The 514,443-nt window shown below is 35.5% G+C and overlaps 1 protein-coding gene and 3 pseudogenes across 2 annotated transcripts; 3 read left to right on the top strand and 1 right to left on the bottom strand.

Moving 5' to 3' along the window:
• Positions 1 to 23,080: 23,080 nt before the first annotated feature.
• Positions 23,081 to 23,530, bottom strand: LOC109452205 (double homeobox protein A; annotated as a pseudogene).
• Positions 23,531 to 92,235: 68,705 nt separating this feature from the next.
• LOC109452216 (polycomb complex protein BMI-1) lies at positions 92,236 to 93,217 on the top strand (annotated as a pseudogene).
• A 25,364-nt stretch (positions 93,218 to 118,581) lies between these two features.
• On the top strand, positions 118,582 to 365,364 carry KCTD8 (potassium channel tetramerization domain containing 8). Of its 2 annotated transcripts, XR_012493737.1 has the most exons (3): positions 118,582 to 119,989; positions 275,569 to 275,638; positions 362,184 to 362,286. XR_012493737.1 is itself a non-coding variant. In XM_019741059.2 (2 exons), exons 1-2 carry the CDS (start codon positions 119,032 to 119,034, stop codon positions 362,642 to 362,644), a joined length of 1,419 nt encoding a protein of 472 aa, XP_019596618.1. In that variant the 5' UTR covers positions 118,582 to 119,031; the 3' UTR covers positions 362,645 to 365,364. The 2 variants fall into 2 exon arrangements, 1 of the variants encoding a protein (XP_019596618.1); XM_019741059.2 differs by lacking the exon at positions 275,569 to 275,638 and having other exon boundaries at positions 362,184 to 365,364.
• LOC141568518 (cilium assembly protein DZIP1 pseudogene) lies at positions 120,279 to 130,869 on the top strand (annotated as a pseudogene).
• Positions 365,365 to 514,443: the final 149,079 nt, after the last annotated feature.

Here is a 514,443-nt window from a genome sequence, read left to right as displayed (position 1 = left end):
TAACTCAATGTTTTATAAAAGTAAAACGTGTTTATAATAGAACTCATGAAAGCAAAGAAAAATAAGAAAGTGTAGGGAGAAAAGTCACCTATCATATCATTACACAGAAAAACTGCTAAGATTTTGGTGCTTTTCTTTTCAAACCCATTTTAATATATATAACAAAAAATGTGCATGTTTTACAAAATGCCCCTTAACATTATAAAATTTACATAGTTCATGTCATAAAATTTATTCCAATGTCCATTTTTAATGACTTCATAATATTCCCCTTTTAGACGTGTGTGGACACCTAAAATGGAATCACTAATGTCAAAGAGCTCTGCCTATCATGGAGTTGGGAGGCCATTGGGGAAGTCAGACTTACTCAAGTCTTTTGACTTTTTTTGTGTTTTTTTTTGTTTTGTTTTTTATGTTCCCTACAAGGTCCCATCCTAAACCTTACTTCCCTGCTTCCACGCCAATGCTTGCCTCAGAGCCTTGCACGTGGACCTCCCCAATCATTTCAAACTAGTGAGAATGCTGTATTAGACAGCCAAAAGGAAAAGCTTCAAAATAACTTGTCTCTTTTGCCTTTATAAGCTCTACCTTTCTTTGTCTTTTCTGCAGCACATTTCACATGCCTCCTGAATCTGTGACTCCCAGATTCGAATCCTAAAGACTCCAAATTAACTTTTGTTTTACTTTGCAGCCTTAGTTCTTTCTTGTGCAACACCTGTGGCAGTTTATTTTTAACTTTGCTTTACTGGTGGATATTTAGGTTATTGACCAGCAACTCAAACTTTTTCCTCTAGACTGAATCCCTAAAAATAGAATGTGGAAACTAAAAAACTTAAAAAATAAAAAAAGTTTTGAGCTTCTTAATGTACTTTGAAAAATCATCTTTGAGAAATTGAGAACAATAGATTCCAATAATTGTGGACAACTGTTTTATCCTGTACTTCACACAAAGCTTATATAAATTAGGATGGATAGCATCTAAAAGTTTTTGTTAACTTAAATGACCAAACTTTTGTGTGTATATTTCATCTCTTTGATTACTAGTAAGATGAACATTTCACTTTATAAATTTCTTGGTATCTATTATTTTATGAATTGATGAGGCAGAAAGGGGTTAATAAAAGTGAACCTGAAGGGGGTCTACCTAGGCCTGCATCCCCTCCCCCAGGAACCACCCAGGCTCATCCCCTAGAAATAAATAAAAATGTCCAGCACTCCTGAAAAGAGGAGGTAAGAGCCAACTGGTATTAACTGGTCTTCACACATGTGCAAACTGTTAAAACCTGTCCATTACTTGAACTCTAGTCTCATTATAAAACAATTAAAATAAAATGAACATTAATGTTTACCCCTCTAGCCCCCGTGGGTTTTTCTGTATGCATTCTGGGTAGGAACATGTGCAGAAAGAAGCTAGTTATATAACCAACATATGTCAATCAAATGACCTGAGTCTATACATCATATCTCCTGCTGTAAGGAAATTTACCTACCCTTTCCTATATAAGAAAAAGCTAACCTAGAGTTAGGTGCAGCTGTCTGCTCCCACAACTTCTACGCCAGAATCTTTCTTCTTAAATAAACTTACTTCCTGGCTCTCCTCATTTCAGGCTGAGTCTGTGAATTTTTTCACCTTTTGCAAATGACCAGGGGTTAATTCCAATGACACAACATGAATTACCTATTCAAAATTTTTAAGTAATCATTTGGATGATTCATGGCCATCACACTCTCCCATTCCTCTTAGTCACTCTTAATGTTCGTTGTTCTCCAGTAATCACCCGTTCCAACTTTACACCCCTCCAATTTTGCTTCCATATTTTAGATTATATTGAATTTATCTGGCAAAAATAGTCCTTCTTCTCCATCCTCATGCTCTGTCTTATGTATTGTGCTGGTTTACTTATTGACAACTCGAATCATTTTTCCTTTTATGTGTCACTTTGTACTGCATGGGTTAAGAAACTTGGGAAATATAGTTGCCAAAATTCCACCAGCAGAATTCCAGAGAAGATTCCAATAAGTCTTTCATGCAAGGGGTAGTAAGGCTGAAAAGGAGCAGAAACCATATTCTTCCTCAGCAGTGGTGGGCAACTATGGACTTTAGAAGAAGGCAAATAAGAGGTTTTCCCATTTTCAGGGTATTCTACCCTTCATTCAATTTGATGCTGGAAGCAGCTGAGATTATCATTGGCATTTTCCCACAATTCTGTATACATTGAATTCTTGAATGCTAGAGGATTCTCTGTTAGGAGTCCAGCTCCAAACCAAAATTCTACCAGATCTTTTAGGCTAGACCACAGACAATTACAGGGCCTTGCCAAGCAGGACTCCTAGGGGAAACTGCCATCCTCACAGCAGACTTGTTGCATTTATGTTCTCTAGAAGAATGACAGTTAAGGAGGCAGGCTCCATTGAGCCAGCCATGCTCATATTCATATCTGAGGCTAACTTATCAGGGGCCTTGTAAGTCTCTGCACTTCCGAGGTACTTTCACCTCTGAGATCTTATTAGGGGCTTTGCCTAAGGTACTTTCTTCACTTTGACTTGGGCTTTCCACTGCTAACTCCACCCCAAGTCCCTCCCACCAGCTCATGGATCCCTAAAAATGTCCTCCTTATAGTGATATAATCCCTGCCATCTGCGTTGCATCCACCAGACCCTTGTCCACTGCCATTCCGAGGAGAAAAGTGTAACACTGGGGAGCCGGTGTCTACCTTTGTCCCTTACTTGCACTGTCACTGTAAGAGAATAAAAGCTTGATTGTTATTCTCAGTTTGTCTTGTTGTCCTAATTGACATTAATGGCTGATTACTAATGTAATGTGGTATTTGTTCCCTTGACCTCTAGGTAATACTTTGTGTTAAATTCCTTCCCACATCAAATACCTAGAGTTGTTTCTTTTGTTCTGACAGAACCCCTCCTGATACACATACCTACTATTTCTTCGTTTCCTTTCACATCCCAGGAAGGAATGTTATACTTCCTGCTCAAGGTTAATTCATTTTCTCAGTCATTTATTCACCCGGCTTTTAAACATATTTATTACACATCTGTTACTAAGACTATAAAACAAAGACTTGGTCTACCCTGAAGGAGTTCACTGTCTTATCTCTGAGACACCAATGGCCAGATGATTACATTTCAGAAGTAATCACAGGGCATAAGAGCAGGGCCCTAATCCCAGAGGACTGGTGTCCTTATAAGAAGAGGAAAAGACACCAAAGTTCTCTCTCTTTCTCTTTCTCTCTCTTTCTCCCCGACCCACAGTGTGTGCACAGGGAAAAGACCTTGTGAAGACACAGCAAGAAATCACTATCTTCAAGCTGAGGAGAGTTTTCTCATTGGAAACCAACGACGCTGATACCTCAGTCATGGACTTCTAGCCTCCAGAACTGTGAGTAAATAAATGTCTGTTGTGTTTTGCTATGGCAGCTTGAGCAAACTAATATAAACCTGAAGGAAGCAAGTTGATGGCTAGGTGCAGAGTAGGAAGATAAGCATTCATTTCCAGGGAGAGGAAACAATAGACACAAAGCCCCAAGGCTAAAAATGAGCCTGTTGTGCTTGGGCAGCTATAGACTTGGGCAGCTGAGTTCCATCTGTGGATTCAATCAATGGCGGATGTAAAAAAATATTTTCACATGCTCCACCGCAGTTTCCCAACTGTGGATTCCCAACGGCGAATTGAAAATGCTGTTTTCGATCTGGGGAGGAGAAATACTGTTTTAGATCAGTGCCCTGTTGACTCCCCAGATGCAAAGGGCCCTCTGTAGTTAAGATTTTGGGGAGTCAAAAGTCATAATGGATTGTGGATTTTCGACTGCCTGGGGGTTGGCACCCTTAATCCCCTTGTTGTTCCAGGGTCACCTGTATAGTACTTCCATGGCAACCACCGGATTCCTGCAAACCTGGGTGAGCCAGTTTCAACACCACTGTATAACAGAAGTAAGTGTGACTCCAAAGTTTGTACATCTGAAAACTGCTATATTTTCTCTCTCTGCTACTGGGCTTTGAAACAGGTACAACACATATAATTTTCCAGTTATACATAAGGGTTGATTTATGATCACTATGCTTTTTTAATGTTCCATCTCTTCAACTTCACAGCAAAAGGTAAGTTTCTTTCTACATGATTGGTAGTCAAAGACTGGATCCATTTGGAAAGACATTGACTTACTCTGTGAATTCCCATGTTTTCAGAGAGTAGATTGGGAAATGGACCGACAAATTCCTATAACCATATTGTTAGAAATACGTGAGGTCTGGAACACTAATTTTCAGAGAGGATGTAGGTAAAACTGATACTTATTCACACAACACTTATTCCAAATATTTTCCCTGCGTACAGAGCCTACATTTTGTTTTGGTTTTATGTCCAACCTTCCCCATGTGCTTTGGTAAATCCTTATGGGCCTAAGCCATTGATCAGGTTCCATAAACTTTGCCAATGCTGGATTTTGGTTTGGGCATGTTATCCAAATATGGCCAGGGAGATCTGAAGCAATGTCTGAAACTTTCAGAGAAATGTTTCTGAGTTCTTAAACACACAGACAAGGAAAAGATAGTCCCTTTTTCCACCTCCCTTTATTGGCGTAAGAACATTCCAGGGGCCATAGCCATGTTACAACAATGAAGTAAGCTGACTAGCTGAATGTGACAGAGTGGGCAGATGGCAAAAACTAGGATTATTGCTGATGGCTTTGAGCTAATAAACTAATAACTCTGAAGTTTCCTTTCCTCAGGGCTTTTTGTTTTGTGAACTAATAAATCCCCTTATTTGTCATCTGAGTGAACTTTCTGTGTCTTGGATCCTCACATCTAGCCCTGGATTATCTTTCCATTATGTTTCCTTCAGTCTTCCTTTCCTCTGGATTTTTGTTGTTGTTGTTAAATAAGCCTATCTTATTTAAATTTTTGTAACAGGGTACCTTGGCTCAAATTTGATCTCAGATTTGGGAAAATTTGAATAATAGCTGGGAAAAAATAAAATTCACAAACATCCTCTGCCTCTCAGGAGCTGGAGGCATCAATATCTTTTGAAACAAATTATCTTTATTAAAAAATGATGAATAATTGGTATGGGTATTTTATTTATGTAAATGTACAGGCAGTACTCACCTATTACTCTTGTGAAAAAGTAGGGAAATAAGTCACTTGTATGCAGCTCTTTTAAACGGAAAATTCTCTTTCTGTAACGGAATGTGTTGTTTTTGGTGAGTCAGTGATCTACCTTGATAGGTGTTTTGTTTTGTTTTGTTTGTGGGGGTGGGGTATGCTTCATGTGGAAATGGGAGAATTTTCTTCCTATTTCCCCTGTGTAGGGGTATCGATTACACTCCACCTATAAATTTTGCACGTTCCTATGGAGATGTTTATCTGTGTGGGTGAGTGATAACCAGGTGCTCAGAGAGATAAGAACTGAGATGCAGAGAAGCACAGGAAGGACATGGGGCCTGAACTTCACCTCAGCCTGGAGGAGAGAGTGTAAAAAATGGGTCTGACAAGACAAGTTGCCATGAGAACAATCATATTCTCTGATTTTTAAAAGGCTATCTTGGTGCTTTCTGAACACCATACTCTGTCAAGGTGTTTCTCTTTCATGCAGCATCTCTACCTATATATCCCTGAGTTTGCAAACTAAATGTTGATGGAAACTCTTGAAGCCTGAATGAGGACTGAAGTGTCTGTATCGATCAGTGGGCCTTTTAGAGAGTGCATTTCCTGTGTCTTGATGACCCTGCTGGCAAGGTAGCTCTGTCTTTGAATTATGAATAGTACTTAAGTGAGAAGCTGCTCCCTTAATTTGTGAGCTGCATTTCAGTGGGGCAATTATAAATGTAGGATTTGGCTTGGTCACTTGTGATGTTCTATTGAGAATGATGCCGAGTGCCGTCTCCCCCAATTTGGAGTTGGTATTAATAATACCCCTCTGCCAAAGGTTTGTCATATCTTTTGCAAACTAATGATACCAGAGAGCGCTGATAAGAATTATATTTTCAATAGTCCACGTATTCATCAAAGTTTTAGTTCTAGATAAAGCAGAGATGGTAGTGAGTCCTAACCTCAGCATATATATTTGGACCTTGTGACTACAAACCTGTTATTTTAAGCACCGATTCTGCTTAAATTCCAGAATGGAGACAATATTCAGTTTAATCTCTTTCTATAATCTACCTTTATTTTAAATGTAATTTCATTCTCTTTGCTAGAAGGTTGTGTTTGTGTGAATTAACAGTGGAACTTGACAAAATAATGTTTATTTTCAGAAAGAGATAATCTGGATCAATCACACCCTATAAACTTCATCAATAGACTTGAATAGCCAGGTGATTTTAATGCAGACAAAACTACACCAAGCATTTAACTTGGAATGCTTGAGGAACATATTTTATACACGTCCTTAAGTGATTCTTAAAAGGAGCATTCATTAGACACTGAAAGGCTGATCTGCTTTTGTGTGGAGAGGATCCCAGATTGTATATGATTAATTTTCAGTTTCTTTGTTTTGTCAGGCGAACACTTCTTCAGATAAACCCTTTCAAGTGTTTTCTGATTTAATTCACAAATATGAACTCAATTATTTAGAATATTAAGTAAACAAAGTATTTGTGTATATGCATCTATAGCTGTCATCTATATATCTATTTATCATCCATCTATCTATCTATCTATCTATCTATCTATCTATCTATCTATTTATCATCTATCTATGTTTCATCCTTTTCCATGGTCACATACTAAAGAATTCACTGAAGTAACTAAATATTATAAAGCATCATAATATGAAAACCACATAATGAAGTACGAATGACCAATAGTAATTTGTACATATAAAATATAAATATATATTTAAATGTATACATTTTAAACTTGTTTAAGAAAATATGTACATGCTGGATCACTTTTGAAATGTTATTTATCAAATGAGTGCTATTCATGTAATACATAGAACCAACTTCCTTTTGATTATGTCAATAAAAAAACATATTTTTAAAATGAGACTATTGATGTGAAATAATGGTACTGTTAATTTAAGAGAAAAGGTAAATATGCAAATCTTATATCCATATTTTAGAATTTGTGTTTCTGACTCCAGCAAAAATAGGACAAAGGAGAATATGGAGAGATCACGATAAATCCAGGTACATACCCTATCAACTCTATAGCATTCTTATTGCGTATGTTAGAGGCTAAAAGAAGAAAGACAGCTCCTCCTCATACAATGCTTACATTCTATGTAATGGATTCTTGCTTATAAGTATAGGATGGAATTATTTAGCTGGTTGTATACACTATAACAGTATATCATGACCTTGCTGCCACTTATTCCTAGGGAAAAATAAAAACACTCTTCTGACTTGCAAGACCAAGTATGTATTAGTTTACTCACCAAGATTGATGTATTAGGTAAGCTTCTGCTGATGTTCTAGTTAGGATCTTTTAGTTGAAGGAAACAGAGATTCACTCACGTTGTCTTAATAATGAGGGATTTATGATAAAGGAAACATTTAGGTCAATTAGAGAGACAGAGATGGAATAGGATTCCAAGAATGGAAACCATGGTACAGCTGGCCATCATACAAATGGAACTTGATCCAACGCAGCATTAACAATTTCAGCAGCAGAAGTTCACGAATTCTCGGGAACTTGACAGCAGTGTTATGTTCTTTATATTGACTTTTGTGTTCTTTCTGCTTCTCTGTCTTCTAACTGTGCTCTCAAAACTTCAGCTTGATATTAACCCTTTATGTCCCTAACTCCAAACACTTCTTTGTTCCATCTGATTCATGGCTTCTCCTTATACTTCTCAACAGCTATAATTCTCATGGTTAATTCCTTATTTTTTCTTGGTATTTAACAGATACAATTCTTGAGATCTAGATTCTTATAGGACTTTTATATTAGGTTGCTTATTTTTCTGTTTTTCATTTTTTAAACATTTTAATGTATCAGAGTTATCCTTGATTTTTGATTTAAAGAGTTTTCCCAATTTGTTATTTGCTTTTTAATTTTGATCCTGACATACTTTAGTTTAAAATTTTTATTTGTCAGATCTGTCTATTTCTTCTTCCTAGATTTTGCTTGTGCTAATAGGCTCAGAAAGGTCTCTTCTTCTCTAGCACTACCAGGTCTGACAATTAAGATCAACGAACTCATCCTAGAAAAAGTGCTGCTTACCTCATTGCTGAATATCACTGGGAAGCTCTGCACCGACACCAGCCCTAGTTCACACGTCAAAGCAACTTTGGAACTCTTTTTCTAGAATGGCCATCAGAGCAGTGATCGTACTACCCTTGATATCCTGAATGTCATCAAAATGTCTTCTTTTCAATATTTCCTTTATCTTCGGGCAAAGAAAGAAGCCATTGGGGGCCAGATCAGGGAAGTAGGGATGGGGTTCCAATACAATTATTTATTTACTGGCTAAAAAACAACCTCACAGACAGTGCCTGGTGAGATGGTGCATTGTCGTGATGCAACAGCCATGAATTGTTGGTGAAAAGTTCAGGTTGTTTCCATCTAACTTTATCACGCAGCCTTTTCAGCACTTCCAAATAGTAAATTTGGTTAAAACTGTTTGTCCAGTTGGTACAAATTCATAATGAATCAATTTTATATCTAAATAGATAAAGACTGTATGATTTATTATGAGTTTTGTACACTATGTAGGTACCAGGCATTGCAATGTGTCTGTGGCTAATGCTAAAATGTACATGGAACAGTAATACATATGAGGCATTTCAATGTTAAAATGCTATGTAACAATGGAATTTTTTTTTTTTAATATTAGGAGAAGAGTTTTATTTAGCTTAGAAGTCATTTTCTAATATTCTAATATTCTCCCAAATACCAAAGGGGTCTTCAGCAATAAGAAGAGAAACTATCTCTGGGAATTCTCAAGCAGAGAAAGGCTCAGGAATATTTGGCAGAGGCTGACTTGGAAAAGCATAGCATATATGGAAATTTTGCCAATTTACATATCTGTGGTAGGATTATAGGAGTGTAATTGAGAAAGTTTCTACATTAAAGTCAGTTTGGATCAACTACAGAAGAAACTGAGGATTCTCGGACACTTGTATAGATGCTCTTATAAAAGGAAGTAATTAGCCTGCCATGAACCAGTTTGGGAACAGAACAAGGTCAGTCGGTGGCTAGAAAAATAAAAATAAAACAGGTAAAAATAGCAGAAACAAATCTGTACCAGACCTGGGAAAGAAACATTCCCATGGGAACTTCTAATGAAGACTCACTATATCTTAGAGTGCAAAGGCTGATCATTCAGACTAAAACCATACACTAGTCTAATCTGCTTTTATATCCTTTGTTATGGTCGTGCTTAAGACTACACAGTTTATTCCATAACATATATTCAATTTTTTTCAACTTTTTTTTACCCACATTAGTAGAGCTTCAGGAATTATTAAGCCAAACAGGAAGAACTTAAATTCCATCCAATTTAGTAGAAACAAATATTTCTTAAGGGCCTAGTAAATGTCAGGCACAATACTCAGTGAGAAAGATGAATAAGAAATCACTTCTCATGTGGAGGCACCCAAACAGCATAATACAATACACTAAGTAGCGTGAAAATGAGATAATGTAAGGTCACTTTATCTAGACCTCAGTGCTGCAGGAGTCAAGGGGTGGGAGACAGGTGAGCCATGCTAAAGATGTGATGCTAGAACTGAACATTGAAGAATAAGAGTGTGTTATGCAAATGGTGAAGGTACACATGGTTGGGACTGGAGAAGGGTGGAGGGTGAAGGAATATTCTAGAATCAGAGAATGAAATTAATAAAAGTATGCCAAGGTCCTGCTGCTGTCAGTAAACAGGCCAGATAAGCAGCATGGCTTCTGTTTTCAAATTTTTAAAGATGAAATATATTTATTCATCTTGATTCAGTCTATTAATTGCTAATATTAGAAGTTGTTTTTTTTTTTTTTTTTTTTTAAAAACGTATTTCTTATCCATTGGAAGCCTGGATTCCATGTAATATTAATGGTTTGCAATGATTTCACTATATAATTGTTTATCTAAAGTTTGAAATTCCTGATTCATAAATTTTTCTTGATTTTCTTCAAGTGTGTTTGTATTTTTTTTAATTTTTAATTTTCAATTACAGTTGGCATTCAATATTATTTTATATTAATTTCAGGTGTACAGCATAGTGGTTAGACATTTGTATAATTTTGAAGTGATCCTCCCAATAAACCCAGTATCTACCTCGCACCATACAGAGTTATTACAATATTATTGACATTTCCTAACTGTACTTTGTATCCTGTGACTATTTTGTAACTACCAATTTGCACTTCTTAATCCTTTCACCTTTTCCACCCAGAGCCCCAACTCCCCTCCCATCTGGCAACCACAGTTTGTTGTCTGTATGAGTCTATTTCTATTTTGTTTGTTCATTTACTTTGTTCTTTAGATTCCACATATAAGTGAAAACATATGGTATTTGTCTTTCCCCGTCAGACTTATTTCACATGGCATAATACCCTCTAGGTCTATCCATATTGTTGTAAATGGTAAGATGACAATCTATTTTCATGGCCGAGTAATATTCCATTGTACGTATGTACCACTTCTTTATACAATTATCCACTGATGGGCACTTAGGTTGCTTCCATATCTTGGCTATTGTAAATAACATTGCAACAAACATAGGGATGCATATATCTTTTTTGAATTAGTATTCTGGATGTCTTCAGATAAATACCCAAAAGTGGAATTGCTGGGTCATAAGGTAGTTCTATTTTTATTTTTTTGAGGAACCTCCATACTGTTTTCCATAGTGGCCTCAGCAATTTGCAATCCCACCCAGAGTGCGTCAGGTTCCCTCTTCTTCACATCCTCACCAGCACTTGTTTTCTGTTGATTTATGGATGATGGCCATTCTGACTAGTGAGATGTAATACCTCCTTGTGGTTTTAAGTTCCATTTCTCTGATGGTTAGTGATGTTAAGCATCTTGTTATATTTCTATTGACCATGAGTATGTCCTCGGAGAAATGTCTATCCAGGTCCTCTGCCCATTTTTTAATTGGAATTTTTGTTATTCTGGTGTTGAGATGTATGAGTTCTTTATAAATTTTGGATATTAACCCCTTATTGGATATATCATTGGCAAATATCTTCTCCTATTCAGTATGTTGTCTTTTCATTTTGTTGGTGGTTTCCTTTGCTGTGCAAATACTTTTTAGTTTGATGGATCCCATTTTTTGTTATTTCTTTTATGTCCTTTGCCTGAGGAGATATATCAGAAAAAACATTACTAAGAGCAGTCTCAGAGAGTTTAATGCTTATGTTTTCTTCTAGGAGTTTTATGGTTTCTGGTCTTACATTTAAGTCTTTAATCCATTTTGAGTTTATTCTTGTATATGGTACAAGAAGGTGGTCCAGTTTCATTTTTTATTTTTATTTTTATGCATCTATCCAGTTTTCTCAACACCATTTAGTGAATAGACTGTCTCCACCCCATTGTATATTCTTGCCTCCTTTGTTAAGGATTAATTGACCATATAGGCGTGGATTTATTTCTGGGATCTCTATTTTGTTCCATTGATCAATGTGCCTGTTTTTATGTATCATCCTGTTTTGATTACTACAGCCTTGTAGTATAGTTTAATATCTGGTAGCATGACACCTCCAACTTTGTTCTTCTTTCTCAAGATTGCTGTAACTATTTGGGGTCATTTGTGATTCCATACAAATTTTGGAATTATTTATTCCAGTTCTGTGAAAAGCATAATTGGTACTTTGATATTGGTATTTTGCATTGAATCTATAGATTGCTTTGGGTATATTGGACATTTTAAGGATGTTTACTCTGCCTATCCATGAGCATGGCATATGCTTCCATTTTTGTATCTTCTTCAATTTGTTTCTTCAATGTCATAATTTTCTGAGTACAGGTCTTTTATCTTCTTGGCTAAATTTATTCCTAGGTTTTTTGTTTGTTTGTTTGTTTTTTGATGCAATTATAAATGGCATTTTTTAAATCTGTCTTTCTGATAGTTGGTTATAGTTGTATAAAAATGCAACCAATTTCTAGATATTAATTTTGTTTCCTGCTATTTTGACAGATTCATCTGTCAGTTGTAGAAGTTTATTTATTTATTTATTTATTTATTTATTTATTTATTTTTTTTTTTTTTTGTGTGTGTGTGTGTGTGTGTGTGTGTGTATATGTGCGGAATCTTTAGGGTTCTCTCTCAATAGTATCATGTCATCATCATGACAGTTTTATTTCTTCCTTTCCAATTTGGATGCTTTTTATTTATTTTTCATGTCTGATTGCTGTGACTAGGACTACCAATACTGTGTTGAATGAAAGAGGTGAAAGTGGACATTCTTTCCTTGTTCCTGATCTTAAGGAAAACACTTTCAGCTTTTCCCTGTTGAGTATGAGGTTAACTGTGAATTTGTCATATATGTCCTTTATTATATTATGGTTAGTGCCCTGTATTCCCTCTTTGCTAAGGGTTTTTATCATAAACGGATGCTGGATTTTGTCAAACCCTTTTTCTACATCTAGAAATTGATATGATCATATGATTTTTATTCTTCATTTTGTTTATGTGGTGTATCACGTTAATTGCTTTGTGGATATTGAACCAACATTGCATCCCAGGAATAAATCCCACTTGATCATGATGTATGATCTTTTTAATGTATTGCTGAATTCGGTTTGCTAATATTTTGTTGAGGATTTTTGCATTTTTGTTCATCAGGTATATTGGGCTATAATTTTATTTTTTTGGTAATGTCCTTCTCTGGTTTTGGAATGAGTGTAATGCTGGCCTCATAAAATGAACTTAGGAGCCTTCCCTCCTCTTGAATTTTTTTGGACTAGTTTGAGAAGGATAGGTGTTAATTCTTCTCTGAATGTTTGGTGTCTATGTATTGTTTTTTTGTAGTTTTATATATTTTTAAAGTCGTGCTTCATATATTTTAGCCCACTTTATTGTAATGTCTAGATATCTTTGTAAATCAAAGTGTGTGTGTTTTAAAATCTTATTGCTTTTTTATTGTTGTTGTTTTTAAAATAATATCAATGGTTAGACTTTTGAAATAGATACATTTGCAAAAGAAAAATATTAGAAGCTTAACAACTATAGGTACCTCACATTTTAAAAAAATTCATGTTATAACAGTTCACTTTTAGACCAAATACCTACGTTAATACCTGTCTTCACTAGCTGAAGGAAGTCCAAGGAGGATTTTTGCTTTCATGAAAAGAAGGAAAAAAGCAATTACACTCAGTATCTCAGCATCAAGCCATCATAGTTTTGAACTGTGTCTGTGAGCATCCGTGCTTTATCTGGATTTATTTTGTGCATCTGTTAGCAAGATGTGTCATAGGGTATCAGAAAAGTCTAAGAGAACTCATAAGGATGTTACATTTATTGTAAAACTGGCATAATTAAGTGTTTTGGTCATGGTGAAAGAAACAAAGACATTCTGCATGCATTGAATTTTAGGTCTGGGAACACTCAAATTTTTTTCCATATAAATTAACAGCAATTGCTTCTTAGCTTTACACTATTTTGGCTTATGAAAGATTTTGGAGGAATACTCTACTCTAGTATAGTGAGGGAAACCTATAAACCAAATGCTCAATAATTATAAATGTTCACTTTTAAAAAATATAATGCTGTGCCTTCAAGAATGTAGACATATACTATTGATACTATATAATGTATTTGCAATAGCAAGTATAATTCTCTCATTAGAATATATATGGTAGAGCGAGACAAAAGAAAGCAAATGAAATCAAATTTTATAACCTGGGTAGTTTTGTAACGCTAGTGAGCCAGAAATGTCCAAATATATTATGTACTTCTAAGTTCGCTCATAGGAAAACAAATCTCTCAATCACAGTTTGTTTTTGCTAGGCTCTGTTTTTTTCCTTCTCTTTGCTCTCTTTTTGTAGCCAGTATATGGGGAATAGAGCCTTAGATGTTTTAGAATTTCACAGGTTTCTGTGGGTCTCTTTACAGATTAAATATTTTTTTCTGAGTAGTGCTGTGACAAAGGGTATTGTATATGGTACTTAGAAATTAGAATCTATCAGAATGTTAGCAACTGGTTTTATTTCCAACCATTTTTCTTAATGCCTCAGGTACTAGTTCCTGAAATATTGTAATTTAATTATTTTGGTATTATAAGGATCTCCTTTGATTGTCATTGGTCTGTGATTCTTGTAATTCTTTGGAAGTACATTGAATTTAATTACAAATACATAAATAAACTTTTTTTGGTAACATATTATAATTGGGATTTTGTCTTCAGCGATGAAGATGTATGCTAAATGATTCCATCTAAAGTGCCTAGATCCATTTATTCTCTTTTTTCTTGTTATCTGCAAATATGCAGATAAAAATTAGTATATTTTTATAGTTTCTAATCTTTAAGGTCAGTTTTGCTCTCTTCCTAAGTCACTTAACATAACTTCATTGCTTCATTTATCTTTGCAGCTATAGCCCAAAGCTCTGAGTGTTTTATTTCCTGGCTTTAAACGGAGTGGGAGGATTTCAGTGACAATAGGTTAGCATTATTGACTGTATTGTCTAAATTATAATAATTCTCCCATTGCCTCTTCTGCGGACTAGCTATGGTTGTGTGGTTGTGTGCAAAAGGAGAATGTAATTGTGTTTACTTCAAAAAGAATAAAACTGGTTTAAATATTTTATTATAGTAGTGTTTCTTCTGAGGTTTATATGATTGATTTACTCTTTTAGAATTATTTGACTTTGTTTTGCTAAGACTCTGGCATATATATATATATTTAACCAAAATATTACAACTAAATTACTTACTTTGTATTACACTATTTCTCCCCCATTCTTTGAGAGAAAATTCAGACCAGAATGGAATGAAAATGAAAAGTTTATGTTGCTAGGGTCTGGAGATTCTCACTTTCTTTTTTTTTTTTTTTCCAATTAGTTTCAGGTGCACAAAACAATGTAATAGTTAGACATTTATCATTTATATCCCTCACACAGTGACAACGCCCCTCCCCCCATCCACTACTCCTCTGACATTGCACACAGCCATTACATTTTCACTATCTCTGATAACAACTTTTAATGGTCTGTATTTTAAAAGAAAGAGAGCTAAATAAAGCTTTAATTTGTAAGAGTTTAAGGACGAAGAGATCAGGGACAAGGAACCAGGGAGGGGGCTAAGGAATGGGGACCATGGAAGAAGGTGCTGCCCTGGGAGATTCAGGTGGTTCTTGAGTCAGAACAAGGAAGATGGTCTTATAGACAAGAATGGTAGCCATAAAAATGCTGGAATCTGTAGTCCCAGAGAAGAACTCATGAGGGGTAATGTTCCCCTATAAGTTGCTCTAGTCAAGTACCCAGAAGTAGTGTTGCACAGAGGGCCAGGTCTAGCACCAAGGATTAGTGCAACCTACCTGAGCAGATTGTTGATCATACTATTGAAATATATTGTCCTGGTTATGCCTTAATAACTCACCTAGCCTTATTCAATCATTTCATGAATGGCACCAGCATCCTACTATTGATATAAGTACTCCAAAAGTAACTTCAGGGATGCCTTATCTATACATCCCAGGCATTTTAATTGTGTATCTTGTTTGTCACTGTATCCCTACTATCAAATTTAGTGCATTGGATAGACTAGGTGTTTAATAAATACTTATTGAATGAATGAATGAATGAATGAATGAATGAGGGACCCTTTGGATACCTTGATTGGTGGGAGAAAGCAGAAGATCTCTTCTTTGTATGTTAGGGCATAATGGAAAACATTAGAAATCTGCAAACTGAGTATAGAGGTAAAGGATCATCCTATTTATAGTTTAATTTGGGTTCTTTCTTTTCCCAATATACACACATCCTTTCACATCTCTCTCTTACAAGTACGTGTTGGCACAGTATCCTTCTGCACCTTCATGCCTCAACCTTTCCAGAATGACCCTCTGGCCTATACCACTCTCTCCTACTACCTCTTTAATTAAAATTTGCAAAATACCATTACTGAAAGTCCTATAAGCTAACTTATATAACCATAAAATAAAATGAGTTTAATATGCTATTTTGTCTACGTATAGGAGGGATTAAATTCAAATAAAAAAGATGAATTTCATCAGACAACTTTGAAATCTCTGAGAAAAATACTTGAGCAAAAAGTATATTTAAGAATCCTTAAAATATAATGGTGTCCTTAAAATGTACAAGAATATGAAGTATCTTATAGGTTTCTACAACTAGGTAAAAATTTGTGCCAAAACATAATAACTTAAAATAAAATGTTGTTTTTATCTCTTAAAGTTCTATGGGATGCCGGGGCCCAACTGAGCAGTTCTCACTTAGTGTCTCTCACATGGTAGGACTGCAGTCATTCAAGCCTTGACTAAGGTAGATATCCAAGATAGCTGTCCTACAAGACTGGTGGGTAATGTTGTCTGTCAATTGTTTGCACAAGACCAGATCTCCTACAAACAGACTTCTCTTCAATAGCTGAGTTCCAAGAGGGAAAGACCCAAGAATGAGCATTTCAAGAGTCTCAGGAAGAAACTTAGCTGCAGCAGTTTCCAAATATAACTGCCGTAGAATTTTATTAGTTGGGCAGTAGAATCTGGCCTGATTTGAGAAGAAGGGAATTGGACTCAATCATTTGACGTAGGCATGACACATGAGTAGGAGGAGGCATGAAATTGATGGTGGCAGTATTTGGAGATAGACTACCACGGGAACATCAGGTATGAGTAAGTAACTTAATTTGCAACCAATTCATCACTTGGAATTGTGATCACTGAAGTTTCGCAGTGGTTAGGATTACACATTTGCTGATGAATAAACTTATTTAAAGAAACAAATGTTGCCATTGATTTATTAATTTACCCTGTTAACAAGTATTCGTGGCAGACATAAAGTGATAGAATGTAGCCTTTTAAATTTATAATATGGGGAGAAAAAAGAATAAATAGCCAAATCCTATCACTCAGAAATATTCACTTTTATCATTTGGTGAAACTAGCTATCTCTCTTTTTTTCTTGTTGTATATGTAAATATGTTCATGTTATTTATCTGTATATTTACATAATTTCACATCAATATGCTTACATAAACTTGCTTCTTTAGACCCTTTTTTTAAGTCAATGATTTATTGACATTAAATCATTTTCATGTCAATAAATTTGTAACAATGTTATACAATGGGAATTTTATGGACCTCCAATGGTTCCATGGACAAGTTAGCATTTTCGGTAGAAAATAAGTTAAATTAATTTATTTTCAAATATATTATAAATTTAAACTCTAAGAGTGATTATGATTTTCATACAAATCTTGTGTTCTTGATAAAAATTAATGTTCTCCAGTTTTATGTATATACTTAAGGACTCTGTCACTTGTCTCAGCTTACATGAAATTGAGTCTAATTTCTGGAGAAATTGTTTCCATAGCATTTGCATATTAACATTTACATTTATTGGTTTGCACTCTTTATTGTTTTCTGTTGTATCACAACAGATCAGTGGGTCAAAGGTGGTTTATTGATGGATAAGAGAAGTGATGAAAATAGGAACAACAAAACTACAATTTAGAATAATATAATAATTTTAAGTCCAGTAACCTAGTGTGTCATGGTTGTTGTTTTTAAACTTGGTCAAGTCTCTTTACAATTGCAGGAAGTGTACTTGAGAAAGAAATTGGGAGGACTCAAAGGAATTGTTCAGAGGGTGCAGTGTAAGAAATTGAGACTTTAGAGGTGGTTCAGTTTCTGGTTATTCAAATGTCTGGTAAAGTAAAGAGAAAGATCATTGGATCTGAGGAGAATGTTGGTATCACTAAGAATGGTGACAGAAATTTGTAGTGAAGAGGAACATTCTGAGGCAAAGGCTAAAACTCAATTGCTTTAAATAGTTTCTCCAGAATAATGTTAAGTATTGAAGCTAAAGAAAATAACTTTTATTCCTAAATTCAGTAGACATGTTCCTAGATATCACCATCAAATATGGTGCTAAGTGTTGGTTTGAAATATTCATTTTATAATCTTTATAAGAAAACATATTACATATATATATTCATTAAATCAGGCTTTTTTGGCATCTAGCTATAATTCACGTGGTTTTTTCTCTTGATCTTTTCACATTCATTAATATTTGAAATGTATTCTCTCAATATCACTTCTTATTCTTTCTATCTTACTTTCACTAGTTGTTTGACTCCAACAATCTTTTGGTCCCCATTAAGACCTATAAACCATGGGTGAAGTCACCATTCCATGCTCCTCATACTTCTTGTGTCATCAGTATCTTCCTTAAATTCCATGGACAATCATTATAATCACATCCTTGCTTACGTGTTCAACTTCCTTGATCTCTTTCCATCTATAACAACAGTCTGGCAAAACACCAACCCAGCTTAAAGCTGATCTCCATATATACAGGCAATAATACTGATATTAGTAAAATAAGGTTGAAGGAAGATGCTAGTCTTGGAAAATTGCAATAAAGTGCCACTTTCGTGAATCTCAAAAACAAGCAATATCAAACAATTACTTAAAAATTTGTGCATTAAAACAACATAAACAAAAAAGTGGATTAAAATCACAAAACTCAGGATTGTGGTTACGTGGTGGGGGGTGAGTAGGTACAAGAATGACTGAGGGGGAGAAAACATTACCGGTTTGTTCTAGTTCTTGATTTGAATAGTGGGTTCATAAGTTTTTATTTATTACTATACCTTATAATTTACATATACCTTACAATCTTTCCATCATGTTAAATATTTCCTGGCAATCCCTCCTGAAACTGAGGGAGAGTTTCTGTTCAGAAATCAGTTGACAGTCTTATGGGAGCTCCCTTGTAGGAAACTAACTGCTTTTCTCTTGCTGCTTTTACCATTCTTTCTTTGTCTTTAACCTTTGCCATTTTAATTATAATATATCTTGGTGGAGGCCTGTTTGGGTTCATCCTGTTTGGGACTTCTGCACTTCCTGGGCTTGTATAGTCATTTCCTTCGCCAGATTTCAGTAATTATTTCTTCAAGTAGGTTCTCAATAACTGATTTCTCTATTCTCCTTCTGGTACACCTATGATGCGAATGTTGGTAAGCTTCACATTGTCTAAAGGTCTCTTAAACTCTCCTCATTTTTTTTTTTTTTTTGATTTTTTTTTTTGCTGTTTCTTTCTTTATTTTATTTTATTTTTATTTTATTGGGGAATATTGGAGGATAGTGTTTCTCCAAGCAGTTGTCCCATAATCTAGTTGTGGAGGGCGCAGCTCAGCTCCAAGTCTGGGGCCTCTTGGGAGGGGCTCCAGTACAGACCCAGGTCAGCCACTGCCTGTGACTGGCTGGGGGCCAACTGGTAGGAGTTACAAAGCAATCTGCAGTTGTCTGCTGCCTGTGCTAAACCTGGAGTTGCATTGGAAAGTCCATGCTGTGAAGTGAGGATGTCTGCCATCAGTATTGGGTCTGGGGTAATTCCACAAAAAGGCAGAACACCCTGAGGCTTGCTGCCACCTGCTGGCTCCCTTAAGGTTCAGCTGCTGATAGAGCTTTGTGTTGTACCTAAGTTGGGTGAGGCAGGGTCTCAGGAAGATTTTAGAGTTGGAAGAGTTGTGGTCACCAGGTTAATGTAGACTCTGGTTTGGTGCCAGAGCCTAGAGTGACTCAGCAAAAGTCTCAGAGCACACTAAGGCCAGTTGCCATCCACTGGGGTCCATGGACTCTGATAGTTTTCCCAGCAAGAGTGAAATGTGAGAGAGCCTGGATGCTCAAGGAGAAAATGCCTTCAGCTGTGCTCGAGTTGGGTGAGGTGGGGTGCCAGCTGAGTCAGCAGGGAGGAGCTTTGGATCTCACCAGGCCAATCAGATTCAGATTTGGCCTGTGGGGCGAGCAGGCAAGATGGCACTTGCCTGCCAGCTATACGGGAGAAGGACCTCTCACCAGGAAAATGCTGACTGTCCTCCAGTCCTCCCCCTGAAGCCACACACTTCAGTCTGCTCTCCTGTATGTCTCTGAGGCCCCCAAGTCATCACCCCTCCGCTGGAACCCAAGGTGAGTGCCTGCAAATGAGTCTGTGTGCCGGCCATTTAAGAGGATGTCTGGGTTTCCGGAGACCTCCATCCCTCCAGAATGGTTGGAATCTCCACTGTTTTTCACAACCAGGTGTTGTGGGGGCTCGTCATCCCAGTGCCAGTACTCTGGGCTGGATTGGCTGGTGAGGGGCTGGGGTTTCTCACTCCTCTCTGAGAATCTCTGCTGTCGAGATATCCTTCCTGATTCTCAACTTCCAAACTGAGGTTTGGGGCCTCTTCCACATCTCTGCCTCTCCTGCTGGTCTTGACATGGTTTCTTCTTTATAGTTTTGTTATACTTTTGTTAGGGCTTCTGTTCAGCTGGACTTCAGTTGGTTCTCCAGGTTGATTGTTCTATAATTTAGTTGTAATTTTAGTGTGTTCACAGAAGGACACAGGCACAGTGTTTACTCCACCATCTTGGGTCTCTCCTAGACTAAATGTTTTAAGAATAGGTGAAAAATGATAATATATGGGCTTTCAATATATAGGATTACTCTGTAGCAGTTTGGAAAATGAATTAGAAAGGGTTAGAGTGGATGCTGAAAGACTAAAGTTTGTTGGGACAGTGCAAGGGAAAACTAGAGGGTGGCATTGAGGATAGCTAGAAGTGGCTATTATGTTTGCACCTATTCAGGTTGGAATCATATTTCTGTTACTAGAATGAAGGAAGTTGTTCGTGGTGTTTCATTCTTTTAATGCCCTGCTGTGATTTTTTTATGAATGTTTATTTAAATAATTTTTCATATTTATTTATAGAATTAGATAGCTTATAGTTAGCTTTGTTTGTATTATCTTTGTGAGATGTTAATATCATTGTTACATTACCTCTGTTGATTTTTTTTAGAGGAAACATATCTATGATCAGGAATGATTTAAATACTAAATAAATATGTTTTTTGAAAGGTTTTAGAAACTTCTTTCAGCACTATTTCTAAAGGTAGCTATTTGCCTACATTCCTAAGTCTTTTATGTGTATTGGGACATTTAATTTTTGTCTTCTTAGGTAGAGTTGCCATATAAAATACAAACTACCCAATTAAATTTGAGTTGAAGATAAACAATGAATAGTGTTTTAGTATGAGCATGTCCCAAATATTGAATGTAAAATATCTTTATGAAAAACTTTTGTTATTGGATTCATATTGAACTCTGCATTTCTATTTGCTAACTCTGCCACCTCTATTCTTAGATCAATTTTGTTATAAATTTAGGCACAATTTTATCCACATTTAGAAATTTATCATTATGTTATTAAAAATAATTCTCATACAAGCAATTTAATTTTCTTTATTTCTGTGGTTATTAGCATCAGCCCTTTCATATTTTACATATTTGATATTCTAGTTAGTATACCCAATATTTTATCTTTATCCCTCTCCCCCAAAACCTATGTATTAATTGTTTTTTGATTTTCAGTTTTCTAATTTATCCATTGACTTTTACCATTTGAATTTGTCCATTATAATTCTTTAGTTTTATTATTTTTTGTTAGAACTAAATAAGTTCCATATTGTATATAGGTTTTTGGCAACATGAGAAGTACTTTTCTCTAAAAATATTGTTGAGTCACACTTTTGCAAAAGGAAAATAATGCTACATGGTAACCATCTTTAAAATTTAAAAAACTTAGTGGTAAATTATTTTGAAATCACAAGTTATCTCTTTATATTGAATGGAGGGAATTCACACACATACATACACACGGAGAGTTTTTGTTTTACTATACAAAGTAAGGATATAGTTAAATATAGTCTTACAGAGATTTATTTGACTAATCATTTATTTTAAGCTTTTTATTCCATTTAAATTTCCTTATTAGCATAAAGGAAGGCCTTTTATACCACCCAAATACTTTTTCTATGTATTCATGGGTCCAGGGTAGGAATCTTTTCCTTAACTGATTCCCAGTAATCAAAGCTGGGTAAACTAATCCACACTTTGTTCTAACCAAAGAGAGAATTATATTTTTGAATTTCAAAATTTTATATTAACTCATAAATCAAATGTTTAACTAATTTAACTTTATTTTCTCTCTTATTTAGTAATGAAAGTTTCTAAGGTTATAAATTTTTCCATAAGTTCAATGTTAGCAACAGGCCATGTGTTTTGATATTTAATAATTTTTATAATTATTTTCTAAATAACTTCAAAATGAGGTTTTACATTCTTTTTGGCCCCAATATTATTTTAAGAAAAGCATTATTTTTCTTACATTTCTAAGTGTTTGTATTTGGTTGTTTATATCTTTTTTGTTTGTAGATTAATTGCATTATAATCAGAGAATATAGTTTGCATTCCACTTTGGGGAATTAATTGACATTTTCTTTGTGGCTTAATACAGTGTCAATGTTTGAAAAATTTTATAAGCGACTTAAAAAACTTTATTCTTTACATGATAGAAACTTATTTTTATAGAATTATTCAAACAACTGTTATTCAGATTTTCATTATTTCTTGGATTATTTTTGCTTACTTGTTTTATCAAAGACTGGAAGACCTGTATTATTACTTTATATATATGTATATATATATATATATATGTATGTATAGATGTATGTATATATATATATATGTATGTATAGATGTATGTATATATATATATATATACACATACATACATATATATAAATATACATATATAAATATATATACATATATATAAATATATAAATATATATATATTTTCTTTTTCCTTGACATCTGCTGAATTGTGAAGCCAGAATCTGTTGGTAGGGCTGTGTGGTGTCTTGTATCTGTCTGACTCCTGAAGCCCTATTTACCATCTCCAAAAGGCTCAGCTTCTGGAGAAGCTGAAAGTATGTTTAGAAGGGTATGCTCTCGGGATGAGAGATTTGGAGCCCAGGCTGATGACACCAAATACACTTAATTTATTTCTTGGTCCATCCTGTTCAGAGAAATAAGACAGTGAGATTGGTGTCATTGTGTATTGTTGAACTCTCTCATCTCAGAGATCTTATTCCTGGTCCTGTTTCTGTTCTAAGAGATCATCAAGTTATCTTTTTCTCTGGACGTGGAATCTAGATCTCTGATTTTGAAACCAAATTTGAACTCTTAACTCTGGAACCCCAGTTTCCCAGGATAAGGGTTGTTCGTAACTGCCATGGTGAGGGTTTGTAATTGGGAGGAACTGTAGCTGGTATGGCACCATGTATCTCCCCTACTATGAATCTTCCTTTTATAGTGATCTTGGACTTGGATTGCTTCTAAGTCCTCCTCAGGTTCTGATCTTTTTTGAACTTAGCTCTTCAATTCTGAAACCAAATCTGGATTCTAGACTTTTCAGTGTTGATTGCTAAAGCAACTTTTTGTTTAGTATCATAACCTGGGTCAGGTTTTTGATTGAATGCTTTGACGAGGATTTGCAACTGATCTGTGAATTTGCTGTGCGGCTTCGTCTAAGAGTCACTGCTGTGGTCTTATTTGGAGAGTTGTCTTGGACCATCCTGGAAGAGAGTCCTGAAGTCCCAGCTGTCAACCAGGAGCTGAAAGAATTGTTTTAAATTATCCAACTAGTAGTATGTTTTTGTGTTTCTTTTTTTATTCAAACAGTTGTTTTATATGTTTCAATTGCAAAGTAATTTTACTGATCTCAATTACTAGATTTTCCTCTCTTTAGCACAACATTAGATATATTTTTAGACATATGTAAGACCATGAACACTTCCAGGAGAGATGCTATGCCTTACTAACCTTTTCATCTTCAGTGCCATCATTCCTTGGACACAATAAAGACAAGAAGTTTAAATCGTTGGTGAACAGCAATATTCTATAGAGTCAAAATTATATAGGATGAAAAACAGAGTTTACACTGAGGACATAAGGCACAATGCGTGTCTGCTGAGTGATTCTCTTCTTACATGTAGTACCAGCTATTAGTGCATAAATATCTTCCATCTAAACCTAGATCTCTCCTTTAAATGATACGAAAAATTGTATTTCATGAAAGTATGTAGATTTATAGTAAACTTTACTTTGAGGAGATTCTTAGTAAACCATTCCGATTTTCAAAGAGCGAGAAACTTGGGCCTCTAAAATAGAAAGATGTGGTACTTAGGGGATTTAACATCACAATTTATAATTTATCCAGTTTATTTTTACCTGTAGCATAAACTGTCTTTTGGAAATTGTTTAAAACAGTTGATATATCGCCATCATTGTAATCATTAGTTAATATTTACTGACCATGCGCCAGGATCTATTGAAAAACTCCATAGCCTAAGCACATTAAACAGAAAAAAAGAGCAGAGCTCTGCCAAATATTAACTGTTATTTCCCTTTCCTTGGGATCATTACTAAGACTTTGAAAAAAGCATAATTTATCATTAGCAATATATCTGTGCTGTTTAATGAAAACCTGCTTGAATTACTTATCTGTGAGGTAGAAACAGTAAGTTAGGTTTACTTCGGTAATTAAAGAGGAACCTTTTAAACTGGATAAATATGCAATAATATGTGGACATGCAAACCATTAAACGATTTCTCACACATCTTTTCCAAGGTAGGGTCCAGAATGACATCAGGAGTGATTTCTGTTCCTTAGGTCAGTAGCCAGTATACAGTGGCTTAACAACAACAACAAAAAATTACTCCTTGCACACGATAAGCAGTCTGGAGGTGGAAAGTATGTATTTGTGAAGTGTCATCATTATGCTGGTAATGTCCTGCATTTATTTTATCTTCCTGGCGTGCCCTCATTAGTGGAAGGATTTTTTTCCTTCTTGACATAGATAGCTCTATGTCAGGGATAGGTCACTGTTTTCTAGCATTAGGTAAATGTTTCACCTATACCCTGAAAGAAACAGACAGGTAAAACTATTGCGATCCCATAGAGTATCTTTGTGAGAATTTGAAAAAGGTGACAACATGCTGACGCAATTCAGCTTTCTGTTGGAGAACATACCTTGGCGAATGGAGCATGACTTAGATTTCAGCCTTTACTTACCTATTTGTCAAGTTCCTCTCTGCAGTGAACAACCTGAACAGCTGTATGTGTCAGTACTAGGAACAGGACAGAAGTAAAGTTGGAGGTGACTAGTGATGGATTTTGCCTTCTTTGACATAGGGCCAGCTGGTTTTAACAGCTCTGCGCTTTTTTCTTTTGGAAGCAAAGGTAACCATACTCAACAATTACTGTGTGTTAGTGGAAACGGTGAAGCAGATGCATGAAATATTTTACATTCTTAATGTAAACTAAGAATGGGAACTTGTAAACTTTTGATAGCTGATGAGAAAAAGGCAGAGAAAATCTATTATACTTCCTACGGATATTTAAACAAAACCTCAAGTCATTATAAAGAGTTGTCAATACCTAGGTGATTAACACATGTGAAGAGTTACAATAATTATGGCGTATATGAAGAAAGTATCTCAAGGAAATGATATTCTCCTGTGCAATAGAAGGATACAGTTAACACTGCTGAAAGCGGGAATATGGAGGCTATGATCATCCATTTCTCACTGTCTTTCTGCTGGATTTAGAATCATTTCCCCCCCTCAGTGTAGAATAACTTAACAATATTCAAAAGAAGTGTACACATGATATCCCTCAGCGATGATTGTATTTATTCCATCTCTCCTGTTTCATCTTGATAAAGACTGCTGCCATCATTCTAAACCTGGTGATGTTTATAGAACATAAGATGTGATCCCTCTTTAAATAGAATGCTTGCCAATCATCCTTAACTGCTTTCTCTTAAGATACTTTGTCTTTTAGGCAGGGTTATCAAGAGTGAGCTCAGCTCCTTCTTTGAAGGTGCCAGGCCATATATCACCTCATTACTCCTCGCTCTGTCCTTAACTCAGCTCTGGATATTTTGCCACACCCCCTACTTTTTTTTTTTTTAAGAAATTTAACTATTAGAATACATTCTGAGTAGGATAATAGCCTTCAACATGCATATATAAGTTAAATAATATCAAAGCATCATAAAAGAGACTTTAACAAGTCACCTGTCCAATGATTATAATCTGATAGCCACTTTTCTTATTGTTTTTACATAATCCAGTCTTTGTTGATATTATTTTGTGTTCATCCTTGTGTACAAAATTTCCCATATGCCCATTCACTCAATCATCCATTATTAATTTCTAGTTTGATTGTATTCAGAAAGTGCTGTTTATAGCAATTCTACTTTATGGAACTTACCAATACTTTCTTTGTGATTTAATATAAGATTGATCTCTGTGGGTGTCTCTTATGCACTTGAGATGAAGGTGTGCTCTTACTACAGAGTGTAAATTTCAGTATGCATTCATGAAATCTACTTTATTGTTTATGTTACTATTATCTATATTTTTCAATATTTGTGGTTCACTTGGTCTGTCTTATTGAATGATCTAAGCCCATTCTTATTTATTGATACAACTGATATATTTGAACTGCACTCTCATATCAATTTTGTATCATTAATTGCTATATATATTATAATGTGTGTGTGTGTGTGTGTGAGTATATTCCTTATGCTATATTCTACATCCCCATGACTACTATGCAACAACCAATTTGTTTCTATGTATTAGGTACATCTCCTTGTCTTAGTAGAATGGCCTTATGTAGTAAGTGTCCTGTGGGACCCAGTGGCACTATTTCCCTGATCATCTGAGTGGGGTCCTCCAGGTGAGTCCCTTGTGTGGGTTGTGTATGCCCTCATGTTGCAGTTGACCTTTGATTGCTGTTGGCACATCAGTTGGAGGGAATGATGCTCAGATTAATTGGCTGTGAGGATCGGCCATGACTGTAGTAAAGGAGTTGACCCTGTGGAGCGCAATTCATTCTAGCAGGGCTCTGGTGCCTACAGAGTCTGCCCTTTGGGTTTGTCCTCTGTGGAGGAGATTGGGTTATGCTCTCATGGATCTGCTAGCCACCATATGTGTTGGTTCTGGGGATTCTTAGGAGGGATTCTTTTGTAGGCCAAGGTCAGCCACTACATGTGCCCTGCCCAGGGCCAAATGGTATGAGCTACAAAGTGATTTGCAGATGGTTGCCACTTTTGCTGGGCTTGGAAGTACCTGGGAGAGGCTGAGCTGTGAACCAAGGCCAGTTACCCCTAGTGCCCGGCTTGGGCTGCTTAGGAAGAGTTACAGGGCATATTGAGGCCAGATGCTGCTTGTTTGGGGTTTGTGAACCTTTGATAGATTTTTAAGGAAGTCAGCAACATGAATTAAGACAGGATACTTGTATGGAAAAGCCACTGGAAGCAGCTTAGGTAGGTCTATAAGTTATGTGGCAAATGGTGTTAGCCAGGTTGATGGACACTCAGATATAGCACCCCTCTGCATCTGCAGGCTGGGAGGAAGGAGGGTTCAACAAAGGAACAATGGCTTCTGCCAGCACTTCTGTCTCGGTAAAAGCTGCCCCTTCAGCCCTCACCCTGAAGCCAGATAAGTCACTTCCTCCCTGTTTGTCCCTGGCGCCTTTTGGGCTGCTTCCCATCACTGGAGCTCAGAGCAAGTGTGTCTATCAGGGAGTATGTCTGTGCTTAGGCCCTTTAAGAGGCACACCTGGGACTTCAGCCACCCTCTGTCTCCCTCAGCTACAATCTCTGCTTGTTTTCACAGCCAGAAGTTGTGGGGATTTCTTTTCCCAGCATGGGAACCTTGGACTGGGGAGCCTGAGGTAGGGCTGAGACCCCTCACTCCTCAGGGAGGATCCCCTCAGCCAAATTATCCCTTTCAATTTTTAACTGCCATGTGCTGGTGTGGGACCAGCCCCTTTTGTGTGTCTGCCCCTCTTACCAGTGTCATTGTGTCTTCTTCTGTAGGTCCTTAGTATAGGACTTCTATTTAGCTAGACTTCAGTCCGTTCTCAATAATGGTTGTTATGTTGTTTAGTTATAATTTTTATCTGGTCATGGAAGGAGGTAAGCACAGTATTTACCTACTCCAGCATCTTGACCATCTTGTTAATGTTCTTTCCTCTGTTTTCTTATTTGATCATTTACCATCCGGGTTGTTGGTGTTTAATGTCATTTTTTACTGACTCCCACCTGTTGCTTATACAACAGTCAATGAATTTATTCAACGTTTCTCTTTCTCTTTCCATCTCTTCCCATTTTTTGAAGTATTTCTTTTTCAGAATCTATAATATTTATAAATTATTCTTTCAATCTTGTCTCTAACCTTTGTTTTTACCTTAGATATGTAATTAAACATATGCTTCCTTCTCCACCAGTCCTTTTGCCAACATCTCTCCAATTATGTCTTGGTTGGATGGAGGTCAGTCTCTACTATTACTCAAGAAGAGTTCATGTGTTCAGAAGTCTCCAAGACATTCAATGTTTAATACTGTTTTTCTGTGATCTTGATACTTAAAGGACAACTTAGCTGGGAATAAAGATCCTTGGTTCCCCTTGGTCCTTGAGTTCTTGAAAACGCTGCTTCATTGTTGCCTTACTTTAAACGATGCTTTGAAAGTCTTAGGCCCTTCTAATTATTTTTTCCTTGTAAATTATTTGATAGTATTGTCCAGGGGCATTGAGGAGTTTTTTCATCTTTAAAGTGTAACCTTTTAATAGTATACATCACTGACCTGATTGCTTTAGGCAAATTTCCCCAGCAACTTGGCAAATCATTTCAATATGCAGACTGAAGAAGTTTCCTTTTGTTTGTGGAACATTTTCTTAAATTATATTTTAAAATATTAATTCTACTCAATTGTTTTGTTCATTCAGTCAGTACATCTGTTGAATTTTCTTTGATGTCTTCCTGCTTTTTTTCTGTTTCTCTGTTTTTTTCTCTCACTTATTTTATAATTTTACTTTCATTCTTTTGATTGTTTTTTTTCATTTTAGTCAATGAATGCTATTACATTTTCTTTGAATTTATTCTTCTTTGGGCATCTTGTAATTTTTTTCATCATTTTTTATATCATTTTGTCTTTCTCTTCCATTTCTTTTCTGAGTTCAATCATTTCACATTTCATCGCTTCATATATATATATATATATATATATATATATATATATATATATATTTTTTTTTTAATTTTTGAATTTTTGATTCAAAGTGTTTAAGTTCCATATCTTTGGTTGGGTTTTTAAGGGTATTTAAGTCAATGTGGAGTATTGTTTTACATTTTTCTTATATATCATTATTTTTGGAGGGAGAGAGTGCTTACTAGCAGAAATGTTTAATCCCCATTTTCTATTTTATTTGTTAGTAGTTTTATGTCACAGAAACTGCTTGCATTTCTATATTTCTTGGATAGGTATGGTGATTTGAGGTTCTCTGTGCAATATAGTTCAAAAACATATTCTGTCAGATTATTTTCTATTCACAGGTAATTTTAAGTTTGCTTTGCTGAAAGAAAGGGAGTTGTATGGTTTGTTTGTTTGTTTTATAGTTTATATGTATAGTTTTGGAGGATTGCTAGACAGATTGGACTTATACAACTGTGCAGCTATCTGGAAGTCCTCTATTGTCTCTGTTTTATAAATGAGAAAGCCAAGACTCAGTGAGATCAGACAATTACCAAAAATCAGTTTACATGTCATATGGCCACTTAACCACTATCCATGCTGCCTCTGAAATTAAAAAATGTAGCTGAAATTTTTAGCACATCCAACCAACATATGCTATTTATAACATTACTCTAGGAAACAAGATTGGCATGGTAGCAGACTATAATATCAAAATGGCCGAGCTGTTTAGGGAACAGCTTTAAAATGATATGGGTCAAGCTATAACAGAGAATAAGTAAGTAAGGTCAGAACAGACAGGCAAATTGTGAACACAGGTAATGTAAAACAGATCAGAGTACACAAAGAGAGAAAGCAATTTTAGCAACAGTAAAAAAGGTGATGGAGTTAGGAGGATGACATTTGTTTCCAAGGAGAGAAATCAACATAAGCATTAGCTTAAGTCCAGGATAGTACAATTACGGAGATAAATTTGCACTTTCCTGAAGGCACAGAAGCCAGAGAAAGTTAATGGGCTATAACCAATCTTTTGGATAATCCTCACCATTATTTTCATTTAAAAAATTAAGATTTGCTATTTGGTTGGTTACACGTGATCTTGTTCTGAAAATGGCAAATGTGTTTTCAAAGAGTAGTCACTTTCAAATATTTGAAGGGGAAAATGATGCTGTATAGAGGACAGACAATTATCACTTAAAGGCTCAGAGAAAGTGGATCTGTGAACATGCAGTAAGATAAGTGCCTTTGAAAGAACTAAATGTTCCCAATGATACATTGCATTTCTATGCCTCAGATTGATTCTGAGAAATGGCAAGTCCTACCTCTGGATTTAGGAGATGATTAATATGAAATAAGCCGGAGTTCAGTATGTTTCTCAAGAAATCTTATTCTTCCAAGATATTAAGAGATTACCAAACCAGTCTAAAACCATATCTGCCTAATGCCAGTCTTGTGTTTCTGGAAAAAAGGCCTAAAGTTTTGATGTTATGGTTATTTATTTATTACTTTAATACGCTTCTCAGGGGGAATGTGGTCTGATGGAGTAGACAGACAGCCAGTAATTCTGTAACCTTTAGCCTGTTTTATATTTTGGTGCTTTAGTTCATATTAGGAAAATGTTTCTTCTATGCCCATTTCTAAAATCAATGAATACCTAACTCATAAAGAACAGAGACGCAATTTCTTAGTGGACAAATCTAGTTCTTGGGAACACCAGCAACATTTAACATTGTGTTCTTGCGCATATAATGGTGTAAGGTTTTACCGGGGAGATATACAGAAAGCGTGCTGAAATTAAGGGACAACATTTTCTTGCCGTTTATAGTGAAATAAATAATTTACATCATATGGTCAGTCATCTACTTCATTTAACATTGTTGATTGCTATCTCCATCTTGATATTCTTGTTTTCACACTCTGATCATTTCTCTCTCTCTCTCTCTCTCTCTCTCTCGCTCTCTCGCTCTCTCTCTCTCTCTCTCTGTCCCTCCCTCCCTCCCTCCCTCCCTCCCTCCCTTTTTTCCTCCTCTGGGAGAAAATGGTATATTTATTTTAATTTTATTTTGTTAAAATACGCAGAGCAATATTTGTCATCTCAACCATTTTTAAGAGTGCAGTTCTGCGGTATTAGTACGTTTATATTGCTGTGCAACCATCACCGCCCTCCATCTCCAGAACTCTTTATCTTGCAAACTGAAAGTATGCCCATCAAGCAATAGCTCCCATTTCCTTTTCCTTCCAGCACTTGTCAACCACCATCTACCCTCTATCTCTATACTTTTGACTACTCTAGGTACCTCATATAAATGGATCATACAACTTGTCTTTTGGTGACTGATTTATTTCACTTGGCATAATGTTCTCAAGATTCAAACATGTTGTACCATATGTCAGAATTTCCTCCCATTTTAAGGCTGAATAATATTCCATTGTGTAAATACACACACACACACACACACACACACAAACACACACACACAATATTCTTATCCATTCATCTGTCAATGGACACTTGGGTTGCTTCCATGTTTTAGCTACTATGAATAATGCTTGCAGAATATGGGTGCACAAAATGTGTTTTTAGGACTCAACTTTCAATTCATTTGGGTATACACACAGAAGTGGAATTGCTGGATCATATGGTAGTTTTATTGTCAATTTTTAAAGGAACTGCAATATTGTTTTTCCGTGCACCTGTACCACTTGACATTCTCATCAACGGTGCACAAGGATTCCGATTTCTCCACATGCTTCCCAACACTTGTTTTCTGTTTTGTTTTGTTTTGTTTTTGATAGTAGGAATCTTAATGGTTGTAAGGTGGTGTCTCATTGTGGATTTTATCTGCATTTCCCTAATGATTAGTGGTGTGTTGAGAATTTTTTGTGCATTTATTATTCATATGTATTCTTTGGAGAAATGTCTATCCATGTCCTCTACACATTTTTAAATGTAATTGTTTGTTTTGTTGAGTTTTAGGATTTCTCTATATAGTCTGTATATTCAATGTTTTCTCTCTTTTGTGAGTATTCTTTCTTCCTGCATCCCTTAAGTGAGTATTTCTCTAAGTATGGTCTGCAAACTGTAATCAGAATTACTTGGGATGTGTGTCTGGAAGGCACAGTCTCTGAATCCGCCCTGTACCTTTTGAATCAGTCAATAGACTAGGGCCCCTGGATGGTGCATTTTAACAAGCTTTTTGAGTGAAATTTCCCAAGTATTAAAATTTGAGAACAATTTCCTTATGCATTGGACTTTCCTAGGGTTTCTTTCCCAGCTCATTGTTCTCAATTTCATGGTTTAAGTACCAGCTACTAGTATGCTGACAACTTTCAAAGGTATTATTTCAGTCCTGACCACTTATTCTCATAGAGCCAGCAGACCCAGAAACCTTAAAGTCAACACTTGCAGAAGTTAACTTATCATTTCCCCCCACAAACCTGCTCTTTCATCTGTAGTCTCCCCTGGTAGCACCATTATCCATCATCCATCTAGTCACTGAAGTTAAAAATTTGAAAGTTAGAAAACTGGAAATAATCCTGATTTCCCCCTCTACTTTACTCCTCTCTCCAAACAATGATTACATTCAGCAGATTTGACCTCCAATTATTTCTCAAACACTTTTTCTGCTTCTCTGACTCAGTTATCATTAATACAGTTTAGTCCTGCACCATGTCTCAGCTGGGCCACCTTCTTTCTCTTCTTTTAAAACCATCTTGTTTTCAGCCTCCAGTTTGGCTTTTCTAAAGGCAAAGGATATCAGCTCAGGTCCCAAAGGAAACAATGGGTATTTTCAAAATGAGATAATTCAAGGAAGCATTTTTCACAAGGAGACAATTGCCACAGGTTTGGGAGTAGAAAAAACAACCACAACAGATGGTATAGTAATTTAGTAAAGTTATTGTCACCTTTAGGCTTCGTGGGATGAGATGAGGGAGTGGTTACTGGAATATGAAAAAATTAAGTGCCTAGAGCTGGCTGATTTGAAAGAAGCAGAGATCTTTGATTAATTAAGGGGCACCCCAGACCAAGATGTGTCCAGACCATACCAGATAAACACTCTGTTCTCACTCCCACTCTCTCTCATCTTCTGACTGGGGGTCCCTGTTGGCCAAAGCCAGCTGCAAATTAGAAGGCATGAGAAGCCCTTGATGTAGTTTGTACCAGTTAGTCTCCAGCGTAGAGCCCAGAATTGAGAAAGGTGGAGAATGGATCTGGAAAGGCAGTGGAACAATCCAGCACACAGATCTTTTTTATATATATATATTTTTTTTTTAATTTATTGGGGTGACAATTGTTAGTAAAATTACATAGATTTCAGGTGTACAATTCTGTATTACATCATCTATAAATCCCATTGTGTGTTCACCACCCAGAGTCAGTTCTCCTTCCAGCACCATATATTTGATCCCCCTTACCCTCATCTCCCACCCCCCACCCCACTTACCCTCTGGTAACCACTAAACTATTGTCTGTGTCAATGAGTTTTTGTTTCTCATTTGTTTGTCTTGTTCTTTTGTTGTTTTTGGTTTATATACCAATATCAGTGAAATCATATGGTTCTTTGCTTTTTCTGTCTGACTTATTTCGCTTAGCATTATACTCTCAAGATCCATCCATGTTGTCCCAAATGTTCCTATATCATCTTTTCTTACCACTGAATAGCACACAGATCTTACTGTGGAGCTCCATTGCTAATAAATATTTGGACTCCCCTATTTCTTTTAGGCAATATTTCTGTTCTTTAAAATGAAACACAAAGTATTCTTTATTACCTCATTGCCTCTCTGTCTGGCAGTCTCTTCCTGGATTAACATGTTACAGAATGCAAATGTTTGTGTTTCCACATTAAGTTCCTAACATTTCTCTCACCTCCATGTTTTGGTTCAGGTCTTTCCTTCTAGAGAACATGCTTTCCTCTTGCCTCCAACTTCTCCCAAGAAGCAGCTCAACATCCCTTAACATCCCTCTCCCTATATTTTACAAAATCCTGAGTTGGCTAGTTACTTGTTCTCAGTATTGTCTGAATCTCTATCATTGATTTTAATCACACATTGTTTCATTATTATCTATTTATATGTTTCTCTCCCTAACTAGATATGAATTCCTTGAATAAATAAATAACATCTTATACATATTTATAGTATCAGGGCTAAGCCCAGTACCTACTGGTTGAAAGAAAAAATGAATTAGTGATTTCTCCCTGTCTCTTATCTCTTGCTAAGCATGTGCTAATAGTCAAAGGAATCACTTTCAGATTTCTAACAAATGGTGTGCATCTAAGTATCTCTCAGCGGGGCTGCAGCCAACATTAATACTGAAGTGGTGAGTAATGGCCAATTTTGTTTCCTCTGTAAGGGAAATTGATGGAAGGAAGGTTCACTAGGGATAATTAGATTGATTTTAGTTTTACCACTTTAATATCCAGACAGTTCTTGAAAGTGATTGTAGTAATTGCAGAAAGACAAGCTGATACAGAAAGCCATTCTTGATTTTACTCTCTCCAATCTAGAATCACTGTGCTAGTAAAATAACTTTCTTAATTCTTCTACTCATTCTGTGCATACCTTCCTCAAAAGAGTTGTATTTTCATCTTTAATTAGCATCTTATCAGTGTAGATTGAAATGTGGAAGATTGAGGCCATAAGAGCACACAAAATCAATCAATGTACAAAGTGATTTTCATTTATCATTTATAGGGTATGTATATATATATATACCTTGACTATAATATTACATAACAAGAAATATAAGGCAAACTTCTAGTCTGAATTCTAGAAACTTACAATAAGTTGCCTCCACAAAAAGGTGGTGGATTTTAGAGGGGAGACACTTTTCACCAGTCCTGCTTTCTGCTAGGAGGGATTTTTTAAGCAGGCTCTCTTTCCTTCTAAGCTCTCTGCCCCTGGTGAGAAGGTGGTACACAGATTGTTTTAATGGGATGGTTAATTTGGAGCAGATAACTGCATATGTCTCAGAAAGGCTTCCGAACATAGCGGGATATTTACCAGCCCGTTGTGATATTTAGAATGTGTAGCGCCTCTCATTCACTATCATGCTTTCAGTCAAATAAAGTGCCAAGGAAATAAATGCTGGCATCAACATCACAATCAATTATTTTTATGATGACAGTGTTCTAGGTGGAATTTAAAATTTTAGTTAGAAACAGAAAACTCTTATTCACCTGTCTTTCTTCCTTGTTATGGTGCAAAGCAATAAAAATACGGTTTATGAAGGAACCCATCTCTCATTTATATTGGGCAACAAAATAAATAGGAGATGGAAAACAGGAAGCTTACTTAGAAAATAATACAATTACTTCTGTGAATAGAAATGAGAAGAAGAAATCACAACATAAGGCATTGTGATATCCTTGAAGATAGAATTTGTATTCTCCATTGTTTCTGACACAATGCTTTGCTTATTGTTAGTGCTTAGTAAATTTTTGTTGAATTGAATTTAATTAATTCAAAGAATATATTTCTGTTGTTCATAATTGTTCATGAAAAAGTTTCAAGAAGGAACATATTGACTTAAGCATCACATTGTACATTGACATATGTGCAGATACACGAGAAGTCGGGCAATTAAGTTCGCGAACTCATCCTAGAAAAAGTGCTACATACCTCATTGCGGAATATCACTATGGTCACCTTCGAAGTACTCCCCTTGGAAAGCTATGCACCGATGCCAGCCCCTAGTCCACCCTTCAGAGCAATTTTAGAACTCTTTTTCTGGAATGGCTATCAGAGCTGTCGTCATATTACCTTTGATGTTCTGAATGTCATAGAAATGTTTTCCTTTCAATATTTCATTTATCTTTGGGCAATGAAAGCAGTCATTGGGGGCCACATCAGGTGAGTAGGGAGGGTGTTCCAATACAGTTATTTGTCTGCTGGCTAAAAACCTTCACAGAAAGTGCCATGTGAGCTGGTGCATTGTCGTGATGCAAGTTCAGATCGTCTTTTTCATGCAGCCTTTCAGCACTTCCAAATAATAAACTTGGTTCACTGTTTGTCCAGTTGGTACAAATTCATAATGAATAATCCCTCTGATATCAAAAAAGCTTAGCAACATCATTGCAACAAGTTCACGAACTTAATTGTCAGTTCTCATACTTCCAAAATCGTATGATGCCTCATTAAAGCTAATTCTGTTTGGGTTTCAGTGAATCAAAAAGAAAACATATGGATCCCATGTTCTCCACAAAAAGACCATACATTTTACTCTGCATCAAAGGGTCTTGTAGTTTGACTGATTTACCAGTGGAATGGATTGGATGCAGAGCAATGCCTCTTTCCTGCTGCCATCCTATAGAAGTTGTTCACATAGGGTTAAAACAAGTAATGTAAAATTTAGAAATAAAATTAGTTTTCAAGGCAGTAAACTGTGATTATCATGAGTATGGATATTGGAGTTAAAAGCAATGCAATTGGATTCCACCCTGATTCTGCTTCTTGCTATTTATGTGATCTGGGGCAAGTTGCTTAGCCTCCTCTGCCTTAATTTTCTCATCTGAATATGGGCATATAAATATCATTCCCATTAGAGCTTTGTAAGGATCAAATGAGATCATATATATAAAGTTCTTTGCATGGTCCCTGATAGACAGTATGTACTCAATAATTATAGTTATTATTAATAAAAGATTGAGAATTACTTTGTAAAAGGGCAATAATATAAATGGATTACTGAAAGCTTTCCTCTAACAAAAAATGAGAATATAACCTAAGGCGAAGTCTGGCTATTTTGACACTTATAAAGAACTTGAAGAGTAAAAGTGAAATTAATATGTCTAAAAAGAGAATGTGTCAACATAGATAAAGGGCGATGGAAAGAGCCACAGGCAGTGCCCATCCAGAAGCAGGTGAGAAAGGACCTGCTATGTACCAGACTCCTCCTCTCTGACTGGTCAACTTGTGCCCAAGCTTCACTTCCTTCAGTAAGGAAGTGATTAGATTTTATACCTCTGTCTCTCTAGATTAGATTTAATACCTCATATATGTGTTGCTTTCCCTGTACCATAACTATTTGGGATTCAAGTTATTCAAATAACTCTTCCCCTCTTGAGTTCTGAATCAAATGAAAATTAGATAAAAGACTATGGAAGACAGAGGCAAAATAACCACCTCCATTACTAATAAAGTTAATATTGGAGAATGCAGCTCATATTTGCTACTAAGTGGACTTTCTAGCCTGGACTTCAGAATTGGGACTCTCTATACAACCACACTGGTAGTGATGGATCCTCGAGCACTGGCCCCTCTCACCATTTGGCCGAAGAAAGCACATGCTCTTTACAGGTAGATGAACAAGTGAGAAAGGTGAAGGGACTGGGGGCCATGCATTCCCAATATTCTTATCCTAAATTCACCTTTTAGAAAATTTACTTCTCCTCCCCAGTAGACAAATGAGTGAGTAGACAAAGAGGATTCAGGACGTTATACTCATAGATTTCCCTCTACATGAAAGGAAATATTGGGAGTAGGAAATAAATTCCTTCCCTCACCCACCCCAACCAATAATAGCAATCACATCTTATTGTAATTATTTGATACATTTCTTATTAGAATGTAAGCTTTGTTAAGGGAAACATCAGTTTGGTTGGTTGACTGTTATATCATTAACACCAAGTACAGTGAATGACTTAGGTGCTCAATAGATATTGAGAAATAGCTAAATGAATAAATAAATTCACTAGCTCCAGTTTTTTGGCTGCTATAAATGTGTTGTGGATTGTATACATCAGGCTGTTATAAATTATACCGTTAAATATTCATATAATATTATTTCATTATTGTGCATCTATTTGTGCAAGAAACTGTTGTGAGCATTTCACCTCTCAAAACAATTCTAGAGGTAGGCATCATTTTCACTATTTTTCAGATATGTGAACTGAGACAAAAACTGTTTATTTTCCAAATTCACATGCTAGTAATTACAGCACTAATTAATCTGATTCAATATTCACCAAAAATGTGATTTCAATTTGGTTCCGATATCGTCCAAAAAAAGAAAGAGGATATCTGGACAGGATATCTGTTCCCTTTTTAAAAAATATAAATTAACACCGTAGATTCACAGTGTAGAGAACTTCCTTCATGGAAATTTGTCCCCAAGACTCAGTGTCTTTTATTATACGTTCTCAAGACCAAATTTCTCAGCCAGATAAATAAGAAAACATTATTGTGTGTTCTTTTTGTATGTTTGGTTTTTTTTTGTTTTTTTTTTTTTACTAAGTTGATGCCGTTGTGTGGAGCCGCTAGAAGTCCAACTGGCTATTTTTTTCTCTAGTAACATAGCTATTTCTTTCGAAGCCCCTACAAAACATCAAATTCACTGAATATTTAACTTATATATCTGTGCAATTCTGTCTCCTCTACTAGACTGCTGTATTTGTTCAAACAGGAATGGGATCACCTCTGTATTATCAGCACCTTTCACTGATCTCAAGACAGAAGTTACTCAATAAGTTTCTGTTTGAGTGAATGAAGAGTCTATATTCTGTAGTCTGAAATGGCTTTTTAGAGTTTGGGAATAGTCTTCACAGGTGGAATAGAATTTAGTTTTGTGCAAAACATATTGGTTTGAGAGGAATACATATGTACCTTTGACTCCTTACTCTAACAAATGGACCAATTACTACAGACAACATATATTGTTATACACTGAATTGTATCCTCTCAAAACTCACACGTTGAAGCCCTAAGCCCCAATGTGACTGTATTAGAGTCAGAGCCTTTAAGGAGGTCGTTGAAGTTAAATAAGATCGTAAAAGTGGAGCACTCATCTGATAGGACTGGTGACTTTATGAGAAGATGAGATCTCTCTCCCTGTCTCTCTCTGCCTGCACACACAAAGGGAAGGCCATGTGGAGACATAGTAAAATGGTGGCTTTCTGAAAGCTAGGAAGAGAGGCCTCACCAGAAATTAACCCTGCTGGTACTTTGATCTTGGACTTTTAGCGTCCAGACAATGAGAACAGAAATTTCTGTTGGTTAAGCCACTCAGTCTCTGGTATTTTTTCTTTTCTTTCTTTCTTTTTTTTTTTTTTTTATAGCAGGTTGAGTAGACTAATATACATATTTAAGCATCTCTCAGTATAATTTTAGTTGATGTATATAATGGATATCAGATTCTCTTTTTGTAATGTCCACTCTAATAGTATATTTTAAAATAAAGCACATTTTTTCTTCACAAAGCCTAAATATCTTCACACTGCTAAAAGTTAAAAATAATTTCTGAGGAAAAGGGTCATAATTTGACATGCCACAATGGCTAATATCTATTATTAATCATTCATAAAATTACTTCATTACAATTGTGAATTCATCTAATAGTCAATTAGATGTCCATTATTATAATTACCATATAGCACAATGTTATGTTGACGTTAAATTTGATCTAGAGCCAGTATGTAACTAAAACATAGTGGATGTCTTCCTAATGGTACATGATTATAATTATAATAATTTCAATTTGACACAACACTGTCTTTTCATGAATTCATTGCAGAGTATTTATATTATCTTCTTTACTGGAATTTAGGTAATAAATCCCAATGCATTACAAGGACCAATTTGCTTTCGAGAGGTTTGTCTGTGTCTTTTTGAAGGTAAATCGACTGGCAACCTTCCCAGTAATGTCCAGGAGACAAATGTCAACCATTCTAAGTTGATTTTCCTCATGTTTCTTCAGTATGTGCTTTGCCTGAATAAGAATAAGAAAAGCACTTAAGTCAGTGACTGGTAGTGGGCTCAAATTTGGGCAATCAAATACTAATTTTCATTTAGCTTTAGAATTATGCCATGAGCATAATCAGATCCCCCAATGAAACCTTGCACACCTTAAATCTTTCCAACTTTTTCCAACCCCAAACCCTCTGAGGTTACCTCATTTTAAGTAGTCTAGGAGCCATAGTTTGGGGAATTCTGGAGTAAGAAATCCACTGACAAACCCAACCAATTCTTCATTCTGTTTCTTTGGATTTCACTTTCAGTGTTGTAGGTGTTTCTGGCTCCTTCATGTGCTTATGTCAAAACACTGAAAGAACACTTAAATTCCCAAATGAAAATTCACATAATTTCAGGTATTTCTAGGGCATAAAATGAAAGCATTATAACACTGCAAAAATTCTGCCCAACTCCTAGAATGTCAATGACTTATGATGTTTATTTGCAGGCAGCTCAATATCATGTCAGGAACTGAAAATGAAGGTGTACCTGGTGTCCTTTGTATAACCCCATGCCGTCTCCGAGGGTTTCTCTAATAGTTCTCTATTCATATTCAGCTTCTGTCCTTATGTTAGGACCTGACAGTTGATTTCCTGGACTATAAAAGACCAGCTAGGTGCATGTATTAAGGAAAAGAGCTATTACGAGGCCATTTTGTAGGAACACTGAATCAGACTGTTTGAAGTTTTGTTTAAACCTATTTCCAGAGAAATAATATGAATAAAATATCATGCATAAATTCAGAATAGCGATAAAAATATTTTTATAAAAAGACAGCCACCATTCTGTAATACATTATCGATTATACACCTGAAATCTGTGTAACTTTACTAACAATTGTCACCCCAATAAACTTTAATTAAAAGAACAAAAACAAAACAAAACAACAACAACAACAAAACAGCCCAGCAACCAGTTCTTAAGCATTAGTCCTTTGGGGCTATTTATAGAGAATTTCAGCTTTGAAACTTTAGGTCCTAAATATAAGGGTGAAAGCTTTGGCCTGACCTCCTCATTCCCTCACACAGCCCAAATTCAACCTGACTTTTTCAGAATCTCCACTTTGGATTGGTACCTTCCAACAGCAAGAGGGTGGACATGGATCTTGCTTACGCAGTTCAACTTCCAGCTTTTTATTAAGCATGGAAGCAATAGGTAATGTGAAGTATAAGATTCTGGCCATCCACTGACTCAAATGAAAACAAGTTAACATGTCAACCCTTTAACCTATTCTTTTCAACCCTCAACAAAAGGAACACTTTTTTATTAGATACTTTATAGTAGAGATCAAAAATCTTTTTTCCATAAGAAACCATATATTCACTATTTTAGGCTTTCTAGGCCATTTGCTCTCTATGACAACTATTGAACTCTGCCATTATGGTGGCAAAGCAGCCATCAATAATATTTTGATGAAAGAGCATGAGTATGTTTCAATAAAACTTTATTTATGGACACTGAAATTTGGATTTTGTATAATTTACACATGCACAGAATATTAATCTTCTTTTGACTGTTTTCAACCATTAAAAATCATTAGCTTGCAGGTTGTACAAAAATAGGTGGCTGATGGGATTTGGCCTGGGCCGTCAGAGTGCGACCCCTGTATATGGGCTCATTCAGTACAGAGATAGATTGGTTTCTAGTCATCCACTCCTATTGGGTATAGAGGTCTGGATAAGCTAATTGAAGCCATGCCTTGCTTTTGTGTGAGCAGCAAAGAAAGTAATAGGGGCCTTAGATGCCAGCATATGGAGGTCTCTGCTCACCAATACCAGCATACAGCTTCTCACCTTCACTACACCATTGTTGAAACTAGAAAAGGCCATCCTCTCTGAGCAGATAGGATAGAAAAAGGCACCATCTCTGGATAAATAAAAGAGGAAAAGGAGTCTCTTCCAGACTAATAAAAATAGGAAAGGACTCTGGGTAGATCCACTGTGTCACGTCTTCCCATGGGTGCCCTTCATGCTTGGATGGCGATGTTTTATAAGCAAGGCAAAGGCAGAATCTAATCTTCTCCTGCCCTTCCAACATACTCAGGAGATCTCCACCAATGCTCATGCAAATTGACTTTGTTCTTTCAAATGAATTTGTTCAATTTCTTTAGAAAAGAACTCAATTTTATTGCCTGGACTGAAAGAACCTTCTTGACATGTTTTTGGGGCTTTGGGACAGGATATGGGGGTGAGGGATGTCTACTGTTGCATGAAAAGACTTTCAAATAAAGCCTGTTTCTAACAAACTACAACTCACTTTAAGCCTCCATTAAAACTGGAGTGTTTGGAGTTCTCCATGGAAGATGGACTACTTTCCCTGCTGGAGGCCCTTCCTTATGTTACTCTGTCAAGCTTTATGAGTATCGGTTAGCAGAAGGCTTCTTCACCTGCTTATCTTTTCCATCAATCTGTTAAGATCGCTCATTGACGGGCAGCTTTCCTCATTTCTATCTTAATTTTTTTATAGGAAGGGAAGCTTCGTTTCCCTCTGTTTTCATTTTGTTAGAGAGAGGAGGAAAGTAGAAGGTAAACCCATGGCTTGAGTTTGTCATTTTAAATAGCAGAATATTTTTTTTCAAAGTTCTCAAAATGATTACAATGGAAGCAGGTTGGACCACTTTGAGAAACATTGCTTAAGTGGATATGGACCTTCTCTGTCTTTCTGAGCCCCTCTCCCACCCACAGCATAGGGTTAGGATTCTATCCAGGAGTTTGGCTGTCAGGCCTACCATTCATTATCTGTGAGAGACTGCACACTGTTCAAAGGAATTTATATGTGTTACCTTATGTAAACTTCACAAGTGAAGTAGATAATGTTGATGGTTTTTCCCATTTATACATGAGGAAATTAAAGTTTGTCAAATTTCATAAATTTAAATAAGATACTCATGGTCATTGAACCATATTATAATCAACAGCCTATCATTACTCTGCATAGTATCGTATTGATTTGCTATGAGTGTCAAATAGAAAATAAAGGCAAAGTGTTGGCTACATGAGACCCTATAAATAAATTTTAGCCCTTTTTTTTTCACTTGTCTTAAGCCTAAAACATATGAAACTGTACACAGCCTTAGCTGTTACCTTCTTTCCACTTACCTTTTCCATATTCTGACTACTTGACTAAACCCTATATCTTCTCCAAGTCCATCCCTCCCATAAAGGCTGTTCTAGTTAGCCTGAGTTTTATATTTCTTAATTTTCACAATAATCATATTTCCTTTAATCATAGACAGTTTGTAGTGTTCATTGTGACTTTTTAAAGATGAATTTAGTTTTATTAACAAATTATTTCAATGTAGAGTCATATATTAAAATTCTGTGTTATTTTAAGAACACACAGAAGAGGACTGGACAGAGATTAAGCATTCAAATATTTATCGATGAAAGATTTGATTCAGTATAACATGTATGAGGTTTCCAAATTTAGTTCTGTAGGTGGTCCAGCAAGCATATGGATGTGTTCATGCAGCATCAGTTTTCCAAGTACACAAATATGAACCTGAAAAACCAGCATCTATATGTATGTATAAGTATATATAAACATATATATATGTACATATGTACATATATATATGTTTTCATATATATATGAAAGTACTGAGAATTGAGCTTTTTCCCATTCTTCACTTTTCTCCTCCATTAATACATTGCAAATCCTTTTCCCTGTAGTATTATGGGAAGAGAAAGAAAGATTATACTTGCTATTTTTCCACCAATTACCCTCTTTATTTATTTTTTTTTTAACCAGGGACAACTTTCACAATTGACTCCATTTTCACGCGCTCACCAAATAAGTAAACTTAACAAAAAAGAAACATTGTGCAGTTTAAATCTTTGTTGAAAGCAGTATGAAAGTAAGTTTAGTAAGGGACAATGGTACTAAACACTCAATAACTAAATATGACAGAGAGAACATTAATGCTGATTAATGGAATTCTCTGAATGCTTATTTTTACAGATCAAAGCCAATTTACCTTATTCAGCAGAACCAGTTTCATCTGAATTCTCACTTTAATTAATGGGGCTTCCTAAAAGAAGCCAGAAAGAATGAATGGTAATTAAATGCTAATTTTGCACAGTTAAAATTACCACAAATCACATGCAAATTGGGTAACATAATCAGTAAAGGATCTTTCTCTGTGCAGTTCCTGGTGCCATTATCTGAATTTATTTTATGTTGTATGCGGGGAGCATAGTCAGGACTCTGGGCAGACAGCAGCTTGTCATTTCAGAGACTCAGAGTTCACTGTTATCAGGGCCGATTGGTTGATAAAAGCTTGAACTAACTAGTAGCTGTGGGAAAAGAGACAGGGAGATAGATATGAGGATGTTTAGAGGTAGAATTAATACTCTTTGCTGATCAAATGAACAAAAACAAACTCTTCTCTAAAAAAGAAGTCATGAAAATGTGGGTTCAGTAAATGGAAATAAGTCACTATAATTTAAAATTTTTAAAAAGCAGTAAATACTGCAAGAGAGAGAATTTATCCCAGTTAAAGTGATGCAAATTTTGTATTTAAATATCTTTATACAAGATCCCTGTAACTTCCATGCTGATGTAGCTGATTTTAGTAATTATGTAGCTTTTCTAGAAAAGTCTTTATTTTACCCAGTACAGGTCTCTCTAGCTACCTGTTTCCTTGGAGATGATGTAGTACTAAGTACTGTCTTCTGAGTAATAATCAGGTGTTGATTATTCTTTGTTTGTCCTTTCAGCACCCAACCCTTCTCACCCTGCCGTGGGTGACAGAATTCTGACTTCTGTGGACTGTATCACATACACTCCTTTGTGCTCTGTTCACCTTATGGAAGCACCTGCAGGAGATTGGTGGGTGGGAGGAGAATGAGGTCAGAGTATATATTTCCCCCACCCACTCACTGGGCTGTGGTTGGCAGTGGCTGTGTTCCTCTACTTAGAGCCACAGCACCTATTGGGGCAGACCCTCTCCCACCATTACAGCTCTTGTTGGCTTCTCGTGACAGCAACATATCTTTGCCCCTCCAGATTAAAGATGGCAACAGCTCTGGCTGTTGCAGCTCCTAATGCTTCTTCTTCTCTAGTTGGTGCCTATAATTCTTCCCATAATTGTGTAAATAGTCCCTTCATTAAATAGTCTCAGTTATCATTTCTATGTGTGTGGCAAGGATCCTGATTAATAAAATGATTCATAGTCTGGAAACATGATTAAATCACCAGTTTTTCTTTGAGGTAAGTATAAATGTAATGGGTTCTGTTTTTTCTTAATTCACTGTTCACTCATTTTTTTGCATTTCCTTTATTTTCTCCTCCTCAAATATTCATCCTCCTCTTCCCTCCTAACCGTCAGGGCTTTGGCACCATGTGTAGTCATGTTTATGCCTCTGCACCCCTTTCTATATACTCTATGTTGGCCTTTAACCCTCCCATTGTAGTTCATCATTTATTTACCTTTCCCTTGTTAAAAGTTCCTCTGCCCTAGTTAGCCTTGTATTCCCAGACTTTGAATGGTGCCTAGGAAAACTGGTACTCAGTACATGCTTAGTGAATGTATTACTATCTGGGGATGAGTTGCCCAAGAAAGGGCATAACTCTGAGGCTCTAGTGGTATTCTAGAAGATAGTTGGATCATCTCCTAATAGTATAACATAGTAGTTATGAACATGATCACCTTGGCCAGACTACCTAGTTTGACCCCAGTCTCTACCATTTGCACTAGTCAATGACCTTGAAGATACTTAACTTCTCAATACCAGTTTCTTTCTGTATAAAATGGTGATAATAACAGTAGTTATTTAAAAAGGTTGTTGTGTGGATTAAATGAGTTAAAATATCCAAAGTGCTTAGGGCCGTGTCTGGCTACATAAATATTAAAACAAGGCTACATAAATATTTTCTGCTATATTTGCTACTTTTATGTATCTTATATAATATATGCCAGTGAAGAGAGAGTTAAAATAGCAAAGAGGATATTCAGAACTACCTGCAAACTAGACATAAATACATCATCAGAATCTTAGTACTTCCATTAAGAGTTTTAAAAATACATAAAATTGATAATGTGGAATTGTTGGTCAAAAACTTAGTCTATTGTTAGGTTCTTAGAACCCAGCAGAAGACCTTACATTTGTTTGAACAATGATCACAAGCCACAAGGCAACAGTCTTTTACAATAACTCTTATGGACATTCAATCTCAGGTAGCATTCTGTTATATTTATTAGTGGAGTTTTTACATAATAGTGCTATTTCTTTTCTCTGAGTACGTGGGAGATATCTCACTTCGGTTTCCTAACTGCAGATGATATTCACTAATTTTCCAGAGACTTTTGAAATATTAAAATAGGAAAATAGACAAGGCTTCTGGATGTTAAGTCCTTCAACTGGATCCTATTATTCTGACAACCCTTTCTATCATAGTGGTTAGTAGCAAAAGTTCTGAAGTCAGATTTTAGGGTTTAAATCTCCATTTAATAGCTATATGACCTTCAGAAAATTACATAAATTCTCTTTGTTTTAGTTCCTTTAATTGTAACATGAGATTAATAATGGTATCTACTTTATAGGATTGCTATGGGATTAAGTGAGGTATCATGGAAAGCTCTTAGAAAGGGGCCTGATAAAAATTAAGTGCTCAGATTGTTAACTATTATTGTTCTTTTGAAAACAACACTCTGAGGTAGTTTCACAGCAATTGTTGATTTGAAAGAGTAGGGACAAAGTAAATTTAGTAAATTTTTTTGGTAGTAGTGTTTATGTATAAGATGTGTTTTAGGCAAGAATAGAGGGCTACTTTATCTTCACTTTCAAGGTGACTGTAAGTGTGATTTAGATCTATGTCATAGATCAAAATTCTCCCTAATATCTGAAGGAATTATTTTAACTCTGGCATTAAGAGTACAAAAGAATTAATGGCAAAGAAATTAGTTCTCTCAAGGAAATGTTCCACAATTAGTTATTTGATGCAATGAAATTTCCACTTTTAGTTTAGTTAATTCAGTGTGTGTGTGTGTGTGTGTGCAGGTGCACACACACATAAAGCCTAAACAGTAGTCCCTCAGGTAATGTTATGAATCTAGTTCCTTCTCTTTCATTGAACTATTTTTACACTGCCCTGTGTTCTATCACATAGACTTTTAGATCATATACTAGTCACAGTTATTTCTTGGTCTCAATGTTATAGCTGATAGACTGTTAGTGTGGAGTTCTCCATCTGAGACTGCTCAAATTTCAGTCTAAACTGTAGAATTTTACCAATTGGATTTTTGATGCTGTTGTAATTCTATTGTTTATAATTGTTATTGTGAAAAGCCCTGCCACTCACGAGCCTGGTGCCCTTACCCAAGTTCCTAAAATGAGGATAATAATGGTACTTAGCTTACAAGGATTTGAAAAAAAATTGTAAAAGCTGTAGAACATAACTTGGCTCATAGTAAGCATTATATTAATATCTGTAAAATAAAATTAAACAAAACAAATAATTAAGACACAGTATAGATACTAAAACATTTGATGGTAGGGAAGTGACATTAAGTCTTCCAATTTGGGGGGTGACTAGTATTTTTGGTTTGTCAGATATCAAACTGAGGGACTACATTGCAGGAAGATCTATATCGGTTGGTTGAAGGTGTTTAAAAGTGATCTTAAACTACATTTATAGAAAAGTGGATTCCGAGCTTCTGGTATAGACCAAGGAAGCATGTAAGAAGTGGTGTAGGAGGTGCCCTGGGGAAAGTGGTCCTATGTGCTTTCGGGGCTAAAAAGTCAGGGATTATAAGAAAGGAATTAGATACAAAACAAAAAAACTCAGGAAATGCAATCGAAAGACTCATGTTGGTCTAGGCTTTAGTGTCATGATCTTGGGCAAATTATTCAACTTCACTGCATTTTAGTTGTTTCATTTGCAAAATGTGTGCTTTTTAGTATATATTTACATTGTAAGATTGTTGTATTACATAATAGTGGGTGTTCAGGTACTTCATTCACTGTAAAATAAACAAACACACTGTTAGTATTCTTATTGTTGATGAAGCACCAATGTTTCCATTTTACAGAACAATAATGGTTCATGTCCTATAATTTTTAGGGTACTTTGATATCCCTAGGGAAAAATTAAACCAAACTAGAGACGATACTGAAGAGCTTACTTCCCTCTACTACTTCCATTTATCAGCCTCTTAAAAAAAGCAAAAGAAAACAAACATTGCTATTTTTATTAGTTTCAGATGTACAGAGAAACATAATAGTTAGACATTTATACCCCTAACACACAATTGAAAATGGAACTACCTTATGACCCAGCAATTCCACTCTTGGGCATCTATCCAAAGAAATCCAAAACACTAATTCAAAAAAAAAAGATGCACCCCTTTGTTTATTGAAGCACTATTCACAATAACCAAGATATGGAAACAGCTGAAATGCCCATCAATAGACGATTGGATAAAGAAACACTGGTATATTTGTACAATGCAGTATTACTTGGCCACAAAGAAGAATGAAATCTTACTATTTGCAATGATATGGATGGACCTAGAGAATATTATGCTAAGTGAAATAAGTCAGACAGAGAAAGACAAATATTAGATTGGTGCAAAAGGAATTGAGGTTTAAAAGGTTAAAAATAATGTGAAAACTGCAATTACTTTTGCACCAACCTAATACCATATGATCTCACTTATATGTGGAATCTAAAGAACAGAATAAATGAACAAACAGAATAAAAATAGACTCAGAGATATTAAAAAATACATTTTTAAATTAAATTTATGGGGTGAAATTGGTAATAAAATTCTATAGGTTTCAAGTGTATACAATTCTATTATACATCATCTATATATTGCATTCTGTGTTCACCACTCAAAGTCAAATCTCCTTTCGAGATCATAGTTTTTATTCTCTTCTACCACCTCCCTCTTCCCCTTCCCCTCTGATAATCACTAACCTGTTGTTTGTGTCTATGAGTTTTTATTTATTTATCTGGTTTGTTTATTGCTTTCAGTTTTATATCCCACATATTATTGAAATCATGTGGTTCTTGTCTTTTTCTGTCTGACTTATTTTGCTTAGCATGATAATCTCAAAATGCATCCATGTTGTCACAAATGGTAGTATTTCATCTTAATATTCCCTTATATATATGTACCACATATTCTTTATCCAATCATCTATTAAAAGACACTTTGGTTGTTTCCATGTCTTGGCCATCATAAAGAATACTGCAGTGAACATAGATGTACATATATCTTTACAGATAATGTTTTCAGATTTTTAGGGTAGATACTCAGAAGAGGAATTGCTGGGTCATATGGTAATTCTGTTCTTAATTTTTTGAGGAATCTCCATACTGTTTTCCATAGTGGCTGTACCAGTTTACATTCTCACCAATAGTGTATGAGGTCTGACAATTAGGTTCGCAAACTCATCCTAGAAAAAGTGCTACATACCTCATTGCTGAACATCACTATGGTCACCTTTGAAGTGCTCCCCTTGGGAAGCTCTGCACTGATACCAGCACCTAGTCCACCCTTGAAAGCAATTTTGGAACTCTTTTTCTGGAATGGCCATCAGAACTGTCATCATATTACTCTTGATGTCCTGAGTGTCATCAAAATGTCTTTCAATATTTCCTTTATCTTTGGGTAAAGAAAGAAGTCATTGGGAGCCAGATCAGGTGAGCAGGGAGGGTGTTCCAATTCAGTTATTTGTTTACTGGCTAAAAACTCCCTCACAGACAGTGCTGTGTGAGCTGGTGCATTGTTGTGATGCAAGACCAATGAATTGCTGGTGAAAAGTTCAGGTCGTCTAACTTTTCACGCAGCCTTTTCAGCACTTCCAAATAGTGAACTTGGTTAACTGTTTGTCCAGTTGGCATAAATTTATAATGAATAATCCCTCTAATATAAAAAAAAGTTTAGCAACATCATTGCAACAAGTTCGTGAACTTAATTGTCAGATCTCATATGAGGGTTCCCTTTTTCCCACAACCTCTCTAACACTTGTTATTGCATGTCTTGTTGATAATAGCCACTCTAACAGGTGTGAGGTACTATCTCATTGTGGTTTTGATATGCATTTCTCTAATAGCTATTAAAATTCAGCATGTTTTCACATATCTGTTAGCCGTTTATATGTCTTCTTGGGAGAAGAGTTTGTTCAGATCCTCTGCCCAGTTTTTAATTGGACCGTTTGTTTTTTGGTTGTTGAGTTGTGTGAGTTCTTTATATATTTTGGATATTAGCCCCTTATTGGTTGTGTTGAAGGGAAGTAAATGCAAAAATAAATGAATGGGACTATATCAAACTAAAAAGAAACCATCAACAAAACAAAGAGGAAACTAAATGAATAGGAAGAAATTTGCAAAGAAAACATTTTGAAATCAAATGTAAATTTAGCTTAAGACTAAGATATAAGCAAATATTTAAAGAGTATCTCTAAACTTTGATCTTACCTATAACTACTGTAATAAGTCATAATAAATTTATTAAAACTTATACAAATCTAAAATTTTGCCTACTCTGTATTACTGCTTAGGTTATTGAAGTCTATAGTTTGCTTAACATGACACAACATGCATCTTTTTTATTTATTCTAAAAGCAATCTTTCAATGTTCTACCAGCCATTTTAAAATTTTTAGATTTGATAAAAATTAAATTGCACATTCTTTAATTTTGTAATATTTTAGCCAATTTTTATTACTAAAGAAGTAAAACAGTTTATTGGATATGATTATGAAAAATATGATTCTTATGCAAAATTTTGGAGAGGAAAAATAAGACATAGTTTGTCAAATAGAAGATGAAAACAATCCCTCATTAGAGAATGGTCCTTGCAAAATAGCCTACCCTTCAGTAAGTTCACATTTACTTAGGATTTACATGGCCACACACTATTCTAACACATTCAAGTTTTAACTCCTTGAATGCTCCTGACAATCGTGTGAGGTAGGTCTATTATTATATCTATTTCACACATGACAAATTCAAACCAGAGAGAGGATGAGTGACTTGCTCAAGATTACACAGCTAGTACATTGTGGAAATGGCAATATATAGAGTACGACAAATTAAAGTGTTATAGAAAGTGAGGTCAGCTTAAGAAGAAAATTCTCTTTAATTATACCACAACCTTAAAAACATATGAAAAACATTTCCATATGTGTATTCTATTAAAAAAAAATCTATGGAGCAAGACACTATGATTTAAATTTAATAGATGAAGAAATTCAACCTCAGCTGAAACTAAATTACCCATGGTTACCAGGTAGAAAGCTTAAACATGATTAATTAGCTGGAACTGTGGAAAACTGTAGTTGGATGCCAAGATACAGGGTGAGCAATTTAAAAAAAAAAAAAAAAAAAAAAAGGAAGAAAGAAACTTGTTTAGCTCTTCCCTCTTCTGGAATAATGTTTCTCCAACTGAGTTTTGTAGATGTCAGCATGTGGTTGGACATATTTCTGGAAGCTCTCAAGTTATCTATCCTAATTTTTAAAATTGTTTGCAGTTTGATGATAATAAAATCTTAGCATAAACTTACTCTAGATCATCTGGATGTACATTATTATAATCAAATAATACTGGTGATTTCAGTGTTTGTGACTGCCATTACTTTTATGATTGTCATGAGTGCCATATACTGCTAATCTAATTGTTGTATACCAACTAGAAAATAACAACTGTGAATTTAATATTTGACTCAATAAAAAATAAAAATGATGTCATTCTGTACTGGATAAACAAAACAGTTCTACAGAAAAAAATATTGACTATTCGAGCTAACACAAGAAATGTGGTAGTGCAGGCTTGCTATACTCAGAAAACAAATACAGTAGTAATCGGGACCTTATTCATTTTAGACATGGTGACCTACTGTCAGCAGATCAACTCAGCCCTTCCCAAGGATCAGTGCATCATACTGGACAAGTTTATAAACTATGGAACCAGACAGCCTGGCATCAAATCTCAGCGATGCTACTTACTGGAAGTGTGACTTTGGGAAAGTTTAGTTAACTTTTCTGTGTCTCAGTGTTACCACCTGGAAAATGGGAATTGTGATTTCCCTACTTCATGGGGTTGTTTTAAGGCTTATATTAATATATTGAGACACATAGAACAATTTCTACAATACAGTAAATCCTAAGTAAGTTTAGAATGCAATTATTATACACAATTATACTAATTTTAAAAACAATTTTATTGAAGTATAGTTGTCATAGAACAAAATACACACTTAAACATGTGTATTCTTGCCTCCTTTGTTGTAGATTAATCGACTGTATATGCATGAGTCTGTGTCATTATATTTAAAGTAAGTTTCTTGTAGGCAAGTTAGTTAGGTCTTGCTTTTTTTAAAAAATCCAATCTGACAATCTCTGTCATTTAATTGGGTTATTAAGAACTTTAACAAGTTGATTCTTGATATGCACAATAGTTATATAAAGTCACCACACTTACTGAACCAGTGAATACCATTATTTCTTGGGAAAATAGTGAGGTTCCTAGAGCTTCTGGCCTTCACTAATTTGTCAGCCCGTCCATCGATAAGCTTGTTTCATGTGTGTTTCTTTTGAAAGACACCTTATGTAACATGTCGTGTTGATTTATGACCGCTGAAACCATGGCCAACTGTAATATAGCTTGCGCTGGAATGAAGCTCAGCGAACACACCCTGTCATCATAAGGCACAGCCTTCCTGTGCTGAGGAACACCACGCAGAGTTGAGCACCATGCTTGGAGACCATTGAAAGAGTGAAATCACCAGCAACAAGCACAAACAATGCAAAAATGTGACCCAAAAAAGACCATGAAAAGGATATTTGTTTACAGCATGAGAGCTGAAACAAGAAGGCAAAGTGTCTGTTGCCTTGTTAAACTTCATCTGAGAACTTGAATGTTCAGTGCTTAAGTTTTTCACTGCTTTGTACAAATCCATGGATGACCTGGAAAGTGCAGCAAATGAGGATTTGAGGTTACAAATAACTGTTAGTGAGTAGACAAATTTGTAAATATAGAATCCAAAAATGATGAGAGTTGACTGTACATTTAATATGATTATTGATATGGTAAGATTTAAATCTACCATTTTTTTTCCATTTGTCCATTGGTTCTTTACTTCCTCTTCTCCTTTTCCTGCCTTATTTTGTATCATTTCACTTTATTTTATTTAATATATCTTCTTGGCTCATTATAAACAACAGCTGTAACTGTTGTTTTATTCTTAAACTCTATTTACTAGTAGCTTTAGAATTTACATTATACACCTGTAGTATATAACAACCAATATTCATGTGATATTATACAATGTCATATATAATAAATATATACTTTCACTTCTCTTTACCTGGCCTTTGTATTATTGTTGTCATGAATTTTACTTCTGTATACCTCATAAGGCCGAAAGTATATTTTTATTTTTTTAATGCTTTAAAGAGATTGAAGTAAAAAAAAATAGTTTCTATTCAATTAACATTTCCTATGCTTTTTATTCCCTTTCATAGACACAGGTTATCTCGTATCATTTACCTTCTCTTTTAACATTTCTTTAGTATAGGCTGTTGATGAATTCTTCCAGATTTGAACATCTGAAAATATTTTCGTTTTATGTTTGTTTTTGAAAGATATTATCTATGGGTAAAGATTTGTTTTTAATTTTTAAAAAAATTTTTGCTCTTTTCATATTGTTTTGGTTTGTTTGTTTAATTAGTTTCAGGTGTACAAAACAATGTAATAGTTAGACATTTACACCCCTCACAAAGTGATAACCTCCCTCCCCCAATCTGCTACCGCGCTGACATCATATATAGCTGTTACAATTCCATTGACTCTATTCCTTATTATAGTTGACATTCAGTATTACTCAGCTTCAGCTTCAGGTCTATAGCGCAGTGGTCAGGCATCTACTCCGTCCATGAAGTGGTCTCCTTAATAAGACAAGTGCCCATCTGACACCCTACAAAATCTTTACAACATTGTTGATTATAATCTCCAAACTGTCTTTCTTTCCCCATGGCAATCTCGCAGTTACCGATTGTATTTTCTAATCCCCTCACCTTCCCCCTCATCCCCACGCCCCTCCCATCTAGCTTCTATCAGTTTTTCCTCTATATCTCTGAGATTGTTTCTGATTAGTTTGCTCATTTATTCTGTTCTTTAGATTCCACATATAAGTGAGATCATATGGTACTGGTCTTTCTCAGCCTGACTTATTTCACTTAGCATAGTGTTCTCTAGGTCTATTCATCTATGGATACCAATTTTGGTTGATGGTTTTTTTTTCTTTCTGTAGTTTAAAGATGCCACCCCATGGCTTTTTAGCTTCATTGTCTCCATCACGAAATCTATTGTCCTTATTATTTTTCTTTTTTTGTGTGTCATTTTTCTCTGGCTGGTTTCCAGAATTTTCCTTTTGATTTTTGGATTTAGGAAATTTTATTAGACTATACTTTGCCATAATTTTATATTTCTCTTGCTTGGGGTTCATTGTGCTTCTTGGATCTGTGGATTTATAATTTTTATCAAATTTGGAAAATGTTTGGTCATGTTTTCTTCAAAAAAATGTTTTCTCCCTCTCTTTTGGCAATTGCATTTATTCATATATCAGGCTGCTTGATGGTATCCCACAGCTAACTGATTTTTATTATTTTTTAGACGTCTTTTATTCTGCTTCATTGTGGATGGCTTCTACTGCTCTCTTCAAATTCACTGATGTTTCTTTTGCAGTTTTTAATTTTCCTTTCATCTCATCAAGTATATTTTTAATTTCAAGTATTGGAGTTTTGATCTCTAGAAGTTCAATTTCAGTCTTTTAAAAATATCTTTGATATCTCTTGTAAATGTGTTCAGTCTTTCTTCTTCCTTCTTAAACATATGCAATACAATTATATATCTGTCTTAATATCTTCAATTACTAATTCTATCATTTGTATAATTTCTGTTTTTTTTTTTTTCAATAATGTTCTTCCTTTATGGTCTTATTTTCCTTCTTCTCTGAATTCCTGATCATTTTTTATTGGATGACAGACACTGCAAATTTTACCTGTTGGATGATGGATATACAGAGGGTGTCAAAAAAAAAAGTATACAAATATTAAGAGATGTTATCTATGCTTAAGCAGTAGTTTGCTGTAATCAGAAATGTCTGGACGCTGATGGTAACCACTTTGATCACCTCTTGTAATTGCAGAAGTCAAATGTGACCTGTATTCATCTTTTGTTATCAGTATATATTGAGTATTACAATTAATACAGTATTTTCCTTTCTTAAAATGTGTATACATTTTTTTGGCACCCTCTATATTTGTATCCCTAGAAATATTTTTGAGTTTGTTCTGAGACATAGTTATGTAGAAACTGTTTGTCTTTTGCACCTTACTTTTAAACAGTTTGTGTTGGACCACAGCAAGTGTACCTATAGACTTCAGCTATCTATCTACTAGAGTATGCTATCTAATACCCTGTGAGTTATGTCATATTCCATTCTGATTGATAGAAACAGGCACTATTCTTGTTTCTATGTTTGTCCAGAGATTGTTTCCTCTAATCCTTTGTGGTTCTTTTCCCCAGCCTTGGATAATTTCTTCTCATGCTAGTGCTGATCAGAATTCCCTGAAAATTTAAAGTAGAGTGTCTCTAGATTTCAAGAGGTCTTTCTCTCCAGCTCTTTGCTGGTATACTTTCCTGTCAACTCCTGCCCATTTTAGTCTACCCAAACTCCCAGCTCTGTCTCCTCAGCTCAGGGAGATGCCAGGCTCTGGCTGGCTTCCCCTCTCTACATTGCAGCCTGGAAACTTTCTCTAGTTGTCAGGCTTGGGCAGTTTCAAAGTTCATTGTATTTGTTTCCCATTGCTCAAATATTGCTCTTCTTCATTGTCTGATATTTGATTACTTGAGACATGTTCCAGACAGGAGGCTAAATGCTCTTCCTGTTACTTTATTTTGACCAGAAGCAAAAGTACTCTGACATTGTTTTAATTTTGTTGGTTTTGTGTCTTTGTTTGTCTTTAGCTTATAATTTTCACTTTCATTTTATAGTTATATGTGATACAGATGTAAACTTTTCTATCTCTGGTATATACTATCTATATCCTAAAATTTTAACTTATACAAGCTAAGCATTAAAAACACATATCAGATTTAACATATTAGGTATTGAAAATTCTGAACCAGAACAACTTAGGTGGATAATAATCTATGAATAGTAGGAAAGCAAGGGAGCCCCAATAAAGACATCACCCTTAATTTTTCCAACCCTTAATTTTCCCCATCTTTGGTAGATTGTCATGGTAATACAAAATGGTAGAAAGGTTGAGAAAATATTTAATCATTCAGACTTATAAAATTTTTGTGGAAGTTGCTTTCATTGATTCTGGCTTAAGATAGAATATCATCTATTTCCATTAGATTGGAATATCCATGGGGGCATCTTGTTTGCCACTGATTCCAACACTTAGAACAGTGTCCAGACAAATGCTCAAGAAAAATATGCAGAATATCTTAGAAATAATAATATCAATGCAATCTTCTGAGATTAAAAACATCAAAGTATCTGTGTCTTCTCTAATTGTTTTTACTTCACTAAGAGGCCAAGACTAAGTTAAGAGGTGGAAGAACAAAGTCTTAGTATCCATAAAGCATAGAAGAGGTAACTGGCAGATGTAGTATGTGGACTCTAGTCCACCATTGCTGCTTCCATTAATTATTGGAAGACCTGGACTGTAACTTCTGTGAGCAAACTAATCATATGCATTTTGTTTCTTCCTATATTCTCAGGGCCTAGAACATGTGATATATACTCAACAGAAATGAAAGAGGGATTATTATTTAAGGTATGAGATGACTATGAACCACTCTGTGATTCTGAAGGGAATCTGAGGGAGTTGTTTTTTATTGCTGGTAGAAGAAGAGAGTAGTGGAATTTAGATACAAAATGGGTAGATCCAAATACAGCTGTGGTATAACAGGAGAAGGGCTATTTACATATACACGAGTATATATTTGTCCTACCCAACCCTTGTTTCTGCTTAATAGCATTCAGTGAGCTCTTCATCATCCTAACAGTTTCTTGAAATATATCAAATCCTGCCCTTTAAGCTACTTGTTATTCTCCATATTGATTGAAAAAAGTGACCTTAAATACACCATTTAAATTTTTGATGCCTAAATTAGCCACTCCTATTTTCCCCAGAAGGATGGCATGAGTATTAATATTTGAAATGCTCTATTTGGTATTTGATGCGGCCGAGAAACCAATATGACTTTGATAGTTGATTAAATTCCAGTGACAGTCACAGTGAACAGAAAAAAAAAAAAAAAAAAAAAAGAATGCAAACACCACAATGGTAGAATTTCAGCAGAGAAAAGGGCATGTCTAAAGCTGTGTTAAATTATAAAGGATGAATTACTTGTGGTGCAAAAAAATGGGGAGAGCACTTCCATTTCTGTCACTGATCCTCTGTTCATTCATTCAACAAATATTTGAATGCCTACTATGTGCCAGATACTTCTACAGGTAATTTTTTACATCACCGAACACATGCTTCCTCCTCTCGTTTTCCCTACTTACATTCTATCAAGAGTGGGGAGAGTAGACATGAAGATAGAAAATGAATAACAGGCTAAACAAATAAATCAATGTTATAGGTTGATACAGGCTTTGAGAAAAAGAAAAATAACAGAGTAGGTAAGGGAGTTTAAGGGATAATAAAGAGTGGCTGCTAATTGCAACTTTAAATAGGTAAGATTTGATCAAAGACTTGGAGATTAAGTAATTAGCCATGCAGATGTCTGTAGAATCGCTTTCTGGGCTGAAACAACAGCTGAAACAAAAGCCCAAGCCTGGAATGCCCCTAGGGTGTCTTGAACAGAGAGGAAAAAGACTTGGAGAGAAAGTCAGAGAGAAAGCAGGGAGTTTGATTATGTTCAGGTTCTTAGGTCATTGTATGGACTCTGGCTTTTATCTTTAGTAAAATGGGAAGCCATTACAGGATTTTAATTAGAAGAATGAGCTGATCTGGTTTTGGCTTTGAAAGTTGACCCACTGCTGTGTTAACAATAAAGCTTTTGGTATGTAGGGCAAATGTAATAGTGGAGATGTCTTTCAGAAAACTTTTGTGATAAAATAAATAAGAGATGATGATTTTGACCAGGATGGCAGCAATGCAGATGGTAAAAAATGGTAAGATTTTAAATATGTTTTAAAGGTAGATAAAGCAGGCTTGCATAGATTGGATGAAGGATATAAAAGGAGTCAAGAGCCAGCCCGGTGGCTCAGGCAGTTAGAACTCCATGCTCTAACTCCGAAGGCTGCCGGTTCGATTCCCACATGGGCCAGTGGGCTCTCAACCACAAGGCTGCCAGTTCAATTCCTCGAGTCCCGCAAGGGATGGTGGACTCTGCCCCCTGCAACTAAGATTGAACACAGAACCTTGAGCTGAACTGCTGCTGAGCTCCCAGATGGCTCAGTTGGTTGGAGCACATCGTCTCAACCACAAGGTTGCCGGTTTGACTCCTGCAAGGGATGGTGGGCTGTGCTCCCAGCAACTAGATAACAGCAACTGGACCTGGAGCTGAGCTGCGCCCTCCACAACTAAGACTGAAAGGACAACAACTTGACTTGTAAAAAAGGCCTGGAAGTACACACTGTTCCCCAATAAAGTCCTGTTCCCTTTCCCCAATAAAATCTTTTTTTAAAAAAAGGAGTCAGGGATGCCTCCAAGGTTTATGGTCTGAACATTTAAAAGGATGGAGCTTCCATTAAGCAAGATAGAACTCTGGAGATACAGAAGGATTGACTCACTATCACTGCCTAAATAATCTGCAAAACTCTATTTTTACCTCCCTTTGAAGGAGAGTGTTTTCATTAATCTTTCTATAATGCAAACATGACCATAACCTTAGTTAATTAGAAGATTACTTCAGATCACATTTAAAGATAAAGTCTAAGCTTCTTAACCTGATTTTATTTAGCTTTTGCATATTTCTTCTCCCTGTATATTTTTCCCCTGTGCTCCACATCTCCATCACCACACAGACTGTTATCATGACGTACTTTCATCTCTAAGACATACAACTTCCATTTCTCACTATCCTGCATGTGTCATCTTAGGTGTTAATTCTTCAGAGAAGCTATTGTTGAAAACTACAGCCCATCCTCCAGATATACCCATGCCTTAAGCTATTGCCATTATTTGAACAATTTCCACATTATATCATAATAGCTTGTGTAATTTTATTTATCATTCACTATAAGCTTCAGAAGGATCTCAGTCTGACTGATTTCTCTCTATTCCAGTAATTTATTGCTGTAACAACCAACCCCAAAACAGAGAGCCTTGCAGAGCAATAATCACTTATTTTGCTCACAATTATATAACATAGGCTGTCTCTGTGGAGAAAGTTTATTTCTATTCAATTTGGTGTCAGCTGGGATGGCCCGACTGGAGTTACACTCAAAGATACACTTTAAGAGGACTCATGATGTGATTGCAAATTGGTGCTGACTATAAATTCCTCGCCATGATGTTATTGACTCTGAGAGCAAGCTTTCTAAGAGATTGAGGCAGAAACTATATCACTTTTCATGACCTAACCCTCTAAGTTATATAGCCTCACTTTCACTATAGTCACAAACTTGCTGAAATTCAAAGGGAGGAAACATAGACACCCAACTCTCTATGGGAAGAATGGCAAAGTCACATTTTAAGAAGAGTCTGTAGAACGAGAGCTATTGTTGCAGCCATTCTGGGAATATACAATCTGCCATCCTCACTGTTGTGTCTTTGTGTTCATCACACAGCAAATAGTCTGGAACATATTAGAGGCTCAAGAATACCTTTAGAATAATTACGATGTCTTTCTTAATAACTTTCTTTTCAATCCATTATAATAAATTTCCCTTCACATCTGAAAAGATACTCAACATCACTAATGATCAGAGCAATGCAAATTAAAATCACAATGAGATATCACATCACACCTGTTAGAATGACAATCATCAAAAAAACAAAAAAACAACAAGTGTTGGTGAGGTGGTGGGAAAAGGGGAACCCTTGTGCACTGTTGGTGGGATAGCAAATTGGTGCACTACGGAAAACAGTCTAGAGGTTCCTCAAAAATTGAAAATAGAACTATCTTATGATCCAGTAATTCTACTTCTGGGTATTTATTTGAAGAAATCAGAAACATTAATTCAAAAAGACATATGTACCCTTATGTTTACTGCAGTGCTATTTACAGTAGCCAAGATATAGAAGCAAGTGCCCATCAATAGACAATTGGGTAAAGAAGATGTGTTACATGTACACAATGGAATATTACTCAGACATAAAAAATGAAATCCTCCCATTTGCAACAACATGGATGGACCTAGAGGGAATTATGCTAAGCTAAATAAGTCAGAGAAAGACAAATACCATACGATCTTACTTAAGTGCAGAATTTAAAGCAAAAATTATATTAAAAAAGAACCCAAACAGAAACAGACTTATAGATACAGAGAACAAACTGATGGTTGCTGGAGGGGAGAGGGATGGGAGGCTGGGTGACAAAGGTGAAGGCATTAAGAAATACAGATTGGTAGTTACAAAATATTCACAGGGATGTAAGGAGCAGCATAGAGAACATAGTCAATAATACTGTAATAACTATGTATAGTGCTAGACTAATGGGGGGATCACTTTATAAATGATATAAATGTCTTACCACTACACTGTACGCCTGTAACTAATACAAAATATTATTGAATGTCAAATATAATTGAAAATAAAAATGATGATTAAATAAATTAATTTTTAAAAAAGAAAGGTCTCTTCATTATGAATAGCTCAGTCTGTTGTCTGTATTTTGGCTTTGTTTTATTTCTAAAAATCATACTATTCATAAGGAGTTTGTTCATGTAACTAATTACCATAACATTTTCATTTAATATAATAAATATTTTCCAAAAAATATCTATTTTCCAAATCAAGCTAAGAGCTAAAACAACAACAAAAAACAAAAAAATAAAAACAAAAAACTAGATCTTTTTCATAGTTCTTTTCATAACACTTAGCATAATGCTAGGCATATACAGTTTCCATACCTCATTTGAAGTAACATACTTCTTACAGTGCAGAATTCATACTTTGATCCTCTATTTATTAGCTCAGATTCCTCTAGAACTAAAATTTGTGCTTGCCCTTCCAGTCTTTTTAAGAGGAGTCCTACCTGCTCTCTCTAGACTTTCTAATTACATTTCTATCCTGTAGGAAGATTTCCCAGTAGGATTTTAGTCTATGATCTTCTCCAACATACTTTCCATCCTTTTCTCAACCATTGCCCCAGCCGTCGGCATCATCTGTACCTTCTCTTACTATCTCACCTTTGGAACTTCCCTGTTGGTTTGTCCACCCTGCAGTCCCACCTGGTTTCTGTGTCCCTGTTGCCTATGGTGAGGATCACTCTGCCCGTCTTTCTTCCACCTGCTTTTTGAAACCCACTAGACCATAATCAGTGTGTGTTTTTTTAGCAGAAAAACAAACAGAAAACAAAAATCTCATGTGACTTTAAATCTTACATTATAGAACAGCGTTTTCACATAGGTGACTGGTAGTGTACTGAATAAATGCTTTTCCAAGTTTAAAAAAGCTTCCATAGCAGTTGTTTTAGAATCTAGAAGGACACCTTTAAAGAGTTGAAAGTCCAAAGTGAAAATAATTTATAGTTAGTTACCCTTCATATTGAAAAAGTACTTACGAGGTGATTACTATTTGCCAGTCTGTCTCTGAGGGAGATGTTGGCACCAACCTTTATTCAGAAAAAGCCACTCATTTTTTATTGCTTCACCCCAGGATCACTGTGGCACTGCTGCACAGACCTATTATCTCCAGAGCAAATATAAACGACCATCTCGGGCAAGACAAAAATATTGCTTGCAAAAGATGCCGACATGCTGAATTAGGTAGTTGTAGCAATGCTAAAATATGTCTTTTAGTTTCTCCGTTGAGCCAAGGGCTCCAAAGCATTTGCAGTTTTCTTAAGACCAATGCCAATTTGATCATTTGAGCCTAAGGATTGTGAGCCAAATGAAACCAGGCCAGTCTCTGCACTGGAGGAGCCTGCTTCAAAGCCTGAATGGGCCCCACAGTGGAGAATCTCCAGGAAGACAAAAGGGGCATGCCAAATGCTGAAGAGAGAAAACAGGCTGCCAGTCAGGAGACAGTCTAGTTATCAACAATTTTACTATGAGAAAATGTCAGACTACTATATTCTAAAGTATCCTCAGAAGGCTCTGCCTTTCATTGTTTATCTGATCTGATCCAAAACTTTAACCTAGCATGAGTTGATCCCTCTGTCTGCCTGACTTCGTTCTCCTTCTCCTTCTGCTCTACCCTCACTGGCCTCCTTCTGGTTCCTTGGACAAGCCAATCAAGTTTCTGCTTCAGGAGCTTTGCACTGGCCCATTTGTTCTTACTTCCTTAAGACTCAGTTCAAATATGACCAGAGAGGTATACTTTTACTCCTGATTGAAATAACCTCGTCTACCACCTCACTCTCATCCTCCTCACCTTGCTTTATTTTTCTTTATTTTTTAAAACACACAGTTGGTATATTGCACATGCATGCATTTCTTTATAATCTATCCCTTCCCACATGGATTTAAGTTCCACAAGAGCAGAGATTTTAATTTTGTTTAATGCTACAGTCTCAGGCCATAGAACAGTGGCTGGCACAGAGTAGGTACCCATTACATATTTGTGGAAAGAATACATTTTAAATGTGCCACCTCACTGTACAATACATTCCATTTTGTTGTTCCAAGCTTCCACTGAAGTCTGCTAATCACACAAAAACAGGTATGCATTTTTTAGAGGACAAATCAAGGAAAATAGGTGATTTCCCCCTTTATTCTGGTACAGAGCAGAGAGAAATGAATGGCTTCAAGAGGATGAGATTTGAATTGATTCATTCAAATTTCCATTAATATTGGAATTTCTAACTAGAGATGATTATAAATATGTAAGCTCCCCACCAAACTCATAGAAGTCTTTGATAGACCAGGATACAGGGAAGGGAACTCAATCTAACTTTATTTAAGCCCTAAAAGATAAGGTGACATCTACATTATAATTAATGATGCTGGCTGCTCCATATTATTTGCTTTGTGTTCTGTGCTTTGGGGCAGGGGCTGGGAGAGGAGGGAATCAACTAGTGAACAGGAAGTCCCAGTATCACCTATTCTGTTTCTTTATTGCTGGGCTTGTACAGTTATTTGTTCTATTGTACCTAAAAACACAAGGAAGCATGCAATATCAAAGGCCACTGCGTGTTAATTACAGTGATGCAGTCCTCTTTCTTAAAAGACGTTTGGTCATTCCTTTGAAACACTGTGCTTATTCTGTCTCTCCAGCTGTGATGTGGCCGCACAGATGCAGAGCTCTGCCCAGGGCTGAGCCCCGCTAGAGGCAAACGGGCACTTCTTCTAGCTTCACTGACACGTGAAATATCTCTGACCCAAGGTATTCAAGGATGAGATCTCACATCAAGTCAATCTCTAACAGAAGTTAAGCTTACCCCACAAAAAGCTTTCTTTTTAAATTTCTGGAGATCATTTGTAAGCACTTACTTAGTCATCTGAGGCATTACAAAATCAAACTGCTTGGGCTTCGCGTGTTTCTTTCAGGAAGGGGGGAATATTTTTAGTTTTTTCTAAGTTAATGTTTTCTAGACTCTTAGATGCTTTACACATGCATGAAAATAAGATCTCAAAATGATGACTAAGATGAGGTATGAAATGTTCCACTTCCCTGTTGATCTCCATCAAGCCTTAAAGCTCTTTAGTCATGATATTCAAAGAACTGTGATAAAAAGTTTTAAATATATAAATTAAGCACCTTTAAAATTCAGGAAGTTATTCTAAGTTGTTGGAACTTCAATAATAAGTGGTAAAAAGTGGGAACTTGCACTATTACAGGAAATAACGTCTATGTAAAAAAGGTAGAGTCCAGGGCTACAAGTCTATTGATGGACTCAAAAGAAGGTTTATTGTAACCTTTACACAATAGTACTTTGAGCACAATCAGAAGACACTAATTCTTTAAGACTTGTGGACCTCAATATGTACCAAAGCAAAAGTGAGTCAAATCTCCAAAATTTGATAATTAAGTCAGCATTAACCTTTTCTAGTTCAAACAATAGATGATCATGGAACACTGTTCTTAGTTTAGAATTTAGAGTTAGCTAAAGTGAATGATTTTTCCTCTTTCCACAGAACTAAATTTTTTTTACAGGGTAAGTTCTTCATGTATCTTTTTAATCTAAAACGATATAGAACTTCCATGTAAGTTTAACGCACAGAAGTGCACTTGGAAATGGAATGCTCTCATTGGCCATTTGCATAACTAAGTTGACTAGTATAATCTTAAAAAAAAAAAAAATCAGAGTCAGCTCATGGAACACTTTTCATATAGAAAACATTATTTCTTGATTTATCCCTCAAGAGGCTAGCAAACATCTTGACAGATTACAGATTCCTGCTTTGTGTTTCTAAGCAAAGATTAGGCTTAGTCACATGTTCATCAGAAACAGCACACCTACATAGATGGAAAAAACTGGCCCTGAGGGATTTTAGATGGTGCATTAGGCAGCAGTGATGGGAGGCCATGGAAACACACCTTTGTTGTGGTATCAGAGTAAGAGAAGAGGTGAGCAGAGATTCAAGAGTCCTATGATGCCACTCTGACCCCAAAGGTAGCAAGACCAGCAAACAATTCCCTCCTCTGTTGCCCACATTTCTTTCTCACCTCCTCTACCTTTCTCTCCATCTCCTCTTCTCCACTGTGGAGTCTTTCAATAATCTTCAGTAAAACCCCCAGTGACAGAACTTTGAGACCCCTAATGGCCTGAATAAATTGAGATGCATCTCCTGTTAAACAAATCATCCACTTGCTCATCACTGGTTCCCGATATTGGTCCTTTTTTAGTCACATAAGTAAAATTGTGGTAAAGGACAAACTATCTCATTTCTGGGTTACTCAGTTTATTACTTTTTTGCGTGCTGCTAGTGGCTTTGTGACAAACTTCCATCCCCACCCACCACTACCCCCATACTCATTGATTCTGGAAAAAGACTGGGCAGAAGAAGAAAAAGGAGATTTAAAAAATTAAATTTATCGAGAGGCTTGGGAAGAAAACCAGAACTAGAAACTACCGCTGAGACTTTAGGTCATTTACATGAAGACTTCTTGAAACTGTCACCTGGGAGACAGATAATTAAGAATCATTACCGATCACATTCAGTTTTCCTTTCATCTTTTTGTGTGTATTCAACTATTATTTAATGAAAGAATCTCAAGACAATCCTTGCATCTCCTTGCCTCATAAAATTATTAATATGTGTCTATTTTGGGGCAAGCTACACTTCACCATGTACGCCCAGGGATTGGTGATCGCTGCTAAATAACTCCACTTTATTTTATGAGTCATTTTAGACAAAGGAAATTGGCAGCGTGGTTTCAGGAAGAGGAAAAATTAAGCACAACACAACAAAACAAAACAGAGGTAAACATTGAAGTCCCTGGAGTATTAATAGTGCAGTTATTTATATCAGAGTAAATTGCTCCCGTAAAGAAAATATGACATCGGAAAGAAACATGGAGCTGTTTGTTGTCCCTTCTGAGGGCTCTCCCCAATCTGCCTATAGCTGCCCTGGGAAGTAAGGCCTGTTTACCAGGAATTGATATCTCTTTAGTTCCAGTTGTTAAGACAGCCTCCAGCTTGGGGACCTGTCTGGGTACTGATTTATCACTTTGATGTTTTCACAAGTTTCTTTTTTATTTTTGTCTCTCAGTCTAGTATGATTTTAGCAGGTAATTCCCAACTCTCTTCTATGGTATGTTTAATAGTAGACTTTTAAGACAGGTCTCTTTTTTATGGCTGGGTGGAATATATTTCCCAACCATGTACTTAATCTCAGAGTTTGTTGAGAACTGTGAGGGTTTAGCTGTCCCACTAAATATAGCCTTACAACACTCAGAAGGGATTAAGAAGTACAGTGAGCCCTATTTCCACCTCCATCCCCCACTTTGGGGAGTAAATTGATTTCCTGCTCATCGGAGGAGAAATAATATTTTTTTTCTCATTATGTCCCTTATTTCATAGTGTTTCTTTTATTCCTAAAGGCAAAAGTTATGAAATTCTAAGGGAGAAAATGATTATTGTATATTTATTCCTAAATTCCTCAAAGATTTTACTATCTTATCAAACAATAAATATTCTCCAAACACCACCATAAAAATGAGAAAACTTGTGAGCACTTTCACTATGTTTTCCAAAAGAGAGATATTATGAGTTTCCTTTCACTGTCTAAATTGCAAGATTACAGAAAGATGAAATAAAAACATCAGTGGGTATTTGATGTTACACACTGTTCAGCATAGATACCTCTGAGAAAAAGAAATGGGCTATGAGAATGTCTAGTTATTTTAGTCTCCTTCTAGTTCAGGCTCCAGAGAGGATATGGGCCAGGATTTTTGCTAACAGTTACTGCACCCTTATAATGTGAGAGAGTTTTGCTAGGTGCTAGAGATCAGTATGTGGGAGAAAGGAGATATGGGGTGCTAGAAAAAAGCATCACAGTGGAAGGAACATTGGTTTTGTTCTCACGCACTCCCACCTTTTGCCAGTGGCCTTGGGCAAGTAACATCTTGGACCACAATTTTCTTATTTATAAAATTGGCACAATAAAATTATAAGAAGTATTGTTCTAAAGGGTACAGATTATTTATGAAAGGTACTGGCATATGATTGGTATTTAGTTAAATGTTATCGGTATCATGATATGGTCCTTGAACTCCAGGAAATTACTGTTCACTTAGGGAACAAGATGATAAATACACTTAAAAAAAATTTTATTTAAGGTATTATATATTAAATTCTTATGAGTGTTAGAAATGCTTCTTCTCAGGCAAGAAGAAGCCACTGGATGTGTTAGTTGGGAAGTCTTCAAAGAAGAGTCAACTATGGTTTGACTTTAGAGCATCACCAAGTGGATAGTGAGACTGGATAAAGCATTATGGGAGGTAAATATTTGAAGATATGAGCAGGAAATTTAGCATAGCAATGGGCTTGGGTGAAAAAAAAGCACGAAAATCAGCAAATGCACTTTTTAGGGTTTTCAGACTCCAATTTGAACCTGAAAAGCATGATCTTATAGGATTACCTATACAGGTATTCATTAAGTCAATGTTTATTAAACCCCTGCTGTATGCTTAGCTTTACTCTAGAGTGATGAACGATGATGATATGGTCCCCGTTTTATAGAGGCTACAGTCTAGTAGGGAAGTCCACAAAAAACAAGAAAAACAGAGAACATAATAAAATAATAAAATGATTTTATTTTTATATCTATCTATCTATCTATCTAACTATCTATCTATTTTGTGATATATTTAGAAAAACAAACAAACATCCACTCAAGATGGGTAGTCTAGTAAGGGCTTTTTTGAGGTCAAATTTTAAGTGCAACATAAAGGAAGGATCTCCCATGCAAAACATAAGGAAGAGGAATTTTTGAGGCTGAGGAAACAGGAAGAAGAAAACCCAAAACACAAAAACAAATCAACCAAAAAACCAAAAGCACACTGTTTGAGAGCACATGCTGCTCCAGGATTGGTCCACAGATGAGCAATATTAAGATTACCTGGGCCTTGACTGGCAAGGAGGAATCTTGGGTACCACGTCAGATCTACCGAATCTGAATCTGCGTTAAAAAAACAAACAAAACAAAACAAAAAAACAGGTGATTCATATACATATTAAATTTGAGAAACAGACTAGAAATTAACTTTGAATTAGGCCAAATGGAGGTTTTTGGCTGGGTTGGGAAGGGCTATTTCAGTTGAGAGGGGTAGGATGCAGATGGAAATGGGCTGAAGAATAGCTGGGAGGCAATGTGTGAACACAACATGTAGACAACTTGTCGGGGAAGTGTGATTTGTGAGGGAATAGGAACAGAGGATAGAGGCAGTAACTGAAAGGCAATACAGGACCGAGAGAGAAGTTGTTTAAGATGAATGATGTGTATTTGTGTGCATAAAGGTTCTATCTGGACGAGAGGGAGAGTTGATGATGAGAATATAAGGAGAATATCTAAGGATCAGTGTCCCTGAGAATGTAGGACAAGTCCAGGAAGCAACATGGCAAACTCAGCCTGTGATGGAAGAAATGACACTGAGCAAAAAGGGAGGGTACATGTGCTCTGTAGATTTATGGATGGGAATATGAGCAGCTCTGGCACAATAATTGTTTTTGTCAACAAAGCATAAAGCATGAACATCAGCTATAACAAGGAGGAAACAAACATGAGAATATGAAAAGGTGGAAGTTAATGAACTCGTCTCTGCAGAGCAAGTTGAAGAGAAAACAAATTGTCGGATTACAAGAGAGGGGTAACGAGATAGTGTTCGGTATCTGTTTAAATTTAGCAATCCAAGTATATAGTGAAATCTGTCCAGTTACATGATTCTGTTTTGTTTTGGTTTGTTTTTCCCTAGCTGTGCTCACTTCATGGGCACAGGTGTAGAGAAAGCAGATGGTTGGGTTCGCATAAGGTTGAGGTTAATAATCAGAAGTTATCATTTAACACTACAACGTGTCTAAGTCAAGTTTTGGCAACTGTTTTTGTCTACAGAAGTTAGAGGTTAGATGCAAGTAGGTAGATCAAATGATAATAATATAGTGCTGATTATTCACTTCTACTATATTCAGGTTTTGAATACATTTCCTGGGCACTTCATAGCAATGCTATGGCTTAGGCAATATCAGCCCCACTTTAACAATGAAAACTGAATTTAAAGAGGGTTCAGTAAACCTTAAGTAAATTATAATGCCAAGAGTCAAATTAAGATCTCCTTAACTCCCACCACCAAAATCATGTCATTATAATAATGAAAAAAATAACTTTTTAAAAAGAAAATAATGACAAGATTGGGATCTCTTAATTTGTGTGGGATTTTTTTTTTCTTTATTTAAAGCAAAAAACCACATTAGTTTCATTACATTTTTTTGCCAGTAGTGTCATAAAATTGAGTGAAAGATGACTTGTGTTCACTCTTTTCAATTGTGTACAATCATCAAATAAACATGCACTGTTGGAGACCTTGCCTCTTACATTTCCTTACCACTGTGTGAGAAGTCTCAGAGGAAGGTTTAAGCTAAGCATTGTGTAGGGATAGCCCTTACAAGTTTTTGAGGTGTCTACAAAGGATCTGTCTTAACTTGGTACTTGTTTCTTTGCAAAATATGGATATGGCATTTATTTTGATTGGTTTAAATTGCAAAAATGTTAGGCAATGAAATTCCAAAATAAGTGTCAGACAAAGAAGTCAAATAACAAACTCAAATGTGTACAAAGGGCTGGAAGGAATAAAGGAGTGAACAAGGTAAGGCAGAAGACAGTGGAGGAAAGCATAGAGCCTATGGTAAACTGGGGAGCCACTCAGTTTAATCCAATTGAGGCCACACAGGAATTCCAGCTCAGTCTTGCTAAATCCTCCTATTATCTAATAGAAGACAGAGTAAATTTTTGTGAAATGTAAATATTATCTTTTTAGATATTTATTGGCTAGCCAAACATATGAGCCATCATGTTGTTAAAAGATAACCTGAAGCATATTAAAATTTTTAGTTTATTTGAACAAAAGTTAATTCAAACAGGGCAGTGCCAAATCAGAAGTGGTTAGAAGTGTTCCTCCAACAGGAGCCAGGGCAAAGAGTTTTATAGAGAAAGTGCAGAAGCAAAGCAAGGAGAAATTGTTTGATTGGCTATAGCTTAAAGCCTAGTTGGCTCTTTGTGACTGGTTATCCTTAGCGTTTTGATTTTGTAACCTTGAGGCATTTACAGGCTTAGATTTTGGTTTACTTCTCTGTAGGCTGCCATGGCATTAAAGCCATCTCAGTCTAATGGCCTTCTTGATTAATTAATCTCACAATGGTTAGGCCCATGTGCCTCATTTTTCCCCTACTGATAGAGCTAGAGATACTTTTAAATTTGTGACAAGGATCACACATTACCAGCTACCAATGTTAACAAGCCAGACATCCTTTAAAAAGGTCTTTTAAATGGCTCATTTGAGAAATATGATCTATCAGGTATAATTAAATTAGACATCTTTTGATTTGTTTTTTAATTTAGAAAAGTTACCTGAGTGAATAAACTACCTTCAAACATGATGTAAAATAATGTGAGAAAAATATGCTTTCTTTGTACAAGTCATCTTTAATGAATGGGTTACCAGTGCATAGGCAAAGAAGCTTCCTTAGGAAAGAAAAGTAGTGTTTATTCAGCAGTGTTTCTCATTTATGCACCAAGGAGTTCCCAAACTTAATCAATTTATCATAATGAACTTCCCAGGGTTAGTCAACAAGAGCATTATAAGCACAGCAGGTAGGTTTTCCAACAATAATGTTATTATACTTCTTTCTGCATAAAGAATAATTTTAGCAACTTTGTGTTTTACATAAGTTGAGCTCATAAATACACAAAAGCCACAGTGACAAAAGTCACAGCCTGTTAGCTACGATTCACACACGATATTGTCTAATTTCATGTCAAGGAGCAGTGAAAAAGTGGATAAGGTTCTAATGTAAGTGAAGTTCTTGCTATTCCCCAAATATGCCTGAAACTGTTGTGACTCCATGTTTGGTGTTAGATTTTTTCCCCCTGAACCGGACCCAGGATACCCGTCAAAATTATTTCTGCCTGCCAAGCCCAGGCTCTCAACAGCTTCCTTCCCACTGGTTCTAGGGAATGAAAGACTCAGCTATATGTACATGTATCCACTGCAAATTCAGGTGTGCTAAAGTAGGTGGTGCATTTAGGAAATATGGATTGCAGACATTCTTTTTGGTAGAATGCAAGGAGCCTTATGAGAGAGAGAAACTAACTAAATACATTGGATTTGATGGCTAATCTACAGAGCTAAGACTTGCAAGAATTTGGAACAATGACAGTCCTTTAATCTCTTATGTCATGTGCCTGACAGTGATAGGACCTCAGAGACTGGCACCCCTGATGAGCAAGGGGGATGGGGCAGAGTCAGTATGGAGGAGTGTGCAACCCTAAGACTAGCAATCTGGGTATTGACAAGGCCCATGTGGAAACGAATGCCAAATTCCTGAGAGGGGAGTGTAATAAACAAAAAGGATGGATTAATTAGAGGAGCTTTTACTGATCTGATATTAGAGCTGTGCCTTAAGAAAGAGTATGCGGTTAAATGAGAGATCTGTTGCCTTAAAACAGAATTATTAATTTCTATGAATATGATCCCTTTCCAAATAATAATAATAATTATAATTTTAATTATAATAATAATTATTATTATTATTTTGTTAAATTTGTAGTTAACTAAGGACTCTGTGGTAGGTTAATCTCCAGAAACTGAATATATACCTACATGCAAAACAGACTTTGCTGTTGTGATTATTTACGGAATAGAACGACTGGCCTCCCTCCTTTCATGCAAGCCCTTTTAGAGTCTGTTCTCCATACAAGAGCTTTAGTATTCTGTTACAACACACATCTGATCTTGGTACTGCCCTCCTCGAACCTGCCCAATGGGATAAATTCTGAAGTGCAGACTTTTGCTTACAAGACCCTGTGTGATGTGGTCCCACAGGTACTTCTCTAGTCTTTCTACTATGCTGATCCGTCTTGTCCTGTGCTCGTCACCTGGGCTTCATTAATGGTCTATGAAGATGCCACACACACGCCTTCTTCAGGACCTTTCCAATTGCTGTTCCATCTGCACGGAACACTTTTCCCTCCAATACACATATGGCTTGCTGAGTTGCTTCCTTCAGGTTTCTTCGTAACCAACAGCACCACCCTACTTAAAATAGCATACTTCCATTTGTTTTATCCTTACCCTACCTCAACTTGACTTTTCTTCATAGCACTTGTTGCTATCAGCCTTCATATTATTAATATATATTAATTTGCTTATTTGATTACTTTCTGTCTTGTCCACTAGGAAAGACAGAACCTTTGCCTGTTTTATTCATTGCTGTGCCTCTTGCACCTCAAACAATGCCTGCCCTCTAACATAAGTAGGCACTCAGTTAATATTCTTAATAAATGAATTGTGAACAGGCTAATCTTTTACAAAGTATTTTTTCTTCCTCTTTAAAGTTTAGATGTTATGAATGTAATATCTACAGGAAAAATTCTAGAGAACAACTTTTGAGTGCTACAAGAAGTTTCTTAAGAGCCGTGGGCTTAAGAACCCCTTAAGCCAATGCCCTGTCTCTTTCACGTGGTAAGGGTCAGCTCACTGCCTCTCCTGAGGTTACTCCAAGTATCTCCACAGCTTGGAGTCCAGGCTGAACTAAACCTTGTTCTCAGCAGAAGAAGAAAACATTTCCTCCCCAAGTCCAAGGCCTATCTCATTCTATGTTTCTGGATTGATCCATTTCAAGATCAACTGACAATGGGAACATCTATTTTCTTCTTGGAAGACCCTTCTCCTGTACACAGGGGGATACTCTGGCCTCTTATCTTAGAAAATACATTCCAACAAAGACATTTCTTAAATCTGGATTATTTGTCTTCCCATCTCAGGTTAAGGTTCATCAAGACCTTTCCTTTTTCACAAGATTTTTTCCAGAATAAGGAGAAGGGGAGATGAGAGCAACATACTCTTCTGGCTATATTTCTTTGTTTCTCTCTATCTCCTCTGAGCAAATGTTTAGTCAGGAAAATTTTATCTTCTGAAATAACTTTCTGGTAGAGGGCAATCTAAATCCACATTTAGAAAAAATATATAGCTGTCTCTAAAGCTCGGATATAGATCTGTAAATATGCCTAACCTAATTCGCCAGATTAAATGAAACATCTAATATCTCAGGCAGAAACTATTTAGGTCTCTTTACAGCACCAAGGGCCTCTCCAAAAACATGTTTGCCTCAGATATGCATAATACATACGTATACATCATCATAAGAAACCACCAGAAAGGTCCTACTCAGACCAAAGGGAAGTTATGCCTCCATTTTAGGACAAAAATTATTTTTAATCTTTAAAATTGAAGTCTTTCTGACTTCACAAGAAACATCTTGAGGAACATTCTCCACTCTACTGATTTTTATTTACTTTCAGTCTCAGGCAAAAATCACCACATTTTTGAACCTTCTGTAATTCATATTCCCATGCCCAGTAGTCCCTTATTTTGTTATTAGAAACTGAAAAACAGCATGCAAGGACATCTTCCTGCCCAGTTTTTACTTATGAATTTGTCCTAAGTCCAGAGAAGGGCTTGTGAGCCCATATCCTTGTGGCTTTCTCAGGGAATGATGTGTAGTATTTGGAAGATCTCTGAATGTCACCTCTCCTCTCTCACTTCTTCAAGGCTTTGTTCAACTCTTATCTCTCAGTGAAGTCTTCTCTGGCCACCCTGTCTAACACTGAACCCAGCTTCCTCCTCCACCCAAACCCCTCGACCTGGCACTCTCAGTCCCCCTGACCCTGATTGGAATGGTTACAGATATGTCCATGTGTTCCTTAATACTCCTTTCCTCAAAAGGGGAAACTTAATTCTTTTTCCTGGAGTGTGGCTGGACTTAGTGAATAGGATGTGGCAGAAGTGATGGGATGTCCCTTCTGAGGTTAGGCTGTCAAAAAACTGTGGCTTCTGTCTTGGGCTCTCTCTCCCATTCTTTCTCCCATATATTCTCTCTCTCTCTCCCATATTCTCTCTCTCTCTCTCTCTCTCTCTCTCTCTCTCTCTCTTTCTCTCAGATCATTCGCTCATGGTGATGTCAGCTGCTGTGTATATGAGCAACCCTATGAACTGACTCAGGTGGTAAGGTAACGAAACCTCCTTTCAACAGCCATGGGAATGAGCCTTAGTTGACTAGAGTCCTGGCTGACTCACTGAGTGCAACCTCAGGAGGGACCCTAAGCCATAACCATCCAGGAAAGCCACTCCAAGATTTCTGACCTTCTGAAACTGTGTAAGATAATATGTTTGTCATTTTAAGCTGCTAATTTTTGAGGTAACTTGTTATATAGCAACAGATAACTGTTATATTGACATAATCTTTCTATTCCATTGATTAACTTTAACATATTAGTTCTGCTCTGTCCAATATGATAGCCATGAGCCACATGTGGCTATAGAGCAATTAAAATATGGCTGGTGTCACTAAGGAACTGACTTTAACTTTTAATTAGTTAAAATTTAAATGTAAACAGCCACATGTGACCAATGGCTACTTTATTACCCAGTGTTTGAGTTGATAGTATACTAACATTTTATGTTATGTATTGTCTCTCTTCCACTGGTACAGGAATATAAGATCTTTGAATGCAGAGATTTTTGTCTGTTTCTTAATTAATGTGTCACAAGTGCCTAGAACAAGGTGTGGTACATAGAGGGCATTCCATAAATATTTCAGTAAATGAAATGGGACCTGTATTTTATTTCTGTCTCATGTATAATTAACTCTGCAACTTCTCCATGCCTTGGTTCTCCTGGATTTAAATTTGATGGGAGGGAATTTCACTTAACTCTCATGAAAATGTTTTCTAAACTTAAAACTATGCAATTCTGTGAAATGACATCTTTAGCAATATTTTATCAGCTGACCATAATGATTTGCTGTCTCTTTCCTTTCACCCTTATCCACCAGCTCTCAATCACCTACATACCTTCAGCTTTGTGGATCTTTATATAAGTATCTTCTTGGCTCATAGTTCTGTATCCTACCATGCAAATGGGCACAGGAATTTTGACAATTATGTTCGTGACCTTGTTGCAATGATGTTGCTAAACTTTTTTGACATCAGAGGGATTATTCATTATGAACTTGTACCAACTGGACAAACAGTTAACCAAGTTTATTACTTGGAAGTGCTGAAAAGGCTGTGTGAAAAAGTTAGACGACCTGAACATTTCGCCAACAATTCATAGCATCACGACAATACACCAGCTCACACGGCACTTTCTGTGAGGGAGTTTTTAGCCAGTGAACAAATAACTGTATTGGAACACCCTCCCTACTCCTCTGACCTGGCCCCCCAATGACTTCTTTCTTTACTGGAAGATAAAGGAAATATTGAAAGGAAGACATTTTGATGACATTCAGGACATCAAGGGTAACATGATGACAACTCTGATAGCCATTCCAGAAAAAGAGTTCCAAAATTGCTTTAAAGGGTGGACTAGACACTGGCGTGGGTACATAGCTTCCTAAGGGGAGTACTTCAAAGGTGACCACAGTGATATTCAGCAATGAGGTATGTAGTACTTTTTCTAGGATGAGTTCATGAACTTAATTGTCGGATCTCCTATCATTCTATTTCTCTGGCAACCTTGTGTTCCACCACTAAGACATGGTGCTTTTTGTGGGACCAGAGTTACTTCTTTTTATTAAAATGCATTACAGATAAAGACATCTGAAGCTCTAGTTTTCCCTCTTTCTGTTCTTTTTTTAAAATTATATTTGGTCATTACCAGTATTTTTTCCCCTTTTTCTATAATCACATCTATTTTTCATTACAGATTTTTTTCCTGCTTATTTAAAAGTTTATTTGGAACTTCTCTTCCCCTCTCTGACTTTGTTTGGAATCCACTAGATCAAATTATGATGCCCTAGGTGAAAATGTTGTATTCAGTCTTCATGAGATCATCATTTACAATCTAATTTTTTTTTACATTAGTCAAAATCAGAAAACCAAATACTGTCTTTGATAAGTTCTTAATTTCCCCTTCATATCTGCTGCCAAATTTACAGTCTCCAATTGAAAAGAAGAGAAAAAAACCTCCAGTCTTAGTCTTTTTCCTACCAAGAGCTTCAGTGTCAGTAGGGACATAGTTCATGTTTATTTTTCCTGAGTTATCTACCCTTCTTGAATTTAAAGAAGCAGAGAATGGTCAGGAGATCTGAGTGTTGGCTGTCTTCCATATGTCTCTGGTCACAATTAGAAGGCAGCATCCCAAATTTTCAACTTTATCTGCCGTCTTGCATCCTTCTTAGCATCCCATGTCTTCGTCTCAGGATTATTGAAAGGATTCATTATAGTTGATTGTGTATATGAATCCTATTTATTGTTATATAAGACGTGGGATCAGGAAGTCTGGATTTACCCTGTTTGGGAAGAGTTTGTAATATCTATTAAATGAAAATGGTCCTGAGTTGTCTTTCTTTTTCTCTTTTTATCACATTGTTGTACTTTTTAAACTCTGGACTCCAGTTTTAATTCTCCTTTACCATCTTTGAATTTCTTAGACTGTCTGGCTTTCTTCCTAGATTTTGTTTCTGTTTAGAATCTTGTCTATTGTTTCTACCCTGTTTCCCCGAAAATACAACCTAGCCAGCTAATCAACTCTAATGTGTCTTTTGGAGCAAAAATTAATATAAGACCTGGTATTTTATATTGTATTGTATTATATTGTATTGTATTGTATTGTATTGTATTGTATTGTATTGTATTGTATTGTATTGTATTGTATTCTGTTCTGTTCTGTTCTGTTCTGTTCTATTCTGTTCTGTTCTATTCTGTTATACCCAGTCTTATAGTAAAATAAGACCAGGTCTTATATTAATTTTTGCTCCAAAAGACGCATTAGAGCTGATTGACTGGCTAGATCTTATTTTCGGGGAAACACGGTAGGAAGGCAGAGCCTCTGCAAGAATTTTTCCAGCCTTTGCAAGAATTTTTCCAGACATCAACTTGCATCAGTAACAAACATAACTAGTGACTTCTTCAAGCAAGAAGGCAAACATATTATTCCCAGAAAGGCTACATATAAGCTTCTAGGGTCTCATTTTGAACTATAGTTTTTCTTAACTTTTCCATAAAATTCCACAGCAAATGCTGCTTCTGTCACTCATTTTGCAGCTGGGATTCTTGGGAACCTGACCTGGAGGTCTTCCTAGTCATTCTCACAATCCCTCCACTACCCACTGTTACTCTATGTTATATCAGAAGTTTTCACACTTGATGGTGCCTCAGAAGCGCCTAACGGGTTCGCTAGGACAGAGTTTTTTAAATCAGTGGATGTGGGATGGGGCTTGAGAATTTGTATTTCTCAAAAGCTCCCAGGGGATATTACGCTACTGGTCAAAGACTGCACTGTGAATCACTGGATTATGGGATCTAAAACTCATTAGTTCACTAGTCAGTGGTAGTGACTGAATTATAGAGACCAGGAAAATTAACAGCACTTAATGACTATTTACTCAGTGGGTATTCTCCTGCCATGGAAGCCTGTTTTCCAGATTTCTTTGAGCATTTGGGGATAGTTCATATAACTACATTCTTAATCTTCCTGTAACCTAACAATTTCAGAAGGCCAACTTAAAATGTTTTTCCTTAGCTTGGATACCACCGTGTTTCCCGAAAAATAAGACCTAGCCAGACAATCAGCTCTAACATATCTCTTGGAGCAAAAATTAATGTAAAACCTGGTATTATATTATATTATATTATATTATATTATATTATATTATATTATATTATATTATATTGAAGACCCAGTCTTATGGTAAAATAAGACCTGGTCTTATATTAACTTTTGCTCCAAAAGACGCATTAAAGCTGATTGTCAGGCTAGGTCTTATTTTCAGGGAAACACAATAATTTTTCAAGGACTATAGAGGTGGTAAGTGTATGTCACTGAGGAGTGTTCTTAGAAACTTTCCAGCTCCTCCGTTTATTTAGAGCCACATCCAATCCTAGGTGACTTTGTTTACCATCAGAAGTCAAGCTTTGCCCTTCCATGAAACAAAATAGCACGCTCACAAACTGACCTCTTACATTCATTTCACTTCAAAATATCTTAGTTTTCCTCTGAAGTCCAGTATTATTGACAGCTTTAGGCATATGTGTTTGTTTGGTGACTTCAGGGATGTATAATACTGGCAAACTCAAGCAGTTTGTATATAATGTGCATTCTAGCGAATTCCATTATGGGCCCAGCTCAATTGCTGCAGCTCCAGGACAGCCAAGCCAAGACTTAGCTAGCAGTCTACCTGAGAGCTCCTTCCAGAAACTAGCAATCAGTGGCTATGGGAATATTTTATTGAGAGATCAGGATGAAGTTTAAAAACTTGAAAAGTAAATTGCAAGCCTTTCAAACAGCCACATCAACTCACATAGTGGAAATAGTAAACCCATATTGTCATAATTCTGTTTATTTATATTTTGAAGAAACCGAAAGCAGTTTTTTTTAAAAAAATAATGAATCAGTCATAATTAATAAAAGGGCTACCATCATCTGTTTTCTCTATTTTTGCTTTTACTGTCCTTTTCCTTTAGAGTAATAATAAAAATTACAAAAAAATCCTTGAACATTTATTAATTAGCAGCCATTTTTGCTAAGCAATTTGTGTATATTATTATACAACCCTTACAAAAACCCTATGAGAAAGGTCCTTTCCATGTTTTGCAGGTGAGAAGTTTGAGACATAGACAAAGTAATTTGCCCAAGGTCACATGCTACTAAACAGCCTCAAAATGGGTGATTTTATTGTTCATCCAGACTCCCAACCCTAACATTTAATCATTTTGCTGTGAGCATCACAGCAGTGTCTCTGGCCAGTCTACCAATTTTCTGGCTCTATTTCTCAGATTCCCTAGGGTTCTTAAAAGGCAAGAGCCAAAACATGTGGAGCAGATTTGGGTCGTCCCTACAGTAGAAGCCATAGTAGGAACCAGGCAATCAATGGCACTGGCTGAATGATGGAGTGCAAGAGAATTGGCAGCAGTTCCAAAGAAGAACATCCTGACTCCCTGGGTATTTTATGGCCACAGGAGCCTATTCTCCCGATTTCTTTGAGCATGTGGAGGTCCTATAGCCCTGTTCTTATTCTTCCCGTAATCTAACTATTTCAGTATGTCAACTAAACATTTTCTTTTTCCCCTGTGAGTCCTCTTCCCCTTTTCCCCTAAAACAAAGAAGAGAATGAATTATAATAGATAAGAATTTAACATATTTTAATCCAAAAATATTTTCCCTGCCTGAATTTTTACTATTAAATGATTTTGCTTTAATGATTTTTCTGTCTGGTTGAAGCCAGAATTATGAGTTTATTTACACCTTTATCTATAAATATTCAGAAGTGTTTCACAAAATCTTCACATAGATCAAGTTTCTAATTTCCAACAATAGGATTCAAAGTAGCAATAGTTCTTCCTCAATTCCAATCAATATAAACGGCTAATAAGAATGCAAAATTGAATATTCAAATCCATGAACAATATTACAATGGCACTTGTTTGTCAAACTGAAAATACCTTAAGACTTGCGATTGAATAAAGGAACTGCAGTACATGTATACAATGGAGTATTGGCCATAAAAAAGAATGAAATCTTGCCATTTGCAATAACATGGATAGACTTAGATAATATTATGTTAAGTGAAAAAAGTCAGACTAAAACAAATACCATATGTTCTCCCTTATATGTGGAATTTAAAGAACAGAATAAATGAGCAAACAAAACAGAAATAGACTCAGAAATATAGAGAAAACAATTTAAAAACTGATGTTTGCTAGATGGGAGGAGGTGGGATGGGGGAGAAGGTGAAGGGATTAGAAAGCACAAATTAGTAGTCACAATATAGTCTCGGGGTGTGAAATATAATATGGGGAATGTAAACAATAATGTTGCAGAGATTATGCAAGGTGCCAGATGGGCAGGGGACTTATCAGGGGGATTACTTCATAGATTGTGTAGATGCCTGACCACTACACATGCACCTGAAGCTGAAGTAGAATAATATTGAATGTCAAATATGTATATATATATATATATATATATATATATATATATATATATATATGGGCTGTGGAGTACAGCAAGGGAAGGTAGTCAGTGATATTGTAACAGCGATATACAATGTCAGAGGGGTAGTAGCTTGGGGGGGTTATCACTTTGTGAGGGGTGTAAATGTCCAGCTATGATGTTGCTTTGTACACCTGAAACTAATGGGAAAAAAAGAAAAGAAAGAAGAAAAAAATACCTTAAGACTTGGAATCATATTCTGTATTTTATTTATAAATATCAAAGGCAGAGAGATCTGTAGTATACTTGACCCATCATTGAGGGTGACACGAATGTTGGTTTATCAATAAACTCTAAGTATGATACCATAATAATGTTGAAAACAACACTAGCAGCCCATTTTACAGAGTGCATTCACATAGATTACCTGATCCGATCCCACTATAAAACTTGAGAATAGAGCTATATACAGATAATCTGATTCTAAGTAGGTTAAATAACATGCTTAATATGATATAACTAGTACTTAAGTACTCTGGTTTTCTTAATTCTTTCTATATATTTTTCTGCCACCTGTTTTATTCTTTCATGAAAGTTCAAGTAAGAAAGAATGATACTAGTTAATATAGCTTTATAAATTAAATATGATATAAAATTTTTAAATAAATAAATTCAATATTATATAAACTTTACAACTCCGAGTGGTCACTTTTTATATGGGTTATAACCCTAATATTATGAGTACACATTTGCTCTCTGTTTAGCTCTAACTTCATGTTCACATTAACAAATATTTTAAATAATGTTGATTTATTTTAGGTGGTGGGCATTTGGTAACTCCTAGTGGGTCACTGTTATAACCCTCACTAAAGCCAGTGGATACGCATTGGGGTGCTATTGAGTTGAATTTCAGATGATAAATTAGTTCTAGAACACTAGATCTTTCCTTTAAAAATAAAAATATAAATTCAGATACCAAAAAATCCACCCCTTTATAATGTACAATTCAGTGTTTTTTTGTTTTTGTTTTTGTTTTAGTATATTCTCAAGTTGTGCGACCAGCACCACTGTGTAATTCCAGAACATTTTCATCACCCCAATAAGAAACCCTGTTGGCCCTCTCATGCTCTGGTAATGATTAATCTGTTTCCATGTTTATGGGTTTGCCTATTCTGGAAATTTCATATAAATAGAATCATCTACTATGCCTGGCTTCTTTCACTAAGTATAAAGTTCTTAAGGTTTATCAATGTCGTCACATGTATCAGTATGTCATTTCTTTCTTTTTTTTTAAGATCTCTTTTTTATTATATTAGTTTCAGGTGTACAAAACAACAAAATGAATATACATTTAAACCCCTCACAAAGTGATAAGCACCTCCAAGTCTACTACCCCTCTGACATCGTTTATAGCTGTTACAATACCATTGATTGTAGTCCCTACTCTGTACTCCACATCCTGTATTTATATGTGTGTGTGTGTGTGTATGTGTGTGTGTGTGTGTGTGTGTGTGTGTGTGTATAATTATAGTTGACATTCAATATTATTCTACTTCAGCTTCAGGTGTACAGCACAGTGGTCAAGCATCTACACAATTTATGAAGTGATCCCCCTGATAAGTCCAGTACCCATCTGGCACCCTACATGATCTTTGCAACATTATTGATTATATTCCCCATATTATATTTCACATCCCTGTGACTGTTTTGTGACTACCAATTTGTACTTTCTAATCCCTCACCTTCTCCCCCATCCCTACCCTCCTCCCTTTTAATAACCATCAGTTTTAAACTTTATTTTTTCTATATCTCTGAGTCTGTTTGTGTTTTGTTTGCTCATTTATTCTGTTCTTTAGATTCCACATTTAAGTGAGGTCATATGGTATTTGTCTTTCTTAGTCTGACTTATTTCACTTAACATAATATTCTCTAGGTCCGTCCATATTGTTGCAAATAGTAAGATTTCATTCTTTTTTTTTTAATAGCAGAGTAATATTCCCTTGTATAAATGTATCACAATTTCTTTATCCAGTTGTCTTTTGATGGGCATTTTGGTTGCTTCCATATCTTGGCTATTGTGGATAGCATTGCAATAAACATAGGGGTGCATATATTATTTTGAATTAGTGTTTTGGATTTCTTTTGATAAATACCGAGGAGTGGAATTGCTGGGTTATAAGGCAGTTCTATTTTTCATTTTTTGAGGAACCTCTATACTGTTTTTCTTAGTGGCTACACCAATTTGTAATCCTACCCACAGGACATGAGGGTTCCCTTATCTCCATATCCTTGCCAACACTTGCTGTTTTTTTATTTATTGATGATAGCCATTCTGATGGGTGTGAGGTGGTATCTCACTGTAGTTTTTATTTGCATGTCTCTATTGATTAGTGACATTAAGCACCTTTCTGTATATCTGTTGGCCATCTGTTTGTCTTCTTTAAAGAAATGTCTCTTGATGTCCTCTACCCATTTTTTAATTGGGTTGTTTGTTTGTTTGTTTTGGTGTTGAGTTGTATGAGTTTTTTTTTTTTTAAGTAAATTTTGGATATGAACCCCTTATCAGATGTATTGTTGGCAAATATTTTTTCCCATTCAGTAGGATGTCTCTTTGTTTTGTTGATGGTTTCCTTTGCTGTGAAAAAACTTTTTAGTTTGATGTAGTACTTCATATCTTTTTATGGTACACTGTGTTTATATATAGTACACTTTGTTCATCTGTACATCAGCTGATAGACATTTAGGTTACTTCCATATTTGGGTTACTATGATTAATGCTGCTATGAAAATGTTTATTGAGAAGAATGTGTGTTCTGAAATTGTTGAGTGGTGCATTCTGTATTTGTCTTTTAGGTCTAGTTTGGTTTATAGTGCTGTTCAAATATTCTATTTCTTTGACAATCTTCTGTCTAGTTGTATCCATTATCGAAAGTGGGATATTGAAGTTTCCAACTGTTATTTTGAATCATCTATTCTTCCTTTCAATTCTGTCAATTTTTGCTTCATGTATATTGGAAATATGTTGTTAGATGCATATGTTTGTAACTGGTATAAATTATTCATAGATTGACCATTTTATCATTATAAATGTCCTCCTTTATCTCTACTAATAAAGTAGAGATCTTTCTCTCATCTTAAAGATATTAGTATAGGCACTCTAGCTCTCTTTTGCATGGGATATATTTTTCCATCATTATATTTTCAATATTTTGTCTTTGAATCTAGTGTTTTTGTTGCATACAGTATGTACTTGAATCATGTTGTATTCTTTTTCCATCCTGCCAATCTCTGCCTTTTTATTGGATAGTTTAATCAATGTACATTTAATGTAATTACTGATTAGGTAAGATTTATGCCTTCTATTTTACTGTTTGTTTTCTGTATGTTCTATTTAGTTTTTGTTTCTAATTCTTCTATTACTGCCTTTTTTTTTTTTTTTTTTTGGTGTTCAATAGATATTTCCACTATTAGTATTTAAATTGCCTTACCACTTCTCTTATTATATTTTTTGAATTATTTTCTTAGTAGTTGTCCTGGGAATTACCATTAACCACTTTATTCATAACAATCTAGTTATAGCAATCTAGTTATAGCAATATGAATAATGTATGAAAACTCTGCTCCTATATAACTTGGTGCTACCTCCTTTATGCTGCTACTTTCACAAATTACATCTTTATATATTATAGAGACATCAATATAATGATTGCATTATGCAATTGTATTTTAAATAATATAGGACAAAAATAAAAAAATACATTAACACTATTTTTTTATATTTACCTATGTAATGCCTATATAGTTACATTTATTGGTACTTTCTATTTCTTCATTTGGATGTGAGTTACTGTTTAATGTCTTTTCATTTTAGTTTGAAGGAATCCTTTTATTATTTCTTGTAAAGCAGATCAAATAAAAATGAATTATCTCATTTTTTAAAATCTGGAAATATCTTAATTTTATTTTTTGAAAGATTACTTTGATTGACATTTATTTTTCTTTCAAGCACTTCAAATAAATCATGCTACTGTTTTCTGGACTCCATGGTTTGTAATTTTTAAGGCTGCTGCAATGCTGGGAGGCAGAGATAGAGAGATGGGACTAGAGTAAGTGAAAATTACACAAATCTCACTGTTATTACTGAGATTTGGTTGTTGTTGTTTTTTTTACTAAATACTCCCTATTCTCTGGACTGTTGCAAGCCTTCGGTTAATTTCTATAGCTCTAAAAAAATGATTCCGATAATTTTTTTCCAGTTATTTTATTTATGTTATGGAGGGGGATATTTTCAGATATCCTCACTTCACCATTTTTGCTTATGTCACCTGTTAAAACATTTGGTTCTTAAACTTCTGGTTGTTGGTGGTTTTGTTGTTCTGGGATCTTTCTGTGGATCTCATAAAAGCTAAGGATATGATTGGCAGAAAAATCCATGTATGCATTCACTCACACTACTTTGGACAACATTCTACTGGATTCATTAATACACTGAGTCCTACCACAGATCCCTCACCAGAAAATTCTAAGGTGAATAACCCCTGTTTTAAAGCCTCTTTTTCCTGAGCTAACATGAAACCCTACTACAACTCCAGCATAAATAATTCCAAAAACAACCTAGTAGCAAATTTAGTAAATACATTCAACTTTAGTTCCAGCCAATTTCCTTTTCTGAAAAATCATACCTCATAATGTTGTGAAGATCACATGAGAAAATGAATATAACATCACTTACAATATTGTCAAACAATAAGCACTTCATAAATTCTAACCATTAACAACATTATTCCCTTCTTCTTTCCATCCTGTTGCTCCTTCATTACTTCCCTGAGGAAGTTCCTTCAAAGAGCACCACGTTTGTATGCATTCTTTTAGAGTCTTTTAGAAATACATAATTTGCTAATGCTAACATTATTTTGTTGGAGGAAGCATTTGAATACTAATCTCCACTTTAGAGCAGGAGGGGTTATGTAAACACAGGATATGGCCTCAATAACAAAGATGCCAACTTTACACATAAACATGGAAAAGTGGAAGAGGGAGGAATTATGGATGACATTGTGAAAAAATGCTGTATAATTGGAGGAAAGGTTGTACAGATTTGATTTCTATGTTTCACTTTGAATTACCTCATTTTCTCAAATAGTTGTTAGATAAAATTCAGACCCAATCTTACTACATTCATTTCCCATTTAAAAAATCTTATGTGACTTTAGTGATAACATAAAATCTTTTTCCATACAAAGAAACAAAGTGTTACATAAGCAGAACAACAGTAATCTGAATTAAAACTTAAAACCTCAAATTCAATTTATACTCTTAGAAACTATGACTTCTCAAGTTCAGTCGTCATAATTGCTGCCAGGGCTTAGTTATGGACTAGATGAGTCTTCATGGATGACCTAGCATGGGATAAATCATAAAATGAAGTGAATCCAAAGTCAAATCCAGGTAGTCTGTGAAACACCTATCTATTTACTGTGATGTACTAATAATACTGAACACAGAGAACAAGATGTGCAATTCTTTTGAATTTTATCATTTCTTAGATAGCAAATAGTGCATAGATGCTTCACATGTTCTTACATTCAGAATTCTTACATTCAGAAAGTTTATAAGACTAATGGAGACAATGAGTAGAAGAGATAAAATACTGTGCAGTTCTTCCTCATTTAGGACCTCTCTGCAGTCTGAGGGGGTCCCAGATTAGTGTAGGTCTCTAACGCACAATGAATAGATACTGGGTAGCTAAGATGTTGGATCAAATAATGTAGAACAAAGGTCACTTTACTTTTCAAGTTCAATTAAAAAAAAAAAAAAGACAACCATGCACAACATACCACAGTGACCATGAAATTTTCTGTCATTACTTGCTAAAATGTTAGGAGACTGCCACAGACACTGTATGTAAATGCATTTATCTCCCTTGACTATTGAGAACCTTTGCTATTATATTTGCATTTCTTGATTTTGTTTTTATACACTGTACTTGCTGATCTCTTTTTGTTTATTCTTTAGTGAAGGACGCTTGTTTGGAAGTACAAAAATGCTATCAATCACATTTCTTTTTGTCTGGATTATCCCAAACTTTAGATTTTAAGCCTGCATATGGAGAAGCCAGGAAACTATGTTAAGAATCAAAGGCAGCTTCAATTAAGACATCTAGATTTTAGGGCATTATAAAATACTCCTGATTACTTCTAGAGTATGTGATTCAGGTAATTTTACCTTATTTCCCTCTTTCTAAGGTAAACCCTCATTGAGGTTGTGCTAGTTCATTTATAGATTTTGAAAGCTTGTCTAGGTGGTGTTATAATTAGACATTCCAGGTAGCAGGAAATTTTGCTTTGTCTTCCCATTTAACAGCTGTGTTCCCAGCTGAGTCTGTTTGTTATAAATAAAAGTGGCTCTTTAAATTTACATTCTCTGCATGACCAAGCTTGGCATCAGATCTAGCTTCTGGATGATGCCAAAGATAAGCACCAAAAGATGTCAGATTGAACCTCTGTACCATGGAGTGTCAGATGGCATTGTCAGCCATTACTGTATACTTCTGCTAAAGGCAAGTGATGTGACCAATGGATCTTTGAAAAGTGAATTTCTTCTAGTCTTTGAATGTTTTTGTAATGTGATTGGCAATGAATCTCCATGATATGTCTATGGAGCATAATGAACTGTGATATATGCAAGAATAGAGGTTGTGAAAAATATAGTACACTTGTTGACCTGAATGATGATATTACTTTGCTCAGGCCATGGGCTTATGGAGGAGTGAATAATCTCTTTAAATAGAACCCATCAAACAGCTCAGAATAGAATTATGTTTTCCCATTTCTTTTAGAGGTATTTTGCCTCAGAGTTCACCCTCTTTGTCTTCCTTATTGAAATCAATAGGACGCAGAGAATTTCCACTGGACGAGTCCCTGCATCATCTATACCAGCTTTATGAAAATTTGCAAGGACTTATCAGTACAAAAAGGCTAAAAATGATAGAAGTTGCTTTATTGTTTCTAAGCAGTATTTTCAGTTAATATCTGTGGAAGAGGGTTGGGGAGGTGAAGTCACCAAAAAGCTACAGAACTGTAAACGTATACTTTGACTTCCTAAAAATTGTTTAAATTACTTTTATTGTTTTCAAAAGCTTCATCTGTGAAACTCAGTTATATATAACTAACAGTAACTTTTTTCCCACATCTTCAGAGAAGATTATTAACTTGGAGTACATCCTTAAACCCACTAACATTGTAAAAAAATGCATATGTTTTAAAAGTGTGTATATGCTAAGACTGAAAGGACAACAACTTGAAACTGAACAGCACCCTCCACAACTAAGATTGAAAGGACAACAACTTGACTTGGAAAAAAGGCCTGGAAGTACACACTGTTCTCCAATAAAAGTCCTGTTCCCCTTCCCCAATAAAATCTTTAAAAAAAAAAAAAAAAAGTGTGTATATGTATCACGAACTTCTCTGGGTGTAAAGTTCCTTAGGTTTTTTTGTTGTCATTGTTGTTATTTTCTTTAGAGTCTCAAAGAAATCCAGAATGGTTTAGAACCATATCTATTTAATATGTATTGCTCTAACTCATTTTAATAACATTTGTAATTGAATGAAATATATTCAACCTGAAATGTTTGTCCTTTTACCTCTACCAGTTTGTAATCACAATGTACCACATGAAAAAAACCTCCAACTCATTTGCTCTCTTTTTTACCTTATCAATTTTCATCATTCATAATTCTGTTTTTCACTATCTGGTGAAATTTTGAGTATTGAATATATCTAATTGAAATAAAGGGAGACAAAATTCAAGCATCCTTTCAACAAATTAAGAAAGCACTGTTTTTGAGCAATAATTCTTGGGTTATTAACTAACAAAATAGTTTTTTGCTTTTTCTCTTTTGTTATCATAGACATTATACAGATGGATGGTAAAGTCTGAAAATACCTTATTCGGATTTCCAGCAAAAGCTAGTCATTTTTTTTGTTTGTTTTTTGTTTTTGTTGTTTTTTAAATAGAAACTATTTAAACCATATCAAAAAAGGTGAATTTTAGGTCATGTGACTGTTTCTGCGCATTTATCTTTCAGCATTGAGATCAGATCCTTAGAGACATGAGCTCATTTTTCCTTGCTTAATCTAGACAAATAAAATTAGTACTTGTAGTTCAACTTTCTATTCCATTTGCATTAATTGAAATTCTAGCACACGACCCCATTTAAAGCTTAGCACCTGCACACTTTAGTTAAGACTCTCAAAATGACATTATTGATTTATAATACTTCAGCCAAATCATTTTTATATTGGAATAAAAACCGCTTTATATCTGTCACTAAAATTGGTTCTGCTCATACACAGAAAATAAGAGGAAAAAGTAAATTATTTAGTCAGATCTTCCTCTCCCCCCAGCATTTTGAGAAATGTTAGTAAGAAAATTTCACATATGTTAAACTTAATTCATGTCACCATATTTAGTCATCTTTGCATTAGTAATTTATATTTTGATCATTTATTACATGCTGGATAAACACTTGACATGCAGTTTCTCATTTAATTCTCATCATATGTATAAGAGGTTGGAGCTATTATAGTTTTTACTTTATAGGTGAGGAAACTGAACTGAGAGAAGACAAATCACTTGCCCCAGACTACACACACAACAGACTACAATCTTTTAACTAAAAGCATATATAGTCTATCTTCAATATTCATGGATTCTAGATTATTAAATTTGCCTAGTGGCTAAATTTATTTCTAACCCCCAGATCAATACTTGCTGCACTTTTGTGGTCATTTGCAGACTGTGCAAAAAATTTGAGTCACCAGATGTGCTCGTTCCAGCTGAGGGCCAACAAGGCAACCCTCTGCCATCTTGTTTGAGCTTTCACATTATAAGGAAATATTCTTCACTGGGTCTATTTAGGACCACATTTTTTGCATATTTATATTTTTTGTTAGCCATTTCTGCGTTTAAAATGGCACCCAAGCAGAAGTACTAAAGTATTGTCTAGTGTCCCAAAGGGCAGGTAGGCTGTGATATGCCTTACAGAGAAAATATGTGTGTTAGATAAGCTTCATTCAGGCATGAGTTATAGAGCAGTTGTTTATGAATAAATCATATATATGACATGAATTGTCTTTAAACAGAACACACATAAAACAAGATTATATATGGATCATTTGAAAAAAATGTGACCAGTAGCTCACAGAAATTTAACCCTCTGTTTCACTTAGGAACCATGTTTCAGTATTTGTTAATTTATTGTTCACAGCAACTGTATAAAATAAAACTATTATGAATAATGACAATCAACCGTACTGGCCTTCGGTAATAATCACTCTTTATTGAAGACTTAGAAGTTTACATCCATTACTTAGTTTTATTTTCTGCCAAGTCAAGTATGTTTATCCTCATTTTACAGATGAGTCTCAAAGCCTCAAAGGTAAGATTGTCACCCAGCTATTATGTGATTATATGATATTTGAATCAGGCTGTCTTCAAAGCTGGCACTCTTTACTATTATGGCACATAGACTGGTCATTAATCCCATTTGTTAAAACTTCCTAATAAAGATACTAATCTTTAAATCAGAAATCATCATTGTTTATAGAAGTTCTGTGTAACCGGCGAGTCTATAAAACAAACAAAACCCACCACTAGAAAACAGTAAGATTGTAAAGTAACAGCCATTCAACAATGCTAGAGGAACCCTGTGCATTTTCAAAATAGGTGACTATTTTTTGGGAAATAATTTCGGAATGACTAAAAGATTCCTTTGCCCCCTGATTGCTTTCATTCCACAATCTTACTTTTTACTTATAAATTCCATAATGTAAACTTCATTTTATGGGATAAAAATCTTCCTGCTTCTTTGCTAATACAAACCACCAGGCTGATAATACATGAAGTGGAATTTAACTGGTAGCCCTCCATCTAACCTGGAGAAATAAGAATTTCAAGTATGCAGGCAGCATAGAGCCCTGCAGGGCCAAGCAGGGTTGGGTGCTGCTACAGAGCAAGAGTGGCTATCTCCTTAATGTCCCCAGGACTGGGATGCAGCAGGGGATGGGCTAGAGGTAGAAGAACTAGTGGGAGGAATACAGGTCCGCTTTATCTAAGACCTGCTTTTACCGTGGGCTGACTCTGGTTCATTGGAGTGCTAACCTTTCTTCAGCCCTGCTCTCACTTGCATTATCAACCAGGTAACTCCTAGAGCTGTGTTTCTCAAGGTATCAGGCTAACCTGCCTACATCTGAAATACCTGAAATATGAAGAATGCCCATTTGTGAGCCCACATCTACTGAATTATCATCTCTGTGAATGGCGCTGCCTTCTCTTAGGCGAGAAGCATGTAGGAGAGTGAGGAACAAAATAGTATAGTTAAAAAAGGTAGTATGGTGGAAACATCAGTCGTGTGAGAAACAGAATGCTTGAATTAAGCCAGCACTTACCACTTACTAGCTGTATAAGCTGGGAAAGTCACGTAATTCCTCACTGAACCTCAGTTGCTCCATCTCTAAAATTGGGATTAACAGCAAAAACACCACCAATGGCTATGCTACACTAAGGCTTAAATAAAATCAGACATTTAAAACTGCTTTGCAAGTGTAAAATTCTTGATTAAAAAAAAATAATGTGACGCTTTTTAAGATGGTAAAGTGATAAATTAAATGAACTAAAGCTTTCATTATAGAAAGACTTTATATTCCGAGTTCGCATCACAGAAGGAAGAAACATGGTACAGCACGGAATATGTTGAAGACTAACTCTCCTCACCCCCCAGTATCTTTCCCTCTCATCTGCTACAGATGCTAAAATTGCATCATTATAGATAATTTTTGGTTTCCTTTAGAATGCAAATGTTATTTGGGAGGTGAAATGCTTTGAATCTAAGTTATTAATAACATTTTATACCTAGAAATGCCAGGGCCAAAAAAGAATACTTAGGGAGTGAAAGGGGCCTTCAAGGTGACACAAAAAGACAAATTTTGCCTACTTGAAACTTGGTCTCTTTGTTAATTCAGTGATCAGAAAACAACCAATCCATCAACACACACACACACACACACACACACACACACACAAAACACACTCACACTCACTCACACTCACCCTGTGGCAGAAAATGGAAGGAGATAATTAGTGAAGCATTAGAGAAAATGGACAAATCAACTTTTTAATTAAGCCAGAGCAGAGGAAAAAAAGGAAGTATTACAGCCCATGACAAGATATGCAAAAATTCTCTGTATGACTCGGGATGTCTTGATATAAGAAACGATGGGGAAAAAAATCAAGGAGAAGCAAAGTTAGGTGGCTCTTATGTACTTCCATTCTTTGTCACCTCATCACTAACCATGACTGCTGTGTCATTTACATTGGTGAGAACCTGGCTTTAAAATATAATACTTGGCATTTGTTTTTGTCTCTTTCTCTCCTGTGGTGGCAATGTTCTTACCTATAGTAACCTCTGATCACCTGTGACCCACCAGTGCCTTCCTTGTCCATTGCTCATTACTATCCTGCTTACCCACCACCTCTCAGAGTGGTTTTTGGCAACTCTATCAGAGAACCAACAGTTCCTCCTATTTATGCTATGAAAAACACTTTATTTATGCTTTTAGAAAAGCACCTATCAAATTGCATTAGGTTCTTTCCTTTTTTTTCTCATACACATCCTTCTCTAACTCTAAGATGTCAGCTCCTATAGGTCTGCAGTGTCATCTCTTCAGTTTTACATTACTAGCACTTAACAGAGAGGACAACACATGGTAGGTTTTGAAAATAGGATTGCTGAGGGAATTAATATTATGATTACTACAATTTTTAGTTTATCAAGGTCATTATAGCTACTAAACTTTTTATATTATCATATCACCAGACTTTCATTTTTCATTCTAGCTTACCAGTGATTTATATTTTTTATCATATTGTTGGATAGTTATTCTGCTTTACATTCTAGGTTATAGGTATGACTGTAGCATACTCTTTTTGATTCATATAAATGACCCTCTAATTCTGGCTAGATTTTTTTTTTTACATCCTCCCATGACTGCGCTTACATTCTTTATTTTAATGTCAATAAATTCCAATTTAATTTGCTTCCTAGGAACTTAGAGATTTCCTTTTAGCCACCCTATTTATCACCTTTTTCTGAATCTTCAATTCTCTAATAAAATTATTTTCTATTATACCAAATAAATCTTCCCTCTGTCAGGAAATTTTAGTTACCTTGGGCAAATAAATACCATTTTGTCCTCAAGAATTATCTGGTTCCTCATGACAATAGTATTCTCATATTCTTCAACAATAACATGGTCGTATAAGACAGAGATCCCTCATGTTTTAAAAATTTAACAAATAAAACTGCATCATAGAAAATTAGTAGCCAATGAGTGCTTCCCAATTCTGAACGAATTTTTTGTAAAGTAATTATCTGCATTACTATTAGCTCTTGAGTCATTCATTGAAAATACACTTATTAGGCACCGAGCATGTATAATACATACATTACACATAGATTTCTTTTTGGTAGAAGAGTTTTAAAAATATCCTGATAAAGGCCGTGCCACCACCTACCGACAGCCTGGCTCTGTGATGCCCCAGCCGCCGCCCGTTCAACCTGGGATGCACAGCGTTTCCCACGTTTTAGTTCCTTTCTCTCCTGAGCGCCCCTTTGCATCCTCCTCAAGCACATGGCCCCCTAGAAGAACCCTTCTATTTGTAGCCTCTGTGGCTCTGGCAGCCAGGATGCCCTTTGTTGAGAGGATCCTTTATCAAGCAGAAATGCATTGAACAACCAGAATCAAGATCACTGAGCTACATCCCCACCTAATGTGTGTGCTCTGTGGAGGGTACTTCATTGAGAACACAATCATAACAGAACATCTGCAGTCCTTCTGTAATACAGTATTGTATGTTACCTGGTGACCAGCAAGTATTGCCCTATCTGTGATGTGCAAGTTCACAAAACTAGCCCACTACTAAATATAAGGTCAGATAACATTCTTCAAGGTACTATATACCAATTTGTTCCAGGCCTTTTCAAAAATGAAATGAAGAGAAGGGATTTTTATACAGCTCATCCTTTAGTTGATGCTGCCAAATGCTCTAAAGAAGATAGAGAAGTTGCCAATGAAGATAAGAGAATTATAACCGATGGTGAAATAATAAGCTTATCCATTGAATTCTTTGACTAGAACAGATTGGATCAGAAGGTAAACAAAGACCAGGAGAACTCTAAAGAGGAGGTGAACGAAAAGGATCCTTACCATGCCCAGCAGCAGTGACCGTGATGCACCTAAGAATGTTTCTCAGAAGTAAAATGGTCATACCTAATACTTTCCAAATTTATGTCATGTATTATATGAAGAGGAACACTTACAGGATTACTGTACACCAATGGATACTGCCTACATTTAACCTGAAGAAGGAATGGTCCGCTTCCTTTGAAATACAGAGATTGACCTACTTGTAAAAGAATGGCGATCAGTCAGCAGAGAGATAGACTGACAAATGCTGGAGAACTGGAAAGTGACTCTGGGAGTGACAAGGCCCAGCAGGAAGTATTCCCTCTACCGCTTCTTGTTGGCCTAGCCCCAGCACTCCAGTTCAGTCTCACCCTCAGTTTCCTCACATTTGCAGTATTTTGAATGGAACCAGCAACAGGCCCCATAATAACCACCAATCTTCTTTTGCCAATAGACCTCGAAAATCGTCAGTTAATGGATCATCAGTAACTTTATCTGGTTGATGCCTGAGAGTGTTGAGGAAAAAAATTTAAAGCCCTGATTTACTCCAATATCTTCATGCCATTCCAGCTTTATAGATGTGAATACATGTGACTATTGTCCAATTTGCTTTCTTTTGTAGTGACATTAAATTTGATGATAAAAGATGGACTAGATGTGATATTCATATGGCCATTAATTGAAAGATTGTTCCTATAAAGAATTGGTTACTGAGCAGAAAGGCAAGAGTTTATTTTTCTGTGTGTTAGGAAGATATGAAATGGTTACTGTAACCATTGTTTGGATTTGAAAATATTCTGCTGTGAATATAAACATTGGGCCATAGTTTGTTAATCTCAACTAATGCCTACGTAACATTCTCCTTGATTGTTCTTCTTATTAAGCTGTTTTGTGAACCTGGAAATTCAACAAATAGAAAGAATAAGCATAGAATAAAGCATTCTATGTAGCCATGTCACTGTGAATAACGAGTTCTTGCATACTTAACCAGTTTAATTCTTATGTGATTTTTACTTCTCCATTGCTAACACAAAGCCTATCAAAGGAAAGTGAACTTCAGTTTTATAATCTGTATGCCTAAAAGCGGGTACTACCGTTTATTTTACTGACTTGTTTAAACGATTCACTTTTGTAAGAATCAGATGGCATTATGCTTGTACAATGCCATGTTGGTATATGACATAACAGGAAATAGTAATGTGTGATATATTTATAAATATTATTAAAAATATTGTGTTTCATGCATTCAGAAGTGGTTGTCAAAATTCTCCCGTCTAATTTGACCTTTACAGCTACCCTACGTTTGAACCTTATCAGCATAAAATATTTTTACTGTGGATATCTAACTCTAAAGTCTGTTCTATTGGAAGAAATTGGCAAATCATAATACTGACTTCTCTAGTGATACATGGTTTACTTTTAAAATATATTGTTGCAGTAAAGGAAAACTTTTAAATTAAAAAAATCCTTATTCAAATGGATCCCTCCTAAAGTATTAGAGATTTAAATGTAACTCTGTTTAGTGGTATCACTGATGTTTATGATATGGTGTCATGTTGTATATTAATTCAGGGAATTTCTCTGAGTAGGGGTATCTAGTTTCATTTTATTCAGCACTTTTGATAAGCTTGTTTTCACATTTTATCTTCATAGAACTTCTTTCATTTACTATACTCCTAGGAGAAGTGACATTTTGCCTCCCTATGTAAAAGCTTTAAATTTATATTTCTCCAGATTCACATCCAAAGATTACTAAACCCTAGTATCCTTCTTTGTTTATTTGTTGCAATGGCACTATCATAGAAGGATGTATTATCCCAATCTTGGCTCAGGAGACATCTCAATTAGATTATCCATGCACATACATATTAGTTTTCTTCTGACCACCACCACTTTTCTTTGTTTGTAGCTTAAGAGTATTCTGTGCTGTTGTGAGGAGAGTATGGAGATGGAGAGCTTCTTCATGCAGGACAGGCTTGGAGCAAAATCCTGGGGCGCAATCTGGCATCATTTCTACCAGTAGCCAATGAACCATACGCTGGTTACTCTTGAATGAAAGTGCTCCCAGTTCACAAACAGGAAGGACAAATAAATACTTCCAACAATCACTTTTTAGGGTTTCAGGTCTGAGTCCTGAGTCAATAGTCTCCCATATGCGAACAAGAAAAAAACTAAAGTAGTTGTTTTACTCAAACCTATCTGTGAAATTGCTCTGTGAAGCCTCAGCCACATTTAGGTAGGGCGTTTTGGCAATGATGGGCACAGACGCCAGTGCTCTCAACTTAGGCATCAATGAACGCAAGCCATTTTCGGAATGAGGTGGATGATAACTGAATACCTACCAATTTGCACTTAATCCCTTCACCTTTTCCACCCAATCCCACACCTCCCTCCCATCGGGCAACCAGCAGTTCTTTGTATCTACGAGTCTGTTTCTGTTTTATATGTTCATTTAGATTCCACATATAAGTGAAATTATATGATATTTGTCTTTCTCAGTCTGACTTATTTCACTTAGCATAATACCTTCTAGGTCCATCCATGCTGTAGCAAATGGTAAGATGTCATTCTTTTTTGTGGCTGAGTAATATTCCATTGTACATATGTACCACATCTTTATCCAAGCATCTATTGATAGTCACGTACGTTGTTTCCATATTTTGGCTATTGTAAATCATGCTGCAATGAACATAGGGGTGCAATAGTCACAGGGATATAAAATACAGAATAGGGAATATAGTCAACAATATTGTAGCAACTATGTATGGTGCCAAGTGGGCACTAGATTTATGGGGGGGGTGTCATTTTATAAATTACATACGTGTCTAACTGCTATGCTATACACCTGACACAAATATAAATTAATATTGAATGTCAACTGTAATTGAAAAATAAAACATAAAATTTTTAAAATTTCAAAGGGGGGTTATATTCATATTATACAGGAAAACATTTTTTTTTCCTATATCTATTGAGGTATACTTGACAGAGGTGCATATATTTAGGGTGTAAAAAATGAATTAGTAAACAACAGCAACAACAAAGTCAGCCAAAAATGGCAGCCTCTGAGCCTCAGCACTGGACATCAGTGACATCAGCGTTTGAGTTAGCACCTTTAGTGCACTTTTGTGGTGAATCTGTTGTTTTTGACATTAGTTACCCTAAGAGACATTATCACAGCTAGTCATAGAAGAAAACAGTAGCATTAAGTAATTGTTAAGGAGCATAAATCCGCAGGATTCACTTAAGAATCTGCTACCCTTCCTCCAATTTTTCACTCCGGGGACTCTCAATAATAATTTGATAAGTATTTTAGAAAAGGGTCAGAAGTTTATAAAGAGTAGGTGGGGTAGAGTCAGATAAATGCATATATTTTTACTTTTATTTACTTAATTTTAATTTTTTGTTGTGATAAAATACCTCTAATGTACAATTTATTATGAGTAACATCTTGTACTTCACAATGTTGTGAAACCATCACCACTATCTAATTCCAAAACATTTTTATCACTTCATACCCTTAAAGGAAACTTCAGAGCCTTAAGTAGTCACTCTCCTTCCACGTCTTCCTCCTAGCTCGTGACATACACTAATCTCTGTCCTCTGTTTATGAATTTGCCAATTCTGGGTATTTTATACAGTGGAAGCATATTGGCCTCTTGTGTCTGGCTTTTTTCACTGAGCATACTGACTTGAAGTTCATCCATGTTGTAGCATGTATCTGTACTTCATTTGTTTTTATGGTGAAAAAGTATTCTATTGTATGGATATACCACATTTGTTTATCCATTCATCAGTTGATAGACATTAGGTTGTTTCCACCTTGTGGCTACTGTGAATAGTGTTGCTATGAATATTCTTGTACAAGTTTTTGCTTGAATACCTGTTTTTGTTTTTTTTGAGTATACACCCTGGAGTGGAATTTCTGGGTTATATGGTAATTGTATGTTTAATTTATTGAGGAATCAAAAACATTGTTTCGACAATGGCAACACTATTTTATATTCCACCAGCAATGTACAAGGATTCCTGTTTAATTTTTAATTAAACAAAGGGGGAAAATAGTTACAAGTGTGAAGTTTTCCAACAGTTATACACGAATATTGTGAACTGCTAAATGCTAGTAACCTGAAATTCTAAAATCGATATTTTGACAATATAATACTCCAAAGTTGACACAGAAAATTTGTACAGATTAGTAACTACGACTAAATCTTTTCTTCTAAAAATATGGTTTCACAGGTGATTTCTACCAAACTTTAAAGGAATACATGTCTATTGTACACAATTTGTTTTCTATAGCAGAAAAGCAAAGAGGATGTACAACTCAGATTTTGATGTGAGTGTAACTTTGATATCTGTATCAGTCAGGCTCTCAGCAGGAAGCGGTTTGCACACTCTCACTGTAGAACTGAGAAGATTTTAATGAAGGGACTCTTTACAATCAAATGGGCTGACTTTAGGAAAACCAATAGAGAATAGTTTTACACTCAGGCTTACAACAATATCACACAATGTAATATTGTTGTCATCACAGCGAATATCACTCTTTGGCCTAAAGGGGCAATTTGCAGGAATACTTTGCAAAATTCAGAGTGGAGCTGGGACCTTTGGTAGAAGGATGCATCAAACTACAATCTAATAGAAAAGAAATTGGGGGAAAAATAAGAAGACTTCACTCATCTCTGGTCCTTGAATCCCCTGCCAGAGGACATAAATGACAACTGTCCCAGAAGCCAGAGAGCAAAGGAACCCATTGATGAAATCCATTCAGTCACATTCCATGATACAGAGAAAAGAAGAGAACAGAATATAGAACAAATCCAGAAAGGCAAATGAAAAAATATCCAGTAGAATATCAAAACTACATGAAGATGCAATAAGAAAATAAATTCACAAGCCAATTCCCTTTGGAGTATAGATGAAAATTTTCTAAATATTAATTAGCCAGCAATATTCAGCAGCATATTTCTAAAACATATACCATAGATCAAAAATGATTTACCTCAGAAATGCAAGGACAGTCAACATCAGAAAATGTAGTAACATGATTTATCACACTAATGGATGCAGAGGAAAAATCATATGATCATCTCAGTATATGCAGAAAAAGCTTTTGATAATGTTCAAAATCCATCTGAAATTTTTTTTAAAGTAGGACTAAAAGGAAACTTCCTTACTGAGATAAAATCTATCTTTACCCATCTCTATTGGTACCCACCTCAATTGCAATATAAAGCAAAACAAGCAAATTAGCAAGCATAAAGTAATACCAAATGTCATAGTATATTAAAAAAATTTCGGGAGCTTTAATACTAGGAATTAGGCAAAACTCTGATATACTACTGTTTAACATAGAACTGGAAGTTCTGTCCAATTAAATACAAAGAAAAAAAAAAGAAATGTATGTGAATTAAAAGAAAGAAATATTCAGTATTTGTAATTAATTGATCCTTTACAAAGAAAACCCCATATAATAAGCAGACAAACTATCAAGGCATTGCAGCAAGATCGATATGCAAAAATCAATAGCACTTCTTGGCAACAGGAATAAACAGTTAGAAATTGAAATAGAAAATGGGATACAATTTACAATCACATTAAAGACAATGAAACATCTAGAAATTAACCACCCAATTCCTGAAATAAGAAAGTTTAGAATGCATTTCCAATGTCTTGTTTTCTTTTGCTCCCACATCTAATTTACTACTGTCTGAAATATTTCCCAAATCTGTGCACTTCTCTTCACCTCCATTATTATCACCTTTGTTGAAGCAACCATCATGTCTATATTGCTGTTCAATAGTCACCACAGTCAAAATTAATAGGCAGTTGACAGACTAAGAGAAAATATTTGCAACATTAAAACATAAACTTTTTTTATTATATACTGTATGGCATGGTTACTATAGTTAATATAGTTTGGTGCCTAAACCCTATCCTAATTGGTTCAGAACCAATACTTTTGTGGTTTATCTGTGCACTGGAACTTTCAACAGCCCCTGTGTTTCCCAGGGAGCCCAGTGTGTTGCCAAGAAAAAAAAAAAAAATCTCTTAATTTTAGAATAGTTTTATATTTACCGAAAATTTGCCGAGGAGTTAACAATGGGGGGATTGGTTGCAGGGTATATATAAACTCTCTGTACTATCTTGGCCATGCATTAAATATGAATTCTGGCACTTAAGGGGTAGGGTTAACTTGGATGGAGGGTAAAGAGGAAAGATGAGTAATTAATGATAAATTATAAGTATGAAGAACATAATCTACTAGTGTTTTGTTGTAAATTAAAAAGTAAGATCAACTCAATTTGTGCGCATCAAAAACAAGCCCTAAGAATACCTCAAACCAAGCATATCGGACAGGAGACTTCCGGTCAAGATGGCAGAGTAGGTAAATGCTGTGCTTGCCTTCTCTCAAGACCACATCAAAATTACCACTAAATTACAGAGCAACCACCCTAGAGAACCACCTGAAGACTAGCTGAATAGAGCACTTATAACTAAGAATATAAAGAAGAAGCCATGTTGAGACTGGTAGGTGGGGCAGAGATATAAAATGAGCTGGTTCTACACCCATGTGTGGCAGTTAAGAATCGAGAAGGATATCTTGGCTGCGGATGTCCCCTTGAGAAGCGAGGTGTCCCAGCCACACACTGGATCCCCAGCTGAGGCCACAGGTGCCGGGAAGAGGAGTCCCCAGAAAATTGGGCTGTGAAAATCAGCAGGGATCCCTTGAGGGTGAGACAGAGGAGTCCCAGCTGTTTCTCTCAAAAGGCCCCCACATGGAATTACTTGCTGATGAAAACACCCATTCTGAACTCCAATGTTAGGGTAACAGCTCAAAAATTGCCAGGGACATACAGGGAGGAATTGAAATGTCTAGGTTTAGGGCAACAGCTGGAGGGGCACCTCTCTCTGCTATTTTGTTCCTTTGTTGATCCCTGCCCCACACAGAGCTGGTAGGTGCCTTTGAGGAGCCCTCCCCTAACCTAGCCTACAGGCTCAGGTGGACACTAAATCTGAGTCTCCATCAAACTCACTCAAATCTGGTGAGTTCCTGAGAAACCATTCCACCCAACACATGCACAGGCAGAGACCTCGTTCAGCAGCTGTTACTCACAAGTGGCTGGCCTTGGTCCATACTGCAGACTTTCCTAAAATCTCTGAAAGGTCCAGAAACCCCAAATGAGAACCACCTGGCTTTTGTGTGCCCTGTACCTATAGCTAATTGACCCCAGCCCAGTGCTAGTATCAGTCAGCCTCAGTTCCCAGCATAACCTCTTCCAATCACAGCTGTGCCTCCAAGCCCAGCACAGGCAGCTACCAACCACAGATCACTTTGTAGCTTCTGCCATGTGGCAAATCTTCAGTCAGTTTTGTCAAGAAATAAAAGAGAGGACCCAAATAAATAAAATCGGAATGAAAGAGGAGAAGTGACAACTGACACCACAGAAATATAAAGGATTATATATAAAAAAAAATACTATGAACAATTTATGCCACAAATTGAACAACCTGGAAGAAAAAAGATGCATTTCTAGAAACATGCAATTATCCAAGACTGACTCAAGAATAAACAGGAAATTTGAAAAGACCAATAGCTACTAATGAAATCAAATCAGTAGTCAAAAAACTCCCAACAAACCAAAGTCCTGGACCATCTCTATTGCAAACTATTTCAAAAATTCAAAAGGAAGGAGTCCTCCCAATCTCATTTATGAGGCTGACAGTACCCTGATTCCAAAACCAGAGAAAGATATTACAAAAAAATAAATATGAAATTATAGGCCAACATTCCTGATGAACATAGATTCAAAAATCTTCAACAAAATATTAGCAAACTGAATTCAACAATACATTAAAAAGATCACACACCATGATCAACTGAGATTTAATCTTCAGATGCAAGGTTGGTTCAATATCCACAAATCAATTAACATGAAACACCAAATAAAATGAAGGATAAAAATTATACGATCATATCAATAAATGAAGAAAGATGTTTGCGAATGATACATCTGATAAGGGGTTAATATCTAAATTTTATAAAGTACTCATATAACTCAACACCAAAAAAATCGAACAATCCAATTAAAAAATGGGCAGAGAAACTCAGTAGATATTTTTCGGAAGTGGACATACATATGGGCAATAAACATATGAGAAGATGCTTAATGTCAGTAATCATCAGAGAAATGCAATTTCAAAATCACGTCACACCTGTCAGAATGGCTGTCATCAATAAATCAATAAACAAGTGCTGGTGAGGATGTGGAGAAAAGGTAACCCTTGTGAATTGGTGGGATTGAAAATTGGTGCAGCCACTATGGAAAATAACATAGAGATTATTCAAAAATAATATAAATAGAACTGTCTTATGACCCAGTAATTTTAATTCTGGGTGCTTATCCAAAGAAATCCAAAACACTACTTTGAAAAGATATATGCACCCCTATGTTCACTGCAGCATTAGTTACAATAGCCAAGGTATGGAAGCAACCTAAGTGATGATCAATAGATAATTGTATAAATAAGTGGTAAATATATACAATGGAATATCACTTGGCCATAAAAAAGTATGTAATTTTACCATTTGTGACAACATGGCTGGACCTAGAGGGTATTATGCTAAGTGAAATAAGTCAGATGGAGAAAGACAAATACCATATGATTTCACTTATATGGGGAGTGTAAAGAGCAACATAAATGAATAGACAAAACAGACTAATTGATACAAAGAACAAACTGATAAGCTTGCCAGATGGGAGTGGGGTTGGGGGAGTGGGTGGTAAAGGTGAAGTGATTACAAAGTAGAAATCAGCGGGGATGCAAAGTACAGCATAGGGAATGTAGTCAATAATATTGTAATAACTATGTATGGTGTCAGTGGGTATAGTAAACTTATCAGGGGGATTACTTCCCAAGTTATATAAATGTCTAACCACTATACTGTACACCTGAAAATAATCTGATATTAATATAAATTATAATTGAAAAATGAAAAAAACATTTTTTTAAAAGCGTACCAACCAATCAACCAATCATAATGACCATCAGCAACGAAATTGTAAGGTATAAATAAAACCATTTTTTAAGTTGTTCAATTGTAAAATAGCAACATTTATGTACATTAATGTTTATCATTAATCATTTAATAATTTTACAAATATTTTTGAACTTTCAAAGTATGATACTGGGCTCAATTGAGGAACATAAAAATGTGCATTTAAATTAAATTTAGGAGTTTTCTAAATATTTTTATCACATCGGTATGTGAATTAGCATGCCATATACAGAATTTCTGAAACTCATAAGCGTATTATTTTTGTGTTATTTTTTTATTGCGGCTTCTTTGTTATTTTAAAATTTATTTCTCATAGACTAAAAACATCAATTTAAGATTTCCAGGGAAAGTCCATTATTATATATGCCATTCAGTTTCTAATACTTGATTATCTTTTAAAACATAATTCGGCATTGTTTGTAGTATCTTTGTGAAGAAAAAGTGAAAATAGTTTTCCTAGATATTGCTAAAATTTGAACTTCTACTCCCCTTTCATTCCTTTTCTCTGTGAAACTTGTCAGATTCAACATTATTCTTAGGTTCAAAGCTATTTTTAATTTAACATTACCATTCAGCTTCTCTTTTATATGCAAAAGCTTACAGTACTAAAGTGTTCTCCCTGAATGTACTGGCTCTACATTCTATAACTACAATAAGATAAAGTGAAAAAAAACACATAAAAACTTCCTTCAACATGGATTTTTATTCTATAACTTGTACAACCTCCTTCTAGTATAACATCTAAATTTTATTTGAACAGAAAATACATTTTTAAGTCTGTTTTATACATACTTTTTTCAGGTAACAATATATCCTAGAGATCTCTCCGTTGTCGTATGTAGCGATATTCTTCATTTCTCTGTATAGCCATCTCATAATTTATTGGATGCACTGTTGTTTATTCAACCAGTACCCAAATAATAAACATTTAGAAGGGCCAAGTGCTTAGGATATCTTTTCTAACTTCCAGGCTTTAGAGCTCCCTCTTGTATTGTCTTTGTGAACTGTTCAAACATAAGGCACAGAGATATTCTATCTTGTGGCCCTTTCTAACTTTCTGGGCCTCCCTTTTCACTTGTATCAATTGTACCTGTTTTGCTATACTTCAATTCTGTTCTACGCAGATTGTCTTTTCATTTTGAAGAGGGTGACACCAGCCGACTATAGCTCCTCCAGACCCTGCTGCAGGTCCAATGCTCTCATCTGCAACGTGGAGAATATGCAAAACCTGCCTAGTTTCAGATGCTCTCCTTAGGTCTGCTGCTCTTTTCTGGAGCATCTGTGAGGATATGGGTTTTTTTTCCTGGCCTAACATCTGTGAGATACCTCATAACTGCCTTCTGTCCCAAATGTTGATACTACACAGCTTGTATAGCGATAGAGTTTGTCACTCTATTTAGCAAATAAAAAAAGATGTGCCATATCTAACCGATAAAAATTCATGATGCTCAGTTAAATTTGAATTTTAATTGAACAATGTATAATTTTACATTGGTTTTATTTATACCTTACAATTTTGTTGCTGAAGGTCATTTTGATGGGTTGGTTGGTTGGTTGGTACACTTAAAAAAATTTTTTTTTTTCATTTTCCAATTACAGTTTATATTCAATATTATATTAGTTTCAGGTGTACTATATAGTGGTTAGACATTTAACTACATCCCATTTAATATTTGGGACATACTTGCATTAAAAATGATTCAAATTGAACTAAATGTCTTACATTTTATCTGGCAAGTTAATTCAATTTCTTTTTTTAATCTTTATGGATAAACTCAGGGAGATTTAAAAGCAATACCACTACAGTGGTCATCAACACAGAATTCCTACTTTTTTGTTTGTTTTTAAATTTTTATTTTGGCTATATCTTATAGTTATTAATGATCCTTTTTATATATTCACTTTTTATTTATTTGAATTACATGATAACAGGTGTGTTTCCAGAAAGATATGGCTTTCTAATTTTACCTTTCTGTAAATGTCCAGGGATATTTGCAACTAGAGAAGTGTTGTGGAATGAATGTTTGTGTCCCCCCAAATTCATATGTTGAGATCCTAAACCCCAGTGTGACAGTATGCGGTGGGTGGATTTGGGAGGCGATTAATTCATGAGAGTGGAGCTCTCTTGAATGGATTAGTGTCCTTCTAAAAGAGGCCCCAGAGAGCTCTCTCTCCTCTTCTGTCACAGAAAAGACAATCTATGAACTAGGAAGCAGGTCTGCACATAGAGAAAAGACCATCTATGAACCAGGAAGCAGGTCTGCACTGAATCTGCCCACACCTTAATCTTGTATTTCTCAGCTTCCAGAACTGTGAGAAATAGATGACTGTTTTTTAAAGCCACCCAGTCCATGGTTTTCTGTTATAGCAGCCTGAACTAAGACAAGATGCATCAGTGTTAAATTCATCTAGCTCTGCTTCAAATATGTGTGTTTAGGGTATTGATTCTGTTGGTGGTAAGGACTTTTGATAGGTCACTAATTTATAGTTAGTGTAGTTCATTTTGAAGTAATATTTTTAATTCAATAAATTATGTAATGCTTCAAGGGAAGAATCGCTATGACTTTGAAAGGAGAGTGAGATCTTAAGGTAACATTTAAAAGAGAAAAAAAAATGACTAGGTGTCTTAGAGGGAAAGAACAAGGGTTCCATCTACATCAATTAGCACTAATTATTCATTAATAAATGTTACAAGGGCAAGGGACCAAAGAGAAGAGGACACAACATTTTCAATTCATAAAAGGAGAAAGGGATTGAATCCTAAATAAAGAGGCAACAGATGTGTCAACACTTAAGAAAATGGGAATGAGTTTTTAAAGGTCACAGTAAATTCTTGGGATACCAGTTCACACACACACAAATGCAAGAGGAAATGTAGCCAACTCCCTTTCCCCGCCCCGCCACCACCAAAAAAAAAAAAAAAAAAAGCATTAATTTTCTAGGCAAAAAGGGCTTATCCAATCTCCCCTACCTCTAAAAATAACAATCACCTTCCATATTTAGGTAGAATATGAAAGAATATTTAAGAATTGAATTTAGAAGAATGCTCTTATTCTAGAATACCTGAATATTCTAAATCGGACCTTACTATTTTATAGAAAGTCAATATGAACAAGAACCGAGATTATAGGCAAAAAGGGCATAAAAGCAACAAACACCAGAAAATGCACAGAAACAATTTCACATAAAATGGTGTCTGTGATGGAAAAGTACCCATTATGGAGGGTAGAAGATAGTATGATTCTAAGATCTTTAAAGGGAAAAAACAAAGGAAATATATGAGACTAATAATATTTTAAAATTTTAATGAAGGAATTAATTTCAAATCATTAAGTCACATTTCAACTGACTGCCAGTCCGCCACCTGCCCTACCACCATAGGAGAGCATAGAACAGATGAAGAAAGAAGGCCAAGAAGGAATGTTAAGGCGCTTGTAGGTGGTGGACTTTGACCTTTACAGCTTGCTCTTTTTAATGTTTCTATACAAGGAAAATAAGGCATACTAAATATCGCATGCTATTTGATAAAGTAATTGTTAAGTTGGTGCAAAAGTAATTGTGCTTTTTGCAATTATTTTTAACCCTTTAAACTGCAACTACTTTTGCACCAACCTAATATTTTTTTTCTGCAGTTCAGACATACATTTTGAAGTGTTGGACTACAGCTGGAATAAAGAATGCTGCAAATATATTTCCTGGTTAGTTTTAGTGATAATTTCGGTAGGCTCTAGATATTTTCAAGGATTTTGCAAACTTCTTGAAATGTTTTTAAACTAAGATAAAAATAAATTATGTCAAACATCCCTCTTAGGAAGGAGAGGGTTAGAACACAAAAAAATAATATTTTGGGTTTTGGAATTCTCCAAAGTCTTTTCCTTACTGCACTGGATTGCTAAAGATGCTATTGAAAGAGAAGGGCCATTAAATGCTATGCAAAAACCAGGTCCACTGAAAATATGAAGTTGAATTATAAGTGACAAGAGGCAGATCATTAACCTTCTACAGTGTCACTTTAAGAACAAGTTAAAATCCAGTCTAAAAGTAATCAAAGTATACCAGAGAAGTGAAGATTACATAGATAAGGAATAGACACTTGGATTTCAAATGGGAAAGTAAGGAGGTTATTTTGTTTTTGAAAAGTATATTTTTAGCATCAGTTTTAAGTGTGGTAGAAGTTCTATAATAATGAGTACGTTTGTAACATAGGTTAAAATATTAGAACACACTGATGGTTATGCCCACAGAAGAAATATATAAAACTTTGTTAGATTCAGCAAGGATGAGGAGAGAGCTGCACTGCCCAGGAGAGTACCCACCAGCCATACGTACCTTTAAAGCACTCAAAATGTGACAATCCGAAGAGATGTACAGTAAATATAAAATACAGGATTTCAAAATCTTAGTATGAAATAAATTGTAAAAATCTCAACAATATATATTGACATGTGTTAACATTATAATGTTTTGTGTATACTGAGGATAAAATATTATTACACTTAATTTCACCTGTGTGTAGTAAAAACTTTAACCTTGCTCAAAGAGAAGCCTGGCCTATGCCTTCAGCCCTTGGGAGGTAATCTCTAAGCCCTTGGAATGTCCCGCTGATAAGGATGTCTGTTTATCTGGAAGTCTTGGGCATCAGCAGACAGTCTAACAATGTGATTTATGAAAGGGGCTTTGAGCCACATGGTATCAGCTCCAACCTGGGAGGGGCTAGAGACTGAAGTCAGCCATGTGGGCAGCCGACCCTGTCTCGGTGATGGAGCGCCAACAGAAACTTTGGACGCCATGTCTTGAGTGAGCTTCCCTGGCTGGCGATACTCTGTGCATATTGCCACACATTGTTTCTGGGAAAGTTACCACTGTCCATGACTCTGCTGGGAGAACACGTATGGAAGCTCCACATGTGGAACTCTCCTTGACTCTGCTCATAACATCTCTTCCCTTGACAGATTTTAACCTGTACCCTTCCACTGTAATAAACCCTAACCAACAGTATAAATGCTTTCAGTGAGTTCTATGAGGCCTTTTTAGCAAACTACCAAAACTGAGAATGGTCTTACTCATATAGACCCTAACTTGCTCCTGGTGCCAGAAGCAAGGGTGGTCTTGAGGACCCTCAAATTTGCAGTTGGTATTAAAAGTGAAGATGGTCTTCCTGATGACTCTGGAATTTTGCCCCTGTTTCTCTTTTCTCTATTTACTGTGACTACTAGAATTTCTGAAAGAATACATACCTCATTTTTGTGGCTTGCATTGTATTTCTTTGGGGCAGCACTAAGGTAGAATCAGTGTCTCGCAGGAGAAGGTGGAATAAGGCAGGATGAGGTACAACAGCTAAACGTAAGAAACAATTATTTAAATGGCAATTTAAGTTCATAAATTTGTCTGGATTCTAATCATCTGTTTGGAACATAGTGTGGTCGATGTCATGAATTTGGTTAACAATAGGAGTGTGTACATTCAGTTTCCTGCCTAGGCTCTGTTTGACACAATGCTTATAGTGCTCTTTGAGAAAGGAGATTAAGGACAGAAATTCTAGATTGGAAAGACTGAATAGAAAATAATTACTTCAGAAAACACATTACTATGAATTTTTTTCATTTTACCCTGGTAAAAGAAACAATTTTCATTTTGTCCTTGGTCATATTTTTTTTTTTTTGTTAAGGTGTTTAAAGCATATTTGATATATTATCTCATAATCCTGGCCAGGCTGTATCAGGCATCAGAACAAATTATTAGGTTGAGATAGGATATAAACTCTAAGTAAGAGATGTGAGACAGGAAACAAGAACCACCTCTTAGATTAAGGGGATCAAGATCTGTACTAAAGATACAAGATTTTAAGTGCCAACATAAAAAAAGTGATAAACCGTCTAAAAAAGAGCTAGAACCATGGAACAGATTCAAAGTTTAAGATGAAGAGAAAAGTCAGGGCAATGCTGCCTAAACCTGAAATTATGCCTCATTTTCAAGGAGATCTGGGTGCTTGTCACATAGAAAGCATTGCATAAATATTTATTGAAATAATTAGAAATAAAATAATAATGGAACGCCAGACAAGGAGGCATTTGCTGTTCTGTTATTAAGACTTTTTATCCAGCTGTCAGATCTTGATATGTGTTATATGAGGATTTAAGGTACAGGAAGGGACAAACTCACATTTATCGATCGCTTAGTGTATGCTAGGCACAGTCCTGGGTATGTTTAATCCTTAATAAAATTCAAGTAGTAAGTATTAAAATTTCATTTTTATATGATGATCCAGAGACTCCAATAGAATAAGTGAGCAGTCCAAAGTGAATAATCCAAAAGTTGGACTGATTCTTCCAAATGTCATGCAAGTCTTAGGTTGATGGCAATTCCGTGGCTAATAAGGAAATCTAGTTATTCTGATCCCCATACATTTCCAGACATGATTAATTTCATATAAGCAGGAAATGCAGTTAATTAAGAAAAAATGGCTGCTTGATATCCTATTAGTACTATGTTCACGAACGCTGGTTCCTTTTAGGAGTCAAAGACAACATAAAACTTTTCACTTGAAGGTGTTTAGTCTAGAAATCCAAAGAAACCCTAAATTATTTTATTCCAAAACTGCTGGAAGGCTACTTGGGCCATTTGTTCACTATTTAGGTGATACTATCCCTTTTATTTACAGTCTGTTTTTAAGGAAGACTCATTCTGCCAAGGCTCTCAGCCAAGACTAAACCCTTCATCAGACCTCTTGGTCCCATCTTTCTTTAGGATTTGTTCTACCAAACAGCCTCTCTATAGCATTCTCATGTTTCCACAGGGTGCTTCCTCTCAGCCTACAGCCATCCTTATTTTTCTTGCCTCCAAGTTCTTTTCTTAGGGATCATTTCAGTCTTGTAATTGATTACCTTTTGTTTCCTCTGGGAAGCTCATATGCACATGAGCCAAATTTGGGTGAATGTTAATAGCCTAAGATATTATAAAATATGTTATTATGTTTAAACTTTCTGATTGGTCTCAATCTTGTATGCTATGGCCAGATTTTTTCTCCAAGCCATCTTTCTGAAATAAGTCAGGTCGATGATTAGCAGGTAAATAATTTAATAGATAGATGAATAGATAGGTAGATCAATGAGATAGTGTTGTTACTAACTAGTCCTGGTCTTGCTTATGCTGTAATTTGGATTTGACATGCTGTTCTCTGTCATCCAAGTCTATGAAAATTATGTCTATCTTTTAGAGCCTATATATTCCATCCAGTACCTACTTCTTTTAGTATGTTCTAATCCTCCAGCCAGAAGTGCTCTCTCTCTTTTTCTGCTGACCCTCATATCACTTTGTGTATTCTTCTATTAAAACATTAACCTTATTCCTCTCTGTAATTCAATCTCTGGTTATTTATAGGCTTTCCTAATTCTCCTTTCCTATGTTGTAAGCTTTTAATGACCATGGTATATGTTCTACTTATTTTTATAACCCACAGTGCACTTAGCAGAAGTGTGTAATTGATATTCAACAAATAGTTGTTGAATTTTATTGAAATGAATTTGGTGTGTACTTAGATTTTAAAGCTACCTCAAAATGTATTCAAACTTTGTGTATATCCCAAACATAAATGCATAAACAGCATTTTTTTTTTGGCTGAAGTAACTAACAGTTTCCTTTTATTTGTTCAATTTCCCCAAGATTAGGCAGAAAAATTCAATATTTTTGGTTACATGGATAGCCTTGTACCAAGCGATATTATACTTACTGTCTTTTCAATATTTGAATAAATAAATAGCATGAATATTATGGAGTAAATGAGACTAATATGGGTAATAATGGAGAAAATAAACATGAGAGCCAGTGCTTTTGTAGGGAAAAGAGTGAACTTCAGAGCATAGAGATTAAAGTTTATATAGTAGAGCTATATTCATGATGTAATGATCAGAGTAGAGAAAATTGTTGAAAAACTGGGTAACAAGTACATTTTTAAGTGTTCACAGATGTATCTGTGTTCACTAGGTCAGCATCTAAAAGATGAAAAGAGATGATTTCCTGAGGGGATATGAAGATTGCTGATGTTGTAATGGATGTTAAAAGAATGAGGCAGAGGGGAGTTCTGGATTAACTAGAGCAGAGGCAAACTGGCTGAAACAATTTATTAGAGCAGAAAAAAAATTATCAAAATGAAAAAAATAGAAATTTTTATTAAAAATGAAGGAAATACCTGGCTGTCTTTTCATGTCACTAAATATTGGCTTAAGGTTTCAGACAACCAACTATTGGGTTACTTGTTTTTACATGTGTGTACACCTCTTTGTATTCAGGTGTCCCCATACATCACAGTTAGGTATGCAAAGCCTATAAACTGTGTGCCACAGCAAAACGCTGTGGCTGACTTTACAGAATTCTCTCTATATAAATATCATAAAAGGTATAATGATATTTGATTCTTACAGTGTTCGTGGCAGATTGTACTTTTCAGAAGCGGCCACAAAATATTTTTAGTCTCACGTGAATATCTGAAGTCATACAAACCTGAACTGAAACCAATAAGAAAGTTAAAACATAATTACATGCCAGAATGTTTCCTTCAAGCAGTAGAGTTTATGTATCCTCTTTTTCAAACTGGGAGGGTCTTTGTGGCATCCTTGCTTAAAAGAATATGATAGAACTGACACTTTGTGACTTCTTAGGTTAGGTTATAAAACATGATACAGCTTCTGCTTGGCTGTCTCTGTGTTGGGCAACTTTGGAGCTCTGAGTCACGATGATGGAAAGACCACATGAACAGACTACATAGAGAGAGAGAGCGAGAGCGAGAGCAAGAGCGAGAGAGAGCGAGAGAGAGAGAGAGAGAGAGAGAGAGAGAGAGAGAGAGAGCAAAAAGCCCCAATTATTCCAGCCCTCAGATGTTTAAGTCTTCCCAGCTCAGGCACCCATTGATTCCAGCCCAGCCACTGTCTGATTGTAACATGTAAGAGACCTGAGCAAGAACCTCCCAGCTGAGCCCAGTACCATGAAGATAATGATAAAGAGATTTTTATTCAAGGCAATAAGTTTTGGGGTGGTTTGTTGAACAGCAATAGACAGAACAGTATTTCCCAAAATGTATGAGGATGTGTCCATTTGCTCAGCTGTGAAAGTGAACGGAAAAGATACTGGCTGTGGGTCACTTAGTAAGTCTGTGTCATTGTTAGGGCTGTGATTACAATTCAGAGTTTCTGTTTCTTGTTCAGACCAGTGGTCCATTCTAGTTATGATGTTGGAAAACACAGCACAGCCTAACATTCATTGGCATGAAAACTTATAACACAATTTACTTTAAAGCTAGATTTTTAAAAAGCTGTTTACTGAACCTGAATAACATAACATATTATAATGGGTATTCATTAGCTGAATTTATGTCTTATACTAGAATGCTCTCCCAGACGCAAGTATCGTGCTTTAATTGTATTTTTAAAGTCTGATTTGACCAATGTACGTTTTAAAGTAGAATAGGGAGATATACAAATATCAATATTTTCCTATTTTAGCAGTACAGAAAAATTAAATAGTGTCACGAATGCCTGTGAGTAGTCTCACTGCTAATTAATTACACTGTAGATAAACAATTTGCCCATCATCATTTTAAGCTTCTTGAGTGCAGAACACTGAATTGGAAATAAAACAACTGAAGAATAGTCCCTGTTTTCAAAGAGTTTGTAATCTCAATAGAGATAGAAAACAGACACATATGAAGGACACTCACAAACCAAATATAAACAGATTGTTCTTTGTACAAACTATGTTTAAATGCTGACTGAATCAAGAGTGAGGTGGTAGACATAACTTTTTATCTGAAAAATTATACCTATTTAGCATACATACACATGTTTAAAACTCAAGGTGTGAATTACACATTTCTAAATATTTAGGCATTTAGTGATGTGGTACTAGATTCATTGTCCTTGTTACTAAAAAACTATTAAGTTGAACTATATGAACCTGCCAATTTTTTAAAGGTTTTACAAAACTGGCTATTTGATATGGTTCAGCCTGACATGTCAGTTTGGTGAAGCTACTGTTGCAGGCTCAGACAATAAAGCTGTACCAAGGACCTCAGTCATTTGACATATGTTTAGTCTTCCTTTTAAAAAGTGCCAATGACAAGAGAAGCAATATTACTTGGAAATACATGTATTTTATTTATCTCAAACCATTAGCATTCTCATTCACAACCGCCATTTATAATTTTTAATAGTAGAGTGCCTGAGGACATTTATTTTAAAATTTTAATTGCTTCCTTTTAGATTCAAGATAGTTATCAAACATTTTACTGACTGCAAACCTTAGATTGAAGAATTAATTTCACAACTCCAACTCACCCTGGGCTCTCACGGGAGACAAAGCAAGCATCAAAGGAGTATGATATTTGCAATAATACTATTTTGATTTCATAGTAACTTCCTTTGTGGAGTGTCAAGTGCTTGGAGTCATTATCTAAATAATCATCTTGACAAACGTGGTAGGACAAAAAGTTTAAAAGTATTTGAAATGGTTGAATTTCTGCTGTGATTAGGGTTTTAAAGATGGAGTCAAACTCATCAATTAATAGGCACTGGTCAAAAATAACAAGTTAAAAGAAAACTTGCTATGTGGGGGCATTTCCAAGGGAAAATCTGGTTGGTGATCAGAAATTAACATTACACTGTCTTATATTTTAGGTGGTTTTTCCAACCCGTGAAACATTTTTTAATTACAGCTCAGAACTGATGATATTTATATTAGTATTATGCATAATATGACCAGTTTTAGGCTCTTGGTTTATGCTATTTGAAGGGACTTAGAATCTATCCTGAATCAGACTATTATGCCCACAGCACAGTCTACAATTTTTGTTCAGATGTTCTAACATTATGGGAAATGATGTTGCGGGAAATTATATTGCCCTTTCTCCAAGCTTTGAGGAGCTAAGCAGTGTTTCAAGGAGCCAACCAGTTGGGCAAGATGAAATATTAGATCTTCTGTTGCGAAACTATCCCCAACACATATATTCCATCCCCACACACAATAAATTAAACAGCTATCTCCAAACACATGATCTTTATATTATATAAGTTAACATGAAAATTGTTTACAAATGATTTTATTCATAAACATTTGTTGATTACTTTTTGTGTGCCAGGCATTACATTAAGTGCTCAGATATATTGAGTCATAATCTATACAAGCTTTCACTAGTTTCTTTGGGTATTTAATTTCATAGAGTTTTACCAAGTGTCACCCTGACCTTTAATAGAGCTTCAGTAATATTTGTGACAGAGAGCAAGAACTCTTACCACATTATATTAAGATATTTAAATTGCTGGAACATGTTATATAACATACACATCAAGCACTGATACTCTGAGATTCCTAAATATCTCATTTGCAAAGGTTCTCATTTCATAACGTCATTGAAATTCTCCAAACTGATATGTGAGATTTTTGAGGTGAAGTAGATTTTATTCTTTGCTTTCCAACTTTCCCCAGATTCTACAGCAGTTGTTGAATTTATAGATAGTCCTTCCCATCTTATATTAGTCTTGTTCCTACCAATGTTGGCCCTTCTCTGGCAGCAATCATTTTACTTCTTATCTTACAAGAAGCTGTAGGCCCTTGGCTTGGCCAGCTTTTCACAGAAATCAAAGCAAAATTCACTCAGATTTCAGATTTCACCATTACGGGGGTGTGATGGGTGTGAAAGGAAAGCCAAACTTCTTTCTCTGGTAAAGTATATATTATTTTTTTTCTTATTTTTAGAGCTTTTCCTTTTTTTTTTTTTTTTGGCTAATGAGATGCTTCACGGTTATAATAAATACAGTGCATGCCATCAAACTTGAATGGTCCTGTTACCCTGGCATCATCACAGTTAGAAGTATGTGGTCTTTATTATTTCCACTGTTCTCATGAGAAAACAAGTTCAGAGGGGCTAAGGAACTTGCTCAAATCACAAAGCTAGTAAGAGACAAAGTTAGATTTTTAACCCAGTTCCACCTGACTAAATCTCATTGTTATCTTTTGTGTTCTTGCTCCCCTAATCAAACATGATGATTTCTGCCTTTAAGTAACTCTCAGCCTGGTGAAGACATATTTAATTTATTTTGAATTACAAATTACTTATTATTATCTGGACTCAATATATCCTTTTTGATTAGTTGGTGGTGATTTTGAGACACAAGCTTTGATTTTTATTTTAAAATGCATTGGGAACATAAAGTGATCTAGTACAGTTTATAGTCAGAGAAGTTTGATGCCTTGTATTTACACAGCAACAAACCTTTTTATTTATTTATTAAGTTTGTTGGGGTGACATTGGTTAGTAAAATTATATAGATTTCAAGTGTAGATTTTTGTAATGCATCATCTATGTATTGCATTGTATGTTCACCATCCAGAATCAGTTCTCCTTCCATCACCATATACTTGGCCCCCTTTTCCCTTTTTTACCACCTCCCATTCCCCCACACTCTCTGGAACCACTAAACTGCTGTCTGTGTCTATGAGTTTTTGTTTCTTTCTTTGTCTGTCTCGTTCCTTTGTTCCTTTCAGTTTTATATCCCAGATATGAGCGAAGTCATATGGTTCTTGACTTTTTCTGCCTGATTTATTTTGCCTAAGATGATAATTTCAAGATCCATCCATGTTGTTGCAGATGGCAGTGTTTCCTCTTTTCTAATGCGGAGTAATATTCCATTGTATACATAATATCACATCATCTTTATTCAGTCATCTATTGAGGGACACTTTGGTTGTTTCCATGTCTTGGCCACCATGAATAATGTTGCAATTAACACAAGGGTGCATATATTCTTTATGGATAAATGTTTTTAAATTTTTTATGTAGATACCCAGAAGAGGGATTGCTGGGTCATATGGTAATTCTATTCTTAATTTTTTGAAGAACCTCCATACTGTTTTCCATAGTGTCTGTACCAATGTACATTCATACCAGCAATATATAAGGGTTTCTTTTCCCCACAATCTCTCCAACACTTGTTATTATTTGTCTTGTAGATGACAGACATTCTAACAGGTGTGAGGTGATAGCTCACTGTGGTTTTGATTTGCATTTCCCTAATAGCTAGTGAAGGTAAGCATTTTTTCAAATATCTGTTGGCCATTGTATGTCTTCTAGGGAGAAGTGTCTATTCAGGTTCTCTGCCCATTTTTAAATTGGATTGCTTATTTTTTTGTTGTTGAGTTGCCTGAGTTCTATATTTTGAATATTAGCCGCTTATCAGAGGCATTTTTTGCAAATATCTTCTCCCATTTGGTTGGTTGCCTCTTTGTTTTGTTGATGGTTTATTTTGCTGTGCAGAAGCTTTTTAGTTTTATATAGTCCCAGTCATTTATTTTTGTTTTTACTTCCCTTGCCTTTGAGGTCAAACTCTTAAAATCCTCTCTGAACCCAAGGTCCATTAGTTTAGTACCTATGCTTGCTTCTATGACATTTATTGTTTCAGGTCTTGTGTTTAGGTCTTTGATCCATTTTGAGTTAATTTTGGTATATTGTGACAGCAATCTAGTTTCTTTCTTTTGCACTTGGCTTTCCAATTTTCCCAGCACCATTTATTGAAGAAGGTTTCTTTTCTCCATAGTATATTTTTGTCTCCTTTGTCAAAAATTATCTGCCCATCTATATGTGGCTTTACTTCTTGGTTTTCAGTTCTATCACATTGGTCCATGTGTCTGTTTTTCAGCCAATACGATGCTGTTTTAATCATTGTCGCTTTATAGTATAACTTGAAGTCAGGGAGTGTGATACTTTCAGCCTTGTTTTTTTCTTAGGATTGCTTTGGCTATTTGGGTCTTTTGTGATTCTATACAAATTTGATGATTTTTTGGTTTTATTTCTTTAAAAAATACCATTGGGATTTTGATGGGAATTGCATTAAATCTGTATAATGATTTGGGTAATGGCCGTTTTAATTATGTTGATTCTTCCAATCTATGAACATGGAATAACTTCCCATTTCTTTGATAGTGTCTTCTTCAATTTCTTTTAATAATGTCTTATAGTTTTCAATGTATAGGTCCTTCACATCCTTTGTTATGTTTATTCTTAGGTATTTTATTCTTTTTGTACACAGCAACAAATCTTAAAGGACCCATATCATGATCATTTAGGTCTAGGAAACATTAATGTTCTCTGTGGCTTAGAGCAAGGTGGTTCTGATTCTAGTTTTTGGTGTTGATTGCTCAGTTTACTCAAAATGATTGCTCTAATAGTATCTTCTCTTTTAGATCTGAGTTTGTTTTAATCAGTCTTTGTTCTCACTTTCCTGATTTTAATTGTGAGGGACTGAGTCTTACTCATCTTTGCAATCTCACTGCTTAGCCAAGTGTCTAGCACACAGTTGATGCTTTGTCATCCATTCATGATAAAAACACATTTCTATGCAGTAAACATTCAATAAATAGAAATTGACTATCTCCTATTGGCTAAACACCATGCTGGGGGATAGAATAGTGCATATGGTTGTATACCATACTTACCATATGATGGGAAACAGTGATACATACTTGTGATAAACTTTGCCCATGTGTAAGCACAGGGTACTGTTGGAACTCCTTAGGATAGAACTTAACCTGGTTTGGTAAAAACTAAAATATTTCCAGAGAACTGATATTTGAGCTGAGATGTAAGGGAAGAGGTAAGGAAGGGGAAAGGATTAGAGAGCTAGCGGAAAAGAAAAGGCATTCCTAGCAGAAAAATGAACAACAGATAAAGACATTCTGGACCTGCAGTTTGTTCAGTTTGGAGTTTGGTTGGAGGGTATCATTGTGGGAAGGGGTGAGAGTAAGAGGAGTATGGGGTGGGAAGGGATTATGAAGAAATATTCAATCAATGTTGAAGGAATTATTTTAAAAAGCAATATATCACACAAGGCAATTCATTGAGAGTTTCTAAGACAAATCATTTAGAGTATAAATTTTAGACCATTTTATTTTATAAGCAAATTTTATGAAATTAAAAAAAATTAAAATGGATTTCACTCATTTTATAACATTGGAGGCTTCATATTCATATATACATATGCATATTTATTATATATCCACTTCATTACAATTCTATAGTCTGTACCATTCTCATCAATAGGCACATTTGCCTTATATAAATAGCCTTCATTGGTAGTGGTTTGAAATATTATTATTTATTCACCTATAAAGATTATAAAGCCTCTATTAATTCATTTTTCCAGAAACTATTATTGCAAATCCCAAATGCTTTCTGATTTTAGCTTTTAAATGAAGAGGTATAAAATCAGTTCTACTTCTTAATTTGATTAAGAAGTTTATGTATTTAGTGGGTGGTAATATGCTTGACTAAGAGGATTGCATGAAGATGCACGTTGCAAACCCAGTTTTAAGTCTTAGTCCTTGGGCAAATATATTGTGTTTTTTCATTGGTCCATTAGGCGCCCTCTGTCTTAGGTAATATAATTTCAAAATTGGTATAATATTTTCTGTGGATGTGGCTTATAAAGATCAACAAATTAAATATAGTTTGTAATCCCTCTCCCTCAAATAATGTTACTGATAAAATTTTTATCTCAAATCCAGTACTTTAAAAAAAAAAATGTTGGTTTCAAAGACAAGGAATCCTAAGCAGCATTTAGAATTAAAAAAAAAAGTGCATTATTTTAACTGTTAATGGGTAAAGTTCATCTATAATATTATCATGATAATGTTTGAAGAAATGACTTTGTGTCACAGTATACTCTTTTCACTTTTGCCCTTTATAAATTAATGATTCTTTATATTTCTCAACACACAAGGATGTCCCAGGTTGGATAGCATGTTAGACTGTGCCACACCACAACAAAGATTCCCATTTGCATTTCTGTTTCTTTGAAAAATCACTTTTTTTCCAGAAATAATGCTGATCTTGCAGACTGTATCTGTACTGTATACAAATGGACAGTATGGCGAGCTTAAATTCATGTAAGCAATTTTCACTTGTGACCTGATCTTTGGGATTAGAAGACTAATATAACATAAGCCATTTCTCTTGCCCTGTGGAGTTGAAAGGGAAATGCAGAGATTAATGAAGGGATGATCAGGACTGGAAACTAGGAACAAAGTTTTCTCTCTGGCCCCGCCCCTTCCTCCATAAACATTTAAGCATCTACTACGAATCAAATACTGAAAAGATGAAAGAAAAAATTAGTCAGGTTACAGACCACCCTTTATTAGTTTTGTGAACTGAAATCAGATTTGGTTCTAAAAATTCTTCAACTATATGTAGCGCACGCAGTTAAATATGTAATCATGACATTTGTAATAGACATTCTGGCATTTTGCCCTTCACTTCAAAAACCATGGTAAGACTATTGGAAGAGACTCACCACCACACCCCCTTCCCCACCCACGTCTTAGTCTTTGCAATCACTCTTCGCATATCAATATAGTAGTTTCAAATTCGGAGATTGGCATTTTTGTTACTCCCCCCGCCCCCCACACACTCCACTTTCCACGTTAATGCAAGAGTTAAAGAAAAACAAAACAGTTTTACTGGGTGAAGCGGGGCAAGGGAGATGGGAAGGAAGGGGGAGAAGAAGGAAAGGAAGGAGGGAGGAAGGAAGGGACGGAAGACGGGAATGAAATGAAGGAGAGATGCTGTCCTTTTTCCAGTTTGTTTTCAGAGGTTTCCTGCCCGCCTCTCCAGGCACACAGCCAAGGTAGCATCTTCCCGCGGCTCGGCCACCGGCCTGGCCCCCTAGCGTCGGAGCCGGGCAGCCTGCCGCTGGTGCTTATCTCTTTAAATGACAGCTGTGGCTCGGGTCCCAATTCTGGTCTTGACGTCAGTGCCGCCTCCCCGGCTGCTAGGAGTAGTTAGCGCCACCGTCCGCGCTCGGGACTCGCTGCGCGCTCGCAAGCTGCTGGGGCGGCGAGTTTTCTGTTCTCCGATCCCTCCTTCTACCCTCCCCACGGGGAGCCGAGCGGCAGCCTAAGAGCCTCTTGCAAGTCTCTCTCTCACACTTCCCCGCTGTCGCCCCAAAGGAGCAGACACTCCTCCTAGCTCCTCCACCGCCGCTGCTCCCGCTGAGCTCATCTCCCGCGCTTCGCTCCCCTGATGGAGCCCGGGTGCCTCCGCAGCTGCCCGGAACCTTGAACCGGGCAGCCCAGGCCGGAGGAACGTGCCGCCCGGCCCGAGGGCACACCAGGCGCACGCCAAGCCCGGGGCGCCAGGGGTGCAGGGCGTAGGCTTCTGGGAGGAGAAAGTGCCACTCTCCCGGTTCAGTTAACCAGCGGCGGGGTGGGACCATGGCTTTGAAGGACACGGGCAGCGTCGGCAGCACCATCCTACCCATTAGCGAGATGGTTTCCTCGTCCAGCTCGCCAGGCGCGTCTGCAGCCGCCGCCCCAGGGCCCTGCGCGCCCTCGCCTTTCCCCGAGGTAGTGGAGCTGAACGTGGGAGGCCAGGTCTATGTGACCAAGCACTCGACGCTGCTCAGCGTCCCGGACAGCACTCTTGCCAGCATGTTCTCTCCATCCAGCCCCCGGGGAGGCGTCCGACGCCGGGGCGAGCTGCCCAGGGACAGCCGGGCGCGCTTCTTCATTGACCGAGACGGCTTCCTCTTCAGGTACGTGCTGGATTTTCTGCGGGACAAGCAGCTCGCGCTCCCGGAGCACTTCCCCGAGAAGGAGCGGCTCCTGCGCGAGGCCGAGTACTTCCAGCTCGCCGACCTGGTCAAGCTGCTGTCGCCCAAGGTCACCAAGCAGAACTCGCTCAACGACGAGGGCTGCCAGAGTGACCTGGAGGACAATGTCTCGCAGGGCAGCAGCGATGCGCTCTTGATACGTGGGGCGGCGGCCGCCGCGCCCTCGGGCCCCGGAGCGCACGGCATCGGTGGCGGCGGCGCGCCTGACAAGCGCTCCGGCTTCCTCACGCTCGGCTACCGCGGCTCCTACACCACCGTGCGCGACAACCAGGCGGACGCCAAGTTCCGGCGAGTGGCACGTATCATGGTGTGCGGACGCATAGCGCTGGCCAAGGAGGTCTTTGGTGACACGCTCAATGAGAGCCGCGACCCTGACCGGCCACCCGAGAAATACACGTCCCGCTTCTACCTCAAGTTCACCTACTTAGAGCAGGCGTTCGATCGCCTGTCCGAGGCCGGCTTTCACATGGTGGCGTGTAACTCCTCCGGCACCGCCGCCTTCGTCAACCAGTACCGCGACGACAAGATCTGGAGCAGCTACACCGAGTATATCTTCTTTCGTAAGTTCGCAGTCTGGGCATTTCTTCGTTCTCCCCGCCTGCTGGCCGACCCTTGTCAGATCGAATCTGTCTGGAACCGGGACAGGCGGGTGTCCTAGCCAGGAGCTGGTTAATAAGCGCGAGGGGCTCTCTCTGCATGCCTCCGTCATGCAGCAGACACGATTTACACTTTCTCCTTTTGCGATCTTTCCTGTTGTCCCTCAGGAGCACGCAGTTCCCATGCCGTTCTCTTAACTTTATTCATCGTGCCCTTTCCCGCCTCACCCCTCCCGCCCTGCACCTGGAGGCTATGGGCTTCCTTCTACTGCAGAGGGCAGGGAGGAAAGGGCGCACTGGCTGGGCGCATAGGTCCTCTTCCTTCTGGGGTCAGCTATGTGGGTCTCAGTGTTGGGCAGCTTGTCATGGAGGCATCACTGCGCACCGCCAGGATTACCTCTTGTTGGTGCTGGTCTGGCGCAGTAGCGTCCAATTACCGGTGGTTTCAGAAGGGGGCAACCAGAGAAGTGCTGACTGTGCCTCCAGAGCCCTTCAGGGTGTCTGGGTGTGAGAGTGGCTGGTGGGAAAGAGGTCTCCATCGACCCTCAGAAACCTCAGATTTTCCCCAGGCCACTTCTCATTTGTAATTGCTTGGCGGTTTGGGCAGCGAAGAGTGGAGGGAACCAAAATTGTTTGGATGTCTTGAGTGTTGTTGTCAGGGTTGGAGATTAGGAAGGGACGTAGGTGTTTGTGTGTGCATGCATCTCTCTCTCTCTCTCTCTCTCTCTCTCTCTCTCTCTCTCTCTCTCTCTCTCTCTCTCTCTCTCCACCCCACACACACACTCTCCTCCCTCCCTCCCTCCCTCCTCTCATTCTCTCTTTCTATGTTTTCTTTTCGGGCACTTCAAGTGTGAAAATGGGGTTGAGTGCACTTTCCCAGGGGGAATAAATGCTGTGATTTTCTGAAATGAGAGAATGGGGAGAGGATTTGGGAAGCATTTGGCATGATGCTTTGTATAGTGTGCTTCCTGAGGGGGCTCTGTGGCTCAAGCTCAAGAACTCCACCAAATATCACTGGGGCTTTGGGGATTCAGAGGGGGTGGGTGCAATTTCCAGTGACGTTTATAAAATGAGGAGGGCCATAACTAGAGAGCTGTTTGGAAAAATTAAAAGCCAGCTGGGATGGCAGCAGGAACATCATTTGGCAAATGGTTTTTCTTTGGCAAGACACAGAAGTTTTGAAATTTGCCTGTGGTGTTAGGGAGAGTAGCATTGACCACCTATGATAGAAACAGACCAGCTTTCATTGTATTAATTTTTTTGTCTTGGTAATTTACTTAGTATCTAGGAACTAGACAATTTTTTGCACTTTATTTTGACTGGAGAAGTAGAAAGGATTTCTCCTTGCACAGGTGCAAGCTTGATTGGAAAGTGCTGTCACTTGTACATTCTAGTAACCTTGGAGGTCTGGTGACAAAACAGCACACTGCGTCTTACAGTGAGATTGTCTTTTTAAATAGTGCTGGATTTCCTGAGAAAGCCATTTCAGCAAAGAGGCAAAGAAAGTGTCCACTGAAGTTGTAGATAAAAATCTAATTGTCTTAATTGTATCCAAGTATTGTTATACCGTAAAAAGATTGATAGAAAAGCCTCCCAACGGAAGGTAATACTTGGTTGTTTATGTAATATTGATAGCTTCAATGTATATTAAGTAAACTATTTTTTAGCATCATTCTTTACATTTTATCTCTTATCAATGGAACCTTTCTTAACGTTTTAGACCTTATAAACATTTACGTCATTTCAACATGGATATAGTTTCAAGCATTTCAGAAGACAAGATGAAATTTCTTATGGCTGGTGATTTTTGAGCTAGAAGATATAAGCCTAAATGTTCTGTAGTTAAGGTTCTTGCATTTTGGAATCTTTTGCATTTTGGTCTTTCTTTTACCCCTAGAAAGTTGTGGACTTAAAAATGTTTATTACTTTGATTATGAAAACATAATACAAGTTGTCTCTAAATTTGAAAACAGTGTCCTTAAAATAGTATATTGAAGTTGGAAACAGCCAATTTAACTAAGATAGTTTAAAAGATATTTGGAATTCAGGATATTTCACTTCTGGAACTAGAAGAAGCATTAAGAAAATAAAACACACATATTATGAAAAATTTGCAGAGTACTCACATAACTAATGTGCTCTGAGGTTCATTCATAAAAGTCTCATAAATCTAAGGAAGCAACCCATAACTTTTTTCATTAATTATCCTGTGGAGGAAAATACAAAATTCCAGATTAAATATTGTTCTTTTGAAGTGGTATTCCAGTCATTGACCAACGAAACATAGTTACCATTTTTTATTTATAATGTAAACTTGATCTTGAATACTATTATACATACATTTATTTTATGTTTTAGATTGTTTGCAGCATACTTCACAAATTATTTTGGATGTGATTGCTTTTAATATCGGCGAGTGACAATACACTGTAAAATATTTATATTTCCACCCGATTCAGTTTAGATAATGACATACGTATACAGAATTTAATTATCTTGTTTAGTAGTGTCTACTTAAAAAGACTATCAGTATTATTCATTACCAATAAAACAATTGAGGAACATGTTTGTCCACTATGTTTTAGATACAGAAGAGGGCCTTCCTTATCTTTTATTTCACCTCACAGTTCTTTCAACAAATATTTATTTAATATGTAACGGGCATCAGTCATTTTTACACGTTTTTTAATTCAGGCTACATGTGAACTCAGTAGTTTGAAGATGCTCTAAAAACTATGGAACTGTAGTTTATACACTTGAAAGTCAATTTCAACTCCTCAGATCCCAACCCTCTCTTTGCCTCTGTGTTTATGTACAGAGGGGAAGAGAGTGGAAGATGATCCAGTAGTCCCAGATATTGCTGCTTGCCAAATGTATAATCTTGGTTAAATTATTTACTTGTTCTGTGTCTCAGTTTTCTCACCTGTATAATGGGGGCTATTATACTACCAATTTTATAGAATTTGAGAATACATGTAAATTACTTACGCCAGTGCTTGACAAATGTTAGCTCTTAAAATTGTAATAGAGTACAGACTTCTTAGTCTTCATAGATTTTAATTTTGTTTTGTTTAACTGTGATGCTAATTGGAAAATTATTTTGCAATTAAATGATTGCAAAATGAACTTTCAGAAGTTTGAAACAACCCATTTAATAGCCGACTTCTTTCCTGATTTTTTAAGGCCAAGTTCAAGTCACCTAAGTTTGCCAGTCATACTCCAGTCAGTTTTTTGGATCAGCTCCACCAGAATCCTTTTCTGATTCAGGGCCAAGAAGTGTTTTAACACTCTGCACTAGGGCTTGAAACTTTGGCAATATTTTCTGACAAACATTGAGCTAGATTCATATCTCCTAAAGTGCTTATATCCAAGTCATTGGGTTCTAATGCTCAAGGTTATGCACAGGCTATTAAACATTTAATACCAGCTTCATTTAGCTAAATGGACACTTTCATCTATTCTCAGTCTTAACTCATTATTTTATCAAGTCTTTTGGACTCAGCAACATATACTAGTATTATTAAACTTCATATTACTTTTCTAATACTTAAGATGGATTGTCCTTTCTTAAAGAAAAACAATGATTTATTGGGTTTTCTGTATTTTTTTTGGAGGGGGAGCTATCTGCTAAGTGTAGTTGTGGCTGTTTTCAGCAAAACATAGGAGACAAAAAAAGACACTTTATGTTGGCATTGTATTACACAGACAATAAACACTTATCTGCTTGAAATATGATACATAGACCACCCATAGCTAAAGCTAACATTACATATATCCTTTATTTCTCATTATCAATGAGTTTACAGAAAAGTAGTACTGATTTATTGCTCTTCTCTTACGTGCTTCAAGTTTTGCGCTCCATGTGCTGGCTAAGTAATACTCATATGCTGTTTGAAAGTACATATTTCTCTATGATACGCTTGATATGCTTTAAGTCTGGTATATCTTTTTTTGTTGTGATGTATGAGAGTATCAGATTTGGAATTAATGCTATTACTGAACTGGGCTGTGAAATCTAATTTCTCTTACTAGATTTTTATATTCACTCTTTCAAATTCATTCTAATATAATTCATCTGGTTGGGTTGAAGAAATCCAGTTCAGTTGAAAACATTAAAACGGCTATTCAAGCCTATGTTATAAGGCCTGTCGCATTAAAACCTTTCTAATAAAGAACTGTAAAAAGTCATTCTATTTAGATGAATACCTTTAAAATTGATTATTATTTTCCAGTCTAAAAATACTCCTACTTTTACCACTAAGCACTGTTTTATGGAACAGTTTGGTTAATCCCTTTTTTTAAGTTCGTTCTTTTCCTCCTGAAAACTTACTAGTTATTTTTATAATTATAATGTGAAAATTTCTTCTGCAACCACATGGCTGAATGACTTTTGAATTAATGGGGAATAAGTAAAAGGAACAGATAACTTTTAAAAACACTAAGATTCTGATTTTATGTAAATAGTTGCAGTAATAAAGCTGACAGAAAATGACAAAAACCTTGAAGGGCAAAAAGTTTGGAGACTGCTATGGCATTGGCTCCGATTCAAGGGCAGTAAACTTTTATATCTGGCATAGTACAGTCTCTAAACTTGACCTTTTTTACAGTGTTAGGCTTTCACTTTCCCTGCCACCCTTTCTACAGCTTCTTGGTTAATCATTATGTAAATAATGAATATAAAAGACTGAGTGGTATTATAAACCATATTTGGCAAAGTTATTTCATAGCTTAGAATGCTAGAACTCACAATTTGTGTTTATGTATGTGAGAGAGTGTGTGAGTATGCTTTAGTTAACAATATTTTTTTTTTTTTTCAGAAAAGAGAAATGATCTGTATGAAAGTGGCATCAGTTATTATATATTCTATTGTCAAAAGTATTAGCAGGCATTAGTTAAAAATGTGAAAATGATCATCCACTTGTTATTCAAAAGTAGCCCTTTTTTAATTATGAAAATAAAACATGCAGTTTTAGGACTTTTATAAAAGGGAAGTAAAATTTAAAAAAATCACCACTAGTAACTGCTAATAAAATCTTCAATCATTTCCATCTATACTATATAGATGATTTGTATGCTGTCTTAGTTTTCTTTTGTTTTATACATTTAATACATTGATACATTTAATGACATTTTTTCCCCATGGCATTAAATTCTTTATTGACATCTTAGATGATAAATTATAATATGGGTCCTTTGCCACAGACAATATTATAAATAAATATTGGCGTTGAATATTTTCCCTGCAGGCTTAGAAAAAATAATTGACTGTTTCCAAAATACAGAATGTGTAATTAAAAAAAAAATGTCTTGTGCACATAAATTTGTGATGTATTTTAGGGACATTACTTCGTTTACTTTTTGTGACATTCCTCAAGCTTGAGATTAGGTCCCTAATCCTTCAGCTAGGAAACTATGATTTGGAGAGATTAAGTAACATCCCTGGGTCATAGAACTGGTATGGGACTGAGCTGGAATTTCAATAGTTCTGTCTTACTACCAAGTCATTCCTTGTAAACATTTAAAAATAATGCCTATTTCATGTAGTCAATTTGACAAATATATTTCAATGTTGACTGAGTACTTTGAATTTAGCTCCACAAGCAAAAACTGGTGGTGTGAATTGTATATAAACGAACCTAATATTTCTTAGTCTAGGTTAAATTTTCCTAAGAATGCTATCAATATATGTCTTATGTCTTTACTTGATGGAAGAGTTAATTTTCAGTGACTAAGGCTGTCATATTAATGAATATTTTAAAATTAAAGAAAATAAACCATTTCATTCAATTTAGCACATTTTTGGGTGAACAAGTCATATGTACTGGTTTGATAAACTGGCTTAAACAGTTAAGGTACTCACATACTCCCATGATACAGAAAACTTATTTTACCTTGTGTAATAAAACACATTTTCTATGTTCCCTTCTCAGAATATGGCAAAAGGAAGACACTATTTCAGTTGAAATGAATATTGTTAATTATATATAATTCATTGGTCCTAAATATTAGTCAATGCCATTAAATTGTATACTTGGTATAATTAGGTTCAAAAAAGTATCAAGTACCAGTTGAGTATTGGGATTGGCTTTTGGTATTTTTGAAGACTTAAAGTATTGTGGAAAAAAACTATATTTATATTTATACCATCATATATATATATATATATATATATATTCATATATATATATAGATATATAGATATATATATATAAACTTGATACTTGGAAAGTAGCATTTTAGATTCCCCTTCAATCTATATTTAATTACACTTATTTTAAAAGCCTTATGTGAATTAATGCCAAGGTATTTGAGTGAACTTTCAGCACTTAGCCGCACAATCTCCTAAGACATGTTGGTGGCATCTCTAATTGAGTTCATTCTTTTAGTAGTGGGAGACTATCCCACCAGAAGTTTTGTGAGGACTTTCCTAAAGATGAGAATAACTTTATTCACAGAATTTCAAAGTTACTTCAGTAGGTAAATTAAGTGCTTTATAAGTTCTAAGGATGAATCCCCAGCTGCTGACTTGGATATGCATGGCCTCTGCTTATCATGTGTACACGTCTCATCATTTCTGCAAGCGAGCATTCCATGAAAGCTAATTATCCTACAAGGTTAGTTGTATTTTGCACTTTCAAAAACAAATACACACACACACACACACACACACACACACACACACACACAAAGTATTTAACCTGAGCTTTCCTAACCCATCGGTTTTAAAGCACTGGTATCAGAGCCATGCAATACTGAGTGACCCCTTGATGTAGAATCCTTTTACATTTGGCCATCTATTTCTTTTCATAGTACACTGGCTATAGGGCCTCATTGCATTTCCTACACTATGAAATTATCTTTTTTTTCTTTCTTGATGTATCTTACTTGTTCCCAGCTTTATTGAAATATAATTAACAAATAACTTTGTACGAGTTTAAGATGTGTACAGCATGATGGTTTGATACACTTATATACTGTGATATGATGACCACTGTACTGTTAGCTAACACCTCCATCATGTCATGTAATTACCATTCTTTTTTTTGTGGTGAGGACATGTAAGACTTACTCTCTTAGTAACTTTCAAATATATAGTACAGTATTATTAACTGTAATTACAATACTGTGCATTAGATCTCCAGAAATTATTCATCTTCCAACTTCAAGTTTATACTCTTTGATGATCATCTCCACATTTCTCCTGCTTCCCATTCCCTGGTAACTATCATTCTTACTCTCTGTTTCTACAAGCTCAGCTTAGATTCCACATATTCATATATGTGATACCATACAGTATTTGTCTTTCTCTGTCCGACTTATTTCACTTAGCATAATGCCTTCCAACTTCATCCATGTTGTCACAAATATCAGGATTTCCTTTTTCTTATGGTTGAATAATATTTCACCGTGTGTGTGTGTGTATGTGTGTATATACACACATACACACACATATGTATAACATGTTCTTTATCCATTCATCATTGATAGAAATTTAGGTTGTTTTCTTATCTTAGCTATTTTGTATAATACTGCAATTAACACGGGAATGCAATATCTTTTTCAGATCCTATTTTCATTTCCTTTGGGTATATATACCCAAGTGGAGGTTGCTGGATAATGTAATTATCTCTTTTCATGTTGATCTTCTTCATCAGCTTACTTTTTCCTTGAGAGTTGTCACCAAGTCTTACTTTTGAGTTTTCAGCCCCCAGTGCAGTGGCTAGTACAATATTAAGAACTCAATAAATATTTGTTTTTTGAATGAAAGTGAAAATTAATGAATGAACCGAAATGTTGGAGGTTCCATTAAGGTAGTTAATGAATTGAGATTAGTTTCACTTCAATTTAAATTGTACTTACTGAACAATTGCCAGGCTACAGCTTGGGGAAAGACATACAAATATAAATGACAGAGACCTTTCATTTCAGATGACCACAGTAAGCTTATGTTACAGTGAATTGTGTCACAGACGGGTTATTTAGGGTATTAGCAAGAGTAGAGTAATGACACAAGAAGTTGTTATACAGGCACCTATAAATAATGGAAATAAATGAAATGTTAACTAAAGTATGGACAGATTAAAATAATGTTACAAATTAAGTTGTTAGAATTATAAACACACATGGATTCATATAGACACATAAACACATTTATTTATAGTTAAATGATTGGTGAGATAGAAGGTATAAGGGATCCAAAATTAGCTGACTTGTTTTTTTAGTGCATGAAAGGTGTTGCACAAATGCTCAGTGCTACAGCCTACCCACAACCATGTTGACTACTTGCTTTTCAAAAAATCTTAGAGTGTGGGGCGGCTGCTTCCTCTAGACATGGTCAGTCAGGCAACTTGTGATATAACATAAGTTCAGGAAGTATCTGACTAACCTGGTGGGTATTTGCAAAGGTGAGGACCCAGTTAACTCTATATTGCTATCTGTACTCTTAGTTTGTAAAAAGTCCCTTAAGATACACCCAGTAGGTATTACTGTTTTATGATGTTACCCTGTTTCCCCGAAAATAAGACCTAGCCGGGCAATCAGGTTTAATGCATCTTTTGGAGCACAAATTAATATAAGACGCACTGTTACATTATATCATATCATATCATATCATCATATCATATTATATCATCAGACCCAGTCTTATATTATAGTAAATTAAGACCAAGTCTTATATTAATTTTTGCTCCAAAAGATGCATTAGAACTGATTGTCTGGCTAGGTCTTATTTTTGGGGAAACACAGTATTGTAATATAAGGTTTACTTACCCATTAACCTTGTGTTAAGGTAGTTAATAAAAATAAATCAACTTTCTGGCAATAACAGCACATAGCTTCATGAAACATAGTAGGGTGTTCATTAGTTCAATGTTTATTAACCAGCTAAACTTAGAATGCTATTTCTATCATATTGTAACCATTTTTCTATTAAAACATACTTACACAGGGAAAAAAGTGTGTTAAAGCCAATAAAATAATGTAATAAAGAAATATATAGTGTTGACTTCAGGTCAGTAGAATAGTAAGTGATTTAACCAATCAATTGTGCTATTTCCATTTCTTTCACCAGTTATAATAACAAAAAAGTTTGAGCAAAATGGAATTCATAATATATTGCTCTTTATCATGATTTTCTATAATTAGACATGTTGTCTGATTCCTGGTACAAGCACACTAGGAAGAGTGTTACTGTGTTTAGAGAGACAATACCAGAATCTCAAGTTTGTCAACTTGCCGTACAAATTTGTAAGGGCCCTGGGCAGTCCTGCTCCGCCACCCCCCACGTTGCAATAGTAACAGCCTAGAAGACCGTAGGTGAGGCAGTGGCCTCTGCTCCCAAGGGTTGGAGCAGCGATTGCCCGGGTAGACGGGACCATCCCCTCCGATTCCAGCAGAGGTGGCCGATTTGCTGCCACATGCCCCTCCAGAAACATGTCCACTACCTGCTTGCCTGTAGCCTCCAGGGTCCTGACACCCCCACAGCCTCCATGGTGGCCGTGGCAGCCATGGCCTGTCCCCCCCTCCCCCGCCAGCGCAGCATTGGGCCTTTTTTCCAGTTATGGCTGTGTCTAGAGAGCATGGACTGGTGGCAGCTGAGAGCCACGGACGCGGACAACTTGGCGGCGGCCGTGGACGGGCTCACGCTGCAGGAGAACAACATGCACATCACCTGCAAGCTGGGGGACCGGAAGTGCTGGCACTGCCAGTCGGGGGTGGACCCGATGGCGCTGAAGCTCCCCCGCCTGGCACAGCTCACTATTGAGCTCTGCGGCGCTCCCAGGGCTTCCTCCCCTCACAGCTGCTCACCTGGAGGAGCAGCTGCACCTGAGCCAGGAGGGCTGCGAGCAGAGCAAGAAGCTCCTCACCAAGCAGCCTGCGGTCAAGTTACTGAAGGAAAAGTGTAAACACTGGAAAAAGATGATGTCCATCCAGCAGATGGTGATCAAAGCCAAAGACAGCTATTTCCAGTGCCTTTGTGACAAGGCCTTTATGAACCAAGCTTTTCTACAGAGTTATATCATCACTACCACCCTGACGATCCTCACCTTAAGTGTAAGAGAAATGCGCAGACTGATCAGCTCCAGAATGAGATGGACGTGTTGCAGAAGGAGCTGCAGCTTAGAAGTGTCAGTTAGAGGCTGCCCCGCTCGCAGACAGATTCTCTAAGGGACATGGAATGCAGAAAAAGAGAGAAGGATTTCTGGAGTTTGTTGATAGATGAAAGGAAGAAAAAAGGGGGAAACTAATTGATAAAATGGAAAGGCAAAACAAAATTAAAAAAACAACAAAAAAACAACAACATGGAAATGTTTAGGAAGGAGTTTCACGAATTATCTTCCAAAAACTCAGCATTAGACTATCAGTTGTCAGAAATCCAGAAGTCCAGTATGCAGGTCAAGTCTAATACAGGCACATTAAAAGATGCACGTGAGTTTAAAGAAGAATGTCCTCAGTATCCCCAGGATTTCCAAAATGTGATGCAACTTCCTGACAGTCAGGAAAGCAGGTGGACAGCTGGAGTTCAAGCTCTTCACCAAGAGCACAAGAAAGAGAAGGGTCAGCTCCTATCTCATAGAGAGAAACTTCGAACCTCAATGATAAACGATCTAAATGCAAATAATGTTATCTACAAGAGGCTAGAAAGGTTAGCCTAGAGACTCCAGGAGCAGAAGGAACTGATTATCACTCAGACATAACAGATTAAAGAGCTGACCAGTGAACTATTAAACAGAGTCATTGTTCCCAAAGGAAATCCTTTATCCTGGCCAACTTTTGAATCTTAGCCAATTGCCGCAGCTGTATCTATGAATGCCCCACTGCCACAGACTTTGGGTGCTAAGTGATGTGAACTTAAAGATCTCAAAATATATAACTAATTCCATTTCTTTATGTTATTAATTCTTGGCACCAGATTTCTTCTCTTTTTATTTTTGAGGTGATTCATAGCAATACCTATTCAAAATTGCTCTGGTAGCTTTATCTGTTTCCATTATCATTTTCATCAGTAAAATTAAAAAAAAAAGGTTATTGACCTCCTTAGTAGAAAGTCAGTTGTAATATATTATTAGAATAAGTTTGTTCTAGTTGGATCTTCATTGCTTAGGATAAAAATGTACTCTTCCAGGTCTAGTGCTGGTCACTGGTTAATTCTGAACAATTAATGAGAATACTGATATTCAGTGGTTATTATCTCAAACTATGGGTTGTATTTAGGTGTGGCGAGCCAGCCGCCACAAGTGATCAGTACCTAAATGGGGGAGTGGGAATGGATAAAAGACACTCATACAAATGCTGATGCAGCCGGTCTTCAGTGATGCTGAAGCCCCGAGTTTATTCTTCTTCACCAATATATGCAGTTTGAGTACGTGCAACTTAACAAAGAAAATATGCATTACCTTAGCAAATGTAAATTTTTAACTTTTACATAGAGGATACAAAATCACTGAAACTCCCCAAAGTGATTATCCTATCAATTACCCTGATAGCCATCAGTCTTCTGTGTCTGGAAACTGGCCGCTCCCACCACATTCCTTAGCAGCTTGTAAGCACCCTGCAGGTGTAGGCAGAGACAATGCCTTAGGGGCAGAAACAGGTTAAGCATAAACCGAGCCATTCTATAAGGCTCAGAGTTACCTGTAACCATGGCTCCCCACATTTAGGCAAAGCACTTCTTAATCATATTCTGCATATTTCTTTTTCTTTTCCTTTTTTTTTTTAAGAGTGAGCATCTCACAGTGGCCCATACGGGGATCAAACCGGCAACCTTGGTGTTATCAGTACCACACTCTAACCAAGTGAGCTAACCAGCCACCCCATATTCTGTATATTTCTGATGAAAGCTTTTAGCTTTGATTTTCAGCAGTTTCATACAAGAGAACAACTTGTCACAAGGCCAGGTGGGCTCAAACATTGCTCATAGGCAATCGGCCAAAAATTTCAGGCTAGATTTTGGATTCAAGTATATTTTTCTACAATTTTGGGAAAACTATGTTAGCTTTCAACTCAATCAGCTCCTATTGAAACTACACTACATATTTTGAATATGTGTTTTCTAATTGCTGAAAATCTATGTATTGGAAGAAAACAGAGAGCTAAGGCAAATGCTAGCAGCCATTCAGAGATAATTCTCTGCTATTTTGACCTTTTCTGGTTTGGTGAAGGATGCATCTAAGATGTCTTTGCAGGTGGAGGGTAAGGATTTTCATGCATATAATTTCAAAATGAGTTATTTAAATAAAATAAGTTTAAGTTGTACAGCATGTTACTTTGATATATTTCTATGTTTTAGTATGATTGCCGATATAGTGATATTTATCACATTAATAATTGTAGTATAATATTGTCTATATTCATTATACTGTGCATTAGATCTCTATGGCTTATTACTACTCATTACAAGCTTATACTCTTAATCACTATCACTCTTATCCCCTCATCCACTGGTAATCACCATTTTACTCTTTGTTTTTTTCGTATACACGTATAAGTGATATCATACAGTAATTGTTTTTTTCTGTCTGACTTATGTCACTTAGCCTAATGTGCTCAAGGTCCATTCATGTCACAAATGGCAGGATATCCTTCTTTGCCATGGCTGAGTAATATTCCATTGCATATATGTACCACTTTTTTTGTATTCATTCCTCTGTTGATGGATATTGGGATTGTTTCCATTATCTTGGCTATTGTGAACAGTACTATGATAAATATGGGGAGAGTTTATATCTATTTGAAATCCTGTTTCCATTTCCTTTGGGTATATACCCAGAAGCAGAATTGCTTGATCATATGGTCAACCTTTTTTTAAAATTTTTTAAGGAACCTCCATATTGTTTTCCATAGTGGTTGGACCAATTTACATTCCCACCAATAATGTATAAGGGTTCCCTTTTCACCACATTCTTGCCAGCACTTGTTGTCTCTTGTCTTCTTGATGATAGCCATTCTAACAGATGTGAGGTGATATCTCACTGAGGTTTTGATTTGCATTTCTCTGATGCTTAGTGATGTTGAGCATCTTTCATGCGCCTGTTGGCCACTTTGATGTCTCTTTAGAAAAATGTCTGTTTTCCTTCTGCCCATTATTGAATTGTATTGCTTATTCTTATTTTGTTACTAAGTTGACTGAGTTCTCTGTATATTTTGGATATTAACCCCTTAACTGATATATAATTAGCAAAAATTTTCTCCCATTTTGTAGATTGTCTTTTCATTTTATTAATTGTTTCTTTTGCTGTGCAGGAGCTTTTGAGTTTGATGTAGTCCTATTTGTTGACTTTTCTTTGTGCTACTGGTCTTATGTCCAAAAAATTATTGCCAAGATTTATATCAATGAGCTTCTTTGCTACATTTTCTTCTAGGTGTTTTATGTATCAGTTCTTAGTTCACACCTTTGATCCATTTTTAGTTAACTTTTGTGAGAGGTGTGACATAGGGGTTCAGTTTCACTGTTTTGCATGTATTTCTCCAGTAGTATTTCAAGTACCATATGTTGAAGAGACTGTCCTTTTCCCAACTGGGTATTCTTGGCTCTCTTGTCAAATAGCTGCATATATATGCATATATATATACACATACATATATATACACATACATATGTATGTGTGTGTGTGTGTGTGTGTGTGTGTATATATATATATATATATATATATATATATATATATATATTTAGTTATTTATTTTTTTTAAATTCTGGGCCCTCTATTCTGTTCCATTGGTCTATTTTGTGCCTGTATTTTACTAATTTTATTATTATGGTTCTGTAGTATAGTTTGATATCCGGAAGCATGATACCTTCAGCTTTGTTCCTTTTTCTCAAAATTGCTTTGGCTATTCATAGTCTTTTTTAGTTCCACAGAAATTTTAGGATTGTTTCTTCTGTTCTCTGAAGAATACCTTTGGTATTTTGATGGGGACTGCATTGACTCTGTAGGTGACTTTGGGCAGTATGGACATTTCAACAATATCATTCCTCTGATCCATAAACATAGGATGTCTTCCCATTTATTTGTGTGTTCCTTGATTTCTTTCAGCAGTGTCTTGTGGTTTTCATTGTGTAGATCTTTCACTTTCTTAGTTAAATTTATTCCTAAGTATTTTATTGTTTTTAATGGTATTGCGAATGAGATAGTTTTCTTTATGTCTTTTTTAGAGGTTTCATTATTAATGTAAAGGAGTGCAACTGATATCTGTGTGTTGATTTTATAATCTGCCACTTCACTGAAATCAGTGACTAATTCCAACAGTTGTTTTGACTGATGCTTTGGGATTTTCTGAAAATGAGATCATGTCATCAGCAAATAGCAACAATTTTAATTCTTCCTTTCTTACATGAATTCCTTTTATTTATTTATTTACTTGTTCTTTGTCTTGCTAATTGCTCCAGCCAGGGCTTTCAGTACTATATTGAACAGGAGTGGTGAGAGTGGGCATCGTTTCCTTGTTCCTGATCTTAGAGGAAACACTGTCAATGTTTCTCCATTGAGTATAATGTTATCTGTGAGTTTGTCATATATAACTTTTATCATGTTGAGGTATCTTTCTTCTGTACCCAATCTGTTAAGGATTTCTATCATGGATATATTAATATGTTTTATTTTTTCAGATGCTTTTTTCTGCATCTCTTGAGATGATCATGTGATGTCTTTAAAGTTGAAATATGTAATCTATTTTTATATTGTTTTTATTTTTTAATTAGTTGACATACAATATTATATAAGTTTCAGGTATACAACATTTATATAACAGAAGGTTGATGACCTGATAAATGTAGTACCCATATGACACCATACATAATTATTATAGTATTATTGGCTATATTTTTCTTATTCTATACTTTACATCCCCATGACTATTTTGTAACTACCAATTTGTATTTTCTAATCCATTCTCTTATTTCACCCATCCCGCAAAACACCTCCTATCTGGAAACTCTCAAAATGTTTCTGTTTTGTTTGTTCTTTATCTTTTTCTTTAAATCTCATATAAATGAGATCATATAGTATTTATCTTTCTCAGTCTGACTTATTTCACTTAACATAATATTCTCTAGGTCCATCCATGTTGTCACAAATGGTATGATTTCAATTTTTATAGCAGAGTAATATTCCACTGTATATATGTACCACATCTTCTTTATCCAATCATCTATGGATGGCCAGTTAGGTTACTTGCATATCTTGGCTATTTGCTAAAGCATTTTAAAGCAAATCCAAAATATTATGTTATTTCATCTCTGCATGCTTTAGTATCTAAAACAAACAAACAAAAAAGATATTTTCCTATATCGACACCATTCCATTATCAACATTAATTAGACAAATAATTTTTGGCAATATCTGATATGTATATAATCAATGATCCTTTTTCCAAGAGTCTCAAAAATATTTTTTTATCATTTTTTTAAAAATGTCAGTACTGTATATTTTATTTTTATGTGCCTTGTCTAGTAATATAGGATCCCCCTGGTTTCTCTTTTTCTCATTTTCTATGTCTATCTCTTTATATGTAACACCAGAAACAGGGTCTATTGACCTGATTAATGCCCTATGTTCTAGATATGACTGCTTTCTTCCTTGTGATATCATTTAAATAGTTCCTTTGTCCCTTTGTTTTCTGTAAGTGGACCTTAACTCAGCCTTATTAGATTCAGCTTATTTTTCTTTTTGAGGGGCAAGACTAATCATAGGTGATTCTGTGTACTCCATTAATATATTAATTTACAGGTGACCATTCTAAATGCCAGGTTTTCCTGTTTGTAATGATAATCAGTAGATGTGAGTGGTGTCAGTCTGATCCTTTCATTTTAAGTTCCCATTAAACTTTTATTGAATACTTTTATCACGATGACCATTGCCTGATACAAATATTACATTAGGGACTACAAAATTGTGATTTTTCTAACTTTATCATTTCTTTCACATTTTTTAGGTGGAATTTTATAATGAAGACCTTTCTCTTAAGAATTAGTTAAAATATGGTCATAGAGGAAAGGCAGGGCAAATGAGCCGTTCTTTCTTATTTCTTGCCCTTTTTCACAGTAAGGAGTTGGTTCCCTAGTCATTTTCAGTGGTATTCAGTGAGTTATTGCTATTGTTTCTGTGCTGTTCTTTCTGCTTCCCTGTTGTGGCAGTTGTCATCTTTATTGTTTTCCTCTTTTGCTGCTGCTTCTTTTCTTTCTTTCTCTCTCTCAAACCACACTGGAAAACTGTCCATCAAAGGGACTGCTGCCTTGCTATAATCAGGGAACTCAGAGTAAAGAATCTGCCAGCACAGCTGCAGGCCAATCCCCCCAACACCACGGTGCCCTGTGCCCAACCTCCCCTGAATACTGAATGAAAGCCTGTGTGAGGACACCTGAGTGGTGGGACCTGGATCACATCCAGAAGCCCATCTCAGTGCAATCAGGAAATTTAGTTGTCAGCTATCTATCCTCTTCACTCTAGTATACAGCAGGCCCACGCACTGTGTCCTGCACATCCTGTGTCTCATTTGAATTTGAGAAGAACATCTGAACGATGATAATTTTTATTACCTGTAAATATATTCATATTCATTCACATCTCATTTCTGCAGACATCATTGCATAATTCCCCTTATGGCCATTCCTTTATATACTAATGTGTATGTAATAGAAATGAGACTAGCAATTTTAATCTCATTATTTCAGTGCAAATTATCAATGAGGAAAAGGTATAGGAAGTAAGATTGCAGCCTGGGTATAAAAAATACTCCAGGAATATATTTATATTGTGGAAGTATGTAGTTTCAAAATATGCATCTTAGAGTCTAGGACAAATGGATGTGTACTAAATTGTTAGACAGCTATAGTTATAGTTATATGGATTCTGGCATAGATTAGAGAAAATCAGAGGATTTTGGCAAACCTTTTGGTTTTGTCACTTTCTAGTTATTGATTCCATGAAAAATACTCAAGTACTTTGAGATTATTTTCCCGTCTCTCATCTGAAGAATTTGGTGAGATGATGCTTGTCCAGTGTTTTTAGTACCTCAGTTGAAATATACGGTGTAAATTGAACCATAGTAACAACACATAAATTGTTTTGAGGTAAAATATGAGGAAAAAGCTGGTTACGGAGCTTCCTCATTTTCCATAATATGTAAGATAGAAGCTGAAGTTCTACCCCAGCTGTTTGCCAGATGAATAACTTTTGCCTGGCATTGGAATGTGAGTTTAAGTTTGTGAAGTGTGAGATGTAGGGCAGATGTAGGAAAATTACAGGAAACAGTAATAATGCCTATACATTGTAATAAATAATCTTATGGAAATTCTTGAATCATAACAATTACTAGGTGACTTTCACTCCCCAGAGCAATTCACTGTTAAACCTGACACAGATGTTTTGGCCAATTAAGTTAAGGGGACATTTTCACAATAGATAGGCTCTCCCTTCCCTGTGAAGTCTTGCACTATGTTTGACACTCAGTTACTACTTCTTGACTGAAGTAGTAATGGGTGGCCTGTACTAGGTAGGTTTTTAAAATGAAATTAAAACTAATGTGTCTTCAGTTAGAGAGGGTGATGTTTTTAAAATTTGATTTACTCTCCCTGCCTTACTCAGTGAAGCCTCACACTGTGTCTGGCACCAAATTGTCACTTAGAAAATGTTCATTGATTTAATTAGGGAAGCTGTGTGATGGGTAAGTAGAGACATATTATGAGTGGGTTAAAGGAGGGGCTGTGGAGTAAACCAGGGCTACATTCATATCTTAACTCTTTTAGTTCCTAATTGTGTGACTTTGGGTAAGTCATTTATTGTCTCCAAATCTTGGTTTCTTCTTTTGTAAATTTATTGGACTGATAATACATATTACAGAAGGAGCTCTGAGGATTAAATGATACAATGCATATAAAACACTTGGCACAGCATCTTAATCAAAATCAATGTTTTCTAAAGTTAACTATTTTTCTTATTATTTATAAAGAACAATGGCAATATGGAGGAGGTGTTTATTGCCTGAACTGAATGAAGGGTTCCGAGAAGGCATTAGAGAAAAGGTGACATTGCAGATTATTGATGGAATGGTGGGCATCCACATGAGAGCTTGGGAGCTTTGCTAGGCATACCTGTTAGAAAATAGTTTGATTTGTCTGGATGTCAGGGAATATGTTGGGGGAAAAACACGGAAATGTAGGCAGAGGAAAGCTGATGAAGTACATTTTACATCAGGCAAAGGATTTTAAACTGGAAATGGACGCAATCAAATACACTTATTCAAGAAGCAACTATAGCAGCAGAGTGACACATGGAATTGGGAAAACTAAAGTTACTTGTTTAATTGGTGGTTATTGGAAAGGTTCAGGCCAGGGATAAGCCAACATGCTCTAGTAGAGGTAGGGAGTAAGAGATCAATTCTAGTGCTATGTAGGTGGTATCATCAATTAAACTTCGGGAGGAAGGAATTAAGCCATCTGCAGCTATGATTCATTTATTCCCTTTACAAAGAGGATGCCTTGGGAGAAAGACAGGAAGGCAAGTGACTTGGTCTAATCTCCTTGTTAATTGGCTGTGTAAGTAAATAGATGAATGTTGTACCTAGAAAGAGGCGACCTCATCCAGTAAAGGCTTTTATCTGATGACCCTGGCTAAAGGATTACTTATAGTAAATAAGTACAGAATCCATGAGTCTTGGCTTCCTGGAGAATACCACACAACCACTAAATTCATTCCTCTGAGTATATGAAATGTAGAAGTTTTATAACTCACATGTTTTTGTCTGAGTGAGGAGCCCCATAACACCTCTCTTGAATTATTGATCAATCATTCTAGGTCAGAAAGTGAGTATCTTATGTGGTAAAGAAGGAACTGGGGAGCCATGTGGGATGTCCCAGACCAATCTTTGTTTCATCCATGCCTCTATTCTTTGAATTATTAGTGAAACTTGATGACCTCATCAAGTTGCATGGGAGTCTACTTTGATGATCTGACTCTGTGTCTTAGCTCAGACTTTGTGACCAACTGTATGTAGTGGAGAGGGAGAAAGAGATATAGAGGATGACTCCTAAGTTGGTGACGGCCTTATCTGAGATAGGGCATAGCGGAGGAATGAGGCCCCGCCCCCATCTATAAGTTTTAAACCTGTTAAATTTGAGGTGTCTGTGTAACTGAGGTGGAGATGTCTCAAATTTAGGTACTGGAGATCAGATGAATAATCAATGAATTTGGAGTGGTAGAAGACTGTATAGAGGTTTTTAAAGGAGTGGATAGATAGAGAGGAGCCTGGGAACAACGTTGAGACAGGCTACTTGGACATTAGAAGTATCAGAATACAGAAGCAGTCATCCAGTCTGTGGGAAAAACAAGTTTTAAGTACAGAGAAGTGAGTTTTAAGCACATCAGTGTAATGTTGCAGAGAGTTGACCATAGATTAAGACTGAAAACATCAATGAGACTAACTAATTAGGAGCTCATTAGTGATTTTAGAGATAATTAAAGAAAATGATAAATTCATAGTGGTAATAAATTGCATGGCTGGGAGATTGTCTCTGGGGTGGATGCAGAAGTAGAGAGGGTAGGTAATGGGATTCATTCAGGCTGTGGCTTCTTAGTGTGGGTGCTATGAAGAGCAGAGCAGAACTAGTTAAGGATGCTGATAAATGAGTAGTTGATGCACCCAGTTGCTTCTTCTAGGATGGGTAAAGAAATCAATAAGGCTTTGATGGTCCAAGGAACTTGTGGTAGTATCACCTGGGATGTTGGTTAGATTCCAATATTTATTCCCTACTGAATTAGAATCTCTGGTGAATGGCACTTGAGAATATTCTTTTCAAAGCAGCTTTCCAGGTTAACACCTAAGAACCTGTTTAATTATAAACAAGTGGGTTCTGATAAAATAAAATTATAGTCTTGCTAAAACATTAAGTGAAAAAAACAGTACAGAGATCTGGATGCATAGAATGCTGTTAATTAAATCAAAAGAGATACAGGTCAATGTTCATGCATTAAAATGGCTAAGAAGGAAAGGCACTTAGTTATTTGTAGATTTTAAATAACTTTAATTTATTTTTTGCAAAATTTTAATTACAGCATATATTTCTTTTATAATTAAAAAAGATATTATAATTATTAAAAAATCAGCAGCTAATAAATTATATATGTCTATATACAGAATTATAGGTACAGACAGAGATAGCATACTGTCTTAAAGAGGATGTTTTAATAAGGATAGAAGAAAGAAGGAAGATAAAATAATTTTATACCTGAATTAGGTATTGAGGGAATGATATCTGAGAAGAACATGAAGTAAAAGCGAACTTTGTGGAAAACAAATTCCATGTAGTTCGTAATTTTGCCTAGGGTGGCCCATCCTCTAATACCCTAGAGACTACAGATGTTCCAAAAAAGTTACAGATCATTTTGTGGTGATGTAATGGGAGCATCAAAAAAGCCTGGAGTCATGAATCCACCTGTGTTAGGACAATTTCAAAGGCACCTTTGAGAAATGGCTGAAATCCACCATAGATTTCTAGTCCTCTAGCAGTATATCTTTCAAAATCTATCCTGATAAAAATTGGATACAGGAGATCAGAATATTCTCTGAAAGACTTAAACTGAAGATTTTTTTTTTTTTTTAACGAACTTTTTGACAAGACTGGTGTCATACACAGAATTGTTAAAGCCAAGTGACTGTCACATTCATAGATGTCTGTTGAGTAATCATTATAGAGTAGACTCTTTAAAGAGGGATATAAAAATGTCAGATGGTTGCGGGACTTATCATGATGATCACTTCTTTAGTCATATAAATGTTGAATAATTATGGTGTACCCCTGAAACAAATATAATACCGTATATTAGCTATATTTTTTTAATAAAAAAATTTTAAAAGGCAGGGAATTAGAAAAAAATGTATGTATCATAAATATCATCCTTAACTTCAGGGAGCTTACAATGTAAATGGGAAGACAAAGTGAGTGAGATCTCTATCCTGAAGATAATGGAAAACATTAAAGATATGGAAGCAAAGGAAGACAAGAAGGGGGTAGATTATAGCAAGAAAGGCCTTTGGGAGGTGATTGCAAGAGTCTAGGCATCAGATGGCCCTAGCTTGAATGGAGCTGATGATAATGTGAATGGAAAGGAGGAGATGGATGTGAAAAACACCGTGAAGATATAACCATTACAGCTGTGGGCTGTTTGAGTACAAGGAAGACAGGGAGGTGGAGTCAAAGATTATGGATGCTTTAGTGCTCAGTTTCTAGAAGAATTCACAGGAATATGGAAGATGACAAGAAGAACTGATTTAGGGGGCAAGTGGAAAGTGATGAGTCTAGTCTGTTGTATCAACTTTGTCATCTCAGTCATAGCCATATGTATGAGAATTTATACTTTTGCTCTTTTCAAAGTATGCCTTCATGGAAAGAGAATTATCAATAAACATTCTAGATAGATAGATCACCAGGGGGAGATATAAAGGTTGGGAATGGGGCAAGTGTTGTCTCCAAATATTTTTCTGGTCACTAACTCAGGACAACAAAGATAGACCATATGCTATATACACATAGTTTCTCCACTTCCAAAACTGTTCATTCAAAATTGCATGGACCATAGTATTCTTTCCTACCAGCTTGTGTGACCACTCTCTAGCATAAACACTTTCTCTCAATTCCTTAGTGTTCTTTTGTTCATTGCCCTCATTATCTAATTTAGGATACAGGTTTATCACTGCAGTGACTCTCCTGGAAATATCCTAAACACTCTTGTTCCTCTGCTTCTATTTTTTTTCTCAATCCTTGTTGTGGCTTTGAGTGGAGACAACTAGCAGCTTTTCCATGCTCTAACCAAGCAGCCTGGAATTGCTGGAGAAAGCCACACAGCACAGCAGATTTTTTCTGCTCAAATCCAGGAATATCAGTAGATGTTCACCGCTGCCTCACAATTCTCCTGTCCTTCTCTGGTAAGTTCTTCTTAATCATCACAATCCATTCTTATTACATTGTTTTAGACCTTCAGTAACCTCACTTATTCCTTAACTCTGTCTCATCAAATGTCTTTGCTTCTTTCTTTACAGAAAAAATGGAAGCCATTGCATTCATTCATCTTCCTGCTGCCAATCCTCCAAATCTATCCACAACTGCATCCATCTTATCTGCCTTCCCTTCTGTTACAATAATTGAGGAAGTGTTTCTTCTGTCCCAGTATGATTCTGTTGCTCCGTGCTCTGGGTCCTATCATTCCCATTTGATTAGGAATATTACATAGTGATTATTACTTTTGTTTTTTGGCATCTGACCTCTCCCTCTCAACTGCATCCTTCCCATTAGCTTTCAAAGTTGCTGGAGTTCTTTCAATTAGAACAACAATGAAATGACTCAAAAGTTATTCCTTTTTTTTTTTAAATCCAGTTACCCCCTAGCGTAACTGAATTTTTTGAAAAGTATTTCTTCTCTTTCTCCAATTACCACTTTACGCAATTGAACTTTTTGAAGAAATGATCTGTATTTTGATGTCAATATTTCCATGTTTTCACTTTACACTTACATCTCCGCACACTCCCATCTGGCTTTTTGTCCTCAGCACATTTTTAAAACAGTCTTTTCAAAGGTCTCCAGTGTGTTCCATCTGTGCCATTAAATCCAGTAGCTATCTTAGCTATCTTTCTTTCCTCACTTATTTCCACCTCTTATCAGTGTTTGCCATCGTTGACTATTCTGTCTTGAAACACACATCCTTTTGGCTTCTGTCTGTATGATTGTTCACCTTGTGCCCAACTAAGGGATAAAATCTAATGTGTGATTCTCTATCCAAGCCTTGTACAAAAACATGGACCAGCATCAGACCAGAAGAAAGAGATTTTTCTATTCATCTATTTGTAACAGATACTTTTAGGGTTCTTAATTTTATGAAACAACAGTATGCTTATCTCTTTGGCTCTTACTTGCGTTTTCTTTGTGGTTTCATCATTTTTTACCTAGCATTTAAATATTAGAGTTACTTGTTTCATTCTATATTCTGTATCACCATTCCCATGTCACTCGGAAATCTCATTACAATGATGCAATTATCACTTATATGCTGATGGCTCTGAAATTTATGCCTATAGCATAGACTTTTTGTTTAATGTCACACCTACTGTTAATCCAGCTCCTATCTGAAATTCTTGTGTGAGCAACATGTCCCATTTATTATTTCCAAGTTAATAACTCGTAATAATTCATAATCTCCATCCTTTCCTACTCCTACCAACACCTATTTCTATTTCAGTGTTGTATCTTTCAGTGAATATCCACCTTATGCATTCTGATACACAATCCAGAAACCTAGTAATCTTCCTTAACACATTCCTCCACTTGTGTTTTTTTGTTTTGTTTTATTTTTTTAGAGTTGGAAGGAATTGTAGGTATTTACTAGTTTAGAAGTACTTAATCTTAAGTACAGGGACCTCTTACAGGTCTGTGAATCCTCTACATTTGATTCACAATTTTCTGACAAGTATCTGCGCTGTTTTAGTAGAGAAGAAGGTCCCTAATATCCAGGAGATGCTCAAAGGGGTCTATAATTAAAAAATATTTGATAACAATAATCAATATTTTAATTAACTTCCTTACTCATAGATTAGGAGACTGAAGCTCAGAGTGGTTATGTGACTTTACCAGGGTCATAATATTGGCTAGACCCATAGTAGGAATTGGAACCCAGGCTCCTGAATTCCAGGCCACTACTCTTTCTTCCCTGAAGGCGTTTAGTGGTCAAAACAATTTTTTTTTCAGTAGAGATTATCACATACTCTTATCACAAATGAAACTTCACTGATAGTAATGTGAGCCTGAAAGTACTTGTTCTTCATTGTGCATAAACAAATTCTCTGTTTATGGTTTTCAAATTCAAGCAGCTTATGATTATATGCAAAATGAAATAAAACATTTGATGCTTTCATCAAATCTTATATCTGTATTTTTAAAAATTACGATACAATGAGCTTTTTAACTTGTTTGTACAAGTGAATTTTCATTATGTTTCATGTGTCCTGATCTGTTTCTGACTTACGATTCCATTATCACCCAGCCCGATTTCCTGGGCCTATTTTACTGTTCAAAGTAAAATAGGTCTCCACTACTATCACAGGATGTCAAAAATGACAAGGGAAACATTGTACAAGATGTTTCTTTTATTAACCTCATTGCTTTACTTTTTGTATTAAAGTCTTTTAACCATCTGGAGTACTCTTTTGTATGTGGTATTTAAAGATAGGAATGCAGTTTTATTTTTTTCTATCTACCGCCCAGAAATTTATCCTTTATTCCTACAAAGAAATATATCCTTTCCACCTTAATTTATGCTACCATGTTACTTATCACCTTGATTTGTGATATGACCTTACTTGTGTATTAAGTTATCTTTTATGCTTCAGAGAGTCTCTGAGTCTCTATTCCTTTGCATTTTTTTAGTTTTGTTCATACCATGGTAGTTTTATTACTGTGGCTTTATATATTCTTCCTTAAGTTGATTCCTACTTTGTAGGTTTCATTTTTCTATTATGAAGGGTATTTTATTTCTTACTATATTCTGTGGCTGATTATTTGGTTATTTCTAGTATAGAGAAATGTTCATGATTTTTATAAATCTATCTTGTATTTGATAAAACTCTTAATAGTTTATCTAGTTCTATCATTTTTTTGTATTGTAGACCATCATATTATCTAAAGGACACTTTTATTCCTTCCCTTCCAATCTTTGTACTTTTATATCTTTGTCTTTTTTCTTTTTTTACTGCACCTGTCACGATTTATAGTACTATCCAAAGCATATATAATCTTGCGGTTTCTTGGACTTCTTGCAATTCTACAAGTCCCCTGAAATTCAACATACAGTTTTGTATGAATGCCTGTCTTAGTTGTAAAAAGAACGTGTCTAAAGTTTTCCCCTTAAATGTAGTGTTTAAGCACAATGTAGGCTTTAGGTATTTGATTCATAAACATCACCAAGTTTAGGCTGTTTCCTTCTATTCTTAGTTTCCTATGGATGGATTTCTATTTTAATCATAAACAGGTTTTAAATTTTATCCAAGTCATCTCTTCTGTCTCTTAAAATAATTATGTGTTTCTCTTTGTTATATATTGATATAGTGAATTAAATTGATTCATTTATTTGTACTAAAGTATTCTCCAAATTCTAGGATAAATCCTACTTGATCATATTGAATTTTACTTTATCTTTTCATTTGGCTAACATTTTACTTTGGAATTTGCAAAGACATTTGTAATTGAATGGGCCTGTAATTTTCTTTTTGTACTGTTTTTATCTAATTTTGGAATGATGACTACATGATCAAATGGGCAGCTTTCTCTTTCTCTGTTTTTCCTTGAAAGGTAAGAATATTCTGTGCCTCAGTAGTTTGGTAGAATGTACCTAAAAATCAGCAAGGCCAGGGAATTCTGTGGAAGAAGAGATTTTGCCTCTTTAATTTCTTTATAACTTATTAATCTATTTAAATTTTCTAATTCCTTTTCCACTAATTTGACATTTTGTGTTTTTCCCGGGTTTTCAAATTTAGTACCATATGGGTGCTCATAATATTTTTAAATTATCATTTTAATATCTTTTTGTGTCGATAGTTATTTCTTTCTCACTTTTGTTTTTTATTTGTATTTTCTCTCCCTTCTTCTTTCTCTTTCCTTTTCTCCTTCCCCCTTTGCCTCTCTTCCTATCTCCTTCTCCCTCCTCTTTCTCCTAAAACTAATTACCAGAGTGTATTTATTTATTAATCTCCTTAAAGCATTTGATTTTTAGTTCTCTGATTTATTTTAGTTCTCTATTGATTTTTGTTAGTGTCTTTATTATTTTCTTCCTCCTTGTTTCTCTGGGTTTGCTCTGTTTTTGTTGTTTTGTTTTCTTCTTTTTAGGTTCAATTGCTTATTTTTGAGTGCTGCTTCTTTCCTGATGAATGTCCTTGAAATAAATTTTCATTGTTCTTTACAAGTGTCCTATACATGTTGATATATTTAAATTATTTCATAATTTTGGTTTTCTTTTTCTGGTATATGTTATTTAGTAGCATTTTACTTGGTTTCTAGACACATTTTTCGATTCTTCTTTTTTATTGCTTGCTGATTTTATTGATATTGGTCTGATATCTTTGATATAAATATGCTGTTACTGCTGATTCCAGTTTGGCAAATGGTGTGGGACAGATAATGATTCTTCCATAACAAAATTTAGGAGAAGCAAGAGCAGGGGCCCTCCCCAAATTATCCTCTGCTACTCTGCCTGACCACGTTCTGCCACATGGTGTTATAATCCCACGTCAGTTTTTTTTCTCACAGTTTTTACATTAGTTCCTCAGATCTGTGGTTCCTTCTATCTTTTGTCCTAAGGGTGAATTTTTGGGGAAGAATCAACAGCCTGTGCTAGTTTGCAACCTTGTTAGGAACCAGTAAAAGCTACTAGTATTTTCTGTTCATTGAGTCTTTCAACATTCAACAACTATTGATTAAGCAGTGATAATGCCCAGAATAGTTCTGGGTGCTAAGGATTAAGTGGTGAAAAAGACACATTAAACCCCTGCCTCTTAGTTCTTACACTTTTACTGATTAAAAAGAAAAAAGAAAATAAAAGTAAGAAAGAAAAAAACATGTTTCCAAGCCAAAATGAAATATCTCCTTATACTTGTAAATGAAAAACTAAGTAATTTGTCAGACTTAATTTGATGTAAATATAGGCATGTGATATTCAGTGTGAAGAGAAGTGGAAGCCAGACTGTAGGATCTACTTCATTGCCTTTTGTTCTTTCAGATGCAGATAGACCAAATGAATACATCACATTTAATTGTGAAAATAATATACGGTAATGGGAATTTTTCTTCCTCTTTAAAGAAAATCCCCAAGTCAGAAGGTTTAGGCTACTTGGGTGTATTAATTTGCTAGGGCTGCCATAACAAAGTACCACAGGCTGGGTGGCTTAAACAACAGAACTTTTTTTTGAAATCTGAGGCTAGATGTCTGAGGTCAAGGTGTTGTGGGGGTTGGTTTCTTCTAAGCCTTCTCTCCTTGGCTTGTAAATGTCTGTCTTCTGGTTTGTTCACATTATCTTCCCCCTAGTTTGTTTGTGTTCTAATCTCTTCCTCGAACAAGGACACCTCTAATAAGCCATATCACATTAGGGCCCACCCTAATGATCTCATTAAACCTTAATCACATCTTTAAAGACTGTCTCTGCAAATGTAGTCACATTCTGAGGTGTTGGGGGTTAAGGCTTCATCATATACATTTGGGGAGGGGGCATATTTCAGTCCTTAACAATGAGAATTGTGTAACAATGAAGTGTTTATTACTATTATAACAAGTTTTACTGGTAGTTTCAGTGATTAAATTAGCATAACTATGTATTGTTTCCATATGTGAACTTTGGAGTTGACTTTTTGGAATATTTTAAATGATGTGATCATTATGTGTTTAGCTTTTTAGGGCTAAAGTCTGAAGCAAATGCTAAACTTAATTTTGGTTGACAAACTTGAAAGAGTGAAAAAACTTCACACAGTTCTATCAAACAGGAGTGTTTTCCATTGACATTTGCAAACAGTATTTAAGAGTCTTTAACATTTGTAAAATGCTATTTTGTTCTGAATTTCCCCTTCTTCTGTACTAATAAGTGTAGAGGTGAAATTGATTCACACAGAAGAGAGAATGGCTGTTTACAATGTGTGTGTATATGTGGAAGTCTATCAAATTATGTAGAAAAGAAAGGTCATTTAGTAGAAAGAGCCCTAAGAATGCTGGGTGGGAATGAGAGCGGTAGGTAAGACTCTAGGAACTGCTATGATGTATAGGGACAAATATAGGTAAATGACCAGACTGGAGGACCAAAGTAAGGGTTGGGGGAGTTGGTGCAAGACCCAGGTAGTCTCCTGAAGGCCATAGATATATCTTTAGAAAATATTGGCCAAATCATATTGGTTACCAGTGTCTCTCTCTGGACCTGAAGAGCAGACAGTGTTCATTGCATAAAATCAAACTAGAACTCATTTGGCTGAGTTAAAGATGGGTAGTGTTAGATAAAACCTGTAGAAACTATCTACTCAGTACTATTTTATTAGGTATAGTTCAATATGAAATTATATTATTTATACAGAGGGTGCCAAAAAATGTATACACATTTTGAAAAAGGAAAAAACTATTAAAATTGTAATACTCAATATATACCAATAACAAAAGATGAATACAAGTCATGTTTGACTTGTGCAATTACAAGAGGTGCTCAAAGTGGTTACCATCAGCGTCCAGACACTTCTGATTATGGCGAATTACTGCTTGAGCAACGTTGACGAAAGTGTCTACTTATATACATTTTTTTGGTACACCTGGTATATTGTTTTTACCATCACTACCTGAAAATATGTAAGCACTCTGTGATTGAGTTTTACTATTAAATCAAGTCATAAGGATTATTCAGAAGTCTTATTAAATACCCATGGAAGAAATTAAACTTCTCTTCAGGATAAGACTTTAGAATGTGTAGAAGGTGTATGGGTTTGCTGATGATAGCACTCTTGTTTTTATGTTTTAAGCAGTTCACCTTCTGTTCATAGATCAGTGGGATTAAAAAGCTTATATTTCTTCCTCATTGTGGATTCAAGTAAGCAATAACTTCATGGTACATTTATTACTTACTTTTCTTCCCTGCTAATTTTCTAGTCTCCATTTGTCTTTAGAATTCCAGGTTTGCTTTAAAAGAGAGATAAAGTTCCCTGTCTCTTGTGGACAGTTCTCCAGAACTTTTCCCAGCTTAAATTACCAGAGGAATTGGATCACGTTTTTATTATGTGGACAGACTTGTAGATATTCTCTGAAACCACAGCTGTGTCAGTTAATGAACTGCAGAGAAGCGCTTATTTCACTGATGTCTTGACAATTCATAAAATAATTAACAGAAGAGCTGTTTTACTAATGGAATATTTTGTATTCAGAGTGTTGTAACTTACTTCAAAAATTGCAAAAGAGTAGGGAAGCGTGTACTCTGTTCTGTGTAATGGGTATTCACTGAAGAAATAATGTGTGTCAAGTTTACTAATTTAGATCAGATTTTCTCAATTTCAGTGCTATTGACACTTGGGGTCCAATAATTCTTTGTTGCGGGGGTTGACGTGTGTAGGATGTTTAGTCCCATTCCTGGTCCCTGCTCAATAGTTATCAGTAGCACACGCACCTTGTCCCCCTTGCCCAGTTGTGACAACTAAAAATGTCCCCAGATATTGCCAAATGCCTGCAGGGCAAAATTGTCCTAGTTGAGAGCCTCTTTCAGGAAAACCCACTTATGCTATCTCAGTTATCTGAATTAAACAAAACAATAAAATGACCAAAAAAAAAAAAAGAAAAGAAAAGAAAACAATTTACGAAACACTTTCACAAAGGGATTCCACAAAGTCCCTTGCCTTTCTGTTGGAAATTCTTTGCCTATCTCCCCACAACCCCCACACCTCCACCCCGTTTTTCCTAAAAAGGAGCTTATGCTTGTCTCTGGATGAAAGTCACCTAAAGACTGATGGCCACTAATTCTACTCTATTTAAAACTATTTAATTGTAGTTCCTTTACAGCCTTAGTTTTCTGACTCTTTAATTAACTTCCTGATAGCCGTATAATCCTTCCCGATATCTTTCTAATGTTATCTCAATGGCTCTGTTAGGGATTATTTTATTTCATGAGACAGATTTTCTTAGGATTTTCCTGATCTTTGCTCTGAATGCCTGGGGTGACTCCTGGAAGAGATTATGAATTCCCCTATGTTTGCAGCTTCCAGGAGCTTTATTTTCTCTGGCTAGAGCACAGTTTCCAGCAACTGACTAAACACTAGGCCTAAGGGTGGCAAACCACGGCCTGCTGTGAATTTTTGGTAAATAAACTTCTACTGGGGCACATCCATGCTCATTCATTTACCTATTAGCTATCTCTATTTTTAGCATAGCTGAGTAGTGACCCAGACTGTATGGCTTCCAACACTAAATATATTTACCATCTGGCCATATGAAGAAAAAAATTTGCTGACGCTTGATCTCTTCTGACCAGTATCTGGATGTATTTTGGCCAGTTAAAATTAAATCACTGCTCACTTCTTGTCTCTTCTTGCTGTCACCTTACTCTCCTTTGATTTGGAGCCAGTTGGTCACCCTGTTACCTTAGCACTCCAGTAAGTTCAAGTTGTCAACTTGCTGTTTGTTCATTGTTAGAGACTGAATGTTTATGTCTCCTCTAAATTCATGTGTTAGAGACTAATACCCAACATCATGGTATTTGGAGGTGAGGCCTTTGGGAGGTAATTAAATCATGAAGGTGGAGCCCTCATGAATGGTGGAGTTCCCTTATAAAAGAGGCCTCAGAGAGGTTCTTTACCCCTTCTGCCATGTGAAGACGAAGTGAAAAGAGGGCTGGCTCTCTATGAACCAGGAAGTGTGCTCTCACCAAACACTAAGTCTTCCAGCACCTTGATCTAGGACTTCCAGTCTCTAGAACTATAAGAAATAAATTTCTGTTGTTTATAAGTCACCCAGTCTGTGGTATTCTCTTGTAGCAGCCTAAATGAAATAAGACACCCATAATTTTTTGTTTAAAATTGGAGAGAAGGTCTTTCAACTCATAAAATAATTGACAATTCATAAAATAATTAACAGAAGAGCTATTTTACTAATGGAATATTTTGTATTCAGAGTGTTGTAACTTCCTACTTCAAAAATTGCAAAAGAGTAGGGAAGCGTGTACTCTGTTCTGTGTACATCCCCAACTGATACCCAAGAATCTCCGTTCCTCCTTTCCTCCACCCCTTACAATTCATCTGTTAAAGAATCTAGTAATTTGGTAGATTTTCCCGTCTGTTTTGTGTAGTATTAAAATAATATGGTGCCTTGCGTTCTGAATGCTTTTCCCTGGCTTGGTTCCCAAACTCTACTTTTTTCTGGGTCTTTTCATTTCTTCCTCCCTTCTTTGTCTCTGTGTTGCTCTATTTTGATTCTACTCCAGCAGTTTTTCTTCCCTCTGACGTCTGGTTTAGGAAGGCAACTTGGAAGGTTCCTTTTTAGAAGTCACATGGAGGTGCACTGTATTTGTTTTTGCAGATGAGACGACCACGGTTTGAGGAAGTTACGTATGATTTGCTCAGGGTAACACACCAGTAATTGAGAAGCTGGAATTCTAACCAAATCATGTCTGCTTCCAAAGACTGTGCCTTGATCATTGTACTATATTTGCAGTTGTTCAGCAAGTCCTGTTTTTATTCTTTCCTCTCTTCTCTATTTCCTCCCCCACTGCTCTAATCCCCTATAAGAACTTCTAAAAATAGCCTTCTCCTCATCCTGTCCCAGCTTCCTCCAGGCCTGCTGACATTAATCCCATCCCTTGCTTCACCAAAATAATACAAAACAAAAAATGTTAAAACCTCTGTGGTAAGTTTTATCTGGTTAGAAAAATATGTGACTAGACCATATTTCAGTTCACATTTTATTGCCACAGAAAAAATTTCAACTATTCCCCCATTGGTTCTTGCTTGTTGTTGCCCTGTTTCCAATGAGTGCCCACTAGAAAGTCTTTGTTGCAGCCACATCAATCTACTCATTTCTGTAGTGCTGCCATTTAGTTTTACCTTTGTTTTTGCTCATGCTGCCATCTCTTCGTATAATGTCTTCTCTTTCCCTTGCCATCCTTTAAAGCCAGATGCTTAGGTGGCCTGCTATGTGAAGCCTTCCCCAGTTTCCTTCAACTCTGAGACTGAATTTCTGGTTTCTTCGTGGTCCTCACACAGTCATTGGAAAAGATCTGTATCATAGCATTCATCAGAGTGTGTTTAGGTGAGTTATTTGTGCACCTGTCTGTTCTGCTAGACTCTGAGTTTACTGAGGAATGGGTCAATACCCTACACAATTTGTAATCCTGAAGCCTCCACAGTGCTTGGAACATAGTACTTACTTAAATTGGTTTTGTAAGATGAACCCAGTTAGTATCAGTGAGATGATGTTGCTGTTATAAGTTTTGCCTTCTTGGCTAGAAAACAAATGCTTAATAATTGCATACTTATTTTGCCTTTCTTTTATTACTTATCTAATGACATATATTCAAAACTCTACCTAAATAAGCATAGTTAAATAGATTTAACCTGTTTAACAGGTCATTTCGTTCACCCATATTTGCCACAAAATTAACCTTTTATCTTGTGTGACTGTTCTCTGAGAATTCTGAATGTGACTAATATTCCTTCATGTAGCTTGTCATGCCCAGCAAAATTAAATATTTTAATTAACATTTGTAATCAGCTTTTCCTATTCTGGAATCTAGTGGTTTATATTCATTTAAACAAATTGAATTTTAGACATAAATTAAACACTGCTATTATAAAGCCAAGCTCTGATTGATTTTCTTTTCTCTGTCCTCACGTATCTCATCAACTTACATTTCCATTATTCATTTACTCATTTAATAAATCACATACGTATTGAAAACTATTAGCTGTCATCTCTAGATAGGCTTAGAATTTGCCCAAGACAGAGGTGATGGACCTCTCTAGAAGAGACTCTGCTTTAATTTTTTAAATCACAATGAAACAGATATTTTAAGACATAAAAGACATAGACTAGGCAACGTGATTTTACTGTTCATTTACCTTCTGATCAAATACAATCTTAAGTAATCATTAGAAGTCAATTGAACTACTTCTGGTTCTCCACCTAAAGGTCAAATTATTCAGTTGTCTCAGTGGGTCTAGGTTCCAAGTTATCATTGCTCTCTTAATGACCAGAATTGATAAGTGAGGATGTCTTAACTTGCAGACAAGTTAAATACTTTATAGGCTAAGGGGCTCCTGTTGCAAAGTGGTGGTCTTTTGGCTCCTTTTCAGGGCAGAAATTATTAGTCTTTGGATGCATTCAAACATAACTTTCTTACCTCATCTGTGACACTTCAGAGAATATGTATCTTTATTTTTAAAGAGAAATATAGGAGCAAACAATTTTTAGGAAGCGAGAGGATATTTGGCATTCTCTTTCCTTATTGCAATATGCAATCTCTGGTTTTGGAAAAAGGCACACAGATCTTAGGGCAACTTCTTTAGGACAGTAGGAACAGTATAGACAGTATGCTAATGGCACCAGCTTCCCACCAGAAAGGAAACTTGTTTCTAGGTGGTGTTGTGGGTGTATTTTTCAGGGTTCATGGAGGAGATTCTTCTTAGGGACCTGCCACAGACAAGGATACAAACCCAAATAATGCATGGCTCTTTCCCCCAGGTAGCTGACAATTAAACCTGTAAAACATTTTGCCAAGCAGTATAAAACAGTATGGCAAGTTCTTCTGAGTCAGTAAGCTACTCAAATAGATAGTATTATTATGTATTTTAAAATGATTTTGAAGGCTAATGTTTTCACAAAACACAATTTGTAAATCAAGAACTCTCCTAGAGAGTAATAACCCATGAGCTATAATTTGGACATTTTTAAACTAGCTTTGTGTTTTAATTTCCATGGGACATGTAAATTAGATTCTGGTAACCAGGATGGAAAATGAATTAAAGACACCATTCAAAAATTTAAAAAATCTAACGTTTTGAAGCTATTTGCTGTGGGAATGAAAAGTCCTAAATACGGAGGCCTCCAAGAAAATCATTGTATTAGGGTGATCATAGTTCAGAGCTTGAGGCTTTGAAGTCAGATACAGAAGGATTCAACTTCTGGCTCCTTATTAATTATATGACCTTGAACACATTACTTACATGTTCTAATTATCATTTTCTCAGCTGTGAGATGCCTCAAAAAACACTTTGAGGATTAAAAAAGATTACAATTGTAAAGATTTATAGTATAATGTCTGCTACATAGCAAGTCCTCAAAATATATTTACTATCTTTATGTTACTACAGTAATGCCCCTGAATTCGTTCACAAATATTTAAAATAATTTAAAGTATATTTAGTCAAGAAAGTGTAAAAATAAAAGAGAGTGAGATAAAGTGTTACAAATGGATCATGGTAAAGCACCCACACTTTAGAAAGAGTTGTCGTCGATCTAACCCTGAGCTGTTAGGGGCCAGACACTCGGTTTTGTCAGGATGCATCTTTTTAAATGGGTTCAGGTGGATCAAGAGATGCTTTCACCTTTTGGCTCATTTTTATACTACAATTCACTATCCAGAGCACTTTCTTATTTTTTATCCTAGAAGCCTATTTGGTCATTAGAAGTTTTCATTATGAGCATAGAAGGTAATCAAAGGGAACTGCATTGTTTCGTGAAAGTTTTACCCAAGCTACCTAAAACCACCATGAGGTCCCCTGACCAAGAAGAGTCAGTAAGTTACTCAAATAGATAGTATTATTATGTATTTTAAAATGATTTTGAAGGCTAATGTTTTCACAAAACACAATTTGTAAATCAAGAACTCTCCTAGAGAGTAATAACCCATGAGCTATAATTTGGACATACCTTTCCAATAACTAGTATACTTCAGGGTCTCTCTTGTTTTCTTTTTTGATCAATGCTGAAAAAAAATAAAAATCTAACCAATCTTTTGCTCTTTTTCAGTGTTCTTTTTCAGTACTCTATGAAGTCTACCATATTAGTTTCCTATAGCTGCTGTAACAAATTACCACAAGCTTAGTGATTTTAAACAATATACATCTTATAGTTCTGGAGGTCACAAGTCTGAAACGGGTCTCTGTGGGCTAAAATCCAGGTGTCAGCAGGGATGTAATTTTTTCTGGAGACTCTAGGTGACAATCTGTCTCTTGCCTTTTCCAGCTTCTAGGGCCTGCCTATCGTCCTTGGTTCCTGGCCCTCTTCCATCTTCAAAGCCAGCAGAATAACATTTCATATCAATCTCTCTGTCTTTCTATCTGATTCTGCTGCCATTCTCTTTTACTTATGACAACCCCTGTGATTTCATTGGGTCCATTTGGAAAATGCTTGATTTTCCTCCCATTTCAAGATCCTTAACTTAATCTCATTTGCAAAAACTCCTTTGCCATGTAAGATAACATATTCACAGGTTCTGGGGATTTGGAGGTGGACATTTGGGGAGGGGGCGCTTTATTGTGCTTATGCCAACCACCTAGGTAGTCTTTCTGTGGATGTGGTAATACTGTTTATTACACAATAACATTTTTCACATTTAATAATGCTACAATGAGATTTTCACACTGCTTTTTAAGTACTGATTTGGAAGAAATCTGATCCTTTAGGCAGGTTTCTATAATAGCTCATCTTATCCCTTACATGTGAAATTTAGTAGTTCAAATCTTAAAGCCTAATATAATATTCAAGTTCAAGTACTGCTTTTACTTACCAACTAGAAATCACAAGGATATAGTAATATATTTTAGAGATTTTCATCAATAAGGGTGAGGATTTCTTTTCCAACATTTATCTTTTAAAGTTGAAAATTTCAGTTACCTGGGAAATTTACTTCCATAGAACTGCTCATTGTCTAAGGATGCTAATTCAGTTAGATATCACTGTAGCTCACATAGGAATTTCATAAATTTTAACAAATATGTTAAAAGTATGTCTCCTCATTTAGATGTACTCATGTTTTACATTGTCAGTTTAAGTAAAGTATACAATGAATTTTTCTTTTGAAGGCCTTCATGTATAGATGCACTATTTTGCATTGACTTGAGATATAATAGGTACTGTTTTTATAAGATTTACCGTATTAAACAGCAAAATATAAAGGCAGTGTAAGCATCTTTTACTTAGGAGTGACTTCCAGGTGGCATACGAGATATATTTTATTGCATTATCAATTCATTTTAGAGGCTCTGGACTAATGAATAAATTGTAATAGCAGGGCCGCATGATTGTGACAAAGTGAAGATAACTAGGGGAAATGGCTCAGAAGAAAGAAAAGAAATGTATTTTTTGTGCTTTAGACCAGCCCTTTGAAAAAATAAAAATTATCTATATGAAATTTCAAGCAAATAGCTTTATATTAAATAATTTAACTAATTGGCAATATGGCTAGAAAAATAATAGCATTAATTTTAAATTGTACTTTGAGTGTCATTGTAGTAAGGGCTTTTCCCCCCCTTCATTACATTATCTACTTGGAAACGGTTCTGTCCAATTAAATATGCTTAAAATTTGTAATCTTAGGCCAAGCTCTGCCTGCCAAGTTTATCAAAGAAAAGTAAATCTTCATAGAAGGCTAATTTTTAAAGATGTATGGTTCCATGTTGTCTCCTTTTAAATGTAATGCATTCAGAAGTTGTACTGACTCTTCTGAGCCATTAAGCTAATGCACAGAATCTGAGGGATACTATGAGAAATTATAACTTGGTAACCTATTATAATATCTATTCTTTCTTCACTAGAATAACACTTTTGCAGTGGCTTTGGAGTTCTCTGCAGTAGCTCAAGGGGTCAACAAAATGTTGGTGGCTGGGGGTGGCTAGAGGGAGAATTTTGGTAGTAAGAAGTAGCTAATGTAGTAATATATCTCAATTGTTTCCTTATATGTTATGTATCCCAGTTAATCATCATAATAATCGTGTAAAGTAGAAGATGGTAGCCCCGCTTTTCAGATGAGAAAATTGAGTTTCACACAGATGTTAAATTAGTATTTAAAACAATTAACATAAACAGATTTCTGGTCAAGATGGCAGTGTAGGTAAATGCTGTGCATGTGTCCTCTGAAGACCATCTCAAAATTTCAACTAAATTACAGAGGAACTGTCATTGAGAATCACCTGAAGTCTAGCTGAACTGAAGTCCTACAACTAATGACATAAAGAAGAAACCATCTCAAGACTAGTAGGAGGAAAGTGAAATGGGCTTGTCCCACATCATATATGATTGTTAAAAATTGGGAGGGATATCTTGGATGCAGAGGTTTCGCCCAGAGGAGTGAGAGGTCCCATCCCCCCACCAGGCTCCCCAACCCTAGGTTACAGTGCGGGGACAAGAAGTCCCCATAAGTTCTGGCTGTGAAAATTGTGGAAATTGTGGCTGAGTGAGACAGAGGGTAGCTAGAGTCCAAGGAGTTCCTCTTAAAGGGCTCTCTCATGGACCTAATTACTGATGGACTTCTTGCTCTGGGCTTCAGTGCTGGGGCAACAGCTCAAAAGGCTCCAGGGACATACGGGGAGGAACTGAGTTTCTTGGCTTCAGTGTGAGGGATGGAGAGGCAGCTTTCTCCCAGACAGGAGTGCTGGCAGAATGCAAATTCTTTGTTGAGCCCTCCCCTGTCCCAGCATGCAGACATAAGCGACAGCCATATCTGAGTTTCCATCAATCTGCGTAACACCATTCATATGCTCCACACTGGTGATTTCCTGAGAACCTGCCCCATCTAACTTGCAGGCCCACCCAAGCTGCTTCCAGGGGTTTTTCCATACAAACAACCTGTCATGGCATGCTGTGGATTTCCTAAAATCTCAAAGGTTCACAAAACCCAAGCAAGCAACATCTGGCTTCAGCATGTCCTGTACCTCTTGTTGAATGGCACCAAGCCTGGTAATAATGGCAACCAACCTCAATTTTGCCTTGGCCTCTTAAAGCACCTCCAAGACCAGCACGAGTGGTAGCCACCTGTGGATGCCAGGTGGCCCTGAACAGGACAAAAGCTGCTGCTGAACTTGGCCTGTGACGGAGCCACTCCCAAAAGGGCAAAGGGCGGTCATGCCTGGTGGCTAGGTTCAGATCAAGCCAGAGCATCACATGGCTGCCTCTAAGAATGACACACCCAAAGGGCAGACTGGGTAGGAACCAGAGTTCTCCTAGGGCAAATCTTGCTCCATAGGGTCAGCCCCTGCACAAGAGCTCCTCCACTGTAGTCAGCACCAGTCCTCATAACCAATCAGCCCAAGGCTCAATCCCATGTACTGACAGGCAAACGTAAACCAAGGCTCAACTACAACATAAGGGCACACACAACTCTATTCAAGGGACACACCTGCAAAACTCAGCTCAGATGACCAGGGAGACTGCACCCCTGGGCCCCACAGGACACTTACTACATAAGACCACTCTACAAAGACTAGGAGACATAGAAGCCCTACCTGATACATAGAAAGAAACACAAGGAGGCAGCCAAAATGGGGAGACCAGATATATGTCCCAAATAAGAGAACAGAACAAAGCTCCAGAAACAGAACTAAACAAAATGGAGACAAGCAATTTACCAGATGTAGAGTACAAAACACTGGTTATAAGTATGCTCAGTGATCTTGGGGAGAACTTCAACAAAGAGAAGGAAACATAAAAATGGAGATAGAAAACATAAAAAAAAGAACTAGTCATAAGTGAAGAATACAATAACTGAAATGTAGAACACAATAGAAGGAACCAAGTGTAGATTAGATGAAGCAGAGGATCAAATCAGTGATTTGGAAGATAAGATACCAATCAGAACAGCAAAAAGAAAAAAAAAAAAAGAATCCAAAAAAATTAGGATAGTTTAAGAGACCTCTGAGACAACAACAAGCATACCAACATTCACATGATAGGTGTTCCAGAAGGAGGAGAGAGAGAACAAGGAATTGAAACCTATTTGAAGAAACAATGATGGAAAACTTCCCTAACCAGGTGAAGGAAATAGACATACAATTCCCAGAAGCACAGAATCCCAAACAAGATGAACCCAAAGAGGCCCACACCAAGACACATCATAATTAAAATGCCAAACGTAAAAACAAAGAGAGAATCTGAAAAGTAGCAAGAGAAAATCAGTTAGTTACCTGCAAGGGAGCTCCCATAGACTGTCAGCTGATTTCTCAACGGAAATTTTGCAATCCCGAAGGTATTGGCATAAAATGTTCAAAGTGATAAAAAGCAAGGACCTACCTACAAAACAACCAAGATTACTCTACCCAGATAAACTGTAATTTAGAATCGAAGGACAGCTAAAGAGCTTCCCAGACAAGAAAAAGCTAAAGGAGTTTAATCACCACCAGACCAGTATTACAAGGACTCTCAGAGGGACTTCTTTAAGATGGAAAAAAAAAAAAAAAAGAAAAAATATATGAATAATAAAATGGCAATAGCTACATACCTATCAACAGTTGCTTTGTAAATGGATTAAATGCTCCAATCAAAAGATAGGGTGGCTGAATGGATTAGAAAACAAGACCCTTACATATACTGCCTACAAGAGATTCATGGTCAGATGGAAAAACACAGACTGAAAGTAAAGAGATGGGAAAATGATATTTCATGAAATGGAAACAAATAAACAAACAAACAAAAATCTAGAGTAGCAATACTTATACCAGACAAAATAGATTTTAAAACAAAGGCTAAAACAAGAGACAAAGAAGGAGCCAGTAACTCCACTTTTGAGTATTTATCTGAAGAAACCAAAAATGCTACTTCAGGGGGACATGTGCATCCATAAGTTCATTGCAGTATTGTTTACAATGGCTAAGATTTGGAGGCAACCTGAGTGTCCATCAATGGATGAATAAAGAGGAGATGGTACATACATACAATGTAATGTTGCTCAGCCATGGAAGGGAATGGGTTCTTGCCATTTGCAGTGGTATGGATGGACCTGGAGGGTATTTTCCTGCATGGAGTAGGTTAGACAGAGAAAGCCAGATGTCATGTGATTTTGTTTATATGTGGAATCTAAAGAACAAAATAAACAAACAAAACAGAAACAAACTCATAGATACAGAGAACATTTTGATGGTTGCCAGGTGGGAGAGGGTTGGATGGTGGGTGAAAAACGGGAAGGGATTAAGAAGTATAAATTGGTTATTGCAAAGTAGTCCTGGGGATTTAGGATCTAGCATATAGAATATAGTCAATAATATTGCAATAGCTATATATGATGAGGAGTGGGTGCTAGACGTCTTGTGGTGATAGATGTAAGAAGGGTTGGAGAGCAGGGTGAAAAAGGTCAAGTATTAAGCAGAAGAAATTGGTAATTAGAAAATAGTCTTGGGAATGTAAAGTAAAGCATAGGGAATATAGTCAATAAGATGATAAAACAATGTATAGTGCCAGGTGGGCACTAGTCAGGGGGATCACTTAAATTATATAAATGTTTAATCACTATGCTGTACACCTGAAATTAACATACAATAACACTAAATGTCAACTGTAATTGAAAAATTAAAAGGAGAGGAAGGTGAAGGGGAATAAGTTCAAATATCTAGGTATAAAACAAATAAGTCATGGGGATGTAATGTACAGTATGGGGAATATAGTCAACAATATTGTGATAGCATGGTGCGGTATCAGATGGTTGCTGGACTTACCAGGGTGATCACTTCTTTAGGTCTATAAATGTTGAATAACTTATGGTGTATACCTGAAATTAATATAATATTGTATGTTAGCTATATTTTAATACAAATCTTTAAAAACAATACAAACAAATAAGTTTCTTCTCAACTGAGCACATGACTATCTGCTCTCAAGTCTCTTTCCAAATGATTAACTTGGTCAGTTGTTACACAGTGCTTTACTTTAAGTAGCCTAGATTTTGTCACAGTTTCAAGGTTTCAGAGTTTTGTCTTGTAACTCAAGCCTATTAGTTTTCTAGGGCTACTGTAACAAAGTACCATAAACTGGATGGCTTAAAGCAACAGAACTGTTGTTTCTCAAACAGTTCTGGAGAAGTCTGAAATCAAGATATGCTCCGTCTGCAGGACCATGCTCCGTCTAGGATACTGAGTAGTATTCTTGCTTCTTTATAGCTTTGGTGGTAGCTGTCATTCCTTAGCATTCCTTGGCTTGCAGCTCCCCCACTCCAATCTCTGCTTGTGTCATCACATGGAATTTTCCCTGTGTTTCTCTGTGTCTTCACATGGCATTCTCCTTCGTTTGTTTCTCCTCTTCTTAAAAGGACACCAGTCATATCAGAATAAGAATAAGGACCTACCCTTCTCCAGTATGACCATATCTTCAGTAATTATATTGGCAACAACCGTATTTCCAAATAAGGTGGTATTCTGAAGGCCTGGGAGTTAGGATTTCAGTGTATCCTCTTTGGGGGACACAATTCAATCCATACGACCATGTGTAGCATATCTGGAAAAATATAGGGTTATTTTTATAAATAGTGTATTTTGGAATTATATTATCAGATTTACATGAAAAGATGGCACAAATAATAATTATTGTGCTTTTTATAAAAAAGTATTTCTACAAGTTTGTTTCAAGGAATACAAATTTTCGAAGATGTTCTATGGAAAATGGAGTATATTATTAAACAATTGTGAGATATGCAGAACAGTATTCTATGTTTTATGTACCCTTCTTGATGACCCTTAGGATATTAAAATCACTGGGAAGTACTGTGGTAAATCTATTGAATCTAACCCAAAGTTCCCCAAACACGTTTGATGTCAAAAACTCTTTATTGTGAAACACTTGTTATTTTGCACAACTGTCTTGGTAAATGACAAATTAGGGGATCACAACATGCATACTACTGTCGTTTTTCACTTAGAACATGGAGAGATTACTATATCTCTGTATGCGTCAGCTTTCTCAACTGTAAAATGAGAATCACAATTGTAGTTACATTATAAAATAATTGAAACTATTAGATGAGATAAAACAGGCAAAGAGCATGATCCAGTTTGGACCACAGAAAGAGCTCAAAACGTTTATTATTGTGATTAATATTATACTTAGTCAGTGTTTGTCACTAGGAATTAATCCAGACGGATGCTGATATCCATCCCAAAAGAGGGCCATACTTATTAGATTGAATACAATTTCTATATTGTTTATAGAATAAAGAGACCATAAATTTTATTCTCAAAGTATTTAAACACTTTTAGCTGTTTTACAGCAATACCTCAGGAAACAAACAAAAACCAGGTTATATTAGAATCGGTGTAATGTGTATGAGTATAATAAGAGAGGGAATTGTGCAGTATATTTTATAAATAGTTTTATGGAGAATGATTAAATTAAGACGGTTCCTCATTAAGAATACTACTCATTTTATTATGCTATTAATGAAATGTTGCCCCTGGAGAAATTGAAACGTGTTAGCTGAGAGAACTTGTAATAAAAGCCCCAGAATCCTTTGCTTTGCATTTTTGTTTGTTTTATCCTATTACCCTTTATGTCAGGTATTCAGTTGACTTTGTTTTTTTTCTGTTTGTTTTGTTTTATTTTATTTTTTTTCTGTTTTTCAGGTGCTTTTTTTCTATCATTTAATCCAACCTCTTTCTCTTTTAAAATATACTATAAAGTGGAAAACTAATAATGAGGATTAATCAGTTGTTTCTAAAATCATAAAGGTTGCTGAAAACTTTCTCTTCCTACAGATTCTTGAGTGTATTTTTCTTTTTTGTTATTAAATTTATTGGGGTGATAACAGTTAATAAAATTATGTAAGTTTCAAGTGTATAATTCTGCAATGCATCATCTGTATATTGCATTGTCTGTTCACCAACAAAAGTAAAATCTCCTTCTGTCACCACATATTTGACCCCCTTTACCTCTTCTACAACCCTTCCCCCCTTACCTTCTGGTAACCAGCAAACTGTGTTGATGAGTTTTTGATTATTTGTCTTAATTATTTGTTGCTTTTAGTTTTATATCCCACATATGAGTGAAATCATATGGCTCTTGACTTTTCCTATCTGACTTATCTCACTTAGCGTGATAGTCTCAAGATCTATCCATGTTGTCACAAATGGCAGTATTTCTTCTTTTCTTATGACTGAATAATATTCCATTGTATATATGTACCACATCTTCTTTATCCAATCATCTATCAGAGGACACTTTGGTCATTTCTGTGTCTTGGCCACTGTGAATAATGCTGCAATGAACATACAGGCCTATATATCTTTACAGATAAATATTTTCAGATTGTTTGGGTGGATAGCCAGCACAGGGATTGCTACGTCATATAGTAATTCTATTCTTAATTTTTGAGGAATCTCCATACTGTTTCCTATAGTGGCTGTACCAATTTACATTCCCACCAGCAGTGTAGGATGGTTCCTTTTAACCCACAACCTCTCCAATACTTGTTATTCCTTGTCTCATTGATACTAGCCAGTCAAACAGGTATGAAGTGGTATCTCATTGTGGTTTGGATTTGCATTTCCCTAAGAGTTAGTGCATTTGAGCATCTTTCTATGTATCTGTTGTCCACTTGTATGTCTTCTAGGGAGAAGTGTCTTTTCAGGTTCTGTGCCCATTTTTAAATTGGATTATTTGTTGTTGCTGAGTTGTATGAGCTCTTTATATATTTTGGATATTAGCCCCCTTTTGGAGGTGGTATTCACAAATATCTTCTCCCATTTAGTTGGTTGCCTCTTTGTTTTGTTGATGGTTTCTTTTGCTGTGCAGAACCTTTTTGTTTTGTATGGTCCCATTCACTTATTTTTGCTTTTACTTTCCTTGCCTTTGAGGACAAACTTATAAAATCCTCTCTAAGACCAAAGTCCATAAGTTTAGCACCTATGATTTCTTCTATGCAGTTTATTGTTTCAGGTCTTATATTTAGGTCTTTGGTCCATTTTGAGTTTGGTCCATTTTAATGTAAGGTGACAGCAGTCTAGTTCCATTCTTTTTCATGTGGCTTTCCAATTTTCCTAGCACTATACATTGAAAAAACTTTCTTTTCTGCATCGTATGTTTTTGGCTCCCTGCTGAAAATTATCCACCTATATATATGTGGGTTTATTTCTGGGTTCTCAATTCTGTTCCATTGATCTGAGTGTCTTATTCTGTTAATGCCATGTTGTTTTGAATGTTGTCGCTTTTTAGTATAATTTTAAGTCAGGGAATATAATACCTCTGGACTCGTTCTTTTTTTCTCAGGATTGCTTTGGCTATTTGGGGGCTTTTGTTATTCCATATAAATATGATTATTTTTTTATATTACTTAAAAAATATGCCATTGGGATTTTGATGGGCGTTGCCTTAAATCTATATATTGTTTTGTGTAATATGGCCATTTTGACTATGTTGATTCTTCCAAACCATGAACACATAATATCTTTCCATTTCTTTGGGTCTTCTTCAACTTTTTAAAATACCATCTTATAGTTTTCAATGTATAGGTCCTTAACATGCTTTGTTAAGGTTATTCCTGAGTATTTTTTTCTTGTTTTTGCAATTGCAAAAGGATTTTTTTTTTCATTTCTTTTCTGAAATTTCATTGTTAGTATATAGGAATGCAGTGGATTTTTGTACACTGATTTTGTATCCTACATTTATACTGCATTTGTTTATTGTTTCTAATAGTTTTTTGGTGGAGTCTTTAGAGTTTTCTATATAAAAAAATCATATCATCTGCAAAAAGTGACATTTTGACTTCTTCATTCCCAAATTGGTTGCCTTTTATTTCTCTCTCTTGCCTGATTGCTCTGGCTTGGTCTTCGAATACTATGTTGAATAAAAGTGGTGAGGGGGGGCATCATTGTCTCATTCCTGATCTTAGAGGAAAATCTTTTAGTTTCTCATGATTAAGTATGCTGTTAGCTGAGGGTTTGTCATATATGGCCTTTATTATGTTGGTACTTTCCTTCTATACCCATTTGATTGTGTTTTTTTTTATCATAAGTGAATCTTGTATCTTGTCAAATGCTTTTTCTGTGTCTGTTGTATGATCATATGATTCTTTTTGTGTCTGTTGTATGATCATATGATTTTTACCCTTTATTTTGTTTCTGTGGTATATCACATCAATTGATTTGCATATGTTAAATCATCCTCTACCCCTGGAATGAACCACACTTGATCGTGATGTACAATGTTTTTAATGTAGTGTTGTATTCGATTTGCTAGTATTTTGTTTAGGATTTTTGCGTCTGTATTTATCAGAGATATTGGTCTGTTGTTTTCTTTTTGGGTGTTTTCCTTACTAAGTTTTATTATCAGGGTAATGTTGGCATCATAACATGGGTTTGGAAATAGTGCCTCTTCTTCTGTTCTTTTTTGAAAAGTATGAAAAGAACAGGTATTAAGTCATCTTTGAATATCTGGTAGAGTTTACTATTGAAGCCATCTGGTCCTGGACTTTTGCTTTTTGGGAGGTTTTTAATGATTCTTTCAATTTCCTTACTGTTGATCAGTCTATTTAGATTTTCCAGTTCTTCGTAATTTAGTCTGGGAAGGTTACATATTTCTAAGAACTAGTTTCTTCTAGATTATTGAATTTGGTGGCATATAGTCTTTCATAGTATTCTTCTATGATCTTTGTATTCTTGTGGTATCCGTTGTAACTTCTCTTCTTTAATTTCTGATTTTGTTTATTTGTGTTTCTCTTTCTTCCTTAGTGAGTCAAGCCTGGGGTTTGTCAATTTTATTAGTTTTTTCAAAGAACCAGCTCTTTGTTGCACTATTTGTTTTCTATTGTCTTTTTGTTCTCTATTTCATTTAATTCTGTTCTAATTTTTATTTTTTCCTTACTTCTGCTGACTTTGGGCTTAATTTTTCTTCTTTTCCAGTTATTTAAGATGTAATTTTAAGTTGTTTGTTTGGTAATTTTCTTGTTTCTTGAAATAGGCCTGTAATGATATAATCTTCCCTCTAATTACCACTTTTGCTATACAAAAAGTTTTGATGTGTTACATTTTCATTCTCTTTTTTTGTATGTATCTTTTGATTTCTCTTTTTATTTCTTCTTTGACCCAGTCATTCTTTAGTAGCATGTTGTTTAATCTCCACATATTTGTTGTTTTTCTCACTTTCTTTTTGCCATTGATTTCCAATTTCAAAGCATTGTGGTCAGAGAATACGCTTGATATAATTTCAGTTCTTAAATTTGTTGAGGCTAGTTTTGTGTCCCAACATATGATCTAACCTTAAGAATGTTTCATGTATACTAGAGAAGAATGTATAATCTGTAGTTCTGAGATGAAAGGCTCTATAAATGTTAACTGTGTCCCTGTGGTCTAATGTTTCATTTAACGCTGATATTTCTTTACTGATTTTCTATTTGGATGACCTATCCGTAGCTGTCAATGGAGTATTTAAATCCTGTACTATAATTGTGTTTTTGTCAGCTTCTTCTTTAGTTCCATTAGCAGCTGCTTTATATATTTTGGTGCTCCCTGATTGGAAACATATATATTGATAAATTTTGTGTCTTCTTGATGTATTATCCCCTTTATCATTATGAAATGTCAATCTTTGTCTCTTGTTACCTTTTTTATCTTGATGTCTATTTTGTCAGATATAAATATGACTATACAACCACGTTTTTCTGGATGCCATTTGCTTGGAGTATTGTTTTCCCATCTTTTCACTTTGAATCTCTATTTGTCCTTATAGCTGAAATGTGTCTCTTGAGGACAGCATATGGTTGGGTTTTGTTTTCTGATCTAATCTGCTACTCTGTGCCTTTTTATTGGTGAGTTCATTCTATTTACATTTATGGTGATTATTAATATATGAGGATTTCCTATAGCCAGTTTCATCTTTTGTTTTCTTGTAGCTTGGTGTCTCCATTGTATCTTTCCCCTTGTGTTTCTTTCTGTTATTTTAGTTTGGTGGTATTCTATGACTTTTTTCCTGTGTTTTCTCTTTTTTATTATTTTTGTTATGTGTATCAGTTGTGGATTTTTGTGTGTGGTTACTATTAAGGTTATGTAAATGAAAGTTTCATGTAATCACTAGGCCTCTTTCTTCTGCATGCATCTTATCTCCATTCTCTTTTGCAAATTCACCACTTGGCTCCCACCTGTTTTATGCTTTTTGTTGTCACAATTTATCCTTATTTATGCTGTGAGTTCATTTCCAAGTTGCAGTAGCTATGTTTTCTTCTCTTTTTTTTTTTCTTCTTTTTTACCTCCTTTAACGTTTATGTTGTATTTAAGTGTATGGTGCCCTATTCTGAATAAAGGTTGCAATTTTCTGCTTATGTCTGTCTGTTAGTCATCTCCCTATAGTTTTTGGTTCTCTTACCTTTTTGTTTCAGGTAGAAAACCACTTCAGTATTTCCTGTAATGCAGGCCTTGTGGTGGAAAATTCTCTAGCTTCTGTATATCTGGGAAGGTTTTTATTACTCCTTCATATCTAAAACATAACTGGTAGATATATTATTCTTGACTGGTAATTTCTCTCATTCAATACTTTGAATATTTGATTCTATTCCCTAGTTTGTAGAGTTTCTGCTGAAAAATCTGATGATAATCTAATGGTTTTTCCTTTATAGGTTACTGTCTTCTTTTCCCTGGCTGCCTAAAGAATTTTTTCCTTGTCATTAATTTTTGGCAGTTTTAATATAATGTGTTTTGGAGAAGGCCTTTTTGGATTGAGATAATTGGATGTTCTGTTTGCTTCTTGGATTTGAGGATCCAGTTCTTTCAATAGGTTTGGAAAGCTCTCATCGGCTATTTGTTTGAATAAGCTCTCTGTGCCGTTCTTTCTCTCTTCTTCTGGTATACCTATTATTCTTACACTGCTCTTTCTGATGGAGTCAGATAGTTATTGTAGCGTTATTTCATTTCTTTTAACTCTCAAGTTTCATTGTTCTATCTGTGTCATTTCCAGATTTCTGCCTTTGATATCATCAATTCTTTCCTCCCTCTGGTCAGCTCTATTTCCTAACCTCGCTATTTTATTCTTCATCTTTTTTATTGAGTTCTTCAGCTGAAGAATTTCTATTTGATTCTTTTTATATTTTCGATCTCTTTGGTAAAGTATTCATTTTGTTCATTGATTTTGATTTTATTTCTACCTTCATTAAGTTGCATATCTGAGTTTTCTTGCATATTGTGTAGCTTTTTTTCAGAATTGCCATCTTAGATTCTCCATCATTTAAGTCACATTTTCTATTTCTTTATTTTATCAGAGATTTATCATTTTCTTCCTGAAGTATCTTGTCACCTGGGTTGTTCATATTATTTGATGGGTTCTTTCTCTGCATAAACTTTTATGGGAGTGAACTCTGCAGCAGGTTGATAAGAAAAGGTTTTTCTTTTGCTTTCCAATGTGTGGCACTGGAGCGTTTTATTCTCTCTTGCAGTGCTGTGGCTTCTAGGATCTCTGCTGGGTGGTGAAAAATACCTTGTTATTTCCTGGGAAGGTGGGTGTCTCTTGACCAGGTCATGGTCTCAGGGCACCACTCCCATGGAAGAATGTGGTGAATGAAGGGGTTCTGAACCCCTGAAACCTTAGCGCTGCCCCTGCAGGTAGATGCAGTGCTGTACTACCGGAGGTGTCCCTGGTACCCCCACCAAGATCAGCCACAAAGGGTGGAGCAGGGTGGGCTAGGAGAGTCCGCTGGTGTGTTTGTGGCTTTGTTCTCCTTTCAGTAATATTGACTGCCAGACCTCAGCTGCCCCACCTCTGTAACTCCACCCTTGTCACTGGGATTAGCCACAGTGTGCCTCTGCCATTCAGGAACTGTCTCTCCAATTCTCAGAGGTGTGGATATTCTGCTTTGTAACCCGACCCTCACTGCTACAGTTTCTTCTGGGGCCTGATACTAGCTCTGGGAGATTGCCGGGAGGTGAGGTCTGGGAGGGTAGGGGGAGGCAGCCAGGCTCTGTGACTTCGTTTTCTGCTTGACAATGGCAGCTGCTAGAACACAGCTGTATCACTTCTGTATTCTGTCTCTGTCCTGAGCCCTCTGTCCAGATGGCTGGGTTCAGCCATATTATATGCTGGTCACTCAGGCAGGAAAGCTTGGGGCCACAGAGAGCGCACCTGCAGCCGGAATCCTCCCGTCTCCCATGACCAGCACTGAGCTCTGGACTGAATCAGCAGCGCCCCTCTCTGCTCTTCTCCCTTCCCTCCTCCCCTGTTTGTCCCTATTCACCCACCTTTGGATGTTTAGGTGAGCGGATCTCTCAGACATGTTTGTGTTTTGCACAGGAAATCCTTTGTTGAATTACAGCTGTTCACCTTGTTGTAACTTCAAGTGGAGAGATCAAGGGAACCCTTCACACTGCCATGCTTCTGACATCACTTCCATATTTTTCTCTGTGATTGAAATTGCTAGCTCAGTGACCTCTGACCAATTGATAACATGTTACTGTATTATATTCTACAGAATAATTATTTTTGTCTAAGCTAAAGATAGCTCTCAAGGTACCACTTCATCATTGTGTCTTAGTCTCTGAAGGCCCCTCTTGCCCTATCAGTTTCTCATAATTTCTCCAAATGGGTGCCAACCTCGCTACAATGCCTCTTACAGCTAGAACACTTGAGTCAGAAGCTTGTCTTTCTGCCTATTAGAGGATGTAAACTGCTCTCCCAGCACAATTTTATATTGTATGACAGTTCTGTGTTGGAAGAGCTGCAGACTATGCTTGGGGTCTTCCTTGGATAATAAAAATGTCACTGTATTCTTTGTCAGTTATTTTATGTAAATTAATCATAATGTGAAAAGGATGGTTAGAATTTTTTCATTCAGTTAGGTCTTCCTGAATTAAAAAAATCTTCACGCTCATTTCTCAACTTTAAAATGCATTACATTCTCTCTGGCTATTTATGGGTATGTCCTTTGAGGGAATGATTATTATTATTATTTTTTGGTTTTGTTAATGAAGAATTCTAGTTAAATACAGCATACTAACCAGGTGTACATTACCAATTTTCAAAGAGCTCATAGAACATAGATTGTATAGACAAGCAATAAAAATATGCCACAGAGATTTCCTTTCTGTTTAATAAATATTTTGGGATCATTTAATGAATCCAGGTCATAATTTTAATGACTACTTTATGATTATATTTAGAAGTATCTATTAGTATTTAATAGACTGCCAAGTAAAATCACTTATCCATGGTAGTACTTTACATGCACTGTTTCATTTCATCTTTTATTGGCCATATGAGTTTGGCTTTATTATCCCCTATATTGCAGATAATGAATCCAAGGCCCAAGGATTTAACTTGTCCTTCACAGTGGATGTATGATGGGGATGAGATTTGATCTCAAAGTTGCCTGAAACCTCAGAGTATACATTTCCTACTCAACTATGCTGCTTCTGGTGATATAAGGGTAAAGAAAAATCAGAAAAGAGGTAAGACCAGATTAACTCTTGAAGTATGAGAATTCAATGGGCAAAGAGAAAATAGAAGAATATTCCCTGTGTAGGGTGTGGGGTGTGGGATAGCAAATGAGCAAACAAGAGATCTAGGGTTGTTTGCAGGACTTGAGGAGATTATTCTGCTCACATTGGAAGGGTTTGATAGGAGATAAATTTAGGTAGTGTTAGCCTCAATAACAGACTGGAAAGGTTAAGATTGTTTCAGTAGGTGATGAAAAATTATTGAAGGACTTGATCTAGGGTGATGGAAAGTTATGATGAAATTGGTGAACAAAAAAAAGGTGTGTGTACTCTCTGGGTAATTGGAAAAAGGTAGACTTTGAAGCATTAAAGTGAATTACTATAGTAATTGAGATGAGAATGATGAAAACATAGACTAGGTTAATAAAATAGGAGATTTTTGAAGGCTGTATCTTTAAAACTTGCTTGGGGATGAAAGATGAATGAGGGAATGTGGATGGTGAATTTTGTGTTTTAAATAATTGCAGCAATTGTGATAATATTGATTGAAGCAAGGACAATGTAAAGGGATACTTTTTAGAGGAAGAAAAGTAATGGATTTAGAGAATTGTAGTATGATAGTTGGACTATGAAATAGATATGTCTAGTAGACTATTAGACAGATGGAACTGAACTTATGCTGGCTGAAGATTGTGAAGAAAAATTAGATAGTCATCTATATGCGTGTAACATCCAAGATTTTTGTTCTCGTGTTTATTTAGCTGTTATTGTTAATTCAAGCATTTAACTACCCAACTTGAGCTCTTAAAATTAACCTGAGAACAGAAACATTTGTAAATACAATATGTAAATTTGAGGATAAAAATAATGTGACAAGAAGCACAGATGGGATCTTCTTTACTGGAATCATGAATATTTTTTTTCAAAACTTTTTTTCTCTGTGTGTGTGTGTGTGTGTGTGTGTGTGTGTGTGTGTGTGTGTGTGTGTGTGTGTGAAGCTATCATTCCCATAGATATTTATGTGCCAAATCCTTTTCTTAGATTTCATATTTTGTTGATTATGTTTGAGTTAAGAGAAGAGCCATATCTTTCAATGCATAAAATTATGCTTTGAAGTTGACTGTCCATGCTATATTTAACTTATAAAGGACATTTGTTATATATCCTTAATTTTGTGCTGTCTACCAAAGACGTGTCCCTTTTCTACCTCAGCCTCAGAACTGATATTTACTGTATATCCTTCTCTTCATCCTTGCATGTTGTCCCAGTGTGGAAAGAGGAACAAGATATGCAGAGCAGTATGAAGAAAGCAGAAATATTTTAACTGAAAGAAGATATGATACATTTTTCTATTGGCTATAACTTTATAAAGAAATGCAAAACATTAATTGTTGATCTCAAAGAAAGCAGCACTGCCAATATAAATAATCTTGTCAGGCTTTTAGCATGGCCACCCACTTTTTTCTACTCTTGTCTACTTCCCTGCAACCAACACTTGTTAGAAGAATGGCTCAGAATATAAAGACAAGCTTGCAGATGAGAAAAATTGTATTAGTGCTTGTTCTTTGGAGGGAACAAGCACTAATACTCATAACTAGAGGGATGACTGATCTAATCCCTTGATCCAAAAATGAATATTGACCACCGTTTGACTTTCTAGTTTTTATCTTGTATTAAGATAAAAATGGATAACATTTATTTTCTTGGTAGTTGGCTAGTTGTGTAGCATTCCAGAGAAGAAAACAGAATAAAATTAGAAGAGTGACACTATGGCCATACCTTGCTCCACTCTTCTGTGATTTTAAGGACCTGGATGAGCAGATCTTTGAATCTTACTAATAGTACATTTTGCAAGTGATTTATTTTTCTTTAACCTAAGACCATGCATGTTTAAAATCCTTTTTCTGTCTTGGTTGGAACAAAAGCTGCTATGTTTGGTCATGAATATTAGATCCTGGAAGGTAAAAATCCAGATCTAATTTAAGAAGCCTTGTGAAATTTAAATTTAGAAAAACAAAATTGCTGTTATCTACTTGGAACCGTAATTTCTTAGGCTTTTTCAAAGCAGCTTTGTCCTAAGAAACCCAAAATATTTTACTTCAAACATTGCCCAGTGAATTTGAACTGTGATTATTATGAAACAAGAGAGACATTAGCACCTGGAAGTCTGACCTAAATTCTTAACATTTGAGGGACTGTTCAAAGTGAGATTGCTTGACAAGCTTCATTACTTTTATGTGACTTCAAACATAAAATTAAATGTAAAATGATAGAATCTTGAGTGAGTGTGAGTTAGGGGATTTCTTGAAATGGAAAACATGAGGATTTGATAAATTAGATGCCCAATCTATTTCATTCATTATTCCCCTGGGTGTCTGTCAAACAGGCCAGCTCTTGAGGTCATTCAGCTTATTTCCTCTTCTTGATTCTATCTCCTAAGTCCTGCGGCAGAACTTGGATCATACTGAAGGGCATGCTGACGTTCCAGGACAATCTCTGTATGTACAAGGTTTCCACAATTAGTATCCTGTTAAAAAATGATGTATGGACTTTACTATAGAAATATAAAACGTCATAGTTATCCTGTTGGCAAGGTCAGGCTCATGTAGATATGGTTGGTATCACTAGGAAAAATTTTCCTAATTGGTAGTTAAAATTTTTTCTATATAACGTGTTTCCCCGAAAATAAGACCTAGCCGGGCAATCAGCTCTAATGTGTCTTTTGGAGCAAAAATTAATGTAAGACTCGGTATTATATTATATTATATTATATTATATTATATTATATTAGACCGGGTCTTATGTTAATTTTTGCTCCAAAAGACGTTTTAGAGCTGATAGTCCTACTAGGTCTTATTTTCGGGGGAACACAGTATGAGCTTTATATAAAGAGACAAGAATGAGATATGAAATATAATAAGAACACAGAAAGGAATTTAATGTCTGGACATTAAGGAGAGTTGAACATTAGGAAAAAAACAACTTTTTTTTTGACCCTTTAGGAAGCAATTTCAATATATGACATTTCAAAGATAACTATTTCTTTTCAAAATACAGATATTCTTATAATATTGAAATGGAAACTACAGGTTTTTCAATGTCAAAATGATTTTGATTTTAGAGATTAATCAATTGAATCCTGGCACTCTATGAAGATATCACATTTATGAGATTGGAGTGGGTCCTGGTTTTGTGGGGATCGAATACAGTGCAATAAGGGGTCAAGTAGCTCTCCTGAAAGAATACAAAACAAATTATGAGTACAGAATGAATACAAAAATGAATATATCTTTCACATGAGGAAATAAATTGCAACAAATTGCACGTTTAAAAACATGACAAGTGTCAGAAACATCTTAAGATGAATATAAACAACGTACTTTAAAAAAATTATTAATTGCCTACAAAGATTACTTTTTTCACTATATTTTATGGTTGCATACTCTTAACGTCCCCTATGGGCTAAGTTGTGTTCCCCTAAATATAATACATATGTTGAGATCTTCACCTTCCACGTCTCAGAATGAAGATAGAGCCTTTAAAGAGGTAATTAAGTTCAAATGAGGCCTTTATGGTGAACCCTAATCCAATCTGACTGGTGTCCTTATAAGAAGAGGAGATTAGGACGTGGGAAGGGACACCAGGGATGTGTACTCACAGCGAGAAGGTTACAATCTGCCAGCCCAGGAGAGGAGCCTGAGGAGAAACCAGCCCTACTAACACCTTGATCTTGGACTTCTAGCCTCCAGAATTGTGAGAAAATAAGTTTCTGTTGTTTAAGCCACCTAATCTGTGGTATTTTGTTATGGCAGCCCTAGCAAAATAATACAGTGCCTCTACCTTCTACCAATTAAAATGATTTTGTAATATTTTCCATAGAAAAAAAAAGAAAGATAATTTATCTTTTTCTCTTATATGATTGATTGAAATATATATTTTATTTTTTGGCTGCATAAACCATGTGACTTTACTCTTTATGATCAAGAGTAATTCTGATAAATTCTATTTTGCTCAGCTCCACCCCCCAAAATATGCATTTATAATTATGTATGCTGCATTGTTGAGTATCTTGACAAGAGATAAATTCAGTTTTAACCATGTGTTGATAAGTTTTCCTTCTTTAATTTTACATTAAAATGTTTGATAAATGAAAAAATTCCCCACAGACTAGCTTCTGGCTTCATTTATTTCTAATCTTGTTTCTCATTCACAGACCACACACTTTTAGTGCTGGATGCCAAAGGACATATTTATATCATATATAATCTTTCGTCTATGCCTTTGTGTTACAAAGCTGAATATGTTATGCCAGTGGATAGTAGAAGTATTTTTGGAGCCATTTATACACTGGCATGGCTGTTATAATGGGAGCTACTTAAAATCATTTCAACATATCCAACTACATGTATTCCTAGTTCAACTTCCCCTTAGCCAAATTCCTGAAGTGCTTACAAACACTCTGGGGCCAGCTGACACTAGAGGAGGTGTGACAGAAATCAACATGTAAGAAGACAACAATTATAATCAATTACAGTTACATATTATTTACAAATTTTATGAAAATCTAAATATGAGGTCTGACAATTAAGTTAGCAAACTCATTCTAGAAAAAGTGCTACATACCTCATTGCTGAATATCACTGTGGTCACCTTTGAAGTACTCCCCTTGGGAAGCTATGCACTGATGCCAGTGCCTAGTCCACACTTCAAAGCAATTCTGGAACTCTTTTTCTGGAATGGCCATCAGAGCTGGCATTGTATTACCTTGGATGTCCTGAATGTCATCAAAATGTCTTCCTTTCAATATTTCCTTTATCTTTGGGTGAAAAAAGAAGTTATTGGGGCCAGATCAGGTGAGTAGGGAGGGTGTTCCAATACAGTTATTTGTTTACTGGCTAAAAACTCCCTCACAGACAGTGCCGTGTGAGCTGGTGCATTGTCGTGATGCAAGAGCCATGAATTGTTGGCGACAAGTTCAGGTCATCTAACTTTTCATGCAGCCTTTTCAGCACATCAAAACAGTAAACTTGGTTAACTGTTTGTCCAGTTGGTACAAATTCATAACGAATAATCCCTCTGATATCAAAAAAGGTTAGCAACATTGTTGCAACCAGTTCGCCAATTTAATTGTCAGACGTGCATGCTAACTCATTTAATCTCTCAAACAATGAAATGACAAGCAGTGTTTCCATCTTCATGAAATGAGGAGACCAAGGTCCAGAGAGGTAAAGTAACTTGTAGAAAGAAAGGTGACTTAAACTTATCTGTTTCTGACTTCAAAACTGATATGCCTAACCCTTGGCCTGTACTGCCCTTTTGTCCTTGACAGTGAGCTAGTGACAGCTGTAAGAAGATGCACAGCAGAGCTACACACTAAAAGTAAGCAAAGATGAAAACTTGTCATTTCAGAGAGTTCTAAAGGACTCATGCTTCTAATACGATGATTTAGAGGAAAAGCACTGAAAGTAGGAATAGTAAAGTCTTGTTTAAAATACTCAGCACCATAAGCCTACAACAGTTACTTATGCCAAATTGTATATGAAGAAATGCATGATCAAAACAAAATCATGAAATTTATCCATTGAACTAAAATAATATAACCACATAATGAATTTCCATGAGATTGGCTGAAGTTGTAGAATTGAAGATGCTAAAAGAACTGTGTTTGATGTCTCATTCCTTCCCCTCCCTGCTTCTCTCAGGTCTGAAAATGTTAACAGCATGCTAGAAGAGATAGAAACTAAAAAATAGGAATATCATGTTCATTGGGAAAGTAGGTGAAATTCTGTGCTTCAAAATATTTTTAAATGTCTTATGTCTGATTCAAACATGCAACAGATGCAATTGGGTAGGCAATATAGCCCATTATTTTAGCATTTGAAGAAACTTTATGAAAACTTATTATCAGAAATTAAATATGACTGAGAAAATTTGAGACTGTTTTCTTCTAGTAATGAAATAACACGGATTTATGTGAACTGAAAAAGGAAACTGAAATGTCAGTGGAACAATTTAAAAATGCACTATGAACAGTAGAGTTACCGTGTTTCCCCAAAAATAAGACCTAGCTGTACCATCAGCTCTAATGCGTCTTTTGTAGCAAAAATTAATACAAGACCCGGTCTTATTTTAATATAATATAAGACTGGGTCTAATATAATACAATATAATATAATATGATATAACATAACATAACATAACATAACATAACATAACATAACATAACATAACATAACATAACATAACATAACACCAGGTATAATATAATATAATTAATATAATATAATATAATATAATATAATATAATATAATATAATACCGGGTCTTATATTAATTTTTGCTCCAAAAGACACATTAGAGATGATGTTCTGGCTAGGTCTTATTTTCGAGGAAACACAGTAATGTTAATAGTAAGTTATTGTAAATTATCTAGTTTCTAACTAATGTAAGGTCTCTTCTTATCATGGAAAAAATTGCTGGATTAAAGAACAATAGAGGGAAATTCAAAGTTGTTTCAGAGACCATCTAAAAATATGATGAGTTGACTTATCTGAAAAGAATATATCTATTTTCATTATCATCTAGAGTAGATGCTCAGTAAAAGATTGATCCCTGTCACAGCTAAAGAGAGAGAGATATCCTCCCATTTAAGTTGGGGTCTTTTTCTTCCATGGTGTGATTATTGTTCTCCAACCTTAGTTAAACCCCTACTATGACTTAATTGCTTTTTCATCTTATAAGGGCCTGTGATATTTCATAGAATATTTTCTGCTTGAGTTCCCAAGCCATACACTTACCATTCCTTTATTAGGTACCCTTTACATTGCTGGAGGACCATCACTTGTGAACTGTACTAGTTTTTGTCTAATACTTTAAAAAATGACCATTGATCTTTTCTTTCCTTGAATCTTTGCCCAGGGCAATTCTTCCACCCATGGTTCAGCTCTCATCCCCTTCTGCCTCCTCTTTGATCTTGCTTACGTCTTCAATCTGTCCTTGTTTCACTAGCTGTTTTGCCTCTATATGCATCCCAACTAAAATTTCCACGTGCCAGCAAAATTTTTTTCCACTATTACTTCCACCTGAGTGGTCTCTCTTCCCTGATGTTTTTTTTAATCACTTTACTTGCAAAATCCAGTTGCCTGAATTCTTTCACTGACCGTCTTTTTATAATTATTTTTTAAAATAATTTTCTGCACAATGTGGCTTCTGCCTTTTCAATATTTTATTGAAACTGTTCTTGTCTAATGGATACATGGAATGACGTCCATGATGTGCCTGTAATGTTTAGCTGTATTGACCAGGTCCCTTGTTCCCACCTATAACTCTCTCCTCCCTCAGCTTCCGTGACATAGTTCTACCTTGGTTATCTTCCTAGTGCCCAAACTGGCTGGTTCCATTACCTTCTCCTCTGTACCAAGTGTATGAAGACGGTCTTGAAGGTTTTGTCATCAAATCTCTTCTCACATTTATTTATTGACTTAAAATTAAATCCAACCTCCTTACTATGGACCCCAGCAGTCTGCATGATCTGGGCCTGGCTTACTTTCTGACCTCAATATTCATATTTCTCTTCGCTGTCATCAGTCACTCCGGCCTTCTCTCAGGTCCAAGAACCACATGTGATCTTTCCTCCTCGTGTGCTTAGTAAGTGTTCTACCTGGCTCTTCACATGGCTGTTTCTTCAGGTATCAGTTTAAATGACTACCTTGGACCAACTAGGTCTGGTCTCTTGCTGCCCAGTGAAACTGGCTGTGAAATGAGCTTGTATTAGATATCCTCTAGAGTTCGTTCTGGACCTTTAATTCTGTGATAGACCTAAATAACCTAAGATGATAGAGTGGAAAGGCCACTATAATGGCCATCAAGCACAACAAGTATCCCCTTCATCCACTCTGTATCCCCAGCAGCTAGAATATAGTTGATGCATGGTAGATGCTAAATGAATAAACCAGTTGTCACTGTGTGACTTAAGATAAGTCACTTCTTTTTGTACTTCATCTTTGATAGTTATGTTTTAGTTTTGCTTCTTTCTTTAATTTACGGGGTGGAGTTATGTAGAGAGTCTACTCTTTTCAGGACTAAAGGTAGGAAGCGTTAAAGAGGACACATTAACTCAGCTAACTGGGCACCATTTTCTTGCATCCCTGATTTAATGGACTGCAGTAGTTCTCTTTTTACACTTACTTTCAAGGAATTACTTTAGGCAATAAGGAAAACAAATGAAAGGCTTTGACTACAAAAAACACAGAACTGTATAAATTCCAGTTATTTACCTGAAATATGTCATTTGAAAGATTTTCTTATGACTCTCGTATAAAATAAAATACATTTCTGAATTTCATTCTCCAAACTGAAGAATAAATATTTGAATTTTCTATCAATGATTTTCCTACAGGAACATGCCTCTAAAATGAGTCCTTTGTATTAAAAAAATACACATAAGCAAAAAGAAATTTCACCTCTCTTTTTAAATGCAGATTTAACTGTAATTTGTTATGCTACAGCTGCTTTGTAACCACAAACAAATTAATTCCATTTGTTAGATACTATAATTGTAATAAATTGTGCTTGAAAGAACAGTTCAAAATTCTTATAATGTTTTCTCATACAGTAAGAACATTTGCCAGTATATTTTAGTTTTAACACATTAGCAACAATAAACCCTAACTTCTTTTTTTCTAAAGAATGATTTAATTCCTTTTTTAAGAAAAAGATCCAAGCTCAACAATAAAATAAAAAGATAAGCAACATAGAAGCATTCAAGAATAATAATTAAAAAGTTATTCAAGTGTAACCATTCAGAAAGTATTATTACCAAAATTATGCAGATAACATTCTAGTCATCTTTTTATATATGACTCCTTAACTTCATTTTAAACCATGAACATAAACTCCTATTTACCAATTGATTCTTGTCTGCTGTCTGTCTGTATGTGTGTGTATATATATATATATATATATATACACATATATATATATATATATATATACACATATATATGTATGTATATATATATATATATACACACACATATATATATTTATGTGTATGTATGAATGGGTGTACTATATATACACACACATAAACTTTCTATCTGTGTTTATATGAATGCATAAATACATGTGCACATATTATTAATGTTTATATATAAATATTAGAGAAATGGGCATAATATTTACTAATTAAAAATCAGTAAAAATATTTTCTCTAACTGGTATGTGATCTATAAAGGGGACTATTGATTCTTAATATTTCTGTGATCCCCTTTATATACACTGATTCATTTAGATTTGGTATGATATCTTTATGTCCAATTAATAATGGTTCATAATGCAGCTAACAGAACCTGAAAAAACTATGGCTTAACCAAATTAAGGTTTTTGTTTTTGTGTTTTTCATGTGAAAGGGTCTACATGGAGACAGCCTAGGAATGTTATTGAGACCCTATTGTGTCCCCAAAAGCCAGACTCCTCGCTTCTCAGCCTCTCAGAGTAAGATACTTCTCATTCCTGTAAATTGGCCTTTAGAGTTCAGCCACCAGGTTTTCATTTCAAGCTGTAAGAGGAAGAAGACAGAGGGCAATGTGGGACATACTGTTGAGTTGGTGCCTTTCTTTTGAGGAGCTTTTTAAAAACTCCTTCCAATAATTTTCATTTCCATGCCATGGGCTTGAAATATGTCATGAGGCCATTCCTAGTTGCTTCTCTTAGTAAAGACGTGAAAAAAGATATTGAGTACGCAAATAGTGGACTCTGCCACAGTATTTGCCTAATAGGTTAAGGCAAACAAAAACTGACTTTTTTCCTTAGATGTTAATCAAATTATTCTTTGTTTCTTTAGAAGTTTCATATTATGAGCAGATCCATGAAAAAGTTGATGAGGATTTTTCAGATTTTTGTGACCTAATTTCTAGGATAAACAAAGTTGCACATATCTGTTTAAACCTGAAGCATTTAAAAACCCTCCCTTGTAGTTATTCAGGCATACACTGTAACTGGATCACACAGTGGCACTTGACCTCTCCCATCTCTCTTTCCTGTCTTTTCTGTAGAGTCTGGAAAGCTGAACACTGCTTTTCCCCACCTTTCTTGCTGATAGGGTTTGAAAGCCCCCACGGTTCTGGCTACTAGACATAGGAGGCAGTCTACTAGGAATGTGCCCAGGAAAGCTTTGCTTTCCCATTAAAAGGGGAAAACCAGGGGTGACCTTACCGCTTTTTCCTTGTTTTTGCCATAAGCACAATTATGATGTCTGAAACCTGAGCAGCCATCTTGAGAACCATGCATGATGGAAAAGCCTAGATAATCACAGACTTAAGCCTTTATAATATTGAGTTACTGGACCAAGGCCTATGTCAGAACCTAAATGCCTTGTTAACGTCAGAAAATGTTTGTCACTGTAAAATTTTCCATTATTTTTAGGCAAACTCCTGCCCAATTGATTAGTATCCATTGCGTCCCTGGATCAAACTGAGACTTTGGCCTGGTTTAGAACTGTAATTAAAAATCCCTAGAATGAATGCTTCATCTGTCTATACCATGCATGCAATTGCAAAAAGGTGTGTGCTCACGCCACCTGATAATGAGCTCAGTGTGGTTTTATACTGTTAGACAGACTTGAACTTGAATCAGAATTTGATCTTAAGGAAATAAATTTAAAATAGGAATAATAATGACTACATTATGGTTTTTTTTGTGACATTAAATATGACAAAATGGCAATGCATATTGTACAAATATTGGCTTTCTCTTGGAGTACTTGCAAAAAGACCAAAGGATTTATTTTTCCTTTTTGAGTTTTTCTTTCTTTTTTTTTGAGACATATTATGATTTTTATGTCGCGATCATGGAATTTGGAAGCTCAAAGAAGACAAGTACTCAAATCCCACTTCGATGATTTGTGAAGTTTGGTTAGTTACTTGATCTTTCTGAACTTCTGTTTCTTTGCCTGCATTGAAGGGCACAGTAGCATGTATTCTCAACTAAATGAAATAAAGCATGTGAAAACTCCTAGTCCTTGCATTGCTATTGGGCAATCAGTAGACATTATTTCTTCTTTTGATTTGAGTTTGCTACGTGATACTTATGTTTTAGAGTGAATGTTCTATATTTTGGAATAAATATTACTTTTGATACTTTCTAATGACATAAGAGAGAGTAAACTAACGACAGTAAACTAAACATACAGAATGGATGCAAAATGTTTTGTTCCTTTGAACTCTATATTCTCATTGACCAAAACAATTCTACATATTATCACATTCAAAGTAATTGGAGAGCAAAAAACAGAATTAATATTGGCATACTAAATATTATTTACTTTTACATTCATAATTCATAATATTCTGACAATTACATCCAGAAACCCCATTGCTCATGAACAGTAGTTTTTAAAAAATGCTCACCTGAACTTTATAAATGGATTTTTAAATAATTGAGTTTAATATTTATGTTAGGTAGATAGGTTTTTTTCATGTATTTCATTCAGAGTAATCTTTAGTAGCTGCTCTGTTTTGAAAATACAGTATAGTTACTAACGTTATTGTTTAATTTTAATTGCCTGTTTTCTTAAATCACCTATTTTTGGCCCTACTGGTGTGTGAATAAATGCTTTAGAAAAATTTTTGACACTAATTTTTCTAAGGATTATGTTATTTGCAAGACCAAGTCTATATTCTTCTTTTATCTTTCTGTATAAGTTTAGGAAATAGCATAACCCTTGTTTTTATCTCTACCATGTCTCCTTTACTAAAAACTGATCCTACATTTGAAGAGCCAGCAAAGCTACAGTTTGCTGTTGTAATGCTCCTAAAAACACCGTACTCATCTAAGGCCACAGAACTGTCCGCACTGCAATCAGTGCTTCTATATGGAGGAACTCTACTGTTGTCACAATGTCGTATCTTTCCCATATTTGGTGGCACAACTGTTTCCAGCAGGAACTGGGATTCAGTGTCAGCACTTTTCCCAACTATGACTTAGCAATGATCAGTATTCTCTCTTTACAGGCTGGGAGGAAAGTGCTTCTTTGTCCTTATCCGTTCTGACAATTTGATATATTTAGGTTTATCTCATGAATATCATTTGGTGATATTTTTGGCATTTAGTAAAAATAGATGTTTTTCAGCTGTACAGAGCTATAGTTTATAATAAACTTTATACTGCAATGTTCAAGGAAGAAATTATGATGAATCGAGACCATTCCCTGTCTATAAGCCAAAGTCTTAGTTTCAGATTTTTTTTTTAATCATCAACATGATAAAAAACAAAAACAAAAAACTATTAAGCATCTTTTTTTGTGGTACTTTATGTAAGTGAATCAGCCTCTAACCTTTAGATGCTCATGAATATTGGCAGGGGAAACCAAGGTGCTTTGGAGCAATTCAGTCTTCTCCAAGTACAACCAAACCATTTAACTAAGGTGTGACTTTGATGTTGTGAGTAATCTGGCTCAATGATAGTTGAACCCACAAGATCAACTTGTGTTCTTGTTTTTCTTTTTCTTTTTTGGGGGGGTATGTGAGGGAGGGTGGATTTAAAAGATACAGTCAACAAATATTTAGTATATATTTAATGCCTTGTTTTTCAGAAGGCCATGTACATCACTACAGGAGGCTGCTGTAATACTTCTGAGACAGGAGAGGGTCGCATGATATACCCACTCAGAGGACCAAATCTCTCCCCTTCCACAAACCTTAATGTCCTTTTTCAGAACCAACTTAAAGTAAGGAAGAGGCTTATTTAAGTTTTAGGGACAGTAAAAACCTATGGGTCCAATTCTATGAGTTAAAGGAATGAGCACTGGTCAAAATAACAATATCTGTGTGGTTTGAGGGAAGGCAAATAGGGCTGCTTGACCAAAAATTTATTCTTAATCCATCTGCTTAAAGTTTCTGAAATTTTCACAGTTGACAGGACTAGAAGAGGCCTCTTTTCAGTTTGTATTGAGGTTTGGCATAGGCCTTGAAATTTAGCCTATACCTACTATTTGGCTGTACCTTCAGGCTCAGGGCTTGGAAGATTGATTTGTTGAATGCCATTTCTGTCTTGTTGGGCAATCTTGAACTTCTGTGGGATTGTTTAGATTACCATCATATGATGGTATATCTAGTCAGTGAACCAGTAATATAGCCAAAGTATAACCTTTGTATTGATTTTGAAAATCTGAATATATTTTTATTTAAAAAAATTAAATTGTAGTAAAATAAACATAAAATAAAATTTATTATCTTAATCATTAAGTGTACAATTCAGTAGTGTGGAGTATACGAGTATACCACATATTCTTTCTCTAATCATCTATTGATGGGCACTTGGGTTGCGTCCATCTCTTCACTATTGTAAATAATGCCACAATGAACATTGGGGTGCATATATATTTTCAAATAAGTGATTTAGATTTCTTCAGATAAATACCCTGAAATGGAATCGGTAGGCCATAAGGAAGCTGTGTTTTTGTATTTTTTGAGGACCCTCCAAACATTTTCCCATAGTGACTGCACCAATTTGCAATCCCATCAACAGTGTACAAGTGTTCCCCTATCTCCGCATTCTCACCAACACTTGTTGTGTTGGTGATTTATTGACAGACATCCTGACATGTGTCAGATGATATCGCATTGTGCATTTTAATTTGCATTTCTTTGATGATGAGTAAGGTTGAATATCTTTTCATGTATTTATTGGCCGTCTGTATGTCCTTTTGGAGAAATGTCTATTCAGGTCCTCTGCCTATTTGTTCATTGAATTGTTTGATTTTTGGTATTGAGTTCTTTCTAAATTTTGGATATTAACCTCTTATAAGATGTGTCATTGGTGAATATCATTTCCCATTCATTAAGCTGTCTTTTTGTTTTGTTGACAATTTCCTTTGCTGTCCAAACACTTTTTAGTTTGATGTAGTCCATTTGTTCATTTTTTTCTTTTGTTTCTCTTGACCAAGGAGAAATATCAGAAAAAATATTACTAGGAGCAATATCAGAGAGTTTACTCCCTGTGTTTTCTTAAAGAAGTTTTATGGTTTCTGGTCTTAATGTCTTAATCCATTTTGAGTTTATTATTGTTTATAGTATAAGAAGGTTGTCCAGTTTCATTTTGTTGCATGTATCTGTACAGTTTTTACAACACCATTTATTGAGTGGACTATCTTTACTCCATTGTATATGATCGCTTCCTTTGTCATAGATTAATTTACCATATAAGTGTCAGTTTATTTCTGGGTTTTCTATTCTGTTCCATTGATCTCTGTGTCTTCTTATGCCAGTACCATGCTGTTTTGATTACTATAGCCTTGTAGTATAGTTTGATTTTGCGTAGCACAATATCTCCAATTTTGTTCTTCTTTATCAAGATTTCTGTGCCTATTTGTGGTCTTTTGTGGTTCTGACAGTTCATTAGTGTTTCTAACAGTTCATTATTGGTTCCATATGAATTTTAAGATTATTTGATTTTGTTCTGTGAAAAATGTCATTAGTATTTTCATAAGAATTGCATTGAATCTATATATTGCTTTGGGTAGTATGACATTTTAATGATGCTAATTTTTCCTATCCATGAGTACAGCATATGCTTTCATTTATTTGTATCTTCTTCTATACATCTTCTTCAGTGATGTATAGTTTTCCAAGTACAGGTGTTTTACCTCCTTGGTTAAATTTATTCCTAGGTAATTTTTTGCATGCAATTTTAAATTGGATTCTTTTATTCATTTCTCTTTCTGACAGTTCATTATTGGTGTATAAAAAACAACCAATTTCTGAATATTAATTTTTGTATCCTGCTACTTTACTAAATTCATTTATCAGTTCTAATAGTTTTTTGGTGGAATCTTTAGGGTTCCCTGTTTATAATATCATGTAATCTGCAAATAATGACAGTTTTACTTCTTTCTTTCCAATTTGGATGCCTTTTATTTATTTATTTTTCTTCTCTGATTGCTGTGGCCAGGACTTCAAATGCTATGTTGAATAAAAGTGGTGAAAGTGGGCATCCTTGTCTTGTTCCTGATTGCTTTTGGCTTTTCCCCATTGAGTATGATGTTATCTGTGGGTTTGTCATATATGGCCTTTATTATGTTGAGGTATGTTCTGTCGATTCCCACTTTGCTAAGAGTTTTTGTAATAAATGGATGCTGGATTTTGTCAAAGACTTTTTCTGCATGTTTTGATATGATCATACGATTTTTATCTTTCATTTTATCTATGTGGTGTATCATGTTAATTGATTTGCAGATATTGAGTCAACCTTGCATTGCAGGAATAATACCACTTGATCATGATGTATGATCTTTTTAATGTATTGACGAATTTGATTTGCTAATATTTTGTTGATGATTTTTGCATCTATGTTATCAGGGATATTGGCATATATATATATGTTTTTTTTTTTGGTAATGTCTGTCGGTTTTGAAATCAGGATAATGATGGCTTCATAAAAGGAGCTTGGGAGCTTTCCCCCTTCTTGGATTTTTTGGAATAGTTTGAGAGGATCAGTGTTAATTCGTCTTTAAATGATTGGTGAAATTCACTTGTGAAGCCATCCAGTCCAGTACATCTGTTAGTTGGGAGTTTTTGATTATAGGTTTGATTTGGTAAGCAGTAATCGGTCAGTTCAGATTTTCTGTTTCTTCTTGACTCAGTCCTGGACGATTCTAAGTTTCTAGGAATCTATGCATTTCTTCTATATTGTCCAATGTGTTGGCATATAATTGTTCATAATAGTTTCTTATAATGCTTTGTATTTTTGTGGAGTCAGTTGTCACTTCTCTTTCTTTTCTGATTTTGTTTATTTGAGTCCTCTCTCTTTTTTCTTTTTTTTTGATGAGTCTGGTTAAAAGTTTATCAATTTTGTTTATCGTTTTAAAGAACCAGCTCTTATTTTCATTGATATTTTCTTTTGTTTTTAGATTCTATTTCATTTATTGCCATTCTAATCTTTATTATTTTCTTCCTTCTATTTGCTTCGGACTTTGTTTGCTGTTTTTTTGTTTGTTTGTTTGTTTGTTTTTTGGTTTTTTATTTTTCCCCTAGTTCCTTCCTGTGTAAGGTTAGATAGTTTATTTGAGATTTGTCTTGTTTCTTGTCATTGGCCTGTATTGCTATGATGAATTTCCCTTTTAGTACTAATTTCACTGTGTCCCATAGATTTTGGATCGTTTGTTTTCATTTGCTTCAAGGTATTTTTTTATTTATTCCTTGATATTGTTGTTGACCTATTCATTATTTAGTAGCATGTTATTTAGCCCCCCTGTGTTTGTGTGTTTTTCAGGTATTTTCTTGTATTTGATTTCTAGTTTCATATCATTTTTGTCAGAGAAGACACAATATGATTTCAATCTTCTTAAATTTATTGCTACTTGTTTTGTGGCCTAACATGTGGTCTATCTTGGAAAATGTTCCATGTGCACTTGGAAGTAATGTATATTCTCCTGTTTTGGGGTGAAACACTCTAAAAATATCATTTGAATCCATCTGGTCTAGTGTGGCATTTAAGGGTACTGTTTCCTTCTTGATTTTCTGTCTGGAAGAGCTGTCCATTGGTGTCAATAGGGTGTTAAAGTTTCCTACTATGATTATATTACTGTTGATCTCTCCATTTCTGTCAGGCAATGTTCACTTTACATATTTCAGTGCTCCTATGTTGGATGCATAAATGTTTACAAGGGTTATATCCTCATGTTGGATTGTTCCCTTTATCATTATGTAATGTCCTTCTTTGTCTCTTATGATAGTCTTTGTTTTAAAGTCTATTTTGTCTGATATGAGTATTGCTACCCCAGATTTTTCTTCATTTCCATTCACATAAAATATCTTTTTCCATTACTTTACTTTCAGCATACGTATGTCTTTCAATTTAAAGTGGTTGTCTAGTATACAGCACATGTACGTGTCTTCTTTAATTATCCATTCGACTTCCTTATGTCTTTTGATTGGAGCATTTAACCTGTTTTCACTTAAAGTGATTATTGATAGATACATAGTTATTGTCATTTAATTATTCATCTTTATGTTCTCCCCCCTCTCTCTCTTCTTCTTTAAGAAGTCCCTTTAACATTTCTATTGATACTGGTTTGGTGTTGATGAACACTTAAGCTTTGTCATGTCTGGGAATCTCTTTATCTCTTCAATTTTAAATGATAGCTTTGCTGGGTGGAGTAGTCTTGGTTATAGGTCTTTGCTTCTCATCACTTTGAATATTTTGTACCAATCTCTTCTTGCCTGCAAAGTTTCTGTTGAGAAATCGGCTGAAAATCATTTTTTTTAATTAAAATTTATTGGGGTGACAATGGTTAGTAAAATTGCATAGGTTTCAAGTGTACAATTCTGTAATACATCATCTATATATCACATTGTGTGTTCACCACCAGAGTCAGTTCTCCTTCCATCACTATATATTTGACACCATTTACCTTTATCTAATATCTCCCTCCCCCCTTACCCTCTGGTTACCACTGAACTATTGTCTATGTCTATGAGTTTTTGTTTCTTTATTTGTTTGTCTTTTTCCTTTGTTGCTTTCAGTTTTATATCCCACATATCAGTGAAATTATGTGGTTCTCGACTTCTGTATGATTTTTTTTCCCCTTAGCATAATAATCTCAGGATACAACCATTTTGTCACAAATGGCACTATTTAATCTTTTCTTATGGCAGAATAGTATTCCATTGTGTATATATATCACATCTTTATCCAATTATCTATCAAAGGACACTTTGGTTTTTTCCACGCTTTGGCCATTGTAAATAAAGCTGCAATGAATAGTGGAGCACATATATGTTTACTGACAAATGTTTTCATCAACAAGACAAATAATAATAAGTATTGGAGAGGCTGTGGAGAAAAAGGAACCCTCATACACTATTGGTGGAAATGCAAATTTGTGTAGCCTCTATGGAAAGCAGTGTGGAGATTCCTCAAAAATTAAGAATAGAATCACCATATTACTCAGCTGAAAATCTTATGGGAGCTTCCTTGTAAGTAAGTAGTTGCCTTTCTCTTGCTGCTTTTAAGACTCTCCCTTTGCCATTTTAATTGTAATGTGTCTTTGTGGGGTCTGTTATCTTGTTTGGGACTCTGTGCACTTCCTGGATTTGTATGTCTATTTCCTTTGCCAGGTTAGGAAATTTTTCAGTCATTATTTCTTCAAATAGTTTTTCAATTCCTTGCTCTTTCTCTTTTCCTTCTGGTACCCCTATGATGCAAATATTGGTACACTTGATGTGGTCCCAGAGGCCCCTTAACCATACTCATTTTTTAAAATTTCTTTTCTTTTTGCTGTTCAGATTGGATGTTTTCTGCAACCTTCTTTTCCAAATCTCTGATTTGATCCTCTGCTTCATCTCTTCTGCTGGGGATTACTTCCAGTGCATTCTTCGTTTCAACTATTGTTTTCTTCATTTCTGACTGGTTCTTTTTTTATGGTTTCTTTGTCCTTTTTTATGGTTACTATCTCTCTGTTGAAGTGCTCACTGAGCTCATCTATTCTTCATGTAAGTTTAGTGAGCATCCTTATAACCATTATTTTGACTCTATCTGGTAGTATGCTTGCCTCCATTTGATTTAGTTCTTTATCTGGAGTTTTCTTCTGTTCTTTAATTTGGGACGTATTTCTTTGTTTCCTCATTTGGCTGTCTCTCTGTTTGTTTCTATATATTAGGTAGGTCTGCTATGCTTCCAAGTCTTGGGTAGGTGTCCTTACATAATAGAGGCCATTTGGGGCCCAGTAGCACAGTCTCCCTGGCCACCTGCATTGGCTGCTCCAGGTGTGTTTCTTGTGTGGGTTGTGTGTGCCCTTCTGTTATAGTTGAGCCTTGATTGCTATTGGCACATCAGTGTGTAGGATTGACCCCGAGGCTAACTATTTGTGGGATTTTGCCATGTTCACAGCTTAGGGGCTGCTGTACAGGGGCTTACTCTGTGGAGAGGGACTCACTCCAGAGGGCTTTAGTGCTTGCTGAGACTGCCCTTTGGGTGTGCCACTTGTTGGGCTAATTGGGTGGTCCTTTGCTGTGGTCTGAAGCCGAACTCCAAGTATATTGGTTTCAAGGTCTCTTGGGAGGTACTCTCTTGCAGGCCCAGGTCAGCCACTAACTGTGACTGAACAGGGATTACCTGGTAGGAGCCACAAAGTGAACTGATTGGTTGCTGCCCATGTTAAACCTGGAGGTGAATGGGAGAGGCTACAGTGCAAACTGAGGACTGCTGCCACCAGTACTGGTACAGAGTTAACTCTGCAAAAAGTCCCAGATACTCTGGGGCCTGTTGCCACCTGATGGCTCCTGTAAGGCTTAGCTCCTGATAGGCCATTTATGCTATGTGAGTTAGGTGAGTCACAATCTTCGAGAACACCGGGGTCGAATGAGTGATGTTCACCACATTAATTTACATTCTGGTTTGGTGCCAGAGCTGAGTCTGGAGCTACTCAGCAAGTCTCAGAGCACACCAGCTGCCACCTGCCTGTTGCCCATGGTCCCCCAAGAGTTGAGGAATAAAGAGTGCAGTGCCAGTACAGCTGGCTGCTGGATGAAAAAGAATCTCCTGCATTGCATGCATTGGATGGGTTTGGGTCCCAGGGAGTCACCAGGGTGGACCTAGCAGAGTTCACCAGGCCACTGAAGATTCAGATTTGGCCATGTATGTAGGGTGGCTCAACACAGGAAAGATGGCTGCCTCCTACCAACTGCATGGGAGGTGGATTCTACACAGAAACAATGGCAACTGTCCCTTCAGTCCTTGCCCTGAGGCCGTACAATTCAGTCTCTCTCAATATGTCTCTGATTCCTCCTGTCTCACTGGACCTCCGCCGGAGCCAAGGGTGAGTGCCTGTGAGCAAGAATCTGTATGCAGGCTCTTTAAGGAGATGTCTGGGTTTCCCAGAGCTTTCTGTCCTACCTGGACAGTCAGAATCCCCAGTGGTTTTCACAGCCAGATGTTGTGGGGACTCCTCTTCCTGGTACCAGTACTCAAGGTTGAGTAGGCCAGTGGAGGACTGGGGTCCCTCGCTTCTCTGGGTGGGTGGGGGACCTCCATGGCTGAGATATCCCTCCTGATTTGCAATTGTCACATGGAGGTTTGGGGCTGGCACATTCAGTGTCTCTGCCCCTCCTACCAATTTTGAGGTGGCTTCTTCTTTATATTCCGAGTTATAGGCCTTCTGTTCAGCTAGACTTATAGATGGTTCTCCAAGTTGATTTTTGTATAATTTAGTTATAATTTTAATATAGTCACGAGAGGAGGCAAGCACTGCATTTATCGATTTCAGCATCTTGGATCTTTCCAGTAATTGTCTTTTTTTTAATGGTTTATTTCACTTAGCATAAAGTCCTCAAAGTTCATCTATGTTGTAGCCTAAGTCAGAATTCCCTTGTTTTTTTAGGTTGAATGTTGCATTGCATGTATAAACAACATTTTGTTCATCTATGGATGGACACTTGGGTTGCTTCCACATTTTAGCTTTTGTGACTAATGCTGCTGTAAATATGGGTATACCAATATATCTTTGAGACACTGTGCTGTCAATTCTTTTGAATGTACACCCAGAATTAGAATTGCTGGATCATATGGTAATTATAATTTTAATTTTTTTGAGGAAATGCCAATTGTTTTCCATAGCCACTGTATCATTTTATATTTTAATTCATCAGTACGTAAGTTTGCATTTCTTCACATCCTTGTCAATACTTGTTATTTTCTGTTTTTTGGCTTTTTTTTATATTAGTCATCATAATGTGTGTGATGTGATATCTTATTGTGGTTTGGATTTGTATTTCCCTAATTATTAGTGATATCGAGCATTTTTTTCTTGTGTTTGCTGACCATTTGTATATCTTCTTTGGAGAAATGTCTATTCAAGTCCTTTGCCCATTTTTAATCAGGTTGTTTTGTTGTTGTTGTTGTTGTTGTTGCTTTTGCATTATAGAAGTTATTTATATATTCTGGATATTAAGCCTTTACCAGGTAGATGCTATGCAAATATCTGTTGTCTTCCCTTCTGTGGGTTGCCCTTTCATTCTGCTGATGTATCCTTTGATTGAGGTACAGAAGTTTTAAATTTTTATGTAGTCCAACTTAGTTTTCTTTTGCTGTCGGTGATTTTGGTGTCATATCAATAAAATCATTGCCAAATCCAAAGTCATGAAGCTTTCCCCCTATGTTTTCTTCTAAGAATTTTATAGTTTAACTCTTACATTTAGGTCTTTGGTTAATTTTTAGTTAATTTTTGTGTATGATGTAAGGTAAGGGTCCAACTTCATTCTTATTTTTTTCATTCTTCATTCATTCTTTTGCATATGGATATTTAGTTTTATTTATTCATTTTTTATTCTTTTGTATATGGATATCCAGCTTTATAAACACTATTTGTTGAAAAGACTATCCTTTCTCCATTGAATAATCTCAGTACATTTGTCCAAAAGAATTTGACCATATGGGTTTATTTCTGGGCTCTCCATTCTAGTCCATTAGTTTATATGTTGGTTTTTATGCCAGTAACACACACTTTGATTACTGTAGTTTTGTAATAAGTCTTGAAATCAGGAAATGTAAGGCCTCCATCTTTCTTCATCTTCAAGTTATTTTGGCTATACAGGGTTTCTTAAGGGTCCATATGAATTTCAAGATGCACTTTTTTTTCCCCTGCAAAAAGTGCCATCAAGATTTTAATAGAGATTGCATTAAATCTGTAGATCACTTTGGGTAGCATTGACATCTTTATATTGTCATCTAATCATTGAGCACATAAAGGTCTTTCCATTTGCTTGCATCTTCTTTAATTACTTTCAACGTTTTATAGTTTTCAGTATATAAGTCTTTTGCCTCTTTGGTTCAATTTATTCCTAAATATTTTATTCTTTTTGGTCTCATTATAAATGGAGTTGTTTTCTTGATTTCCTTTTCAGATTATTCATTGTTGGTGTGTAGAAATACAATTGATTTTTGAGTATTGATTTACATCATGCAATTTTGCTGAATTTATTATCTGCTCTAAGAATTTTTTTGGTGAATGAATGTTCATTTTTAAAACTAGGTAAACATGTTAGAGGTAACTTAAAGTGAAAAAGAATCATGTGATTTATACACTGGCATGTAACTGTATGTTAATGTGAGTGTAAAATGCTACAATGAAGAATGATTGTGAAGCTTTCTAATTTTAGTAACAAAAAAATTTACTAAATAAATTTGCAAGTACCGTACATTGAAATCTAATCAGTCTATTAAGAGTTACTGCATTAACAACATAGCTTATTTGTGTAACTAGAAGTTAAAGAAATGAAAAACTGAGAAGTGTCCCAAGAAAACACAAGTAATTTAAAGAGTTTAGATGTCTGAATTACCCACAACTTATTCTGTATTTGTAGCTTGGCAATTTCTACTTGTTTAAAAGTTCATATGTTAACCATAACAACATTTATTTATTGCTAGGTATTATGTGAGGGACACAGATTTTTTTCACTTATTTATATTTTTGCTAGATCTACAACCATAGTTTTTTTCTTTATATAAAATCAAATAAACAGAATTCTGATATCGAATCATTCTTTATTAATCTTAGTATTAAAGCTGCCATAAAAACATCTAAAATTCTCTTAATTTTCCTTAGAAATCAGGCTCTCTGAGAACCTGTGAATACTGATTGCCTGGGGTCATTTCTGCTTTTACTTAATTACCATATGCTTTTGAATGTTAATTTGTTTCTAACTAGTAAATTATATTTGGGGATATGAGAAGACAATCCTGCCTATTGTGGTTGCTTTATATAAGGAAATCATTAAAAAGCATAATTTTAAAAGGATTTCACAACAGTATAATTACCAATGTTGAACTGGAAACTAAGAACCTGTCAAAGTCTTAAAACCATTTATTCCATGGATACAAAAGTGTTTGAAACTGTATACCTCTCCTTGAGAACTGCCACAAAGGATGATTTGGGGAATAATTAATTCTCATTTATGGCTTAGTCAAAGTTGTTATCATCATCATTATTATTATTATTATCATCATTTAACTAGCATATTGTAGTGGGATAAATATGATCTTTGAAGTGAGATAAACCAGCTTTAAGTCCAAGATCTAAGTAGTCTGTCTTTATAAAATTTATCTGAGACTTTCTCAACAGCCTCTAGGTCTGCTAAAATATAGGTAAAATTCTTCTTGTCAAGTACCAGAACTCCTCTCCATCTTGATTGTCCTTCCTCCTTTTGTATCACCTTTACATACTTTTTTTGCATCAGTCTACACTTTAAGTTTGGGCCCACCCATCAGTGTATAGTAAAAATCTGTGTTATTATCTAGAAAGTTGTAGGTAATCTAGGTTAACAAATATTGACCATTATCTATGAGACTGGTTTTAAGGATTGCACAAATTCTGCTGAGAAGGTTATAATCTTCACTTACCTTGCCTATGTAGCTATCTAAATTATTTTGTTTTTTCTAAAGAATAGTACTTGGGGAGAGAAAAGACTTAGATATCTTTAGCCAAGCCTGACCTTTCAGTGCAACAAATGGGGTATGGGAAATTTCACAATGTGTAATCCAAGGATTTTATAATAACTTGAAGTATTGACTGGATATCTGAAATGTGAGTGAGAGAGGAAGAAAGCATGAGAGAGAAGAAAATAGGGGCTGAGAGGCTGGAAAAGAAGGAAGGAAGAGAGGCAGGAAAAGTGGGAAGAATGAGATGGGAGAAATATCTGTCCGAGATTGTCTTCCATTTATTTCTCCAACCCATATTTATTACCATATTTAGGGCCAGGAATCATGTTAGTCCTGGGCATACACTGGTGATTAAATAATAGTTAAAAAGAAAGCTAAACATATATAGTACTTACTATGGGTCAAGTCCTGGAATAAATGCTTTAAAAATATTAAATCATTTATCTTCATAACAACTCTGTGAAATAGGTTATGGTTGTAATGGCCCTCATTTTACAAATGAGGAAATGGAGGAATAAACAGAGTAGATACATATAGTCATAGAGAAACTGGGTGGCAGAGCTGGGACTTGATCCCAGGAAGCCCTGCTCTGGGGTCCTTGCTCTTAACCACAACATTGTACTGACTCTTCTTGAGGGTCTATAGTCCATGAAAACTATAAGTGTAGTGAAGACAAGGGACAATTGATAGGTATTTGTTAAGATGAAGAGTGTGGGAAGATAAAGGAACAGACAGGAAAGACTCCTCTCCCAGGTTTCCAGAGTTAGGAAGGGATTCCAGAAAAGGTGAGATTTATGACTGCTGATAGTTGAGTGGAGGTCAGTCAAGTGAGAAGAGGACGAAGGAAGCCCAAGGAAAGGTGAACGTCATTAGTGACGGTAAAGATTTTCTGTTTACTTTGTATAAAGAAATACTATTTGTAACAGACGCATCATTCTGTATTATTGAATAGAAAAGTTACTCTCTGTATTTCACACGAGCTGCTAAAGCCTATCATATGGATTTCAAAAGCCGTTGATACAGCTGGGTTTTAATTATAGTTGTGCTGTAATAAAAGATAATGAATTATTTCTCTGTATCAAGCACACAACTTACTCATATAATAGTGTCTCAAGTTTAAAAAAAATAGAAAAGTGTCTCTGAAATGTGATCTGATTTTCAGAAACATAAATTATGACACAAATCTGTCCTTGGAAAGACATCCCATTATTGGCCTTAAGACTTTCCTTTCCAATATAGTGAATTATGTTTATTAATAAGAAACTCACTGGATTTTGATGTGGGGTTATGAGTAAAGTGACTGAAGGAAAAAATACCCCAGATGTCTTTCCATAGAAATGAATAATAAAAAAATGACTAAACAAAATGAATAAACAAAAAATGTTCTCTTTTTATTCTTCTTGGATGCTTTACCTCCCTTTTCTCCCCTTTAAAGTCCACCTGTTTTTGTCATATGAGTCTGCTCTGGTGTAACCTCCTTCATAAAGCTGCCCTGAGCCCTTCTGCTTTAGGCTGATCCTGTCACCTGCTCCCACGCTTGTGACCATAACCTTACTACAGCTTTAGCGTTACCAGTGCATCTGCGTCACGTACCTATAATTCTTAGTATATCTGTTTGTCTTTCTTTTGAACTGTGAGCCCCCGACAGTAGACTGTATTATATTCATGCCAATGGATTGTATGATACATTGTGCTTATTAAAAGACTGAATCACCTAATACCACTAAAGTTTTATCTAGTGGGACATATTGCTATTTAAATTAGAAAAAGCAAATGCATTGCTCTGTTGAAATACAAAGATCATCACCAAATTTCAACAATGTTCTCTTAAAAAAAATCATTTCATGGTTAGGATTGGCCTCAGATCAGCAGAATGTACAATTAAGCTCTGCATAAATTATCTGGGACACACATTGAGCGAATCAGACAGGCTAAATCACAAATAAATTTTTAAAACTGGCCAAAAACTAATCAAAGAATAGGGAAGGGAAGAAAGCAGATTCTTTTGGATAACTGAAAAGTGAGATATACTCATTTCATTTCACTATCATAACAACTTTGGGATGTATATTCTGTTACCCATGTGACAATGTAGATAACTCAGGTAAATCAAGGCTGTAACTCACAGTAATGCTAACTAGACAGAACCACTCTTGACAGTCTGGAATTTGTTTTCAAACATGCTTCTATGGGTAGGTTTCAGGATTGAGATCACAATATATAAGTTGTATTCTGCTTTCTTTACATAGTATTTATTGGGAGCAATCTCCACTGCTCTTAGTAATATCCTTTGAAAATACAAAGGGTGCCAAAAAAATGTATACACATTTTAAGAAAGGAAAAAACTATTAAAATTGTAATAATATATACCGTTAACAAAAGATGACTACAAGTCACGTTTGACTTCTGCAATTACAAGAGGTGCTCAAAGTGGTTACCATCAGCATCCAGACACTTCTGATTACGGCGAACTACTACTTGAGCAATGTTGGCCAAAGTGTCCACTTGTATACATTTTTTTGGCACCCTCGGTATACCTTTAATGTCTGTCTATATTCCATTCACTTATCAGTCCATTCATTCATCAATCACTTATTGAACATTGCTGTGTGCCAAGCAATGTACTGTACTCCAGGTATACAAAAGCCAACAGATAAAGTGCCTGCTCTCATATAATTTATTTCAAAGATATGATTTATGTGGCCAGTCCTGTTGGTTGACTAACTCAGCATTCACTCCCACCTCCTTCTCTCTACTTCTAGGAATTGAAGTTGGAAAACAAATACTTTTTGCACTTCTCTTCCAGCTAGGATTGGCAGTGTAACCCGGTTTGGCCTGTGGAATTTAAGTAGAAGTCCCCTGCTGGATTTCTGGGAAGTTTTTACCCTTTTTGATAAAAAGGATTGATGTATATTGAAATTTTTTACCATTATCTCCTTTTTTCTACCTTGAAAAATGATGTCTGTGCTATGTGTGCTGTAGTTTAATGATGAGAATGTAAGCAACATTTTAAGGATGTCAGAAGAGAAATATAGAAAAATTCTGGGCACCTGGTGGCATTATTGAGCACCTAATGCCATGCCAGCCACTACTTATCATGCCTTATTATGTGAGAACAATGAACTCTTATTTTCTCAATTCTTCATTAGTTATGTTCCCTGTTATTTGCAACTACATGGAGTCCTAATGTTATTTATTATTTAGCCAACCTGATATTTTGGTGTCTTTAGGTAACATTACATTTTTTCCAATTTTAAAATTATGTTAGAATAAATAACTTCATATGCAAAATTTTGAGCACACTCCTACTAATTATTCTGATAAGATAAATGTAAATTTTTAGAGGTATAATTATTAGATATAAGAGTATCACTTTGGATGCATTTTCACCATATTTCTATCTTGAAGATTTGAAATATTTTATAATCTCAGATATGTGAGAGCACCCAATTCAAATGACTGATACTTCTTAACTATGCATTTTCTACTCATATGTCTTTTCAAAGATAGTAAAAGTAGGCTTGAGTTCAGAAAATGACCGTATTAGCTCTCTATGAGAAAGCAGGATTAAGAGAAGTAGTGGAATACTAATGGATGCCCAGGAGCCTTTTGTAAAAAGAGAATTATTTCTTTGGGAAAACCCTGTAGAGAACCCAATCTTGACATCTAAAATGCAGAAACAGAAAGAAATGCAGTGTCAGGAGACACTTATTCTCATCCAACTTGTATTTTCTTCATCATAAAATATCTGGGTAACTTTTAACCCAGAAAATGTGTTGAGAATTCATGTAAATTCCAGGAAAATTCCAGCCAATAAGATGATATGTTAAAAAATAATGGTTATCAACTAAGTTCAGCAAAACTCAAGAGGCTTCACATGTTTAAGTGCTCTAAAATTTTCATCTTCTGCACATAAAGTGTGTAAATCCTGCTAGCAGTTTCCAAAGGTTGTTTCTCTTAAACATACTCTTTTCTGGCTTTGAACTATGGCTCATGAGAGGTCTGACAATTGAGTCCGCAAACAAGTTGCAATGATGTTACTAACCTTTTTTGATATCAGAGGAATTATTCATTATGAATTTGTACCAACTGGATAAACAGTTAACGAAGTTTACTATTTGGAAGTGCTGAAAGGCTGCATGAAAAAGTTAGACGGCCTGAACTTGCATCACAACAATGACCAGCTCACAGGGCACTGTCTGTGAGGGAGTTTTTAGCCAGGAAACAAATAACTGTATTAGAACACCCTCCTTACTCACCTGATCTGGCCCCCAATGAATTGTTTCTTTACCTGAACATGGAAATATTGAAAGGAAGACATTTTGATGACATTCAGGTCATGAAGGGTAATATGATGACAGCTCTGACGACCATTCCAGAAAAAGAGTTCCAAAATTGCTTTGCAGGGTGAACTAGGCACTGGTGTTGGTGCATATCTTCCCAAGGGGCGTACTTCGGAGGTGACCATAGTGATACTCAGCAATGATGTATTTAGCACTTTTCCTACGATGAGTTCACGAACTTAATTGTCAGATTTCGTATATTGAAATCTTTCATCATGCTCAGGTCTGCTAAAAGAAGGCAAAAACTTTGCTTTGGGAATTGTTTTCTAGAATGCTAAAAATGACCTAATTAGAAGTACAGATACCCTTAAAGGAGCTTAAGTAATCTCCAATCAGTTACAGAAGACTATGCTAAGGTGCTAAGGGAATACTTCTGCCTTTTAATACATTCCTTTTCCAGTGCAGAGTCAGTTAGTGCTCTAACTTTCCCCCATAATTATAAAGGAATGTTTTCATTCTATGGCTTCCTTACACTGGTGTATATTCAGCCACTACGGGAGTCGAGTTACAGGTGTAGAAAACCTGGATGACCAGCTTACACGTAACTTTGCAAAAAAAAAAGGACAGAAGGAACTGAACAGTGTCTATATGGATGACTCACTGAAGTCCAGTCAAGTGTAAAATCAAGTTAGAAGCACCCCAGTCTAGATACTGAAATATGCCAGAACTTGAGATTTCTAGAAAGTGTATTTTCTTAACTGTAATCCTTTCTCAAAATATCATCATTACCCTTCATATTTAATTACAACTCTGGGTGATGTTGCTTTCTATGAGGCAAGTGATTTTAAAAATACTGAGGGGTAAAGATGAGTCCAGTGTTTGTTGCCTCTGCACTTACCTCTTTTACCTTAGTTTACATAACAGCTTTTCTCCTCATAAAACCTGTTCCCAGTCTGGATGCCAAAATCCATATTTATCTTTTTGCTACCGACTAATGCCAAAGTCAAGTGACCTAAAACATAGCTTGTTCTATCTGTATTTGTAGGGGTTCTTCATATACTAAATGAGGACCTCTAGCTAATCTCACTGAAAATTAATTTTGTTATTGGGCATTCTGCTGTTAGTTTAGTGTCACTGAGTTTCAGCAGTCATTGGCTAAATTCCAGAATATGGCTCATTCAGAATCTCATTTGCTTTTTTCGAAAGATATAAACCAGACTGATGAAACTGTGTAAGAAGCTGTGTGTGAGGTCTGTGAAATCCTAGTTTTATCTGTAATCTCAATGATTGCGCATGACTACCCATATCAGAGAATTTCAGCTCAATGCCATCTTGATAAAGCCCCCAAAATATTTTCTGAAGAAAAAAATATATATATTTTTTACCTACTCTGTCAGTTCATGGTTTTCTTTTTTCTTTGATTCCTATCATAGTTTAAGGCAGCAACCTACAGTGATAACTTTAAGGATTGTATAAAATCATCAAAATCTTTGGTAGGGGATGGTTTTTATGTTGTCATTTGCTGTATTTTATACATCCAATAGCTTGAAAAATATTTGAAAGATCATCTGCTTAGGTCATCAAAAGAAACATAACCATCATTTTCCCGTAACCATCTCTGAGATTTTCAGTAATGCCAATTTAGTTAATTGAATAGGTGATGGCATTAGTTCTCATTTCAAGTATGCTGAGGTCTCTCCCCTCCAAAAGTTGAGTATTGAGAAAAAAAATACCTATGCTTTTATTTTACTGCTGTTTAAAATTATTTTTATAAGGTTAGTGATAGTCTGTTCATATACAATTCCTTGTTGTAAACTCATCATACAGTGTAAACATTGCAGTCTGATCTACTAAACCAGATCTAATAATGGAGGATGAATCTCTAAGAATTCGGTTAGTTTTAAGATTGACTGATTGATTCATTTATTTATTCATTAAATGAAGGATTTATTGAGTTCCTTTTGGGTATTAGGCTGGCCTTGTAAAAATAAGCAAAATACTGTATTCTTGGAGATGGTTGTGAAGTAGAGGAGACAGGTATTCGTCAAATTTATCATAAATTTAAGCTGTGGTAAGAGCAACAAAAGAAGAGGTACATGCTATGTGATTGTATAAGTGGGGATTTCACCTAGTCAGGGAGGTCGAGGAGGGCTTCTCTGAGGAATTGATGCTTGAACTGATGTGTGGAGTAGAAGCATGAGTTAACTAGGAGAAGAGGAAATGAAGAAGAAACTGCTGTCCAAAAAGTCTGTAGCAGAAGGGAGCCGAGCAAGTTAGAGGGGCTGAAGAAAGACAGAATAGGTGGAGTGTAGAGAAGAATGTGGTCACTGTGAGGCTGGAGGGGGTAGGTAACAGTCACTCAGGTAGAGTCTTAAACTGTTTTATCTTTATCTTAAGAGCAATAGGAATTCATGAAAAGATCTAAACTTGCCAATGAGACATAGCAGCTTTACTTTGATGACTGCATAGTAATCTATTTAAGGAGTGACCAGAATTTATTTAATAATTTCCCCTTTGATGGACATGTGTGTTACTGCCAATTTTCCCTATCATATAAGACTGGAATAAATATCCTTGCACATAAATCTTTTATCTTTAGCTGAATATTTTATTTTGATAAATTTTAGATGAAATTATTGAGTCACTTGGTATACACATTTAAAATTTCAATATATTTATGAATTCTGCCCTCCAAAAAATTCAAAACAATTTAATATTTATTAGTTTTGGAAATAATGCCCATTTTGTTACATCTTTCTGAAGACTGGGTAGATACATTTTATTTAGATTATTATTTTTTGCCTTTTTTGATAGGTTATGGATGATATTTTTTTACTGGTTTCATTTGCTTTTTAAAAAATTGTTGTCATTCTTCTCAACAGCTCTTTTTTGTGTTTTCATTTTTAGGAATTCATTTGAAATCATTAAATATTCTTAAAATATTTCAGTGCTTAATATAATCTCTTTTCTTTGTAGAGTTTGGAGTCATCTTTTGTATTTGCGGACAGTATAAATTTTTTGCTGGAACCATATGCAATTAACATTATAAAAGTTTCCTCAATGCTGTTATGCAAAGCCCTATTTTTCTCAAAACTAAACGGTTCACAGATGTTTCTTTCTAATTGTAAAAAAAATAATAGACTTATTTTTCAGAAAGTTACAGGTTTATAGAACAATTGTACAGAAAATGCAGAGTTCCCATATGCCCACCATCCTCCCTGTGGTTTCACCTATTATTAATAATACCTTGCGTTAGTGGCACATTTCTTACGATTGATGAATTAGTATTGATACATTATTAACTATGCTTCACAGTTTACACTAAGATTCATTCTATGTGGTTTTGGTAAAATGTATAATGTTTATCTACCATAACAATTTCATATGGAATAGTTTTACTGCCCCCAAAAATCCCATGTTCCGCTTGTTCATCTCTCTCCTCCCTTCCCTCTCTCCTTGCCCAAACCTCTGGAAGCCATTAACATTTCTACTGTCTTTATTGTTTGTTCTTTTCCAGAATGTCATATAGCTAGAGCCATATAGCAGACAGCCTTTTCAGATGGGCATCTTCACTTAGCAATATGGATTTAAGGTCCCTCCCTGTTTTTTATGTCTTGATAGCTTGTTTTTTTCTTATTACTGAATAATAATCCAAACCAGAGTTTGTTTATCCAGTCATTCATTAAATGACATCTTGGTTGCTTCCATATTTTTGGAAATTATGAACAAAGTTGCTATAAACATTTGCGTGCAGGTTTTGTGTGGACATAAGTTTTCAACTAATTTGGATAAAGTGCTATTGCTGGATCATATGGTAAGGCTATGTTTAGCTTTGTAAGACGCTGTCAGACTGTCTTCCAAAGTTGCTGTATCATCTTATTTTCCCACAACCAATAAAGGAGAGTTCCTTGCCCGTGTCCTCCACATTCTTGCCAATATTTGGTTTTGTACATGATTTGGATTTTAACCTTTCTAATAGGTGTGTAGTGCTATCATAGAACTGGTATGTTGTTTAAGGCTACACAAAGGACTCTTCAAAAGTTAGTGCAACATCTTCTTTATCCAATCATCTATTGAAGGACACTTAGGTTGTTTCTCTGTCTTGGCTACTGTAAATAATGCTACATTGAACATAGGGGTAAATAAGTATAGCACACCTAAAAGAGTATACAGATGTCATAATTATAAAGTTGTACCCCTGAAATTTATATAGTGCCATTAAGAAATATTACCCCAATAAATTTAATAAGATGCCATCTAACAAATCTTCACATCTGAAAAAATGGAAAAAAATTGGTGCAAAATTATAAGTGTGCCTAGAAGAGAAATTATGTTTCTACATCTCCCTTCTTTGTCCTGGTCCTTCTTGCAGCTTCTCATTTTGCTCAAGTCTGTGATGTTTGCATTTGCTGGCTTGCAGTGAACTCCATTCACTGATGTTGGAAGCAGAGAATTTTCAGTTAGATGCTCTAGCCCCTGATCCATACCCTCGGAGACTAGCAGTAGTCTCAGTATTAAAATGTGCAGAAATACATCAAAGATACTTTTTTTTTAATGTCCTCCTTTAACCTTAGAATAAATAACTTGTAGATATGTCTCTTAGTTCTTAAGCTTTGATATGACTTACAATGGGGATAAAAAGACATAGGAGTTTTATTTTCTTAATGCTTCTCTTCTAACAGTTCTGTGATTTGATACCATGGTGATAGGCGTCAATGAAATACTTAGAATTAATGATGCTTTCAGTTGATTTGAAAAAAAAAAAATTTTTAATTCCTCTAGCTTTTTGGTTAAATTACCATCTTGCTTACCAATTCCTTTCCAGCATAAATGGATTGAACATATCAATTTCAAGAATTATCGAAATGCTTATTTTTGCCTAATTTTGCCAGGTTATTTTAACCCAAATTATAGAAACATAAAAAAGAGTAAAGCAGAAAAATTAAATATTACAAATACACCCTTTAACACTTTTGGTATTTAGAGAATTATGCTTGGAATTGCTGAGCTATTTCTTAGTATTAAATAACTGCTATTTATTTATTTATGTTTATCTATCTATCTATCTATCTATCTATCTATCTATCTATCTATCTATCTAAATAAGGTTAAAGTTTTAAAGAACTTTTTTTTCACCCCAACACAAAAAGAAATAGCCAATTGAAGTTATCCTGGTATTCCCTTTATAATTCAGTAAAAAAGATGTGTAGATTCTTTGCAGTGTTTGAGACATTTATTTCCATTACTTTTCCACTGCAATCATTGCAGATTTCCATTTCATCTCATCTGAACTGTTTTTTTTTTTTTTTTATAACTTCATGATGTCCCTGACTTCCATCTTTTCCTTCACTGTTTTGCCCCACACTCTACACAGTATTTTATCTTCCACAAACACTGTACTGCTCATATTATTGTAGTAACTGTTTTGCATTGTGGTGTAGAAAACAGTATGGGTTTTAGAATAAATACCACTTTCTATCCCTGTAATTTTGAACATACTCTTTAACATCTCTAAGGTTCAGTGTCCTTAGCTATCAAATGCAGTATAATTAGAAAACTCATAAAAGTTGGGATTATGATTAAATGAAAATAATGCTTTTTCTCTTAATACTTCTTATCTGCCTAAAGAATAAAGTCTAAAAATTTTAATTTGGCATGCAAAATCAATCAAAATTGGGGTCAGACAACTCTACACACTTAAATTAACTCATCTACATGTGGCTAGATTTTAGCCAAAGCCCATTCAGAGCTCCTTCATACTGTGAAGTCATATCTTTAGTCTGTAACTTCCTAGACAAAGGTTAATCCCTACCTTAAGTGAGCCTGTCTATTGTCTTTTTGCATCTAGGATAACATGACGTTGGAATGTCAATAATGTCTTTTTCTGGACCAGAACAGGAAACTATAGAACCCCTCATTATTATTTTTGTCCCCTGATTACCATCGCTATATGCTGTAAAATGTGAACTATTAACTATCCTTTACCCACCTATGTAAATGAAGTACCTGTCTCTCCAATTTATTTTTATCCAATCCCAGAGATTTCCCCGCTTTGCTTTCTCCCACCCCCTTAATCTAATACCAATGGATTTCATATAACCCTTCTCCTTTAATTCTACATATAAAATAAGCTGCAAACCACCATTTTGTGGAGCATTTCCTCAATACATTGAAATTTTGCTTCCCAGTAATTGCCTGTTTGGCTCAAATAAACTTTTATAAGATTTCTCTTAGGCTGGATGATTATCATCGACACTACCCAGTCCTTGGCTTCTCCCTTCCTGTACCTCAACCTCTGTTTATATTTCTGCTGCCTAGAATTTCTTCCCTATTATGGTCACCCTTTAGTGAAATGCTACTAATTCATTGAAGCCAACTGATTGACATCTTCAAATTCCCAATCTGTGATATCGCTAAATCTAACCAAATGTAGCCAGCCTAAAGTGACCTTTTTTCTTCCTGATATTTGTAGGGCACTGATTTTTACTTTTCTATGATACTTAACAGTTACTGCTTTTGTCAACAGAGGCTCACGGGGATGTCCAATAGAGGACTTCACCCAAAGAAGCAGTGACCAGGTTCTTGTTTCCGTGCCAAAAAAAATTCACGGGCAAGACAGATGCAGGAAAGTGAAAGTGATTTATTGAAAATGAAAGTACACACTTGTGAGGAAAGCGCATTTTAACTCAGAGAATGAATCGCACTGAGGAAGTCATGATCATGGGTATTTATCCCTCCCAGGCAGGAATTGGTGATGTCCCATTGATGTGGTTCATTCATCTTCTTCCCCTGGGCAAGACCCTCTGTTTCCCGCTTTTTCTTCCTTATTTGGTTCCTCTGGAACTCTCAAGGTGTCAGATGAGTGATGGGAGGCATAGTAACCACAATGCAAATGACATTATAATTAGCTAACGGTCAGGTCCCTGGTCATAGGGATTAGCCTTGCTGGATGAAACTGGTTCTTGTTTTCCTCCAGCTGCAAGTGCCAGACACAGTCACTTTGTTACTTGTGTAACCAGTGAGGCACCTCACATTGTATCCTGGAGGGGGTTGTCAATTTCCTAGGCTACCTATCCTGCCTCACTTTCAATGATAGTTACCTGTGTAAAGGCCTTTTCTAAGAGATCATAAGATACTCAACAATATGGCCATTGTTATGCTCATGCGTGTTTATGGTTCTTAGAACTATATTAGACTCAAAGAAAGTTTTCAATTACCATTTGGTAAATTAAGGTATCATTTACCTTCTTATCATTCATAATTATCATATTATATCAGAGTTATTTCTCATACAGATAATTTTTTCCTCATTAAACCATTAAAATCTGGTAGAATTGTGTTTTTCCTGTATTGGATCAAGAGGACTTATTTGACCATTTTAATAACACAGACTGCATATGATTATTTGTGTTACTATTACTTATAAAATTAGCTGAAATTGACTAACAACAAAAATGTCCCCTAATGTATCAGAGTTTGACAAATCTATTCCTATTAAGGAAAGATTCTGAGGCATTGTTGGTTAATACTTTATATTTTTAAAATATCTAGGTTGTTTCTGACCCCAAACCATCTGAACACATAAAGCTCTTCTGAATTGCTAAATGAGTGTTTCTGTGCAGAAGAATGTGTTAATGCCCCAAATAATGCATAATATCTCATTATACTTCATCTAAGAAAAGCTTCTGTACTTGTCTAGTGCTTTTCAGGCAAGGTTTACCTAAATCATTTCTGACAGGAAGATAACTCTTCTCTTCTGGTTTTAATTACCCCAAGGGAAGTTGATTTCATAGCCTCCCTCATAAAATAAAGATCTTCACACATGAATGTGGTAAATGAACCCTAGAGCTATTGCAGTGACAGATGAAATGTGTCAGTGAAAAACTAGAAATGAGTAAGATCAAGGAAAAAAGAAATCTCACCTTGCTTGAGATTAGGTAAGCATAAAGCATATATGAAGGCTTTTAATGGTGTCGCTCAGGAAAATTCTCTTCGAGATAGAGAATGAAAAGATAATGAACTGTGATGGAAGGGGAGAGGAAAGAGAAAAGATCATTAGAGAAAACTGAAGGAGAAATATTGGGAATTAAATGGAAAAAAGTCATGTGGAAATAAATACTATATCCACAACTTAATAAAATATAAAAGGTGTAGAAGGGCTGCCCCGAAATAGGAGGCTTTTCTGCATTGCATCTTTAAGAGATGTAATGTCTGTCAATCTGAAGTTTAAAAACCTGTGATCTGTGTGCCTTTATATAGTCTTGTTGATCTTAAAATAAATAAATAAATAAATAAAATATTAAACCTTCAAATACTACATTTTTATGCTTGGTTTACTAAAAGGATCCCTCAAGGATTTCTCTGTTTTCACTTTGGTTAATTTAGAACAAATGAATTAAATGTAAAGCCTGCTCTCCATTCAGCTTTCTTGATACTGGTTGTTTGAAAAAGAACACTCCACTCGTTTAATAAGGAAAACACTTGTTCATTGTTCTACCTCTCCACACTCCCAGCAGATGTAAGGATAATTAAAACCATCTAGTAGTATTGTTGTTGTTTTCCTTCTGGCAGCTTCAATTCTATTTTGCTTTGACTGCATCTAAATTTTCTTGAAGAATTTTATGAAATTGTTCATGAAAGACAACTGCGTGATCCTTGATGGCACTGACAGAAAGTGAGCTATATGCAGTGAGTGTGCAAAGAATAATAGGGTGCTGAGCTTTTGACAGTTTATTTTATTGTTCCTTTGAGGCCAGATATATACACAGAAAGTAAATAAAAATTTTGTAGTTTCTTTGAGAATTTGGTTGGTGTGCACAAAATAATCTGGGTAATCTAGTTTTTCATTACTATTGACATTTATAGTATATGTTCTATATATTCCTTTATAGAATAAAGTATTTTATTAAAATATAAAATAAAACATGGAGGGGTTGGATTGCTGTTAACTTCTATCTACTGAAAATATTCACTGAAACATTCCTAGTCCCCTGTGTCATAATGGTAAACAGTTTTAGCTCCTGAGAAGTGTGTATATGTTTCTGCGTGTATACTGTGTTTCCCCGAAAATAAGGCTGGGACTTATATTAAGGTTTGCTCCAAAAGATACTTCAGGGCTTATGTTCAGGTGATGTCATCCTGAAAAATCATGCTAGTGCTTAGTTTCTGATTAGGTCTTATTTTCTGGGAAACACGGTATGTATCCTCAGTGTAATCGTCAACTCTCCTTTTAATCTTGCTGAAATATTGCATTATTCCTTATTTTTTAAAGACTCATTTGTGTGCATCTATTCACTCTGCAACACTTAAAGGTAGAATAAAAATGTCTGATTTTGTTAAGTGGTAATGCCTCAAAAATATTTAGGAGCGAACTACATGCAATTTTTTAATAATAAATGACTTATCTGGTCTCAGTTTTGCCTTATCTGGTCGCAATCTGATCATTGCTGTATTTATTCAGAACAGTCTTTGGTGTGGGAAATACTGTCTAAAGCTAGAGAAAAGATAACTTTTCTACATGCGTTTAAACTTTGAATTAAGTCTCGCAAACAGCATGACCAAAATAACAGAGTTCCATAATTAAAGAAATCAATGGTGTTTGAATAAACTGAGTTAATTTTGTTGAGTGTTTTGAATTTTATGTTACTTCAGTATGACAGAATGTACATATAGGAGCAGTTCCACTAGTGCTTTCTATATATTTTATGTCCTTTTTGGTCCCTCAGGTGTGCTTACTGTACAGTCTACAAACAACTGATGACTTGGATGATGAATACATTTTGTAAATAATGTATTCAAAACTTAATTCATTTTATTCCTATTACAAACTTTATCTTGCCATTAATTTCAATAATATAGCAACAAGGTAAGAAAGTCATATAACTTGATACGTTAGGGAAAGCCAGTTAGTAGGAACATTGTATTAAAATCTTGCTGAATATATGAATTTACTCAGGAATAGCAAAGCAAAACAAAACATTGCAGTCTATTTTATTAAGATAAATGGGGCTTTAGGATTTTTAAAAATTATTATTAGGAGAATAACATTTCTCATTTTATTTAGTTTGTATTTTGACTTTTTGTTGCTATGACATCTATTCAGAAAAGTTTATAAAGCAAAATTGTACACTTTTTAAACTATTGCAAAGTCAATACCTATGCACCTACAAATAAGACAGATATAAATCTTTGACCTCTCTATCACCATCTGTGCTGTAGCCTCCCCAATTAATTTTTATGCTCATTTTGTTACTTATCTAATGTTACCAACTTTCTTGCTTTCCTTTAGAGTTTTAACTCCTAGAAGTGCATCCGCACCCATGTTTAGTTCATCATTTTTAAAGAAATGGAATCATGCAAGACGATCCTTATGTACCTAGCTTCTCTCCCCCCCATATGATGCTGATATATTTTAGCGACATGTATGTGTGTGTGTCTTTTTTTTTTTTTTTTTTTTCTTCATGGTTATATATATATAGCTATTTCATTTTTTTTTCTCCATTCTACTGCCCATGGGCATTTTTTTTGTTTCTCTTTTTTTTCTCTGTCTCTCTCTGGTGTATACTTAGGTGTGTGACTGCTCAGTGTGTGTTTTTTTTTTTTTAGTAGATAATGCTGAACTGTTTCCAAGGGGGGGTCACTGTACACTCCTATCTCTCCCACTTGATATTTTTTTCCCATTACCCCCCCCCCTTAACAATCTTGGTTTTTGTTTTTTCAAAAAATTCTAGCCACTGATTGGTGTGTTTTTTCATATCTTGGTGTTTTTTTTTTTTGCACATCTGAGTGATGGTTGAGAGTTCCATTTAGCCATTTGAAGTATATATTAATATCTCTCTCCATTTTTTTTTCTACTGTTATTTTTTTTTCCTCTCTAGTGATTTTTAATGATTGACACAGACACACACACACACACACACACACACACACAAACACATGCACACACAGTATGAAAATCCTGTGTTGGCTGTTTGTTGTAAATATCTTCTTCTAGTGTGTGACTTACCTTTTTATTCTCTTACCGCTATTTGCTAGGAACATAAATAATGAATTTTTATGTGGTCCAATTTATCAATCTTTTTCTTCACAGTTATTGTTTATTGTGTCCTTTTCAATACATATTTCCCTGCCCTATCATAAAGATACTTTGCAATATTATATTCTAGGAGTTTTATTGCTTTGTCTTTTATATTTGGCTCAACTGTTTACCCAGAATTGATTTTTATGTATTTTGCAAGATAGATATCAATTTTCATTTTATTCCATATGGATATTAAATTGTCCTAGAATCATTTATTAAGAGACTATTTTTACCATCTGTATAAAGTGCTAACTTTGTTAAAAAATGTCCTTATACACATGGATCTGGTAATGAATTCTCCATTGTGTTCCATTTGTTCACCACTCTGTCCTTGTGGCAATACCACGTTGTCTTAATAACTGTATTTTTATAATAACTCCTGCTATTGCACAGAACAAGTCTTTTTATCTTGTTCTTCCTCAGTAGTCTCTCAGCTATTCTTGACTCTTTGCAGTTCCTGAGAATTATCTTTTCACCAATGCTACACATAATGGGAAAGAAAGCAGAATATAATTCCTCAAAAGAAAACTGGGTGCTTTTTAGAAGAGGGTTTGAATGTTGGAGAGCAAAAGCAACAAATAGTCACTCCTCCTCAGAGGAAGATAATACCGCGTTTCCCCGAAAATAAGACCTAACTGGAAAACAAGCCCTAGCATGATTTTTCAGGCTGACATCCGCTGAACATAAGCCCTAATGCGTCTTTTGGAGCAAACCTCTATATAAGACCCGGTCTTATTTTCAGGGAAACACGGTAGATGACAGTTTGGCAACTATCTGTCAGTTCTTTGTAAAGCTCAGTAGTAAATGCTTTGCTCAATATAGATATATACTGTGACAGGATTTTGGATCCACTATATTTCTCTCTCTCTCTCTCTCTCTCTTTCTCTCTCTTTCATATTCATTATTTCCCTTATGGATTTAGTGTATCAATACATAATTTATAACAAAAAGATTTAGTGAAACAGAAGATTAGAGAATTAGGAACTCAAATCTTGATATAACTATTTTTAATTTTCCCCATAGATTAATGTGATTAAGTGAACTAAGAAAAATCTACCCTATCACTTAATTTCTCCAGGAGTTAAAATAAGGTGTATAACTTTTGGGTTTTTTTTTTTTTGACAGAGCAATGAAGTTCAGTTAGGGTTGGTATTTAATCATTTTTCCATTCTCAGGGATGCCTCCAATTTCAACTGTGTTACAAAATGAATAACTTGCTGTGCAGGTGTTTCTAGATGTTTTAGGCTTGTGGAGATGAATTACATTTAGATTAATGTTTGTATATGTGCAGAAATAAAGGTTTGAATGTCATGGTAGTCTATTGTATTTCAAGGAGCCCTCAGAGATCTTTTAGTTCAATCCTTACCTAAAGAAGGAAGTTGGCCTATATATCTCTGGGATCTATTGTATCTATTATAAAGTTCCCTAGGATGAAGAATTATACTCTTTGAGACAACCTTCTCCATTATTAGGCAATAGTAAAGTCACTTTCCTTATCAATTCTCTAAGATTCTACTATTCTACTTACTTTTTATTTATTTAATTTTTTCCTTAAGTGATTATTTTTTAATTCTAAAAAATAATACTTTTTTTTTTTTAATCATACAGGTAGTATTGTGTGAAACATGAAGTGAACGCTTAGAAGTTTCTTATACTGCTAACATCATTCTTCTTCTACGCTAGCTCCACATAGTTGTCTAAGTTCAGCCTTCCGGAGCGAGAGAATGTGTGTCTGTCTTCTTATTCTCCACAGGACAACACAGCAGATGGTTGAACATAGCTGTCATGGCCTCATTAACTGTTTTTTTTTTTTCCTTTTTTATATGCCACGTATTTTCAGTTGTTAAAATAAATGTTTTAAGTATAGACAAGATATCTTAAAGATAAAATGGAATTATTTCATATGCTTTCATAGTAGCATTTGTACAATTTTATTATATTACTAAAATTTAGACAGAACTGAATAGACTGGCTTGACATTCTGAATTATGTTTTAGCTATTACCGAATTTTTACGTGAATCCTCAGTATGAATACCTGTCAGTAGAGTATACATACACACATGCCATTCTTGCTTTAGACACTGATTCAATAGAAAAGAAAATTATTTTGTCATTAAAGATGAGGAAATATTATCTTATGAAAGGTTTCTAAAAATGAAACTGGTCATCATAACCCTCCTTTTGATCAAATAGAAGCCAAAGAAAACATTACTTCAATTTGTAAAATCAATTCACTGAAAGATTTTTTTAAAGGACTTATGTAAGTATGTGCATTACTTTCTTAATGAACTAGAAGTGTCATTTCAAGGTTATATGCATGCAATCTAGTTCTCATGCAAACAGTTAATAACAAATTTTTTCAACTCTTCCATGTAAGAGGGAGGTTTTTATTGAGAAGACTTAACGCAGAAATAGAATGAGGAAAGAAAACCTAAGCCTGTGATTGTGTCACTGAGACACATTAATATTTTCCCTCTAAGTTGTATAATTTATAAGAAAATGATCATAGTATATAACTACTCAGCAATGTGTTTTTTTAAAAAACACTAATGTATGTTTGTATTGGTAGATCTATCATTTAAAAAAAATGACTTCTTATTCCATAGTTTGAGTGTTCTAAAAACTAATTTATCCATTCCCTTTTTAATGAGTATGTAGGTCTTTTGATTATTTATAATAAACAATGCTGCAAAAAAACTTATTTGCAAATGTATGTGATTATTTCTATAATAGATCCCTTGAACTGGAATTCCTGGGTTCAATTTCTGACATATAAAGCCAAATTTTTCTCTGGTGACCCTGTGATTTCCACTCACATCAAGCATGTTGTTTTGGACTCTAGTTTCTTCACATTCTCTTCAACACTGAATAATTGTCATAGTCTTTTATTTGGAGTAAATTGATAGTAAAAAAATGACATCTTGTTTTAATTTCTTTGTTGTTGTTAAGGAGGTTGTAATTTGGAACCATTTGAATATCTTTTTCTGGGAATATCCTTTTCTCAGTTTCAATTGGGTTATTTGTTATTGACTTATTGGAACCCTTTTAAAAGTAGGGATGTTATGCTTTGTCTATTATGCATGATACAAATATCTTATTCCAATGTGGTATTTTTTCTTTAATTCTGTTTATGGAGGTGTCTTCCATAAGATACTTTTTTATTTTCTATTTTTAACCTGTCAATCTTTTATAGTTTATGGTTTTCTGTCATATTTACAGCAGGTTTTTCTACCCCAAGATTATAAACTGTTATTCTCTCTTCTCTTATTGATATTATTTCTGTTTTTAACTGGATAACAAATTAGAAAAAAACAGGATAAAATAATTCGTAATATATATTATGGGATGCTTACTGTGTGGCAGGCAGTTTCCTAAGATCTTTACACACAGTAATCTGTTTAATCTTCAAAACGATCAGGTAAGGTAGGTTATCCCCACTAGGTGGGTAAGGACACTGGAGCACAGACATTAAGAAATTTACCAGAGGTCACTCAGCAGGAAGCTGTTGAGTGAGGATCAACCTTCTGCAGCCTGCCTCTTGCATCTGTTCAGAAAATCATAATTAATTAGTCATTAATACAAATAGGGGTACTTACAAATTACTTTTGTATATCTTTTTGTTTCCAGTACTCTATTGTATTCTGCAGGGAATATAGTAGAAATTTAAGTGCTTCTTTCTTTTACATGAAAGGCAGAACAAAGTAAGTTATGTAGTAACTTGAGAAAGTAAAGCAAAACAAATCAGTAGATGAAGCAATCAGAAAACAAACTGTGTGCTTCAGAAATGAGAAGCTCTTGGTGGTAAAAGTCACAGGTTATATAGCATAAAGGTTTTGGTTTTGCAAGGCCTCCTTACCTCTCTTCAAAACAGCAAAAATATGTTGAGCCAAAGGGAGCTTTGGAGGAGCAGAGGTCACTGTATTTCTGATATTGAAAATAATAATAACCCCTAAATAAGAAAAAAATATAATAATTCAACGTAGTACATCATGGCACCTTAGAGATCATCTCAAATAATCACTTTGACAAAGAAGAAAAAGAGATTCACAGAGAAAAGTGTTGTGCAAATGTCACCTGGTAAAGGTTTTAGGACTACAACTCAGTATATTAGCTCCTATATCAGTATCCATTCTACTACCTCCTGTTTTTCTGCTGCATGTTCTTTATACTGTAATGGTCTTAACTGAAATACTTTGCACTGCTAATTAAGCAGTATGTTTATGCACCTATTAAATTACAAGAAGAGTGTAGCTTCAAGAGAGGAAAAAAAAAGTAAACCCAACCCTGACCTTGTGAAGTCCTTCCTCTATAGATTTGGTGGAAATTTCCATCTCAGTTTCATCTTCTATATTTAGATACTTTAATGGCATTCAAGGTTACCGTAAAAAAAATTTTTTTCTGGCAGTATGTATTTCCCCTCACATGTTTGGGATTTTCTTTTTCTTTTTCTTTTACTATACTGTGAGAAAAAAAAGAAAAAAAGAACAGATGAAATCTAGAACATCTAAGTAAAGAATATTTATGTGTTTAGAGAGAATCTTGATATTCCTTAACTTTCATATTTCTATTTTTGTTGATGATACCAGAGGATTGCATTTATTCAAACAGAAGATTCAATGTACAAAATAAAATACCTACTTCAAAGTATATACAGAAGTTGATCTTTTTTCTCCTTCAATTTTAGGTAAATTACAGAATGGTGACCATTATATACAGTGTTCCCACTCACGTCCTCTGAAGGATATACTCAATTCTGGTGATTATTTTGAGCAGAGTTTCTTATGGACTTTAACTTAATATTATATTTTTGTTCCCTTTTGTTGAAGAATTTTCTTTAGGAGAGGAATCCTCTGCTATTTAACATTGGCAGTCTGAAATATTCTTGTAACATACTTCAGCTATTTGGTCTTTTGCATGGAGAGTTGATGTAGTTATTTTACGGAATTATCTGTGCCTTGGATTAATCTTAATCCAGAGAAGATGGATGCTGCTTTCATTCATTCAAATATTTATTTATCTGTGCTGATAATGATGGAGGAGGGAAGAAAGTAGGAGAAAAGGGTAGATTAATGAAGAAAGGACCAGGGCTGATTCCAATACACAGTCTCTGGAATCAGGCTGTCTCAGTTCCAGCACTAGTTTGTCAAATTATTTAACCTCTTTGTTTCTCAGTTTCTTCATCTTTATAAGGGAGACAAAATGGCATGTTAGAGGGAGAGATATAAATTAATTCATGTAATGTAAATTTTAACTATTTTTATATCTTTGTTTTGAAGATTTTTTTCATTTTAAATGTCTTTTTTGCAATAATTGCCTTTAAATTGAGTGTTGTGAAAATGGCATGACATCTTACAAAGAAAGATTGTCAACACGTTATACATTTTATGCAAATGTATAACATTGTCTACATTTTATATTGTTGAAAGTTTTCAAAATATTGCTCTAAAAATTGAATTATTGAATCTTGTGACAATTTTGTGTCATAGCCATCATGGTCATTAATATATTCATATACACAAAGCCTCTTATTCCAAGTTACACAAACCCCAAGTAGCTAAGACTGAAATGAAATATGCATCACATACATTCTAGTAACTAAAATGCACTTTTCATTTGATACTACTTTGCCCAGGATCTAGGCACGCGATAGGAGGTAGAGAAAATGGGGATTTAAGAACATGTTAAGAGATCTATAGATAGAAGCAATTACTTACTCTTTTATAATTGTCAACAGTAATGGTTAGCTTTTCTTCTTTATTTTGCCATAAAAGAAGATATGAAGCAAAGAAATGTGAGGAGAGAGACTACATCTGTTATTATTAACTCAGCAAACTGATTGGTATCTTTAGGATCTTAAAAAAAATTAGGTAAAGTAGGTAAAAAATTAAATTTGAGTGAGAGTCAATAAAAAATACTTTTGATGCAGTTAACAATCTTAAGCTACAGTCATAATCTGAAATTATTAAAGTTTCAGAGTAAGTGAGATATATACTACTCAAGCATGTGGGGCAAAGCCAATAAGGGTGAAATGCTTTATCATATAGGGTCGAGTGTATGTGCATTCATGTGTTTATCTACTTACATTCCAAACTAAGTGATAATCTGCAAATTATTATTGATAATACTCAGATTTTGTATTTCTTTAACTTTTGCTATAAATTGTATCAGTTTCTACACATTTGTCAATTTTCTTTAATGATTATATTTAACTCTTTCAGTAGCTTTGTTCATTTATTGAGCATTTTAAGTAACCATAGTGTGCTATATGGAATGCAAAGATGAATAAGTCACATTCGTAGTTGGAGGTTGATATTATCAAATAGAGAAGAATGCTACCCTGGGTTTCTCAATTGATTGTGTCCATGCCCTCTATATGCAGACCTATAATTTTTACTAAGACACTGGATGCTAATTTATTCTAGTTATATAAATACTCTATTTGTGTAGGAGTCATATTTTGATGACCCTATCAGACAAAACAAATTGACGAAGAGATAAATAGAAACAATTTCTTAATGGAGACATACTGCAAAGTTCATATAGGATTATAATAGGATTAGAACCCCTCATAATGACAAAGAATATGTTTTTAAATTATGTATAAAGTTGTGTTGCCTAATTGATAAATTTGACATCACAAAATATTAACAGCATGGATTAGAGTTACTGAAAGCTGAACCACTGTATCATGGTTACTAATGAGGACAAAATCACAGAAGGCAACATTCCCCTCAAAAAGCAAATGTCTTCATTGATCTTGCTAACTCCTAAAGGCATGATCTTATAACTGTACAGGTTAGTAATCAGTATTTCTAATGACTATATTATTAACAGAAAGGCTAAACTATATTTTGGTATTGCCTGACTTAAAAGACAGAGAAAGCACATGTGTTTCAAGACTTTTCTCAACAATAGTAATTTTTAATGAAATGTTTTATTGAATAAAAGGGTAAACTTTATTTGCCAGCAGAATTTCTGTCATAACTATCAACTATTGAATTTTTCTCAATTAACTCAATTTTCATGAAATTTTCTATTACAACTTTTAGTTTTAGTAAAACAGTTATGCAAAATAAAGTATTGAGGCAACTAAAACTGTTCCGTTAATTATTGCCTACTTCCTAATTCTTATGCATTTATTTATTTCCCCACAATTATATCAACATTTAAAAAAACAATAGCATTTCATGGCCATTATTTTTCACTTTTTCTGCATTCCAGATCATGAATAAAAACGTATTGTATTATATCTGCTCCATGCAAGGTCTGTGATAAATGTTTTGCAAACCCACTGCCCTTATGAAGTTTATAATATGTCTATGATACTATAAGGATGTGCTAAGTAAAGCAATGCAACATAATGCTTATAAGTATTGTAACATTAGACAACTAATTTAGTATTCCTGTACCTCAGTTTCACCACTTCTTAAGATAGGGCTAATAATATTACTCACCTAGTAGGACTTTATGAAGCCTAAATAAAATAATTTGCATTGAACACTTAGAAAAGTAAGTGGCATGTGCTAAGTGTTCAACAAGTTAATAAAATAAGAGTGTATTATAATGGCTCAGAAGAAGGAGGTCACATCGTCTTTTGGCTTCATGAAAAATACGGTTCTTGAAATTAATCATAAAAATGTGCTTTTGACAAGTGGAGAAGGCAAGGCTCTGGAAAAGGAATCTGATTCAAGTGGAGAGAGCCAATGTTTTGCAGACTTTGTGTGATATTTAAGGAAAAGTCATACAGTTTCATTGGTATGAAAACTAAGCGTGAAAGAATACGATCAAACTAGTAGCTGGAAATGTTATGTTGGGGTCAGGGAGTGGGAGTGTTGCTAGGCCAGTATAAGAAGTTTTTGCTTAATTTAGTAATTACAAAAAACAAAAACAAAAACAAAAAAAAACCAGATATGATTGAACCTGGAAGCTGATCTGATTAAAATTTTATCTTAGAAAATTAATATATTTAAAATGTTGAAGAAAATGCGATTGGAGACAGGATCCAAGATGATGGAGTAGATAAATGTTGTAATTTTAACGTGGTCACAGGAGGAGGATAAAATAAAATAAGTTCAACAACTGTTTTTAAACATTGAGCTATGGGAAATTCAGGACTGTGGTCACAAAGAAAAGAGAAAAAAAAAAGAGAATATCTCTGTGATCACCTTGGCTTTTTCCTTGAAAATTTTTCCTAACCATGATGCAAAGAGGAGGAGCCAAGACAGAGTCCAGTGGTCTAAGTTAAGAGAGACAGAGTTTGGGGAGGCCCAATTTGCTGGAACTGCAAGGCAACAGGGAGATATGGAGAAAAAGAACTCCAGAACTGTGAATAGTGGTGTCACTGGGTCTGTTGTTCAATACTAAACCAACCTTGTGTAGAGGGAAATTTCTGGTCAGGAATGAGTAGGAAGCTATAATACAATCATTTTTCAGAAAGCACACAAGGCTAGGAGATATTTGAATTCCAACAGACTAAAGTAGGAAGGACTGTTTGAACACCTGAGACATTCATAAAAGACCCCATAAAACTCATGACTTAGAAATAGATTTAAATTTAGTTTTATAATAAAGGCAACACTAGACCTGCTACCTATAACCCCAAAAAAACCACCTAAAACAAGTCTCAAAAGGATCAAGCTGACCTGCCTGTTAAAAGTCTTAATACACTTTTTATTTTAAAAAGTCAACAAAATGCAGTAGCCAATAACATAACATGCACAATGTTCAGAAACAACAAATAAAATTACTAGATATGCAAAGAAATATCTAACAGTAATTTCTTTGGGAAAAAAATCTGATACCAGAAACCAAAAATTATAGAGATGATGAAAATAGCAGAAAATCACTTAAATCGCTTGTTAAATGCTCAAGATTTAAATAAAACCATGAACATCATAACAATAGGTAGAAAAGAGAATTAAATGGAACTTTTATACCTGTAATATAAAAGACCTGAAAAGAAAATTCAATGGACTGGATTAATAGCAGTTTACAGAATGCAGAAAAACAAGCAATGAATTTGAAGAGCTATAAACAGAAACTATCCAAATGGAAGCACAAAAGTAAAAAATACATATTAAAATAAAATTAGGCTCTCTGGAGTCTCTGGGAACTGTGTGACAATATCATGTGATCTACAAAGGAGAGGGGGCAGAAAATTTTTTGAAGAAGTCATGTCAAATTTTCCCAAATTTGATCAAAATTATAACCAATAGCTCCAAAGAAACTTAGAGAACCCAAAGCAGGATCAAAATAAAGAAATCCAAAACAAGGCACATCGTAAGCTACTAGATGAGAACCAGAGCTAAAGAGAACATCATAAAATGAGTAAGAAAGAAAGCATGTCACATTTTGGAGAGGGGCAAGAATCAGAATTATTATAGACATTGTATCAGAAATAATACAAGATAAAAGACAGTAGAATGTATTTTTAAGAAAGCTGAAGAAAAATAAAACCTACATTTAGATTTCTATACCTAGTTAAAATTTCCTTCAAAATGAAGGTGAAATAAAGATTTTTTTTTTTCCATAGAAAACAAAAACTAAGAGAACCCATCATCAACAAACCTGCACTCCCAGGAATGTTAAAGGAAAATTCAGGCTAAAGGAATGTACTGCTATATAGAAATATGAATCTAAACAAAGAAATGAGGAGTGCTGGATAACTATGGGGGTGTACAAGCTTAGACAATTAATTTCGTGAACTCATCCTAGAAAAAGTGCTCATTGCTGAATATCACTATGGTCACCTTCAAAGTACTCCCCTTGGGAAGCTATGCACTGATGCCAGTGCCTAGTCCACCCTTCAAAGCAATTTTGGAATTCTTTCTGGAAAGGCCATCAGAGCTGTCATCATATTACCCTCGATGTCCTGAATATCATCAAAATGACTTCCTTTCAATATTTCCTTTATCTTTGGGTAAAGAAAGAAGTCATTGGGGGGCCAGATCAGGTGAGTAGGGCAGGTGTCCCAATACAGTTATTTATTTACTGGCTAAAAATTCCCTCACAGATAGTGCCGTGTGAGCTGGTGCATTGTCATGATAGATTGTTGGTGAAAAGTTCAGGTCGTCTAACTTTTTCACGCGGCCTTTTCAGCACTTCCAAACAGTAAATTTGGTTAACTGTTTGTCTAGTTGGTACAAATTCATAATGAATAATCCATCTGATATCAAAAAAGTTAGCAACATTGTTGCAACAAGTTCTCAGACTTAATTGTCAGACCTCGTATGTAATGGTGTATTTTTCCATTTTGCAGTTTTTTAAAAAAGATAATTATTTAAAGCAAAATAATAACTATTGTGTGGTATGTAATGCATGTATTAGTCAAAGTTGTGGTGATAACAGCACAATGAACAGATGGGGAAAACTGAGGTATGCCCTTGTCAGATTCTTACATATATAAAGTAATATAATTATTTGAAAGTAGATTATGATATGTGAAAGATGTATATGCATATTATAAACCATAGAGCAAGCATAAAAATACCCACAGTGCTGTTGTAGACAAATGGTAGTGATAAAATGGAATAATTTTCAATCAGTGAAAAAGATAAAAGAAATAACAAATGAAGCTGATAGAAAATAAGAAGCAAGATGATATTTAAGCCTAAACTATTTATAATTACATTAAATCTAGTAAAAGTCAATATGTAAAAAATGATGCTATTTGTACATAATAGAAACATGAAATACTAAGTATATTCATAACAAAATATATGCAAGATATGTACAATGTAAACTAGAAATCATTGGTAACAGTAATTATATAAAACCTAGCAGAATGGAGAGCTGCACTATGGTATGTTTGTTGTTAAGAAGTCTCAGTTGTTAAGATGTTAGTTCTTAATGACGTGTTAGGTTCCGTGCAATCTTAATCAAAATTTTGTCAGGCTCTGTTGTAGAAATTGATAAGCTAATTATAAAATTTGTATGGAAATGTAAAGGACCTTGAGTAACCAAATCAATTTTGAAAAGAAGAAAAATTGAAGGATTTAAATCACCTAATTTATTATCAAGTCACAGTACAAGTGGTATTAATATAAATATTAACACAAATGTAATTGAAAGAAAATAAGGAATCCAGAAATAGACCTGCACAAAGTTGCCAAGGCAATTCGATGGAGAAAGATAAAAAATGATGCCGGGAGAAATTGAAAAGCCATATGCCAAAAAATGTATCAAAACCCTTACTTCACACCTCATGTAAAACTTAACTTCAAATGGATCACAGACCTACATTTAACTCCTAGAAAAAAATTTGGAACAATCTTAATGACATTGGATTTGGCAATGATTTCTTATAGAACACACACACACAAAAGAATTATAAATAAAAAAAATTGAACAAATTTGATTTCATCAAAATTAGAAACTTTGCCCTTCAAATGGCACTTACAAAAATTAAAAGGCCAGCCAAAATCTGGGATAAAATATTAATAAAATATATGTTTTACAAGGGAGTTTACCAAAAAAGATATAGAGGTTTCTCAACTAAATAATGAGACAACCCAATTAACTCGGGCAAAAGACTTTAAAAGATACTAAATTCACACACACACACACACACACACACACACACACACACACACACACATATATATATCACATACACATATACATATATATAGCATATACATACACCTGAAATCTGATGTCTTTCTAGTCTCTTTATTAGTGAGTTTCCTGTCCCTGTCAATCAAGAGAGTGGTCCCTTTTCCTAATCATCATCATATATATCACATTAGCCATAAGTCAGCAGTCGGTACTTCAGAAGCAGTGCAGAGCTCAAAGAGGTCATTGATAAATGTGTTTGATGTCAGTGTAAGCTGAAAAAGTCTTTTCAATACGGTTAACAGGCTTTCATTTAGGTAAGCTGGCTTCATTTTAATGAATCATGGGCTGCATCCAGGGTGGTGTGATGTTCCAAGGTAAATGAGCAAAAGGGTTCACGGAGTGGGAAGGGAATGCCTATGGCCCTAGTGGTGATACAGGCCAGAAGTTTTCTAGATCTATACCTTCAGGTCCTTTCCCTTCCTTTTAACTACTCATTACAAATATATATATATACATATACTATTTCATTTTGTTTCTTTTTAGACTATGCCTGTATAGTCTAATGTGCATTCGCAAATTTAATGGAGTTTGAATGTTGACTGAATGAATTGAAACTAAACGTTTAATAAAGAATAAATTACTTTCAGCTCAATTAAATAGCTATAGTTAATGCCATCCCTTCTGCACTCAGCAACGGTCTAGGCAGGGAGAGATAATGTAAAATTACTGACAGGTTGTATTCATGAATTCAAAGATCTTATGATCTCTTTGTCCTATTATAGTATACTGATATTTTACATTAATGGTATTTCCTGGATTGTTATGTCATTAAACCTCATTTTTTATAGCACCCCATCTGAAAGATATTGTGTAGGACTTCAATTTATAAAATTAAAGAAAAAAGGCAGGTGGGAGAGGCTGTGAGCCTGAAGCCCTTCAAACTCAGAACTCAGGGTTTTATTCATGTATTCAGAAATCTCCACAGAGACCTAGAATTGTTGCTGAGATCCCGGGATAGACCTCCTTGGAACTTATCGTCCATGAGCACAAAATTTGAAAATCAGTGACAAAATCATTTTGCTGCAATCTACATTATTGTTTCTTTGGGTACTTTTAATGTACGCAAATCTTTTTTTAATAACTAAAAATTGAACTGATTTCAGTCTTGTGGAGAAAATATCAGATCATCCAACCCATGTTATTCTCAGAGCATCATTTATTCATGTGTGCCACAGTTATTTACTGACAGCCGGGAGCTGTTCTAAGTGCTGAGGATAAAACAGGGAATAAGATGAAGTCTATGTCCTTATTGAACTTCATTCCCAGAAGGAAACAAACAAACAAAAAATAAACAATTTAAAGAGTTGATATGTGAATTATGTGAGATATAAGTATGTGAAGACAAAGCCCAATAAAGGGATAGGGGGAAATTCTATTTTAGAATGGGGTTCCGGGAAGCTGAGGAGCTATATTTGGAGAGAAACCTGAATGAAATTGAGATATTGAGTGAATCAGAATTTGCCCTGTGAGTGTTCCAGGCAGCCAATGTGGAGTTCACTGAGAATGTGACAATGGGTGTACTCAAGTAGTGGGAATAGAACCTTTTGCAGTGGACAGGAGGATAGCAGGAGAGATGAGGAAGAGAGCAGGTACTGACAGTTCTTTCAAGGACTTTGGCTAAATTAGGGCAGAAAATCAATATTTGTTAAATAAACGATGGAAAGGATGATCTAGTTTTTCTGATTCATTGTAATGCCATTTACATTAATGACATTTCATCGATTAATAGCTATCAATTTGTTTCTAAACAATTAAAGTTTTTTATTCATTTTGCCAAAGTATATTTTTGTGGGACTGTCAAACACAAGCAGATATCCTTAGGACATCACTAAAGAATCCCATGAAGCTGTTAGCTTGCATATCACCACATGACGTTAGATTGCAATATTTATTGAGGGTCTACAATTGTAGATGCTGTACTAGAAGCCCTAGTATTTATGTGTACATAATACATACACTGAACTTGATTTATTGATCCACTCAGGATCCACTTATTTTGCAAACAAATTGGTGCAGAAATAGGAAGAACATATGGAGCCCATGAATATACCCCCAGATTGTTTTTTTTTGTTTGTTTGTTTGTTTTCTTTTTGTTTTTGTCTAAATGATGGAGCAACATCTCCAGGGGGTGATCAGAATAAGACTTTGGGTGATGAGTAGGATTGTAATAGGTATTGGAAAAATGGTATGGTGAAGAGAAAGGTTTGTCACAAGGGTTAGAGGTAAAGCATAAGCAGAAAAGTGTGAGACACATCCAAGACATGGTAAATGATTGGACTAGATACATGCAGAGGAGAAAGAACAGTAAAAAGGAATTAAAATGTGCTTTTAGGCTCTGAAGTGCCTTTTCTATTGCACTTTCCTGTCTTATAGATAAATTAAGAGAGAATAATTAGGCCCAGATTTTGGTGAGCCTTTGATCCTGAGTTAAAGGATTTTAACTTCATTATTAAATAATAAATCACAACTGAATCCTGAACTACATGGCTTAAACTATGGGTGTCCACTTATACATTCTAAATCAATAGACAGTTAGCCCTCCATATCTTCAGGTTTTGTATCATGGATTCAACCAACTGTAGATGAGAAACAGTATTTTCAATCTGTGGATGCAGAGGAATGACTTAAATGATATGCATTTTTTGACTGTGTGAGTGGCCTTAAGCCCCATGTTATTCAAAGGTCAACTGTACATAATAAATAATGATATTAAATAATGTCCAAGGCTTTTGAAAAGGAACTGGTACAATCAGAATTGTGCTTTGGAAAATTAATCTGGTGGCTTGGTCTAGAACTGTTTAGTATGGAGAATTCAGGATAGAACACACCAAGCTTATGTGAAATGCAGTCATGTAAGTGAAAGTAAGGTAATAAGAAGATGGCAGCCATGGAGGTAAGCCACTCGGCTCTCCTTTCCAGAATGAATCTGCTGTTCAGCTGAAAGTTGTACAATTAATAGTCAGATAGCTGTTAGTACTTTTAGGATCCACACTGGTTTTTCCTCCAAGACCATGTTTTTTTCTGGGCAGCTCTTTAGCAATAACTGAGCATGCCAAGGTTTCTAGAGCCTGGCTTTCTGACCAATGTGGGACTCCTGTAATGGGAACTCGTTGTTCCATAGCTTCACCCTGGGTTAGCCAAGACTATCAGATATTTGCTGGGATTTGAGGTGCTCCCTGCTGAATCCTGCTTCTCCCCTCCCTGAAACTCCTTTCCTCAAACACTTTTCAGATCTGCCTCACAGTCTGAAGACTTTCCCTACCCAATCTCCTTTCTTCCCCTTTTATCTGTCATGGACATTATTGCCAATAATTTCCTGTGCTCCTACCATCATCTCAAAAATGTTTGTCCTGGGATAATTAAAGTGTGAAAATCAAAAAGTGAAGACAGATGGTAGAGCTGTTGCTAAATGATGATGATGATGATGATGATGGTAACACTGACGTTAGCATCGCTTAAGTTTTTCTATAGTCTCACCCAGAAAATACAATTTATAAGTGCACAGTTTCTAGAACAGACATTGTGTCTAAAGATGTGCAGTCTAAGAAAGAGAGAAAATGTTAGAAACGAAGAAGGCTCACGGGTATAAGGAGGACTGTGCCAACAGAGAGAAGAGCGTGTCAGTGAGGGAGAGGGAGTCTGAGTACCATAAAGCTGCAAAGAGGGTGAACACAGCAAAAAGGTCATGTTACTTGTTTTTTGGTTTATGTTTGTTTGTTTGTTTTCCTGAAGTGTGACTTTGTTCTTCATTGTAGCATAAATAGCTGTGAGTAACAAGGACCAACAGGGGTCACTAATCTAGAATCTTAGATCTAAAACTTAACGATGTCAAAAACCCTGAGGAAATTCCACTTTCCCTCTGAGATAATAGGTATATCTTTTCCTAAAAGTATTTTTGATAAGGAACTAATATAAGAATCATAAAAAGCTACAGTTAAGAAACACAGATATTCATTATTAGAATGAATGCCATTGATAGTAAGAATAGAGCTGAAGATGCACACACTCATTTAGTTTGTATTTGGCTTTGTGATTCTGGCCACTTTACATTCATTTCCTACTCTAGTTTCCATTTTTTTTCCACCCTGGAAATGGAACTAATATAATATCTTCTTAAGTTGGTTTATATCAATATTTTCTAGAATGTGACTTTCAGATTGATGTCCTATATGCCATCTGCATTATTGCAGTTATTTAAAACTGCACTAAGAAAGGGGAAATAGAAAAATAGGGCTTTGAATAATCACTTTACTTGTCTAATAGCCCAATTAACTGTCATTTTCTTTGGTGATTTTTTCACAGCTGATCTACAGTCTTTACCATGCAAAGTCATGTATTCTTTTTTCTGTAATACAATTATTTTAATTATGGTCTTAACTCTGTTCTTCTATGTTATTTGAAGCTAGACAAACTCATTAGGAAGGAGTGATATATTTCCAAGTAAAATTGGGCTATAATTCCTATACCTGCTGTGTGTATTCAGAGAACAGTTCTCCAACTGTGATATTAATATTACATTATTTATCATGAAGGAAACTTACCGACTTATTTTAAATGAAAGGCCAAGATTATGCCTTACAGGGAAAATGGCAATAATGGTAATGGTATTTTTTAATTTTTGGAGGTATAAAAGTATTGATCTGTGTATGTCTTTAATGTTACCAGGAGAAACATGTGTCCACCTCCATTACCATTAGCATGATTCTGGCTTATACATACGACACTGTTGTATTTAAAACTAATTTTAAAACCTTATAGCTGAAAAGTCTTATACGAAATTCTTTTATTGATCACAAATGTCAGAGTGTTGATGCTGATATATTTTTATCTAATATAATTTTCTCATTAATTTTACTAAGGGTATATACAAAAATTATGACATAAAACATCTTACTAATGATTTACTGGGCGTTAGTGCTAACTTAGCATGTTTAGTTGAAAAGTTCACTGAGAAAAAGCTGACTAACTTGCCATCCTCTCGCTTTATGCAACCCTTGTTAATGTTGAAGAATTGGCCTGAGCCATCCGTGGTCCAAAGCCTTTGTCCCAACCATGATGGGCATTGGCCTTGACCAGATGAATTTAGATGGGCTTTTCATTCATTATATCTACCTAATGCTGATATTGCCATGTTTAATAAAATCTGATTGAAACTTTGAGATAATGTGAACAATTGTTCACTTCTACTGGTTGGCATGACATTTACATTAAGAAGGGTTAGAATTATATCCTCATTCATAGCATCTGATCAGCAGCCTCCACTTTGATGTCCCCAACCAAGACTTGGCAGGATTTAACATTGTGAGCCTTAGTGTCATTCAAGATATTGTGTCCTGGAGAGTCTAAGTCTGAAGAGCCCTAGGAAGCAATTTGGTACACTGGACTAATTTCCCCCTTTCCTGCTGAGCTCGTGAGAGATTCAGTCCAAGTCTTAGTAACCTTGTTCTTTTCTTCCAAATATATACTTTAATTTAGGGTTTTCAGGCTTATAAAACCAAGGGTACTCCCAATCCCTGCCACGTTTCCCCCAGAATAAGACTGGGTCATATATAAAGTTTTGCTCCAAAAGACCCATTAGATGTTCAGAGGATGTCATCCTGAAAAATCATGCGAGGGCTTATTTTCCGGTTAGGTCTTATTTTTGGGGAAAGACGGTATTACTAAACATGGAGAGGTCTGTTGCTTTCAACTTAAAGGATATGTATTTTGTTAGGAAGAGCTCTGTAAAAGAGTCCTGGTTTATGGTGACTTGGAATGTTATAAGTTTCTCTTTGTGCCACTGCTACACAGTCATCTGTGTTCCAATATCCAGTGTCTTTCATGCAGCCAAGAGGAGTGACAGTTGTAGCTGTATACATTTTTGGTTTGACACATTTTCATTCTTTCTCTAGAAGTTGAGATCTGCCACTAAAAATGGCCTCTGGCCACTTATTCATTAATTAGTCCAATCATGTTGTTCTGGGTGATTAACAAGCCGTCAGAAGGAAACTAGTAAGATCAATTAGTGGCTGGACTTCAGATGTAGAGAAAGTCTGTGATTGGTTGAATTTGTCACTTGTACCGTGTTTTCCTGAAAACAAGTCCAGGTCTTATATTAATTTTTGCTCCAAAAGATGCATTAGGGCTTATGTTCAGGGGATGTCATCCTGAAAAATCATGCTAGGGCTTATTTTCCGTTTAGGTCTTATTTTCAGGGAAACATGGTATTAGCGCCATAAGGAGGTTTTGAAGTTAGAATATAAAATAACTGCAGAATGTATGGATGTGGGGATATAAAATACGCCAACTCTTACAGTTTGCTTCAAATTCTGTTCAATAAATATCTTTGGAATAGGATCAGAACCTCTGGTTACAGTAATCAACTAAGACTTTGGGCAGAATGATCTTGTAATCCTGAAGTCATTTTGACAAAGCCAAGCTTTTGATGTATCTAAATGTGTAATAATTATTTTAAAAAGAGCTTGAAAATGAATGTAGAATTCTCAAGTGGGTCTGTCAAACAAGAAAGAATGAGACTGCAAAGCAAACCAAGGGTTTATTTGGGATCTTAGGAATTTGAAGTCTGGAGACACAGATTTCAGGAGGAACCTGAAATGTGCTCTGAGGTGGCAGGGAGGAGAAAGGCAGAGTTTATAAAGCAAAAGTCACAGATTAGATAAATAGTTTTGAAAGAATTATGACTGGTGTCGGCAAAAATAGCTAACATTAGCCTATTTAGGATAGGTTACTACATCGGTTGCTAGATTGGAGTTCAGAGAAATAAGTCTCATTCCATGAATGGTAACAGGATATAGCCATTTGTGGGGAGCACAGTCTAGAAGTCCATGTTTCATCCAGGTGTGGATGAACATAAGACCAACTTCCCCAATAGCCTCCAGGCTCCATTGTAGGTCCCCTTGACTTTAGTGACTCCATTTCAGAAGGTTCTGTTCACAGATCCTATTGATTCTGCTCAGCTATTCAAATGCAGACCTAGCTAATGATCATGCCTTTCCTTTAATAAGGTAGCAACTTGTCAATATTAAAACATAGCCACATAGATTATGAACTCCTCAACTAGATAGACATCTCATCTATTAGGGTATAAGCATCTTAAATTTTTTTATAGTTCTTTTATTGTCTTTCCCTAGGGTCCCAACATTAAGCCTTTTTGAATCTATTTTTATTTCAAACTTCATTTCTGGTATGCAATTGCTAAAAGTCTCTTTTGTTTCATATATATATATATATATATATATATATATATATATATATATATATATATGTATATGTATATGTATATGTATATGTATATGTATATATGATATGTATATATACATATATACATATATACATATATATGGAACACATGGTGTGTATTCTCCCCAGTGCTTGGCTTTGTGGAGAATCTTGTATTTAAGAATACAGTCTAGTGGAGGCAATAATTAAGAAAAAAAAATGAGATACCCAAAAAACAAAAACAAAAACCCAACACTAAAACCAACCAACCAAACAAACAAAAATATGAAGCTCTTGTTGACCTTAAAAGGGAAATAAGAAGGTCTTTAGCTAGCCACAATGAGTTTATTTGAGAATAGCAGAGGAATTGCAATTCAGGACAAGCAAACTATGGCAAACCACAGGCAAATCCAGCCACAACAGGAAGGTCAACTTTTATTAGGTTATAGAAAGAAATTGGGAGGTTTTTATTGGCTCCAAGTGGTGGGCAGCTTGTTGTTGCTAGGTCAGAAGGAAATTCTTCCTGGTAGGGTCTGCAAGCTGTGGTGGGTGATATGCGCGAACAGCTCTCCTTTCCTGACTTTCAGACTGCACTTTGACTTAGGTTTCCTTTATTTTCACACCTTTTTGAATAAGGGAGAGTGTACTTATAGTTGGCACATACTAAGAAGGTGTAAACTGATCAGTGTGTACACTAGACATAAAATTTTCAATTCTTATAGTAAACTAAGCTGATGCTGATGATGCTAGGTCTCTATAACACTTAATTTAATATTTTGCGAATACTATATGGTACACTAGGGGTGTGTAAATGGTCATTTAGCTTGCTGGGACTGATGGTATATTTTTTGTTTAAACTATCTATATTGGTGGAATATAGCTCTAAAATTTATCACTTAATGGTCAATTCTCTGTTTTACTTTGTGTAAGTCTATCCAGAAAGTATTTTAAAAACTATTTCCTTAGGGCATTTTTTTCCAAAGTGCAAAGAACCTGTTTGAGAAAAGTTCCAATTTTCTTTAACGTTATCTGATATTTATTCTTCTTGTACATTTATTATTCATGAAAATTGTTTATATTAAAAAATAGGGGATTTTGAATATGTTAAAATAATTTTGATGATAAATTAAAAATTAAAAGCTAATTTATTGTTCTTAGTACTTAATAAACTATTCTCAAACTAAATACTGAATTACTGGAAATGAACAAAATAATGAGTCCTGGGAATACCAAATAAAGAAAGTAGAAACTGTCTAAACTCTTCAGGCTTGAGAAACATGCTGAAGTAGTTCAATTAAAGTATGCCCTAAAAGGTATAAGAAAGACAGTGGAGTTGTCTCTTGGGACTTGATGAAAGAACACAGAAACCAGGAAGAAGAGAATAACATGAGCTGAAGCTGAATCAATAAGACAAGTAATAACAATAGTTGGAGAGTTTGTGGAGAAAAAGAAACCCTCATATACTACTGGTGGGAATATAAATTTGTGCAGACACTATGGAAAACAGTACGGAGGTTCTTAAAAAAATTAAGAATAGAATTATATATGACCTAACAATCCTTCTCTGGGTATCTACCCCCCAAATATGAAAACATTTATCCATAAAGATATATGTACCCTTATGTTCATCACAGCAGTATGGTGGCCAAGACATGGAAACAACCAAAGTGTCCTTCGATAGATGATTGGATAAAGAAGGTGTGGTAGGTATATATATATACACAACGGAATACAACTGGGCCATAAGAAAAGATGAAATTGCAACAACATGGATGGATTGTGAGTTTATCATGCGAAGTGAAATAAGTCAGACAGAAAAAATCAAGAACCATATGACTTCGCTCGTATGTTGGATATAAAACTCAAAGCAACAAATGAACAAGACAAACAAACAAAAACTCACAGACAACATTAGTGATTACTAGAGGGGAAGAGGGCAGGGAAGTGGTAGAAGAGGGAAAAGGGGGTCAAATGTATGGTGATGGACAGAGAACTGACTCTGGGTGGTAAACACATAATGCATTATATAGATGATGTATTATAGAAATGTACACTTGAAACCTATGTAGTTTTACTACCAATGTCACTTCAATAAATTTAATAAAATTTAAAAAAAAAGAACAGTGAGGAGGAGGAGACACATTAGACTACTTTCTTCCTTCCTATCTAGAGAAATGTACAGTGCTAGTAGAAATGTAAGTTAATAGCACTGTTTCTCAAACTGCAGCCCAAAGAGCACCCTCCTTTCACATATTTGTGGGGATTCCTTAAAATTAAAGTTCTGTTTTTAATTCAGTGATAGTCTTTGGAAAATTACTCTACATATATTCTCAATGCATGCTTGATCATTACGTCAGAATGCCAGATTCCATGCCTATATTTGCATTTGTTTTTAAGTCTGTATTGTAGTGACGCTTTGTAAATTTTGTAGTCAATAACAAAGCAGAAGGACACTTAGGGTGGAAAGGATGCATGTGTAATGTCATGGGATTCTGTGCAACTGAAGATTCCATATTAGTTTGAATAGAGAAAAATAGAACTAGTTGAGTAGTTGGCACATAGGGAAACTGAGTTTTAAAGACTGTATGATGTGGTGGCCAGTTCAACATCCAGGTGGTAAATACTGATTTAGTTCAGCATAACAATGTTATCTGTTTCTTTATATTAATGTGAATATTAACATATTTTTTACTTTATAATATAAACTATATTTATGTTTTGTATGTTTTGATTTTATAGTTGCTAAAGACCTAAAACTTAATAGGTTTATACCTCATTATATGTTGCAGATTTTGAATTTTATTTTATTAAGATATTCACATACAGTTAAATTCATATATAGTATATATATACAATTTAATGGGTTCTGACAAATATATATCTTTGTGTAATATACATCCCTCTTAAAATATGGAACATATCACCCCAGAAAATTCCATCCAGCCTTTTCCTGTCCGTCTTCACCGTCATTCCATCTCCAAGGCAAGCACTCTTCTGATTTTTATCACCACAGATTAGTTTTGCCTGTTTTGGGACTTCTTATAATGGGATAAGGATATGAGCTTGTGTATTGATTTTGTTTTGCTCAGCATATTCATCCATGCTGTTGCATTCTCAGTTCAGTTCTTTTATTTTTAAAATAAACTTATTTTTTTAGAGCAGTTTTAGGTTTACAGCAAAATTGAGGGGGAAGATACAGAGATTTCCCATATACCTCCTGCCCCCATACATGCACAAGCTCCCACTTATCAACATTCCTCACCAGAGCGATATATATGTTACAATTAATGAACCTATGTTGACACATCATTATCACCCAAAACTCAAAATTTACATTAGGGTTCACTCTTGGTGTTGTACATTCTGTGGGTTTGGACAAATGTACAATGACATGTATCCATTACTAGGTTATCATGCAGAGTGTTTTCACTGCCCTAAATATCCTCTGTCATCTGCCAGTACATCTCTCCTCACCAGCCTCCAACTCCTGGCAACCAGTGATGTTTTTACTGTCTCCATAGTTTTGCCTTTTCTAGAATGTCATATAGTTGAAATCATACAGTATGCAGGCTTTTCAGACTGGCTTCTTTCAATTAGTCATATGCATTTAAGGTGCCTCTATGTCTTTTCATGGCTTGACAGCTCATTTCTTTTAGCGCTGATAATATTCCATTATCTGGAGGTACCAGTTTATCAATTTATCTACTAAAGGGCCTCTTGGTTGTTTTCAAGTTTTTGGCAATTATGAATAAAGCTGCAATAAATGTGTAGGCTTTTGTATGGAACATAAGTTTTCAGCTCCTTTAGGTAAATACCAAAGAGTACAATTACTGGATTTTAAAGTAAGAGTATGTTTCCTTTTGTAAGAAACTAACAAACTGTCATCCAAAATGACTGTACCACTTTTCATTTCCATCATCAATGAATGAGACTTCCTGTTTCTTCACATCCTCACCAGTATTTGGGCAATTTTGCCAACTACATCAATGGATGATACATTAAAAGCTACCATCATGTTAAAATCTATTCTTTATATTCTGTCCTAATTTCTATCTTAATTGGCATTAAATGAGTAGCAAAATCTACAGTTATATTTTGTTCAATCTCATATTTCTAATTGTCTTTGCACCATACAGTTTGATAACATTTTTAGTGCATAAATGATTATGACTATTATATTTTTATGAGTATTAATTTTTAAATATATAAAATGGTTTAACCTATTTTCCTTAATTTCTTTGGCAACTAATAATGTAGCCATAACTCCTTTTTACATTTGGATTCGCCTTATGATTTTGCATTTCATTTTTAAACCTCTTCTGTCAAAAGGATATCCCTCTTCTTATCCTCAGTCTCATTAACTTCAGTACATCACCTCCTTACCTCAACTGCTGTATCATCCTATTTTTGCCTTCTAATCACTTCCCTATTACCAGATAAAATGATCACTTCATAAATGTGTGAAGAAATGAATGAGTTACAGGGTCCGTTATGAGCAGTCATCAGGACATTCCTTGAAGAATTGTCAGTTATGACCTGTTGCTAGGTAATCACAGAAGACTTGTCCTTAGTTACATCTATCCAGCTTGTGCTCAGCTCTGCCCTTGCATTATTGTGCATTACCTGAAGTATGTGGGAAAAGCACAGTATTTGAGTAGTACTGAGTTATGTCTTTAGTTTAAGACAGTAGCCCAGATTTTTATTGAAACCATGTCTGAAAGAAGTCTTACTTGGTTTGCTGGTGACTTATTCAAGCACATAATATTTTCTGTATAGTCTGCTATCGTATGTAATTTGTGACACTCGTATTGATTACAGGCCTCACATCTCTCCTGATCTCTGTATTAGATTTTCTATCGTTATCTTCAACATCAGTAAAGAGATACAGTGTTTTTCAAAGTCTAACAAAGTACCTGTATATTCTAAGAGGTAGTCATTCCACTCTCTCCTTATGATTAAAATGAGAAGGCTCCAGTAGATTCTTTGGTTATTTGGGCCATTTAAAAACAAACAAATCAAAAAAGAATGGCATCACTCTCTATTTATCTGAACAATTGTTCAAATAGTTGTAATCTAGCAGACATATTGAAATGAAATTTGTCACTGAATTTGGTCTCAGGGTTTCTCTGTCAAGTGGTTCTCAACTGGGGATAATTTTGCCCCTCTAGGGACATTGGACAATGTCTGAAGACAATTTTGGTTGTCACAACTGGGGAAATACAAAAAGAATGTATGGGGTAAAAGCCAGGGACGCTGGTAAACATCCTATAGTTTACAGTACAGCATTTCACAACTAAGAATTATCCAAACTCAAATGTCAATAGTGCCAAGGGTGAGAATCCCAGGTCTGTCATATAAAATGAAAGGCATTTCTGAAAGAGTGATATGAATATGGAACATGTGTGATATGTGGTGCTATAAAAAAAGAATCATTCATGATGGAATTAGTATAATGGATTGTCTTTTCCTGACTATTGAGATTTCTTTTTTAAAAGAAAACCTAATCCAGTGAGAAAAGCCTACTCCTCTTTCATTTATACTTACCTTGCTTACTTCGTTAATGGCAAAAGAAGCGAGATAATGAGAAACTGTGTGCAAGTGCTTTGTAAGAAGTAGTATCGTGCGTAAGTATAAGGGAGAACAGCAAATGAAGGCATTCAAGACAATCATCATTTATTGAGCACTTCTATGCTGTACAATTCTACTGAGAATAAAAATATTGAATAATGTTCCATTCTGTATTGAAAGACTGAAATTTGTAGATTTGGGATTAATAATTTAGAAGTGGAGAGCCTTGATTTGAAACAATGTTGAAGCTATTTGTATAACAACCGTATGCAGCAGATGGGGTGCTGAGCCATGTTTCTCTCATCCTCATTGCAGCAGAGCAGATCCACTGCTTCTGCAGTAGAGCAGAAACACATTGAAATTCTGTATAAAATGGGATAAAGAAAGAGGAGTCAACTGCTAAAAAGACCAGTTGGAAAAATACTGGCTGATGTAGTTCAATTCCTTCTATGACAATTAAGAATACTGAAATTTAGGGGATGGGTGGCTTACTCCAGATTCTATAACTAGAAAATAATTGAACGGTTCTTGAAAGTTAGGGCTTCTGACTCCTTAGAATGTTTTTTAAGCATATTGTATTAGACATTATGTTGGTTAAACCTTGATGATCTTAGACAAATTTTGTCTATATATTAATTGAGAGTAGATATTAGTTTCTGTGGAGTAACTATGTAACACTTTCTTATTATTTGTACCTTATTTCAAGTTTTTGAAAATTGGTTTTAGAATGATAGTTATTTGCATGGATTCTTACAGGGGATTGATCTCACTTTCTCTCTCTTTCTGTCTCTCTATATATGTATAAATACATACATATGTATAGTTGCATATCGTTACATACTTATATGTATAGGTGATTATATATATATATATAAGTGATATATATATGTGTATGTGTATGTATGTGGGTGTATATATATATATATATATATATATATATATATACACACATATATTTAGGACTATATATATATGACATACAACTTCTGTAAATTGCTATCATTTCCAAAATCAAAGAAAGTTAACAGTATATTTTCTGCTCAGAAATGGCAATGAGTTTTGTTTACATATTGATTTGAATTTACATTCTGTCACATTCATTTTATAAAGAACAATATGATTATTCCATCGTTAACAGCCTATCTATTATCTGTTCCTTTACTGAATCCAAATCCTTTTTTCAGTGCTTTATAATAGAATAAAGAATATTATATTGAGTGAACATATTTTTCTAAAAGAAAATAATTTTACAGCACTGTGGTTGTTAAACTATGTAGAAGCTAATTTTATTCTTGTCGTTATTTAATTAAAATATCCTTAGTTCTGGGTGTGTCTGGATATAATTAATATTCTGGTCCACATTGTTTCTTGCCATTATTGGAGGATATAAAATTAAGAATATGTATTTAAGTCCTGACTATCAGAGCTATTCTTTTCATCAAAAATCTTTTGCCAAACTGAGAAGAAACAGAGAGCTACAAAATGTAAATTTTTTTTCAATTTTAATTTTTCCTGGACATTCTTTAGATGTCATGTGAAGTTATCATGCCTTCTCAGTTTATAGTGTTCCTGACATCTACAGCAATTTCTCTATTGATGACAATGTTTAACATATGTAATCATGAAAACTGAAAGTTATCCTATCTTATCATAAAGCATCTGTTCTGCCTTAATGACATGTGCTGAGGATGAGTTGGAGCGCCAGTGCCACAAGCAGGATGCTTCCTCTCTGCTTTAGGACAATATATTTGTGCCAAAGACCTCCTTTCTCTGGCTCAAAGAGAAAAGTGATGGAAGCTCTGAATCACCATAATTGCCACATTGTCTTTGTCATCATTGAGGCCATCGTCATCATCACCACCAACCCGCATATGAAACTGAGTACCTGCGTTTACTATGTACCGTATGCCTTGCTTATATTGCATCATTTAATTTTCATAGCAACCTTTTTGCTGGCTATGTTTTTCATGTATAACATGTAGACATATTCACTGGGGCTCAGAGAGATTAGGTAATTTCACTCTAGTTCACACTTCTGGTAACTGTCAGACTGATTTATATACAGGTCTCTATGAATTTGGATTCTAATTTTTTTCTCCATAATGCATACCACAATTAACTACTTAGTGTTTTCTGTTTGTTTGTTTGTTTATATCATAAAAGGTATTACAAAGGTGGGCTGGAGCCCCACAAAAATAGATAAGTTCTTGGACAACACCTATGAATAACAAAGCACTAATGAAAACTGAAGTGTGAAACTAAATTCCAGACGTACAAACTTTTCTAAAAATTCGCAAAGTAAGAGAAATTGATGTATTTGAGAAGGGCAGGCCTAAATAAAACACCAGAATGATCTAGTAGCAGTGTTATAAAAAAGTAAGGACAGCATTAGCCTGAGGTTTCAAGCTAATAGTCAGTGTGAGTATAATTGTTGTAAATGAAATATCCACCTCAGGTGTGACCCACATTTGTAAATCTCACAGGGAATTGTAACAGCATATTACTGATGGCTGGAAGACTAACCAAACGATCCACCTACATGCTGTGATTCAGACATATCTAATCTGAAACAGGAGGCTTTTAGTTATACTGAAAAATAGAATGACAATTGGAAAAGCTGTCAGGCTTCTGCACATTTTTTTTCTTGAACTGTTGGGGCTTTTCTATATAGAACATAAAGTGTAGGGAACAGTCAGGTTGTGAGGTATTTGAGACATGAGATTTCACAATATATTTCTCATGGTACTCCTGGGAAATTCCAACAGTATTGACTCACTATTAGGCTCACTGTTGTCTCCTGTTATCTAAAATTTAAATTTTATATGGACAAGCTTATTCCAAGATATATAGAAGGTGATTTATTTGAACAATTAAAAATGATTTCCAGATTTAGTGCATGCTATGTGAATGTTTCCCTATATGTCTTGTACAAGACACAGTAGTGATTTTAATTACATTTTAATATCTACCTTTCTTCTCCACTGACTGTCACCACCTACCCATGTGGGCTACATGACATTGAGAAACTAAAACTAGTGATTTGAGTCCTTTGTTACTGAAGAAAATTATGCTGATAGCCTGTTACTAATATTACATTTAGAACAGGGGCTCTACATTCTCAGCTCACTTTTGTTTTTCATTAAATAAATTTATATTAATTGCTATAATTTAGTACAAAGGTTTGTGTTGAGTGCTTGTGTTATAATCTGCACAGAGCAAGCTAAGGGTTAATTGTATCTCTGATTAGAATGCAGAGTATGAGAATAATGGGTGTGTTACATATCTATAGAGCTTTACAGTTTACAAACTACTGTCATAGTCATCAAACTTCATCCTTTGAACACTTTTCAATTTAATGGGCATAGGAATCACTTGAGGATTTTGTTGAAGTGTCAGTTCTGATTCAGCAAGTCGGGCTGGGGCCTGAGAGTCTGCCTTGCTTGCAAGGTCCTGGTTGATAACAGTGTTGCTGGTTCCCTTCCAGGAGTGAGACACTTTCCCACTTGTTCGTATTTCACTGCAGGTGTGGCAGCTGAGGCTAGACAGGTTGAAGGACACACTCAGTCACGTGTTCAGACCCGACCAAGCCAGGGGCAGTCCATGAGGGACTTGGTTCAGGTCCATGCCCAATCTGCCTCACCTTGATGTTATTGAAAGCTGTGCTTACAGAGAGAACCTCTAAAAAGAATCAGGAGAGAAAGTAATGCAAAGCTATTAAAAAACGTGTAAAATGAGAGAAGAGCCTTTTTCATTTTCTTAAAGTTTTCACAATACTAAAAGACAATTTTTGCCAGAAATGCACTTGATTTGTGAATGATCTTTTTTTTTTTTCAAATCTTAACAAGTTTTAAATAGAACAGGTTTTAAAAGGAAAAGAATAGATTATTTTCTAGCCTACAAAAAGTAGAACATTTGTTAATAATATTGAAACCCATTAACTAGTTCAAGACGCTAAGGTGATATCTACTTCTGATATAATGTTCCAAAAGGGACACTGTTACTGCTGTCACTTGTGGTACCTAACCATAACCCCCAAATTCAGCAAGACCATAAGACAGATGTTTTGTGTCACTGTGGAGATGAAAAAATAAAAATCCCGGGAGGATACAACCCTGGCACAGTACGTCAGCTAAGTAAGGACAGAAAGGGGACCAGAACTCAATTCTCTTTTCTCTCTGTTCTTCCCCTTAGCTCCGAAGGAGTGACAGGCAAACTCGGTCTCCACTGACAGTCAATAATGAAGTAAATCTCACAGCTCTCAAAAGATTAATGGATTTTCCAAAGTAATGTGTGGGTGGTAGTTAAGATTTGACTCAATAAAAGCTGGGACCATTTCCCTTAGCTTAGTTCATCCACATCTATCATTTGGTGAAGCTTCAAAACAATTCTATGGATGGCGCTGATTATTTAGCAGCTTGACTCGCGTGGTCTTTGCTAGTGCAGAATAGTTAAGAGTTTTGTGTTCCTAATGCAAAATTAGCTAAAATTATTTGTACTGAGCATTTAACTGTGTGCAATAATCTCTGTACTTTTGGCAGATGCATGTGGAGAGTGAAAATTTCTGTAAGTGAAAAGAAGATACGTGGAGTAGAGGCCAAATCACTGGGATTGCTTACGAGTTGTACTAACAAAGTGGTCGTGCAAATCTCTGTTGTGCCAAGATGTCTTCCTAGTTCAACTGAATTTGCTGAAGTCAGAAACACACATTTTGTTGGTGGTAGGAAAGATCCTTTAAAAATAAGTCAATTACAACTTGGTTGCCCATGCTATCCACAAATGTAGAAGCTGTGTGGTTTATTTTTATGTTGATGTTTCATACAAACTGCCTTCTACAAGTGATAATTCTAATTATTACGTGTTTGTATTTGAAAATGAATACAAGGTCAGTTAACTTCTAGTAAAACATAAAATTAGTACTTGATGTGAGGTAGCGACATTGCTTTCTTTTAAAAGAAGTACCCCTGAAGGAGTGCCAAATTCCCAGTGTGCTTTGAAAATTAATACTTTAAAACTTTTCCTTTTTGTATTATAAATTGCTTAAAACAGTGACAGTCACAAAGCAAGTGCTCCGTAAATGACGGCTCTTTGTAGTGATTCATTGAATCTTCACAACAGCTCTATGGTTAGGAACACCTTTATTTTATCCCCCACCCCACCCCACCCCTAGTTGAACAGAGGAGACATAAATATATTGACTGATGTGGCCAAGATCACACAGCTAGGTAGTGGTGAAGCTAGGATGTGAACACAGAAAGTTTATCTCCAGAGACTGAGAATTCTTAATCCCCACCTTCTGTAACTATTGAAATAAAACAATAATCATAGTGATAATATTAATGATAATAAGTAACTATATCTCAGACTGCTGTGTTCTATCTGAGCCTTGATTATTTTCTGGTATCTTTAGGGTTTGCTCTCAGTTCCAATATTTATAAACTCTTGAAACCAGAGCTACTGTGGAGAACATTATGCAAACATTCTTAATTACTCCATGTATGAAATAAGAAATATTTTATTTGCCAGAAAATGTAAAACAGAGACCTATAATTACAAGGAAATAGAGATGATGAGGCTATTAAGTTAAGGTGGTTAATACTTGGGGAAAAAAATTTTGCTGCTGAGACTAATATGCATGAAAAACTGACATATCAAAACATCTTTTAAGGTGTTTTCAGATGAATTGTCCAAACTGTTAGAGGTAAATCACAGCAAAAAATGTGTTTGCAATTTCACTTCATATGGAGTTTGAACTTCCTTGCTATAAAAATAAGAGTCTTTTGACCCGTGACTTTTTACACTTCACTTGTTCGAACTGCATTTTTATTTTCTCACAAATTAAAAACCATATCTTTTGGCAAAAAGCCCCATTAGAGGAACAAATCTTTCCTGAACACGTTCTGAAGCAGGCTTCATTTTCATCCTTGTGTAATTTTATTTCCAAACTGAGAGCCAACTGGAGCATGTCAGAAATAGCTGATGAGAAGATGAAGTAATGGATTCTTACATAACAAGATTAGTTTTCTCATTTGGAAGAATAAAGGGACAAAGAATACAAGATGGTTAATTTCACTGTCACAATACCTGTTACTCGTGCATGGGAATCTTTCTGGAAAACAGCCTGCTTTCAAATGTTCAGATACTAGAAAGACAGAAGTATCAGTCATGGCCGCACATAGTAAATAACAAGGAGGGAGAAAGATAACTGGACAAACAACTAGGGCATAAAGCAGAGGAAGAAAGACACAACCTGTTTATACACACACACACACACAAAGATGATTTAAAATTTGAAAAATAAAAGTATGCTTAAGCTTTAAACTGTTTAAAGAAATGCAATGGACAGTGGAGGCAATTATAATATCTTGGTAGTTCAGGCCCCAAACCCTGTGAGTAAGTAAAATATATGCAAATAGACCTGCAATTTTTTTGTATACTGATGGCTCTAAGCAATCCTGTTCACCAAGTCAAGCTACTTTACTCATAATTCTAAGTCCATAGGGATTCAAAGCATATAGCAAAAAATAGAATCTTGTTTCTTAGAAAAAAATCAATCTAGACTGTGTAGACAGCTACCAAAATACACATGCACACACTCATTCACACACACACACACACACACACACTCACAATCATGTGATTGGTGCTACGGTGTTTCCCCGAAATTAAGACCTAGTCGCTCAATCAGCTCTAATGCATCTTTTGGAGCAAAAATTAATATAAGACCCAGTCTTATTTTACTATAATATAAGACCGGGTCTTATATTAGTTTTTGCTCCAAAACACGCATTAGAACTGATTGTCCATCTAGGTTTTATTTTCGGGGAAACAGGGTATGCTATTATTCATGAAGGAAACAATGACCCAAAATATCAGGTGGTGTATGTTAAAAGTTCGCAAAAGGCTCATCACACTTAGAAGATGCTTATTTAACAAGTAAAACAAACAAAAGACTAAATCAATACAAACTTGTGAACATAAGAGAAGAAGCAATGGTCTACCGGGGATAAGCGTTTCATATAAGTACTGCGCGCTAACCGATTGTGCCACTGGAGCTCCAAGAGATAAGCATTTCAAACTGAATGTTTCAGAGCACATCTTGAATCTGGCCATTTGCACAATGCTCCCTTCTTTACTTTTGTTTTCCCTTTATATTCAAAGATTCTATTTTGAGAAGTACAGACTGAGTCTGGATTTTCCTCCCCTCACCACTCTTTGAAAGAGATGAAAGGCGTATCTTGTATCTGCACAATCTTCTTCCTACCCAGTTTTGAATTTCTTGTGCCATATATGTTGATTATATCTCCTATGAATTAAGGACATGAAGATACACACCCTTCTGTAGGGCTGTATATATATTTTTTCAAAGTATGGAGAGAAAGTAAGACTAAACAAGCCTGCCACTAACATTTGCAGGCCTGGGGCAAGAATATATACTATATATGTATGAATATTTAAAGTTGTATATCAAATTAACAAATTATTAAATAAAATAGGTTTTATCTTCATACATTGGTCAACATATTTTCATAAAAACATGGAAAGCCAGGTTTAAATGTAGAATTTTTGGATGCCTCGGAGTTCTGTTTTAGAATATGGCAGTGCTAGGAGAACTGGTCCTCAAACCCCAACCTGCAGTCTTTACCCACTCTCTGCACTTTGGATTCCTCTTGTTTTTTCAAGGATCACACACACACACACACACACACACACACACACACACCCTGAGGTATCCCAGCTTAAACATCCAAATTCCCTGCCACCCTCTAGAGAAGCTGTGACTAGATATCAGCATTGGATATATTCAAACAGACAATTGTATTTATAGTTCTTTGGCCCCGAATTTTGGAAATTTAGAGGTAAACAACACTTAGAAATGCTTTCCTTTACCAAGATTATTTTATTCACCTTACTTATACTCATGCCTATACAATCTGATTTTTCAAACAATGGTGTATGATAGGCTTGGCAGATACATCACTAGCTGAAGAAAATGAAGTTTGGGGCTGCCAAATGCGTCGTCTAAAATCACAGTTAGTAAATGTAAAGTCCACTGAAATTGGAACATTTGGATTCCAAATCCTTACTCTTAGAAAGAGAATAAATTGGTGATATGTTAGTGAATGTTAAGCAATCAAACATTCAGAAATTTTAGAAATCTTAAGTTAAAAAAATAATACTTTTACCAAAAGCTCCAGGGGAAATCCAGTATCAATACTGGGACTTTTGCAGAAGAAATTTTGTCCCTAAAATACTATTAGGAATAATTATTTAGCCAAAGAGCAACGGAAGGAAAAGTTAAACTTTGAAAGATATTTTATGGTGAATATTTATTAGTCAATTTTAGATTGCAAACTAGGTATAACCTATAACGTACATTCTTTGTCAATATTTTATTATTATGCTGAAATATCTCAAGAGAACTTAGAAAAAAATGGAAATTCAATTGCTTTCTGAGAGTTAAACTGTGAAGTCAGCACATAATGTATCAGATCAGAGATATGCAAAGTTGCCTTAGAGAGAAAGATTAGCTTCCTGAATTGCAAGACTAAACTTAATCTAATTGAATATATTAAAATATCAAACGAAAGAATATGCCCATCAGAAAAAAGTTAGTCAGAAAATCAGGTATAGAAAAGAGAGGGTCCCAGAATTAAGAATTGACTCTTTCAATCTAATATGGTCTAAGCAAGTATTCCTTTTGAGCAAACTGAATATTCCTATCTCCTTGGAAAGGCCATTCCGATAGGGGGTCCATACACATCAGGCTGCCTTATCCTACCATTAAATGTTTATTTTATTAAGGTCTCTCTCTTTGTTCTAAGTCAGTTACTCTCCAAGCCTTCTTCTAATAAATATTTTCTTTCCTGTGTAGAACAGTCTACTTGGCTGATGACAATGGATTTTTTTTGTTGTTTTTAGCAATTAAGAAACATTTAAGTGTGTACATGAGACTTAATTCTCTGCCCACACTTATTTCTTACTAACAGAACCCTGATATTTTAATATTCCCAGCTTAAGTAAATAAACAAAAACTACATTTTCCAGCTTCTCTTGTAAGATGCTCAGGCTGGGAAAACAGAAAAATCAAAAGATCCCAGGACAGTGTTAATGCAAAGCTGTTACAACTTTCCTGAACTACTTGCTCTGAACATTTTGTTACATGGGAAAACAAAACAAACAAAACAACCCCTTTGGATAAGCCACTGTAGAGTTCCGGTTGCCTAATACAGTCCTAAGTGGCACAGTAAATCTTACCAGCAGCATTTGGAAGACTGGTCCTAAACCTGAGGATGGCAAATTAATTAAGTCAACAAAAGATGATAAGTGCATACTGTGTGTAAGGCCCTTGTGGACAGTTATACATAAAACAGCATTATTTCTGATCTAATTGCTCATACGGTAAACATGGAGGTTAAAGAGAAGACACAGTAAGAATAAGCGAGTACAATTAAAACTGGTATTATGATAAATGCTGTGAAGAAAATAAGCAGAGTGAAGTGATTGGCTAAAAAGGTAGGAAGTATTTATCTAAAGTGGCTGGTAAAAGCTGCCACAAATGGCACTTTTGCAACACAAATGGAACAAATGAAGCAAGAGCTTGCGTGGAACAGATTCTAGAAATGTAGGACTTTCCCCCTGGTAAAGCCTTTTTGTGAGGCCTCCTAGTTTCACTGTCAGGTTCTCCTGTCACTCTACTCTTGTCCTTTTGCTCGCCTTCTTGAAATGTCTTAAGGCAACCAAAGTGTATTAGCAAAGAGGAGGTATTGATAGGTTTTTAAAATTTTTTTTTAGCACTAGGAGTGAACAGTGTATTTTATTTCATTTCCTTCTCAAGTGTTTTTCCAGTAACAGTTGCTCAAGGATTTGTAGATTCATTATCACTGTCTCCATTGTCTCCAACACAACCACTGCTTTACTGTTGCGTACCCCAGTCTTTCAATTTCCAAACTTTTCCTGAAAATGAATTCTGGCAGAGACTTACTTCTAAGTCTGTAATTGTGCTTCCAAAATAAAAAATGATTTATTGGGTGAGGTCTATTTTTCAGTGAATCTCGCTATACCACCAAAATATATGAAGCCTTATCTCACAATATTTACAGGGAGAACATATCAATGACTAGGTATAGCTGTATATCTGAATCATGACATGTATTCTTGTAATTTAAGGCACTACCAGAAACTAAAGTGAGATTTCTTTTCAAGAGAATTCTGAAAACTCCTTTTCTAAGTGCACTCGAAAGAAATTAGTTGCAAATAAAAAATTTCCTCCACATCAGGGGTTTCCAGACTTTTCCACAAAGTGGTCATTTTCTTTGCGTGAAATTGTCTGAAAGAATGGGTAGAAAGTATAGGAGGGGATAATAGTAACTTCCTCCAGGATTTGACACTTGATGGGAATAGGGCATAGAACTGTTATTCTCTATTGAACAATAATTCTTCAACTTGATGTGAGAATTTAATTAGAAAATTCATCTCCACAACTACACAAGGGGTGTATTGTGACATAGAAGTGCTTACTTCTATTATTTTAAATTGAAACATTTTACTCGCTAATCCTAACTTCTTTACCTATAACTCTTGCCTCTATTATTTTAAATTGAAACATTTTGCTCTCTAATCATAGCTTCTTTACCTACAACTCTTGCACTCCGTGTTTTACACTATCTTGCATTTTGACCACAAAAGTACACAGTCCCTAACGCCTCTACATTTTCTCTCTGTCAGTTACCTCCTATTTTTTACTTCCTTCATATTCTTCTTAAGCATCATGGTCAAATTTCAGTTAATCTCTTCAGTTAATCTCCTAGTTTCTTACTGGGTAAAACCCCAAGTCTAGATAAATACAACTGTATGATTTTTCTGCACCTTTACTTTGATTGTGGAAAGCTGTTATAGAAATTTTCAAACTGAAGCTTGTCTCACTACAAAAGAATGATACCCACCCTTAGTTGGATCCTTAATACTTCCCCAATATTTCAGTGTTATCCAAATTATCTCTCTCTTTCATTATCTATGGCAGCTATTCCACCCCTCTCTGAATTTCCTAATTAAGTTAGCTAACACCTAACGTACATTGACAGTTGGTACCTCACATAGAAAATAAAAGTGATAGGATGAATTTTTTATGACGAACTGCTATAATATCAATCTCTAGGTTGTATCCACACCCATTCTTTCCTCCTCTTCTGTCTACCATCTTACCTAAAGTAAACTCTGCCATTAGTGCCCAGGATATTTTTTTCTGCCTCTTCAAGAATACATTTCCTGATTCTCTCTCCCTCGCTCTCTCTTTCTTCAACTAAAATATCTCTGTCTCTAAATTTTTTTCACTGGATTTTAAGTTTGATGTATTCACTTCTGTCTTAAAAAGGAAAAGCAACACAGCAATAGACAAGCAAACAAAGGTTCACAATTTAATCACACATTTCCAACCAGCCTATCTATTTCTTTCTTGTCCTTCACAAACACTAGAAAGTTGTATATGTTCACTGTAGCTCTTCCTTCAAATCTCAGTCATTCCCCAAGCTACTGCTCTCTGCCCTCTTCCCCCACTATTCCACTTAATGTACTGTCTCCAAGGTAACCAATGACTTCCTTGTTTCTATATCTAGAGCCACTTTTCCACCCACATCTCACTTGAAGTCTCTGCGGTATTTAGCAATATTGATCATTCCTGCTTGTAAAACTTTTTATTCTTTTGGAGTTTTATGTATTAGATGATAGCTTGAGCATAAGAGTGTAGCTCACTTGTTTCCAAAGATTTTATGGGTCTATCAGAAATTTCATGAAAAAACAGAACATACAATTATAATGATAATAAAATAAGAAATAATTTATGCCAATAGTGAATCGGATATTTTATGAAAGTTGGGATATAGAAAGCAGATAGCATTTCACTGATATGGAATATACTGCAGACATCAGAGATAAGCAGGGACTTCCCAAGGAAGTCCAGTGATGCTTCAGGTACAGAGTCAACAAATGCAAAGACCATTGACAATTAACCAGGTAATTTATTAAGTAAACACCTTTATAATACCTGAGATAGGTGCCTTTCTTCCCTCCTCCTGTTATAAACCAAGTATCTAGCAATTGGAGTTTTTGATGTCAAGAAAATACTGAGAATTCTTCCCTAAGTACAGCAAGTGACCTACCTGAGCACAGATACTAGTGAGAGTATTAGAGGATGAGAAAGAATTATCATAGAGCTTAAGGGTGCTCTAGACAAGGGGTTGGCAAACTTTTTAGATAGAGGACCACATCACAAATATTTTAGGTTTTGCAGGCTATATAGTCTTGTGTTGCAATTACTCAACTCTGTCATTCTAGTGTGAAAGTAGCAATACATGAATAAAGGAGCATGGCTTGTTCTGATAAGTTTTTGTTATGTTTGTCAACTCCTGCCTTAGATCCACAAAACAAAACACAACAAAACAGCAAAACAAAAAAGAACCCCAAACAAAAAAACAAGGAGAGCAATAAACATATTTTCATGTTTATTTCTCTGTTTGTTTTCATTTTCAATAACCATAGTTTCATCCAGTAGTAAGAGGAAGTCTCCATTTCCAAACTATTTACTCCTCACTCTTGCAAGTGTAGGTGTCTGACTTCCTGTTTCTTATCCATGCAACCTATAGAAATATTACTTTTGGCATACTCAAGTATGTATATAAAAATTGAAGTTGGTCTTCCAATTCAAGAGAGATCACTTAGAAGAGACATACACAACTGGCGAGAAAACAAACCTTACAAACACATACTAGCTAGCATAGTACTTCATTTATTTTTATGAATGGACAACAGCAGGCTATGTGTCATCTGAAAAAATAAATCAGTATCATCAAAGAGAAGAACCAAGGAAAAAACTAAAAGAAAAACCAACCCTGGGGGATTAGAGATAACTCAGCGGAAAAAAGAAAACTTAAGGTAATTATAATGGTCCTTATAAAGATTTAGGTGCCAATTGCTTTATTGGAAAAAATAATTTAAAATTTTTAAATGAATATGGAAATAAAAAGGACAGTTGAAGTCTCAATGGTAAAAAGGGACATAATTAAGTTTACAGATAGAAGAAATTAGACAAGAACACAGCAAGTCATCTGAAAGAAAGAAATCAAGGAAATCTGAGAATTTAGACAAAAAAGAAACAGAGATGAAAATTATGAGGACAATTAAATGACAAGAATACAAAATCAGAAAAGTGTGGTGTGTCTTAAAGGAGTTTTAGAGGGAGAATGGAGAGGCATTGATTTACCTTATCTGTTACCTGCTTCTACAGGCCACATGACCATTATATTCACTGCTTTAAAATCCCCTTTGTTGGTGGGATCAGTGAAATGCTTTTGACATGCACAAAGTAGTGGTACTCACCTCACATTTGATGCCACTGATATAGAGTTTGGGGGCCACACTCTAGTAAAGTGTCACCTTGCTCTTGCTGGAGCTCATGGGGCAATCACAGATAAAAGTCCCCAGTTTTCTTGGAATTCTGCAGAGAGCATGCTTGGGCTTGGCACAGCTGGGCACACTGTAGGGCTATGTTACAAGAAAGTGACCCATGACCCTGGTGCTCTCATTATATGTGAGAAAGATGTGAAAGTGACCTCAAAAATGGCAGAAAACAATCTGAGTTTGGAAAAATAATCTGATTCGGGATATCAGCTAGTAATGGAGTATGGACAATGCTAGTTGCTTGCCAGCTTCAGACTTGGGGAAAATTAAGCTCTTACACATCACTCCTTGGTGGGAGAGAAAGAAAACCCTGGTCCCAGCTAGTTCATTGCCAGGCAATTTCAAGTAAGTACCTAGATCATTCATTGAACAAACCCTTTTGTCTTCCCACACACAGTATTTAATATACAAAATGCCAACAACAAATAAGAGAATCAAATAATCAGTCAACAATGCATGTGTATGAAAACACATATATTTATCCATCAAGAAAAGCACTGAGGGATGCATATCAAACTTCAATCTTAAAGGCTACAGAGAGTGGGGTAAAAGTAATGCTTTCTTTATACATCTACATAAAATATAAACTTTACTTTCTAGGTGCATCAAGTGCATTTAGAAGTTAGTTCTGTATTCATGTAGTAGTTATGTCTTCTCTATTGCTTTCTGTTTGTTTGTTTAAGTTTTATGCCTTGGTGTTTACTGTTGTATTGAACAGTGAGTGAATGATTGAAAGGAGAAAACAAAAAGATCAGTATTAATCATATGTCTTTATTGCAACCTAAAATGATAACAGATTGTTGATCCCAGTAATTCAAGTTCTCAATTGAAAGACCTTTCTGTTTGCAGATGCAATTAGGAAGTCTATTCACTTTTATTTAATAGTTCATTCAGGTGAGTTACCTGGCTTAGAAACCCCACTTGTTGAGCACTTACATGTGTACTGAGAAACAAAGATAGTTAAAACACTCACTCCTTTTCCCGAAAGCAGCCTGAAGTGACCTTTGATAGTGGATTGCTATTCGCTTGACCCAGAGAACCCCACAAAATCATGTAAATCAAGAGGTTCAAATCTTTGTGTGTTCACTTTAAGAACACTCGTGAAACTGCCCAGGCCATAAAGGGCATGCATATCCGAAAAGCCACCAAGTATCTAAAGGATGTCACGTTACAGAAGCAATGTGTGCTGTTCTGTCGTTACAGTGGTGGAATTGGTAGGTAAGCCCAGGCCAAACAGTGGGGCGGGACGCAGGGTCAGTGGCCCAAAATGAGAGCAGAATTTTTGCTGCACATGCTTAAAAATGCAGAGAGGAATGCTGCACTTAAGGGTTTAGATGTAGGCCCTCTGGTCACTGAGCACATCCAGGTGACCAAAACTCCCAGGATGCAGCGCAGAATTTACGGAGATCACGGGCGGATTAACCCATACGTGAGCTCTTCCTGCCACACTGACGTGATCCTGAAAAAGAGCAGTTTCTTCCTAAACCAGAAGAGAAGGTTGCACAGAAGAAAAAGAGCTCCCAGAAGAGACTGAAGAAACAAAATCTTATGGCCTGAGAGTAAATTCAGCATCAAATAAATGCTAATAAAAGTAAAAAAACAAACAAACCAAAACAACAACAACAGCAGTCCCTCCACTCTTAAGGAGCTCCCAAGGATCTATAGAGTTCATTTGAAAAATCTTTGGAGAACGTTTTCATTTTCCAAGATTTAACTCCTTCAAAATCTGAAGATATACTCCTTCCACGCTCAAACGTTATCTAACTTTTTAAAAATCATACATCAAGACACCTAAAATTCAAAAGAGAATGTGGGTTTTAGAAATGAGAGAGGGAGGTGACACATATAGAAAAATTATGATCCTTTATTTGTAATAGGTGTTTACAAATCGAGTGAGCAGTCTGACTATGACTACAGGTCTCCTGCAGCCCTTCAGTTATTCAGTCCGATTGTGTATCCTCTTTGATAATGACATGGGATTAGATAATGACAATGAGGAAACCAAGGGAAATGAAAATACAGCATTCAGCTTTTATAATACAATTTAGGGGTTTAGAGTGGGAAATAAATTAATTTGACCTTTTGTTTTGCAGATCTTGAATTATTTGCATCTCAGCTTCATACTCTAAAGCACTTTTGTTTATTATCCCCTCCTCCCTTTGGATTGGTTTAGAAATGCTATGTTTTGCTGAATGTTAAATACTGTATGTGTTCACTTGGGTCCCACGATTGTAACCACAGGCTCTCTATCTGATTGGCAAAAGGAATGGGTGTTCCTACATTGCCAAGAAAATACCATGGTATCTGATGTTGACCCTTGTATTTCAAAATATAACTTTTTATAATAAAGTTAAAGTGGATAGCATTATTTGCTATATATAAATATTTGGAGTTGAGTGAGCAATTTTCATTTTCATCTGACTGATTTGGATATAATAGAATGATTATCTACTTTTCTGGTGAAAAAAGCTTCTCTTATTACCACGGAAAAAGTTTGAAGATTAAAGCAACACTATGTACAATAGGAGAGTAATGGAGATAGAGAACTTATTGCAGATATTGTCTTTATTGTCATTTAAACCGTAGGTATAAAATAGTTTTGAAAATTTTGGAAGAGGAAAATGATGGGAGAAAGAGGATATTAGAACTAAAGGCTGTTCATGTCTCTGATTTTAAGACATTGGTTAGAATATTATCTATGGCAGAATTTGAGGGCCTAACTGCGTCTTTAAAGGAGAGATCTTAGACAGTTATTTACCTCAAGCGATGTCACCAAGTTGGGAATTCAGACCTCTATTAAAATAACACAAAGGAGTGAGAAATGGGGGTGGGGTATAGAAGTGTGTGAAAGGTGATATAGAACAATGCTGCTATGGAGAACTAGTGGTGTGACCTATACTTAACATTCCAGTCGGTGGGAAGGGTTTATCAGGGTTAATCTTTTCTACTGAATCCAGAAAATAGTTGACTTATATATCATTGCATATGCTCGCTCACACACATGCAAAAATAAATTTCTTACAGCATTGAGATGGATCAAATCAAAAGATTTCTAGACATTAAAGTAGGATTTATAATTGAAATATGTTCATCACATCTATAGTGTCTCTGCACATTGATGGTAACTAATTATGTGGAGCTCCTCTCGTTTACTCATGAATCTGATCACTGTATCTGATAGGGCAGTTATGTTTCCAAGACTGGTAAATGAAACATTTCAGAGTTAAAACTTTTATATTATAGGAAGATAAAGAGCCTATAGAGTGAAGTAGTGTGTTTTTTCTTCAGAAAGTGATTAACCAGCAATATGAGTGGTTTAGATCTTATTAGAGGCTGATACACCTTAGTTTGCCAAATGTGTAAAAATTTTGTATTTTCATTCTCATTTATAATATTTTGATTATTTCATAAACACTCTGTTGTCTTTTTTACTATAACACTAAAAATAGTCCAATTCAACAACACTTCATTACACTTAGTGTTTCTTGGTTTAGAATTATGTACTAAGGCTGTTTCTATATTCAAAACTAGATTATTCACAAAGTCTCCATTATATAAGAACCATCTATACTATCAATCCATTTGTTTCATTGGGCTACAGATAATTAAGTTTCAAATTGATGTCTACAATGTCAAGTAAACGTTTCCAAGTGATACATATAAACAAAACAGATTATGTTTCTTCTCAACTGGTTCTAATTTACTAACGCTATACCCTATGCTTTTAAAGAATATACAATCCTTTTGTTTTGTTCTGTTTTTTTCTTATTAAAGGGTCTCTCCAAGGAGTTAGAAGTCTCAAAATGGTATAAATCCTATGATCAGATTGCCATCAGAGTCAATACTCTGTTAGACAACTGTTCTTCACATTATTATTATTATTATTATTATTGGATGCAATTATTGGATAAGTATATTTAAAAATCAAATATTGAGAATAGGGAAGATTATGGGAATAGTATAATGCAACTTATTATCTAACTTTTTGAAAATCATAATTAGCTCCATTTTATCTCAGCTATACAATTCTAATAGAATGAGTTGCTGAATATTTAATGAGTAAGAGAATTGAATATAGCCAACAGATTTTACTGGATTTCCAGATGGTCGATACTCAGAACAATACAATTTGTAAGGCACATAACTTCCAAAAAGACTTTAAATTCTGTAAAATATTATTTTTAAGTTATTGCAACTAACTTTTGAAATTGAAATTCATTTCATTCAAATACCTTCTTTTAAATGTTAGATTTAAATTCTTCAGTCTGGTTTGTCCAAGATGAATCAAGGAAATGTACATAATTTGTCTGACCTGTATTCACTTATGGTCATTATTCAATACGATTATATCCTCTAGGTCCTGTATATCAATCACTGCTGCTCAGACTAGGATTAATGTGGTGTTTCGGGGCAAACTCCTAGAGTTTCTAATTTATAACTCTACTGTGAAACATACATGCCAGCCATTCAACATTTATTCATATTTCATTAAATGTTTTTGAGTGTCTTAGTGAAGTTTTTTGTTAGTCTGCACTTTTTGTTATTGATTAGTGTATTACTTTATTTTCAAATTGCAATCTGAGTTTGATTTTTATCTTTAAAAGTACTTGGTAAGGGAGAGGCCATAAATATTACATAAGATGTGTGCATAGATATAAGCATATTTGATCTCATTTGATAGTATGTCTCTCCCTTTAACCATTACAACCTTATAAAAAAATGTAACCATATAATCAAACTAAAATACATACAGAATGAAATATTGTGATACTACATCATATAGATCTTGAACATAGAATGGGTCAAATTCTACATTTTTTTTTCTTACTTCCTCCTTTCCTATTTACATATGACTCGTTCTACCTTCTTATGACCAGTATACATTCTATTAAACCATTAGAATGAGATTTAGATAATCTTCTTAATGAACTGTTTGAATATGGAACAGGTTCTGCTTTTCTAGAGGGAAAGAAGATGTTTTTTAAAATGTAATCTTTACTGTGGGCATCGATTTAGTGTTTAACAAGTACTTGTTGATTGATTATATTACTTTAATACATCAGTTTGAAAGTTTTGTTGTCATATCCAGCTTTGAGACATCACATGCACTTAAATGGTCTTTTTTCATCTTGACCCATGGAAGGTTTTATTTAACTTATGAATGTTAATCACGACTTATATATAACAGAGCACCTTCATTGAATGGGGAAATGTTGCATCTAAATATAATAGTAATTAGGTATATGAAAAACAGACAAGGAATATATTTCTGTATATGGAAATTAGCAATAGTGACTGTTACAGTGGCTGTATCTCCATGTTTGTAAAGAAATGATATTAACTTTTTTTGAAATTAATGAATCTGTCTTTGGTCTGAGTCTCGTTAACATATCATGCACTGAACTTCTACACTATTTTAAGTTTATGGATTTTTGAATAGAAATTTTATTTAGGTATATAGACTTATTATGGGCTATAAGACTATGCATTAAAAAATTATATACATACTGTGGCCTATTTCGTGAGAATTTCTACTTTGCTCATCATGTTAGTTGATATAATGAAAGCCATGGGCTGATGTGTACCGTGAATCAGAATGTTTTCTCTTGGGGTTTGAAATTTAATTATGCAATTAATTGGAAAATAAATTACAATGCAGGTAATCTTGTGATAAACCCAGAGGTCTATTATTATTGTTATTTTTTAAAAGTTCACATTGTGTTTGTAATCTGACATCACAATGACAGTATATTAAACTTCAATAAATATATTTATCTTATTTGGCAAAACTTACTGAAAATGTGCATTTGGTGCTGTACTATTTTCTAAAAATGATATTCCTCTTGAAAATAATGATGCATAAACAAGTATACTTCACAATGTCAGAGTGTTTAGGCATTTCCCATAATATAATAGACTCGTTTTAGACAATACATACGGATGAGCTAACTTAATTCTATCTCTGTACATTTGATTAATTCTGAGCATGATATACAAAGAAAGTATGTGGTCATCATTACCAGAACCAGAATGTGGGCTTGGAAGACCTCTTCTTTCTCCTAATCTGATCTCCCACTTAGACAACCAGCCCATCTACAATATCCCCAACAAACATTCCCCCTGACTGTAATGAAATTCTTCAGGGATGGGGGACTTCTTCACTGACTTTGCCAGTTTTTCTATTGTATAACTCTTAGTAAAATATCCTTTCTTATATTCAGCCCAATTCAGTCTTTTTATAACCCTTAATTATTGTTCTTGTTTATGACTGCTATGGTTAAATAATTTACCGTGTCTTTGAAGATAGCTATCAAGTCACTCTCTCAAGTAGAAATGTCCCCGGTACCTTTAACCATTCTTTGTATGCTTTGTTTTTTTCAGATCCCTGAAAAATCGTTCTGGTGCTTGCCTTCTACTAAAGATGATCTAATTTGTTAATTAGAGGCTTCTTGTTCTGCTTTTCTTTCTTCTCCTTTATTAATGATCTGTAGCAGAGAGCGCTAGTTGCCCATTAAAATCCATTTTCTTCTTTACTAACAGAAGGCAAGTTTTATTGGAAACAAATGCAATAAAATACACATTTCTTAGCTCCCTGAGATAGCTGTTGACTAGCTCACTTATGGCCAGTCACATTAAGCAGAAAATGTTGGATATATTTTACATGAAAACGCCTTTACACAGGGATTGACTCGCATTAATGGACCTTTTCCTTTTACCCTTCTCCTCCTTACTGGCTGTAATTCAGAAGCAAGAGGTAGGTAGAGCAGACATCTCGTGTTAATGAGCCAACAAACACTTGTTAAGAATGGCTGAGCAGAAAGATGGAAAGACAGTAGCTCCTCTATGACACTGTGGAACTGGCATACCATCTTTAAATTGCCTATCTCTAAATTGCTCTTGATATGAGAGAAAAAGAATTCACCAAACTTGTTTGAGGTTTTTTGTTAGGGTTTCCATTACATATACCCAAACTCAATATCTAAGGCACCTTTTTAAAACATAGCTGAAGATACGGTTTGGTTTGGTGATCCTGCCAACATATGGGCATGGTATTTCTAAGGGTGCATGTGTAATTTTAAGTGTTACATTGCACGGTTTACTTAGATTAAATTTATTGCCTATTACAATTCTCAGGCCTTTTTTACATGAATTACCATTCAGCTTAGTATTCTTACAGATGGATATGATTTTTAAAATCTAAAATACAAGGTACATCGTGAAGAGAACACAGGGCTTTTAGAGTCAAACAGGATGGAATTTTAGGCCCATTTTGCTTAAATTTTTTGCCTCTCACTTTTTTTACCTGTAAAATAGGGTTAGTGCAATGCATTTGCTGCATTGGCTTATTGTGACAGAAAAAAAAAAAAAAAAAAAAACACAAAAAAAAAAACCACCTAGCATTGTGAACAGCACATAGTAGTCAATTTAACAAAAAGTATGCATTTATTGGTGTTGAGCCAGGTTTTGGATGATCCAGATCTTTGAGAATCTTGATTCCATTTTCTAATAAATTAATTTCTTCCAACACTGTGCCCTGATCATGTTAGTATTCCACATGATTCTTCATATAGATATAATAGTAGATAGAAATGGATTCTACATACCAATGTTCTTGAACTTTGACATGCCTATGAATTACCTGGTCATCTTGTTAAAATGCAGTTTCTGATATATAGGTTCAGGTTGAGGAGGAGGCTGCATTTTTAGCAATCTTCCAGGTAATGCAGTCTATAGATTATACTTTGAGTCATAGGGGTATGGAGAACTGTATGTATTCAGCCTCCATATTCGAACTTGTGAAAACATTTGTTTTAAATTACTTTGACTACATGGTCTTTGCAACTGGCAAAGCATGAACTAAAGAGACAAATTCAAATGATACCATTTTTGATAATAACATGTGAAGATGTTTAAAGTATATTAGAAAAAGCCACAGGCTTTGGATCTGGGAGTCATGTAGAAATTTAGAGTAGAGTCTAGAAGTTCTTGTAAATGTGGAAGTCACGGTTAACCATCTTTACCTTTATTAACTATTATTAACCACCATTTCAAAGGGGAAGCAAAATAAAGAGAAGTCACTTTACGAGTTTAAGTCTGATCTGGGACCCAACACGTGAATTTCTCTATCCTTTCAGACAAATCTCCCATTCACTGAGACTGCTTTCAAATAGTTGTTGATTTTTATTAAACTTATTGTCAGTTTTTCTTACTTATTATCATCGAGCTAGGAATAATCAATGACGTTGTATTTGGAGTTTGCAATAAAGGAGCTTATTGACCCAAATGATGCTTCAAGTGGTCGAAAGTTTAGAGAAAACGTTTTTAAAATGCAGGCCTTCTACTTCTCACGAATACTATTGATTGATTACATGATTTTTCACTCAATCAATAGATATTTATTAAGCTTGTTCTGTGTTTCAGACATCTCAATCCTATGTCATCTACAGTGATCTGTATATCACTCACCCACCTTTCCTTATGTTTTGTTTTATACTTGGGCTTAATAAAACCAAAAAGGCTTTAATGGGCAGAAATGGATTCTTATAGAACTGGGGATGTAGGTGGTCACTTAGTGATATTTATAGGTAAAGTCAAAATTCAGGTGCCTCAAATTTGATAGAGTTCTTAGTACACAGGACAGTGTTGGAGGCTGGACTGATTACATACTCTCTGTGACAGCTAGGTGTTATGTGAAGTTTTATCAATGTGACTCCATACATGTTGTTTTGTTGATTTGAAACTTGAATTTGTATTTGTCTTGCAACTATGATTTTGAAGCTCTATATACTTTTCCCACTAAAAATATTGCTAATTTAAAGAACTTTTGATGTCTTCTGGCCTTTTCAAGAAAATTAATAAAATTTTAGGAGTCCTTGTTGATAATGTTACAAGAATAGGATTAGTTTAAATTGAGCATTTTAAAAAACATACAATTTAGATAAGATAAATGACTTTTTCAAAAGGTCATTTAATAATTTTTTGGTGTGTTTTATTACATATGACAGTATTTTCCCTTGTTGCAATCAGATTGCAAAGTTGATTATTTTCTGCATCACTTAATAGAATATTTCAAATAAATTTTCATTTAAAAAGAGTTGGCAATATAGAGAATAATTTTCTCATAAAAAATGTTAATACAATCTTTTTTGTTCTGATAGTGTGATTAGAATTAAATTCATTTTGGAAGGTGCTTTACATTTATTATTATCGTATAATACTAGCAATAAAAATCATGATTAAAAAAACTGAAACAGAAACTATGTCTCTAATAAATACCGGACTTTTGGAGGACTATAATCTCTTCCAATTTACCCATAAATGGGAAGACTTAATTATAATGCAAAGCAATGTGACTCTACATCTCTATAGATCATTTTAGACAACTCTGAATTTCCATTATGTATTAGAAGTAGGTAAGAGTCAGTTATTAAAAAAAAATTGCCCACTGATTTTGCTGCATCACTTTGACCTTTTATTGGAAATATCCTGCAGTTTCATTATGTGAGAATGCTGCCACATGAAACAAGACTTGGTGGGCAGCAAAACATGATGACATACCCACTCTTTAAAGAGAAGTAAGGAAGAGCTTTTTTTTCAAAATGAGACTGAGAAGACCCTTACAAATATCTGTTCCAGTGTTAGCTAAGGATTTTAGCAGTGCTTATCTTTAGATGATGCAGTTCTTAGTGGTATTATATCCTTTTTCAGACTTTTCTGTTTTTTCATAAATTTCACAAGCATATGTTCAGTTCTAAAATGGGGAAAATGATACCTAACGAATGTACGTTAAAATAAATTTTAGCAATGTTTACGTTTCTAACCTAGCTGCATGGCAATTTTCAAAGAACCTTAGAATACTAAGTAAATTAGTTACATTTTGTTTTTAAATTAAAGTTTATTGGGGTGACAATGGTTAGTAAAGTTACATAGGTTTCAAGTGTACACTTCTGTAATACATCATTTATATATAACATTACAAACTTGGAATTAAATTTTTTACAATTGTGTGTTTTTTACCATGATTTCACTTTTATAGGCTGTCCATTTATGAATACATGAGGTAAATTACTTTTTCAAAAGTTAATTTCCTTATTACTTTGTTTGCTGTTATTTAATAAATATGTGCTTCATGTCTAACCTCTCTGTGGTGTTCTGTTTTTCTCGATCCAATGAGAATTATTTAGACAAGAAATGTTTTCATCTGTCTTTAAGAAGGTAGCATTTTATCACTTGGATCCAGTGGGTGTGAACTCTAAACTGATAGTTATTCTCAATACTTAAAAAAAAAAAAACACAAAAAAAAACACGAAAAACAAAAAACAAAAGTTCTGTCGGTTGGGGGAGTTTGTTTCACATTGGGACTGTCAAGATGACAATCAGGAAGCACATTTTAGGTAAGTTCTACAGGAAGCTACTTCCTGTTGTTTCTGCAGGGCTGTCAGCTCCTCCCTTGAGGTGACTTTAATCATACCAGGGTTGTCAAAAAAATATATACCAGTGGACACTTTGGTCAGTGTTGCTCAAGCAGTAGTTCACCGTAATCAGAAGTGTCTGAACGCTGATGGTAACCACTTTGAGCACCTCTTGTAATTGCAGAAGTCAAATGTGACTTGTGTTCATCTTTTGTTATTAGTGTTATTGAGTATTACAATTTTAATACAGTTTTTTTTTCTTTATTAAAACGTATATAAACTTTTTTGGCACCCTCAGTACTTACACCTTATTGTTGCTAAAGCCAGTGGTAGTGGTGATGTTCTCCCCCTTTTCCCCCCTAATTCATTTTACTTAATTTTATTTTGTAAAAAATAAAAGGGAGGGCAGGTCATTCATGTGAGGGAGTTGTGTGAGGAAACATAGAGTCTTTGCCACCTCCCTGCAGGAATCTAGATACTCTTCAGGTGATTATATTTAACTGAAACTTATCATCTTCTAATTCCAAAAATGAAGAATCGCTGGGAGACTGTGGGAAATAAAGGGGTCTTTAGCTTCAGTGGACTTAGAAGGGCACTTTAAATCCCCATGTAAGCGTAGAGAAAGAGCACCTTTGAACCAGTGCCCTTTTATTATTCCTGCATCATCTTCATGTGTATTGCCTGAATGTGCATCTTCTGGTGCATATTGTCCATTGTAACTCTCGTTTCACAGGTGTCTTGTTGAACACTGACATACCCTGTACCAGACACTGTGCTCCTTGTGAAGGGAAAGAAATAATGAAGATGGTCCTTGACCACCACAAGTTCAGTCAAATGGCAGGCTCAGATATGGATACATCAATTACAATATGTGCAATAAAAGGAATTTATTGTATGAGGTCTGACAAGTTAGCGAACTTCTTGCAATGGTGTTGCTAACCGTTTTTGATATCAGAGGGACTATTCATTATGAATTTGTACCAACTGAACAAACAGTTAACCAAGTTTACTATTTGGAAGTGCTGAAAAAGCTGTGTGAAAAAGTTAGACAACCTGAACTTTTCACCAATAATTCATGGCTCTTGCATCATGACAATGCACCAGCTCACAAGGCACTGTCTGTAAGGGCGTTTTTAGCCAGTGTACAAATAACTGTATTGGAACACCCTCCCTACTCACCTGATCTGGCCCCCAATGACTTTTTTCTTTATGTGAAGATAAAGGAAGTATTGAAAGGAATACATTTTGATGACATTCAGGATATCCGGGGTGATACGATAGCTCTGATGCGTATTCCAGAAAAAGAGTTTCAAAAATTTCTTTGAAGGGTAGACTGGGCTCTGGCATCAGTGCATAGCTTCCCAAGGGAAATACTTTGAAGGTGACCATAGTGATATTCAGCAATGAGGTATGTAGCACTTTTTCTAGGATGAGTTCGTGAACTTAATTGTCCAACTTCGTATGCTAATTACCAGTGGTTAAAAAAAAAAAAAAAAAAACCTTGAAGAATCATAGATTTTTGCCATGTGGAATCACTCAGATGTAGTAGAAAAGCATTGCAGGAGTGCTGTATTCCGTGGAATTCCCACATGTACCGTGGAGAATGGGACTTTCCTCATGTTTTCAAGTATAAAATAAACATATTCCCTGAATAATAAAGAGTCTAAGACATACCATAGTCCTGTTTAGGACCTTGGAAAGCTTTGTCTATGGAAAAGCAGGTATAGTGTTCTATGTATCCATTATTAATAAATACAGTCTTTATTTAACATGTTTCTATGATAGCCATATAGGAGGGGCATTATTATTTTTTAATTAAAAATGTATGTCTTTAGAGCAGTTTCAGGTTCATCAAAATTGAGAGGAGGGTACAGAGATTTTGTATGGACCTCCGGCACCCACCGTGCACAGCCTCCCCGATTCAAGATCTCCCACCAGAGTGGTACATTTGTTGCAGTTAAGCCCACACTGGCACATCATAATCACTCAAAATCCATAGTTTATAGTTCACTTTTGGTGTCGTACATTCTTTGGGTTTGGAAAACTGTGTAATGCCATGTATCCTCATACAGAGTAGTTTCACTGCCCTAAAAATCCTCTGTGCTCTGCCTATTCATCCCTCCCCCCGCACAAATCCCTGGCAACCACTGATTCTTTTTACTGTCTCCATGGTTTTGGTTTTTTCAGAATGACGTATAGTTGGAATCATACAGTCTATAGCTTTTACAGACTGGCTTCTTTTAGTTAGTAATAGGCACTTACGGTTCCACCATGTGTTTTCACAGCTTGATGGCTCTTTTCATTTCAGTGCTAAATAATATATTTCATTATTGGGATATACCACCGTTTATTTATACATTCACCTAATGAGGGATATCTTGCTTGCTTCCAAGTTTTAGCAATTATGAGTAAAGCTTCTATAAATATCTGTGTGCAGGTTTTTTGAGTGAACATAATTTTTTACCTCCTCTGGGTAAATATGAAGGAATGTGATTGTTGGATCATATAGTATATTTAGTTTTATAAAGAACTGCCAGACTGTCTTCTAAAGTGGCTGTGCCATTTTGCGTTCCCACCAGAAATGAATGAATGTTCCTGTTGTTCCATATCCTCACCAGTATTTAGTGTTTAGTGTTATCAGTGTTCCAAATTTTGGCCATTCTAAAAGGGACATTAGTTTTCAAAGATGTGTTAAAGTACAAGGAAATTGTAAACTAGTGTTTACCCTAAAAATAAAACCCAAAACATAAATATGTACTATATTTTACTAACCCTCAGGTGGTATGTAATTAACAGTTTACCACAGGATAAAAGATATAATAATACTATAATAAATGCAGATATCTATTTAAATGAAAAAAAAAATGCATCTTAGAAATACGGAACCATGGTATGTAAAAAAATGTCCCTTTTTTTCATGAGAACAATAAAAAATGTGATTTAATTTGCAAAGTTAATTGAAATTTTACATGGCTAGTCTAGTTTTACAAGTTTGTTATAAATACCGCTATTTAGGCAATTTTAATCTAATTTGTTCTGTTTACTGAATAGACCTATTTGTGGAATGCTTTTGTTTTTCCTATACTATTTTAAAATTAGTCTTTAATTCATTACTCTGCCTTTATAGCATGCTTTAATTGTGTTAGTGTCTTAATTGAATTATTGAATGTGTTATTTGGGTTTTTATGATAGCAACCCAGTGCTTGTATGCCAAGTATTTTTGTGAAAGTACACTGCTTCTGTAGCATTAAATATACTCTTTAAAATATAGAATGTTAATTTTGTAAACCTAAAGTAATATGCCTTACTGATATAAAAGAAAATGAAAAGGGGCCATTTCGCATCATAATGGAGTATTTCAGATTATGATTCACGTAACGTGGATTGTGTGACCTGGAGGATAGAATAATCACCGGGCTCTCATTGTTGAATATTTTTTGAGAAGCAATTTTTTGTCCTTTGAATTTAAGTTATCACTATGGGAAATAATCAAAATAATTTTTCAGAAAAATCACAGAAACAGAAAAAGTACCCAGATTTCTGGTGCCTTTATGACAATTCAGGGAAAATATATTAGTGGAGCCTAAGTGATACCATTCATCACTATGTTATCAGAGGAGTCAAGTAATCTTGTGAACTTGTTAAAGGACAACAAAATAGTCTACAGATTATATTGGTGTCTGAGAGATTCTTGTTTGTTTCTTACAAATAGAACTGATTTTTAAACTATAATCTTCCATAATTCATTAACATATCAATTTGAAACATAATAGCATTATAAATGATTGTTGGAGCCCCAATTCTGTTCACAAATGTCTAATTTATCCCTGTGGCACTTTTATGGAACTGTTTAAACTAATACTATTTATCTCATTAATTCTATGGGAAACTAATTTGCAAAGTCAAATACACATCTTCTGTTAGGGGAGACAAAGATTTCCCATAGCCTTTTCTTCTGCTAGCTCTTGTGGCTACAAAGGGATTCGGTGTGGTAAGGATGGAACACAAGGCAGAGAAACTGGCTTAATCACAAAATGAGAAAATGAAGGAAGACTTACTTCTTGCTTTTGCAACAAAGGAAAATTTAAATTATTTCATGTAATATGTGTCTAGATTTTTAAAATGCATTTATACTCTCTATTTGCACTATGCAGCCATTTAAATAACAGAATCTTTACACTCCTTGTTCTGCTGCAAAATTGCTTTAAATAACAAATATGATAGGATAATAATTGCATATATTTAAACCAAGGAAAACCATTATTGATGTCCAGCCAATTAAGGGAGAATAGGGATTTACAATTCTAAAGTTATCTACCAAATGGCCAGGCTATTTTACCAAATGAAAAACTATTAAAATTGAATTAATATTTAGTAGCTCACCAATATTAATAATTGTATATCAAAATAAATGTAATATTTCTATGAAAATTAAAAGAATATTATATACTGGGGATGCCAAAAATGTGTATACAAGTGGACACTTTGGTCATTGTTGCTCAAGTAGTAGTTTGCCATACTCCAAAGTGTCTGGAAACTGAAGGTAACCACTTTGAGCACCTCTTGTAATTGCAGAAGTCAAGCGTGACTTGTATTCATCTTTTGTTATTAGTATTACAGAGTATTACAATTTTAATACAGTTTTCCTTTCTTAAAAATATGTTTATGTTTTTTGGCACCCTCTGTATATTGTATATTATATACACAAAAATGAGGTCGGACAATTAAGTTTGTGAACTCATCCTAGAAAAAGTGTTACATGTACCTCATTGCTGAATATTACTATGGTCACCTTCAAATTACTCCACTTAGAAAGCTATGCACTGATGTGAGTGCCTAGTCCACCCTTCAAAGCAATTTTGATCAGAGCTGTCATCGTATTACCCTTGATGTCATAAATGTCATCAAAATATCTTCCTTTCAATATTTACTTCATCTTCAGGTAAAGAAACAAGTCATTGGGGGCCAGATCAGATGAGTAGTGAGAGTGTTCCAATGAAGTTATTTGTTTACTAGCTACGAACTCCCTCACAGACACTGCCATGTGAGCTGGTGCATTGTCATGATGCAAAAGCCATGAATTGTTGGTAAAAAGTTCAGGTCCTTTTTGTCTTTTTCACACAGCACTTCCAAATAGTAAACTTGGTTAACTGTCCAGTTGGTGCTAATTCATGATGAATAATCCCTCTGATATCAAAAAAGGGTAGCAACATCGTTGCAACAAGTTCACTAAGTTAATTGTCATACCTCATATATATAATATATTATATATAAAAAATATACAGAGGGTACCATAAAAATGTATACATGTTTTAAGAAAGGAAAACTGTATTAAAATTGTTATACTCAATATGTACCTATAACAAAAAATGAATACCAAGACATGTTTGACTTCTGCAATTACAAGAGGTGCTCAAAGTGGTTGCCATCAGTGTCCAGACATTTCTTATTATGGTGAACTACTGCTTGAGCAACGCTGACAAAAGGGTCCACTTGTATACATTTTTATGGCACCCCCGGTATATATATTTGTATATCATCTGCACCATTTAAAAATTTTAAGTTTTTTCTTTGCTTTCCTTCCCTTCCCCAGAAATTGTTAGTTAAATGAACAGGTGACATCAAAGCACCCGAAAGGAAGTCTTTCCTGGGCCTCACATTTTACTCCCAGGGGCAAATCTAGATTACCAACATCTTAGTTCTACAAGGCCCCATAAAAGGACATGTGTTTCTCTGTCTCCATAAGCTTTTTATCTCCTTTTGTCCTAGAACAATTTGTCTTACCTTTTCCCTAGTTCTGTGGTGTTCTCACTGAGTTGTCTTTGAACTTAAGATACAGTGGATAAACCTCAGAAATTTACCAGCAAAAGGAGAAAAATGGGACCTTAACCATGAAGGGTGCTGGTTTCTCACTCTGCTTTCAACAAATCAGCTCCACTATTATCTCTTCTGTATATTGGGTTCTGCAAGTACTCCTTTTAAAAATACAAGTTTGAAAACACATGCACAAATTGATGTATTGGATGTTATGCAGAATCAGCGTTCTTCAGTTCTATTGATGATGGTGTTTCATAGCAACACAAGTGAAACCTTAGGGGACAAGTTGTCAAGAAAATCAAGCACATCAGGAAATTTTTTTTCAGTATTCATGAACAAGTGCTCTATGCCACATTGGACTGATGCTTTTATTAATCAAAACCAGGTAATCTCACCAGTTGCTATGGTGCTGGAGGTGATAAGGAAATGGATTTGAATTAAATGTCATGAGAAAAGAATAGATTTTCTGCTAAGAAAATATTTTCTCTCATTACAATGAGAAACATCTGGTTTTGATTTATAAAAGCTTTAATAAGAATGTGCTCCTATATCCTGATCTTGTGAGTGCTTTGATGGCTCCTCAGGTACCAGTAGGCAAGTGAGGTTTATACAATCTACTAAGTCTCTAAAAGTCAGACAGGCTTCTATTTTTCCTACATTATCACAGGACTCTTGGGACACAGATATATGAAGAGGAGAGATATCCAGAAAGAAGTAATGCAATTGTTCATTTTCCCTCTTGTACATTTATATGGAACTTACATGTGTCCAATCATTTCTATGACTTAAATCCACAACACGGTATCAGTTACATCATAATTTTTGAATGTCAATTTCACTAAGACCTTGCCAACCATAAACATCATCATTTGTCAAATTTTAAGCAAGAATGTGTGGTATTGAATTAACTTAAATTTTAATTATTAGTTACGTTAAATTTTTATGTTGATAATTAAGATAATAAAATATTCATGAAGATTATTGGACATATGAATAAGTGGACTTAACTCTGAATGCAATAGTTCTTTTTATAACATTTCTGCTAAGAAATTCTTCTTTTTGGTTGGTTTTCCACAGGCTGTTTGACAATGTTTTCATGCTAGAGCCTGTTCTCTAACTCCAAATGCTGCAAGAATTTTCAAGTAGCTATGTGTACTACAATTTTTTAAGTTTGTTCTATTTTTGACCTGTGTTAAAAAGGTTCTTGGTTTTTTTTCTTTCTGTGTTGTCATCAAACTATTGATTAAAATAGTATCGACCAATCAAATACATCAGATTCCCCCATCCAAAAAAGAAAAAAAAGCCCGGAAATCTAGCATATGAAGAAATAACTGTCATTTGCTTTTCCCTGACGTTTTCTTACGCAAATCGGATTTCTTTATCCTCTGTGTGCTGCTTCAAGCAATTACATCTTTGCAATTTCCATACTTGAATCTATAGCTACTTATAGTTGTTTGTCCAGATCAAACATCAATTGAGATGCAGAACTGAGTTCAAAATCTTTGCTGTAGTTAAGGTTAATATTCTCCAGAAAGTATGGGGATAAATTAATATGGCTTTAAATTTGGGCATGCTGAATATTACTTTTAGAAATACATTGAGCTCAGTAATTTGGTAGATTATTTAATAACTCAACTAGATGGGGAATAGTCATCCAGTAAGAAGAAAAGAAACCTCTTAAAATAGCTTTCAAAAGAAAATTACATTATATGCTAAGAAATCAAATTAGAAAAACAGAAGTGTTAATTTCCATAACAATCCTGTGCTTAGGTAAGGTTCCTATCTGTTCAGATTCTGGTTATTTTTTAACTAGCTGAAAATTTATTATATTTTCTTTGCAATATTTTATCAAAATCTCTTAATGATCTATAATGATGATCTATAGTGTCTTAACAATTAGAGATTTGTTTCCAAAGAAGCGTGAAAAGGACTTCAACTATCAGAGATATAGAACAATATTTCTCTTAGTCCCTATGTTAACATATAGCAGAAATCAGCTGAACCACTTCATGATTAAAAATTATAATTTAAACATACCTGGTATTTCTGAGATAAATGACTGGTATTGCTGAGATAAAAATTTAATCCTATAGAAAATTCTGTAATAATTTGGAAAATGTAGACCCTTTCAGGTTGAAAAGCTATTCATGAAGACTAAATCTTACTTGATACATCTTGGATTTTCTTCCCCAATATACCTTATTAAGGTAACTAGTCACTACAGAAAAATATACATCACCAGCTAATTGTATTTGAACGATGGTAAGTAGTATTAATGTTGTCCTATTGAAGAGCAATTATACTACCTTTGTATTTTGAATTGTATTTAATTTTCCTTATACTTCGGTCTGTTATTACTTATGCCAGGATTATGTTAATATATTGTGAGAAATCACTGCTACTGAAGTGTAGTGTCCCATATATTGTTAATAGTTTTATTAATATAATATTAATTCATAATATGTAACTACATTAATATACAATATGACTTTATATATAACACATAATATTATACATAATATTATATATTACATCACATGATGTATATATATGTATGTATGAATATGAAACACAACAATTTAGAGAGCATTTTATGTATATCAATTTGTTTAAAGGTCACAACAATCTGTGAGAAGTATCCCCATTTTATAGATGGAATTCTGAAGACACTCAGATAACAATAAATAAGACCAAAATTAAACTATAGATGTTTAAACCACATCCTTTTTTATGTTACTTACTTTATTATTATTACAAAAAATTATATATTCTCATAAAAGAAATTCAAATAAGACTTAAAATCTGACTTTCCATCATTATCCATCTTCTCTGAATATATTCCACATCTATATCTCTCAATATATGAGCAGAAAGGAAACAAAAACGTGAGATAGCTAGTCAGAAAGAAATGAATTTTGAAAATGGAATGAGGCAATACATTTTCATATACAGATAGAAAACATTTATTTAATGTTTACTTCAATGTAACCAAAAATAAAGGAAACAGAAATAAAACAAAGGAATTATTGAAATTGAATGTTTGCTTATTAAAACATGTTACCTCTAGATTTAAGAAAAGTGGCCATGACCATCGGTGCTTAGCATCAATGTTTTTGACTGTTACAACTATTCAAAGTGTCCTCTGATTCCCTACTAGAAAAGAAGACAAAAGCTTTACTTTATAAAACCCAGAGGTGCTTAATTTCCATATTGAAATAGATTCAGTACTCACCATTAAATATTTTTGATTTATCACTATTTTCCATTATTGAGCTTTTCTGATTAATTTCTTGGTTGGCTAGATTTCATTGTCAATTCGTATGTTTATATATTTTTTTAAAAAAGGCTTCCATGGACAAAATTACCTAATCTCTTGTATAGCTGCCAGTGTCTCTTTCTTGATTATAGATGAAGAAACACTTGGCTGAGTAAACAATTCTTTTTTTTAAATATTATTTTTCAATTACAGTTGACATACAATATTATATTAGTTTTGGGTGTACAACACAGTGATTAGATATTTATATAACTTATGAAGTGATCACCTCAATAAATCCAGTACCCATCTGACACTATACAGTTATTACAACACTACTGACTATATTCACCATGCTGTATTCTACATCCCCATAACTATTTTGTAACTACCAATTTGTGCCTCTTAATCCCCTTCCTCTTCACCCCAATCCCTTCCCAATCCAGCAACCTTTAAAATACTCTCTGTATCTACGAGGTTGTTTTTTTTTTTTCTTTTCTTTTTTCTTTTCTTTTCTTTCCTTTTCTTTTTAATTAAATTTATTGTGGTAACAATAGTTATTAAAATTACATATATTTCAAGAGTACATTCCTATAAATCATCATCTATAAATCCCATTGTGTGTTCACCACCCAGAGTCAGTTCTCCTTCCATCACCATATATTTGATCCTCTTTACCCTCTTCTACCATCCCCCTCTCCCTTTAACCTCTGGTAACCACTAAACTGTTGTCTGTGTCTATGAGTTTTTTGTTTCTTTGTTTGTCTTCTTCCTTTGTTGCTTTCCGTTTTATATCCCACATATGAGTGAAGCCGTATGATTCTTGTTTCTGTTTTGATTGTTCGTTTATCTTGTTCTCTAGATTCCACATATAAGTGAAATCATATGACGTTTGTCTTTCTTTGTCTGACTTATTTCACTCAGCACAATTCCCTCTAGTTCCATTCATGTTATTGCAATATAGTAAGATTTATTCTTTTTTATGGCTGAGCAATATTCCATTGTATTACATGTACCACCTCTTCTTTATCCATTCATCCATTGGCGGACACACAGCTTGCCTCCATATCTTCACTATTGTAAATAATGCTGCAATGAGCATATGGATTCTACTTTGAAGTACTGTTTTGGGTTTCTTTGGATAAGTAAGTGTAATTATTGCCTCCTTCTTTGTCTCTTGTTATATAGCCTTTGTTTTATAGTCTGTTTTGTCTATATAAAATTCTTGATTTATACTTTCACATTAGAACTCTGTAGTCATTTCTCAACTGTCTAATTTCTAATGTCAATTACGTGTAAATCATAAATGCCTTTCAGTTAGAAATTCTTTCCTAATATTCATTAACACTTTCTTTTAGCACATGAATTTTAAAATGCTATGGGCATGAAGCCTGGAGAAAGAAAACAAGGATATAGAATATCTATCTAAATAAAGGGTCGTTAGCAAGGAAACAACTCTTTCTTCTACTGTTTAATCCAGGCCAGCAACCCTTTTCTCTGCTTTCATAGTGTTCTGTGCTTCCTCTTATATAGTATTTATGAGGTTGTTTTATAATCATCTACATACATATCTAGACTGTGAATTCCTTGAGTGCAGAAACATAATAAGTACTCAATACATGTTTTTTTGTTTGTTTGTTTGTTTGTTTGTTTTTTAATTTGGAGGGTTTATCTTCTATTGATTTGTAGTGGCTTCCAAGCATACTGTGTTGAGAGTGACTCTGAGGTCACTGCTAGCTCAGCAAGAATGGGTACATTGATCAATTAGTAATGTCTGCTCTGAGCCAAAGAATTAAAGTGTTGCCAACAGTGACAAATATTGTTCATCCTAGATTAGATGCTACTTACTTACCACAGATGGCAGAATCAGGACTATTAGATAAATACTCCAGGAGGTAGATTTTGGCTCAATAGATGGAAAAGTGATTTAATGATTAGCTAAGTTTAAAAATTTAGTTCAGGGCTAGAGTCCCTGGGGTAGATAATTTTCCTTTCCCTAGAATTTTTAGCACATACGTTAGCCAAATATTTGGGAAATAGTAAACAGTATAGACACTTTCCACTCTATGATTCCAAGCTTGTAGGAAGTAGTTTATTAATATGACCAAGACATCATTAGCAATTAATTTTAAAGCAAAGAACTGTTATTGGGCATATGAAATAATATTTTAAATCTCAATTTTTATTGAAATTTTGCAAGTTGATATGGTTTAAATCTATAGAATATTTAAATAAGAATAAATAGTCTTTGGCTTATATGTTTGAAGATTCCACAAAATTGTAGTAAATGAATATTCCTTAACTTAGTGAAAATAATTTTACTATCTACCAGGTTTCTTAAGCTAAGAACCCAGTATTTATATTATATCCAACAACAAGCCCTGTGGTCTCTTCCCCAATCCTGAATTTGCCTTTCTATATCCACTATGATCATCATCTCTCCCTGGTCTACTGAAATGCCTCCTATCTGACATTTTGTTTTTACCCTTCCTCCTATACTATTGATCCTTCATTCAGGAGCAGTAACCTTTCTTAAAACACAGGTCAGATCATGTCACTTTCCTACAAAAAATATTTGAAGTTTCTCATCATAGTAGCATAAAATTTACCCAAGCTTCTTATCTTTACCTAAAAAGCTCCACAGGAATCGGTCTCTTACCTTTCTCTCTGATATTCTCTCTGTCCCTTCACCCACATGCCTGGCCACACTGGACTGTTTATTAGGTAGGAGACTACTGCATTATTAAATGTGAGAAACAAGGGTAGTTGTATTGGAGATGATAAGTATTCAATTATGAATGCATTTTGAAAGTAGAACCAACAGCAATTACTGGCAGATATATTGGGACAGAAAGAGGGCTCTAGGATGACCCCAAGGTTGTTTTTTCCTGAGCAACTGGTAGCATAGAGTTGTCATCAATTAAAATGGAAGAGGCAAAGATTTGGAATATATTTGGAAGAGAAGATCAGGAGTTTAGTTTCAGAGACAATGAATTTGTGATGTCTAAGAGTTGGGTCTATGAGCCTGGAGTTGGGAAGAGAGGTCTGGGCTGAGATAAAGTTCTGTGAGTTGTTGGAATGTACTTGGCATTTAAAGTCATAAGACTTCCTATGCTTACCAAAAGAGTGAATATGGATGAAAATGAGAAGAGGCCAAGAACTGAGATAGAGAATACTAGAATATTAAGAGTTTTAAGGAAAATAGAAGGAATCTTTATGGGATTCTGAGAAGGAGTGACCAGTGAGGTTAGGAGGAAAATCAGGAGTGTGGTGTTCAAAATGTCTAGTGAAGATCATGAAACAAGAAATGGGAAAGATTAACCATGTCAATGGTGCTATAACTGGTCAAGTAAGATAGGACTGAAAATTGACCATTGAATTTGGCAAATATCTTTTTCAAGGAATTTTGCTGCACAGGTAAAGAAATAAAAGGTTATGGGTTATGGCTGAGAGCAGGAAATGGAGTCATTCAATGTTTTGTTTTTATAGATGGAAGAAATTACATCATGATTGTATTGTTTTTGTGTTGATGGAACTGTAAATATAGAAAGAAAAAAGATGATATGGAAGAGAGATGACAAATGTTTGAGCAAGGTATATGAATTACTGAGAGAGAACAGGATTTACTATACAGGTAGAGAGAATGGCTTTAGACAGGGCATGTGTGGCTCATTCACAGGCAGGCAGAGAAAGTGGGTGCAGTTACTCATAGGTGGGGAGATGTGGAATGGTGTGAAATTCTTCCATATTTTTGTTTTCATTTTATTCAGAGAAATAGAAAGCAAAGCCATTTGCTGACAGGAAGTCTCAATTTTCTCTTCTGTAAAATGAAAGGCATTCAGGCAGGATTGAAGGAAAAATAATAGGAGAAATTGTCTTGCAAACTCAAGTCCACTATATAGCTATACATAATGATTACCTCTCTGGTCATAGATTTGAAATGGAAATATTGAAGTACTGTGATTGTTTTCATTGGTATAAAATGAACAAGTGTCAGAATACCTTAAATTATAAAATTTAAGTGTTCAAGTGATTCACAGTGGAAAACATTGCTTTCCACAACAGGTTCTATAACATACTCTCACAATAGAAATATCCTTCATTCTTGAAATTAAAAAAATCTAAAAAGTACACTGAAACTCTTGTTTCTAACTACCTGGCATTATTGCCTTGCTAGAGATAGAGAGTGATCACTCCTATCTATAATAAAGATTTTAAAATTGATTTGTGTCTTGGTATATATGTGAAGTTTAGTTTAGTCAAAAATAGTTTTACTTTTTCCTTGTTTCCACAGTTTTTTTTTTTTTTTTCAAGTTTGTTCAGTTTGTTTAAAGAAAAAGAATTGTTGTTAATCACTTTGATTTCTTAGGTTGTCTGAATCAGTATTCATATAATTTAAAAACTGAAAACACTTTAGTTCCATGGGCTGTGAAAAAAAATATTTTTCACCTCATTTTAGATATGTGGCTTGTGTATTCTTATATTTGAATTCATCATGATTGACTTTCTGATTTGTTAAAATCAAACTGAAAACATTATGATGAATCTGGTATTGAAAATTGGTTTGTGTATGTGCATTCACACTCCTGAGAAGCAGAGATGTGATTGATACACTACATCATTTTGATTTGTGCGATATCCAATGGTTCTCTCTGACTTTTCACTTTATTGAAGAGATAACTAAAGAACATCAAGGCAAAATCATCTTTTATTTTAAGAACTCAACAAATTTGACTGCTAGATAAAAAACAAATCCTGTCTTATTTGCTTGAAAATACTCTTTTCTTAGAGGTATCTTCTCTTACATAGACAGTTGAAAAACTCTAAAAACCATAATTTATTAAGTTTCTTAAAAAATGCTATGACTCAAAATCATTATGCATTTCTAAAGCATACAAAAGTATCTGTTTCATTTAGTGTGGCTTCAGTATTTGGTAATTTATTGCACTTTGATTCTTTAAATATTGTTACCCCTCATTTATTTGTAATAGCACATCCGTCCTGAGCTGTTACTATAATTTTTCAACCATTCCAGATGAGTTCATATTTGCATTATGAAATGAAGAACAATTCCAAATATGCTTGATATTTTTTAAAGGATTAGATATTGTGCTGGATGCTTGGGGACTTAGAAGAATTAAGCTATGTTATGATGAGCCATATGTACTTAAGCAAGCCAGGCTTTACTTCATTGTTTTGTAATTACTTCTCATTTATTTTGGAATATTTGTCAGCATACTATTCATCCTCAGGGCCACTCGCTTTGATGATATCCTTCGGAGGATGACTATTTCAAATGCACTGGACCAGCCTCTTCATTATACAAATAGGGAGTGCAGGCCCCAGAAAAGCTAAGGACGTCAACTTTCACCTCTTTTGTGGTAAAGAATTACTCCTATTATTGATAGTGTTTAATACCAATGCTGTGCTATTAAAGTTGTCCAGTCTTGGTGCAAAGTTCTTTATAGCTGCTCCCAATCTTTTCTCTGCTGGCACATTTTTTAAGATTAATGTTACTCAGGTTCTGGGCTAATTAAATGGTAGTGGAAAAGCATTTTCCACCATTACCGTTGGAGCAGGAACAGTAAATCACCACAGGTACAAATTGGGAACTCAGTTTTAATATCATTAGACAGAAGAAAACTCACGGAAAATTCTTATCAGTCAAATCCAGTATTTAATGAATGTATACAGCAATTTGTTCAGAGTAGTGCCGAGAAAAAGTTGCTAGAAGCAAGTAGTCCTGCAGCACGAGCTATTTACAGTTTAACATGTGGAAGAGAGCAGGATACATATTTCTTCTAACTCCAAATAGTAAAGGATATACTTTTTATGAAATAAAGACTATTGAGTCTATATGAAAGAACAACCCATAAGTTTAACTCTGTTACAATCAATAAATGCTCAAATTGGAATGTGATCAGCATCCATTATTTTGGGTGCGGATAACTGGAGGCAGTTTCACAGATTGACAGGTTAGCAGAATTTTGAAGGGGGTGGGGCATGTTGAATAGTGAAAGTAACGTCAGATTTTCCCCTTCTTGTGCAAATCCTTGCTAGTCTTGAATAAGCTGTGCCACTTTAGGCAAATTACTTAACTTCTCTTAGGCTCAATTTACTCTTATTTTACTTGACATTGAATAGTATTTTATATTAATTTCAGTTGTACAGTATAGTGGTTACACATTTGTATAATTTAACAAGTGATCCCCCTGATTAGTCTAGTACCCACCTGGCACTACACGTAATCATTACCATATTATAGCCTATATTCCCTATGCTTTATTTTACATCCCATGACTATTTTGTAGCTACCAGTTTGTATTTCTTAATTCCATCTCGTTTTTCATCCATCCCCCCAAACTCCCTTTCATCTGGCAAATGTCAAAATGTTTTCTGTATCTATCAGTTTGTATATGTTTGTTTGTTTATTTTGTACTTTTGATTCCACATATAAGAGAAATCACATTGCATTTGCCTTTCTCTGTCTGACATACTCCACTCAGCCCAACACCCTCCAGGTCCATCCATGCTGCTGGAGATGGCTAGAACCCCTTCCCTTCCATGACCGAGCAATATTCCGTTGTATATATGTACCACCTCCTCTTTATCCATTCATCCATCAAGGGACACCCAGGCTGCCTCCATATCTTGGCGGTTATAAACAATGCTGCAATGAACATATGGATACACATGTCCCCATGAACTATCACTTTGGGTTTCTTTGTACAAATACCCAGAGTGGGATTACTGGGTGTTTCTCTGTCTCTTTTTATCCCCTTTGTTTTAAAGTCTATTTTGTCTGGTAAAAGTATTGCTACTCCAGCTTTTTTTTTTTTTTTTTCAATTTCATGAAATATCTTTTTCCATCACTTTCGTTTCAGTTGTGTTTGTCTTTCGATCTGAAGTGATTCTCTTGCAAGCAGCATATCTAAGGGACTTGTTTTCTTATTCATCCAGCCACCCTATCTTTTGATTGGAGCATTTAATCCATTTACAGTTAAAGTATTTATTGATAGATATGTTGTTATTGCCATTTCATTATTCATATTTTTTATCTTTTTTCTTTTTCACCTTAAAGAAGTTCAACATTCCTTGTAATACTGGTTGGGTGTTAATGGACTCCTTTAGTTTTTTCTTGTCTCGGAGGCTCTTTATCTGTCTTTCGATTCTCAATGACAGCTTTGCTGGGTAGAATGATCTTGGGTGTGGTCCTTGCTTTTTATCACTTTGAATATTTCATGCCAATCTCGTCTGCCTGCAAAGTTTCTGTTGAAAAATCCACTTATAGTCTTACAGGAGCTCCCTTGTAGATAAGTAACTTCTTTTCTCTCTTGCTGCTTTTAAGATGCTTTATTTGTCTGTAACCTTTGGCGGTTTAATTATCATGTGTCTTAGAGTAGGCCTCTTTGGGTTCATCTTGTTTGGGTCTCTCTGTTCTTCCTGGGCTTGTATGTCTATTTCCTTCACCGTGTTAAGGAAGTTTTCCGTCATTATTTCTTCAAATAGGTTTTCAATTCCTTGGTCTCTCTCTTCTCCTTCTGGTACCCCTATGATGCAAATGTTGGTATGTGTGATATTGTCCCAGAGGACCTTTAAATTTTCCTCGTTGTTTTGTACTTTTTTTCTTTTTGTTGTTCTGATTGGGTGTTATTTGCTACCATATCTTCCAAATTGTTAATTTCATCATCTGCTTCATCTAATCTACTGTTGATTCCCTGTAATGTATTCTTCATTTCAGTTATTGTATTCTTTATTTCTGGTTGGTTCTTTTTCATGTTTTCTATCTCCATTTTTATGTTTCCTATCTCTTTGTTGAAGTTTCCCTTGAGATCCTTGAGCATCCTTATAACCAGTGTTCTGAACTCTGCAATGGGTAGATTAGTTGTATCCATTTTGTTTAGTTTGTTTTCTGGAGCTTTGTTCTGTTGTTTTATTTGGGACATATTTCTTTGTCTCCCCATTTTGATTGTGTCCACTATTTGTTTCTCTGTGTCAGATAGGGCTGTTCTATCTCCTGGTTTTCATAGAGTGGCCTTATGTAGTAGGTGTCCTGTGGGGCCCAATGGCATATTCTCCCTGGTTACCTGAGCCAGGTTCTCCAGGTGTGTTCCTTTTGTGTGTGCCCTCATGTTGTAGTTAAGCCTTGGTTGTTCTTTGTACATCAATGGGAGGGATTGACCTTTGGACTAATTGGTTGTGAAGAATGGCTGTTGTGCAAGGGCTGATGCTATGGAGCAGGATTCATTTCAGAAGGGTTCTGGTACCTACCCAGTCTGCCCTTGGGTGTGTCATGCGTGGTGGCAGCCGGGTGATGCTCTGTCTCAGTCTGAAGCTGGCCACTGGGTGTGCCATCCCTAGGGCCTTCTGGGAGGGCACCACTGCCAAGTTCAGCAGCAGCCTGTGCCCTGCCTGGAGCCACCCGGCATGAGCCACAAAGAAATCCACACATGGCCACTAGCTACAGTGGACTTGGAGATGCTTGGGAGAGGATAAGCCTCAAATCGAGGCCAGGGCATGCTGAGGCTAGATGCTACTTGTTTGGGGTTTGTGAACCTTTTAGAGATATGAGCCAAGACACACTGCTTGTATGGAAAACCCACTGAAAGCTGCTTGGGCAGACCTACAAGTCAGGTGAGGTGCGGTCTTAAGGAATCACAAGGGCAGGGCAATTGCTGTTAACCTGGTTGATGGAGACTCAGATATGGTGCCCACCTGTGTCTGCATGCAGGGTTGCAGGAGGGCTCAACAAAGGAATGGTGGCTTCTACTGACCCTTCTGTCTGGGAGATAGCTGTCCTTCCAGCCCTTGTCCTGAAGCCAGACAATTTAGTGCCTTCCTTGATACCTTCCGACCTGCAGCCCCAGCACTGGAGTTCAGAGCAAGTGAGTGCATCAGCAAGTGAGTTTGTGGGTGGGCCCTTTAAGAGGCACTCCTGGGATTCCAGCCATCCTCATCTCACTCAGCCACAGTCCCTGCTGGTTTTCACAGCTAGAATTTGTGGGAACTTCTCTCCCCAGCACTGGAACCCTGGACTGGAAAGCTTGGTAGAGGGCTGGGACCCCTCAGCTCCTCCAGGGGGTAAGCTCTGCAGCCAAGATATCCCTGTTAGCAATCACATGCTGGTTTGGGACCAACCCATTCCCCATCTCTGCCCCTCCTACCAGTCTCAAGGTAGCTTCTTTCTCAGTTGTAGGACTTCAGTTCAGCTAGAGTTCAGGTGATTCTCAACGATGGCTGTTCTGTAGTTTAGTTGTAATTTTGATGTGGTCATAAGAAAGAGGCAAACATAGCACTTACCTACTCTGCCATCTTGACCAGAAATCCTTCAGTTTACTCAATTTTAAAACAACATAGTTGGATTAGGTAATTTTGAATCTCATAGCTCTGAAACTCTATCATCCTTATAGAAATGACAGTTTTCTTGAAGTGATCAGAAAATAGTCATCTATAAGCTACCTATAGAAATATCATCTCACTTTCCATATTACTCCTAATGAAACACTGTGACCACTTTTCCTTTTCCTCCCAACTTAGACTCATGCTGAAACCAAAGGAACCCAAAGATGAAACACACCAAAGGAACCATAAGGAACATAAACCAAAGGTATCCAAGATGAAAACCAAGGGCACCATCTCTGTAGTAGGGAGCAATAATTTTATCTAGATTGGCAGGTGCTATAGGATCATAGTGAAAGGAGTGTATGCAGCACAGAGAAACTTTCAGAGAGTGCAAAAAGAGAATCACCAGTATTATTCTGGCCAGCTGGAAGAGAGGTGTCTGGTAAGAAATATATCTGTCTCCTTCCATAATTTGACTGCCTGTGATAGTCTTCATAGCCCAAAGTAGCTGTAAGGCAAGGCATACAATTGGAGGCTTGGAATCCTTCTTCACCCTGGATATCCCATTTGTTTTCTTGATCCACAGTAGTGAGATTAGCAATTGCCATCATTGATATTTGAGTATGAGAATGGTCCTGAATCTGAGGAGAGAATACTACTCTTAACAGTAATGGAAAAGTTGAGTGTTTAAGGATAACAGAAGATAACCCCAATTGCTTTAAAACCTGAATTAGTCTTCTAAGTGAAAAGATACCACTAGACTGTTGCGTCTTGCCATGTGGCTTCTACCTACTTCAGGAAACTTCTAGGGTTGTCTTATACCATTGCATTGGAGAAGAAAAGCCATGGCTCTCTCTGGTTAACAGAGTCCTAATATAGATGCGCTTTAGCCTCAGCATGTTCTTTGAAATTTCTTAGTTACTCAGAAAGGTAAAATAAATCTGTTTTCCCAGCAGTTCCTCTCCACTAGAAATTCCCTAGGCCAGTTTTATGGTGTCTTGTTCAAGGTGATTGAAAAATCCCTAGTCTTTTATCAGTCCCAGGTTAAAGTAGGAGCTAAGGTTTAGGTAAACACCATTTGATCATGAAAAAAACATTACTAATTATTGGTTAATTAATTATTAAGGACAAAACTGATGTCTAATTCCCTTCTAGATTATCAGTAGCTTAGCAGGGTCCTATGTTATTTGGTTGTTACTGAGTAAGCGCTTCTTTAATGAATGAATGTATGAAACATTGTCAAACAGTTTGCTCGTCACATGGGCATGCAGAGTGCAACAGCTGCTAACATTTAAATCCAGCTTTTTGCAACATAATACGTAAGAAATAGAAATCTGGTAAGGATGCCATAAAGAGGCTGTTACTTTTATGTTTTAAGACCATAGTCTGAATTTTAGTAGATTCTTGGCTTTGGTTAAACTATATTTCAACTTCTTATAAGTTATACACATAAACTTGAAATGAGCCTCTATCCTCATTTTTGTAGTTTATGGATGACTAAAGATACCATCCTCCTAAAGCTTTGGAAATTACTAAAGACTCTTGATCTCTTCTGCCTTCATGCCTGTATGTCTACTGTGGGTGCTTTACACCATCTTTTATTATTATTATTATTATTATTAAAATTTATTTGGGTTACAATGGTTAGTAAAATTACATAGGTTTCAAGTGTACAATTCTGTAATATATCATCTATATACCACATTGTGTGTTCACCACCCAGAGTCAGTTTTCCTTTCATCATCTCTTTTTTTTATTTTTTATTCTCACATAAAAATTAAGAGGAAAGGGAAGGAAATGGAAAGGGATGATTGGGAAAAGAGAGGCAGACATCGAGAGAGAAGGAATAAGTAAAAACATCTACTCACAGAGATAATTTACCTTATGATTTACCTTATAGTCACACCACACCACATGTAATGTTAAGAATCCATCTTTTGCATTCCTGTTGACCCTAACCACTCTATACTCGGAGTTTGAGATTATCTAGTCTTACCACTTCCAAGTGACCCCTGTCTCATTCCCATGCTCTTTATTTAGGATATGTTTCCCATCTTTCCGTATGCATTAGGCAGGGAGCAATGTGAAGTCTTTTCCTGTCCCATACATAAAGCTTTGTTTGATCAAGACCTTCCAATATTAACTTTTATTCCAAGTTCTAATTGAGACATATTTTCTTATTAAATCACTTCACCTCCTAAAAGCCACTCTGAGTAATAAAAATGACTTTGTGTATATGTAGAACACCTTAATCAGCCCAAATGATAAAAGAACCATTAACAGATGGCAATGGACCACATTCCAATCTCTAAATTGGTTAAACTCTATTTCAAAGACAGAAGAATAGATATGTTTTCTTTAAAGCAAGTTTCCTGGCCAAGGTAATCCTGATTTGAGACTATTGTAGAAAGTATGAGAAAATTACTAGGGATCTACTTCTGGGTCCAGATCTTAAACTCTCATTCTGAACGAACAATTAATTTTCAGCCAAACTACTGACCTGGGCCAAGGAATGACTATATAAATATCAACATAATATAATTAAGTTCGAATGCTTGGAGCCAATCCAATTTGATAATGTAATATAATAGAACAGTGTGAAAGGCCAGAAGACTAGCTCACAGAGCTAAGATGTGACCTCAGTATAATCTTATAATGAGCATTTTGTCTGACATGGAGCTTCACAATTTATTGGCTCAGGGAAAAACTGGAAGTCTTTAGGTAGTGATTATGGAGAATCAATTTGAAAATATTAAATTAATTTGAATACCTTTTGGGGGGAAAAAAAGAGAGAGAGAAATGGATTAGATGTCTCTGAAAAACACCTGACATCATTCAAAAGAATGACACTACGTTCTTAGACTTTTCTGAGGCAAGAAGGTGAAGTCTCCTTAAATTACTCCAAGGAGGGACTAAAGTATTTGAACTGATTTATTATGAGCTAGCTTTGTCTAAAACTAGTATTATAAACTTTTTGTTACTATCTCTAAATTTTGCCCAAATGTTCAATTTTATTAAAGCAATCCCTGGAGTAAAATTTAAGGAGTACAGGGAGTTTTGACACTGACGGATAGATGGGGTAGGGTTTTATAATCTTTTCTCAAATTAGAAGAGTAAGCCGAATAAAACTTTCATATTCTGTGATTGCCTATTTACATGACTTCAAACAGAAGACAAATTTATACAAAGAAATAGAAGTTTTTAGATGGCAATAAATCTATATTTTTCTCCTCAGACTTCAGTGTTGTTTTTAATAAATATAACTGGAAAACAATATGATTTCTTAAAAAGTTAAGAATGGAACTATCATATGATCCAGCTACTCCATTTTGGGTATTTTTCTGAAGAATAAGAAAACATTAATTTGAAAAGATATGTGTACTCCTATGTTCATTGTAATATTATTTACCATACATAGCCAAGATATGGAAACCACTTAAGTGTCCATCAGCAAATGAATGGACAAAGATATGAGATATATATACATACACACATATATACAAATACACAATGGAATACTACTCAGCCATAAAAAAGATGAAATCTTGCCCTTTGTGACAACATGGATGCACCTTGAGGGCATTATGCTAAGTGAAATAAGTTAGACAGAGAAAGACAAATACTGTATGATCTCACTCATCTGTGGAATAAAAAACAAACAAATAAACAAAACAAAACACAAACAAACCCATAGAGGCAGACAATAGATTGATGTTTACCAGAAGAGAAAGGGGATGGAGGGAGGGCAAAATGGGTAAAGTGGGGGAGGGGGGTCAATGTATGGTGCCGGATGGAAACTGGATTTTTAGTGGTATGCACAGATGTTGATTTATAGTGCTGTACACATGAAACTTATATAATGTTATAAACCAATGTTACCTAACAAAAAAGCAAACAAATACATAAATAGAAAAAAACTGAGAGAATCCAACTTGAAGTCTGTTCATCTTGACAAGATAATTATAAACTATATTATCATTATAGCATTTTTTAATCATTTTGTAAACATCCAGATTATTTAGCTTAACTGATAGTGTTGGGCTAGTCCGTCACATGTCATTTTTGCTTTTAACAATACTGTTTCTTGAAATAACTATTTCCTAAGAGAATTATCCAATTATCAGAGGAAAAAAATAAGAAATGACTATGTGTGAAGTATCCTGGCAATTCAGTTTATAAGCTGAGTTTCTGAGTTCAGGAAAGGTGACTCCTTTTCCCAGAAATCTTCATCTTTTTCCCACATGGTTCAATGATTGGGATAAAAGACATTTTCAACCTTTTATAAGATTTCTAACTCAGATTCCAAACCTCTGCACTCTTTCAATCATGAAAAATTCATTAAGGTTTTACAATGCTAACATTGAAAATGTCTTAGTTGTTTTCTCATAGAAAATATTTATGTAGCAGTCTGTTAAAATATATATGACCAAAGTACACACACGCTTTATTTTGGCTATACATTTGCTACTGGGAAAGTAAGCTTTTAAATCCAAATGGATAGTCAGCACCTTTTCAATGTACATAATTTTTACCTGTTTAATGGCAGCATAGAGAAAATGATGAATTATATAGGCCACAGGGAAAGAATGTTACTTTCTGAATATTTATGAGTATTTAATTTTTTTTAAATTGGGAAACATTGCTTTTTGGAGAAAAGCCATTGAAGAAATGAACTGTCACATAACATTCTGAATTCTTTAAGCAGATTTGTGATTTACCTCTTTTTCTCTTTTCCAGTTTTATTGTTAGCTATCTAACTCTTCAAGTGAAATAAGAAATTCTGTGGTTCTTAATATATTATGCAACTCATAAACAAAGAGGGGTAATGGTTTACATAGTAATCATTTACTCTCGCGTTTTCAGAAATATCAACAACCTTGACGTTACTGAGTACTAACAATGAGAAAAGGAAGTTGAATTTTTATATTTGAAGAATTTTTGATACTCTGTTTTGGTGGCATTGCAGTAATAACTAGATTTCAGCAGTTCCAAAGATCTGTGAGTATTTGAGAGTAGACACCCAGCCTGTCTCACTCACCATTGGTTCTCCAGTACCTGGTGCATGATTAACATGAAATCAGATTTGTTAAATTAATGTATGTATTCAAAATGCACAATGCTATAATCTGTGTTACTATTAATACAATCCATATGCACACTCTCTACATATGTATGTGAGCTTATGGTAGCACCAATTCTTTAAAAATGTTTAAAGCATTAAATTAATTTACTGATTATCTAAAATATTGTCTTATATAGATTATTATTTTTTAAAGAACATAAGTACATGGGAATACTCTTTATTCTACACATATTTTATTTTATTATTTTATTTTTTCATTTTATTGTAAAATAACCCTTCTAACAAGAAGGGATCACTTGATTAGCTCATAGACAGAGGCATTTATATGCTAGACAAGCCCAAAGTGTAGCTTAAAAACATCCAGCCTGTTTAATCTTCATTAGACATATTCTAGAAAGAGCTTGACTTTATTTTTCTTAATGGTAATGACAGCTAGCTGTAAGTAGGTGAAATGGAACTGAAAAGACACCATTCATACTTGAGAGCAGTGGTTAGTGGGAGGGAAGGTTGGGCTCTGAAAAGGTACACTCAGCCATTATAGCAAGAGCAGTGAAAAGACCTGAATTTGAATCCTGGTTCTGCCTTTTCTGAGCTGTGCCTCCTCTGCAGTCTTAGGTTCATCAGTGGGGACAATAATTACATCGATCCCATAAGGATATTGCTAGAATTCAATGAGTTAGTGGGTGTAAAAGGCACAAGGCACAATGCCTGGCATATAGAGCACACTTAATAATTATTAACTGTTGTTAGTTCTTAGGATGTTAACAGTAAGTTCTCTCTGTGTTTAGGCCCTAGTGCAAATGCAAGCGAATTACAAAGGCTAAGGCTGGGTCCCAGCCCTCCAGTAGTCAAAACTTGGCGATTTTGCACCCACCATAGGGCGTGTGCATTTGGGTAGGAAAAAACTCCGTAAAGTGTCTCACTCTTCATTTAATCTGAATAATATTACAAGCTCTTCGTCTTCAGATATAAATTACTGATAATGTTAAACAAGCAGTGAAACACAATGCAATATATAGATGATGTTTTATGTAAATGTACACTTGAAACCTATATAATTTTACTAACTAATATCACCCCAATAAATTTAATTAAAAAAACCCAAAAAACTAAGTAAGTCTGCACGTCGCTAATTTCTGGCAACAATCTTCCCAGTCTGCTTTTGTTTTGTTTTGTTTTTTTAAGTCATCTCTGCCCGCATTTCAGTAGATGTGCACCATGCCGTAGAGGAATGTCCAGCACAGGACGTGGGTGAAGAGGCCTCCTGTAAAGAGAGGTGATTTAAAATATTTGTTCCACCTCCTTCCTGCCTTGAAAATAAAGAGCAGGGAGAGCAGGATGGAGGCAGGCGAGTAGAAGATGAAGCCCTATAGGCTGGTGAGGCCCAGGATGCCCGCACAGCTGCCTCTCGGACGAATGGCAGCCCTTCCCGCTTGGCCACCGTTTCACCCGCCGGGCCTCAGCTTCTGCTTCCTTGCGGAACCTTGTGGAGCTGGAACACAGCGACCTACACAGTCACTTGGTGTCCCCACGGACAGCCACTGATAGAGATTTCCGCAGCACCCTTTTGCTTTGAGGGCTGCTCTCTATTCTACACATACTTAAACATCTGAAGATGTACAGTTTTTCAAGTTCAAGTGCCTCATTTTCAATAGTCATTGTACATTACTTTAGGCATGAGTGTGAGAGATGGGAAAAATCTGTTATTTCATAATATATCCTAGAAGTAGTTTTTTTTGTTTTTTTTTTTTTTTTGCTTTGTTTTGTTTTGTTTTTTAGTTAATGTGTTCATTTGTCTTTCTGAAAAGGTCTATGAGGAAAATGTTCCTGTTGCTAATTTCTGTGGGATTTCTTTTGAAGCTTCTGGACATTCAATCTGTGTGCGTTTATTAGATTGAGTCATACGAAACTTCAGTATTTGACAGATATTGACAAAAACAGCAGTTACTTTGGCGCAGTCTAACATATTTCATGTTAATAATACTATGAGTATTTATTGATGGGTCACTACTATCTATAGGCCTTCGTGTGTATCTTCTTCTTTCACACTGGCAACAACCCCATATGAGGTATAGGTAATCATGTTATTTTCACTTGATGAGCAATTAAAAGTGTCACACACTCAATAAACTGTGGCATTTGGATTTGAACATTAGACGTTGAAATCCAAATCTGTAGATTCTTAATCATTATGCTTTTCAATCTCCCACAATGAAAAAATTATTAGTAAATTAATTATCTGGTACTCAGTATATTGCTATCATGATTAATTATTACTTATTAGGTTGAATATTCCTTCTAGAGGACTGGAATTCTATGCAAATATTGATTAAGGATGAACTCCAAATAGAAGGGCTTTGACCTGCATTATTTCTTCTGACAGGCAATGATAGTTATGATGAATTCAGATTGTAATTAATAATCTAAGAGTAAACACTTACATAACTTGTTGTTATACTTTATGGATTTTAGCCTCAATTTGGCTAAGTTCATACCTTTATATGCTATGTGGAGAGGGTATACAGTGTGCAATATTCATTATTCTTGCTAACACTTTATTCATAATACGTATAGTTAACAGGTAGGTTAACTATTTTCATACACATAAATTATTAAGAGACAAAGTAGGAATACAAGAAGAAAATGGTTGGAGGAGGCATACTACCATGTTTCCCCAAAAATAAGACCTAGCTGGACCATCAGCTCTAATGTGTCTTTTGGAGCAAAAATTAATATAAGACCCGGTCTTATATTATATATATATATATATATATATATATATATATATATATATATATATATATTATATTATATTATATTATATTATATTATATTATATTATACCCTGTCTTATACTATATTTTATTATATAAGACCCTGTCATATTATAGTAAAATAAGATCGGGTCTTATATTAATTTTTGCTCCAAAAGACTCAGTAGAGCTGATTGTCCGACTAGGTCTTATTTTCGGGGAAACACAGTACTGCAAGCAAGTGTGTTCATGGATAAATGATTCTCTTTCCTGTATTGATGACGGATTCAACTTCTTGTGCCATTTGATGGCTGTGGACCAGGGATGCGTTTTAAGACTTTAGTAATCTTCATAGCACTTTTTAATATTTTTAAACCATTTTCCCCAAATTGAGTATAGCGTTCCCTTTCTCTTCCCTTTCTTTTTTTCTGTCTGTCTATTTTTAGTACTCTCTGTTCTTTCAAATATAAAAGTAAAATAAAATAATAAGCTGTATATTAATTTATCTGTAGACAATGAGAATGCATAGTATTAATGTCTGGGTTTTAAAAGCTTGAAGCAACAGCAAACCGTTAAGAAGTAACCATTTTGGGACCCAAAATATCAGTGCATTCACACAGTCAATTCCATTAAATACTGATTTGAGGTCCTGACCACATTAGTGTTGAATTATCTTTGAAATAATTAAGAGATATATTCATGATTTGTGTAAACTGTATTCTTTTAGTTTGCTTCATTTACTTAGATTTTCAACACAGAAGTTCATGTTTGATAGAGGGAAAGAGCAGATTTTCAGCTTACTTGCTATGCCTAAAATGTGACAAAATAAAGATGGTCACATACTATATGGTTTTAGTATAGACCTAAAAAAGAAAACCTACTGTATGCTTTCCATTGCTGCAATGGCAAAATAAAGAAGAAAGAACTCATCAGAGTAAAATTTAGAATTGTCATGGGCAGAGTAAAAACAATTTCACAAAAAACTCACATACAGCCAGCAACCCTTTGCCCTAAACAAATCTCTTATCATGCTAATTTAATATATGTACAATTTCATAATACCAGCTACTCCACTTTTATTAAGTTTTCATACAAACTACAACATCAGAAAGTCTTTTTTTTTTAATTCATCACCTTTTTTAATTAAAATTTATTGGGGTGACAATGGTCAACAAAATTACACAGGTTTCAAGTGCATAATTCTATAAAATGTCATCTGTATATTGTGTTATGTGTTCACCACCCAGAGTCAGTTTTCGTTCCATCACCTTATATTTGACCCCCTTTACCTTCTTTAATCACCCACCACCTCCCTTACCCTCTGGTAACCACAAAACTGTTGACTGTGTCTATGAGGTTTTGTTTCTTTATTTGCTTATCTTGTTCCTTTTTGCCTTCAGTTTTATATCCCACATATGAATGAAGTCATATGGTTCTCAACTTTTTCTGTCTGACTTATTTCAGTTACCATAATGATGTCAAGATCCATCCATGTTGTTACAAATGGCAGTATTTCATCTTTTCTTATGGCAGAATTTGAAGTTTGAAAGATACCCTTGAGAATATTGAGTATTAATTTTTAACAAGCTGTTATACTTTCAATTGGGAATGGAGTAACAGTCCATGTTTCATCATTCTACTTGTGTGCAACCTTCATCCCACTTAATTAATACTTTTTAAAAGCCCAAGGGGAAAAATGTAACCATTATAGAAGTCATTTTCTTTGGCAGCTACACAAGGTGTTTTAATTGACCATAAGACATTAACAAAAAAGTGATTCAAATAAAATTTAATGTACACTTTCTAGAGTTTTACTCATTAAAAGCAAAATCACAGTCTCTCTTTTGCATTAATTTAAAGAATAAATGCCTTTTTTTAACCTTAAGATATGGGTGACTTACTGTAAGTAGCGCGCGTGTGTGTATTTTTTTAAGTAAGCAATGTCTTTATATCATTAATGTGAATTCTACCCCTTATTGGTTTTTTTAGAGATTTTGCTCATACAGTTATTTTCTCTCTCTTCTTTATCGTAAGGCCTCCTCTCCTGGATCACTGATAGGTAGGTTGATGATAGAATATGATAGATAGATAGATAGATAGATAGATGATAGATAGATAGATAGATAGATAGATAGATAGATAGATAGATAGATAGATAGATGGATAATAGAGAGATAGATGATAGATAGACAGACACTGACCTTGATCTTATATTTGATCTTATGTCCCCCTTTGGCATCAATGGGTCCATTTGTTCTGCTTAAGAGAAAAATGCTTTGAAATCTCTACTTCCTCTTCTCCCATTCTCTCTTGAACCCACTGTAACCAAGCTTTCTTTCCCATCACTCCACTTAAAGTCTAGTCAAGATCTTGTCAAAGTCACCAATCACTTCCTCATTGTGAAACTCAGTGGACATTTGTTCACAGCTTATTCTTTCAGAAGTGTTTGACAGAACTGTTCACTTTCTTCTTTTTTAAGTACTTTTCCCCTCTGTTTCTAGGACACTGTACACACCTAGTTCTTCTATCTCGATGCTACTCCTTCTTAGTCTTGTTTCAGGCTTATTTTCTCAATGTTGAGATTTTTCGAGTGCCCTAGGGCTCAGGGCTCCATTCTGAGACCTTTTCTCTCCTCTGTTTATACCAACTTCTTTTGTGATTCTCATCCATTCTCGTGGTTTTAAATAACATCTATATTCTGATGATGGCTAAATTTTGATTTACAGAACCAAACTTGCTACTGAAATCTAAACTTGTGTGTCAACTTACTGGAATTTTCACTGGGTATCTCATAGGCATTTCAAAAATAACATTTGATTTTTACTCCCAAACAGCTTCCTCCTCCGGTGTTCCCCAGCTGAGTGAACTCCACCATTAGTACACCAGTGCCAAGATTAAATATCTTGGCACCTACCTTGAGTCCTCTGCTCTCTTCCTCTTAAATCTCCTATACAAACCATTCAAAATTCTACTAGCTGTACCTTCAAAATTGATCCCAAATCTTACCACTTCTAAGTCCTAACACAAAGACCGTAGTCTAAACTACTTACATCTCTTATGTACTTTAACTCAATAGGCTCTAACTGGCCTCCCTGTTTCTAGTCATACTTCATTGAAGTCTATCACACAGCAAGCAGAGTAATTCTTTTTAAAACAGAATGCATGTCATATCAATCACCTGCTCTTAGCCTTCCTAAGTTCCTGACCTATATCTCATGGCCTATATGATCCATCCTATGGGTCTTTCATCGCTCATTTTCCATCACTCTTCTCTTTACACACTTAGGTCCAGCCACACTGGTCTTTCAGTTGTTCTTTGAAAATGCTAACCAGAATGACAGGAACCCTAAGGCTGTTGTCTCTTGAAGTTCTTGAGCTAGAATACTCTGCAGATGTTTGCATGACTTAACTCTTGCTTTATTCCACCTTTGCTAAACTGACAGCACAAGAATGTTCCCTGACCGCCCTATCTTAAGTTGTACTTCTCTTAACTCTATCCCCTTAGCCTGTTTTAGTTTTCCTACAAACAGTTTATCAGTGCCTGACATTATGCCTTATATAACTTTGTTTATTATTTTGTTATCAATTTTCCTTCCTGGAAGGTAATTCCCTTGATGGTGAACACTTTCCTGATTTATTCAATGCTGAATCTCCAGGGCCTAGAACATAGTAGGTGCTCAGTTCATGTATGTTGAATAGATTACAATTATCATTTCCATATTGCGCCTACTTTCCTCTCATTCAAGATATTTCTTAATGTTATCCTATTTACTTTTCTATTAGCCATTCCTCTTACTTGTTTAATAATTGTTTTTGCATTTTAACATAAAAGATTTATTTCCATTTGATGTTATTTCCTTTTGCTTGCAACCAAGGTAGCCTTTCCAGGGTTTCAAATGCTAGTAATTCATTCTATTCCTCTGGGTGGCTTCCTAATATCTCAACAACTTGTGGAAAGCTGAAGTATATATAGAAACTGAGTCTTCCTGTCAAATGTATACCTAAGACATGGAATTGAGTATATAATCATAAGTCAAAAAGTTTTGTACAACAATTGAAATAAATATTGAAGGATTTTTTTTGGGGGGTGGGTTGAGAAAAACAATGAAAAACTCAACATATCTCAAAGAACACATCCATAAAGAACAATTTGCCTTTAGACTTTTTTGCTCCTATCAAAATTTTCTAGCATTAATGGCTGCAAACAGTTCACAAAAGTGATGATATAATCCAAGCAGCTTCTGAAAAAAATTTCATATATAGGGAAAGTACTGGAAATAGAAGTGTGGTCAATATATATATTTTTTTTAGTCCTGAACTTGCTTTAAAGGAACTATTTGATTCTATAGATTATAAGAAATTAGAAGAGACTGCCAAAAAAATTAATTTCCATCTCAAGAGATTTGGGAGAATAATATAGTAGAGTGTTACTTTGGGGGCTGGCTTAGGTGCTTGGCTGTAAGAGGATAAACTAAATAAATCTTACAATCACTTTCCACTCTGTTGAATTTCTGTTTCTATAATCTTGTGGCTATTTCTACTTGAAAAGGGAAGTAGAAACCCACATTTTAAACTATTTGACTTATATGTCAATATAGGTATCTAAGCATATGCTCATAATCAATTTAAATTAAAGGAAGTGAAGCCAGTATGAAAATGGAGTGAGTTGTTATCCAGGAAAATGTATTAAATATTCCATTTGTGTTTTAAGGAAAACAGTCTCACTCAGGTTACTTAAAGTTTAGGCTGTTTTATAATAAAGGCGTATGTGACAGTAAGGGAGTGAAATCATCTCAGTTTGCAAATATACAAAGAGTCAAACAAACAGAAATTATGGATACTCACAGATACTTCAGTTGAGCTTTAGAAAGATAAAACACAGTTCAGTTTGACCTTCACTTCTGCTCTAGCCATACACATGAATTCATTAATCCTTTCCCTCATGCTCTGTTTAAAAAAAAAAAAAAAAGTATTTATTGAGATATAATCCACCTATCATAAAACTCACACATTTAAATAATACAAATTAATATATCTTTATTAATTTGGATAGAGCTGTCTAGCCATCACCACAATCTGAGTTTAGAACATTTTCATTATTCCTCAAATAATTTTGTACCTATGGGCAGTCACTCCTCAGCCTCCCCTCTTTCCAGTCCTGGGTAACCACTAGTCTACTTTACATCTCTGTTCATTTGCCTATTCAGAACATTTTATAGAAATGGAATTATCCATTACTGATTCATTTGAGACAGGATCCTTTCACTTAGCATAATGTTTTGAGATTCGTCCATGCTAGGTACAGCATGTTGTACAGTATACTTCATTTCTTTTGTATTGCAGAATAACATTTCAGTGTATGGATATACCACATTTTGTTTATGCATTCATCATTTTATGGACGTTTAGGTTGTTTACATTTGGCAATTATGAATAATGATTCTGTGAACATTTATGTGCAACTTTTTGTGTGGCTATGTTTTCATTGCACTTGGATATATGAGTGTATACCTAGGAATGAAATTGGTAGGTCATATGGTAAATCTATATTTAGCAATTTGAGCAAATGCCAAGCTATTTTTCAAAGTGATTGAACCATTTATATTTCCACCAGCAGTGAATGAGTGTTCCACTTTTTTCCATGTCCTTGCCAACAAGTGTTATTTTCTGACTTTTTGATTAAAGGCATCTTAGTGGGTGTGAAGTGGTATCTCCTTGTCATTTTGATTTCCATTTTCCTAATGACTAATAGTTTTGAGCATGTTTTCGTGTGCTTCTTTATCATTTGTATATTTTCTTGGGAGAAGTGTCTATTCAGATCCTTCACTCATTTTTGAATTGGGTTATTTGTCTTTTTCCTATTGAGTTCTTCATATATTTTGGATACAAGTCCCTTTCAAATATGTGATTTGCAAATATATTTTCCCATTCTGAGAGTGGTACTCTGTTTCTAATGTGAGACAGCCCATCCTTGTTTTACATCTACCACTCCAGCTGTTTTATCCTAAGACTCTTACATCTGTTAATTTTACGCTTACTCACAGCTTTGATTAATAACCTCTTTCTAGTCATATCACTTATGGCTCCTTTTAACTCATAGTCACTACTTTTCTTCCTCTACTTGCTCTTTACTTCTTTTTCTAGTTTCTTGGTCACAGACTTACAAATCCCTTTGAGAGAGTTTCTAAGATTGGCTATTTCTGGTCTAGGTGTCCTTTTCTGGACCAATCACCTGTCACTGAAGTGATTTGTTGGCTTATGTGAATGAACTAGCCTCGAATGGCTCCTTGCACAAAGGCTATGGTGGGTAGTTTTCTTAAGGAAGGGTACTGTGGGTAATGCAAATTCCTGAATGCACTACAGTATTGGGTGATAAAGGCAGAACAGAATGCTGGACATAACAATTTTATGTCACCATGTAGTTATAGAGACATTACAAAAGTTTATGTATTGTCTTCTTCTAGTTTCATAACTCAAACTGAGAAATTTACCTCAAAGTGAATTGCAGAGAGTAATGGCCTTCGCTGGATTCTGTCATGTTGCATGCAACTCATGACTTGCTTACATTAACATTTAGCATGTAGGATTGCAAGCTTGTTTTAATATAGATGATGTACAATACAATATAGATGATGTACACTGATGATGTGTTATAAGTAAACAGAGCTCATATATTCTGTTATATATATATATATGTATCTGTGTGTGTATATATATATATATATATATATATCCTGAATTTACTGAATTTTCAGTGTTTCAACTCCAAATTCAAATTATTTTATTGAATATTTCAAATATTCCCTTAAACTTAAAACCTTGAAATGAATTGGAGAAGTACCTTAGTAATATATTTGTGTCCCCGAATCAAGACTTAGCTTTCCTATGCGTATCTGGTTTCTTTGAGGGCATGGACTTTCTAACTCATTTTGTGTTACCCCCTTAGTTTCTTCTACCCAATAGACAACTCAAAATACATTACATTTAACTGAAAGGAACTAGTGAACTGCAAGGAATTTAGGAAGGCAGAATTCAGTAAAATAGCTTTCTTCCTACTGAAAATGAGTTTACTCACGGATATCAACAACCTGTCTAGCTACTTGGATCTTTATAAAAGTGGGAATTCTGATCAGTGAATCAAGTGTTTTGTATCCTGACAGTGGGGTGTGCTTTTGTGATGTAGAGATGAAGAAGGAAAGTAGGGGCCATTTCTATTGCTCACAACTCATTTTGAAAACCTGGATTTTAGCTGCCTTGCATCCTCATCCATAGATGCTGTCTAAGGAGAAAGCATCTGGCACCGATGACATCAGTGTGTCTATTAAGGGGAAATAGTATGAAAGACTTACTGGGAACAAAAAGACATCTGACTAGAAATGACTATAGCCTATATTAAGATTTTAGTCTCAGTAAGGACATGGGAACAATTAATTAGAAAAAAACTATTGTTATTGTGTTAGCATTAGGAAAATTTTTTTTCATTATGTATATTCCAATTAACTATTCAATTAAATGTGTAAAGCCTCGTGACAGTGCTCTGGGGACAAGCTTAGCCTTTGGCTAGACCCTCAGGCCTTGAAAGAATGTTTCAATTTTTAAATAAAACCTCAAAAAGACCTTAGTTAATATTTGTGATGGATTTAGCCAAAGTGACTTTTTAAAGCATTTTAATTTTTTAAATGTTTTAAATTTACCACAGGTTTTAATCTTCTCTGTTGTTAATCAAAAGAAATTTGAGTCACACTTTTTTTTAAAATTTACTGGGGGTGACAATTGTTAGTAAAATTACATAGATTTCAGGTGTACAATTCTGTATTACATCATCTATAAATCCCATTGTGTGTTCACCACGCAGAGTCAGTTCTCCTTCCATCACCATATATTTGATCCCCCTTACCCTCATCTACCACCCCCCATCCCCCCTTACCCTCTGGTAACCACTAAACTATTGTCTGTGTCTATGAGTTTTTGTTTCTCACTTGTTTGTCTTGTTCTTTTGTTGTTTTTGGTTTATATACCACCTATCAGTGAAATCATATGGTTCTCTGCTTTTTCTCTGACTTATTTCGCTTAGCATTGTAATCTCAAGATCCACCCATGTTGTCACAAATGTTCCTATATCATCTTTTCTTACCTCCGAATAGTATTCCATTTTTAAATGTGCTTTTCAACTTTTTATTGAGGTATCAGATACTTACAGAAAAGTGTACAAAGAGAAATGATGGATTTTCACAACTGAACACTTGTGTTGCCGTCACCCAAACGAAGGAACGGACATTAACATCACCCAAACATGTCTTTTTTGCTCCTGTGTAGGTGCTGTGCTGCCCCCAGGAGGACCACTGTGCAAATTTTTATCACCATAGTTTTTATTTTTTTAATTTTATGTAAATTACGTCTACAGCATTTACTTTTATGTGCTAAGCTTTTACCTGTCCACATTGTTTATGACACTAGCCATCTTATTTCATGTTTTTATACACGATTCATTCTCATTGCTACATAGTATCCCATTATGTGACTATACCATAATATATTTAGCCATTCTATTAGTAGGCCTCTGGTTTCTAACTTTTAGTGTTACAAATAGTGTTGCTATGAATATTCTAGTATCTCTTCTCATGAATGTGTTCCCTATTAAGGATCTATTGAAGAAGGAAATAGTTGTTTCATAGGGTGTATTTTGTATTGATTCAGTAATAAATTACTACAAACTTAGAAGCTGAAAAGAACACTAATTTATCCACAGTTCTGGAGACCAAAGGCCCCAGATAGACACATTGCTGGTTCCTTGAGGAAAGAATGGGTGGTTGGGGATTGAGAGGGTTTTCAGTCTTTGGAGCTTTGATAGGTTTTAGCACTCATAGCAAAACAGAAGCAATGGTATAGTTTTTGTTTGGCCTAAAGTGTTGGGACCACAAATTCTTCATTAGCCAAGTAAGGCTGATCTAGAACTGCAAGGATAATTTAGAAAAAGAAAAAAAAAGCTGTTTACCATGATAGGTAAGATGCCGTTATATTTTTGTTCCTGGGCTCTGGATAAAAAATAAGTTAAAATAAAATAAAATATCTATTTATTCACTGCACTCACAAAGGTTTTAAGTTTTGAATTTTACTCCTCAACGTGAAAATTATTTTTTGCATGGTGGAACCCCTAGGTCACTATCAGAAACAAGTAAAACTGCTTAGGGGGTAATTTCCTCTACTCAAATTATAAAATATCTTCCATAAAGAGAATAAACACACTGAAATATGAGATCAAAGCAATTATGCTTCTAACCATGACAAGAGTAAGTGGTACCAGACTCTCCCTCCTACCATAACAACCACAAAACTGAACAAAATATTTAACAAAACTGTCTTCAGGCATTGGACAATAGTCAGGCTGAGATTCTTGAGATAGGGAACCTCGTACTTACCCAGACTTTCTGAAGAAAGTACTTTTCTTCCCCCAGTCCAGGGAAGAAACACCCAAGTAGAGAGGTGACCTGTGGAGCTGAAAAGATGTAGATCAGAACTCAGGGCTGCTGAAGGGTCTGAAATTTGCAGAAAAGAACTGGAAAAGGGACAGCTTGGGAGGAATTCGACGTCTTCTCTAGTGCTTAGCACAAGTTGTAGGCCAAGGGTTGGGTTGTGTGCGTGCAGGATAAGTCTCTGTAAGATCTAGCAGAGACTGGATATTTCAGGCTGAGCATTGGATGCTGGTGTCAGAGGCTGCACAGCACAAAGAGTCACCTTCATTTTGAGCCTATGACCATGTTTTCTATCAGGACCTGGATTAGATTTTTTCCCCCCAAGACCGTTGCTGATTCTGAAAATCTTTTTCTGGAAGAGATTAAAGATTAGACACAGGGTTTTTGCAAGTCCTAGGTTGGAAATATTCCCTCTAGATTCTAATTAGTAACTGAACAGTTTGTTACTTAGTTCACCTGTCATTCCCATGCTTTAGCATATACAGCTAGAAGAAACCAGTCAGAATTTTCAGTATTCTGTATAGAAATCTTCTTAGCCAAATGCACAAATTCATTAGATGCGGTCTCTATTTTTACTATATTGTAGATGTCAGTGTTGTCATATTTTCCACCACTGCGTAACACAGGTTGTCTTTTTTACCTCCTGCAGTAAAGCCTCTTCACGGTCCTTCCACTATGCACTAACAGTTTCTTTAAAGCCCTTCCAGTTTCTGCCCACTATCAGTAGCACTTATTTGACAGTTTTCTTATAGCCGTACCACACTTGCAGGACCAGTTTATGTTTTGGTTACTTACTGTGATGTAACACACATGCAAAACTCAATGGCAAAATACAAAAACCATCATTTATTATCTCATGGACCTCTGGTTTGACCAAGTAGCTATCCCACTAGTCTCAACTTGGGGTCACTCATGTGGTTGCAATCAGAGGCAGATAGGGTTTAAAGAGTCAAGATGGCTTCATGCACATGTTTTCTGGAGAATTAGAAAGGATTGACAAAGAAAGGCTGGTACCTCTCTCTTTGCATTGTGGCTCACCATGAAAGTATCTTCTTTATATGACATTTGGATTCCGAGAGTAAGAAATTAAGAGAAAGTTGAAGCCATGAGCCCTCTTAAAGGCTGGACCTAGAACTGGCATGACATCACTCCTGCCATGTTCTATGTTCTAGTGTGTCCTAGTTGGCAAAACCAGCCCAGATTTAAAGAAGATATAAATTCCACCATAAATGGGGTAGACACAACAATTTATGGTGACTTTTAATCCACCTGAGACAAATTCTTTGAAAATAGCAATTTATTAACATGAAGAAAGAAAACTTTTTGAATATGAATAGACTACATCTACTATAAATTTGAGTTTGCAATGAAGAACCTGCCCATGAAGGAAACCATAGACCTAGATGGTTTCACTGGTAAATTTTATGAAACAAGAAATAAAGAAGATCAACAAAACCCAAACTCATTCTTTAAAAAGACTAATGAACTATATATGAAATCTAGCAAGTAACTGAACAAGAACAAAGGGGAAAAATCATTAAATTAAAAATATGAGATTATTACAAATAGCAAAATCACATAATGTTTTATTATGCATAACTTTATTGCAGTGTTTATGAAACTTTGACAATCTGATTCAAGAAAATGCAATATCTGAAATAAATTTTAGCCACTAAATGAACAGGATCAATATGTTAAAGGCTAATATGTACAAAGCTAAACACTAGGCTGAGGAGATTTTAAAGGTCAAGTTATGATAAACCTTCAAGTTGCTACTCCCTATAATATGAAAGCTATTCCAGAAAACAAAGAAAGCACCTATTTTCAATTTGTGAGACTGCTATGTAATTGAATACAAATTTTAAGCATCTTTTATGAAAAGAAAGCCATAAACCATGTCCTGTGTGGCTGTAGGTGTAAAAATATTAAATAAAACATTAGCAGAATCAATCCAGGAGTATACTCTAAAAAATACACCAGGACAAGGTAGAATTTATTTCACTAAAGCAAGACTGGTTTCACATTAGAAAAAAATCTATTGTTGCGCTTCTCCACAGTAAATAACAAAGGGGAAATAACCTCTCAGAACATAAAAGAAAGCATTTAAAAGTTCTACACCTAATCATGATTTAACAAGAAAAACAGTCTTTGTAAATTAAGAATAGAAAATATGTCCTTTACTCCATAAATGTTATCTTCCAAAACCTATAACATATATCATCCTCAATGGAGAGATGTTAGAGACGTTTTATTTTAAAGGAGGAACAAACTCTATAGCTGTCATAAATACCAGCAATAAATGATTTAAAAATCTAACTTTATATATATATATATATATATAAATGATTTAGATTTTTAAATCATTTATTGCTGGTATATATATATATATATATATATATATATATATATAGAGAGAGAGAGAGAGAGAGAGACAAATAAGGTGCTTAAGAATAAGTCTAAATAGTTTAGTGGTTACTAGAGGTTAAGGGGGGAGGGGAGGTGGTAGATGAGGCTAAAAGGGATTAAATATGTGGTGACGGAAGAAGAACTGACTCTGGGTGGTAAACACACAATGTTATATATAGATGATGTAATACAGAATTGTGCACTTGAAACCTATGTAACTTTGTTAACAATTGTCACCCCAATAAACTTTAATTAAAAAAAAAATAATCAAAGAAAACTTCACTTAAAAGAAAAAGAAGTCTAACAAAATGTATATGGAACGTTTATGAAAAATATATATTAAATCTCAAAGAAAGACATAAAAAAGACTCAAATAGATCAAGAGATTCACCATGCTCATGCTTGGGAAGACTCAATAAAATAAAAATATCAGTTCTCCCTAAATTAATCAGTATATTCAAATTATTCTCACCCCACCAGTCAGTGTTTATTTTTTGCATTTGTCAAACAGATCCTAAAATTTACATGAAAACCTGAAGGAATGAAAATATCCACGTGTTAGTATTTTCATAGATGTCAGAGAAAATCCACCCCACTTGATGGGAAATTTTACTAAACATAGATGGCAGTGAAATTACTTTGAAAATCAATGAAGAGATACGTATCTCAATGAAAATGAATGAAGAGCCCCCAAATAACTCCATATGTAGGAAAAATAGTAAATGTTGCAGGTGACATTAAAGTTCAGAGGGGCAAAGGATGGATTTTTTTCATTGATGCTGGTAAAATTGGCTATCCATACGCAAAAACGAAGGATATATAATAAAAAATCACAAAGAAATATATTAATGATCTTGAAATAAGAAAGAATTTCTTAAATAGGAATTTAAAAACACAACCATAAAGGAAAATAATGAAGTGTGATAAATTTGCACACATAAAATTAAAAAAAAAAACCACACAAAACAACCTAAGAAAATGAAAAACAAAGCTTTTGAATTGGAGAAAATGTGTGTATCCTATATAAATTAAATGATATTTTATTTTCAGAATATATAAAGATACTTCTGCAAACTGCTAAAAAAAACACAACTAAATAATAATGAGCCAAAGATCCAAAGGTATATGCAGGCTGTTCACAAAAAAAGGCCATCTGAATTTTAATAAACATATAAAATAATAATTAATTTTGATGATCTCTGATTTCCTCACAATCAGAGAAAAGCAAAGTCAATGTTAGAGAATTAGTTTCACGGGTAACGAACCTGGACTTTGGAATCAGACCACCTGGGTTCACATTCTGGTTCTATAGCTGACTAGCTGAGTGACCCTGGGAAAGTGACTTTACATCTTTGAGCCTCTTTTATCTGAGCTTTAAAATGGAGATGAAAATAATACCTTCCTCATATGATTCAGTGTATGACATATTAACTATTTAGATTGTGCTCAACCAAAGCACTTCATAAGCTTAAGCAATCACTGTTAAAACAACAAGGGGATTTCATTTAACACTCATCAAATAGGCAAAAATGTTCAAGTTAGATAATACCCTATGTAGCAAGATATAAGGAAACAGGAACTAATGTATTTCTGCTGAGAACTTAAGGTCTAATTTGAAAAGCATTTTGGCAATAGTAAAATTGGGATGCACATACTCTTGGTATTCAGCATTTCTGCTTCAAAGAGTCTAAGAGAAAATCTCACACTTGGGTATGTATAATCTTACACATATACATTTTGTACAAGTGTAGGAAGATATCCATAGACATACTGTTCTTTAGAGTTTAAAAAAGTACAAAATATCAACCAATGGAGAATGGCAAATAAACTGTAGACACATGGAAATATTATAGAGCAGTGAAAATGAACTAACTCAATCTACATGGTTAAATTCAAAAGACAGTGTTTAGTGAAAAAACTGGCTACAAAAGATTATGTACAGGAAGGGTAACGTTTGTGTAACTTAAAAAACAATTATGTTAATTTGCATCATTTATAGATACATGTGCACATAGGGGAAGCTTATACATCAACATAGGAATAACAGACACTAACTTCAATATAGTGGTTACCTGTGGAAGTGATGAAGGGAAGATCTGAGGATAGTACAGGAAGTGGGGTATTGGTTGTATTTGTGATATTTTATTTATAGAGAGAGTGGGAAGGAGAGAACGGGAAGAGAAGGAGGGAAGAAGGGAGGAAGAGATGGAGAATTTGGAGAGAGTGACAGACAGAGATGGAGGGAGAGACAAAATATGAATACACTTATCACTTCTGTGTTGTTTATCTAGCTGTATATTTGGGTATAGATTGAGGGTTGGCAAACTACAATCTATGAGCCAAATTCTGCCTGTCACCTGTTCATGTAAATAAAATTTTATTAGAATAGAACCATACTGGTTTGTTTCTACTAGGTTGGTGCAAAAGTAATTGTGGTTTTTGCAATTATTTTTAACATTTTAAACGACTAGTACTTTTGTCCCAACTTAATATATCATCTATGGCTCCTTTTGCATTTTAATAGCAGAGTTGAATAATTGTGACGGAGACCTTATGGCCTACAGATTATAAAATATTTCTTAGATGACCCTTTACAGGAAAAAAAAGTTACACTTGGTTTAGAGTACAATATGTGCTTTTCCCATACATTTAAAATATTTCATACTTTTAAAATATACATTAAAATGGCATGATTTGTAAAGAGAATTGATTTGTGGAGTGATTTTATTCAAAATCTTATTAATGGTAACTTGCTAATTTCCAATTTTTTTCTAAGGTGAAAATCAGAAAAGTCTATATTTAGTCATGAGAAAAAAATTGTGAAACTATATGTCTTTGTTCATTAGAAATAATGAAGATATGGGCTTCTTACATATAATCCATGTCCCAAATACAATTTAATGAAAGTGTTACTCTTCTCACTGCAGCTCTTAATCCTCAGAACCATCAAACCTCCTTCATCTACTGTACAGCTCCTTCTGCAACCCAGTATTTGGCAGGCAGAAAAATCTTTCCATATTAGGTAATTTAAAAAAAAAATTTTTTTTTGGCTCGGAAGTAGTATTATGAGTGGAGCACAGGAAGAGACAAACAGACACGTAATCAAACTTGATATCACTGGGCTTGCCAGAAAAACACAGGATGCCTTATTAAATTTGAATTTCAGAGAAATAATGACAAATTTAAATATGTCCTATGCTATAGTATAATTTGCAAAATCTGGTAATGCTACATATTGTGAGGTTGTTTCATGCCTTTGTAAAAGCTTATATTCATTCTGGTGGGTAATGTGACATTTAAAGATTTTGAATAGAGCATATGAAAGTTATGGTCATATGAACATTAAAGAGTCTCACCAACAGCGTAAAGTAATATAGATTCAAAAAGAGTAAGACTAGACACAGAAAAAAAAACACAATAAAACATAAATTGTATCTCTTTGAGATCATGATTCTAGTTTTTATTTAATATATACTTAGAAGTGGGGTTGTTGGATCACATAATAGTTCTATTTTTAATTTTTTGAGGAACGCCTGTGTTCATTGCAGCACTATTCACAATAGTTAACATACAGAAAAAACCTAATGTCCATCAGTGGATGAATGAATAAAGAATATGTGGTACGTACATACAATTCAGAATATTATTTAGCCTTAATCTAAAGTAGTCAAAGTCAGAAACGGGGACAAAAATGATGGTTGCCTGGGGTTGGGACAAGGGAAATGAAGAGTTGCTGTTGAACAGGTATAAAGTTTCCGTTATTCAGGATGAGTAAGTTCCAGAGATCTGCTGTACGTGTTGTGCTTATATTGTAGTTAACAATACTGTATTATGCACTTAAAAATTTGTTAAGAGTGTACATCTCATGTTAACTGTTCTTACCATAGTAAAATAAAGTTTTAAGACATTGTTATAATAGCCCAGTAAAGAGATTTTAAGGGGAAAAAAAAAAGTTGTGACCATAACAGTGTTGATAGTAAAAACAAAAATAATCAGGACATAATTAGAAGTTGTAACTAATAGGAGCAAGTGATTAATTGGATGGTTGGGACAAGGATCAATAAAAATGGATCTAAGATGATTTTTCCCCCATTTTTAACTATTGATACCATAAACAGAGATAAAGAATACAGAAAAAAAGAAAAAGCAGGGAGGTGAGGGGCAGAGGTATTGTGGAAGGTATAAGATGGTAAGTTTTGGACAGATTTATTTCAGTGATTTGCTAGGTGCTCAGGTAGCGATGACCAGTTCTCAGCTGTATGTGCCATTTTAGAATTTCTATGAGAATGTCTGGACAATGGATATAAATTAGAAATGACCACTCTACAAATAATACTACAAATAATGATAATTGTCAAATTAAAAAAAATACAGAGCAAAGCTCCTGTGACACACATCTGTGGAATAGTGTGATTTAAGGACCCCCAAAAATCTGGAAACATTTATCAGTAAAGATATATGTACCCCTATGTTCATTGCAGCATTATTCATGGTAGCCAAGGCATGGAAACAACCAAAGTGTCCTTCGATAGATGATTGGATAAAGAAGATGTGGTACATATATACAACGGAATATTACACAGACATAAGAAAAGATGAAATACTGCCATTTGTGATAACATGGATGGATCTTGAGCTTATCACGCTAAGTGAAATAAGTCAAACAGAAAAAGTCAAGAACCATATGACTTATATGTGGGGTGTAAAACTGAAAGCCACAAATGAGCAAGAAAAACAAAGAAACAAAAACTCATAGACACAGTCAACAGTTTAATGGTTACCAGAGGGTAAGGGGGGAGGAGGGATAGTAGAAGAGGGTAAAGAGGGTCAAATATATAGTAATGGAAGGAACACTGACTCTGGGTGGTAAACACACAATGCAATATATAGATGATGTATTATAGAAATATATACTTGAAACCTATATAAATTTACTAACCAGTGTCTCTCCAATAAGTTTAATACAAATAAAAACAGAATATGCAGAGGAAGAAGATCCAGTAATGATCAAATGGAATAGCAAAGTAAGGAAAATAAGCAGCAGAAGACGGCAAGGGAGCCAAATACATGCTTCACATCTCAAAGGCCACAGGGAAATACGAGAAAGAATAAGAAATCACCAATGAATTCAGCAAATCTTCATAGTTGGTTTTATTAGAGAGGTGGTCTGAGAGTAAAGGTGGGAAGATGAAGTAAGGTAGATAACTGAGTGAATGTGAAATGAGGAATTAAAAACATCAATGATTGCTGACTCTTTAAAGAAGATAAAACAGAAAAATTAAGACAGAGAAAAAAAGAGCAGCTAGAAAGTAGATCCAAGCCAATAGAGGGTTTTGGTTTTCATAATAGGAGAAACTTAAGCCTGCTTCTTCTGAAAGAAGGATGTTTGTAAATTAAAGATCTCAGAGAAATTAGATATGATCAAGAAAACATGTTTCTTGAAGAAATAGAAAATAATGAATTAAAAATCGTAATTAGATTGACTAACATGAAACAAGAGGAGAGATACCTCCTCCTGAAAGATGGAGAGAAAAATATGATGAATATAGAATAGTTTGGTTGTTTGTTGAGTTGTAGTTCAGATCAAACTAAATCCCTTTGTAAGTAGGAGATAGAATCATTTGCCAGGAATGAAATGCATTTGAGGTTGGCTTATCTTGGGGATTGTTACAAAGGTTTGGGCTCAATTTCTAGGTCATTTGAATGAATGAAATGTTAGCATAAATTGGAAGGATTTCCAAAGTGACAGAAATAAGTACATTGTCCAGATGTTTTCATATATTGAAGTTTGTTATAACTTAGTGTCAGCAGTTTGGGGGCCAATCAACGTATTCTTCTTTCTTACACTTTTGCAGACTAATAAGAAATTGTGTTTTTTTGTTTTTGTTGTTTGCTTGTTCTAGTGTTTACTATCTTCTCATTATTTTTTTTTTTTTAATATAAAAAGCTAAAGCATTGGAAGCATACATAAAAGCACTGGGAGGAATACACAGGTTAAATATGTTCTGAATTCTTAAATTATTCAAATTGTTTCAAATATTTTCTGACCTATCTGGAGGCATCTTAGTTTTAGAAAACCAATTTCATAATGTTTCACAAGAGTCAGCTGATTTTTCTGTAATCAGTCTACTTGATTTATTGCTTGGTAGGAAAAAAATACTAATTAAGTTGACTTTAGTGCTGGCATGTGGTTATTGGAATATTGACATTTTAACACCAATTAGACTACATGCTTAATCACATTATCTTGATAATCTCCTTTATCATTTTATTGAATTATGAAAATAACCTTATCTTTATTTTCTACTTATATCTTAAAAATAATTTTTCCTTCCCAAGAAAATTAAAGAAAAAATGATCATACCATTAATGCCTGCTATAAAATGTGTAACACTGTAAGAACCTACATGTATGTTAACCCAGACCCTATGCATATTGTTAGCTTAGTATAACTAACAGTTAGTTGCTTTGCTGTCACATCATTTTCCGAAGTTTCCAAACATAATTAGATGTCTACATTTTGATAGCGGCCAATCTTAGCCTTTTTTGCATATTATTTTGAGTATGATATAGTCTACATTTTCCAGTCCTATTATAGTGACACTAATAAATTTATGTATTTTAAAACATTCCGAGGACTAAGAGATTCATTTCCAATCTCCCTATTCCTTTTCCTTCCTCAGAAAATCAGCTGTCTCTAATATCCCTTATTATCATTATCTTCACTCATAACACTCCTTTTTTTGGACATGTTTTATAGAATTTTGAAAGCCACAAATTCAAAAGTTTGCTTTTTTTTTTTTTTTTTTTTGGCCACTTTAGAGAATTGCTAGAGGAAAGAGGGAAAGGTTGAGTATGTTTGTTTTACTCTAAGAAAAAGTGGAAAAAAGTGCACATCCTAAAAAGTTTTTCTGCAATAAAATTTCAGAATCACAAGAAAAGATGATGAAAACTCAGGCTCTATAAATACGTATATCTTTGTGTTTGAATATGGAGATGAAGCCTAACTTTTAAAAGGAAGGTTGAACCTGTTAAGAGTACTGGGAGCAAAACTCTTGATAATAGAATGTAGACATTTTGCTTCAATTAATGTCTCCATTAATAGGGTTCCCAAATTTAGTAAATAAAAATACTGGTTGCCCAGTCAAATTTGAATTCCAGATAACTATTGTCAATGTCACATAAGTATGTCCCAAATATTGTGTGGGCACCTTGTATTTTATGTGACAGCTCTACCTGGGAATAGTCAGAAAGTGGGTGATAAATGGGGAATGGAACGAAACCATCTTCTAACATCCATTATTGAAAGACAGGAGAAGTGAGAGTAGGCTCTTTGGGAGCAAGTCATGTAGTAGAAAGGTGTCCTGTGGAAGACTGTTGTTAAATAATAAGTGATAGTAACCTACGAGAAGGTACTCAGGACAATGAAAAAGAAAAACAATGGACAGTAATATTTCGACGACGAGCTAGTCTCATTTTCTTCTTACTATGTTGCTGTCTAATGACAGGGCATCTGTGTGGCTTTGTAGAGGCAGATTTAGGTTTTAATCTGTCTGTTTAGGTAGTGTCACTTCTTACAAGTTGATGGTTAATTAACATCTCACATTTGTCCCAGCTTGAGAAATGTAAAGTTTGTTGTGAAGACCAGATGATGTCTTAAAGCACATGAATCAGAGTCTTGATCAGACCAGTTAAAGGGACACGTGACTGGGAATCCAGAAGGGTCACTTGTCCAGGCCTCACATTTATGAAGACCCTGCATTAAAACTTTGGCATTTATCTCTCAAATACTGTATACAGATAGTCACAGAGGTAGAGGAATTAATGGAAAGAAAATATTCATCTTATACTTGAAAACTCAGGCTCTGTAGTGTGTACCATAAATTTGTAATTTTTATTAATACTGAAATTATCCTCTAAATACAACAGTTGTAACCATCCCTGAGGTAGCAACTGGATTTGCTTGTCAGAACACAGTGGTACGTAGGTTTTAATTTATTTAATGTAAAATGACAACACAAAATTTTAACTACTGCTTTAGCATCTCTCTATATTTTACTTTGCTGGAACCTACAAAGGAAGTCGCTTTCCTTGACTTTAAAATTGTCAGTTCCCTTCTATCTTCTTTGCTTCTTTATTTTTCTGTGGCTCTCTGTCTTTGTGGTTCAACCACGTTCATTTTCATTCTCTCTCTCTCTCTTTCTCTCTCTCTTTTTCTCTCTCAGCTTTTTTTTCACTTACCTACTACTCAGGTGATTTTGGATGAGTTAGGTTGGTGCAAAAGTAACTGCAGTTTTTGCAATTATTTTTAACATTTTTAACCGCAGTTACTTTTGCATCGACCTAATATTTGTGCTTTGGTATCCTCATGAGCAAAATGGGAGAAAAAATTGAATCTATCACAAAAAGATTGATATGAGAAGTAAATAGTATAATACAGGTAAAATGTTTAAAATAATATTTTGTACCCAGTAAGATACTCTTTTAAACATTTGTTGTATTGAACACAGGTGTTGCATCACAAGGAAATAAGCCATTTACACTCCATTCTCAGCACAGTGAGTAGTCAGTGAACTGGATGGAGATCAGGAACCTGGACAGAGGGGCAGAGTCCAGCCCATAAAGTCCAGGCATAGAGAACAGGCAGGTATTTATGCCCTCTCTTTTGTATAACTCAGAAACAGTGTTCATAACCAGGTAATTTATGGGAACTATATAAATACACATGCACTCATTTAATTAATGATTACATACATGCATATAACACATTTATTTTTGTTGTATTAAACACAACCTCCTAATTTTCTTTCAGAATTATGACATAACATTCACAATATAAATCTCTATTTTTCAGTCACTTATAGCCCTATATATTTTCTACCTTCTATGAAATACCCCCGTGTTATAAAGATGAATTAATTTGCTTTCTCCTGGATAAAAAGAGAGAATGCATGTAAAACTCATAATCAGTGCTTGGCACTTAGCCTAGCAGAAAGCAACTGACATATGGATTAGGGATTTCATAATTGGCAAAATGAGAGCAGGGAAACATACAGGTAAATGAGAGCTTTGAAAAGGGTCAGGGGAAAGTTGGTATAGAGGAAAGTATGGGAAAAGAAAGTGTAGGTTTTTATCTCAAAAGAGATTGTGGGGCCGAGCCGGTGGCTCAGGCGGTTGGAGCTCCATGCTCCTAACTCCGAAGGTTGCCAGTTCGATTCCCACATGGACCAGTGGACTCTCAACCACAAAGTTGCCGGTTCAACTCCTCGAGTCCCACAAGGGATGGTGGGCTGCGCCCCCTGCAACTAGCAACAGCAACTGGACCTGGAGCTGAGTTGTGCCCTCCACAACTAAGACTGAAAGGACAACAACTTGAAGCTGAACGGCACCCTCCACAACTAAGATTGAAAGGACAACAACTTGACTTGGAAAAAAGTCCTGGAAGTACACACTGTTCCCCAATAAAGTTCTGTTCCCCTTAAAAAAAAAAGATTGTGGTTCTGCCTGAGATCATGCAGAAACGAAGAGAGGGAGAAGACCTTGTTGCATGTCTTCACCTGAGTGGCTTCTGACAAGATGGTTACGTAAAATAGAAATTCCTGTTTATTTCATTACAATTGAACAACAGCCTCAAGGGGCTAGGAGACCCTGCACATCCCTCAGTCCATTATTTTGACCATGGCCAGCTGAACTTTAGAATTGAAATAATACCAGTCTTAGAAGAGTTTTAGAAGCTGCTGCAGGGATGTGTCTCACTTTAGGTTCCTGGAGATACTTGATTCCTGTCACAGCCCTTGGAAGGACAACAAAAGCATTCATGAACACAAACAAGAATAAAACCTTATGGCTGATAATAATTCTGATTCACGGGTGGAGTTAAAGACATACATGAAAAACCTGCTGAGAGCAATGCAAGACAGTGATGAAAGCAGGTGTAAGGCCGCACAACCTGTTGCTGGCAATCACCGACTCAAATCTCTCATTAATCTCTGCAAAGTAAGGGAACAGGGAAAGGAGTTGCCATCATCGAGAGGATAAAACCAATCTGAACAATGAAGATTGTGGGTCTCTTAAAAGCAAATCATGCAAAACTCACTCAATTGCTATTTTGGTAGACGAACACCATTTATGGCTGCCGAGAAAGCAATAGTTATATCTCAATTTCGGTAAATCATCTGTTACTGTCTCTGGCAGTTTTACAAATTGATTTAAATGGGCTTCAAAGTGAACCTGCTTCACACAGTGGAGACTGGCATTGGAGTCGTGATAAATGGCTCTACGTGAAGTTCTAGTGGTTTCTGCAGGAGTTAGTATTAGATTGCATCTCTAATTTATTTATTACTAAATCTGTATGGGGAGGCAATTGGCATAAAATATAGAAGAGAGTTTATCAAATCTTAAAGTGAAGTACCCTCAAGACCAAGAGAAACCGGGTAGCAAGGTTAGAGGCCAAACACTTTGGAAAAGATGGAGGCTTCGTCTGAAAGACAAAAGTGTAAGCAATCAAAAGAACCAGGCACACATCTTATTGTGGGAGAAGAGAACACCAAATAAATGTGAAACAAAAAACAGTAGAGTAGTATTCCATTGTATATATGTACCACATCTTCTTCATCCAGTCATTAGTCAAAGGACACGTAAATTCTTTCCACGTCTTGGCTATTGTGAATATTGCTGCAATGAACATAGGGGTAGACATATCTTTATGAATAAATGTTTTCAAAAATTTGGGGTGGATACCTATAAGGGGGATTGCAGCCATGAAAAGAAAGATAAAATATTGCCATTTGTGACAACGTGGATGGATCTTGAGAGTATCATGCTAAGTGAAATAAGTCAGATGGAAAAGTACAAGAACCATATGATTTCACTCATATGTGGAGCATAAAACAGAAAGCAACAAATGAACAAATAAAACAAACAAACAAACAAACTCATAGACGCAGACAACAACATGGTGGTTACCAGAGAGGAAGAGGGGGATGAATAGGGTAAAGGGGGTCAAATACATGGTGACAGAAGGAGACTCAACTTTGGGTGGTAAACACAAAGTGGAATATACAGATGATGTATTATAGAATTGTACACCTGAAACTTATGTAATGTTATTAACCAATGTTACTCAATAAATTTAATTTTAAAAGACAGTATGGATAAGTAGTAAATTAAAAATTATAAATGTTTTCCAGTTATATTTCTATTGGCAAAGTTTTATTCCCCTTGATAAAATATCCCTGAAATGTTGAATGGACAGAGGATTTTACTTTTTTTTTACACCCAAAAGACTTCAGAATCATGTGGTGAACAGATTAATGAACTGCTACCACCTACACTATCCAATATAAGGAAGCTATAGATCAGTGAATTCTTACTGAGCACCAGTCTCACGAATAATTGCTATGGTGGGCACTGTTATTCAGATTTTCTATAGGTTACCTCATTTCATCTGCATGGTAACACTATGTGACATAGCCCTCACATTCTTGCCTTCACATTATCGAGGAAATGGGTAAGGGGAGGTTAAATGACTAGCCTGAGGTCATGCAGCCAGTAAGTAATGAAGCTGGAATTTGAGACCAGCCATCTGGCTCCATTTTTCCTTTCTCATATGTAAGTAATTGCTGTTCACATATTCGCAGAAGGTGAATCAGTTAAACACACTGCTGGGAACACGGTAACTGCTTAGTAAACACATGTTAGCTGAAAGATTGAGTACCAATGGACGGTTACAGAAAGTAGTATGTAAGTATCCTAATGAGACTTTAAAATCTCAAGCATATCTTTTTTAAATTTCCATTTATTAAAACTGAAAAAAAAAAAAAGAAATTTAGTTCACCCATTTATCTTGCCCCACCCCTTGGCCTCTGGCAACCACCAGTCTGTTCTCTGTATCTATGAGTTTGGTTGATGTTTTTTTTGTTTTTTTATTCCATGTATAAGAGATACCCTACAGTATTTGTCTTTGTCTGTCGGACTTACTTCACTTAGCATAATGCCCTCGAGGTCCATCCATTGCAAAGAGCAAGATTTTTCTTTTCATGGCTGATTAAGTTTCCATCATATATATATATACCAAAATTTCTTTATCATTTCATCCATCATTGGACACTTAGGATATTTTCATATCTTGGCTATTGTAAATAATGTTGCAATGAACATGAGAGTGCATGTATCTTTTCAAGTTAGTGTTTTCATTTTCTTCACATCAATACTCAGAAGAGGAGTTGCTGGATCATATGATAGTTCTATTTTTAATTATTTGAGGTACTCCCATACTAGTGGAAAGCACAATGATTACACCAATTTAATTCCCACCACCAGTGCACAAGGGTTCTTCCCTTTTCTCCACATCCTTGCCAAAACTTATGTCTTGTCTTTTTTATAATAGTCATTCTAATAGGTGTGAGGTGGTATCTTGTGATTATGATTTGCGTTTATTTCCCTGATGGTAAATGATACTGAGCATCTTTTCATGTACCTGTGGCCATATGTATGTCTTCTTTGGAAAAATACCTATTCAGATCTTCTGCCCGTTTATTGTATTTTTGTTTTTTATCTTAAATCTGATTATTCTTTTGCTGTTGAGTTGTATGAGTTCTTTATATATTTTTGATATTAGCCCTTATCAGATATGATTTGCAAATATTTTCTTCATTCAGTAGGTTGCCTTTTCATTTTGTGGATGGTTTCCTTTGCTGTGCAGAAGCTTTTTAGTTTGATGCAGCCCCATATGTTTACTTTTGCTCTTATTGCTTTTGTTTTTGGTGTGGGATTCAAAAAATTAGCCAAGACCTATGTGAAGGAGCTACCGCCTGTGAATACAGAGACTGTGTTCTTAATCCCAACACTTCTATGCTTTGGAATAATTTGATGTAGCTTCAGAGTCCACAACAGCATCAAAGTCCTCTCAGAAATTTCACAGCGTAGGGATTGCCTGTGATTATCCGAGATTTGAACTGTGCTTTAGATTTCACCAAGAGGTGAAACCACACTATTTTATGTAATCCTCCTCTGGTGAAGAAGACAGAGCAGACAGTGTTTCCCTCATTTACAGGTCATTTAAATGTAATGTTGAACATGATTAGCAATTTGTGGAATGACCTAGAACCCAAATGCTCTATTTTTTCCCCCACAAAGTAATCTGCTTGCTTCTCCTATTCTGTTTCCCAGTATCTTATGATTTTCTTTCATAAATCAGAGCTAATATAAGACTGTTGAATCTGCAGCATTTATTCTGGAACTAATTTATAATTTTAGAAAATTCATTGGATTGTCTTCATAGTTAAGATAATATGTAATAGTGCTAAAATATAAATGGATTACATAGATTTTAAAAATAAGATAATCTTGTGAACCTAAAGAAAACTTCATTGTACCACAGCCGACATGATTTTTTAGAATTTTATGGTACTAAAATGAAATAAACTTTTCTTTTTTTTTTTTTGAAAAACAGAAAAACTACTAGAATTTAATGTTGTCCTTAATTTATTTTTCAATATGGGATATTTCCTTTGAATGCACTAAGATCTTATATACTAAGACCCAGAAAATAAATTATATCAACATTTCTGCATGTATACATATGGTATAGTAGTATGTGAGTGACTACATTTTTTATTAATTTGGTTTTACCCTTTTATTTATTAATTCAACAGATATTAAGACTCTACTGTAAACCACTGTAAATAATAGGTGAACAAAATTATACATGGTCTTCACCTTTATGAAGATTTGGTCTGGATTGAAATAGCTATTAGTTAAATAATCCCATCAATAAATGAAGCATCACAACTGGGATAAGGAGAGAGAGAGAGAAAGAGAGAGAGAGGAAGCTGAAACAATAACAGCATGTAACAGTATCAATAACCTAAGCTAGAAGGTCAAGAAAGATTCCCTGAAGAACAGAAGTGTAAAGTTAAATAGCAATCATGAGTAGCAGTTAACAAGGATAAGGGTGGGAGAACACTCATAGTAGCGCTTGCAGCATATACGAAGGTCCTGTGACAGGATGGAGAATGCTGGCTTTGAGGAATACAGAACATAGAAAGTGGGAGAGATTGCAGTCCAGGATAAGTCCTGAGTGGGAGGAAAGGCCAGAGCTCCGATCCTGTCAGAGATTTCACAACTCATCTTGAGAGCAAGGGAAGGGATTGGAACGTTTCTGTTTTGTTTGTTTTTCTTTATTTCTTAGTGTTGGTTTGAATAGAATGTTTGGACAGGGAGTGGTGGCAGGAGCAGATCTGAGTGTAATATACACATCACTGAAAACTGGAAAATTTGGACCTCATCTGTTTCATTGGTTTCTGCATAATCTCTCAGCAGTGTTTCTCTGCTCCAACACCTGGGGTTTATTTAATGAGTCATCTCTCTCCTATCATGTCCCTACTCATATCCAGTGGGCAAATTAGAGGTCTTGTAAAATGTACATATGCTCAGGGGTAAATAGAGAATCAGGAAAAAGAGATTTCCTATATTATTTCATCTTCAAGATAGTGATTGCTGGACTTCTTTTCAGGGTGGAATAATAAGGAACATTCCTTTCTTCTCCTCCCAGTTGCAAACTAATTGAAATGATGTGTGAGTTAGACAGATGGAGATCAGAATGCTTCCTTTCCTGTCGGTCAATCTGAGTTGGAGAATACAGGTTGCATCTAGGTCACAATTGGTCTTCCTAATAGTGTTCCGTGAATTAACTTCTACTCACCTTTAACTACAGGCCACTCTACCCCATCAAACCCACTCCCACCTCCCAAATAGCAAACTGTAGGGTCAGTCTGTTTTTAATAAACTCAACCCATAAAGGAAAAAGAACTCTTGTGTATCTTGCAGAGGGACATGGGAAGAGAGAGGGGAAGTGGGAGATAACCTCTAGAAACATTCACCTGTCTGATGGCACTGCTCCTTCCCTGTGGAGGAATGAGAAGGCATGAAGATAGAGGCTTAAAGGATTCCTCCTATACTGTTCCTCTTAGGAGTACAGTGGAAATTCTTCCCCCATTATAGAAACAAGTGGTGTGATGAAGAAAGGTGCACACTCCACCATAGCTATTTAGTGGTATTTTCATTTTTCTTTGTTTTATTTTGTTTCGTCAATATCTTCCAAAGGATCTGGCCCTTCCTCCATGTAGACATGCATATATATCAGTGTGTATTAGTGTGTGCATTTCAGGCAAATGTGAACACGATATCCCAGGTAGAGAAGAGTAATTGCTTTTTTCTTTTTTCTTTTTGTAAATATATCTTCAACATTATATGTTTACATATGTAAGAATTAAATACAGTCAACTCTCATTTGTTAAAATCCTAATAGGGATGGGAGGAGATAAACACTTCCTAAATGAAATTGGGGTTTTAAAGTGATGCACTTGGTTTGAAAACATATTTTTTGGTACATCTTTTATATATATATACATCAAAAATCTCATCTTTTTCTCCTACATTCCTTTCTGAGTAGTTCCACAACGACTGTCCACTGGGTGGCCAGAAACCACGGAACCAACCTGGACTCCTTCCTACACCTCATCCTCCAGTCTCCAGGAGACAGACTTTTCTGTACAACATCAGTTATGCTCACTTGTACTCTAGCTTCTGCTAGGTCCCGGCAGTGGGAGGCACTGTAGATTAGGCAGGAGGACAGGAGAAGAATGAGGGCAGTGTATTGATTCCTCCCCAGCCCTCCCCCACCCCACTCCCTCTCTCATGGCTGAAGGTGGGCAGTGGCTGCTCTCCTGGACCCGGGGCCTGAGCCCCTGCTGGGCGCTCTTCCCCTCAGTTGCAAACACGCTTTCCAGGTTGGGGTAGCTGTACTCTCCTTTTGTGACTCAGTTCTGGAGTCACAGTAAAGATTCCCCTCTATGGCTGGTCCTATAGTGTTTCCGCATCTCTTTTTGGGTTCCTTTTTGCCACTCACCCTTTGTTAATAGTTCCTTCATTAACTTCGACTCCATCCGCATTTGTGAGTGGTCTGTTTCCCGCATGACCTTGACCGATACAGGACGTCATTGTAGTATAGGTGACTGTGTGTAAAATCAAAATCTAGAATACTTGTGGCATTATGGAATGTTTTGAGGAGAATTGGTTCATTAAATTCTCTGGATAATCCCAGAGGGTGCCCACAATTGAGGAACGTATAATAATATTATTTCTCTATTAAATTCTGTGTACTACTTAAAATATCATAATCACAAATAAAATACTGTAATAAAACAATTTTATTGGTACACTAAACACTATTTAGTTTATTTCCTACTTAGAGATTAGACATCACCCAAACTATTCTCAATTTATCCTAGTTTTAATGACATCAAGAAAAGTCTCATGACAAATAAGGATTTGTTTGCCTCTTACTTGCTAGGTGACTTTGAACTGGGTATTTAACTTTTTCAAGTCTCAGGTTTCTCATGTACAAAAGGTTTATAGAGTTGAATGAGATATTGAGATACAGAAAATTTAGCAAACTGTCTCACAGGTTTTAAGTGCTCATTCTTATATTTTTATTACTAGTGTATTATCATTATTATTATTATTATCATTATTATTATTGCTCACCAGTGGTCAGTGTTGATTCATGTTTTGATTTAATGATTTTATGAACTTGATTTGTTATTAGAGTTGGACAAGTGAACACTACCTTCTGCCTAACAAGTCTTTATATTTTCTACTTCTTCTTTGCACTCTTGCTTCAGACCAGACTCATCTCCCAAGCTTTAAATGAAGTGTCAATTAGAAATGAGCCTGAGCCTGCCTTTTCTAGGATATTACTTAAAGTTCGCTCCCTGTAGAAGAGTGATAATTTCAGTAGTAAAGTTTTCACTTTGTTAGGTTCACATAGGAATGTAAATGTCCTGAGGGCACAGCCTGTGTCTCTAGCATTCCCTGCTATCTCCCAGCGGGCCCTGGCATAGGGTAGTCCCTTATATGTTCATCGATGAAAAGGGTAGGGAGGGCGGGCGAAAGGAGTGACTTACTGTTCTGCTCTCTTTCTGAGTCAAAGCAGAGAGATGCAACACCGCTTAGTCACACGCTGCTCTGTACCACTGACGGTGCTGGGCTCCATCTGCTAATGTTCCCCATCCAGTCGTCACTTATGGATACAACTAGAGAAAAAGTTGCTCCAAATACCCTCCACTCATCCTAAAAAGGCTTTGCTTCAACTCTCTTCTTTGACACCCAGCTACCAAAGAGCACCTACTGACAACATATCCTTGCTGTCATCTTCAGAATTCTCATGGAGCTTAGCTTTTACTCCTCCATCAGATGGGGCCAGCTCCGCCCTAAAGGGTTTTCCTTCACCCTCTAGAGTAGATTGGAACCTCCTGTTGTCTCCTGCCATCTCACCTCCTATATGCCCATGCTGAAATACTAATCACGCTTAATTTTAATTATTTTCTAATTCTATATAAGCTCCCTAAGAGTAGAAACCAAGTCTGTTGTCAGTCGTAGATACCACCGTATCTCAATTGCCCAGCATCACGTTCCTAATCTATAAAATTCAGGCGTTGATAAGAGTAACTTTCTCATGGGTTGTTTTGAGTATTAAATAATGATTATACACAAGAGGCCTAAAACAGTGTCTGACACATTGTAAGTGCTATGCATAGATGTTAACTTTATTGTGTTTTTTAAGATTTTTGTTAAAATACAGCTAACATACAATATTATATTAGTTTCAGGTGTACATTATAGTTATTCAACAGTACCCACCGGACACTATTCAGAGTTATGACCGTATTATTGATTATATTCCCTATGTTACAGAAGTGATCACCGTGATAAGTGCAGCAACCATCTGACACCATATCACGCTACCACAATATTATTGACTATATTTCCTATGCTGTATATTACATCCCCATGACTTACTTGTTTTATACCTGGAGCTTTGAACTTCTTTTCTTCTTTATCTTTTCCCCTCTTTTTAATTTTTTCAATTAGAGTTGACATCTGATATTATTTTATATTAGTTTCAGGTGTACAGCATATGGTTAGACCTTTATATAATTTAGGAAGTGATCTCCCTGACTAGTACCCATCTGACACTATACATAGTTATTACCATATTATTGATTATACTCCCTATACTTTACACCCCCATGACTATTTTGTAACTACCAATTTGTATTTCTTAATCCCTTCACCTTTTTCACCCTACCCCCAAAATCCCTCCCATCTATCACCCCGATAGATCTATTATTATATCATTTAATCTTATAATGTTGGTAGTATTTTGAACCTTATTTTACAGAAAACTGAAGCAGAGAGGTTAAGAATTTTCACAAGCTCATGCAGATAGTGAGAAATAATGTATAAGTAAATGGGAAAATATTTGAAATTACCCTATTTACAGACTGACTATTCTTTATTAAAATGCTCTACATTGTGTTTATGTCGATAATACACAATTTTAAAGAAACTTAGATTCTTAGAAAAATACTTAAAATTCTGAGGGACTATATAAAGTATGCTTTTCCTTTTTTAGAGAACAGAATTCTTGTGGTAAATTGTATTCTTAATCTAAATGTTGACAACCTTTGATATCCCCCTAAGATACATAATTTATATTAAAAATAAAACAAGGACAAAGCAACATAGTATGACAGTTTCATATGACAACAACCTGGTTTCTCTCCAGTTCATTGTATCAAAACATGGGGCAATTGTATTTACTACATTAAAGCAAATTTAATCTTAATGAAATCAGGGACTGATTCAAATGCTGTACGGAATGCTGACATGGTAAACACACCCAGTGGAAATGGAACACCATGTAGCATTGAGATGAATTAGGAAGCTACTTGAAAAAGAACAAATTATATTTTGAGATCATTAGATTCACAGAAAGACTTGAAAAGACAGATAAAAATGATAAAATAATTATCTTTAGTAAAAATACTTTGTGGCTTTGGAAAATTCCTAAAAGGCTGAAAATATTCAGGCAAACCAAAAAACTCATAAAATAAAGAACCCCAATCAGAATAGTATAAAGATAACAACCAAAATAGTAAGGAAAACACAGATTTCCGTTTTACTCTTTCTTTAGAAAGAGTTCCATAAGGTAAGCACCCAAACTAATTAGCTAATTTCTAGAAAAAATATAAACTAAAAACCAAACAAACAAGATTAGTTTAATTAGTATCCTTTAATTTTTTATTTATGTTTTGCATTTATTGAACAGTGCATTACATAGTTTAAAAGGTCAAATAGTACTATATAAGATTTGTAACAAAAAACACAAGTTTCCTATACCAGTTCCTACATTCCCATTCCCAACTTTAGCTCCCCAAAGGCAACAATCTTCTACTTATTTCTTTGCTTCTTTAATCATTTGCCTCCATATTTCTGGATAAATATATGATACCCTTTTATTTAAATGTCTAATTAAATCACAAAGGTGAAATGTCTAACTATTACATTGTTTTGTACAGCTGAAACTAATAATAAAAAAAAATCACATAGGTATGAATAATGTAAGTAACCTATATCCCAACTTTAGAAATAAAATATGCCAGTTACAGTTGGATTGCCCTTTACTCAAAGAAAATCACTATCCTAAATTTGTTGTTTGTTGTTTTTATTAACCCAGTATTGTAATAGCTCAGTGTATTTATTTCATCATATTTTAGAGGGTAAAACTGATACCTAGTTGTATCTTCTACTATAGAAAGGTAAGCACTTGCTGAATTCCTTTTTTCTGTAAATTGAGTGGAGCGTTATGGCTCACTTCCTTCTCTAGCTATGCACCTACCTTGAAAACTGAGTTGTTCAAATGACTTACAGCCCTATCAGCCAAGCAGAGTCCATGCTGGGTAGACTGTGTTTGTCATGGGGCAGGCTGACATGATGGAAAGAGCGAAATAGAAGAGTTGGTTTGAGTCTCTTCTGTGCTGTTGAAGTTTTGGCAGTTCCCCTAACCATTCCATTAATAAAGGAGGGTTGGAATTTTGGCTCTGGGAAAAATAAAGACAATATCTGGAGAAATTCATTAGTAAGAAAGATAGGAGAAAATGTTTGAGCAATATGAATGAGACTTTTACTCTATGAATTGTTTCTGAAAATGCTGTTTTGGCATCACTTAAGACTCAGCTGGATGTTTTTGAAAATATAGGTCTCACATCAGATCTATTGAATCAGAACCTCAAAACCAGGGGCCTAGAAATTTGCATTTTAACCAGAACACCTTCTCTTCAGATGATTCCGATGGGAAAGCTTAGGAGCTAGTGATAGTGACCACATTATCCAATTTTGAACTATTTACTACATCATTATGAATACACTCAAAGGTATTGGAAGGTTTTTATTTTGGCCATTGACTTTCAGAGCAGCCCCTCTGATTTCATTTCTGGAGTCACTGCCTAGAGTCAACCTGATACAAGATATATATGGTACATAAACCTGAAAACAACAAAAGAACAAGACTAACAAATGAAGAAACAAGACTCATAGACACACACAATAGTTTAGTGGATACCAGAGGGTAAGGGGGGAGGCGGGTGGTAGATGAGGGCAAAGGGGGTCAAATATATGGTGATAGAAAGAAAAAAAGAAAAGAAAAAGATGTTATTCCATCAGACAAACAAACAGAGAGACACAGAGAGAGAAAGGAAGAGGAGAGTGGAGGGGTGTGGAGGGGAGGGGAGGGTTGTTTATTCCAGGAAAATTTCTCTATAAGAAGTTGAAATTAAAAACATATATAGTTATTTTTTTAGTATGTCTTTTTGATACATGAAGAATATTAAAATAATTTCATCAATGGGATACAAAATTGGATTTTTAGTGCTTCTAACATAATACTAAAGATATTTAAATTATGTATTCAAAACTAACATTCCATTTTGGAATATAGCTTCATTATTATTGTTTGAGATAATAAGATAAGGGCCACACCTAGTATCTAAAATAAATAAACTAAAAACCAAGATTTAAGTATCAACCAAGTCCATATTGGTAAATGTCACAGGTAATTTTACACAAATATTATTAAAGATAAATCTCTTTTTGTAGTTGAATGCTTTGCATCAACAGCTCCAGGCTTACAGTGCCTGCTAATTATAGTGTTCTGAATTGATTTTCCATAAATATCCACTTAATGTGGTATAGCATTGATTGAAGCAATTATAGAAAGACCTGAAAATCAGAGATAGGGCTTGTGTGGAGAGAAATAGGGTGAGGTATGTGATCTTTTCTGAGCCTTCACATGAAACAAGTCACATGGCAGCTGGAGAATAACTGGGATTATTGAATAATGACCAACTCTTGGCGCAGGTGTTTGGAATTCAAAATAATCACCTAAATGTGTATATCTGAGTTTGTCATTTCCACTTAGTATCTCTGCTGCCCAGTGGAGGAGCACTAAACAAACATGGAGAATTCAGCCCATCATTTATAAATTTGAAAGCAAAATCAAATTTTCAGGGTGTTTGCTTGGAACTGCCTAGCACAGATGGCCAGATGGGCTCAGAAACCACCTCTTTTCAACCGTTGTGCTTGACAGTCTGCATATATCCAATTGGTAGCTCTTAAAAATGGGATGTTCTAATAAGATCTTTAAATTCTGAAGGCAAGCTTTGCATATTAAGAGGTGTTAATGGGAAAGCTGAACTGTTTGGCTCAAGACTTCTCCCTGAGAAAGAACACTGAAGAGTGTAAGCAGCATATTGATCCTCAATGTTTGGTGCTTCCTGAGAGGTCCTGTGACATCCTGCCTTCTGCTGCAGATTTCTACCAGTGTTGAGTCTCTTTGCATCATTAAAGATCTTGATTTTGAAATACTTCAGGAGGAGTTAATTCATAAACTCTAGTGAAGCCCTTGTAAATACTGCTTCTTGCAACAGAGTTCTGTAATCCAGAAAATGAGATATGGTGAAATCAGTACTAAGCAGTACCATTCACTTGGCAATAACTATGCAATGCATGATTATGGAGACAGAGTCCCAGAGAGCAGTTTCCAGGTTCTCGGTTTCACGTGGAAAGGTGCTGACTCGGGTAGTAGATGGCCATCAGCTGTGGCTAGTTGGCCGTCAGCTGTAACCAGTTAGCCAATTAGCCACTGATATAGCTGCTGGCTGCATTGGTTGGTCAGTCGGTTGTTTGGCAGGCAGAGAAGCGGATAGCAGGTTGCAAGCCATGTGGATCCTGCCTCCAGTGAGACTATAGTGGTATGACTCCCCTGTCTATGGCTCCGTGAGTATTCATTTTGGGCCTAGCCATATCCTGCGTTCTTACATGGGGAGTGGGAGCTGAGACCCCGCAGGCCACCATGCGCGACAAATGGCGGAGCAAGCAGGGTCTCCCGCATGACACTTAGGTAGTAGATGGCCATGAGCTGTGACTAGTTGGCCATCAGCTGTAACTAGTTAGCCATAGGCCACTAATATAAATGCCGTGGCTACGCTAGCAAGTACAGATTGCAGCTAGCAAGGGGGTTGGTTTGTTGGTTGGTTGGTTGGCTGGCAGAGAAGCAGACAGTAGATTGTGGATCATGCGGCTCCTGCATCCTGTGTCTCCAACACAGCTACCAGTGCAAAATAGTGGTATGACTCCCCTACCTATGGCTCCATGGGTGTTCCTTTTTGGCCTCACCATATCCTGCGTTCTGGTGTGGGAAGCAGGACCAGAGACCACGCATGACAATGATCGTGTTAATTATATTAATTTTTATTATAATTATTACCCCAAGTATTTTATATTTTATGTTTGCATTATCTCATTTGCTGTAAGTTGGTAAGTTCAATTTTATTTGAATAACTTAATTTCTATAGTCTCCCTACCTATATAGTAAAGTTATTATGGGCAGAGACAATGGTCTTAAATTTTTATCAGCTATAGCAAATAATACAATAGCTTACATATTTTAATAATAATAATAACAATAATAATAATAGCAGCAAATATTTATATAGCATCCAAGTGTGTGCTAGGTATAGTTCTAAATAATTTATGTACAATTTGTTCAATCATGATAATGTAATGCCATAGATATTGATATTACCTCCATTTTGTAGATGGGGAAAATGAATAACAAAGAGGTTATTCAATTTGCCCAAAGTCAGAGCTATGAATGACAAGGCTGAGATTTAAACCCAGTAAGTTTGGCTTCAGAATCTGTGTATTTTAATCCCCGCCTCCAAAATGGGAAGAAGTTTGAAAACATTTGATGATTTATCTGAGTAACTTCCTACTTCATATAAACCAAAAGGAACAATCATTCATTCATTCACCAGTTGTTCACTGAGGCCCTATAAGATATGAGTCACTATGCTATACACAGAGGGACAAAGCAGTCAGTAAGCAAGACAAATACCCTGCCCTCTTGTAGGTGACATTTTAAGGAGGGACCCAGATGATAAATATGCTAAGCTAGATTATGAGGGGGTCATTGGGCAATGGTGGTGCTTTAGATTTGTTGGCCAGGGAGACCTCTCTGAGGAGGTAGCAATGAAAATACAAAAGAAAGAGAAAAATCCAGACGTGCAAAGAGCGGAAAATTTATTGTCTTATAGCTCCGGAAGCTAGCAGTCCAAAACCAGGTGTCAGCAGAATCATGCTCCTTCTGAAACCTGTAGGGGAAAGACCTTTCCTTGCCTCTTTCACCTTCTGCTTGCCCCAGATGTTTCTTGGCTTGTGGCAGCATCACGCCAACTTCTGCTCCATTTTTATATGACATCTTCCTATGTGTCTTCACATCATCTTTCCTCTGTGTGAGTCTGTCTCCGGGTCTGAATTTTTCCTTTTTATAATGACACTAGTCATTGGAATAGAGCCCACTCTAATTACCTCATTTTAGTTTGATTATCTCTGTAAAGATACTATTTCCAAATAAGGTCACATTCTGTAGTACCAGTGGTTTGGATTTCAATATCTCTCTCTTTTTTTTGCCTAGGGTGGGGGGGGTGTACAATTTAACCCATAACAGTTAGTTTCTAAATTATATAGCCACACACATTCTAAAATTTTCATGTATTTGTAGTAGGAACTATCTATGAATCTCACTCTCTCCTCAGAGATCTCTCTCAGGAAATGTTCACGGAATCCATTTCCTTTTGCATCATTCTGAAAACAATTTTGGTATTACATGGACAGGAAAAATTCTAGATACCTTGCTCATAAAAATAATTTTATGAAACACAAATTCAAAAACCATTGAAATCCAGTGCAAGTGTTTTTTACTCATCCCCACTGTGAATACAAAGAGTACTGTAAGTAATGTAATGTCAGTAAAGGATACAGTCAAAAAAGTAAAAAGAGAAATCAATTTTTTATAAAATAATACAAACTGACATATGATATATATAGCTACCTTATGGACCATGTTAGCACCTAATAATAGATTAAGAAAACAAAAACAAAAGTGCTGGAAAGGTTGAATGGGGGAACAGAGCTTATCTGAATAGGAAGGTAGTGTGGAGATGGATATGCCATGAAAGATGGTTTGGCAGAGACTGCTAACTGCCCATCAAGATTCATGCTCCCCACTGATCCTATGGACTTGTTGCTGAGGAGTAGATGCTTAAGCAGGGACCATATTTTTTAAATTCCCTTAAAATTAAGTGGGGTCACATCACTAGTTCTCCCCGATGAAATGCAAGCAGAAACAATGTGCATGACTTCTATGGGATTAAGAAGTGGGGTCCCTTTTCTATCATCTCTTCCCTACCTGCTGGCTGGACATTGATGCCCAGGTTGACCTTGGAAAGCTTGTTTTGAAGATGAGCAGTCTTGAATGACTTTGTGAAGCAAATTACCACTCTCACCACACTTCACCCCATGCCACTGAGCAAGAACACCTGCATTGAACTATTATGTGGATAAGAGACAAATTTGTATTGTATTAAGTCACTGGCATTTAAAAGATTGTCTGTTTTAGGAGCTAACATTATCCTAATAAATGCAGATGAATATCATTGAAACTGCAAAGAGAACTGCAGAAAGAAGAGCTTTCTGATAGAGGGAATGGCAGAGGAGCAAAGGCACAGAGAGGAGAAATCACAAAGGAAGGAAACCAATTTGGCTGGAGCACCTCTACTGAGGTATAACTGAATATAAGCCCAAACAATTAGACCTTGGTCACATAACGGAGGTTTTCAAATGCCAGAATGGGTGTTCATATTTAATTCATAAGGCAGTAGAGAGCTATTGAAAAATTATGAGCTTGGGTGTTAACATATTCAAAGACATATTTAGAATATTTTTTCACGTTAATTAAGTATCCCATGTTTCATTGAAGAAAGGATTATAGCAACTTTTGATATATTAAGCTATCAGTGATGGGTAAGGATTAAATTGAGGAGAGAGAGGAAAAAAGGAACTCACATAAAAGGATATTGTAATACTTTGTTCTAAATCAGGGATCTGCAAATATCTCTCAAAGTCCAGATAACAAATATTTCAGGCCATTGTCTGTGTTGCAACTATCCAACTGTTTTTGTAACATGAAAGCAGTCACACACCATACAGAAATGAATAGACAAAGCTATGTTCCAAAACACGCTTTATGTACAAAAACAGTTGATCAGCCTGTGGACTTTAGTTTGCCCACCCTTGATCTAGAGAGAAGAGTAACAGGATTTCAACTATTTGGGGGTTGGGGGTGGATAGACAAAGGAGGAAAGGAATGTAACACAGAGTTAGAAGTCAATCTAACAGGACTTTCAGCGTTAGTGTAGCACTTTCACTTTTGACTCTATAATCAGCATACTTCTTTGTTTGCTGCTGCTATACTAGGAGCTCCATGAAGTAAAGGCTCAATTGTATTCATCTGACTGTTGGGAACATAGTAAGAATTCAATAAAAATATTTGCTTAATTAATTGGATACATTTTGACTTATTGGATATGGAGAGTGAGAAATACTTAACAAAGACCCAAAGTCTTTCAGAGTGCCTATTAAGCTTGAGTTAATGGAAAATAGTCATGCCATTATTAGAAATATTCATGACTTTGAACAAATTATTTAGCCCTTCTTCGCCTGACTGTCCCAAAGGCATCTCAAAATTAGCAGGTATAAATGCCGCATTTGATTTCCTTTCCTCCTCCACCCAGACAAATATAATCTGGTCTTCTCCATCTTCAATATAGTTGCCATTTATCCAGCCACTAGAAACAGAAATCCGATGAGCCATCCTTGACCTCTAACTCAGAGGAATGTAATTTGGGGGGAAAAATTCTCCTATAGATTCTACACTTGAATTAAAATTTTAAAAATCCATCTATTTCTCTCCACCATCATTCATTCCTCCTATGGATTACTGAAGAACATCCATGCTTCCAAAATTGATACCCTCCTTTCATTCTCTACATCACTGTTAAGTCAGTTACTTTTCTGGTTAAAACTGTTCAATGATTTTCTATTGAATTTGGAATAAATTCACACGCCACATCATGATCCAAGAGGACATCAATAATTACTCTCTTGCCCACATCTGCAGCCTAGTATCAAGGCCACTCTCCACTTACCCAAAAGTAGCCAGTTATTATTGCAGTCATTTCCTAAAAATATTCGCAAGCTCTTTTTTGCTTCCAGGTATTTTTGCTTTTCCTTCTTTCTGCTTGGCTTTCACCCCCGTCTTTTTGCATGGTAGGCAGGTGTAGTGGCTTTGTGCTTGGTTGGCTAACCTAGAATTCCCAGATTTCCCTTCGGTGTATATTAGCCTTGGACAAAAGATATATTTTGTGTGAGATTTGGAAAGTAGAAGTGAAGCAGCAGCCACATTTCTTTTTCTTTACTCTCTGAATGATCTTAGCACGCGAGCGCACCGGGGACTGTGGTATTGTGCGGATACGATGGTTGACGTTTTGCAGTGAGGCAGCAGCAGGCCGACTCACAGCTCCTCTGCCAACTCTGGCCAGATCTCCAACTCCAGCATCCCTGGATTCCAGGCATATGTGTACAGTTGTGGGGAAGGGGCTACCCATTTCTGTAGGTCACCCACAGGATCAAGGGTTCTAAAAGATAGACACAGTTTCAATAGTCCTTATCATTTCCATGTTGTCACTGGAGGTTCCAGTTTGTCCTTGCTCTCATCCACATTCAGCTTTCTGTCATAACTTCCACTCTTCATGATTCTATGGCAACTTCAGGCTCCACCCTGCAAACAGAGGCAGTTGGCTTCCTCGACTGCACCATCAGCTCCCACACTGGCATAAGGCTAACCCTTTTAAGTTGCTATATAATCCTGAAGACTAGAAGTCATGAAGGCAAGCCTCGTATAGATTTCAAAGATCCAAGGTTAACAATTTGATATGTAAACCCAAGACCTGCCTCCTCTGTCATACACATGATCAAGGCTAGCGAGTCAGTTCTGCACAGAAACTTTTCTTACAACTTTTAGGATGAACTTTCTATCTTACACACTGACAAGAGCAACTCTCTACTCTGTCTATTCATTGTCCTATGTTCCAACTCACAGTCCCTTTTTGCCAATCTGAAGTAACATTGCAAGACAGATTTAACAGTTCCTTATAGAAAAGGCTTTATGTCTTGTGTTTTAAACCCTGCTTATTTCTTAGTCCCATAGTTATAGTTCAGTGTTTCTAGCATGTTATCTCTTTGCCCCTTTAAAAAGGATTCCAGCTTATTAAGAAATTAAGCTTATTTTGAGGCTGAATAAGAAAAATCTAGCTAGTCATTTCACTAAGGATTCTTAGAAAATTCCTCATTTATGAGATATCAATCTCATTCTGTGATCTAAACATCCAGTCCAAAATTGAAGTCTTCCAAATATTATTTCAATTGTAGCATGATCTCACAGAGTATTATTAGGCTATGTCCAATCAAGAGACAGAAACCATACATCAATTTAAACAGGGAAATTGAATATTAAGATTTATTAAACTATGCTAGAAAAGTATAAAGACGTAACAAGAATTCTAAAAGGTACCCTAAGGCTGTGTGAGAATATCTAGGGAAGGGCAAACTTAGAAGAAGGCCTCTCTTCCTGATATGGGTCAAATTGAGTCCACGTATATGCTGAAGCCCTAATCCCCAGTACCTCAGAATGTGTGACCTTATCTGGAATAGAGCCGTTGCACATGTGATTAAGTTGAGAGGTCATACTAGAGTGGGGTTGCAGCCCACAAGATAGAGGAGTTGCCCAGGAAACAGCCTCTGTAACACAGGTGAGGAGAAGCTAGTGGGTGGGCGTCAGGGGAGTTGAGACGCCAATCTGGGCATGAGTGGAGTCAGGGATTATTCGTGTTTAGAGGGCTGTAGCAGTGTCATCACCAGACTTGGCCGGCCTGTGAGATCCCCAAGGAATGGCCCTTCTGGGCACATGGCTAAGGCAGAGCTCCACCAGATGTCCCTACACACACACACACACACACACACACACACACACACACACCCCTGATGGACCCTGCAGCAGGAGCAAGGAAAAGCACAATGCATGACAATGGAACAAGAGTGTCTCCAATCCTCCTGCAGTGTTCCAGCAACACCCTCTACTGTCAGGACTTAGTATCATGCGCATTGTAAAGGAGAAAATGCAAGAAGAACCCAGTCGATTTTAACAGGGAAGGTACTGAAGGGTGAATTTAATTGATAATTGAAAGAAATACAATAAATTGATAATTGCCACAGTCCCCTTTGGTATTTTGGTAGCATTCCAAAGACAATCATGGAATTCCTTCTGATGATATTTCCCTCATTTGTATCATTCTAAGTCCAGCATTAAACAGTGATGGTACATTGCTCGCTCATATCAGGATGATTAATTTATTCTGTTTATTCAGGTGTGTGTGTGTGTGTGTGTGTGTAGTGTGTGTGTGCACACATCCATGCACACACATGTACACAACTGGCTATTGATACTTAGGTCTAAAATCCATTGTATTTCTCCCAAAACATAACAATAGAAAGCCAGGACCACCATGGTCTAGAGTCAAAATGATAATATGGCCAAAGCAAAACAAACCCTTCAACCAAAAGTAATTTCTGAAACGCTGAAGGGAGAGCTATAGCCCATTTTAAATTTTCTTTTTTCATCTTCAATTCATTTTCTTCACATACCAGAGTAGTGAATCCTTTCCTCCAAATACTCCCAAAACTTTCCATCTTTGACCTTGGCTCCAAATAACTGTTCTTCTTCCTTGCCTGCATTTATCTCCATTCAGTATTAAGATGTCTCAAAGAACTTAGTGTGAAAAGGTACGTCCCCTTGTGGAGGGAAGAATACACAGGAGTCAAAAGCAACCTACTCCTTAGCTGGTAGCAGGATCAGAATGTCCAGTAGTACAGACTTCATTTAGATGATCGCATCTTTATCAAAGAAATATGACAGTGGCAGCGCGTGGTGATTGAGGCCAGTCCAAGGAAGAGGATGGTGTCCCTCCACTACACCCTCGCCCGGGTCCTACCTTAGTGGGCTCTTCAAGTGTATTTCTTATGTGTCTTTTCATCAGTGCCTGTTTTATTGCTGCCGCATCCTAGGTGTTAGACATTAAGTACATCCTTCTCAAACCTACTTGCCCTATTACGAAAAAAAAAAAAAAAAAGAATCCTTCTACTTGTGTTGTGTATCTCCAACTCCTGTTTCTGTAGGCTACACTGACCCTGGAACGGTGGAAGATAGGGCTTACGGAAGTAATGTTGAGAAGGCCTTTGACTCAGCAATGATAATCAAATACAGATATTATGGCATTTCATGTTTCTTACCTTTTGAAACTAGTTTGAATGGCTCTTACTTCCATGTTGATGCTTATGTTTTTTGTTTGTTTGTTTGTTTGTTTGTTTTTATTAGTATTAGTTTCAGGTGTACAAAACAATGCAATAGTTAGACATTTACACCCCTCACAAACTGATAACCCCCTCCCCCAATTTACTATCCCTCTAAGATCATATATAGCTGTTACAATTCCAGGAACTCACTGTTGCTTCCACAAATATTCCTCTTCTAGCCAATGAAATTTTTCTACAAACAAATTTAACAATCACTGTGCTTCCCTAGTCTCACCCTTAATTTTGGCCAAGAATCGTAATCCCTGTGGCCTGTCATTCCAACAGACTGCTTAATTTTCTCTAGGAGTATTAGGATGCTTGGGGTGATTGGACATGGTACCTTTAAATTTAAAAAGTCACTTTAGCTAACAAGAATGATTTGAAAACTAAATTGTGAAATTGCATGATGTATATACTGATAATCATTATGGTAAATTCGACATATTCTCATAAACTCTCACTTAGAATTGCCACTCAGAAAAATTTAGTAGCAGAGATAGTTTCAAAAATATTAATTTCCTGTTCTGTGCTATTGTCTTTTATTCAGTCTCTCTATATCAAAATTAAAAATGCCTTTTGGCAACTGTGAATGTTAGAGTTGCCTCTTTCTGTACCTCATGATATTAACAGCTTTTCAGTATTTTTTTAAGCACTGATAAGACATGACAATACACAGGGGACCTGCCTCTGGTTTTATATTCTAAGAAGACATCAGTTTGGGCAGACACTCCACTCTTCTCATATTTGTGGGTTCTTTCCTTTCAGGGAAACTGGACAGATTGATATTGGTGCACTAGTTTCTAAAAACCCCTTTTGTATAAGTTAATTCTGGATTCATTAAATCTCTGTATAAGGTTAATTAAGCATTTGAAACTGGGAAGGTAACCATATCTTCAAAACAGACCTTGGCTAAAATTCATGGTCAATTCCATGCAGCATTTTCTGTTATTGCTCTAAGAATTCTGAATTAAGAATTTAGCATATTGACCTCCTGATTAAATATCATAATCACAATATAAAAATGTGAAATTTAAATATCTTAGCTTTCAAGTAGTATTGACAAAGTGCTTCCATATAAGCATAAACTATTTAAAAGAATGTTATAAAAATGTAAAAAAGTGAAGAATTTTATTATTTATAAAATTTTATTTAAAATTGAATTACCACTAATCTATATTTTAATTGAAAAAATAAAACAATTTCTGGGGTTATGCTGTTTTCTTATTTTATTTGATAGATAGTTTGCTATCAATTTAATTTTATACTGGTAAAATAATAAGCTGTATATCATTGCTTGTATTACTATATGTATTAGGTCATTAAAATGCATGATTTCCCCATTATGCAGAATTGAGAAGAGCTTTGATATGGACAATATTGCATTTTTGTATAATTGAGACATTACCTCAAGCAGAAAGAAAGGTAAATAAAGCAGGGTAAAAAGTGAGCTAAAGAATTTACATGGATCATATTGAGTCATAAACAATCAGGGAACAAGTGTTGGTCAAGAGGAAATGAATTCCCTTAGATAGTCAAAGAATAAAGGGGTAAAGGTATAACAACATACCATTATGGCAGGTATGTTGTCTAACCACAGGGATTTTCCAGTACAGATATGGAAACAAAATTGATATGTATTAAAAATAAATGCTATACAAATGACTATAAACAAAGTTATGATGAATTGAGTAGTTTGTAATATGCTACACTTTGAGTTCAAAGGAGCCAATGATAATGGCATTCATCCATGAGAGTCAGTTGTAATATTGTAACAAATGAAAGAAATATTGACATTATGATTAGAAATCATAGTTACAATGCCACCTCAGCCACTTTTTACTTGTGTTGCTTTAGAAAAATTCATATTTTTTCTGACTTTTCATTTTCTAATCTGTAAGATGGGCTGAAAGACTTCTTTTTTTATATCAGTAAAACCTACTATATATTCTAAAGCAGATTACTGATAAACTATCATAAATAATATTTAAAGACTCTTGGCTTCCAGGGAAATCCCCAGGAGTTAATAAAAGAACAAAGAGAAAGAACAGAAAAAGATGGAGAAGAGAATTTGAATACTGTCTTTAAGCCACTGTAGCCAAGAGCTGTATGGAGTAAACACCGATAAGGAGCTAAGATAATGGAGATCAGATAGGAAGGCTAAGCTACATTATCACAAAGTCAAGAAGCCAACCTGACATTCTGCATTAGTCGACGGCCATTAAAGAGAGGAACGTCAAATAGGGGGCAAGCTTGACCCGACTAGAAGGAAACCCAAATCCTTTTTGCAAGAAAATAATCTAAATGTAAGTCCTACAGTACATATTCTCGTATATCAACCTAAACCAAATATGGGGCGCATAAAAAGAAAGCCAACTTTAAGTATATGAGACACCATTTGAGAATTAGTATAAAAAGTAACAAATGTAATGCATAAACATTTCAGATTTTGTAATTATCAAATTCAGAAGATTAAATATGCATAAATATTTAAAGAGTAAATAAAAATAGGAAATTTACAATTAAAAAAAAATCAGAAAGGAACAAAAAATTACCCAAAACTGGCTGGTGAAGAACAAAGTAGAATGCTTAGAAATAAAATTAGGACACAGCATAACTTAGAAATCAAAATAGAACTTTTAGAAATCAAACACATAATCAATGGCAAAAAAAAAAAAAAAAGACTCAAGATATGAGTTATCCATAACAATTTAGATACAAATTAAAAGAGAACTCATGAAACTAGACATAGGGCTGGAAAAATGATCCACAATGCAGTTTTAGGAAAAAAAGAGTTATAAATTATGAAAGAGTTTATGAGACATGGAATAGAGAATGGAAATTTCAATCAATAGAAAAAGTAAAGGATAGACAATATGTGAAAAGCAATGATAGAAATTATTTTTAATAGACCAAATCTATAAGTTCACCAGCCCAAAGTTTAAGAACTTAAAGCATTAATAAATAAAATAATTTGACACTTATGTTGAAGAAAATCTACAAAATAAACAAACAAACAAAAAAAAAAAAAAGCAAAGAGGAATAAAGGAGAGAAAAAGAGAGGAAAGAGAAAAAGAGTTAAGATAAAATATCCTTAAAGTTGGCAAACTGGGATAGGATTCAATCAACTTCGTCTGAAAAGATCACCAGAGTAAACATTTTAGGCTTTGTATGTCATGTAGGATTACCATTTCATATTTCTTTATTCCTTTCAAAATAAATAAAAACAAACAAACAAACAAACAAAAAAAAACATTCTTAATGTGATGGCCATACAAGAATAGGACAAAAGCCATGGGCTGTAGTTTCCCATCTCTGCTAAAACGACCTAGAGACAGAAGAAAGATGAACTAAATGACAACAGATATCTCTATAGCTACAGTAGAAATCAGTTGACATTGGACAAATACTTTAAGAAAAAATTACACTTCACCTAGAAGTATGTCTTCAGCAAAATTATTTTTTTAAAGAATAAACTTTAAAAAATAGACAAGCAGAAATAGAAAATATACTATCCTAAAAATGTGCTATAAAAGAAATATTTTAAGAAAGCAAATCACTCTAGCAGAAAAGCTCTAGAGCATAGAAATTAGTTAACCTATACAGAAAAATGATATATGTTCCAAATATAATAATGATAATGTTTAAATTGTAGAATTACAAAAAAAAATCAAAATAAAACAGAAGTCAATACTAGCCAACAATAGCATATAAGTAGAGAGAGTGGCAGTCAGAGTTCAAATATTCTAGTCATTTGTTTTGTTCAAGAGGATAGCTAAAATATTGCTTAAACTTAAGCTTGAAAACGAAGGATAGTAAGTATTCATGGTAAATTTGTAAAGCCACTAAAAGACTATATAAACAGAGTTTATAAGTCTCAAATTAGCTGAATGAAAAATATGAAACAAGAATAAAAGTATAACTAAAATTTTCAATCAATAAAAAAAGAAAAGAAAGATAAAGCGTGGATGAAAATGATAGTGAGACAAAATAAATATTAGAAAGTAAGTTGTCAGTCATCTAAAAAAATATAAATGGCATGAAATTGCTAGGTAAAATTCATAGATATTCAGATGAGATTAAAAATGAAAATTCAAGTAAATGCTTCTTATAAGAGTCATATCTAAAACATAAGGAAATATAAATTTTGAAAGTAAAATAATGGAAAGACATCTTCCAGCTAAAGTCTAATCAAAAGAAAACTGTGGATTAAAAAATTGTTTTTCATGTTTTATTCTGAAATTACTGTATATTCACATGAAATTTCAAAAATAGTACAGAGGGGTCCTGTGTACTCTTCACTCTGTTTCTTCCAATGACAATGTATTTTATAATTATAGTTCAATATCACACTGCGAAGTTAACATTGTGGCAATCCATTATTCAGATTTCACTGGTTTTCCATGCACTCATTTTTGTGTGTGTTTATTTCTATGCAAATTGCACCACGTGTGTCAATTTTTGTAACAAACATCACAGTCAAGATCCAGAAGTGTTCCTTCACCACAAATATCCATCACAGTAGCTTTTGATAACCTCACCCTAACCTCCATCCCTAATCCCTGACAACCACAAGTCTCTTCTGTCTCTATAATTTTGTCATTTAAAAAATGTTATATAAATAGAATGACATGAATTTTTAAGGCAACAAATATATTAGGCATGTATAACAACACTATAAAATTATAAAAATGTAAATTTACCAGGAAGATAAAAATATTGTAAGACTATATAGTAATAAAACAGAACAAAAATATAATAAAATAACTGATGAATAATACAAAATATATAAATAATATGGGGAATTTTATATATTGCTAACATAGTGGGAGTTTTTATTTCCTCTTTTAATTATATGTAAGTCAAACAGACAAGAATAATTAGTAAACAAAGAAAATGATATCTTACAAAGTTGAACTGTGATGTACTCAACCTAATTTGTGCATGTATGTAGCAGGAGATTTGTCAGAATATTCACAAAAGCACTGTTCATGGTAGCAAAAAACTGGAAACTGCACCAGTGTCCAGAGATGGGAGAATAGATGGAGTATTTTCACATAGCGGCATAGTATATAGCTGTGAAAATGAATGGACTAAATATAGCAAGTGAAAACTACATGGATAAATCTTAGAAATATAATGTTGGATCGAAAAAGACTAATAAAGCATGACAGCATTTTCAGAAAGCTCAAGTACAAGAAAGCCCAAACCAAATGTGTGTGTGAGTGTGTGTGTGTGTGTATTCATGTCTTCTAAAACTGTTTTTTAAACAAGGTAGGTTAATAAAAATTAAGGATAATAACTATCTTTAGGGGATACACAGGTGAATGATTACAGGGAGAAGCCACTATTTTTTTCAAGGCTGCTGGTCAAAGTTTACTTTTTAAATGTGGTGGTGTGATCACAGTTGTTTGCTGTATTATGTTTCATCACATAACTCACATGTTGCATGTGTTTTTGCCCTTATGAAATAGCACATAATGAAAATTTTTCCAATAAATGCAATGAGCCTAATAATATTCCCCTTATTGTAATGGTATTTTAAAGATATTTTAAAGATATTTTTAGGTATTTAGAGGTATTTTAGATATTTAAAGGTATTTTAAAGATGTTTTAAGGATAGGCAGAGCTAATGAAAGGGGAAATTTCTTTGTCAAATGTAATATTGTTTGCAAACATTAGGCAAAATCATAATGAACATATTTCTGCCTCTGGATGACTGGTGAGCTTCATCTCTGCTACAGTCCCAAGTTGCCTGTGTGACTTCTGTTACTTCCGTTGACGGTGAGAGTGACGCTCTGCCCACCTCCAAAGAGCCAGCTTTCCTACTTCTCTCTTTTTAACTTAAAGTGGAAACTCTCCTAGGAATTGCACTGCTTAAGGTCCGTCTGCAGAACCAGCTTCCAAGCAAAATTTTTCAGTTTCAGCTGTACAAAACAACATAATAGTTAGACATTTACACCCCTCACAGAGTGATAACCCCTTCCCAAATCTACTACCCCTCTGACATCGTATACAGCTGTCACAGTTCCACTGACTCTATTCCCTATGCTGTACTCCACATCCTGTGACTATATATATATATATTAAATTATAGTTGACATTCATTATTATTCAGCTTCAGCTTTCACTTCAGGTGTACACTAAAAAGAGGAAAGAGTGGTTCCCCTCCTTCCTGTCTTCCTATCAGAGATGGGGCCATGTCCCATGTCCACATTGCTACAAGAAATTGATTTTATCCCCTTTTTCCAGCATTTCTTTATCAGATTTAACTGAAATTTTGTTGAGGGTTTTTCAGTAAATTGTTTTTCCTGTGTGATTTCAAAAGAAATATTGGAGAGGTGTTCTTTGAGGCAGACAATAATAAGGAAACAATAGTAAAAGAACTACTCGTTTTTATAGTAAACTTTTATAATTTCCTAGTCACTTACATGTATATTGTCATTTGATAAGACTTCTCTTTTGGCTTTAGAAAAACATTTTCCAGCTTGTGTTCTTGCTTTAGAAACAAAATTGCTGTGACTAATAGGGGGTAAATATATAAGATGAAGAAAAATATTTTAGTATTTTTTTTCATTGCCACAGATATACCCAGTGAATTACAGACATAGGAAGGTGCATTACTGTGATTATCTGACCTTCTAAAACTCTTTTTTTATTTTAGTTGTGATGAGAACAGATAACATCAGATTGACTCTTAAAAAAACGTTAAGTGTATAGTAATCATTGCTAACTATAATCACAGTGTTGTACAACCAATCTATAGAACCTATTTATCTTACCTAACTAAATACCCATTGAACAGCAACTCCCGACTCCCAAAATTCTAAATGGATTCTGATTCATTGAGGATGCTTTAACATTTTGTAGACACGGGGAAAACACTTTTGGGGAAAGAACTGTGAAGCAGAGGTGAGAGATAACTGCTATCTGATAAACTGTTGCAATATTTACACAGTTCCAAGAAAATAATACATGTTGAGCTCAAATCAAGAGATCTCAGCCTGAGTTCATTTGCCTTCTGGTCTGTTTCAGCTCTGCTTTTTCTTATACCATTTGTACATTCTAGAAGTCACAGCAGCTTTCAGCTCTTGGAGTTATTTAGCTAGAACTTCGTGATCTCCTTTGGTTTCTGTAGTGTAACTCTTCTAAAGCCATCCAGCGTTACCTTTTCTCTGCTCATTCTGTCCAGGCTCTGGAATGTGACTTTGCTTAGACATATACTTTTTTTTTTCTCTTGTCATTCACAATCTTATGTTTTTATTTTACATATGGTGAAGAAAAGAGAACTTTTTTCTAAAGTCTGTAAAATAAAATACTTAACTGACATCAAGAGTGAACCCACAGAGATGAAAATCATATTTGAATCTGATATTCCCTAGTGGGTATCTTGCCTTTCAACAGGAATTCTGAATCTCGTATTCTTTTATTTAGTTTTCTGGCCCATCAGATCTCTTTCCTCTGTTTCTTGTTGCAAGAGAAGCCATTTTAAAGCAAGCCCTGCTGTGTATACATAGTAAAATTCTTCAGAAAAAGAATCCATTTTAACAGATCATTAAATTTAGTGCTTATGAGGGGGTGAAAATGGAACATTCCAGAAAAAAATAATAGTTATTTGTTTTGTTTTAATTTTTCTATTAGGATACTTAAGCAGATAGTGGACACCATTTATAAAATAGCAAACCCTCAACTGAAATCCACGTGCAAGGAAATTGAATTCCTCTTAATAAACAAACAAAATCCTTCCCATATTGCCTAGAGATGTCGATGGACCTACAACTCGCTTGTAATTTTCTCTGTCTTGGCATCAGTTACCAAGTCAGGCTGACAAGCCTTGTAGAAATAAATATATCCTCCGTAGTCTTATTTCTAATTCCTAATATGATGATAAAGCCTTTACTTTACTCAGTAATTGCCGCATTTATAAGGGGTGGGGGGTGGATTGCAATGAGTTTTATGAAGAAAAATGAATAGAAAGGCAGAGCATTATCTTAGTAAGAGTTGAGAGGCATAGGACTTCAATAACTGCAGCCCAAGTATCATTCCACTCTTAGACATCTTTTTAATTTTTTTTAGGATGAAAAATTTGCATATGTTGTACTTTTGGAGCATACCAAACGTCTTATTTAGGGTTCTTTTGCAATTTTTGATATACTTTGTAATTCTACCTAGTGGCCTGATATGATGACATTAATTAGGGAATGCTTCGTTTTATGGACATAGTGATAAGAGGTAGAGGTGCAGATTCAAAGGCTACTGGTTAAGATGCATTCTGGTGGTGCCACAGTTCTCTGAAAGTCCCTGTGGACATGCTCCCAGCTAATTACTTCCCCTGCTAGCTGGTCCTTCTTGGTGCCGGGATACACAGGGGCAAACTTAAGAGATGATGCCAATTGGTGTGGACTCAGTAAAACTGTTGTAAAAACAATTACCAATAGTGCCTTTGGTTCAACACTAAATGCAATTGCTGTATTACAATGATGGTAATGATCAGAAACTCTATGTCCACAGAGAAAAGAGATGAATAGTACAGAGATCATTGCTTGGCTAATTGAGAAATTTTCTAAGAAAGCTAAGTGGAACCTCTTAAAGGCTATGCTTGCCTTTTATACTCAAAGAGTAAAACTCTGTAATGGACACAGTATTTCTTAGCTTCTCACAATTTCCTGGGACTTCTTCAATATTTGTCTCTTGAACTCCACAAGAAGTTCTGATGTCACCAAATAGGTCAAATGTGGTCATCTCAGCCTGGTCTTTGGACCTTTGATTGTCATCCCTGCTTTCTCCACCTGTGTTTATACTACTAGCAGCTCAGCAGCCAGCCTTTCCCCGAGCTGGGAGCACCTGATGAAACTCTTCAGGCAGTGATTACATCTTTCGGCTTTATTCTGAGCTTCCTGTAGGGAACAGTGGTATTTCCTCTACAAAGGACTTTTTAGTATATTGTGCTCAGTGTTTTTGTAGCAGTTGACATAGGTGACATGTACTGGCAGGGGTTTTTACCCCCTCTACATAATTAAAGAAATACATGTTTGATTAAAAACATTAACTTGACATGTTGACACACACATTTGGTGAGAAAACAATTTTGTGTTCCAATAATATAAGACAGAGGAAAGAATGTGTGAGGACTTTTCAAGCAGGATGAGAATCAGGAGGAACGAAGTGGAGGTAGGTTATGATATAAAATACGATGGTCAGGGCCAAATTCATAGACATGATATTGATGAAATACATGAGAGAGATTGTGTAACATGATGTACCATTCACATCATTCTTTACCATTTGCATTGCATTTAAAAATTTAATCTTATTTAGTTAAAACTATATATTGAGTGCTGATTGAATGCAAAGCAAAACACCTTATGGAAGACACGTTTTAATATCTATTTTACATATAAGAAATCCAGTGTATGGAGAGTTCAAGTAACTTTTCAAGGTTACACGGTTGGAAGTGATAACACTAGTATTAGAATTAAGCCTTGTGCAGTCTCTAAGTATCAGGTTTCTCATGTGATACCTGGGCACAAATATACTATATCACAAAGTTGCTATGAAATACAGCTCTTGGAAAAGGAGCCGACAAATAGTAAAAGTTCATTTTGAGTGATTATTATTTTTTTCTTCTAACTCTTAAAACAATAATGTAAGCCTACTATGTGAAAAAACGCTAACTTGCATAGCATATGTCATGTAATCTTACAACAACCCTTCACAAATGGGAAGACTCTGATTGTAGGAGGATGTTTACGTAACCTCCCTCAGATCACCTCCAGCCGAGAGTGACTAAGACCTGAGTTTGAACCCAGGCCTGTCTGTCTTCAAAGCCTGGGCTTGTGGCAGCTATTCCAAACAGACACAATTCCTTCTCAATTAGAAGTTTCCAGTATAATTGGGGATGAGCAGAGACAAATGTCAGTTTAGAAGAGACGATCTGGGAGAGGCTTCTGGTCCCCAGAGCAAGGAGACCATACTTAGCAGCTTGGACTGAGGACAACCTTGCTGCAGAGATAAATAGCTCTCTTTCCCTGTCAGCAATCCACTCGAGGCCCTAGACAGAGGCAGCAGTAACCTGGGTATTGAATGTGGAACAGCTACATCTTGATTGCGGGCAGCTGTGAACATGGTACACATGCTGTGGGCTTGTGCATGGAGGCTGTTTTGAGTCAAGGGAATAGACACTAGGTCTTGCCAACAGAAAACACTGGGCCCTAAATCCCCATATCTTTCTGCTGGGATGTTTGCAAAATTCAGAACTGAAAATAATCACTCATAATGTTTTTTGTCATTGAAACTAATGAATTGGGGTCCAAGTTGGTGGTGTTCCTTCTCGAAGATCATTCTGCTAGTCTCTGGCATAATTGAGGCTTATCTCCCCACCTGCTCTTTTAATCACCAAGTGATGCAAATGTACTCATTGCAAATTTAAAAAATACATATTTAAGGAAGGGAGCAGCCCCCTCCACTGCTCCCAATAACAGGGTCTTCTTTCTGGAAAAACTACCCTTATTAGATTGGTGTGCTTCCTTTTAGCTTTTACCATCTTTTATTTGTGACTTGATGACTTTTCCAGGGAAGATGCATTTTGCTTTGCTTTTCTATGCCATGAACCTTAGACGGACCAGTTCCCCATGATGGGTGTGTGGTGCCGGCCAGGAGGGGGGTTGGGAGGGTGTCTGTAATTGTCCCATTCTCCCTGTGACATGGTAGGTTTATTTCTGGAGTGCAATGACAAATTGTTTGTTCCTTACACCTAATCTTGCTTTTCAACAGATTTATCACTAATAAATTTCACATTTTGATCTCCATCAACCTGATTACTTGGGTTATCTCTCAATTGGGTCATAATACATTACATTTGTTGAGTTGTTTCTCCAGTTGGTCACTGGTCTTTAATTTTGTGTTGGTACCTTTTATCCTATAGAAATTTTACATTTTTTAAATCACATTCATCATGCTTTCTTTACCTTTATTGATTCTGAGTTTTATTAACCAGCATAAAATTATTTTTCTTCAAGTGTATTATTGGTTTTATTTATATTTGGCTCTCTAATCCAGAATTTATTTTTATATATAATGTGAAGTATAAACATATATGTTGTTCCAAATGGATAGTAAATTACCTTGACACAGTGAATTGAATAGTGCATTGTTTCCCTACTGAAAATGAAATACCAAATTTCTAAAGGTACATGGTTTGGTTTTTGCACTTTGCACTCCATTTCATTGACATAATTTTCCACATTGTTGCAATCATGATAAAGTTTTAAAGTATAATTTGATATCTACTAAGGCAAGCCCCTCATATTCTTTGTATGTCTCAAAATATTGTAGGCTATTCTATACATATATATATATATATATATATATATATATATATATACACACATATATATTTTATTTTAATATCAGTTTGATAAGTTACATAAATATCGTATTGAGATTTATTCTATATTAAGCTCTTATTTATTTTGAATTATTCTCCTGTATTCCAGTAATGAGTTGAATGCTCAGTTCATTTATTTTTATTTTTTTTTAGTTTTTCTATTAAATATATTTAAAGCTACATTACTTTTACTCTGAGTATCACTTTGGGTAAGTCTTACAGATTTGGGTATGTAGTAGCCTCCTTAGCCTATTGTGGGGACAGAGTCCCAGAGAGCAGTTTCCAGGCTCTCAGCCTCACGTGGAAAGGTGCTGGCTCGGGTAGTAGATGGCCATCAGCTGTGACTAGTTGGCCATCAGCTGTTACTGATTAGCCATTGACCACTAATATAACTGCCGTGGCTACGCTAGCAGCGAATGTTGGCTAAACTAGTGAGCGCAGATTGTGGATTATGGATTGCAGCTAGCAAGTGAGGTTGGTTGGCAGAGAAGCGGACGGCAGGCTCGTATTGTGTGGCTCCTGCTTCCTGTGTCTCCAACCCAGCTGCCAGCCAGACTATAATGGTATGACTCCCCTATCTATGGCTCCGTGGGTGTTTCTTTTTGGCCTCACCATGTCCTGCATTCTTATGCGGGGAGCGGGACCAGAGACTCCGCATGGCACCCTGCATGACACCTATGTTTTAAAATAAATTGATTAAAGTATTTTGTTGATATAACTTGCATGGAGCAGTGCTAAATGAAAGTATGAGGTCTCTTTTTCAAAAAGCAGGAAGAAAGAGCCACTAAAGTTACTAAAATATAAAACTTTTTCTTCTGTGGTCTCTCTCAACTTGTCATGGTAATTTTTATTTGCTATTTGATGCTGTTCTAAGTAAAGACATTTTTAATTTTTAATTATTTGCATGAATTTTGCAAGGAGACATACTTAGCAGCTTAGACTGAGGACAACCTTGCTGCAGAGATTATATTAGACATCTATTAGTAAATATCCTCCTCATATTTAAACTTATTACTTTTTTGCTTTGGGGATTTTTTTTGGTCTTTGAGAATTCATAGTATTAATGTGTTTTATTTTGTTTCGTTTTATGTTTTGCTTCTGATTATTTCTTGTAAGCCTTGTATTTTCATTATTCTAGTTGTTAGCTTAAAAGTTTTAATACATGCTCCATATTTTATAACAATACACAGAATTAATCAGCACCTATATTCTTCTCAAGACAATATCCTTAGTATGCTTTGACTTCCTCTCAGCAGCCTCACTTTCCCTACTATAATTATTTGGGTTGGTTCCAGAATACTAATATGACCATATTTATATTATGACTTAGTGATTTTTTTCAACAATTTTAAAAAAATATTCTTTGTCTTCTTTCTTGGATTCAGGGGCCAACTTTCTTTTCTGAGATACAGACAACCATACCTTAAAATGCATACCTGAATTTCTACTTGGATATGTAAAACTATCTCAATTCAGTAGGTTCACCACAAATGAACTCATGGTTGTTGTTGTTTTTCTCATAAACTTAGTTATCTTCCCTTATTTACCATCTCAATATGGCAGAACCACCCAATCTATTCTGAAGGCCAGAAACCTGTCATCACTGATAACTCCATCTCCCTTACAATTCTCTCCTTACCCACAGCCAATTCATCACTAGGTCCTGTTGATTTTTACATTCTAAAATTCTTTAATATTTTTTACTTCTTTTCATCACCACCACCACCCCACCATCACTACCACCACTACGAGTATTTCACTCTAATGTGTCCTCCTTTCTCATCTAGAAAACAAGGTTTCTAGTTGTGACTACCTTGTCTGCCTATATGCTCACACAGTCCCCTCGCAAGCTATTCTCTCCTCATTTCTGGGTAATTGGTACAAAATATAAATTTGTTCATGTTCACTACATCCCTGGCTTAAATTGTTTTGTGTGCTCCCTTTGTTCATTGAGCAAGTGCTAAATATTTTTATGGTACCTTATAAGAACTTGAATGGTCTGGCACTCTGCAACCACTGTGCTTCAACTTGGGCCATGTTGCACCGATGTTGCCTTATTTAGTTCTTAAAATTTTTCACTCTTCCATGCAAATGGGACTTGTGCATGCTCTTACCTCTTGCCCCTCCTCCCCTAGTCATCCAGTCCCTCATTTTTCTTTCTTTTTTTTTTTTTCTACTTTCGCAGTCCCTTCCTGAGAGAAGCCTTTCCTTTACATTTTGGAAAATATATATTCCTAAAATATGCTATTATGATATCAGTAAACAAAACTCCTATTGCAGTTATAATTCTTAATTACTTTGTGTGATTTGAAAATTAATACCCATTGTCATCATTGGGTATATTAAATATCGTACATTCTCCATATGTCTCCCGTTGTCTACCAAGATGTCATCCATGTACTAGCTCTCAATAAATACATATGAAATGTATGAATCTATGAATGACTGAGTTGATTTTTATTTTTGTTGCAGTATAACCTATATTACAGTAGAGCAGGATATGTTCTGTAGTCATGATGCCGCATTCCTTGGTGATTTTCTATAAATACATAGTACTAATAAAAGTGACATGAATTTAAATCATTTTCCTTATAATTGCTTTGAGTTCTCTGGAATGCACTGTGCTAAAAGATAATATTTTTAATAAAATTTGTATTATCAAAAATCAAATTATAAAACAACCTGTTTCTTCTTGATAAAATAAATGGTATAGCAATTTGGACACATAATACTAAAAATTTTGATTGTAAAGTTTTTTCTAGTTACGTGTATATTTTTTGTTATTATAAACAAAAAATGATAAAAAGTGATAGAGCAAAACCAATAAGAAACAAATGTTAACGATTTTCATTTCCTATTTGATCTATAAAATCAGAATTTTCTCAGTCTTCTATGTAATCTTTGGCCATGACCTTGCAGTTTTTCTGGCAAAAGAGTTCACAGTCCATTAACGGTAAATGGAGCAGCCAGCCATTCAAACAAAGGAGTTGTGATTCTTTAATCATTGGCTAAGCATAATTTTTTTTCCCCTAGTGCCAGTATGCAGTACAGTTGTATGCATACTGGCACTAGGGGGAAAAAAATCAATTATAATGTAAATCATACTTCCCAATTAATTAGTGATCTTTTTATATAGTCCTTGTGAGTAATGGTAACTCTAGTTCAGTTCCTTGTTATGGAAATGTTTGCCCTAAAAGGAATGTATATATTTGAATCTTTCATTCCAATTGTATATAATTTGTTTAAGTACGTTTTGTAAGATGAACAGAGTGACCACTCCAGATTACTTTCACTGAACTACATCAAGTCACAGCAGACTATTCAATTCTGTGAATCCTGTGTTCTGAGAGCTTCATGGGGAGTTATTCAATATGCGTCATACTGGGAGCGTACTCTAATACTAATGCTTCCTATATTGAACATTTTTCTATCTTCAAGCTTTCAATGAATAACCATTGATATATCTTATAATTAAACATGGTTTTCCAAATGTATTCCCAGTGCAAATGTGTCCTTTACATAGCCACTTTGATTGATCCATGTAAAAAATGTTACCAGCACAATCTTTTTATCTTGTAATGGTTTCATTAGCACCACTTCACCATTTTTTATTTTTAATCTGTAAGGCTCTAATGTCAGAAAGGGAGATTGATGGTACTACTGCTATTGAAATATTAGGTTTAGACTATAATACACTATAAAATGATATGAAAAGTTCAAGGCATCTCAACCTTGACAGAATATACTCATTATTTAATTAGACTCTGAAAGCTCTCAGCAAAAATTTCTGGCCTATGTCACAAAGTTTCCTAATCAAGGGTGTACATCATTGGAAGGTTCAGTCTTAAAGGTGCCTTATCATCAAAATATAATTATGATATTTTGGAAATTATAGTACCTGACCAGTCACAAATCTTAAAATAATTCTCTCATCCTCTCTGTTTCTTCTCTGCTTTAATTCTATGTCATCTTATATGTTTTTATAATTATTTCTACTCAGTGCATTTTATATTAGGATTAACATCTTAAATATGTAATTTTCCTCTTAACCATACTTTTTTTCTTGATCTGTGCCTAGCCAGTTAGTGTAAAAGATTTTGTTTCTTTGTTTGTTTGTTGTTAAATAGGTCTAAATTCACAAAAATCGGCATTTTGGAGTACATTACAACATAAGCATTTGTTTTGAAATGAGAAAAAAAAAAAAATTTGATACATCAAGGTTGCATGGTTAAAGTGCTTTGGTCCCAGGAATGGCCCCAAGGAACTGAGTTAGAAAGAATGATCCACATTTTCACACATTTAACCTTTTTAAATTTATTTTTTGTTAAAATAGTTAGACATGATATAAAATAATCTTCCATTACAAATGATCTAAAGAAATTCTAACAGTCAGGTACAATTAAGCGCTTTTATCCCAAAATTTTTACAGGATTAATCTTCATCAGGACATAAAATTCATGAGTAATTTTACGTCTAGTTTAGGATTTCAGAGACTCTGGCTTAAGCCCGTGTTCAGGATTTTTGGGGCAGTGTATCTCAGAGCTGAACTCAATAAGCTCTGACGTTTGACAGACCTACTTCTTTTTATTTTATTAGTTTCAGGTGTACAAAACGATAGTTAGACATTTATCATTTATATCTCTCACACAGTGATAACCCCCCGCCCCCATCTACTACCCCTCTGACATCACATACAGCTATTACATTTCCAATGTCTCTATTCCTAATGCTGCACTCCACTTCTTGTAACTATATATATATATATATATACATAAAATTGTAGTTGACATTCATTATTGTTCAGCTTCAGCTTCAGGTGTACAGTGCAGTGATCAGGTATCTACATCATCCCTGAGGTGGTCTCCCTAATGAGACAAGTGTCCATAAGATACCCTACAAAATATTTACAACATTATTGATTACATTCCCCAAATTGACTTTCGTATCCCCGTAACAATCTTATGGTTACCGACTGTGCTTTCTAATCCCCTCACCTTCCCCCTTATCCCACCCACCCCCATCTAGCAACCCTCAGTTTTTCCTCTATGTCTCTGAGACTGTTTCTGATTCATTCATTTATTCTTTTCTTTAGATTCTACATATAAGTGAGATCATATGGTATTTGTCTTTCTCTGACTTATTTCACTTAACATAATGTTCTCTAGGTCCATCCATGTTGTTGCAAATGGTAAGATTTCATTCTTCTTTATGGCTGTGTAATACTCCATTGTATAAATGTACCACAGTTTCTTAATCTAGTCATCTACCAATGGGCAGTTCGGTTGTTTCCATGTCTTTGCTATTGTGTATAGTGCTGCAATAAACATAGGAGTGCATAAAGTTTTCTGAATTAGAGTTTTGTGTCTCTCCATATAGCTACCTAGGAGTGGAATTGCTGGGTCATAAGGTAGTTCCATTTTCAGTTTTTTGAGATACCTTCATACTGTTTTCCATAGTGGCTGCAACAATCTGATATCCCACCAACAGTGCACAAAGGTTCCCTCTTCTCCACATCCTCGCCAACACTTGTTGTTTGTTGATTTATTGATGATAGCCATTTTGACTGGGGTGAGATGGTATCTCATTGTGATTTTTATTTGCATTTCTGTAATGATTAGTGAGGATGAGCATTTTTTCCTGTCTGTTTGTCATCTGTATGTCCTCTTTAGAAAAATGTCTCTTCATGTCCTCTGCCCATTTTTTAATTGGGTTGTGTGTGTTTTTGGAGTTGCGTTGAGTGAGTTTTTTATAAATTTTGGATATTAACCCTTTATTGGATATATCATTGGCAAATATCTTCTCCTATTCAGTAGGATCCCCTTTTGTTTTATTGATGCTTTCCTTTGCTATGAAAAACACTTTTTGGTTTGATGTAATCCCACATGTTTATTTTTTCTCTTACTTCCCTTGCCGAGGGCATATATCAGTAAAAATCTTACTCCGGGAAATATCTGTAAACTTTCTTCCTATATTTTCCTCTAGGAGTTTTATGGTTTCAGATCTTACATTTCAGTCTTTAATCCATTTTGAATTTATTCTTGTATATGGTGTAAGGCGGTGGTCTGGCTTCATTTTTTTGCATGTGTCTGTCCAGGTTTCCCAGCACCATTTATTGAATAGACTGTCTTTACCTGACTGTAAATTTTTGCTTCCATTGTCATAGATTAAATGACCATATAGGCATGGATGTATTTCTGGGCTCTCTATTCTGTTCCATTGATCTTTGTGTCTGTTTTGGTGCCAGTACCATGTTGTTTTGATTAGTGTAGCCTTGTAGTATAATTTGATGTCAGGTATTGTTATACCTCCCACTTTGTTCTTGTTTCTCAAGATTGCCAAGGTTATCAGGGGTCTTTTATGGTTCCATATAAATTTTAGGATTATATGTTCTATTTCTGTGAAAAAATGTCCTTGGTAGTTTGATAGGAATTGCGTTGAATCTGTATATTACCTTAGGCAGTATGGACATTTTGACGATATTAATTCTTCCTATCCATGAGCATGGTATGTGTTTCCATCTATTTGTATGTTCTTTAATTTCTCTCTTCAGTGTCTTATAATTTTCTGAGTACAAATCTTTTACTTCTTTGGTTAAATTTATTCCCAGGTATTTTATAGTCTTTGAAGCAATTGTTAATGGGATTGTTTTCTTAATTTCTCCTTTTGATATTTTATTATTGGTATGTACAAATGCAACTGATTTCTGAATATTAATTTTGCATCCTGCTACTTTACTAAATTAATTTATCAGTTCTAGTAGTTTTTTAGTGGAGTCTTTAGGGTTCTCTATATATAGTATTATGTCATCTGCATATAATGACAATTTTACTTCCTCCTTACCAATTTGGATGCCTATTATTTCTTTTTCTTATCTAATTTCTGTGGCTAGAACTTTCAGCACTATGTTGAATAGAAGTGGAGAAAGTGGGCAACCTTGCCTTGTTCCTGATCTTAAGGGGAATGGTTTTAGCTTTTCCCCATTGAGTAAGATGTAAGCTGTGGGTTTATCATATATGGCCTTTATTATGTTGAGATATGATCCCTCTATTCCCACTTTCTTAAGGGTTTTTATCATAAATGGCTGCTGGATTTTGTCAAATGCTTTTTCCGCATCGATTGATATGATCATGTGATTTTTATTTTTCATTTTGTTAATGTGGTGTATCACATTAATTGATTTGCAAATGTTGAACCACCATTACATACCAGGAATGAATCCCACTTGATCATGCTGTGTGATCTTTTTAATGTATTGCTGAATTCTGTTCACTAATATTTTGTTGAGGATTTTTGCATCTATGTTCATTAGGGATATTAGTCTGTAGTTTTCATTTTTTATAATGTCTTTGTCTGATTTGGGGATCAGGGTGATGTGGCCTCGTAAAAAGTTTGGGATCCTTCCCTCCTTCTGGGTTTTTTGAATAGTTTGAGGAGAATAGGTGATAATTCTTTTTTGAATGTTTTGTAAAATTCACCTGTAAAGCCATCTGGTCCAGGGCTTTTGTTTGTTGGGAGCTTGTTGATTACTGATTCAATTTCCCTGGTGGTAATCAATCTATTCAGGTTTTATGTTTCTTTTTGAGTTAGCCTTGGAAGATTGTATGTTTCTAGAAAATTATCCATTTCTTCCACATTGTCTAATTTGTTAGCATATAGTTGCTCATGGTAATGTCTTAATTTTTATTATTATTATTATTTTTTTTTTTTTTTGTATTTCTGTGGTGTCTGTTGTCACTTTTCCTCTTTCATTTCTGATTTTATTAATTTGGGTCTTCTTTTTTTTTTGATGAGTCTGGCTAAAGGTTTGTCTATTTTGTTTATCTTCTCTAAAAACCAGCTCTTGGATTCATTGTGACAGATCTACTGCTGAATCCTGTCTCTGCCACTTCCAAATGTGACTTGTCAAGTTACATAACCTCTCTAAGCCTCATGTGTAACATAGGAATACTAGGTACTTAACATCTTGGTTTCTGTATTTAACCACACTTCCATAATAAAGGATATTGTGTGTGTGTGTGTGTGTGTGTGTGTGTGTGTGTCTTTGTGTTTACATTGCACATTACATTACATCATTTCTTTTGAAACAGACCTTTTTCCTCAGGATGTAGGAATGGACTAGGTTCTTAGTCTAGGAAAATAACAGTGCTTTCCCCACCCTGGTCACAGGTCCTAAGGCAAGGATGGGGGCACATGGCCTTGTTAGCGGAATAAAAGTAAATCCCTAAAATTTCTTAAGTTGTATATATTGCTATAATGATTTGCTCACAAATACACACTGATTGTATTTTTTTCTGCTTAACTCCATCTAAATCTCCCCAGCTTTTCAGATCACTAACTTAAAATGATCATTAAAAAATTTAAGTTTATACATTAAGCACTAAGTGTTAGAGTTCTTCAATGGTAAATAAAACAAACATGGCACTCAATTTGCTTCTGGAAGAGAAGTTTCAGTTATGTTTCAAGGTTATTTGCATAATAAAATATATAAACAGGTTTATGAAAGGATGTTTGTAATGAGATCAATATTTTATTTGGTCTAAAATAGTTGTCTAACAGATGGGGCTGGCCAGAGGGATTACTGAGTCAGATACCCAAGTACTGTGAGGACTCCTTTTCAGCTCTCATTCTCTTCTACAGCAGTTGAGGCTGGGGGACTTAGTCACCTGCAATCACATCTGAGAGCTTTTTGGCCAGACATGTAAAGGCCTTTTCCTTTCTCCCCCATCAACAGTTCAGAGTATGCAGGGGTTTTCTGTTATTGAACTATCCAGATTACTTGCCTCCCAACCCTCATCATTCCCTCAGATTATGGAGCTGGCTTGGAAAAATATTAGGATTGCCCCAGGCTAGGTTACAAATCTACTCCTATAGCCTGGGGCTTGGGGTATGTCACATAAGATAGATAGGGGCACCAAGTATAATCTCTGACACTCACACACACAGCCAATAAAGAATTCATTCCATGTATATAACTATGGTATAAAACAAAAATCAACTTATCATTTGCATAGGTGAAGAATTGAAGACAAGAATGTATGTGGTTTTTAGGATACTATTAATATCTTTAATTTGGCTTGAATAGAGGGTGGGAGTAATAGAAAATGAGTTTGGGAGTTTCAACTGGGTCTACGCCATGGAGAGTTTTGTTTATGGGACTAAGAGATTTGATAAGTTTCTGAAAGCCATTGACATTCTCTGAGAACAGGTACTATAATAAGAACTATGTTTCAGTGATATGTAGCTGGGATCTTAGTGTGGACAGTAGGAGGTAAAGATTAGAGATCTACAGATCTCTAGAAGGTATTGCAAAAGTCAGTAAGAGTTCAGAGTCATTGCAATAGATACAGTAAGAGTTACTGAGGATCATAACTGTGAGGGTGAAGACTAAAGATGAAGGAAATGATTGAGACGTTATCAGAGTCTACTTAATATGATTAGATAGCTGTTCATATGATGAGGGAAGCATTAGAGGAGTAGGAATAGAAATAATGAAGTTATCTCTAAGATTTTAAACCTGATTGATTAAAAAGATTGTAGTGCTTTATAAAATAGAAAACATGGAAGGAGGAACTGTTTTATAGGGAAAAGAATAGTGTGGTAATTTTTTGGTGTATGGTATTTTAAATTTAGGAGATGCCCAGAAGGCAGTAAAATCATGGGGTTTGGAACTTCAAGGAATGATCAGATGCTAGATATGTGGGTGGAATCAGTTATACAGTTATAGATAAGAGATAGCTCTATGATTACATCTATACATAGTATGTGTATGTGGAGGGGTAAGTGTGTGTGTGTGTGTGTGTGTGTGTGTGTGTGTGTGTGTGTGTGTGTGTAAAGAGAGAAAAGAGTGTACTGTACAAACAGGTGTGAGATCAGGAGACTGTAAACCTCACTATGCAAATAATGTTTGATCTGTATAATTGGGGAAAACTTTGACTAGACATGATACCTGTTTCCCAGAATTTTAAAAGCTACTGATTGAAAGAGGAAAAAAGATTACAATCAGGCAGAGCCTGAAAGAGATTGTATTTTAATACAGAAATTAAGAGCCTATAGATCCACTATAATGTAATTATTAAGCATATTCACTTATGTAAGATGCCACAATTCAACATCTACCAAGGGCCAGACATTAGACTAAATAGACTTGTATTAGTTTCCAATGGCTGCTGTAACAAATTACTACAAACTGGGGGACTAAAATAACAGAAATGTATCTGCTTAAAGCTCCAGAGGTGTAAAGTCTGAAATCACTTTCATGGGTTGAAATAATCTTGTCAGCAGGGCCACATGGCCGCCAGAGGTTCTAGGGGGAAAGGAATGTCTGGTGGCTGCTGACATTTCTTGATTTGTAGCCACATCATTCCAGTCTCTGCCTCTGTTGCCACATTGCCTTCTTCTACTCTATGTGTATCACATCTCCTTCCAACTCCCTCTTGTAAGAATACCTGTTGTTCATTTAGGGTTCAACTGGGAAATCCAGAATAATTTCACCATCTCAAAATCCTTAATCCCATCTGCAAAGACTATCACACAAGGTGACATTTATAGCTTCCAGGGATTAGGACCTGATGTCTTTTCTGACGCCACTACTGTAAGACTCTTCCACATGCATGTCTTTACTTAAAGCAACTCTAGGAGGGAGGTACCGTATATTGACTCCCTCTTAAGTAGAAAAATGAGTCTTAAAGACACATTTTGGCACATAGCTAGTAGGTGTCAGAGTTTCATTTCAAGCACAGTTTTGCTATTCTCAAAGGCTGAGTATTTGTTCAGATTGTTGCACAACATGAAATTAAACTCTGCTGTGAGCATACTTGCTTCCATTGTGCCCTCACTGTACTGACTGTGCATCAAGTTGCCCCCATAATAGGCACACTTTTATAAATCTCAAAGTGAAAAGAGGTGGCATTCACATTAAATAGTCTAACAGCTGCAAAATGTTGCATCTTGCTGGCCATTGTTGGAAGTACTTGAACACATGTATTGGCAGGCAAGCACTCAAGATCTGAAGAGATCTGACAAAAACCCGTCAACTATGACTTTCTGCCTGTAATTGCTACTGCTTGTGGTACCCCAGAGTATTAACTTTTTTTCCCTCCTCACAGCTTCTGCTTCCCTTGTTATCATCAATCCTTTTTTTTTTTCCTCCGTCCTCAGACAGCTGTTTAGTATTTTACAACAGGCAACAATAATTTTCAACCAGCATGATTTTACGCTCATATAAAGTTGTTATACACAGCGCATAAGTACACCTCCACTCTATATTTACAGAGTTCCCTTTTTCTTTCCTCCCACTGCTATCAGACGTGTTGTAGATACAACCTCTCAGTCATCTTTGCTGAGTACTGAATAGGTGTTATGATTCCCAGTTTATAGATGCAGAACAGGAAAGAGTAAGCTTGGGTTCACAAATTGAAAACCAGATAAATTATCCCTTTTATATAGTATGTGCCTGTGAAAAAGGAGGTTTATTACTGAATTGTTATGAGTCTAGTCATGGGGTTGGTGTTCCAGGAAGTACAAAGATTAAATAAAAGACAAGGATCTCTGTTCCAGAGTGATTGTTGTAGTTTGTGTGTGCGTTTTGTGAAGCAGAACACAGGGATGAAAGTTAAAATCAACACAGAAATAACTATTGTTTAAGACAAAATGTTATGACTTTAAGACAGATTCAAACAAACTACTATGGGTCATTAAGAGAGCGAATAATTACAAGAAATCATATCCAAATGTGAGAATGGAATGTTTTATGCTGAAAACACCATTTGGACCAATCATGTCAGGATGAACAAAGGAATACCACGACACATTTCTCTTTTCAAATTGCACTTCTTTACTTTTCTTTCTGATTCCCTTCATTCTAAAAAGTGGTTAAGTAATGACAGTAGAGATTATAGAAAATATAAAGAAATTAATTTTTCTCATATAAAAATTAATTGTTATTCATTCAAATAGCCTTTTTACTCTACAATGGGCGAATCACTTATATGACCTTTAAATTTCAATTTACTGTGAAAATTTAACTGATGCCCATTCCTTTGCTCACTCCAATCAAAATTTACTCCTGCTCCCTCCTTCATATTCTATTCACATTTTAGTTACAGCTGCATTACTGTGCTTGCCACTGTAAGCCTGAAACACTTGATATCAGGGAGCACATGTGTATGTCTGCGTGCAAGTCCTTCATCTTGTAACCACTAAGACTGGTACATAGTAGGTGCTCAACAAATGTTTATCTAATCAAAATGGAGTTTTTTCCCTTTTGACTGAAGCACTTAATTCTCAGAGGCAGGTGGTACTAATATTTAAGACAGATTGGTTCATTCTGTTCAAGTACCACATAACCATTCACACACTATTGAGTTTAGCACTATTAAAGGGTAATTTTCCTTCTGAGAATTGTGCCAATTGCAGACACATTTTACATATCCAGCCTTTTTTATCATCAGTAGGCAGGTAAAAGAGATTAAAATAAAAGGTTTTTACCAAGTGTGAATTGTACACCTAGACATCATTTGGAAAGGCTGGTGCATTCCAAGAAAAAAACATTGAAGTATCCTTACTGACGGTGCCTGCATCCAGAAATACCCAGGAGTTATATAACTCTTATAAAGATGAAAATATCAACATTTAATTTCTGTTCTACATGATCTACCCAAATGACTTAAAACAGCTATCATCTCCTCCTTTTTACATCAGTTTAATAAAACCCAATGGAATTAATCGAAAGCCCTGTTTTGCCCAATTGTACAAGTTTTGGTCTATTGTTTTATTTTATTTAATATAATGTTTTTACTATTACTTTTTATCACATATTTTAATAACTTAAAAGAAAGCTTTCATATTTTAGTTTCCCGGGTAAATTCCTTTTAGGACATGAAAATTTAATAATTAATAACCTCTCAAATCTATTATTTGAACTTTACAGAAAAATTGCTTTGACATACGTTACTTCCTTTCTTATTATAGCCCTGTGATGGCATTACTGTTCTTATTGTTAATAGATAAAAAACTGAGGCCAAAATAAGCTAAGAGACAGGTCTGCGATTCATATGTTCCTAGGTCCCATGTGCACGGCCAGAATTAAAATGGAAGTATTTATTTTCCTCAGTCAGTTTTTTCAATATTCAGATAAACAAAAATGCCATACTATAACCAAATAGCACTGGATATTTATTCTGAACAATAATTATTAACATTTTCAACATTTACGCATGTGAGGCACATCCTAAGTACTTTACAAGCATTGGCTCATTTAATCTTAGCCACAACTCTGTGAAGTTTCAACTTGAGAATACAGAGGCCCAAAGAAAGTAAGGAACTTGCCCAAGAAAACACACCTAGTAAATTGTTGAACTAGTATATGAACTCTGTGTGGCCTTAAGCATCATTCTCATTCCTGGCATTGCAGGGCAAGAATAGATTTAATGAAACAAATGTGAGTCGGTAATGTCTTCTAGAACTACACTTCCTATCAATGAACTTAAAGAAAGTTGTCCTTGAACCTGTAATACTGTGAAGTACTTTAGTGCAAGTTGAATTTGTTTCCCCATTTCAAAGAGGTAATTTCTATTAATAGTAACTCTTTAATGTGTTATATTTAATATCTGATTAGAATATTACTGTCTAGAAAACCCCTTCCTACTTATTATATAATTTAGAACTACAGAACTTTATTACATAAATGAACTTAGGGACCAATCCCCAAATTTTAACCAAAAGGGACTGAATATTAGGGAGGTTACATGACCAGCACAAAGTATTCGGTGAGAGTGTCTGAGCCAAGCTCAAACCCACATCTTCCAAGGCTATTCCCACACTGAAGAAAAATGTGAGCATGATAAATGAGTATCATGTGTATATGTGTGTGTGTGCTTGTGTGTACTGACTGTTCTTTTAAAAATGATTGTGGAAAAGCATGACCTAGGTAGCTGACTTGCAGGTCTCCTAGGTAAGTTTATACATGTAATTCCCCCTGAAAGGCAATCAACTCCTGGAAAATCCTAGTCTACTCAATGGCAAATAGCTAAATTAAAGGTGGAAGATTTAAGTGTCCAAATGCTTTTTGGAAAGTTTCTAGGTATACATATGTACTGAACTCGTTTAAATAATTAACTCCTTTTAAAATCTTAAATTGGTATGAGATGTGTTTATTCATTGATTTGTTGCCTACTCTAATAATTAGTGATGAGTTTCTTTAGTGATGGAAGAAAACCCAGCTGATAAGACACAAATCACATTTTCTTTTCTTATACAAAGTCTGACTGGTGCTCTAAATCAGAGGGAAAAATACTTTTAGGAAGATCATTTAGGTCTATGTTTGATTCTATTACTAGTTGAAGAAATGCAGAGAAGTTTTTGAAAATCATGCTGTTCCCACATATGCAAGACAGCGTTATTAAGTACTTATCCATGGTGTGCGCATAAGAATTTCAAGTGGCTGTGGATCACTGAATGGAACAATGTAAAATTAAAGTTTTAAATTATCCCTGAAAGCCTACAATTAGCAGGCATCCACAAGACAACTAAGTAACTAGAGTAATTATTATTTCCTCTAAATTCACTTATTTTTCTTACATTCCATGTCATGAAAAATATAAATCATTTTATTATTGTATCTTAGTCCCAATTTGAACCCACTGTTATCAGTAATGATTTAAAGTATCCTTAATCAAATAGCAATAATCACAATACATGATATGTTATGCATTATTAAAAATTTCAACATAAAAAGAGATTATTTGTTACATGTAATGATTTATTCAGAGAACTGGCATAGTAGTTTATACACTGAAAGTATGGACAAAATAAAGGTAAACGTTTTCCCTTAAATCATAATATAAACATTTGAACCTGTTTAGTCTTCTGATTGGGAGTCCACTTTGTCTAAAGATAGCTTATAAAATAGGAGTGAAAAATAAAAGTGGGTATTTGTAAATTCTTGTTAATATCTGTACCTATTCTAAGTCCTTTTTTTAATTTAAAGTTTATTGGGGTGACAATTATTAGTAAGGTTACATAGGTTTCAGGTGTACAATTCTGTAATACATCATCTATATGTCACATTGTGTGTTCACCACCCAGAGTCAGTTCTCCTTCCATCACCATATGTTTGATCCCTTTTACCCTCATCTACCACCCTCCTCCCCCCTTACCCTCTGGTAACCACTAAACTATTGTCTGTGTCTATTAGTTTTTGTTTATTCATTTCTTTGTCTTGTTCCTTTGTTGTTTTCAATTTTATATACCACATATCAGTGAAGTCATATGGCTCTCTACTTTTTCTGTCTGACTTATTTCGCTAAGTTCTCTTAAAAAATAAAAGAAGCTTTTAAGATCATAGTAAATTCAGGTTCCCACCTCTTTTTTTCCCCATAGAGTTTAAAGTTTACAGTGGGAGGGATTCGAAAGTGCCCCATGAATTTGAAACACTTAATGTCGTAAAATAGCCTCTGAGATTCACTAGAGCATCTGCTTTGTGCCTCCTCCATGTGTGGCATTGTACTGTGCTCAGTACAATTCTGTTGGCAGAACTGGTGAATGCCTTCTTCAGAGAATTTTCCCTTGATCTTCCATCTTACACTACTAGAGCAATTCATTTCCATCACACATTGTATTGTAGAGTTTCTGTGTGTGTGTGTGTGTGTGTGTGTGTGTGTGTGTGTGTGTGTGTGTGTGGTGTATTGGGAGGCGAGGCTTACTTCCATGGATAAATTGTAATTCATTAAGCATAATAACTGTATAATTTATTTAGTTAATGCATTGACTTTATATAACTCCATATCCTCCCTAGTGTATGTCATTAAGCATTTTCCCCCCAGTGAATATAAACAAAATGAAGCATTTGCTTTGGTGTCACTTAGTACAATTGACCCTTGAACAGCACGGGTTTGAACTGTCTGGGTCCACTTATACACCGATTTTTTTCAATAAATATGAACAATACTGTAAATGTATTATTTATTTATTTTTTATTATTTATTTTTTTAATTAAAGTTTATTGGGGTGACCATTGTTAGTAAAGTTACATAGATTTCAGATGTACAATTCTGTATTACATCATCTATAAATTTCATTGTTTGTTCACCACCCAGAGTCAGTTCTTCCATCACCGTATATTTGATCCCCTTTACCCTCATCTCCCACCCTCTTCCCCCCTTACCCTCTGGTAACCACTAAACTATTGTCTGTGGCTATGAGTTTTTCTTTCTCATTTGTTTGTCTTGCTTTTTTGTTGTTTTTGGTTTATATACCACATATCAGTGAAATCATATGGTTCTCTGCTTTTTCTGTCTGACTTATTTCGCTTAGCATTATAATATCAAGATACATCCATGTTGTCACAAATTGTCCTATTTCATCTTTTCTTACCACCAAATAGTATTCCATTGTGTATATATACCACAGCTTCTTTATCCATTCATCTATCGAAGGACAGTTTGGTTGTTTCCATGTCTTGGCCACCGTAAATAAAGCTGCAATGAACATTGGAGCACACTTATCTTTATGGATAAATGTTTTCAGATTTTCTGGGTAGATACCAAGGAGAGGGATTGCTGGGTCATATGGTAATTCAGTTGTAATTTTCTGAGGAACCTCCACACTGCCTTTCATAGTGGCTGCACCAGTCTGCATTCCCACCAACAGTGTATGAGGGTTCCTTTTTCTCCACAGCCTCTCCAACACTTGTTACTATTTGTCTTGTTGATGATAGCCATTCTGACTGGGGTGAGGTGATATCTCATTGTGGTTTTTATTTGCATTTCTCTGATGATTAGTAACGTTGAACATTTTTTCATATGTTTATTTGCCATTTGTATGTCCTCTTTAGAGAAATGTCTCTTCAGGTCGTGTGCCCATTTTTCAACTGGGTTGTTTGATTTTTGGTGTTGAGTTGCATGAGTTCCTTGTATATTTTGGATATTAGCCCCTTATCGAAGGCACTGTTTGCAAAAATCTTCTCCCATTCTGTTGGTTGCCCCTTTATTTTGTCGATGTTTTCTTCTGCTCTGCAGAAGCTTTTAAGTTTCATATGGTCCAGTTCATTTATTTTAGTTTTTACTTCCCTTGCCTTTGAAGTCAAATTCATAAAAGGCTCTTTGAACCCAAGGTCCATAAGTTTAGTACTATGTTTTCTTCTATGCAGTTTATTGTGTCAGGTCTTATGCTTAAGTTTTCAATCCATTTTGAATTAATTTTGGTACATGGTGACAGATAGCACTCCAGTTTCATTCTTTTGTACATGGCTTTCCAATTCTCCCAGCACCATTTATTGAAGAGGCTGTCTTTTCTCCATTGTATGTTTCTTGCTTCCTTGTCAAAAATTGTCCATATTTATGCGGTTTTATTTCTGGGTACTCAATTCTATTCCATTGGTCTATGTGTCTGTTTTCCTGCCAATACCATGCTGTTTTGATTATTGTTGCCCTGTAGTACAAGCTAAAGTCTGGGAGTGTGATACCTCCAGCATTGTTCTTTTTTCTTAAGATTGCTTTGGCTATTCGGGGTCTTTTGTGGTTCCAAACAAATCTGAAGAATTTTTTGTTCTATTTCTTTAAAAAATGTCATTGGAATTTTGATGGGGATTGCAATAAATCTGTATATTGCTTTGGGTAATATGGCCATTTTAACTATGTTGATTCTTCCAATCCATGAGCACAGAATGTCTTTCTATTTCTTTGTGTCTTCTTCAATTTCTTTTAAAAATGTCTTGTAGTTTTCAGCATATAGGTCTTTCATATCCTTGGTTAAGCTTATTCCTAGGTGTTTTATTATTTTTGCTACAATTGCAAAAGGAATTGTTTTTATTTCTTTTTTTCTGAGATTTTATTGTTAGTATATAGGAATGCAATGGACTTTTGTACGTTGATTTTGTAGCCGGCAACTTTATTGTTTGATTGTTTTTAACAGCATTTTGGTGGAGTCTTTAGGGTTTTCTATATATAGCATCATGTTATCTGCAAAGAGTGACAATTTAACTTCTTCATTACCAATTTGGATGCCTTTTATTTCTTTCTCTTGCCTGATTGCTCTGGCGAGGACTTCCAACACTATGTTGAAAAGCAGAGGTGATAGGGGACAGCGCTGTCATGTTCCTGAACATAGAACAAAGGGCTTCAGTTTTTCACCGTTAATCATGATATTAGCTGAGGGTTTGTTGTATATGGCCTTTATTATGTTAAGGTACTTTCCTTCTATACCTATTTTATAAAGTATTTTAATCATAAATGAATGTAGTATCTTGTATAATGCTTTTTCTGCATCAATTGATAAATCATATGATTTTTGTCCTTTATTTTGTATATGTGATGTATCACATTGATAGATTTGTGTGTCGGTGAACCATCCTTGTGCTCCTGGGATGAGCCCCACTTGGTTGTGATGAATAATCTTTTTAATGCATTGTTGTATTGGATTTACTAGAATTTTGTTTAAGATTTTTGCATCGGTATTCATCAGAGATACTGGTCTGCAGTTTTCTTTTTTTTTGTTGTCCTTAACAAGTTTTGGTATCAGGGTGATGTTGGCCTCATAAAAACAGTTAGGGAGTACCGTCTCCTCTTCAATTTTTTGGAAGAGTTTGAGCAGGATTGATATTAGATCCTCTTTGAAGGATTGGTGGAATTCACTAGTGAAGCCATCTGGTCCAGGACTTTTGCTTTTGGGAAGGTTTTAGATGACTGATTCAATTTCATTACTGGTGATCGGTCTGTTTAGATTTCCAGTTCTTCATGGTTCAGCCTAGCAAGGCTATGTGTTTCTAAGAACTTGTCCATTTCTTCTAGGTTATTGAATTTGGTGGCATATAGTCCTTCGTAGTATTCTTGGATGATCCTTTTATTTCTGTGGCATCCGTTATAACTTCCCCGTTTTCATTTCTGATTTTATTAGTGTCTTCTCTCTTTTTATCTTAGTGAGTCTAGCCAAGGGTTTGTCAATTTTGTTAATCTTTTCAAGGAACCAGTTATTTGACACATTAATTTTTCTATTGTCTTTTTGTTCTCTATTTCATTTAGTTCTGCTCTGATTTTTTTTTTTATTTCCTTTCTTCTGCTGACCTTGGGTTTCATTTGTTCCTCTTTTTCTAGTTCTTTAAGGCGTAACATGAGGTTATTTATTTGGGATTTTTCTAGTTTCTTGAGCTAGGCCTGTAATTATATAAATTTCCCTCTTAAAACTGCTTTTGCTGCATCCCCAAAATTTTGGCAAGATGTATCTTCATTCTCATTTGTTTCTATGTATCTTTTGATCTGTCCTCTAACTTCTTCTTTGACCCGGTCGTTCTTTAAAAGTATGTTGTTTAATCTCCATGTATTTATGGTTTTTCCTGTTTTCTTTTTACAGTTGATATCCCATTTCAAAGCCTTGTGATCAGAGAATATGCTTGGTATGATTTCAATCTTCTTAAATTTGCTGAGGCTAGTTTTATGTCCCAATATATCATCTATGCTTGAGAATGTTCCGTGTACACTAGAAAAGAAAATGTATAGGCTGTTGTTTTAGGATGAAGTGCTCTATAAATGTCAATTATGTCCATTTCATCTAATGTGTCATTTAGGGCTAGTATTTTGTTATTTATTTTTTATTTCGATGATCTATCCATAGCTGTCAATGATGTATTTAAGTCCCCTAGTATAATTGAGTTTTGGTCAATTTCTCCCTTTAGTTCTGTTAGTAGTTGCTTGGTAAATTTCGGTGCTCCCTGATTGGGGGCATAAATATTCATGATTGCTATGTCTTCTTGTTGTATAGTCTCCTTTACCTTAATGAAATGTCCATCTTTGTCTCTTGTTACCTTTTTTACCCTGAAGTCTGTTTCATCTGATATCAGTATGACTACACCTGATTTTCTCAGGATACCGTTTGCTTGGAGTGTCAATTTCTACCCTTTCACTTTGAGTCTATGCTTGTCCTTGTAGCTGAGATGTGTCTCTTGGAAACAGCATATGGTTGGATTTAGTTTTTTTATCCAATCTGCTACTCTGTGCCTTCTTATTGGTGAGTTCAGTCATTTACATTTAGAGTAATTATTGATATGTGAGGATTTCCTATCATTCTATCTTTAGTTTTCTGATAAGACTGTGTCTCCATTGTTTGTTTGCCTTTTTGGTGTCTATTATTTCTGTGTGGTGGTATTCTATGATTTTTCTCTCTGTTTCTTCTTTTATTACAGTATATATTTCAGTTCTGGGTTGTTATTTTGAGTGTTTACCATTAAGTTTATGTAAAAGAAAGTGTAATATTTAGAGTATTCCATTTTCTTCAGCATACTTACTTTCTCCATTCCCATATTCCAGTTCAGGCCTTTACTCTGCCCCTTTTTATGTTTTGGTTGCCACAAATTGTCCCTGTTGATGGTGGTCGAATAGCCTCCTTTAGTGTTTCTTGTAGTGCAGGTCGTGTATTAGAAAATTCCCTCAGCTTCTGTATGTCTGGAAAGGTCTTTATTCCTCCTTCATATCTAAAGGATATCTTTGCTGGATATATTATTCTTGGCCCATGATTTCTCTCTTTAAATAGTTTGAATATTTGGTTCCACTCCCTCCTGGCTTGTAGAGTTTCTGCTGAAAAATCTGATGATAATCTAATGGGCTTTCCTGTGTAAATTACTGTCTTCTTTTCCCTGGCTGCCTTGAGGATTCTTTCTTTGTAGTTGATTTTAGACAGCTTCAATACAACGTGCCTTGGAGAAGGCGAGTTTGGGTTGAGGTAATTAGTGTTCTATTTGCTTCTTGGATTCGAGGATCCAGTTCTTTCCACAAGTTTGGGAAGTTCTCGTCAATTATTTGTTTGAAAATACTCTCTGTTCCCTTCTCTCTTTCTTCTCCATCTGGTATGCCCATTATTCTCATTTTGCTCTTTCTGATGGAGTCAGAAAGTTCTTGTAGAGTTCTTTCATTTCTTTTAAGTCTCAAGTCCCTTTCTTCTTCCATCTGTGTCATTTCCAGGTTTCTATCTTCGATGTCACTAATTCCTTCCTCCATCTGATCAAGTCTACTGCATAAACTGGCTATTTCATTTTTCATTTTTTCTATTGAGTGCTTAAGCTCCAGAAATTCTATTTGGGTCTTTTTAAAAATTTCAATCTCTTTGGTAAAATGTTCCTGTTGTTCTTTGATTGTGTTTTTGAGTTCATTAAACTGCCTTTCTGTGTTTTCTTGCATCTCGTTGAGTTATTTCAGAACTGCAATCTTGAATTCTCTGTCATTTAAGTCACATATTTCCATATCTTTAAGTTCATTTCCTGGTGACTTTTCACTTTCTTTCTGAGCTGTCTTGTTGCCTTGGTTATTCATGGCAATTACTGATTTATTATTTCTCTTCCTAGACATCTACAGGAGTGGGCTCTGCAACAGGTTGATAGGTAGAGGTCTTTCTTTTGTTTTCCAGTACGTGTTGGTAGAATGTTTTACTTTCTCTCCGACTGCAGCCTTTTTTTCTCTCACAGTGTAGTGTTATGTTTTCTCTGCATTATTCCAGCTTCTCACAAAATAAGGGCATTCCCTGGAAGGCGGGCTTCTCCTGTTTACAGTTTGCCTGGGTCCTAGGGTGCAATCCGTGTGGGGATGTGGAGAGCTTTTGAAGTTCCAAAAGCTCTTCCTGCACCAGATTCAGAGCCTGTATGTTTCAGCAGTTCTGTTTACTCTTGCAGGGATCCACCCAGATAGGTGGAGACAGGGGAAGGGTGGGTTGTGAGAGGTGGCCCAGAACAATTGCAGCAACCACTACCACAGCCAGTTCTGCTTCCACAGCTCCCTCCCCTTTGCTGGAACTAGTTGGGCTGCAAATCTGTGTCTGCAGACCACAGTTCTCAGAACTGCAAATATTCTGTTCTTTTGATCTGACACTGCTACTGTTCTGCTTCTAGCACTAGGCAGGTGGGGGCAGGGTGAGCTCTCAGAAGGTAGGGAAGGGGTGGCTAGTCTCAGTGCCTAAGGCTTCCATTCTCTGCTTGGCAGTGAGGGCTTAAATCATTTTCAGCCTTCTTCTCTCAATCTTTGCTCCGAGGTCTCTGCCGTGAGCGTTGGTTTCAGCCATGTTATATGCTGTCCCCTCAGCCCTGTGGGCCTTAAGTGGAGCCCTAGCAGTCTAAGTTCTTCCCTTTCCCACTGGTGCAGTAGTTCCGGGATGCAGCGAGCTCGGAGCACTGAGCTAAGTCCGCATCCTGCGCCCTTGCATTCCCATCTCCACACTTCTCCCTTCCCTCCTCCCCTGCTCGTGCAATTTGCTCACCTTTAGGTGAATTCAGTAGTGAACCTCTTTGTCTTGCCTGTCTGTTGTGTAGGGAGTCCTTTGTGGAGTTATAGTTATTCAATTTGTTGTAAATTCCAGGGGAGATATCCAGAGGCTCACCTCACGCCGCAATTTTGATGATGTCTGTAAATGCATTTTCTCTTCCTTATGATTTTTTTTTTAATTGGAGAATATTGGGGGACAGTGTATTTCTCCAGGGCCCATCAGCTCCAAGTCATTGTCTTTCAGTCTAGTTGTGGAGGGCACAGCTCAGCTCCAATTCCAGTTGCCGCTTTCAATCTTAGTTGCAGGGGGGTGTAGCCCACCATCCCATGTGGGAATTGAACCAGCAACCTTGTTGTTGTGAGCTGACACTCTAGCCAACTGAGCCATCTGGCCACCCTTCCAGAAGCTCAGCAGCAGCTCGTTGTCACTCAGTCTAGTTGTGGATGGCACAGCTCACTGGCCCATGTGGAAATCAAACCGGTAACCCTGTTGTTCAGAGCTCACTCTCTAACCAACTGAGCCATCCAGCCATCCCTATGATTTTCTTAATAGCATTTTCTATTCTCTAACTTACTTTGTTATAAGAATACAGTATATAATACATATAAGATGTGTGTTAATCTACTATGTTATTGATAAGGCTTCTGGTCAATGGTTGGCTATTTGCAATTAAGTTTTGGGGGAGTCAAAGGTTATACATGGATTTTTGACCCTTGCATTGTTCAAGGATCAACTGTATCCTCTTCTATACTGTCTTCCACTCTGATATTATTAGTTTACTGTCTGGGTATCTCCGTCTAATGCTCTATCCCCATGCCTATTAACAGGAAATGATTTCTCCTCACTCTTTTATGCTTAAATATAAATTGGTTTTCCTAGGTATTTGCAGTTTAGTCATTGGGAATGAAAATTGTGGATTCCTCTTTGGGATTTGGTTAAAGTAATGCAGAAGGTTGACAGAAAGGGTGAAAAAACATTTATTTATATTCTGCGTCATACTAGGCTGGTGGGCATCATGCTACTTGGATCACATTCCACCATAATGATAATTAGATAAACAGATGCTGCACCTCCTCACCATCCTGACCTCCACATAAACATATACAAACAAACCCTGCAGGAAATGTAAAATCTCTAGAGATAGGCCTGAACATCTGTGCATTTAAAAACACGACAGTGATGTACTGTCATTATTGTGATTATAGCAGACTTTTTTGTATAGTATTTCATTTCATCTCAGAATAACCTTATAAGAAAAGTACTACTACCTAGTTTACAGATAAGGAAATTAAAGCTTAGAGAAGCTAAGTATTTCTTTCAAGGTCACAAGACTATTTGCTTGGGAGCTAGAATTTGATTTCAGGTCAGGACTCCAAACCCATTCCCTTTTCAACATTATTGCCACTAAAACACTGACCCTACAAGTAATGTAGTCAATGGAGAGGATGGTTGGGGACCAGTGTGGGTCTGTTAGTCAGGGTCCTGGAAGAAAGAGAAAGAACATTTAGTTGGGTCATTTGAGAAAAGTTGAATATCGTCAGTTTACGATAGTGTGGGCAATACCCTCATGCAAGTTACAGTGGACATGGTCAATACTTGTTTGCCTAAAGATATGAGCCTCAGTTTAATGGAATCTGGAAAGAAGGGAGGCAATGGGAGGGGAGAGGAGAAAAAAGAAAGAGGTAGAGAAAGCTGCTCTACAGGGCTGTGCCTCTAGGTTCAGGTTCACAGGAATCCTGGGGTGGGGTGAGTGAGATTTGGTCTGGCCAGTCTTTGTCATTGACTGAATCCAACTGAAAGCTAGAAGACAAGGGAGCCTAAGGACATAGTGTGTGCCTGTCAGCCACTAAGGACAGGAGGGTTCAGAATGGATCTGGGTAAATCAGCAAGGAGTGTTAAAAGTGCATCTTCTCCATCTTCACCCCTCAGGCTCGCCCTCGTTTTTTTCATACCATAAATGACAATGACAGAGACCAAAAAACAGTTGTTTGCTTTTGCTTTCATTAATCCACGTTGCAAATGCTTCTGAAATGTACTAGTGCACTTTCTTACTAAGATCCATAAGCATCAACATTTGCTGTATTGCAGACAAAGAAAGTGTGAAGTACTAGCTAAGTGTTCCCTCAAATAGGTACATATTCCTTAAAGCCTTTTTTTTTTGGATGGGGGAGGGGCAGTTGTTTGCTTGTTTTTTGTTAGGTTAATCAAGCAATAGTTTACAGATAGAAAAACTCACCCATTTTACATATGCAATTCTGTCAGTTTTCACAAAAGTGTGCAGTCCTGTAACTAACACTATAGTCAAGATACAGAATATTTCCATCATTCCACAAAGTTCTAAAACTTTTTTAAATCTTTAATCTCACTTAACTGAATGTTTGGTATCAACTTTTGTGTATTCTGATTTTAAATAGGAAAAATGGTGTTAGCACCCCACAATGAGTTGCACATAGTAGGTGCTTTTATGAAAAATATTTTTGTTGGTTTGCTTTCCTACCATTCTGAGTAATATAAACTGTTCATATTGGTTATAAACTCATTTCATATATATTAGGCTGAGGAAAGGTTCATAATTTTGGCTGTACATTGAAATCACCTGGATCTACTAAATGCCTCGATTGCCAAGTAGCAGGATATCTGGGGTTGAGAACAAGGCATCAATAACTTAAGCTTTCCAGGTAATTTTGTATGTGGCTAAGGTTGAGACCCTATGAATGAGACCAATTTTTATCAATTCCGGCTGCCCAGTAGAACCCCTTGGGCAATTGTTTAAAAAAAATGATGCCTCCCCCCATTCTGATTTATATAACTTGTTCATAAAAGTTGACTGCAAGAAAAAATGAGATTTGGGTAACTTAATATTTCTCAATGGTTGGACTCCAGTTAATTATAGTTTTATTATAGGTTTTATTATAGTTCTGGGCATGTGGTGGTATTCAATAAATGTTAAATTGATGTCCTAATCCCACAGCAGAGTTGAGAATAAAATATGCTATCTCTTGGAACTAGACTGTGTATTTGAAATAATTATCTTGGCAAACTATCACTTTCTGAAAATTGTCCTCCTAGGTAATTTACCTGAAATGGTAAACCTTGTATTTTAAGAGAACACTATATTTCAACTATATTTTTTCACCATAACATTAGGCACATATATATCTTATAGCACTTTCATAATTCTCTCTAAGGAAATAGACAGGAAACAAGATTAAAAGACTGAGGATAAGATTTAAACTAGCCTCCCACTTGGAAGCATCAATAATGCTATTACACCTCTAGGCCTGGAGAATACTGCTACTGTAAAGTAGAGCACTAGTATTTTCTACTTTTCTAGAGGCAAAATAAACACATAAAGGACACCTAATGTCAATAACTAAAACAGAAATGAACTAAGTGTCTAATGAAACAGTTATGATATTAGCAAAATTTGTACATGTGATATTTTTTTCAGATTTCAGGAACTAGTAACTAAAATCATGAAAATCTTCCTTTTTGTATAAAGTTATTGATGATCTATTATGGCAAAAATGCTCATTAAGCAAGCCTCACAAACTTTGTTATAAATAATTAATCAGCATGCTGCATATTTTAATGTACTTTAATGGCACTAGGTGTTGTATTTAATACTTCAATATAAACTAGTGCAACAACCCCACTTTTCTTAAGATAAGTGTTCTTGGTTTAAAACAAAAGCTATAAAATGTATTTAATTTGACCTTTCCACTTTGTATTTAATTGTTCTACTTCTTTTTTCCTTTTAGGACCACCTCATAAAATGGTGTCACCTAAACAAGAACATGAAGATAGAAAACATGACAAAGTCACAGATAAAGGAAGTGAAAGCGGGACTTCCTGCAATGAGCTCTCCACCTCCAGTTGTGACAGCCACTCAGAAGCAAGCACTCCCCAAGATAACCCACCCAATGCCCAGCAGGCAACAGCTCACCAACCTAACACCTTAACATTGGATCGCCCTTCCAAAAAAGCACCTGTGCAATGGATGCCCCCACCAGACAAACGCAGAAACAGTGAACTCTTTCAGACACTCATCAGCAAGTCCCGGGAAACAAACCTTTCCAAAAAGAAAGTCTGTGAGAAGCTTAGTGTGGAAGAAGAAATGAAAAAGTGTATTCAGGATTTTAAGAAAATCCACATTCCAGATTATTTTCCAGAGCGCAAACGCCAGTGGCAATCTGAACTGTTACAGAAGTATGGGTTATAGTAATTATCACATTCCTGAAGTATTTCAATGACATTCAATGTTTACTACAGTGCCACCACCTGACTGTGTCCTAACAATGGTCAGTGTGATTCTTGCTGCTCTTCTTTTTTGTGAACAGTGGATGTGGGACAGTATTTTCTTTCAGTCTTTTTTGTTGTCGTTTTTAGAAATATAAAAGGAAAGAAAGAAAACCAATAAAGTTGGATCAAAATGGTATATCTGATTCAAACCATTCTGCAAGAATGAAAGTAAAATATGCATGAGCAAGAAGCTTAGAATCTTGACTTTTGAACTGTGGTCAACTGGATATGTTTGTCATTTTGTAACTCACCAAAAAGAAATCATATCACTCCAACTAAAATGAAAATATGGATGAAGTAACATCAAGTACAATGTTAGATGATGGTTTTGGGACTCAAATCCAAAACCGTTTAAATGTTAATGCAATAAAACAAGTATTATTTTTGCATGAGCACAATGTTACAAATAAATCACAAGACATAGGGAAGATCTGTTTGTCGCTTGGAAAGAAAAAAATTACAAAAAAAAATGAAACAAAACAAAAAAAGAAGTGTTTCAGGCAAAGCCTGTAAATGTAAACTGTCTAGGAGATTGAATTTTATTTGTTCTGGATCTGTGATTTTTTGGTGTAGGTGTATGGTGTTCTGTATGTTAAGATGATGTAAATATGCCTTATACTATTGTTTTATGGCACTGACATTCATCTATTAATACTAGTCATAATTATTTCTGTGAAATGAGTCCTTATGTCAGGCTGTGAAAATTGGTATGATGATGTTCTGAAAGATCCTATTATCATGTTAATCAAAATAATTGAGGGAAATGGCAAAGAGCTCTATGTATTTATTTAAAAAGTACAATATATTAGAATTCCTTGATTTCTTTTGACTTTTCTTTAAAAATACTCAATTTTTGCATTGTCTTAAATTTTCATTTAAAACCCCGAGCTGGAGAATGAATATGTCCCACCTTAATGTTCACAAGTCAGAGTTTTAATATAATCCAAAATGTAGATAGAGTAGGATCCAGATAGCCTCAGTATTGATTAATAAACCTTTAGCCCATAAGAGAAAAGACCTCATCTGAGAATGCACTAAAATTTTATTTTAGCTGACAACAAGATTGAAAGCCTCTCCAAAGACAATTGGGAATTTACCTCTTACAAATTAAGAGACAAAAATGTCAATAGCAAGCTAAAAGGTCAGGCTGAATGACAAGATTTGTTCCTAGTTGCATATGTGGAAACAAGCTTTCTTATCATAAGCCATGCAATTTTTTTCTTTACCATCCCTACAGAAAGAAGCACATAATATCATGAAATTTTATTAAAGAATAGGCTGAGAGATGGTAATAATATCTTCAAGAATTAGAGAACTCAATCTTCTCTGTGGTGAATTGAAAAAGAAGTTCAGCAGCAATGTGGACACTATACGGAGCTAAATAATAACTCAAAATTTTAAAATCTACATTCATTTTTTTGATATTTTCAAATTTGTCACTCTACTAGTATACAAAATACCATCAGCAATGGTATTTTAAAAAAGAGGTATATGATTTACCTTGAATTACCAATCAGTCGTTAGGGAAAAAGCTACTCTGAAAACCTGTTTTATGTTGGGAAGATTGGCAGTCTCGATGTAGCTGTAGTATACTCAAATGGATAGAGATTGGTGGTTTAGGTGCCGCAGTTCAAATACCACCCCTGCCACTTAGTACCTGTGAGATCTTAGGGATGTAGGGATAATAATAATATCATAGAGAAGATTTAACTGAGGTAGTTGAAGTAAAGTATCACCACCACTCCTGGAGATGGAGGGTAAAAAGAAGCCGGTGGTCTTACCAGAATCCAGGAAGCAGGGCTATCAGATGGGGAATTTGGATTGGAGAGGAATAAGCTCTCCAGTAAGAACTACAGCCACTAAGGAGTCACAGTCACTTCCACAGTACCTTCCAAAGCAAAGAGAGAGGGTGGAAGTTGTCCTAGCTTCCCACATTCTAATTTCTCACCAATGTTTTCCAATGTCCCAATATCAGTAGAAGCATGTTGGCAAATGAGTGTAGGACATGTAATTTATAAAGATGATCCCCTTGAGATACAAAGTCCATCAGTGAACGGTAGTGAATAGAGCTGAAAAATACCTCATACCCTGCTCTGTTTTTTCAGAATGCATAATTTCAAATGGAATAAAAATGGCAAGGATTTGGTAAATGACGACTATTTCAGATTTTCATATCTCTACACCATAAGTGAAGCGATACCAATAAGAATGTCCATCCTTACAGTCCTTAGTAAATTAGAATGCATTTTAATAATACTCTATTAAGCACTTAGCATACATCAAGCACTTGACTCAAAGATTAACAAAATATTCAAGAAATGCAAATTACTGGCTATTGCTCTTGAGAAGAAGTTCATGGTCTAATTTTCTCAAACTGGCTAGAACTCAAACTCACCAGTAGCTCGAACTTGACTAGCTCCAAATGGAGTTATGAGGGGATCAAAGGAGCCAACTAGAAGGGGGACCTCCCTTGAGGAAAAGGAGACTCCAAAATTTCAAGAACAGTTGGGCTCAAACTGATGTGTAAGCTCATTTTCCAAAGAATCAAAATAAAATACAGAGGGTCACCAAAAGTCAAAAGATCTGGAAGCAGGCACTGAAGTTGAGTATTTGTGGAGAATAAATATATTTTGGATCTCACATGGTATACGTTTTGAGTATTTATGAAGCTCATAGGTCTCTTTTATCTGATATAAAGTTGACACTCAAATTAGTTCAGGTGTAAACATATTGAGTAGTAACTAAGATGAGAAAAAGAAATAAATGTAAATTGTGAGATTTTCAATTTTAGAAAAATGGAGTAGACAAACTTTTCCTTATTCCTCCCACTAAGTATAACTAGAAACAACAGACATTATGTATAAACACACTTAAGAGGCTCTGAGGAACTTCCAGTGAAGTTGGCGGAGTAGGTAAATACTGTGCTTGCCTCCTCTCACAACTACATCAAAATTACAGCTAGATTACAGAACAATCATCATTGAGAATTGTCTGAAGTCTATTTGAACAGAAGTCCTATAACTAAGGTATAAGAAGCCATGTTGAGATTCATAGAAGAGTCAGAGACACAGAATGGGCTGGTACCATACCTGCATGTGCCAGTTAAAAATAAGGAGAGATATCTCAGCCGTGGAGGTCTTCCCAGAGGAGCAAGGGGTCCCAGACCCACACTAGTCTCCCCAACCCAGGGTTCCAGTGCCAAGAAGAGAAGTAGCAAGAACTTCTGGCTGTGAAACTAACATAGGTTGTGGCTGAGTGAGATGGAGGGTGGCTGGAGTCCCAGAAACTCCTCTTAATGGGCCTATGCACAGACTTACTTGCTGACAGACTCTCTCTAAGCTCCAGCCCAGGGGCAGCTGCACAACAAATACCAAGGAAATACAGGAAGGAACTGAATTGGCTGGCTTCAGGACAAGGGCTGGAGGGGAAGTTTTCTCCCAGAGAGAAGTGTTGGCAGAATCCATTGTTCCTTTGTTGAGCCCTTTCTGATCCAGCATGCAGATGCAGGCAAGCACCATAGCTGAGTCTCCATCAACCTAACTAACACCTTTTACTCACCCAGGTGATTCCCTGAGACCCTGCCCCACCAAACTTTCAGGCCGCCAAAGCCATTTCCAGTGGCTTTTCCATATAAACAGCCTGATTAGGCTCATGATGCTGACTTTCCTAGAATCTCTCAAAGGTTCATAAACCCCAAACAAGCAGCATCAGACTTTAACGAATCTTGTGCAACTTGCTAAGCAACCCAAAGGTTGGCCTTAGAGGCATCTGGTCTCAGTTCACAGTTTAGCTTCTCCCAGGGAACTCCAAGCCCAACACAAATGACAACCATCTACAAATCACTTTATAGCTCATGCTAAGTGGCTTGAGCAGAGCACAGGAAGTGGCTGGCCTTGGCCTGCAGCAGACCTCCTCCCAAAAGTCCCCAGTAATAACATACCCAGTGACCAGCTTCAGAGCACCATCCAACCACATCCACAAATAATGCACCCAAAGGGCAGACTGTGCAGACACCAGAGTCCTTGGAAAGCAAATCCCCTGCACAACAGCTCCTCCACTGTAGTCACAGCCAATCCTCACAACCAATCAGCCTGAGGGTCAATCCCTCCCACTGGAGCCTCCAAACCAAGGCTCAACTGCAACAGAAGGGCACACACAACACACACAAGGGACACACCTGGAGAACCTAGCTCACATGACCAAGAAGACTGCACCACAGGGCCCCACAGGACACCTAATACATAAAGCCACTCTGCTAAGACCAGAAGACAGAGTAGCTCTACCTAATACAAAAAAAACCAGGGAACAGCCAAATGGGGAGACAAAGAAACATGTCCCAAATGAGAGAACAGAACAAAGCTACAGAAAAAGAACTAAAGAAAATGAATACAAGCATTCTACCAGATGCAAAGTTCAAAACACGGTTATAAGGGTGCTCAATGATCTCAGTGAGAACTTTAATAGAGGTAGGAAACATAAAAATGGAGATAGAAAACCTAAAACACAACCAGTCCAAAATAAAAAAATACAAAAACTGAAATGAAGAATATAGTAGACGGAATCAGCAGTAGATTAAATGAAGCAGAGGACTGAATCAGTGACAGGCTTCAACAAGCGTGCCTCAGTTCTCTATATATCCTCTCTTGTAGTCTAACTCAAATTTATTCACATGGTGACAGTGTTCCAATTGTCAGACCAGAGTTTATAAGGCCTCTGGATGCCTGGCTCCAAACTCATATACCATAACTTCCTTTGTATTCTGTTAGTCAAAGCAAGTTTTCTCAAATTCAAGGGATATGGAAATACAGTCTATGTCATCATAAATTTATGACCATTTGTTATCTGCTATAGATCCAATTTGTCTTTTCCAGGTTCACATCTGGAAGCAAACTGTGCACACCAGTTATTAGTGATTTGCTAAGACTCTACTCATAGTCTGAAATCATCACCTCCCTTCACATATACACATATAAACTTCTTCATTCACATTTTAAATCTTACCCATACTGCATGTTTCAATTCAAATGACACCTGCTCTGCAAAGTTTTCTTTAGTCCCTCAGGACAGAATTATTCATTATTCTATTCTCAGATATATCAGAGCACTTTAAAAACATTCTGTCTTGCTATACATATTATTTGTTTGATAATACATAAGAGTAATATATACATTTGCATTTCCCACTAGTTTAAGAGACTTTTCACATACCGTGTTTCCCTGAAAATAAGACTGGGTCTTACATTAATTTTTGCTCCATTTAGGGCTTATTTTCAGGGACTGTCTTATTTTTTCATGTACAACAATCTACACTACCTTTATTCAAATTCAGTCATGTCATCTTCTTCTGGAACATCATCATAATGTACTAAATGTGTCCATCTGGCTGACAATTTTAACTGGGGTTTATTTAGGGGGTAGGTTTTATTTTGGGGAAAAACACAGTAGTTGGAGATCTTACTTACTTTTCTTTAAATTGGGGAAAACATTGAGCAGACAGTGTCTGGTTCACAGTAGGTATTAATGATTTTTGACAGATGAATAAACACACCTTTTAATGTAAGAATCTCCTCAAACAGTCCTTGATATATACTCTTTCTGCCTCACTAGGCTTGCTAAAAAGCTATTTTACAATTTTTTCAAGCCAAATCCCATTCATTGCTAATCCCTCACTGAGAGATTACTAATCCCTCACTGAGAGATTACTGAGTATTATTTAAATATTTCAGTTTGTTACAATTTGTATGAATGTAACATAGCATCTCCTGCTAGAGATGCAGTGCCTAAGCTTTAAAATCATTTCTTCTCTCCAACAGTGTTTACCTTTTGTTTGGCATACAGTAAAGATAACCTGTGACTTGTATACAGTATTTTTTTAGTTTAGGTTAGTATCATGCAGGGTCTCAGCTCCCGCTCCCCACATAAGAACACAGGATATGGTGAGGCCAAAAAGGAACACCAATGGAGTCATGGATAGGGAAGTCATACCACAATATTCTTGCTGGCAGCTGGGTTGGAGATAACAGGAAGCAAGAGCCACACAATCCGCAATCTGCTGTCCGCTTCTCTGCCAAACAAGCCACTTGCTAGCTGCAATCCACGCCTCTCTGCCAACCAACAACCCCTTGCTAACTGCAATCCACCCTTGGTAGCTCAGCCACGGCAGTTATCTTAGTGACTAATGGCTAACTGGTTACAGCTGATGGTCAACTAGTCACAGCTGATGGCCTTCTACTACCCGAGCCAGCATCTTTCACGTGAGGTCAAGAGCCTGGAAACTGCTCTCTGGGATTCTGTCCCCACACTCCACTCCTACAGGGTCTTGTCTCATAATCTACATGACAAGCGTGTTCGGTGAAGGTCTCTGTGTTGCATTAGCCTATGGGCACCTACGGGAGGAAAGAAATAATAGTCATAGTGTCATGCAGGGACTCAGCTCCCATTCCCCGCACAAGAATGCAGGATATGGTGAGTCCAAAAAAGAACAACAACGGAGTCGTGGATAGGGGAGTCATACCACTATATTCTCACTGGCGGCTGGGTTGGAGACACAGGAAGCAGGCTCTACAAGATATGCAATCCACCCTCCTCTTCTCTGCCAACGGCACTTACTAGCTGCAATTTGCCATCCTCTTCTCTGTCAACCAACCAACCCCACTTGCTAGCTGCAATCCTCCGTGCTAACTACAATCTGCTGTGCTAACTGCAATCCGTGCTTGCTAGCTCAGCCACTATCCGCTGCTAGTGTAACCACGGCAGTTATCTTAGTGGCCAATGGCTCACTCTTTACAGCTGACTGCCAAATAGCCACAGTTGATGGCCATTTACTACCCGAGCCAGCACCTTTCCATGTGAGGTCGAGAGCCTGGAAGCTGCACTCCTGGCTCTGTTCCCCCACACAGGAATCAATAATGGCAAATCCCTTCCATCTAGGAGGATACATGCTAGCTTTTCGTCCTGGGAAAGGAGGGTCACTGCCACCAGCACCTTTCCCGGTTTGTGGTACCAGACCTCTACGACAGTGCTTGGGATCCCTTGCATGGTTTCAACATGTAACAGAACAGGGGACCGCATCATAGGCCATAGCGAGAGCACATAGGTTCCCCGCAAAATCGTCCCAGCATTAGGACTTCCATATACCACAGTCATTTGAGGTGGCTATTTGGCCACCACCCCTGGTGTCACTTGCATATCATAGGTCAAACCAGCCCCCCATGGGCCTATTAATCCCAACCACCCACAGTGGGGGCTTTTGACCCACCAGGGCCAAGTCCATTGCTGCCGTTTCCCTGCTTTCAAGCATGTGGGTGCTGGAAGCAAAATGTTTCCATTTCTGCCATAGCCTGGCATTAGCAGAGTCTCACTTGTGGTAACCTGTAACTGAATGGGAGCAGCTGTTTGATGTAGTAGTGCTTCTACTGGTGCGGGCCCTCCCTTCCGTGGTCTCTCATTCAGGATTCTCAAGAAGTCCCAGAGATTCTAGGGCCAGTCGCGCATCGTGGGAGGGTGTTTTGACACCGGAGGCCTTGCTTCAAAAGTCTATTGTAGCATTCAATCATGCCAGCTGCTTGTGGGTTATACGGGGTATGAAACAACCATTGTATGTCCATCCTGGCAGCCCAGTGCTGCACTTCTTGCCCCATAAAATGAGTACCCTACCACTTTCAATACTTAGGGGAGCCCATAGAGGGCGCACAGCCGTGTTACAGCGACCACTGTATGCCGCTGATCCACAGCCAGACAAGGCCAAACAAACATCAACCCTGTAGCAGTGTCCACTGCTGTGAATGCATACATCACATTGTGGGCTTTAGGCAGGGGTCCAATGTAATCCACTTGCCAGCAAGTGAGGGGCACACTCCCTCGTGTAATCTGCTATGTCTCCCAGGGGAGCCTCCACCATTGGGGGCTGTTCTAGGCACAGACGGCACAGTCATAGCAGGCATCTCCTATCTCCTGCCATTTCAAAGGCAGACCCCAGTGCCTGCTCACCTGCCACATGGTTCGGCTTCCTGCATGCTGCAATTTCCTTTGCAGCCAATGGGCTACATCAGTGGAAGGGGCCCATTCTAACCATTGGGCCTGTGCTAGGGCATCTGCTTAATCATTACCTGTTGACACTAAAGGGAAGTGACCTGTGACATGCATGGGTCACCACCTTTCTCTGCCCTAGGTCCCAGAGGTCCTGCCACATGGCTTGACCCCACAGTGGACGGTGCCTTACCAACCAGTGCTTGGGACCAGTTTTGGTGTTTCCACAGAGGGAGCCATAATGTTAGGCCCCGGAACATTGCCTAGCTGTCAGTACAAATAACTAGGGGCCCTGGCTCATGGCTGATTATCATCCACACAGCCCGTAGCTCAGCCCACTGGCTACTCTGGCCCATCCCAGTATCAAACCAAATGGTGTTTGTTTTGGGCTGCACACCAATAGCCATCCAAACGGCTGCAGCTCCTCAGATAGAACCATCAGTACACCAGCCATCTTCAGGTACTAGGGGCCATCCTTCTCTGTAGGGCGAGGGCTCCAAGTCCTCCCCTCTAGGCAGAGCGCTTGGCTCTGCCTGGGCTACAAGCTTTACAGGCCCCAAGACTTGCTGTAGCTCTGTGCTCAAAGGGCTTGAACTAAGGGTGCTACATTGCTCCAAGTAGGCATGCTACTTGGTGAGGGTGGTGGTCTGTGCGACCCCTGTTTTGGGTCCCTGGGTCCACATACGGACGCACTCCTGGATGGGATAGGTTTATCGAACCAACACCCGTGCTATCCCTGTGATGGCTTCAGTGGCCACTAGGGCTGCGTACACAGCAGCCAGCTGTTTCTCTATTAGACAGTAGCAGACTTCCACTCCTTTCCAGAATTGGGACCAAAATCCCACTGGCGACCGGAGACACTCCTGCCGTTGCCAGAGACTCCAACCTCACCCCTCTTGGGTTACGTGAACATCAAGTTCAAACGGGCGACCAGGGTCTACTACTTGCAGAGCCTGTGCCTGCTGCACTGCCCGTTTTGTGGCAGCAAAGTCTTGCTCTATAGCTTCTGTCCAATCCCACGAGGCCCCCTTTTTTATCATGTTATAAAGGGCCTTGCCATTTCTGCTAAATGGGGTACAAATGCCGCCAATACCCCAACACCTGCAGTTGGGAAACCTTGGTCGTCCAGGGAAAGGCTTGTATTTTGTCAATAATCGCCTCAGGTATGACCTTTGTCTTACCCGACCACACAATACCCAAAAACTTGACAGATAAGTCGGGGCCTTGGACCTTTTCCTTGTTCACCTCCCAGCCATGTGACTTCAGTTGGCAGAGAAGAGAGGGAGCTGCTTGCTCTAAATCTGAAAGGGAATCAGAAGTCAGTAATATGTCTTCAACATAATGAAACAAGGCCACAGAGGATGGGCGATCTCATTGTGCCAAATCCTGGGCCACAAGCCCGTGGCAGATAGTGGGGCTGTGCAAGTATCCTTGCGGAAGGACTTGAAAAGTCCATTGCCACCCGTCCCAAGTAAAAACAAACTGCCCTTGACACTCGGGTGCAATGTCAATGGAGAAAAAAACATTGGCCAAGTCCGCTACATAGTGATATGTCCCCAGGCGGACAGTCAGACGATCCATTAAATCATGAATTGAAGGCACTGCAGCGTGCAAGGGTGGTGTCACCTTATTTAACTCCCTATAGTCCACAGTCATTCGCCAGGTCCCATCTGGCTTCTTGACAGGCCATACTGGGGAGTTAAAGGGACTGTGCGTTGGCCTCACAATATGTGCCTTTTCCAATTCCAATATTGTACGACCAATCTCCTCCTACCCTGGCAGGCGGTACTGTCGCACAGTAACCACGTGCCAGGGCTGTGGCAACACTTAAGGAGGGTGGTGAGTATGCCCTCATGTCACCGCTTTCACCACCCGGATCCGGAGACGGAACTCTCCTACCGACGTCTGTAAGCTGAGGCCATGTAGCATGTCCACCCCTAGCATATACTCCGGAATGGGGGAGACATACACCTTGTAGGTACGAGGGGGAAGCCTTCCTATACCCAGTGGTAAGGAAACGGCTTTCACAGTCACAGTCTTTCCCCCATAGCCATCAATGCAGATTGCTGATCCAGGGAACAGTTCTGGGTTCCCATAAATAAGACTATACAGTCTGTGCTGGTGTCAGCTAGGGCCAAAACCTTCTGCACATTAGAAGGGAACCAATGTATGGATAGTTCCACGTGAGGCCTCTGGTCCCCACTCATCCCCTCTGATCAGGTACCTCGCCCCCACCCCCGGCCCCCAAATCAAGCTCAAAGGAGTCAGCCTCAAGAGGCTACATGAAGTCCTGGACAGACACGGGTCATGCTTTCCCGGGCTTCCCCTTTGGGCTTCCCAGGAATAGCTGTTCCAGACACAGCTGTTTCGAAAGTTCCAACAAGAGTGCATTGGGTTGTCAGTCTATTTTCTCTCGATCGACCCCTGCTGCCACGAGATCACGCCACATCTGTATGCGTGTTACTCTGAGGCCCACGACCTCGCCCACTTATTTTTGACTTGGGCTTCCAGGTCTTGATTTCTCAGACCTCCTGTCTTAACTTCCCTTGCCACCAGCTTTCAACATCCCCCAGGGTGGCCGTGGATCCGCCACCCCACATAGGGCGTAAGAATGGCAACCATGGATCCAAAAGCACTTGCAGGGACAGTATCCAAAACCAGACCTTGCCTGCTGGTTGTAAAACGCTCATCATTCGGTCCCTGCATATTAGGGGACAGATGATTTGAGTAAGTTCCCTATATGATTACCATTTACTCACAGTGTCTGGTAGCTCGCCAGCCTGTCCCCATACTGTGCATACCGCAGCAGTGAGCCACTCCATTACAGTGTGTTTGCCCTATTCTTGGGCCAACCAACTTGGGCGACAAAGGTTAAAATTCTGTAACCTTTGTTGCAGGGACGGATGCCCCATCACAGAGGCTAGCTTTTCCATTTCGCCTGGGGAGCAGAGAATGCTGTCTGCCCCTTCATCCCATAAACATAGCAACCAAGCCGAGACTGGCTCTCCAGGGCACTGTCGGCACTGCCTCCCCAGCTCCTGCAACTCAGTGGGAATGTAAGGAGTGTAGGATGTGAACTCAGTCACAGTTGTGTTGCTGGCAGCAATGCCCCCAGAGCCCAAAGGTTGCTCACATTTTACCTTTTGCTTCATAATGGGCCAGGCGTGGGGGTTGGGAGCTACATTGTCTCCACTCATGACGCCCTCCTCTGCCTCAGAGTCTCCACTGTGGGGCGCCTCCTCTAACAGGTGGACCTGAGCTTCTAGCGCCTCCCACGAGGACTTCTGGTCCTGCACCTGGGCTATGCCAGCAAGCGCCTCCTCTGAGTTATGATGCACCCTGCTGAGAACCTACTCCAACTGGCAGCCCTTAGCTTCCAATGCCTCCCGCCGAGGCTGCTGGTCCTGCACCTGGGCTATTTCATTAAGTACATCTTCTATGTTCCGATGCAACGTGATGACGAACATCCAGCCCACACAGCCAGCTGTACCCTTTGCCTCCTCTGGTAACCACGCAGCTAGAACCTGCAGGGCCCTCTCCATGCTGGCCAGAGAGCCATCCATGTCCTCCCACCCCTCCTCGGGGGTCCAGTTCCTAAGAATAGTAGCTACTGGGTACCACGCACTGTGTGGGGGCCACATGTCCTCCTGTTCAGAGTCAGACACCACTCCTACATGGCCAAAATCCTCCTCACCATGCCAGGTGTCTGAGTGGGTGGTGGCCTCAGTGTCAGATGCCCACAACTCTAGGAGCCCACGGCAGCAGAGGACAACCAAGAGGAAGATGACGCCCACCACGGCCAACAGGATGGCCTGCCATCTGGTGGCTTGAGAGACAGACCCACCAATTCACCAAGGGGTCACATTTCTCCCAAGCAGATCTCGCCTCCTGCTCCTGGCTCTGCTCCTCACAGGCTTCCTGAAACTGAGCTTTTATACATATATACTGCTCCATTACTTATAGGAGAGTTTCGGCCGATACCACACCCTGCTCACTGCACCATGGGTAATGCAGGATCTCAGCTCCTGCTTCCCACACAAGAACACAGAATATGGTGAAGACAAAAAGGAACACCAATGGAGCCATGGATAGGGGACTCATACCACTATATTCTCGCTGGCGGTTGGGTTGGAGACACAGGAAGCAGGAACCACATGATCCGTAATCTGCTGTCTGCTTCTCTGCCAACCAACAACCCCTTGCTAACTGCAATCTGCCCTTGCTAGCTCAGCCACGGCAGTTATATTAGTGGCTAGTGACTAACTGGTTACAGCTAATGGCCATCTACTACCTGAGCCAGCACCTTTCCATGTGAGGTCGAGAGCCTGGAAACCGCTCTCTGGGACTCTGTCCCCAAGTTAGTGAAGAAAATATTACTAGAATAGTTATGTTCATTAAGAAAGGAAGTAATATGGAAGACTTTCCTATAAAACCTTTAGACATCAAATCTATTTTCTTCAAATTTATTCCCCCTCTTCATTCTATCCTCCTAAAAACATTCACTTTAGAGCATAACATGCTTAAAAGAATCACACAACTGCAGGTTTGAAAGAATCTTAAAAGTCACGTACACATTCTCTATAAATGAATTAGACGTAATCTAGGCCTATTTCTAAAATGCCTACTATGGGCAAGGCACTTTACTAGATGTATTAAAGATACAGCAGTGAATAAGTAATAACAAAAATGCCTAAGAACTTATAGATTTATTGACAAACATATGATGTGTATACAATAACTGTGATAAAGGTGCAGGCAGTGGGATGGGCTACAGTAACAGCACAATACTGGTACATAGATTTAGAGGAAAGAGATGGCTTTAGGGTACAAGTGAAATTTGAGCTGAAATTTGAAAAAAAGGGGGATTTGGATTTGTATATATAAGAATGTTGAAAGGGGAGCTTTATAAGGAAAGAGACAAGTCTATAAATTTAAATATGTAACAAGACGATAGTAGATGAATATATTACAGAAAAATTCAAACAAAAATATTATCAAATATATTGTAATACAACTACTTAAGGAATATATTACTCTCATGCTGAAGAAAATATTAATGAAGAATATTTTAATAATAATCACATTAGAGGTTATCACATTAGAGGTTATATTCTCTTGAGTAAATTCTTCTTATACTCAGTCTCTTTTCTCCCTGGCCCTCAGTCTCCAATTGCAGCAGCAAGGATCTAAGGTAGAAGCAAATTAGTTTTCCAGAGGCATATGGAAAAAGGACTATTTTTACTGCAACTGCAAGTTCATACCTTCATCATTTTCCACTTTAGCTACAGTAATCAGGACTACGCTGGTCTGCTTTCGATTTTTTTCCTTCCAGTTCATCCTTCATGTTGCTAAGAAATGTGATCTTCCTATGAGACATTACTTTTTATACTATCTTGCTTAAAACCCTTCACCTCCCTGCCTATTAGGGGGGGAAAAAAGAACTTACAAACTATTTTACATAATTAATAAAGCTCTCTATCTTCGGTCTCCTCTCTTTCTCCAATTTTATCACCATGTACCCACACGTACACATGGGCACAGGCACCTGTGCGCACGCGCGCACGCATGCACGCACGCACACACACACACACACACACACACACACACACAAACTCACACATGCTCTTGTATTATTTTTTCCTACCTACTTCTAACTCCCAAGTAGAATCTGCCACTTCCTTATTTGTGCCCACCAATGTAATATTTATTATGACAGGGACAAAATGTATTCACTTGTGTGAATGTTCCTCCCTCTTCCTCTCCAACTCAGTCCTTAACTATTTGGTGATACCAAATACAAAGATGGAGAATACGAGAAACACAGCACACACCACATTCCTACCACATTTTTCCTCTTTCCTCTTAGTTTTGTCTTAATAAAAGTGATAAAAATAAAATACTATCACTATTGTTCTAACCCTAATGAAATAATGGATCTAAGCTATAGTCATCCGCAGCTGTTAAAATTATTACATGAAAGGAAAATGGAAACTTTATAATGGATGGATCAGGCTGATTGCATTTGAGTATCCTGTGGAATCTTAACATTACACATAGGAAGTCATCACACATTAGTGCCCCTAAATGTGAAACAAGAGGCTCTCAGAAGCTCCCAGCAGCAGCTATGATGCACTCTTACCAAAAACCTTAGAGCTGAATCTGACAGGTTGCTGTATCTGTCAGTTTGCTGGGACAATGGGATAAAGAAACCTTTTAAAAGACAACAAAATGCAGTCAGTAATTTCTAAAAGGATGAAGATTCTACATAAGAAATAAACTGATTTCTTCAACAACAAACTGGCAAGGGAAAAACGAAAAACAAAGAGGAAGGACCCATAGTCAAAAATCCTGTACATGCTATTGTTTGTATGCTAATTCCAACCAAACCAACTGTAAAAAATCATCATCAAGGAGTTTTAAGATATATGTTTAATGATAATAAGAAATTACTATTTTTTTAACAGTGATATTTTGGATATGTTGAAAAAGAATGTCCATATCTCCTACAGATACTCTGTGAAGTATTAATGGATAAAAACAATAACATGTCCAAGTTTACCTTTAAAATGACACATGGAGGAGGAGCAGTATGTTGAACTAATGGAGCAAGTTTGGCCACGTTGGTAATTGGTGTAGCCAATGACAGGCACTCATGGTGTCTTTCCACTTTTGCATTTGTTTGAAGCCATGATTTTGGAACATTTAAACTTTTTAAGAAGCATTTAAGAAGTGACAGACTGTTGATTCAACCACTAGACAGCAACTGTGGGCAAAGTTGAGAGCATTTTCGAGGTTAGTGAATAAGAATTTATAGTGACATCTATTTATCTTTTTGTGTGACGCTCTAAAGCAGAACTAGACTCCTGGGGTGAGAGGTTGGAATAGGTGCACAAAGAATTTGTGCAAAAATAATTATCTTTCTGTTTGGTTTTAATTTATTAGTGATATGTGAGGAAATACAGAGAGGCAAGGGAGATGAGAGTATTGGTGAGGGAGTTAGTGAAATGAACCTGACACATTCAACTGGATTTTTAAAAATTAAGTGAATAAAGAAGACAGCAGGAGATTTGGGCGAGAGTAAGAGAGTGAATATTAGTCTGGAAATATCTTGAAATCAAAGCATGATCTCAGAGAGTGGTTATATATGCAATCTGAAAGGAATGGTGTGTATGGTCATATAAAGGGATTCTACTTGGTGATTTTAAAGGGAATCCAGAATGGTCAAAATAATTTTAATTTATTTACTCCCAATTTCTTTTTAATTGGGGGATATTGGGGAACAGTGTGTTTCTCCAGGGCCCATCAGCTCCAAGTCATTGTCCTTCAGTCTAGTTGTGGAGGGTGCAGCTCAGCTCCAAGTCCAGTTGCCGTTTTCAACCTTTAGTTGCAGGAGGCGCAGCCCACCATCCCATGTGGGAATAGAAACGGCAACCTTGTTGTCCAGAGCTCATGCTCTAAACACCTGGGCCATCTGGTCACTCCATTTACTCCCAATTTCTTAGCTAAGGATTTGACTTCTATAATTCTGCCTTTATTACATTATTGATTAATCACTCCCTAACAGCGATCCCTATAACCTTTCAAACAAGTAATCCATACCAGGCAAATTTACTCTTCATAAAACACTGCTTTCATAATTCCACTCCCTCATTCAAAACCCTCAGTGGCTCCCTATCTACCTCCAGATCATATGCAAAATTCTTGGTCTGTCATTCCCAGTACTTCTCTCAACTGGCTACACTTTGTTCATTTCACCTTTCTAATTGCTAAATCCCATCGTACTCAGGGCAATCGGACATATTCTTTTCCCATTTCTTCTTTCCTGTTCTTTTTATTCTCTAAATTTGGAACTTCCTTTCCCCTAAAGTTTTTTCATACCAAATCAATAATCCCATCAAAGTCCAAATAAATACATCACAGCAAAGGCTGCCTGAGTTCCAATCCTATCTCCACCACATAGTAGACATATATAACATGGTGATAATAATAGTGCTTACTCTAAGGATTGTTGTGAGAATTTAATATATGTAAGGATCTTTAAACAATTGTCAGCACTCTTCAAAAACGTTTTCAACTACTTATGAAAAGACTTCCTTGCCATGATGTTATTTCCTTATCTGAATTCCTTTGGTAGAGATTATAATATCCCTGCAATTGTAATACCTCAAAATATTTCCACATGTTGTCTTAGATTTGTTTTATAATTACATGAAAGAATAGTTATAATCTTTGAATACATTCTTGTATTCATTATATTTAAGTAGTATTTTGGATCAGTAGCAACTTAATAAATGCTTATGATTGATTAAATACCAAATATCTAAATTGAATAAAAGGAGTGAACAAAAAAATATATAATGAATCAGTGAATGAATGAATGAATGAATTAGAGGTTAAACAAAGTAGCATGAATTTGGAAAGTGAAACATCAGGAGAAGTGTATGATCTCAAATTCCCAACTTGCTCTACTATATAGAAAGCTAATTTTTCACTAAGGCATCAATCTTAAAACTCCTGCGTTATAAACTCTCATTAACTATTCATTGCCTTTCTGATTCAAAAAACCAAAATATATCTATTTTTCATCATTATAGCTTTCCTTGTTTGTTAGTAAAGTTAATTTGTTATACAAACTTTTGAGAAAATGTACTGTTTTATAGAAGTTTAAAAGGAAAGCTAAACTTCAGAGTTCTTCTATGTACCAAGGATATTTTTAAAAGTAAATTCTGACAGAAATCAATGTTGACATTTTAGATGCTTAGCTATGTAAATATTTGCTCTGTCTAAGATTCAAATCTATATCAAGGTAATAAAACTGAATTATCTGAATGCAAATATACTTTGAGATTCTGCTAAAGAGGTGTTTATTTGGGGGGAGGCGGGGGGAGGAGGGTGTTGCTATTGTTCCAAAGGTAATATCACTCCTAAACTTTTGTTTAATATTACATTATCTCATAATCTGATTATTTTGAATATATATAAAAATTGACATCAAAGTGAATTTCTTCTCTTTTATGCTATAGTGAACAAATGTTATTAGTGTTTTCTTTTATTACCATATAATTCAGTACCATAAAATTCATCCTTTTCCAATATACAATTCAATTATCATTAGTATGTTTACAAAGTAGCATAGCCTCACTGCTATCTAATTCAAGAACATTTTTTTTTATCCCATAAATAAAACCCATACTCATTAGAAATAATTTCCCTATGCCCTTTCTCCCCCACATCCCCTTGGCAATCATTACTCTACTTTTTCAAATTAGTTTCAGGTGTACAAAACAATGTGATAGTTAGACATTAGACCCCTCACAAAGTGATAAATCCCCTCCCCCAGTCTGCTAGCCCTCTGACATCGTATATAGCTGTTACAGTTCCATTGACTCTATTCCTTATGCTGTACTCCACATCCCGTGACTATGTGTGTGTGTATATATATATATATATAAAATTATAATTGAAATTCAGTATTATTCAGCTTCAGCTTCAGATGTACACTGCAGTGGTCAGGCATCTATACCGTCCATGAAGTAGTCTTCCCAATAAGACAAGTGCCCATCTGACACCCTACAAAATCTTTACATTATTGATTATGTTCCCCAAACTGTCTTTCATATCCCCGTGGCAATATTATGGCTACCAATTTGTGCTTTCTAATCCCCTCACCTTCTCCCTCATAATCTACTTTTGTTCTCTATGGATTTACCTGTTCTGGTAATTTCATATACATGGAATCATACAACATGTGGCCTTATGTATGGAGCTGTTTTCATTTCGCGTAATGTTTTCAAGTTTTATGAATGCTGTATCATGAGTTAGTCCTCCATTTATTTTGAAGCTGAATAATATTCTATTGCATGAATATAGGACATTTTGTTTATCTAGTCATCAATTGATGGACATTTGGCTTGTTTCCACTCTTTGCTGTTATAAATAATGCTGCTGTGAACATTTGCTTACAAGTTTTTGAGTAAAGACATGTTTTAATTATCTTGGGTATGTACTGATTGTATTTACTGGGTCATATGGTAACTCTATGTTTAACTCTTTGAGGAACTCACAAATTGACTTTCAAAATGGTTGCAATATTTTATATCCCTACAAGCAATCTATGAGGACTCCAATTGCCATATCCTCAACCATACTTATTGTCTGTATTTTAATTATAGCCATCCTAGTAGATGTGAAGTGGTATGTCATTGTAACTTTGATTTACATTTCTCTAATGATGAATAATTTTGAACATTTTTATAAGCTCATTGGCCATTTCTGTATCTTCTTTGGAAAAACGCTTATTCTAATCCTTTGCTCATGTTTAAATGAAATTGTTTATTTTTTATTGTTAAAGTGTAAGAGTTTTTAATATATTCTGGGTATTATAGAGCCTTACCAGAGAAAGAATTGAGAAGTAGTTTTTAAATGTCTAGACCAATAAATTCCGTAGTCATTGCCAAGAGGCTTTGTGTGCATTTCAGGGCAACCCTTCAATACTCGGACATTCTCACTCCATGGCCTTCACTTACTGCTTGGACAGAGCCCGAAGGTCAGCCAGTGGCAAGTGCTTTGGACATTCTCACGTCGCTCCTGGGCATGTGCATAGCCGTGGAACTGCACACAGTCCTACACATGCATGAGGCTCTGTCATTTCCCAGAAATATATTAGAGTTTTTCCAAGCCCCCATGAACACTTCATTCCCCAGCATTTCCTTTTCATTGTTTTGGCCAGTTTGTTCTTTGGGCCAGCAGTTGTCATTGCCTCAGGTAGCTGTGATGATAAACAATTACCCCTGATTATTTTCTACAACACCATCAGGAAAAGAATGTTCACACTGTGAGAAGTCTGAGTCAGGTCAAGTAACAACAAGTTTTGCCAGTGGGATTTCCTAGAAAACGAGGAATTGCACTTTGGAGGAACGCCAGCCACATTTCATTTCTTTCAGAAGTTGTTAGGCTGATGGTTTTTACTTTGTGGGCTTTTGGTTTTCAAGGTCACCACAGAACTAAGAAAGAGGATCCAGGGACTAAAGCATGTTATAACGCTACAAAACTCACTTTTCTTACTGAGATTGAGTCAAGTCTTGAATAAAGACTCTCCAAATAGATGCAAGTCTTTGGTTAATTTCCAGAGTTTTAAAAAAGTTGTTTTTAATTATTTTTGCCAGTATTCTCATTGCTTTTACGTAGGAGAGGATTTTTGGAAGGTCTTATCCATTCCTGCTCTATCAGTGTTTTTGAAATTGATGTAACTTTAATGTTTGTCCTTTTCTAAGGATTTTTTTTTTTTTTTTAACAAATGGGAAATCACATTTTCAATGCACAGAAGATCTGTACTCATTCCATGGCATTATACAGAATCTTCCCCTTCCCCTTTATTGTCTTCTCAGAAACCCCAATTCAAACTCAACATAATTTGACTCCAAAGCAACAGAGATCACAGAAACAATCATTTTCCTTTTTAGTTATAGTCTTGCTTTTTGATTTTATCACTTTGAGATTGTATTGTAATCTTATGATGAATTATGTACGCTGTGAAATAAGACTGCAGCAAAATAACATAAATCAAAGAATATGTGATATGTTGAAAGTTGTATTTCTCATAACTGAAAATACTGGCAGTTCTGATCTTATGATAACAAAAACACTGACTGTGGTATCTAGATTTCCTCGACTGGACAAAGAATGATAACGATCAACAAAAATTTATGTTTCATAACTGCGTCCATTGTTCTCGAGTTCCCTGCATTCTAAACAGCATAATAATGACTACCTGGAAATCACGTGCCTGCATGATAGAGGCCAGGCTCAAAGCTGCCACACTAAATAATAAATCCAATCACTGCAAATAGAGCTCATATCTTAGTCTTAATTAGATCAGGCTGCACTAAAAAGTTTGCTGTTTAGACTATCCACCTTTTTCAAAATACTTGTTAGTAGAAGAATTATTTAGCTTGGAAATTTATATTTGGAAACAGAATCGCCAGTTGCCAGTGGAAGTGCAGGTTCAAAGCTTCGGTGTATGGGTGAGGAGCTGGTTCACCTCGAACAGCACATGTGCGACTGTAGGTGGACTGGCTTGTAACGAGATAGTATAATATCTTTTAGAACCTTTCTGTTTTTAAATGGTCCTTTTCAATTTGAAGCCCAAACAAAATGGTGTGATATCACAGTAATAAACCCTAAATCCAATTAAATCATTAGCGTATTTGACAAACTACCTTCTTACTCTCCCTCATTACTTCAATAACCTCATGTGTTTTTGTTTGGAGACAGTACTAACGCAGGGATAAAGCAGCCATTTCATAATCACATAGAATTGCTCATAAACAGTATGAGCAGTATTTTGTCATCAAATTCTGAATGTACCTACACACAAAACACAATTAAGTCAATACAATCTCAAAACAGAATCTTCTTCATACCATGTTTCCCTGAAAGTAAGACCTTGCTGGACAATCAGCTCTAATGCATCTTTTGGAGCAAAAATTAATATAAGACCGGTATTATATTATTATATATCATATTGTCATATCATATCATATCATTATGTTAAAGACCCGGTCTTATTTTACTATAAGTCTTATAAGTAAAATAAGACCGGGTCTCATATTAATTTTTGCTCCAAAAGACTCATTAGAGCTGATTGTCTGGCTAGGTCTTATTTTTGGGGAAACATGGTAGTAAATAAATCACTGAAAATGCAATTTCTTTTCACCTGGGGACATGAAGAAAATGAAGTGTGACATAAACACATTATTTTATATTCAACAGTCTTTCTTTTAACAATCATCATTGCAGTCCTATACAAAGAATGTTTGTTATCTCAAGGAAATGTGTAGGTAATTATTCTTAAAATTGAAAAAAAAACAAAATAAAAAACATAGCATTAAATCTTGTAATGCTCTATATGTTCCCAGAGAGTGGGGCCCTTCTCAGCTGCGGACCTTCTCAGCGAGAAATCCGACTTGGCTCTCACACCGGGGTTGAACCTGGTGGAGTCTGGGCAGAGTGTGGGCTAGTTTCCCACAGAAGGAATTGAACCCAGGGCACCTGGGTGAAAGGCGGGAATACCAGCCGCTACTTTACCAGAGGATGGATCCTCCCTGGAGCAGTGTCCAGGTTCTTTCCAGTAAAGAATTTTCACCACTTTACCTCTGTGTCTCGTTCAATTCCAGTAAAGAATTGAATGAGACACAGAAGCAAAATGGTGAAAAACTTTATTAGAAGAGATAGTATACTCCAAAGAATTAGGAGCAGGCCAAGCACAAAGAAATTCAGTTCAAAGCTCAGGGCTCAAGGTGGCATTATTATTAGGAGACAAAGTGTACTCCCAGGGGTTTGCAGTGGGCCCCCAGCAAAGGCAAGGCTCAAGAGAGGGGCTCAAGGCTCAATGCTCAAGAGGCAGAGACTGGCGAGAGCCTGGGGGTTTTATCTTTTTTTCTTTTTTCTGGGATGGGCTGTTCCCCTCCAGATGCGGGACCACTTGATTGACACCTGTGATTGGTGAGTGGCTATTACCTCATCCTCTTAGACTGCTCATGTCCCTTCCCAGAGTTCAGTCTTTTATAATGATATTAATGAACTATGTATAATGAATATCATACAATTAATGTATGATATTATAATGATGGTGTAATAAGGCTAGGGTGAGATGGAGGTCGTTGTAGCCCTTTACTGCTCAGGACCCATCTAATGTATTGTCTTTTAGTCTCCTCACAGTGGCTAATGCGTAGGGCAGATAAGGGAAGAATCTGAGAGGTCTCCAGGAGATGCTCCCCATAGATTGTGTTGGATGTGTAGGAATGCAGAGACCCCATTACCTGTATCTATCTGCCGGCCTTGTTTCCCCTGAGAAATGTGAGCCCCATAAATCTTTGTGGGCAGTTGAGGGACAGGAGGTCTCTTCTGTATCTGCTTCAAACTGAGAAAGGGGTAGAGCTGTCCCTACCTATTGGGGATTCATGAAACTCTCACCCTATCATCTGTTCTTAAATAATAAAAAAGAGGTCTGTTCTCCCTTGGTTGGGGTGCACTGGAAGCCTCACTGGGACACAATTCGTATCCTGATGGCCCCTAGATGAGGAGAGACAGATACTGGTTAATAAAAGCGCTGCCTCCAGGAGTAGGAATCAAAGCTTGTTTATCTTATTTTCAGGGGAGGTTTGTTCACCCAGGAGTTAGGTCTGGACTGGCCTGGAGGAGTGTTAAAACTCATTTGGTCACTGGGATGGTGTTTATGTATCCAAGAGTTTGGTCTGGAATGGCTTGGGGGAATGAATGTTGGGCTACAGTGATTATAGCTCACAGGCTTTTAAGTAGTTATTAGGTGGGGGAGAGACATTCTGTGATTTAGGCTAGGAGCAATCTTTAGTTTAGGATTTAGAAACTGATTAGAAGAGTGATTAAAACCAGGGATTAAGGAGCTAAGATTATAGGGAAAAGGAGACTTAAAACTTTTATGGTGGGGGGACTTAAACATTTTATAGTGAGGGGCTTAAAATTTCTATAGTGAGGGAGGCTTAAAACTTTTATAGTGAGGGAGCTCTCCCATATCACACACGTTTAGCTGAAAAACCTTGAACTGCTATTTTTCTTTCTTTCTTTCTTTCTTTCTTTCTTTCTTTCTTTCTTTCTTTCTTTCTTTCTTTCTTTCTTTCTTTCTGTCTGTCTGTCTGTCTGTATTTATTTTCAAAGTAGAGCTTCTTAGATTCCTCCATCTGATAGTGGACATCACCTACAGATGGAGAGAAGACAAGATCTACAAACCAGGGTAAAATTTCCATTTCACATCTGCTGTTGTCAATGTCTAGATACTGAAACAGATGCATCTATAGCACAATTAAGGACATAGTTGAAATTTTGATTCCAAAGAATCAGTGTACCTTTTACTACACACATTATCATGTCTTTCTGTCCACTATTTGCAAAATGTCACATCTCATATGTTAAATAGCCGCTTTATAAAGTGCTATTATGTAGAAATACCCCATAGGATGACATTATGCACTTAACATGTTGGTTTTTGAAGTATTTGGTTTTTTAATTGGGTAATTAAAAAAACAAAAAGCAATTGGAACCCTGGCTAGAGAACCATTAGTCCTTTGTTAATATCTCTACCCACCATTTTGTTTGTGCCTCCATTCATTCATTCGTTATTAATTTGTTTGTTTAGTTTGTTTTTATTTTTATTTGACTACCAAATTAAACATCGATACTATAGTCATGAGTAAGAAAGACATAGTGGCCTCACAGAATTTATCATCAATGAATAATTCTGAGTGTAATTAAAGCTAACAAAATAGAAGCACAGATATCATAGGAGCCCATGTGGATATAAAGTCATCACAGAGAAAAAGCGAGATCTCCCAGAGGACACCTGGCCTGCTTCTAAAGAATTAGTAGGAATTTTTTAGACAGGAAGTGGAAGGGATAACACAATGCTTTTCAACTGGGAACAGTGTGCTCAAATTCAAGAGAGAGGCTTTCAGCAATGAGATCCAGCATGAAACCCAGAAGGCAGAATGTAGAAAGCTGAAGCTGTAGAAGTCAGTGGAGACTGGAGCCTCTCGTTTGCTATGTCAAAGATTATAGATTTTTCCTGGGACAATGGGAAACCAATGAAAGTTTGGAAAACTGAGAGTACATGAACAAAATGCTTTCAGACTATCACTGTGCTTGCAGAGGAAGGAAGGTAAGAGTTTATGTATGATCAGTTGGAATTCTATCACAGTAATCCAAAGGGAGAGGTTATTTATTTAAACAGGGTATAGAGAGAAGTGAAGTAACTGTAAAGACCCAGGACTGTTAGGAATATATCTTTTCTTCGGATATCCTGGCTCATATGATACAAATACCTCTGGTGGGTTAAACCTTTTTAAAAGCCTTTTATAACCATTATAACTTAACTTTTTCATGGGAATTAAAACTGTAAGTAAACAGAGCAGCAGATTAAATGGAATTTCAGCTCAGCTATTCACTACCTACTGGCAAGTCCCTTAACCTTTTGGAATTAGTTCTCCCTTGGCTATATAGTGGAGAACCACGATATCTAGCAGATAACTCATGTACTTCATAATCCATATGTACTTCATAAACTACAAATAGAGATAGCACCACTATTAGCAGAAAGTATAATACATTCAAGTAGGTTAGCATTAATAATTATGCACCTGAAGGAAGAAAGGAGTCTAGAAATGGGAAAGAAACTATTCTTAAAGAGACATTTGGGAAGGGGAAGTTTAATAATCTGTTTCAGATTCCAAGTCATAGCCTGTCGGCTATTTCACCCCTATTTGCCCATCAAACATCTGCAGAAACCCTATTACTCTGTATAAACCAGTTTAGAGGATAGCTTTGCAAACATAGTAGCAATATATCTTTCTATCCCACATTATGTGAACATCAAATTTTTCACCTCCTGTGAAGACCACCTGAAATCTGACCCACCACTCTCCAGCTGCTGTATCTGTAACATGTATACTGTGTATGTCCAGGGCCAGAAAAATGCATGTCCAGTGGGTCGATGTCCCAATGTGTCTCATATGTTTGCTTACTGGCAACATTCACATATATTTAATAATGGCAAATACACACACACACACACACACACACACACACACACACACACACAACCTCTAAATCAAATGACTGTACAATTTCCTGGCACGAGTCCATGTTTTCTGAATTCCCCGTTAAGAAATAACCATAATAACTATGGACTGACTTTGAATCTTTCTTTGTTTAAATCACTCTTTGCTACAAGAGTTATTCTAAATAGCTGTATGCAATATCCTCTTATCAGTGGAGATGAGGCTCTTGGAGCGTTTCTCTGGATTCCACTAACTAATACATTGGATAGATCTCAGAAGTAGCAATCTCTTAGGTACAGAATGTCAGGTTTTGCATGGAGAGCTACTCTGTATTTTATTTGCCAAAGATTGTATCTTTCTTGATGGAGCTTTGTGCATTTTATTTGGCCAGCAATTCTATAAATCACAGGCTAAAGGCAGATATGCCTTTGATCCTAAAAATATGCCAGTTAATGTCACTGGAGGTAGTTGTAAAGGAGTTTCTCCATGTGGTTTGCTTTTGTTTTGCTGCTTGACTTTCCTACATTATTCATGGTCACCTTTAGTCCATCTGGCAGCACTTTCCTTTTCTCTTTTTTGCTGGCTCTATATACTCGTATATGAGATGTCATTACCAAATCTGATGATGTTTGACTGACATCCTCCAGGGTATAAAGCAGATAAAGGAAGCTGTTTGGTAGAATCTCATTCCCTTGTCCCCTAACCATCCTGACATCAGTGACAAGTTGCTTGGACAGCAGTGCCAATAAATCTGCCCTCCTTTGTTATGACTTGGCTTGTATTTAAATGGGATTTATGGTTTACTCCCAGACAACCATAGCTATTTAATGTCCATAGAACTTTTCTTCAGATTATCAGAACTACATAAAGCTTAATCTTGCTATGCAAATGATAATGTGTAGATAACAAAAAGTCCTGGGACACGTGTTATGGCAATGTTTCATTATCCTGCATCCCTAAGGAAATTGAGGTGTTGACTAACTGAGCTAATTGAAGTGCCCCTTTCATTTTAGACATTATTGCTAACGGTTGTTTGCTTGTTTTTAAAGAAGTCATAAGAATCTACTTTTCTGTTTTTATGGCAAGCATGTTAGAATATGATTGGCATGCTTTCTCACGAGTGAGGATATTGCTTCAGCTTTAACACTTTTATTATGTTGGTGCAAAAGTAATTGCAGTTTTTGCAATTATTTTTAACCTTTTAAACCACAATTACTCGTGTAACAACCTAATACAATCTCAGCTACTTCCATAGATCTATGTAGACAGGCTAGAATGATCAGTTGAACATTTATGGGAGTCCCAACAATATTGAAAGGTGTGATTAATTTCCTATGATTTTTCCCTTGTGTTTGTTAGTCAAATAGGTTATCATAGAAGTCTTTATATAGTTACCATTTTTTCCTCTTTTTTATAAGCACACAATGAATCCTGAATCCTATAGCTGTGAAGAACAAAAATACTTTGTGTTTTGTATGGAATGGTTTGAGGGGCATATGGAAGATCACACTGCCATAATATGTCAATGACCACCTAGTCTGGTACCAGGTTCTAGAACTTTCCCACTAGGAATTCAATGCCATTTTTTAAAACTTTATTAGTTCTTTTCTCTTTAAATGTGTAAATAATTGTAGAGTAGATAAAGAAAGTTAAAGTGTTTTACAATAAGATATGAGTTATCTGGGTCGATTTCCTTCCCGAAAGAAGGAAGCAGTTAGAATGTTGGATACGTGTTATGGTGGTTGACAGCTGAAATAGAGAAAATGGAGAAATAGCGGTTGAAAAGTCCCTAGAGAACACTTAACCTATTCTACAGTGTGTCCTGGTGCCAGTCTCGTTTTACCTCCCCTTCACCTTTCCATAAAACATGTATGTACCTTTACTTGGACCCGATCATAGCAGTTTAGGTCTGCACTCAAGTTAAAAAAAAAAAAAAAAAAAAATTCTGATGAAAGACCTTGGCCTCCACCATTTTTAGTTTTTCCTGTATAATCTCCAGACCAGGCAGTAAAACTATAATACCTTCTTCAGTTAACCTATCATCTTAAAGTTGGGTACAATCATGTCCTGCATTGCCCTTGTTTCATTTTGGAGTAGTAGTTGCACATGGATTTTATACCGTGCAGGAGGTTAGTGCTCCTAAACCCCCATTTTTCAAGGATCAACTGTATATTTACAGCTTGGGCCATTATGCCAGTGTCCTCAAAGAGTTTAGCCTGGCCAGGTTGACAGAGAATCTTGGACATTTGCTATGAGACAATGTTGTCTTCAGTTGTGAACAGATCAACTCAGCAAACTATTCTATGATTGCAAGTGACAATATAGCCTAGGCCATTTAATTTCCAGGAAACAATGTATACAATTTATAATGGGGTGGGGGTTGGGGGGGAAGAGGGGATGGAGAACAAAATACAGCATAATATTTCTTCAGTGTTTCCATCTTTCACTGCCAAGAGAAAACTTTGCTTGTAACTCTGTAATATCTCTGTTAGCAAATGGAAGAACCCACTTCTTCATGCACCAAATGATAAAGGAAAAGATGTAACTAAACATCATCTTTGTTATTTTGGAAATGAAAGAAGGAATTAAGTCACTGAAAAGGAAAGAATAGTGATTAAGGCATGTATATCCTTCGACCTTGCATGTGGATGATTTGCTTGGATTTTTAAAATTGTTTAAAAGAGAACTTCTTTACAGAGTTCTGAAAAAAAATAAAAAAAATTTATATATATATATATATATATGCTGGGTAATATTTGATTATTTAATGTTATTGTAAATAGAAAATAAAGGAACTTTGCTGAAAAATTGCTTAAACTGATGTCTGTTGCTTAGATAAGTGACTTTTCATTCAGTGCCTTATGAAAAACTAGTTACCATGTTTTTCCGAAAATAAAACCTAACTGAAAAATAAGCCCTAGCATGATTTTTCAGTATGACATGCCCTGAACATAAGCCCTAATGCATTTTTGGAGCCAAAATTAATATAAGACCCTGTCTTATTTTTGGGGAAGCACGGTAGTATGACTTCATCAGGACAAGAAAAATTTCCCTAATATTAGAAAAAAATCCTAAAATAATTTTTGTGTGATAAATAAGTATATTAATTGCACATTTCTTTCAACACCTCTATTTATTATCTTTCAGCATTTTCAGCCAAACAAATTATATGCTACTATATTTCAGAAGTGTGAATGGTTTCCTTATATTTCTACAGCATAATCAGTTTCATCTCTAAGAAGTTAATGCATGCTTCTGTATATTATTTTTACTAAACTGAAATCCCATATATACATTAGTTTGCAACTTACTTTTTTTTTTAGAAATTTAATGGCTATCTCTCTATATTAGTAAATAAAGAGCTAACTGTTCTTAATGTTCGTGTCATATTCCATTATTTGTGATACATGATAAGTTATTAATGAAAATTTAGCTTGCCTCCAGAATTATTATTTCAGATAAGACTGATATGAATATCTTTGTGTGTATATGACTATATTCTCGATTTTTTATTTCTTTGGGATGGTTTCTTAGGTGTGGCATTTCTGGTCAATGGGTATCTCCAATTACAATTTTAATATATTATGCTAAATTAATTTCCATGGAGACTATAATTGTGCTTAATTGTATCTGTTTCTCCACTGCTTATCCCTATTTGATATGGTTAATAATTAACATTTTGTTTTAATCTGACAGCAAATACATTCCATAACATTTTAGTTTGCACGTCCATTACTATATTAATTAAAATTTATCTTTAACCTAGTAAATCTCAGAACACATATTTCCATTTCCCCATCCTCTTGCCTCAGTCCATAAGTAATATTGTATCTCAGCAGTTATTTCTTCAATATTTTTGCAGCATTTATGTGGGTAAGCCTTTATTAGACAAGCCTCTTGTCTAATAAACAAATGAAGAAATAATGCATTTATATAATTAGTGATGTGATAATTTTATTTTGTTCATCTTGTCTTCAAAAAGGGGTGGAAGTGAGAGAAGGTGCCTACTTTGTATTTTTCTCATATCTCTCATACGGAGAAGTATAATTCTGTGTACATGATTTCCATGAAATTAGAGGCTTCTTTATCTATCTTAGATAATGATCTCTTGATATATCATTATTTCTATCCCAACTATTTTGCCCTAACTGGTCAGGGGTATAGGAAAATAAATAATTGATAAAGTATAATTTCCAAGATGGAAACATGTGCATGTCTAAAACATACTTATACATTATATTTATAATGTATATATTTTGTATGACCTATTTTTTGTAAATTGTATGTTATTTTCAGTTATGTAACTTTTTTCATTATATATATATATATATATATATATATATATATATATATATATTTATACACATATTTAGCAATGCAAATATTTAATGTTGTTTTAATAGCATTTCACAGTTTGGATAGTAATTTTATTTTATCTCCAGTATTTATGCACAAACATATTAAGTGTAGACAACTACATTATATATCACTAATACTTTCCATTTAATTTTATTTTAATCTGTCTTCTGTACTTTGCATTTCAGACTCTTTCCTTCCACGTCACATGTGCTGTCAACTTTCTTGTATCTAAGTAATTTTAAATAAAATCCTATTTATCATTGCATGTTTGCTTTCATATACTCTTGTTGACTCCAGGATTATTAAACTTTATTCTATATGTATAAAATAAGAAAAATTCTTTGAATACTACACACTAAAATCAGCAGTGTACCTCTATTATCTTTTTTTTAAAATTATCTTTTATTCTTTAAAAATTGTCTCATGAATATTCCTAAGACTATCGGTATTGTTCCTCTTTTTTGCTACCGCTGATAGATCCTCATTTTTTGAGTTACTTTTACAGAACATGAACGTAGAGAGGATAAATGTTACAAGAAGAATCAAGGTTGTGTCCTGGGATGATAGCAAACCACCATCATGAGCCCCCAGCAGGTGGTCAGGATGTTGGTACTGGTGCTGGCTGGTGGCATAAAATTCCTGGTTGCATCTATGTAATTTTAGTACTACAGGCATTGTTAAAACATGAAAAAGCCAATCAAACAATAAGTTGTTTTATAAACACAATGTTAAAAAATAATGTTTTAATAACATGTTTTCTCAAAATGTTTAATAACATCTTTAATAACATGTTTTCTTTAACAACATGTTTTTCCTGAACTTTTTCTATTTTCTCTCCTTTGGATCATATACACATTCTAAACTACCAAAATTCATCAAGCAAGGCTAAATCATCATTTCTATCTAAAATGCTTTTACATTAGCTGTTAATGCCTGAAACGACATTTAACAAGCATGAAAAGTGAAAAGAAAAAAAAAAAAAAAGACTCCTAGTGGGAGCTGTTAGACTCAAAATCTTGCTAGAAAATCTGGATTGTGTACTGAAATGTCAGAGAATTTCCAGATGCTTCTGACCTGCATGTGTATTTAAAAAGGCATAAGAATAAAACTCATTTTGAGAAGAAAATCTTCAATTACCTACAGCTGACATGTACAAAGTGTTTTTATCTACCCTTTCTCTTAGGATTCTTATTTATACTTCCTACTTCAACCTAACCTTTTTCTAAGGGATTTTTATTTTCCATGAATATATGCCTAAACCTTTATTTTCAAATCACATGTAAGATAGAAATAAGAAACTATAATCAAGTAGACTTTTTGTTTTGTTCTTCTAAACACTAGAAATTTTCAGTTTGTATTTTATATTGTTAAACTTTCTGACATGTATTTTAATTAATTCCTAATATTATTGTCTAATTGTGTTATGTCATTTAAATGATCTGTTTGGGTATTTCGCAGGATGCTCTATTTTCTTCAGTTGTCTATCTTGTCTTTATCTGAGAAAGTTGAAAGTTTTTCTATTTTAATAATTGATAACTTTGTTCTTGTACCCAATGGTGGAATATTATATCAGAGAACTATGTAATCCAAAACCAGATTATGGAGCATGTGACCCAAATAAACGATAACAATTAAGTAATTTGCCAACATTGATTTACTACCTAAATTCTATCTATCACACAAACCAACTCTGTTGGCCTCCTCTTCTGCCTGCCTTTTCAATGGCAGCATTTGCCGAGTTTCCTTGGTACAGGAGTTCCATCACTCCATGCATACACTCTCCTTTATACTTTCATGGTTTGTTCTCTCAGATGGACAGCGTCATGGCTTCCATCCTTCTGTAAACCACTATGCCTGTTTATGTGAATTCACAGAAACCACATGTACTCTGCTCTGCACTGCACAACGTTTTATGAATATTCTGATATGAAATTACTTTCCTATTCCTTCCAGGCTGATGACACCTGATTGGTGTTTGCCCTGCTATTGTGGGTAAAAGGATCCAGCAGGCTCCCCACCTTAGAAATCTCTCGATAAAAAATTGTAGTCTTTGTGGTCAAGTACATATGCAATCTTCTTCCCTGGGCCTTTATACCATGTCTCCAGTTATTCTCTCCCTTATTTATTTTAATTGAGGCACAAAGGGAATATGGCTTCCATGGGTCAATATTCAGCCAAAGAAAGAAATTGTGATCTCTTCTTCTTGCCAGTATCCCAATTGTTAATGAGGGATTCTCTTCAAGCCCTAACCACATATATGTTCCCTCAGGGAGAAGAAAGAGATGGAAGAGAATAGGTGGTATTTCTTATGCTATATTTCTAAAGGACTCAACTTTTCCTTTGTAGTCCTGCTTTTAGGTGAACTGACTGGGTAGAGGTGAGGAGGAGGTATTTGTCATAGTCCCGTGTAGCCCCAAAGCCTCCAGTGCTTAGAGTATGAGAATATTTGGAGCCTTTTATCATCAGATTTCAGCCCTCACCGAAATTTTGGTACTAGAGGAAAAATCTACTTGTCTTATGATAAAAAAAAAAAAAAAAAAAAAAAAAAAAAATCTACTATGTCTTATAATAAATAGGACTAGCATCTTCTACACATGTTCAGGATCCTCAGTGGCACAAGTACCTTACTCCTCACAACTTTTTCAATTAACACATACTACCACAGTTATACTTCTTAGAGGTGTTTTAATAGTATTTAATACAGGAGCTTTTGGTAGCTTTTAGGTACTCCTTCCAACCTAGCATGATTATAGGCATCTAAAATAACTGAGAAGAAAAATGTGCTGTTCAGAGAGATGCTGCAAAAGCGGGCCTAGTCTTCCTGCACATTGCATGATTGTGACCTCATCTGGTTTCTACTGGCCACAATTTGCCTAGCAGTAACATTTAATACCATGCACATTCTTAAGAAGAGGACTTATTTTCCTAATTCAGAAGTTTCTGGATATAAACATTTCGATCTTAGCAAAGAGTTTAATTCTTTATTACCTTATAGACACTGCTTTCCCTCCCTCCCTCCCTCCCTCCCTCCCTCCCTCCCTCCCTCCCTCCCTCCCTCCCTCCCTCCCTCCTTCCTTCCTTCCTTCCTTTATAAAACTGGTTTCTTTGTTTTGAAGAAAAGCTGGTATACAAGTTGTAAAAGCTCTTCTGCGGTTTTCATTTTGTTATTACATGGTTCACGGAGCAGAGAAAAGTGAAGTCTGAAAAATAAAAGAATTTTAAAAGACCCTGTTTTAAGATACTTAACTGAACATGGATTATAAAATGAAACGTAGAAAAAGATATTTCTGGTACATTTATCTTTTGCTTTGATTGGTGGTGGTGGTGGTGGGGAGATCCTTGCTGAAAAGTTCAAAATTTACTCTACACTCATGAAATTCTAAACATTACACAGACTTTACCAATCACATTATCCTTACCTATTAGAATTTAATATACCTAGGCAATGAATTGTAAAATCCAATACAAAAATAATCACTTAAGGGCTGAGAAAGAGCATGAAAAGGGACAGGAATAAAGCATTACAGTGAGACTAGAGCAAAGAAAACCATGGCATCGTTTTATATTATAGGTGATAGAAATGAAACAGTGAGAAGGGAAGTCAGTAAAATGTAGACAACAGTAGATAAAAATAAACTGTTGATGAAAGACAGTATAACAGAGGAAGTACAAATTGAAAGAAAAAAAGGTAAATGTAAAAGAATTATTTAAGGAGAATGAGAAGAGTAAAAAAAAGATTTAAAAAGTCAAGGACAAATAAACAGAAAAAACACACAAATAGTAGAAAGAGTAGAAAGGAAAAATAGAAAGGAGGAAAGAGTAGAGGCAATACTGAATTTATCAAATAAAAGGTGTTTTAATCAAATACAAATAAAAAGAAATAATATTCAGCCCTTTTTACTTGAATTTATATCAAAACTAAATGATTCACTGTACTTGAAGTTATTTCACATGGGAAAAATAAAGAAAATGCCAACTATTCAAATTTTTATGAAGAAAAAAATTTGTTTTCATCTTTCCTGATTCTCCCAGTATTTCATTTGTGCATATATAGTGTATATGTGTATGTGTACTTATAGATTCAAGGATGCTTCCACTAGCAATGTTCAATTATATCTTTATATTTGACAAAATGATTATTTAGTTAGAATTTTCTTGGGAAGTTAACATAGAAGAAGACCATGGAATTAATATTCATTTCAATTATACAATATGAGGTTTTGAAAAGAGAGGGATGCCTGATTTGAAACAATTAAATGATTAATTAAGTTTCCCATTAGAGTGAAGCCTCTGTTATTAAAATTAAATTTTGTTTTATCCAGGAAAAGCTGTTTGTAACCTCCATATTAATAACTAAATGCTAAAGGAAGTCATTAGAGAAAATAGCCCACAGGAGAAAGAGACCACTCATTTCAGAGGAGGCTGAGAACTAGAGGGCAAATTATTTCACAAAACAATATAAGACATCTATATAATGACAGAAACAAAGCAAATTTCAAATGGCCAGAGAATGTGTTGCAGAGGTTTTATCATTTGTTATAAGACGCATTTAATGTTTTTGTTATGTAATTAACACTTGCTAATGACTTAGGATCAATGTGATTAATAGGCCATTCTCTCTGCAAATTTGTTTTCTGTGCTGTGGAGGAAATAGTAAGCCTCCGTGGTGAAAAAAATAATTAAGGCAAGAACAATGATTATACAAAGAATAAAAGCAAAATCTGTCGAAATCGCTCTAAAGTAAGTAAGTCTAAGAGGAGCCCAGCTCGCTTTCTGGATGATGCTTCTGACAAGGAACTGGGGAGAAAAGCGTTGCCCACACTCACTGGAGATTTTAATTGATTTCAACAGAAGCACTTCCAAGATCACTGATTTGTGAAATGTGCCCAGAGCTGAGCCCTTAGGAGCACTTCCAAAGAACAACATATCATTTTCCTTTTCGCCAAATCTGTTTAGTTATTATTGAATTGACACAATGCATTCATCCTCCTGGCCTCAGGACAGATTTTTTTCAAGCCATTAGAAAGAGTCCTTGTTATCAGTCTTAGTGCTGGAAATTGTAAGGAATGTAAATACACAAAAACACAAAAGCCTATACTGTCCAGGAAAATAGAACTTGTAGAACCAGATGGACTCCTCCCTTTGCTAATGCAGGAGATGACACCCGTGAAATGGCATTGTGTCTGCCATCAGGATTGGTGAACAACAAAGGATGCAAATTTGAATTCTGCCTCTCAGAGACCTGGGTTCTCTATGAATTATGGAATGTGGGTTGAAAGGAGAGGTGATTGTGCAAATCCTTTCCTTTGCTTTCCCCAGGAACCAGCTGCCTCAGCCACACCACAAAGCTGCCCCGTTCTCTTTGGCCCAATGGGAATGGATGTTGGGCAGAAGGGAAAGCCATGAAAACAGATGCAATTTCAGGGAATGAATTTATGCCTGTTGGTTCAGCATAGATCACTTCACTGAACCCCACACTAACTTTGTTAGTTTTTTTCTCCTGTCTCTACATGTGTCATTGGCTCAACAGAGACTTCTAAAATTGTATCAGTGCAAAGGAAATCAATAAAATAAAGCACACTATTGATTTCAGTAAATCAAACTATTCATTCATAAATACTTGAAAAATGAAGAGCTCCCAGGCCAAGGAGAGCAGCCCACTCTGCTTGCTAACTATCTTGCTATATCCCTGGGGCCTTTTGAGGTCTGGCTGAAATCCTAGATCAAAGTGAGTCAGGAAGAAGAGAAGGAAGGGAACCTCTAAGTTTGAGTCTTTGGTACCAGTTCTGAAATCAGGGCCCAGATGTAGTACACTGATGCCTTGCATCATAAGCTAGATTGTGTTCCCCCAAATTCATGTGCTGAATTCCTAAACCCCAGTATCTTGAAATGTGACTATAGGGTCTTTAAAGGGGAAATCAAATGAAAATGAAGTCATTAGAGTTGTGGGGGAGGTGTTAGAGGATGAGAAATTACTAAAAGGAAACATCAGGAAAAGGGAGGATTCTGGCTAAACCAGCCTAATGGTATTCTTGCTGAAGGACAGGTGGCCAGACACCACCTAGAAATGATAGAAGATGAAGAACCCCATCAGATTTTGAGGGTGGGGGATTCTGGCTAAAACTGAGCACGCAGGCAGGAACACAGAAGCCTAAAACTCACAGCTTAGTTGAAAAGAAAGCTTAATTAGGGTTTGGACAGGAAGAGAGTCTTTGTCAGCCTCAATTCAATGTGACTGATGTCCTTATCAGAGGAGGAGATGAGGACACAGACAGTGACAGATAAAAGATCATGTGAAAATACAGCAAGAATCCTGACCATCTACAGGCCAGAGAGAAAGGACTCAAAAGAAACTGAAATTGAGGGTACTTATGACTTTGATTCAATTTAGATTTAAATCCTAGCTGTAGAAATTCTCTCTCTCTCTCTCTCTGTCTGTGTATATATATGTATACATATACACACACACATATGTATATATACACACACACATATATTGTGTATATATATATATATAGTATATTGTACACATAATATATATGTAAGTATATTACATATGGATATATTAGTATACAATATATCTATATAGTAGGGATATATATATATAATACATATACACCCCTCAGAGACCTAGCCTTTCCCCTGATAACCAGCAACCCCCAAGGCAGCAGAAGGCAGTAGCCGGGACCTGACTAACAGACACACGGTCCGGATCTCCGGCAGGCTATAGACAACATCTTGATCTAAGTTGGAACAATCCCCTGGCTACTCTTCCAGGGGACCAAACAAAGGGACTCTGGAAAAGTCCTCAGAACTGTCCTGAAGACCTGAAGAAATGACTTATTACCCTTACCTCACCACTAACCAACCAGCTCCCAAAACGACCCTGAACCCTAACCCACGCTGTCTTGTGACTTTGCCCTGTACAATCTGTAACCCACACACCATCGGGGAGCCAGGTCTTTCAGCACTAGCTCACCTGTGTCTCCAGGCTTGGTGTTATTTCCTTAAATAAACCTCTGCTTTCTTTGCCGTAAACTCCTGTTCGTGTCTGTTTCGGTGTTGATGTACGCAGGCAAAACGAACCCCTTGAGTTTGGTAACAAAACCAATTCTGCTGACACCTTGGACTTGGACTTCCAGCCTCCAGAACTGTGAGAAAATAAATTTCTGTTATTTATTCCACCCAGTCCTCTATGATGGCAGCCCTAGCAAACTAATATGCTTGCACTGCCTAACTCCATGTGGAAACTACGCATCTGCAAGTTCTTGTTCTATATCTTTCTTAGAAGCATTGACCAGACACTATGCTTCACACACAGTTCCATCATCATCAGGATACATTTTCTTTCACTGGGACTATGGATGGGGAAATATTTGTAAAAGGGCTCAGTGTGCTACAGAATGAGTTAAGAAAAACAAATGTTGCAGGAAAAGGAAACCTTGATTTGGCGATACAGAAACACGTGAACTTGGGTTTAGATATGACTCAAAACTTTGCTATCCCTGGTTTGGGTTCATAAATGGAGCAAAGCTGGCTAGATTTTAGCAGTAACAAAGGGAGCAAGGACAAGTTGAATGAAGAAAAATTAGGAGATTAGCAAGTGGGAAGCCATGCCTTATTTACAGCAAATTCCAGATACATTCACCGTTCCTGACAATTACATTATGTTCCGAAGACCAGTGAAAATACCTGAAGGTTAAGAAGTTTAGCACCCAGTTGTGTTTTTTTTTTTTTTTGTTTTTTTGTGTGTGTGTGTGTGTGTGTGTTTGTATTTTTTTGCTTGCTTATTTGTTTACAGCTACCTGGCTCCTCCAGAGCACTGATTCACTTAGCCAGTATTTGTGTCTGGTAAACTTTATTTTCTTCTCTCTTCTACATATGCTAATAGCGGTTTTCAGGTTCTCCTAAAACTAATGTGGGCGTGATTCATGGTGTGAAACTCTAAAGTAAATAGAAGAAAACCAAATTCTGACAGCTTCTTCCTGCTCCCTTCTTTACCTGCCACATACATAAAATTCTGAGTTCATGGACTGGCCCAGGCATATCTAGTATAGATAGCATTTACTCTATGATCTTGTCTGAGCCGAAAAGTTTGATATGCATTTTTTAATTTAATCCCCTAGCTTGGATGTTTGGAAAGGTTTTGAATTGAAACACACCTCATTTCCAATCTAGATTTTGCTTCTTTCTAGCTGTGTGACTTTGAGCACATGATACAAGTTTTTTGGGTTTCAGTTTTCTCATCTATAAAACACAGTTTATAGTACCACTCTAAGGGTTATGTGAGAGGGTGTATAAAAAATGCTTAGTACAGTCCTTGGCATATGGTAAGATGAGCAAACTAAAAATATATTAGCTTTGATAATGAATATGATAATGATAAGGGTGTGTTAGTGTCCCTCTTTCATAGACATAAATATTAAAGCTCAGAAGCATTATATGATTTGTCCAAGTTCACCCAACCGGTAGGCTATGTTACTGAAATTTTAACCTAAGTCTGCAAACTTAACCTATTTGCTATGTTGCCTCTTAATTTATGGCTATTGCACCTCCACTGTGGAGTATGGATGATGCTAGCTCTGGCATTACAAAGTAATGATAGGACTCTCTATATTGTGCCTCATCTCCCTAAACACTTTCACCGCTGGTGTTGAGATGTATGTTACACTTTTATTCTTATGGTAAATGGGCACAGTCATTTTTAAAGAAAGCTGTACAATCATTTTTATTTCACATTACTTATTTATTTTTGCTTTTATGAGAGGTTAGGCCCTAAGGTATCATGTGAATTGATTCTGGATTAAGCATTATATTTAATAGTACTGGGTCCCCTTTTAAGGTTTCAGAATTCCATAACAGTACTTTTGTTCTTCACATGGTGGCTTATTTACTTGATATCTTCAAGGACACATTTGGTGGTATGAAGCAACAATATGCACAATTATTATATATTCTACTTAGAAAAGTCATACTGCTATCTGAAGAGAATGAGAAGGGAAAAAAAGCTATGTATTATTAAATATTAAAAACACAAAAATTCTAACAATATTGTAACAAATGAATTAAAGGAAGACAACTGAGATTAAAACTGCAAGCCTGCCACTAAGGCACCCCAAGAGAAATTGTAGTAGTCTCAGCACACTGATCAATGAAACATAATGCAATTGCTACACTCTCGAGGCACAGGGAGTTGAGAGAAGCTCTGATCCAAAGTTATAAAAATAGCTGTTCTATTGTTTTATTTTTTTGGTCTTTAACAAAGGATAGAAAAAAATCATAACTTTATTCTGACATTGTATTACTTGTATAAACTGAAATTTAAGAAGAATATTTTGAGTGGAATAATACATCTGGTGCCAATATGTCATTACACTACTACAGGAGTCTTAGTTTATTTAGTAGCAAATTGAGGGTCACATGGATAGCAAAATGTCAAGTTCAGGACTGAACAGGTTTTCAGATCATTCAGCAAATAAAATAGTAAAAACAGAACTGTTCTTCAATTGGTTTAATGACATAGGGAAAAAAAACTGGGGAAATGTTGGCCTAGATCAGGGGTGTCCAAACTGCAGCCCGCTGGCCAACTGCAGCCTGCAATCCATTTTTAATTGACCCACAGCAAATTCTAAAAATATATTTAGTTTACTTAAATAAACCAGGTGAGGCAATACGTACTTCACCTCGAGTGAGTGGCCCGGCTGTTTGTGTATTTTACTGCATATGGCCCTTGGTGAAAACCGTGGAAAAATGTTTGGACACCCCTGGCCTAGATAATCTCAATACTTCACATCTTTGTGAGGGTTACTCTTCCATTTTCTTTCTCATTTAAAGAGATGTATTGAAATTAAAATGACATTTTTATATAGTCTCAAAACTTCAAATTTACTTAATAACAAAGAAGAGACAAATTCTAATACTTTATTATTAACAATAATTAACCTGCAAATCACTACCATAAATTGTGCCTCACCATTATATCAAGAGCCAGTGGGAGAGAAATGAGACAACAAAAAGTATACATGAGAACATATAACCTCTAGGAGATGTCTGCACAGGGCACAACCTCTGAGAAATATCTGTATAGGGCACAACACAGGCACGAATGTGGGTTGGTCATTACTCCCAAATGTACTCAGGGGAGGCTTTAAGGAGGAAGTAACATTACACTTCAGTACCGAAAGGAGAAAAGATACATAACAAGTAGAAATTTGGGGACACCAAATAGAATGGGATGTCAAAAGATCTTCCCAGGGAAGTAAGCAAAGACACTGAGAGACATAAAGTACCATGATACACTTGGGAATCCCCAAGTCGTTTAGAATGGCTACTCCTTCAGGGATGTGTAGGAAAATGCTGTGGAATTTAAAATTGAACCAGATTGTTATTGTTGGCAGACAACTGTCCAGAGTTCTCTTGGGTTTCTGCACATCTTGTAGACAAAGGAACTGATATATTTTGTGGCAGACTACCTTTTCAAGGAATGTTATCAAATAAACTCAGAGCAGTGATAAGGTTTGTTCAGTGCCCAGTATAATAAAGATAATATCTTTCTCCAGGGCAAAAGTTTGGCAGGTTTGTTTGCAGCCCATTATCAGAGGTTGGATTTTTCTAATCTTGGGGTTCTTCAGGTATAATAAAGATCACCGTGTGTGCAACAATCACCTGGACCCACCTCCGTGTTCCATGGGACTTGGAGGGCAAGGGGAACAATTAATCGCATGAAACTCATACTGCTTGCTGTCCCACAAGTAATAACATTCTTTGTCTCCAACCTAGAAGTCTCATGATGTCTGCCATGATCCATGAAACCATGGGAGACTAACTTGTTATCTTGTAAGTAGGGTAAAAATCTCAGACTCTTCAGAGTTTTTAACAATTACATGATCTTGAATTTACTTGTCTGTTCAACAGATATTTTTTAATGGTCCTTATGATCTCATTAGTGTTCTAGGCTTTGGTGATAGAACATTTAAAGAAAAAAAATATTCTCATTAATCTGCTACTCTAGTGGCATCAAATGGGGGAAGGTCAGTAGAGACACCTCAATAAGTAAGATATATGATATGTTACATAGTGATTAATGCTTTGAAATAAGGGCAACGTGTAGAGAGTTTCAAGGTCATGGTTGAGAAATGGTAACTTGCAGTTTTAAGTAGGATCCTTAGGAAAGGTCTGACTGAGAAGGTGATATTTGAATAAAAACTTTGAAAGGTAAAGAAAACTTTGAAGGCCATTAGACAGTTTAGAAAACTGAACGTACTCTTACTGTACCATTTAGTAACTACACTCCTTGTTATTTGTCCAATTGAATTGAGAACTTATGTCTACATAAAAGTCTGCAAACAAATGTTTATAGCAATTTTATTCATAATTGCCAAAATTTGGAAGCAACAACAATGTCTTTCAATAGCCAAATGGATAAACATATTGTTACATCCATGTAATGGAATATTATTGATAAAAGGAAATATGCTATCAAGCCACAAAAAGACATGGAGGAACATTAACTGCATATTGGTAGGTAAAAATGTTAGTCTGCAGAGTTGATATTTGTACTATATAATTTCATCTGGAAAAAGTAAAATCATGGAGAAAGTAAAAAGATAAGTGGTTGTCAGGAGTTCTTGGGGAGAGAGGGATGAATACATGGAGTACAAATTTTTAGGGCAGTGAAAATATTCTGTATAATACTGCAATGGTGGATACATGTCCTTATACTTTTTGCAAAACCCATGAGTAACCCTAATGTAAACATGTCAATAGTGGATTTTAGTTAAAAGTATTATATCAATATTACTCATCAATTGTAACAAATTTACCACACCCGTGCAAGATGCTGAGAATAAGGGAAGTTGGAGTGGGGTGTTGAGTAGGTTTAAGAGACATCTATGTACATTCCACTCAATTTTTATGTAAACATAAAACTGCTCTAATAATAAGGTCTATTAAAATTATTCTTTAAAGTTAAGGAAAAACTCCTGTGGACTGATAGGACAAGAGAGTTCTCGTCAGAGGGAAAGAAAATGCAGATACTGAAGCAGGAACATGCCAACATGTTACAAAAGACTGAGGAGGGCAGTGCATCTAGAGCAAAGCGTAGGAGGGAAAGGCTGGTTGCAAAGAAGGTCCGAGTAGTAATGGCACGTTATGTAGGTGGATATGGAGACCTTGGCTGTTCTGACTGAGATGAGGAGCCACTAAAGATTTTTAGCAGAAGGGTGACATAATCTGTGTTAAATTTTAAATGGATCGCGTTAACTTCAGTGTTGAATACATCACAGAGGAGAACAAGGGTAGAAGCAAGTAAGCTAGTTAAAAGTCTGTTGAAGTAGTCCCGAAGAAAAGTGATGTATATTTGAACCAGGATTTTTGACTTGAGCAACTGGAAGTTTAGAGTGAAACTTCACAGAGATGAGGAAGATGTACAGATGGCACGGTGGAGGGCAAGACAAGCACTTCTGTGTCGATTGTGATAAACTTGAGATACACAATAGACAGCACAGTGGAGGTGTTGAATAGAGTATGTGATTAAATTCATATTTTAAGAAGATAACTCTGGCAACACAACACAACGAGGGTTGGATTGGTGGAGGCTATTGGGGGAGTCCTACTGATTAGTATTAGGAAAAGCCGGGAACAGTGAGTTAAGAGAAGAGAGGATGGATAATAAAGGAGAAGCCTAGGACTTGGTCACTGATTACAAATGAGGCATTAAAATACAATAAGGGTCCTAGGATCAACGTCAGTGTCTGACTAAGATGACTGGGTAGATAATGACCAAAACAAAGAATAAAGGAAAGCCAGATTTTAGGGGACGAATCATGAGTTTAACTTTGAGCTCACTGAAGCTAACTTTCTTGTGGGACATTAGGGTGAAGATAAAGAAGAGGAAGAAATCCAGGAAGACCTCTGGGTGCCCATACTGGGAAATTTGGTAAATGGTAATGTTTTATTACCTGAAATTAAGAATGATGACGTTTGGAGGTAATTATGATAAGCCATGTTTTAAAAAGGATCAAGTCTAGGTACCTATAAGGAAACAATGCTTCTGTATCAGGTAGGATTCGGTTCAGAAAAGTATACAATAGAAACTTCCCCCCAAATTGTGACATCAACGAGATAGAAATGTCTTTCTCTCTCATGGCAAAGAAACATGAACATAGGTCGTCCCGGCATAATAAGGGAGATCACGATGTCAACCTGGCTGTGCCTTGATTATGAACTGTTGTTCGACTTTACATGTTAAAATATTGGAAGACAAAGAAGAAACTTGCCAACTTTCCCATGGCAACAGTTTAGTTATCTAGACATAAACAAACTTTTCTAGATTTCTAAGGTGATATTACCTTTGTCTTTGTATTATAGCTGAAGGAACAGATTCAGAGAAGCTAAGTAACCTGCTGGAAGATCAGTCAGTTAGCACATAACAGAAACCAGTCTTCTGACTCTAAATTCCATGCTGTTTCTTTGTAACTTACTTTCATCCTGAAGTTTCAGTTATTAGGTGGGGTTCTGAGGGAAGGCAGTGCTACCCGGTAAGAGAATTTAGTGAGTATAGCTAAGGTATTTGTTATGGAGAAAAATTAATTACTATAGAAGCCCACAGAGCTCAGGGGTGGAGAAAGGGAATGGGTTGATTGTTTATATAATGCTTTTGCTTGATTATCTGTTAGGGATGTTTCTTTATTGGAACTTTAAACATCGTTTTTAGTGTGTATTCTAAAGCAATTAAGGAAAAGTAGAGTTTACATTTCCAAGGCAAGTATATATGTAGAAGGTCGGACAATTAAATTTGCAAACTCATCCTAGAAAAAGTGCTACATACCTCATTGCTGAATATCACTATTGTCACTTTTGAAGTACTCCCCTTTGGAAGCTATGCACCGATGCCAGTGCCTAGTCCACCCTTCAACGCAATTTTGGAACTCTTTTTCAGGAATAGCCATCAGTGCTGTTGTTGTATTACCCTTGATGTCCTGAATGTCATCAAAATGTCTTCCTTTCAATATTTCCTTTATCGTTGAGTAAAGAAGGAGGTAATTGGGGGCCAGATCAGGTGAGTAGAGAGGATGTTCCAATACAGTGATTTGTTCCTGGCTAAAAACTCCCTCACAGACAGTGAGCTGGTGCATTGTCGTGATGCAAGAGCCATGAATTGTTGGTGACAAGTTCAGGTCGTCTAACTTTTTGATGCAGTCTTTACAGCACTTCCAAATAGTAAACTTGGTTAACTGTTTGTCCTTTTGGTACAAATTTATAATGAATAATCTCTCTGATATCAAAAAAAGTTAGCAATATCGTTGCAACAAGTTCACAAATGTAATTGTCTGACCTCATATGTATGTGTGTGTATATATAAATTTACTTATAAGATAATGTATAATTTTATATAGGCTTTTCTCAGTTTAAAGACAGCCTATGTATACTCACAACTTTTATAGATAGAAATTATTTCTCTCTTATATAACAGACAATGCCTAAACTTCTTGTTTTTATGGTGAGATATTGGTAGAGTAATAATTTTCTACTAACTAAACAAGTATTATTTCCATACATATAAAAAGCTACATTTTCTTGCAACTTAAAAAACAGGATGTGAAACTCTAAAATATTGATGAAAACCTAATTTATAACGCATTATGTCTTTTCTACCAAGACAACACATACTCACCAATCTTAGAGATGAAACTTGGAATTTGTAATATTTTTTAACTAGAATCATACCTAGAAACAAATGTTGGCATATGTTGTACTTCGTGGAATGACCATATTCAATAATATCTTTTTGTTTTGCAGTATCTATTATAAAAAAGGAAAATAATTTCTATTTATTAAAGTTGTGAGTATATATAGGTTAAGCTTCAAGGTTAATAGACTACCCATAATTACTAAAAAATTATCTGACTATGAATTTAAAATAAGTTAGATATTATTTGTATTAATAGCACCAAACTCATTTAAGAAATTGTTTCTTAGAAATTGCCTAAAGGAAGAATCAGTTCAGAGTAATTGGAAATATTTGAGGGAAAAAAAATCAACTAAAGCGTTTAGAATTTGTCGGAAGTCAACAAGAAAATTCCAATTCATTTTAAGGCAAAGATATTCATTTATCCATCCATTCATTTATTCATTCATTCATTTACCACTTTTTAAATTTATTCAACACAAATTTGAGCACCTTCTTTATACCACATCTTGGGTCTATGGAATAATTGTTTTTAACCAAGGGTAATAGCACCCACTTAATGGACATTTGGAAATTTGACTTGAGGTCTTGCAAGCATTTGGTTGGAGCCACAGATGTAAAATATTTTACAATGTTAAGAACATTTCACATAAAGAAGAATTATCCCATTCCAATGTTGTTAATAGTGCTTCCATTGAGAAGCACGATGTGCACACAATACTTCACAGGACTCTGTATGAAACTTCACAGGACTCATTGCTTAGTAGAAAAGATACAAAAATGGACCATAACGTGTTACTCTGTTTGGCAAGTGCTCATAGGTTACTACAAGAGCACAGCCCAGCAGAGAGGCAAGAAGGGCATGGACACTTTCTCAGGGAGATAATCCATGAAGAACCACGAGGAGTCAGCCAAGAGGAAAACAGAGGTGATGATATTTTAGGCAGAAGAACTGCAATGGCAATGGCAAGAAGGCATGACAGAGAATGGTGAGTATGTGCAGAAAGTAGAAGTGGTTGGCTGAGTTTTCGTAGATAAATGCAGAAATAGTGAGATGATGAGGGCAGAGAAGACAAAATAAAGGTAATGAAGTGACTTGTGTGTCGCAGAGAGCCATTAAGATATTTTAAGTTGCATGACAGTTCTGAATTTTCAACAGGCACCATTGTGTTGGTCAGATTTTAGAAAGGAAATAGAGAAGGGGAGGCCTGTTAGGAGGCTGAGGCAATAATACAGTGAGGAATGATGAGGACTCACCTAAAGCAATTGCACAGAGGAAGGAATGAAGGGGGTGGGTTTGTGAAAACAGCATAGCTTTCCCACTTTATGCCTATATACTAACATACAACCAAATATATCAAAGCGATGCGTTTTCAAGGACATCTGGACTTCCCATTCTCCTTGAATATGTTTTACTCTTTCTTGTCTGAAATACCTTTAACACCAAATGAGTAAATTCATCCAGAAGATCTGATTGGAATAGAAATCTATGGACTTGGGTGAAGACAGTATATCAGGTTTAGCTAGTAGAAATAGGAAATACTAAGTCGTGAATTAAGGGGAGCATATAAAGATTACCACAACTTTATGAAATTTCAGGGTAAGCTAAAAAGGAAAAGACTAAAGAATGTTTGCATTTTGGTGATTACAAGAGAAAGATGAGCCAAGAACAAAATGATAATTTGAGCAAATGACAGAGCAGATGTAAACAAGTACAAACTGCAAATTACTGCCCTTGCAATGATTTCAACCACAAGTTAAGGATATTATGGTGGAAAAGTAATACTAATTAATTTAATAGAAAACACAGGGAAATCTACATTGAATCTACATTAAAGCATTTTTTTTTTTTCAGTGCTAAGTTTTGGGGAACTTTTTGAGAAGTACAGATCTGTTGAATTGCCTATCAGCTTAATAATTATTAGAGTAAATAAATTAAAGCTTTAAGAATCCATGCTGTGATACCTAACTTGCCCCATGTTGTCTGGGAAAGGATGAAAAACCTAAAGGATACAGCTTAAGTAAATCAGCCATTTAAATACAATTACCTTTGGAGGAGGCAAGAAATTAAATTAAATGTATAATCAAATGTGAATTACCAGTATCAGAATCTTTCTTTAGAACAGATTTTGCTAATGGAAGAGGAGTAACCAGGAAGGGTGCACAAAAAAGAAAGAAAACAAAGAAAGAAAGAGATTCTGCATTCAATATTCCCCTATATAATATTCTTACATCACTGCTTATAAGATACAAATTTTAGCTTATTAGATAGAGCTTTGATAGGAAGTCTCATCTCAGATATGCTTGAGATGTAAAATGTAGTAGTAACATGAAGATGACAGAGAATATTTTGTGTAGTTTCTCTTATTTCATAGTACATGTAGAACCAGAGAGGTTTAATAAGTAACAATATACATTCAATAATACTTTATTAAAACAACTCAGTATTTTGGAAACTCACAAAATGATTGTTTAATCTAAGTCTTGTTAAGTCATAGATTATATCATACATACAATGTATTTTATGTATAGTTCATATTTATATGAAAAGTTTTTCCAGAAAAGAAGTCAGATACTATTTCTAGCTCATCTCTCTCTTGTCAAAATAGTCTTATCCTTGGAATCAGTGTAAATCTTAAATTAAAAAAAATAGTTGTTTCTTTTCATACATGGCTAATCAGCAGTCATTTCAACATACCAACTAAAATAAATGTCAGGGCTGCAAATGAACCATACATTAAATATGTGTTTGGCTGATAAAACTTGAAAGAAAGTTTTCCCTTTTGCACTCCAAATCAAAAATCTTTCAACGTATATTTTATTTTCTGTGGTTTCCCAAAGATTATTAGAATAGCTTGTGCAATCCCATCCATAAGAATTTTAGGCCATTACAGATGTCAAACAGCTGAGCTTTAAGATCTCTTCTGGGGATCTGGGCCTGAATACTTATATTTATTTTAAATGTCTGCGTATTCTGCTATAATTTTTCTACTGAGGCTTAATTTCTTTTTGATGATGTTTTAATAATGCTTTAGCATTTCCTGTTTTAAAATCAATCTCCTTGGTTAAGAATTCTGAGCTTAGATGTGCCTGTCTTCTTTCTACTAACAGTATAAGACTTGCCTAAAACAATTGTCCTCTCACTTTCTTTCATTACCTTATTTTTAAAAAATATGTCTTCAGACCTCTTCTCATTATCATAAAATGGTAGGAATCCAAAAATATTAGTGTCAAGCCAAGGCTCTATGAGTCATTGGCACATTGTTGGTTTTCATATCTTGGACATCATTTTGTGATATTATCCTTTTACTGTTCAGTCTTGTCTGTACATCTCATAATTTCTTTATATGTATGTTCTCTGTGAACCTGTGCTCTTCAGAAAAACTCACTGAAAAGCCAGCCATGTTTATCTACCAGCCATCTCTCTTTTTTGTACTTTATTTAGATCATTAGTATTTGTATAATCAGATTTTTTTAAATGTCCTCTTTCCCCTTTAAAAATTCTTGTTTATAGTACCACCAATAAAGGGCTAATATCAAAAATATACAAGGAACTCATGCAACTCAACAACAAAAAAACAAATAACCCAATTGAAAAATGGGCAGATGACCTGAAGAGACATTTCTCCAAAGAGGACAAACAAATGGCAAATAGACATATGAAAAAATGCTCAACATCACTAATCATCAGAGAAATGCAAATAAAAACCACAATGAGATATCACCTCACCCCAGTCAGAATGGCAATCATCAACAAGACAAATAATAACAAATGTTGGAGAGGCTGTGGAGAAAAAGGAACCCTCATACGCTGTAGGTGGGAATGCAGAGTGGTGCAGCCGTTATGGAAGGCAGTGTGAAGGTTCCTCAAAAAATTAAGAATATAATTACCATCTGACCCAGCAATCCCTGTCCTGAGTATCTACCCAAAAAACTCTGAAAACATTTATACATAAAGACACGTGTGCTCCAGTGTTCATTGCAGCTTTATTTACAATGTCCAAGACATGGAAACAACCAAAATGTCCTTCGATAGATGAATGGATAAAGAATTTGTGGTATATATACACAATGGGATACTATTCGACGGTAAGAAAAGATGACATAGGAACATTTGTGACAACATGGATGGATCTTGAGATTATAATGCTAAGCAAAATAAGTCAGACAACCATATGATTTCACTGATATATGATACATGAACCGAAAATAACAAAAGAACAAGACAAACAAATGAGAAACAAAAACTCATAGACACAGACAATAGTTTAGTGGTTACCAGAGGGTAAGGGGGAGGGGGGGTGGGAGATGAGGGGAAGGGGGATCAAATATATGGTGATGGAAGGAGAACTGACTCTGGGTGGTGAACACACAATGTGATTTATAGATGATGTGATACAGAATTGTACACCTGAAATCTATGTAACTTTACTAACAATTGTCACCCCAATAAACTTTAATTTAAAAAAAAATCTTGTTTATGATACTATCAAGATAGAAATGCCTTAACATTCCCTTCCTTTTGACTAAACTTTAGATGGGCTTTTTCCTGAGTGGTCCCCTAACACTTTTTCCGAGAACATTTATTTTAGAACACTTAACTGCAAATTCTTTTTCTGCCTCTTTGAGATGTAAATCTTTTTAAAAGCCTCTTGCTAGTTTACAGCCCAGGGATGTCTTTATCCAGGACCAGGAAACTATCTCGTTGAAATGTGATCATTAAGGAAGATATACTCCTATCTCCCAGTTTCTGTAGGGGTTAGGAAACTAACTTCAGGGAAGCCTTTCTCCACGTTGCACGATTACCCCCTCCCTAAGTTTATGTTTCCTTTGAGTAAGGACACTTCAACACAGATGGCCTACAATCTCTCCCTTCCCAACTCTTAAAACTGTCCAGCCCTTTGTATCAGTACAGTTGAGCTGAGACTGAGTTCTGACCTCTCTTCCCTACTGCAATAGCCTTGCATGTTGAGGAGGGAACCCTTTGTGGATTTATAGATGTTCAGCCTGTTGTCACTTCAAGTGGAGAGCCCAGGGGTACCGCTTACATCACCATGCTTCTGATGTCTCTCTGCAATGAACTTGAATAAAATTTTCCTTGTTTGGTGTACTTTGTCTGGTACAATTTTTGCTTTGAATATATCTTACTGATTAAAAAAATAATAATACATCATCTTCTTTAATTCTTAAACAGATGGAACAAATAACTGACTACTCTCTGAATTCCTTGCTTTCCTATTATTAAATTATAGTAATAGTTTTCCATAATTATCTGCCTTCCTTTCTCTCTCCCTCCTTTCTTTTCTCTCTCCTTCCCTCCCTTTCTCCCTTCCTTCCTTCCTTCCTTCCTTCCTTCCTTCCTTCCTTCCTTCTTTCCTTCCTTCCTTCCTTCCTTCCTTCCTTCTTTCCTCCCTCCCTCCCCCCCCTCCCTCCCTCCCTCTCTCCCTCCCTCCCTTCATTCCTTTCTTTCTGTTTTTCTTCTTACTTTGGACAACAAGTATTGAACATTAAGTTATATAACAGTCTTTGTCCAAAACTGTGCTATCAAAGCAATAATAGATTTAGGTGTAAAAGTCTTGCTTTATTGGTCCCCCTTGAGTTGAAAATTAATCATTCCTACCATCTTTTCATTAGAAGGAAGAAGGCTTTTCCTGCCTCATCCTGGTACTTTTCCATTTCACTCTCCAGAGGAAGCAGTATTAAAGTGGTATTTACAAACTCTTTCTGACTTCCCACATGCATTTTTCCTCACAGGAAGAGGAGTCCATCACCACACTGTTGCTACCGGTCACACTAAAGTGAATAATTGTTTTAAGAAGCAATGTAGCTTTGTCTATTTCCTCTCCTTGTGTTGCATATCTTGTATTGGAATGAGAAATAGACTTAACCTTGCATTCAGCTGGTTATGTGTATGTACAGAGTTAGCTAAGCAAACTTAGTCTTTTCACGGACAGAATCCACCTCATCTAGACTTTTCTCAGAATCTAAATCAGGGCATTTTTTGAGGGATAGAGAAGGAAAGGTAGAAGCAGTTCCACTTGGGATCTACATTTAATCAATGCCTTCCCTGTATTTTGGGGGGTAGCAAAGTTTATGGAATTAATAACATTTGTAGAATTAATTAATTAGATTCAGATCATTTCCTACCCAGAATTTGATCTATGGTGATATGTGTCTTATTTTTACTCACTGTATCAGTGTTGAATATATTCCAGTTCTAAATCCAGATCTTAGAATTTAAATATTTCTATCATTAAGGTCCCTCTGCCCCAAGGGCAGAAAAAAGGCAAGAAGGAAATAATAAAATTGTGCAGAACTCATCTGCTGATTTCTTAGATATGTTGCTTGAAACTTCCTTAACAATATGGTGTCTGGTTCTCTCATTTTCTCACCTTCCTTCTTCTACCCTCTGGATTTCTTAGCATAAAAGAGATGCCAATGAAAATGAACTCAGAGCTAACTTTGTAATGTGCAGCCTCAAAATTAAGTTCAACCCAGAGTAGCACAGACATGCACTAGAAATATTTTAAACTATTATAGTTATTAATTTGTTTCTTACTTTTTCCCAGTTTGACAGTGAACTTCCTTTGCTAAATTGACAAAATTCCTTCTTGTCTCCACCTTCCCAAAAGACATAGCTGTGGGAGGAAAGGGACTAGGAAGGAAGAATAGCACATTTATTTTTATATTTTCTGTTCAGTACTGTGCATCCTTTTGACTTAAATAGCGCTCGCCTTCCTGGTGGGTGTTGGCATTGGTTCTGGGGCTGCATTAATGACTCTTCCATAAGCCATACTTTCCCAAGGCAATGAATGGACGGACGGCTTCAGTGAGACATTAGCATCTGAACAAGTCAGGAGTACTGATACTTAGTGTGCCAAGGATTTGTGATATTTACTCATTTAATTATAAATCAAAAGTGTCTTGGCCTTTATCAGCACTTGAGGTTTACATGTAATCTAAAGTTTCCTCTCTTAAATAAAATAGCTACCATATGTGCTAATCAAGAAGTAAAGATAGGGATGTAGATAGAGGTAGATAGAGATAGGAATAGAGACAGAGATACAGACGGAGATAAATATAGAGATAGAGACATGAACATAATGAAGAACTCATAACTTTGCTTTGTAGAGATGAAATCCATGATTTTACAGAGTGGTTGCCCACTATATAACCTCCTTTTCTTGCCATATATTTATGCCAAAAACCTTTGTCCTCTAATCTATGGCTATCATTCTGCCTGTCTGCAGAATGTCTTTAACCAGCCTCTGTGCTCCTTTCAGAAACTGTTGCATTTTAAGGTGATTGTTATCTGAAGTCCCCAGGTATTGAATTGAAACATGTAGGAGACCACAAGAAAAGAGATTGATTCATCTCTGGGTATCACTATTTTCTTGCCATCACTCCTGATGGCTATAAGGGCTCTTTTTGTCACCTTTTGTAGCATAAGGAATCTGCAATGAAGAAATATAAATAAGAAACAGGAATGGCCACATTTGCAAAAGAAAGAGGAAGATAAATTAAGTGAGGGTTAAATGATGTGCTCCCATGGTATTTATTCTGATAAATATTTATTGAAAATTTACTGCATGGAAGATACTCTAATGTGTGCACGTTGGGGTAAAACTTGGTACCTGTGCATTAGGCAATGTGTGGGGGGAAGGGAATGTCTTTTAGATTCTACTCTCCTACTCCTTGTATAACTTTGTGTACCACTTAACCTCTATGAGTCTCTGTTTCAAATCCACAGCACGAAATTTTTGACACTTGGCCTGCAAAATAATGCATATGAGAGTGTCACTAGAACCTCGGGTTCCTAATTGAGGACAAGGATGCTTCATAAATGTTTGTCTGTGTAATTAAAGAGACTGTCAAATGGAATATGGATTTAAGGAAGTCAGCTTAGTGTCATGGTTAAGGCTACAAGTTCTGGGTTTGAATCTTGGGTTTGCCGTGCACTAGCTGTGTAACCTTGAACAATATATTTAGTATTCCTCAGCTTCCACATTTGTAAAATGAGAATGATATTATATCTAGTTCATATTCATATTATGAGGAGTGTATCAGTTACCTTTAGCTGCAAAATAAACCTCCTCAAACTTAATGGCTGGAATTAGCTGGGTGATTCTCCTGCTGCTCTTGCTTGGGTTATTATAGTCACCTGGTGATATGTAATACTGCAGGTATTTGATTTAAGAAGTTCATTCAGCTATCTGGTAGGTGGTAGTAGTCATTGGCTGGCCTGTCTCTCCATGTGGTTGTTTATCCTCAAGGAGGCTGGTATGGACCCTTTAACTTGGCAATCTCAGGACAGCAAGAAAGCAAGAGCAGAAACTGTAAGACTTCTTTCAGTCTAGATTCGCAACTCAAAACGTCACTTTTGCTGCATTCCATTGTCAAAATAAATCACAAGGGCAATACAGATTTGAGTGGATGGAGAAATAAACTCAGGAAGTAAGGCAAAATCACGTAACAGATGAGGTGTGCAAACAAATGGGAGAAATTGTTGCAATATTTTGCAAGTCTGCACCAGGATTAAATGAGATGATATTTGCAAAGTGCTTAGAGCAGAGCTTGGAAATAGTAATCATTATATAAATGTTAATTGAATAAATTGTTAATATATCTTACTGAAGAATATACACTTACACTGTGATACTAAATAAGATTCTATAAAAAGTGTTGTGTGCTATAAAGATGGAGAGCACTTTTTTTTTTTTAATGGAAAAACTTAACAGAGAGAATGGCATTTGAGCATAGCCTTGGAGGAAAGGGAAAAATGACCCTTTTCACAAACTAGGTTATGTCCAGAATCCTCCCTCCTCTGAGCTAGTATCTCAGAGTTATTTTACCATCTTTAGCAATATGCCCACATAATTCTTCCTCTATACTTTTGTAAAGGTAAAATGTGAGGCTTTAAAGGAGAGGCAATCATGCAAGTTAATAAGGGTGCTTTGACTGAGAAATTTTAGATGTCCCTGCTTGCCTTTTGCTAATGCAGAATAAATTGTTCCAATCCCCTCAGGCTGTTTTTTATTTGACTCATATTTTTTTCTTTCCATGAAAGCAGGTGAGGAAAATAATAATAGCCAATATTCATGGAACATGTGCCTGGCAATGTTCAAAGTGCTCTGCGTCTATTAATTAATTTAATCTTCACTCCAACCCTGTGAGTTCAGCACTTATCCCTCGATGAGAAAATTGAAGTACAGAGAAGTTAAGTAACTTGCCTCAAGTCACACACCTACTATATGATAGTGACATGATTCAGCTATTGGCAGTCTGGACAGTCTCTCTGCCTGTGTCCCAGCTCCTTCATGATGTAATGGATTCTAAGGCTGTATGTTTTCAGTTTGTGTTTCTTTAAACAAAATGAAGCTTCTAAACACCCTTCAAATCTGAAAATCTGTAAGACCTCTATATGAGTGAATTACAGAGTATGAAACTATAGACTATTATAACTGGAAGAGATCATTAAGCTGATCATCTGAATTGGCTACCACTTTTTCTAGTTAAGGAAACTGAATAATGTTTCATTTATGATACATTGTGAGCCATAGAAATGGCTACGTGCCAACAAATGTTATTCTCTTTGCACATATCCCTATGCGAACTTAGAATCAAGGCATCTGGAAGTTGGAAGGGATTCAATTATTGCATTTTGTTCGCTTTTTATAGACCACCTAGGTCATTTTAAATTCTAATGCTTTGCCATGAAGCTCAATTTCCCCAGCTTGATTATTTCTGATTCTAAGAATAATAAAATTCATATAAAATTCATTTAAAATTTGCATATTAATGAACAATATAAATACATAAAAGTACATAACAGCAAAAAAAAATTATAAAATTAGATTATACATAACCCCACTGTGTAAAGCTAAAAGCTGCTAACACATTGCTCTATTTTTCATGTCTTCTGTCTGAAATATTTTTTAACAAACAGCCCTCAGACTAAGATCCTACTTTTCGTTTAACCCACCACTAATGTTTCTGAAGTCATTAAATATTTTAAAGACAAAATTTTTAATAGCTACATAGTATTTTATTTTGTGGATGTAACATCATCATGCATTGTCTTCATTTAACGACTCAGCTTGCCGTACACTTTCCATGATCCTGTCTTGGCTGTGATATCCTATTTCCTGCTACAATTTACTTCCAACACAGATGTCACAGTCTCTATTAAATCTCAAATTTTGATGCTGCTCAGGGCACCTTGATTGAGCCCCCAGAAATGAGAAAAGGAAAGATTGTTAAACTTCAGAAACCCATAGGAGACAAGTAAGAGGTGGTATTATGCATTTCAGCCTAGAAGTGAAATAACTTTTTAAGATTTAAATTTTGGTCAAAATGAGGTGCTGTTTTCTATACGAAAGCCTCATCAAGATCTCTGTACGTTTATCATGTCAAAGTGAAAGTAACAAAATATTGGGCATAGCTAGACTTCTATTTCAAACCAACTTCCTCATATATTGATTCAAGCTGTATTCTACTCAGGCTTACTAGAAAAAACTATTTATATTCTTGTATATATTAGTCACTATTTTCTGATTAGATAATTAAACTTATTTTTTCCTTTCTTTTGTTAATGCCGCTTGGTAATTTTAGCAGTTAGGCATTCTACTGAGTGTCACTTACTAAGTAGCATTCTCCAAATGCCCATTGACAAATTGCCTTCTATTTACCATATTTCAGAGCACCATGCAGTGTGGATTTCTGAATTCCTCCTCTAGGAAACCATCCAGAATGATTAGAAACACATCAATATGTTTCATTTATTTGCTGGATCTATGCCAGGGTACTCTTAGCTGTTAGAGGCAGACTTTCAGTCCTTGCCATGTGACCCCTTTCTGTAAGGGTGACCCTATACCTTCTGTTTTGAGATTTAAACCTCTGATGTAATTCGATTTGACAGTATGGGTTGGCTTGGAACTTTGTGAAAGCTTTTTTTCCCTTTTCTTTCCTTCCCTCCTGCCAAACCTTAATGATTCTGTTTACTGTACATTTACTATGCAAGCCCACTAGTTTCAATGGTTCTGTTTACTTCAGGCTGGCCGAGTGCATGCCTGGCCCAGGGACTTGGGAGAGGGTTTTGCATCTGGGTGGGATCCATTCCTATCCCAAAGCAGTCCAACCTTTGGGAAGCGTTTTTTTCCTGGAGTTGCCTGGCCAACTTCTCCTTTCTTTGCTCAGCTTCTCCTTGCATGCCTATAAAACCTTTTGGTGGTATTAAGAGTGGGAAGGCAGTCTTTGTGACTGGGAGTCCACTGTCTTCCCTTAATGCTGGCATTTTGAAATAAACCTGCTTTTCTTTCCACCAACCTCACCTCTTCAGTTCCGGCCTTCATGCAGCGAGCTGCCGGAACTTTTACATGGTAACATTTCTATACTCCCTTCCACAAAATGGCACTTTACTTCTTCAAGGCCAGCAAGAGACTACCTCTGTGTGTAAGGAATGCATAAGTCTTCTAGTGAAGAGCCTTCAAAAGTCAAGAGAATCACCTTTTGGTTAACCTAAAGTCAACTGATTAGAACCTTTAATTACATCTGAAAAGTCCCTTAATTTTTGCCATGTAAATTGAGATATCCCACCATATTCACAGATCCCACCCACAGTCAAGGGTGCGGGTGGGGGTGGGGGGGCGGTTAACAAGGGCATGGATCCCAGGACGTCATCTTAGAATTCTAACTGCCATAGTACCCTTCTCAACCCTTTCCTATTTCTCTACCCTTGTCTCACTCATCTTTGACCTTTACTAAAAATCAGATATAAATTTGATCTGTGGATGGTGTTGACACATTTTAGTGGCACATGGGAAAAATATATGAGATCAACAATTAAGTTCACAAACTCATCCTAGAAAAAGTGCTACATACCTCATTGTTGAATATCACTATAGTCACCTTCAAAGTACTCCCCTGGGGAAGTTATGCACTAATGCCAGCACTGAGTCCACCCTTCAAAGGAATTTTGGAACTCTTTTTCTGGAATGGCCATCAGACCTGTTGTAGTATTACCCTTGATGTGCTGAATGTCATCAAAGTGTCTTCCTTTCAGCATTTCCTTTATCTTTTGGTAAAGAAAGAAGTTACTGGGAGCCAGATCAGATCAGTAGGGAGGGTGTTCCAATACAGTTATTTGTTAAATAACTCCCCCTCCGGGCTAAAAACTCCCTCTCAGGGCTAAAACCTCCCTCACAGACAGTGCCGCGTGAGCTGGTGCATTGTTGTGATGCAAGAGCCATGAATTGTTGGCAAAAAGTTCAGGTCATTGTGTCCAACTTTTTCATGCAGCCTTTTCAGCACTTCCAAATAGTAAACTTGGTTAATGGTTTGTCCAGTAAGTACAAATTCATAGTGAATAATCCCTCTGATATGAAAACAAGGTTAGCAACATTGTTGCAATAAGTTCACGAACTTAATTATCAGGTCTCATATGCATATTATTTTGAGTAAGCCCTGCATTTTAATCTTGCCTTCACTATTTATTGGCTACTGGGGTACGTTATTTAACCTCTCTGAGCCTCATATTGCTCCTCTAAAAATGGGGATAATAACATCACCTCCATGTGCTATTGGGAGGACTAAATAAGATTGTGAATATACGTATCAGGTACCAAATGTAGTATCTGTTATATAGCAAACACTCCGGGAATTGTATCTATTATTAACAGTACTATTTTTATCATTATACTTTATTTTGTCATACATGAGTACGTTACTTATCAGTTTGTGATAACAGTGCTTCCTTACAACATACATTTCAGAGGACAAGGATTGGGTATCTTAGCTTGTTCTGGTTGTATATGCTTTTGACTATGAAAATTGATATTTTCTTTAAATCAGACTTAAAATATTAACCAACTAAATTAGTGGTTCTCAAACCCTGTTTTATTTCTCATGTGGACGATAAGAGGAGGCACATGTTAAACCTGAGAAACGCAGGAGACCGAAAATAACCACATAGGATGGTCTGAACATAAAATTTCTAACTAAAAGTGAGTCATGGCTTGGCCTGTAGCTTCCTTGACAAAGGTCAGTCTTTACCTTAAGTGAGCCTAACTGTTGTCTTTTTGCATCTAAAATAACATGTCCTTAGAACATGTAATCCCCTTTTCTGGACAAGAGCAAGAAACTACAGAATCCCTAGCTGTTCATCTTGTCCTCTGATTACCATCTCTATGGGCTGTAAAAAGAGAACTATTAACTATTCTGTACCCACCTATGTAAATGAGGTACCTGTCTCTCCATTTTACTTTTATCCAATCCCAGAGATTACCCGCTTTGCTTTCTCCCACCGCTTTAATCTACCACCAATGGATTTCATATAATTCTCCTCCTTTGATTGTACATATAAGATAAGCATCAAACCACCATTTTCTGGACCATTTTCTCAACCTGTTGAGATTTTCCTTCCTGACAATTGTTGTCAGTTTGGCTCAAATAAACTCTTATAAGCTTTCTTAGGCTGGATGTTTTTTCATCACCACTGGAAGCACGTAACTGATGACATTCACAAATGAGACATTCTCCTGGATACACCTAGGAAAATAAGCAATTCTGGGTACAAGAACTGTAAGTTCAACACTTTCTCTCCTACTCTGAATTTGCATTTTTGAAGGCAAATGTGTGAGTGTGGTATTATTGGAGGGTATTATATGGAATTCATGCTCATTAATACAAAAAATATTAAAATAATGAAATATTAGTGACGTTGTTTACAAGTGATCCAGAGACATTCTTGTGGTGGAGTTCTGTTGAACTAGAAGACCAATGTTGGTGAACAAAATGTTTTAATTTGTGATCTCTTCTTTCAAATTAATGAGGATTTACTTTATCCTTTCCAGAGAGAAAGGCTACCCAAAGGCTAAATGACCCAGCAGGGAAGAATGTTTAGTAAATTCATTCATTATCTGTTTACATTTTAATAATGTGTTAGGCTCTTTACTTTTACCCTAAGTGTGAGTAAAGGAAGAATTGTTCGTTTAGGCTGAGTTTGGTTTCCTACTGAGAAATGGAAGACTTGTGAAATTCCAAAAGAGTTTCCTGTATTATTAAACCAATGAGCCAAGGAGAATCAATTCCCTAAACAATTAGCTTTCCAAAATGAAGTGTAGGAAGAAAGGCAATTCATGAATTATTTACTTGTTCTTCTTGGGCGCAGACATTAGCTGGCATTAAGGTTCTCTGAGTTGTGACATATGAAGTGTGATTCAGAAGAAGAAACTGATTGCTACCAGTCACCCAAGAAATCAGTAACAGCCCTTTATAGTGACACTCTCATGTTCATTTCTTTTTATGGGGGAAAACATTTTACCTTGAAAGTGGAAAACTGAACTCAGTGGTTCCCCCCAACCACCATCATTCATGACAGTTTGTATCTTCCATTTGGAGTTCTCCATTGTCAATATCTTTTCTTAGCCATTGTTTGAGATATTTTCAGGAATATCCAGATGCCACACAAATGAATGCTGGCAATGTCTCCAATAGTTCAATTCTATTTCAGTGACTACAAGTCAGAATGTATAGCTACAACTACAGTTCTTTCTGTTGTTTGTACATTGCTTCAGGTGTTATACCTAGCCAGCCTGCTTTCAGGTTTCATTTATGGTCTCAGCCAGACAAATTACCTTGAACAAAGAGAATGGAATACTTTCACTAACTTAAAATAAACTGAACAGTGACAGCTGAAAACTTGTACAAAATGTTCGATATAATATTGAGGACTTCTGCATAGAACACAGGATTTGGAGTCTTAAGTGAAAATGTTGCATCTGTCACTTCTTAGGAGCTTGACTTTTAAATCATTGAACACTTGTGAGTCTCATCCCATAATATTGAGATAAAACCCTATCCAAACATTAATATTATAAGATAAATGAAAGCACATGTCAGTGTTTCTGGCATAAGAAATGCTTAAGGGAAAAGTGGTGAAGTTGTCTAGCCCGTACACCCTGGAATCAGCCTACTTGGATTCAAGACAAAGCTCTAGCACTTATTAGGGATATGATCTTGGTCACAATGTCTTGACCTTTGTTTCTCAGTTGCTTTATCTGTAGAATGGGAACAATGATAATAACTACCCAATAGTCAGGACTAAATAAGTTATCATATGAAAATCACTGGAAACAATGCCTGGAGAATTGAAATAACTACATAGGTCCTTGCTAGGGATATTATTACTAGTGTTATTTTTGTCATCATCATTATTAAATAAAGCTTTCAAAACATTTACTCCCTAAATCAATCAAACACTGTCATAATGGAACTCTGGGTTTTATTTTTACATCTTGTGATATCTCATAATGCCTGGCTTTTTTAAAGCAACTAAGCACCATCTGGGAAAATTATTCAAAGGAGAAAACAATCAATAGCTTCATATCCTTTTCAGTTATCTATTTTCTCGTATTCTTAGTCACCTTAAGTCTGTTTTTTGATATAATAATCTCCAAATCAAATGAGAAAGCATTTGGGAAACTTCTAATGTACATACTTATAAACATATATGTGCAATCTATGCATGCTTACGTGTTGACAGCTTGAGAAGTATTATCTTGTTTAATTATCCATCTATACATGAATCCTACAATAATTCCACGAACTAGGCAATATTATTTTCAGAACACAAGACACAGATAGAAAACAAAACAAAACAGTGGTTTAAAGTGACACATCAGGGTGAGTATTTGAAGCCACACCAGTCAGAATCCTAAACAGATCTGATAGTTGGTATGCTCCAGGAAGGTGGCCTTGTTTGTTTATGACTAGGGCCAGCTGTGACCAGTTGCTAGGTGCCCCAGACATGACTGGCTAGTATCCATGTTGGATCCGTTATTAGTAGTTATTTCTGTATGCACCTTGCTTTTCGTCAATGGACAACACTGCTAAACATTTTTTGAGTGTTTGGTGTTGACCGCTGAGGGGGCTTTAAATATCAGCTACCTGTTTGTCATAGATTTCTAAAAGGAGAATTCTGTAAGTTCTAGAATTTTGAAGGGGTGAGCCATTCCTATCATTTTTTCAGGAGTCAGAAGGAAGGATCCCCAAAATTCTGTACCAGAATTACCTGAATTGGTGGCCAGTTATATAGAAAAATGTTGGAGGGAAAAGAGTGGGATAAAATAGCTCCAGGATGAATCACCATCAGCTCGAAGTTAGAAGCCTGTCATGGTCTGAATTTCATCATAGTAGTGATTCTCCAGCGGGCAGGCTTAATGATTATACTTTATTTGCAGTGCAGTTGTCTAATTTCCAGATAAGCCTATGAACCAATTGTTGGCAAACATCAGATGTTTAAAACTCCCAGTTTTTCATCTTAAATTTTTATAAAAATTAATCATTTGAACTAAAGCTTTTCCAAGGTAAGTATTACAGGGAGAGTTAAAGATTACATTACACAAAACCCAACAATTACCTATTTTCTACATGTACCGGGTTAAAGTTTCCGAAGTGGCCTTTTCCAAAATCAGCTGAGAAACAAATTCAACAACAATGTTTTTATTGTGCTCTCAGGCATTTATTCAGCTTTCAGCCTGGGAAAATCAAAAGGTCTAAGGTTCAAGAGATGAATAATCAAGGTAACATTTTCAATTCATCATTCCTGTAGCTAATTTATTTTACAACTTAGCAAGAGTGAGAACTTAAATACAACTAGGTACAACTTGAATGGCTCTAAGTTTCAATGCATAACATTTAATTCTAAGTTGGTCCTGGGTTTAAGTCATGAGTTAAGCATCCTTTGGAGACGATTTTGTTTTAATAATAACAGAATTTATTTTAATAATATTCTATATAGTGGATCAGGTTAACAGTAGACAGGAAAATCTCCCAGGACCTGAGTAATGAGTGAATATCTAAACCTAGCGTATTAAAAAAAAAAAAAATCAATATACCCTTTTATGCTTTCTTCTCTCCCTCCCACCAGTAGACACCCATTGACAATATCTGTTGTTTAATTCAAAATCACTTATATTTCAGATTCATGATATGGAATATGAATTAGTGGCTGTTATGGGCTGAATTGTGTCTCTTCCACCCCCTCTCCCAAATTTATATGTTGAAGTCCTAATCCTCAATACTTCAAAAAGTAATCATATTTGGAGATAGGGTCTTAACACAGGTCATTAAAACAAGTTAGCTAATATGACTCCTAATCCAATATGACTGATATTTTTATAAGAACAGGAAATTTGGATACAGACATGGGCAGAGAGAAGATAATATAAAGACACAGGGAAAAGATGGCCATCTAAAAGGCAGTGAGGGACCTGGAACAGATCCTTCCCTCTTTGCCCTCAGAAGAAACCAACCGTGTTGATACTTTGATCTTGGATTCCTAGTGATGTAGGATCTGCCGGCAGTTTCTGGGTGTAGGCTGGGATCATGTCTCGTGAAGCCGAAGAACAGACACAAGGAATAAGGAGAGGCAAGGAGTTGCAAAGGAAGATAGTTTATTTAAAGCAGGAGAAGAGGTTGCAGCTCCCGAGTGGGAGGGGGTACCTGAAACTGGGAAGCCCATTAGCTAAGGCAAAAGGCTTTGACTTTTATATTTTCCCCTGCCTGCTTGGGGAAGGGGGCTGGAGCCTTCAACTGGAATTCATCTATTGGGTTTGTCCTGTTTGCCCATCCTGAAGGGATTAACGAAATAATCTATTCCTATGTACTAGATCTGCTCCTTTGTTTGGCACAAGGGTATTTGAGATAATTTATTAACCTCAAGGCGTATTCTCATATCTCTGTCCTGGAGTGAAGGAGACATTCCAGAACGTGGAGTTTCAGGATATGGCTGCTTTTTTGTGTTTATTTCACCAGGGACCTCCCTGTCTACCTAGTAACATGCTAACTAACTTGTTTCAATAGCCTACAGAACTATGAGAAATAAATTTCTGTTGTTCAAGCCAAACAGTCTGGTACTTTGCTATGGCAGCCCTAGCAAATTAATATGGTGGCCTCATCTAATAACTCTCTTAATGTTTATAAATGTTGGGAAAAAGTAATTTGAATACATATTTAATCTCACATAAATTAAAATTCATCTTGTACGTATCACACATATAAAATCTAAAGTTATAAAATTGAATTGAAAATCAACACCGTAAATTATAGGTAGTTGTATGACCTTTGCCAACTGTACTGTAACTAGGATGAGTACTATAGAGAGAAATAAAGCAAGCAAGTGAAATAGGAACTGTTGTGGGAGAAGGGTTGTATTTTTCAATCTAGAGCAGGGAAAGCTTCACTGAGAAGGTAACTAGAAGAAAGTGAGGGCACTAGCCATACAGAAATCTAGGGAAAGAATATTCTAAGAATAACGGGCCACATGAGTATTCATGGCTTAGTGAAGTGTCCAATATGAGTTTGAGAAAGAACTGGATCTATAATAGTGGCAGGGCATGGGTAAAGAGACATATAAAGGTGAAGGATCTTTTGAGAATCTTGTAGCTCTTTGCAAAAGTTATGAATTTAACTCTATGTGAGATGAAATCCCACTGGAGAGTTATAAGCAGAAGAGAGTTATGATTACATTTATGTTAAAGGAATCAATCACTCTTGTTGCTTATTGGAAAATAGACTTAAAATTGGCAAGAGTGGGAGCAGGAGACCCAATAAGGAATGAATGAGGGTAAGAACAGGATATTAGCATAAAGAATGGTGATAGTCACATTCTGAATATATTTTGAAGGACCCAAGATTGTTCTATGGTGTGTGGAAAAGAGAAAAGTTAAGAATGACTCATGTATGTGACCTGAGAAAATGAAATGAAGGAGTTGCCATTACTGAAGATGGGTAATACTGGAGATGGAGTAGTTTCAGGGAGAAATTTAAGATCTCAGTTTTGATGCAACTGACAAGTAGGAAAATATGAATATGAACCTAAAGATCATACAACAGAATGGATTAAAGAAGGAATATGTATACATATATATGTGTGTGTGTAGATATATATATATATATATCTACACACACACATATACGTACATATATGTATATTATATATGAGTGTTATATACACATATATATGTATATACAAACACACACACGTGTGTGCATGTGCATGCACATTTTTTTTAAAGCTTTCTAACAGATGAGGTTATCTAGATCAGGCGCGTTCAGGGTGGTATGGCTGTAGACCAGAAGAGGTTATCTAGACAGTCCATGAAGATAATCCATAAAATTTACAAGTCACATTGAACAGTTGGAATGAACAAAAGAGCCTGAGGAGAAATGGATATTGAGCTAAAAAGAGAAACAAGAAAACGAGTGGCCTGAATAAAAAGTGATGCAAGTATGTTAAGAAGATCTAATGACTGCTATGGAAAACAGTGTGGAGGTTCCTCAAAAAATTACGGATAGAATTACCATATGACCCAGAAATCCCTCTCCTGGGTATCTACCCCAAAAATCTGAAAACATTTATACATAAAGATAAGTGTGCTCCAATGTTCATTGCAGCTTTATTTATGGTGGCCAAGACATGGAAACAACCAAATGTCCTTCGATAGATGAATGGATAAAGAAGTTGTGGTATATATACACAATGGAATACTATTCAGCGGTAAGAAAAGATGAAATAGGACCATTTGTGACAACATGGATGGATCTTGAGATTATAATGCTAAACGAAATAAGTCAGACAGAAAAAGTAGACAACCATATGATTTCACTGATACATGGTATATAAACCAAAAACAACAAAAGAACAAGACAAACAAATGAGAAACAAAAACTCATAGCCACAGACAATAGTTCAGTGGTTACCAGAGGGTAAGCGGGGAGGAGGGTGGTAGATGAGAGTAAAGGGGATCAAATATATGGTGATGGAAGGAGAACTGACTCTGGGTGGTGAACACACAATGTGATTTATAGGTGATGTAATACCTGAAATCTATGTAACTTTACTAACAATTGTCACCCAATAAACTTAAAAAAAAAGATCTAATGATCAAATGTATAAAACGCTGAGATGTGTCCCTCTCACAAATGAATTCTGTTATAATATGTTTTCATCTTCATTATATTTCTATATAGACAGAATCTGGATTGTGGACATTTATTCATTCATTCATTCATGCATTCATTCAGAATTGTAAGCTATCTCTTAAATTTTTCTCTATTATCCATTCCAAACTGGAAAACTCTGGTTGTTGAATGAGATACTCTTGTTAGCTATTGCTACATAATAGTCAGAAAATCTCAGTAGTATACTCATTTATATATATATATACACACACACACATATACATACATACATATATATATATATATACAGTCACATGGCTATGACCAAGTCCAGGATCAATATGAAAACAAAGTGGAGAAATTAGAATCAATATTTTCCAGTAATTTAATAAATGGTAAACAACACAACAAAAGCAAAGGAAACAGTCTTCCCAATGGACTAATGATTTTTAAAATTCTGTTGAAGACAAGTATTACAATTCTAAGGAAAGTAAAACGTTACAAGCAAGGGAAAAACAGAATTTAAGATAATTTCAGAATGGGTAAATTTATAGAATTAAAAGAATTAGTGATAGTTAATTTGTTAGAAACAAGTCACTTAATCTGGCTACAGTCAAGATGAAGGAAAGTAGTTTCCACCTTTTAGAGAGAAGAATGTCAAAGTATTTGTGGGCATATTTAGAAACCGTCACTGCTGATAAGAATCATAATAAAATAATTATATCACCTACTGGCAAGATTATCACATTTTACATATCGTTTCTCCTGATGTTAGGCCACATTTTTTGTCCATATTTGCCAACATCTTAAGTCTATTGGGGAAATGACTACTGTAGTATAAACATTAATTTACTTTTAAGTTAAAGACACTATTCCTTCAAATTGCTGCAGGTTGTCTTGGTTATTTATTTCAATGATTAATTAGACACTGTATCAAATTAATATGTTTAGGAAGGAAGCACTTTTTAATTTGTTTTTCAAGCAATAGAGTATTTGTATCCTTACAAACATAAATATCTGACTTCTTTTTTATAGGTAGAAGCTGAACTATGTATTCTTGTCTCACATTAATTGTTTACTTGAGTGAGAGGTGACTAAAAGATCTGGTAATGTTAACAACTTCCCTTTCCATTCTCATCGGTTCTCCTGAATTTGCTTCCTTCTGATCCTCATCGTGTCTCATATCTTCCTTGGCTGTGTGTCTTTCTCAATCCCACATAGTTTTAGTTTTCATTTTATCCCTGGGCCATTTTCCAGGACTAGATTTGTTGCAACTGGATGGTACATAAGTAAAGGAAAAAAAGAATAGGACAGCAAATTCAAAACACCTAATACTTACATTTTTAAATCTTAAAATTAATTAGGAAATTCATAAATTGTGGTCAATCACCACTTAATTCTCTTTCAATACATGATTCGGTATTATAATCAAGACAAATTCAAGTACCTACAGCAATTAAGAACTAACTTTTCCTAAGTTACTAAATAGATTGTAATAAAAAGTAGAAAATAAAATCTATATACACTGTTAGCCATTGATTTTTATGTATTTCAGTGGAACTTTGTAATTTAAAGTGATTTTAAAATAAGTGCATTGATTTTATGCAGAAAGAGAACTTAATTAAGTGTAATACTTAATTGTTCCTGCAATAATTTATGGGAGTAGTTAATTTATGTTTAATAAAGAAAATCTTAAGAAGAAAACAAATCTGTTTTTTATTGGGCCTCCAAATTATTGGGGAAAGCACATTTCCTATACTCTTTCCACAGTGGTTTCTGTATTCTTGCTTTTTTGTGACCAGCCATTAAGTTTCTTCAGAATTTTTCAAACATCAATTTTTCTCTTCACATTATGTGAACTGAGCTATAAAACACCAGTTTCCCTCAGACTCCCCTCAAATCAATGTACACCTTCTATTCCTATAGCCAAGAAAGGGGATCAGCATTCTTCTTATTACCTGCTACCACTTCTCACTGAAGTTTTCAATAAGTGCCCCCTTTCTCTAGGTTATGCCGTAATTTGTCCTTCTTTAATGGAGAACATAAATGAAATAATTTAATACATCATCTTCTCAAAACTGTCACTCCTTCAACCTCTTGAATTTAGTAGCATCCATCTTTCCACTACTTCTGCTGCCCAATCCTTAACTCAATTGCTCTCAAATTCTAGTATACATTAAATTGTACAGCAAACTTTATACAAACAATTCAGAGAGTATAGATTGGGACCAGGTGTCTGTCTTTTTAAAGCACTTAAGGTGATGTTTTATGTTCATGTTACCTCTGTAAAACCCCTCGATGTCAAAGATCTCAGATCTCAAGATTTGAATCCTGTGTCTCCTCCAGTAAATATCCGGTTTTCCTGCCATTCTTATTTCTTATTCCACAAATCCCCTTTTTCAACCTCACCATAACTTCAAATCTGCTATGCATTCTCTGTTTCCTCTAATTCTTCCCTACTCTCCCACATGCATAGTTTGGTTTCACTCCCTCTCACGGACCTGTTGGCTCATCATCTGAACTCCGTGATCATTCATCTAACACTGACTGCAATGCTATCCTAGACACTTACATTTATCAGAACTTTTTCTTGACTTTTACTTGCCAAGCCACACCTTTGAGTTATTGTCTTATCTTTTAAAAAAACAAACAAAAAAACAAACAAACAAAAAACATTTTTTTCTCAGTATAATATTGTAACTGTTCATAATAAAAATTTGGAAAACATAAACAATATTTTTAAAAATTGCTTATAATCTTTGTAGTAATTTATTATTACTGTTTTTCTGGTATAAAATCACTGATAATTTCTTTAAACAATTTTGTTTTTCCTGAAAGGAAATATATTTTAGAAAAATATCAGGTAAACGCACTCTTATGGACTGAATATCTGTGGCTGTCTCCACAAATTCATATGTTGAAATCTAACTCCCAATTTCATGGTATTAGGAGATGGGGCCTTTGGAAGGTGACTAAGTTATGAGGTATGAGACCTTATGAATGAGATGAGTGCCTTTATTAAAGAGACCCTAGAGAACTTTCTTGGTCTTTTTATCATTTGAGAGCACAGCAGGCCCTCACTAGATGCCAGAACTTCTGCTGCCTTGAGCTTGGTCTCTCCAGCCTCTATAGCAATCAGAAATAACTGTTTGTTATTTAATCTACCCAGTCAATGGTGTGTGTGTGTGTGTGTGTGTGTGTGTGTGTGTAATTATTTTTTAATCAGCCCAAACTGACTAAGACAATTGTAGACTATTTTGGTAATATGCATAAGATTTTAAAAATGTACATTTTTAAGTGCTGAATACACTTTTATTCAGCAATTTCATTGCTGAAAATTTATCCTATCATTCATTAGTGGTTAGTCACAAGCTCTGATGGCTGGGTCCATTAAACAACTGTGCTATACATCCTGGTCCCCTTAAGCTACATAACACTATTTTCATGCATCTTTGCAGACTTTTGGATTTATGGCCTAAACAATTATCAAACTCTTTGCTCTCTCCCAAACTGTAGTCTCAAAAACATTCCTTATTCTCCTTTCTATCTTCATTATAAAAATCAAGTCACTCTCTCTTTTGTCAAGTTCTCCAAAATCTCTTAAGCTTCTGCCTCTATCTTTGGAAATTAGCTGTTTCCATCCTATATTGACTCTCTGGGACCTTGAAATATTAACTCTACTTATTCTTGTTTTTATTTTTATTTGTCTCCCAAAAATCCTAGGAGAAAACATACAGGAAAAGCTTCTTCACATTGGCCTTAGTAATGATTTCTTGGATATGTCACCAGAAGCACAGACAACAAAAGCAAAAATAGATAAGAATAAAAAAGGTCCTCATTGCAGTTTTCTAAATATTAAAAAAAGTATATTATATAACATGTAATAAAGTTACCAAACTTTACAACTTACCAAAATGGATACAAAAAGAAAAGAAAAGAAGAATAGTTTTTTAAACTACTAAGGAATGTAAAATTATAATTTACATATTGCTACAATGAGAATTTCAGTTTCATGTGGCTTCACCAGCCATTTAATCAGTTAAGGAATAATGTCAACATTACACAAATTCTTTCAGAGAATAAATATCTGAAAGACTTTCCAGCTCATATTATCATGTCAGCTTAAACTTGATTCCAAATACCATAAAATGGGTTTCAAAAAAGAAAAATTACAAATCAAATTCCCTCTGGAACACTGCAACAGAAATCATAAATGTGGAACTGTATAAAAGTATAATGCATTTTATTAAAGATTCTATATTCTTTTTGAAAGAAAAGCTCATTTAATATTATTAAATAAGTTGCCAATTTGAAGATAAACGTAGAAAAATAATATAAAATTATTTTACTACATATAAAAAACAATTAAAAAATTAAATATCATCCATATTATTAATAAATATCAATTCTCAAATTAGTAGAGTCAATGCAATCCCAACACAATTTTTAGGAATTTTTATAAGGATTTGACAAGAAAAATTAAAATCCTAAAATTTTCATGGGACTGCAAAGGGCCAAGAATAGCCCAGATACTCTTGTGGATCAATGCTGGTGGAGTTTATGTGGTATATTGGTGTATGTGATATATTGGAATAGCTCAATGGAACAGAATGAAGGGCCCAGAAACAGTCCCATACCTATGTGGACAATGGTTTAAAATAAAGCTAGCACTACAAAGTAGTGGGGAAAGGATTATTTTTTAAATAATCGAAGCTGGATCACATGTGGAAAAATAAAACTCGATCTCTACCTCACAGGATACATAGTAAATCAATTCTAGGTAGAATGATTCCTAAATATGATCTGTAAAATAAGGAAACAAAAACTTCACTTTCATACCAAATGGATTTCAAAACTTACAGAAGAGATTTTGAACATGGCTGGTAACAGAGTACGTGGCAAAATCAATACATGGTAGGTATATTCTCTCCATGTTTGTCCATTTTGCAATAAAAGAGCTGGTATTTACCAACTGAACTAAAAGTGACTTTTTGATTGGGCTTGTAGTGATTCCCTGTTTCCCTGAAAATAAGACCTAGCCCCACAATCAGCTCCAAGGCGCCTTTTGTAGCAAACATTAATATAAGACCCAGTTGTCTCCTTAGCAACCATCTCCTCCACCTTAACTCTTCAGCAAAATCCAGATTTATCCTTAGGAATCCACACCTCTTAGAGCATTTCTCTTTTCCTGTAATATGGATGAGTGCTGGCCCCACCTCTAGTCCCCGGGGTGCACACTGATAAATGTGAGCAAATCGGCATAATCACAATCCCTGTTGCTAAATCTTGGGGTAAAGGATGAGCAAGGACCAAAATATAAGTCAATGACCATGTAGTATTCACTCTGGTTATGGTTACTGACTGATCCACGTTGGTTCAATCAAGTGAAACTCAGAACTTTTATTTGATAGTTGTAGAAAACCACGCTCTTGCAGCGTAAGTGTAAATAAGGAAATCTGTAACTGCACCCTGTAATATCTGTTGGAAAACATTTTGCAATGAAGAAAGCCAAACTCAGAAACCAGCCAACATAAAAACAAATAATAATAATTAAGGCAGGAGAATTACTGAAAATTAATTACTCTTCTTGTTAAAATAAAAAGAAAAAAAGAAAAGCTTTTGTCTTCTAGCTCATCTCTGTAGATCTCCACATTTTCCCTGGGTTCTCACTTGTCCCCCACCTCATATCCCCCACCAAACTTAATTAAACAGTGTTTCCTTCCATTTAGTTCAATATTGCTTTCCTTGGAAACACAAATAACAGCTTTCTCTTTTCACAGTGAAGATGTCTTTTCCTTTCAGGTCCCTTGCCTGGATAGGGTAAAGTTACCGCAGTATCTTTGCTATTCCAGTGGAAGAAAGCCAGAGGAAGCTGGCTGTATGCAGAACTGGTTTGGAATTTCAGAGCACAGCATAAATGAGTAGGAAGGTCATTTATGAAGTTACTGTTAAAACCTCTATGAATAAAATAATAACAATAAGAATAATAATGACTAAAATGCATTGAATATAATTTGCTCCTGTGTTTAGTATTCAAATGACATTTTTAAAACTGTTTTATGAGGTCGGTGTTATTATTAGTCCCAGTTTATATGTGGGGTAACTGAGATTTTAAAAACTTAAAGAACTTGCCTATGGTCAAATAAAGAATGTATCACAAAAATTAGTGATTTGGGTTTAATAAAAACTCTCAATTACTTTGAGCATGTTCAAAAGTCATAGTCTTTGTCATGCTTTCCAGAATTCAAATAATTCAAGTAAATCTTTCCATTTATAATGAGAAGAGCAGCCAAGGATAATTCTCTCTTACATAGCTATTTCTTTCCTTTTTTGAAATTCAATGTATTGGGGTGACAATGATTAGCAAAATTACATAGGTTTCCAGTGTACATTTCTATAATACATCGTCTATGAGCATATAGCTATTTCTATCTTCCATTTTCTTTTAGATTCCAGGAATAGGCCATACCTTTTATTTTTATTTTTTTAGGAATGAGAACACTAATTTTCCAAAATCACCCAATTAATAAGTGAGGGAACCTAGGTTTTGGACCAAGGTATTGCCACTTTAGGGTCAGAATTCTTTTACCTATACTAAACTTACTCAAAATTTAGGCAGACCCATGATTCACTAAAAATACAGACTAGATATTCTCAAGTCAAAAACAAGTGACACTTGCATTATCTGTAGTAATGAAGAATTCATGGCTCCATTCTCCTACCCTGTTTTACTATGTTGAGGTTTACTCTACTAACATCATTGCTCATTCAGTCAATAAAGATTTTAAATCATTTTGTTTTGCAAGAACTATTCTGGGATTGATGCAAAAAAAGATAAGTCAAGCTTCATTTCCTAATGGAGAATAATCATATTCAAACTAATCTTTATTGCCTAAATGCAATGGCACTCTGACAGGGCTGCTCCTCTGAAGGTTATTTGGTGTTCCAGACTATAAAACAGTGAACAAATCTTGTCCTGAAACTACTATTGCCGGAAGGGTGTTATTTTTTTTCAGAGACCTTTGAGGAAGAAACAGTATGAAGAAACTATCCATTGAATTGGATTTTGGGAGTGTATAGAAAAGAAAGCACTCAAAATTCTCTAATGTTTCATCTTTAGAAAGGAACAGTATTCCATCAACAATATTCATGGATTATCTTTTATGTTTAATGATTTTGTGGTTGTTTCTGGAATGTTTTAGGTTGTGAATGTACAATAGCATATCACATAGATTTCCCATAGTCAAAACATTTATAAACTTGTTGGAAACTCTCTTTTCTCTCTCCCTGCACTTTACCAAACTATAGAAGGGAGACTATGTCCCTTATTTGTAAACAGAACAGACTCATTCAACATCCAGTTAAAGAATCCTACTGAGAATCTCCTATGTGCCAGACATTGTTCTAGATTATGAAATATAGCAGCAAACAAAACTTTAAAATATCTCAGCCTTCCCGAAACTTATTATCTTGTAATAAGGGAAAATTATTTGCCTAAAAAAATATGGGGGGAAACTGACCAGAAATGCAAGCATACCAAACAAGTGACTAAAAGGATGAATAATTAATATCTATTCAGAAAAAAACAGTAACTGAGCATTAGACTTGAAATCAAATGAGCCAAGTCCATTTTGGTTTGACCCTTCCCTCTGGATGGTGTATTATCTTCTCTAGGCAGAAGGGCTCTGAAAAGCTTTGCATGGAGATCGTTTGCATAATAGCTTCTCTAAACAGAGATGCATTTTACCTAGTAAATTGATTTAGAATATTCCTATTATTTCCATCATTGATCTTTTGGATATCAATCGCTCTGATTTGAAACATATAGTAGATTAGTTTAAATATTATAATACTTCGGTTTATACAACTCTGTGAAGACAGGTTTCTGGAATCCAGGTCAGACCATGACAATGACTGGTCCAAACAAAAATACACAAAGCCAGCAACAATAATAAACAATATAGCAACAAGAACAACAAAAAAATCTCTCAGATTCTTTAAATATGTGATGTGTATTCCTGTAAGCCACTGCAGGATTCTAACCTATCTGGACTACCAAAGAAATGAGTGATGGGCCTTGGTGTAACAGCTTTGCCAGTGCTCATTTGAATGTCTGAAAACATTTGTTGTTTTTACAAAAGGATTCATTCTTAGTCTTCTATAATAAATTTTTCTTTAGCATTTGAAACAATGAGTATAAACGTTACCATAATATATTAAGTTCCATATCTTCTTGTGGCAAAAAGAAAATTTTATCAGAACTTTTATTAGATGAAAGAGTAAATTTCTTGAAACTTCTCTATCTCCCTGTTGCTAGGGTCTAGTTTTTAAAAAGTTTAAAACTTGGTCAAAAATAAACTATTTTGGTGAGGCAACTGATAACCAACTTTATAAGAAAGAAATAGTATTTCTGATAAAATGCATTGATAATTTCTGAGGAAAAATAATGAGACTGACATATTTTCTAAGAAAGGCGTTACCTAGCCATCCAGAGTATTGCCTGCCAGTCAGAGTCCAGTAACTTTTATTCAGGCATTTCTTTCTTTTCCTATAAATGCTAATAATGGTATTTTTAATTAACGGCTCTATCAACAATTTTTCTAACTTTCTCTCACAAATATCTCAACTAATAGATAAATATTCTTTCAATGAATAGCCTTGAGACAACTGGATGCTCATACGCAAAAGAATGAAGTTGAACTCTTACACCATATACAAATATTAATTCAAAATTAATCGTAGACCTAAATGTAAGAGCTAAAACTATAAAATTCTTAGAAGAAAACAGTTATAAATCTTTGTGATTTTGATATAGGCAATAGTTTCTTAGATATAGTATCATAAGTACAAATAACCAATAAAACATTAGATAAATTGGATTTCATTGAAACTAAAAACTTTTGTATTTGAAAGCACACCATCAAAAAGACAACCCACCAAATGAGAGGATATGTTTTTGAAACATATATTTGCTAAGAAACTTGTATTTAGAATAAATAAAGTACTCATACAACTCAACAATAAAAAGGCAAATAAACCAATTAATAAGTAATCAAAGAATCTGAACAGACATTTCTCCAAAGAGGATATGGATACAAATGGCAAACAAGCACATCAAAAAGTTACTCAACATAATTAGCCATCAGGGAAATGCAAATCAAAACTACAAAAAGATGCATTTCACACTCACTAGAATGGCTATAAAGAAAAAAATTATGCAATAACAATATTGGTGAGGATGAGGAAAAATTACAATCCTCATACATCAGTGGTAGGAATGGGGCAGCTGCTTAGGAAAAGAGTTTGTCAATTCATCTACAAATTATAATAGGCTTATCACATGACACTGTGATTCTACACCTAGGTATGTATCCAAGAGAATCAAAAAATTATGTCCACACAAAAACTTTTGCACAAATATTTATATTGATATTATTCATAATAGCCAAAACGTGGAGATATCAAAACACCCATCTACTTATGAATGAATTTTAAAAATGTGATATATATCCATACAATGGAAAATTATTCAACAACTAAAATAAAGTACTAATACATGTTACAATTTGAATGAACCTTGAAAACATTATACTAAGTAAAAGAAGCCAGTGACAAAAGATCACACACTGTATGATTCCATTTATATGCAATTTCCAGAATAAACAAGTCTATAGAGACATAAAGTACATTAGTGGCTACTAAAAACTGGGTCCAGGGATGTGAGCATGATGGGAGGGAAACCACTGCTAATAGTTACGAAGCTTCTTTTGGGGGTGATGAAATGTTCTAAATGCATAGTCATGATAGTTGCACAACTTCATGAACATATTAAAAACCACCAAATTGCGCACTTATAAAAGTGAATTTTATGGTACATAATTTATATTTCAGTAGAGCTGTTAAAAAATGAGTGCCATTTGAATTGGCTGTTAGAGGCCATTTACTTTAAAGAATGATCATAATAAAGCTTTGATGTATAATTATAAACAAATTATTTGTAAAGTATTTTTTAAACGCTGATCTTAATATATGCAAAAATAGGAATTACATTAATATTCCTTAGTCCAATTGCTTTGGAGATTTGTTATTTAAAGGCAGTTCATTATCTTTTAGATAAAGCAATCACAAGATCTTTTTAAACAAATAATGGAAATTTTTTTTTTTTAAATCATAGCTTAATTTTATTTCTTGCTAATTATTATTCATGAAATTCTTTCACTTATCACTCTGGAACCAAGACAGCTTACTGTAAACTAGGTTTTGTTGAAGTGACACCTATTCATTCCCAGTAAGATTTGCTGCATTAGGGGAAAAAAAGGAGAGAGGCATTTTTTTTTTTTTTAAGTAGACAAGAAGCACAATTTTTCACCTTTGGGGTCTTATCTCCTAGAGTATTCCCAATTTCTTTCTCAAACCTTTTTCTTTTACCACCCTCAATTCATACAAGGTCTGACAATTAAGTTTGTGAACTTGTTGCACCGATGTTGCTAACCTTTTTTGATATCAGAGAGATTATTCATTACGAATTTGTATCAACTGGACAAACAGTTAAAACCAAGTTTACTATTTGGAAGTGCTGAAAAGGCTGCGTGAAAAAGTTAGACGACCTGAACTTGTCACCAACAAGTCATGGCTCATTCATCACAACAATGCACCAGCTCACACAGCACTGTCTGTGAGGGAGTTTTTAGCCAGTAAACAAATAACTGTATTGGAACACCCTCCCTACTCACCTGATCTGGCCCCCAGTGACTTCTTTCTTTACCTGAAGATAAAGGAAATATTGAAAGGAAGACATTTTGATGATATTCAGGACATCGAGGGTAATATGACAACAGGTCTGATGGCCATTCCAGAAAAAGAGTTCCAAAATTGCTCTCAAGTATGGACTAGGTGCTGGCATCTAGCATAGCTAGATGCATAGCTTCCCAAGGGGAGCACTTCGAAGGTGACCATAGTGATATTCAGCAATGAGGTATGTAGCACTTTTTCTAGGATGAGTTTGTGAACTTAATTGTCTCACCTCACATATCTCTGAAGTCTCCTCTCATAAGAAAGCAAAATCTATCAAGACATGTAATCCACTCTGTTATCCACAGATTCAGATGCACAATTGTAATGTGTTTTTTAATCCTGACTAGAACTTTATCCCTATAGTAAACACCTCTTTGGTTCATGATAATCCATTTCTAAGAATCCTCATCCCACCTAGCCAGTCATGTGTATATAATGTGACCCCATCCTCCTGACCATAGGTGATTGTCATGGGATAGACATGTGACATAAGTTGAGCCAATTGTGTTCTCCAAATAGGTCCCGTGAAGAACTCCAATAAAGTGTGTTATGTGATATTTTATGACTAATGCAAGGTTCTATGGAAACACGTAGTATAGGTTGTTAACTCAGGCTCAGAGAATACACAACCAGACTCAAAGAACAAGGGAGAAAGAAAGAAAATAAATCTGCAGTGTTGAAGTATATAGGGTGTCTCTTGGCCCCCAAATATCTGATATTCGCAGAGTTCCTTCTCTCCTTCGGGAAGTTTCTATTCTCCAATACAGTGTGGTAAGAAGGGAGGTGCACCAGAGTCAAGTGTTCTTCCACTTCTTCAGAATCTGTTAAGCTTCTGATGAAGCTTCTGATTAAGGTTTAATTTTACATCCCTGGGATCTAGAGCAGGGCAGAATGAGAGGGAAAGAAGAAAGTACATGCATAGTATTGTGGTGGGTTTTCATTTTTGAGATACAAAAAAGACTAAAAAGTGTAATGTGCTTATTTTGGACACATGAGAAGAAAAGCATTGTTGGAGCTGAGGTAGACATTATTCATATGATTCATGGTGCATTGATACTAACAAAGGGCTATGAAAATTCAATTTTAGTTTTTAAAATATAATCACCATTAGCTTAAGAATGCAAGAGGAAATGCAACTTTTGGGGGAAATAATCTTTTGAGAATTGGATCACATTTGAAAACTCAGGTTACTCAAAATACTCTGATTCCAGTAATAAAATATGGTCATTTAATTACATACCTGCTCAGCTATTTTAGAAAGAATATTTCTTTGGCAATTGAAAACATAAAAATTAGACATCATTAACCTGAATGCCTGAGGGTATGTTATTTATGCTTTGTAGAAAATAATTGAATCAAGTCTAGACACTCAGGAACAATTGTAGAGCAAGCTGCTCATTTTCCATATTCTCTGATACCTTTTGGGAAAGCCATGACTTCTCATCTTAAAAACAAAATAAAATCCTCTTTGGAGGGTTGCTTTTTTCTGTTTTATGTATTTATTTATTTAGTCACCTAGTTTCACCTTTTATCTCACCTTTTTTTCACTACCTCTACAAGTTTACCTCTATTGATTAACTGAAACTAATAAACTTTTTTCAGGCATTAGTTTTTCTGAAGTAGTTGATATAGCCATTCCTTTGCCTGGCTTCCATAACGCCAATCTCTCATAGTTTTTAGTTTTTCATTTTTTTCAATCTTGGTCCATTTCATATTATTTCATTTCAATTTACTTTAATTAAATTTATTTTCTGGAGAACTACTATATTATGAGTTAAGCAATGTACCAGGTGTTGAAAATATTAAGATCAATAATAGGTCTTTCCCATCAAGAAACTCACTATCAAATTGGAAAGATGTCAATAGGCAGTTGGCTGTGAGAGCACATAATAGGGTTGCTTCACCACAGTTGATGGGGTCAGGAAACATCTTTCAGGGCAGATGGAACATGATGTGATGGGAGATATTGTTGGTGACATCTTTGGAAAGTATAATCTTCCACATATGCTTTTTCCGCTTACAAGTTCTAAGATTTTGGACTTAATTGACTTTCTTTTATTTCTGTTTTTAAACTAGTTCTCTCTTATAACATGCTTTTTACAGTTGTAACAAACAACTCAGCCATAAAAAAAGAATTAAATTTTTCCATTTGCAACAACATGGACGGAACTCGAGAGCAGTATTTTAAGTGAAATAAGTCAGCAAAGATAAATACAGTACAATCTCACTTATATGTGGAACTTAAAAACAAAACAAAAACAATAACTCCCCCAAAACCCAAGCTCACAGATACAAAGAACAGATTAAAATATGGACTAAAGAATATATAATTTATGACAATGCTTGTCTCTGGAGGTAGGGGTAAGTGAGATCAGGAATAACATATAAATGGACCTCAGCTTTGTCAGTAGTATTTTATTTCATTTAATAAAGATGTAAAACAAATATAGGAAATTGTATATATGCATCTATTCCATGTAGTGGACACAAAGATAATTTATATATTATTGTCTGAACTGTTTTCCAAGAAAAAAAGACACACCTCAAAATATGATGAGGTTGTGCTCGCTTCGGCAGCACATATACTAAAATATTATGAGGCATCTGAAAATTTTAAATATTTGTTTTGTCATAGTCCCTATTCTACCATGGTGGATATATAGTTTGAAAAAAAAAATTGTAGTTAAAAATTTTATACTAAAAAAATTTTACTTGTTTAAAAAATGAGCAGGGTGAATTGTGAGTCTACAAATACAGTATTACATAAGGTATGTATATGTTCTGTTGTAGAAAGTACGGAAGTATATAGCCAAGTTTGAAAATAGAAAGGGCCTGAAGTTAGCATTTCTTAGGAGAAAAAACAAATGGTATGACATTTGTTCCCCGTTATCCTTTAAAGAATTAATATAGCATAGAGGTACCTGCTCACATTAGCAGGAAAGGAACAGCTAAGTCAGCTGGGCCTGTCAGTTCTACCACAGATACTTATTCACTCTACTTAGTGAGCTTTTTCTATGGTGGGGGTGGGGGTGGGCCTTCCATTCTGGGATTTACAACACAGCCCTGATTTTAATGAATTTGTCTTCTGCAAATACAATTTTATCAGACTTGTCAGACTTGTTCCAAATTTTACTTTCAAAGCTATCAACATTGTGCCTATTATAAATAAAGTTTGTAATAATGAAATGGTTTGCTCAAATTATATAGTAAACATTTTGATTCCTCGGGCCTTAGAAAACAAATTCTGATGTGATTCATGTTTTGAAAAAGTAAATCACACTGTTTAGCTGTTGAAAAAATATAGCCCCTCTTCTCTCCTTCTATGCTATCTTACTTTATATATTAGGGTGACGCTGAGTCGTTCTAAGTCCTTTCACTGCTTGACAGAATGGAAAAATGGGTGTGTGGTATGAATACTACCAGTGTTAATCAAATGGGGGTAGTTGTTGAGTTTATTTTCATTAAGCAATTTTTACAACCTTTATTATAAAACATTTGCACATCAATAATTATGTAGTGTATTTACTCCCTCAACCAGAGAGAAGAATTCTAACTTGCTTAATAGAGTAAGAAATTAATGACAACATCTAATACTTTTAAACTGCATCTAAATGAGGTAAACAGGAATATACATGCTCTGGAAAAGCAAGTTTAAAAAAAAAAAAAATGGCTAAAGTGAGCTTCTAAACCAACCACGCCAGTGCTGAGAAAGGAAACTACATCATATTTTCTGAGTTAAAACTTTCAAAGAAAAAAGACAGATGATTAAAAAAAAGTAATAAAACTAAAAGCAGCAATTGTAGCCATGGGAATTACACAGAGTAAGTGGGGGTTTTACAATGATATGAAGCAAAGAGAAATACTAGAGAGAAAATAAAGTGAGACATGAAAATAATATTGGTTCTAAAATGTCTGAGAGCCTCTAAGCATTTAATTATCTTTTCTACTGATCTTTAAAAGACATATAAGATGAGATCTTGGCAAAAAGTAAAATAATAAAGATATATGAAAAATAAGATGGTTTAAATAAAAAAGCACATAAATCTTGAAGTTTATCTGAATAAGATAAAAGCTTGGCAGTGAAAGGATCAATACACTTTTTAAAAATTGAATATTTTTTGGTATTTTTAGAGTTATGAATTATGAATTGAAGTAAGAAGAATTACACTAGTAGGAAAAAATGAAAACCCCAAAAAGATAAAATAAATATGTTGTGATGGGAAAAAACTTCCAAATTCTACAGACCAAAAGAACTATGATTGTTTAGCATGATAGAAAAACATGCTAGAAAAACAAACAAACAAACAAACAAATTCCTCCCCAAACATCCAAACTTATTAAACATTCTATGATTAATAGGGTAAAATCACACAATATTTGGAATTTTAAATTTTTTTGGATAGAGAAACCATGAGATTTTACTTTTTATTTTAAGTCAAATGAGGATTTACAACATAGGCTATAAACTTAGGTGAAGGCCGTATGTTTAAAATTAAAGTGAGTAATGTGAAAAGTCTAATTATGTTTTAATGCTCCAAATTGCTTAGAACTGATTAATTTGCATAAGACCAAAAAGTCTTACTTGACAAAGTGATAAATAAGCGTTGGTTCACAATTCTTGAATAAATATTTGATAATGCAGAGTTAAGAGGGTAACACTCTTTTGACCTAGGTAATGGGGAAAAATATACAGCTGGAGTTATTTTATAATGACTTTATTTCTTTTCTTTCTCATTTAAGATGACTCATATCTTGGTTTGAGAGACTGACAACTATTGGCTTCAGCAGGAGACTTCAGAGGAAATAAAATCCTTGAAAGGGGACAACTACAATAATTACTAGGTAGAGGTGAGGTTGGAAGCATGGGTACAAAATAATATTGAGAGTGGAAAATGGAGGAAAAATGAATAAAAAGACACTAAGTCCTGTAGCTAATGGAAATCAATATGGAAATCAGTTTGGGTTATTGGATGAGACTTCAACTCTGTACACAATTCATTTTAACCCAGATATCTTTTATTGTGAATTTGACAGTGTGCTGGGTAGGCACTAGGTTTGTCTGAAAGAGTCAGAAGTCTAAATTAAGGGCCACAAACTAAACGACCACAGGGGCTACAGTAGGTTAAAAATAAATAAATAAATAAATACAACAGGACAGATGTTAAAGAATGGAAAGAAGAGAGGATTACAGCAAATGTAAACAGAGATGTTTTCTTAAGGGAACACCTGCTACTCAGAAGGAACCATAGTAACCAAGAGGCAATGTTGGTTCAGATGTATTCGTATTCCTTCTCTTCTCTCTTCTCTTTTCTGCTGCTCTCCTCTCCTCTCCTCCTCTGCTTTTCTCTCTTTTATCTTGTTTTCTCCTTTTTTTCTACCTTTTTTTCCCTCCCTTCTCCCTTCACCATCTCCTACTTTTCCCTCTTTTTCTCCTCTCCTTTTTTTGTTTCCAATTTTTAATAGGAGTCAGAAAGCCAAATTTTATGCAAAGTCTCCCAAATTTCAATGCTGCTAATTAACTATAAGAAAAGAAGCAGACATACAAAGCATATATGTGGGAGTAGATACAGTCCGTGGACTGTCATTTTCAAGCCCTGGTCTACGTAAGTGAGTTGCCACAGTTTACATTATATATTAATTCTGGATTGAGGTTAATCCAAAACACGATTAGTGAATTACTACTTATTCCGTTACTTAAAAGCACATCTTAATTAAATGGAATTAAAGAAATTATAGGAGTAAATTTAGCTTTCTATTCTCTGATGACAGATTTAGGGAATGGTGCTTACAGTGGGTGCACCTGTTAAAAATGTTTCATTAGACTATTAATAAGAGCATGGTCTTTTTGTTATTAACATTATTTAATTTATTGTATGGCTCTAAATTAGAAGTTATTTCAGGTATATGATTAAGAGAATGAGGAAATTATTCAGAATACCTTCAAAGATTTTTCCAGACAGTAAGATCAGTTGTGCCAAGATTGCCTTTTGGAAAGCACGCTATGGAAACCCCACTGCCAGAAGCATATGGAGTTAGACCGCACAGAATCAAAGGCGTAATATTGTAAAGAACATTCCTGCTGGTTCCCCAGGGTGTGGCCTAGATAATGCAATAGTTAGTTTTCACCTTTGATTTAAGCTTTTCCAAGACAAGGTGAAATTCGTTATTAAAATCTCCAGTATAGCTCAGTCTGTTTTAAACTTTATGTCTACAACCAACTGGTTACTCTAAGTGTGAACATGTAATTCTTTCCGTTGTTATGAAGGCCTTTTGAAATCTCTTTGAGTCATCTCATATTATGGAAAATAATTAATCATATTCTCAGTCATTAAATATCTGTTTCATGCTTAGAATTGCAAAGAGTTTTATGATTGAACTTAACAAGTTTGCTTTTCACAGGCCCAGTTGTCATGTTTTGTGGGTTCCATAGTCTAACATGGAACATAAAACATTTAGGGACTCTTAGTGAATCTTGATCAAATTGAATTAATTAAAACTTAGCTATGAAGCAGTCCAATGCTACTAAGAGTCATGTGAGTCTAAGGGTAGATCAAAGATAAACTGTATGTAAAGATAATCATTTTTTGATCAGATAAATGATATTTAAAGCAGTTAAATAATGATGAGCATATTTAATTTCTGTTTAGAAGTTAAAACTTTATAGCTGCTATTTTTAACGGCTACACCACTCTATTTATATAAGAAAATTAAAATGGATGCTTAATTGTATAGTTTTGGGGAAAGGGACATATCCGTCATGAGGAAGTATACATTTTTTGTTGCTCCTTACTTTGAGTGGTTCTTCCATTGTAAACTCAACTTCTTAATGAGGCATAAGACTATAATAAAAAGTGTTGTTGTTTTTTAAATACTTGAAAAATGTGGATTCTGATCCTTGTTTTACCATGGTCCAATGATGTGGTCTGCCCATGTCAATCACTTTTCTGAGAATTAACTTCTCAGCAGACTAGAAAAATTATATTTACTATTTCTGTGTCTGAAATTGTAGGATGTGGAACAAATGAAAAATTCCCACAAAACTAGTTTTATTATGCAAATATAAGCTTGTACTTTTCTTCAACAGCCTTATCATAAATGTATGTGTGTAACTTTTAAGAATCTTTGTTGACTTTAATAATCTCTGAGCACAGAAGTGTAACAGTCACGTTAGACTAAGCTGTGCTATGTACAAATACCCACCGAATCCCTGTGGCTTGAACAAAAATTGTTTATTTTTTGCTCATACCATTGTGAGTCACTGGACTATATTCTGTATCTCACTCCCCCTGGAATGTAGGCTAAGGAAACAAAGCCACTACCTGGAATGCTGCCAGTATTCCTGGCATATTGGCCTTGTGCCACTATGGCAAGGGTAAGGCACACTGGACAGATTGGCAATTTAATGCTCACACTTCACACTTTACTGAATTAGTTTGCTAGAGTTGCCATCACAAAGCGTCCCAGACTAGGCGGCATAAGACACAGAAATTTATTTTTCCACAGTTCTTCAGGATGGAAGTCCAAGATCAAGGAGTCAGCAGGGCTGGCTTCTTATGAGACCTCTTTCTTTGGCTTATAGATGGCTGTCTTCCCCCTGTATTTCCACATGGCCTTCCCTCTCTATGTCTGTGCCCTCGTCTTTTAAGGACACCAATCTTATTGGATTAAGGTCCACTTAATGACCTCATTTAAACTGAATCACTTTTTTAAAGATCCTATCTCTCTCACAGTCACATTAGAGGTATCCGGCATTAAGACAACAAAATAATTTTATGGATGTGCAATTCAGGCCATTACAGGGTCCCATCAAATTACAGGGACCAAGAAGGAGGTGAACAGCTTCAGTGACTATAACAACTATCTTTTCATTGCTGTATTAAAGTATTTGGCATGTAGTTGGTACTTAATAAAAAATGTTTTAAATAAATTATTCATATACCAGTCACCTTTTTTTTCCTGAAAAAATATATGTATAATTTCACATGTAATATGTAAGTGTAATTTTATATACTATATGCTTTATGTCATTTACTTTAATCATAGTATATTATATAAAGCTTTAAACAAAGGTATGCAATAATTTTTCTCTCTTTGAAATAAAAGTGTTAAAATTTATCCTGCTGATAAGAATGGTGGCAGCGGCGTGGACTTTTTGAGTTCTCCTCCGGATTTTATCACAAACGGGACATCTATAACCCATCAAAGGACTCTCTTCACATCATGCAGAACAGCTAAGAGACTGAGGTGTGCAAATTGGGCGAGCAGAGGAAGAGGGAAGGGAGCGGAGTGGAAACTCGGCCCGCACCTGCAGAGGTGGAAATGCAGCCGGCATCCACAGCTGCAGAGATGCAGGGGATCCCAGGACGGAACAGAGAACACAAAAGCCAGGAGGTGGGCTCTTTCCCTGCGTCCCACAGCTGATCTCTTCCACCGAGAGGGCAGCATATCCAGCATTTGAGGCAATAACCTCAGCTGAGACCTCCAGCTCGGCCCTAGGTCAGACAAAGGACACAAACTCCATACCTGGGCCCCTCTCCCTGCTCTTCTAATCCTATCCCTTCCCTTCCGGAGACTTAAACAGGCCCCTGAACTGAGGAGTAGTGTCAGATTGCAGAGGAGCCTTCGTGCTCAGGATCTGGGAAGACTGGCAGGCAGCTCTGACCCAGGGAAGAGGCTGGGAAGAATGTGATATTTGCTGGACTAGGAGAGAAGAGACTCCTCCACCCCCAGCCACCACCTTTTCTGGCCTGCGGGAAGAGTGTGACACGGCTGGACTGGGAGAGAGAAGACCCTTCCATCCCCAGCCCCCACCCTTTCTGGCCTGCCTAGGGCGGGGCAATTACAACTGCGGAGACACACCCAGGGATCAGCAGTAAGCAGCAGATGCAGCTCTGGGCTTTCAGCAGCTCAGAAATCTCTCACCTGCCACACACACACATACACACACACACACACACACACACACACACACACACACACACAGAAGTGCCCTAAGACTCAGGAGAACTGGACACAGGGCTGGTGGTGCTACCCTCAGTGTGCATATATGCAGGCAAGGGCAGAAACTACACTGGCTTTGTAAAAACTACCATCCAGACCCCTCAGCCCCAGTCATCTAAATCTGCAGTCCCGAGGTCACTCTGGGCACCATGTGATGGGCTCTGCCTGCACAATACACAGGGGACTCTTTGGTACAGCAGAGGACAACCTGGAGGTTAGTTGGTGGGCTTAAGCCAAGACTGGCGCTGCTTTTTTTTTTTTTTTTTTTTTTTATATCTTTGATATCTTTGCCTGTGTTGAGTGTGGGTTATCAGTTGTTTTTACATGTGAATGTATTTGATTTTTTTCTTTATTGTTGTTGTGCTTGGTGATTTGCTTTGTTCTGAAATTGCCCTACACCAGGGCCCAGCTTAAGAGGCACAAGATTCAACACACCCAGAGGCCAACTCCAGACCAAACCAGAGTACTGCCGGATTTGACCTACAAGTGACACACCCAGAGGGAAGTCTCTACAGGCACAAGAGCCCATAGAGGCCAAACCACATTTAAGTGATCAACTCTCACACAGCAGAACACCCTGTGGTGGGCAGAGCCAAGTCTCACAACCAGTCAGTCTAGGAGTCAACCCCACCTACTCACAAGCAAAAAGCAATTAAAGATCAACTTTAACAGGACAATACACACAACATAAGAGTCACCTTTAGAGCACACACAGAGAAGAATGAAGTGGTGCAAGTCAAATATAAAGGACACAAACTACATAAAATAACCCAGCAAGAACTAAGAACCCTAAGGGATGTACCTAGTACATCGAAGCAAACACAGCGAGTCAGCCAGAATGGGGAAACAAAGAAACATGTCCCAAATATAAAAACAGAAGAAACCTCCAGAATTGGAAGGAAATGAAATAGAGGTAACCAAACTATCAGAAACAGAGTTCAGAACACTGATGATAAGAATATTTAAGGAGCTTAGAGACGACATAAAGAAGGATAGAGAAATCATAATGAACAACCAGTTAGAACTAAAGAACACAATTACTGAAATAAAGAACTCACTTGAAGGAATTAACAGCAGGTTAGATGAAGCAGAGGATCGAATCAGCGACTTAGAAGACAAGTTAGCAGAGATCACCCAAACAGAACAACAGAAAGAAAAAAGAATGAAAAACAATGAAGATGGTTTAAGAGACCTCTGGGATAACATCAAGCGCAACAACATGCACATCATAGGAATACCAGAAGGTGAAGAGAGGAAGCAAGGGATTGAGAACATATTTGAAGTAATAATGTCTGAAAACTTCCCTAACCTGATGAAGGAAACCAACATACAAGCCCAGGAAGTGCAGAGAGTTCCAACCAGGATAAACCCAAACAGGCCCACACCAAGACACATTATAGTTAAAATGGCAAAGGTTAAAGACAAAGAGAGAATCCTAAAAGCAGCAAGAGAAAGACAGAGGGTTACATACAAGGAACTCCCATAAGACTATCAAATGACTTTTCTACAGAAACATTGAAGGCCAGGAGGGAGTGGCAGGAGATACTCAAAGTGATGGAAAACAAAGGCCTACAACCTAGATTGCTTTATCCAGCAAGGCTATCATTTAAAGTTGATGGAGAGATAAAGAGCTTCCCAGAAAAGAATAAGCTAAAGGAATTTATTACCACCAAGCCAGCATTGCAAGAAATACTAAAAGGACTTCTGTAAATAGAAGAAAGATGAAAACAATCTAACTACAAATTTAAAAATGGCAATAACTATGTACCTATCAATAATCACTTTAAATGTAAATGGATTAAATGCTCCAATCAAGAGACATAGGGTGGCTGAGTGGATAAGAAAGCAAGACCCTTGTATATGCTGTATACAAGAGACTCACCTCAGATCAAAAGACACACACAGGCTGAAAGTGAAGGGTTGGAGTAAGATATTACATGCAAATGGAAATGAGAAAACAGCTGGAGTTGCAATACTTATATCTGACAAAATAGACTTTAAAATGAAGAACATATTAAAAGACAAAGATGGGGACTTCACAATAATAAAGGGATCAATCCGACAAGAGGACATAACCCTAGTAAACATCTATGCACCCAACATAGGAGCACCTAAATATATAAAACAGATATTGACTGACATAAAGACAGAGATCAACAGTAACACTATCATAGTAGGGGACTTCAACACACCTCTGACAACAAGGGACAGGTCTTCCAGACAGAAAATCAATAGGGAAACCACAGCTTTAAATGACACATTGGACCACTTGGATTTAATAGATATTTTCAGAGCATTTCACCCCAAAGCTGCAGAATACACGTTCTTTTCAAGCACACATGGAACATTTTCAAGATAGACCATACGTTAGGCCACAAAACAAGTCTTGATAAATTTAAGAAAATTGAAATCATACCAATTGTCCTCTCTGACCACAGTGCTATGAAATTAGAAATGAACTACAGGAAAAAAAACTGGAAGACACACCAATTCATGGAGGCTGAATAACATGTTACTAAATAATGAATGGGTCAACCATGAGATCAAGGAAGAAATCAAAAGATAGCTCAAGACAAACGAAAATGAAAACACAATGACCCAAAATCTATGGGATGCCGCAAAAGCAGTCCTAAGAGGAAATTCATAGCATTGCAGGCCTACCTAAAGAAACAAGGAAAACCACTAATCAACAATTTATCTTTACACTTAAGGGATCTGGTAAAAGAATGCAAAATAAGCCCAAAGGGAGTACAAGGAAGGAGATAATAAAGACCAGAGCGGAAATAAATGAAATAGAAACCAGAAAAACAATACAAAAGATCAATGAATCCAAGAGTTGTTTTTTTAGAGAAGATGAACAAAATCGACAAACCTTTAGCCAGACTCATTAAAAAAAAAGAGAGAGAGGACCCAAATTAATAAAATCAGAAATGAAAGAGGAGAAGTGACAACAGACACCTCAGAAATACAAAAAAATTTAAGAAATTACTATGAGCAACTATATGCCAACAAATTTGACAATCTGGAAGAAATGGACAATTTTCTAGAGGCATACAACCTTCCAAGGCTAACTCAAGAAGAAATGGAAATCCTGAATAGACTGATTACCACCAGGGAAATTGAATCAGTAACCAAAAATCTCCCAACAAACAAAAGCCCTGGACCAGATGGCTTTACAGGTGAATTTTACAAAACATTCATAAAAGAATTATCACCTTTTCTCCTCAAGCTCTTCCAAAAAATCCAGAAGGAGGGAAGGCTTTCAAATACTTTTTATGAGGCCACTATCACCCTGATCCCAAAATCAAAGATACCACAAAAAAAGAAAACTACAGGTCGATATCTCTAATGAACATAGATGCAAAAATCCTCAACAAAATATTAGCGAACAGAATTCAGCAATACATTAAAAAGATCATACACCATGATCAAGTGGGATTCATCCCTGGTATGCAAGGGTGGTTCAACATCCACAAATCAATTAATGTGATACACCACATTAACAAAATGAAAAATAAAAATCACATGATCATATCAATAGATGCAGAAAAAGCATTTGACAAAATCCAGCAGCCATTTATGATAAAAACCCTTAAGAAAGTGGGAATAGAGGGATCATATCTCAACATAATAAAGGCCATATATGATAAACCCACAGCTAACATCATACTCAATGGGGAAAAACTAAAACCATGCCCCTTAAAATCAGGAGCCAGACAAGGTTGCCCACTTTCTCCACTTCTATTCAACATAGTGCTGGAAGTCTAGCCACAGCAATCAGACAAGATAAAGAAATAAAAAGCATCCAAACCAATAAGGAGGAAGTGAAATTGTCATTATATGTATATGACATGATACTATATAGAGAGAACCCTAAAGACTCCACCAAGAAACTATTAGAGCTGATAGATGAATTTAGTAAAGTAGCAGGATACAAAATTAATATTCAGAAATCAGTTGCATTTATATATAACATAATAAAACATCAGAAGAAGAAATTAAAAAATCCACCCTGTTTACAATTGCTTCAAAGACTATAAAATACCTGGGAATAAATTTAACCATAGAAGTAAAAGATCTGTACTCAGAAAATTATAAGACACTGAAGAAAGAAATGAAAAAAGATACAAATAGATGGAAACACATACCATATTCATGGATAGGAAGAATTAATATAGTTAAAATGTCCATACTGCCTAAGGCAATATACATATTCAACACAATTCCTATTAAACTACCAATGACATTTTTCACAGAAATAGATGATATAATCCTAAAATTTATATGGAACCATAAGAGACCCCGGATAGCCTCAGCAATCTTGAGAAATAAAAACAAAGTGGGAGGCATAATGATACCTGACATTAAATTATACTACAAGACGACAGTAATCAAAACAGCATGGCGCTGGCATGAAAACAGACACATAGGTCAATGGAACAGAATAGAGAGCCCAGAAATAAATCCACGCCTTTATGGCCGTTTAATCTACGACAATGGAAGCAAGAATTTATGGTGGGGTAAAGACAGTCTATTCAATAAATGGTGCTGGGAAACCTGGACAGACACACACAAAAAAATGAAGCTGGACCACCTCCTTACACCATATACAAAAATAAGTTCAAAATGGCTTAAAGACTTACTGTAAGATCTGAAACCATAAAATTCCTAGAAGAAAATATAGTTAGAAACTTTACAGACATTACCCGGAGTAAGATTTTTACTGATATATCCCCTCGTGCAAGGGAAGTAAGAGAAAAAATAAACATGTGGGATTACATCAAACTAAAAGATTTTTCACAGCAAAGGAAACCATCAATAAAACAAAAAGGGATCCTACTGAATTGGAAAAGATATTTGCCAATGATATATCCAATAAGGGATTAATATCACAAATTTATAAAAAATTCACTCAACTCAACTCCAAAGAAACAAACAGCCCAATTAAAAAATGGGCAGAGGACATGAAGAGACTTTTTTCTATAGAGGACATACAGATGGCAGACATATGAAAAAATGCTCATCCTCACTAACCATCAGAGAGATGCAAATAAAAACCACACAATGAGATACCACCTCACCCCTGTCAAAATGGCTATCATCAATAAATCAACAAACAACAAGTGTTGGCGCGGATGTGGAGAAAAGGGAGCACTTGTGCACTGTTGGTGGGATTGCAGATTGGTGCAGCCACTATGGAAAACAGTATGGAGGTATCTCAAAAATCTGAAAATGGAACTACCTTATGACCCAGCAATTCCACTCCTATGTATCTATCCAGAGAAATCCAAAACTCTAATTCAAAAAAATGTATGCACCCCTATGTTTATTGCAGTACTATACACAATAGCCAAGACATGGAAACAACTGAAATGCCCATCGGTAGACGACTGGATTAAGAAACTGTGGTACATTTATACAATGGAGTATTACACAGCCATAAAGAAGAAAGAAATCTTACCATTTACAACAACATGGATGGACCTAGAGAACATTATGTTAAGTGAAATAAGTCAGACAGAGAAGGACAAATACCATATGATCTCACTTATATGTGGAATCTAAAGAAAGAATAAGTGAATGAACTAATCAGAAACAGTTTCGGAGAGATAGAGGAAAAACTGAGGTTGCTAGATGGGAGAGGGGGATGGGAATAAGGGGAAAGGTGAGGGAATTAAAAAGCAGTCAGTAACCACAAGATTGTCACGGGGATACAAAAGTTAATTTGGGGAATGTAATCAATAATGTTGTAAAGATTCTGTAGGGTATCCAATGGACACTTGTCTCATTAGGGAGACCACCTCAGGGATGATGTAGATGCCTGATCACTGCACTGTACACCTGAAGCTGAAGCTGAACAATACTGAATGTCAACTACAAGTTTATATATATATATGTACAAGAAGCGGAGTATAGCATTAGGAATAGAGACAGTAGAAATGTGATGGCTGTGTGCGATATCAGAAGGATAGTGGATGGGGGTGGGGGTTGACACAGTGTGAGGGATATAAATGATAAACATCTAAGTATTACTTTGTTCTGTGCACCTGAAACTAATAAAAAAAAAGAAAAAAGAATTTATCCTGTTGTTTTTTGTTGTTGTTTTTGTCCAATGGTCTGTTTCTGTCTTCTGATTATAACTGAAATTTTACCCACCTCTTTTCAAACATAGAACTTAAACTCTCCATGTGTCTGATTTCAGTCAATCACATGGCATTGATAACAAGAAATCTATTTATTTCAGAGAGAACCCAAAATACAAAAATCAATCTTACAGGGCTCATACATATGTTATCTGGATCATTAGAACGCATGCTTGCTCAACTGAGAAATTAAATGAAATTTCCTCCATGGGATTAGTTCCAGAGAGAGTGGCAGGGAGTAGTTCTGTACTCACAAAATTCTTTCTCAAATGTTAATATAATGTTACATAGGACAGTCGAGGCTAAAGCACATTTTCTCTCCTACATGGAGAGCTTTGTTGACAATTTATACTATCACTTAAGGAAATTAGAAGCTTCAGGAACTTTGTTTAAATAAATATACCAGTGTAAAAGGGTCATTACCTGTCTGTGGCTCACTTGCAATATCATCTTGGCTGCAACCATCGGAGGATGGAAATGGGTATAGATCAGTTGTTTTAGCAGTAGAATAAGAACTTCCATTTAATTGTGGTGTAATAACATTATAATGACAAAGGCTGTGAGCAAGACATGTTCATTACTTCACCTATAGGACAAGTAGCCTTGGCTTTCTTACAGTACCAGTTTCCCCATGATTTAATTATTATACTCTCTTCAATATAAATGAGCTTCAATGTGAGGATGACTCAGTTCTTTAAAAATAGAAAAGAATGGCCAAATAAAACAGGCTTTTGGTCAAAAACTCTACTAGGTTGTTTTATTTGAGATGTTAGTCCTTTAATTTCTTTAGTTATTGATATGTATCTTCAAAGTTACAAACGAAGGTATCCCCAAGACAGGAACATTTCTTTATTTCTTTAAAACTGAATGTAATTTCTATCTCAAGATTACATTCTGCATGCTGGCAGGAAAATAGTCTGGTAAGTATCAAACTGTGTACGTCACTTTTGGATCTTACAAATCATTTCAAGTTTAAACTAAGTCATGGCTGGAATCCTCAGAATGCATGAGAAAGTTTCACCTGCTCCACGCCATTCCACGGCAGCCCTCAGAGGCTTACACCTTTCATCAGGCTGTTCCTCCCCTCCTTGGGCCTCACATGGACTTTTCTCCTTTTGTTCAAACAATGGATGTCCCAGTTAGCCACCTCTGGGACTGGCTACCTGCCCGGAGTTCCAGCAGTGTACTCCACACACAGGACTTTTCTATATGGCTTTATATTTCCTTGGTTTTAACACAGGAAGCTAAGCAACCATTTCTATTCTCTCAGAAGCATTTGTAAACTTAAAATAATTCCAGATTAGACTTTGATTTGCAATGGGGGTCAGGATGTATGGCCTTCAACTGCATTCACATGTCTTGTGACTGACTTAATGACACCTCTCTCCTCAAAGAATCCTATTTGGTTTAGAGGGGTATTGCTAGAAAAGTCTAGTAAAACCAGCACATCTTTCTTTCTTTTTTTTTTTTTTTTGTCTTCTAACATAAATTGAAGCTTTTGAACATAAAGGTAAAAATGTGATATTGTTTTCCAGTTATGCTGTATTACCCTTTCCATGGGACAGTGGCTGTATCTGAATGAATGGAAAGTAGGAAGAATGCCTCTGACTACAAAGAGATTCTCAGGATTGAAAAGCAAAAGCAATGTTGTAACATTGCTCCTCTACTCATTTACAGTTTAGGAACTGGAGAGGTGGTATTTTATTATTATTATTTGTAGCAAAAATTGTGAGAAGGATGATTGGCTTCAAAGTCCTATATGTTTGCATCTGGCTATGCCACTTGTAAAATTTCTTGTTACATTTTCCTATATTTGAACCTACTGAAACATTACACTATATTTATATAAATTATTATACATAAATTATTATATTAAATTATTAACAGTCTTTAACATAATTTTTGGATAATACATGGTTGCTAATATTATTTTTGGCTTCAGAACTATATACAAAGTAGCTTTGTATATAGTTATATACAAAGTAGCTATTATTATTTTTTTGCTTCTTTATGCCTTAGCATATATTATTGTATTGACTCAGAGTACTTTTCCCACTCTCTTTCTTTTTTCTGATAAAAAATTAATTTTCCTTTAAAAATTCTGTTTAAATATTACATTTTTGAAGGCTTTCTTAAATTTCCAAGAAGTTAATCTTTCTCTTTCCCCAGGTCTCTCTGTATGTAATTCTGTTATGACACTTCTTACATTTCTTCAATAGCCTATCTTCTTCACACTATTTTGAGTTCCTCAAGGACAGGTACCGTGTTTTATGTTGACTCCTGAAGAACCAAATTCTAGTGTGGTATCAGGGACACTTCATTAATGTCCATTGACTGAACAAATACGTTAATCAATGTGTTTAATCTTAGGACATCTAGAACATATTTTAAGTAGCACAAAGAGTTTGCATTTTAGGGATCAGTTGGTGTTCACCACTTACTAGCCTTGTGGCAGAAAGGCTATGAAAATGAACTTGTTTCTTTTATATTTATAGTGTGTTTGTATGCAGAGACTCACAGTTGTCTCCCCAAATCCGTTATTTTTATTCCATAGCAATAGAATACCTAATCTTTAATTGGGCAAGTGGGCACACAGAATTTTAAAAATGTATTTCTAGTTTGCTTTGCAGAGAGAGATGGCTATATGACTATGTAAGTTTTGGATAATGAGATATAAGTGGAAGGCCATTTAGCAGCTACCAGAATCATTTACTGAAACAAATTTGCTTCGTACATTCATCTTTGCCCTTCCTCTTTTCCATTGCCTGGAATGTGGCTTAAATAATTAGAGCTGGAGCAGCCATAATGAATAAATGAATTGATCTCGAGACTGGGAGCCATGGATAACAAAGGAACATGATAGAAAGAACCTAGGATTTTGAGAACTGTATAGAACAGAGGAACCATACTAGCTTTGGACTACCTATCTTGACCTTTTAAATGGAAAATAGATACATTTGTATTACATTTTAATCATTTTTATTCTGGTTCTCTGTTACATTGACTGTGAATTAGTTGACCGAATTCAGGGTATAACCCATTATTCAGAGTTGAAGTGGTTAACCAGCCACTCTCAAAATGCACATTTTGAGTATGTGTATTACAGAGATATGCAAGGCTAGTAAGTGGTGAGATACGAAATGCATTTGAACCCTGTGCTGTCTAGTTTTGTGACATCATGTAGCTATATAACTTCCCTAAGTCCTGGTGTCCTTATTTGTGGGGGTAAAAAGGTCATCTCAGAAAATGGTTATAAATGAGATGATGCATTTTGAAGGCTTAAATGCTCAGTAATTTCCACGGTTTTCCCCACCAGAACTTTCTCTGTTAGATCTGTAAGAATAGAGAAATAATACTGACGCAGATTATCAAATTCCAATAAAATACTTGGTAAATTCTCTTGGGTATGACATGCTTGTTGGTAACATAGAGAAATATGTGTTAAGTGATAGAGAAGTTCAATAAATTCATAGACACCCCCAAATGTGCTGTTTAATAAATGATTGTCACCTGGGAGGGAGGTATATTGTGACATCATAAGATTCTCTATTTAGTCTTATAAATTTTCACCAGTGACTTGGATGAATAGATGTTTTGAAATGTGTAAGTGACACAGTACTGGGAAGAAGAGCAAATGTTTTCAGTGATAGACTCAAGGTTCAGTAGTTTTACCCAACAGCCCTAACTTGTACTCAAAATAACAAGAATCTTAGTACAAAGATTAAAATTCCTAATTTCCAATAAAAATGTTAGTTGCCGAAGTGCAGGTCTGGGATGCCTGGTTTGCAGAAGCTCTGATTGAGTGTTACTTTATATTCAAAGGGAGCCAATAGTAATTACGGAATGTTATGATTTTATTTTGTTAATAAAAGTTTAGATTAAAGCTTCTGCAAGTGTGATCTACAGATAATTTAGGTCATAATTCTTTGGAATATTTCTTAAATAGTCATATTCAATCCAAACTTACTGATTTCTGGGGAAATGCATTTATTTATTTATTTGTTTGTTTGTTTGTTTGTTTGTTTATTTTAAGGAGAGCACAGCTCACAGTGACCCGTGTGGGGATTGAACAGGCAACTTTAGTGTTAGCAGCACCACTCTCTAACCAACTGAGCTAACCGGACACTCTGGAGGTGGGGGGGAGCAGGAATGCATTTAAATGAAGTGTCCCAAACATTTCTTCGGAGACAGGGGTTTTAAATTTTAAAAATCATTGGTTTGGATAAGTAGAGTCCCACTTTTAGAATATTTTCTTCCATTCTGGAAACTGCATATTAAGAGATAGAGTTGACCTTAGGTTAATCCAGAATCAGAAACAAACTGTCACCTTCTCAATTTACCCTGGAAGATGTAAGGCAATCACTAATTCCAATGCATACTTCCTATAAAAAAAAAATAAAATATATATATATATATATATACATATATATACATATGCATATATATATATATATATATATACACACACATGCACACACATATATACTTTATATATGTAATTAATATACATACTAATTTTTTAATTAATAAAAACACTAAATGGATATTTTAATTTATCGATGAAGAGGATATAAACTATGCCGTATTTCTATGTGGAATAGCTTTATGTTGCTAAAAATATATACTGTCCAGTGAATATATCTTTCTTCTAGCTTTAAAATGCTCCTAAAATCTCAGTGAAAACATGTATATCTATACGTGGGGAGAATGTTATGCTAGTGTTAATCTTAAAGCCTCTTCATGGATAAAACTACTGCTAATAGATTTGGTCAGCATTTGCCAAGGAATTCTACTGTGTGAGCATTAGTGCTGAAAAGAGATATGGTGTGTCCAATTCCACAGGGGGTGAAATCATTGATTTATGTAAGCTTTTTCCTGTTTGTGCCTTCAGAACTGACTGACCTAGCAAGAAATACAGAATCTATCTTTCTATATCTTTATTTGATTGTGTTTATTGACCTTGGAATAAGGTTAAAAATTAATTGAGCTCTAAGGTCAATATTTTATCAACATAATTTTAAAAAATCAATATAATTCTTAAAGAGTTTCATTTCACCAGAGCTCTTAAGATAATATTTTTATACTGTTTATGGTATAAAGGAAGTGATATTTGTAGATAATCAATCCCAAAGTGATTTAATACTGTTTGTTGCCAATTTAATGTATTAAGCATTCAGCAGAGAACCATAACATGTTTTTAATTGTCAATTAATTAACTTCTTCTCTGAACAGAGCATGTGAATTATAAGAGTGTCTTAAATATACAGATGCTAAGTTTCTGCATTCACATAATATAGTTGAGAGGAGAAAAAAAAACATTAAAGTAAAATAAACTATGCATGCCTCCAAAGAGTATATAGATCTTTAAGCGTGAATTAATGTGTTTAAAACAAGCTGTTAAGAAATAAGTTATAATGATAAGTAAGGATATAACTTTTGAATAAGGGTTGGAAATTGTTTCTAATTTGACATGTGTCAGGAAATAGAAATTAAGTAAATAAAATGTGAAAGTTAAAGTATGATACTCATCACATAGGGTTAGAGCAAAAACTTGCAAAAAATTACGTGTTAGAGAGAGAATGATTCCCTCACCAAGATTTGCTATAACATGATTAATGTATTAGCTCATCTAAAGAAAAGTACGTCATGTGCTGCTTGGTCACAGACAGGAGAAGGAAGGTCTCGGAGGCAAATGCTGCTGATGTATCTGTAAAGCCTCTTGGCAGGATCCATGGGGTAAGCCTGTCTGTGGCAGACAAGGGTATGCCAGAGTGTTGTAGCTTATACTTTTAATCATATGACTAATGATTTTTTAAATTTTAATTTCTATTAAAATTATATATACAAAACCAGATAGCTATATATGGTACTTTACAAAAGGCAGTGGTCTCTTTCCCATCTTCCTTCCAGCCAGCTTTCAGCAAATCCTCCTGCGCACACCTTCATCTCACGTTCTTAACTCATTTATTTGGCATTTACATCCACATTACTTTATATCACTATTTCTTATTTATGTCTTTAGAGGTTATATATTAACTTCCTATTAAGGATAATGTTGAGTTAGCTGTCCCATACCTAACCTTCCCACATACATTGGCTTCACCCATCCTCCAATACAATTACATTACTTTTTTATATCACTATTCAGTTGTTATTATAATATGAAAATATTAACAGTTGAGCAATGTAATATAACAAAAGCAACAGCAGTAACAATGACATCAAATTGTTTTAGCATTTACTCTGGGCAAGACAGTAATTTTATTTTCTTTTTCTACCTTCTTATTCTTGGAGTTCAAATTATATTTTATTCTCTGTTTTAAAATAAATCATTCAACTATTTTAATGCATCTTTTCCAATTGGCCTCCCAATTATGTCTCCTCTTAGTTCATTAAAGCACACACACATCTTGTATACTACTAAGTTCATCTTTTTTCTTGAATATCTCTCATAGAGTCGCTCCTCCATCAGTTCCAGTCTGGTTATCCTCAAGGTCCACTCGGCATCATTATAGCAGCAGCTACATGCATGACATCCTGTTGATTTCCTTCATGTCTATTCTTGGTAGCATGCATCTTATGTCAGAGGTCTCATATTTTCCTTTTGCTTGGTTTACTTCCTAATTTTTCCAGGGCATATCCTTAAGTCAAAAGAGTGGCAGATTTGCATTGGTAAACACTTTAGGCAGCAGACCATCATGATTACCGACATCATTTAAGCCTAGTGACCTCTATGGCAAGCTCCTTGACCATAGTGTTAATACAGAACATTCATTAGGGCCATACCTGATTTACACAGCTGAAAAAAAAATCTACAAGTGAGATCAGCAGGAGTCTAGAGTGAGTCATTTCAGTGGAGAGTCATAGCTTCTCACTGAATTTCCAGAATCAATTTCCTTAATTGAAATCCTTGAATCAAATTAAAAAAGGCAATTTTGACCTATGTCCACCTCACCATATATCTGGCAGAACAACAATATTTGGATCCTCCAGTTCCAGAGTGTATGGTTTCTGGAAATAATATAAAAGAGTAGCAGTTGGCAAAATCCTGAATAAGTTATTATAGAAGATGGAGCCAAGCTACTATAGTTCAGCCTCTGTAAGAAAATAGTAAATAAAAAGTAGTACTGTATCACTAGAAAAGTCAAAGAGATAAGCACCATCAAAGACTAAAGATACAAGAGTAATGATTTACATGACAGCCCATTCTGCACAAAGAAATGCACTCAGAAGAAACAAGACACAGTGCTGTTTGGGCTCATTGGGTTATGGGTACAAGGTGTGCTGAGTCCTTTGAATTCCTCTACATGGATCTACCCCAATTCTGGTTTCCTCTTTCCCTAACATAGTCTTCACATAAAATTCCCAAGACAACTGTGAAGTCACTAGATGTCAAACTTTGTCAATCTGTAGGATGAAACTGAGTGTCCTCTTTTAATTTGAAGATATACCCATCCTTTGATATTGAAAAGTTTGCTGTACCTTGAACCCAAATTATAGCTATTTTGGAGATTTTGCCTTGTCATTCTCTTTTCTTAATACCTTCAGTGCTGTAAAGGCAGCTACTTCATCTCACAGTCCTTGATGTCCTAATGGGCTTTATGTTTTAGAAGTAGCAATGGAACCCCTAAAACCTTGTCTTCATTTCAAAGAGATAATACGATCAAGTGTCTTGTCACCATACACAATGAGGTCCCAGGTTATTATTCCCCACTATTGGATTTTCACAGTTTTCAGGTCAATTACTGTAGTATGTTGAATAGTGTCCCCCAGAAATTCATATCCACCTGAAATCTACGAATGTGACCTTACTTGGAAATAGGGCCTTTGCAGCTGTAATTAAGGTAAGGTTTGAGATTCGACCATACTGGATTAGAGTGGGCCCTAAATGCAATGATTGTATCCCTATGAGAAAGAGAAAAAGACACACAGAGTCACACACAGAGGCCATGTGAAGATGGAGGCAGGGATTGCAGTTATGCTGCCACAACCCAAGAAATACCAGGAGCCAGCAGAAACTGGCAAAGGCAAGAAAAATTGTTTCCTTGAGCCTTTAGAGGGATCGTGACTTTGCAAACACTGTTATTTCAGCCTTCTGGTTTCCAGAACTTTGAGACAATAAATAGCTATTATTTTAAGCCACCAAGACTGTGGTAATTTGTTACAACAGCCTTAGGAAAAACTAATACGATCACAAATGACAATTCTCTTTATTTGTCAGAATTATGTACACTATTCTGATTTATCTATTTCTGTGCTAGTCAGGTTTCTTAGTTGCAAAAACCAAACCAAACCAAAAATCAACCAACCAACCAACCAACCAACCCCAAATCAGTTTTTCTAATTAAAACAAACAAACAAACAAACAAATCAGCAATTTATTGAGGATATGGACCACTCACAGAATCCCTATAAAGGCTTGGGGATGAAGCTCAGAAAATGGATAGAAAATGAGTGGGGGTCTACACAGTCAAACACAGTCCAAATCAGGCCCTAGCTCCAGTCCGGTGTACCCAGCACTGTCATCGCCACAGAACACCAGACTGAAAAACTTTCCCCCTTCAGCAGTTTTGGGTCCTGTCTAAAACCACTGACTCTGCCACGACTTTCCCTGGCCCATGGACACTGGATGCTTCTGCCACTACCATAAGGGAGTGCCCTCCCTCTCCTCTTCTTTTCATCATTAGACACAAATTCAGAATCCTAAGAAGCCACATGAGTCTCGCCTAGCACAAATCACTTTTCCATGACCTAGTTTGCAGGGAAGCCAAAAAGGAGGCTGGACATGCAAGCAACAGTCATCATTAATGGCTGAGGACTCTTTATCCCACCAGATCTCATAAATGTTGGCAAGTAGGGTTGGTTTTCACAACTACAGAAAGGAGATCAAAGGTGGGAAGGCAAAATAAAAAAAACAAAGTTAAAAAAATCACAAATATTCATTGCACATATTTATCTAAGGTCAGTTCTAGTGACTCTACAGGGGAAAGAAAGACTTTCAGACTCTAAAAACTTAACATAATAGTTTTAATGAGAACGTGAGAGAAGTTGCATTGTTTTGTTATTCAAATGAACTATTTCTAATAGAAAAAAGAAGAATGATAAACACAGTTTTTCCTTGCATCTCACTAATGGCGTGTTGATAAAACACTTGGAACAATATACTTATATTTAACTTTCTTGTTTATCACCAAGAGATCTTTGCCCATATTTAAGCATTATGGAATCTTTGTCAGGGCCATATTCAGAATTATACTCTGGTAATTCCAAAGAATATAACAATTTTTATTTACATACATGTAAAAATATCAGGAAAATATTAGTAAAACTCAAGGCCTTGATAGTATTATTTGAGGAAATTAAGCAAACAAAAAAGCCACTTTAAATGTCAGTTCATGATGTTATTTCAAAGGAAATTTATTTTGTGTTCATAGATCAAAAAAGAAAATGCTAAAAATGAGTTTAATAGATCACATGAGATGAAAGAAAATTGTGGCAATTTCTTATTATCTGGGAAAGTCAGATTACTGGTTGTCACCTGAAGTACTCAAAAGAAACTTATTAACCAATCGAAAACAAAAATAAATTTCCATAATTTATGTTTATACCACTTTGAAGTTTGAACACATATGACTGAATGGCTTGTCTTTATGCTTGTTGTGTAATATATGAAAATAAGTCACTAATGCAGCATATATAGCATTTATCAAAGATTCAGGAATTGGAAGAAGCACAGTATGTTGTGTTATTTTACTCCATAACTCTGCTGTAGAATAAACTTCTGGTAAACTTTAGAGAAGGATGGGGATCTGGAAGGGTTTGGCAAACATTTCCAACATATGAGTTCACACAATCTAAAATTAAAAGTGTTCTGTTACACCATCTTTATTTGAAACTAATATTTGTTTTAAAATTGCATATGTGATAGGTATTACAGATTGCTTTGCTCTTCCTCCATTCCATTAATCTTCTAGTACGTCTTTCTACTGTAGATGTTGGAAAACTAAAAATTACATTTTCAATACTACTTCATAGCTAAGATCCTGGGTGCTAATTGATTCCCATTTAAAGATCCACCCTTACGAGATTGGGAAAACCCAAGTGAAAATGAGGCGATTTTGACTGTTTTCTGCTGGTAGGCAAGGTCATGGAAATATGAAAATTTTCTGCAGCAGTATTCCATTTCTCTTCTCTAGCTTCCTGGTTATAGAGAGGCTGTTATGTTCCAGGATGCAGGCACCAGTTTTGTGTGTATCACATCTGTGGTGGTGATGACTTCCTGACTGTGACTTCCTGATATCTGGAATGCAACCATAGCAATATTGTCTTAATCTCAATAGTTTTAGTGATGGCTTCAGGGTCTCCCTTGGCAGGCAAGTTCTTCGGGTTTGGGCATCATTCCTGAAGTCCTAGGCTGAATTGCACTCCTGAAACTCTTCCAGTCATTATGTGAGCACTTATTTTCCTCTGTGAAATCCCTTTCAAAATAAACACATAGAGTGATTTAGTTTTTTTCTGTTTCCTGCCTAGAACATTGACTGGTAAAACATTTTAAAATTATCTCACCAGACAACTTTATCTGTCTCCTAAAAATGAATTACAGAATCAAAAGAAATGTAGGCAGTGCAATTTGAGGATGGACACTTCTCTAAGAGGTAGCCAGTCAGATCTCCTCTCCCAGAAGAGTTTGGCTTTAGGTGAACCATGACTTTCTTACAGATGCCAGAATAAAAAGGTTGTAGAACAGAACAAATTTTGTAAGTCTCACTCAGGCAGTTAGTTGAGGGAATCTCCGTCTTCTCTATGACCTTTGACCCCTACACCCCAAAGCTGATCTTTCACTAATGCATTCATACAGCTGCTGCTATTGCACCTTCACTTGAAATATGAACAATAAGGAATATAATACATAAAATGATAGGATGGTTTAAAATTTCCAAAGAAGTTTGGAAATTAGAGATAGGAGAACCAAATTCAGCAGTTTAGACTTCATTGTATCCATCAAAAAATACTTCATTTACTTTATTTTGCTCCTCTCAAAATAAGGGAACATGTACTTCTCAGAGATGACTAGGTTTTACTTAGTGATAACGAAAAGCATTGACATAGCTTCCCTATATACTTGTTTTCTGTTCATTCATGATAATTTTTCTGGAGGTGGCAGTTAGTGAATTACTCACTTGACCAAAAATATCAATCCAGTAATCAGGAGTCATATTTTACAATTATCACTAAGTTCTTCAACAATAAGTGGTAGCAAAAAAGCTTTTGGAGCCATAAAAAATGTGCCATTTAATGAAATTAAAACTCTGGCTTGCCAGAGTATTATACATGATGACACGTTGCTTAAAGGAAGTCCACTTTAGTAGGAATAAACAAACACTGTTGGGAAATAAATTTGTTTCAGATTTCAAATGCAGTTGTGTACAATATTGCACCTAAGGGTGAAAAACAAATGAGGAAAATGAATTTGTATATACATTCCATGATTTTCCAGCAGTGTTATAATTAAAACCATAAAACATTGCTTTTAGCAAACAGCTTTTGTGGGAATTCCTTCACATGACTTTAAGCATGCAACCACATTTTGTTTGTCTTGATTTCTTCTGACAATGACTGCAACTGTCTGCTGAGAGAAGGCAAAATGTAATTTTTATATTGACTTGTTTATAAGAAAGACAAATACTATCAGGATTACCTCATCCTGATTAGCTTCTGAAAAATAGAGACACTCCAAAGATCCATAACTGAAGTCTCCATCTTAGACCAGAGAAAAATCACCTCTGTATTTTTGAATGGAACCACGGAGGATCTGATGGTCACTGATCAGATTCTCAGAATACCATAAATCATACACGGAACTGAACAAATTCTAAGATAGGGGGCTGGGTTTTGTTGAATCTCTACATTGTCAATATCTCTGCAAATCTTTTGTGCCTTTTCCTTGATGTGACTGTATTTACCTCATCTTTTGCTAAAAGACAGAATGTACCCACGTCTTTTTCCAATATTAACATAATACATCCAACCCTTGATGTGACAATGGGAACCAAATTCCCAAAGCTTATTGATGTATTCTCTACAAGATCTGTGTCTCTTCCTAACCTGTGTACTGCTCCTCTCAGTCTCTTCCACTGGCTCTTCCCCTTCTTTCTGACATTTACCTATCAGCATTTCCCAGGGCTCATTCCATGTGCTGCTTCTTTTTTTCAGCCACATTCATACTTTGGGTAATTTTACCCAGGCCAACAGATATAAATACTGTTCCTATCCTTACGATCACAAAATTAATATCACCAACCCCAGACTCTCTTTTGGTTCTAGACTCTTGTACGTGATTGCCTACTTATCATGGCACATAAATTTTAACACGTTTGAAAAAGAATTTTTGATCTGTATCTACAAACTCACTCCCTTCCCCTGAGTTTTCACCATGACTTTTCATTAGTATGTAGCTCAAGACAAAAGTCTAGGGTTGTGCTTGTTTTTCTTTTTTTTTTTTTTTTTTTTTTTTTTCATAATCTAAATCCAATCTATGAACAAGTCCTGCTAAGATACTTCAAAATATATCCAGAATTGAATGACTTCTCACTGTCTTCAACACTGCTACTCTGTTCAAGTTGCCACCATGTCCTCCCGTAACCACTACAATATGGTTGGTCTCATTTCTTCCGCTCACACCCCTGCCGTCTTCTCCATCCTCATCCTCTAGTCTATTCTCCATATAGTTTTAAGATGTTTATAAGAGCACACTAAACTAAAATCCTTCCAATGATTTCCATAGCATTTAGGATAATCAGTCGTCTTGGCCTAAAACATCCTCTGATCTGAACCATGACTACGTCTCCTCTGAATTCTCCTGGCTCTCTCACTCCTAGATCCACTGAATGTTTGTTTGACTGTTTCTTCAGCACTAAGTGCTTTGTTGTCTTTATATGTGCCATCCTCTCTAGTGTCTCATTTCCTTGAAGAGACCATGCCTGATTATCCAATCTAAGTAGCATAGGAAACATACTTTGTTTTTCACTCTGCTTTCATCTTTATATCTCTCAGGAATTCCTCTTCCGGAGGAATTTTTTTATTTTATATTCTCTTTTTTATTTGTGAATTTACTTGATTGTCTCCCTCCCTCAATGGGATGCAAGTTCCACAAGCACATTTTCTTTTTCTTGTTTGCCACTGTCTTCATGCCAAGATCACAGTCTGACAAATAGTGGTTGCTCAAATATTATTTATTAAATAGACAAATAAAATTTCCTTTGCCCTCTTCTCCAAACCATCTCTTACTGAGTATACCAACATCAACACATAATGTAATTACTCTTGAAAAAGATCATTAATCCTTACTTGCTTCCTCTGACTCTCAGTCCTACACCCCACACATACATATTACTTGAACTTCACTCTCCTTTTGGTTGTCTTCAGTGTAGCAAATATTTAACACTAAAGAATGATTATAACTTTGAGAAAGAAATTATTTTTAGTCTGAGATTATAGATTCTGTTTGGATTATATATTGGTACTAGGAAGTAAGAAGCAAAACGATTTTACTAAGGGTCACTGTTTCACAAAGAAAACAGCTTTAATTATAATAATTTTGTTTCAAAATGATTTTTCTTTATTATTTTATTTTATCCTTCCTCTGTGCTGAACATATGCGTATGTTTTTCTTCATTGCAGTTATAGAGTGAACAAAGGGAAAATCTGTTATCATTATATCAGTGTTTTTAAATTAAGATGTTGTTTTTACTTCCGTTTGTGCCCACTGACTCTTAATGTTTAGAACGTGGTACCTTCACGAAAATGAGGATGGGGTGCTTCATTCAAGTTTGTGGTCCTCAGGACTGAGCACAGTGCATTTGACTTTGCTCAGTTAATATTTTTGAATTGAATTAATTTGAGTTGCTTATAAATTGATGGAATCTTAAGCATCACTAAATATTTACTATAATTTCATTATATTCATGACACAAGCTGAATAACCTTTCTAAGGTTTACTTCTTAATACTTACTTTCTATTGGCTGAGTCATTTTCATAATGACATAGATTAGTGCTTAAAGGATTTTGAACATGTGGTTTCTCTTTAGACAGATTAATTCTACTGTGTCTTCTTGCCAATAACTATTAAACACATGGAAAATTAGCATCATTTTATTGTAGTTAAAAAATAAGCTATATCATTTCTGTAGTGTTTTTCAGTTTATAAAGAATAGTCAGAAACATTTTTTAACTTGTTCCTGACAGTATCATTTTGGGATTGGTGATATTCTCTCCAACAACCTCTGAAGAAATAGTCTCTGATAATCTTAAAGAGAGGCAGAATCAAAAGTTTAAGTTCAGTTCAACTGACATCAAATCCCAAATTATCTTTTTGTAATAATTTAGGAGAAACTATATTAATCTTCCCCCCCCATTATTGGTTGTCTCTCTGCTCTGTTTAGATTATAATGGGTTATTAATCTTTAAATTATTTTTTTAAATTCTCAGTATGATTAAAATTGAGTTCACTATTGAACCCTTGCTCATGGGAGTATATAGTTGGAAAACAGTGCCTCAGAGAATTAGTATTTTTCTCCACAGAAAGCCATAACTAGAAGTATAAGTGAAAAGCCCAATAAGTAAATTTGCATCTCATTATAAACTTTCCTGACAGATGCTTAACTCTGTTCAGCCTTATACTAAATTGAGCATATGATTCTCCTATTCATCATAGTAGTATTTTATTTTTTCTAACTTATGTTGGCTATGGTAATTGATCTGCCAATAAATCAGAAGAAAATAAGAAACAAAAAAATATAAAGCTGTCCACAGACATTATTGTAAACTCCTACTCATATATTTTTTTAAATGACAGAGATTAATTAGAAAGCATAGTTTCTCCCATCAAACAGCAACATGTGGGATCAGGTTCCTTGACATTTCTGAACTTTAATCAGAGGAAATAATTAGAAATTGCTCACTGTAATAACTTATTTCTAGCAATTTGGAGTGTGTCATATATCAACAGAAACAGACCAAGAGAAGGGCAATGGAGATAAATTATGTTCATAAAATGTTCATAATATTAGTAAAGGAGTAATGATTCTTTTAAGCACAGATGTAAACAAAAAATTCTAATTATGGCTTAACTTTTTCACATGTTATAAGGTGCTGAACCTTTGCAATTGCTAAATAGTTCTGCAGTAAATGCTTCAATACACTAATTAGATTGTGTGAAGGTTTTAGCATAAGGTTCTTACAGCCAGCGTTACAGGTATACTCCTGAAGGCCAGAGGAGGAGTCTCCATAATCCATACTATTGGTTCTCAGTGTTTTGCTTGAACAACTGAATGATGGGAAAATATTTTCTGTTATTTATAATCACAGATGCCTTTCTCGTCATGGTCAGTGTACGCTAACAGGCTCTTGGGTGAGCTGTGTGATGGGCATGGGGCTGAGCCTAAACAACTCTGCATAACAAATGAGATAAGTTATCAGTGGGTAGGGAGGGGAAATTCTGGGATAAATGGCAGCAAGGGGCTGGCGAAAAGAGACACTGAGTGAGATTGTGTATGTGTGTGGTAACAGTCCTCCATGGCCTCCTGCAGAAAACCTTCAGTAAAATGTAAATTGCTCTCTGTCACACAGTAATCCATGGCCCAGGCTGTTACACTGACATTACAAATAGATCTAATGCTTTAGCAAGAATTGCAGTAAAGTCATGTGTATCTATGATAAGACAAGAGTTTTATTCTTTGGTAACAGCATGAGACTTTGAATGCTGACATGCTCCAGCACCCTAGTTTAAAGTAACAACATTTCTGGGCTTAGACCTGGCTGATTTCTTATTCCGTGTCACATACTGAGACCATCCAATTACTGGTGTGCATTCTTGAGGAGCAAGGAGAGGCACTGAGGAACTGTGTGCACTTGCTGTATTTTTGACTGTAGACACTTTGAATTTCTTTTCACAAAGTGAAAGTAATGATTCTAATCTAAGTCATCTCTCTTCAGATCCTCAAACCTGGACCCGCCTGGCCTACTTGACCCTTAGGTTGGACATTTTCTGGAGAAATATAAAAATGTGTGTCTCTGTTTCAGTTTGGGTAGATAGATAAAAACAGAGGATACAGCTGGTGACAGCCAAAATCTCAAGTGGAGCTACAGCTTACTTACAAGTAAGGTCAGTAGAACATGCACTTGGTATTTCCAAAGCCCATTGTAGAAGCAGTAAAAATGGAACCATGGGAAAGAAGGAAGGTCTTGTTTACTAACAAATGCCATAAAGAAAACTATAGAGAAACAATGAAAAGTATATTTACAGTTTAACTATTTCCTGTCTGATAGGCACAATAAAAAATTCAAAAAGAAAAGATGAAAGAGGAGGAGAAAGCAGAGGGTGGGGTGGAGAGAAGACAAAGAGGGGAAGTGGGAACTGAGAAATGAGTGGCACTTAAACTTTTAAATCTCATTTTAATCCATATCAGACTTGCTATATGTTGTACCATCTATAGGCTGATGACTTCCACATTTCATCTCCAACTAAATTCCTTCTCCTGAATTCTAAACTCACATATCCAGCTGCCTACTCCACATTTCCTCTGGAATGTCTAAGTGGGATTCCATTAATGGTCCAAAACTAAATCTTGGATATTTCTTCCCAAACATTCTGGCCCACATAGTCAATGAAGAATATAACTTTTGGGTTCCCCCCAATACTCAAATGTCAAAACAATATAAAGTAAATCATTGTGTTGACATGGGCAGATATTGTATGGTTTCCTTTCTTTCCCTTCCCTTTTCTCTTTTTATTTTCCTTTTATATATATATATATATATATATATATATATATATATATATATATATATATATATATATTTTACATTTCATTGAGAAACAATCGACCTATATATAGACTCTCCCAAAACGTCAAACGATTCCAGTGAAATGTAAACTCTCTGAGGTCAGGAATTTGGTTGGGGTTTGTTCACTGCTGTATTTTTCATACCTAGAATAGTGATTGAGTACTCAATAAACGTTTACTAAATGCTGAATGTCAGCTGAATTCACATATTTTTATAAATTGGTTTGCAAATTGTATTGTGTTGACATTGGGATTTATGTGAAATGAGGATTGGATGAATATTTAGAATTTTCTAAGGTATTTTAAATTTTTCATTGAAAAATATTTCAAATTCAAAGTAGCATTATGAATATAAATTTTACATATTTTGATTAATGTGCATTTCTGACTTTGTCAACTTCTTAATTATAATACTCGTATTATCAAAATTATGACAATGCACTCTGGGAGAAATGGCAGCATAGAAAATAGGTTGAAAGGAATTTCACAGGTTTTTAAGATAAGAATACTGACACCTGTTTACAAAATACCTTTTTAAAATACCTTTTATTTCTGTGTTTTAAAGTCACTAATAGAGCAACAATTATTATTAATTCAGTTGTTCATTACTTCCTTTTTTTTTTTTTCAAAATAAGACAGGAAAGTATTTTAAATATTCATAGACCTGAATACCGAAGAACTAAGTTCATAAAATTTTGTAGCTAACCTGCTAAAAAGAGTGGCTATGGGAAGTAAACCCAGGATGAGTAATACTCTTAGGGCAAGAATCAATGGGATATTAGGCTTGTCTTGGGTTCCAAACAAGCAATTGAGATTCCTGTGTACAGCACAGGGACAAGAGAGTACATTAGCACTCGAATGGAGAATTAGACCCTGTGAGTTTTCCTGTCAATCATGTTTACTTCATTCTGGGACAAATTTGAGTAAGAAGTAAATTCCAGTTTCAATGCACCCATCCATTCTTATCTTGATTTACATGGGAAGGCAATCTTTTTACATGAGAAGGTAATTTTTATTGTCACTTAGACTACCCACACAAAGCTTTTTACAGTAATAAGTAAAAGTAGAGCTATTTCTTGATATTTAAAAATCAAAATTGAATTTTCTTATGATCCTTAAACAAACGAAAAGTGATAAAAATTCAACTTTATGTTATTATGCCTTAATCTTTCCCTGTCCCTATGTTTGTTAGCTTTTATTTGTAGATAAATTATAAATGCAAATAAAGGAGTATCAAATAGTTCCATAAAAATTATTAACCAAAATAGCAATCCTCATCTTCCGTATCACCAATACTATCCAGAAGCAATCATTTTCAACACACATAGGACCTTTAGTTCTAGACTTTTCAGTTACAGGGTTTATCAAATTCACAACCATGGAAAATGAGAGACAGGGTTTAGCTTGATTTTAACCTCAACTGCTCATCACTAATAGTGCAGCTATCATGCCTACATTCTTTTAAAATAGTTAACTTATAATTTTGATCAGATTGAATTTTATTGTTATATAAATATTACTATGTTAAAGCAAGTAAGAGTTTACCTATATAATACAATATAATTATTTTCCCAATCAACTTTTTGTTATACCTAGTATTTCACATTTATCTTGTTTTGTTTACTTATATTTTACAAATTCTTATCGTTAATTCACCCATAAACTGTCTTCCAATTGTTTACACTCCCTCTCATGCAATATAATCATAAGCTTTAGACATTCTACCAATATCTCTCTGGAATGCCTCTGACCTGTGCCAATTTGGATTGGTTGTTCTCCAGGAATTCTTCATGGAACTTACCCTCTTATTTCCCAACACCATCAAGGAGGGAATTCTCCTCATCTCTTTCTGCTGTTAGATAACTTATTTCCTGAGTCCCATGTCTTTTAATTTATTGGGTTATGGCTTTTTTCCCCCCTTAGAGTAACTATTCCAGTAGATTCTTGAGAAAATGTGCAAGAGAAGCAATTTTTTAAAACTCGATGTCTGAAAATGTTCCTACTCCACCCTCGCATTTGATTGAAAATGTGGCTATAGGTATAGAATTCTAGGTTCCTCAATAATTGACATTTTATTAATTAATTCTACCTTCTGATGCCATTATTAATTAATCCAATGTCTTTATTTTAGCCCTTCAATAATATGTTTATTTTATTTTTTACTTTGTTTTTTTATTCTCTCAGCAAGTACATCTTTTCCACAATGTTTTGAAATTTCATGATAATATTCTTCGGGATAAATATATTTTTAGTCACATAGTATTGGCACTTTAAAGGAATTTTCAATATGGAATGCATTTACTTCATTTTTAAAATGATGTCCTAAAATATTTCTTAGATATTTTCTTCTTTTCCATATTATCTTGTTTCTCTTATATTTCTTTGCTTTATCTTTTTTCTTATTTTTTGAGATTTAAAAAATCATAATTTTATTCATTTTTTTGGTGTGTATGTGTGTTACATATGTGTGTTTCTGTGTGTCTTGAATGTGTGTATATATATTTTTTCCAAGAGCTTTTATTTGTTTGCTGATCATTATTTTCTTCCATTCTGTTGACTAACATATTTATCCATTTTAGAAAATCAACAATATAAGAAGTTTTACTATATAAAGCATTACTCCTTCACTTCTCACATATGTATCCAGTTTTCAATCATCAAAATCAGCACTTTCATGAATCCTAGAGATATTTTTATGCAAATTAACTTAAAATGTATTTTTCTCCTTTTTTACACAGAAGGTAGAACATCACATCCTTCCTTGCTTTTCTCACTAAATAAAACATAGATGCCATTTTTGGTATGACTCATGGAAAGCTTCTTCACTCTATTTTTATGTATAATAATCTCTTCGAGTTCTCTCTTGATAGACATTTGAATAATTCACATGTCTTGTTCTGACAGTAATGTTATAATGAATAACCTTATTCACAGACCATTTCATGTATGGGCAAATATAAATTATGTTTAATGCATGAACCAAGACAAATTGCCAAAAATGCAATTTCTGGGGCAAATGTTATATACATTTGCAACTTTTATAGATAGTTCCAAAGCTGCACACCATAGTTAGTTTGGGATTTTTGTCAATTTAACGGGTAAAGCAAAAGTATCCCAGTCCATGGTTAATAAATATAATTTTTCTTATAATGAATGAAGACTTTCTTTTTTTTAGTGTTTGAGAAACGTGTATTTTCCTTTCTATGAACTACCTGTTCATGCCCTTTCCCAACATTTATTTTTGGTTATTGCTTATTTCTTACCAGTTTCATAGGTTTTTATAAATATATGCTGAGTATATTAGTTCTTTGTCTCTTATATTAGTTGCAGTTTATTTCTTATTTCTCATAGTTCTTGAGGTTGGAAGTCTGAGATCAGGGTGCCAATATGGTCAGGCTCTGTTGGGAGCGCTCTTCCTGGCTTGCAGGCTGCCTTCTCATTGTCTCCTCGTGGGATAGAAAGACTGAGAGAGTTCTCCAGCTTTGATCATCTGATAAAATAGAGTCTATCAGATTTTACAGCTGTAAAGTTACTCTTTTCCCCCTTTTCCCTACTCTACTCATTGGAAGGATTTCACTATGCATAGCCTCCACTTATGAAGTAGGGAGTTATTCTGCACCTTTCTTACTCAATTCGGTTCAGGCTGATATAACAAATTACCACAGAGTAGGTGGCATAAGAAACAATGGAAACTTATCTCTCATGTCTCTGGAGGCTGGAAGTCAGAGATCAAGGTACCAGCTTGCTCAGAGTATGGTGAGAGCTCTCTTTTGAGCTGCAGACTGCCGACTTCTCATTGTATTCTTTCATGGCAGAAAGAGAGCTAGCTGGCTAGCTTTCTGGCTTCTTCTCATAAGGACATTAAACCCATTCATTAAGGTCTACTTCATGATCTTATCATCTTTCAAAGGCCCCACTGCCACATACCATCATACTGGGATTAGGGTGTCAACATATGAATTTGGGAGGGGACACAAACGTTCAGTCCATAACATTGTCTCCTTTCTGGTGTGTACATTGACAAAAATGATTAGGGCTTATTTTGCATGAGAAACCTTTCATGATGCTTTTACCCACCTGCATCATGTTTGTTTTCTCTGCTTTATTCTATTTCTTTTAGTTCTCCATGTTTACGTATAAAGGTTTTGTCTTAAATATGGTGATCCTTGGCTGTCTGCTAATAAATAAGAGTTGGGAAGAAAAACTATTAGGTTGATGCAAAAGTAATTGTGGTTTAAAAGGTTAAAAATAATTGCAAAAACTGCAATTACATTTGCACCAACTTAATAAAACTAATTCTAAGCTTTGTGTATGGCATAGGGTTTACTGACTATGGGCTCCACTATCCACATAACCCGTGTCAGTATCATTAGTTCTTTTTGTTTGTTTGTTTAGATGCTACTTTGAGATGGTCAGATTCTGCAGTCAATAATACATTCACAATCTCTCACTTGGAGGGTATAAGAAGCTTGTCTATCAGTTTAGTGTGTTTCTGAGCTGAGTACCAGGAAAGTTTGGCATGGAGGTAGTGTTGGCTATGGCTGATGATTGAGCCTTTATTGTACAGCCAAGTTTTCATTAAATCCTATGAGACTCCACTTCTCAGTCCTCAACTGTGCTATCTCCAATGAAGAGATCTCTTAACTTGCTTTGTACAAGGGGAATGAGATCTGGGGGTCAGGCTGCTTCTCCTTCCACCATTTTTCCTCTATTATTTAGCTCTCAGGTACCTGTGAATTTAACTAGCAAGCAAATATCGATCAAACCTATTTTTAGATTTTCTTTTACCCCTACTTCCAAAATAGGAATGACGTCAGGAATGCTGAGCCTTTTGCTGTTTTTGAATTAGTTGCTTTGCTTTTTTTTTTCTCTCATTTCTCTCAAACTGACTTAGGAGTCAACATTATTAATTATATCAACCAGTTTCCATTGTTTCGAGATTCTAAAATGTTGCTATATGTTTTTGATCTCTTTGTCTTAAGGAACTTATGGTTTTAAAAATCCATTTACAGTTACTTTAGAGAAGCTTTGGGAACACACACAGGTAAATGCATGTGTACTCTTACCTTTAATTAGCTATGTTTTATCTTCATATTCACATAATGGGGTTGAGATTATTATTCTCCATTAATTATATATATATATATATATACACACAAACACACACATATATATATATATACACATACATATACATATACATATACATATACATATACATATACATATACATATACATATACATATACATATATATATATTTGTTTGTTTGTTTGTTTGTTTTTTTAGAAAAAACTATCAGTAAAAGGGAGAAGAGGGTACATGGATGTGTCTGGTCCTGTAGCTATCCTGGAGTGAAGTGGTGCTGCCAATCATTGGAAGTGGAAGTGGGGGTGGGAGTCTACATTCAGTCAGGAGGCAATGGAGTCTTTTTGGGGACAGAAACAGGCTGTATTTTGACAAAGGGGGAATCCATCAGGACAAGAGAGAGCACGAGGGAGTGAAACAGCTTGAGAGATTAGCAAAAGTTGAGTGAAATTTGAGCAGTTGTTAGGAGAGGGGCAATGAGGGTAGGATACATATTGGTGTTTATGAATGATTTCTCTGATTTGTTTTCCATGAAAAGTTGCCAGTTTAATGTTCCCAGGGTTGTCCTTTTAAATTAATCAACAGTAATGATTTTCATTGTTCTCCAAGATACTTGGAGTCATATTTGTATTTCTTTTTATGTGAATTTGTTGAGATTGGACTATGTGTTGTCCTATTTTTTAGACAAGTAATGCATACATTTTAATTATAATATACTTGATCCTTCCAAAATATTCTAGATAACCTATATGAAAAACACAGATATATTTACATGCTATATCTGCAAATATAAAGTAAATTTCAAAATAGATAATAAATAGGTGGGGAAGACATCCGGCTGACACCATAAAATGTCTTTGAAGAAAACATGCTATACAGTAAGCTCTTATTGCCAGATAAAGGAAGCATGATGCTCAAGAAAATCTTATGGTGAAGACGCAGAAACAGACATAATTTTGAAGGATAAGAAAAGAGTTCATGGGCACTATATTAGTTTCCTGTTGCTGCTGTAACAATTTACCACACATGTAGTGGCTTAAAACAACACAAATGTATTATTTTAAAGTACTGGAAATCAGAGGTCCTAAAATCAGGATGTCAGCAAGGCTGTCTTCCTTCTGGCGGTTTCAAGGAATAATCCATTTCCTTGACTCTCTCCGTTTCTAGAGGCCACCTGAATTCTTTAGTCTGTGGCTTCATCATCTTCAAAGCTGCAAAGTAGCAATTTCAACCCATCTTCCTGTTTCTGACCTCTTTCCACTTGTAAAGACCCTTGTGGTCCCCAAATAATCCAGGACAATCTCCTTATCTGAAGATTCCTAATTTAATCATACTTGCAAAGCTGTTTTTTCCATATACAGTAATATCTTTACAGGTTTCTAAGCTTAAGGCATTTTTGGTGGAAGGATGAGACATTATTCTACACATCGTAGATACATAAAAGGTGGAAAAAACTAATTCAGGCTAGGGAGAAGGAGGATATGTTTTTTTTGTTGTTGTTTTTTTTTCATGAGTCCAGTGAAAAACTCAGTGCATAATATTGAATTTCATCCTTTCAGTCATCTGTTCATTTCTTTAGTTATTAATAAAATCATAACATCATAACAAGCAAAGAGAAAAATATACCAGAGAAAGGAAAGGGCATGAGAAAAGGAGACAATGGCAGGAATGGGCAGTAAGTATATGGTTGAATGTGTTGTATACATATATGTGTTGTGTGTGTGTGAGTGTGTGTGTGTGTTGTACGTGTCTGCTATAAAATAGACACACAATGGATAGTGCTGTTAGAGAGTTACAGAAGGTTGTGATCTAGAAATATAGCATTCTAAATATATCTGGCTTTATAGAAAGATAAATTCTGTCATTGTGGGGCATGATTATTTACTATTATTTTTATTTATGTACCAAGTTATAGAAATATTGGAAATACATCAAAGAAATTTTCCTCTTCCAAACAAATGTGAATTTTTAAAAGAAGTACACAGATGAGAAAGTTTCCAAAACAACTCTTAGCAAAGGCATTTAATAAGACATTATTGAGAAACCTTGGATAGGATTTGTTGATTTAATTTGATACATATAGGAGTTGTAATTTTATATACAGAGGGCACCAAAAAAAAAAAAAAAAAAAAAAAAATATATATATATATATGCATTTTAAGGAAGGAAAAGTGTATGACAATTGTAATACTCAATATATACCAATAACAAATGGATACAAGTCTCCTTTGCCTTCTGCAATTACAAGAGGTGCCCAAACTGGTTACCATCAGCATCCAGACACTTCTGATTACAGCTTGAGCAACATTGACCAGTGTCCACTTGTATAAATTTTTTTGGCTGCCCCGGTATTTTCAACTTGATGTATGAGAAACTTAGACCTAATTATGAATGATTTTGAAATGATAAGTACTCTTATAACAATCAATTTGAAGACACTTATGGAGTAAAGTGCCTTCATTTATAAAGTCATTATTAACACCTCATCATTTGGGATGGGTAACTGCTGACATTGCTCTATGACTTGGCAAATGGGTAGATGGTTTGCTAAGATGAAAACAATATTCAGCAGTAGTTTCCAATGACCTAGAGTCTTACCTTGAAAATAAATATAGAATGTCTTTAAGTTCAATATAAACTCAATTATTGAAAGACTTAAAGGATTTTTTCACTATTAACAGAGAAGTAGAAAATAATAGAAGAATGTTTACGTTTTCTTCTGTTTACAATAGTAAATAATTTTAAAGGGAGTATCTCTCTTATGTTTATAGATAAATATGTATAAATACAGATATTAGTTATTGGGCTGGAATATAACATGCATGCATTTAAGAAGGGTAGAGAAGGAGGAAGTCAGTAATTACATTTGATCTAACTTTAAAGCAAAAGAAAATGTACATGCAGAAAACTTGTTTCTTCTGGTCCTTAGTCACTTGTAGTCCTTGTTTATACTGCAGGCATCCAAATAAATGCAGCTGTTTTTCTTTTCACTATTCCTCAAACTAGAGAGGACCTACAAATTATTTGTTATTTATAATGGTTGTATAATCAAAACTGATTAAACTAAAACATTTTTAGTGTGAGGAAGATGTAGAATTCACTATGCCACCCTAATATCATTATACTTTTGGCATTTACTTGGATATTCATATATGAAAATTGATATTGCATCTAAAATTGCTTTGGTGTAAGGCGTTAATGAATCTATATTTCTTATTGCTGGAATACTTTTCATAGTGTTGATAAACATTTGTGTTACATAAAAATATGTAAAGATAGTCTCTTCTGTAGATAATATTGCTTTCTCATTTTATTTTCTTTGCCAGTAATTAGGACAATGTTATCATCAGTTTATCTAAAGAATCTTTATTTTTGTGTTTCTCTTTGCATTTTATTGCATTATATTGCTGCCTTGCATTATTTTTCTTTTTCCCTTGCTTTTACTCCTATTTTCTCTCTCCAATAGTACCCACATTAAAAGACATTATATGCACATATAAAATATTTTATTAAATATGTACATAACCTATAAAATATAGAGTTTTCTTCATGTGTTTTTTGCTTTTCTACTGTTTGAATTTATTTAAGTACATTGGTCTGTTCAAGATTTCCACTTTTTCAAAATTGGCATTTTATAGTTTTTCCAACAGTGCATCCATTTGGTCTATGTTATAAAATGTATTGGTATGGAATATTAATATATTATTTCTTAATTATTTTAATATTAATTGTATTTTTTTATATTTTCACTTGCTTTATTTTTATTATTATTCCATATTGGAAGATTTTCTGACAGATAAACCTAGGGGATATTAGGTTTGAGACATGATAGTTCTTCTGACAGATATGAGATGACATCTCATTGTGGTTTTAACTTGCATTTCTCTGATGATTAGTGACATTGATCGTCTCCTCATATGTCTCTTGGCCATCTGTATGTCCTCTTTGGAGAAATGCCTATTTGGGTTCTCTGCCCATTCATTAATTGAATTGTTTGTTTGTTTGTTTGCTGTTGAGTTGTACTTTTTAAAAAAAAATAAATTTTGGATATTAACCCACTATCAGATGTATCATTGTCAAATATCTTCTCCCATTCAGTAGGATGTCTTTTCATCTTGTTGATGGTTTCCTTTGCTTTGCAAAAATTTTTTAGTATGATGTATTCTCATTTGTTGTTGGGTTTTTCTATTTGTTTGTTTCCCTGGCTCAAGGAGACAGATCAGTGAAAATATTACTAAGGATAATGTCTAAGAGTTTACTTTCTACTTTTCTTCTAGGAATTTTATGGTTTCAGGTCTTGCATTTAAGTCTTTAACCCATTTTGAGTTTATTCTTGTATATGGCATAAGAAGGTGGTCCAGCTTCATTTTTTTTGCATGTATCTATCCAGTTTTCCCAACTCCATTTATTGGCTAGACTGTCTTTACCCCAATGTATATTCTTGCCTCCTTTGTCATAGATTAAATGACCACATAGTCATGGATTTATATCTGGGCTGTCTATTCTGTTCTATTTATCTGTGTCTATTTTTATGTCAATAACATGCTGTTTTAATTACTATGACCTGAGTGAAATAAGTCAGACTGAGAAAGGCAAATACAATATACTCTCACTTATATGTGGAATCCAAGGAACAGAATAAATGAACAAACAAAACAGAAATAGACTGATAGATACAGAGAACAAACTGATGGTTACTAGATGGGAGAGGGGTTGGGGGACTGGGTGACAAAAGTGGAGGCATTAAGTAATGCAAATTGGTAGTTACAAAATAGCCACAGGGATGTAAAATACAGTATAAAAAATATAGTCAATATATTGTAAAATCTATGTATAGTGTCAGATGGGTAATAGACTTATCAGGGGGATCACTTCATAAATTATACAAATGTCTAACCACTATGTTGTACACCTGAAACTAATATAAAATAATATTGAATGCTAACTATAATTAAAATAAATAGTCATGGGATATAAAGTGCAGTATAAGGAATATAACCAATAATATTGTAATAACTATGTACAGTGTCAGATGGGTAATAGAGTTATTGGTGTCATCACTTTGTGAGGATTCTAAATGTCTAATCACTATGTTGTTTTGTAAAATTGAAAGTAATTCTAAAAATAAAGAAACAAAAAATATGTGTAATTAATTTCTGTTCATATTTGTAATCTCCTTTCTTTTATATTCTTTTGGCTTTCTTTGTTGCTCTCTGTCTGACTTCTTGAATTGAACAGTCATTTATTTTCAATTATTTTTTTTCTGATAAATGAGTTTAAAGCTACAAATATACCTTTAATGATTACTTCAGCTATGTTCTATACATCTAGTTTTAATATTTGCATTTTAACACATTTCTTAGTATTTTATAATTTGCCTTTTGATTTCCTATTCTACATAAAGTTTCCTTATTAATTAGTTTTCGCAGTATGCAGTTATTTTTTCAGTTATTTTTTGTTTCAAGTTTAATTACATAGGGTTGGAATAAAAAAATCTGGGTTCTGTTAAAATTTTAGAATTCGAGGGTTTTTTTTTTTTTTTTTTTGACTAGATTATTATTACTTTCTGCAAGATAAGGCCTATATGCCTTGTGACCAGCTTCAGACACAGCCAGAGCACCAGTGTCTTGGTTGGCCTCTTTGGATTCATCTTTGGAACTCTCTGTGCTTTCTGGGCTTGTATATCTAGTTCACCAGGTTAGAGAAATTTTCAATCATTATTTCTTCAAATAGGCTCACTCTAGTGCCCAGGTAATGGTTGCTCAGCCAGAGGTACAGAACACGCTGAAGCCAGATGCTGCTTGTTTGAGTTTTTAAGAAATTCCACAGCATGAACCAAGGCAGGTCATTTATATGGAATAGCCACTGGAAATGGCTTGGGTGTGTGGCAAGCAGGGTGGCACAGGGTCTCAGGTAATCACTAGGGTGGGACAAAGGAACAATGTTAGCCAGGTTGATGGAGACTCAGATATGGCAGCTGCCTGCATTTGCATGCTGGGAAGGGGGCGGGCTCAACAAAGAAACAATGGGTTCTGCTAGCTCCTCTGTCTAGGAGAAAGCTGCTCCTCTAGCCCTCAGTCTGAGGCCAGACAACTCAGCTTCTCCCTGTATGTTCCTGGTGCCTTTAAAGCTATTGCCCCAGTGCTGGAACTCAAAGTGAGTGAGTCCATCAGTGAATAAGTGTGCACAGGCCCTTTAATAGGAGAGCCTGGGATGATAGCTTTTCTCTTCTCACTCAGCCACAATCTTCACTGGTTTTCACAGCCAGAGATTATGGGGACTTTTCTCCTCAGCATTGAAAACCTGGTCTCAAGAGCCTGGAGTTGGGCTGGGACATGTTGGTTCTCTAGCAGGGACTTCGGCAGCAGAGGTATCCCTCTAGATTTTTAATGGTCACATGCAGGTGTGGGACCAGCCCATTCCACATCTCTGCCCCTCTTACCATTCTCAAAGTAGCTTCTTCTGTATGTTCATTATTGTAGGGCTTTGGTTCTGCTAGACATCTAGAGATTCTCAATGATGGTTGTTCTGTAGTTTAGTTGTAATTTTGATGTGGACATGAAAAGAGATAAATGTGTTATTTATCCACTCCACCGTCTTGCCCAAAAAGTCCCAGAGAGAATCTTAAAAGCAACTATAGAAAAGTAGTGATTGACCTGCAAGAGAGTTCCCCTAAGACTGCCAGCAGATTTCTCAGTAGAAACTTTGCAGGACAAAAGGGGTTGGCATGAAATATTCAAAGTGATGAAAAACAAAGACCTACAACCAAGATTACTCTACCTAGCAGTGCTATCATTTAGAATTGAAGGATAGAAAAAGAGCTCCGCAAACAAGAAAAAGTTAAGGGAATTCATCACCACCAAGCCAGTATTACAGGAAATGTTAGAGGAACTTCTTTAAGAAGAAGAATATTTTTAAAAAGATGAAAAATATGAATAATAAAATGGCAATAACTACATATCTATCAACAATGACTTTAAATGTAAATTGTTTAAACACTGTAATCAAAAGACTCAGGGTGGCTGAACGGATCTTACAAGAAACTCACTTCACAGTGAAAGAAACAACAGACTGAAAGTAAAGGGGATGAAGAAAGATATTTCATGAAAATGGAAACAAAAACAAACAAACCAAAAAGCTGGATACTTATTCCAGACAAAATAGACTTTAAAACAAAGGCTACAAAAACAAACAAACAAACAAACAAACAAAAACAAAGGCTACAACAGGAGACAATGAAGGACCCAGTAATCCCACTTCTGGGTATTTATCTGAAAAAACACAAAATACTACTTCAAATGTAGCATTATTTACAATAGCCAGGATTTGGAGGTAACCTGTAACCTGTGTCCATCAAAGAATGAATGGATAAAGAGTGGTTCATATGTACAATGGAATATTACTCACCCATTAAAAAGAATGAAATCTTGCTATCTGCAACAACATAGATAGACGTAAAGGGTATAAAGGGTATTGTGCTGAGTGGAGTAAGTCAGACAGAGAAAGACAAATGCTGTATGATTTTACTTATATGTGGAACCTAAAAACAACAACAAAAACCCCAAAACAAACAAACAAACAAAAAAAGAAACAAACTCATAGAAACAGAGAATATTTTGATGATTGCCAGCTGGCAGGGGGTATTTGAAGATGGGTTGAAAGGCCTAAGGAATTAAGAAGTACAAATTTGTAGTTACAAAATAGTGATGAGGATGTAAAATATTGCATAAGGAATATAGTCAATAACATTGTAATAGGTGTGTATGGTGTCAGGTGGTTACTAGATTTATCAGGGTGATTACCTAATAAGTTATATAAAAGTCTAATCACTATGTGGTACGCCTGAAACTAATATAGCATTGTCTGTCACATGTAATTGAAACTAAAGCAATTATTAAAACATTCTCAATGAGAATTATACTTTGAATTTGAGCAACAATATAGAGAAATATTTTCCAGAATATGCATGTAAGAGAGCACATGTGCTATTCATGGAAGGAGGCTAGATGCTTAGAACTTTGATTCACAAATTTATTTTAATTTTAAGTTATGTTTACTATTTCATGTTATCTTTTTCCAATTAAATGGAGAGAAAAGACGAAAACGTGGACAAAAGTGTAACAGGGCCTTTCCTAGCAAATCCATAACCTAATGGACATACATATAACATGCTACATATGGGTAAAAGAGGGTGCTGAGGAAGGCAAACTTTACTAGCTGTTCAACTGAGAGGGGTAGTTCTGTGACATATAATCCAATCACTCTTGTACCCACCATTGATTTTTTTTTTTCATGCAACATTACTCTTCATAAGTGTTAGAAATACTTATGTGTATATTATGCTTGTATATAATACAAATGCAGAATAAAGTTATTAGCAGTTAGACCACCCAATCTATTAACTAGAATTAGCAAAGGATAACTCTAAATTGTTAATGGTCCATAAAGTAGTGATTTACCATCTTGATTAACATAAAATCCATTGTTCTTTTTTTAACAAACAAGCAAAAAATTGTTCATCTAGTTTCATTTCATTTATGGTTTTGTATTGCATGAATTATTTTTAATGCATTTATTTAGTTTCTCTCTGACTAGCATTACCTCCCTTCTTGTCTCCTCCTCCCTCCCTCTTCATTTGGGGGATGCTCCTTTTTCTTTTCCAGCAGCTCCAGAGGAAAGCATTAGATATGCACATGATCCACTCTCTGGCCACAGTTGACTGGGGAGGAGATGTATGGTTATCAAGAACCAATCATGGTTCTTCACTGTTATTGTAAAACTGGGAGCTAGGGAAAGTAGTTAGCCTTCTGTGGCAGAAACCATGGGATATGAGGTGCTCAAACTGCCTGTTTCCATGTTTCCCACTATTTGGAGAAACTGTGGAGAAACAAAACTGATGTACTTTAAAGAGAGAAAAGAGGGGAGGAGGGAGAGAGAAAAAGACAGAGATAAACAGAGAGAGAGAGAGAGAGAGAGACAGAGAGAGAGAGAGAGAGAGAGAGAGAATGGGAATGAAAGAAAAAGGGTTTGTGTGAGGAGAGAAGCTGTTTTAATAAAGTTCTGGTCCCTGGTTTTGTTATTCCCAAAGCTGAGCTGTTTTCCTGCAAGTCTGAACAGTTTATTTGTTCCTCCTTCCTATAGTCTCTGTGAAGCAACAAATTCTCTTTATTCCCTAACCTAGGTTGAGTTCAGTTTCTGTTACTTGCTGTCAACACTTTCCTGTCTAATGCATGCTCAATTTTTAGGCAGCAGAAATTTCAAACATATAATTATGTGACATTTCATAAAGGTAACACATGGTCATAGCCAAGGAGAAACAGGAAGTAGAGACTTCCTAGTTAGCTAATCTGAGTGATAGCCCAACTAAGTGGTCTGCTGTTTCATATAAGTGATCATTAATCTATAGGTACTCCCCCAAAAAAATTCCACAAGGAAGGTAGGAAATTATAAAAAATCGTATATACTTCCAAATAAATTAACAGGTATGCAAATAAATTGTGAGTGTGCGTGTGTGAGTGTGTGTAGTGATTCTGAGAGGCTTAATAATCCTCTAAATAATAACTGTTCAAAATTCAGATTAAGAATCATGAATTAAATCTAGCTTTTCATTTAATGGGAGAGAAATTTAGGCATGTTTATTACCCTTTCTGAGCCTCATTATTTTCAACTGTTAAATGGAAACAATTTGAGCACCTTTCTAAAATAGTTGAATAGCTGTAATATTTAAATGAGTAGATAGATAGAAATATAGATATTAATATATTTATATATATAAATATCTATATAAATATCTATATATATAAATATATGTAAATCATATATATGTATATATACATATACATATATGTATATATACATATACATATATGTGTGTGTGTGTATATATATATATATATATATATATATATATATACACACACACACATATATATGTATATGGCCAAAAAGTGTATACACATTTTAAGAAAGGAAGGAAAACTGTATTAAAATTGTAATACTCAATATATACCAATAACAAAAGATGAATACAAGTCACATTTGACTTCTTCAATTACAAGAGATGTTCAAAGTGGTTACCATCAGCGTCCAGACACTTCTGGTTATGGTGAAGTACTGCTTGAGCAACGTTGACCAAAGTGTCCACTTGTATACATTTTTTTGGCATCCCTGGCATGTAGGTATATATATGAATATACAATATTGTTTATTATTTTTGATAACTGCTAAGTTCTATCTTCAGTATTTTCTTCCTATAACAGGATCTATATGAATATCAAATAATTCTCATTCTCTTCTGTTAAAGCACATTTAGAATTCCTATCATAATTATTTCCTGAACTACATCTATCACCACTATCTGAGGCGAACGTTTTTCACAAAACAACAAAACAACATGGGCAATAATCACCGAAATGTCTTCCTTGTGAAGGTTACTATAAGGTATATATTAATTTTACTTTTAAGTTGAGTTTTTGTCATAATTTTTCTTTGTATCAACACTTCAGTGCTTTGTATGATTTATCCTTCTCAAATATATTAATCATGGGTTATATAATTTGTTTTGTAAAATTACAGAAGACTAAATCGACATGTTTAGCGTTCAGTGTATGATCCTGGTGCAAACAGAATTGATGGATATTTAAGAGGTTTTACTGAACAATGAAAACAGGCTAATGCTAGTGATTACATTTGTTAAACCAAATGGAAAGTAAATAAATAAACCAAATTAATTTAATAAAGCAAATTGATTTAATATGTTAGTTAAGGTTAATATATTTTGAATACTCTAAACTTAAGTAACTTTATAACACAATTTTAGGTCATCTTAGTCTTAGGACATTCATTTTGTATTGCTATAAATCCTTATGTATTAGTACTACATATCTAGTCAAACTGCAGTAATAGGAAAATACTTATCATCATACAGAATTTCATTAATTTTACAAGCGTTGAAATAGAATGAGTGTGTGTGTGTGTGTGCGAGAGAGAGAGAGAGAGAGAGAGAGAGAGAGAGAGAGAGAGAGAGAGAGAATATGAATGCATATATCCAAAATATGATTTTACGTCATTCCATATGCACATTTATATGTTAAGGACATGGGTTTCTCTAAACTCATTTTAAGAAGTTTAACATAAATGTGCTTAAAGAAAGCATTACATAATTTTTCTTAAATGGAAGAAAATAAAAACTAAACAGAGAAAAGGGAACTAGGTGAAAAACAAGTGTCTCTGGGGGAAGACAAAAAAATTAGAATCAAGGGAAACTCAACAAATCTGTGACAAAATGTGTTATGATTAACGTTAACAATGTTTAGAGATGGGGGTTATCGAGTCAAAAAATTAGCTTTAGTGATCATGGTATTGAATGATCTGATTTATGTCACTCTCAAAGTGAGATTTATAGTGAGTTTTCAACATGGAAATATGAGACTAGAAAAAATTTCATAAAAGGACTGAACAGATCAGATCAGTGCCTCCTAGATTTAAGTATGAAACTCCATTTGAGAGATGGGTTCTATTTTTAGCCCAGCCAACTATGCACATCTCCTTACTTTGTATTCTTAGCGTAAAAGCCTTAAAGACCCTTAGATCCTCTCCTTATAAGAAAGTAGTTTTCAAGTCTCCTTCTTGTTAACTGCACCTTCCTCATTCATTTCCCTGAAAACTTCAAAAAAAAAAAAAAATTTTGGCTGTATGTAATCTGATTATTTTAACTTGAAGTGCTAGTAGTACATGAGAGAATTGCAAATTTTCCCTTTCCCTGTTAAAATCATATAATCTTCAGTAAGTTTTAAAACATTTAACTTAGAATATTCTGATCCACTCAGATGTTTCGATTTTCCCCAATGTACTTGATATATCTGTAACACCCCATGTGATTAGAAAGTGGAAGAGGGTCCATAGACATGCATTTAAGTACTGCCTGTCAACCTAATATACAGGCTGGGAGTGAGGATAATTGATGTGTGTAGGGCAATGAGAATAAGCCCAAGTACTAAATTATGTATTAGTTGTTGCTGTGCCATAAAGTCCAAACTAGTCGGTATGCTTATAAACCTTAAATTCTACTTGCAGGGAAGATGTGCTTCTAATAACTCTGGCTTCATGCTGAAATTAAGTTTCAGAAACATGATTCTAATATGCACATACTTTTGACCCTACCTAAGAAGATCATCTTTCTGTATCCTGGGCTAAATATTTCTTGAGCATTAAGTATTTAAAGAACTATATTTCTTAGCGACAGAAAGGATAGAAAACTGCCAACAGTGCTAGAATATTTTCATATGAATGTTTAGTCCCCTTTTCATCATTAAATTAGAAATTGGCATGGGCATTGGTGCATTTACAATTGAACTGGTGAAGATATGAAGAGGGTGAAGAAATACACGCGGGACTAAATGGCTAAAAGGGAAAGACCGAAGATATGACTTCAAGGCATCTTGGATCTAAGTCTCCTTCCAGCATGTGAATTTTTAATTAGAAATATGGGGTAGAGGAAAGCTAGAGGGGTGAAGAAGGTACTGTTTAATTTGTACATTCCTAACAGCCACTACTGAAATCTCCTCAAAATGCATTACTGTCAGTCTGCCTCCAGCATGCCAACAGGTTGCATTATCAAAGTTCATTTGGGTATGTTTGGACGTTTTGAAATGCAAAATATATTGTCCTATGAAAATATAATAATAGCATTATAATGTAGAAAGTGACAGTTTCCTAAGCCAGGCAACACAATCTTATTTAATCTGCTATACAGGAGTAGTTTAACAGCGGGACAAAAGAATGCTATAGATTCTGAACCTGGATAAAATTTATAAAACAAATTCTATGGAAAGTGTTTTCAAGTGCTAATCTGATCTTTGAGAAACATTATCTCCCCCTCTGACCCAGCAGTGATACCACTAGAATTGGTAGTTCCAGTGGATGGTCTATAGATTTGTATGATCTATACATATGTATGTGTAAAGTGATTTTGAAAGAGGAGTAATCATGAATGAACCAACTCAAAGGTGACTCATTATGTTTCCTCTTGTTCCTGTGTTTCCTGTGAGGATAATGGCATTTTCAGTTGGCAATATGTGTAATAGAAAACATAACCCACAGTTTACAGATGAAGAAACACACTTGGAGTGATGGAGTGATTTGCTAGGATCATACAGCTAGTAAAGTAAGTGGTAGGTCATGGGATCAGGGACAGCAACATGACTTGATGGATCCAGTGAAAAATGAAAATTCAAGGCCCCCTTTTCAAAAATCAGGACAAAAGATGCCTGACTACTGTACTATATACCTGAAGCTGAAGTTGAATGGTATGGATTCCCAATATATATATATATATATATATTCCCTTATGGGATGTGGAGTACTACAGCACAGGGAATATAGTCAGTGGAATAGTAACAGAGATATACAATGTCAGAGGGGTAGTAGGTTGCGGGGGTGTAAATGTAAATGTATAACTATTACATTGTTTTCTACACCTGAAACTAATAACAAAAAGATCAGGATAAAGGATTTTTCCTTCCTTCTACAGTCCATCTCTCCAAATGTAATGGTGTTTTTTATTTTCTGTTTGATGTCAAGCTTCTTCTGACATGGGGAGATTTATGGGGTGAGTGCAGCAGACTCTTAAAGGTGCATAGAGTTCTAGCTGTTTGCAACTGTGTGTGGGGGTGTGTGCATTGACTCACTCTCTCACTCCCCCCCACCATGGGCTGAGGATGGCAGCAGTTGCTGGGTGGGGGTAGGTGCAGAGAACCCACCCAGGAGAGGCAAGGCGGTGGGAGGGTGGTGGGAGGCAGGATATTAGTGAGGCAAATATACATGTCCCCAGAGCAAACATGCTTCATTGTTTCATCAGACTTCAACTACAAACTGCAAATTCAAAGATAAAATTATTAAGAATTGCAGGACAGCTACTGTGGGGAATTAACACCCAGGTTTGGGACCTCCTTCTGGATGTGGGTCCCATTGTGAAGGTCCAGGCACTTGAAGCTGATCCTATCCCAGACTATCCTAGGTAATTTTATTTTAGAATTTGATATTTCCCTCCATACTCACTGCCTTTCTAGGTTGAAGTTTACTTGTAGATGAGGCTTCTTAAAGTGTAACATTTCCGTGGAGACGGCCTGAGTTTGCGTTCTTAGGACAAAGAACCTGGACAAATGAGTCATATATTTTGGCTTTTGCATTTATTCCAAAGTTATCCTCTTCATACCAAAGTGCATGCACTTTACATTCTTGCCACCAGCAACAGCTGATTCCTCTTAGCAGAATAGCCCCTGTACCCTGGATATATTCAAACTTACCAGACACAAAATACATATTCCACTTGGGACTTACTGACAATTAGCTATTGAAAATGTCGGAAATATAAATTAGCTTTCATTTTCATGTGTGATGCTTTTCCCCCTCCACATTGCAACCTTTTCCTCCTCTGGATTTGAGCACTCATTCACTGGTTTATTCATATATATCAGATCCATCAGCTACCCAGTAGATGTTGTCACTTTTACTTACACTTGCATGTGCGATGGGACTTAGGTGCAAATTGGAAGGAATACAAAATAAAAATTCATATCAGTTTTAATAAATGAACCAATTAACATATGTTCACAAAAAGACAATTAATGACATTTATAGTGCTGTGTTTGTTTTATCACTTATCATTCAGATTCTGTCAGAAAGGATTTAAGATGAGTGTGCTTAGTTCCATTAATGGAAAGAGTTATTTATATTTTTTCTAGGAAAGTTTTTGGCTTTTGAAATATCAACTATCTAAATATACTGTCAATTTGCTTACTGATAGTTTCTCAGTTACAAAAGCAGTTTGCACTCATCTGTGCTTTTATCACAAGGGTGACAGGCATGATAATGGTCCTGGCTGGAGCTGAATGATAGATATAGCTTTTTTCCTATCTCTCAAAAGCACTGTAAATCTTTGTAAGTAAAGGTAGGTAGTTAAGATTGACTATGTTTTCCAAATTTGCTGAGATAGGATTTTCTAAATATTTTATGAGTTCAGGTACATGTGAAAAGTCATTGGTCTGTAGTATTTATTTTGGAATGAATTAAGGAATCAGCTCCACCTCTAACTGATTCTAATTATTTCTATTTAATAGTGGTAATATGAAGCGGTACTGCTTTTTTAACTTTCCACTTCTTTTTCTTCTAATTACCCAATTGACCTTAGTTGTACAACTAAAGAAGAAGACTCCCCTTTGAATGTCCTCTCTGTATTATCTTTGTAGATCCACCCAAAAAATTAGAAGGTTGGAAATTAAATATAAATGATTCTTACTTCTTCAGATTTATTCAATTAGAATAGGCAAAAGTAGGGAACCAAGAATCTGTATAAGTAATACATTCCCTAAATAACTGCTATGTTGTCAGCCCAAGTCTAGCATATCTTTTTACTCAAACTTCTAGAATCTTTTTTCTCTATACTTCTCCCAAAGATCATCACATGATTGACTTCTTGCATCATTCAAGTCTCATTAAATGTCTCTTCTGTAGAAGAATTTTTCCGGAATGATCTATCTGAATGGGCACCTTCATTCCATATCCTACCTCAGTCAAATATCGTTATCTTGTTAACTTTCGTTTTTTGTTGTTCATTAATTTGGAACTAATTTACTTATTTGTTAATGTGTTAATTATAAAAATCCCACTGGAATGTAAGTCTCATGAGAGATCCATTTATATTGTTTATTGTTGGGTTCCCATAACTGGAAAGGATCAAATTCATAGTAATTACTTAAAAACTGGTCATTGAAGACTATTAAAAAATGTCAGCATCATAGGTACATAAAATGCAACCCCAAAATATTAGAATTAATCAATATATTCAGCGAATTTGTAGGATATAAATTAAAAATACAGAATTCAGTTGCATTTTTATACACTAACAATGAAGTATGTGAAAAAGAAATAAATAGCATCACAATAGCATCATAAATAATAAATAATATTACTAAATAAAGTATTTAGTAATAAATTTAACCAAGAAAGTGAAATACATGTACAATAAAAACTTCAAAATTCTGATGAAAAAAATTGAAGAAGACACAAACAATTGGAAAGATATGTGTGGATTGGAAGATATGGATTGGAAGAATTAATATTGTTAAAATGTCAGTACTACCCAAAGCCACATATAGAGTCAATGCAATCCCTAACAAAATTCCAATAACATTTTTCACAGAAATAGAAATAATTGTAAAGTTGGTATGGTGCCACAAAACACTCCAAATAGCCAAAGCACTCCTGAGATAAAAAAGAATAAGGCTGAAAAAAAGAGCACCACTTACCAAAAATAATTTGAAATGGATTAAAGACTTAAACATAGGACCTGAAACCATAAAACTAGAGGTAAATACAGGAGTAAAGCTCCTCCACATTGATTTTGGCGCTAGCTTTTGGGTATGACACCAAAGCACAAGCAACAAAACAAAAATCAGCAAGTGGGATCACATCAAATTAAAAAGTTTCTGCACAGTAAAAGAAACAGTCAACAAACTGAAAAGGCAACCTATGGAATGAAGAAATATTTGAAAGAGGTTTTACATCGGATAAAGGGTTAACATCCAAGGTATATAAATAACTCACACAACTCAATAACAATAAGAACAACAAAATCTAACTAAAAATAAGCAGAGGAACTCAATAGATATTTTCCCAAATAAGACATCAAAATCCAAATGGCCAACAGATTCATGAAAAGATGTTCAGTATTATTAATCATCATGGAAATGCAAATCAAAACCACAATGAGATTATCACTTCACAGCTGTTAGCATAGTTATCATCAAGAAAACAAGAAATAAATATTGGTGAGGATGTGGAGAAAAGGGAACCCAATGCATTGTTGGTAGGATTGTAAATTTGTTCAGCCACTATGGAGAACAGTGGAAGTTCCTCAAAAAATTAGAAGTCCATTTTCCATACGATCTAGCAATTCTACTACTGGATATATATAGAAAGGAAATGAAAACAGGATATTGAGAAGATACCTGTATTCCCATGTTTATTGCAACATTTTTCACAATAGCCAAGATTTGGAAACAACCTAAGAGTCAGTCAATAGATGAATGGATATAAAAGAAGATGTGATTGATACATACATACATACATTTGGGACAACATGGGTCCCAAGATCTTGAGGGCATTATGCTAAGTTTGGTAAGCCAGAGAAAGACAAATACTATGTGGTATCACTTATATGTTGAATCTAAAAAAGCCAAACTCATAGAAACAGAGAGTAGAATGGTGGTTTCCAGGGGCTGAGGGATGGGGAAATTGTAGAGATGCTGGTCAAAGGATACAAACTTGCAATTAGAACATGAATAAGTTCAGGGGATCTAATACACAGCATTGTGATTAGCAATACCATTTTATACAACTAAACATTGTTAAGAGACTACACCTTAAATGTTCTCACAACAAAAAAAGAAATGGTAATTTTTTGATGGGATGGAGGTGTTAATTAACACTACAAGGGTAATCATACTGCAATATATGTCTATCAAATCAACGCAGTTTATACCTTAAACCTACATGAAGTTAGATGTCAATTATCTATCAATAAAAATAGTTATTGAGTAAATGAATGAGTTATACAATTGTATTAAATTGCTCACAAGCAATTTTTCAACATTCATACAAGGCAAGCTTACTTCATTGATTTCTTTGCCTGCATAACAGTGTTATAGGGACAGCAAATGGTTTCTCTACAATCTTCTATCTGAGTTCGAGTTCTGCATTTAATGTAAAAATGAAGGCCAGATAAAATATGTCATTAAAACGGAGATTGTTATACCAAAAGAAAATTGTAAGATCATTTTATCATTTCTTTATTTAATAGATTATGAGATGGGTTCAGAGTGAATAAATTCCTCATTTAAAGACACAGCAATCTAAAGGAAAAGTCAGCTTAGAACTGAGATTTACAAATCCACCAACCTATCGTTTCTGCAGCTTTCTCTTGATTAATAAGAGTGCTTAGTGTTAGAGATTCAACTCCAAGGGAATTTGCTTACCACACAAGAGGAAGAGAAGCACTGACTCCAGTCTTTCTTGAGCCTAAACCTCATATAGTGTTGTGCATGCTTTCTGTCTCTCCATCCATGTCGTATTTGCTTCTTTCAGTATGTTCATCTTACTTTCTTTGACTGGAGATAAGCTTCTTTAATGTGGCTGGAGATAAGACCCATCTCAGCTCTTTCTACAAGCTTCCTGGTTTGTAATGCCAGTGAAAGAGAGCCAGACTTTTTCCACAGGACCCTATATATGTAACATCCTACTAGGCCTCTGAAGATCCCTGCTTGAGTATACACACTTCTCTGAACCAATGACTGTGGGAGGCAGACTGGAGGTGATTAGCTAGACGGAGATCTAAACTCATTTTTGTGCCCGGAACAAAGTACTAAAACTAGGAGAAGATGAAACATTTATATAAAGGGCAGACAAAAAACATAGCTACCACAAGTAATTATTACAACTTATTTTTAAATCCACATGACTTTTTATGTACATAAAGTTTATATAAAAGGCATTATGTAAATGCTTTCGGCTTGATTATTCATCAGCTCTAAATTCAGTTATTTCTTTGAATCTAAAACTTCTGACATCTCTTCAGAGATTATCATATATTTTCTTGGTGATCCTTTCCAAGCTAAATTTCAAAGAGAAAAAAGATTTGTATTGTTTGAATATACACCACAATTCAGAAGAAGAACTGAATACCTTGATAGAAGAGAAAAAAATTGTAAAAACTAATTTCAGCTGGTAAACATTAGTCAATTGTAAGAGAAGTTTTATCCATAACTATTATGAACAGTTTTCCATATTATTTTTATAAATTGTAGAATAATTGCCTGGCCTGAATATGTTCATAAAATTTAAGAAAAAAAAAATACTCTATGTGAAAAGATTTTTTTTTTTTTATATATTTCTTTCTCTGTCAGACCTCTGTGCCTGATTCCTCTGCAAACATTGGCCTTCCCATAAGTAATTTCCCAGATAACTTGCAATGAATAAATCTAGTCTTTTAGGGACTTTGATCCACAAGGCTGCAGTCAGGGCTTCAATAAGTATATCGAGAGCTCATGTTTGAATTTGAAATAGTCACCTTGTTTAGGCAAATAGAAAATGGCACCCCCTCAGAGGACCAGATCCACAGGGTACACAGCTCAGGGGGTAGTTTCTACTCTGTACAAACAAAACACAAACAAACAAATAGAAAAAAAAAAGTATGCTCCTTGTTCTGTTGGGAACCGGTGCTGTGTCAAACTGGATTTCAACTTCTGTCTGTTCCGAGACAGGCTGCTTTTTCGCAGTACACAAATTACACAGCCATGCTTAGCAGCGTGGGTATGATTTTGCAAAAGTTAATGGAACAATAGTTGAGCATAATACATTTTCCCATTATCTAAGAAACTCAGTCAAAAATAATAGCACCAGTGTCCTCTGAGCCTATGACATCATCATTCTGAGCCAAGTTGTGCTCTGCATCCCAAGACCAGGTTGCTTTCATCAACTCTCCCATGAGAGAAGATGAAGAGCATATCAGGTCTGGAGATCCTATTGTTTCAAGGGTCTACGTTCCAGATCTCCCTGGGGCAATTGTTTGGACAATAGCATGCTCAACTCCACAAGAATAAGCCATAGGATAGTCTAAATTCTTCTTTAGGTAAAAACACATTAATCTAAGGGAAGCCTATGCAAGAATATAAATCTGCTACAACACACAGTAAATCTACCTTACTAAATATAACACTTAAATGTTTCTCCATAAATTCTTCCTTTCAGTTGCTTCCCTGCATTAAGGTCTTGCCTAACTCACAAGGTTCTGCTGAGTGATTTATCTTTCACTGTCCAAAAGGAAATGGCATAGAAATAAATTTAAGTTTTAATACTCAGCAAACAGAAATTTCTTTCAACCTTTAAGTGACAGTCTTAGTAACTTAAAACAACAATGGCACTTGGGCTCAGTTCTCAGTTAGAGAAAGTCCTATATCGTCAGAAAAAAATCTTGATCAGACATAAAGAATTAAGAATTAAGGATTAATTAAATTTCTAAAATGATCGTGAAAATATCAGAGTTCTGTTTCCTCTCCCTTCTCCGTCTACCTCTCTCTTCCTCTTTCTCCCTTCCATTAACAATGGAATATTCTCTTCTAAATTTTTTCAGCTTCTATAAAGTGAAGCTAAAGAAAACACCCAAAATAATCTTGAATTCAATAAGAAATAGGAAGGCGATCCTGAGATGTGGATTCACTTATTTCCGTATTTACAATATAATCAGAGCCCCAGCTCTGGTTTATAGTTGATCTCTTTGGAGCTGATCCCCATGATAAGTGTGATTTGGCATGAGTAGGATAGAAATAATTTTTTCCTAATGTGAACTCTGCACAGGTCCTTTAGCAATAAAGCCCGATTTTGCCTTAGCCCTCTTTGATTGATTAGAGTGTTAAGAGTGTCCATGGAGAAAGGGATGCCAGATTCTCTAGCACCTTGCTTTAAAACACCGTATCTGATATTTAAAAATCTATTGAGCGATTTTGAATTTGTCCTAAAATATAACTTGTTTCTTTCTCTTTAAATTGATGAATCCTGCTAACTACCAAATTGTGCAATTTTATTTAGAATTTAATATTGTCAGCCATAGTTTTCAGACAACATAATCTTGGGTAACAATTAGCTAGTTCTCTGTCTCTCTGTCTCTCTGTCTCTCTGTCTCTCTGTCTCTCTCTCTCTGTGCATGTATATATAATATATATATATATATATATATATATATATATATATATATATATACACACATATATACATATATAAAATATATGAAGCCAAATTGTTAATATTTTAATTACACTTTAATGATTTAAAATAGGTAGGCCACCTCTATTGGAGAAAAACATACAAAATTTAAGAGACCCTTGCTGATTGAACTAACATTGCTGGTTGGAGCCATGTAAAATTATCAACCCACTTTTGTACAGAGAAGATACTAGCTTGTATTTTTTAATATTTATAATGGAAAGTGAGTTATTATTTATGTATATAAATCAATACTCAAAGAGCACCACCAAATTATATTACACAAGACCAACAACTGAGGGTATGCCAGTTTCAGCAAATTCAACTGCAAGCAATTTTGAGGAACTCTTACTGATTTATCCTGTTACAGTTATTCTCCTTATCTATAGGATAAGAATAGTAAAGTTATTTTTAATTTGCTAAATGGGAATACAGAAATAGAGCACAACCCCCAATTATTTTTTTGTATGTTACCCACATTTGATGCCTTCATAAATTTTTCATCAGCTGAAGTTGTCTCACTTGTTGATTTTGTATTTGTTTATATTCTGCTTTTATCAGCTGAAATATAAACTAACAGGTCATTGCTCTGTTTAACAAAGTGTCTCTAGCACCTCCTGCAACTTGAACATGTACTAGATACCTCATAAATGGTATTGAATTAACCAGTGGCTAATGAAGTATATTATATTCTGGGTACATGAAACATTCATTCTGAAGAAAACACATATTTGCACCTACTAGATGCAAAGCAGTCTTATAAAACAAGAAAAATTATGTTATTTTATAACAGACATACAGAAAAAATCATATGTACATAAGCTTAGTTTTCAACTATACCAAGAATTATTTTATTTGGATTAGAGTTCAGATTTCTGATTTAAGAATCATTCGAGGTCAGGAAAAAAAAGAAAACTGTTCATGCCAGATAATCTAGTATTAACTCAAATGAAGAAAAGCAAACAGAATGGAAATATATATATTTATTTGTATTGCTACTTTGAAATGCTAAAATCTCACCAATAAAGGAGGAAGGGATGTTATGACTTAGTCCTTTAAGGAAGGACTAAGAAATTATGTCTGCTTTAAAATTAGGAAAAATAAAACTGTTTCAACTGAGAAATTTGGTTTACTTTCAACTCATTTCAAACTTGGATTATTCAGAGAAACCACAGGTAATTATCATTTTCCACATTAACCAGCTAACAAATGAACTAAGTCTCCCTATAATAGTTATTTATATGTATATATTCATTATCCTATCAGTAACTATTTATAGGAATATATCCACATAATCTCGTAATAGTAAATATTGGTCCTCTACTTTCCAAGTCTATAACACAGCTAAAAGCTACCTCATGTTAACTTAGTAGTATCATGAAAACTGAACACATTTTAACATATGTAATTATCCTTGTATTCTCATTCATCACTCAGTCACTCTTGTCCTTACATTTCTTGAGTGTCTGCTCTGTTTCGGTCATTAAAACATTTGTTATAAGCAATAAATATAATAGCTGTATCCTACAATGAAATCCTAGATCTTATATATTGATGATTAAAATCAAACAGTATACTCTGAAATAAGGAATGAATATATACTTACAATTTTCTGTGCTCTCCAATATGTTGAAATATAAATTAACTTACTTCAACTGAATATTTTGGATAAAACTTGACATTAAAATAATTTCCATGATCCTAAACATGTACTGTATATGGAAACCTAATGTATTTAAAACATTAGATTTTTCTTCTCCATTAGCTGTTCCTCAATTAAGAAATGTTTATTGAATAGAAAGCAAAACCTACCTATCAGTGCAGCACAGATTTATATCAGTTATAAATTACTCCATTGAGTGTAAATGAGAACCCTCTTTCACTGAGGTTTCTGCTTTGCAGTGGGTTACTGAAAGGTATTATAAAATTGATGTCATTGGATATCATTATAAATAGAATTCTCAGGAGACATAGTTTATTTGTGATGTTCTACGGGAGAGGGAGACATCCACGTTATTTTCCAAGGTCATGTCTACCCTCTGTATGGCAAGCACTTTTGCAATATACCATAACTCCAAAAAGTGCTGGATCAAGTTTTTACCAGGTCACAATTTCATCATCCAAAGTCAATGGCTGCTGTCTAAAGATTTGCAACTACAGCAGAGACTTTGAAATTTGTTACAAATGTCTAACAATTCCCATTCCAACTTCTGCCATATGAAAGGATTAATGCTGTGACATTTAAAAAGAAATGTTTTATCTTGCATTAACTTTCTTGATGATTAGTGGAGCTTTAATCAAGTGGGTAGAAAGACCAGCTATTCAAACTACTGAAAACTGGAAAGGTCAAAGTATTGCAGCACACTCCCATAATTTACACTCCTATTACATACTCTAAAAATTATCACATTCTCTTCTCAAAGACAATACACTAACTATTTCACATAAGGTCACCATACTCACTAAATTCAGGTTCAATTTAGATGAAAGCTGATAACACTATGTTACCTGTATGAAAGCATTACTCAGAAGAATATGTATAGTATAGTAGAATTCTATCAGAGCATACCAAATTCAATTTACAACCATGTATCATTAGGAACATAAAATTTAAAGTGTCATGTGTTTATAAATAATACAAAAAATGTTTTTTTTAAAAAATCCTAGCTGGCAAATGTATAATGACTAGAACTTTTTTACCATTCTGATCCAACAGTCATCAAACAGATTCTCACATATGTCTTCCTATTAACGTTAGCTTTTTGCAACCTAGGCATTGGGGATTGTCCCTGGATCATATTCCATGATGTCTCATACTTTTTTTTTACCTCCTTGACGCTTCTTCGTAGTAGTTTTCAAAGCATAGTCATACAATAGTAGAGTACAATTTGTAAGTGCTGTTAATTTCCATATTCATGGTCTCATTTCTTAAAGACACACTATTCAGACCATAAAAATTATCTTTTTATCTTTACTCCCAGAGAAGTTTTTTTTGTTTGTTTGTTTGTTTTTGTTTTTGTTTTTTGTTTTTTTACTCTTCATTGGAGCATTTAGGTGGTTTCACCCTTCCATTCTCCAAGTATAACCTCTGGTTGTGACTGCCTTCTCTCCCATTTTTGAGACCCAGACCGGATGTTCAGTACTTGGTACTTTTTGGAAACTTCTCATTTTATCTCTCTTTCTGAGAAATTGTCATTCTGCTATTTAATTTAGAACATTATTTTTATATTTCAAATAATTTAAGAAAAATATGTTTCAAGAACAATCATATGTGTCTACCTTACATTGTAAACAGATTTTTGGTAGAGAGAGATCATTTTTTTTTAATGATTTTGTTTTCAATTTTATCAGAGTCACAGGTTTATGATGAAAAGTTTCAGTCCCCTCCCTTATGCCAAATTTCACTGCTGTGAATAAATACTTTTAATCCTCTTAAATTATTCTTGTTTTTTTCCATTGGCATATTTTTAAATAATATACTCATATTACTCTTTCTTAATTTATTAACTTTAGAAATCTCTGATTTTAAACTATGGTGGATTAAGACTCAGCACACTTCTATACTCTCCCCTCTCCCCTTCTAACAAAACATGATATCATTGTTTTAATTCCTCTATTGGTTACTTCTCTCAATCTGAATAATACACTTACTCAAAGTGTATTGCACCATCACCTCAAGACAGCATGTCTTGACTCCTCATATTTTGAGAATATGTGTTGGGACCTTATATCCTTTCCACTTTTCTTTTTCTTCACTGTTCTCAACCTCTCTGGTTTGTGTGTATCTCTACATTTTTTAATATCATGGTTAAAGTTCTACATGTAAGTATTCATACTTTGATTATATATTAATTCTGAAAGTTAAAAATCAATAAAGTTTTTATAATGATCATGTAAATACAGCCTCTTATATATTCAAATAGTGTCTATATTTCCATTTTGTAATTTTTTTATTTCTTTTCCTGTATAACTTAAGGAAAATAAAATCTCTCTCTCTCTCTCTCTCTCTCTCTCTCTCTCTCTCTCTCTCTCTCTCTTTCTCCTTTCTCTCTTATTTTACCTCATGGATGTATCTCCTTCTTGCAATGTTCCATTCTCTGCTTGAACCTGGAATGTTTGTGTTTTAGAGTACATGTACAGTTCTAGATCAGCTCATCATTACTCTCTTGTGATGGATAAATTATTTCCCAGACCCCATGTTTCTTCTCTTCTGTTTAATCCCTCAATTTACTGGAATATATTTTAACATAAAAAAATTTAAAACGACATGTGAAAAATGTGCTTTTTTGAAAGTCTTTATTCAAACTCCTTTCTTAACTCACAGCTTAGCTGAACATTGATCTGGCTCATTAAGTTTCCATGGTGTGACTGGAAACCCCGAATATTATTAGGTTGTGTCTGGTTATGTTTTTCATTTATGAGAGTGTGATGGGGCAATTCAAATTGAACATTTGTATCTTTAATTTTTTTCTTATGTACTCTATTGATTCATTATATGTTATATGTGAACTGTCTAATCTTAACATGCCACATTATATTTCTTATCTTTAGATATGCCTTTGTAAACTGCCTAAAGATGGATTTTCATTTATTCAATTTGAATTTTCAAACATTAATGGGAAATCTTAATTCATATACATTTATAGAAATTACTGATATATTTGACTTTTTGCAATCTTTTACATTTTTTTTCATATGTATATATGTATAATTTTGTCTCACATGCATAGATGAAAAACTATGGCCATGTGTATTATTAGTCTCCTAGGGCTGCCACAACAGAATACCACACACTGGTGGGTTAAACAACAGAAATTTATTTCCCACAGTTTGGGAGGCCCGAAGTCCAAGATTAAGGTGCCAGTGGTGTTGGTTTCCGGTCAGACCTCTCTTCCTGACTTGTATATGGCTGCTTTCTTGCTGCATTCTACCATGGCTTTTCCTGTGTGCACAGGCACTCCTGGCATCTTTTCTCTTTCCGTAAGGACACCAGTCGTCTTAGATTAGGACCCACCCTTATGACATCATTTAACCTTAATCATCCTCTTAAAGGTCAATCTCCAAACTCAGTTATGGTAGGGACTAAACATAAGAATTTGGGGAGGGTCACAATTCAGTCCATAACAGCAGCATAATTTCTTTTTGATTTGTATCTCAGAGTCCATGAAGATTTTCCAGTTATTTTTGGAAAAATCAGGTGAAGTTTGCAATCAGAATTGGGTTCTTTCTTTTCATGGTTATGGCCATCTTAGAAGTGCACTATTCAGATACTCTGCAAAGAATATAGTTAGTGGCATCGCCTATCTGCAATACCTTTAGGCTATATTTCAATGTTTACACCAAACCCAGGATGTACCTGTGCTTCTCCCAGCCGATGACTAAGGATAGTAATATAAACACAACTGAAGCATTTCAGGTCAATGTAGGACTTACATAATAGGCTATTTTTGTTAATCTTTGCTACTCTCCAGTGGGCTAATCTTTGTTAATCTAAGCCCATTAGTTTGCCTGAAACTTTCTCAAAAGTATTTGTGCTTGTCCCTTCGTTTGAGCTTCTTTACATATATGTTGTTTGCATAGAATACATCAATAAATACTTGTTTTCTTATACTTCTCTTTCTTTCTTTTTGCTTCCATCTCATTTTGTCATTTTAAAGTCTTTATGTTTCTACACCTTCTGTATTTTTCCAGTTTGAAAGTATCTGTACTGACTTTATATTTGAGTGATGATGTGTTAAAGGAAAATGTTTCTGAACACTTTTTTTCACCTTAAAATTTGTCTTCCAAGTTTGAACAATTTTGTTCTATCAACGTTCTTTTATCAATAATAATTTTCAGTTTTTTTTTTCCCCTGAAATTCATGTCACTTTAAATTTGGGAATTAATGCCTTCTTTAATGCTGTGGTGGAATTACGTAATTTTGTTAAAATTTTTTTATTGTACTTGTTTTAAGTACAACTTGTTTTAAGCTACTGTTTTAAGTAAGAAACATTTTTAAAAAAACATTGTGATTGCTTTTGAGAGAGGTATTTTGAGAGCAATTTCTCTAAATTTTATTAAATGACTGGCTGTACAAATATTAGTAAGAATTCTCAGAGGCCAGAGTTTAAGATAAAACAGATTATTACAAGCTAAGACAACAATCATATTTAAATTTGTACTTTTGGGTTAAATTGAGCAGGGAAGACTCAGATGAGATTTACTCTTAAGAGCCGAACACTGTGAGAGAAAATTTGTTTAGTTAGTAATATTTTGACAGAGTTTGTCTAGAATTGTTTTCATTTTTGTACATAGGTTATTATGGTTAATTATTCTGACTCTTTTAAACTTTTATCCCTTTTTATCCTCTTTGAGCCTTTTCAAAATCACATTGAATATTTCCTTCCTCTCCCAGATCCTTTGAGAATGTGCTAAATAGTAAATATTTTTAATTAGCAAACAATGTTATTGAGAAAAATCCAACCAGATAATTATTTACCAAATACCTACTAAAAAAGAAAACAGCACCGTTTATGGATTACCCATTTATCCATTAAGGGAAGTCCTCGTGCTAGGAAATTGCCATGCTTTATTTCATTTAATCTTCACACAAATCCTTGAGCTATTAATATCTCTACTCTAAGAAGGAGAAAACTGGCATAGATAATTAAGTGACTTACAAAGTGTCTTGCATCTATTGAATAACTAGGACATGGTTCTTGTCTTCGAGGAGGTTTCAGCCAATTGGAGCATTATCAAAGTGATAAAAATTATTATAATTTAAAATGTATAAAAACATAAAATATTAGCCTTAAACACTTCACTGTCATTATGCTGACCCCTTATTCTGACTCTTGTTTTTCCACATTCTATTGCTGAAGCTGTTAATAAACATTTCATACTAGGACTTATTTCTAATGCTTTCATCACTTAACAGTATCACATCTTTTCCCCAAATATTCTTTTATAATGTCTATAAGTGAGTGGGTTTCTTGGTCAGTTCACATATTAACTGATAGAAAACAAATAATTTTTCACAAGACAACTGAAGACGCATAATATATAGTTGTTTGATGAAAAAATTTGTTTTATATTTTATTTTTTAAACACTTAAATGAGTGCTATGAAGGCAAAGGAAGTCTAGTGAAAAGATCACTGAGGAGTCAATACTAAACAAGGGAGTGACTTGATTGGATATGAATTTTAGAAAGATCGGTGATGGAAAAAGAACTGACTCTCGGTGGTGAATACACAAAGTGACATATAGATGATGTATTACCGAATTGTACACCTGAAATCTATGTACCTTTACCAATAATCATCACCCCAATAAACTTTAATTAAAAAAAAAAGAATTACTTTAAGAAAGATACGTGGAGAGAAATAAAGACTGGAGGGAGGGAAGACTGTAGGTGGAGGAGTTATTTTAGCAGTTGTTATGTTCTGGAGAGAAATGAAGAATGCCTGAGATAAAGCTATAGTGAGGATTAAGAGGAGGGGGACAAGTGGCATAAATGATAAGAAAGTAGAAATGATAGTACTTGATAACAAGTTAGATCAGCGGTTCTCAACTCTGTGTGTGTGCATGTGTTTGTGTGTGTGTGTGTGTGTGTGTGTGTGTGTATGTGTGTGTGTGGTGAATTTGTTGGAGAGAAACCATTTAAGAAGCTAGTAAAATTGTACATTGTACATAATGTGCAGCCAACTTGTTTTCTATTTTGCTGCTTTAAAAAATGGGAGTGCTAGCATACTATTTAGCAGGTGTGTCTGAAGTGTGAGAGGCAGAAAAGGTTGAGAACAGCTTGATCATGTCTAGTGGGAGATAAAAAGTCAGATTTCCAGATGATTCTGCAGTTTCCAACTTTGGTGTTTGGATTAAATGGCTAACAGGTATGTACCAGTATAAAAAGAACAGAGGAGAAATAGGTCGGTGGGGTGATGATTAAATCTCTCCTTTTAAGGTTATCAACTTGAATAGCTAATGGATTTACACATAAAAGCAAAAAGCCAATTCTTACAGTATACTTCCAGATGATAGATAGGTATTATATTCTTCTTGCAAGCATGATGCTCACTTTTACACAATAAAAGAAGCTTCTGAGGAGAAAATGTTTTGAAATTTTTGTGGCTCTCTCTTAAGCTCTTTAGCATCATTCCTGTAAAGTTATTTTATGATGTCATTTTCTTTTGGAAAAGTATGCTACTTGTCAATTACATTATATATGACTCTTCCACATTGTTCCTTCAGCAGTATAGTGCTATAAATGTTAAATTACAATTGCAAATTTTCTAATTTTTCTGCTTACTTTTTGAAGTAAACCTTCCTATCCCATACTATGTGTTGAAGTAGTCCCTCTTATACGTGTAAGGAACAAGAAGTCTTGTCTCTGGAATTCTGCAAAATTAAAAAATGTGTTTCAAGGATTATTGTCAAGTATTTTTCTAAAGCTGATTAAAAATAATGTTTCATGGGATTAAAATCCAAATGGCAGAGTAAATAAACACTGTGCTTGCCTCCTCCCTGACCACATTAAAATTACAACTAAATTACAGAACAATCGATCTGAAGAACCATCTGAAGTATAGATCAACAGAAGTCCTATAACTAAGGATATAAAGAAGCCACATTCAGACTGGTAGGAGGGACAGAGACCCAAAATGGGCTGGACCCACACACTTAAGTGGCCATTGAGAATCGGGAGGGATATCTCACTAGTGGAAATCCATCCTGGAGGAGCTAGGGACCCCAGCTCCACAACAGGCTCTCCAGTCCAGAGTACCAGTGCCTGGAAGAGAAGCCTCCACAACATCTAGCTGTGAAAAACAGTGGGGATTCTGACTGTCTGGGTAAGACAGAAAGATACAGGAAATCTTGACATCCTCTAAAACGACCTGCACACAGACTTCTTCACTTGCAGGCACTCACCCTGGACTCTGGTAGAGGGAAAAAATTGGGAGGAGTCAGAGACATAAGGGGGGAAACTGAGTTGAGTGCCTTCATGGTGAGGACTGGAGAAATAGTCACCATTTTCCCTGTGTAAAATCTACCTCCTGTACAGCTGTAATGGGGGGTGTCATCTTTCCCGTGTTCAGCCCCCCTCCACATGGCCAAATCTTAATCTATACTGGCCTGGTGAACTTCGCTCCACCCTGATGACTCTCTGAGACTGCAACCCACCTAAGTCACACTACCAGAGGCAGTTTGTCAACCAACAGCCAGCCCCCCACACACATTGCAGTCTTTCTTGGAAAACCATCAGGATCTGTGGCCCCAGGCAGGCAGTGGCTGGCCTCAGGATGCTCTGAGACCTTTGCTGAATAACTCCAGACTCAGCAATGGTATTAAACCAGAATCTATATTAATCTGGTAAACACCACTTGTCCCACCTTGGTGACTCCCTGAGACCCCGCCTCACCCAACTTGCCTACAACACGAGGGTTTAAAGTAGCTGAGCCTTACCAGAGCTGGCAGCAGAACTCAGGGTTCTCTGTGCTTTTGTGGAGCCAAGGGGCTCTAGAACCAACACACCTGAAGGTTGGCTTCAGACCACAACAGAACACCATCCAATTAGCCCCACAAATGGCACACACAAAAGTTGGTCTCAACAGGCACCAGAGCCTGCTGGAGCAAATGTCAGTCTGAGGAATAAAGCCTCCAACACAGCAACCCATAAGCTGTGGACATGGCAAAACCACATTGACAGTCAACCTGAGGGTCAATCCTATCCACTGATGTGCCAATAGCAATCAAGGCTCAACAATAACAAGAGAGCACACACAACTCACACAAGGGACACTCCTGGAGCACCAAGCACAAGTGTCCAGGGAGACTGTGTCACTGGGTTTCACAGGGTAACCACTACATAAGGTCACCCAGCCAAGACTGGGAGATATAGCAGCTCTGCCTAATACATAGAAACAATGAAGAGAAGCAGCCAAAAAGAAGAAACAAAGAAATATATTCCAAATGAGAGAATAGGAGAAAACTCCACAAAAAAAACTAAACAAAATGGGGGCAAGCAACCTACCAGAGACAGAGTTCAAAACACTAGCTATAAGGATGCTCAAGGAACTTAATGCAAACTTCAACAAAGAGATAGTAAGCATAAAAAAGGACATAGAAACCATAAAAAAGAACCAATCAGAAACAAAGAACGCAATAACTGCAATGAAGAATGCACTAGGAGGAATCACCAGAAGACTAGATGAAGAAGATAATTGAATCAGTGATTTAAAAGACAAGGTAGCAGAAAGCACCCGATCAGAACAGCAAAAATAATTTTAAAAATGAGCATATTTTAAGAGAGCTCTGGGACAATATCAAGCACAACAACATTCACATCATAGGGGTACCAGAAGGAGAAGAGAGAAGGCAAGGGATTAAAAAACTATTTAAATAAATAATGACTGAAAATTTGCCTAACCTGGCAAAGGAAATCGACATACCAGTTCAGAAAGTGCAGAGTCCCAAACATGATGAACCCAAATAGGCCCATCAAGATACATCACAATTAAAATGCCAAAGTTTCAAGACAAAAGAGAATCTTAAAAGCAGCAAGAGAAAAGCAGTTAGTTACCTACAAGGGAACTCCTAAAAGATTATTAGTTGATTTCTCAACAGAAACTTTGCATACCAAAAGGGATTGGAACTAAATATTTAAAGTGATGAAAAGCAAGGACCTGCAATCAAGATTACTCTACCCAGCAAAGCTATCATTTAGAATTGAAAGACAGATAAAGAGCTTCCCAGACAAGAAAATGCGAAAGGAGTTCATCACCACCAAATCAGTATTGCAAGAAATGTTAAAGGGACATCTATAAGAAGAAAAAAAAAGTTGAAATATGAATAATAAAAAGGCAATAACTACATATTGATCAATAATTACTTTAAATGAAAATACATTAAATGCTCCAATCAAAAGACAGAGTGTGGCTGAACAGATAACAAGACCCTACATATGCTGTCTAAAAGAGACATAGTTCAGATGGAAAGACACACACACAGACTGAAAGGAATGGAAAAAGACATTTCATGAAAGTGGAAATGAAACAAATTTTTAAAAATAAATAAATAAATAAAAGCAAGCTGTGATAGCAATACCTATACCAGACAAAATTGACTTTAAAACAAAAGCTATAATAAGGGACAAAGAAGGACAACACATAATGATAAAGGAATCAATCCAACAATCAATCCCTTGTAAACATTTATGCACTCAACATAGGAGCACTTAAATGTATAAAGCAAATATTGCCTGACATAAAGTGAGAGAACAACAGTAATACAACCATAGTAGGGGATTTTAACACCCAATTCACACCAATGGACATAACTTCCAGAATGAAATCAACAAGGAAACAGTAGAATGAAATGAAACACTAAACCAGATGGATTTAGTTGATATTTTTAGAGCATTCCACCCCAAAGTAGGAGAATATATATTCTTTTCAAGAACACATCTCTGTCCATAATAGTATGAAAATAGAAATCAATTTTAAAAATAAAACCTGAAAAACACACAAGCACATGGAGGCTAAATAACGTTCTTCTAAACAATGAGTGGGTTATCACAAGATCCATGGAGATAGCAAAAGCAATTATGAGAGGGAAATTCCTAGCAATACAGGACTACCTCAAGACAAAAGAAAAATATAAAATTAACAGTCTAACTTTACACTTATGGGAACTAGAAAAAGAACAACAAATAAAGCCCAAAGTTAATAGAAGGAAAGAAATAATAAAGATCAGAGTGGAAATAAATGAAATGGACTCTAAAAAATAATTCAAAAGATCAATGAAACCAACAGGTGGTTATTTAAAAAGATAAACAAAATTGATAAGCTTTTAACCAGATTCATCAAGGAAAAAAGAGAGAAGACCCAAATAAATAAAATCAGAAATGAAAGAGAAGTAACAATGGACACCTAAGAACTACATAAAATTATAACAAAAAATTATAAGCAATTATATATCAAGAAATTGAACAATCTGGAAGAAATTGATAAATTCCTAGAAGCATGCAATCCTTCAATGCTGAATCAAGAAAAAAGAGAAAATCTGAACCAACCAATTATTACTAATGAAATTGAATTAGTAATCAAGTAACTCCCAACAAACAAAAGTCCTGGACCAGATGGCTTCATAGGTGAATTTTACCAAACATTCAAAGAAGAATTAACACCTATTCTTCTCAAGCTATTCAAAAAAATTCAAGAGGAGGGAAAACTCCCAGGTTCACTTATGAGATCACCACTATCCTGATTCCAAAATCAAAGACACTACAAAAAAAGAAAATTATAGACCAATATCCCTGATAAACATAGATGCAAAAATCAACAAAATATTAGCAAACCAAATCCAGCAATACAGTAGCAGGATCATACACCATGATCAAGTGGGATTTATTTCTGACATGCAATGTTGGCTCAATATATGCAAATCAATTAATGTGATATACCACATAAATAAAATGAAAAATAAAAATCATATCAATAGATGCAGACAAAGCGTTACACAAAATCCAGCATCTATTTATGATAAAAACTCTCAGCAAAGACAAAACAGAGGGACATGACTTAACATAATAAAGGCCATATATGACAAAAACAAAGCTAACATTGTACTCATTGGTGAAAAGCTAAAAGTGTTCACCTTAATCATGAATGAAACATTACAGTCATTTAATCTATGACAAATGAGGTAAGAATATAAAATGGGGTAAAGACAGTCTATTCAATAAATAGTATTGGGAAAACTGGACAGATACATGCCAAAAAATGAAACTGCAACAACATTTTATACCATATATAAGAATAAACTGAAACAACATTAAAAACTTAAATATAAGACACCAAACCATAAAACTCTTAAAAGAAAATGTAGACAGTAAACCCTGTGGCATTTATAAAGAATTCATACAACTCAACACTGAGAAAAACAAAACAATCCAATTAAAAAGTAGGCAGAGGACCTGAATAAACATTTCTCCAAAGAGGACATACAGGTTGCCAATAGACATATGAAAAGACACCCAGTGTGACTAATAATCAGAGAAATGCAAATTAAAAGCACAATGAGAAACCACGTCACACCTGTCAGAATAGCTATCATCAATAAATCAACAAACAAGAGTTGGCCACAATATGGACAAAGGGAACTCTTGTGCACTGTTGGTGGGATCACAAATTGGTGCAGCCACTATGGAAAACGACTTGGAGATTCCTCAGAAAATTAAAATAGAACTACCTTGTGACCCAGCAATTCCACTTCTGGATATTTATCCAGAGAAATCCAAAACACTAATTTGAAAAGATATGTGCACTCCTATATTCACTGCAGCACTATTTAAAACAGCCAAGATATGGAAGCAACACAAGTTCCCATTGATAGATGACTGGATAAAGAAGAGGTGGTACATTTATACAATGAACATTTGTACTCTGCCATAAAAAAGAATGATATCTTACTATTTGTGACAATGTGGATGAACCTAGATTGTATTATGCCAAATGAAATAAGTCAGAGAAAAATACAAATACCACATGATCTCACTTATATGTGGAATCTAAAGAACAAAATAAATGAACGAACAAAACACAAACACACTAATAAATACAGTAAACAAACTGATGGTTGACAGGGAGGAGGGGGGTTGCGAAGCTGAGCTGACAAGATCAAAGGATTAAGAAATACAAATTGGGGGTGGCCAATGGCTCAGTTGGTTAGAGGACGAGCTCTGAACAACAGGGTTACTGTTTCAATTCCCACATGGGATGGTGGGCTGTGCCTTCTGCAACTAAAGATTGAAAATGGCAACTGGATTTGGAGCTGAGCTGCACCCTCCACAACTAGACTGCAGGACAATGACTTGGAGCTGATAGGCCCTGGAGAAACACACTGTCCCCCAATATTCCCCAATAAAATTAAAAAAAAAAAAAAAAAAGAAATACAAATTGGTAATTACAAAATAGCCATGGGGATGTAGAATACAGCAGACAGAGTATAGTCAATAATGTAATAACGGTATAGTGCCAGCTGGGTACTACACTAATCGTGGATATCACTGCATAAATTACATTAAATGTCTAACAAATGTAGTATCCACCTGAAACTAATGTAAAATAATATTGAATGTCAACTGTAACTGAAAAACCTAAATAGATAATTTTTAAAAAGAGACTTAAGCAAAAACAAAAACAAAAACAAAATGATGTGAAGCATCATTGAGACTGAGTCATATTTAACATGAATTTCCAAAATACACAGTGAAGGCAATGGACAATAATAGCTAATGATGAAGGTCAACCTCCATTATGTGAGTTGTGTATTATTTATTGACTTCTTTAGCTGGAATTCACTTTCTTCCAACTCAGCCTTACATTTTCTAGAATCTCAACCATCAGGATATAAAAATAAAAGCATTTAAATTTTTAAAACATAATGCATATTATACCTAAGGGAATGTAGACTTAGACTATAAGGAAGTGTGATGTTAGAATTTTGATTATTGAACAAGAGACAAAGGAAAAATTACAACCCTTTCTTACTGAAGCCCTATCAACTATAGTTCTCAGAATTTAAAGACATGTTAGACACCACCAAGTCTGTTTACATTTACAAGACCAGAAAATTTAGATATAAGGGAATTTATGTTGAGAAGTCATTATTTTTAGCTAAAATGTTTTACTTGAGGCAGTATGCTGTCTGTCCTGCTTAGGAAGATGTTCTGGAATCATATAGATAGGGGTCAAAACCCAACTTTGCTACTTACTTGGTCCCCAGACCAAGAACCTTAGTACTTTGTTCCAAATTTATAATGTTTTTTGAAGTTTGTTTGTTTGTTTGTTTGTTTGTTTTTTCTTCCTGAGGAGTAAGTGAAAAAGGTTCATAGAGGGAGCACTTATAACTAGGGTACAGGAAGATCTTGGTTCATGAGAACTATAACTATTGTTATTTGTTTTTTTTTTTTTCAGAATTTGGAAAAATTAGAAGTTAAAAGAATTTTTTTCCATAATTGGATCAATGAAAAATAACATTTTTTTCAGATGAAAGAATTGCCTAGGTCTGTATTATCTTTAGACTCTTGAGAAGGGTTATAGATAAAGATATTTGTTGTCTACATAGGTTTTAAATTATCATAATCATTTTCATCGATTTATTTGGTGCTGTGATTAACTAAAACCTCCTAGCAGACAGGGATTATATCCTAGTCCTCTTTAGAAGGTAACATTGTGTAGTGAAGATAACAGAATTTGCAAGTAGTTCATTGATTGAGGTGCCGTTCTCTTTTGATAGAGACAAAATCTACTACTAAGGGAGAGTTTGTTTTTTTCAGAAACGTACTTTGAAATTTTTATTTCTCTTTATCAGCTCAGTACCTGATATAAAAAGTCATCATATTTTCTGACTTTCTGCACTATATCAATTATTTTTGTAGGGATTCAGCAAACTTTCATCACAGGCTTTACGTACACTAACATGGACATTGAGGGTATTTTTCGGTCACCAAAAGCTAACTCGACTACTTACACAGGAATCAGGAGTGGGCAGTCAGTGCTAGAGAGAAGACTGGATAGACATATAGGACATCTTCCATCTAAAATAAAGTCCATTATAGGAAAATTACAGCCACTCTTAAGTTTCCCTAGAGTGGATTTGTGTTTTTCGGAGAGTATGAGATACAGCAATGGCTATAGCTTTTAAAAACACCAAAAAATAGCACAGAGCAGCAAAAATCAATAGCGATAGTTTATTCATAAGGCAAACAGTATAAATAGTTGAGTCTGACACCTTTTGTACATCACAAATTTCATGTTCCACTAAGGACTGGCAGATTAATTACATAGAAACTTTAGTCAGCAGGTTTTCCTTTCATGAAAAATTATCAAAGGGACAAACACTTCTTAAATGTCCTCTTTTTGTTGATTACTTTAAAAATTAAGTTGTTGATAAAAATGTCAATATAAATGCATTATTAATTCATATTTTATGTATTTTTGCAGACATGTTTTTCAAAATATCTATCTTGGTTACATATTTTCATACATATTTTTTTCTAATTCAGCGAAAGTCATTGCACTATAGAGTATTTCCAGCCAGTTTTCAAATATCTATTAGCCCATTGGGTGCACTTCATTCAGTTTACCCTTAAAAAAAATGAGTCACAGGTTAAAAGAAGCTGTAAACATCTTTGAAGTACACATGATATTTGGAAAGTCAATGAAATGGAACACTTGCAAGTAAAATATGAGAAGTCTAAGAAATGAAAAGATGAAAACAGAAATTATTTATCGCCATTGTCTGGTTAAGCCTCAGAATCACATCCCTAAATTATCAAGTTCTTGTTACCATCTGGCCTTACATCTAGCAATATTTCCCTGGATTTATGTAGACACATCACATGATACAGACACATCATCATTAAAAACTGAAAGCACTTAACGGCACTGAGTAACTACATTTGCAGATCATTAAAAAAAACAACAACAGTGAAATCCTACTTAGCATCTAGACTACATCTGCTTAGTTTTAGAAGATCTTACCTCAGGGTTACAGGAGAAATAAGCATCTAGTTACACCCAGTAAACTCTATATCTTATGGCTGATTCTAAAGGTATTTGGCTCTATTATATTGGCTTAAAGCTGTGCTTTGTTTTCATCACGATTGTATTGGTCCCTTTGTAGCTCACGGTGAATGGTTTATAAGATGTTGTGCCATTTTCATATACTTGAATTGATGTTTATGCATATAACTATCTTTGGCTTCAGGTATTTTCATTTTGTTGTCAGGATATTAGTATGCATATGCAGAGAAATGCTGATGAGACGCCACACTTTTCTGTTTGCTCAGAGAGATGATGGTGTGTTGTAAACCCAGATATTAAAACAAACAGCTAGAAGAGTTCATTTCTTTCAGACTTGATCCCTGAATGTTTTTCTTGCTTGCAGTTGAAACAGGCAGCCAAAGAGCGTCAGATTAATAACCCCCTTATACATCATATTTACTTGTACCGTTGTTATGCCATCAAGCAGAACAAAAATCAACACAATTGCTTATGTTATTGAGTACTCACACGGGGCCAAAAAGTCCTCTAAAAGCTACATGTGAATCAATGCATTTAATCCTCAACACCACCCTATGAGGGAAATCCTAGTATTATCATGATTTTGCAGATGAGATAGCTGAAGTATACTTTATTATACATAAAGTATAATAATTTTCTCAACATCACACTGTTGGTAAGTGGTAGAGCTGAGATTCATGTCTAAAGAGTTTGGCTCTAGAATCTATACAGGCGACTACTATAACATATTATATGGTCTCTCAACAATAGTTGACACCTGAAAGTGCGGAATGATTTAATTTGGAAGGGAATTTAAGTTCAAGGAAATTTGTGAGCATTGTCCACCCATATCAATTATCACAAACTTTATCTGATTTATATAACATCATAAAATACAGGAATTGGTACATCTAGAACTGGATATGGCAAAAATGAGAAAAGGAGCCATACAAATTAAAGGAAAAAGGATGTAAAAATTGATAATAAATACTATAATCACAGCCAGTAATTGAGATTGATTGTTTTCTTCAAAAAGTTCAATGCTGAATTGATATAACATGATTATAAAAAGTAATAGACTATTATTCATAGAAAAAATTTCAAAAATATGAAAATACATTAAAAGTCACAATGTCTTTATATGTTCACTGGAGAAATCTTTCAACAGAAGTATAGTAATCAAGTTACATTATCTGTTCTAGGTCACAAAAGCAATGTGATTAACAAATTTATCACATGAAACTAATATCATGTTAATCCCAAATTTGGTGGTAATTTAATTAAAAATAGAAAACTCTATATCAATTTCACAAATGTACATAAAAAATTTTAAACAGAAATACTAACAAGTAGAATTAAAAATTATTCAACATTAGCAAACAGGATTTGATCCAAGAATGCAAGTGAAGGTCATATTATAAAATACATTAGCTACTAAGTAAAACCAAAAACATAGTCTCAATTTAATATATGCCCAAACTAATAACTTAACTGACTCATCTCAAGTTTTAAAAATGAATTGAATAGTAATAGAGAAGGATTCTCCTTTCATAAAATATTTTAAATCAATTTTTTAAACTTTCTCTTTATAATCAGGAAAAATATTCTGCTTCACCAGTCTTATTTATTATTTATCAACTTACAATGGTTCAACTTATAATTATTTTTATTTTACAGTGGTGTGAAAGTGATATGCACTCAATAGAAACCATACTTTGATTTTTGAATTTTGATCTTTTCCCAGGCTAGAGGTATATGGTTTGATACTGTCTTGTGCAGCTGGGCAACCACAGAGAGCTGAAACTCCCAGCCAGCAGCTCGGTCAAGAGGGTAAACAACTGATACTCTACAGTGTAGTATTAAACGTATTTTCGACTTCCTGTCTCTGTGATTTAAGATAGGTTTTATTGGAACATAACCCCATTAAGTAGAGGAGCACTTGTAGTATAATTTGGAAATTTTGGTCTGGTTAATGAAATAAGTCAGAAAATAAAATCGGGAGTAATAAATAATGGAAGAGAAAAGATAACTATATTATGTAGAGATGAGGTTACTTTATCCCTAGGAACTCCAAAACACATCATATTAAAATTAACCTGAATTTAGTAACATGGTGGATAATTTTACCAAAGTCAATATTCCAGCAACTACCATAGATACATATTAGGTGAGCAAAGATATGAGAAATCCACATCCTATTGCAATAGTTAGGAAAAGCTTTTTGCAGATTACCCTAAAACTGAACTTTGAAAGGGAAAAGAAATGAGCTAGTTGAACCAAAAGAAATGAACTAGTTGAACGAAAAAGGACAACATTATCACTAAAGGGAATACAAGTTAAAGTTGGCATTTGATTGGCTCTCTCTCTCTCTCTCTCTCTCTCTCTCTCTCTCTCTCTCTCTCTCTCAAAGGTTTTTGTAATACTGCTATCCTTTTTCTGACTTTCCTTTAGTATTTTCTTCTGTTTGTTCTTACACATGAAACCTTTTACCAAGCTCTGCATATTACTCCTCTCCCAATACTGTTAAACTGTATATCAAATTATTTGGAATTAACAAATATATTTATTTTGTCATTAAGTACTGTGAGACACTAAATTTCTCCAAATGTCAGTTTCATTAAGGTTTTCATTTTCTTCACTTTCATCAGAGTCCTGGATGAATGGATGGCAGTCATAGGCATGAGTGGACAAAGGACAACCCAGTCATTCTTAGAATGGTTTCCATTTAATTCTGTTACTCATGGGTAACATTTCTCCATTTTATTTCCTATCTGTGACAGAGTTAGCAGTGAATGCATTGAGGACACTGAAACAGTTCTTGTTCTCTTTTCCCACTTCATGGAATTGGACCATACTATGACCT

The sequence above is a fragment of the Rhinolophus sinicus genome, linkage group LG02 (assembly GCF_036562045.2).
Source record: "Rhinolophus sinicus isolate RSC01 linkage group LG02, ASM3656204v1, whole genome shotgun sequence".
Lineage (NCBI taxonomy): Eukaryota > Metazoa > Chordata > Mammalia > Chiroptera > Rhinolophidae > Rhinolophus > Rhinolophus sinicus.
The sequence above is the reverse complement of the archived record's forward strand: the minus strand, read 5'-3'. Positions and strand labels throughout refer to the sequence as shown.

Coding starts and splice junctions, on each gene's coding strand:
- KCTD8 (XM_019741059.2), top strand. CDS start 119,032: ATGGCTTTGAAGGACACGGGCAGCGTCGGCAGCACCATCCTACCCATT. Junction 119,990..362,183: donor CACCGAGTATATCTTCTTTC/GTAAGTTCGCAG, acceptor TTTTCCTTTTAG/GACCACCTCATAAAATGGTG.